Here is a 562123-nt window from a genome sequence, read left to right on the forward strand (position 1 = left end):
GGGGGGGGGGGAGGGAGGACATGATAACAAGCTAAAAGGAAGGGAAGCAATGGTTCACAATTTAAAGTTGTTGCAGACAGTGCCTAGCCACTGGCCTTCAGACACAGACAACCCAGCACTCTGACTGACCGACACTCTTACTCAGCCACTTCCACCCTAACTGATGTCACTCACCGAAACACTGTCGACGAACATGCAGCCACCGCCGAAGGCATCGCAGACATCACACAGAACGTCACTTCTGCCTCCACAGATGCCACTGAATGTACTGGATTAGATTAGATTAGATTACAGTGTGGAAACAGGCCCTTCGACCCAACATGTCCACACCGACCTGCCGAAGCGCAACCCACCCATACCCCTACATTTACCCCTTACCTAACACTCCGGGCAATTTAGCATGGCCAATTCACCTGACCTGCACATCTTTGGACTGTGGGAGGAAACCGGAGCACCCAGAGGAAATCCACGCAGACACGGGGAGAATGTGCAAACTCCACACAGTCAGTCGCCTGAGGCAGGAATTGAACCCAGGTCTCTGGTGCTGTGAGGCAACAGTGCTAACCACTGTGCCACCATGCTGCCCACTGCTTCCACACCCTTGACCCCCACGGCATGCATCACTTCCTTTGGTGACGTCACCCATGATATCATGACCACATCCACTCCAGAAAACAGTCTCTGCCTCCCCACTCCCAACTCCAGCTCGATACCAGATCCTAGTTCCCAACCCTACCATGTTTTTACCAGCCCTCAGACATCTCCCTCACTGAGAATGAACAATCAGTCCTCAGTAAAGGCCTGACCTTCATCCCACTATGCTCCCAGATCAACAAATTCAACGTGTGTCACAAACATCAAATTTTTCTTCTGTCACCTCCACCTCCGTACTTAATTTTTCTATCAAGAATCCCTCCGACTCACCCTCCAAGGACCTCTTTGCCTGCCTCCAACATACTCCATTCACTTGGACATTCCATGCTGGTCTGTTACCTACCCTCGACCTCCTTATCTCCAACTGCTGCTGTGACATTGACTGCCTCTACCTGTACACACCCCCCACCCACTCCAACCTCTCACTCTTGCAACACACAGCCCTCCACTCCAACCCCAACATCACCATCAAACCATCAAACAAGGGGGGACGCAGTGGTAGCTTGGCGCATCGACCTGTATACAGCTGAAGCCTGGCACCAACTCACGGATACCTCCTCCTATTGCCCCCTTGACCACAACCTTACCTCCCATTACCAAACTACCATCTCCCAGACCACCCACAACCTCAGGGAATCTACCATCCACCACCTCCAATCTCATAGTCCGGCAACCCCACAACGCCCAGTTCAATCTCTTACCCAAAATTTGCAAACCTGACTGCCCCGGTCAACCGACTGTCTATGCCTGCTCCTTCCCCACACAACCTATCTCGATATACCTTGACACTGTCCTGTCCCTCTTGGTCCAGTATCCCCCCACATACAACACCGCCCACGCACTCCACCACCTCCATCTCACTCGGTTCCCCGGCCCCCAGTGCCACATCTTCACCATAGACATCCAATCCCTGTATACATCCATCTGCCATGACAAAGGCCTCTAAGCCCTCCATTTCTTCCTCTCCCACCAACCTAACCATACCCTTTCATTGGCATACTCATTCAATCGACTGAACTGGTCCTCAATTTCTCCTTCAAATCTTTCCACTTCCTTCAAACCAAAGGGGTAGTCATGGACATCTGCATGGACCCCAGCAATGCCTGCCTCTTCATCAGGTATGTAGGACAGTCCATCTTTCATAGTTACACCAGCACCATTCCTCACCTTTTCCTCACTACATCAAAGACTATATGGGCACCACTTTGTGCTCCCACAAGGAGGTTGAACAGTCCATCAATTTCACAAACACCTTCCACCCTAACCTCAAGTTCACCTCGACCATCTCGGACATCTTCCTCTCCTTCCTGAACATCTCAATTTCTGGCGACCGACTCAACACGGACATCTACTTCAAACCTAATGACTCCCATAGTTTCCTGGACTATACCTCCTCCCATCCCACCTCCTGTAAAAATGCTATTCACATTCCTGATGAAGAGCTCATGCTCAAAGCATTGACTCTCCTGCTCCTCGGATGCTGCCTGACCAGCTGTGCTTTTCCAGCAGACGCTTTTTGAGATAGACAGTTCCCAGCCATGGCCTACTGAACAGTCCCAGTCCTCACTACTCAGACAATGAGACAAACCATCAACACTAGAATAGACAGTCTCCAGCAGCAGGAACTCAAGTCAGATAGATATTTCCTGACACTCAGACAGTACCCAGCAGGAACTCAGTTGGACAGTCCCCACCACTCAGATAGATAGAATTCTGAGATGGTGAGATGACGCTGCTCCTTTGACAGGCTATTCTGTCCGCAGTTTTTCTTTTCAGAGGAATCATAAATGCAGAGGTTCTAATGTGTTTGGTTTTGTATGGGTTTTAGGACCAATTTGCCCAGGCCAACACCTGCACATCTTGATTATAGCTAACAGATAGTGCCTCAGGCAAAAGGTTTTCAAGTTTTAAAACGAAACACGTGTACAATAAAAAAGAAGTGGCCAGTTCTCCCAGCTCAGCTTTTCTCTAGTTTGTTTCTGGCTGTTCTGTAGCTGTTGGTCAAGTTTTCGCTGGGAACCCAAAGAAGCTGCTCGACCCAAAGAATCAGCTCCACACTGATCTTCTCTCTCTCTCTCTGACATCTCACCCCTGTAAGAACCTGTATTTGATTTTACCTTTTTTGCCAAGAGGGTGTACATGGGGATGACACAAGTATTTGGAATAGCATCATTAAGTTGTGATTGAATCAATCCGGTTTTCAGATAAGGTATGTTATTCTACACTCTTTTGTTCGTGTGTAAATAAATTCTGTTTTGTTTAACACTGAGTGGTTGGGCCAGCTGCATCATTCCTGGTCCATAAACTTTTCACCTGCTTAAAACAACTGGAAATTTTGGGTCAGGGCTACCAGCTCAGTGGTTAGCACTGCTTCCTCGCAGCACCAGGGACCCAGGTTCGATTCTAGCCTCAGGTGACTGTCTGTGTGGAGTTTGCACATTCTCCCCACGTCTGCGTGGGTTTCCTCCGGGTGCTCTGATTTCCTCCCACAGTCCAAAAATGCACAGGTTAGGTGAATTGGCTATGCTAAATTGCCCATAGTGTTAGGTGGATTAGTCAGAGGGAAATGGGTCTGGGCGGGTTTAGTCTTCAGAGAGTTGGTGTGGACTTGCTGAGCCGAAGAGACTGTTTACACAATGTAGGGAATCTAATCTAAACAAGTTCTTGAAATGTTTTGAGGCGGTCTGGCCTGGTCGATAACAGACGGACTGTCCTCGGTAGCCACCACTCAGACGGACAGTTCCTGACAGCAGGTATTCAGACTGAATGACTGATTGTCCCAGTGCTCAGGTAATTTCCCCGGAAGCAGACGGACAGACAGACTCCTCAGCACCAGCCAGTCAGATTGACAGGCAATCCCCTGCAGCAGCTTAGACAGACATGCTGATGCTATAGCTTTAAGAGGTTATTTCGTCTGAATTTTTGAAGAGAGGTTTGAAGGCAGAGGTACCCAAGAATCTACCAGCACCACTAAAGTAAACTCTAGCTTGTTAGGCCTTGGCTTTTTTAATTTAAAAGTTGGAGCAATAGAATGAATGGATGCGATCAAACACCCACAGAACCTGATCTTCAGTTTAACTTTCAGCAGTTGCTACTGGGGTCTTGAAGAGATGGAAGCTATTTTTTGTCCCTCTCTCAACTAAAGCCAAAAGCTGGGGTTCTCTGCCTGATACAGAAACTGCATGTGATACAATCTTTGTTCTGAATTCGACGTTTGACAAGGGTGTGTTTATGGGATGTTTCTATATTGGAACAATTACTTAGTAATAGTTACTGGACCTATTATTCTGTTAAGCTATCCAACAGAATTAAGTTATTCCAATTCCTTCTTTCTTTTGTTGTGTTTTAACAATGGTGGAGGAATAAAGTGTGTTTTGCTTTAAATCCAGTAGTTTATCCAATCAAATTGCATCTGGAATGCAACACCTTATATTTACCTTTAAAATAAGACTAAGTTAGGGTCTAGACTATCTTCTGAATATTTTGAGATGTTTTGGTCTAGTCCAAAACACTGACAGAGGATCCACTGAAGCAGCCAGTCAGACTAACGGAGGATTCCCTGCATTAGCAGCTATTTCTCAGAATGCATTACCATTCAGCTTTCAGCTCCAATAAAGGGAAATATGTTTCCAAAGTATTGGACCTCCTCAGCAACTGGAGATAAAGAAATGTTTCATATTATTTTCTGGGCAGGAAGCAGATTTTCGAATACAAGCAAACACAGATGGTGGAAATCTAAAAAAAAGAAAGCGCACGAGAAACTCAGCAGGTCACAAAGCATCTGAGGAGGAAACAACAGATTATTGAAAGTGGTTTGACTGTCGTGACCACGTGTTCTTTCTGTGCCCATCTCATGAATGATATATTTTCCAGTGATGTATCACACATTCTGTTTAATGAAGCCACACTCTTTCAAGGTGTACAGGTTAGTCCCATCCACCCAGCACATCACCTTGTTAGAGTAATTTGGGGAAGTGTTAAAAGCCAAATGCCCAACTGAAAATAGTTTGAGTTTTCAGGAGTTTATAGTCATAGCGTTTTTACAACATGGAGAAAACCAATCAGCCAATCACGTCTGTATCATTCATCATGTATCCATCTATTCTAATTTACTGTATAGCAGCAACATGAAATTATTCACTTAAACAATAATTCCAAGTTTTGATATCATTTGCCTATCGAGAATAAATTGAGGTTGGCCTTTCAGTTCTGAAAGTGGCAGTCTTTGGCCCATTTGCAAGTTTATGCAATACACACAATGATCTGTTAGGACAGCCATTAGCCAACTGGATAGCTTTAATGCCCACCATTTCTTTCTCAAGCTTGCAAGATGAGCAAATGGCTCGTGCCATATTTAATAGATTGCTGATTAGGAGAATGTTATAATAGGTGAAGCTACACAAATCCCAATTTGTATCTTGACAGTAGTGAAAAACCAATTAGCAGATTTTCTAATCACTTCCAGCATAAAACAGTCCCATTTAACTGTACCCATTCCCTCAGCTAGCCAATAGAATCATATCAATCCCCAGATTTAAACTGCCCATAGCCTCAATGACTATGGAGAGGCCCTACAAATCCCACCCCTGCAACTCCCCTGTTTATGTACAATTTACTCCCAATTGACTATGGCTCATCCTCCATATAGCTTTTTCAATATATCCCAAACTGAATGACCAGCAGTGGTTTTGCTCAACCTCCAGACTAGAACTATGGCACACAGTTCAAAAGAAAGAGATTTCCCTTTTAAGGGACATGAGGAGAATTTCTTTCTCCCAGAGAGTCATTTATCTGGCATTCTTGTCCACAGGAAACAGTGGAGGATAGGTCACTGAACTTATTCAAGACCTCGCAACAGACTGTTGCTAAACCAGGAAGTCAAGGCTTGATGGGAAGAGGGAAGATGACAGGAAAGTAGAGATCAGAGTACAATGAGATCAACCTTGATTTTATTGAATGGTGGAACAGACTCAAAATAATTGAATAGCCGACTCCTGCTAAATAACAAGTTAAATGTCTTATCTCATCTACGACTCAAATCTATTAACTGATAAATCCGAGGTTACATACGGAGTCAAGCATTTTCAACAAAATTTCCTTAATAGTTAATGACTAAAAGGAATTGATTATGACTCATATAACCACACTACATAAAGAAATAATAATTAAACAGGGTAAAGCAAGAAGAACTGCTGTGTTGGGGAAGGATCACTACTAAAAGAGAATTGAAAGTTTAGTTCCCTTAGCAGTGTTCTAGCATCTGACACAAAGTAGTTCATTCATATTCCATTCCAGGAACTGAACATGTAAATTTGATTGAATTTATGCAGCTTTTTAGATCAGACAGGGATAAAATATCCCATAGAACACTTAAAAAAAATTGTTTTCCATGTGCCTTGGCCAACATAGGTTCCTTAGTCAACACTTATGGACGTAAATTGGTCATTAATTTTACTTACTGCTTTTGAGACTATGCTTTGCATTAGCTGATTTCTGCAATGGTACAAGACTGTTTGAAAACTAAACAAAAAACCCAAAAGATACGGATGCTGGAAATCAGAAACAAAAGCAGAAACTGCAGTCTTCAGAACTGAAGAAGTTACTGCACCCAAAACAGTAACAGGTGTTGCCAGACCTGCTGTGTTTTTCCAGCAATTTCTGTTTTTGTTTCTGTTTGAAAACTGTTTTAGTAATTTTTAAATATATATTGAGATATTCAGTCATCAGCGAAAATAGACATGTTCAAAGGCTTTCTTCTGGCATACATTAGGATAGAATCACAAGAATACTACATTTCAAAATAAACAGCAATTCATTCAGCATGAAAAAGAATATAATGGCTGCTTTCATTTAAATTCACATCATCCCAGCTGACTCTGATTAATCCAAACACAATACACTAGAGAGTGGCAATGTTCCAAGCTAAACAATATGCATAAGCACGGACATGCTCCTCCTGTTTGCAAAGCAAGAGGATCCTCCATGTGTATACATACAGCTTCAATTTATTAACAAAGACTGAAATAGTCCCTTTTTACTGCTTGCCTGAATTATGGCAGTTTGATTGTTTTATCTTTTGTTTGTTACTTTGCTGAGAAAGACTGAAGTTCATTCAGATCAGCATGCAATAGCAGTATTAGCTGTACATGCAAGTTACCCATACTGCACAAACTGACTAATAATCTCCAATTAGTTGTTACAATAATTCTTAGCATGTTCAGGATTATTTAGTTAGTGTTTTCCAATTACAAACTCAAACCTAATGTTAGATACTATAGATATTAGCCTAAAATTTGATGGGTTAGCCAAAATGAAGTTAAATTAAATTGAAAGAAATGAGAAGAAGAAAACATACAAACTCTGGTGATGACCTAATATTAGAACGGTCACTGACTTTAAAGTGTTCTATGATTTACTGAAGGAATGGGTATGTTTAGATTGAAGCATTGTAATCAGTAGTAATGGACAAAACTGTCAGAGTAACTCTGGAAAATTGAGGTTTTGTTTACAACAGACACAGTGGATCAAAGTTGATAATGTGTATTATTTATCAGCTAAATTTATGATTGCCATATTCTTCACACAGCAGAATTCTGTATGTTTGATTAGATTTCATAAAAGTGGTGAAACGCAAAAGCAGGCTAAATGCTGACGTCAGAATTTGTTAAAAGAAAGAGAGAGATAAGCCTCTTTCCAGGGAGAGGCAAGCAAGTTTGCCAGTGGTGAATCTAATCATTTTTTGGAGATTGGATAGTGTAAAGATTTTGGAACTGCAACTTGTTTTGGGTGGAAACAGTATAAAAAAAATCCTTTCCTCTGCTAAGGAGGATGTCTGATCAACGTCTGAAAGTTGATATGATCACCTGTTCTGGACTAATCCTCAGACAAGTCCACATAAAAATATTCACTTGTGATCGTAAGCATTGTATGGGCAACTTTTTTGCAGTATTTGTTTTTATGGGTGTATTTTGCTTTAACAAAGAACATTGGGTTCTGTTGTTAGAAATGCCTTGAGTAAACCAGACAGACTGGGGAAAGTGGGAATAAAAGCCTTCAGGACTACATTCCGAGTCTTGTAAGCACAGGCCTTTTGTGTACAGTTGGAAAGATGTGCTTTGTCTTACAATCCACCTGCTGAAAAATATACAGAGCATGGACATGGATTTCCTGTTTGCAAAGGAACAGGGTCCTCCATGTGAATACACATAGCTTCTTATCAATGAAGATTGAAATGGGAAGCCACTATACTCCTAAATATCTGACATCACAACAGCACTAAGATTCAGATACCATATTACTCATTTATGTAGTGGGCACAAGGTGGAATCTTATAGTGATCTGAGTAGCATGAGCCAAATGGTAATGTGCCAGAATCGAATGATGTTAAAAGTCATACACCATAAAAGTTATAAAGTCATAAAAGTTATAGTCCAACAGGTTTATTTGGAAGCACTAGCTTTTCTTTATCAGATAGTTGTGGAGTAGAAGATCGTAAAACACAGAATTTATAGCAAAAATTTACAGTGTGATGTAACTGAAATTTTATATTGAAAAAGACTTGGATTGTTTGTTAAGTCTCTCATCTTTTAGAATGATCATGTAGGTTTCAGTTCTTTCAGTAAATCACAAGACTTTTTAAAAAAGTTACATTCTCAAGTGAACTTTAACAAATGGTGTCATGCGTGTATAAGGGTGTGTGGGGGGTGGTGGCAGGGGTTATGAGTGTCTGTGAGACAGTGTGTGATTGTGAGTGTAAAGGGGTAGAATTCTGTGAGAGAGTGCCTGTGAGAGTGTGGGAGTGTATGTGTGAGCATATGAGAGAGGGTCTGCGTGAGTGTATGGGTCTGTAGGAGTGTGTGTGTGTTTGTGAATGTGTGTGTAGGAGTGTGTCTGTATTGTTCAATGGGGTGACCCAAGGTCACAGTTGAGGCCATTCTCATGGGTATCGTACTTGGCTATCAGCCTCTGCTTGGCCACTTTTTGTTGTTGCCTGTCCCGAAGTCCGCCTTGTTGGACGGTCACCTGAAGGTCTGAGGTTGAATGTGCCAGACCGCTGAAGCGTTCTCTGACTGAGAGGGAACACTCCTGTCTGTTGATTGCTGTGTGGGGTCCATTCATCCATTGCCGTAGCCTCTGCTCAGTCTCACCAATGTACCATGCCTCAGGGCATCCTGGCCTGCAGCGTATGAGATAGACAACATTGGCTGAGTCGCACGAGTACCTGCCACGTATGTGATGGGTGGGGTCCCTACCCGTAACGGTGGTATCTGTGTCAACATATCTTGCAGCGTCTATTATGAAAGCCAGGCAGTTTGCTATAAACAATGACCTGTTTGAGGTTTGGTGGTTGTTTAAAGATGAGAAGTGGAGGATCACACCTCAAATGCATTATCTGGGCCGACGTGACACCAATTGTTAAAGTTCACTTGAGAATGTAACTTTAGAAAATGTTTTGTGATTTACATATGAAGGAACTGAAACCAACATGTTCATTCTAACAGATGAGAGATTTAACAAATAATCCAGGTCTTTTTCAATATATACAGTCACATCACACTGTAAACTTTTGCTATAAATTCTATGTCTTATGATCTTCTACTCCACAACCACCTGATGAAGGAGCAGCGCTCTGAAAGCTAGTGCTTCCAAATAAACTTGTTGGACTATGACCTGGTGTTGTGTGATTTTTAACTTTGTACACCCCAGTCCAACACCAGCATCTCCAAATCAGAATCGAATGAGACATCCAGCAAGGCTGATCTCAATGTTGGGAGCATCTCACACTATCTCTTATCTTTTTTGCAAGTGGCATGGTTAATTATGGAAATTGTTTCTTGTTAAACACCTTGGGGAAAGGCCACAATACTATTCAGTTTCCTTTCTGCTCAAACTTGCCAGACAAACTAGATGTTGAGACAACTCAACATGGAATTTGGGTAATTTCAGATTGTGCTTATTCTGAAGGAATGCCATGTTGGACACAAGGCACCAACATCTTGGGGCACACGCCATGGGCACATGCACCCCATGGCCACAGAGATTGGAACCAATATGTGTGTCAGTCTCTAATAAGCCTCATGGCAGATCCTTGATTCAAGCACAGAATGCTTCTGCATTTCACTGCTGCACTAGAAACTACCACTACTAATGCTGCAGCAAGTACACTGTGCACTCAGGAACATGCACATATCTCATGGGGTAAAACAGGCTACATCTCTGAGCTCTTGGCTCACTGTCACAGAGCACAGTCACTCCAAGCCTACCTGGATACTCTCAGACTTCACACAGCAATCATTGTTTTATACTACCAATTGCACCACTATTCTCAATGCTTTACATTGTGTCATCTTGGTTTTCGCACTTTTTCCCCTCAGCCAGAGATATGAGACAGAGAATAGCCATCTTGCTGTTTAGCGCAAATACAAAAGAAGGAACTTTGTCATAGCTGTCAGGAAGACTCAATCAAATCAAGCCAGATAGCCTTTGGTCACAGAATCTTGGTACAGCAAACCAAGGTAAAACTTGGAGGAATAGTAAACAGAATATAGAACATAGAACACAACAGCGCAGTAGAGACCCTTCAGTCCTTGATGTTGCGCCAACCTTGCGACCTTTAAACCTTATTTCTGAGCTCACTACTCTCAACCTCCTGGACACTGGAACTACAGTTTAGATCCCCCTGCTGAATTAGTTTAAACCCTCCCGAAGAGCATTAGACCCCCAGGATATTGGTACCCTTCTGGTTCAAGTGTAGACCATTCTGTTTGCATAGATCCCACCAACCCAGAATGAGCCCCAATTATCCAGGTATCCGAAACCCTTCCTCCTGCATCATCCCCGTAACCACATGCTCAACTCCTCTCTCTCCCTATTCCTCACCTCACTAGCACGTGGCATGGGTAACAAACTAGAGATAACAACTCTGTTTGTTCTAGCTCTAAGCTTCCAACTTTGCTCCCTGAATTTCTGCCTTAAATCTCCATCCCTTTTCCTGCCTATGTCGACAGTAGCTATGTGGAGCATGACTCCCCTCCCCCATAAGGATCCTGAAAACACAATCCAACACTTCACGAAGCCTGGCATCCGGGATGCAACACACCATAGCAAACTGTGAGTCTCTCTCTTTCTCACTGAACCTCCTATCTGTCCCCCTAACTATGGAGTCCCCAATGACTAATGCTCTGCTTTTCTCTCCCCTTCCTTTCTGAGCAACAGGGATAGACTCTGTTCCAGAGACCTGTAGCCCATGGCTTACACCTGGTATGTTCCCCATCCCCAACTGTATCAAAAACAGTATACTTGTTATTGAGGGGCACGGCCACAGGGGATCCCTGCACTATCTGCCAGTTCCCTTTCCATTCCCTGATTGTAACCCATCTGTCTTTTTCTTGCATCTGAGGTGTGACTATGTCCCTGTAACTCCTCTCAATAACCCCCTCTGCCTCCCAAGTGATCTGAAGTAAATCCAGCTCCAGTTCCCTAACGTGGTTCTTGAGGAGCTGAAGTTGGGTACTCTTCCCACAGATGAAGTCAGCAGGGACACTAGGGGTGACACTTACCTCCCACATTCTGCAGGAGGAATGTTCAACTGCCCTAACCTCCATTCCCACTGTTCTAAATTTCCAATGAGACTGTAGAAAAATAAAGAATTAAAAAAACACTAGTTACCTCACCAATCCAGCACACAGAACTCTTTTTTTTTGGTTAGAGGAGGAGGATGGGTAGGAGCCACCACCTAAGTAGTGTTTCAGGTAATGCAACCGCCCAAATATATAACTTCATTTACTCAGCAGTCCCGTGTCCACTCCTGCTCAGCGTCGACTACACATATTCATGAGGTAAGTTTTTAAATCAGTGATTTGCCTTCCCAGCAGCCCTCGGTCATCGCTCCAGAAAGGTGAGTCACTGAGCATCAGTGCCCTCCATTTTGTATTGAACAATGTCAGTATTCTTGTTGGTTCATAAAGAATTATATGCCGTGAATGTAATTGTTTCACAAAATCATCATAAAATAACTATTCACTTTGTTGTGAATTACATAATGTGTTTCCAATAAATATGTGGCAACATGTACTTATCAACAGAGAAGGAGAGAAAGATAGAGTGGATAAATGGATCTTAATGGAAAAACTCTTGATGCACTAGATTCTCCCCTGAAACCAGGATAATTCACAACTAACTTCCCAAGCCCTTGGAGCGCAGTATAACAGCATGTAAACGCTGTTTTTCTTCCCAGTCAAAACTAACTGCAAACTTGATTGAGCTGGAGGACTGACCAGGAGCCAATACTGATAAATGACAATAAAGCTAGCGAACATGTCTTTGCACAATCAATGATGTCAATGCTGATGACCAATGGAAGCTGAACCTGACCTCAAAAAAGAAAACAGAAGAATGGGACAAAATGGGAGAAAGCACGCTCCAAACATTTTCGAACATTGTTCCTCAAGAAGAGATCAATCAGAGACTGGTAGAGTTGAGAACAAAGGCGAGTCAAACAGTCAGGGCAGGCAGAGACAAAGCAGAGGACAAGGTAGGACTGATAAATTAAACTGTTTTTTTTAATGCAAGAGGCCTAACAGGGAAGGCAGATGAACTCAGGGCATAGTTAGGAATATGGAGCTGGGATATCATAGGAACTACAGAAACATGCCTCAGGGATTGACAGGACTGGCAGCTTAATGTTCCAGGATACAAATGCTACAGGAAGGATAGAAAGGGAGGCAAGAGAGGAGGGAGTGTGGTGTTTTTGATAAGGGATAGCATTACAGGTGGACTGAGGGAGGATATTCCTGGAAATACATCCAGGGAAGTTATTTGGGTGGAACTGAGAAACAAGAAAGGAATGATCACCTTATTGGGATTGTATTATAGACCACCTAATACTCAAAGGGAAATTGAGAAGCAAATTTGTAAGGAGATCTCAGTTATCTGGGAGAATAATAGGGTGGTTATGGTAGGGTATTTTCACTTTCCAAACAAAGACTGGGATTGCCATAGTGTTAAGGGTTTAGATGGAGAGGAATTTGTTAAGTGTGTACAAGACAATTTTCTGATTCAGTCTGTGGATGTACCTACTAGAGAAGGTGCAAAACTTGACCTACTCTTGGGAAATAAGGCAGGGCAGGTGACTGAGGTGTCAGTGGGGGAGCACTTTGGGGCCAGCGACCATAATTCTATTAGATTTAAAATAGTGATGGAAAAGGATAGACCAGATCTAAAAGTTGAAGTTCTAAATTGGAGAAAGACTAATTTTTAACCTTTAAGTTTTAGGCAAGAACTTTCAAAAGCTGATTGGAGGCAGAAGTTCGGAGTAAAGGGATGCTAGAAAATGGGAAGCCTTCAGAAATGAGATAACAAGAATCCAGAGAATGTATATTCCTGTCAGGGTGAAAGGAAAGGCTGGTAGTACAGAAAATGCTGGATGACTAAAGAAATTGAGGGTATGGTTAAGAAAAAGAAGGAAAAAAATGTCAGGTATAGACAGGATAGATCGAGTGAATCCTTAGAAGCGTAATAAAGGCAGTAGGAGTATACTTAAGAGGGAAATCAGGAGGGCAAAAAGGGGACATGAGATCGCTTTGGGAAATAGAATTAAGGGGAATCCAAAAGGGTTTTTACAAATACATTAAGGACAAAAGGGTAACTAGGGAGAGAATAGAGCCCCTCAAAGATCAGCAAGGCGGCCTTTGCTTGGAGCTGCAGGAGATGGGGAGATACTAAATGAGCATTTTGCTCATTTGCTGTCGAAAAGGACATGGAAGATATAGAATGTAAGGAAATAGATGGTGACATCTTGAAAAATGTCCATATTACAGAGGAGGAACTGCTGGATATCTTGAAACGCACAAATGTGGATAAATCACCAGGACCTGATCAGGTGTACTCTAGATTTCTGTGGGAAGCTAGGGAAGTGATTGCTGGGCCTCTTGCTGAGATATTTGTATCATCGTTAGTCACTGGTGAGATGCCAGAAGACTGGAGGTTGGCTAACGTGGTACCACTGTTTAAGAAAGGTGGTAAGGATAAGCCAGGGAACTATAGACTGGTGAGCCTGACATTGGTGGTTGGCAAGTTGTTGGAGGGAATCTTGAGGGATAGGATGTACATGTATTTGGAAAGGCAAGGACTGATTAGGGATAGTCAACATGGCTTTGTGCGTGGGAAATCATGTCTCACAAACTTGATTGAGTTTTTTGAAGAAGTAACAAAGAGGATTGATGAGGGCAGACCAGTAGATGTGGCATAATGGTTAGCACTGCTGCCTCACAGCACTAAAGACCCGGGTTCAATTCCCACCTCAGGCAACTATCTGTGTGGAATTGCACATTCTCTCCGTGTCTGCGTGGGTTTCCTCTGGGTGCTCCGGTTTCCTCCCACAGTCCAAAAATGTGCAGTTTAAGTGAATTGGCCATGCTAAATTGCCCGTGGTGTTAGGTGAAGGTAAATGTAGAGGAATGAATCTGGGTGGGTTGCTCTTCGGAGGGTCGGTGTGGACTTGTTGGGCCAAAGGGCCTGTTTCCACACTCTAAGTAATCTAATCTATATGGACTTCAGTAAGGCGTTCAACAAGGTTCCCCATGGGAGACTGATTAGCAAGGTTAGATCTCATGGAACACAGGGAGAACTAGCCATTTGGATATAGAACTGGCTCAAAGGTAGAAGACAGAGAGTGGTGTGGAGGGTTGTTTTTCAGACTGGAGACCTGTGACCAGTGGAGTGCCACAAGGATCGGTGTTGGGTCCACTACTTTTCATCATTTATATAAATGATTTGGATGTGAGTATAAGAGGTACAGTTAGTAAGTTTGCAGATGACATCAAAATTGGAGTGTATTGGACAGCGAAGAAGGTTACCTTAGATTACAACAGGATCTTGACCAGATGGGCCAATGGACTGAGAAGTGGCAGATGGAGTTTTATTCAGATAAATGTGAGGTGTTGCATTTTGGGAAAGCAAATCTTAGCAGGACTTATGCACTTAATGGTAAGGTCCTGGGGAGGGACAAAGAGACTTTGGAGTACAGTTTCTTAGCTCCTTGAAATTGGAGTCTCAGGTGGATAGGATAGTGAAGAAGGCGTTTGGTATGCTTTCCTTTATTGGTCAGTGTATTGAGTACAGAAGTTGGAAGGTCATGTTGTGGTTGTACAGGACATTGGTTAGGCCACTGTTGGAATATTGCATTCAGTTCTGGTATCCTCCCTATCGGAAAGATGTTATGAAACTTGAAAGAGTTCAGAAAAGATTTCCAAGAATGCTGCCAGAGTTGGAGGATTTGACCTATATGGAGAGGTCTAATAGGCTAGAGCTGTTTTCCCTGCAGCGTGGAGGCTAAGGGGTGACCTTTTAGAAGTTTATAAAATCATGAGGGGCATGGATAGGATAAATAGGCAAAGTCTTTTCCCTGGGGTGGAGGAGCCCAGAACTAGAGGGTATAGGTTTATGGTGAGAGGGGAAAGATATAAAAGAGACCTAAGGGACAAACTTTTCATGCAGAGGGTGGTATGTAAATGGAATGAGTTGCCAGAGGAAGTGATGGAGGGTAGTACAATTACAACATTTAAAAGGCATCTAGATGGGTATACGAATAGAAAGGAAATTGAGGGATGTGGGCCAAGTGCTGGCAGGTGGGACTAGATTGGATTGGGATATCTGGTCAGCAAGGACGGGTTGGACCAAAGGATCTGTTTCCATGCTGTATATCTCTATGATTCTATGATTCATAGAACTCATCAACAAAGGCCTTGTACTCTCAGGTAGATAGGAGGCACTCTAGACAAAAGATCAGAAGGCAGAGGAAGCAGTTAGCCATTGGGATAAATACCAGAAGTCAAATCCCCAAAAAAGCAATGGACAGAGGGCCCAAAAATTAACAGACCATTGTTTTATGCCACTAATTGCACTATTATTCTCATGTGCTGCTCAATACACCACAGTCCAATCTCTTACCCAGCAACAATCTCTATAATCAAAATCATAGCTGACATTCATATGCTCCACCTCACCATTGCACATCTAGTAATTCTGCAAGCCTGTGGCCCACTTCTCACATCATGCACACTATTCAGTAATGACAGGCTGAGGGGGCAGGGGAAACTTTCAATCTTTCTCATCCTTGGCTTACTAAGGTCCTTAAGTGGTCATTTGAAGCCCTTCAATGACCAAATGACCACTTAAGGTTTGCATCAAACTGCTAATAGCTTTTTTACCTCCCTTGGTAGAGGCCCAGATCCTCAGAAGCTTTAGTTGTGAGAACTGCTGTGAGGTAGGAGGGGTCTTGCTATGAGGGAACTATCTTGACGCAGGAGAGACACATCTAGTTAGGTCATGCCCTGACACCCACTTAATTTTCTCTCCGTGCCCTGCTCCAATCCTCTTGAACTTGGCCCTAGACATACCTAAGCTGTTCACTGTGGTGGTCCTACCTGAAGTCCCATGTGACAGTGCCGAAATGACCAAATAGCCTGCCATCTATTTGACTGGCTGCATTTAAGGCTGGATTTCACCCAGAGATAGGGCTGAAATCTTGCCTAAATAGAATTAATTCTGTTCCTGGGGTTAAACTGCTACAGGACAGCTATTAAGATTCATGGGTGTGCTCCTCACTGATTTTTTAGCTGCATAGTTGCATGGACTATAGAAACTTGTAAAATTGAACCCATGGTTACAAAGTGACCAAAATCAGGAAATAAATATTCCAGGACACAAAAAATGTCAAATAAATAGATAAAATAAAAATGGTAGTGAGATAGCCTTAATAGTAAAGGATAGCTCAACTATATTAGGGAGAAACGATCTTGGCTCAAGTGACCAGGACTTAGAATCAGTACAGGAACAGATTCGGAATAATGAGTCAGAAAATGTTAATGGCAGTAAGTTTTTGGTATAGTAACAATAGTTTTGTAGTAAGACAGCACATTAAAAAGAAATTATTGAGATTATATTGATGCCATTGTGGGCACTTTAATCATCATATTGACTGGGCAGGTCAATTCAGCAAAGTTGCTCTGAAAGGTGAGCTTCAAGAATACTTTTGAGACAGTTTTTTTACAGCAATAGGTTAGGGGACTAACTCAGAAATAAGGACATTTTAGATCTAGCATTATGCAATAAGGCAAGGCTAACTGGTATAGTAATTTTATAGTAAAATACCTACTGGGAAATAATGATCATAATACAATTAATTTTGAAAATGACACACTCCAGTGAGTCATATTTTGCCACATCAACATTTTCACACTGGGATAGCAGAGCACAAGTTTGTGGAAGTTTTTTAATCCAGTGAATTGTAATTATCTGAAACTATTTAACAATGAGGGAGGTAGAAAACAAGCTAATCAACAGTTTCAAATCCAATGGACCCTTGAGGGAAATGAACTTGCAAGATCACTGCATTAGAAGTGGGGAATGGGGCTGACTGAAATACTCAACATGGAGTAGTTCATGGAGTCAATGGGCTATTATTCCCATTTGTGTTGTAACAAAGTTATGACTTAGCTGCTGAACTGAGATAGGATCACTTCAATCTGAAAGGACTGATTAAGCATTAAAGTAGGCAGCAGCCTGATAGTAGCTTGCTATTCACTGCAGCCACAAAGCTGTGGGTCAGATTTCAGATTGTTGTGTAGCACTTCAATTTTATTTTCTCCCCGGATTGCTTTAATCCGCAAATTCTGCAATGGGAATTAAATAGCATATATCCCTGTGGTGACTGACTACCCTGTAAACCTTGCCCTCTTCGTCTGAATAATACATGCAACATTCCCAAAGGAAAGACTATAACTCTCTTAAAAAGAAGGTGGGGATTAGCACAGCAGAAAACTCAAATCCAAATGATGAAATAGTTGTTGGTGGGCAAAAGCATAACCAAAATAAGTGATCATTTGCCAGGAGCTATTGCAAGCCTGATCTACAGGGGCGGCACAGTGGTTAGCACTGCTGCCTCACAGCGCCAGGGACCCAGGTTCAATTCACACCTTGGGCAACTATCTGTGTGGAGTTTGCACATTGTCCCAGTGCTTGCGTGGGTTTCCTCCGGGTGCTCCGGTTTCCTCTCACAGTCCAAAGATGTGCAGGTTAGGGGAATTGGCCATGCTAAATTGCCCATAGTGCTAGGTGTATTAGTCAAGGGTGAATGTAGGGGAATGGGTCTGGGTGGGCTGCTCTTCAGAGGGTCGGTGTGGATTTGTTGGGCCGAAGGGCCTGTTTCCACACTGTAGGGAATCTAATCTAATCTACAATCCAAGCTGCTGCTTAACAACATTGAACTGCTGTTTTACATAAATGTGATCAATGTCTGGTGTGAGTGTGGTAATGACAGGAAATCTTTGCCCGTTTAAATATGTCCACACAAATTTTGTGGGCATCTTCAACATTTAAAATTACACCACAAATTGATGTAAATATGGATAGCTATCATTTCTTGCTCAATTTCCCATATCAACCTCATACAATAACACATTAATTGTCTATATTACAGCAAGACATTTTACAAAAAAGTTAAGTATGTCAGATGCAAAGTATGTTTTATCGACAGAGTAAGTGCAACAGCACTGGAAACAATAAGAGCAAACCTAGCCCTGTTGACTCAGTAACAGTCCTCCTTACTAACTTTCAGTCCAGGAACTCCCCACATACATTCAGGACATCACCCACACACTCCACCTCCTCCATTACTTTCACTTCCCCGGCCCCCAAAGTCTCATCTTCACCATGGACATCCAGTCTCTGTATGCATCCATCTGCTATGATGAAGGCCCCTAAGCTCTCAGTTTCATCCTCTCCTGTTGACCAAACCAGTACCCTTCTACTGACACACTCATTCAATTGGTAGAACCGGTCCTCATCCTCAACAATTTCTCTTTCAAATCCTCCCACTTCCTTCAGACCAAATGGGTTGCCATGGGCAACTGCAATTGGCCTCCCTCTTTGTTGGCTACATGGAAGAGTCCATCTTCCGCAGTTAGATTGGCACCATTCATCACTTTTCCTCTGCTACTTTGATGACTGTACCGGCACCACCTCATGCTCCCACAACGAGGTTGAGCGGTTCATGATCTTCACAAACATCTTACACCCTGACCTCAAGTTCACCTGGATCATCTCAGACACCTTCCTGGACCCCTCCAACTCTTTTTCCGGTGGCCGATTCAACTTCAAACCCACTGACTCCCACAGGTCCCTGAACTACACCTGTTCCCACCCCTCTCCTATAAAAATGCTGTCCCTTACTCCTAATTCCTCTGCCTCTGCCGTAGCAGCACCCAAGAGGAGCATTTCCATCCCAGGTGGCCTCCTATTTCAAGGACTGTAATTTTCCCTCTTACATGGTCAAAGATGCCCTCCAGTGCATCTCCTCCACTTCCCGCACCTCTGCCCTTGAACCCCACCCCTCCAACCACAACAAGGATAGAACACCCCCGGTCCTCACCTTCCACCCCAATAATCTCCGTTATACAGTGCATTATCCTCCACCATTTCTGACACCTATAATCAGACTCCACCACCTGAGATATATTGCCCTCCCCAACCCTATCAGTATTCCGCAGAGACCATCCCTCAGCGACTCCCTCGTTAGGTCCACACCCCCCCCAAACCCCAACCCACCCTCCACTCCCGGCCCCTTCCCTTGCCACTGCAAACTATGTAAAACCTGTGCCCACACCTCCATCCAAGGCCCCAAAGGATCTTACCACATCTAGCAGAGATTTTCCTGCACATCCAAACACCTCACCTACCATGTCTGTTGCTCTTGATGTCGGCTCCTCTACATTGGAGAGACAAGATGCCAACTCATGGAATGTTTCAGGGAACATCTCTGGGACACGTGCACCAAACAATCCCACCACCCTGTGGCCAACTACTTCAACTTACCCTCCCACTTAGCCAAGGACATGCAAGACCTGGGCCGCCTCCACTGCCAAATCCAAGCCACCGGACGCCTGGAGGAAGAACGCCTCATCTGCCAACTTGGCATCCTCCAACCACACGGCATCAATGTCGATCTCACCAGTTTCCCAACCTCATCCAACTTGACACCTTCCTCTTGAACTATCCGGCTTGTCCATCTTCCGTCCCACCTATCCACTCCACCCTCCCGCCTGACCTATCACTATCACTGCCCATCTGCATCTACCTATCACCTTCTCAGCTACCTTCCTCCTAGCCCTGCCCCTACCCTCCTATTTATCTCTCACTCCCCATCCCATTTTCACTCCCCTCCCCTCCCCGCCAACCCCCCTACATTCCTGATGGAGGGCTTATGCCTGAAACATCGATTCTCCTGCTTATCGGATGCTGCCTAATCTGCTGTACTTTTCCAGTGCCACACTTTTTGACTCCAACCTCCAGCATCTGCAGTCCTCACTTTCTTCTGTACCACAGCCTAGCCAAACAACCATCAGATAGTTTTACTTGAAGAACTGCACATTACAGATAAGGTTTCAGGCACCATCATCTCCACCCCTGGGAACATCATGTTCCACCAGACTAACCAGGATGTGGCAACATATGGTATCTTATAGAATTAGAATTACTGTGGAAGGTAGTTGCCTGGGGAGTTTGTAACTTTAACTTTGGGCCCCGTTAAGTCTTGTGACATCAGGTCAAACATTAGCAAAGAAACCACTTCCGGATTAAAACCTATTGCTCCCACTCATCCCCACCCCACCCCAGTCAATGAATCAATACGCTTCCATTTTGAAAACTATTTGGAAGAAGCATATGAAGTACTGTGGGTAGGAAACTTCCATGTCTATCCCCAACAGTGACTCAGCAACATCACTATTAACCAAGATGGCCAAGCCCTAGAGAACATTGCTGCAACACTGGGTTCGTGGGAGGTGGTGAGGGAGCCAGCAAAAAAGAAAAAAATTCTATTTAACTTCATCCACACCAATTTATCTGCTACAAATTCATCTGTCCATGATAGTATTGGTAAGGGTGACCACTGCACAATCCTATGGAGAAAAAGTCTCAAATTCATATTAAGAATATCCTTCATTGTATTGTATGGCATTATCACCATATTAAGTAGGACAGGATTTGAACAAACTTTGAATTTTTTTTTGCAAGGAAAATAACATCTCACAAATTTATAATATTTCCTGAGGAAGTAACCAAAAAGGTTAATGAGACTACAGCAGTAGACATTATTTACTTAGACTTTAGTAAACCCTTTATCAAGAATCTACGTGGTAACATAATTAGGTAACTTGGATCACATGGGATCCAGGGTGAGCTTACCAATTGGATACAAAATTGGCTTAACAGCAGGAGACACAGCGATGGTGGATGGTTGTTTTTTGGACTGGGAGGCCTGTTACCAGCAGCGTTCCACAACATTCAGTACTACACCACTTTTGTTTGTCACTTATATAAATGATTTAATGAGAATTTAGAAGGAATGGTTAGTAAGTTTATGGATGACACCAAGATTAGCAATATAGCGGACAGTGAAGGAGGATATCCAAGATTGCAAAGAGATCTTGATCAATTGGGTCAAATAGCTGAGGAGTGGCATATAGAGTTCAATTTGGATAAATATAAGGTACAGGTCATTCTGCAAATGTTTCATCAAAATGAATTCGCTGTAATGTGATTGATGAATTGGGGATGTTTCTATAGTGCAAACTTTTAAAACGTGTGTTGGCTGTAACGCGATTATATTGATAACACTTTAAATTCTGTTTCTAAAGCACAAATTTTCTATAATGTGGGGTTGCACAAGAACACATTTGAGTAAAACAAATCAGGACAAGACTTATTCAATTGAAGGCAGGACCTTGGGCTGTGCTGCAGAATTGAGAGACCTAGGGTTCATGTACATAAATCTTTGAAGTTTGCATCATACGGGGTGGTTAAGAAGGTGTTTAGCATGATGGCCTTCATAGTTCCGACCTTTGAGTATAGGAGTTGGGACATCATGTTGAGGTTGTACAAGATGTTGTTGAGGCCTCTTCTGGAGTACTGTGTGCAGTTTTGATCACCCTGTTTTAAAAAGAAGATTATTACCTAGAGTGGGTTCAGCAAAGATTTACCAGGATGTTGCTGAGAATGGGGGGTTTGAGTCAGAAGGAAAGGTCAGATAGGCTGGGACTTATTTCACTGGAGTGTAGGAGGTGGAAGGGTGACCTTATCATGGTTTATAAAATCATGAGGGGTATAAATAAGGTGAATGGCAGGCGTGTTTTCCCTAGTGTGGAGGATTTCAAGACTAGTGGGCATGTTTTAAGAGAGGACAAAGATTTAAAAGGCACGAGGGACAACTTTTTTTTACACAGTTATCATGTATGGACTAAACTTCAGAGAAAGTAGTGGATGTGGATACAATTGCGACATTTAAAAGACATTTGGATAAGAACATGAAAAAGAAATGTTTGGAAGGATATGGATAAACGCAGGCAGGTGGAAGTAGTTTAATTTGGGATTATGGACAGTTTGGATCTGCTGCACCGAAGGGTCTGGTTCCATGCTGCATGACTCTATGATTCTGTAAAATCAAAACTGAGCAAGCATGAAGCATCAGCAGTAGCAGAAAGTATTCACCACAACCTGCAGTATTACTGCCTGGCATAACCCTCACTTACTATAATGAATGTACCAGGGAATGAGCCCTATTTCAATGAAGGGAGCAGGAGGACATGCCAGGAACAGCAGCAGACATGGCCAAACATGAGGTACTGACCTAGTGAAAGTATAACATAGGCCTACTTGCTTGTCAAATTGAAAAAGTAGTATTTAATAGACAGGGTTAAGCAATCCTACAATCAACAGATCAGATCTAAGCTTTGCAAACCTGCCATGCCCAGCCATGTTTGTGGTGGACAATTAAATAACTCACAGGAGGCGCAGGCTCCTCAAATATCCTCATCCTTAACATTGGGGTACCCAGCACTGTGCAAAAAACAAGGTTAAAACATTTGCAACAGTCTTTAGCCAGACGTGCTGATTTGATAGTCCATCTGGGCCTCCATCTATGGTCCTCAGCATCACAGAAATATGTCCACAGTCACAAAAACAGAAATTGCTGGAAAAGCTCAGTAAGTTTGGCAGCATTATGGGAGAGAAATCAGGATTAACATTTTGGGTCATGTAACTTTTCCTCAGAACAGCTTTTTCAGCAATTTCAGTTTTTATTTCTGATTTACTGCAGTTCTTGCAGTTTTCATCCAGTCTACAGTCAATTTGATTCACTCAACTTGATATAAATAAATGGCAAGTGGCATAACATACTTAAATGTGATCCACGATGACATTTCAACGATAGTTCTGAAGATTTTTACTCCAGAATTAGCTGTGGCCCTGGCCAAAATCTCTTATCTGCTATAGACATGGCATCCTTAAGCCCAGCAATTTGAAAGTTGTCCGATGTGTCCAAAATCAGAAAAAATCCAGTCCAGTCAATTACTGTCCCATCAGTCAATTCACGACCCTCAACCAAGTGATGGGGAAGTGATTATTGACAGTGCAATCAAATGACACTTGTAAAGCAATAACCTTGTCACTGTTGTTCAGTTTATGTTCTGCCAATGCACAATGAGGTGTCACTGACATGTCCTTCTTTCTTTCCCTCCCATTAAATCTCTGTACAATCCTGGTGTCTGCAACTGGGGTGGAGGGAGCCTGCCTGACAGTGGAGCTTGGCATTTTGATCAGGTGACTCCAGGGGTTTTTGTGGCTGCCACATGCTGCCTCCTCAGCCTGAGATCTCACAGGGCGGGGAGCAGGAAGGAAGGAGTCAGATGGGTCAAGCACTTCTGGACTCACCTGAAAAGAGCTTTCTAAGTCTCCTCTGCATGGTTTGTCCTCTTGCTGGGTGCCTACTCTGCTTATGAGGAAGCGGCACCTAGAGTGAAGTCAAGGTCCCCTGTCCCTCTTATCACCTTGCCACTGGCACTGAATACGAGCAGCTAGAGCAATGGAGTGCATGCCTCCAGACACATTTAATGTGCTGGCAACCAAAAACCTGTCCATGGAGGCAGATGCTCACCTGTTAGAGGCAACATGATTAAAAAAAGGCATTGGAGTAGTCCTCTGATCTTCCGAGTCAGTTTGCGCAGTGACTCAGACAAACCTGTTTGCTGCTCCTGTGTCTGCTTGTGCATTTTCTTGAAGTTGCTAATTGCTGATACCATGGGGTCCTCTCTTGCCCAAGACCAAGTATGTACCTGGTCTCTGGCAGGCCTCAGAGTGCCCAGCAACCTCAGGTTCATTGGTCAGCTGTAGAGACATGGCAGTGACATGGTCACCAGAATGCTGTTCCAGCTCTAACCAAGAGTACCCAGTAATTACTTTAATCTAACTAAAGTACCCAGTAATTACTCTAATTTAACTAAAGTACCCAGTAATTACTTGAATATAGCTCAGGTGTCAGTATGTAAGATCTCTGAGGGATCTGTGCCTTCTTCCTTTGATGCGGAACAGGAGATATTTTTGGGGGCTGCTATCTTGACCACGGAGAGCATGTAGATGCCACTGGTACATAGAGGAGAAAGTATCACTAAAAAAGGGTAGAGGTTTGGGCATGTCAAGCACAGGGACAGTAATGGGAGAGCAGAACAGCAATAACCAATGACGCTTACTTGGACGCTGGGACACGGAGGTCTCAGCAACACCTCACAAGGGACTGCAGTCCTCACCAATTCAGACCCTGAATCCTCTGCTCACATAGGATGAGGATATAAATAATCAGACACCCCATCAACCATCCTGACCCTCTCTGGCCTACTGTGGGTCTTTTTCACCTAGAGCAAGACAGAGAGAGGGATTGATTGAGATGAAAGTGGCTGGCACGGCTGATAGTGCCAGAGGTGGTGGAGGTGGAGGAATGATGGTGAGATGTCACAAGTGAATGAACAGGCATTCAGGATTAGTAGAGTGAAAGGATTGTGTGTGTGAAAGCAGGTGAGGGAAGGTGATGCGTGCAACAGCAAGAATGCTTGAGCATGAGCTTTGATGGGAAAGTGGATGCATTAATAGTGATCGAGTGAGTGAGTGGAAGGTGGGAGAGAGAAAGGAGGTGGCATTTACCCTCACAGAACAGAGAAAGTCATTGACCCTCAACCAGCAGTGCTGTGTTCTCGTCTGGACCAAGGACACCACATGGGCCTAGGTGGCAACCTCAGAACAGGTTAGAGACAAAAAAAAAATGCAGATGCTGGAATCCAAAGTAGACAAGCAGGAGGCTGGAAGAACACAGCAAGCCAGGCAGCATCAGGAGGTGGGGAAGTTGACGTTTCGAGTGGAACCCTTCTTCAGGACTGGGGGTGGGTGTGGGGGGAGCTGCAGATAAAGGGGGAGGCGGGGGTGGGGTAATGAAGTGGGGATAGTTAAAGACAGGTAGAGGTCAATGGGAGGAATGAATCTAGTAGGTGGCAGGGAGCAGTGGAGGGGAGGGGAAGGGGTGGGGGAGGGGCTGGGAAGGGAGGTTATTTGAAATTGGAGAACTCAATATCGAGTCCTCCGGGCTAGAGGCTGCCCAGGTGGAAGGTGAGGTTGGCAGCGTCTGGTGTCACGGTGTCCTCTGCATCACTGTATCCTCCAGATCCCTGCCAGCCAAGTGGAGTGCCAATTTCTCTGTCTGACATGTCAGGGGCAAGTCACATGAATTGTGCAGGACAATTATTGATTGAAAGTAATTGGTTCACTTGCCCATTTATCATGTTTGAGTTAATAATGCTTTCCCTGATGATTGAATAGTTTTATTCAGGTTGTAAGTTTGCTCACTTAGCTGGTAGATTTGTTCTCAGATGTTTTGTCACTTGCTAGATAGCATCATCAATGAGCCTTTCATTGAAGCACTGGTGTTCTGTCCCGCTTGCTATTTATGCGTCTTGATCTGTTTGGGTGGGTGATATCATTTCTAGTTCTTTTTTTCAGAAGTTGGTAAATGGGGTCCAAATCGATATGTTTATTGATGGAGTTCTGGTTTGAATGCCAGGCCTCTAGGAATTCCCATGAGTGTCTCTGTTTAGCCTGTCCCGGGATGGATGTGTTGTCCCAGTCGAAGTGGTGTCCTTCTTCGTCTGTGTGCAATGAATCTGGTGATAGTTGGTCATGCCTTTCAGTGGCTAGTTGCTGCTCGTGTATCCTGGTGGCTAGTTTTCTGCCTGTCTATCGGGGTGTCGTGTTTGTTGCAGTGTTTGCAGAGTATATTGTAAATGACAATCAATTTGTTGGTCATTGGTACAGGGTCCTTTAGGTTCATCAGTAGCTGTTTCAGTGTGTTGGTAGGTTTGTGGACTACCATGATGCCAAAAGGTCGGAGTAGTCTGGTAGTCATCTCTTTGATGTATGGCAGTGTGGTTACAGTGTCTGGGCGTCTTGTGTCTTCTTGTTTGGGTTTGTTGTTTAAGAATCGGCAGACTGTGTTTATCGGGTACCCATTGTTCTTAAATATGCTGTATATGTATTTTTCTTCTGCTGCTCGTAGTTCCTGGGTGCTGCAGTGTGTTATCATCCATTTAAATAATGTCCTGATGCAGCTCCATTTGTGGGTGTTGGGATGATTGCTCTTGTAGCTGAGTATCTGGTCTGTGAGCATTGCTTTCCTATAGACACTGGTCTGCAGTTCTCCATTAACTGTTCATTCCACTGTGACATCTAGGAAGGGGAGTCTGTTGTTGTTCTCTTCCCCTTTGCCAGTAAGGATGTTGTTAATGATATTGTAGGTTTCCCTTTTGTGATGACAAACATATAGTCTACATAGCAGACCCAAAGTTTGGGTTGTATTGTGGGGAAGGCTGTTTGTTCTAGTTTCTGCATCACTGCCTCTGCTAAGAATCCTGATATTGCTGATCCCATGGGTGTCCCGTTGATTTGTTTGTAGGTCTTGTTATTGAAAGTGAAGTGGGTAGTGAGGCACCTGTCTACTAGCTTGAGGATGCTGTCCTTGCTGATGGAATTGGTGCTGTCTGGTGTTTGTGTCCTTGGAACCTCTAATGGTGAGGTCAGTGTTCCTTTGGCCAGGCTGATGTTAATTGATGTGAATAGGGCTGTTACATTGAAAGAGACCATCTTGGTGTCTTTGATGGTGTTCAGGAATTCTTGGGTGGAGTGAATGGAGTGGCATGAATCTTCTACTAATTTCAGTTTCATTATTGATGATTACTATAGGGTACGAGATAAAAAACAAACAACTTATGAAGGTAGGTGTTTTTCTGAAACCAGCAGATATTTAAGCCTTAAGTAATGTATCACTTCTTCAGTTGGGTCTGTCTAATGTTGTTTTGTCCCATCTATTACGTTCCAGCTTGTAAGCTCCAAGGTTGGTTTTCAAATTGTCTTTTTATCTAAATATGGGATGTGTATTTTTCTTGTTCTCTTTTGGCTGTAGAGTATTGCCTTTGGTAGACAGGAATCCTTCACTGACCCAGTGAAGCTGAAGTTTGATAACTATGTTCGCAATGTCAGGGATGGAGAACTCTCCAAGACCTCCCAGTCTTGCAAATCGATCTCAGATGTGTTCGATGTACTTATTAAAATGGTGGTAGGTTGTCCAAGGCTCACACTCAAAGAAATTATATAAGGACCACTGCCTTGGTGGATCATGATCTTTATCCTGAGAGAAACTCCAAAGTCTGAGGTTGAGCCTGCAGAATGCTGAACTTGTTTTTCTCGTGGCTATGATTTATTTCATCAACCTATAACTTCAGGCATAATGTTTAAAATCATAGAATCCCTAATGCGTGGAAGTAGGCCATTAAGCCCATTAAGTCCACACCAACCCTCCAAAGAGCATCCCACCCAAATCCATCCCCCTACCCAATAACCACACATTTCTCATGTCTGACCCACCTAACCTGCACATCCCTGGGCGCTATGGGCAATTTAGCATGGCCAATCCAACTAACCTGCACATCTTTCAATTGTGGGAGGAAACTGGAGCACTCTGAGGAAATCCACACAGGAAGAATGTGCAAAATCCACAGAGAGAGAATGGTAGGGCCCTGAGGAATGTTGCTGCAATAGTGACTATTGTTATAACATGACATGATTGCAGATGTATCTTTAAACCCGGTTTCAAGATTAGCGTGGTGCTGGAAACGTACAGCAGTTCAGGCAACATCCGAGGAGTAGGAAAATCGATGTTTCCGGCAAAAGTCCTTCATCAGGAAATTAAAACCTGGTTTGCCTGTTTGAACAGAATTCGTTTATCCAATACACCATGTGTTGCATATTTTAATTGATTGGGATTCTTGGTTATGTAACAAACTAACAAATAAAATTTATTTTACATAGTTCAATAGCATTGCAATGAGATGCACTTCAGATTGACTTCTTATGGATCCAAGTTCCATTTAATGGAGCACTGGCATCAGTATTGGGACAGGAAAGAACTGTACCATTGAGATGGCTCCATTTGAATTAATCTGGGACCAGAATCTGAGCAGAAAGGCTAACTAAGGTGGTCACAATGACTGTAGGACAGAGAGCATGGAACTGGTCAGGAATCCAACTTCAAGCTCAGTAGGTAAGGGGACAACTATAAAAAGGCAGGACCGAGAGTGTTGTTGTCAAATGCGTGCAGTATATGAAAGAAAATTAAATGAGCTAGTAGCGCAGATTGAAATTAGCAGGTATGATGTTGTGGGTATCACAGAGACATGACTGCAAGGGGATCAAGACTGGGAACTAAATATCTAAGCATGCACATCCTTTTGAAAGGACGCAGATGGGCAGAGGGACACAGGTTTGCCTTGTTGGTAAGAAATTAAATAGGTAGTAAGAAGCGATACAGGGTCAGAAGGCATAGAACCTGTGTGGGTAAAATTGAGGGGCTGCAAAGGAAAAATATACACTGATGGGAGCTGGGTACAGGACCCCCATCAGTAGACAGATTGTGGGGCAGAAAATAAATCAAGAAATACAAAAGGTATGTAAGAAAAGCATTGTTACAATAACCACGGGAGACTTCACTATGCAGGGGGGATGGGAAAATCATTTTGGTAGCGGATCCCAAGAAAAGGAATTTGTGAAATGTCTATGAAATGCTTTTTGGGAGCAGCTAGTGGTGGACCCCGCCAGGGAACAGGCAATCCAAATTCTGTAATGTGCAATGAGGCAGACTTGATTTGGGAGCATAAGATGAAAGAAGCCCTAGGGGGAGGTGACCATAATATGATAAAATTCAACCTACAGTTTGAGAGAGAGAAGCTGAATCAGCTGTAACGTTATTACAATTGAGTAAATTGTAACTGAGTAAAGGTAACTACAAAGACGTGAGGGAGGAGCTAACCAGAGTTGATTAAAAGGGGAACTTATCAGAAAAGGTGGTAGAATAGCAATGGCAGGAGTTGGAGGGTAATTCGGGAGACACAGCAGAAATTCATCACAAGGAAGCAGAAATGATCTAAAGGGAGATGTGGCAAAGTGCTGAAAATTACTATGATGCCAGAAGATTGGGAAGCCTTAAAAACCAGCAGAAGGCAATAAGGTGGGGAAAGATGAGGGGAAGCTAGCAAGTATTTTTTACTTTCTCAAAAAGAAATTTTGGAAAACATTAAGATTGATCAGTCCTCTGGGCCAGACCAGGCTGCTCCAGGAAGCGAGAAAGAAGGTTGCTAAGCCCCTGGTGAGGATATTTGCCTCCTCACTCTCCACAGGAGTCGTACCAGAGGATTGGAAGGAGGCGAATGTTGTTCTACTTTTCAAGAAGGGTAATAGGGAAATCCCTGACAATTACAGACCAGTCAGTCTTACGTCTGTGGTCAGCAAAGTTGTGGAAAGAATTCTGAGGGATAGGATTTATGACTATTTGGCAAAGCATAGTGTGATTAAAGGCAGTCAGCATGGCTTTGTGAGGGGCAGGTCATGCCTCACAAATCTTATTGAGTTCTTTGAGGTGGTGTCAAGACAGGTCGACGACGGTCGAGCAGTGGATGTAATGTATATGAATTTCAGCGAGGCATTTGATACAGTTCCCCATGGTAGGCTCATTCATAAAGTCAGGAAGTGTGGGATACAGGGAGATTTGGCTATCTGGATTCATAATTGGCTGGCTGACAGAAGGCAGAGAGTGATTGTAGATGGAAAAGATTCTGCGTGGAGGACAGTGTTGAGTGTGGTCCCACAGGGCTCTGTTCTTGGGCCTCTGCTCTTCGTAGTTTTTATAAATGACTTGGATGAGGAGGTTGAGGGGTGGGTTAGTAAATTTGCAGATGACACAAAGGTTGGAGGTGTCATCGATAGTATAGAGGGCTACGGCAGGCTGCAGCGCAACATAGACAGGATGCAGAGTTGGGCTGAGAAATGGCAGATGGAGTTCAACCTGGATAAATGCAAAGTGATGCATTTTGGAAGATCAAACTCGAATGCTGAATATAGGATTAAAGACCGGATTCTTGGCAGAGTGGAGGAACAGAGGGATCTGGGTGTGCAAGTACATAGATCCCTCAAAAGTTGCCAGCCAAGTGGATAGGGTTGTTAAGAAAGCATATGGTGTTTTGGCTTTCATTAACAGGGGTATCGAGTTTAAGAGCCGCGAGGTTTTGCTACAGCTCTACAAGTCCCTGGTGAGACCACACTTGAAATATTATGTCCAGTTCTGGTCACCCTACTATAGGAAAGATAGAGGCTTTGGAGAGGGTGCAAAGAAGGTTTACCAGGATGCTGCCTGGACTGGAGGACTTGCTGTAAGAAGAAAGGTTGAATAAGCTTGGAATTTTCTCTCTGGAGAGAAGGAGGAAGAGAGGAGACCTGATCGAGGTGTACAAAATAATGAGTGGAATAGATAGAGTCAATAGCCAGAGACTTTTCCCCAGGGAAGGATTGACTGGTACGAGAAGTCATAGTTTGAAGATATTAGGAAGAAGGTATAAAGGAGACATCAGAGGTAGGTTCTTTACGCGAGAGTTGTGAATGTATTGCCAGTTGAGGCGGTGGAAGCGAAATCATTGGAGACATTTAAGCGACTGCTGGACATGCACCTGGATAGCAGTGAGTTGAGGGGTGCGTAGGTTAAGTTACTATATTTTACATTAGGATTAAACCTCGGCACAACATCGTGGGCCTAAGGGCCTTTTCTGTGCTGTACTTTTCTATGTTCTATGAAAATTGCAAATTCTTTTAGATAAATAAAAGATGAGAGAGAGGAAAGAGTGGACACTGGACAATTGGAAAATGAGGCTGACAAAGTAGCAATGGGGAAATGGCTGAGGAACTGAATTGGTACTTTACATCAGTTTGCACAGTAGAAGACATCAAAACTTCAAGAGAGTCAGGGGTCAGCGGTGACTCTAGCAGCCATCACTAAGGAGGTGGTGTTGGGCAAGCTGAAAGATCTGATAAATCACTCAGACCAGATGCACTACGTTGCAGAGTTCTGGTGCAGTTAGCTGAGGAGATTTTGAAGGCATTAGCAGTGATCTTTCAGGAATCAATTGAATCAGGGAGGGTCCCAGAGGCTAATGTAATACCTCTGTTTAAGAAGGGAAGGAGGCAGAAGAAAGGAGATTAAAGATCAAATTGTTGGCAAGATTTTAGAGTCCATTATTAAGGATGAGATTGCAGAGTACTTGAAAGTGCATAGTAAAACAGGACTAAGTCAGCATGGCTTCATCAAGGGGACGTCATTCCTGACAAATTTGTTAGAATTCTTTGAGGGGGCAATGAGTGAATAAGACAAAGGACAGCCATAGACACGATCTATTTGGATTTTCAGAAGGCTTTTGACAAGGTGTCACACATGAGGCTGCTAAATCACACAAGAGCCCAAGGCGTTAGGGGCAAGCTACTGGCACGGATGGAGAATTAGCTGACTGGCAGAAGGCAGCGAGTGGTGACAAAAGGGTCTTTTTCAGGGTGGCACCCAGTAACAAGTGGAATTCCACAAGGGTCAGTGTTGGGACCACAACAATTCACATTATACATTACCAATATGAACAAAGGCAGATGACACAAAGATAGGGAGGGACAGGTAGTGTCAAGGAAGCAGTGAGGGTGTACCAGGTTTTGGACGGACTACGGAAATAAGCAAAGAAGTGGCAGATAGAATGCAATGTGGGAAAATGTGAGGTTGGACACTTTTTTCATAGGAAGAATGGAGGCATAGACAATGTTCTAAATGGGCAAAGGCTTTAAAAATTTTAAGAACAAAGGGAGCTGGGAGATCTTGTTCAGGGTTCTCTTCAGGATAAAATACAGGTTCATTTGCAATTCAGAAGGCCAATGCAATTTTAGCTTTCATTTTGAGAGGGCTAGAATACAAGAGCAGGGATGTACTGCTGAGGCTGTATAAGGTTCTGGTCAGACTGCATTTGGTAAAATCTAAGAAGTCTTGGGCCCTGGATCTAAGGAAGGATGTAATGGCCTTAGAGGGGTCCAAAGGAGGTTTACAAAAATGAGCCCAGGGATGAAGGACTTGTGATATGAGGAGTGGTTGAGGCCTCTGGATCTGTACTCAATGGAATTTAAAAGGATAATGGGGGATCTCAGTGAAACATACAGAACATTGAGAAGCCTGGATCAAGTGGACATGGACAAGAAGTTTTCACTAGTAGGAAAGAGTAGCACCTGAAAGCCCAGCCAAGAAGGGATAACCCTTTAGAACTGAGATGAGGAGGAATTTCTTCAGTCAGAGGCTGGTGAATCCACAGAAGGCTGTGGAGGTCAAGTCATTGAATATATTTAAGATAGTTAGATTCTTAATTAGTAAGGTGACTACAGGTTATGGGTAGAAGACAGGATAATGGGGTTTAGAACATTTGAGTCATGATCAACTAGTGGAGCAGATTTGATGGGCCAAATGGCCAAATCCTCCACCTATATCTTACACTCTTATTTAAATAAGTAAACTGCAAAATAAATTGCGTGTGACAAATCTGATTAGTAATTTATTGGCTTCTCCATCTCTTCAGACAAAGCTGCAGTCACTAATATAAAAAAAACTGTAATTCATTTATGTGAGCTAAATGTGGAAGCTCTAACAACTTGATCTGTGAAGTTGTGGAAAGTCTATTGGGCAAGATTTCCTCTTTCCCTCACTTGACCTGGATACATGTGAAATAGTCTACAACTGACATTAGTGAGAATAGCAACTTTGGAAACTTGAATGAATTGTAACATCAAGTCGTTTGGTAAGCCACAGCTGTTATAATTCTTTACAATAGCACAGGTCTAGTTGGACAGCAACATCCAATTTCAATATTTAATTGCACATGTGGATTCAAGAGGTTGCTGTTCAATTTACTTCATAATAACTCTGATTTTAATTCTTAGTGTTATTGCAGTAATGTCCCTACCTCCAGGCCAGGAGGCTCAGGTTCAAGTCTCATCTACTCCAGAGGTGCTTCCAATGTTCTCACTAACTACTTTTCTGTGTGGGAACCTCCAGCATCTCTGTATGACAGCGACTTCCATAATGAGAAATTTAGAACCTCTGTTTGGCCTAGTGGCCATACGGCTTAAAGAAAACATGGGGTGCATCATAACATGTCTGAAAAAAATTGATTGAAAATATCTATTCTTAACACAGAATTGGGTCTATTGATATTAAATGGTGCGGCCTGGTGGCACAGTGGTTAGCACTGCTGCCTCACAGTGCCAGAGATCCGGGTTCAATTCCCGCCTCAGGCGACTAACTGTGTGGAGTTTGCACGTTCTTCCCGTGTCTGCGTGGGTTTCCTCCGGGTGCTCCGGTTTTCTCCCACACCCCAAAGGTGTGCAGGTCAGGTGAATTGGCCATGCTAAATTGCCCGTAGTGTTAGATAAGGGGTAGATGTAGGGGTATGGGTGGGTTGCGCTTCAGCGGGGTGGTTTGGACTTGTTGGGCCGAAGGGCCTGTTTCCACACTAAGTAATCTAATCTAATCTAATCTAATCTAAATTATAAGGACAGTAATGTTTTGTGTGAAACAGTAATATTTTAGGGCGGCGCGGTGGCTCAGTGGTTCAAACTGCTGCCGCACAGCACCAGGGACCTGGGTTCGATTCTAGTCTTGGGCGACTGCCTGTGTGGAGTTCGCACATTCTCCCCATGGGTTTCCTCTGGGCGCTCTGGTTTCCTCCCACAGTCACAAACATGTGCAGGTAGGTGAATTGGCCATACTAAATTGCCCATGGTGTTAGGTGCATTAGTTAGAGGGAAATGGGTCTGGGTGAGTTACTCTTTGGAGGGTCTGTGTGGACTTGTTGGACCAAAGGGCATATTCCCACACTGTAGGGAATCTAATCTAATCAAATCTAAAAAAAATCCATGAGCTATTATTTGGTGATTTTTAATGAATGAATTTGGCAGAGTACATGTTGAATTAATTTGATGAAGAATGTATCAATTTTGCACAAGTTGCATTAGACAATTTCATTCTATGTCAAGTCTGATGCTCCATGGTTAGCTTGCTATAGACTGACAAAATTTGCACAGGAAATGATCTTGCAACAGTAGCTGTCAAAGGCAATGCTAGCTCAGATAGAATTCATAACAATTACTGGAAATTCTACGCTGAGGAAAACAGTCCTGTTATAGAACAGAAATTCATGCCAAAATTTAGTCAAGCAGTTATCAATACTGTAGGAATCATAACAGATTTTTGGCAGAATCGCAAGAGAAAAAAATCCATAATGTAAGCATCTGATTCTGAGCATCTCAGCTGAGGGAATGTTGAGCTAAGGTTCCTCCCAGCTCAATGAAGGGAAATAATTATACTAAGCTAAACACAGATGTTCCTGGTAAGATAGTGACACAGAGAGGAAAAGAGAGACAAATCAAAAATAAAGTGTGTTTATTGTTGCTGTCGTGCATCATTGCAGCTATTTAATGCAGTCAGTCTCACACGCATTCCTTTAGGAATTACAATTCCATGACAGAAGGCATTACAGTACATCATAAAATCATTACGAATCCATTTATTTAGACACATTGGAAAAACTGGGACAATCGAGATCGGACAACCAATTTATTAGTTGAGCTGATCCACTAGTTGAGGCCGGAACCCTTCTCTTCTGAAGCAGTGTAGATGAATACAGAAATCCACAAAATCAGGAGCAGAGGTGATCAGCATGAAAACTCTCTCTCTCCACCCATCTTTTCAGCCTTCAATGCTATCTCTACAGACTTAAAGACCCCGCAGCCATTTTAAAAGCTTCTAAGGGAATGAAAGAGGACAAATATGTGGAGATAGGATGCGAGGTACGAGAAGGGTAGAATATCAGATGGGAAAGTGGGCTATGGTTTTAGGTAAGTGTTTGAAGGCATAGGATGGATCAAGAGCCAGGTTGGGGGTTAGTTGGGGCCACAGAGTCAGGTGAGGGGTGGTTTGTCATGTTTGGAGGTTGGGTTGGATAAGGAGGTGGCCAATCTGGCAAAGTCAGTTCAGATAGTGGGGAGACAGATCAGAGATAGGGCTGCGAGATCAGGGGTGAGGAAAGTCACATTGGGAAGTGGGAGATGGGTCAAGTGGTGTCAGTTTGGGGTGAGGAGATTCAATTTAAACATCATCCAGGAGTTCGAGCAGCGTTTAATCTTCAAAACCTTCGTGGACATTTATTCCACTTCAGTGAGTTGGATCCCTCTGAAATTTCTGACTGCCACTCAGAGTTGGGACTTTTTTTTACTCAGGTGCTGGGTTAATTCCCAAGGAAATTTCAACTTTTGAGCCAATTCAGAGAGTTACCTGCATCAGAAATTCTGCATCAATTTCTGGCATGCCACTTTAATCAGAAACAACTATCCCCCAAGAAAAAAATTAAGGTCATTACTCGGCTTTCTGACTCTCTCAGTTTTCATCCTTTGAAATAAATATAGGTCAGCAGAAAGGTTTCATCTTTCTTGCATTTCATTGGTGTGTCCTCTGGATGACATCTAAAACAAAATGAGTGGAGGAACTACAAGAATTAACCACGTCTGAAACTAATATGCAGAGTCAGGGTCAAAAGAATAATTATCAGAAACACTTAGTAACTAAAATCCTCCAGCCATAGCACAGCACAAGTCAAACAACAAAGAAGGACACCTCACCATTACTTAGTTCTTCTGTTGGCAATCCATAATTCAAGTAGATAGAAAATCCCTGTGTAACATAGTAAGTTATACACCTGTCAAAATGAACATGTGGTCATGAATGACAGAAAAAAGCTTTAAAAATCAGAGAAAATGGAATTTACTGCATTCACAAGTCAATTGGTTTTCAAAATGACATCCAATGGAAGTCAATATCTTCAAAATGGGTGAATGTAATTATGACATTCTATCTATGACACAAATAACAATCTCAACAATTTAAAATGGTCAAAGTTGAACACATTTGTTAAATTAAGCTTGAATTATAAACGGAAGTGGTTTGAGATTGTTATCAGTTAAGTCACGACAGCATCTTTAAAGCACATTGTAATAATGTCAATAGTTAGGCTTTCAAAGCAAAATTTCCACAGACAAAAATCAGATTTTGATATGAAACATAACTTGCGAAATATTTAAAATACACTTGTAATCTGCTTTGTTTTGTGAAAGTTCAGTGTAAACTTATCCCTTAAATTTATTCTAGCCATATTTAGCAGAATGTGGAATTTGTTCTTTATTGTGCAGTAAAATAAACTCAAAAACTATTTACATTTGCTGCAGATACAGCAAATTCAAAAATATCAAACTAGTTGAGCTCATATGCACACTCTTTAATCTCTTGACCAGGAAAAGCATTTCAGAAATCTTGTAATAACTGCAAGTAAAACAGAATCTTTCAGAAATTCACTGAATCAATATAGTGCAGAAGGTAGCCATCTCACTCATGTCTGCATCAGCTCTCCAAATGAACATTATTACTTAACTCCATTATCCTATGCATTGTTTTTGTCCAATTACTCATTTAATGTCCTTTTGAATACCTCAATTGGTCCTACCTTCCTCCTTCCAGAAAGTGCAATCCACACCCTAACACCACACTGAGGAAACTCTTTTCATCATATCAGATTGTTTGCAAATTATTTTAAAACATTCATTCTCCCTTTCAATCTCCATCCTTTTATGAGTGAGAACAGTTTCTCTATCTACTTTTGCTAAACTTCTTTTGTACAAGGTTCTGTCAAAGGATGAATATCCAATCTTACTGGATGCTTTGCATTTTCAGATGCTAACAGGTGTGCTGTGCATTACTAACACATCCTTCGCATTTTTAGACTTCTGACATTTTGCATTTTATATGTTTTGCTTTACCTACACAAAGTTTGAAAACCAAACCAAAATGCTTCTCCTTTACAGAGATTTTCTGACTAGTATTCCTCTACTTACCTGAGAATTGAACTTTTTGAATGATTAATAATTCATCCCTTCTTTTATTACGGTTATTGCTCTTGTTTTGGACCAACTCGCAAAGTTTGGAAAATTCAAAAGTCAAGCTACAGCCTTCACCCAAGTAAATTCCTTGCAGATTGTTGCAATTATCCAATACTGTTGATAGGAAGCTGCCAACTTTTACACAAACTTTGTTTGTGTCATTTTTATCACAATGATCAATAATAAGACCCAGTTTTTTTCCACTTTCCAATCTTTGCTAGAATGACCTATTTATTGTTTCCTGTGTAAGTCACTACTTATTTGCATATATTTCACTTGAAAATGTATCAGCAACTAGCCAGTTTTTTCCAAACCTGTTTAACAGGTACAGTTCTTTCTCACAACATATCATCTTAACTTGGTGTTATCCGAAAATGTTATTCTGTTTTTGAGTTCTGCACTACCCCAATGTATTTCATGATCAATAAATTACATAAGAAATTTTAAAATGCAGTATCTTGTTTTGAGGCAAATGTGACAGTCAATGTACATCCTTTAGTGTCTAATATGTGATCGAAATGGCCAGTCAACCATATTGATGCTGTTGGTCAAGTGAAAATGGTGGTGCTTATCAAGGCAATAATGTTGACCAAGATACCAGAAGAAATCCCCTACTGTTTTTGAATAATATCACATAAACGTCAACACATGCTCATCATGCAGATGGAAACTTCGTTCAATTTGAAAGACCTCTGCAACATCAAAAGCATCAAGTAGCATTAGGATGCACTGCAGAAATTTACCAAGGCTTCATAGACTGCACCTTCCAAGCCCATGACTTCTATCTAGAAGGAATGGCAGATTCATGAAAACATCACTGCCTATTAGTTCACCTCTTATCGACTCATTATCCTGACTTGGAAACATATGGCATTCCTTCAGTGTCACTGCATCAAAATCCTGGAATTCCCTCTCTAATGATATTATTGGTCTACCTACAGCACATGGACTTCAGCAGTTCAAGAAGGTAGCTGAGCATCATCTTCTCAAGAGCAACCAGGAATAGGCAATAAATGCTGGCCCAGCTAGTGACACCCAAACCCCATGAATTAATTTTTAAAGACACATTATGGGGATTTAATGTACCAAGCTCAAGAGAACAAAAGTAGCTTTCAGAGTAACCAAGACGCAGTAACAATGATTGGGATCAATTCTGTTCAAACATAAAGTATGTTCCAGTCACACTAAAAGTCAGAGAACAATATGGCTGGCTGCTAAGGGATTATTTTAAGAAGATTCAGTGTACTAATGGGACACTGCTGTAAATAGAAATGAATACTTTACTGTCTTTACTTCTATATCTTCTCTCCTCGGATCTACCATCATCAGCTCTCTCCTCAAAAAAGACAGCGGACTCCAAAGCCTTGTAATTTACCATACCATCTCCAACTTTGTTTTCTTCTTGTAAGCCCTTGAATACGGTGCTTCCATTCTTATCTTTCTTAAGAGTCCACTTTGAAATCCTCTGATCAAGTTTCCTCTCCTGCCACTGGGCTGAAACAGCACTTATCAAAGTCACAAATGACATCCTGAGAGAGTGAGAAAAAAAGATAAACTTTCCTTCCTTAACCTATCTGCATCCTTTGACATCATCTCCAACATTTTGTCCAGCTGGCTGGGACAGCTCTCAACTGGTTATATTTTGAATCTAATTACTGCAGGGAACCATTTGCAATGGCATCTCTTCTTACCCCCACACTGTTAACTCTGGTACCTCCCATGATTTATCCTTGGATCTTTCCAATTTCTTGTCTATCTGCTTCTCCTCAGCATGATCCAAAAAATGCAATGTTAGTTTGCACAAATATGCTGGCAACATCCTGCTTGACGTCACCAACATCTCCATTGTGGATAACTCCTGCAAGACTCCTCTTAGCTGACATCCAGTAATGGGTGAGCAGAAAACTTCTTCTGAATATTGGTTTCAGTCTCCGTTCTGTTCCCTAGTTTCTATCCTCACCATAGCAACCCCCTGAAAGTCAGTCAGTCCATTCACAACCTTGCTATAACATTCAATGATCAGCTTAGCTCTGATGTCAAGTATACACAAAACCTAATCCTAACTAAATCAGTTAGGATTATTTTCACCCTAATAATATCACTCAAATTTACTTGCAGCTCATCTGCTCCTGAAATCCTGATTTATGCCTCTGTTACTTCTAGATTTAACTACTACAATGCACTTTCAGTAGGTCTCACATATTCTACCTTCTATAAACTTGAACTTAACTAAAATAGTGAAGTTTATGCCTTATTTCACACTGGATTATTCTGGATTAGTGGTACTGGAAGAGCACCACACAGCCAGGTGAACTCAATAAGATTGGAGAAGAACTCTTTGGGTTTGACTATAAGCCTCATCAATATTATTTTATAATGTCCTGCACCCTTTCAAGTTATCAATGCTCTTAAGTAATCCTGATTTTAACCACTCCACCATTCATACCTTCAATATCTATGCTCTAAACTCTGGGATACCCTTCCCATACTTCTCTGCCTCATTTCCCTTTGGTTAAGACACTGTTTAAAATCTCGGGATGGGACCATTTGCCACAGCAGATTCGCCGCCGCCCCCGATTAGCCATTGCCCTTTGACCACCGAGGACGCTTAGCCACCGCCCATTGGCCACTGAAGACGACTCGCCACCGCAAGTAAGTCATATATTTTGAATATTGGTTAAGGTAGTGTTTGCGTTGTTTCAGTAACAACTTATTTTCATTACAGGAGAGTTTTTTTAAGCTTGTATTTTTGGAACAGGAATTTTTAGTATGGAAACAGAAATTATTAGTAAATGTGGAAATAAGAAGTTTTACCACAATGGTTTTATATATATTTTTGATAAACTATCCAAGAGTGATTCAAGTATTAAGTTTTGGCAATGTGAACAAAGGGGCTACCACAAATAAAGCTAAAAAAGTATTGTGATGCAGACGATAGAATAAAAAAATTGTTCTTGAATACAGCGAAGGATTCATAGAGTCATAGTCATACAGTATGGACACAGACCCTTCGGTCCAACTATGTTCCCAAACTGAACTAGTCCCACTTGCTTGTGTTTGGCCCATATCCCTCCAAACTTGAGATTGTTTGGAATATCTTAGAGGAATAGCGCATAACTATCAAATGAACTGAAATTTCATTGTTTAATATTAATGTGAGGTTTTACTGCCATTATAAAGATTTTTAAAATATATTTCCTTTTTCTGGTTAAAGTTTGTTACTCATTTTTATATATAAACCAATAAAATGATATTTATTTTACCTCTTTTTTTTAATCAATATGTAGTATGCAGTTGTATAAATAAAGGGGACTGAGAAGTATGAAAGAACAGGCGGGAGGGAAAACAATCAGTACATATAGATATTTCTGGTGGTGAATATTCTCCAAAGGTCAAACGACCCCAATAGAGAAACGCTGGTGGCGAACTGGCAGTGGCTAATCAACGGCGGTGAATCTGCCGTGGCAAATCGTCACCAACCCTTAAAACCTACCTCTTTGACTAGATATTTGCTCATCTGACTTAAAGCTCTCCATATTTAGGTCAGTGTCATATTCGTTTTCATAACCCTGAGAGGCATCTTAGCAAGTTTGATTATGTTAAAAGCTCTTTATAAATATAGATTGTTGTTGTATAGAATGCGGTCAGTAATCAATAACGCAATGCACAGATGGCATTGAAGTTAACATTCAAAGGGAGGTGAAAATTAATTTTTGAAAATAATTAGGAATCTTAAATAGAAATCAAATTGAATTGTTTGTCCAAATGGAAATTGATCAAAGGTTGGTTAACAAAATGATGGCTACACTAAATGAGTCCTTATCCACATATTCAACAGTGTGCTATCATTGGCAGTGACCAGAGGGAAGTGAATGCTGTACAAATGCTTAAAAAGCAAAACCAGAACTAAGAAATGATTTGTGCATTGGCTAGACAGTGGTACTACGAAAATGTTAGAAGGGTACATTGGAATGCTTGATATAACCATCATGACAAGAAAGAAAGATGAAAGGGACGTGAAAAATGTCTGCAGGAAATAGAGGTCTTGGCTTACTAACTTCATGTAATTCTTTGAGAGGTTTCTCAATTTGTTGGATGGAGGTAGCATAGTAGATAAACTAGATTTGCACTTTAAGATAGATTGATAACGTCCCTCACAATGGTTTATTACACATGATAGGGCTCTGTGGGTTTGGTGGACAGATTCTGGGTTGGATAAGGAGATGGCTGCTTTCTCACAGACTGAAGATTATTATTGATCACAATGGTTCCACGGAGAAACTAATCATTAGAGCAGTCCTGCAGGAATTGATTTTAGGGTCAGCACTGTTTTACAATGTACATTATTGATCTTGATGAAGGCATGAGATATTGCCTTCACATTAGCAGATTACATGAACATTTACACTGGTGTAAAGATCTTTGAATAAAATACTACGTCTGGTCCAATGTTGTATATTTTGGTTGGCTTTTAAATTAAAATCTGTTGAGAAGGCATGGAGGCTCGTGTGATAAAAGTACTCAAACCTCTAAAGGTTTATGGCCAGCATCAAATAATTACGGTTAAAGCAAATAGTACATCAGAATATATATGGGTAAGATATGTCATCCCAAAATACTGCACAGACAATGTTTTTAACATTTGTTTCAAAACGGTGTATTAAAATAGGGGTTATACAGTCACAACATGGCTGTGGATGTAACTTAAGTGGTTATCGGTAGAGCAGAGTTGCGGGAGGAGGGGAGAGAGAGTGAGAGAGAAGGAGAGAGAGAGAGGAGACCCTTGAGAATGTTACACATATGCATGCAAAGGGAACTTCAAACAACAGTCCTTCAAAGATGGCAAAAAGCAAGTCAGAACAGACTGATCTCAAGACTTCAAAAGTAATGAGGGACTGATGACCTCCCAAGCCAATCTCTACAGATCACACCTGCAACTACAGATAAGTTTTCTGTTGTACACTTTGATGAATACATAAGCATAGGGGTTAAAAGGCCAGTTTTAAATCTACTGGAATTTGCTAGTGGGATTGAAGATTTTCAATCATACCAGCCTTGCACCAGCTTGCGATATAAGTCACAAAGAAGAAACCTTTAGTCATCCCTGTAATGCAGATAATGGGAATACCTCACTCAGAGTGACAAAAGCCAGTTAATTAGCATTCAGATAAAGGAAACAGAACACCAAAAGGACTCTCACTTCTCATATTGGAGTTCAATATTTTTTTAAATGAATCAGAACAACAGAATCTCAATCTTTCTGCAAAGCCAAAGATTGTGAAAGCAAGTATTCAACTATGAAGTCAATGCTACCAGTAACAGTATTGTGTCAGCTATAATGTACAATTATCTGTTCTTCACAAATAATTCAGAGTGATCGATATATCATTTATTCAACTTTTATTTTTTGAACTTCCATCCTACTTCTGTTCTTTGGAAGTGTGTTATGTACTTATTCTTTGCATGTTTATTAATTAATTCAGTCACCCTTTGTTAATTCAGGGCAGCCGAGCAAAATTGGACTTTAAGACAGAGGTTAATTTAGATCTGGGGAAAGGTATCTGCAAGGGAAGGAATTTGTTTCAAAATGAACCTTGTTGCTACCACCTGAAAGTGGCTGGGGTGGAGATGAGCAAAGAAGGGGAGCCAGTTAATCCCTCCTAATCCAAAAGGTGAGCATTTTGAGGTACTCCATCTGGAACCATAACAAATTGGGGAACTTCACCGAGGATCTGGGTGTAACAGATGCTCCAGTACCAAAACACACTGCATTGTGCATGTGCAAGATTATCCCCAAAATGATTATAGTGTTCAGCTTTGCTCCCCTATATGGTGGGAATTATTGAGGCCTCAGAAAAGTCTGCGGAGCAGTGCTAGATTAATACTTAAATTAAAAACTCACAGCTCTTATGCTAGGTTGAGGCAAATTGATTCATTTCACTCTAGAAAACTGAATGTTTTAGCAAAATTTGATTGAAATATCTAAAATGATGTAAAGTCCAGCCTGTTCACATATGGACAGATCTTTTGATAATTAGGGAAAACAAGTGGTTATACATACACCTTTTGCCACACATGCGTAGAATTTAAGTTTATTAGGAAATGTCTCCCCACCCAGATGATTATCAGTTTTTGGTTAGGTTACTCCCTCATGCAGTAGGTACAGACTTGTTGTAAATATTCATAAAGAAATTGACCACATTCCAGAGGAAAGATGATATTGCTACATACAGAAGACATGGGGAGATTGGATCATTACCCCATGGTCATTTTTTTTCTCCTGGAGTTCATTTTTCATTGCGTTTGGGGTTGAAGGGAGACTTTTCTAAAGTGAATTATTGTTTTCTTTTTCTCTCTCTCCCAGGAGATTTTAAGATGAATTAGAATAGTAGGATTATTTATTTGCAGAATTTCTGAATAGCAGAGGGTTTAGATTAGATTCTGTTGGCCGAGCTGGGAATTTGTGTTGCAGACGTTTCGTCCCCTGTCTAGGTGACATCCTCAGTGCTTGGGAGCCTCCTGTGAAGCGCTTCTGTGATGTTTCCTCCGGCATTTATAGTTGGAACTGGACAACTGGAAGAGGCAGGTACAAATTACTATAAATGCCGGAGGAAACATCACAGAAGCGCTTCACAGGAGGCTCCCAAGCACTGAGGATGTCACCTAGACAGGGGACGAAACGTTTGCAACACAAATTCCCAGCTCGGCGAACAGAACCACAACAATGAGCACCCGAGCTACAAATCTTCTCCCAGATTAGATTCTCTACAGTGTGGAAACAAGCCCTTCGGCCCAACACGTCCACACCCACCCTCTGAAGGGTATCCCACCCAGACCCATTTCCCTCTAACACTGTGGGCAATTTAACATGGCCAATTCACCTGACCTGCACATCTTTGGACTGTGGGAGGAAACCCACGCAGACATGGGGAGAATGCAATCTCCACGCAGACAGTTGCCGGAGGCTGGAATCGAACCTGGGACCCTGGTGCTGTGAGGCAGCAGCGCTAACAACTGAGCCACCTTGCCACCCTGCCACCCACAAAGGAACCAATTTCTGTCCATCATTTTGGTCTTTTCATATGCAGCACTCGTTCAGTACTCCACTCAATGTCAGCCTACGTGGGTCCTGAGCTTATCTACAACCATTTCATTCTTGGCATTAGTCCCTTACAATAGGGATGACATCTGTAGCTACTGTAGTCACAGTAACAGCAGTAAGCAATGTAAGTAGCGCATAAACCTTAAGACATCTGTGTCAATAACAATTGGACCAAAATATAAAATCAAAGCAAAATTGATTGAGAGAGTCAGAGTCATAGAAATGTACAGCACAAAAACGGAACCTTTGGTCCAACTTGTCCATCTTGACCAGACATCCCAACCTAATCTAGTCCCACTTACCAGCACTTGGACCATATCCCTCTAAACCCTTCCTATTCACATACCCATCCAGATGCCTTTTAAATGTTGCAATTGTACCGGCTTCCATCACATCCTCTGGCAGCTCATTCCATACACACACCACCCTCCGTATGAAAAGGTTGCCCCATAGGTCTCTTTTATATCTTTCCCCTCTCACCCTAAACCTATGACCTCTAGTTCTGGGCTTCTCCGCCCTAGTGAAAAGACTTTGTCTATTTATCCTATCCATGCCCCTCATGATGTTATAAACTTCTAAAAGGTCACCCCTCAGCCTCCAAGCTGCAGGGGAAACAACCTTAGCCTATTCGATCTCTCCCTATAGCTCAAATCCTCCAATCCTGGCAACATTCTTGTAAATCTTTTCTGAACCCTTTCAAGTTTCACAACATCTTTCCAATAAGAAGGAAACCAGAATTGCACACAATATTCCAAAAGTGGCCTAATGTTCTGTACAGCCTCAAAATGACCTCCTAACTTCTGTACTCAATACACTGACCAATAAAGGAAAGCATATCAAACGCCTTCTTCACTATCCTATCCACCTGTGACTCCAATTTCAAGGAGCTATGAAAACTGTACTCCAAATTCTCTTTGTCACTCCCCAGACCTTACCATTAAGTGCATAAGTCCTCCTATGATTTGCTTTTCCAAAATGCAGTATCTCGCATTTATTTAAATTAAACTCCATCTGCCGCTCTTCAGCTCATTAGCCCATCTAATCAAGATCCCGTTGTAATCTGAGGTAACCTTCTTCACTGTCCACTATACCTACGATGTTGGTGTGATCTGCACCATATACCTCGTGTGTTCACAACCAAATCATTTATATATATGATGAAAAATAGTGAACCCAGCACCGATCCTTGTGGCACTCCACTGGTCACAGGCCTCTAAGTCTGAAAAACAACCCTCCACCACCACCCTTTGTCTTCTACCTTTGAGACAGTTCTGTATCCAAAGAGCTAGTTCTCCCTGTATTCCATGAGATCTAACCTTGCTAACCAGTCTCCCACAGGGAACCTTGTCTACCGCCTTACTGAAGTCCATACAAGACCATGTCCACCGCTCTATCCTCATTAATCCTTTTTGTTGTTTCTTCAAAAAATTCAATCAAACCAATTGTCAATAAAATTTATCCATTTTAATAAGTCTAAACAATAATGTAATATTATCACATTATGTTAAGCTTGCTGCTTCTTGTAAGGTTTTATTCTTTTAATGTCCATGAAATAAAAATCTTGACAATTGAAAGGAATACAAGCATAATCTCACTTCAGTGACTAATGTGAAATTGCAACATACTTTTACATTTTATGTGAAAACAGAAAAACAAAAGATACATTCCCAAAATACTAGCATGGATCTTCTACTTCCTAATTACCAGCTTATAATTTACCACTGAATGAAATGAATAGGAAGAAAATTCCAAGATCACAAGTACAACAGCAATAATAACCATTAGGACCATTTTCACATCAGATCCCAACACAAGTTTTAATCAGTTTATCAGAATTCAGAATCCATCAAATTCAAATTTTGTTAGCTGCTCCCACCATAATGCAGTAAGTGCTTCAAACAAGGATGTCAAGATGGCATTTTAACATGACTATAGCTTGAAAGGAAGAGATTTTGGTATATCATTTATATCAAGCAGCTTGAAGTGATATAAAGTATATTCAATCTGAAATTTCAAAGGTAAAGACAAAACTTTCATATACCTATGCAGTTGGTTACGAAACATGCATTTAAATTCCAAGTACATGTAAAACAAAATAAACCATTTAACATACTGAAAAAAGAAAATCCTTGAAATCGGGTTGGACAACATCTGTGGAGAGAAAAAGATAATTAATGTTTCAGTTTGATGGTCTTTGACTAAGAAGCCAGGGGCAGGGTTTCAGGTGGAATGAAAATTCTAAAGACTTGAGGGTGAAGGAGAAAATAAAAGTGCACAGTACAGGAGGAGGAATCCAGGCATAGAAATGGTTGCAGAAGCAATGGTGACAGAAAAACCCATTGTATATTGAGCTCAAAGTTCTATCAAGAGATGAGAATTCAATTAGGTAGCAATAATAAAACCAGCATAACCAGAGAAAGTTGCTAAGGAAAGAGATATGACTTTTAAAATTAGTTTTGGGGGATATTTGTTCAAACCTTCAACAGAAACTAGAAAGCAACAAAGACAAACTAGTCAGAATCAAATGGAAATCCCTTCAGCAAGTACAGCAGTACAATAGCATATAGTAGTTAATCCTGAAAAGTTAGAGAGAATGCATTTGGAAGCAAGAGTATATATAATGATGTTTTTTTTACTCATTCACAGGATGAGGGTATCACTGTTAAGTCAGCATTCATTGCCTATCTCAATGGCAATCCCATTGTTGTGGGTCTACAGTCACATGTAGGCCAGATCAGACAAGGCTGGTGGCTTCCTTCCCTAAAGACATTAGTGAATGAGATATGTCTTACCAAAAATCAATTCATGGTCATCATTAGATGCTTATTCCAGATTTTTAGTGAATTCAAATTGCACCATCAGCCAAGGCAGGATCCACACCCACCCTCCGAACAGCATCCCATCAAAACTCACTTTCCACCCTATCGCTGGAAGCCTGCATTTCCCGTGGCTAATTCACCAAATCTGCACATCCCTGGACACAATGGGCAATTAACCATGGCTAATCCACCTAACCTGCACATCAAAGGGCTGTGGGAGGAAACTGGAGCACCTGGAGAAAACCCATGCAGATACAGGAACAGCATGCAATCTCTATACAGTCATTCTAGGCTGCAATCGAACCAAGAACCCTTGTGCTGTGAGGCAGCAGTGCTAACCACTGGGCCACGGTGTTGCCCTAAGGGGTTGCCCAATTAGCACAGAGATGAAAAGGAATTTCTTTTCTCAGAGGGTGGTGAATCTGTGAAAATCTTTATCACAAAGCTTGGTCATTAGTATATTCGAGGCTGAATAGACAGAGTTTTGAATCAGTAAGGGCATAAACAGCATGGAGAAAAGGCAAGAAAGTAGAGTTGAAGATTATCAGAACAACTGTGATCTCATGAACGGTGGAGCAGGCACAACGGCCTACTTCTGTTCCTACGTTTTATGGTCTTGGTCAGCTTTAGAGCAGCGGGTTGGGAGGTGGCAGATGGATGAAAGGAATTGAAGCAAGGGAAAACAGGGATTGAGAGTGTGGAGAACTCATTGACTTCTTGTCATTCAGTCAGGGTGTGTGATGTTGAGGAATGCCTTCCTGCCCAGAGTCCTGTCCCGATCCTTCAATAGGCAATAGCTTCAGCGTGCCAACCTTGCTATTCCACCAGTGATGAAAAAGGGGTTCTTTTTTGATCCTGGGATCAAGAATTCAGGTGAATATTTTTTGCTCATTTCTAATTATCCAGAGGGCTGTTAAGAATCAACCACATTTCAGTGTGTCTGGAGTCACATGTAGGCCAAACCAAGTAAGGGTGGTAGATTTCCTGCTCTAAAGGAAACTAGTGAACCCAGATGGGTTTTTATGACAATGGACAGTGGTTATATGGTCATCCTTAGACTGGGTTCTTTTTTTAAATTCTGGGGTGTTTGTAATTTAAATGTTGCCATCTTCATGGTGGGATTTGAACACATTTCCCCAGAACATTAGTCTAGATTAGTAGTCTAGTCACATTATCACAAAACCATCCCTTCCAAAACTGCCAGCTATTTGGGGAGTCGGCAGTTCCTCTCCCCCAGCATCATTAGGAGTTCTACTCACTGCAGGTACAGCCACTGGCCACGGCCAGCCATCATGGAGGAGGTCTTGAAAGATCTCAAAGAATGGACTCTAATTAAGCAAAGGTAACCCCTACATTCAGAGACTGCATCATTGATAAAGCCACAAGGAAACCACCAGTTTTTACCCATGTGGCCTCTCCACATGGTGTAGGAGAGGCAACGATCTCATGGCATTATTGCTGGACTGTTAATCCAGAGACCCAGTAATGCTCTGGAGACCTGTGTTCAAATCCCACCATGGCTGATGGTGGAATTTTAACTCAATGAAAACCTGGGGTTAAGAGTCAAATGATGACCATTGTTGGTTTTAAGGAAAAACTCATCTGGTTCACTAGTGTCCTTTAGAGAAGGAAATTGCCACCCTTATCTGGTTTGGGCTACGTGTGACTCCAGACCTACAGCAATATATTTGACTTTTAACTGGCCTCTGAAGTGGCTTAGCAGGCCTTTCAATTCAAGGGCAATCAGAATGGACAGTAAATGCTGGTCCAGCCTGTAACATCCAAATCTGTGAACAAATTTAAAAAAAATCTTGGCTTTTGATAGTATGGAAACCTCAATTAGATTTGTTCATCCATAATTTGTGGATGCTTATAACCATGATATTTCAAAGTCAACAATAGATTTAGCTTTGAATAACTCAGCTTTAAAGTATTGGTTATATTGATTATACTCAATTATTAAACTTGAAATGTGGTTTAATATCTATTTGGAGGTAACGATAAGAACTTGAAACCAAAAGATTTTAATATTTCACGAGTGAATTTTAGTTTAGACCCTACATATTAATAGGTTTAACTAAATCAAAGGATTGTGCTTACCTGGATTAGTGTTCACTTTAGGATTGCATATCTCAGTGGATGCTTGGATTTTATAAACTTGCGTGTGCAAATGCTCACCAGAATGATACTCATCAGCACAACTAGAGCAACTACAAAATCTGATGCGACATTTGAGACTACAAAGAAAAAAATGAGTTACTACAGATAACACTAATCAATATTTGGTACCAAGTACAATATTTTATCATGAAAATGTAATAAGCTTCCAAAGAACACTGTTGCCTAAAAGATTTGAAAATTATCCTTATTTTGAAACAATTTCATTCCTGGGTCACCTTTCTCTATTGTACAAACATGTCAAGAAGTAGTTCTGCTCATTTGAATTGAGCCTGAATCTGTCCCATTTACTGACAGAATATAATGGGGACAGATGAGGCAACAGTATGACTCATCTCTGTATATATACACACCGAAATAAATTTTGCTACTGCTCACCTTCATAGAACAGTAGTCACTAGAAAACCACAAGTAATATGTTTTAACTAGATCTATGTAGACGCACAAGACTTTAGAACTATTTACATTTGCTGGATTAACTTCATTGATGGTTGGCAAGGCTTCTGAATTCATGGGTGTTACCCCTGTACTCCATTTTAGCTTCTATGTACGGTGGTGCTGTCACAGATTACTGTTTACATGAAGAGATGTAACACCAAGAGTATTCAGAGATGTTAGGTGTTAACATATTTAGAGAGAAAACCCAACTCAATTTACGTAATTCTTATTTCACTTGATGATAGTAAGGTATTGCTTTGAATGGTAAATATGCTGATAAAAGCTTCAAATTCCCCTGTTTTTCCTATATGTAATAGATAGTGAAAGTTCCTTTGAGGTCACTTGCTACAATCAAAGTTTCCTAGCTAATGGGATTCTACCTAATGTAAGTAGTTGTAAAGTCTTTCAGAAATGAATGGGCACAAATGAAATGTTGCTCAATCACAAATGTAGAAAGGAATTTTACGGAAGCATTGCTAAGGTTACAATAATGTTATAAATGAAGTCTTTCATGCAGTTTTATACATTGCTAACCTAAGCAGACGTTTTCCTCACGTGATCAGATCTTAATCATGATTATGAATCGGATGTTACAGAAATCATAATCGTTCAATTTACTGATGGTTCTTTCAAGATTCAATGTAATCTGAGTGATTTAAGAGCTAAGAATCCAAGTATATAGCAGAACAATTTGAAGTCTGGAATATTCCTGTATTAAACAGGGCTACATATTACTTACTGAATTATATCATCAATGGACTTCAGTTGATTTCTAACAGATACCAAAAAGCCACTAAATGGGAAGACCGCTTATGAGTAACAATTATTGGCATCATCTCAAAAGTTTTATTTCAAAAACTGCAGAACATTTGGATTTGGAGGGGACTCTAAAGAGATAGAAAACAATAACATTCTTGGGCATCATTACAAAACAAGGAATTTATTGTCAGGAAGATTATGCCATTTTTAACTTCACTGGATTACATAACTTTTTACAAAGTAGTTCGCTTTTCAGAAAGCTTTTATGAATTTGAACAGTTCCTCTCATCAGATTATCATCCTGGCCTGTCAGTTTCTGGCTAACGTTTAGCATTAGGAAAAATAGGCGAAAGTGAGGACTGCAGATGCTGCAGATTAGAGTCAAGATTAGAGTATTACTTCAAATGCACAGCAGGTCAGGCAGCATCCGTGGAGCAGGAAAATCAACATTTCGGGCAGGAGCCCTTCATCAGGAATGAGGAATTAGGAAAAACAGCCTCAGCCACAATAAAGTCTTAGAATACTGAAGTCCAACAATTGTGTGAGATCCGGGTGTCAAGGATATCTTGGAGCAAAAACAAAGGGATAACTTGTCACAGTATCTTTCATTTGAGATGGCCATTTGACAGAACCCTTTAAGATCAAACTATACTTCCCAATATACACAGATCACCTTATGTAAAGCAATCCACATATGAATATTCACTCTGCATACAGGTAACTAGAAATTGAGAGATGTATCATTTTCACTGATATACTGCCTCAACATCACAGGCTCCTATCTTATTAAATGGTCTAGCATCTTTGTATATGTCTCAGAGATGTAGTCAAAACATCCAAATTGATGCAAACAAAATGAATAAAGAGACATTTACTTATTTTCCAAAGTGGTTGTGATTAAATACAAGACCTTTATAGAATGAGAAACGATCTTTTCTACAAGCTATAAAATTAAATCATGGACTAATTGATATTCCAATTCATTTTGTCCTAAATTAGAAAGAACTTACCTGCTGGCTTGATGAAAATGAAGCTTGCTTGATCAATTTCTTCACTTAAGACGACACACACAAAATTTATTTCAAAATCCTTTCTTTTAATTTCTGAAAAACTCAGGTGAACATCAATATAACTTGCTTCTTTTTCTCTTCTTTCACTATTAATTCAAAGGAACATGAATGAGAAGGAAGTTTCCAACATGAAAGCATGCAAAGCTTAAAGACACCATACTAATACATTAATATTTTCAAACAACTAAGAGTTTCCCTTGTCAATGAAATAAGAAAACCAATTGCTCACTGATTCGACTATTTAATCAGTCATAAAACAGCATCAAGATCACAGTAAGACCACTCTGCCATTTTAATCATGACTGATGGGCATTTCAACTCCATTTACCCGCATTCTCCCCATAGCTCTTAATTCCTTGCGAGATCAAGAATTTATCAATCTCTGCCTTGAAGACATTTAATGTCACGGCCTCCACTAAATTCCATGGCAATGACTTCCACAGACTCACCACTCTCTGGCTGAAGAAATGTCTCCTTGTTTCCATTCTAAATTGACCCCTTCTAATTCTAAGGCTGTGTCCACGGGTCCTAGTCTCCCCACATCCACCCTTTCTAAGCCATGCATTATCTTGTAAGTTTCTATTAGATCTCCCCTCAACCTTCTAAACTCAAATGAATACAATCCCAGGATCCTCAGCTATTCATTGTATGTTAGGTCTACCATTCCAGGGATCATCTGTGTGCATCTCCACTGAACATGCTCCAGTGCCAGTATGTCCTTCCTGAGGTGTGGGGCTCAACATTGGACACAGTATTCTAAATGGGGCCTAACTAGAGTTTTATAAAGTTCCTGAAGCACATAGTTGCTTTTATGTTCCAACTCTCTTGAGATAAATGACAACATTACATTTGTTTTCTTAATCACGGACTCAACTTGCAAGTTAACCTTTAGAGAATCCTGGACTAGCATTCCCCGATCCCTTGGTACTTCGGCTTTATAAATTTTCTCACTGTTCAGAAAACAGTCCATGCCTGTGTTCTTTTTTCCAAAGTGCAAGACCTCACATTTGCTCTTGTTGAATTTCATCAGCCATTTCCTGGACCACTCTCCTAAACTGTCTAAATCTTTCTGCAGCCTCCCCACCTCCTCAGTATTACCTACCTGTCCAAATAACTTTGTATCATCGACAAACTTCACCAGAATGTCTCCAGTCCTTTCATCCAGATCATCAATATATAAAGTGAACAGCTTAACAGAGCCACAATAGGGTTAATCACATTTTAACAAGGGCCATGATTATGAGCAATACTTGTAGCATGTGACATTAGCAAATCTCCATCATAATGTTTAAGAGTCTCCAAACAAGCTACCAAGAAAACTATTTCTTATGAAATTCTTGTTTTCTCAATGAAGTACACAATTTTCTTTAATTAGAGCCACATGACACTTACCACCAAGCACTGAAAGAATTAAAGGCTCACAACATAATCTGCTCAATATTTCAGAATATCTCCATTTAATCTGCAAGGGTAATTCCAAGCTTTTGATTATCCTTCACTTTAATTCTCCATTTCTCTCCCCTTCAGATCTCAATGTCCTGCAGTGTTCCAATGATGCTCAGCCGAAACTTGAAGATCAGCACCTCATCATTGGATGAACCTTCTGTTTTAATAGCCTGGATTGGACGCTGGATCCAACAACCTGAGGTCATAACATGCCCCCCCAATTCACCTTTTTAAAAAATCTTTGTTGCCTTCAGTTTTATTCTTGTGACTTGCTTGTATGGCAGTTGTTCATCCTTAAGCCATTCACAACTCCTCTGGACAGACAAATAGAGATAAAAACTTGCAGATGCTGGAAATCTGAAATAAACACAGAATGCTGGAAAGATCCAACACGTCTGGCAGCGTCTGAAGACAGAAACAGGTTTAAATGTTTCAACTCCAGTATGACTCTTCTCTAGAACTGGAGAACTTCAGATTCAGATTATTTTGTCCATTTTAATCAAATACGATAATAAGATCAGGAGTGGCAGAACCCAAAAATGAGCATCAGTAAGTAAAGTACTGCTGAGGAACTGCCAGTTCATACAACTGTTGATGATCCCTCCAACACGTAACTGATGATCAAGAGAAGACTCTTGGGGTAATAAATGCCAGAGTTGGATCTAAGTGCTTTCTATTACAGGACTTTATTGGACAGTTTTACACATTCAAACAGATGCCAGACTTGGAACTGTGCTGGTAAGGTATGGCTAGTGGCACAGCAAGATCTGTAACATAACCCTTCAGTACAATTGCTTAAATATTGTAAGGATTTCATGGCATTTGTGGTATCCTGTGTCTTCATCTATTTCTCGATAAACATGGAATGAATCAAATTGGCTGAAGCCAGATGTCTATAATACTACGACTCTAGAGGAAGCCAAGATCGATTCTTCATTTTGCATGTTAGACAAACTAGATATCCCGACCTAATCTAGTTCCACCTACAAGCACCCGGCCTATATACCTCCAATCCCTTCCTATTCGTATACCCAACAGATGCCTTTTAAATGTTGCAATTGTACTAGCCTCCACCACTTCCTCTGGCAGCTCATTCTATACATGCAACACCCGCTGCATGAAAATGTTGCCCCGCAGAACCCTTTTTATATCTTTCCACCCTCACCCGAAACCAATGCCCTCAAGTTCTGGACTGCCCCACCCCAGGGAAAAGACTTTGTCTAGTTATCCTATCTGTGCCCCTCTATGCAGTCATCCATCAGTGAGGACTGCAGATGCTATAAACCAGAGTTTAGATTAGAGTGGTGCTGGAAAAGCACAGCCTCCATTCCTGATGAAGGGCTTTTGCCCGAAACTTTGATTTTCCTGCTCCTCAGATGCCGCCTCACCTGCTGTGCTTTTCCAGCACCCCCCTTTCCATTAAATGTATAAGTCCTGCTAAGATTTGCTTTCCCAAAATGCAGCACCTCACATTTATGTACATTAAACTCCATCTGCCTCTCCTCAGCCCATTGGCCCATCTGATCAAAATCCCATTGTCATCTTCACTGTCCGCTACATCACCAATTTTGGTGTCTTCTGCAAACTTAGTAACTATACCTCCTATGTTCATATCCAAATAATTTATATAAATGATGAAAAATAGTGGACACAGCACTGATCCTTGTGGCACTCCACTGGTCACAGGCCTCCAGTCTGAAAAACAACCCTCCACCACCACTCTCTGTCTTCTACCTTTGAGCCAGTTCTGTACCCAAATGGCTAGTACTCCCTGTATTCCATGAGATCTAACCTTGCTAACCAGTCTCCCATGGGGAACCTTGTCAATCACCTTATTGAAGTCCATATTGATCATGTCCACCATTCTGCCCTCATCAATGCTCTATGTTACTTTTTCAAAAAACTCTTGGACAAAGGATCTGTTTCCATGTGACTCTATGACTCTAATTTTGACGTTTCCCACCATGTCATCCACACTGATGTGTAGGGCTCCCCATTAATAGAGATGATGATATTTTGGACCATCTGACTCCTGAGAGTTGTTTAATGATCCACCACCATCCATAACTGGATATGGAAGGACTGCAAAGCTCAGATCTGATCCAACAGATTGAGGGATTATTTAGCTCTATCTATCACTTACTGCTCTTGCCTTGAAATAGCTTTGTGGTGTAGCTTTGTCAGGTTGATACCTCATTTCATGGTATGCCTTGTGTTGCTCCTAGCATGCCTTCCTGTGCTCTTCACTGAACCAGGGCTAATGGTAATGGTGCTTTGAGTGATTTGCCAGAGCATGAGGTGACAGGTTGTAGTTGAAAACAATGCCATTACTGCTGGCCCACAGTGCCTTATGGTTGTCCTATCTTGATTTGCTGGAACTGTTCTAAATCTATATCAGATATATTGAGCATGGTGGTAGTGCCAGACAACACAATGGAAGGTTTCCTCAATGCGAACGTGAACTTGACCCCACAAGGATTCTGTAATGCTCGCTCCACAGATTCTGTCATGACCAGATGCATCTGAGGCAGGCAGTTTGGCAAAGGTGAGGTCATACTCTTATTGGTATGATTACAGGTACATGTGTCATACATCCCAACAGTTGGCTCATTGAATTGAACAACATGTTGCTCCTGCAAACTGTACTGCAGCAGCCATACGTGCAATCTCCAAAGCAAAGCATCTACTGTTAAATAGGACCCATATTAGGGCAACACTTGCCGAACAATCCTTAATGTTAGGATTAAAAAAAAATCTACACCAACAACCAAGTCAAAATTGAGCTTCAAACAAAAAAAGTGACATATATTCATTTGCAGAGGTACCAGCTCTCTGCAAAATAAGGGCATATAGTCAAGCATAACACTATTTTTTACTTATGCGAAATTTGGGGAGCTTAAAGTTCCCTATGCTTTCTCTATGGCTATGTCTTAACCAATGCTTTCTCTATGGCAATGTCCTCACCTATCACCCCACCAACCTCCATATACATCGTATCATCCGTCGTCATTTCCGCCACCTCCAAACGGACCCCACCACCAGGGATATATTTCCCTCCCCTCCTCTGTCAGCGTTCCAAAAAGACCACTCCCTCCGTGACTCCCTCGTCAGGTCTACAACCCTCACCAACCCAACCTCCACTCCCGGCACCTTCCCCTGCAACCGCAAGAAATGCAAAACTTGCGCCCACACCTCCCCCCTTTCTTCCCTCCAAGGCCCCAAGGGATCCTTCCATATCCGCCAAAAATTCACCTGCACCTCCACACACGTCATTTACTGCATCCGCTGCACCAGATGTGGCCTCCTATACGTTGGGGAGACAGGCCGCCTACTTGCGGAATGTTTCAGAGAACACCTCTGAGACCCCCGCACCAACCAATCCAACCACCCCGTGGCTCAACACTTCAACTCCCCCTCCCACTCCACCAAGGACATGCAGGTCCTTGGACTCCTCCATCGCCAGACCATAGCAACACGACGGCTGGAGGAAGAGCGCCTCATCTTCCGCCCAGGAACTCTCCAACCACAAGGGATGAACTCAGATTTCTCCAGTTTCCTCATTTCCCCTCCCCCCACCTTGTCTCAGTCCCAACCCTCGAACTCAGCACCGCCTTCCTAACCTGCAATCTTCTTCCTGACCTCTCCACCCCCACCCCCACCCCCACTCCAGCCTATCACCCTCACCTTATCACCCTCACCTTAACCTCCTTTCACCTATCGCATTTCCAACGCCCTCCCCCAAGTCCCTCCTCCCTACCTTTTATCTTAGCCTGCTGGACACACTTTCCTCATTCCTGAAGAAGGACTTATGCCTGAAATGTCAATTCTCCTGTTCCTTGGATGCTGCCAGACCTGCTGCGCTTTTCCAGCAACACATTTTCAGCTCTGATCTCCAGCATCTGCAGTCCTCACCTTCTCCTTGAATGTCTTAACCAGAGTTGACTTGTCAACCAATCAACACTTCTTTCCTCGTGGCATGTAAATTATTGTGATTGTTTGAAATTTTAAATTCTTGCATCTGTTCTCATGAATGTAACTGCAAGCTTTTGAGACTGTTTTTCTTCTCAGCCACAACCAAGTTCTGTCCTACAAAGCAACTATTAATTCAAAGCCTCTTTTGCAGTAACGCTGGAAAACTATAATGAGTGGCAAACCAATTACATCAGTCGTGCTCACAATTACCCAAATACTTTACGTTGAAACTAATGCAATAGCTACTTTCCTATGAATAATTAACCAACATGCATATGTCTAAATTCATAAGTCTCACATAGCAAACAAAACAAAATGAAGCTGCTTTGAACTTGTGATGCAATACAATGTCTGTTGTAACAGGAGGTTTCATACTCAGAAGAGGGCATGACCCTAAAGTTTCAAAAATAAATTACATCTCCAAATGCTTCATAAAAGCTATTATTTTCTACTTAATCATTTTAACAATACATACGTTTGAACTTCCGTAACTCTAGTGCTGTTGCTGTAGTCTTCAATGTAACTTTGATTAGCTAGCCAATAGACCAATATTTCAGTTTTTGGAGGAAGGTCAGCCAATACTGTGCAAGTTATATCTAGTTTTGAGCCTGTAAAAAGATGCATGTTTGAAAGGAATTTGGAAAAAAACATAACAACATTGGAATAATTAAAAGCTCAAGTTCAGACACACCAAATTTATTTTTTATTTTTAGCCCAAGATTTATATACCTTCTCCTCTAAATAAACTTCCCATTTTTGATTATTGATCCATTAGGTGGGTGATACAGGAACACAGTAATGCTCAACATTTATATCCATCAAGGTGTTGGTTTCACCACATGCAGAGTTAAATCGTTGACTTCAAAAATTACAACATTCGTAGATGTTATAGCATAGGCTGATATTGCTCTGATTTAGTTCTGGTGGTGAAACAGGAATATATATCAAAATTCAAGTTGCCTCAGAAAAAAATCTCAAACTACTACTAAGTGCTATCAAATATGAAACTGCAAGAAATACATCTTGAAATGGATGTTTTAGTCCATTGTGGATTGATTCTACTCTCATGTATAAATAATACTTCGTCAAATATAATCACTCTGACATATTGTTCAAACTGTCAACAAATATGGTTGCACTAGTCTGATCTGTTCTGAAGTTCTGGAGAAGAGTCAGACCGGACAAAATGTTAACTCTGTTTCTCTCTCCACAGATACTGCCAGAGCTATTACGTTTCTCTAGCATTGTCTATGTTGATAGTGTGGTGATGAAAAAGCAGGTCAGGCAGCATCTGAGGAGCAGGAGGATCTACATTTCGGGTATAAGCCCTTCTGCCTGACCTGCTGTGCTTTTCAGACATCACACTCTTAACTCTGATCTCCAGCATCTGCAGTCCTCACTTTCTCCTCACATTATCTATGTTTGTTTCAGGTTTCCAGTATCTGCAGTATTTTACTTTATTGGAGAAAATTTTAAGTTGGAGTAGCACATGGGTTCGTGCACAGTAGAGGTTTCTAACCACCAAAAAAATTTCAGAAGCTTAACTCTAACCCATTGATATCCACATTCAATCAGAATGCTTGCTCTCTTGGGACAGATGGGTTCCTGTATGAAGGCATGCTAATTTCTCAATTCAAGCAATATTTCAATGCATTTGTAAATTAGCATGCATGAATGATTTTCCTGACACTACCAGTGAAGGAAGTGAGATTACAGTAATGAGATGCTGAATCAAATTCTGAGAAATGCTGTATTGTCTTAATATTAAAGGGTTTGTTCACAGTCCTTTTGCCAATTATAAGAGATCATAAAATTTAAAAAAGACAAGCTAGCATTTTGCTATGATACAGGTAATGGGAATTGTGGTCAAGTCAGATCCCTGAAGGAAACCTGGCTTAATGGATTCTTTTTGCAATTGGTTAATGAGATAGTCAACATAGTCAAATGAGGTTGTGCAGATTTTTTAAAAGCAGAACGTAAGTTCATTATACCAAAGGCAAAAAAGCTAGATGTACAGTCAGAAAGATTTTAACATATGCATCAAGACAACATTTAAAACATTTCCCCAAGCCATCTGTTAGAGCACCTCAGTTCTACAGAAACGTCACTCCAATCTTAGCTATTTTAAGTCATTAACTAACTGATACTTTCCGGTGTCTTTCCCATCGACTGTAGAGAGAATGCTGGCATGAAGCTCAAACAATTCTGATGGTCTAAGCTTTCACAGTTCTAACAGCGTGAAGATTTCGATCCACACTTTCCCGACTTGGAAGCTCCATACTAACATTTTTCAGCACGAGTCACCAATTCTTGGAACTCTGGATTTCTTTTTGCTGGGAGAAATCTTCTGAACTAAAACCTTGAACCTTCCGTTCTGAAACTAAAATTAAACGAACTATCTTAACGTTTATTCTGTCATAAATCCAGTATGATAAACATTTTATCTATCAACACCATAGGGATTCTCTCAAGCGTTTTATTGTAGTTAAATGTTTTATGGAAGTGACTTACTTAGGCCACTGTTCCAAATCAATTTTGACCTTCCAAAACAAAACTTCACAAAACTGACCACATCTATATGCTCCATTATTTTAAAATCTGAACCGCAAAAATATATTAAAACATCTTTCATCACAATTTCCCGAACACTTCTTAAAACTACTAGACATCTCAAAGCACTTCACAGCCAAATAGTTTTGAGCAGATACTCAAATAGTGAGCAGGTAATGGCCAAATCTTCAAAGGAACAGCACAAACATCAGGTTGTGTCTATATTCAAACCTGCCCATCTTGGCATTGCTTCACATTTCTTCTGGGAGATGAGAGCCCAGTTTTCAGAGAAATGCCAAGTGCAGCATTGCTCACAGAACTCTGTCACAGCATTGCAGAATCAGGGATTAGACAGGACACATCTTTTTATTGTCACTGCCTGCTATCTGGTATTTTTAAAGGTCCTGCTAATGAATGGATGAAAGGGTGGACTGAAGAGTGGGTGAAAGGACAACTGGAGAAATGGGTAGATAAGATGGCAGGTGGGTAGATGGGTGAGGTGGTAGGTGCAGTAGTGGGTAGATAGGCCAGAGTATAGTTAACTCTCATCAGGAAGGGGTATCCCCTCCAGAAGGTGGTTGACTTAGATTGGTTTGGGAGGGATCGGGGTGATCCAGCAAGCCAATCACTTGTCTTTCTTGGAAGCAGGGTAGTAATTGGGTTTGGGGGAGGAAGGCGGGTGAGAGGGTTCAGGGAGTCAGGAGTTGGTTCTGTCATTGCCTATGAAATAGAAGATTTCTAACTAACGTTTCCTCGATAACTACCAAGGTAGGTACATTGGAACTGTCTGAGCTCTTGCTCTTGCTCAGAATCAGAGATTTTGCTAGGGAGCACCAGGGAGCAAGATAACTGACTATCATGAGATCAAGTTTCCTGGGAAATTCCCACAGAAACATAGGAAGTAGGAGCAGGACTAGGCCATAGGGACTTTCACAGCTGCTCGGCCATTCAATGTGATTGTGAGTGATCCTCTATCTCAAGCTATATTCCCACTACCCCATTGTACCTGATGTCTTATAAATTTAAAAAGTTCTCTCTTTCTTGAAGTGATTTGGCCTCGGCAGCCTTCTGTGTTAATTAATTCCACAGGTCGACCACTCGCCGAGTGAAGAAAAGTTTCCTCAGCTCAGTCCTAAATGGCTTACTCTAGATCATGTGACTGTGGTTCTAGACGCCCCAGCCAAACAAAACATCCAGCCTATATCAAGTCTGTCTGGTCCTTTTAGAATTTTACACATTTCAATCAGATCCCCTCTCATCTAATCAAATGAGTGCCCGGTCGAACCAATCTCTCCTCAATAAACTTGGCTGACATCTCTTGCAAACGTCTGCTGGACTCCATTTATGGCACGTTTATCATCTCTTAGGTAAAGGAAGCAAATCTGCACACAATATTTCAGAATAGTCTCACCAACGCCCTGTAAAACTGGAGGAGGGCATCCCGAATTCCGAACTTAATCCTATTGCAGATCTCTGCACAATCACATTTCCCAATATATCAAATAAAACTCTGCCTTTCTACTTTTCACACCAAAAAGTGAAGAACTTCACATGTATCCACATTGTACGGCATCTGCCATGTGGTTTCCACGTACACTTTATTAACAATTCTACCCAATGTTTCTTCCCATTTGTCTGTTCTTCTTAAGTATCGAATACACCGGATATTCAATTCCCATGTTTGGTCATTCTCTGCGCATGTCTCTGTATTCACATCTATATCTTAAGCCGTGCATTTCTCTTTGTGCTGTTAATACACCTACCTTAATGCCTTTATACTTGTCTTTTTAACCTTGTTAGTCATCATAATTTTATCTTGCACAATAGCTCAATTTATTATTATTATATTTTCTGCCTTCTATGTAGAACATAGAACATTACAGCGCAGTACAGGCCTTTCGGCTCTTGATGCTGCACGACCTGTGGAACCAATCTGAAGCCCATCTATCCTACACTGTTCCATTCTCGTCCATATGTCTATCCAATGACCATTTAAATGCTCTTAAAGTTGGCGAGTCTACTACTGCTGCAGGCAGGGCCTTCCATGCCCCTACTACTCTGGGTAAAGAAACTACCTCTGACATCTGACCTATATCTATCACCCCTCAATTTAAAGCTATGTCTCCTAGTGCTAGCCATCACCATCTGAGGAAAAATGCTCTTACTGTCCAATGTATCTAAACCTCTGATTATCTCATATGTCTCAATTAAGCCACCTCTTAACCTCCTTCTCTCTAACCAAAACAGCCTCAGGTCTCTCAGCCTTTCCTTATAAGACCTTCCCTCCATACCAGGCAACATCCTTGTACCTTTTCCAAAGCTTCCACATCCTTCCGATTATCCTATAGGGCAACATGGTGGCTCAGTGGTTAGCACTACTGCTTCACAGCGCCAGGGACCCAGGTTCGATTCCCGCCTTGGGCAACTGTCTGTGTGGAGTTTGTACATTCTCCCTGTGTCTGCGTGGGTTTCCTCCGGGTGCTCTGGTTTCCTCCCACAATCCAGCGATGTGCAGGTCAGGTGAATTGGCCATGCTAAATTGCCCATAGTGTTAGGTGCATTAGTCAGGGGTAAAAATGGGAAATGGGTCTGGGTGGGTTCCTCTTCGGAGGGTCAGTGTGGACTTGTTGGGCCAAAAGGCCTGCTTCCATACTGTAAGTAATTTAATCTAATGCAGTGACCAGACTTGTACGCAATACTCCAAATGTGGCCACACCAGAGCTTTGTACAGTTGCAGCATGTTTGCTTCTTACTTTTCTATCCTTGCTTTCCCCTTTTGACTCCTTTCTCAGGTTTCTATCCCCCACCATTCTAGTTAAAACCCTCCCCCATAGATGTTTAGACTTTTACAGTACAGAAGGCAGCCATTTGGTCCATCGTGTCTGCTGCTGTCAACGCAGACCTGACTACCCTCCTACCATTTTTCAGCCTTTGGCCCACAGCCCTGGAATGCAAATGAATCATTGGAATCTCTTCCAGGGCAGGTAGGACCTGTACAAGAAGGATGGGTGCATCAAAACTGGAGGGGCACCAATATGTCAATCCCCTCAGGAGGATTTAAACTCGTGTGGCAGGGAAGAGGGAACCAGAACAGTATGTCAGCAGGTGGAGAAGACACTCAAGTAAGTCTAATACGAAGGACAGACAGAGCCAGGTTAATGAACATGGTGGGACTAGTGGTCTGAAGTGCAAGGCGTAGAATAAATAAGGCAGATGAGCTTAGAGCCTGGATTAGAACATGGGACTATGATGTGATAGCCATCGCAGAGACTTAGCTGAAAGAAGGGCAGGACTGGCAGATCAACATTCCAGGGTTTAGATGTTTCAGGCAAGATAGTGAGGGATGTAAAAAGGGTGGAGGTGTTGCCTTTCTGATGGAAGAGAATGTTACGGCTGTACTAAGAGGGGATATCTTGGAGGGGTCATCTAGCGAGGTCATATCGGTTTAACTCAGGAATAAGAAGGATGTAAGCAGTATGATGGGGCAATACTGCAGGCTTCCCAAAAGCCAGCAGGAGATACAGGAACTGATATGTAAGCAGATAAGGAAAAATATAAAAACAACAGGGTTATTATGGTGGGTAATATTAACTTTCCCAATACTGACTGGCAGTCCGTTAGTGCCAGGGGCATACATGCAGCAGAATTTGAGAGGACCATCTAGGAGGATTTCTTGAAACAATATGGAGATTATCCATCTAGGTTAAGGGCCATATCAGACCATGTATTGGGGAATTAGCCTGGTCAGCTGACCCAAGTTTTAGTTGGGGAGCATTTTCGGAACAGTGATCGTAATTCCATAAGTTTTAATATCATCACGAATAAGGTCCTCTAATGAAATTACTAAACTGGGGAAAGGCTACTAACAACAGTATTAGGCAGGAACTGGAGAAATTAGATGGAGAATGGCTGTTTTAGGATAAATCCATATCTGACAAGTAAGAGTCTTTTAAAGGCCAATTGATCAGAGCTCAGGACCAGCATGTTCCTGTGAGAATAAAAGATAAGGATGGCAACATCAAACATGGCCCTTGAGAAGTACAAAGGAAACAAGAAAGAACTTAAACAAGAAATTGTTTAGGCTAGAAGTGGCCACGATCGTTCCCTGGAAAATAGGATCAAGAAGAATCCCGAAACAATTTATATAGATGAGGAGAATGAGGGCAACTTGGAAAAAGCTAAGTCCACTCCAGGACAAAGAAGGGGAAGTGGATGAGGTCCTTAATGAGTACTTTGGTATTCACCAGGGAGAAGGACACAGATGATGGTAAGATTAGGGAGAGTTATGTTGATATTTTGTGGCGTGTCACTATTAAGAGGTGGTGTTGGGTGTTGGAAGTACATAATTAGGAGAGGCATGGAAAGGGTAGATAGTCAGTCCTTCTTCCACAGAGTGGAAATATCAATGATTGGGGGCATAGGTTAACGGTGAGAGGGGAAAAATATAAAGGAAAATACTCAACACAGAGGTTGGTACATGCCTGGAATGTGCTGCCAGGGGAGGTGGTAGAAGCAGATATGCTAGCAGAGGTTAAAAAGCATTTCTGATGGATAACATCAGCCAAGTTTGAAGTAGGTGTCCGTGTCTTCGAACAGCCACCTGTTATGTGCAGTTGGAGGTCTGAGGACATCAGACATAAGAAAAAAAATAGCAAGGCAACTCCCTGGGAATGCTGCACATGCCTGTACAAATATTTAATTGTGGTTACACATCAGCTGCATTTTGAAGAAGTGGAACTGGTCAATTGAGAAATGCTCAAATTCTCCAACTGCACATGTTGCTGCCAAGGAGGTCGTTCTTCATTTTAGGTTCATTAAGGTTTACCAGTGTACTGACATCAGAAGCCCATCAAATGACCTTGTTCCTACCACTGTGCATCCTCAGCAAAATTCCCCACAATGTCACTGACACAAAGCAAACCTGGAAACAACCAGCCACATTATCACAGTCCCCATCAATTTCTCAAATATTTCCATTCATCAACATGTAAGCTAGAGGTGACTTGCCACTCAGCAGGCAAGAATAGGCAAGATGAGGAAGTAAGACTAAAATAAAATCATGTGCTTTCACTAAACAGAAACATATAATGTGGCATTTTGTCATTTAACTAGATATATACCACTGTACAATTAAAAAGCTCTGTTTTTATTTTTCCTTTTTCCTTCCATCTTGATTTGTTGCAATTCCTGTGACTGGAGCAGCAATGAAGACAGAATCCTCAGATTGCTGCTCTGACTGCCAAATTGCTCTTGGCCAAACCAATTTGGGTTTTACAGTCAGTGAAAGCTCCAAGGATGGCATCATCTGCACCTGCACAAGAACAGATCTGGCTAATGGAAGATAAAGTCTGATGACAGTGTGGTGGGCACAAGAAAGAACTTGAAGATGCTTTGAATGCAGTTCCCAGTCTGATGTTCCTTTTCTCCATCACCCCTCTCATGGGTCAGCCTCACTCACTGCCATGTTGAATATACCTTGATGCAGCTTGGTACAGCCCTGTGAGGACAAAGCAAAGGCTCCTGTCAACTTACTTAGGGTGGCAGTTGTGCTAGTCTGCCCAGCCAAAGTGTAATTGCAGCATGCATGGTATCATTTGACTGCAGATGATATTCCATGCAGTTGGTCATTCCATCTACAGAACAGCATCACAATAATCTGTGACTTCAAACACTTGAGGCAGTCTTCTGCAAACTGCTTGCAAACTCTCCCAGTGTGATTGTAGGTCTGTCAGTATGTTGTCTGCCCCTCAGTGATTCTTTTTACATTAGTCTCACGTGTGATATTGCATTGATGTCGGGTTAATCAGAATGTGCTATGCAGGCAAAAAAAAAACAAGGAAACCTCAATGGAAATGTTGGGGACATCACAGTGTACCTGCTTCATTGCAGTATCACCCTACATCTACTGAAGGCACCTCAGAGGCCTGTTTCAGCTTTATTGGAGACAGATGTTTTTATTGACCACCCACTCTGCCTACAAAATGCACCAATTATCTCCCTCCTGTCCAAGTTGTTAATCTGCATTTGAAACTAAAAGTGCAGGAGAAACTCAGGTCTGTGGAGAGAGAAACTGAGTTAACATCTTGAGTCCGTTATGATTCTTCTACAAGACAGCCATTAATCTGCATGTAAGACTGCCTTAATTTACAAGTCCACAAGATTTGTACAGAAGACAATTATACCTGAAAGGGTTAACTGACATCATGTGTTAGGCTACATCTATTAGGATATGAAGAACTGTCCCTCGGAGGAGCTAGCCAGAGTTGTTAAAGATCTGGTGCTTCAGCAGCTGTAATATAAATTTACTCTTACGTTGAACCCAATATCACAAGAGACAATCATCTACTTAGATACAATGTAACTAGCTATTAAGTAAAGACAGGAGAGTCTTATTAAATTTTATTTACTGGTCATCATGGTTGAGTGTATCATCTGCCAAAGATGGGCATCCTTCTCCACATAACAACAATCTTTACAAAACTTGAGGATTCACAGTTAACACAATTAAGATGATTGAACAATTTAAAACACTGAACAGTAAAATCAACTGTAACCTGCATAAAATCACAAATTCCTGTAACAGCTTCTAAATAAATCATTTAAGAGAGAGAAGTAACAGCAGTTCAAAATAACGACAACAGAGAAAGAGATATTTAACTCCCTGCAAATGTCAATTCACAAATCCTTCAGACTGAGATTTGTACTGGACTATATAGTCAGAATGGATTTGTTAAGGAAACCATATTTAGGTGACTGGAAGTTTTTGGAGAGGTAATAGAGAAGGTTGATGAGAAAGCTGGCAATGTGGTCTACATGGTCTTCCAAAAAGTAGCCTGACACTGTGCCACATAACAGACCTGTTTGGAAAATTATATACCATGAAATAAAAGGGCAAATCACAATGTGGGGATACAAATAGGCTGAGAGACAGGGAACAGACAGCATTGGTTAATCAATACTTTTCAGGCCAGGGGGTGAATATAAACATAACATGTGAATATTTGCGATCCTGGTGCTCAAGGGACAATTTCAAAGTTTGCAGATGACAAAATTTGGGAGATCTGAAAATGTAAGTAGTACAGGACAGAACTTCAAAAGGACATTAACACATTGGAGTGGGCAGATACATGGCAGACAAAACTTAAAGTAGTATGAGATGATATACTTTGGTACAAAGAGAATAGAGGAACAATCTAAAGGGTGTGCAGGAACAGATAGATCTAGGAGTGTATGCACATACATACATTATTACAAAGGTGGCAGGACAGAGGGAAAGAACTGCTCATAAAACAGTTTTCTAGGCTTCAATTGTAGGGCCATAGAATAGAAGTTATTATGAACTCAGATAATACATTGAGGAAGTGATAAGGTGAGGGAACCGTGGTTTACTGCAGAAATTGCATCTCTTATTAAGCGGAAGAAGGAGGCTTATGTGTTGATGAGACAAGATAGTTCAGATGAGGCGTTGGAGAGTTACAGATCAGCAAAGAGAGGACTCGAGCAATCTTTAGCAAATAGAATAAAGGAGAACCTAAAGCTTTCTATTGGTATGTGAGGAATAAAAGGATGACTAGGGTAGGAACAGGGCCAGTCAAAGACAGAAGTGGGAAGTCGAGTGTGGACCCTGTGGAGATCGGAGAGGTGCTAAATGGACATTTCTCATTGGTTTTCACTCAGGAAAAGAGCGAATATTGTAGAGGAGAAGAATGAGATACGAGATATTAGACTAGAAAGGATCGAGGTTAGTTACAAAGAGGTGTAATCAATTCTAAAAGGAGTGAAAGTAGACATGTCTCCTGGGCCAGATGGGATTTATCTGAGGATTCTCTGGGAAGCTAGGGAGATAGCAGAGCATTTGGCTTTGATACTTGAGTCATCATTGTCTACAGGTTTAGTACCAGAGGACTGGAGGATTGCAAATGTGCCCTTGTTCAAGAAGGGCAGTAGAGATGACCCAGGTAATTATAGACCAGTGAGCCTCTGTTGTAGGAAAGGTTTTGGAAAGGATTATATGAGATAAGATATAAAATCATCTCGCAAGTAACACTTTGATTTCAGATAGTCAAATAGTTTTGTCAAGGGCAGGTCGTGTCTCACAAACCTCTGAGTTTTTTGAGAAGGTGACCAAGCATGTAGATGAGGGTAGGGCAGTTGATGTGGTATACATGGACTTCAGTAAAGCCTTTGATAAGGTTCCACATGATAGGCTGTTGGAGAAAATGCAGAGGCGAGGGTGATTGAGGGCAATTTAGCATTTTGGATTAGAAACTAGCTTTCTGAAAGAAGGTTAAAAATCACACAACACCAGGTTATAGTCCAACAGGTTTAATTGGAAGCACACTAGCTTTCGGAGCGACGCTCCTTCATCAAGAAGGCAGCGAGTGGTGGTTGATGGAAAATATTCAGCCTGGAGTCCAGTTACTAGTGGTGTGCCACAAGGATCTGTTTTGGGACCATTGCTGTTTGTTATCTTTGTAAATGACTTAGACGCAGGCATAGATGGATGGATTCGTAAATTTGCAGATGATGCTAAAGTCAGTGGAGTAGTGGACAGTTTGGAAGAATGTTACAGGTTGCAGGGGGACTTGGATAAACTACAGAATTGGGCTGAGAGATGGCAAATGGAGTTCAATGCAGATAAATATGAGGTGATGCACTTTGGAAAGAATAACAGGAAGGCAGAGTACTGGGTCAATGGAAAGATTGTTGGTAGTGTGGATGTGCAGAGGGATCTTGGAGTCCTTGCACACGTCCCTGAAAGTTGCCACCCAGGTTGATAGTGCTATTAAGGAGGCACATGGCGTGTTAGGGTTCATTGGTAGAGGGATTGAGTTCCAGAGCCGCATTGCCCTACAATTAAAGCGGCTGCACTTGGAATATTGTGTACAGTTCTGGTCACCATATTTTGGGAAGGATGTTGAAGCATTGGAAAAGGTGCAGAGATTTACCAGGATGTTGCCTGGTCTAGAGGGAAAATCATCTGAGGAAAGGCCGAGAGACTTGAGTCTGTTCTCATTGGAAAGAAGGCGGCTAAGAGGGGTTTTGAATAGAGACAAACAAGATGATCAGAGGATTAGGTAAGGTAGACAGTGAAAGTCTTTTCCTAGGATGATGATGTCAGCTTGTATGAGGGGACATAACTACAAATTGAGCGGTGATAGATGTTAGACAGATATCAGCGGCAGGTTCTTTACTCAGAGAGTGGTAAGGGCGTAGAATGCCCTACCTGCCAATGTAGTTAACTCAGCCACATTTGGGAGATTTAAACAATCCTTGGATAAGCACATGGATGATGATGGGATAGTGTAGGGGGACGAGCTGAGAAGGGCCTGTTCTGCGCTGAATTGTTCTATGTGCTATAAGTCTCAGTATAGTATTATGCATAGTTCTGGGCAGCTCATTATAGGAAGGATGTGAATGTACTGGAGAGAGTGCAGAAAAGGTTTACAAGAATGATTCTAGGGATGAGATATTCAGGAAGGCATTAGATGATTAATTAACAAACAGTTTGCTGGAAAATGGGGAAAAGGCAGGAATTGGCACAAAGTTAAAATGCTTGCAGATACAATGGGTTTAATGGCTTCTTTCCACATTCTGCAGGTCGGATATGGAATTAAAAACAGAAACAATGTCAAGCTTTATCACACTGATGCAACTTTTGTCAAAATAAAAGTGGGACATTTCCAAAAAATGTACAAGACTCAAAAACAACCTCTGAGCCATAAAAATAATAATGCTAATTGCACAAAGAGAATAAAAACCTTATAGCAAACATCTTTGGAAGAAAACACAGTACTTAGATTTAGCTTCATTAGAACACATAATTACATGGTATGTCACCTGTGGAAGGTATGAAGCAATCTCTCTTAGGGGTAATAGAGGATTCATCTGAACCAGATAAAATAGGTTAACCATCATCCAACTGATTTCAAACATGAAATTGGATCAGGTGCCATTATTTTATTTGAAAAAATCCTTTTGAGTAAAATGAAGTTAGAACACTGTCAGAGAATCTCATGGCGTAGGCCAGACACAGCTTACGGTAAGACATAGGACCAGAAGGAGGCAATTCAACCAATTGAGGTAATGCTGATCTGATAATCAGCAACCCCACTTTCCTACCCTTTCCTCATAACACTGGGTTTCCTTACTAATTAAAAATCTATCTCAGTCTTGAATATACCTAATGACCCTGCCTCCAATAGTTCTCTGTGGTACAGAATTCCATAGATTCATTACCCTCACATAGGAAATTGTTCCTCAATTGTATTATCTTCTGTGTACCTATCCAAGAGTCACTTAAATGTCCCTAATGCATCTGACTCTACTACCACTGCTGGCAGTGCATTCCACGCACCCACCACTCTGTGTAAAGAACCAAACTCTGACATCTCTCCTAAACCTCCCTACAATCACATTAAAATTATGCCCCCTTGTGATAACCATTTCTGCCCTGGGAAAACGTCTCTGGTCGTCCACTCTATCTATGCCTCTCATCAGCTTGTACACCTCTATCAAGCCACCTCTCATCCTTCTTCACTCCAATTAGAAAAGCCCTAGTTCCCTCAAACTTAACTTCACAAGATATGCCCTCCAGTTCAGGCAGCATCCTGGTAAATCTCCTCTGCACCGTGTCCAAAGCTTCCACATACTTCCTATAATGAGGCAACCAGAACGGAATACAATATTCCAAGTGTGGTCTAATCAGGGCTTTATAGAGCCTTGCGGCTCTTAAACTCAATCCCCCACTAATGAAAGCCAACACACCGTATGCCTTCTTAACAATTCTATCAACTTAGGCGTCAATTTTGAGGGATCTATGGACGTAGATCCCCAAAATCCCTCTGTTCCCCCAAACTGCCAAGAAACCTGCCTTTAACCCTATAACCTGAATTCAAATTCGACCTTCCAAAATTAATCACTTCACACTTATCTAGGTTGAACTACATCTGCCACTTCTCAGCCCAGCTCTGCATTCTGTCAATGTCCCGTTGCAACCTACAACAGCTCTCCACACTCCACCAACCTTCACATGATCGGCAAACTTACAAACCCACCCCTCCACTTCCTCATCCAAGTCATTTATAAAAATCACAAAGAGCAAAAGAGCTTAGTTGCTTTATTTTACTTGGCTTCACTTACCAACCAATGCTTCCACGGTATTATTGTTTGGATATAAAATCTGTGGAACATGACCTGTGCAGTGAAATCAAAAGGAATAAAAATGTCAAGATTATTGTAACAGTGTTTATTAGAAATTACAAAGAAGTTAAATCTTATGGGCGGCACAGTGGCACAGTGATTAGCACTGCTGCTTCACAGCGCCAGAGACCCGGGTTCAATTCCCGCCTCAGGCAACTGTCTGTGTGGAGTTTGCACATTCTCCCTGTGTCTGCGTGGGTTTCCTCCCACAGTCCAAAAATGTGCAGGTTGGGTGAATTGGCCATGCTAAATTGCCCATAGTGTTAGGTGAAGGGGTAACTGTAGGAGAATGGGTCTGGGTGGGTTGCTCTTCGGAGGGTCGGTGTAGACTTGTTGGGCTGAAGGGCCTGTTTCTACACTGTAAAGTAATCTAATCTAATCTAAAGCTACAAAGCAACTTCCAGATGAAAAATCCTATACTAATTTGCAAAAGTTACATTTTTAATGATTAGAAATGTATTTAAAAATAAAATCTATAGAAGAATAGTCAAGACAAGACCATCCAAGGCTCAGAATGGATTCCTACCAATTTGCACAGCAACAGACTCTGTCCAACTTAATTATACAGAATTTTTAAGTAATAATTATATTCCTTGGTGATGCACATACCTGGATTTAACTGCAAACATATAAGCAAAGGAAAATTACCAAACTAATTATGCATTTGAAAAGGTATTTAAAATAAACAATACATACTATTCTTATCTTTTATTTATTGCTGGCTAGGCTACATCTGAAATAGTGGTTTATCCTGTAGTTTTGGGTTTGGCTGAGATGGCAAGGCAGGCAAAGTGGTACAGGAAGATGATGGCATATCTGTTTTCTGTCCACTGGCATAGTTGCTAGCAGCAGGAAATGTTAGAGACCAAACACTTGCCCAGAGCCCAATAGAGCCAAGTAGGCAATCAGCAACCTCTTTGAACCTTTTACAAGTGTTTGAGCCATGAGGGAAACCCAGCAGGTAAACTGATAGCCTCAGTGGTTTCCAGGGATACGCTCCCTCCACCACCAATCCCTATCCCTATTGATGCAGGAGTGCCATCTCTTCCACTGCTGATTTTGGTGTTCAGCAGGAGGAAGAGGTGCAGCAGCGACCAGGAAGCTGCCGGGAAGGTGAATCACTGTTTTCAAAACTTACCTCATGAATAGGTGGAGGATACGCTGAGCAGGAGTTGGCACGGGACTGCTGAGTAAGTGAAGCTGCTTGTGTTACCCGAAACAGTACTTAGATAGTGTCTCCCACCCATCTTCCTCCTCTAACCAAAAACACAGGTTCTATGTTTAAGTTAACTAGTTATTTTTTATTCTTTATTTTTCGACAGTCTCTGGGAATTTAGAATAGTGGGAATGTCGATTAGGGCAGTTGAATGTTCCTCCTGCAGAACGTGAGAGTGAAGTGTCACCGCAATGTCCCTGCTGACTTCATCTGCTGGAAGTGCACCCAACTCCTTGAAAACTGTGTTAGTGAACTGAAGCTGGATGAATTTTGGATCATTTGGGAGGTGGAGGGGGTTATTGAGAGGAGTTACAGGGAGGTAGTCACACCTCAGGTGCAAGAAAAAGGTGGATGGGTTACAGTCAGGGGAAGGAAAGGGAACTGGCAGACAGTCCAGGGATCGTGTGTGTGTGTGTGTCTTGGGGGTACAGGTCTCTGGCAGAGAATCTGTTCCTTTTGCTGTTGCTCAGGAGAGAAGGGGAGAGATGAGCAGAGCATTAGTCATTGGGGACTCCATAGTTAGGGGGACAGATAGGAGGTTCTGTAGGAATGAGAGAGACTCACGATGTGTTACCTCCCAGGTGCCAGGATTTGCGATGTCTCAGATAGTGTTTTTGGGATACTTGCAGGGGAGGAGGAGCAGCCCCAAGTCATGGTCTACATAGGTAGGAAAAGGGATGGGGATTTAAGGCAGAAATTTGGGGAGCTAGGGTGGAAACTTATTGCGAGAACAAACAGAGTCGTTATCTCTGCTTTTTTGCCCGTGCCACATACTGGAGAGGCAAGGAATAGGGAGAGAGAGGAGTTGAACACATGGCTACAAGGATGGTGCAAGAGGGACAGTTTCAGATACCTGGATAATTGGGGCTCATTCTGGGGTAGGTGGGACCTCTACAAACAGGATGGTCCACACCTGAACCAGAGGAGTACCAATATCTTGGAAGGAAATTTGCTAAAGCTCTTCAGGAAGGTTTAAACTAATTCAGCAGGGGATGGGAACCTAAATTGTAGTTCCAGTGTCCAGGAGGTTGAGAGTAGTGAGATCAGAAATGAGGTTTCAAGGTCGCAATAGTTCACCAGCAAGCAGAAAGGTGGTTTGAAGTGTGTGTACTTCAATGCCAGGAGCATCTAGAATAAGGTGGGTGAACTTGCAGCAGGGGTTGGTACCTGGGTCTTCAATGTTGTGGCCATTTCAGAGATATGGGTAGAGCAGAGACAAGAATGGTTCTTGCAGGTTCTGGGATTTAGATGTTTCAGTAAAAACTTAGAAGAGGGGGAGGTGTGGTATTGTTAGTCAAGGACAGTATTATGGTGGCAGAAAAGATGTTTGAGGACTAATCTATTGAGGTAGTATAGACTGAGGATAGAAACAGGAAAGGAGTGGTCACTCTGTTGGGAGTTTTCTATAGGCTTCTGAACAGTTCCAGAGCTGTCGAGAAACGGATAGCAAAGATAATTCTGGATAGGAGCAAGACTAATATGGTAGTTGTTGTAGGGGACTTTAACTTTCCAAATATTGACTGGAAATACTATAGTTCAAGTAGTTTAAATGGGTCAGGATTTGTCCAATGTGTGCAGGAGGGTTTCCTGATAGTGTGTAGACAAGCCAACAAGGAGCGAGGCCACATTGGATTTGGTCCTGGTTAATGAACCCAGCCAGGTGTTAGATTTGCAGGTGGGTAAGCACTTTAGTTTTGGTGACCACGGTTTGGTTATGTCTACTTTATGGATGGAAAAGGATAGGTATATACCAGAGGGCAAGAGTTATTGTGAGTGGAAAAGTAATGATGATGCAATTAGGCATGATTTTGGATGCATAGGATGGGGAAGGAAACTCCGGGGGATGGGCACAATTGAAATATACAGCTTATTTAAGGAACAGCTACAGCGTGTCCTTGACAAGTATGTATCTGTCAGGAAGGGAGGAAGATGTCGAGCAAGGGAGCCATGGTTTACTAAAGAAGTTGAATCTTTTGTCAAGAGGAAGAAGAAAGCTTATGTTAGGATGAGACATGAAGGCTCAGTTAGGGTGCTTGAGAGTTACAAGGTAGCCAGGAAAGACCTAAACAGAGAGCCAGGAAGGGACATGAGAAGTCGCTGGCAGATAGGTGAACGGAAAACCCTAAAGCCTTCTGTAAGTATATCAAGAATAAAAGAATGACAAGAGTAGGATTAGTGCCAATCAAGAATAGTAGTGGGAAATTGTGCGTGGAGTCTGAGGAGATAGGGGAAGCGCTAAATGAATATTTTTCCTCTGGGAAAAGACAATGTTGTCAAGGAGAATATTGAGGTACAGGCTACTAGACTAAATGAGATTGAGGTTCACAAGGAGGTAGTGTTAACAATTCTGGAAAGTGTAAAAATAGATAAGTGCCTGGGCCAGATGGATTTTATCCTAGGATTCTCTGGGTAGTCAGGGAAGAATTTGCAGAGCCTTTGGCTTTTGATCTTTATGTTGTCATTGTCTACAGGAATAGTGCCAGAAGACTGGAGGATAGCAAATGTTGTTCCCTTGTTTAAGGAGTCGGGACAACCCTGGTAATTATAGACCAGTGAGCCTTACTTCAGTTGTGAGTAACGTGGTGGAAAAAGTTTTAAGAGGTAGCATTTATAATTATCTAGAGAGGAATAAGTTGATTAGGGACAGTCAATATGGTTTTGTGAAGGGTAGGTCATGCCTCACAAATCTTACTGAGTTCTTTGAGATGGTGACCAAACAGTTGGAGGAGGGAAAAGTGGTTTGTGTGGTGCATATGGATTTCAGTAAGGCATTTGATAAGGTACCCCACAGTAGGCTATTGCACAAAATATGGAGGCAAGGGGTTGAGGGTGATTTAGCGGTTTGGAACAGAAATTGGCTGAAAGAAGACAGAGGGTGGTGATTGATGGGAAATGTTCACCCTGGAGTTCAGTTATTAGTGTACCACAAGGATCTGTTTTGGGTCCATTGCTGTTCGTCACTTTTATAAATGACCTAGATGATGGCGTTGAAGGATGAGTTAGTAAATTTGCTGATGACACTAAGGTCAGTGGAGTTGTGGATAGTGCCGAAGGATGTTGCAGGTTACAGAGGGACATAGATAAGCTGCAGAGCTGAGCTGAGAGGTGCAAATGGAGTTTAATGCAGAAAAGTGTGAGGTGATTCACTTTGGAAGGTACAGCAGGGATAAGGAGTACTGAACTAATGGTAAGATACTTGGTTTGTAAATGAGCAGAGAGATCTCAGTGTCCATGTATATAAATCCCTGAAAGTTGCCACCCAGGTTGATAGGGTTGTTAAGAATGCATACGGTGTGTTAGCTTTTATTGGTAGAGGGATTGAGTTTCAGAGTCACAAGTTATGCTGCAGCTGTACAAATCTCTAATGCAGCCGCACTTGGACTATTGCGTACAGTTCTGGTCACCGCATTATAGGACGATGTGGAAGCGTTAGAAAGGGTTCAGGAGATTTACTAGGATGATGTCTGGTATGGAGGTAAGGTCTTATAAGGAAAGGATGAGGGACTTGAGGCTGTTTTCATTGGAGAGAAGGAAGTTGAGAGGTGACTTAATTGAGACATAAGATAATCAGAGGGTTAGATAGGGTGGACAGTGAGAGCCTTTTTCCTTGAATGATGATAGCTAGCACAAGGGGATGTAGCTTTAAATTGAGGGGTGATAGATATAGGAGAGATATCAGAGGTAGTTTTGTTACTCAGAGAGGAGTAGGGGCAGGGAACGCAATGCCTGCAACAGTAGTAAATTCCCCAACTTTAAGGGCATTTAAATGGTCATTGGATAAACACATGGATGATAGTGGAATAGCGTAGGATAGATAGGCTTCAGATTGGTTCCACAGGTTGGCGCAACAGAGGGCTGAAGGGCCTGTACTGCGCTGTAATGTTCTATCTCCTCTCAGCAACACAAAGAAATAATGTGACTTTTCAGATTTAAGCAATGAGCTATTACCATCGTTGAACAGAAAGCAGTATTTTGGAAATGTCCTTATTAAATTGCATCCAGAACTTTCATGCAATTATCAGGGGTTTGTCCACAATTTATTGAATGAAAAATATTAACAGAATATGGATGAAGGGATGGCACACAATAATAAAATATTTGGATGAATGTTATTTGTCAACATAATTCTTAAGGGGAGTATTTGTAGTAGAAGAACACAGTGCTCAATGTAGAAGTATAAACATATGAAGCAGTGATTGGAATTCTGAGCTTCAACTAAAAGCAACTGGGACATTATGTCAGTGGCAGGGAAGTTATTGGAGAAGATTGCTGGTGACAAGATTTACTCACATTTGGAAAAATATGGATTTATTAGCAATAGGCAGCATGGTTTTATGTGGGGAAGGTCTTGTCTCACAAACTTGATTTGAGTTTTTTGAATACGTGGCAAAGATGATTGATGAGTGCAGGACAGTGTGTGTTGTCTACATGGATTTTAGCAAGGTCTTAGACAAGGTCTCTCATGACAGGCTGATAGATGAAGTCACACAGTATCCGCAGTGAGCTGCTAAAATGGATATAGAACTGGCTTAGTTATAGAAAACAGAGCGTCAAGGTGGAAAGTTGATTTTTTCTGACTGGGGATCTGTGACTAGTGTTCTGTAGGGATCAGTGCAGGGACTCTAGTTGTTTGTATTATGTAAATGATTTGGAGAAGAATGTGGAGGAGAAGTGGTCCAATCAATATGTTTGCAGATGAAACGAAGATTGGGGGAGCTACAAATAATGAGGAGGATTGCCAGAGGATACAACAGGATACAGATAAATTGGAGACTCGGGCAGTGAAATGGCAAATGGATTTAAATCCAGACAAATGCGAGGTGATGTATTTTGGAAGATCTCATGCAGTAAAATACAGTAAATGGCAGAACCTTCAGTAGCATCAACATATAGAAGAATCTAGGCATATGGCTCCAGTTCCCTGAAAGAGGCAACACAAGTGGATAAAGTAGTCAAGACAGTATATAGTATGCTTGCTTTCATAGGTTGGGACAGATTGCACGGAAACTAGCAAGTCATATTGCAGCTATTTTGAACTTTAGTTCGGGCACATTTGGAATATTAAATACAGTTCTGGTTGCCATACTACCATAAGGACATGGAGACTTTGGAGAGGGTACAGAAATGATTGACCATGATCTTGTCTAGTTTGGAGGGTATTAGATATGAAGAGAAATTAGACAAACGTGGCTGAATTTCACTTGAATGTCAAAGGATAAGAGGCAACCTGGTGGAAGTTCACAAAATTATGAGAGGCATGGATAGAATGGATAGTCAGAGTCTTCTTGCCAGCATAGAAATGTCAATTAGGGCACATGGGTTTAAACTAAAAAGTTTAAAGGAGATGTGAAAGGCAAGTTTCTTTCTTTTACAGAGGATGGTAGTGCCTGGAATGCATTATCAGAGATGATGGAGGAGACAGATACAATTGCATCATTCAAGAGACATCTTGACAAAAAATGAATAGGTGGGAAGTTGAGGAATTTGGACCCAATAGAGGCGAAAGGTTTTTAGTTTATGTTGGTGCAATCTGGATGGGCTTCTTGTTTTTTGTTTTGTTCTTTATTACAATTAATCTGGTTAACATCCAAATTGGCTCATTTAAACATGATAGTATCAACCATTATACTGAGAAGTACATTATATTTATCTTAACATAAAATTTTCTTCTGGGCCAGAACTGCCATTTGTTTAGATTAGAGTGGTGCTAGAAAAGCACAGCAGGTCAGGCAGCATCCGAGGAGCAGGAAAATCGACATTTTGGGCTAAAGCCCTTCATCAGGAATCCTGATGAAGGGCTTTTGCCCCAAAAGGTCGATTTTCCTGCTCCTCGGATGCTGCCTGACCTGCTGTGCTTTTCCAGCACCACTCTAATCTAAACTCTGGTTTCCAGCATCTGCAGTCCTGACTTTTGCCTAGAACTGCCATTTGTGACTGGAGGGAGTGATTAAGGTAAACTTCTACTATAAATGATGGAAGGACCTGATACTTTCCCGACCCTTTACCAACTCAGTATCATCATCAGAGCTGCTTTTATGAAAACCCACATGCACATGGTTGCCTATATCCTAAAATATTAAGTTCAAGCAAAAATAGGTTCATTTCACATCGAACCTTGACTGAGAAATATCTGATCTCTCCAAACTCTAATATGCCAGCATTAAGTCCACAGTTTCATATAAACTAACATTTTCTATTTCTGATGGATGCCCTTTGAAATTATTTTAAATGTATTTGTATTGTCTACTGGCGCATTGTTTCAATTCATTTCTGTGGAATTATAGCAAAATTCTTGACACTCAGAATGGTTACAAATGCTGATATTGAAATTCATAGTGAAACCCGTGCCTTCCCTTTCAAAAAGGGTTATAATTTACTGTCAGAGCTAATGTATTTTTTTAAAAAACAAACTATATCTGCTAGTTTCTTACCTGAAGTGTTATTGTAGTGTATGGATAGACTGGAAACCTCACTGCTGCTGATGGATTCACAGATGAAGATAAACATAATCAAGGACACAGTCATTCTGCAGCTCTAACAAAATTAGACTGAATGGATCGTTTTGATTTTGCTTCAGTCAGTCCTAGTGGCGAATAAAGTTAAAATAAGTACTTCCGTGAAGGATGTAGAGGAAGTAAAGCAATGATTATAAAGTTTTGTTAATTCAGCACAACTGAATCAATTTTGCAATAGACAATTCACATCCGTCTCAACGGTTGCTTTTCAGCTGCTAATTACAGAGGCTGAAAATCAATATTTTGCCAATCTACATTTTTACCATTGTCACAGAAAGTAGTTTTTCTAAGCCCAATCTAAGAATATGCAATAGCAAATTACTGCAGATGCTGGAATCTGAACTGAACATGAAAAATGCTAGAGATCACAGCGGGTCAGGCAGCATCCATGGAGAGAAAGCAAGCTAATGTTTTGAGTATAGATGACTTTTCGTCAAAGCTTCATTTCAGCTCTTATGAAGCATCATCTAGACTCAAAATGTTAGCTTGCTTTCTCTCCATGGATGCTGCCTGACCCACTGTGATCTCCAGCAGCTTTTGTTTTCAAACTAAGAAAATGTTCAGATGCAATTTTACATGAATAGAGTTTGTAGGCTAAATTCAAATGCACTTTTGATTACTTTCAAACAGACTATTTCCGGAAGTAAACTGTAATCAGATGTAAGATAGAAAATATTTGGTTCAAGGCTACCGACTGGGTATCAAAATTTACAAACATTGAAATTTCCTTCAACTCCATGTCAGTAAACTTTCTTTGGTGCATCTTAGCACATCAGCTCTTGAACTTCTGCCAGATGATGAGCAACATTTCTGTTCTACTTAGCCTCAAACTGGCAGGTTAATCCAGATCAAATTACTGGCTTATCTTATAAACCATGAATCAATGAACATCCCCACTCATCTTTCAGTTTCTCTTTATCCCAATCAAGGTGTGTTACATCCCTATCTTATTGTTATCAACATGAAATATCTTGTATTTGAGCATGCTAGCTGCCAATAAAGAGGAAACTAATTAAAGTCTATTTGCATTGAGGGAAGGGCAGCGCAAGCAAATCTAAAGTTCCCTCGAGTATAAAAGTGTCTATGATGAGATTATGATGAGGCAGAAATACAGTACTTATCACGTTTATCAGCTGGATAATACACTTAAAAATCAGGCTCAATACAATGAGTTCAAAGGGGAATTGAAAAAGCAAGAAAAGAAGAACAGTCTGGTAGTTAGCATAAAATGGAATATACAGATGTGGGGTTGCTTAGCAACCAAAAGAGAATTTTCAAAATTGAGTGCGCTCTGGCAGGGTGGTTAGGGAGAAACTGATCACATTGGTGGACGGATGAAGAAGCAGAGAGAATTTTCTTTTCAAAGACTGGGTCTAGGGTACTAAATGAATGCTTTTTATCTGTTTTTACTAGGTCATGGTGAAAGAGAAGGTAAAATCAACATTTGTTGGTCATAAAACTGATTAGAGTTGGTAGTTGATAGGCTGACTGGATTTGATGGGGATAAAGCACTAGGACAAGATGCATCCAAGATACTAATGGAAGTGAAAGTGGAAATTGCAGATACTGCAACTAATTTTACAATCCTCAGATATAGGGATGTTACCAAAGAACTACAGAATTGTTAATGGTACACTTTTAGAGAGTATGGAAGCTTTGGTCCAACTTGTCCACACCAACCAGACATCCCAATCTAACCTAATCCCATTTATCAGCACTTGGCCCATATACACCTAAACCGTTCCTATTCATATACCGATCCCAATGCCTTTTAAATATTCTATTTATAGCCACCTCCACCACTTCCTCTGGCAGCTCGTACCATAAATGCACCAGCCTCTGCTTGAAAAAGTTACCCCAAAGGTCCCTTTTAAATCTTTCCCCCTCACCTTAAACCTATGCTCTCTAGTATTTCTCTCACCTTAGGAAAAATACTTTAGTTATACACCCTATCCATGCCCCTCATATTTTTATAAATGTCTAGAAAGTCACCCCTCAGTCTCCAATGCCCCAGGGAAAAAAGCTCCTGCCTATTCAGCCTCTCCCTATAACTCAAACCTTTCAATCCTGGCAACATCCTTGCAGATTTTGTCTGCACCCTCTCAAGTTTAACAACATGTCCTATGGAAGGATGACCAGAATTGTACACAGTATTCTAAAAGTGGTCTTGCCAATGTCCTGTACAGTTGCAACATGACATCTCAACTCCTACATTCAATGTTCTGACCAATGAAGACAAGCATGCCAAACACCGTCTTCACTACCCTGTCTACCTGCGAGACCATTTTCAAGGAACAGTGCACCTACACCCCAGGTCTTGTTGTTTGGCAAGACACCCCAGTGCTCTACCGTTAATTGTATAAGTCCTGCCCTGGTATGCCTTACCAAAACATAACACTTCATACTTATCTAAATTAAAATTCATCTGCCACTCCTCAGCCCATTGGCCCATCTGATCAAGGTCCCATTGTAATCGGAAGATTATTATCTTCTCTGTCCACTACATCACCTACTTTAATGTCATCTGCAGACTTACTAACTATTCGTCCTGCAAGATCTACATAGAGGCAAACATCCCATAACCAGGTCACCCTTTATTTACTTGCACATACAGTATTGGCTACAGCCAGCCAGCTCAGAGTCACTCCCTGAACTGAGGAGATTCTAATCTCCTGGTGGTTACATTGGTCAGCCAGAGGTTCCTGATTGACCCAGGTTAACAACCCCAATCAACAACCTCATAATCAACAAAATCAACCTCGTTCCAATCACTACACCACTTATATTCACATCCAAATCATTTATATAAATGATGAAAAGCAGCCCTCTACCACCACCCTCTGTCTCCTACCTTCGAACCAATTTTGTATCCAATTGGCTAGCACCCCCTGATTCCCTTACCGGTTACCATGCAGAATCTTGTTGAATGCTTTGCTAAAGTTCATATAGACAACTTCAAAATAAAAATGCAGAAAGAAATAAACAGTAACTACAAACCAGTTTGTTTCTAAAATCCTACCACTGAGGATAAACTATGTTCAGATGAAAATTAATAGCCACTTGGGCAAATGCTACTTAAGGAAAGTGAGCCTGGATTTAAGAGCATATTTAGCTAACCTGTTTGGTGTGTTATTTTTGATGAAGTAGAGCGAGTAGATAAGGGCATGGTATTGATATGGTGTACATGGACTTGCAAGAAGGCATTTGATAATGTGCTGTCTAACAGGTTTGAGAGATGTGCCAATGGGATAAAAGGATAGGTGTAATACGGATATGAAATTAGCCAGAGTGACAGTGATTGCTATTCAGTGATTTACTTTTGGACTGTATGAAAATTTACAGTGGTGCTCCCCGGGGCTGGGGTTGAAAATCCTCTGCTTGATATATACAATGATGTATTTTATACACTTTGGAGTACTGCTCAGAACTCGCAGATGTCACAAAACTTCCAAATATTGTGATTTATGAGGACGATCTTATAGAACTTCAAAAAAGACACTGGCAGTTTAGCGGAATGGGCAGACATCTGTCAGATTAAATTTAATGTTTCCAGAGAGAAGGAACTTCAGTTACAAAGATAAACTGATAGAAGCCAGGACCATTATCGTTGGAGATCAGAAGGCTAAGATAAATGATGGCAGTGTTCAAAAATCATGAATGGTCTGGGGTAGTGGAGGACGAGAGACTGATTATATTGGTGAAAGGATCAAGAATAATATGGCATTCATTTAAAATAATTGTCAAAATACATAATGGCATCATGGGAAAATCTTTTCTTTTATGCAGTGAATGGTTAGAATCTGGAATGCACTGAGTACGTGGTGAAAGCAAATTCAATTCTGGCAGTCGAAGGGCCATTATCCAAAATGAAAAACTTGTACAGCCAGGGTGAAAAGACAATAGTGTGAAGCAAACCATCACTATTTGCTAATAAGAATTGCTTTTGCAAAGAGCAAGCATAGGTGCGACAGAAAATGTAAGAAACATGTACAGAACGTGAAAGAAGACTACATTCTTTTGAATTAGTGGAGGTAAAACTTCAGCTCTTTGTTATGGAGAGAAAAATTGAACTTCAAGAAAGGAAACAGAACAAAATACCAGCTCTGTATCATAACTCTAATGAAAACATTGCTAATTTACAGAAAGATCTGGAACAACTTGCACATAAAATAGATTTGGCTCAGCCAAAGCAGCTACCACAACTTCATTTTGAGCTCAAAACAATGCTGGGAAAAATGATAAACCTACAAACACAGATGTAGAAGGAACTGCAAGATCAATCCATGACAATCCTTTCAGAAATGCATGCCTGCAGTGATGCTCCAGTGAAAGAACTCAAGCCAGACATAGCAGAAACCAAATAACCATTGCAGCAACAGGTGGAAAAGGACCAGGTTTGGAAGAAAACAAAAAGGGAAACTTGTTGAAGATGATGGACAGTCATTAGAGCAGATTAAGCTGATGATACACTGGACCAAACTAAAGCTCAAACCTTGATAAAATTAGAAGAATCTAGATTGTTAACCAAAATCTTCTACATAACCTGTACACTTGTAAGGAACAAAACAATGAATGTCAAGATGATTTGAGAATGATGGTCAGTGGCTAATCTGGAATGTAGTACATTAGTATAAGCAAATTCTGGAGTAGCAACTGTAGTCCATGAACAAAAAGCTTGGCAATGTATTGAGAAAATGTCACCATCATAAGACCTGGATGTATCAGTAAATTACCAAATAGTAATGGTATTTGATTTAAGTCTCACTTATTACTGTGTTTCTTTTGTAAAAGAGGATATTGAATGGGTACCTTCCATTGAAACCAGTTTGCCTTGAGGAACATTATATGCTGAGTGCATGTGATATTGTGACTTTGCCTGGCAGTTTGTCTTCTTTGGGTTTGCAAGCAGTGCATAGAAATCAGTTGGTTTCGTGCAATGCTGGCTTGAAACATGGTTTACTGTTAAGTATGTAGGTTAGCTCGCTGAGCTTGAAGGTTTGTTTTCAGATGTTTCGTCACCATGACAAGGTAACATCATCAGTGAGAGTCTCTGGTAAAGTGCTGGTGGTACGGCCCGCCTCTCTATTTATAGGTCTTGGTTTCTTAAGGTGTGTGATGTCATTTCTAGTTCGTTTTTTCAAGGGAAGGTGAATAGAATCTAAATCGATGTGTTCATTGATGGAGTTCTAGTTAGAATGCCAGGCCTCTAAGAATTCTCCTACGTGTCTTTGTTTCGCCTGTCCGAGGATATGTGTGTTGTCCTTCTTTGTCTTTATGTATAGAAACTAATGAGAGTGGGTCGTGCCTTTTGGTGGCTGGTTGGTGTTCATGTATCCTGTTTCCTGCTACTTTGTCCAATGTAGTGTTTTTTTTTAAAAACAGTTCTTACATGGTATCTTGTAAATGATGTTAGTTTTGCTGGTGGTATCTATTGGATTCTTTAGTTTCATTAGTCGCTATTTAAGTGTATTGGTGGGTTTGTGGGCTACCATGACGCCAAGGGGTCTGAGTAGTCTGGAAGTTATTTCTAATATGTCTTTGATGTAAGGTAGTGTGGCTATAGTTTTTGGTTGCGTTGTGCCTGCTTGTATGGGTTTGTTTCAGAGCAATCGACAGATTGTGTTTATTGGGTACACATTTTTCTTGAAAACGTCGTATAGATATTTGTCTTCTGCTTTTTGTAGATCTTGAGTGCTGCAGTGTGATGTATCTCATTGAAATAATGTCTTGATGCAGCTCCGTGTGTGTGCTGGGATGCCTGCTTCTGAAGGTAAGTATTTTGTCCGTGTATGTTGCTTTTCTGTAGATGCTGGTTTGAAGCTCTCCATTAACTGTACATTCAACTGTCACATCTAGGAATGGGAGTCTGTTGTCATTCTCCTCCTCTTTTGTGAATTTTATGCCTGCCACGATATTGTTGGCATTGTAGGTTTCCTCTAATTTGTTCAGTTTTGTGATGACAAAGATGTCATCCACGTAGCAGACCCAAAGTTTGGTTTGGATAGATGGGAGGGCTGTTTGATCAAGTCTCTGCATTACTGCTTCTGCTATGAGCCCTGATATAGGTGATTTCATAGGTGTTCCATTGGCTTGTTTGTAGGTTTTGTTATTGAATGTGAAGTGGGTGGTGAGGCATATGCCCACTAGCTTGACAATGTTGTTTTTGCTGATGAGGTTGGTGCTGTCTGGTGTTTGTGGTCCTGGGTTTTCCTAGTAGTGATGCCAGTGTTTCTTTGGCCAGGTCAATGTTAATTAATGTGAAAAGAGCTGTAACATCAAAGGAGACCATTATTTTGGTTCTATCTTGGTGTCTTTGGTGCTGTTCAGGAATTCTTGGCAACCAAAATCTATAGCCACAATACCTTACATCAAAGACATATCAGAAATGACTTCCAGATTACTCAGACCCTTGGCATCATGGTAGCCCATAAACATACAAACACACTTGTTTTATTGAGATAGGTCTCTTGATTAAACTTAAAATATAAGCAATAATTATTAACCTGGAGCAGTGTTTTGTAGAGGAATAAGACAGTGCTATTTTCTGGATCTGCAGATTGAAAGATGCAAAAATGGTCCTGAGTAGAGTGATACGCTCTTCTTGTTCGATGTGGGAGTTGAGAAAGAGTTTACGGGTTACTGAGGATTGTACCTGCAATAAATGGTTGTGAATCCTATCAGATTGAATGGATCAGTTGGAGAGACAGTTAGAGGCAATGAGAAATTTACAAGAGCAAGGGGATGTGATGGATGGCAGTTATAGGAAGAGGGAAAAGTTGCAGATACTGTCACATAGATGGGTTAACTCCAGGAAAGAGAGGGAAGCAGTTCATTCAGGAGTCATCTGTGGCTATCCCCATTTCAAACAAGTATGCTCTTTTGGAAAATGTAAGGGGTGATGGATTCTCAGGGGAATGTAGCACGATCAGACAAGTTTCTGGTATTAAGACTGGCTCTAATGCAATGAGGGGTACGTTGGGTTCCAGGAGATCGACTGTGTTAGGGGACTCTCTAGTCCGAGATACAGACAGACGTTTCTGCGGCTAGCAGCAAAAAATCAGAATATTATGTTGCCTCCCTGGTGCCAGGGTCAAGGATGTCTCAGAGAGCTTGCAGAATATTCTCAAAAAGGGAGAGGGGGCAGCAGGAGGTTATTGTACACATTGGAACCAATGTCATAGGAAGGGAAAAGGTTGAGATTCTGAAGGGAGATCACAGAGAGTTAGGTAGGAATTTAAAAAGGATGTTGTCAAGAGTAGTAATATCTGGATTACTCCTGATGCAATGAGCTAGTGAGGGCAGGAATAGGAGGATAGAGCAGATCAATGCATGGCTGAGGAGCTAGTGTATGGGAGAAGGATTCACATTTTTGGATCATTGGAATCTCTTTTTGGGTAGAGGTGACCTGTACAAGAAGGATGGATTGCACTTAAATTGGAAGGGGACTAATATACTGGCAGGGAGATTTGCTAGAGCTTCTCAGGAGGATTTAAGCTAGTAAGGTGGTGGTGGAGGATGTGGGACCTAGGGAGATAGTGAGGAAAGAGATCAATCTGAGACTGGTACAGTTGAGAATAGAAGTGAGTCACAACAGTCAGGGCAGTCAGGTACAAAGCAGAGAACAAGGTAGGACTGATAAATTAAACTGCATTTATTTCAATGCAAGAGGCCTAACAGGGAAGGCAACAGGGCACGGTTAGGAACATGGGACTGGGATATCATAGCAATTACAGAAACATGGGTCAGGGATGGACAGGACTGACAGCTTAATGTTGCCGGATACAAATGCTTCAGGAAGTATAGAAAAAGGAGGCAAGAGAGGAGGGAGAGTTCCGTTTTTGATAAGGGATAGCATTACAGCTGTACTGAGGGAGAATATTCCCGGAAATACATCCAGGGAAGTTATTTGGGTGAAACTAAGAAAAGGATGATCACCTTATTAGGATTGTATTACAGATCTCCTAATAGTCAGAGGGAAATTGAGAAACAAATTTGTAAGGAGAAAGTGAGGACTGCAGATGCTGGAGATCAGAGCTGAAAAATGTGTTGCTGGAAAAGCGCAGCAGGTCAGGCAGCAGCAAAGGAGCAGGAGAATCGACGTTTCGGGCATAAGCCCTTCTTCAGGAATGAGGAGGATGTGCCAAGCAGGCTAAGATAAAAGGTAGGGAGGAGGGGTGTTGGGAATGCGATAGATGGAAGGAGGTTAAGGTGAGGATGATAGGCCAGAGAGGGGTGGGGGGTGGAGAGGTCGGAAAGAAGATTGCAGGTCAAGAAGGCAGTGCTGAGTTCGAGGGTTGGGACTGAGAAAAGGTGGGGGGAGGGGAAATGTGGAAAGTGGAGAAATCTGCATTCATCCCTTGGAGGGTTCCTAGGTGGAAGTTGAAGCACTCTTCCTCCAGGCGTCGTGTTGCCATGGTCTGGCGATGGAGGCGGCCAAGGACCTGCATGTGCTTGGCGGAGTGGGAGGGGGAGTTAGTGTTCAGCCACGGGGCGGTTGGGTTGGTTGGTGCGGGTGTCCTAGAGGTGATCTCTGAAACGTTCCGCAAGTAGGCGGCTGGTCTCCCCAATATAGAGGAGGCCACATCGGGTGCAGCGGATGCAGTAAATGATGTGTGTGGAGGTGCGGGTGAATTTGTGATGGATATGGAAGGATCCCTTGGAGCCTTGGAGAGAAGTGAGGGGGGAGGTGTGGGCACAAGTTTTGCATTTCTTGCGGTTGCAGGGGAAGGTGCCGAGAGTGGAGGTTGGATTGGTGGGGCGTGTGGACCTGACGAGGGAGTTGCGGTGGGAATGCTCTTTCTGCCACCTCCAAACAGACCCCACCACCAAGGATATATTTCCCTCTCCTCCCCTATCAGCATTCCAGAAAGACCACTCCCTCCGAGACTCCCTCGTCAGGTCCACACCCCCCACCAACCCAACCTCCACATCTGCACCTCCACACACATCATTTACTGCATCTGCTGCACTCAATGTGGCCTCCTATACATTGGGGAAACAGGCCGCCTACTTGCGGAACATTTCAGAGAACACCTCTGAGACACCCGCACCAACCAACCCAACAGCCCTGTGGCTGAACACTTTAACTCCCCCTCCCACTCCGCCAAGGACATGCAGGTCCTTGGCCTCCTCCATTGCCAGACCATGACAACACAACGCCTGGAGGAAGAGCGCGTCATCTTCCGCCTAGGAACCCTCCAGCCACAGGGGATGAACTCAGATTTCTCCAGCTTCCTCATTTCCCCTCCCCCCCCCTCCTTTTCTCAGTCCCAACCCTCGGACTCAGCACTGCCTTCTCGACCTGCAATCTTCTTCCCGACCTCTCCGCCCCCAACCCCTCTCTGGCCTATCACCCTCACCTTAACCTCCTTCCACCTATCACATTCCCAATGCCCCTCCCCCAAGTCCCTCCTCCCTACCTTGTGCCTGCTTGGCACACCCTCCTCATTCCTGAAGAAGGGCTTATGCCCGAAACGTCGATTCTCCTGCTCCTTTGATGCTGCCTGACCTGCTATGCTTTTCCAGCAACACATTTTTCAAACAAATTTGTAAGGAGATCTTAGTTATCTGTAAGAACAATAGGGTGGTTATGGTAGGGGATTTTAACTTTCCAAACATATAGACTGTGACTGCCATAGTGTTAAGTGTTTAGATGGAGAGAAATTTGTTAAGTGCGTACAAGAAAATTTTCTGATTCAGTATGTGGATGTACCTACTAGAGAAGGTGCAAAATTTGACCTACTCTTGTGAAATAAGGCAGGGCAGGTGACTGAGGTGTCAGTGGGGGAGCAGTTTGGGGTCAGCAAACATAATTCTATTAGTTTTAAAATAGTGATGAAAAAGGATAGACCAGACCTAAAAGTTTAAGATCTAAATTGGAGAATAGGCAATTTTGATGGCATTAGGCAAGAACTTTCAAAAGCTGATTGGAGGCAGATGTTCGCAGGTAAAAGGACAGCTGGAAAATGGGAAGCCTTCAGAAATGAGATAACGAGAGTCCAGAGAAAGTATATTCCTGTTAGGGTGAAAGGAAAGGCTGGCAGGTGTAGGGAATGCTGGATGACTAAAGAAATTGAGGGTTTGGTTTAGAAAAAGAAGGAAGCATATGTCAAGTATAGACAGGATAGATTGAGTGAATTCTTAGAAGAGTATAAAGTCAGTAGCAGTATACTTAAGAGGGGAATCAGGAGGGCAGAAAGGGGACATGAGATAGCTTTGGCAAAAACAGTAAGGAAAATCCAAAGGGTTTTTACAAAAACATCAAAGACAAAAGAGTAACTTGGGAGAGAATAGGGCCCCACAAAGATCAGCAAGGCGACCTTTGTGTGGAGCTGCAGGGGATGGGGGACATACTAAATGAGCATTTTGATTCAGTGTTTACTGTGGAAAAGTACATAGAAGATATAAACTGTAGGGAAATAGATGGTGACATCTTGAAAAATGTCTGGATTACAGAGGAAGTAGTTTTGGAGTCTTGAAACGCATAAAGGTGGGGCTGTTTCCCTGGAGCATCGGAGGATCAGGGGTGACCTTATAGAGGTTTATAAAATCATGAAGGACATGGATTGGATAAATAGACAAAGACTCTTCCCTGGGGTGGGGGAGACCAGAACTAGAGGGCATAGGTTTAGAGTGAAAGGGGAAAGATATAAAAGAAATCTAAGGGGCAACTTTTTCACTCAGAGGGTGGTACGTGTATGGAATGAGCTGCCAGAAGAAGTGGTGGAGGCTGGTACAATTGCAACATTTAAAATACATTTGGATGGGTATATGAATAGGAAGGGTTTGGAGGGATATGGGCCAGGTGCTGGCAGGTGGGACTAGATTGGGTTGGGATATCTGGTCGGCATGGACGGGTTGGACCAAAGGGTCTGTTTCCATGCTGTACATCTCTATGACTATGACCAATGAACCTAAATGATCCCTTAGATACCACCAGTAAAACTAACGTCATTTACAAGATACCATGCAAGAACTGTAAAAAAACACAACATCGGACAAACTAGCAGGAAACTTGCTACCAGGATACACGAATACCATTGGCCACCAAAAGGAAGACCCACTATCACTAGTTTCCATACATACAAAGAAGGACACTACTTTGACTGGGACAACACACACATCCTAGAACAGGCAAAACAAAGACACGCACGATAATTCTTAGAGGCATGACATTCTAACCAGAACTCCTCCAACAAACACACCAATTTAGATCCTATCTACCTTTCCATGAAAAAAGGAACAGGAAATTACATCACCCGCCTTAAGAAACCAAGACCTATAAATAGAGAGGCAGGACATACCATCAGCACTTCACCGAAGACTCTCACCTGATGATGTTACCTAGTCATGGTGACGAAACGCCTGAAAACAAACCGTCAAGCTCAGTGAGCATACTTACAGACTTATTAACTTGAGCTACAAATCTTCTCAAAAATCGCTAATGGTTTACTGTTTTAAATAAACTAATCCAGAGAGTTTATCAATCCTTAAAGAACCAATTGATCACTAGACAATTATCATTACACTTACAAACACCTGTCTTACACGTGCTAAATAAACTGTGGCTGGTGTTTGGGATAGGGTATGGGGTTTTGTTCATTGAACTGTTGCATTAAGTAAAACTGCAGACAAATGGAACAATCTGATTGTACCACTGCATTTGAAGGATAGGGGACCTAAACATTTTCAATTATGTTTCTGATCATGCTAACAGTCAGGAGGCCATCTCAATAAAGGCATAATGTTTCTCAGTTGACTCAAGAAATATTTAGAATACCTTAAATCAAATAAAGGAGTCTGTTTAGCTGATTACCATAATATAAACCTTACTGTAGAATACTGAAAGTTTACTGCCAATCAGTTTGTGTAGCTTCATTTGCTTTAACTTATGCTTTAATGCAGAAATACTACTTGCTGATTGAGACTGCAGTCTGGACCATCTCTGGTCTGAGGGGGTGTACACCTACACTGCTCCTGAGGCTGCTTGCTCCTCATCCCCACATACGGCCCTTTACTCCTTCTGTCCTATCATAATTTTTTGTCTATATCTGTACATAGCAGTTCTCAAAGCTCTCTACAGTCAAGTTGCAGCCCTCTTTCCTCAAATGCTCATTCTAGACTCAAGACTTCTGTTACTGATGGCCAAGTCTGTGATCAGTTTCATGAAGTTACACTCAAGACTTACATGAATCTCATAATATCACATTTACAGATGGAGTCTCAATTTAAATGAGACATATTTGGGAACATTTATACTCAGGCAATGTATGTAAACATGCATCCTGCATCTTGCATTCATCTCTATTATACTTGGATGTATGTAAATACATACATTGCTTGAGATCACAGACATATCAAAGCTTGGGTGTCCAAGTTGATATCAATTTTATCGTTAACCGGATAACAGCAGGTTTTGATTCCTCTACAGTCCCAGTCACTAGGGAATTGCCCAATAGAAGCTTAAACCTGTCATGGAAATTATTGCAGAATGGTGTGTTGGGACTTCTGATGAGTCCCAACATGCACCTTCTTGTCACATATATTCCAAAGACAGTAAAGATCTGGTCTAACGTCTTACTGAAAGTCAAGTAAAAATGCAATTTTACTTTAATGAAGTAGCATACTTAATTATTGTTTATTTTGCTTTTAATTAAATACAGCTATATTTTTAATGTATGTTAAACATGTGTAATTTTATTATGGGGAAACTGGGATTATCACAAGCAGTATATTTTTTTATTAACTAACATCTGGGTCCTCCACCTGTTAGTAGCATGATTTTAAATCATTGAAAATAACAAGATAAATTATGTACTAGTTTGATTAATAGTTTCTTGGCAAATTAAATATTTCATTAAGAGGTAAAATCTTCAAGCTGTTCTTGCTTTTCCACATCACATTAAATGAATTTTGTATAAGCAATGAATCAACATCCCCACTTCTCTTTCAGATCCTTCTTATGCCAATCAAGGGGTATAACAATCTGTTTTTTAAAATTTGCTATCAGCAACTCAGAAATTACACACCATTCCAAAATCCTTCTTGAATAGTTAGAAATGGGCTCCATCAGTCTATACATATTATTTAGCTAAGGGGACATGGCCAAGTCTTGGAAAAAGCCAGTTTGGGTTGAAGTTAGTTTTAAAACAGCACGAAAGGTTGGGTGATTTGCATGTCATATAACTTGCATTTAGAATTCCCTGACCTTATGTGTTAGTTCTACCAATTTCACCCACACTCGGCTGACAAAACAGAAACTTTTCCTCAAGTGTTGCACTCGTGTCTGCTGTGATTTTTTTTAAAATTCACTCATGGGATGAGGGCATCACTGGCAAGGCTAGTATTTATTGTCGATCCCTAATTGCCCAGAGGGCAGTTGACTCTTTACCGCATTATTGGAGTTAAATGTAGACCAGACCAGGAAAGGATGGCAATTTCCTTTCCTAAAGGACATTAGTGACCCAGATGGGTTTTTTTTCTGACAATTGGCAATGGATTCACGGTCATCAATAGACTCTTAATTCCAGGTTTTTATTGAATTCAAATTCGATCGCAACAAGATACAAACCTGGATTTCCAGAACATTACCTGAGTGTCTGGATTAACAGACCAATGATAACACCATTAGGCTGTCACCTTCCCTAAATTAGGGCACATAGAAAGTGAAGCAGCAATGAGAGCTTCAGTAGAACCTGTGCATGTACACAAGAACATCTCTCATTGGCTCCATTGGATTGATCACATTTTGACCTACTTGGGCACTAATGAACAATTATCTAATACATTGAAGAGTCATAACATGCATCATAAAACCATTCTTACTACCAGTTAATAATTACATGAGCAATTCTATTGTAAATTGGTAGATATGTTAGTTTGAAGCTATGATTGAAAAGTAACAGAAGTGCAGGTGCCATCAATTTTGTAGAGTTTTATCATATCATTTTTAGCAGAAGAAGCACTTGCTTCATTAGAAACCAGGGCAGAACCCAAATCTAATTTGGTAATTTTCACCTCCACAGTGACAATCAAGCTACAATGTCTGAAGCATGTTTCTCTTCTATGTTCCGTAAACCTGCAAACTGCTTTTTTAGCCTGAGGTGCAAATTTCCTCCTTTTTCCCTCTACCATACCATTTATCACAGTACCATAAATACTGGTAAAGGATTTATATCAATGATACACAAACAGCTGTACATTGTACATGCAGACATTGGGTACATTTAATTCTCTGTAAGCAAAACTCAAGAAATTAATGGACTTTTAACTGATAAGAGATAGCTCCAATGTCTTCTACAGTCCAGGCAACAATGTCATCCTACCCATTCTTAATATGCACAGCATTCTACCACCTTCTCTACTTCTTAATGACTAATGGCTTAATAAATTTTCAGTGAAAGTCTGCAGTCTCATTTGAGAGGTTGAGGCTGAATGATGATGCATTCGATAGATGCTCGAGAGAGTTCAAATTTGCTGTCCTCTCGAATGATAAGCATTTAGTTCCCCGAGTCGGGAGGAATAGATACAGGGTACAGTATCCTCTCTCACAGAAGCAGATGGGAAGTGGGCACAGGGACTGAGCATTTCGTTAGCCTGGTTTAAAGGCTCAGTTCAATGGGACTTTGTCCTAATTGGATTACAGGCTGTAAAGGTCTTCTAGCCCTCATTTATTGCCCATGGCCATTCAAACCCCCAAGTCAGCTTCTGATCCTTCCATGTCCATTCACTCAATATACACTTCACACAAAACCAATTAGACATTCATGAACAATGGAATATGCGGAAATGCTGAGGAAAAATACTTTTGTTCACAAATGTTCATTTGGAATAAAATGATGCTTTTATAGGAATGTTGAAATACCAAAACAGAGATTTGCAATATCAAAGGTTTCAAACACTTCAAGTTTCAAACACTTCAAACTTCATAATCTTGTGCAAAGTACTTACAGACATTGGCAAAAGAGATTAGAAAAAAATTGTTAGAATCACTTATTCAAACAAAATCACAGATGTCTCTAGCTATTAAAACAGAACCCTGTTCAGTAAACCCTTTTAGTCTGGGTACTTGGTCAACCATACGTAACAATGTACATTGGTGACCAGGCATGGATGTGTTGTGAATCATATAAAAGGTATGACGAGCTTGGCTAGATGTGCTGACATGCGTTGGCATGGGCTATAAAGAATAACTGATGGGATGGGAGGACAGGAGTTAGCATTGAGGGTTGGGGGGCCAATGTGCTGAGTGGAGGAACGTAACTGGGAATACCTTTCAAACTGACTTTTCAAAAGGATTGCAACTGTTCTGAAGGTCTGCGAACCATGAGCCATCCCAGAAGCTGGTCCAACACCATAAGAATTGCACAGAGCTAAGAAATGATGACCCTAAATGGGTCACACTTAGTATGTTATCTTTTATCCAGTCCCAGTGAAAAATTAGACACTGTAAATGGCGGTGGGAATCCAGAATATATAATCCCACCCACACTGTTTTATAAATGGCTCTGAGCTATCTCTAACTTGGGAAAATTCAGGCCATAAGGTTGAGAATTGATTTTGTGATTTGAGAATAACCTGAACTAAAACTCTCACTGCCTTCATTAAAAGTTTTAAGGCTAGGTGCTAACTATTAAAATACAGTGCACCATTTGCTAAGAACAGCTGCAATTTTGAAATGGTTGCAGTTTCCCTTCTGAGGGTTAATAATTGACTGCATTATGATGGTTTCAGATTTAATATTTTTTGAGGACTTGAGTTTGAAAGATTAAGGTTAATGAAAGGATGGCCAACTTCTTTACAAAGCACTTATTAGAAGCCACATAGATCCAGGTAATTGATGTTCTTTGTTAACTCATTTCAGGGAAAATGCCCAACTGTATTTGTAAATGGATCTTCTGGATATTCTATTTGGATAATGTTTTGCTTGGAAGGCTTAGAAATGGATTTAGATTTTCAGATGGGGAAGACTGCTGGAAAAAAAAGTTGCATACAGAACTGGACTGCTTCAGATCTCAGGAGTCATGAACAGTACTGAATCATCAGCAAATATTTGTACTTCTGACATTATGTTGGAGGTAAGGTTATTGATGAAGTAGCTGAAGGTGATTGAGCCTAGTCACAATCTGAGGAATTCCTGTGGTGATACCCAAGAACCATTACCATTCTCCTGTGTGTTCGGTATGATTCCAAAAGGCACAGGGAGCTTTCCCCAGTTCTCAGTAACTACAGAGTTTTGCTAAGGTTTTTTTTAAATGTCATATTCTGCCAAGTGCTGCCTTCATGGCCAGAGTAGTGATTCTTACCTCCATTACAGAATTTAGCTCTTGTCATGTTTGGACTAAAGCTGTAGTGAAGTCAGGAACTGTGGGGCCCTGGGAGAATTCAAACTAAGTCAGTGAGCAGGTTATTCTTTGCAAGTGCCTCTTCATAGATAGAGTGTAGATTGATGGGGTAGTAATTGGCCACATTGGACTGGTCCTATTTTTTGCAAACAGAACACACGTGCAATATTTTTCACATTGCTGGGTGGATTAGAGGCTAGGCTTAGGGAACACCAAGTTCTAGAGCAACAGATTTCATTGTCCTTGCCAGAGTATTGTCAGGGCCTTCTGTTGTATGGTTTAAAGCACACATTTCCTTCTAAGATAGTATTTAGTCAGCATAGATTTTCATTGCTTGTTACAATTTTTAGATGTAAAATCTTCTGTAATTCTTCAGCTAATTGGGAATTTAAAATCTTTTCAGCAGTTACTGATCTCCACTGGGATCACAACGACAAAGACATGAATAAGAGTTTTGGTAAATTAACGAGTTGAGACAGCAGAGATGGTGAGTAGCGTGATTGTGTTTCCACCTCCATCTTAGTGACAGTACCACTGTCATCAGAAGCTCATCTTGGGTCAAAAGACACAAAAGGTTGTGAATATCTGATTTGCATTACAGGACAGTTATCTAGAAAGAGAATAGAGTCAGTAGCAAGAGAACAGTGTTTGGAGTGGGAACTGAAAACAGTAATTGGCATCATAATATTTAATTGGAGGCCCCTTCTACTCATCTTGTCCTTCATGTCAATTAAGGAGTCTAATAGATTAGCAACAACGGAGAAGTTCAAGGGAGATGCTGATGAGCACTTGGCTGATAGCCTTGAGAGTTATGGCATTTCAAGTGCTCATCTAAGTACTTTTTAAAGCTTGTGAAATTTCCCACCTCACCTATCCTCCCACCTCTAGGTGAAAAGGTTTTCCTCAAGTCCCCTCTAAACCTCCTGCATTTCACCTGAAAATCGCACTTCCTCATTATTCATCCATTAAGAAAGGTAAACAGTTGTTTTCTATTCACCCAGCCCATGCCCCTCAATCTTATACACCTCTATCAGTTTCCCATCAGCCTTCTCTGCTCCAAAGAAAACAATTGGCGGCTATCCAGCCTCTCTTTACAGCTAAACTACTCCTTCCCAGTGAATCCCCTTTCCACCCTGTCCAGTGCAACCACATCTTCCTTTATTAGTTCCAGAGCATTAGTAAGCACAACTCAAAAAACAAAAGGAAGCTTGCACTTCAGAAAAAAGATAAATGAAGCAAAGGAAAAGAGCACATTTTAACCAATGAGAGAAGCTTTGAAACAAAAATAAACTGCTGGAAAAGCTCAGCACATCTCGCAGCACCTATGGAGAGTGAAAAAGATTTAAACTTCCAATTCCAATATGACTCCTCTTCACGAGAACTCAAATGAAGTTTCACAGGTTTTATTTCAAGCACCAAGACTTCATTACTTGTCAAAACTACCGAAGAAATTAAACTTCAGCATTTAATTACAGAATCAGAATTCCATTTGCTAAACTTTAAAAGTATGACACTATTGCTATCAGACACTATAAAAAAAACAAATTTGGTACAACTAACATGGAGGGTGCATGTTGATCCGGGATTAAATGCTTCTAAGCCAACACAAACAAGCAAAATTTAAATCAGGTTGCATTGTCTAAAAAGTACAATTTATATTTTAAAGGTTAGAAACACACACAACTGTACAATATTTACATATATTTAAAGTATACATTTCCCATTCAATTCAGTAACAAAAACAGAAGAAAAGCTAAGCAAATTCACAATTTAATCTTTAACCTGAGAATATTCCCAATTTTCCATCCTGTCCCCCCTCTCTTGGCTCTGGTGGTGCTGTGATGCCCTAGATACGTTGCTCACGTGAACATTCTTCTCGAGAGAGTTTGGATAGTGAGAGTCAGCAAATTATTTGATTATGGAAAGTATCAGATCCAAGGCCTTTACATATCCAACATGAACAGATGGGAAATAACATGGAGAATTCAGTGCAATAATTGATTCTAATCTCTATTTTCCGAAGAAACATAGGTTAATCCTAGCATTTTGTTAATCCTGAGATTAACCAGTTCATCAGGGCTGCACAGTGGCTCAGTGCTTAGCATTGCTGCCTTACAGTGCCAGGGACCCAGGTTCAATTCCTGCCTCGGGTGACTGTGTGGAATTTGCACGTCCTCCCAGTGTCTGTGTGGGCTTCCTCCAGGTGCTGCAGCTTCCTCCCACAATCCAAAAATGTGCAGGTTAGGCAAATTGTCCATGCCAAATTGCCCACAGTGTTAGGTGCATTAGCCAAGGGTAAATATAGGGTAGGGGAATGGGTCTGGGTGAGTTGCTCTTCTGAGGGTCAGTGTGGAATTGTCAGGCCAAATGGCCTGTTTCCACACTGTGGGGAATCTAATCTAAATCACATAGAAAAGAGGTGCATGTCAACTCTAAACAAACAAAATAAAAATAATGTCATTTTATATAACAAGCTTTTATAGATACGTGTATGGGCAAGGTTTGGAGGGATATGGGCCAGGAGCCAGCAGGTGGGATTAGTTTTGGTTTGGGTTTGTGTTCTATGACTTTAAAACTATCTGGTAACCACAAAGCTCTTAACAATACAGACAACCAAGTATTGAAATGCATTCATAACCTGAAATTCTGAATACATTGATGCATCAGGAGATATCAGCAAAGAATGAAAGGAATAGGTCAGGACATCTACATTGAAACAAGATAAAGAAAATTCCTTTTCAAATGAAATCAAGGAACTCCATATTAATTATTCTGACATCAATAAAGGTAAATTGATTGAGGTATCAGGAATAACAGGGACTCTCACGCTCCAGCTAATAACTCTTTCCTTATTATTTCTAACCTACATATATTAGCCTGATCCAGAAAATAAATTTGCATTAATAAGCATTTCACAACCTCAGCATATCCCAAAGTGCTTCACAATTGAAGATGCATATTAAGTGTACTCACTATTGTAATGTTCGGGAAGGGACAGCCAATTTGAAAATTAGCAAGCACCCATATAAACGATATTCTAATATGTAGACAATGTGCTTTTAGTAACAAGCTGAAGGGAAGCCAATTTGGTCAAATTCATGAAGGATGCTAAATTAGGGCAATAGTTATAATCTAATTCAGTATCCAAACCCGTTAAAAACATAGACAAAAGTTGCCAGTGGGCAGAAATGTTGCAGATGACATATATTAGCCAATAAAAAGGTGTTACACAAAGAAAAACATGGGAAACTTAATGAACTATCTACTAATTTGGATGATGCTTTAAAAAAAAGGAAAATGAGATGAATGTTAATCACTGTTCAGCCAAAAACCTATGGTTGTTGTTAGGTTGCTCAATCTCATTTAGTCTTGGTAAATAAAAGGAAATCCAGATTGTAACTTTTAATCAGGTGCAAGATGTGCAAATTCTGATCAGTCACCTGACATACACTCCATCTGATTAAAATCCTTGGAAAACACACAATTTACTACAGTATAGTTGTACCTTAGAAATTAAAACAAAAACAGCAGAGTTGATGAAATATGGACAAATAGCCCATAATAGTTCATGGAGGGTTAATCTGATGAAAACTGGCATTAGCCCAAAAAAAAAACCAAGGAGTATGTTAAATAACGAGAATATGGAGAGGCTAGGAGGAGCAAATGTGTAAAAGCAGTAGACAAAGCCTCAGTTGCCTGTGGGCATGTGTGCGCGCACACGCGGCTGCACACACATGTAGGGGTTGTGCTATGTGATTATATATTATGCACACCAATTTTGCAATTGGACAACTGAACATTTTCATGAGTGAATGTTGGAAGAGGTACAGAGATGGAAAGAGTTAGAGCCATAATAATTTAAATAGGAAGACGAAAACGTTGTCTATGTAGGTTTGGGAGCCAGGAGTAAAGGTTCAAGGAGTGATATATAAACAGGACTGGTAGAATAAGGTAAAGCTTTGTATAAGGTGTTCATTTTGAAAGTGTGGAGAATGGGATGTTGGGGACAAAGACATTAAGTCAACCAGAGGTGACATTGGCAGTGCTGAGAGTTTCAAGACTGATGGTGGGCTTCTACGTAAACAGAAGAGATAATTGTGATGATGGAGAGAGCATGGAATTTGAATCTAATTGAGTCAAACAAGTTGCCAAATTGGTGAACTGTCTGGTTCCGCTTGTGATAACAGCTGATGAGGAGCAGGAAAATAGTGGAAACTACTTTGCATGACAATTAGGTCAAAAAGTTCAAAAGAAATTGAAGTGGGTGCCATCATCACATATTGGGAAGCTGGCTCATTACCTTCAGATGACTCATTTTCTAGGTTGATTATGTTAGCTTGTACGAGGAGGCATAACTACAAGTTGAGGGATGATAGATTTAAGATTGAGTAAAGAACCTGCCTCTGACATCTGAATGGATTGCCCTACCTGCCAATTTAGTTAATTCAGCCACATTAGGGAGATTTAAACAATCGTTGGATAAGCACATGGGTGATGATGGGATAGTGTTGGGGGACAAGCTGAGAATAGTTCACAGGTCGGCGCAACATCAAGGGCCAATGGACCTGTTCTATGCTGTATTGTTCTATATTCTGTGTTAGGCCACAGTTATAATATTGTATCAAGTTTTCAATCCAGATTATAGGAATGACATGATTGCACTGGTGATTTACCAGGATGTTGGCTGAGCTGGAGAGTTTTTGTTATGAAGAGATATTGAACAGATTTGGGTCATTTTCCATGGAGCATAGGGGACTGATAGCGTCATGATCGAGATATATAAAATTGAGGGACTTAGACAAAGTAGATGGGTAAAAACCTTTCCCCCTCAGAGGGGGGGGATGATTGACAAGGGGCCATTGATTGAAGGCAAGGGTCAGGAGGTTTAGATAGGATGTGAGGAAATATTTTCTCACACAGGGCAGGAGAAATCTGGAACTCTCTGCTTGCAAAGATGGTAGAAGCAGAAACTCTTATAACATTTAAGAAATGTTAGCAAGTTTTGAGAAGATTTGTAGATCAGGTTGAGGTTTTGGATGTAGGTTTGCTCGCTGAGCTGGAAGGTTCATTTCCAGATATTTCATTACCCTACTAGGTACCATCTTCAGTGGGCCTCAGATGAAGCAATGCTGAAAATTCCTGCTTTCTATTTATGTGTTTGGGTTGATGATGTAATTTCTTGTGATGTTATTTCCAGTGGTGAAGTCACTTCCTGTTCCTTTTCTCAGGGGGTGGGAGATGGGGTCTAACTCGATATGTTTGTTGATAGAGTTCTAGTTTGAATGCAATGCTTCTCGGAATTCTCGTGCATCTTTGTTTGGCTTGTTGTAGGATGGAAGTGTTGTCCCAGTCGAAGGTGTCCTTCCTCATCCGTATGTGAGGATACTAATGAGAGAGGGTCATGTCTTTTTGTGGCTAGTTGGTGTTCACCTATCCTGGTGGCTAGTTTTCTGCCTGTTTGTCCAACGTAGTGTTTGTTACAGTCCTTGCACGGTATTTTATAAATGACATCAGTTTTGCGCATAGACCCTATACAGACAATTAAGTTCATTCGTTGCTGTTTTAGTGTGTTGGTGGGTTTGTGGGCTACCACGATGCCAAGGGGTCTTAGTAGTCTGGCAGTCATTTCCGAGATGTCTTTGATGTAGGGGAGAGTGGCTAGGACATGTTTTGTCTGCTTGTTTGGGTTCATTGCTGAGAAATCGGTGGACTGTTTTCGTTGGGTACCCATTCTTTATAAATACACGGTTTAGGTGATTTTTCTCTGCTCTGCGTAGTTCCTCTGTGCTGCAGTGTGTGTTAGCTCGTTGAAATAATGTTCTGATACAGCTTCATTTGTGGGTGTTGGGATGATTGCTTCTGTAATTCAATATTTGGTCCTTATGTGTTGTTTTCCTGTAGATGCTGATTTGAAGTTCCCCATTGGCTGTTCATTCTACTGTGACACCTAGGAATGGCAGTTTGTTGTAGTTTTCCTCCTTTTCAGTGAATTTTATGCCAGTAAGGGTAGTATTGATGGTCTTGAAGGTTTCCTCTAATTTGTTTCATTTAGTGATGACAAAGGTGTCTACGTGCACCTTTGTCATCACTAAATGAAACAAATTAGAGGAAACCTTCAAGACCATCAATACTACCCTTACTGGCATAAAATTCACTGAAAAGGAGGAAAACTACAACAAACTGCCATTCCTAGGTGTCACAGTAGAATGAACAGCCAATGGGGAACTTCAAATCAGCATCTACAGGAAAACAACACATAAGGACCAAATATTGAATTACAGAAGCAATCATCCCAACACCCACAAATGAAGCTGTATCAGAACATTATTTCAACGAGCTAACACACACTGCAGCACAGAGGAAAATCACCTAAACCGTGTATTTATAAAGAATGGGTACCCAACGAACACAGTCCACTGATTTCTCAGCAATGGACCCAAACAAGCAGACAAAAATGTCCAGAAACCCTAGCCACTCTCCCCTACAAAGACATCTCGGAAGTGACTGCCAGACTAATAAGACCCCTTGGCATCGTGGTAGCCCACAAACCCACCAACACACTAAAACAGCAACTAATGAACTTGAAAGACCCTATACAGACGACCAAAACTAATGTTAGACCCATCCACCACCCCCTGAGAAAAGGAACAGGAAGTGATTTCACCACAGGAAATAAAATCACCAACCCAAAGAAACTAAAACATATAAACAGAAAATAGGAATTGCTTTGCCTGAGGCCCACTGAAGATGTTACCTAGTCTGGTAACGAAACGTCTGGAAATGAACCTTCCAGCTCAGTGTGCAAACCTACATTTAAGAAATGTTTACATGTGCACTTACGATGGAAATTCTACTGGAATAGTTAGATGGTTGTTTCAGTTTGGTGCAGATTCGATGGAGTGAAAGGCTCTCTTCTGTGCTGTGGCCATCTGTGACTATGCCAAGAAGAGAATGTAGATGCAATGGGAGGAGACCAAGTATACGTGTATGGGAAACTCAGGGTAATTGTCTGGATTGGAAAGGAAGGTAAGTCTTGAGATACTCTGGCTATATGGGTAGACTAGAGTAAAATCAGATGATAGCAGTTGCACTGAACTGGACAATAGTGAATAGTGCAAAACAATGACATGGTCATTCACAAGAAAGGCTTGAGGTGATGAAGAAAAATGCATCTGGCTCAGTCATGGGAGAATGTCATTTATGACTTTGTTTCAGCCTGTTTCAAAACTGTGGCCTAGCTCAAAAAATATTAAAGATGACATGAAAGCTATGATTTAAGAAGGCAACACTACATGTGGAAACAGGATCTTAGAGATAAAAGGGAGTTTGAAATTATAACACCAAACTTGTAAATCAAATATTAAATCCATATATGCCTCTGGTGGAGACTATTTTTGAGTTGACGTTTGGCAGAATTGATTTGTATCTGGCAAGATTTCAAAAATAATCCATTACATTGAAAATTGTTCTACTTGATAGCAACTGACACTGGTTGCCAATATGCATTGCCACTAAGATGGACATGGTGAGTCTTAAGCTGAGAACACCTATGCTGCTCAGCTTTCAAAACTGTGTTGTGCTTTTCGTATCAATGATGCATGGGAGCTTATCCTGCTATTCTGTTTAGTTTCCAACAAATTAAAGATTTCACCATAAATTGCCACCTGCATTTTATGGAACAATATGTACTAGTGAGTACTGTTCAAAAGGAAGCAATATCAGCAGGAAATCTATTGCAAAAGATCAGATGATGTGTCAATTAGGCAAGCAACAAGCTAGTCAACTTAATGGCCTGCCACTTTTCACATGTTGTTAACTTTGTTCCTTCCAGTAAAAATGTGTTTCCTAATCAGGGACTTTGCCCTTTGAGTCATCTATATTGTGTTGGGTGGGGATCAAATAGATGTCAGGAAGATAAGCACCAATGAAGTACTGATGGTGAGATGGGTTTATTTTTATACAGCAATAAGCAGTTTCGGAGCAGATCAACTCCTTTCAGTCACAGGACATCCACTGGGAGTGGAACCAAAGAAAAATAATTGAAGCTTATTGGACAAGCTTCACAAAACAACAGTGTTGTGTTATGCACAATGTGCATTTAGTTGATTTTATTCAAGAAAAGATGAATGTCAGAGAAAATACAGAAATTCCCATAATACACAGAAGACATAAGTTAGATCACATAGCAGAAAACTGTTTGAAGAGGTTTACTTGTAACCATATTTCCCAACCTGCTTTGCAGCTAGACACAGTAACACCTCAATTTTGTTTTACATCAGCTTCTTGGTTATCAGCAGAGTTCAGGGTTATAAACATCACGTGTTCTCATAATACAAAACTAAAACTTATAACAGACAATTACAAAAAAAAACATAAATATGTGATGCACATTAGTGTAACAAAAGAATTTTTGTAAACATTTTTTCAAACATAACGTGCATAAAATAGAGACACTGCAGTCATACAACAAGCATTATTTGACTTAAAATAAAGTAGTAAAATTCAAAAGTAATTATAGGCATTTTCCACTAAACCTACAAGTATTAAAACTTGTGTTGAAATTATTCTTCAAATATAGACGTAGTGGTTTTGTAATACTGTTATGCCACCGTGGCACTTCTCATAGGTGGGAGTTGCTAATCAGTGACTCTGCTGAGACAGAGGATTACTTCTAACTGTCATCGGGACTTAAGTGTTTTTGTTAAATCCAAAAAATATTCTGCTTATGGTAAACCTACTTACGTCAGGAATTTTCTATGACTTCTTTTACTGTTATTAACAGATGATATAGGACAAATATTGCAAATTATTCAGTGACCAGGAACTGCTAGAGGAAAAAATATCACAGTGACATGAATGAATGAAAAATTCTCATGGCACATCTTTGATTTCACTGTACCACTACTGAGAATATTTCACTGTAGAATGAAGTCTCCACTGAGAGAACTAAGCCCTGTAAAGTGTTGAGATCCTGTGCACATAACAGCATAAGGCAGCTGTCTACAAAGTACCAAAAAAAAAGTTTAACATATTGTAAGATCAATATAATGCTATTGTGCATTATTACATCACCAGTATAGTATACTATACACTATAGGTATCTCAAGTAATTGAGTGACAGTTCAACAGATTATTACTGTAGACACATTTGTAAATGTCTAACATATGTAAAATAAAATTCTGTTTGCAGCAATATTAAAAAAATCTTTCCACAGCGAAATTTTGGATCTAAATTAGGGAAGATATATTGTATTGATAAGCAGTTTCACTACATTCTTGAAATTAAGTGTTTTAGTGCATTGTATCTTTAATCAGCCACCTGCTCCCTACTACCTATACACTTTAATCTAATGCAACAGAATAGCTTAGCAAAACTATTTTCGAACTGTTACTTGATTCAGATTCTGGGCTGAGTAACAAAGGTAGTTGTCGCTATCTGCATGTAAGTGGAAGATAACAATTACATGTTGATCTCTGACAACCACATTTAGAACAGTTGATTATTTGCCTCTATTTTCTGCTTCTAACCTCAACAGCTGACCACAGATCTGTCAGTTTCTGCACTCAGCTGGCATTTTCCAATTACAAAAAAGTCACATTGTTTGCCCGCTAAAACAAGCTGCAATTTAATCAACAGTAGACAAACATTTTAATCATAAATTTGGTATCAATAAACTTTAAATTAGACAAAGATGCGCAAGTTTCAGATACAAATAATATTAAAATGACTAAACCACCTCTTTTTTTCCTTTCTTAAACAAATGAGGTAGGCAAAACAATTTTTTTAATAAGTAGTTCGGGAGATTTACGAGTGCAGGATTTGTTAAACTGCTTTTTTTTTACTGCTACAAATAAGTAAAATCTTGGAGAGGCATCCATAATACTGTAACAAAACATCAAGTTTCTGTTCTGCCCCACAAAGTCATACAAATCTGAAAACCTTGTCCTCCACACCAATTTCAACTGACTTTTAAAAAAAGTTTTGGAGAACACAAGCAAAACCTGATATACAGAAAATGACCAAAACACCCGTCCCTTGCAAAGACCAACACAATTAATTGCTTTCATTTTGTCATTCACATTTCAATAAAAACTCCTAACTTGCATTTTTTTTCTCCTTAACACTCTGTTACCTTACAAAAGAAAAGTCACTTAGAATGATACACATTTTAAAAACAAATTTCCCCTTTCCCATGCTACAAATTTCTATACTGTCAGCATATCACTGTTTCCACTTCCCACTTGTCCAACCACCTTAAAACCAACCATCTGCATTCTTAGGGCACTTTTCTCAAGTAATACATAGTCATCTTAAATTAAGGGATGTATATTTGAGATGAGGTGTTTTCTTCTACTCTAGACTGGCTGTCACCTGACAGTAAAATTCTAACAGCACCAGTAGCATTGCTTCCTTTTTACAGATCACAAATTCAGTGACAGGTTTAAGCAATGCATTGCATCAGTGCAGTTTGTTCTCCAGTTGTTAGTTAATTCAAGGTTTCCAAGATCTTCTGAAGACTCCTGTTGCTCTTGACGCATAAATAGCTTTCCTACCAGCTGAGGAGTGAACTCCTCCCAAGAGTCATGAAGTAAACCTGGCTGCTTCCACCAGAACGGACTGAAGCAAAGAAGACCTTTTAAGAGAAAATTGAATAAGTGACACATTTTCTTAACACAGGTAGAGACTGTACAGGCTGTTCTGCTATAACATGCCTTTTGTTGACGTGAATTAGCTATAATGTGATTGACAAATTGTAGATATTGTTTGGATAATGCAAACCTTCTATTCAACGGTTATAGCGATTTCCTATAGTGGATTTCCATAGTGCAATTTTCACATCATGAGGTTGCAGAGTATTATACCAGAACAACCGTATCTGATTGACCTCAAACACAAGTTAGATGCCTCCATGTGAACATACTAAAACAAAACTAACAAAAACACGTACTTTATCATTTCGTTCACAAAGGAACTTTAGTCGCTGCGCTCTCTTGTGCATAAATACACCATCCAAGTGTCCAGTCTCCACTGAGCGGATTTCAATGGCTTTTTCTCCCCAACCCATAATCTGATTAGATCGAATATAGGCTGTTTTAAAAAAAGGAAAAACATATGAGGATTTCAGAATAAAAATCTCTGAACACCAGTGATAAATATAAAGTTGGTTTCACCTCTACTATAAGCAGTACCAGAACCTCATTAGAAATATTGATTAGCAAGAAAAGTGTAGCTTAACCATTATAAAAACTTATTTCCAAATAATTTTATTTTCCAGCTGCCCTCTCATTTTTTTTTTTCTGTGAATAAAACAACTTTCATTAGAAATACACATGATATCCTGATGTTATTTTAATGCTTTGAATCACTCCCAGTAATCACTTTCCACAATGAAGCCAAAAGGTTCGTGTCAAGGTATGGTTTGACCCAGATTATAATTATACCATAATGTAAGACTGTAGTGCAGTAGTCATTGCATGGCTGCACGACTTTACAGTGAAAATGGCTGGATTTAGATTTCACCAGTGCAGTATATATTTTGTAGAATACTGGACTTGAAATACAAGAGATGTGTACACTCATATCTCTGAGTCAAGTAAATTTCAACCCTCTTTTTGCTCTTTGAACAAGTTAATGAATTTGCTTTGAAATTCATTGGCAGGTGAACTGCAAAATGATCATTCCCTTGAAGGATGAAGTCTGAATAACATCTGTCCAGTATCAATGGTCTATCTTTTATCAACTAACACAGAAATATTCGTGATAAATTATTCCGTTGCCCAATCCATCTTGCTCTCCCAGTTAGAACAAGTAAAATCTCAGATTTAAATAAATTATCAACATTTCAACATATAATTTCATTTTTGAAAAATAAAGAAATACCCAGTTTTCAATTTAAAGAATTGCTTGTCAATATGAGCTTTTAAAGTTTTGGTCAATGCTCCTACAAGTGTCAAGACGATGTATGCGAATAAATCTTTATTATTTTTTAAATGGTCACTATGATTTATAATATGCATTTGTTTTGGGGGGTGGGCATCTTTGGAGTTGTAACATATATCCAAAGACTTTCAATAGAAGTAAAATGAAACATTTTCTTGATGGCTCAACAAATTTACCAACATCATAGCAAATGGACATAAATCAAGTAGATGTGGATTTAAACTCCAACCCTATGGTCAAACAGGCAAAAGTGGACTGCAGATGCTGGAAACCAGAGTCTAGATTAGAGTGGTATTGGAAAAGCACTGCAGGTCAGGCAGCATCCAAGGAGCAGGAAAATCAACGTTTCAGGCAAAAGCCCTTCATCAGTCTTTCCTGAAGAAAGGCTTTTGCCCGAAACATTGATTTTCCTGCTCCTCGGATGCTGCCTGACCTGCTGTGCTTTTCCAGCACCACTGTAATCTAGCCTATGATCAAACAGTCTAGTTACAATTACACAACATTGGGCAGTACTACAACAGGTCTATTTGAGACCGCAAGCTTTCAAAACCCCTGCTCCTTCCTTAGGCAACTGCTTTGTCCACCCCAGTCCAACACCAAAAAATCTTTGGTAAAATTAAAACAAGTCATTCCAGCCAGGCATCAACAACATAAGGAGGGAAAGAAAAGTGGCAAGATATTTCTATATGAAGATTCGAAAAAAAAGTTAAAGAATTATTTATATATTTCTTATTATAAATGTTTGCAAGAACGTTTTCCAAATACAATTTTGCTATTAACATGCCTGATGAGTTTGATTAAAAAGAATATATGCACCTTACAAGGAATTTTATGAGAACATCTTTTTAAGAAGTTGGACAATGTTAAGCGCCTACATTGTTCTATGACAGATGACCCAAAAATGTCTGGAGAAACTCAGCAGGTCTGGCAGCATCTATGGAGAGACAGCAGTTAACATTTCGCATTCTTTTTCTAAACAGAGTTTCTTCAGCAAGTTGTTTCTGTTTCAGACTTCCAGCATCCACAGTTCTGTTTTCTTTCAGCAATGTGATACAGTCTTTCAAAGAACAACTTATTCCCAACTTAGAAAATATTGAAGATGGTTAGCTTGAATGAGGGAAATATTAGTAAATTCAGTTTTTGAAAATAGCTAAGATATATACCATAAGACATAGGAGTGGAAGTAAGGCCATTCGGCCCATCGAGTCCACTCCGCCATTCAATCATGGCTGATGGGCATTTCAACTCCACTTACCCGCATTCTCCTCGTAGCCCTTAGATTCTTGTTGTCTCGAGGAATTATCAATCTCTGCCTTGAAGACATTTAGCGTCCCGGCCTCCACTGCACTCTGCGGCAATGAATTCCACAGGCCCACCACTCTCTGGCTGAAGAAATGTCTCCGCATTTCTGTTCTGAATTGACCCCCTCTAATTTTAAGACTGTGTCCATGGGCCCTAGTTTCCTCACCTAACGGAAACAATTTCCTAGCATCCACCCTTTCCAAGCCATGTATTATCTTGTACTTCTCTATTAAGTCTCCCCTTAATCTTCTAAACTCCAATGAATACAATCCCAGGATCCTCAGCCGTTCCTCATATGTTAGACCAACCATCCCAGGGATCATCCGTGTGAATCTCCGCTGGACACGTTCCAGTGCCAGTATGTCCTTCCTGAGGTGTGGGGACCAAAACTGGACACAGTACTCCAAATGGGGCCTAACCAGAGCTTTATAAAGTCTCAGTAGCACAAGGTGCTTTTATATTCCAACCCTCTTGAGACAAGTGACAACATTGCATTCGCTTTCTTAATCACGGACTCAACCTACGAAATGAGTGAAATGTTTTAATGGTACTGCATAATGACAAGTGTGCCTGTCCATGGCTATGATTTATAATAACATTGAGCTGGACTATTTAAGATATAATTTGAACTGGATGTAGGTTTGCTCGCTGAGCAAACGTTTCGTCACCATACTAGTTAACATCTTCAGTGAGCCTCCGGACGAAGCACTTTATATGTTTGAAATTTGACCACACCATTCTGCAACATACCCTTTAGCCTCTCTTTGGAAGATATTACAAAGTGGTAGCAACAGAAATCTAGGATCAAGAAGCAAAGTCAGCCAATTTTCAAAAGCTGCATGAGCATTTTCTCAGTCTCTACATTATGAGAAATTAAAATAATATGATGACAAGGAAGGCATTACAGAAACTGTTGCCTAGTATCATATTCAAAAATGCAAAATGCCAAAATGAAAAATACAAGCTCAAAAGAACAAGTTATTATTTTTAAATGCCTTCTCAGAAGATAAGCCCATGTGATCTCATGCACCATTTTATAATGGTGTTTTATCTCTTACCGACAGAAGTAGGCATCTCTCCCCATTGTAGAACCACATCCTTAGTAATTCGTCCATACGTGTTAACATAGACTCCTTCATCTTCATAGCAGACCAACAATTCCATTCCATCAGTGTTTGGAAGTATGATAATCGCATGTGGTTGGATGCTGCTTTGGATCTGCCAAAAAACAGCTTCCAATTTAGTCTCAACCGTAAAGAAACAACAGTACTCAAAAATGACAGGGATCTCAAAAGAGGTTCTTCCCCCCCGCCCCCCAGATTTATTGTATAATCTACATCAGCTTCAGTGACTGATTGAACAGTTCACTAACATATGCATTATTTAATGCATTCCCACTTTTAACAGTCTGTTCGTACATCACAAGACCTTCGTCCTTCTACTGTTAAGGCATGCTTATTTCTTTTTTCTCATGATATGTTAATTTATATTTCTTTGTACTGGAACTCCAGTCTACAGTTCTATATTATTAAAGGTGATCTAATCATTCTACAACCTTTTGAATTCTTACCACTTGTTCCTTTAATTAGACATGATCAGAAAACTTTAGTATTATTCCTGCATGTCCAGTTCCAAATCACTTAAAAACAAATTAAGTAATAGCATAGATCACTGGCACATACAACTGTTTGCATTCCACCATTTAGAAAATATCTGCTTATCCTTATTTCTTTCAATCCTTGGTCATCACTCTACATATACAGGTACAACCCATTCAAGACTGCATATTCTCACTTCTGAGAAAACTCTTGTTAATGGCTTGATACAGACACAACATATTCCCTTCATCTTTACACATTGTTTGCTGGTGCATCAACAAAGATGGGGTGGTAGGCTAAAAATTGGCTGTCGTAAAAATGCATTAGCTTCATGGCTACCTTTGAATGTCTTTTAATAAGAAACCCATGACTCAAACTCTAAATCTTGTGCAAATTTCAATTCAGTTCAACAGTAATGCATAATGCATAATGCAAACATTTAGAATGTTGACAGATAAGTTACACATGCTGTGAAATCAATTTACACTATTGTATCAAAGACTCAGTTTGATCCAAACCTGAACCTCAAAAGATATAATATTGAAATTGTATTTTACAGTAAGAAATCCAATTCCCACCATTTTGATTTACTTTTTCAGAACAACAACATATATACATTCAGAATTGTAAAGGTTGCATGACGAGGACATCTGTTTATAGGTTTTAATTATCTCCAATTGTAGACAAACAAAATAATTAGTCATTTGACAACTTCAGGTGTGTCTTAACTGAAACTAAGTTTTAAATATTAGTGCAGAAACTGGCACTGAACAAAAGCGCTACGCAAACTTTGTGAAGCATTTGAAACCATTATAATAAATCATTTCAAACATTTAAGATTTATTTTGTGGAAAGATGAAGAATATAATCTTACATGTGTTGGCAGGTAAATATCATACACAGTTCCTGAATCCACATCAACAGCATGGAAGCCAGCGCTGGAGCCATAGATCACTTTTAGCCTCTGCCCTTCCTCCACTGTGAGATCTACCAATAATGGCCTGTGCAACATGTCTGTAAATGACTGTGAGGAAATAAAATGCAACAGCAGACATCATTGCTCACTCGATCTAATCATAAGTAAGAAAATTTATATTATCATTTTTCAACTATTTTCCAGTTTGAAATACTTTCCTATGTGCAGCTAAATTATGATTTTTTTTCCCAAAAATACTTGACAATGAATGAAAAAATCTCATTCTGAAATTATACACAAATCTATTGTGTGCATGTGATCTTTTTCAGATGGATGTAGAACTAGTCCCGATATAGGGTATTCGACGGAAATAAGACAAAGGCTGACTACAGTAATTAAATATTTTCCATATTTATTGGCCCGAAATAGAATCATCTTAAAATGGTTTCTTTCTCAAACAGCAAGGGCGAGGGCGAGAGAGAGAGAGAGACACACAGAGAGAGAGAGAGAGAGAGAGAGAGAGAGAGAGAGAGAGAGAGAGAGAGAGAGAGACACACACAGAGAGAGAGACAGAGAGAGAGAGAGAGAGAGAGAGAGAGAGAGAGAGACACACACACACACACACACACACACACACACACACACACACACACACACAGCAAGGGCGAGGGCGCTCCAGAGAGACAGCGAGGGCTAGGGGTGGAAAGAAAGAGACAAAGTGCGAGCGAGAGACAGAGAAAGAGCAGGAGACAGAAAAAGCAGTGAAAGAAAACTTGGTGGGATTCAGAGGGGTGAGGATGATATAGAGAGGATATAGAGTGATTATAGACAAGTAGCATGAGTGGACAAACATGGATAAATGTGAAAACCAAAAGAACTGCAGATGATGGAAATTGTAAACAAAAACAGAAATTGCTGCAAAAGCTCAGTGGGTCTGACTGCTCCTGCAAAGAAATCAGAGATAATGTTTTGGGCGACCATTCCTCAGAATTCTGACAATGATATATGATTGTTCCAAGGTTCAATTGAAACATGTAAACTGATAACACCTAAAATGGATCCAAAGATGATGTTTCTTTGGCTGAGTGGCTCAGAACAAGTGGTCACAATTTCAGGATATGGGGTAGACTATTTCAGTGATGATTAAAAATCTTTTCACAGAGGGTAATGAACCTGTGGAACTCTCTACCACAGAAGACTGTGGAAGCCAAATCACTGAATATATTTAAGAAAGAAATAAGAAGGTTAATTGCTTAGTGCTACACTGGATGTGGTGATTGAAGTAAAAACCCTCAGCTCACTTAGAAGGTTCCATCATCTGAACCAAAAGTGACGGAACCGGTGAGGCTCTACGTCAGATGCTGGAGGGTGAGAACAGAATGGGTAAAAAGTTTTTTGTCCCCCAGCCAGTGCAATCATGTTGAGTTAAATGGCCTCTTTTGCATTATGAACGCTCCTATGATTCTCGTGACAGACCCTTTAGTCACATACAATTAAAAACATTCTTTCAGCATCTGTCTTTTGGAGTCCCCTCAGAATCATATGTTCCAATTAGACTTAGTTTCATTTTTCTACATTCCAATAGGTATAAGTCCAATCTGCTCCAACTTTCCACATTAGGCAAAACCCTCACCCGAGGGAAGCCTTCTCTAATTGGCCATTTTGTCCCTTCATAAAGAGGTGCCAAAATAGTATGCAGAAATAAGTATATGGTGCAGCAAGACTTTGCTGCTTTTATACTCCAGCCCCCTGCTAAGCACTTTTTGTGATTCATATAGAAAAGGCATTCAGATTCTCTGTACCACAGCATTCTGCAGTCTCTTTCGAGTTTAAGTAATATTTTGCTTTCCTATTCTTCTACCAAAATGGGCAATTTCAAATTCTGTCATGTGAGACTCCATCTGCCAAATTTTCACTCATTCATTTTATCTCATGTTATTTTGTAGACACTTTGGACAGGATCTGGAGTTTTAATTCAGACCCTGACATCAGGGTCAAGTTGAGGACCACTCCCTCACTGCGTGGGTAACAAACACGACCTTGATTTGCCCTGAACTGGCCTGTTTGTGATAAGAGGCTGATCACACCGTGAACATAAAGGATGGCAGGCGTGCTTAAAGCATGGGTCCAAGTAGAGACCATCAGCTCAAAACAATCTGCAGCTTGCTGTTGCAGGCAAGAGAGGAATTTCCTCTATTTGAAGTAATCATGCAGCTAGTTAGAGACGTTAACAAATGCAATGAAGGGTTCCCACTTCACAAGCCAATCTGCAGTTGCATCCACAAATGCAGGAAGATATCAAAGCTTGTTTAGAGAACTGACATCTGTCGCTAGAAGCTAGTCTCCTTGAGCTGCCCAGCAACCAACGCTAACAGGGGCTGACACGTACAATATTCCACATACTCAGTGAATGGTAGATTGCCTCAATTATCTCCTGGTAAGTGGTTGGCCCTTCCATCCAAAATTTCCCCTTTGTGAAAACAGACAAGAGGTGGGGGTTGTGATGTTGCTGCCAGCTTGTCAACCATAGGCATTTTCACACCAACCCACTTCCCCACTCACCCAAATTAGTGCATAAGTTCTGCATTTTATGTACTCTTCATAACTTGCTTTCATACATCTTTATAATGTCAGCAACCCTGGCTATAACACACATAGTTTTTTTATCCAATCATTAAATGGTAACTTCCTGAGACCCCAGCACTTATCTCTTTCACACCTCACTCATCTATTGTTTGCTAAACTGAAAATTAACGATTTACCCTAATATTCTGTTCTCTGGTGGTCAGCCAATGATCTATCCATGCAAAACCAGAATTTCAGAATTTAGTTTTTAAAATCAAAGTAAATGAATTTGGTTTCAATTCTGTCAGGGTGATTTTTTTTTAAATTAAAAAGTCAGAAAACATTTGGGAAAAGTGGCCCAATACATAATTTCAATAAAAACATGCATTCAGTAAAGTGCCGAGCAGGATACCTAAGTATTAATTGATTAAATGTTTATAGTGCTCATTTTTCTAATACACAGAGAAAACAGATTAGGGATCTATCTTCAGTTCAGAAGACTCAAGTTTTTAGTTCAAGAGAATAGTCACCCTAAGAGAAGGCTTTTAGTTTGAGAGGTTTCAACCTGAGAGAGAGAGAGAGAGAGAGAGAGAGAGAGAGAGAGAGAGAGAGAGAGAGACTGTGTGTGTGTGTGTGTGTGGGTTTTCAAGTTGTCAGAAGTGAAAGGCAGTTCAGGGCCTGCAGTACTGGAAAAAATTGCTCCAGTTATCCAAAAGCGAGAACTGGACAGAAAGAGTTGAAAAATTGAGATAAAAGTGATGTTTCTCTGGGATTGAATCAACAGATATTGCTGGGAAACAGATGTGATTTTGCTGTTTCTTCTAAGATTTTCTACATTTCCTAGCTCTCTGTCTCGTGTGTGTGCGTGTGCGTGTGTGTGTAAGTAATAATACAAAAATATAGCTTTGTTTTTTCCCTCTTTTGGATAATAAATTTGTGTTCACATGTGAAACAAATCTTTGTTGCCTTATGCCAATATGCCTAGTGACTGACCATATGGTAACCACTGCAAAATTATACATATGATCCAGCAAGCCAGGTTTCACTCTGAGATCTGATTTGCCCACCATGACCACCACCTGGGATCATAACATTATTATGTGGCACATTAACAATTACGTTTTGGAAATCAAAATACACTACAGCTACTGGCTCCCCTTTATCCATCTTACTCATTTTTTTCTTCAAAGATCTGGAATAAATTTGTCAAACATCTCTTACAGGAAACGCTGTAAACAATTTTCAAACAGTAAGCTCATATAAACAGCAATGTGATAATGTTGAGATATTCTGGGTTTGAGTGAAATTGATTGAGTGGTAAATATTGGTCAAAATACCAGGTTAACATGTTTGGTCCTCTAAAACAAAGAGAAATGCTAGAAGCTCATTTCAACAACATGAAAGTACAGAGGTGACCTTGCTTAAACATGCTTCTGAAAAAAGGCACCTGCAACAATACACCACTCCTAAGTGCACTGGAATTTCAGATTAGATTTTCGGCTTCAAGTTTCAAGGATTGGAAATTGGACCTGTAATTTTCTAATTCACAGGCAGAAGTGTTACTTATCTGGGCCTTGGTTAGGCTGACAGTAACTAATATGAAAACTACAGCAAACATTTTCAGAAATTATCACTTACCTTAAAGGCCATAAATTTGTGGTATGGTTTTGGTGCCCATGCATAGACTTCCACAGAATTCTTCAAAGCAATTACTAGAAACTTGATCCTCTCATATTTTACTAGAAAAATAAATTCATCTTTAGTATTTTGTTGTTAAGTAAAACATGTGCAGTTTACTTTAGGTTAACAAGTTTAAGTAGGGTTACTAATTCAACCGCCAGTTAGCACAATATTTGTAACAAAGCTTTTTTTAAAAAAATAGGATTCAAATTTGGAAAATATCATGGGAAGAATGTGCAAAAATCTGTACATATCTTAAATAATCTAGTGTTGCATTGTCATGAATTACTAATCAACTGTGAGAAAACACTACTTAAAAATTTTCATTAATCTTGCTGATTTTAATTATTTTACATTTAGTTCAATTCAAATATTGAAAATATTTGTGAGCAGCATGCATTTGATTACACAACAATGTGTTGCAAGTCAAAAGAAAAAAATTAAGAAAATCTCTTTTAACAGAACTTAGTACAACACATGCCACAAAAATTAAAAGGTTAGCAATTTCAATATAAATCAGTATGCCTTCTAGAGATATTTAGCGCCTGCCATGAGGAAGGCAAACAGGAATCTCTGTCAAAATGTATTAAAATATTTTTATCATGATCTAGCAGATTTTATTGCATAAAATATACAACAGAGCATAGAAATCATCAATATGGCTCAAGTGATCTATGTCAAAGTTGAAGGTCCATGCAAATATTCTTTCACTTTCATTATCCAACATCATCAGCATTTCCTTTTAGTCTGTTCTCTATAGCATGCTAATCTTGCTCCTCCATAAATGCCAACTACTCAAAATTGGCTTGAAGGTAGGAGACAGGGAGTGGTGGTAAAGGGTTGCTTTTCAGATTGAAGACCTTTGACAAGCAATGTGCCACAAGGATCATTGCTGGGTCCACTGCTTTTTATCATTTATATGAATGACTTGGATGTGAATATAGAAGGTATGGTTAGCAAGTTACAGATGACACCAAAATAGATGGTGCAATGTAGAGTAAAGATGATATCTCAGAGTACAATAGGACCTTGATCAGATGGGCCAACAGGCCAAGGAGTGACAGATGGAGTTTAATTTAGATAAATAGGAGTTGTTGCATTTTGGAAAAGCAAACCAGGCCAAAATTTATACACTTAAATGGTAAGGCTTTGGGGAATTTTGCCGAACAAAAGGGACCAGGATGTTTTGGAAGGGGGAAGCGTGGAGGTTCCTTGAAAGTGGAGTTGCAGGTAATCAGGGTGATGAAGGTAACGTTTGGCATGCTTGCCTTTATCAATCAGTGTGCGGAGTTTAGGAGTTTGGACGTCATGTTGCAGCTGCACAGGACATTGGTGAGGCCACTTTTAGAATACTGTGTACCATTCTGGTTGCCCTTCTGCAGGAAAGATGTTATTAAACTTGAAAATGCAGAAAATATTTACAAGAATATTGCCAGGACTAGAGGGTCTGAGTTATAGAGACAGGCTGAATAAGCTGAGGCTATTTTCCATGAAGCTTCAGAGGCTGAAGGTTGACCTCAAAGATTTATAAAATCATGAGGGGCATGGATAGGGTGAATAGCCAGGGTTTTTTCCCCTAGGGTGGACAAATCCAAATCTAGAGGGCATACATTTAAGGTGAGTGGGGAAAGATTTAAAAAAGGACCAGAGGGGTAACTTTTTCATGCAGAGGGTGGTGTGTGTCTGGAACAAACTGCGAGAGGAAGTGGAGGAGGCTGGTACAATTACGACAATTAAAAAGGGATCTGGATAGGTAAGTAAATAGGAAGGATTTAGAGGGATTTGGCCAAAATACTGGTAAATGGGACTGGGTCAGATTGGGATACTTGATCGGTGCAAATGAGTTGGACCCAAGCATTCGTTTCCATGCTGTATGACTCTATTCTCACTTTGAAAGCAAGGGCTGAAATTTTCACCCCCAAGACTTGAATGCAAAGTCAGAATTATTCCTGACTCCACAACTGCGACCCAGAGGAAGGAACTTTCATCCCAGGGTGATGAGGCTCCCTGAGAATGAGGCTTGATGCCCCCAGTACAAAAATGGAGGTTGCTGGGTGCAGACTTGGTCTGGATGGAAGGCCTGACTCAGTGCTCTGGCACAGTGCTGAATTAAAAAAAACACACTTCCTCCACCTTCATCTCCCACAGACATCAATGCCATCCCAAGCCCTTCTGTCACCCCATAACCACTCATACTCATGTCAATCTGCTTCACTTTGCCCACTCCATAGTCCTTTACAATTTCAATGTGAACTTTGTGCCAACTCCTCCCCACACCTCCAAATATTTAAGTTCATGAAAATCCACAGCTGATGGGAGAGTAAACTGAGGAGAACACAAAGAGGCTGAAAAGCAGTACAAATCAGGGAAGTGATGAGCCCAAGTATAAAACGGACAGGGGTCAAATAGGGAGACACTTTGCAAGGGTCATATTCGGTCAAAGAAATTGAGAAGTGGAATACTTGTTTAAAAAAGCCGAGAGGCCAACCTAATTATAAAGGGCTACGGTGAGATTGCAACTGATGTGTGGCATAGTTTTGGTCTCCTTACCTAAGGACATCCACAAATGAGCCCACATATGGCTTTATTACTCTGCATCATGACTTATAGCGATTTCCATATGTGTAACTGTTACACTTTTACCTCATTTACATTCTTATTATCTAAGTAGTATTTGGATATGTTATTCTTGTATAACATTTGTAAACCTAAGTTCTAAAGCTCATCCCCATTTCACAAACTTTAATCATTGAATTCAAACAGCAGACAGAAAGAAAATCAAGTGTCATGTTAAATTTCAAAGGTTCCTCACAATTATCATTTGGTTAGAACCTCTATTATAGACCCTTCTCTACCTCATAATCATGACAGTAGAACTTTCACTGTAATGGAGAAGGATGAAACAAGGATTCTGCCATTTAACAGAGGCTCATTTTATTTTATCCCCTCTTCTGATGCTGCAAGAATGTAATGTATTTCCAGTCTTTGCTTATGTTTGTGAAGATTTGCCACATGTAATTGGTGGGGGAAGAGGAGAAGAATCACATTACACTTTCAATAAGGAAGTTTGTCAAAGTTGTTCCGAAATAGTTAAAAAAAAAAGCACTTTTGCTTCTCCATTTTGTTAAAATCTGTTCCCTCACTACATGGCTTCACACATTGCTTACAAGATTATTCTTTATGAACATAACTAAATTTGAATTCAATACGTTAATTAACTGTACAAAAAAAACGTCATTTATACAAAAACAACTAAATGCTCAGACCAGATGGCATCAGAAGGTGGAACTCACTATCAGGAAAAACTTATTCTTGCAGGAGAGATTGAAGAGTAAAGGAAATTTGGTTCAAAATCTTTTTGACATTGAGAAGCAAGTTCATGGTGGAGCTTAGATTAAAGAGAGAAGGAAGAGAGAGGGAAGAGAGAGGGAAAAGAGAGAATAGCATTTCAAAATCCAGGTCATTCATTTAGGAATTAGAATATAGTGAAGTTCACAGCACTTATCATTATGATGTTAGAACTTCAACAGCAACTTCCAGTGTCAGCACCTGCACAGTTAATTATGAAAGCTTCAAAGTTGTTGTCCAAATTAGCCTGCACTACTCGAGGTTTTGCTGTACCAGTGCTTCACCAACAGACTTGGCATTCAAATACATACAAATACGAGAAAAACATGCAGGGAAATCTCAGCATTTGTGTATTCAGATATTTAAGGTTAAGTCACTGTAGTTCTACAGATCATAGAGCTGCTCTCTCATTTCAGTGATATAAGTAATGGCAATTTAACCCACAGGTGAAGGGAGACGTTGAGAAGTAGAGTCCTTCATGGTAACCTGAATTGAATCCACACAGTTGGCATCACTCTGCATGTCAAACGAGCTATCCAGCTAAGTGAGCTCACCAATCAATGAATGTATAACAGTGTGATAAACCTTTACTATTACCAAACAAAATCATGATACTGAAAATTCAAATGCTAAGCTTTATTCTTTCAGAATTGTGTGTTGGGATTTATTTTAAATTAAAATGCAGATAATTCTATTTTATCTTTGCCGCTACGCTTTCACTCTCTCAGTACCCTTCTTCACTTCCTTTTGATCTGTTGTTTCCTGAAACAGTTTCGCAATGAAGTAAATCTCGTGTATACTTCCTCCTGATTTCTATTACTGCACACAATAAATCAGCATAGTCAGGTGTAGGGTTAAGAATACAAATTCTGTTTCACAATGTCCCTTCACCAACATAAGAGAACAGTATCTCCGGCTGAGTGTTATTTGCACTTCCCAGTACTTAATTGCCAGAGAATGACATTTCAAATATAATCATAAAATAGATTGAAATCAACTTTATGACATTATGGTACTCAAGTGACTTCAGACCTGCCAAAATTCAGTGCACCTTTTACTTATAACTGGCAAGAACATGAGATTTTTCCTCAGCCTACGCAAAATCTCCACAGCAGTAATGATAGGAACAGCCAATTTGCCAATCATAAGTTTACTCTTACATGATTCAAAAATATATTTTCAAGATGAAGATTTTTAAATATTTTCTAAATCTAATGATATTACACAAAATAGATACCATTTTTAGGGGGAAAATAAGCTACTCAAACAATTACATACTTGAGTATATATACCAAGATACAGTAAACGTAGTCACAATGAGCTGCGGGCTTAGTGCAATGAAGTTTTAAATGATGTCACAAAATGCCAGCAAGTGATTTGATAAAAGGATTTCACACACCCAAGCATAATGTCAGATGAAATTAACTTATACATTTTTCATATTATTTATAATGCTGCAGATGTACCAACATTTTTATAACTTTACTACTTTGTTTTAAAGTGCACATAACTTTCTTACCAACTTTGTAGTGTACACATCCTTCTAAGTCCCCAACTGTTGTCCAGCCTTGTTTTTTCTCTACTTCAGGATCATTGTGCAATATCTTGTTTCTTAACCAGGACAAATAATATACTCGCAATTTGTTTTTCTTCCCTTTAAGCAAATGTGCAAAATTATGGATGGTTACAATTTAGGAGAGTGAACAATGTAAAATAACGTAATAAAACGAAACGCTGAAGTACCAATATAAGATTATCAGTACAGAAAGACATGATCATAAATCTGCAGGCAACAGCATTTTTGGAAGAACTGTAACTTGGAGCTTAATAATTACTATCTCGTCTCATCTTATGGAAGGTTTTTCAGTCTCTCTGCTGAAGTTTGGAGACTGTCTGAAACCATATCAGTAAAAATCAAACTAGACAGCTTCTGTTGAATCATTTCTTCAATGTATTAACTGACAGTCTAATGTTATTCTGATCCACTTGAATTCAAGAAACATAATTTGAGACAATAAAAAGTGCTAAATTCAAACAATGAAAGAGATTCAGTGTCAAACACCAAGACACACTATATATTTGACTGAAGAGCAAGTGTTTATATACTTCCGAGGAGATACACTTCACTGATGGAATTAAACAATCAATACAGAGAACATATCCACCAGTGGCCTACATTCACATATAAATGTGATGGCAACAAACACTCATAGATCGGTAGTCTAACATTAATGCAAATGTAAGATTATTTACAAATGTCACAAAGACTCAGGCAAGGGTGTCTGATGTATTTAGCCACTTAAAAACTGAACAAAAATGATATAAATTGAAGGAGAACCAGATGGAGGGAGAGAAGGAATAATACTGACCAGAATTGGAGACATTTGGCAAATAAAGGGAAAGAGAGCTAATTATTTTTCAATATTTTTAGAGTACATCTGATAAAGGAGGCAATTTCAAGCACAAAACTTTGTAAATACTGATTTTACAAAATCTCTATAACGAGCTGAAATTGGGATGACATTACTTAACAGTAAGGGCATTTAATTTCCTCATACTGGATCTTGCAGAAACAATGAAAATGTATGATATTTAATCTTTACCATTTATGAAATAATGCTTTAAGTACATGGATATTTCCTGATCTACAGTCCTCATTTTCTCCTAAATTGATTTTAACCTACTGTGAATTCTCTTGCAAGGATGCCTTCCTTGAAGAAGCTCTCTTCCTCCCTCTACAAGGCTTAGCCTGCTTGGCACACCCTCCTCATTCCTGAAGAAGGGCTTATGCCCAAAATGTCGTTTCTCCTGCCCCTTGGATGCTGCCTGACCTGCTGCGCTTTTCCAGCAACACATTTTTCAGGTCCAATCAGACCAATCAACACCTTATTAGTCTACTGCCCATCATCAGCAAACTGGTTGAAGGAGTCATCGACAATGTTATTAAGTGGCACTTTCTCAGCGATGCCCTGCTCACTTTGGGTTCTGCCAACATCTGACCTCAATTTAGCCTTGATCCAAACATTAACAAAAAAAAAACTAAACTCCAGAAGTGTGGCAAAAGTCACTGCCCTTGACATCAAAGTACAGCATCAAGGTACCCTTGCATAACTAGAGTCTAGGGGAGTTAGGAGTAAGTTTTCCATCGGGTGGAATCATGCCTAGCAAAATGAACATGGTTGTGGATGTTGAAGGTCAATCATTTAACTCCAAGAATATCACTGCAGCAAGGGGAATGTACTAAGGGTTCCTCAGGGCTATGTACTAAGAGAACCATTAAATATTCTTGCAATACAACACTTCAGTCTCCACCATTAAAGTCACTACTAGTATTTCATTTTCTTTTAGCTTACCCAACTTACTATGGCATTAGTTCCTAGAACAAAAGAGAATAAGGTACTCCCAGGTATCAGCCATAATTCCATAATCTATTGCTTGAAAGCCCATAAGCATAATATTCCAGAGCATTCTGTAGTAGATCAAAATTATATTCTACTCTCTCAATTAATAAATTGGAGGTGTCAGCCTTGGTTATGCTGTTATTGACTTGAAAAGCAGAAGTGATGGCTTTTCACTGGGAAATTAAAATGTCAATCAAGCTGCTATCACTTATCAGAATGCTTAATGCTCTGTTAAAATGTAAAAATCCCATTCCTCTTAAAGAAAAGGTCACATAGTCCAGTAAAGTCTGAAAAATCTCAGAGGGACGGACACATTAAATTTGTAGTCTGCAATTTTCAATCAGTAATTTACTACTGTTATCAATGATTTTAAAAAAGCATAAAAATTGTATGCAGTGATTATGGTTTTGGCCACAAGGGTACAGATGGACAAGTTTCAGAATAACAAAAGCACATTTTAAGAACAAATGCTCATAATATGTACAAATGTTATCAATGATGTCACACTGTCAACATCATTCAAAAGGAAAAATATTTTATTTAGCAGTCATTCGAATAATTTGGATAAGTATTTATGAGGTAGCTGTCAGGTAACAACCATGGGCTCCCTCTTTTCTGCTTCAGATCATAAACAGATGTTCTTACTTCAGAAGACTGCAAATATAATAGAAACATGTTCATTTTTTTAAAATCTGAAGTAATAACAGAACCCACTCCAATAAAATGATAATTTTGCTGACTTCACAGCTAACATGCTTCACTGACAGTTAGTCCAAAATATCTTTGTTCTGAGGCTTAACAATTTTCAACGAAACCGCAGAGTAAAATAGCAAATGCACGGAAAAAAACTCCAATCTAATTGCAAGAATGTAATGTAACCACCGTTGAGCTTTTTGACCACATTCACAACACAGAAAATTTAAATATATCTTCATTATTCACCAAATATTTGTTTGTTCTTTACGGTGGCCACTAAAGCAGTAGAACTTACGTCTCAGCAAATGCCTCAAATTTTAAAATTCTGTTGAAATGCTATCTTGACACTGACGAGAAAGGATCAGATCATCATCCCATTGGTCTGAGCGGGTCATATCCAGATCAACCAACCAGAGCTGAATAAAGATTACTGACTACATTGGTGCTCAATAGCACGGATTGTATGTAACACGTTGCTGCATTCCAGTGGCTATCCTGGGAAATGCAGCCATTAAAAAAAAGAAGTGTTGCATTCAACACAGCTTAAACGTCTCTGGCTTATTCACAAACAGACTTCAGCATTTCTCACTCTAAACTATATAGCTGTTGAGAACTAATTGATGGAAAACTTAATTCTGTCAGAATCCTTTACAACCTGCCCAGGTAAATAAGAAGTAGATTGCACTGTCATTCAACTCAATACATTTACATTGTGTTCTAAATGTTACAGTTGATGCTGCACTATATCTTTAACATTAGTTGGGATTTACAATGCAGTCATTGGTTAATGGAAATGTCCTTAACACCAACATTCAATCACTCAAATATAAAGAAAAATAGAACAAGATCCTTGACTGAGAAGCATAAATTTGTGAAGGGTAGTGTGGATGGGAAGACTAGTTTCCCTTAGCAGTAATAAGGAGACACAATGTGAAAATGGTTGGGAATAAAATTAAAGAGGAAATGAGGAAAATGCTTTTCATTCAGAGGGTGGTTGGAGGACTAGAATGCCCTGTCCAGAAGGGCAGTCGTGGAAGAATCTCTCAAATTCACTTAAGGAGCATATTCAGACATCTTTTTAAGTACCAGACTCTTCAGAGATATGGACAGAGGACTGAAAAATGGGATTAGGATGGGTGGTCTGTTTTTTCTGGAGGTGCAGACATGATGGGCAGTGACCTTCCTTTGCACCATAAACATTCCTGCATTGTCCAAATTTTCTAAATATCAGAAGAACAAAGTGCAGGGATGCAGGGATGTAGGGAGAGTTTGATTAGATTAGATTACTTACAGTGTGGAAACAGGCCCTTCGGCCCAACAAGTCCACACCGACCCGCCGAAGCGCAACCCACCCATACCCCTACATTTACCCCTTACCTAACACTATGGGCACTTTAGCATGGCCAATTCACCTGACCTACACATCTTTGGACTGTGGGAGGAAACCGGAGCACCCGGAGGAAACCCACGCAAACACGGGGAGAACGTGCAAACTCCACACAGACAGTCGCCTGAGGCTAGAATTGAACCCGGGTCTCTGGCGCTGTGAGGCACCAGTGCTAGCCACTGTGCCACCGTGCCGCCCAGAGAGTGACAATACATAAAGAATCACTCCCTGGAAAGACCAGCATGAACATAAATCGAATGCAATGCTTAGGACAGCTCTATACAAAGAAATGAGGAATGTTGAGAAAGAGTAAAGCAAAAATGAAAACTCTTCAAATCATACAACTGTGACAATACTCTTTTAGTTTCAAATGTGATGAGGGAGGAACTAAGTGTTTAGTTGCTCCAAAGAATCATAAAAAAAATAAATACAGGACACAGATATGGATTCAATAAACTATCTCCAACAGACTGTTCTGTTGAACTGGCCAGTGAGAGTTTGGGTACATGTCGACAAAACCAAGAATTACAGAGCTCCACAAATCCAAATGCCTCACTGGAGTTCACCCAGTGTATCCCAGGAGGTTACTGGTTTCATCTCCAGGAATACTTCCTGGGCTTCCTTCTAAAGTTTCAGATTCCCACTCCATCATGCAGTAAGTCAATCACCAGATTCAGTCAACTCCAACTACAATGCAGGAAATACATGCTTTCATTTCAGGAGGTTTAGTAAGGGATATCCTCACTTCAGGATTGATTTTCCTTTTACGAAGTCATAATTCAAACCTTCATCTCTGACATGACTCACAAAGGGATTGCAGGCAAATGAAGTAGTTAGGAAGACAAGTGGAATATTAGACTGGACTGCAGCGACTGGATTTTAAAGTAGTGAAATCTATTTACTACAGTAATGGAACTGATAAGACCACAATTAAGAGTACTGCACGCAGATTTTTTCCCCTTATTTCAAGAAGGTCATAATTCTACTGGAGGCAATTCAGAGAAGGTTGACAGAGTTGATTTTTGAAGGGCTTGTGATGATAATGTGGCTTTAAAAGGTGTGTTTCATCCTGGCTGTTTTAAAAGAAGAGATGTTGAGACAGAATTTGAAGCAGTCTGCTCCAAACCAATAAAATAAACAGCTCGAGGGACCTTGGAGCTTTTTTTGAAGTTAGAACAATAGAAGCATTTGAACGGGTGCAGACAGGCTCCCACTGAACCAGAGCTTTAGTTTAGTTTTCAGTAGTTGCTCAGGTTTTGAAGCTCTCTCTCTCTCTCTGAGACACAGTTTTATTGACTTTGTCTTTGCCAAGAGTCTGTTTATGGGATATTACTATTTGGAACAGATGCTATTCAGTGGTTAAATAATCTATTATTCTGTTAAGTTTTCCAACAGAGTTAAAGTTACATAAATTCTTCTTTTTGTTTGTATTTTAACTGGGGGTAAGAATAAAGTACATTTTGCTAAAGCTGAGTAGTGTGACCAATTGAATTACATCTGGAACGCAGCACCTTGCACTCGCCCTTAAATAAGGTAAAAGTTAGGGATTAGGCTATCTCCTTAATATATTTGCATGGGTTAGTCTATTCCACAATAGGCTGTTTTAATAAGAAGGATTGAGCAGACTGAAACTATACTCAGTGGATTTTAAAAGAATGAGGATATCTTACTGAAACATACAAGATTCTGAGAGGGTTTAAGTATAGAGCGAAGTTTCATTGATTGGAGAATCTAGAATTAAATGTGCATCATCTAAGATTAAGGGTGCCTCATTTGAGATGTGAGTTGAGGAAGAATGTGAGTCTTTAGAATTTTCTACCCTAGAGAGCAATGGGAATTGCCAATGAATATTTTTAATACAAGGGAATCAAAACAGGCAGAAAATAGTTAAGACCAGGATCAAATCAGTTGTGATCATAGTGAATGATGGAGTGGGCTACAGGAACCACACGGTGTACTCCTATTTCGCATGTTGAAAGCATTTGACTTAAATAATGCATATTAATTTGTCATAACAAATGAATTTTAATTGAATTGCACTACTCAATTTTAAATGATCTATTCTAGTTGCACGCAATCACCTGCCAAAAACATGAAGCTATGTTTCAATATACATTTAGAAACACAATGTACCACAACAGGAATTTAATATATCTAGATGCAAAAGAACACTAACCCGATATTGTCACCAGCACATTCAATCCCTCAAGCACATCCATTTGCTGAAAACGTCTACGATTAATCAGAGGATACACCTTTCCTTGACCACTCCTGTCCAGCAGCATCAGCCCACTTTCTGTACCCACTAATAAATTCACACCTAAAAAAAACAGGAAGATGTAAACATCTCCTTCATTTAGTAATGGAGTACTCATGTTAACACTCTAGCACCAATAAGAAATGGTTTTGCTTTGTGACAATTTGTTCGTGTAAATCCAAAGTCAGCACAAATTGAATGTAGTGTTCCATTTCAGAGTAAGATCAGACTCAGTGTTCACTTTTGTTCCACAACTTCTTTGCATTGGTCCAAAACTAAACTGCTCAGCAGTAACACTGCATTGGTAGTATTACATGAAATCTAACTTTTTTCTCAACCGAAATAAAGAGCCTGGCTTGATGAAAAATGTGAATTTCAACATTCACACAATCTTGTAGTATATTCACACACACTCACTTCAATGTACAAGAGATATGTGACAGATTCAAGAAAAAAACTTGCCCCATAATGCAGCGCAAAGGATTTCAGAGTTGAATCTCTTCTTGTACTTCCGGATTTCTGGTGTGTCACTCTGTGGCCTGATGTTGGTTGGATTTACATTGACAACAGATCCTTTTCTGCTTGGATCTTGCTTCACTGACTCGGGTCTAATCTGGTCATTAGAGAAAACAACTACAAAACACAAATATCAGAGTTAAAAATCATTTCAATATTGTGCTTATCCATACCTCTTCCATGAATAATTCTGAATAAAATCAAAACTACGCAACACTATCTTTCACTTTTTAATAACATTTCTGAAGTCATAACAGACTCAAAACATTAGCCCTGTTTCTTTCTCCAGTGATGCTGACAGACCTGAGTTTCTCAAGCACTTTCTGTTTTTGCAACACTATTATTGATCTTAGTTTTTGCATATCCTTAATACTACCAGAACAGCTGAAGCAGCTGAGTGTTCAAATCATAAGGGACTGACTTCTAAATTTATCTGTTAGGTTGCTGCAGAGGTTCTCAGCTGGGTTGCCATTCTGCCTTCGACAAGTGGATCATTTCATATTAAAGAGCTAAGTAAAAGGGTCATAGGAATTTTCTCTTTCCTTAACCAATTTTAAAGAATAGACAGAATACAACATTTCTGCAAGCAAATATTTTGTTATGGCATGCTTGGTCTTTGAAGTAACTGAATAAACAACAGAATTCATTTTGTAAAATATCATATAATGGACTGAACATGCGATTGTGCACATTTCAGGCTGCCAATTCATTAGCATTGATACTGGAGACATTAGATACCTCCAATATAATGCTCCATACACACAACAGAAGCCACTGTGATCAATTGAGACTACAGTTAACACGCTCATTCGAAAACCCTTTTGAAGGGCAGGAGGTCATTTCTGACTTCAGGGTCTTTTTGCAGACTTTTTCCATGCTATGTGGGATGGGATAAATGTGATGAGTGGGGATAGCAAAGAACAAATGGAAGTTATGGGATGGTGATGGCCAAGGAATGATGAATAAGACAAAGTAATTAGTTAAGTGTGGCAAAACAATATAGGCAATTATTTTATATAACCTCGTTATTGTCTGTGCTAAAAATTAAGATCCATTAGATTTGAATGAAGAATTTTAGCAAAATATCCAGTGCATTAAGAGAATATATCAGGGTTGATCAAAACCAATAGGGAAGGAACACCTTAAGATTCTCCCAAGCACTAGTGATAAAAATACTGAAAATTAGTTGGACTAACTGCTGACTAGCCGCAGGGATCTGTATTCTGCATTTTAGGGTTATCGAAGAAGCGGTAATAGAGACAATAACAGCATTGATTGCAATCTACCAAAATTCACTCAACTCTAGAAAAGGTCCCAATCGATTGGAGAACTGCAAACATAACTCCCCAATTTAAGAAAGGAAAGACAGGAATGCAAGAAGCTACAGAAAAGTTACCTCAATTCTGTCAGAGAAAGTGCTGAATCTATTAATGAAAAAATGGCAAGATATTTCAAAAATCATCATTCAATCAACCAGAGTCAACATGGTTTGATGAAAGGGAAATGGCGTGATACAGATTTATTAGAATTCTCTAACGATGCAATAAGCAAGGTGCTTAAATGCACATCAGCAGCTGTGGAATGGATTTGAATTTCTGAACAAAAGATTTGGTAAGGTTCCACAGCAAAGACTACTGCACAAAATAGCAGTTTATGGCATTGGGTGATGTTTTAGCATGGATGGATGACTGGTTGACTAATAGGAAATAGAGAATAGGGATAAATGGATCAACTCAGGTTGGAAACCTATAATAAGTGGAATCAGTGTTAGGGCCTCAACCACTAGTGATATATTTTACAGCGACAAAAGGACTGAATGTGCTGCAGCTAAAATTTCCGATGATACAAGGATTAACAAGAAAACAAGTTGTGATGAGGCAAGAAGTTTTGAAGGAAAATAGATAGTTAAATGAGCAGGCAACAATTTGGCAGATACAGTACAATCTCATAAACATGAAGTTATCCATTTTGGCAATATAATTTAAATGGAGAGACAGCACACTTCTTTAGTGGAGTAGAATCTGGGTATTCTCATACATGAATAACATGCAGATACAGCATGTCTTCAGGAAGACAAATGGAAATTCAGCCTTTATTGCACAAAGGAGAGAGTGTATTAGATGAGGAAAGTCTTACAACAACTGTACAGGGCATTGGTGAGATCACACCTAGAGTACGCAACAATTTTGGCTTTGGTGAGGGGCATACTTGCATTGGAAACACTTTAGTGAAAGTTTACTAGAGTGATTACAAATTCCTATGAGTGTTTACAAGGATGTTGCCAGGGTTGGAGAGTTTGAGCTATAGGAAGAGGCTGAATAGGCTGGGGGTATTTCCTCCGAATCATCGGAGGCTGAGGAGTGACCTTTTGAAGTTCACGAAAGGCATGGATAGGTTAAATATACAAAGTCTTTTCCCCAGAGTGAGGTATTCCATATCTAGAGGGCATATGTTTAAGGTGAGAGGGGAAATATTTAAAAAGGGACCTAAGTGCCAACTTTTTCCACATAGAAGGGTGGCACATGTACGGAATGAGCTGCCAGAGGAAGTGGAAGTGGCTGGTACAATTACAGCATTTAAAAGGCATCTGGATGGGTATACGAATAGGAAGGGTTTAGATGGATATGAACAAAATGCTGGTAAATGGGACCAGATTTATTTAGGATATTTGGTCAGCATGGAAGAGTTCGACCAAAGGGTCTGTTTCCATGCTGTACATCTCTATGACTCTATAATTTTAAGATGTTGCCTTATGAAGAAAGTTGAATAGAATAGGCTTATACTCACTGGATTTTAGAAACATATTTCATTGGAGCTGTGAGGCAGGAGTGCTAACCACTGAGCCACTATGCTGCTGCCCTCTGAGCCACCGTGCTGCCCTCAATGTTCTTTGAATAACATTGAGCCCCTTTACAACTCAAAACAATTCTAAATGAAACTTTCTTGTTCCATGACTATCTAATCGTAGCAACAACAATCAAATTGGACAGATTAACAAAGAGGCCTGATGGCTCACATCCAAGTATTCAAAGAAAACCTTGCAAATAAATGGGAGGCAATGACCTAGTGGTATTATCATTGGACTGTTAATCTAGAGACCAAGGAAATGCTCAGAGGTTCATACATGGTAACAACTTTCAAAACTGGAAGTCAATGCTGCAAAGGGCACAGATTACAGATCCCTGTTGCAGCTGTGCACAAGCACACCCTTCTTCAGAAGTGAGGGTCACTGGGCCCAAACGTTAACTCTGCTTTCATTCCACAGATGTTGCCAGACTTAGAGATTTTCCAGCAATTTTTGTTTCTGTTTCTGATTTCCAACATCTGCAGTTCGTTGGTTTTGTTTTTTTTTTAGACATTGAATTGAAAGGTGGTCAATCACAGCATAAGAGATATCCATTTGGTCCACTGTCCACCCTTTTCATTAGAACAGTTTAAAGGTAATGTCTGTGCCTTTTTCACTCTGTCTAATTCATATTAATAAATCCAAGACTTGTTACAATATCTTTCACGTGTCCAAACCCACTTGAGAACAATGGGAACATATATCCAAAATTTTAAGATGAATATTGCAGCAGATCCTTCCAATTGCATTTCCTTTACAAAGTGAATTACAGTCACCATAATCTTTTATATCATGACAAATGCACTGTATTTTATCACTTACCCATTGAAGATATCGTGGTTCCACTAGATGGGGATATTTGCAATAATCGGGGATCTATAAATGGTGTGAATGAAGATGATGATTTGTGTTTCTGGAGTGTATTTCCTGCTGATGGGGTCTATAATAGGAAAATTCAATTAAAGTGAATTAAAATTAGAAAATGCAAAAGACAAGGCAGAATACACTTGAGAGAGATCCACTGTTATTTGAAATTGCACGTTTCTGAATTTAATCATTTTACATATATAACAGCAAGCATTCACATGAACAAATCTACTTTTAAAAGCTAATTTTGCACTAACTTATCACAATTCTATAACTTTCTAATGTCATGAGTTAATTGACATGAGCCTATCACACAAACCAGCGCCAAATGGATTGTTACACTCTTTAACTTAGCATATAAATGAAGAAGCAAACTGTGAATTTTGCACAGAAAACATACTTTAACCTAAAATTGTGCTAACTTCAAACTTAAGTTGCATATTATAAATATATAAAATGTTGCAGATAAGGTGTAAACAAAACTCTGACCAGCATATTTAATAATCCAAAGAAACACACCAATCCTTCTAGAGTAAATAGCTTAACATAATTTAGACTTGATAAATTTGATCAAACATTGACTTATTTCCAAATGTAAACCTGTGTCACCCAGTTATTGGTTTCAGTGTCAGTTTTGGGTAACTGAACATTTTAACAATGCACAATTTCAATAAGACCGGCTATTTAGACACTGAAAGAAACATGATATAGCAGCATATGTGGAGAAAGAAACAGTTCATATTTTAGGTCCATGATTTTACATCAGAATTGGTCAGAGTTAGAAGTGCATTAGGTTTTGAGCAAGCAAAAGCAGGGAAGGTAATGCCAGCAAAAGGATATGAAAGAGAGATGATTAAATGACATAAGGGTGAATGATCCAAATATAATTGTGGTAATGAAACAAATTAATGAACAGAAGATATGCCAAGAGGTGATATGAACAGCAGGATCATAAATAACTGAAAGTAAAGCAGATGGAAATAAAGTTTAAAAATGTGAAATAAAACAAAATGGGGGCAGAGGTTACTATCTAAAATTGTTGAAATCAATGATTATTCTAGATATTGTAAAGCAAGAAGACAAAAGAAGTGCCTTTCCTCAAACTTGTGCCAGTGCACTGCATCAGGCCAAGCAATAGGTGAGAGTGGGATACTCAGTTGAGGAGTGAGAGAAGTGGTCACCCAGTTTAAGTTTGGTCTGCCCAATGTAAATATTAGACAGTAATGGTGAATACAGTATAGTAAATTGAAAAATAACAGGGAAATCACCATTTCATCTGAAAAGTGTATTTTGCTTCTTAAACCATGAAAGGGGAAAGACATAAAAGGGCAAGATTTGCATTTTCTAGATAACTACTTACATTCTAAGAAGGAAAGGAGGGTTGGGATTGATTGCAGACTGAACAAGGGGATTGTAGAGGTAATGAGGAGAGGGAAGTGAGCCGAAATTGTATTTGGTGATGGGATCATTCCAGAGATGGCATCAAGGCAGACTGATCTGTCAAACATGAAGGCTCGTGGGATCGATGATACACCTTATCACTGATCTGGGGGGAAATGGCTGAGTGCACAAGTATATGAAATAGAACAGAAAAACTTGACGTACCTTGTCAAACAAGGTAGAGAGGAACGTGCAGTTGAGGAGAAAGGACCAACCTGGAAAAATCTGACCTTCGTAAAACCATCAGCTTCATTCTCTTACTCACCCACCTGAATCACTGAACTCAGCATAATGCTAAGTTGTTCTTCTTCATGTTTTTTCGAAAGTATGGGGATTAAACCAACGACCTTGATGTTATTAGCACCTTGCTCTATCATCTCAGCTAACCAGTCAGCAGCAAGAAAGAGTGGGCCACAAATGGTAACCTCACCTGTGCTGTTTACATGAAAGCCTCACATTTGGGATGAAGCAATGGTTTTCTTCTGTTTTTTTTAAAAAAATTAACATATTATAGTTACTGCCCATAAATTGGTCTACTCTACACTGGACAGCTTAAATGAAGACTGCATGACTACTTTGTTGAAACTCTGTTCCAAGTCTTCTTTTTCAGTCTACAAGTGTGAACCTGGGCCCAATGATGCCTGTTATTTTAAGTTGCCACTTAACACGCATGCTGATGTTTGTGTCTTACCTATGTCCGGTGTTCTAATGAAACTCAACATAAGCTTGAAGAGCACCTAATCTTTCTACCAAACACTTGAAAACCTTCTGGACTCATCATGAAGTTCCACAATTATCTGTTATAATGTCTGTCCCCATTGTTTGTTTTTCTCCCCCCCAATTTTTTCCCTTCATTTTTATCTCTCGTCCCCTTTTCCAATACTCTTGGACAATACTAATTCAGGATTCTGCCATTCGTATCCCCTCGAGATAGATCTTTCATTTCTATATTTTTCTCACAACAACTCCCTTTGACCTTGCACAATTAAACTTTTTCTCATTTAATTTCTTCCTCTCTCCATTTCATCACAGAGCTTCTTTTTTGTTATTCATCTCATCCCCATCTTCATTTGTCCAAAATCTAATACAGTCCTAATTTTTCCCAGTTCTGATGATGGCTTGTAGATATGTAACGCTAACTCTGCTTTTCTCTCTTGCTCTCCACAGAAGCTGTCGACATGCTGAACTTTTCTAGTATCCCCATAATTTTGCATATGTGAAGGATCTTATTGACATTTGCAGATTTGATAAATATTTTAATATTTGCTTGGCTGTTTATTTGGGAAAACATGAGGACTGCAGATGCTGGAGATCAGAGTTGAAGAGTGTGGTGCTGGAAAAGCACCCCCCCACCCCTGCGTGCAAGGCCCCAAAGGATCCTTCCACATACATCATCTCCTGAGTCCATTGCTCTCGGTGTGGTCTCCTCTACATTGGGGAGACAGGACGCCAACTTGTGGAACGTTTCAGAGAACATCTCTGGGACACACAAACTAAACAACCCCACCACCCTGTGACCAAACACTAAGTTCCCCTCCCACTCCGCCAAAGATATGCAAGTCCTGGGGCTCCTCCACCGCCAAACCCTAGCCACCCAATGCCTGGAGGAAGAACGTCTCATCTTCCACTTTGGGACCCTCCAACCACACAGAATCAATGTAGATTTCACCAGTTGCCCCACTTCCCCTCCACCCCTCCACACCCCCGCCCCACCCCCAACCTTATTACAGATCCAACCCTCCAACTCGGCACTGCCTTCTTGAACTGTCCTACCTGCCCATCTTCCTACCCACCTATCCGCTCCACCCTCATCTCCAACCTATCACCTTCACCTATCTATCGCATTCCCAGCTACCTTCCCCCCAGCCCGACCCCCCTCTCATTTATCTCTCAGTCCCCTTGCGCCACTCTCTCATTCCTGATGAAGAACGAATGCTCAAAACATCAACTCTCCTGCTCCTCAGATGCTGCCTGACTGGCTATGCGTTTCCAGCACCACATTCTTTGGCTGTTTATTTATCAACCACTCTGTTTATGCATAAGGAAAAAATTGCAACTGCATTTTAGAATTGTGCTTATTTGAATGTCTCCAAAGTAAAATTAGTTTACACTTTACATCAACAGGTTCTCAAGTGGAAGGAAGCTCATTTTTGAAGGGGATACATGATTGTATATTAACTAGTTTTATAATGTTAAAATCAAACCTTTCAAATAAAGCGATCGGTTAAAACCTGACTATAATTGCAGGGACTAAAACAGCTCTGTAAATGAAAAGGGCAAGTGCTTTTCACCTTATATTAATTACGAAGAATGTTGAATGCCTTATGAAATTCACTGCTCCACCTCATTTCCAATGCAAATTGCAAAAGTTGTCACAATTAAAGTTGCAAGCATAATTAAACGCAATTGTTCAGAAATGTGTTTAAGACATTTTGTATTTTAGAAGTTTGTATGTCATAAGTAATAAAATGAAAATCTATAAAATTAGTAAGTCCTTTGAAGACTAATTGAACCAATAGAGTGTACCATATAATCACTAAGAAATGCCAAAAGGTACATTTGGCAAACAGGAGAAAGCTACAAGAAACATTACATTTTAGTACTAAAAATTTTCCATGCAACCATGTAGTGATTATTTTGTATATATATGTAAAAATAAAGATCTGGTTTAGATTATGTGCATGCAGCTGCTGCCAAGTTTACCCAATTACACATATTTCTTACAGCACACTAAACTAATTAGCATCAAAACAATGTATTCACACTTTTCTGAATTTCTCATTTGAGGGGTACTACTGTAAACAGTGACTTTCTAACGGGTATCTTGGATACCATCAAATTAAAATACTAAGTTAAATTTTTGCAGTCTTAAAATAGTTGCCTCTTCTTGTAAGATCTAATTAAAAAGTTAAATTGCTCATTTTTCCAATGTGTTTCACCATATGAAAGCTGATGCAACTTATAAAGAGATCTTACTAGAATTCAAGTCCAACAACATGCTGGAACAGCATTGATGTATATATTTATAAGAACAATATTGCTAAACCACTCTGGATTGTACTCATGAAAGTTCAGATCCCTCATAATTCAATTTGATATTCCTCCATACTAAACATTATACATACTTCGGACCAAAACCTATTTCTAATTATAAGTTTTACCTTAGCTTTAATTTACACAAAACAGAATTATGAAGCCAAGTCTTCCAAAGTTGAAATTTCAGGTACATTCTACTTTGCAGTAAAAGGAACTGCCCCATTTTCACAAAAATAACCCAGAACTATCGTACAAATGGCATTAAAATCATATTCAAGAAGAGTTCAATGGGGCAGCTGCAGGTTGAGATTCCAGTTGAGTCAGAGAGAGAAAAGGAAGGATGACAAAGTGCAGGGGAAGGGGCAAATGCAGGCCAGAGATGGTGGATGGTGGGAGAAACAGAAGCACCTTATGGCAAGGGTTGCTAAGGAGATGAGAGAGGAAAGGTGAGGACGGTTTATGTGAACCAGCAGGGAATATGAACTTATCAAGTGAAACAAATGCATTTATGGTATATGTATAAAATCCTTAAGAAAAATGGGTTATTTTTGCAAAATTGGAGAATGACATTTCATTACATTTAACCCTCTGAGTACTGAATGTCTTTCTCATTAAATATGTATACTTCCAAAAGTACACTGAAGAAAAGTTTGCATGTTAAAATAGCAAAACTTAATGAAACAATTTAATAGATAGGATTTAAAACAAGACAAGCATTCAGCCCAAGTGGTCTATGGCTGTGTTTAAAGTCAACATGAGAACTTCCCGTCAATTTGATCTTGCCTTTGATTGAATCTTGGAATTGGAATTTTAGCAATGTCTGCTGAGCCAAATAATACACCGCAATTTCAGGGGGAAACAAAAAGTCTAACCAACTAAATTGTGATGCAGAAATGTGACTGCAGTGATCAAAGGGTTAATATTGCTTTTCCCTAACCAAAACATCCAAGTCTGATTGCAGAAGCACAAGACATATGAAAAGTGGTTAAACAAGAAATGAGAATATTAGTGAAATTAAATGAAATGACAATGATACTTCAAAAAGCAAATAAAACTTGCCAGTTTAATGCTTATAAATGCTAGGATGATTACTCCAAAATGATTAAAATGGAATACAGAAGATTGTGATTGAAATAGCACTGCATGCTTACCTAGTCATCTTTTTTCAGCCAAAGAAAACTTTCCTTAGTAAAGCAAACAGTGTTCACTTTCTCTCCACCCATTATATTAATACAAAATTAACTTAGTGGTTATAACAGTTTGAGATTTCATTTTCTCATAAGCACCAAGTATCATAGTGCCATTTTCCTTTTTTTGATAATTGAGTGCGGAATGGGCAGGGTGTTTGACAAAGGCACACACCAACTCGAGAGCAATTATGTCTTATTGGAACCCAAAGCAAAATAATTTATCCCTGATCACTCTGATATTCTAAATAATTGTTCCTCAGAATCTCCAACCCAAAAATGGCATTGTTCGATCCTAATTGAATAGTCAATATTAGAAAGTACTAAATCAATGGATTTGTAAGAATTTTAATACATTGTTCCTTAATTTTCATTAATCTTGCAAATCCTTTAGTGCACAATAAGTTCCTGATGAAGGGCTTATGCCTGAAATGTCAATTCTCCTGCTTCTCAGATGCTGCCTGATCTGCTATGTTTTTCCAGCACCACGTTCTCGACAAGAAACCAAACTAAGTACTATTGGCAAAATTGAGGGAGTAAACTGCAATAAAATTATTGGGTCAACCACTGCATAAAGCAAGATGTGGCACATTACGTTGCAGAGTGATCTGTACTGGGGTCTCAACCTTTCAACTAATACATGAATAACTTGGAAATATGAAGAGATTTGGGCAGCCAAATTTCCAGATGACAATTAAGGTTAAGTTCTTTCAATAGAAACAGAAAGTTACAAATGGACCTGCAGATATTGCACAAGTGGTGACAGACAGGAGTCATGTGACAAAGTCCTACTGTTATTCACCTAAGAAACTGACATCTGAGTATTTTCTTGAATGCAAGAACCTAGCAACTGAGGAGGGCAGAGGATTTTGTGGGTGTGCGCACAAAAATCACTGAAGGTTACTGAATAGGTACAAATATGAAAATCAACTCAAATGGAATGCTGGTCTTTGTAAAGTGAGGAAGATTTACTTCAATTATACAGTTCTATTCTGTCCTCATCTCGAGTACTGTATTTAGTTATGGCACCAAACCATATACATAACTTTGAACGGTGCACATTGTAAATTTACTGAAATTATATTAGGGATTTAAAGGATAAATTATGAGAAGGCATGCATTTCACTGAACTGCAGCAGTTGAGAGGTAGTTTAATTTAAATTTTTTTCTAAGAAAATCAATAAGTTAGACAGGAATAATTTATGTCATATAATGGTGGATTCTCGAACAACTGGCACACTCCACAATAGCTGTGAATCAGGAAATGGAAGAGAGCCGAGACACAGGAAAATTACTAATAGTAGGGTTGTAGTATTAAACAAAGTATTGGAGCTGTGGGCTGACAGGCTCCCGCATCCTGATGGGCCGCATCCCAGAGTTAAAACAAGGGATGGGCAGACAAGCTGAGAGAGGAACAGGCAAAACAGAGAAAGAGAGAAGGAGCAGATGGAGGCGGAGAGTTGGAAGGAAAGAGACAGGGAGGCAGAGATAGGGGTTGGCAGTTACACAGAGTGAGACAGGGGTGCAAACAGGGAGAGGGAGAGAGGGGTTGGGAACAGGAAGAAAGAAAGGAGGGCAAGAATGGGGTGACAGATGGGACAGGAGAAAATGGTGAAACAGCATGAAAGGTGACAATGTAGGAAATGGGGGAGGAGGGAGTTTATGAGGTGGGGAAGAGAGGGGGACAGGATGGGGCAGGGAGAGGGAGGAAAAAGGAGAGATGGTGATGGGGGGGGAGAACTAGGGCATGCGTGAGAGCAAGAATGACAAGTTTTTTTTTAAATTTCTGCCTCACCTGTTAGAGGGAATAAAGGGATGGAGTAATTTTGGGATGCATGCATGGAGCAGTCAAGGCTTATTTTAAACCTTTCGCTCACGTATGGGACTTTCATTTTTAAAAGGTCTTAAAACTTTCAATAAAACAATTTCCTCAAGGTTTATTGATTGCAAAAGTTGATTTGAGTGTTTTCCCTTTATGTAACAAGGTCAGATTTCATTAATTCACAGATCCAATGACATGTACAATACCTTTTGAATATTAGGATGTTTTATAGTTATAATTATATAATAGATGGATCAAGTCATGAACTGAAGGAGAGCACGAGTGAGAAATTTCTATTTATTGTAACTAATTGTCATTCTGCTGAATAAAATGTAGCTTACTTTCTCCATTAAGATCTAGACATACATATGGATAACTTCACATTATATCAGCTTCAGTATTTCCTTGCACAATTGTATCACAGTTAACTGAAAATGTGTTGCTGGAAAAGCGCAGCAGGTCAGGCAGCATCCAAGGAACAGGAGAATCGACGTTTCGGGCATGAGCCCTTCTTCAGGACCTGCTCCTTGGATGCTGCCTGACCTGCTTCACTTTTCCAGCAACACATTTTCAGCTCTGATCTCCAGCATCTGCAGTCCTCACTTTCTCCTATCACAGTTAACTGGAAATCTGCAGCAAGTGGTAAATTGCCATTCATAAAGCCTATGAGTGCCAATCACATCACCTGCTGGAACAGAATACTTCTTGAATACAGTTATGTTTGGTTACATGTCATGCCCATGTCCTTAGAAAAATATATTTAGAATTTCAAGTCCAATTCAAAACTCAAAGTCAGATTAGTCAGCTTTCTTAACTCAGTGGCAATAGTGAATGACTATTCTACTGAGATTTTTGTTCTCACTTTACAAATCAAACTTTATAATATTCATTAACTGGCAAGTTTTGGAATTAAAACATTCTACCCTGTAAGAGGATTTAGTGTTTTAGACAATAGCAGTGTAGAACTGACACACAGAAAAAGTTAAAGATGAGAAGCATTGAGATTGACTGGAGTGCTGTTGTGACTAACTAGTTTACAGGAGTGGTATGCCAGAACAGCAGCCGGCTATCGTGTCAAACATACCTCATTAGTAGTGAGCTCGTCCTGGGGCAGCTGAGGGGGCATGATGGGAGACTGCTGGCTGGTTGGGGAGGTGGAGGAATGGCTTTGCTGTATGAGATCTGGCAAGAGGTGAATGCGGGTTGCAAAGCCATTACTCTCATGGTGGCTGGCACGCTTTAATTCACCTGCGCTCTGTAGAAAAAACAGGCATACTTGTCTTGCTGAAGAGTTGCTTGAATACCTATCACCCTAACAGTTAATTGGCAGAAGAGTTAATGCAAAGTTGGATTTTTCAGCTTTTATCGCAGCACAACTAGTTCTAACAAGTAAGTTTGGTATAATTTGACAAAACCACTTCAATAGATAAGCACTTCACATTACTCCAGGCAGAACAAAGACTAGTTACAAATTCAGCAGTGGTTTCAATAAAAATATTGCACATTACCTAAATTCTAAAGCTCTCTTAGATGGAAATGTAAGATGTTAATTTGATCTGAAGCAGTAAAATACTCCAAAAGTGACAAACATTACAGCATGTACTTGATGTGCTGTTGGGTAATTAATAATTTAAATTGCTTGTAATAACTAATGTCATGGAATTTAAAGAGAATGTAGTATGGAGAATCAAAATGTCACTCTGTAGGTGTTTCCATTTTTGTAGCAATGCTGCTTAATGGAGTTAAAAATGGAATTACCTGACTACAGCTGCAAATGTGAGGTTTTAGTTTTTTAAAAAAATGTCTGAAGTTAGAGTAAAACACTTACATGAATGATGGCTTACAGACAGGTTAGTTTAATTTAAAAACATCATGAACTGGTGTCAGACTTTAGAAATGAACATTGTGCATCTATCATTTTTCTCTGCAGTCACTTCCTGTCCATCTAAACTCAAGGTTTTAACTTCCAAGATGGACATAGTAACACATGCAAGACAACTGCAGCAAATAGAAAAAAATGAGAATATCTTTTGTGCTAAATAAAAAAGGAAATCTAGACTGAAGAACTGATACATTTATATCAATTGCTAAGGCATTAACATGAAAAATAGCAGAAAACATACTGCTCAGTAAGAGTTAATAGTCAAAAGGCAGATCTTTGTCTGAAATACGGTACCTGTCGAACAATTAAAGTGCCATCTTTAGAGGGAGTAACAGGCGTTTCAGCCAGCAGCTCCAGATCATCATGAACAATCATCGTATTCACTGATTCAGTTTCACCATTGCTCAGTTTTGAAGATCTGATAGAAAAAATGCAGACACATACAGTATGTAATTGAGAACATTTTGGAAATTCAGGTAAATTGTGAAGTTGTAGAATCCAATTCGAAGTTCAGGCCATTCATAGTCAGTCATACTGAAGACATGTGTAACAACAATGCAAATTACCTGCACCCATTTTAATGGCTTCATATTTTAACTTATTTTATTACACCATACCAATGTTGTATTGTCAGCAAATATGAAAAAGGTGCATTGCATTAAAAAGGCAGTCAAAGGAAATTTGAGTCCAAGGGAAAGATCTTCAGTGGATTAGATACATTCGCTGAAGTAGTGAGTTACTTCTTTGCATCAGTTTTCATGAGGCAAAGTGCTGACAATGTAGCAGTAAAGCAGAAACATTGGGGATACTGGGAGTTCAAAAATAATGTCACCCCATTTGCTAGGATACATCCAACATAAAAACGAAAGGAAGATTAAAATTGTAGAGGCATTGGTTAAAATCTTCCAAAATTCCATAAATGTGTAGGCGGTACAAGAGGACAGGGGAGACGGCATTTGCAAATTATAGAAATGTTGAAACAGGAAAAGGCGGAGGAAAATCCTGGCAAATACAGTTAGCCAAGCACTAATATTGGGAAAGCATCTGTAACAATTCAGGAAAATATTCATTGACATTTGAAAAGGTATAGCCTGTGAAAGTCAGCAAGGATCTGTTAAAACCAAATTGTGTTTTACTAACTTCATTGAGTTCTTAGATGAAATATTGGAGAGGATTGCTGAATGGTGTAATTGATGCTTCACACATGAACTTCCAAAAGTATGCAACGAAGTGCTATGTATTATATTACATATTATGTTACATAACAGATGTGAGCAAAATAAAGATAATGAGATTAAAAGAACAGCAGTAATGTGGAGATGCAATTGGATAAGAATCATAAAGTAGAGGTTAGTTGAGGATGGTGACACACCTCACTGGGCTAGTGCACTGGACACGAAGACCCAATATTCCCAGAGTCATCACAATAGTGAAACATTGATCAGTGTATTCAAAGTCAGCAATTTACCAATCAGACAGACCTAGGCAAATACAAAACAATCACCAGATTTCTAAATTAACAAGAATGACCATTTGTTACATTTACTAAAGGGACTAATTTAGTGTTTCTGTGCCAAAAGGCCAGAGTGTGACTTTTTCAAAAAAAACAACCCTGAGCGAAGGCATGAGTGACCTCTTTCTCTGCTGTAAGGTGTCAAGATATAATTCAAACTAAGCTTCCATTTTAAAGAAAAACTGGCAAAGAAACAGCTCTTAAGACATATTCAAAGTAACGCCGCTGAGTTCTATCTTACGAGCGTTTCCAATTCTTGAAATGAGTCACAAATAAATTATTTCCATCACTGCCATTAACTAAAATTACGTACACTGCTCGAGCATCATCTGACATAGGTCCGGTTTCATCTGTCCCTTCTTGTTCCAAATCTTCATCTTCTTCATCAGTAGTTCCTGATTCATCACTTGATGAAGAATAATCTGTAACTTTTTGAGGAGGTCGAACATCATCCACAGCTCGAAGCTCTTTAGCCAAAGCAGCAAGATCCTGAAACTAAGAAATGAAGTCATTTTGCCAACTATTGAGGTTCGGTGTTTACACTGATCAAATACAATGACATGTTCAACAACAGGCTATGAAACACTAAAAAGCTGCAAAATTTACTTCATGCCATGATCAAATTTTATTATTGTACATAATATAGACATCCTTGAAGTAAAATATTTTCATTGACCGGAAATACTTTCATGATCTGACAGTTTACTATTTCCTTGTAAATTAAGTAAACAATAAACCAGCCTGGGAACTGAAATGCATAGGTGAAGGAAAGCAACATAAGCAAGAACTCAGGCAGGCAAAGGTATAAACGCATCTTAGAAATACATGGAATTTGATCTGATGTTAAAGCCTTGTAAAAAGAATAGATGGAATAAATAGACAATAGCACTGGACTTAAGTTGAGATTGATACAGAAGTGGCCAAAATTATTTCATAAAATAGTTAAACTGCAAATTGCAGCATTCAACCAGATGCAAATTCCACTATAACTAAGTTAGTTTGAGACACCAGGGAAGTCAAAGGATTTACTTTTCAATGCAAGTTTTTTTTTAAATGAGAAGTGCCAAAACAATGATCTGTAAAAATACAGTCTTGACTTACAATAATTCCACCCTATTTCCATCAGCATCAAAAACAAAATTATGCATAAGTCAGCATGATTTGACACAGCTTCTTCATTCATTTGCTGCATTTTATGCCATTCCAAAAATTTCAGCCATAAATGGCTGGTTTAAAACAATATGAAATCATAGAGGTCAAGTCGAAACACTTATTTTATTCAATTAAAATATTTGTTTTTCATACATCTCATGATAAAACAAATTAATTGTATCTCGGTATTTTCAGCCTTTGATAAATAGTCATCCTCAACAAAAATATTCAAAAAGGAATCAAATGTTTGCTATTAAATTTAGAGTTTATTAACTCTAATGTTTTGCACTCAAAATTGTTGAAATTGCAATTAATGTAGTTAAAATGTAACAGAATAAGAAACCAACATACACACATTAACAATGATCCAAAAACTCAGAATACATTGTTTATTAAAAGTATGGACTGGAGCCCCAAAAAAGCATACACATCAGGAGTTTTCAACAAATACCACATATACTCGTGTATAGGTCAAATTTTAAAGATGGTTTTTAAAAACTGAAATTAGGGGGTCGACTAATACACGGGCACAAGTTTTGAGGGGCTGAAATTCATGTGCAGTTCAAAATACCGTATTATTAGCAAAAGTTGATTTGATCACACAACTAATCCCGGGTAAAGAAGAAAAACACAATGAGTTACAGTAAAAGTAATTACCAGATAAAAGCATGAGACTGGTATGGAAATTTAACATGTCAAAGATTCGTTGAAATCCTGAAAAATCACACTGTTAAAAATCATCATGGCCTGGTATAATGGCATACTTAAAATGAAACATTTATTAAATTCTGAATGTGTAAACGTCTTGAACTTTCCTGCCAAATTCTTCTGTTTCCCTCCATTCACTCATATGTTATGAACCTCAGCAAAATTAACACATTTGTCAAAGAATTAAAGATATACCGGTATGTAGCTAAAATATCACGCTTTTATTCAGATTTAGTGACACAATTAAAATAATTAACTTTTTAACGATATTAACTTTTGGATGTCTCATTAACAAAGCATGATAAGTACCGACAGACTTAGTACCAGTCTGAATGAATCAAAATGTGCTATAGTAAACCCAAGTGTGATAAGCAGAGTTTAGAACGAATGAATAGAGTTGCGATATAGTAACAAAGAGTGATGAATAGAGCTACCGGTGTGAATGAATGAATACGATTTAGTGTGATATAGTAGGGTCAACTTATACACAAGATGTATGGAAAATACAAGATTTTTTGGCCAAAATAAAGGGTCAACTTATACGAGATTGACCTATACATGAGTATATATAGTAAATCAATCTGTGCAACTAAAAGTGCAAGCAAACATGAGGAAGACTGCTAAAATGGCATATCTTACCACATCCCCCTACAATATTCAGCAACCCATGTGAGTGGTCATGTGATTGGTCAAATCAACAGGGTTCAAGGGGAGGAGAAAGAGAAGAAAAACCACCATAAACAAACATAAACTTCTACCATATTACTTTGTTTCTAAAAAGAGGAAATATATTTGCTACAATAATACTTGTGATAAATAATTTCATAAAATGTCTTTCAATATCAAATTGGGAACATGCAAATCCATAAATTTGAATTCAAAGAACTAGATGTGTCATAAATGTAAATTTAATTCAAAATTTAATTTGTATGAAGTTTGTTCAAGAAAGTTTATACGGACTGCAGTTTGGAAAATGTGATATAAGAATTTACAAGTAAGTGAGCTTTAAAAGCTTACAGCTGGTCTACTTGGCCTGAAGTCCTTTTTCTCCTCTGGTTTCTTGTTAAGATTATCATGGCGTTGGGATGGTGAACCCTCAGACTTTGATGACGCTGTAAATAAAATAGTTAGTTCAAAAATCTAAGTGAAAAAGTGAGGAATGCAGATGCTGGAGACCACAGTCAAAAAGTATGGCGCTGGAAAAGCACAGCCGGTCAGGTATTCCCGAAGAAGAGCTTATGCTCAAAACATTGACTCTCCTGCTCATCAGATGCTGCCTGACTAGCTGTGCTTTTCCACACAGATTTACAAATTTGAATCTCAGCCACGTCAATATCATGATATGCAGTTAAACGTTTGCTGATTTTTAAGTACTTTTGCAGTACTTGTACATATTTATTTCACAGCCTGACATAGTGGCTTAAACTGAATGCAATTACAGTGTTGACAAAAATATTAACAATAAACAATTGTTTATAAGAGTGATTACTACTGAAAGAGAACTAATTTCCTTTGCATGCAAGTATTAAATGTTAGAGTCTCTAACATTACGGTAACCAGCAATGCATGTCTACAGGTTTATTCTTTAATGTAAAAAGTGTAACTAAAACCAACCATCTGAAAGCCATAACTACATTCACTTGGTGAACTTTTCATCCTCTTCTTTAAAGCCAATATGACCAAGGGAATCTGCTCTTCAAGGAAGCAAAGAGCAAAGCAGTGTACAATGCACTTAAATAATTCAGAAAGGAAAATCTCACATCGTAGCCTGTAGCGTTCACCAGATCCAGTTTGAGAGCCAGGATGAGATCCTGGCTGTGAGCCAGAGTTGCTAGAGCCTGAGGAACTGCCACTGCCTGGTCTTGGTACGAGTTTCTCCACCCTCTCCCACAACAGCCTGGGCTCTACATTGCTACAGAAGAAATGTATTTAAATAAAAAGCTTCAGCTCTTCACAGGTGGCCTGCGCAACATAAAATTCACAGATTAAATCAATATAAAGCAGTCATAGTTTTAGAATACAACCATTAGGTCATTAAGAGCACACAATAAATGAAGGAAAAATTGCGTACTAGAAACTCAAATATTTAATCAATTCATTCTTTAACAACAGCTAAGATTCCCAGACAGCTGGTATAATCAAACCTGCTGATACTGAACCATCTATACCAATTCACTCTCAGCGAATGAGACTCTAAATGCAGTATTTAATGATACATCAAATGCTGAAATTCTGAAATAAAACCAGAAAATGCCAGAAGTACTCTTACACATCTTCCCCTACATACTGAAATGCAAATATTCACATATTCCTTAATACATAGTATTTCTTAAGATTGGGAAAGCCAAAACAAAATTAATTTATTTTTAAATATTCATAGTCACAACTTTTCTTGCAAATGTCTCCGCTCCTTAACTCTCTCTTGTGGGTGATCAATGTGCCATCTGAAACTAGTACATTGTGATGGTTACCAGGAGTCATGATGTGTACTGCCCAGCAGAGGGCAGACAGACGACTAGTTACAGCATCTATCAGTTGACATCTTTTTTGCATGTTTCATTTTGCTCAAAAGTTATAATTACTATTTCCTACAGATTTTCTCCAGTGGCAAACTCTAGTGAATATCAGCAATGAGCAATTTATTGCAACAATTTATTGGGAAGGAAATTAAAGACAATGGCATTCTACCTATTTGTGAACATTACTGCTCTGCTTCGCTATGTTAATTTTATTTTGCACATTTCCCTTTCTTGGGTCTCTGTACAGTTTGAAATTGGCATGGTTGTGACTTAATGAATTCACAAATCGTTTCCTTCATCAGCTGTTAATAAAACTTACAAGGAATTAACAGAACAAAAAGGCAATTAGTTTAGAGCCAACTCATTTTCCTCTTTAGAGAAAGAAGTGGAAGCTAGTTACAACATAGTCTGTGACTGAGTTCCGCATGTCCTAAGAAGTAATAACAGTGCAGTCATGTTTTATAAATGTCTGCTGTTTGTGGGTAGTTTTTCTTTATGAATATGCTCCTGTTTTAAACTATTAAACACAGTAAAGATCCATACCTTGTGGAGCTTTTTGGACCAGTTTGAACACTTGGTTGACCACTGCTTTGCAATGGAGAATCCCGACGCGACAATACAGGAGATCGAGGTGTTGCTCTCATTGGAACCTTAAAGCAACAGAAATATCAATATTATAGCCATACTGGTAAATCAAATAACATTTACCTTTAATATTTACGGAAATGATTCCAAACACCCAGATGAAAATGATGATGAAATGATGTAAGAATTGATGGTGTAAGAATTGATGGTGTTAAAATTAAAGAAGAAAAATAACCTGTTAAAAATACAGTTCTTAAATGAACTGTGTAGGACATAAAACTGCAAAAAATTGCAATCAGGATGCCAGAGGAGACTATACTAGATCTGTCATATTATTCAAAATTAACACAAGCAATCTTCAAAATAATCCACATTAATTTCTCTGCAACAGATGCCAGAGATACTAAAAGGAAAATATTTTATATTTTTAAATAATTATTCTGACTTAACTGGAAACAAATCATTTCCAACCATTTTTATCAACACCATAGTAGACTAATCTCCAATAAGTTTTCAATGATTTCAAAGTTTGATTAGATTAGATTACTTACAGTGTGGAAACAGGCCCTTCGGCCCAACGAGTCCACACCAACCCTCCGAACAGCAACCCACCCAGACCCATTCCCCTACATTTACCCCTTCACTTAACACTACAGGCAATTTAGCATGGTCAATTCACCTAACCTGCACATTTTTGTGTCTGTGGGAGGAAACCCACGCAGACACGGGGAGAATGTGCAAACTCCACACAGACATTTGCCCGAGATGGGAATTGAACCCGGGTCTCTGGCGCTGTGAGGCAGCAATGCTAACCACTGTTACCACCATGCCGCCCACAGCAGTTAAGAAAATTTATTTTGAATGATGTTGGCTCAAGTAAATTCTGGAATAATAGGAGATGGACAATTGTTTACTTAAAATATTTCAGCACCAAGAGTTCAGCTCAAAACTATTCTGACATTCAAATCCACTGCAAACAAATGATCATCATTTTTGTGAATCTACTATGACTTCTGTTTGACCTTATGGAATTGGTGTGAACAATCTCCTCAATCCCTCATACTATGATACTACTACTCTAACGGGAAATTAATTCAGTTGCATTTGCTGTTAAGTGCTGTACTTAAGTCAATAAGACATTAAAAGGATGAAATTCACATTATGTTTTTAGACATTAACAAAGCTAGAAACTATAATACAGAATTCATAATTAAACTGTGACAACTCTATAACATTGTGAAATTCTGACTCCATAAGAGCTACTGAATCAGGCACCAGAAAGTTTGTTAGGAACGATAATTTATAACTCTTTGACAATCAACACATATATCCTTCTATCCAATCCTTACTCTTACAGGCACCTTCAGACTTTCTGTTATGTCCCAGAATCCAGCATATTTTCCATTACATTTTGAGAAATCATTTCACATGCAGCATTACAGATACAATATGCTGTTCGAAGAATGATCTATTTTTAAATGTGATTGGCATAAAATCTGCTCAAAGTAAAATGTGATGTAAAATGGTTTTCAGGTACTTAAATGAAGTGGAACATCAGAAGTCATTAACTGTCCAACGTCCAGGCTAATTTTAATCAGTAGGTAGCATTATTTGAACAAATAAACTTAGAACAAATGATCAGGGAATTCCACAAATGACCTTTGGGAGTAATTTTTGTTTAAAAATACAGAAATGGAGGAGGAACAGACACATGACCAAGGCCAGGACCAGCAGCAACCTCCAGAAGCTGCCATCAGCCTACACAATTCTTTTATTCATTCACAGAAATGTTGCCAGCATTTGTTGCCTACTTCTAATTGCCCGTGAGAAGGTAGAAGTGAGTTACCTTGTGAGCTGCTGCAGGCCACGTGCAGCTGATATCCCCACAATGCCACAAGGGATGGAGTCCCAAGATTTTGACACAACAACACTGAGGATGCATCGAAATATTCCCAAGTCAGAATGATAAGTGACTTTGAGGGGAACTTTTAAGTGGTGGTAGTTTCATGCATCTGCTGCCCCTGCCTTTCCAGACGGTGGTGGAGATGGGTTTGGATAGTTCTGACAAAGGAGATTGGGTGAATACCTGCAGTAAATCTTATAAATGATGCACACGGCCGATGCTGAGCATCGCAAGTGGAGGAATGAATGTTTTAGAAACGCGATGCCAATCATTTAAAAATAAATCACCTGCCTAATGTGTACAAATGATTACCCTCAGGCAGCAGTGTGTCAAACATCTTAATGTACATACTGCTCTTGATCTGTACCTGTGACTCCACGGGCCTTTGCACTGCAGCTGGATTGGATTCAGAACTTCCATTAGAAAATGATTCTGATCTAGAAGGCACTGGAGGCTCCAAAATTTTACTATTCTGTTTTGATTGTGTTTGAGGTGAACCCTGGTTACTCTTCTTGAACCTGTCATCAACCTGGATACAAGATTAAAATTTAGTACACGCATTCCCAGAGAAATTGTTCTGATAAAATAGAAATATCACAAGATAGATTATTAAGCATGCATAAATTCCCTGGAGGCTTAACATACTTATCACAAATGCTGCTTCATCACACACATTGAAAGGTCCAAAGTGTAATTTGAGTTAAGTGACCACAAAAGGGTAAAATAAGCTGTTAGGCATAGACAGCTGAATCTGCAAAGTGATATAAATGGGTGAAGTGACTGGACGAGATGGCAGCAGCTGGAGTAAAATGCAAAGTGTGAAATCAACCATTTTGTGTTGGAAAATGGAAAAGCAGATTTTATTTCTTTCTCCCAGAAGAAGTGAGAGGCATTTGTAAATGCTGGGATTCAGAAGGTCACGTGTACCCTTGAACACAAATTGAAGTTCATCTGCAGGTGCAGCAAGTAACTAGGAAAACAAATGACACGTCAGCTTTTATTTAAGGAGCGGAGGCAGGGGGTTGCATTATTAGAGTTATATAACTCTTGTTACCAATAAGTAGAACTTTGATTAGACCATACCAGTGTAGTGTGTTTTGGTCTCCATACCATATAGTACCCTTGGATATAGGACCCTTGGACAACATTGCAAGAAAGGTCCATTAGATCTATCCTCCAATGAGATCATGATTGATCATGTGTTTCAATGCCATATTCCCACTTTTTCTCCATATACTTTGGAATGTTTAAAATCTAAATATCCAGCAATCTTTCTCTTGCTTTCCAAGTGTTTTGTTATCATGTCTTTTATATCTTTAGCATCTTCCCCACTAATGATATTAGACTAAATGGTCTAGAATTTTCTGCTTAACTTTTTTTTTAAAAAAAGTTGAGGAGTTACATTTGCCAAAATTGCAATAACTAATGTCCTTTACGGAATATTCCACTGATGTCCAATAAGTGTCTTGCACAAGTCCGACATCACCTTCTTTCACATCTCGAGTTTCAGTGCGTAATCTCACTATGTTCCTGAAATCCCTGCCCTAGATATCAATGTTCGGTTGATGAGGGTTAGTCATTGTTACATTAAGTAATACATACGCTGGACGTGATAAAAGTTCACAGACACTGACAGCTGGTTGGCTGCCATAATGAAGACCTGAACACACAAGTTGCTCACCTTCAGGACCATAATGATATGGGAATCTAAGCAAATGTGTGGAAGATTGCATGCATAAGACATGCCCAAGCAAAAAACTGGACAAATCTAATTTAGCTAGCTATTGGGCTTTTAGAAAGTTAAAAAAAGTGATGAAAGGATCCATCACATTCATCAAGTGATGTCAAATAACAGACTCACCACTTGACTTGGCAATAAAATACTGCAGGATTGGGTTATATTTCAATATGATTGATTTAATTAAGCAAGTGAGGAATTAAATTATATTCTGTTTGATTCTGATTAAATATGTTCTATAAGGAAGAACAGCCAAAGTTTAGGCCAAACCTACGGTTTTATTACTTTCTTTGTGACCCAAGCTAATCCAAACATAGGCTAACAAATAAGAATTACTTTGAGGTAAAAGACGCAGCTATGTTTTAAATTTGTTTAGTTTTATGACTAAAATATGCAACAAACCCATGTAGGTTAGATTGGTATGGTTACTTTGAGCTTTAACTCATTTTAAACACCAATATTAATTATTATCGAATCATATAAGAGAATACCAACAGTGTGAAAGCAGGCCATGCAACCCATTGAACAGCATCCCACCCATACGCATCCCCTACCCCTATCCCTGCACTTCCCATGGCTAATCCAACTAGCTTGCACATCCCTGCACACTATGAGCAATTTAGCAAGACCAATTTACCTAACCTGTGAGAGGAAACCAGAGCACCTGGAGGAAACCATGCAGACATGGGGAGAATGCACAGACATCGCACAGACATCACACAGACAGTCGAACAAGGGTGGAATGGAACCTGGATCCCTAGCGCTGTGAGGCACAGTGCTAACCATTGAGCCACTGTGCTTACCCCCATTGTTCTTTTAGTTAAGTACTGATAGGGTTTGAAATGTTCCAGAATACATAGGACACAGGGGAACCTCGATTATCCGAATACCAATTATCCGAAAATCGGATCATCCGAAGGAGATCACAAGATCCCAAGATCCCGATAGAAACATTACAAAGACATGTTTTTAACAGTGATCACATCTTTTGTTTACAGTGATTAAACAGGAACCATCTACAAATAACTGACTGCCCGCCCTCTCTCTCCCCCCACATCTCCCTGGAGTTCTACAGAGGGGTGAACCCTAACCCCCACCCCAACCGCTAGGAATAGTCTCTCCAACATTGTCCTGTGCAGGGCCAACATGGAACCTGTCAAAAATTTGCAGTTAAAAAGTTGTGTGTGGGGCTGTTCGGACCGGGTAGAGGGGCGGGGGTAGAGTTTAACCGGGTGGGAGCGGGGGCGGGGGCAGGTTTGGACCAGGTTTGGGGGTGGGTAAGGGTAGGGACGGGTTTGGACCAGATTTGGGGTGGGGGAGGGGCGGGGTTGGTCTGGGTTGGGACCGGGTTTAACTGGATTGGGTGCAGGGGTGGGACCAGGTTGGGGGCAGCATCGGGGGTGGGGCCTCGTGCACCTGTGCTGCTGCAGCCTCCGGAATGGGGAGCAGACTTTAAAAACTGCGAGACCCAGAGGAAAGGAATTTAAATCGATTTTCCGAATAACTGATTATCTGAACGAAATACTGCCTGCCCATCATGTTCAGAAATCGGGTTTCCACTGTATATCAGTGAGAACATTTCAAATGAAATAGAATAACTGGTGACTGATGCCATATACTCTAAAGGTGCACAAACTACTTCACTGGTACCGAAGTGAACGGGCACAACCACGTTAATATTCCGGTTACAACTGCACTCAAGGCTGGAATATCTGTGATGAGTGACTTTATTCCTGCCTAACTAAAGTCCTTCCACCATCTCCAAGGTACCAGTCAGCTATATGATGCAGTACTGTCCATTTGCCTGGATGACCACACTTTCAACACTCAAGAAACTCAACACCATTCAGAGCAAAGAATCCTGCGTGACCAGAACTCTATCACCACCGTAAACAAGTACGCTTTCCAACTTCAACAACCCATGTCTGAATGCGTACAATCTGCAACATTCTGTAAAATATTTAGTCAAGTTTCTTCCACAGCACCTTCTCTACCTAGAAGTACAATGTAATTTGCCTTAGTACAACTGGCTGTGAAGACCCACCAGAATCAAGATGTATTTTTATGAAACGACAGGAGGGCAGGAAGACACAGGCAAACAAAAAAACACGAACAGAGAAAATCTTTACATGAAGTCAAACTGGTCAGTCCAATGCCTCGTCTGTTGCAATAAGTTCAGCCGAGCAATTGGCAGTGGTGCTTCCAACTAGTTTCAACAATTTTGACAGAAAGAGGGGAACAAATTAAAAAAAAAATGAAGAGCCTGGTTTCTTGCCAATATCCAGTAGCTTATCCTGGCATTACACAGAGAACAGAGAGCTGTGATTATCGTGTATTTGGATTTATGACTCTCAATTTCTAGTGAGGAAAACCCTAGAAAGGTTTTATATAACTGCTGCTTGATTAACTATATATTAATAAAAACACTTATAAAGTCATACAGACGTATAGCATGGAAACAGACCCGTCTGTCCAACTCGTCCATGCCAACTAGCTATTCCAACCTAATCTAGTCCCACCTGCCAGCACCCGGCCCATATCCCTCCAGATCCTTCCTACTCATAAAGCCATCCAAAGGCCTTTTAAAAATGTTGGAATTGTACCAGCCTCCACCACTTCCTCTGGCAGGTCATTCCATGCACGTACCACCCTCTGTGTGAAAAAGTTGCCACTTAGGTCTCTTTTACATCTTTCCCCTCTCAGCCTAAACCTATGCCCTCTAGTTCTGGACTCCCCGACCCTAGGGAATAGACTTGTCTATTTATCCTATCCATGCCCCTTATAATTTTGGAAAACCTCTATAAGGTCACCCCTCAAAAGCCCAGCCTGTTCAGCCTCTCCCTGTAGCTCAGATCCTCCAACCCTGGCAATATGCTTGTAAATCTTTTCTGAACCCTTTTACGTTTCACAACATCTTTCCGATAGGAAGGAGACCAGAACTGCATGCAATATTCCAACAGTGCCCTAACCAATGTCCTTGTATTTATGAAGCTCCTTTCATGACTTCTGAAAATTACATACCAAGAATTTTAAGGTTAAGTACTTTTTTGAAGTGTAATCACTGTTGCAATGGAGGAATCAGGAGCTGCTCCCACAAATACAATGTGACAAAAATACAATCACCTGTTTTTGTCATACAAATTGAGGGATAAGTATTGGCTATGATGCTAGGATAATTCTGATGCTCATCTTCAGGTAGTATATTGGCTCTCTTATGTCCAGAGAGGACAGAGAAGGCCTCAAGTTCAACATCACATTTCAACATCTCTGGCACATAACACTGGAGCTTCAATCTATACTTGCGCATTCATGTCTTCGGATTAAGACTTGAACCAACAATCTTCCGACTCTCAGAGATAAAAGACTGCTGTCAACTAAGCCAGAAATGTCGTCACAAAGCAGCAGGAAAATTAGTATCCAGTCGGCCAACTCAAGTCAGCAGTGACAATAAGCTAGGGACGGCCTTTATTGCTTTAGAGTTGAATATCCAACCTCAGCTGGGCAAACGTCTTATCTTCATGAATTGCCAGCCTGACAAGTAGCTCTGTAGTCCCAGAAGCATCAAGATCGAGACTGCCACTGCAGAGACTACAGCCAGTCCCCAAGGAAGGAAAGTCAGAGCCCATGCTCAGTGACCACTCTAATATTTTGGACAAACGTGTTCAGGAGACTCCAGTGTGATGGTGGGGCCAGTTTATAGAAGTCAGAGGGTGAGGGTAAAGTTGGGAGACTTTACTGTCACCCTCTGACTTAGGTGTGCGTTTCCTTGGAACACAGGAGATTCCCCCGAGGGTAATACCTCCACTTTCTCACCCGATAGCAGCTCACATTGCCAAAGCTGCTGGGCTACACCACCTCATTAAATAGCAGTGAGACCTCCACCATAACATGGGAGTCAGTTTGGGTCAAGCAAGAAGGCCAGCCACTTTATTTTAAGACTCTGCTTTCCAAGGCCAATTGGGTGCTGAAAAATGTAGCTCCAATACCCAAATTTGACTGACAATTTTCGAATGGTAAGAAGTAAAAGAGATAGATGCTTAAGGTGGAATTGGAAGTGGGGTGCTAATAATTCATGTACATACAGATAAATCTGATCAATCATTTTGAAGAATTATCTACTTTCAAAACAATGAATCACCTTTCATCTAGAACTTAATCTCAATACAACTTTTGTTCCATTAGAGCAAGTTTCAGCATATAAATTTCTTTCACAGATAGTTCAATAGACAATAGGTGCAGGAGTAGGCCATTCTGCCCTTCGAGCCAGCATTCATTATGATCATGGCTGATCATCCTCAATCAGTATCCTGTTCCTGCCTTATCCCCATAACCCTTGATCCCACTATCCTTAAGAGCTCTATCCAACTCTTTCTTGAAAGTATCCAGAGACTTGGCCTCCACAGCCTTCTGGGGCAGAGCATTCCACACACCCACCACTCTCTGGGTGAAGAAGTTTCTCCTCAACTCTGTCCTAAGTGGCCTACCCCTTATTTTTAAACTGTGTCCTCTGGTTCAGGAATCAACCATCAGCGGAAACATGCTTCCTGCCTCCAGAGTGTCCAATCCTTTAATAATCTTATACGTCTCAATCAGATCCCCTCTCAGCCTTCTAAACTCAAGTGTATACAAGCCCAGTCGCTCCAATCTTTCAGCATAAGATAGTACCGCCATTCCAGGAATTGACCTCGTGAACCTACGCTGCACTCCCTCAATAGCCAGAATGTTTTTTCTCAAATTTGGAGACCAAAACTGCGCACGATATTCCAGGTGCAGTCTCACCAGGGCCCTGTACAGCTGCAGAAGGACCTCTTTGCTTCTATACTCAATTCCTCTTGTTATGAAGGCCAGCATGCTATTAGCTTTCTTCACTGCCTGCTGTACCTGCATGCTTGCTTTCAGTGACTGATGTACAAGAACACCTAGATCTCGTTGTACTGCCCCTTTACCTAAATTGACTCCTTTTAGAGAATAGGAATGTGTAGTTAGGAACATCCTGATTAGAGCATGTGAGAAGGTATATTTCTTTCCTTATTTCTCCTAAACAGTCTATACAGACAGAACTCAAGTTACAAATAGGAATGTACTCAGCAGTAGAACCTAAGTCGATTTGTATCGAAGTTGGAATGCAGTACAGTTCAGTACACCTCACAAGGGCGGCACAATGTCTCAGTGGTTAGCACATCTGCCTCTCAGTGCCACGGACCTGGGTTCAATTCCAGCCTCAGGCAACTGTCTGTGTGGAGTTTGCACATTCTCCCCGTGTCTGCGTGGATTTCCTCTGGGTGCCCCAGTTTCCTCCCACAGTCCAAAGGTGTGTAGGTGAGTTGGATTGGCCTTGCTAAATTGCCCATAGCATCCAGCAATGTGCAGGCTGAGTGGGTTAACCATGGGAAATGCAGAGTTACAGGGAGAGGGTAAGGGGGTGCGATGCTCTTTGGAGGGTCGGTGTGGATTCATTGGGCTGAATGGCCTGCTTCCATACAGTAGGGGTTCTATGATTCTAAGTTTGAGTGGACATTTGCAGGTTTGATTCTTAAAATTAACAACACAGTAGGATCTCGTTCACAAGTACAGGCATTAACGAGTCAGGGACCCTGTAGTTGTAACTTATTTTCAGTATAAAAGTGGAAAGTAATGGCAGCCAAATAGTAAAAAACAGTTAGGTCACGGTGCTTAATTGAAGTTAATGTCAATTGCAATGTCTAAAATTTTTGAACATTTTTCTCTCAGCCTACTTTTATGACAAACATCTGATGAACATCTGTCCTCTTACCTCTCTACTTCTATCTGTTGCTTCAAAGAGAGATTTAGGCTCTGGTGCCTGATAAGGTTTATTCCTCTCTTGCTGTCTGTGATCGTGCTGGAGAGATAGAAGGTAAGCTTGCTCCTGCTGTAACTGACGCTGCAATCTCTCAGCCTGTCGCTGTTCCTCCATTTCACGCCACTTGTATTCCTTTAAGAACATGGTACATGTATTAAGTTACAGTTTCTAATTTATAATGTGGCTTGGAATATGATAGTTTTACAAATTCCATAAAAAACAGCATGTAACTAAGTTTTCACAGTGGCTAAAACACTTCATTAGGCAACTTATATACTTCAAAGTCACCTAAAGCATAATTTACACCACAGCCATGAATTTACAACAGTTGTGAACGTGTAGCTGGTTCACAGAGAACTTTTTAGTGTCAGCCAAAAGCACAGTCTCAAACATTATAGATTTCACATCAGTAATTGGCTGTGGATTAGAAAATTCACAAACTTCCAACAAACAATGGTTTCAAATTTTGTGAGAAGAAACTCAGTGCCATATACAAAACAAGTTAATGTAGTAATGGTGGAATTTTACTTCAGGAAAATCATATTCAATTTCATGCATTCCCATTTTGACAGGTTGTGTTTTTTAAACAAGAGGCTTTGATTTTAAGTAACAAAATTATGAACCACTGTATGCCTCATCACAAAATGTGGAAAAAGACAAACATCAAACAAATGTTTTGTGTCAGTCTTCACAGCAGAAGACAGAATTAGACATGGGGCTAATTAGAGAAACAAAAAGCTATCAAAATCAGTAATGGAAAATTATTGAAGGAACTTCAGACTAAGATCTGACCAATTCCCACCTACATTTTCCTCCTTACTATATATCCTGTAAAGCACTCTTCCACCATTACTATCAGTCTTCTATGACCAAGCTAGTTCTGTGTCCATCTAGCCAGCTAACCATGGAACTCATGAACCTTTTGTACCAGCCTGCCGTGAGGTACCTTATCAAATGTACTTAGAAAGATACACTTAGAAAATCACAGCATGACCATAGTCAACATCATTTTATGAAAGGGAAACATTGCTTTGACAAATTTATTAGAGTTTATTTTTGTGGACATAGCTATAGGGATAGATAAAACAGAACCAGTGGATGGCGTATTATCAAAAGCATTTGATAAGGTGCCACAATCAAGTTAAATAGACAAGATAAGGGTTCATGGAACTGGTCTAATACATTAACTTAAACAGTCAATCCAGACATGAAAGAGAGAGTCAGGACAAACAGGACATTTTCACATTGGCAGGCTGTGATGAATGAAATGGTAGAAAGTGAGGTCTGCCGGTGCTGGAGATCAGAGTCGCGAGTGTATTGCTGGAAAAGCACAGCAGGTCAGGCAGCATCTGAGGAGCAGGAGAATCGACATTTCGGGCCAGAGCCCTTCATCAGGAATGAGGCTGGGAACCTCGAAGGGTGAGAGATAAATGGGGGGGGGGGGGCGCGCTGGTAGGGAGAGAGAAGAGCTGGGGAGAAAGTAGCTAAGTGCAATAGGTGGATGGAGGTGGGGGTGGGGGTAAAGGTGACAAATTTGTAGCATGTAATGGAATGAATGCCTATGAAGGGGACTTGTACAATCCAAATGAACATATTATAACCCATCCATACAAACCTAAAGTACAGTACTGCTAGTTTGGGGAGAACAGAAAAATGTGCTTTAAAATTTTGCTCATACATCACAATGACAAACCAGGTTTTCTAGGAGAGAAAGGCTGGTGTTTAATTATATATTAGCCTACAATTTTAATGATTTGCTTTCTTCCACAGAAAGGATTGTATTTAAAGCAGTGACATTCATTTAATTCTGTTTGCCCTTACATTTCCAGTTTGTGACAGAAAGCATTGAATTGTTGTCATACAATTCAATGACAATTGTGTGCTGAGGCTATTTTGTTGAGCTACTGGACTATTATGTTAACCCCCCAATAGACTGATCAGCTGGCTATTAAACATAAGCATTATGACACAGTGAACTAAGGCAGCAGTGAAACTGCCAGTCAGACAACTAGCGAACAAGTTACCAATAACATGGCCTGTTCTTGAAGTAACTGTTGCTGAAGAATTTCCAAATGACGTTGCTCCTCTTCAAGCTGACGTCTGATGTACTCCTGTTGCAAAAATTACACAATAATGTGTAAACAAAATACAAGTTTAAACTAGAAATTGTGTATTTACACCTCTTCTGAGGGACTGCTTCCCTGACCTTGCAAAAGTACAAGACTTCATTGAACTCATACTGAAGGCACTACTGAATAAGCTGTGAAAAATATTCAGTTACCATTTGTCAGAAAGGTATAATTGTTGTTTATTTTTTAACACAACTTTGATATAATTACATTTCTTCTCTATACCCTAGAGTTAGTCAAAAAAGCGAAGGTGCACAAACTATCTGGCACACAATTAACTTTTGCATAAGGTCTCTCTAATTCTATTGAAAGCCATTCCTTAAGCCTTTTGTTCCTTGACAATTATACAATTGTTGGGCCACAAGACCTGAAAGCTAGGGAACGTACAACAATTGTGATTGGAGAACATAAGAAAGAGGAGTAATATGCCCTTTGCATTCTGCTATTCAATGAAATCAAGGCTGTGTCTTTTACTTCAACACCATTTTCCTGCATTATTCCTGTATCCCTTAATGTCCTTAATATTAAAAAAAACTATCAAGCTCTTGAACAAAAACAACGTCTGAATCTTTCTAGCTCCCTGTGGCAGAAAGTCCAAAGATTTACCATCTTTTAAATGAAAAAATGCCTCCTCCTCACTCCTAAATGGCCTGCCCCTTACTCTTGAGGCAGCCTCTCCTTATTCTAGTTCCATGTGCCAGGGATAGTATAGTTCCCAGATCTACTTTGTCAAGCCTTGTAAAACTTTTGTACATTTGAATGAGATCACCTCTCCTAATCTATTTAATGTTTCCTCCAAAAACAACCTGCCATCTCAGGAATTAATTTGGTGAACCTTCACTGTATTCCCACCATGACAAGTATAAGGAGACCAAAACTGCACATCATAATTCAGATGCACTCTCACCAAGGCTCTATGTAGTAAAATAACCAGTCTAAGTCTTATCATGGCAATGCCCTTGAACAAGAGAAGTTAAGTTATTGAAATACAATACCACATCTACCATTTGACTATATCAGCATTTAAATGATATGCCCTCAAAATAATAGCAATTACACTCAGAGGATCATGCTTTAGTGATTATTTAGATATTTGGCAAGCACCAACAAGATGTACTGATAAATTGCTAATGAATACAAAAAGGCAACACTATTCATATCTTTTTCTAAAGCTATTCTCAGCTTAATTTGGCTCAGCAAGTGTGAAATACCCAGTGTTAAGGGATATCAAACAGGAGTTGAAGCGGCAAATTTTAAATTATACCAAGCCTGCTTCATGGTTTTTAAATGACTGCAAACTAGAGGATATAATAAAAAAAAAACCAGATTCACCACAGAAATTTGAATTTCGCCACATCCACTTGTGTTAAAATATTTGACCATTAAAATTTTTAAAAGGAAACAGCAAGAGGATTATAAATTTCACATCTGATGTCTTCAATGTTGAACAACTCAACACAAACACTGTGGAAAGATTGAGCTCTGATGCAAGACAGATGGGCAGTAGGAATAGTGGAGAAAGACGGAGAATGAAGTAGTGAGGAACACAGTAAATGAGAAATGAAATGGGAATGGACAATGTGCTGCCAAATTACTCGTGCTATGCTTTTGAATGCTCTCAGTTATACCATTAGGTGGGAGAATGAATGAGGTACATGTTTTGCTCGATCAGTACAGTGAAAGAATGAGGCATTGTTTGTTTCAGTTTGCTTGGATATACCTTGCCAGTCATCTAGTAGTATGGTCAACAGTCATACAGAAATTTATGGACCCAAACTATTGCTCATGCAGCAAAATGAGGAGAATAAATTCAAACTAGCACACAGAATATCATTTTGATAACTGAGACAACAAATTCTTGGCTCTGTATTAAGTAATTGAAGAGCGACAACAAAAATCACCTGCTCTCTCTCCACTCGCCTCTTTTCTTCTTCTGCCCTTCTTCTTTCTTCCTCTTCCTTCTTTCGGCGTTCCAGTTCCTCCAATTTTCGCTTTTCCTCCTGCTCACGCCTTCTTTGCTCACGCTCCTGCTGTCTTCGTGCTTCTCGCTCCCTTCTCTGCTGCTACTCAAACAAACAAAATGCTCAGTTAGATCCCATATAATTGATTTGTTGCATTCACCCGAAATTAAATTTGGCCCAAATGTCAGTTCTGGGCTTTCCATCATTTGATTCCAAATGTGCCATATTTATAAATCGGAAAAGAAATTGCATTAAAATGGCATTATTTATAAACTGGTTTAACAAAGTTTGAACAAGTAGCTATTCCACTGTCAGGCAATGTACACTTGGGGGGAGTTTGTCAGTAAGTGTAAATAATTAAGACTTAATCACCGATACAAAATTAACAACCATCTTGTGGTCACTTCCTGGATTTTACAACGAACATTTTTGGAGAATTAGCCAAGGGTAGTACACACATTTCATTTGCACCTTTACAAGTATTTCTATGACTTTCTTTTGAAAATACAGCTGTGAGAACAATACAGAGCACTTAAAGTGTGTTTTTAAGCACTTACCCAAAAGTTAAAACAGGGTAAATGGAAACAATTTATTTACTGTACATCGGAACGAAGATGTGATTTCAAAACAACCACACATACTATGACATGCAATTTGAAAAGGATTTTGCCCAAGCAGAATGAGGCGGTGCTTTAAATATTATTGCTGAAAAACAGAAATATTTTATCAAAATGTTTTGTCGTCCACTCATCAGGACAATTCACAAGAATATCACATCGAGGGGAAAACTAGCATTTATACTATATGAGAGGATAGTGTTAATTGATTTACAAGTCATGTGTGACTGATGGAGATGTTACCATGGAGAATGCACCAGTTAGTAATGATTGCCAGTTAACTGTCTGCCATTGTTTTAATTGTAAACCAAGCAGGCTGGCCCTGGTTGGTCATGCCATTAGCCTAACAAGTGAACTGAAAATAGCTACCACCCATTTTCCTGAAGTGAAACAGGCACATTGCACGTACATCTTCTTCAAGAATAGGACGCTGTCTGTATGTAGCTTTCAGTGCACACAAATGCATCATATTGAGGCCAATTGACAATCTAAAATTGGTTGCACACAGAATTATCCAGAAAATCCTGTTCAATAATAGAATCACATCTAATGTTGAACACCATGTTTGAATTTTGCAAGTTTAAGCTGGTGGAGGTATATGCTGATTTATAAATCTGATCTTCAACTGATTTATAGTTTACATCCCAAGCACCTCGCTGGCACTGAAATCCATGTAGCACAATTACTCATTTGTGCGCGAGACCCCAAATAACCTTTTGGCAGCACCATTAAATATTGGCATTGAAGGTTGGAAACGAAGTAATTGCAATTAGTGTGTATATCCCCGAACCTGAACCAAGTAGCTGCTCAGAAAATTGAAAAGTAAACTTCTCATTAAGTTTGTGTGCAATGGGTGAGTCAGACTTTCCATATTGCATAAATCATACAGAAAGGTGGAGGGGGGTTTGCAGGTGGTGGGCAGAAGGAGTGGGGCAGGCGGTGGGGGCAGGGAGAAATATCCTGGGGATGAGTGAGTGATGGGGTGGAACTGAAGGGACATACCAGACTCAAAAAGTTCACTCTTTTTCTCTCTCCACAGATGCTGAGTTTCTTCAGCATTTTGCTTTTTTTCTTTCAGAACTCGAGCACCTGCAGTGCTTGATGTTAATCAAGTTTATTAAGCCAAATTCCTTAGTTCGACACTTGTCCCCATCTCATTACCTAGTGATGCGGTGATCTGAACCCCAGCCTTTTTCTCTGCTGACCTCTTCATTTTCCAGGATAATATTTGACCACTCAGATTCAAACTGCTTTGTTTAAAATTTAAACAAGGGCTGCAGTTAACTGTCAGACATCATTGACTCAAGCATTCTCCATCAGAATGCCTCTACCAGATTCCACTGACCACCCCAATGATCTATTCTCATCCAGTAGAAGATTCCCTTTATTATGGTATTTTTTGCAAAACATCCTGATGGATTCAATATGAAAAACTATGATGAAGTGTGCCTTTTTCAAATTTTGCACTACCAGACAATTATTAGTTTTAATATCTGCCCATTGCTTAGCTACTGAATTTGTCCATCTATTTTTATTACTCGATTGCCACTTTCTTTCCTTGATTTCATGTATAAATTTTGCATTATTGAGCAAAATTCCAACAGTATTCGGCCTTTTTGCTATAAATCTGTTTCTTGAGTAAAACAGCAATTATAATCTCTCTCATTATCTACAACAATGGCAAAATTGCGATCACACGGTTGTAATTCTTTTTACCATTAAATCATGTTGATTGTTTAGTTTAACGGCAGTTTGTAAATTAAAATACGGTAGCATAGTGAATGAATTACTTGAGTAGTAAGCCAGAGGGCTGGTCTAGTGATCTTGCAGAATGGGGGTAGAATCAAACCCTATCATGCGGGTTAAGAATTTAAATGAATTGATAACACTTCTGGAAAGATGAACTATTATCAGTATGGTGACAATGGTAATAGAGCTAATCAGTATGGTGACCTTATAGTCATTTTTTTTAAAAATTGCCCATGATACATCCTTCCTTTGCACAAGGAAACCTGGCCTTCTTACAGAGTTTGTGGTTTGTTTTGAAGTCCAGACCCAACAGCAATATAGTTGACTCTTAACTATCTCAAATTGCCTAAAAAGCTATTAAATCGTGCAGCACAATCTTGATCCATTGGTTATGGGATTGCTTGGCTCTTTCTATTCTGCTACTGCTGTTTAGCATATATGTCCTCTGGCTCACCAGAAGTTGGCAACTCTTGATATTCCTGGCACTGCTCATCTGCTATTCTACACTCCTCATTGTACCAGTTGTTGTCATGGACTTGATGATAATGCAATAGAGTGAGATTACAGACTGTGATGGAATGCAATTCTATTGCTCTTAGCTACAGCTTCTCGTGCCTATCATCAGTTTGAAGTTGCTTGATCTGTTCTATATTGATGCCAATTAAAATGATAGCCTGATAGCCATGCCAAACAGCATAATAAATCAAGATCTTAAATATGCAATCCTGTTACATCCAGTCACAAAAAGTGGCAGGGAATTAAACAACCAACAGGAGAAGAAGGCTACACAAACATCAAGTAGATCCAGTCACTGTACCATCTTGGCCTCCTACTGAGCTATCCATCATCATAAAAGCCAGTCTTCAGCCAATTAGATCCATGCCATTTGATTAAAAACATAACGGACAGCACTTTCTTAAAGCAAATACAGAGCATCCTGACAACAATCCTGGCTACAGTGCTGATCATTTGTGCTGCATTAGAAGCACAAGCTCAAGCCAAGCTGCTTCAAGGTAGCTACAAGAAGGACATTTACCTGACAATCTGAAAATTGTCTAGGTATATGCCTTCCATAAAAAAATCAGGACAAATCCATGGTGCATTGACAGTGCTTTCAAATAGCCTACTGACTGCTGTTCTGTTCAGATACTGCCACAATGTGGCTCCAAACCTCATTATAGTATTGTTCTAAATGACAAAGAGCCAAATTCCAAAGATGAGGTGAACGCAACTTCACCTTAACATCTCAGAGTGTGGTATTGTAGAGCTAATATTAAATTTGACGTCAGTAGGGATCAAAAGAGAAAATACGTCACTGGCCTGAGTCATTCCAGAAGGACGTAGTTGCTGGAGGACACTTAGCTCAAACCTTGGAATATCACTGCAATAATTCTTCAGAATAGAGACACAGGCTTAACCATCCTCAGCTGTTTCAACAATGACACTCCCACACCATCACAAGGTCAAGACAGGGATACTTGCTGATAATTGCAGTACTCAGAACCATTTCTAATTTCTCAGTTAGCAAAATTCATGCCTGGCAACAGACTCCATGCATCTGCTTTTCCCTGTGTCACTGAGATTTACAGCCTTTGGCCCAACACATCCATACATGTAAAAAAATCCACCTAACTATTCTAATCCCATTTTCCAGCACTTGGCCCTAGCTGTGGGGGGCTTGGTATCACAAGTGTACATCTAAATACTTCTTCATGTCATGAGAGTCTCTACCTCCACCACCCTTATAGGCAGTGAGCTCCAGATACCCACCATCCTCTGGTTGAAAGTTTTGCCTTTCATCTCCTCTAAATTTTCTGCTTCTTAATTTAAATCTGGTAATTGATCCTCCATCAAGGAGAAATGTTTCTTCCTGTCTACCCTATCCCTCAATGTTATATATCTCAATCGTGTCCTCTTTCAATCTCCTCTGCTCTAAGGAAAACAACCCCAGTCTGTCCAATCTCTCTTCATAACTGAAACTTTCCATTCTGGGCAACATCGTGGTAAATCTCATCTGTACCGCCCTCCACTTCTATCACATCCATATCTCACATTACTGCTGTTGAATCTTCACCAAAGTTATCTGGCAGGGTAGAAGGGGAATTCATAGACTAGACGATTTACTGGGACGTCTGGGTAAGTAACGTGACATGAGGAAGTTAGAAATTAGGAATTCTGCAGCAAGAATAGAGGAACGTCGATTATCCGAAGGACATGGGCGGGCAGTACTTCATTTCGTCAATCAAATTCTAGATAACCGAATGCCGGATAACATAGTTTAGCTGAGCATCACAACCTTGCAATCTTGCCGGATAATCCAATATTCGGATAATCGAATGCCAGATAACCGAGGTTCCTCTGTACCTCATATCTCCCGAGTCTACAAGCTTGTCCACCAACTCACAGCCCGTTCACCAACTCACAGCCCAAGTCTGGACTGTGAAATCCTCCATTTACCTATACCCATGATTTCTCGTGTCTACAAAGCATAAGGATGGCAAAAACATTGAAACAGCTCTAGCTTCATGTCCTCGCCATATCAAATAAATTTGTTTCTTTTTAAAATAAACTTAATTGACAAAATGTGGTTGCCAATGGGTAGGCCGGCATTTACTGCCCATCCCTAATTGCATTTGACGAGGTGGTGGTGAGGTCCCTTCTTGAATCACTGCAGTCCATATATTTTAGGTACAGCTACAGTCCTAATCAGATAAGACTTCCACGATTTTAACCCCATAACAACAAAGCAATGACAATTTAATTCCAAATCAGATTGATAGAGGCTTGAAGAGGAACTTCCAGGTAGTGTTCCCATCTGTTATCCTTCTCCTTCAAGGGACAAGAGGTCACTGCCTTGGAAGGTGCTATCGAAGGAACCTAGTTGAGTTGTTGCAATGTATCTTATAAATGGTATACACTGCTGCTACTAATGCACCAGTGGTGAATGGACTTAATATTAAAGATTGCAGATGGAGTGCTAATCAAGCAGGCTGCTTTGAACTTGGCTGATGCCAAGCTTCTTGAGTGTTGTTAGAACGGCAAGTGGAGAATACTTCATCACAACTCTGGCCGGACACTAAATATGCAAAAAATCACATTCACTTGTCTTTTCAATGAAGTGTAACAGCAAGAAGATAGTCAAAGGAAGCTTGGATTGCAGAAGGAGCTACATGATTAAAACCTCTCTGCGCCATTGTTTCTTAGAATAAGGTTGTATGCTAGAAGTACAGTAAATACTTGCTAAGTAGAATGCCTTTCAACTTTTGATAGAAATTTTCAAGGTGATACAAGAATTGAAAGGCAATAGTTTCTAAAACTTTAGACAGCAGCAAGGTACAGTCCAACAACATGCAAGCAGAAGGGTAGAACAGATTACTTTTGACATAAGAATGGAAAAAGGAAATTTCAAGTAAAAGCAAAACTGGTGATAACCAGTGTGTAATGACCAAAAAGAAATTACACATCAAGGTAAACTTTGTTTTAAACCAAAAGTAGTACGATGTGCCTAATAACTATGTCGATATAAAGTTTAGTTACATAACATACTTTGTTAAAGTTATTCAAACTTGTTCCAAACTAATCTTGCCGATTGCTTTAATGCACTTGACACAAACATTAACTTCTATTTAAAGCATTCTAACATTTCTGAAAAAGTGTCCAAATCATAATGTCTTGACATTATTTTAAATTCTTACTTCTTCAAGTCGTCGCCTTTGCTCCTTCTGTTGTTCAATACGCTTTTGACGCTCTGCAAGGAGCTGTCTTTTATACTCTTCTTGCTCTCGTAGCTGCTGTTCTTGAAGGATTTGCTGCCGACGCATGGCTTCAGAGCGTTCCTTGTTTTCTTGCTGCAATCTCAGGAAGTCACGACGTAGAGTAGATTCTCCAGGTACATTAACAATTGAGCTACAAAAGAAAGAAGAATTTCTTTCCCCAGTGTTCTCCTTCACAAAGATAGGTTCAAGTGTAATAAATCTAAATTTGTAAAACTACTTGCAGACAAATTTGGATTCAAAAAGTGAAATTGACCCCATTGAGCAAGTGTTATCCAATGCCTTTTGAGAAGGGTCAGTAAAAGCATAAAGGGTGCACCATCCAAATTTACTTAACAGGAGAAACAGCTAGGAGTTGTACTGAGTTATTGTTATGATGAACAGTAGAAATCATAGTCATTATAATTAAAAATAAATTCATAAATATCGACAAATCTTTTGAACTAACCACATATAAAATAGCTTAATTTCTGTCCCTCACATTGTGGGAAATAGAGAGTTTTGAGAAGATTTGTAGCTCAGGTTGAGGTTCTGGAGGTAGGTTTGCTCGCTGAGCTGGAAGGTTCGTTTTCAGAAGTTTCATCACTATACTAGGTAACATCTTCAGTAAGTCTCCAAATGAAGCACTGGTAATGTAGCTTGGTTTCTATTTAAATGTTTGAGTTTCCTAGGGTTTGTGATGTCATTTCCTGTTTTCTTAGGGGGTGGTAAATGGGATCCAAATCATTATGTTTATTGATAGAGTTCCAGAGTTGTTTCTAAGAATCCTGGATACATGAACGTCAACTAGCCACAAAACGACATGACCCACTCTCACTAGCATTCTTACATACGGATGAGGAAGGACACTACTTTGACTGGGACAACACATTCATCCTCGGACAAGCCAAACAGAGACTTGTACAAGAATTCCTAGAAGGAATTCACCGACCCTAGGAAACTCAAACATGTAAATAGAAAGTGGGCTACACAACCAGTTGGTCCAACTGATCTGTGCTGGTGCAGGATGTAATGCTTCACATGAGTCTCCTATTACTCCATTTCATTACTTCATGTACCATTCAGCAGTATGTAACGTGATACATACACGCACTATGGACGATCAACCCAAATGTGAAACATTTTCCACAATAATTATTTTCTTACAGTACTTTCACAGGAAGCCACTATACACATCAATGTTAAATGTTTCTCTGAAATTTACACCCTTTTTTAAAAACTTCCTTTTTGTTCATTCAAACAAAATGTTTGTGTAATGGGTCCTTCTCTGAACTTAATCATTCTTTGTTCCCTCAAAAAGTCAAACTAAGTATCTGTTGTTATATATCTGTACAACATTTACATCAAATTGCAATCGTGTATTGGGATATTCATGTCCTGATTACTCTTATTCTAAACAATCCTCAATTTCACGATAAAATCCTTTGGTGTGGAGGTGAAATTGTTAAGAAGATACATTTTTCAGCTAAATCTTCTCATATTTCAAATTACCTGCATACTTCAAATTTCCAATTCAGCATGGTGAATTACAGGTCATAATTTATGAAGTAGATCTCTGTACAAATAAAAAAACACTGGTAGCTTTAGGGTCTGCACAAACTCTCACAATAGATTTGAACTCTCCACCACAGAGGGATATACAGAAAAGAGAATAGGCCTATCTTCTTGAGAAGGAAGAGAGTGTGAACAAACAACAGAGGAAGGGAAGGTTTGTGCATCTACCCAATAGTCAGCTCAGGGTTACTGAAATAAACTTGCAATAATATTAGTCGACAGTGTGATGCTAGAAAAGCACAGCAGGTCAGGCAGCATCTGAGGTGCAGGAGAATCAACATTTCAGGCATAAGCCCTTCATCAGGAATGAGGCTTGTGAGCCAAGGGGGTAGAGATAAATGGGTGGGGGGGGGGTGTGTGCGTGTGTGTGTGTGTGCGCGTGTGTGCGTGTGTGCGCGCGTGTGTGCGTGTGTATGCACGTGCTAGGGAGAGGGTAGCTGACAGTGCAATAGGTAGATGAAGGCATCTCTGAAGAGAACACTTCAGAGAACATCTCTGGGACACATGGGCAAAGCAACCCCACTGCTCAGTGGCTGAACACTAACTCCCACTTCCACTCCGCCAAGGACATGCAGATGCTGGTCCTCCTCCATGGCCAAACCCTAACCACCTGATGCCTGGAGGAAGAACATCTCATCTTCAGCCTTGAGACCCTCGAAACACACGGAATTAATGTGGATTTCACCAGTTTTCTCATTTCACCACCTCCACCTTATTCCAGATCCAATCTTCCAACTTGGCACTGCCCTCATGACCTGTCCTACCTGTCCATCTTCCTTCTCACCTACCCACTCCACCCTCCCCTCTGATCTATTCCAATTACACCCACCTTCATCTACCTATTCCACTCTCAGCCAAATTTCCCCACTGCCCCAAACACTTCGCATTTATCTCTCTACCCCCTTGACTCAAGCCTTATTCCTGATTAAGGGCTTACGTCGATTCTCCTGCTCCTCGGACGCTGCCTGACCGACTATGCTTTTCCAGCACCACACTCTTTACTCTGATCTCCAGCATTTGCAGTCCTCACTTTCTCTTTGCAATAATATTATTCATGCAAAGTTAAAAATCCTACGATGCCAGGTTATAGTCCAACAGGTTTATTTGGAAGCACTAGCTTCCAGGTAGTTGTGGCACAACCACCTGATGAAGGAGCAGAGCTCTGAAAGCTAGTGCTTCCAAATAAACCTGTTGGACCATCACCTGGTGTTGTGGGATTTTTAACTTTGTACACCCCAGTCCAACACCGGCATCTCCAAATCAATATCTATGCAACCCCTTAACCAGAGGACAGTGAGATTCTGGCAGAACTTATTTTGAAGTGACAGAAAATAGAATAAGTCAAAATCAGACAGAAGACTGCAACAAAGATTATAGAAGAGAAAAGAGAGAAAAAAAAAGGGAACCTGCAAGAGAAACTTTGGTCCATACAGAGTTTCCATAAGATATACTCCCTATTTGTCAAAATAATTACCAATTCTAGACATGTATAAATCCAGACAGGACACCTTAAATTTAAAATAACACATTACCTTGGCTCTCCTTCTTGTTCAGGCAACTCCTCCTCCTCCTCTTCACTCCCACTGTATTCATATTCAGTTTCATCTAAATTAAATTAAACATTGCGTTTTACGTGAATCATGTCAATCTTTGTTTGGGTATGTTTATTACTGGAGATGGAAAACAGGCCTCACTTTCATAACTGACAGAATATAGATTCATAAAGCACAGGAGATGATCACTTGGTCAATCATACCTGCACCAGCTTTATGAAAGCTCAAGTTTTCCTTCACCACTGAGACAATATGAATCATTGTTGCATAATGTTATGGCATCAGGTAAATTATTTACCCAGCATGGTACTGCTAGATATGACTACCATGTATCTCCAGAATATGAACTGATGTGTTCTTGGTTTAAACAGGATGAGGTTTATTTTCTTCAGATGCTGATTACTCTGAAAGGTTACTTAATCAAGAAAAAGAATGTCTTTTCAACTCTGATGAACTGATCACTTCAAAAGTCAAGCAAACAATGCCTATTTTGCATTATAGAGATAAGGAGAAGTATGTTACATTGATAAAATGGTCAAATCTTATGGATGCTGATTTTGCTTACATTTCTCAGTGTATTCCTCATGCAGAAACAATTTCAAAATTCATTTGTATGAATATGGAGGTTTAAATTTTTGCGTCTGTCAAATAGGAGTAATATTTTAATGTACAAAATGATTTTCTTTTGTTAACTGAAGAAGCCTACAATCAGCAATTAAATAACTGTTTCTTGTAATTGCATCAATATTGTACAGCATACCTTTTTCTCCTCTCTTCTTCCTAGTTCTATCAATATGATCTTTCAACTGGATTCGAACTTGCCGCTCATTTGGCTGGTCACGGATAAATGGATGTTTTAACAGGTGCTCAGTTGAAGGCCTTTGCATGTAATTCTTCACCAAACAGCTCTCAATAAAGCTGAAAAATTTCTTTGACCTGAAAATGGATGAAAATTTTATTTAAACGTGAATAGCTAATGATTTGGAAATTAACTTAAAATGAGATTATCCATTCAATTCTTGTTCAGTTTTGAATTTGCATACCTATCAGCAGAGTTGATTTTGCTCAGAGTTGTAAGCAAGGTTTTAGTGATAACTTAAAGTGACTATTCATATCTGCACAAGTATTTATTTTGAACACTACCTTCAAAAAACCCAATTAGATAACATTCAAAATTTAATATATGCATTAAAATCCATTTTCAAGTATATATGCACAGCACAAACAACTTCACACAGTACAAGGATTTCATGGCAGCTAAACAATTAATCATCCCATATCTCTGGTTAGGTCAGGCTAGTACTATTGAAGCAATCTGTATGTTTTCATCATCCATGAATCGGAGGACTCAGAAAATTCATTTGAATTGCTGGATTGACATCATTAACAAACAAGTTAATTGCAAATATCTATTTTAAGAAATGTTTAAGCAATATAACTGACGTACGTAATTCAAAATATCTGTTCAGTAAATTTCTAAGTACAACAAATCTCAAATACTAATGCAGTGCAGCAAGGCTTGGTTTCAAATCCAAGTCAGAAACCCAGACCAATCCTGGCATATCAGCTGGGTATTCCAAGAGAGAACACAAAAATCTTAAGAATGTAGTGCTCCCACTGAAAATGGAAAGGAGCAAGAGGGTGAAAGGCGGTAAAATCCAGCAACCTCTTCAGATTGTAACAGAAAACTCACCTTTAACCATGTAGCAAAAGATTAACAGCTGTTGTGTAGCTGTAATGAAAACTGTTTTAATTCAAGTTGCACAGGTCATAAATCAAACAAGTCACTGTGTATGAGATGCACACATTCATGAGGTCTGTACACCGGCATTTCGAAAATGCAATTTGACCAGCCATATGAAATTAACATTATTGCAGGTGCTTAAAAGTCAAAGAGCTCAATCAAGCAAATAAGTTGCTTTTATTTTAAGTATTAAAATAAATATACAAACCATTTTTTAGACTTCAGTCGTGGAGGTGGATTCCTGGGAATGAGGAAGAGTGCTCTCATTGGATGCATGTCACAAAGAGCTAAAAAGTAAAATTACAAAGAACAATTGCCTCATTATAATACTTCAACAAATAATCATAATTAGTTAGCCAAATAAACTGGAAATCCAAAAATGTTTTCATGAAATTTAAATAACTAGAGATTCATGTCAATTTCTCTGCTCACTCTTCTTTCCTATAATCTGTTATGCAAATCAAATGGATTAATAGATTTTAATCCAAATACTAGAATGAAACATCTTTTCTCAGGAATGCAAACAGTTTTTCATTTGTATTCTAAGCATCAAACAAATTATATGTTCTCTGGCCACTTCCCACTACCAACTATATAAGGGAGAATTAGGAGAAAGTAATTAATGCTGGATATGAATAAGAATTAGCCAAAAGAAGGCGTATAAAATTAATTCAGATAGAGCTGTGTCCAGTTTTATATGCTTACCAATGCATAATGCCTTTAGTCTCTAAATCTCTTAATTTGGTTTCATTCTTTTTTAACCCCCAAATTAGACCATCATATTTTAACCAAATTGAAAGTTTGGCATTTAACTAAAAGTAATGTTTGCTCAAGAAAACATCAAAGTATCTAATATATCAGATATTATATGGCATACTGTGGTATGACAGGAGTAGCAAAACAGCTTGCAGACATTCAATTAAGCACTCCACAATGAGGAAGGAACAAAATATATAGTTTTATCTTGAACCAGTAATCAGGATTAACTAAGATCAAGTGGTCCAAATTAGATCTTTTTTCTCTATGTTTACATTCTTCTATAAGTGAGTTCTAAATGTAATTGCTCTTTATCATATTAGTTATGTTAAGTACTGTCTTTAAATACACACTACATGTACTCTTACAAAAACAAATAACATTTTATGGATCTGTACTGAAAATAAGGGTCGATGCTGAGGTGGAATCATTTCTAAGTCTTATGAAAAAGAGCATCTCTTCTACAATACCGCAATGATGATTGAGAAAAATCAATGAGAAACGCTCTTCAATCCATCTTTGTTAATGTATTTATAAACACACTCGCCCATCAGTTCACCGGTCTTGGTTTGGTTTTTAGTTTCTGCTGATGTACCAGAAAACCACTCCAAGTGTTGACCATCTCTTGATAAGTTCTTCCAGACATTTATCGTAAATACTACATTCATCAATTTTATCATATACTCCCTTGGTTTAGTCCATTGCTTTGCTTCAATGCAAACAGTTTAGATTTACCTCACCAATGCTGATTAATATCTTAAATAGTACATTGAGCTCACGACTGAATCTTCTCCATTCAAGACGCTGGACCGCCTTTCCTGCCACCTTTCTATATAATTCAATTTGTTGCAATGAATCAGCTGAATTACCAGGTCAATTCGACACCACCATAGGTTAAATGCTCTTCTTATGACAAGATGCTCAAAACTAATTAGCACTTAACTCAAGAAGTGGCTTGTAAAATTTTACAGTAATATCCCTGATTTTTATTTACTGCTATACAGTGATCACTTCAACTCTAAAGTGCTTACAGCTCACTCTCAGAAACAATTCCACTTCATTTTCAGCTACTTCATGCTACCAACTATAACTATAGCATCCATTTTTTATTTCCAGTTTTACCAACTTCTATTTTTCAAAAAAAACCTTCTCAACCAAACTTGACTTCTCGAATATTTTACCTGACTATTTTTACTGCAGTCTTACTATTTTACTTTGCTTGTCCCCCTCTTCCTGCAATCCTTCCTTAGTTTGTCATCTGAACATTTATTTTGGAGTTTCTAATACAGTTAGTGATTTCATTCAGATTAAATTAGTTACAGTGTGGAAACAGGCCCTTCGGCCCAACAAGTCCACACCGACCCTCCTAACAGCAACCCACCCAGACCCATTCCCATACATTAACCCTTTCACCTAACACTAAGGGCAATTTAGCATGGCCAATTCACCTAACCTGCACATCTTTGGATTGTGGGAGGAAACCGGAACACCCGGAGGAAACCCATGCAGACACAGGGAGAATGTGCAAACTCCACACAGACAGTTGCCGGAGGCGGGAATTGAACCCGGGTCTCTGGCGCTGTGAGGCAGCAGTGCCACTGTGCCACCATTCAGAAATAATAAATCTCAATATCAATCCCTGGGGCACTCTCCTTGTAATTCCTCCTGCCTGCCATCCTAACATTAGTTTACTGAAAAATTACTTCCCTTCAATCACCAAATTATTAATGAATGCAATGTTTTTATCCCAGTTTTTCATATGGGTCACACTATTACCCTCCCTAATAGCAAGTAAGGTTGGGTAATAATGTTGGTCTGGTCAGTTTTAGTCACATCCATAACCAAACAGAAAATGTTACTGAAAATCCAAGTTCATCATACCATATGGTTTTTACCATTTATTCTGAGATAACTTACCAACAAAATCTCAGGATCTTTCTTTAGTTTTAGGGTTTACTCTCAGCTATTCCTCAAATATACTTTAAGTAACATATTATTTTACCACACTAGTTTGTGAAGTTAGATCGATGCAAATGGCCAAACTAAATTTGCTTACTCTTGAATACAGTTTGTTTCCTAGCCAATGGAGACCACTCCAGCATTCACAGTGATTTACTCATGATCTTCAGCACTTAACACATTCCATCCCTGTACTCTACTCAAACTCTGGAAAGAGATACCATCAATCCCTGTGGACTTTTCCATTGAGGCCTTTAAGCCCATTTCGCAATGTGAAGTCTGTAAAGCTGCATGTTTATTTTCATAAACGCATGGTCTTAGTGTAGGCATTCTGTTGAAAACATTAATATACTTTTCAGTTTCATTTCTTTAAACTTTTTATTTCACTTAAATATTTCCCTGCTGCTGCCATGGAAAGAATTTATTGCTGCTGCTTAGCAATTCTATTTCTTTCTCCTGATCACCTTTTTAAACCTGCTTGACAAGCCTCTTATGTTTTTCTCAATCTTACCCTTCTTCCCACAAGTGTTGAGATTCAACTGCCACATCACCTCAGTCCCCTGCTCAACAGCACATGGACTGCAGCAGTTCAAGGTGGCAGTTTACTAGCACCTTCTCAATCCAATCAGCTAACAACACCCTTGTCCCATTCATGAATTAAAGAGATGATCTTTCCCTACCATCAGTAAGTGTTTTAATCCTAATAACTACCAAATATATTCAAACCAACTGTGATACTCAATGGCTTCTATTTCCTATCTTTGATACAATTATTGATTATAGGATGCTGGTGCTAGAATGCAACATCCTTCCATATTATGCACTTAATATCAACAACTGATACTTCCAGGAAAGCTGCAGAAGTCAGACCGACAGCCAAGGGTCCAGCTGCTCTCCAACCTGACAGCAGCATCCCCTGTTCCGCCTTGGCGTCACTTACAGCTGATTGAAAGTAAATCATAAGTAGCTCTGAGAGGTTTGCCAAACTCAACTTGGAACTCAACTAGAAGAGAACAATCTTATCCCATTAAGTTACCAGAACTAAATTTCGGTCTTGGATAAAATGTGACACTTTATACACATAGTTCCCAATTTAAAGATAAGTTGTATCACTAAGTTACATTGTATCAAATTACTTACGAGGTGCTCCTTCTGCCATTTCAATAGCTGTGATTCCCAATGACCACAAGTCACTCTAAAACGAAAACATAGTAACTCATTCAGCTTTCAGCTAATTCTGCATATTAAAAGTCAGGGTAAAGCACAAAAATCAGTGAAAAACAGCAGTTTTACAATGATTTTATTTCTGTTTCTTCATTTTAACAAGACAAAATAAAAACATTTTAATAATCATTTGCAATCAACTGATGGTTCAGTTTAGCAACACTTTCAATTAGCTACAAGTAAAAACTGCAGCTAAAATCAAACATTTTGACTTTTATAATACATTTCCATTCAAACAAATTTCTAAAAAAGGTTCACAAATTAAAAAAAAACATTTTTAAAAATTTCCATGAAAGACCCAAGTACTGATTCTGGAAATAAAAAAAGGCAACAACTTACTCGATAATCATATGTTGCATCTGGATTCTCATCACAAGCAATGACCTCTGGTGCCATCCAATAGGGTGTCCCAATAAAGGTATTTCTTCTGCCAACGGTCCTGTCTAATTGTGCACTAACACCAAAATCCACTATAATAAAAAATTCCAGACAAACAGCAACTTGCATTGTTAGAATATGGGTTGTAAACGAGTTCCACGCAAATCCATTCACAAGTCGATTTGTACACAAGTCGGACCACAACACAAGACAAAGGAAGATTGCCGTACACAGTAAGAAACAAATGTTCACACGCCAGATCTTTAAAATGACACCATTCCAATGGGATAGCATGCAGATATATGAGCGCTCATAAGTCAGTTGTCCGTAAGTTAGGGACCCTCTGCATGATGTGTTCATAAGCCTTACATTCACAGAAAAGCAGAGTGCTGAATTTCAGAATTTCCTAATCCAACTATAATAAAAGATCAGTAGATACAAATTGTAAAGTAAATTGCTTCTCTGGATTGCCAATATTATAAAAGACTATAAGATGTAAGAGTCGAAGTAGGCCATTCAGCCCATTGAGTCCGCTCCACCATTCAGTAAAATCATTGCTGATCTGTTAACCCACTTTCCTGCTTTTTCCCTAAAACTCTCAATTCCCATACAGATTAAAAATCTGTGTCTATCGGGTCTCCCTGCTCTAGGAAAGATGTTGTGAAACTTGAAATGGCTCAGAAAAGATTTACAAGGATGCTGCCAGGTTTGGAGGGCTGGAGCTTACAGAAGAGGCTGGACAGGCTGGGGCTATTTTCCCTGGAGCATCAGAGGAGGGAGGGGGACCTTATAGAGGTTTATAAAATCATGATGGGCATGGATAGGGTGAAGAGCCAGGGTTTTTTTCCCCCCAAGGTTGGGGAGTCTAAAATTAGAGGCCACTGGTCTAAGGTGAGAGGGGTAAGATTGAAAAGGAACCAAAGGAGCAGCTTTTTCATGCAGTGGATGGTGCAAGTAAGGAATGAGCTGCCAGAGAAAATGGTGGACTTTGGTACAATTACAACATTTAAAAGGGATCTGGATGGTATGTGAATAGGAAGGGTTTAGAGGCATATGAGCTAAATGCTGACAAATGGGACTAGGTTAATTTAGGAGAGCTGGTCAGCATGGACGAGGACCAAAGGGTCTCATTCAATTCAAGTTCTAGAGTACATATCTAGAGAATCAGTTAACATAATTATGAAAGTGCCACCCTGATAGTACACTCCATTACAAAGAATTTAAAAAATCTTCAAAGTATGTGGCACATGATAGGGGGTGAAATAAACAGTATAGATTTTTCAATTAGAGGGGTGAACACAATTATATGATTAGATAATATGATCATGTGCATTAGTTTGAATACAACTGGGTAATATAGTCATGTGTACTAACTTGGAATGTGAATTATGAGAGATAGGGAGTAAATGTGAAATCTTTTGATTGGAAATTATCTGTAAGAATAGTCAATTGGAAACCTGTTAGCTGTAAACATGGTGTAAAACTTTTGTTCTTGTAATAAAGATTCGAACTATACATCATTTTCTTCAAGTGTATGGATCCTATCCATGCATGAATGTGCCTTTAAACAAAGGAACCAGAGTCTCCTCTGGAGTAAGAGGAAATAAAGAGATAACTCACCCTTTCACATGGAGCACCATAAACTTACAAGTAGATCTCTTCAATTCTAGAACTAGCAGCATTATGGGTTATGAAACTAGGGAATTATGGGATTAGGACTGCTAACCTATTCATTTATTAGTTTTGCATCAAAGTCCTTTGACAACTATAAACTCAGTTCTAATGTAATGTCCTATATTAATAAATCACTCCCCTGACCCAACTGTGTGTGAAACTCTGCAAAATAAAAGCAAAATACTGCAAATAATGAATATACTCAAGTCGGGCAGCATCTATGAAGAGAGGAAAAGGAATTTAGGATGCTGCTGCCTGTAGGTCCGAATGCCTTCACATTATTTACCTGCCCCTAATGCAATTTTACCAGTGGCAGGAATGGTGTTGGGGTCAGTGGGCTGACTGAGGCCCCATTTTGTCAATTTAAGAAGCTCATCCCAATGTCTGGATTAAATCTGCCTGCTGTGATGGAAGGTTTGGTATAGGGATTTCTCCATGGGACCTCCTCTCTGTCCCACAGGTTTCCATCCCCAACCACCCCAAAGAAATTCCTGATGTGAAATATTCATTGCCTCACTCTCCACAAATTATGGTTGAGCTGTTGAGTTTGTTCAACATTTTCTGTTCATATTATGCTATTCTGGAAATCATTTTTACAGAGTTATGCTATAGATTGAGCACAAGGCAGATTCAGCACATATAGCATATACAGTTTATCTCCATTTGTTGCAAAGCATCACACAGATACATATAAATCTCCTTAAAAACTCATTGAACTGCTAGCAAGGAGGGTTGTAGTGGCAAATTGATAGAGTCCCTACCCCTGGGCCAGAACGACTGGTTCAAGTCCCGTCTGTCCTAGAAGTGTGTCGTAACATATCTGAGCAGATAGGTTAAAATAATTTTTGTTTTTGTAATTGCAAGCAGTGAAGAAGTTGCTTATTAATTTTTAATGTTCATTTAACCTATCCTTATGCAACTCCACAAACTTAACCATTCTGCTAATTAATTTCAGAAACTGTAGTAGATGTCAACATGAGCTACTCTAACATTAATGCTTCAAGTTACTACTGTTTGTTACATACCCAGCTTCACTTCAGCATTTTCTGTTAGCAATACATTCTGTCCTTTGATATCACGATGAATGACATGGTGGATGTGAAGATGTGAAAGTCCCTAAACAGAAAAGGAAAAACAAATACCAATAACCTGCAGCAAACTTTGTTTTAACCAGTCGGCATTCTTGATTAACTGGCAAAAATAATATCCCTTAAATATCAGAAGTTTACTGTGTTATGATGATCTCTGCGATGTCTGAGTAGTGTCAGGTGAAGCAAACAACCTTCATGAAATGTTGCAGTCTATACAGTGTAGGTATAGGTGCAAGTGAACAATTTTAATCTCCAAAGTAGGGAGCTTATAGTTTTAATCCAGTGACAGTACAGGAATACTAAACGTAACCAACTCAGGGTGGCATGTGGTTTAATGAAAATTTGCAGGTGGCATTCCCATTCCCCAGATAGGGGAAATCACAAATTTGGAAGGAGTCATAGAGAGTTGCTAAAAACTGCTGTCACCACCTAACAGTGAAGAAAGGAGTGAAAACTGAAGGTGGTGGATAGATGCCAATCAAGCAAGAAGCTTTATCCTCAATGATGTCCAGTTTCTAGAGTAGTGCTGCAGCTGCATTCATCCTGGCAATGGATTGTATTCTACCACACTCCTTTCTTGAGCCTTGCAGGTGTCAGGTAGGCTTTGAAAAGTCAGCAGGCGGAGTTACTTGCTGCAGAATTCTCAGCTTCTGGAATTCCGTGCTACTGGATTATTAATTATTCTAAAAACAATAAACTTGGAGATAACATGATAAAAAAAAGACACGAGGTAATGAACGGATAAGAGTTCAGAGCAGTCCAACTTGGTAGAATCTAGCAACAGCATTGTATAACATCCATAGAACTGATCATGCAAGTTAATAGAGTAGACTTCTGTCAGTGTAACTGTACACCTTTGGCTGGAAATGCTGCAATGGGAAAAGGACAGCTTTTGCATTAAGCTAAAATATCACACAAGACTTTCCAGTTGAAAAAAGTTTATTGCGTCTTCCACAAAAGGCGTAATAATATATTACTGTACAGACAACAGCCAAAAAAAGAAAGCAATCAGATCTTATGCGATGCTTGGAATACTTCTGCATTTTAAACATTTTTCAAGTCTGAAGGGCACTACAAATGCCAGTTGGTCAAAGTGAGAAAGTTCCTGTAAAGAAAAAGTGACCATTTGCAACATAATTTTTCTAGCTATAGGGACAGGCTAGAGAAATTAGGTTATTTTCTCTGGAGCAGCGGAGGCTGAGGGGAGACTTGAAAGAAGTCTATACATTTATAAGATGCATAGACAGGGTTGACTGTCAACTTCCCCCAAAGTTGAAATGTCTAAAACTAGGGGGCATGCATTTAAAAATGAGAGGGGGAAAAGTTCAAAAGATATGTGAGGCGCAGGTTTTTTTAAACAGTGTGTGGTCGGAGTGTGGAACACATTGCCATGTGTGGTGATGGAGGCAAACATGATAGGGACTTTTAAGAGACTCTTAGATAAGCACAGGAATATGCAAGCAATGGAGAGATATGGACCAAGGGCAGGCTGAAGGGATTAGTTTAAATTGACGTCATGTTTGGCATAACATCATGGGCTGAAGGGCCCATTCCCATGCTGTATATTCCACAATCTTGCCAGATTTACCAATTTGAAAGATATGAACAACCAAATTAAAATGTTGAATAAGACAATGAACATTTAGTGCATTTCAACAATACGGTACACACAATTTAGTTAAAGATTTAATTCAAGAACTCCATTATCAGTAAAACATTCTGTACCAACAGACTGTAACAGAAACTAGAAGATGAACAATCTAATCTGTAATTAATTCTCCACTTTCTTCAAATTCAATACGTTTTCCTCAAAGGTTTGAATAGGATCCAAAATACTAAAACAGACTCTGTAATGGATACTGCAGATGCTGAAAATCTGAAATAACAATAAAAACTGCTAGAAATACTAAATCAAGTCAGGCAATATCAGTGGAGCGAGGAACAGAGTTAATGTTTTAGGCTAACATTCTCATAAAACATCATCAAATTAGACTCTATTTCTGCCTCCATAGATGCTGCATGACCTGCTGAGTATTTCCAGCATTTAATCTCTAAATGATCTGCTGAAGTTAAATCTAATTAATTTAAGCCAAAGCAGTTTATTCCTTCACTTCTGCTCTCCCTCTTTTGCCTTTGATGTCTACTGCCTTATAATTTTGCACAAAACCATGCTCACCCGAAGTATCTCCCTGCAGATGTATGCAATCCAGTCTTCCTTTAGTGAATTTCCTTTTGTGTTTTTCACCAAGTCTGTAATGGATCCTGCACCACAGAACTCCATGACAAGCTATTAAAAAGGTTAAGAAGAAATAAGTTACTTAAGTATGGAAATTAAGAATTTTTGTTAGAGATGGTTACTGTCAGAGACTTGTGTGACACAAATATTACTTTCTACGTAACAGTCCAAGCCTGAATATTGTCCAGGGCCTTCAGCCTATGAACAGGACTGCTTCAGTACCGTGAAGTATTAGAATGGGAGCAAACATTGCAGTCATCAATAAACACCCTTGCTTACGGCATTATGATGTGAAGGTCAATTTTGACATAGCTGAAGGTGTTAAAGCTGAGGACAATACCTAAGAAATTTATGTCACAATGCCGAGGGCTGAGATGATTAATCTTTAATAACCACAGTCATTTTTCTCTGTAATAGGGTTAAGACTCTAACCAGTCAGAAAATCCCCTCCCACTCTGATTCTCATTGACTTAAGTTTTGTTAGAGCACTTCAAGGTCACTCGTCAATTGCTTCAATTATGTCAAAAGCAGTCAACTCCCACCTCACCTTCAAGTTAGCGCATGCCCATGATTGAACAGAGGCCAAAATTAGGTCTGAAGTTGATCTCAGTGGAACCCAAACTGAGTATGAGATGAACAGGTTACTGCTGAGTAAATATCACATTGTTTTATGATTGAGAGCAAACTGATGGGGCAGCAACTAGCTGAATTGGGTTCGCTCTGTTTTATGGATAGACAATATCTGGGCAATTTCTAACAATATCAGGTAGATACCAATGACAGCTTGACGAGGCACATTGCTAGTTGTGGAGAGTGGGTCAAGGCATTGTCAAGATTCATATCTTTATTTCATTCAGTGCATTCAGCCATTTCTCAAAATCATGTGAAGTGAATCAAAATGGCTGAAGATTCGAAATTATGGTGCTTGAGACTTCAGGGCTCCTTTAAAATAAATATTCGTAGTACTTACTGTGTAGCATGGGATTACATTTAACTGCTATTACAGCTGTAACTAGCTTTCCAAATGTCAGGCAAATGAAAACTAAAGGAAAGGTCACAAGAATCACCAGGATCGTTATTAGCGATGCTCCACTGAACTGACATTAATAGTTTATTTGGTCACATGCATCCTATTATCAAATTATTGTTTGGGAAAACAAGTTTTTGTTCTCATTAAAATATAGTAAAATAATGCTCAGGCCCATAAGTGACACTGGTTATCCTGGCAACTGGCGTAGCTGCCAGTGATCTTTGGTTACAAGAGTTCAGACAGATAAATGACACAGCACAGTTTGCCTCCAGAAATAAATTAACAGGGGTAAGTGGGAAGTGAGCTATTGAGGGACAGTCCAGGTGAGGAAGTCGACCTGGAATTGGAGGGAAGTACAAAGACTGTGAGCATCAAAGACTTTGAGTATCAGAGATGAAGTTCTGACCACTCCAAACCAAAGGGCTCCGCTACTTCTTTTTCTCTTGTCTATAGGATGCTCTTGGGATCTGTAAAGCTTTCCCTGTTCTTTGTCTAAATAAACAATGCATCACATTTAAGCTGAATAAACAATCTGAAAATGGCTCACAAAATATGAACTGCTTCCATTAAGTAAAAAGACACTGTAGTCCCAGAGTGACACATGCTACTCCTTCATTGGCAACAGGGAGTCAGTGGTCGTTTAACCTGATGGTCACCATGTCTCAAGCAAGGGCAGAGGCTGAAAAGGATCTTCATGCTGACCTCAGCCAATGCAGGACTTGAACCTGTTGACATTATTCTGCATTGCAAACCAGCTATTCAGCCAACTGACCCAAACCTCTATTAAGTAACTGTGATTATGAACATCCAAAATCAAACAGACGCTTGCAGAGTTGGATTATCCACTCAGTGTTTCTAGCCAAAGACAGCTCATTTGCACTGATGTACTATGCTCCATCATCTTTAAGCGTAGGAATGTTTGCGAAGTCTCTTCCTTTAGTTATTCTCCATTCAGACATGGACATGGAAGGACTGCAAAGACTTGATCAACAGATTGAGAGATGACTTTGGTCTGTCGATTGAATCATAGAATCCCTACAGTGTGGAAACAGGCCATTTGTCCCACCAAATCCACACTGACCCTTCCCAAGAGCATCCCACCCAGATCCATGCCACTAATCTATCCCTGTAGCTCTGCATTTCCCACGACTCCACCAAGCCTGTACATCCCTGGACACTACAAGTAATTTAGTACGGCCAACTCTCCTGACCTGAACATCTTTGGACTGTGGGAGGAAACCAGATCATCCAGAGGAAACCCATGCAGACACAGTGAAGATCTGCCAATTCCACACAGTTGCCCAAAGGTGGAAGTGAACCTGTGTCCCTGGCACTGTGAAGCGACTGTGTTAACCACTAAGCCATCCTCCTGATAGCAGGCTGATTCTATTGTATAGTGTGTGCATAGTCCTCCCCTGTAACTCTGTCAGGTTGACACCTTCCTTTTAAAGTATCCCTGGTGCTGCACCTTGCATATTCTCCTACATTGAAGTACAGTTGGGCCTCTGGTTTGATGCTAATGTTAGAATGAGGAATGAGGGGATTAGGTTAAAGATTACAAATCTACTGCTGCTAATTAATGGCTCACATGGTCTAATGGATATGTAGCTTTGAACTGCAAAATTAATTAAAATATATCCCATTGAGGGTAACGGTAGTGCCATACAACATGGAAGATAACTTCAATGTTAAGATAGGCATCCCCCTTTCACAAGGACTGTGAACTGAATAATTCTACCAAGACTGTTACAACCAGATGCATCTGCTACAAGTAGACTGATGAGGAGAGGTTCAAGTAGGTTTCTCCCTCTTGTTTTTTTTAACTCCCTGGCACAGATCCAATTTGACTGTCATTCAAATTTGGACAGTTCAGCCAATAACAGTGCTGAATCACTCATTCAAAGTACATTCTGTACATCTTCCAAGTGTTATTTAAGATATAGGAATACTAATTCAAAAATCAGCTTTCCTAATTAGGTTTGACCTGAAGTGATGAGAATTTATGAGGTCCAAATCAATGACTGGAAGGTCATATCTCCGAACACCACCTCACAACTACTGCTGGTAAGTCATTACAGAATAAAATCATAGAACCCCTACAGCATGAAAGCAGCCATATGGCTCGAATCCACGTAGACCCACCCCAACTGAGCCATCATATAACCACTAGGTTAAGACAGATCCATGTCTGGCCCTGGAAAGAGAAGGATCACCCATGTGCACAGACACAGGAGCTCTCTATCTTCTCTTCAACAGCAGTTTCTTAATGAAATATACTGTCACTTGCAGGGAGGAGAATCCAGATAAGGCAACATACATATTGATTGGGCGACCATTATAATCAATGAGCCTCAATAGTGATATTGCCTGCAAAGTGCAATTCATTAAGTGTGACTTTATCAGGGTAGAATCTGTTTACCTGACTGGTCAGTTTGGAACAAGGTTCATAGTCTCAGGGTTTTAAAAAGGGACCAAACACACTGACTTAAACTGAACCTTTCTTAAAACCTTCAATTGATGAAAGTCCTCGGTACAAAACTGGACAATGTGTTGTCCCATTTCTCTATCCCCATATCAATCGAAGCAAAAAACACAGACACATCCTTCATCCTTATTCTGGGCCCTGGAAAGAGAAGGATCACCCATGTGCACAGACACAGGAGCTCTCTATCTTCTCTTCAACAGCAGTTTCTTAATGAAATATACTGTCACTTGCAGGGAGGAGCATCCAGATAAGGCAACATACATATTGATTGGGCGACCATTATAATCAATGAGCCTCAATAGTAGAGATTAAGTCATCTGGCGTTATACAATGAATAACCGGCTTCACATAATGAACTGACTTTTCACCTTATTAACTGACTTTACATACTGAATGCTTCTTCATCTTGTTAAATGGCTTTAGATAATAAATGCTTTTCACCTTGTTAACCCACTACCTTTGCCTCCAGTACCTCATGGTTTACTGCAAGTTCGTATCTGATCTGAGTCATGCCGGGTTGATCCTTTGTTTCACAACTCAACTCTGTCCCTACCAGCTCATACCTTATACACTTTCTCAAAAGGAATTCAAAGATCAATAGCCCATATTTTACACAATTATGTTGTTACAATGAGTATATCTAAAACTGAAAAATATTCTCAGAATATGAGGAAAAAAGCACATATGCAGACTAGCTAGGGAATACAGAGTTAAGGTTTAATAACAATCATAATGTTATTATACTTTATAAAAGATTCCATTTCAATTTCTTACATTCTTAAATGCTAATGAAATCCTGTTTTAAATTTTAAACCAAAAAAAAGCCATTGAAAACAGATACTTAAAAGAAAACAGCTTAATTATCTTTTAATCAGAATTTTGAATGTGTCATGAAAAACTGATCTGTTCTCTTAGTGCAGCATATGGCGTAACATATGTGACAAGGTTTCCAATGAATGCAGAAAAGATTGTTTTGCATAAGGAATCTGTCCACATTATTTCTCAACTTAGATGCTGCAACAGATTCAACTTTACTGTTTTCAAGTTGTCAATATACTGCAATTTAAGCAAATGGTTAAAAAAAAATTCTCTTGATTGTATTTCTTTTAAATGTGTGTTTATTTTACCTGGTTGGTAGCAACAGGGTTAGATGCCTTTGAACCAGAAGGTTGCATGTCAAGCCCAATTCCAGGATGCGATTGCATTCTAGGAGGTCAACATTCTTCTCTAGTTCTTGGGATAGAGCTACATTTTCTTTGGATAAAATATTAAACCAACAACCCATTTTTCTGATGCAATACAGAAAGTTTCCATGGCATGACTAGGGAGATGAAGGAGGACCAGGGAAAGCAAGTTTGTTTTACAATTCAAATGCAAAAAAAATTTTAAAAGTGATTTAATAATTTGCTCCACTTCAATTATGCAGGGCTCAATGAAAGTGAGTGCTTAAATGCTTGAAATGAATTTTGCGCTGGAATGTTATTCATTTTTCCAGCTATAAAATGACACCTTTTCCTTTCTTTAAGGAGTCTAATTAACAATATTGAAAAATGTTTTGAATATTGATACTGAAGATGAAATAAAGTGCAAGAGCATTCTTTTGGTGTTGATAATGTTTTTCAAGCCTTTTTGAATATATAAAATGGCTAAAAATGCAACCGTTTAACAAAGTCAACTGACAAAATAATACAACAATCCAAAAATACAAGTAAACTAAGTTCAACAGGAAAACCTTGCACATCAAATCTGTCATTAGAATTATTAATCTAAATCTTTAGAAACATATTAAGATGCTGCTGCCCATATTTGTTTCAAAATATAGCACCACTTGAAAGTTTAATTAAAAGGTTCCTATAAATAGGGGTACAAAATCAACAGAGTTTGGAAGACAAATGATTTTAAAAACTTAAAGTTACAATTTTCCAAAAAACAGTAATTTGAGAAAGGTGTCATTCAAAGTCCAATAAAAAGCAAAAGGCACAAGATGCAGATAACATAACCAAAAACTGGTAGCCTTTTTGATAATTTATTTATAATTTATAATTTGACAATCATTTCACAAGATGGTTGCAAATAAATTCTATATATTCCATCGATTCACGTGGTCCAAAATAAAATGTCCTGTGGCATACAGGTACAGAGAACAAAGTCAGATTTGGAAACTACCACCCATATAAATGGGACAAGGTGAGAAACAATTTTACTGTCATACTGCTATAGAGACTTTTTAAAACAGTTCAGCAGTTATTATGTATAACACGATAAAATTTCACTGCAGCATTACATTCATAAAACCTGAGCATGATTTTCATTGCTTAGGATGAAAGAAACATGGAATTTAGCTTACTTTCATTACAAGATGCATTACAAAAATAGTCCAGGTTGTGATAAAGCATAATAACAGGAATCACCCTCAATTATCCTTTGGTCTTTGGTCTAAGTGTGCATTCCTCAAATGAGAGACTCAGCAAATTGTATCAGGATGATATCATTAAGTACGTCACAACACTGCGAAATTAATCTTAGCCTCACGAGCACGTATAACACACAATGGTCACAAGCTCAGAATTAGAAAATCCCTACAATGTGGCAAGAGGCAATTCAGCCCATTGCATCTGCACCGATCCTATGAAGAACATCCCACCCAACCTGAATCCTCTACACCATCACAGTAACTCCGTATTTATCATGGTTAATCTATCTAGCCTGCACATCCTTGGACACTAAAGACAATTTAGCATGGCCAAACCACTTAACCGACACATCTTTGAACTGTAGACAGATACCACAGTACCTTGTTGAAAACCATACAGACACAGGGAGACTATGCAAACTCCACACAGGCACTCACCCAAAGCTGGAATTGAACCCGGGTCCCAGCACTGTGAGCCAGCAGTGCTAACCATTAAGTCACTGTGCCGCCCCCAAGTTGTTAATAGGTCCACAACTGATCAACAATACAATTTCACACTTGGTCAAGCAAAGTTAAAAATCACACAACACCAGGTTATCGTCCAACAGGTTTATTTGCAAGCACTAGCTTTTGGAGCACCGCTCGTTCATCGGGTGGTTGCGGAGTATAAGATCACCGGATCAACCACATGAAGAAGCAGCAGCGCTTCGAAAGCTAGTACTTCCAAATAAACCTGTTGGACTATAGCCTGGTGTTGTGTGATTTTTAACTTTGTACACCCCAGTCCAACACCGGCATCTGTGGGCAGCACGGTGGCACAGTGGCCTCACAGCACCAGACACCCGGGTTCAATTCCCGCCTAGGCGACTGACTGTGTGGAGTTTGCACATTCTCCCCATGTCTGCGTGGGTTTCCTCCGGGTGCTCCGGTTTCCTCCCACAGTCCAAAGATGTGCAGGTCAGGTGAATTGGCCATGCTAAATTGTCCGTAGTGTTAGGTAAGGGGCAAACATAGGGTTATGGGTGGGTTGCGCTTCGGCAGGTCGGTGTGGACTTGTTGGGCCGAAGTGCCCGTTTCCACACTAAAGTAATCTAGTCTAATCTAAAATCTCCAAATCTTGGTCAAGCAAGTTATTCAAATAATGTACAAGACCAATAAAACAATTTTTTTAAAGAATCTGCCCTGATGAGGAAACTCAAACTACCATAATAAAAAGGTGCTAGCAGTGAAATGCAGGTCTTTAATTACAGACCACAAACTGTGATACAAAGCAACAGCACATACGCACTGAAAATGGTTCACAAATGAACATATCCTCTATACAGTGTATACAATAAGATGCTGGCCTGGGGAAATCGAGTAAGGAAATACATTTGTCGGACAGGTCCAACCTTCCACAATCAGAATGATCAAGGGAAGGGCCCCAAGTGTCCTTCGAAAGCAGCTGTGTTCATTGATTGCTGAAAGTTGCTCTCGGTCAAACACAAATGAACAGTTAGATTCTTTTTGGAGTAAATTCTGAAAATGCCTAAAATCCAGCCCTGATAGCAAGTCTTTCCTAATTAATGTACTTTCGTCTTACTTCCATATTTAGTAATGTGGTGGCATCAGTGACTAAGATTAACGTTTTAAATGGCATTCAAAGACGTTTAATTGCTTGTGCACATTGAAAGTTTGTGCATTTTTGAGTATGTGCAAATTAATGAATCATAACCAACAACCAGCTCCAGATGAGTATGAAAATTAAAACTTAAATCATGCTGTGTAGGCAATATTCCTGGAATTTACCCCACAGCAATTCATAAAACGCAGAGACTCCGGTTCCAGTGCACAACCACATCAAATCTGGTTGCAACTGCTTGCAAGTTGCTTCAAACATAATTCTTTATTAAGTAGTAAAATGGATTATTTTTATTCTCAATGGCAATTAAATATGTAGAGGCTTCAATGCATAAATACGCTTCCTGCTTTCGGTAATGATCCATGCAGAACCAATAATTTCCAAAACCCCTGAACTTCATAATGTTCATGCTTTGTGCAAACAATGTCAATTGATAGAAATCAAAATTTCTCACACCATCTCAAGCCCCATTTTAGAAGGTTCCCCACGATGTCCCACAGTTCCCTCTGTTTAAGTGTGGAGTCTGCAAATATTCATAGCAGTTGTACAGATCAGGTGCACAAAAGGTGGAAATTTGAGAGTCAAAGTTATCTGGTAATATTGGTGTAACTGAACTTCAAATAAAGATTTTAATTTAAATTTGGACTTTAAAATCTGAAAGAAACTGTAAGCATAGTTAGCAGACGTGTCTGTCAGCTGCATTTAACGGTTAATAAACTGAATTCGCTGTGTGAATAGTTGATAAGTAGTCAGCAGGAAGATGAGTAAAAACTTCTAATGCGGATGTGGCTCAAAATGGAGAATAAAGTAAACAGTTTTGACTGATGCACAGTATAGTCGTAAAAGAAGTGCATTGTGAATTAAGTGCAAAAGTTTGGGCTCTTTGGAATTTGGTATTGAGTGGAGAAAAAACATTGAGCTTTTGCACCCAATACTTAAGAGTGATTGTGGAAGCGTGTTGCAACTGATGTTTGAAATCTTTATGCATTATTCCTTACAAGAAATAAGTACAAATCATTGAGTCTTGCATCGCAAGCTGTGTTCTTGGATTGCAATATGTCAGTTTGCACAACTCCCCTAAATTACAGGATTTCATAGTCATAGTCACAGAAAACTCTAGCAAAGAAATGCCGATCAAGTCTATGTCGGTTATAAATAACCTAACTATTATAATCCCATGTTTAACACTTGGCCCATAGCCTTGTATGCCTTGGCATCGCAACTGTACATCTAAATACTTCTTAAATGTTATGAGAATTTCTGCCTCTATCCCCTATCCATGCCACCCCCCCTCCCCAACCATACAGGCAGACAGTTCCTGATTCCCACCACTCTACAGTTAGATCTCCTAAAATTCCATAGTTGTGTTCCCGTGCGATGTTGTGTTATAGAAAATTATGCAATAGAAATAATGGGACCTATGGGAAAAACAGGGTTGAGGAAAACCACCAAAAATACCAGTAAAAATCTAAACAAAAATAGCAGTTAACCTAACACAAACGATAGCACAGTTTAAGTAAATTCTGACCTGTTATATGGTATTGCAGAGTACAATTCATCAGAATCTTCAACTGATTACTCTTGATTAGCATCTATACCGCCTGGCTACACTACGTTCTAGCCAGTCTTCTGACCACAACCAATGGTAACATTGCACAAGTCAGGTCCCAGAATGAAACCTGCCTTGAGCAATCAAGGGTTGAATCTTAATCTCTTTCACGAAGTGTCTGATTTGTCAAGCTTTTTTGAGGGTTTCATATCATGATGCTTGGGGACGTCTATCATCTTATTTTACTAAACCTGCCTGATTTATCATCTATCCCACCTTTTGGTATACCTCTCACACATTCTAGCACCATCATACCATGTGCCATTTCCAAAAAAACTCAACACTTCCTGGATATCCCAGACTTGACCAACATCCGTGGTGCAGCACCATTTTTAAAAAGATATTGTGCACCCAGACAAGAGCGGTCAGTCCGGAGCTACCCTGTATGACTCCTGACATTGGCCCTGGACATGGCAGACGTTGAAAAATTGGTGCTTCTCTTTGTGGGGAGCGACCTGGAAAAGCTGCTGATGGGGATGGGGTGATGCAAAGGCACGACGTCTTTTTCTCCCAGACCAAAGGACACCATTGTACTGAGACTATCCTAACCTAGACCAGGGTTACTATACAGGCGAGTGCAGTCTCAACCATCTGAAGGAATGCACACAATGTAGGAAGAACATTAGTGACCTTCACCACTATCAATGCAAGTGCCACCATCTTCTCTGATACTGTACCCATTATTTTCTGCGACATCTTCCCCACTCTCTCATTCTCACTAACATCTGACCCTTACTAACTCTGACTCTCTTCTGCACAGTCTACTCACCCCCTCAGGACATCTCCACAGATGTACCAAAAGTAACCGTGTTGCCACCCACCTTTCTCTCCCTCACCCACTATGTGCACAGTTTCCTGACTCTAACCATGTCCAAGCTCCTGTACTGGTTTTTTTTTGCAGTTGGTTACCAGTGATTAGTCACTGAAACAGATTCACGAGTCTGCAGACATTCTTTAAGATCTAAACATATATTTTTAAACAAGAGAGAGAAAAAAAGCTCTTAATACAAACAAAGTCAAGCTTTAAACTGCTCTTCAACACTGGCTTTTTACGGTTAGTCGATTCCTGTGAAATTTCACTCTTATCTCAACTCTATGCTTCTAAATTAACAAATTGCTCCCGGCTTCTTGTCCTCAGAGACATTTTCACAACGTTTTTTTCCAAATCCACGAACACAAACATTTCACAAAGCTCTTCACCTCAAAGGGCACGTGCTGGCTGATCACGTGATGCTGACACGGAGGCTGGTCCTCCGTGCACCACGACACCTAGTGCGCGGGATGAGAAGTGTAACAGCGAACATTCGATTTATGAAACGGGTGGTCAGCAATTCACAAATTGGGTTACAGACAATTCGCGTTTAATAAACGAGCATTATAGGACAACTACCTGTATTGGTGAAATTTTTGCCTCGTATCTCCATTAAGCCTCCTGCACCTTTGCTAAAACCTATGCCCCTGGTCACTGATCCTCCAGTGAGGTGAAAGGTTACTTCCTGTCTACCCTCTCTATGCCCCTCAATTTTATACATCTCAATTAGAACCCCTCTCAATCTCCCCTGCTCCAAAGAAAACCAGTCTGTCCAACCACTTCACAGCTAAAACTCTCCAGCCCAGGCAACATCCTGGTAAATCTCCTTAGCACCTTCTCCAGTGCAATCACATCCCTCCTGGTTCCAGAAATGCATATAATACTCTAGAAGTGGTTTAACTAACACTATATACAGTTCCAGCATAACTTCCATGCTATAAAACTCTATGAGACACACATGGACAGGCGGAGACACACACACACACATGGACGGGCGAAGAGAGAGAGACACAGACGCAGAGACACACGGACAGGTGAAGAGAGACACGCAGACAGACAGACACACACACACACACACACACACACACGGACAAAGAGAGAAAGACACAGACAGGCAGAAAAGGAGACACACGGCCAGGCAGAGGAGAGAGAGAGAGAGACACACACACACACACACAGACAGGCGGAGAGAGAGAAACACAGGCAGGTGGACAGAGAGACACAGACAGAGTGGGAGATTGAGAATTTATAGTCACGGAACAACTCAGCATACTGGAATCCAAACAAAATATTCAAATCAAAAAAGGGAACACTCCAAAATCACAGAAACCGCAAAACAGTAAAGAAAGAAATAAGAGTAAAAATAATGACAATTTTCAGGATCAGATTGACTCCCATCTGCACATTTGAAAGGAAATAAATGAGAGCACCAGCGATGCAATAACCACAATCACCTGATGTTCTCTCAATTTGAAAAGCATTCCTTTGGATTGGAAAACTGCATGCAACACTCTACAACTTGCAAAAGACCAAGGAACTCTAAGCTCGTTAGTCCAAGGTTTGTTATTGATGAAACACTAGAATCTAAGTAAGGAAAGGGTGAAAGAACATATTGTCCAATTGTTAGGATACCCAGTTCAGAAAGGCTGTTCCTGTCTGAAAATTGCTACTTTCTTTTGAAAATGTTGCAAGACAAGGTAATGACCATAGATTTTATTTCCAATAGGCATTTGATAAAATGTTCTCATAAGATTCAGTCAGTTAACATTAACACTCACTGTATCAAAAGTAAACTACTGAACTTTAGAAAATTGGCAGAAATCAGAAAAGGAAAAATAGGCGAGTACTTTAATAAACAGGATATGACTAGTAGTGCTTTTTAATGATCTGTGTAGAGGCATCAACTAGTCACCATATTTATCAGCTTAGATGATGGAATGGAAACACTATGATCCAATTTTCAAATGACTCAAAAAGGAAGCAGCACCAAATGCAATGTGCACAATATAATGCATAAAATTAGAGTATTAACAGATTTATTGAATGGGAAAAGCGGTGGCAAATGAATCCAGGTGTAGGCAAATGTCAGGTCACTCACTTCCATTTCAGGCAAAAAATGCTCGAAAAAGTACCTTCCAAATGGTGAAAATCTAAAAAAAAAGAGGCTTGAAGATCCATCCATGTACGTCATTAAAATTTCATGAACGGACACTAAAAATATCAATGAGACTGTTGGAAAACTTGCTTTACATCTAAAGAACTAGAAAATAAGGTGGCAGAACTTGAGTTAATAGCAGAAGTAGGCTAAAACCACTCCACCATTTAATTTCATCATCATTGATCAGAGTGTAACCCCAAATCCACATTCGATGAATTGTCTTATTATGACCCGCCAATCCGCCTCTGCCTTAAAAGAATCTTCCTCAAAATGGTAGCGGTAACAGTTGAGTTCCAAAGATACGTGACCCACAAAAATTTCTTAAATGGATGACTCTGGATTCTTAAATGGGCCTGGTTTCTAGATTCTGTCACAAGAGGAAGTATCCTTTCCGCATTCACCCTGTCAAGACCTCCCAGAATCATCTGTTTCAAATAAATCGCCTCTTAATCTTTAAAACTCCAACTGGTATTAGTCTAACCTATCCAATCTTTCCTCATAGACAAACACCACTGCCAAATATTAGTTTGGTAAATCTTCACTCAACTGTTCCAACACAATCACATCTATCTTTAAATAATGTAACCAATGCTGCAGACATTACTACAGACATGATCTCACCTGTATAAATGAAGCATAACATTCCAACATTTGTCAATTCCCCTCACAATAAATTATAAGGTTTTATAATTATTTGCTGTTATGTGTCGACTGGTCTCTGAGATTATGCACGAGGATACCCACATCATCTGCATTTCAGAGCTCTGAAATCTCTCTCAATTTAGATAATATGCTTCTCGAGTTTTGAGCAGATTTATAGCTCTGAGGTTGAGGTTCTGGATGTAGGTTTGGTCGGTGAGCTGAAAGGTTTGTTTTTCAGATGTTTCGTCACCATACTAGGTAACATCATCAGTGAGACTCCGAATGAATTTCATCCGGAGGCTCACTGATGTTACCTATTATTGTGCCGAAACATTTGAAAATGAATCTTCCAGCTCAGAGAACAAACCTACATCCATAATATGCTTCTTTTTATTCCTCCTACCAAAATGGACTTCACATTTTCCCACATGGTACTCCATTTGTCTTATCATTGATCACTCACTCAACCAATCAATATCCCTTTGTAGCCTCCTCAGATCCTCTCCACAATGAATGTTTCTCCTTACTGTATGTTTGCTTCATCAGCAATATTACTTTCTGTCCTTTCATGCAAGTCATTTATACATATTGTGAAAGGTTAACACCTTTGACACAGTGATCCATTGCTTATCACCTGTTACAGCTTGCCAAGCGAAAAAGGACCCATCTATGTCAATTCTACCACAAGTATCTATACACACAGATGAAGAGGGACACCAGTTCAACTAGGACAATACATCCATCCTGGGACAAGCTAAACAAAGACACACACAGGAATTCCTAGAGGCCTGGCATTCAAACTGGAACTCCATTAACAAACATATCGATTTGGACCCCATTTACCAACCTCTCAGAAAAGAACGGGAAATTATATCACCCTCCACAAGAGACAAACATAAATAGCAAGCAGGACAGAACACCAGCGTTTCATCGGAGACTCACTGATGATGTTATCTAGCATGGTGATGAAATGTCTGAGGACAAATCTACCAGCTCAGCAAGCAAACTTACAATCTGATGTTGATTCTATTTCCTGTTAGTTAGCTGATCAACCATTCATGCTAACATGTGACCCTATATTCAATATTTTCCACAGTAACCTTTCGTGTGGTACCTTATCAAATGCCTTCAATAAATGCCTTCAAGTACAGGCTCCCTTTTGTTGACTAGAAATGTTAAATTGTCAAAGAACACCAGTAAGTTGGTTGAACAAGGTCTTCTTTCACAAGTCATCCAGTTGGCAATAGTGCTGGACAATTAAACAAAGCACTGGAACATGAGGCTCTACAAATATCCCCATCCTCAAAAAAGGGGAAGCCCAACCTGTCAATACAAAAAAACAAAACTGAAGCATTTACAAAAATCTTCAGCCAGAAATGCCAAGTGGATAATCCATCTGACTATCCAGAGCTCCATGAAATGACAGAAGTCAGTCAATGGCCAATTCAGTCACATGTTTAGGTGATTGATCCTTCTGCTCTTGTGCTCACAAGCGCATGGCATTGGGAGTAACAGTGAGATCACCACTAGAGTCCAGTTTTTACATTTCCTACCTAGACCCCTTCTTTTCACTTTTGAATTTTTAATTCAACTGTTAATTAAAATTATTGAACAATTTTATGTGTTTAGATCAAAAAACTTTCAATTTTCAGTCATTTCTTTTTTAAAGCAAATCATTCACAAAACATGAAGGAGCTATTTCCAAAAGAAACAGCAAAGCACAATATTTTTTTTTCTTACCCAGAGTTGATCATCATGACCAGGAGGACTTTTCTTTATAAAAGCACCATAGTAGGTTGCTATATTTCTGTGGTGAGAATATTTTTTCAACATGTTGATCTCCAGTTTAATTTCTTCTTCTTCATCCTGTAAGAAAAATGTAAATACTTCAATGTTGAATCATTTGAAACGTGATAAGCTTTTTTTAAATGAAAGTTTCTTTTTTTTAAAAAATCACTTTGAATTTCATTCCATTTGGAACTAGAGATAAAACAGCCCTGCCTGCTATTGAATGTGCCCTGATACTGTCATCTTCTTACTTTAGAACAAAGCATATTAAAATCACAAAAACATTTGAAAGCCCTCTGCTCCATCTAATTTTTCTATTCAAACTTTCCTTCTCATATGGTCAGAGGGAAGAATGTTAACTCACTACCTTAAACATCATAACGTTGCGCCAACTTTTGCATCCAAAAGACTGTCAACACTCAGAGCTCACCCACAAATAATGATGCAGTACTGGGAGAGATTATCATTTAACCTCTTCAAGAAGTCAGAGAAGAAATCTGTAGATAAAATTGGTCACAGAAAATTTGCAGATAACAGAACATTTTATATTTATAACCTTTATGCACAGCATGTCATATTAGGAAAACTAAATTTGTGACATTTTCTCAAACAACATCCTAGTTTGAAATAATCTACCCCTCTTGCTTTCCAGATCTTTTAATATTCCTTTCTAACTATAAATTTCATTTCAAAACAATTCATATTTGCTGCTTCAATAATAAAGAGAGGTTCTCCTTGAATGTGTAGGTTTATTTCCTTTTATCCTTAAATTCATTTGCAACTGCCTCAGCAACAAGCAGAGTCAGTCAATAATAACTGAACCTTTGTAATCCTGAACATCAGTCAACATTGAATTTTCTCCTTTCTACTCTAAAAAAAGTCTCCAGTCTCTCTAGAACCTGCATTCACCTGTTATTATGGTGAAACAATGAAAAAAATTGTTACAACTTTTCCCTATCTACCCTACAATGGTATGTTTAAAACTGCACACAGCACTAATATCATTTATTGTGTCCGTTGCTCCCGATGTGGTCTCCTCTAGATTGGGGAGACTGGGCGCCTCCTAGCAGAGCGCTTTAGGGAACATCTCCGAGACACCCGCACCAATCAACCAAACCGCCCCGTGGCCCAACATTTCAACTCCCCCTCCCACTCTGCCGAGGACATGGAGGTCCTGGGCCTCCTTCACCACCACTCCCTCACCACCAGACGCCTGGAGGAAGAACGCCTCATCTTCCGCCTTGGAACACTTCAACCCCAGGGCATCAATATGGACTTCAACAGCTTCCTCATTTCCCCTTCCCCCACCTCATCCTAGTTTCAAACTTCCAGTTCAGCCCTGTCCCCTTGACTTGTCCAGACTTGTCCGACCTGCCTATCCTTTCCACCTATCCACTCCACCCTCCCCTCCCTGACCTATCACCTTCATCTCCTCCCCCACTCACTCATTGCTACTCTCTCCCCACCCCCACCCTCCTCTAGCTTATCTCTCCACCCTTCAGGCTCACTGCCCTTATTCCTGATGAAGGGCTCTTGCCCGCAACGTCGATTTTGCTGCTTGTTGGATGCTGCCTGAACTGCTGTGCTCTTCCAGCACCACTAATCCAGAATTTGGTTTCCAGCATCTGCAGTTATTGTTTTTACCTCTATTACCTGATTCTAGTTTTGTATAATATAGTGGTATTCAATTACTCGTGATTTAAAGTCAAAGAGATATTTTTCAATTTTTATTGATGTGATCTACTTGCTCTCTACTTTTAATGACTGACCTATGAATGAACAAAGGATCCTTTGCTCTAAAATCTTAGTACCTGTTGACATAAATGTAATTCAACCATGAAGAGCAGTAGGTTGCCCCGTACTCTGATCCCTACAGGATCTACTGGTCACTGAATTACAGATTAGTATTCGTTTCAGTTTTGGTCCTAAAAAGGTAGAAATAGCAGCAGAAAATGAGTCTGCTAACAAGGAAAAACACTGGAGAGATGCATACCACCACTAACACATCCTAGCGTACTAGTGCAAGTTTCAGGTTTTTAATACCCATATTGGATTTGTGACATACCAGCAAACAATAAGGGTTAAAACATGTCCAAACGGCAGCTGTGCTTAACATATTACAAAAAGCACCTTAATTAAGTGCCAGCAATACCTGTTCAAAATAGGCAACCAACTCATGACAAACATCGATTTAACGAATGGTTCTGATTAACATTTAACTTTACTTGTAACCAAAATATGGCTTTACTGTAGTATGTTATACAGCTATCCTCGCTGTTTTTGTTGAGAAGCTGTAAATGAAGTTAGTTCAATAATAGCCGCTTACTGAGAGTTCACATAGCAAGAAATCTTTTCTCAGTGCAATATCAACAGAAAATGGTGACGAGGCTGGAAATGAGTTATTTCCTCTTCTTCATTTGAAAATTAAAGATTGAAGAATGTATGGATTTGTAATGACGTCCTGACTCTAAGATCCCAAGAATGGATTTTAGCATGTGATGCCTCACCACAGCGATTGAGTGTAGTATTCCTTCCTCCCTTCCCTAACAAAAGATGATGTGGTAAAGCCTGACGAACATTCTACATGTACGCTAACAAAGATAGTACAAAATCACCGTTAAGGAACAAAATTGTTTCGGTAACCTACAATTACTCTGTAATAATTGCTCAATTGTGGCTGTAATAACAACAAATTTGCATCCCAAGCTGGTAAATATTGGTTTAGTCATATTTTATTCTAGTAAATTACACAGATTGTCATCAGACAAGGGGGAAAGAGGTGAATCAATAATATTATTGTGATCTTCTTCTGACATTAACAAAAAGTGATCTTTCTTTTTATAATTTTATTTATTTTCCTTTTCAAAATAGGCCATCATCCAAAATCCACCACCGGAGAAGTTCAGTTTTTAAATGATCTGTAATTCTCTTTCAGACTGTAAATTTTAAAGGATAATTTATTCAAACGAGCACCCTGGGAATAAATTTACATCATACAATACAAGCATACAAGGAAGAGGAGAAAATGAGGAAGAGAAGTTACAGCAATGAACAACTTTTAAAAATTGAGTGGTATGGCTGTTCTGGCAAAATTGCTTTCCATTGGAGCTTGGATACAGCTGAAGACATTATGATTCTTATTGACAAGGAATTACTTTACTTTTCAAGCAAAATGCAGGATTCTTCCTCAAAATCAAGGTTTCAAAATAGGTTGAGACTAAAGACAGACTTTTAGCTGAGCCTAAAGCTGTTTGTGGTTTTTCCATACCAATGTAAAAAGCAGACTGAAAAAAGGATTCAAGGCTGTATAATTAAAGTGATTCAAAAACCATAGGTTTCAATCACATGACTAGGGTTTCTGGATGAGTCAGTTCAGCTATAATCAAGGGTTTTGATGTCTCTTGTTGAAAACCATTTGCTCTTTAAGGCGACAATTGTGGGACCACTGGCACCGTCTCAAGCAGAAAGATTTTCAATAGCTTTTATTTTGTTCAGAAATTGGTTGATATGGATATTTTGCCTGCTATTCTTCAATACTAGTTTGACTGGAATAACCACATAGTGCAAGAATGCAAAATTCCATGAGGATGATGAATTATCCTTTGTCCACTGGACATTTCTGGATAGCACATTCTGTAGTTGATGCGAGTAATAGACATTTGAAGCAAAAAATTAAACAAGAGAATATAGTTTTTAATACAACCATTTAGGACCTCTTTCTATGCCTTCTGGGGTGATAATATTCAAAAGGGGTTCATAAAACTGTTTCTGTTAGCAAAGTGTAACTAAATTTAATAATGATTACTTTCCTCAATGCAGTACACAACACTCATTTTTCCATAATGGATTACATTTTTCAGCATAAGGCTACTTTTTTCCTCTACATTCTTTCAAAATCCCCACCACAAATTAATATATTTAATACACTACCCTGTATTTACAAAGTATCATTAATATGCAAAATATTGCAGAATGACTTAAAGGAATACTACAAAGCAAAATTTGTAGTACTCCTGAGTCACATCTGACGATACTGGGGAAAATGATGCGAGGCTTGATTAAAGAGGCAGGTTTGGAGCAGTCTCTTAAAGAACAACAAAGTTGAGGAAGAGAAACTATCACAGACATACAGAACAATTTTCCATATTGCAATTCAATAAATAATTAAACATAAAATAAATTAACTTGAATTGAACTAAACTAACTTAATTTAACTTAGTTTAATTTGCATCACTCGACACTCCCCCACCGAGGTTCCCACCAACGGGAGCCATCAGCTAATACACCTGTATTCATTTATTCAGGCTTTCTCCCTAAGGGGCCCTGGGTCACCAGATCCGTCCTTCACGACTATACAAAGGCTCTAATTAGTATGGCTGAAAAATAGTTCCTTTTTCTGGTGCACTACATTCATAAAAAAGTCCAGGGGGCCATGCTCCATCATTAACCTACGCTATAAGAATGAAATTTAAAGATGAAAATGCTGTTTGACTGTGAGCAAACTTAGATCAGCAAGCATTGCATGATGGTGAATAGGACTTGGCGCAAGGAGAACAGAGTCCTAGATAAGCTTAAATTTACCAGAATGTAGGACACTAGCTCGGAGCACAATGGAATACACACACAAAGACATATATGAGGGGCTTCAGTAACAGCTGGACTGTGGCAAGGTAGAGTTCAGTGATATTATGGAGGTGGAAAGAAATTATCTTGGTGATGGTCGAAACATGGAGTTGGAAGTTCTCTTTGGGTCAACAATGATACAGGACTGTGAACAGCCTGATTCACACTTAAAAGCAGAAAATGAAAAATAGAAAATGCTGAAGTACTCAGCAGGTTAGGCAACATCTACAGAAAGAGAGAGAGAGAGAGATCAGACCTTCTCATTGTACAAAAGTAAAAGTGTTGGACCGACTACATGGCTTACATTAAGCAAAATGGATCTGAAAGAGAGGACAGACTTAATTTTGTTGACGTACATAATGTTAGCATGACATCAAAAATTGTAAGCTTCTTTGCAGCAAACAATCAGCCCATCATATAATTTTCATACTTACATGTGAACATAGGAACAGGAGTAGGCCATTCAGCCCCTCAAGCCTATTCCACCATTCAATAAAGTCCCTATACCTGCCTTTGACCCATATCCCTTCGTACCTTTATTTAACAAAAGGTATATCTATCTCAGATTTAAAATCAACAATTGACAGTTTGTGAAGCGATTTCCAAACCTCTGCCAACCTTTTATGTAGAAACACTTGCTAATATCTCTCATTAATGGTTTGGCCCTAATTCTCAGACCATGCCCCTAATTCTAGAATCCCCAACCACTGGAAATAATTTATCTTTATCTATCCTGTCTTTTCCTCTTTATATCTTGAAGCCGTTGATGATATCACCCTTAAACTTCTAAATCCTAAAGCAAACAGGCCTTATTTATACAACTTCTCCTCATAAGATAACCCTGGAAGTCCAGATATCATTGTTGCAAACCTGAGCTGAACTCCCTCCAGGGTCAAAACATCCTTCCTAAGGTGTGCTGCCCAAAGTTGCACATAGTACTCCAAGTGAAATCGAACCAGAGTTGTGCAGGGTTGTGTAGCAGAACTTTTGTATCCATATACTCTGTTCCTAAAAAACAGCATTCTATTAGCTTTCTTGAATATTTGCTGCATCTGTTTGAGGCATTGCAAAGATCTATGCATTGAAACTCTTGAGTCTGTTTGAACATCCACTGCATTTAACTTCACACAATCTAGAAAGTACCCTGATCAATCCTTCTTTGGTCAAAATGAATAATCTCAAACTTACTTACATTGAACTCCAACTGCCACAGTTTTGCCCATTCACTTGGTCTCTCAATATTCCTTTGTAATTTTATTCTATTGTCTACACTGTCTACAGAGCTGCCTAACTTTGAGTCATCAGCAAACTTGGATATTCAACTTCTGGATTAGTAGTGCTGGAAGAGCACAGCAGTTCAGGCAGCATCCAAGTAGCTTCGAAATCGACCGTTTCGGGCAAAAGCCCTTCATCAGGAATAAATTCCTGATGAAGGGCTATGCCCGAAATGTCGATTTTGCTGCTCCTTGGATGCTGCCTGAACTGCTGTGCTCTTCCAGCACCACTAATCCAGAATCTGGTTTCCAGCATTTGCAGTCATTGTTTTTACCGAGTTGGATATTCAACTTTCTATGCTATTATCCAAGTCCTTAATAAATAATATTAATAATTAAGGGGCTAACACAAATCAATGTGGGACACCACTGGTCACATACTCAAATTGGCAGTATCTACCCATTATTTCTACCTTCTATCACCTGCTAATCAACCAATTTCCCAGCCATGTCAATAATTTGCCCTCAGTTCTACAAGCTTCTCAGTTCGCAGCATCTTAAGTTAGATTTTATCAAAAGCCTTCTGGATGTCCATATAAACAACATCCACAGATTTTTCCCAACAACTAAGTTACCTCTTCAAAAAAAAACACAATTCCTGTCATGAATCCATGCTGGCTCTGCCTAAGTAACTGAAAATGTTCCAAGGTGTTCAATTATCCCATCCTTGATTATTATAGAGTCCAATTTCCCCACCACAGATGATTAGCTAATTCGTCTGTAATTCCCCAGTTTTCCTCTTTTGTCCTTCTTAAAGAAGTGAAGTGCGATTTTCCAATCCAGAGGTATGGCTCCTATATCTATGGAGCTCAAAGATTAATGTTAAGGTGTCTACAGTGTGCTCCCTTACTTTCTTTAACATCCTCATATAGAAACCATCAGGTTTTGAAGATTTGTCACTCATTAATTCCATTCATTTTCTCATTACTGACATTTTACTTACTTTAATTTTATTCAGACCCTAATTCCAATCCAGCATTAATTTCATGAAGTCTTTCAGGAAGCTATCCTCCTTTTCTACTGTAAATACTGAGGCAATGCAATTATTTGATACGCCTGCTATTTCCCCATTGACATTGGCAATGTCCCCACTTTCAGTCCTTAGTGGGTCAACATTATGCCTGGCCACCTGTTTTCCTTTTTAGGCAACTATAAAATTTCTTACAGAATGTGAGGTGCCTAGCAAGTTTATTTTCATAATCCCTTTTAATGGCTCTTATAAGCTGCTTTCTGGCCCTTTGCTGGTCTTTGTATCTTTCCCATTCAGCAGGATCTGTCTTGTTGTTTGCATTTCTGGAAGCTTTTTTAGTCTTATGCTATCCCCTATCTCTTTAGACGTCCATGATTTTTTTTTACCCTGTGAAGTGAATATTTCCTTCTCAAAAGGTATAAACTGGTTTTGTATGGTTTTAAACGTTTCTCTAAGCATCCTCTACTGTTTTATCCATTATCAGCTTTTCCCAGTTTATGATGACTGTATCTATCTCATTAAAGTTGGCCTTACAGATCTAAACCTTTAGTTGCTGATTTGTGCTCTTTGCTTTTAAACACTACATTCAACTCTATCATATTATGATTGCTATTTGATAAAATTCATACACAATTAGTTTTCTAATCAAATCCAGCTCAAATCAAATATTACTTGTCTCCTTGTTGCATCGAGGGCTTGTTGTTGTAGGAAACTATCCCCAACAGACTCCAAAGTTTCATTAACTTTCTGACAAGAGCTTGACTCCCTTTCTCAATGTATGTTAAGCTTGAAATCTTCCATTAATACTACTTTAGCTTTGCTACACACTTGTCCAATTTCTACATTTACATAATCTAGCACTTCAGAACAGCTACCAGGGCCTCTGTACACAATACTGTCACAGATTAGGTGGCACAGTGGCTCAGTGGTTAGCACTGCTGCCTCACAGAACCAGGGTCCAAGGTTCAATTCCAGCCTCGGGCGACTGTCTGTGTGGAGTTTGAATTTTCTCCCAGTGTCTGCGTGGGTTTCCTCCAGGTGCTCCGCTTTCCTCCCACAGTCCAAAGGTGTGCAAGTCAGGTGAATTGGCCATACTGTTAGGTGCATTAATCAGAGGGAAATGAGTCTGGGTGGGTTACTCTTCAGAGGATCGGTGTGGACTGGTTAGGCCGAAGGGCCTGCCTCCACACTGTAGGCAATCTAATCATTAGACCCTTTACTATTGCTCAGTTCCACCTATTCAGTCTCCACTGAATGCTTTCCCTCCAATGTATCGTCCCTCACTTTTGAATTAACTTATCAAATATTGGGTCACCCTGGTCCTAGGGTGTATTTTGCTTTGGTATAACCAGTATAAATGATTTATATAGGTGTTGCAAGAGAAAAGAAAACATGTGCAGCTTTGCGTAAATACAACCAGGAAACATCGTGTCAAAAAAACTTTACCCACTAATACGACAGACCATGAATGGACAGAGTACAATTAGCCATAGGCATTAGACAGCGGCAAACATATAAAATGAAAAAAAACTAGACAAACTCACACAAAAAACAATACAGAAGCCTAAATAAAAGAAAAAAACTTATCAGACCGACCCCTAACAGACACTGAAAAAACCGTCTTAGTATGAGGATTAAATTACAACTTCAGAAACACAAAGAGGATTTCTTAGCATCACTAGAAATGACACTGAAAGACAACAAACTCTCAGAGGAAACCCAGCAAACCATCAGACAGACAGTTGCACGAATATTAAGCAGGGAAAAAAAAATGAAAGAAACACAATACGCATGAAAGGAAACCACTAGAAGGACTCAAAAAAGACAAAAACATTGTAATCCTACCTGCAGATAAAGGACGCTTGACAGTCATTTAAAAAAATCAGACTACTGCAAGGATCAGCATGAATGGGTTGGACCGAAGGGTCTGTTTCCATGCTGTACATCTTTATGACTCTATGACTAAGAAAGTGAATGTACTGTTTACAGATACAGGTACTTACCAACTGGTGACAATAGACCACAACTGGAGAACCGAATCACAGCCTTACTCACAAAACTTCAAAAATCTGGAGAATTAAATCAGACACTCTTCCACTTCTACAGATTACCCAAAATTCACAAACCAGGAGCCACCCCTCAGACCCATAGTCTCACTACTGGGAACACCAACATACAGAGTAGCCAAGGAACTCCACAAAAGACTAAAACACTTAGTAAAGGACTCATGCCACTACATTCACTCCACCCAAGAATTCCTGAATACCAAAGACACCAAGATAGAAGAGGATGAAATAATGGTCTCCTTTGAAGTAACAACTATGTTCACATCCATCAACATCAACCTGGCCAAAGAAACACTGGCTACACTATCAGAAGAACCAAAGACACAAACACCAAACACTACCAATTTCATCAGCAAAGACAATATCGTCAACCTAGGAGACCTGTGCCTCACCACCCACTTCACTTTCAATAACAAGACCGACAAACAAAGGGCTCATGCCCAAAACGTCGATTCTCCTGCTCCTTGGATGCTGCCTGACCTGCTACGCTTTTCCAGCAACACATTTTCGGCTACAAACAAATCAATGGAACACCCATAGGATCACCGATATCAGGCTTCCTAGCAGAGGCAGTAATACAGAGATCTAACAAACAGCTCCTCCAACCATCCAACCCAAACTTTGGGTCCGCTTTGTGGATGACACCTTTCTCATCACCAGACGAAACAAATTAGAGGAAACCTTCAAGACCATCAATAATACCCTTACTGGCATAAAATTCACAAAAGTGGAAGAAAACAACAACAATCTGCCATTCCTAGATGTCACAGTAGAGCAAATAGTCAGTGGGAAACTTCAAACCAGCGTCTACAGGAAAATAACACATATGGACCAAATACTCAATCACAGAAGCAATCATCCCAACACCCACAAATGAAGCTGCATTAGGACATTATTTCAATGAGTCACCACACACTGCAGCACAGAGGAACTACAAAGAGCAGAAGACAATCACCCATACAGTGTTTTCAAGAAGAACTGGTACTCAATAAACACAGTCCGCAGATTTCTCAGCAACAAACCCAAACATGCAGACAAAATATGCCCACAAACCCTAGCCACTTTATCCTACATTAAAGACATCTTTGAAAGGACTCCAGACTACTCAGATCTCTTGGCATCACGGTAGTCCACAAACCCACCAACAAACTTAAACAGCAGCTAATGAACTTAAAAGACCCTATACAGACAGCAAGCAAAACGAATGTCATTTACAAAATACCTTGCAAGGACTATTACAAACACTACATTGAACAGTAAACTGGGTTAGCTTGAGGAGAGTGTTACAAATATGAGATTCGTGATTATATTTTAGAATCTATCTTTTTGGCTTATGAGGTTGTGGTTTTAGGCTTCTTCTTTAAACGTAGGTTTCATGCAGCTCTATGGATTCAATGGTCCCAAAGGGCTGCCATGTTTCAAGAAGGCAGCTCACCACCTTCTCAAAAGGTTTGCACAATAAATCCTGGCCTAGCCAAAGATGCCACATTTTATCCCATTTTTTACAAAAGCCATGTGAGCCTCACTGGAGTCGGTCCCACAGCATATCTGAGTAATTTAGTTGTTTGATCAAGAGGAGATTGCGTTCTTGAATAGTAAGTGCCAAATTTTAACACCTGTGGGCAGTGAGGCTGTTTCTAAGTCCATAATGAAAAGTCCCCAAGGCTCCCAAAGATCAGAAACATGTTATCAGCACCATGCTGTAAATACTTGTGCTGCAACTAGTCTCCTTGTTTCTGAAAAGCAGTGGTAATTCAAGATAACTAATTGACAAAGCTACTTGGATCAAAAGCTAGTGGGTTTCCTACTTCCACTGAGAGGAGGGTTAAGGAAGTTTCTCGGAGATCAGATTATAAGCTTTCCTATAAACCCACAGATTACATGGACAGAAGGGGTTGTTTGGTGTTAGATGACCTGCAGCTCACTAGGAGTTGAGGATTTATTTGTATAGGCTAGGCTAGAGGAAGAACCACTGGGGGAAATATCTCACAGTGGATGACAGTACTCGGAAAGGAAAATAACAGAAGTAAACTCTTGGGAGTTGTGAAACACTTTGGATTGATTTCAAGTAACAAAATTCAGATTTTTGATTGTCAATTAAAGTAGAAATAGGCAAATTCTGTCTGGTTGTTTCAAGAAGTTGTTTATAAAAATGAAATTATTTTTGAAAGGATTTTGTCTTTAATCATTGATATAGTAATGATTTTGTTAATTTAGCCCCTTCAGCTAATTTGAATTTTTCTTTAAAACATCACCAATGTCTACAGAGATCATTATACGAAATTCAGTCATGCATACCTTGGGATTCATGGGTTCCAACATTTATGCTTCAATTTTTTTCAAGATTGCATATCAGGTTTTTGCTGGGTATATATATCTGCTACTCCTAGCTTCTTTTGTCAATTACCTTGAATCAGTGTCTGCTGGCTACTCTGACTTCTGCATCAGAAGCAGCTTTCCCTTATTTACTGAAACAATAAGGATATGAAGAATGAAGGAGTTAATAAGCTCAAGCAGTTTTTTCTACCAACCTATTTGCCTGAGCAAATGTTAAAGTATGTGCTTTCTTATAGATAATGGCAAGGCCAGAAGTGAAACAGATTGGAGAAGATTGAGAATGCATTGTAGCCAGGCTATTTTGTTCTTTTAGAACTTTGTACAAATAAACCTTGCTTGCTGTACCTGCTTTAAAGACTGAGTGAGAAACAAAAAGATACTTCGGGAAGTAGAGAGTTAGAGACAGTAAGGAAAAGCAAGAGAGCATGAGGGTCAAAGCGTGTGTGTGTGTGTGTGAGTGAGAGAGAGAGACAGACAGAGAGCGAGAGGGAAGGAAGAGAGGGGGAGTGGAGAGAGAGAGAGGGAGGAGGGGGAGAGGCTTACCGAGACACAAACAGACTTCAGGGATTGAATTTCTCCTGTATACTTGCAATAAAGTATTTCGGATTTGAACCATCTCTGCCTCTGCCCAAGATAAGTGTCTACATCTATGAACACTTGCATTGAATATGCCCTCAAGTTTTCTCTATAGTAAGAAAAAGCCTAAGCTTTTCTCATTTTCCATTGTCTCACATGTCTGTCACCATAAACAATGCGCCAAAAGGAATTATAATGTAAAAAATTCACAGGCACAGACATAGATGAATTTCTTTTTCCAAGAGAGATGCTATATTCAGTGTATTCCCACATCAGTGCAGACTTGAGGGTTTCAGGTACAAAACCTGGAGTGCCAGTGACCATGGAATTAGACCTCAACAAGAATCGGCACTTTCTCAGTGAGGGAATGGGAAATGGGGAAAATTAAACCATAGCATTTCAACCCAAGTGAAAATTTTATTGCAACTTTGAAGTTGCAGTGTTTTAAAGATTGCAAATCAAACCTGCAGTCATCTAATATGTAACCACATGTATAACTTAAATGAAGATAACAGCTGCTCCACCTTCATTAACCTCTTGAACATGGCAGCCACTCTGTCCAAGAAAAGCACCTCCAGACATTAGCCAACTGTAACTTAGCAAGAAAAAAATTGAACTAGCTTTGAAGCAATTCCCTCAACAATCTTGATACATCAAATTGACATTCTGTTGTCACTGTTTCTGCCACCAATGGGCCTGGGAGAGCAGTTGCACATGCTCACCAGCACTTTAGGTACAGGCTGAATTGGAAATTTCTTGGGACCAAACGTTGTCAGCTCTGACCTCAACAATTTCCTGGGAGAGGAATGGAGTTAGCAGATGGGAACAGAATTCACGTGGGGGGAGGGGGGTGGAGCAAATGCAAATAGTCTAGGTTTTCCCAAAACAGAAATAGAAGAAACATTTTTGCTGATCCAGAATTAGACTCAGACAAGCAATCTGATTATTTAGAGACAGCAGACAAACACAAGCAAAGGTACGAAAACTCACACGGTTTTCAAGTGAAGATGATGGGTAAAGTATAAGTGAGAACTAGGCAAGAACAAAGGATAGAATTTTCAAGGAGACAGGAAGAGTCCAGGCCAGAGCTAGCAGTGCGAAAACAGGAGGGGAGCAATCATGGGTGATACGTTGATTATTAGATAAGCATTATTAAATGATTCAATTATTTTGAACAAACATGATTGAAGTGTCATTTTCAAAACTGCTTTTGTGCAGAAACACTTTAATGTACTTTTGAAATTAATTCCATAACATGGAGCAGAGTTATAAATACACAGTATGTTTGTTAACACAATTTTATTTCATTAACTTCTGTGGAAACTAGTTGTAAACATATAAAATGCAATTTTCATTTATACTGTCTTTGTCTACAATGAATACATTCTAAGATTAATGTGCATAATTCCAACCCTAACAAATGCTGATTTACTGAGCAGTCATGTTAATAAAACAATAACTCATCATTCACTATTTCTGCTGTTAAAAAGACTACCAAGCCCATTCAAATAGAACAATACTGAGCAAAAATATTTTGCATTGCAGAACATTAAACACACAATCCTTCTATATACACCTCAAATGAAAATTTGTACATGCATTCCAGATGAAATTGGTGGTTGGCTTCCACTGGTCAACAACACTTCTTGTATTCATCCTAAACCAGATACACCAAAAACTTCAATATCAGATTTTTATAGTTAATTTGTTTCAGTGAAGAGAGCAACTCTAGCATTAAAATAATTTTGCCACACATTTTAGTATTTTCATGGACCTAGCTTTCCAGGATAAAAAAATTTCCCTCAGCAAATCTCTTGTACGCTCTGTTTGTCAATATTTCTTGAGATGCTCCCATAGAAATACATGGAATTTCCTCAATTTTGTAACCAAACATCATTTTTAATACACAACAGACACAGGTTTCCTTTAAGAAAAAAGCTCAAATAGCTAGTCTGGTCAAGCAGATTCCCAATTAATTCATAAAGCATTCCAGTGCAAAAGTCACGCTGTCAACAATTTACACACACTGTTGATTGGGATCCTTCAATAACAGAATCCACTATAGCAAGAGACTCAGTATGACGTGTGTTTCAATCATCAGTGGCTTAAAACTGAAGAAAAGGGTGTTGATAAAAATGGATTGAGATGGTCATTGAAAAAAGCAAACCCAAAATGTCAATTACATATCTATTTCAGGATGGCAGCCACAATGGTATTCTGCAGTGGTCAGTTTTGGGACCACAAAATATTCATGATCTGGATGAAGGAACTGGGGCTGTTGTTGCTAAGTATATAGATGATACAAAGATAGGTGGAGGGAGATGTAGTGATGAGGAAGTAGAGAGGCTGCAGAAAGACTTAGAGACAGGCTAGGAGAGTTTCCAAAGAAGTACCTGACAGATTACTGGGTGGCAAAGTGTGAGGTTATGCACCTTGTTAGGAAGAGCGGAGGCATAGACTATTTTCTAATGCGGAAAGGATTCAGAAATCTTGAGCACAAGGTACTTAGGGAGTCCTAGTTCAGAATTCTCTTGAGGTTAACATGAAGATTCAGTTGGCAGTTGGGAAGGGAAATACAGTGTTAGCATTCATTTAGAGATGGCTAGAATGCATGGTCAAGGATATACTGTTGAGACTGTATAAGGCTCTAGTTAAACTATATTTGGAATATTGTGAGCAGTTTTGGGCCCTGTATCGAAGGAAAGATATGCTGGTGTTGGAGGGGACCAAGGGGAGGTTGTCCAGAATGACACTGGATGTGAAGAGACTGTCATATGAGGAGCGCTTAAGGAATCTGGATCTGTACTCAATGGAGGTTAGAAGGATGAGGGCGATCTCATTGAAACTAACAGAATACTAAAGGCCTGGATAGAATGGGCATGGAGAAGATGTTTCCACTAGTAGGACAGACTAGGACCTAAGGGCAGTCTTGGAGTGAAGGGATAACTCCTCAGAACTGAAAAGAGGAAGAATTTCTTCTGGGGAACTCATTGCCACAAAATTGTGGGAAACAAGTCATTGAGTGTATATAAGGCAGAGATAGATAAGTTCCTGATTAGTAAGGAGATCAAGGATTACAAGGAGAAGACAGAAGAATGAGCTTGCAAAACATAGCAGCCATGATTGAATGGCAGAGCAGATTTGATGGGTCAAATGGCCTAATTTTGCTCATATATCTTATGGTCTTAAGTCAATAAAGGATGGCGAACAAGATTCAAACTGGCAATTTGAAAGTTAGTCAGAAAAGAACAAAAGTCCACAGATGATCCAGCCGTTACAACATTTTCTGCTGAATTAAAGGAGGATACAATGACAAACAATATTATGACTACAACATGATGCCTAAAACCATGAAATGTAACTAGAGATGATATTTAGTGACAAAAAAAACTAAACCAATAAAACATCTAAAATTAAACAGTAAAAGAGAAGACTGACAGCTCTCCTTTGCCACAACAAACCTAAGATGAGTCAGCTCTTTGGAAAATCTGCCAAACCACACTGCTTCCATCACCTGAATGATGAATCACTAGTATGCCAATTACCTCAAGCTGCACCAAAACATCTATGACATCATCAATTCTCAAAGAATAGTTCCAACACTTTGAAACCAAATGTCAAATAAAATCTCAGATAAAACTAACCAATAACCAAGACTATATTGCTACTTGACAACTGCTCCACACAGCCAAACCAGAGAACCTTCTAACAAGAGGAAGAAACATTCTTTAAACATGTCATTCACTTCGTTCTCTGCCTCACAAAAAGCACTAGAAAGACTTCAGTTGCTTCATGAGCTCAAACTTTTACAGCGAGTGACACTTCCTGATGTGCTCATCTGGGTCATTTTGTGAGTCCATGATTTCTCTCACACCACAGGAGGCATATTCCAATCAACAGAGTTAGTCTGCAATACCTTAGCTTTACCAACTATTTATTGTAACAATAACCCACCAGCTACCTCTCCTGTATTCAAGTAAAAGCCAAAATACTGGAAAGTGAAAAAGATAGAAGGAAGGAGCATTTTATTCCCCAAAATTCCTCACTCAGAGTTTTTCATTCCAAGCTACACACAAGTTCATTAGTAAAATGAAGTGCCAAACATTAGGTAAAATGTTCTGAGAAAACACTTCAATTATGTGCATTGCCACAGGAACAGTTTTATATATATGCAGAGGCTGCTCATTCTTCAAAGATAAATGGTGACTATCTTCTAGAGATCTAAAACGTATTTTTCAGAGAGACATAGTAAGTCATGGACAGAAAATATTACAGCACACCTGGCTTGGTTGAAAACAAAATCTACTGAACTCAATTTGCATGAGTCAAAAACTTGTCTTAAAATCTGAAAAGGTTGGGCTCATATGTAAAAATATTTAAGAATACTTTACGTATTGGAAACTACATATTTGTACTTTGTTTTTCACCGAATGTTATGGCTTCTCCGTTTTAATTATTTTTTATTAGATGTTGTATTTTATTGCTGGTCAATAGCAACCATACCCAAGCAAGTTGGATATTTCAGCATGAGACTTCAAATAGCTTAATTCAGATTACTGCAGGTAAGAATAATTAAGTATCCCTCAGGTCACAGAACAGCCTAATAGTTTTGTAACCCTGTCTCGAACCACAGTTTCATGTGGTTTCCTGAACTTCAGCAGCTGGATAAGTTCATTTACAGGAACTGTTACGAAACGATTTAAGTAGGCAAAATTATGCTTTGAAACCTGAAAATGTAACAAGCAAAATGAACAAGGTTTTGCAAAGCTATGTGAAATGCACAGTAAAATTTGGCATCAATGATATAATGTATCAGTAAAACTGTAGTTAGAAGTGCTTAAAATATCAAACCTATTCATCCCCAGCCAAAACCAGATGCATTGGTAGCAATAAAGCAACGTATTAAAAACTTTTTTTTAATATACAATATTATGTTCAGATGATCTCAATTTAAGTTCTTAATATAAGCATGAATTAACAACTTTTTAGGGTTTTCCAACTGCAAATTCCAACAGGAGAGTTGATATATACATACAACCATTATTAATTTTGAACTAATCTTTCTACCTAGGATGTACAGAACTGTTCAAGTCTCAAAGTAAAGTTCATCCATCAATGATTTATGTTCCAGCATCTAGGTTTAAAGGTCAAATACATGGTTCAACCAGATATTTCCAAACTTTAATATGGTTCTGCCATAGTAGGAAGCAAAGCATTTACTTCACGTGAAACCATCTTTTTAATCCTTCGTTTTCACAAAGTAATTAACCATATATACAAACACCAGGCAAACCCACATACTGACAAAAGAATCCTATGCCAACGGAGAACAGCAGATTCATGTTAGTGCAAAAAGATGCATTTAGTGGTGATGAATGTTTAACAGCCTTGTACAGCTGTCAGAGATTCCACTTAAATCTGTCTTCTCAACAACTCATTCAAGATATTCAACATTAGTTCCAATTTAGTTTGACCAGCTGTTAGCATTGTTTTGAAAAAAAAGAACAGTTTAACTATATCCAGACTCAAAAGAAACCATCCTTCATAATATAACTCAGGTGGCTGTAGTTCCAAAACACTGAATTACCCACATGGGGTGGCATGGGGGCTCAGTGGTTAGCACTGCTGCCTCACAGCGCCAGGGACTCTGGTTCAATTCCACCCTCAGGTGAGTGTCACTGTGGAGTTTGCACATTTTCTGTACCTGCATGAGTTTTCTCTGGGTGCTCTGGTTTCCTCCCACAATCCAAAGATGTGCAGGTTAGATGCATTGTTCATGCTAAATTGCCCATAGTGCCCAGGGATGCGTCAGGTAGGGGGATTTCGCCATGGAAAATGCAGGGTTACAGGGATAGGGTGGAAGGTGAGTCTGAGTAGGATGTTCTTCAGAGAGTTAGTGTAAACATGTTGGGCCGAATGGCCTGTTTCCACACTGCAGGGATTCTATGACAATGATGATGTCTGGTACTTAAATATACAACATAGCTCATATCCACCATCCTAATCACATTTAATGGAGATAACAAACAATTAAACAAAAAAATTGGAGGAATTCATGCTATCCAATCATAATATTCAGCTCCTTCAGAATTGCGTAAGCATTAATAGCCTTTCAAAAACAAAAGATTGTTCATGGGGAGCCACTGCCCACTGTTACAAAATTATTTGATGACAGAGACTCCCATACTTGGGCTCAATTTCAATGTGCAAACACAAATTTTGTAATGAGGAGAACTGTGAAGAAATCATAAGTGTTTGTCAAACACAAAATACTGGAGAAGCTTAATCAGGCCTGGCAGCAATTCTAGAGAAAGAAACCAAATTAATGTTTCAAGGCCAATGCAACTTTTGGAAATGCTGTCTCTGCTCATCTGCACAAACACTGCCAGACCTGATGGGTTGCTCCATCCACTGTTTTTATTTCAGATTTCTAGCGTTGATTTACTTTCATATAGTCGATTAAACTTTGAACCAAGAGACACTAAAGCCAATTGCAACATCCCAATTATTGCCTAAGATGACCGATGAGGTGGCTGAGTGGTTAGCACTGTTGCCTCAGTGCCAGGGAGCCAGGTTCAATTCCAGCCTCGGGCACCTGTGTGGAGTGTGCACATTCTCCCTGTGTCTGCATGGGTTTCTTCTGGGTGCTCTGGTTTCTTCCCACAATCCAAAGGTGAGCAGACTAGATGAACTGGCCATGCTAAATTGCCCATAGTGTCTAGGTAGCTTAGGTGCAATAATCAGGGTAAATATAAAGTGGTAAGGGAATGGTGGTCTGGGTGGGTTACTCTTCAGAGTGTTGGTGTGGAGTTGTTGGGACAAAGGGTCTGCTTCCACACTGTAGGGATTCTATAATTGTTGAATTCAATGATCAGGAATTGAACACTGGATGTACTTATTTTACTCTCTGTACCACAGCAGATGGTGGCTTTCATCCACTCTTCCATTAGGGACTAAATGGGATATGTTTTTACAGGCGTAAAATACTGCAATCACTTAAAATCTTAAATTCAAACAAAAAATTCTCAAACATGAACTGTTTCTCTCCACAGGGATGCTGCCTAACCTGCTGAATATTTCCAGTGTTTCCTACTTTGGAGTTATGCTTTTCTTCCCATATATTGGTTTAAATGTGTCCTCATATAGGACTTCAAAAAAATAGGAATAGAAGTGAGCCATTCAGCCCATCAAGCCTGCCCCATTCAATATAATCATGTTGATCAAAATTTCATGACCTTTTACTCATCCCATTCCTCTAATGCTGCATGCCATTGTTGATCAAAAATCTACCAATCTCTACGTCAAATACACTTACAGAAGGCAAATTCACGTATCGCTGTGGTAGAAAATTCCAAAAGGTTCTGAGTAAAGCCTGAGTAAAATCAATTTGTTCTCATCTTAGACTTAACTCTTACCCATCTTACTTTTAGACTGTGGTCCCTACTTCAAGATTCTCCACCCAGGGACAGCTTACTTGCATCTACCCTGTCTATCCTGTTATCTATTTTGTAAGTTTCAATGAGATTGTCTCTCATTCTTTGAAATGTGAGAAAATCCAGGCCTAGTTAGCCCAATCTCTCGACCTGGCATTTCCATCATCCCAGGGCCAAGCCCAGTGTATCTTGGTTGTACTCCCTCTACAGCAACATTAACTTTCCTGAGATAAGGACAGAAAAACTGCACAACATACTGTAATGCAATCTTACCAAGCCCCTATACAATTGAAGCAAGGCTTCACTACTCTTGTGACAAAGGCGAACATTCTATCAGCCTTCCTAAAGCTAGGCTTACTGCGCAGCATGTTAGCTTTCTGCAACTGACAAGGCACCTTGTCCACCTTTGGGCATCCTCACTTCCCAATTTCTCACCATTCTGTGCAACTGTTCTTGCTATGCAAGTGGATAATCTCACACTATAATTCATCCATCATGCTGTTGCTCATTCACAAAGATTGTCCAAATCCTCCTGATATTGCTTTAATCTTCCTCACAACACATTCCCATTTAGCTTTGTATCATGTGTAACCAGAGAAATACTTCCTTTCATCCCCACGCAAATTGTTGATATATATTGTGAACAGCTGGGGCCCAAGTACTGATCCCAGCATTTCAGGTTTAATTCCATAAGTATGACTGTCAGATTATTGCTTAATTAGTCTCAAAATAGATCTCCCAATTTCGATATTAGTCCACAAATGTTGATAAAGAGGACCTCACTAAGTTGACAAGGTTGAATTTGTCACTTACATTTTCAATGCTTCAGGTAAATGGCACGTGGTCCATTTGGTTTTGTTCATTTTAATTAGACTTCTCAGCATTTGATTTGATTTATTGTTGTCGGACATACCTAAGTACAGTGAAGAGTTTTGTTTTGCGTGCAGTACAAGCAGATCATAACAGTATAAAGATCATAGGGTGATTGAACAGAGCAAGGAATACAAAGCTACAGCTGCAAATAGGGTGGACAAACCATAAAATCATCATTAGATTTGAACTTTCAGAAGTCCATTCAGAAGCCTAACAACAGCGTGGAAGCTGTTCTTGAATTGGTTAGTAACGTGCGTTTAAGCTTTTGTATCTTCTGCTTGATGGAAGAAGTTACAGGAGATTATACCCAGGGTGGAAGGGGTTTTTGATGATATTGGTGCTATTCTGCATCAAAAGGAGTGTGGATGGAGTCAATGGATGAAAGGTCAGCTTGTCTGATAGTCTGGGCTATTCAAAGTTTGTGAGAAGATTTGTAGCGCGGGTGCTCATTGTTGTGGTTCTGTTCGCCAAGCTGGGAATTTGTGTTGCAGACGTTTCGTCCCCTGTTTAGTGCTTGGGAGCCTCCTGTGAAGCACTTCTGTGATCTTTCCTCAGAATGACGATCATCCTGGACAAAGCAGACTACATCCAAAAAGCGCAACAACTACTTGCAGATACCAACACCTACCAAAAGAGGGAGTTTGACCCCACCCCACAGCTCACCAATAGGATAAACAACACACTGAGGAACCTCCAAAAAAAAAGACAGATAACCAGGTTTAACCTAGAAAGAATATAACCTGAAAGCAACAACACCCCCAGATTCTATGGACTACCTAAAGTGCACAAACCAGACATCCCACTCAGACCCATAGTATCACTACCAGGGACACCATCACACAAACTAGCTAAAGAACTACAGCAGAAACTGAAACATCTGATCAGCAGATCCAGACACTCTATACAATCAACACAGGAATTCTTGGACATCATCAGAAATATGCACATAGAAAAGGAAGAAACCATGGTCTCATTCGATGTAACGGCACTGTTCACCTCTATTGACAAAACCCTAGCCAGAGAAACAATAGCCAACCTGCTGGACATACAGAACAGACAACAGAACGTTGAACCTATCAACAAAGACGGCATACTCAAACTACTGGACCTGTGCCTCACAACACACTTCACATTCAACAACCAAATATATGAACAAATCAACGGCACACCCATGGGCTCACCCATCTCTGGACTCATAGTAGAAGCGGTAATGCAAAGATTAGCGCAAATTCAACCCAAACTCTGGGTCAGATATGTGGATGATACCTTTGTAATCATTAAAAACACAGAAATAGAGAACACACACCAGATCATCAACGCCACTTACAGGAATCCGATTCACTAGAGAGGAAGAAAAGGACAACCAACTCCCATTCCTAGACGTGATTGTAGAGAACACCTAACAGAGAATTCACTACAAAGGTATACAGGAAAGCCACACACATAGACCAAGTCCTGAACTACGAAAGCAACCACCCCAAAACACACAAAAGAAGTTGCATCAAGACACTATTCAAAAGGGCCACAATACACTGCAGTACACCAGAACTGCAAAAAGAGGAAGAAGAACATCTCTACAATGTATTCACCAAAAACAGATACCTGTGCAATTTCATCAACAGATGCCTAAGGGAAAGACAACGGAACGAGGACATGTCGCAACCCAAAGGACTAGCCACACTACCATACATCAGGATCATTTCATTTCCGAACTGACAGCCAGACTACTGCGACCACTCGGACTCATAACACCACACAAACCAACAGTCACTCTCAGACAACAACTCATCAGAATGAAGGACCCGATACCCAGCATGAGCAAAACCAATGTAGTGTACAAAATCCCATGCAAGGACTGCACAAAACACTACATAGGACAAACAGGAAGACAGCTAACAATCCGCATCCATGAACACCAACTAGCCATGAAACGATACGACCAGCTATCCTTAGTAGCCACACACGCAGGTGACAAGCAACATGAATTCGACTGGGACAACACTACTATTATAAGACAAGCCAAACAGAGAACAGCCAGGGAATTCCTAGAGGCATGGCACTCATCCACAGATTCAATCAATAAGCACATCGACCTGAACCCAATATACCAGTCACTGCAGCGGACAGCTGGAACTGACAACTGGAAGCGGCAGATTCAAACCACTACAAACGCCGGAGGAAAGATCACAGAAGTGCTTCACAGGAGGCTCCCAAGCACGGAGGATGTCACCTAGACAGGGGACGAAACGTCTGCAACACAAATTCCCAGCTTGGCGAACAGAACCACAACAGGCTGGGCTATGTTCTGTGGCTTTTTACAATCCTGGGCAGACTTGCTGCCGTACCAAACTGTGATGCATACAGACAGAATGCCTTCTATGGTGCATCCGTAATACTTGTTGAGGACCCTTTATGGGCATGCCAAATTTCCTTAGCCTCCTGAGGAAAAAGAGGTGTTGTTGTACCTTCTTGACCAACACTAAAAATGTGGGGGGTCCAGGACAGATTGTTGGTGATCATCACTCCTCGGAAATTGACACTCTTGACCATCTCCACCTGCACTCCACTGATGTAGATAGGGGCATACCATCCTTCATGCTTCCTGAAATCAATGATCAGCTATTCAGCTTTGCAGACATTGAGGGAGAGATTGTTATCTTTGCATCATATTTCTCAATTTCTTTCCTGTACTCTGTCTCATCATTTTTGATATCCAGCCCATAACGGTGGTATTGTCAGCAAGGCTGTAGATTAGGTTTGGACAAAATATGGCCACACAGTTGTAAGTGTACAGGGAGTACAGTAGGCAGCTGAGTACGCAGTTTCATATGGCGCTGAGGATTGTCATGAATGTGGTGCTTGCCTATCTGCACTAATTAGAGTCATAAAGTCATAGAGATGTACAGCACGGAAACAGACCCTTCGGTTCAACTCGTCCACGTCAACCAGATATCCCAATCCAATCTAGGCCCACCCACCCATATCCATCCAAACCTTTCCTGTTCATTTGCCCATCCAGATGCCTTTTAAATGTTGCAATTGTACTAGCCTCCATAACTTCCTCTGGCAGTTCAATCCATATATGTACCACCCTCTGCATGAAAAGGTTGCCCCATAGGTCTCTTTTATATCATTCCCCTCTCACCCCAAACCTATGCCTTCTAGTTCTGGACTCCCGCACCTCAGGGAAAAGATTGAGTCTATTTACCCTATCGATGCCCATCATGATTCTATAAACCTCTATAAAGGTCACTCCTCAGCCTCTGATGCTCCAGGGAAAACAGCCTCAGCCTATTCAATCTCTCCCTGTAGCTCAAATCCCCCAACCCTGGCAACATCCTTGTAAATCTTTTCTGAAGCTTTTCAAGTTTCACAATATCCTTTTGATAGGAAGGAGACCAGAAGTGCACACAATATTCCAACAGTGGCCGAACCAACGTCCTGTACAGCCACAACATGACATCCCAACACCTGTACTCAATACTCTGACCAATCAAGATTGCGGTCTGTGAGTAAGAAATTGAAGATCCAGTTGCAGAGGGCAGAGCAGAGGCCTAGATCTTGGAGTTTGGAGATTGGTTTGGTTGGGATTACAGTGTTGAAAGCACAGTAGTAAGTAAATGCCTGATATAGGTATCCTTATTATTCAGATATTCCAAGGATGAATGTAGGGCGAGGGAAATGGCTTCTGCGATGGAACTGTTGCACCGGTAGGCAAATTGCAAGGGATCAAGACAGGCTGGGAGGCTAAAGATGATGTGAGCTATGGCTAACCTAAGCACTTCATAATTATGGAAGTCAGAGCCACAAGCTGGAGGTCAGAGCCACAAGCAGTTGTCACTGAGGCATGGTTCATGTTTTCTTTGGTACCGTGATGATGGTGGGGACTTCAGATTGTAGCAAAGTGGTGTGAAAGATCTCAGCCAATTCCCCAGCCAGCTGGTCTGCACAGGATCTGCGTGCACAGTCAGGAACTCCATCTGGACCAGTTGCTTTCTGTGGGTTCGTTCTCGAGAAGGCCAATCTGGAAGCTGCCATGGTGACTGAGGGAACAGGTGTATCCGAGGCTGCCGGAGCAGGCAACACCATTTCATTGATCTTCTGTTTGAATGGAGCATGAAATAAATTGAGCACATCAGGGATGGATGTATTTTTGTCCTTTATTCTCTCCTGCTTTATTTTGTAGCCCATTATCTTGTGTGTGTACCTTGCCACAGACAGCGGGTGCCCATGTGGATAGATAGGTCTCCAGTATTGACCTTGGCATCACTAATGGCCTTGCAGAGATCATATCTGGATTTCTTGTAAAGATCAGGGTCATCTGACTTGAATGCCACATGCCTGGCTTTTAGTAGGTAATGGATTTCCAAGTTCATCTCTGGTTTCCAGTTGGGTGAAACATACAGACGGACTTATTTGGCATGTAGTCCTGTACACACTTGCCTTTGAAGCCCATGGCAGTGGTGACATACTCATCCAGGTTGGCCATTGAATGTTTGAAAATGGACCAGTCTACTGAATGCAAGCAGTCCCTCAGAATCTCTTCTACTGTCTCAGACTCGCACTGTACTACATTCTGTACTGCATCCTCATGTTTCAACTTCTGCTTGTAAGTTGTGAGGAGAAACACGGAATTGTCATCTAATTTTCCAAAGTGCAAAAGGGTCTATTGACCTCCAGGCATCTTTGATGGTTGTGTAGCAATGGTCAAGGATGTTTAGCCCCCTGATGCGGCAGTAGACGTGTTGATTGTATTTTGATAGCACCCTCTTGTTTTGGTCTAGATTAGAGTGGTGCTGGAAAAGCACAGCAGGTCAGGCAGCATCTAAGGAGCAGGGAAATCGACATTTCGGGCAAAAGCCCTTCATCATGAGCATCCTGCTCCTCGGATGCTGCCTGACCTGCTGTGCTTTTCCAGCACCACTCTAATCTAGACTCTGGTTTCCAGCATCTGCAGTCCTTGTTTTTACCCTCTTGTCTTTGGCCTGGTTGAAGTCACAGGCTATGATGGATAAAACCTCAGGGTATTCCATCTCAAGTGCATTTGTAGCAGAGTAAACTTTATCGACGGAATTCTTCATTTCTATCTGGGTTGGTATATAGACCGTTTTCAGGATGGCAGAGGTGAACTCACAAGGCAGGTGGTAGGGATGGCATTTCACTGTTAGGTATTCTGGGACTGGAGTGTAGTAACTTATCAGGGTCACCACATTTGAACATTACCTGGCAAGTGGCAAGTCGCAACACCACCTGGTGTTCAGTAGGAGGCAGACTCCAAAATCTCTTGCCTTGTTACAACTGAATGGTTGTTAGACAATTTCAGCGAGTATTTAAAAGTCACCCATGTTGCTTTGGGTCAGGCACACATGTAGGCCAGACCAGCTATCCAGGAGATTAGTGAACCAGATAGATCTTACAATAATTGATAGCGGGCTTGAAATAACTTCACAGAGGCCTGTATCCCTTATTATGCAACTTTTTCTGCATGAAAAAAGTTGCCCCTTAGGTCTTTTCTATATCTTTCCCCTCTCACCCTAAACCTATGCCCTCCAGTTCTGGACTCCTCCACCCCAAGGAAGAGACTTTGTCTATTTATGCTATCCATGCCCCTCATGATTTTATAAACCTCTATAAGGTCACCCCTCAGCCTCCAACACTCCAGAGGAAACAGCCTCAACCTATTCAACTTCTCCCTATAGCTCAAATCCTCCAACCCTGACTATATCCTTTGTTTACCCTTTACATAGCACATGACACTGACCCATTAAGCTCAGAGCTGGCTCCAAAAGTGAACAGAGAACCTGACACTCCTGTTCAAATCTGTCGGCCAGAATTTCCAGATTGGACTACGTTCATTAGGGAACTCATATTCGGAGGTCCACCTACCTGACCTTGTTCCAATCATACAGGGCTCCTGGTCATTATTAGGCTTTTGATTCCAGATTTTTACCGAATTCACATTCAACCAGCTGCATTGTGGAATGTGAAATCAGGTTCCTAGAACATTATCTGGGTCTCTGGATTAAACTCTCACCTCAACCTTTGAAAATCTACTTTAATTAAAAACTAACTTAATCTTAAATCCAATACACCAAAAATCTCTTGGCCAATGAGCAGAAATATTTTCCATTGATTTACATTTATCTACATAACTTGCACTACTTCACAACATAAACCGAAAATATCCTTACAAATGATATTATTTTCAAATAAATTTTGTCACAATCTTAAATTATACATGCAAACTCTTTCATAACTTAATCATCCAATATCCAAACAAAAATGATCGAGTTTGTGCAATATAATTATAGAAGGATATTTAATTGATTTGGTAAACCTATTAATTGAGATGCAGACAAATAACAAAATCACTGCATCTTGAAGACATCACTGTGTTTTGAAGACCCACATACAATAATTCAAGTTGTGCTTATTGCTCAAATTTCAGAAACATCTTGAACTATATGTACTTAGTAAGTAAAAATAAAAAGTGTTCTTTCCCCCAGGTCAGTAGAAAACTCAAGACATTATAATCAGAAACACAAACAAATTCTTATGCAAATTGATAAAATAACTTCAAGTACTATCTTAAATGTACATTTTAAGTGTTGGCAACTATATTGGATTTCCAAAATGGGTTCCAAACCCTTGCTTAAGCAAGCTAAAGATTCAGATTGACCAGAATATTATCATAGGTCAAAGCATTAAATTATGAGGAGAGATTTAATACAAGCCTGTATTCTCTAGAGCTTCAAACGTTTTGGGGTAATTTGATTGAACTGTTTAGGACTGAAGTAGATAACAGACGAGGCTTAGCCATTGGTATGCTCCAGCACCCTTTCAGACAACAAAGGTGACAGTGGGGAAGAGAGTTTAGCAAGATAGCATGGCATCAACTAACAAAGGGGCAAACAACGCATCCAAAGTGCCTGTTAACTTTGAGAAGTACTTTAAAATGCCAAATGGACCACAGATGTTTGTGTGGAATCTCAGTGCAGACAAGTGTTAATCAAAGACCAAGCACAGGGAGAACTGACAGGTCTTTCAGCTGAGCCAAAGACAGTGACGGTTTCAAACTTTACTGGGCTTCTGCTCCAGTCTGTCTGTTGTACAGAAAACTGCTCATTAGAACATAAAATGTACCACTGCAAGAAGCTGTTCATAATTAAGATGAAGATGTTGAAGAAAATGAGGAAAGAGTAGGAAGGCAGTGAGAATGGAGGTGGGGAGGAAGAGCTAAATTACAGTAATTAAATCCAGTGTAGTGTCATCATGGGCAGAAGATAATAAACAGCAGTAGCTACTGTAACTATGATATCCACAGTACTGTTCTGCCTCGAGCTGTATCAATGATCAGTTGCAACACGTGACTGCATCACCACAAGTCGCAGAAGTAGGAAATTCGGCTTCTTGTCATTCAACAAGATCATGGTGTATTTGATAATCCACAACTCCATTTTCCTGCTTTATCCTCATAATCCTTCATTCCCTTGACAGGGGAATCTGTCTATCACAGTCTCAGATAACTTCATGGCACAGCCTTCTACACACTTCCACAGTAAAGAATTCTACTGATTGATTGCCCTCAGAAATAATTGCTCCTCAACTTAACTGGGTGACCCCTTACCCTGAGACTGTCCCCTCTGGTCCGAGACGTTCCCATAACAGGAAATAACCTCTCCCTACCCTGTCAAGTCATCTAAGAATCCTGTATGTTTCAATAAGATTAAGTCAATAAAATCTCTTTTCATTCCTTTAAGCTCCAATGACTACAGGTCCAATCTACTCAACCTCTTCTCATAAAAAGTCCCTTTGTATCGAAGATCAACCTAATGAATCTTCTCTGGACTGCTTACAATGCCTGCAAATCTTTTCATAGATTAGGGACACAGTATTATAGCTGTTGTCCGATTAGTGCTTTGCATAGTTTTAATCTTCGAGGAGAAAATGAGGACTGCGCAGCAGGTCAGGCAACATCAAAGGAACAGGCGAATCGACATTTTGGGCATGAGCCCTTCTTCAGGAATGAGGAAAGTGTGTCCAGCAGGCTAAGATAAAAGGTAGGGAGGAAGGACTTGGGGGAGGGGCATTGGAAATGCGATAGGTGGAAGGAGGTCAAGGTGAGGGTGATAGGCCGGAGTGGGGGTGGGGGCGGAGAGGTCAGGAACAAGATTGCATGTTAGGAAGGCGGTGCTGAGTTCGAGGGTTGGGACTGAGACAAGGTGGGGGGAGGGGAAATGAGGAAACTGGAGAAATCTGAGTTCATCCCTTGTGGTTGGAGGGTTCCTAGGCAGAAGATGAGGCACTCTTCCTCCAGCCATCATGTTGCTATGGTCTGGCGATGGAGTCGTCCAAGGACCTGCATGTCCTTGGTGGAGTGAGAGGGGGAGTTGTAGTGTTGAGCCACGGGGTGGTTGGGTTGGTTGGTGCGGGTGTCCCAGAGGTGTTCTCTGAAACATTCCGCAAGTCGGCGGCCTGTCTCCCCAATATAGAGGAGGCCACATCGGGTGCAGCGGATGCAGTAAATGATGTGTGTGGAGGTGCAGGTGAATTTGTGGCGGATATGGAAGGATCCCTTGGGGCCTTGGAGGGAAGAAAGGGGTAGGTGTGGGTGCAAGTTTTGCATTTCTTGCGGTTGCAGGGGAAGATACCGGGAGTGGAGATTGGGTTGGTGGGGGGTGTGGACCTGATGAGGGAGTCACAGAGGGAGTGGTCTTTTCGGAATGCTGATAGGGGAGGGGAGGGAAATATATCCCTGGTGGTGGGGTCCGTTTGGAGGTGGCAGAAATGTCAACGGATGGTACGATGTATATGGAGGTTGGTGGGGTGGTAGGTGAGGACCAGTGGGGTTCTGTCCTGGTGGCGATTGGAGGGGCGGGGCTCAAGGGCAGAGGAGCGGGACGTGGAGGAGATGCGGTGGAGGGCATCGTCGATCACGTCTGGGGGGAAAGTGCGGTCTTTGAACAAGGAGGCCGTCTGGGTTGTACGATATTGGAATTGGTCCTCCTGGGAGCAAATGCGGCCGAGACGAAGGAATTGGGAATATGGGATGGCGTTTTTACAGGGGGCAGGGTAGGAGGAGGTGTAATCTAGGTAGCTGTGGGAGTCAGTCGGTTTATAATAAATGTCCGTGTTGATTCGGTTGCCAGAGATAGAAATGGAAAGGTCTAGGAAGGGGAGGGAGGAGTCTGAGACGGTCCAGGTAAATTTGAGGTCGAAGTGGAAGGTGTTGGTAAAGTGGATGAACTGTTCAACCTCCTCGTGGGAGCACGAGGCAGTGCCGATACAGTCATCGATGTAGCGGAGGAAAAGGTGGGGGTTGGTGCAGTGTAGCTGCAGAAGATGGACTGTTCCACATATCCTACGAAGAGGCAGGCATAGCTGGGGCCCATGCGGGTGCCCATGGCTACTCCTTTGGTTTGGAGGAAGTGGTAGGATTGGAAAGAGAAGTTGTTCAGGGTGAGGATCAGTTCAGTCAGTCGAAGGAGGGTGTCAGTGGAAGGGTACTGGTTGGTACGGCGGGAAAAGAAGAAGCGGAGGGCTTTGAATCCTTCGTGATGGGGGATGGAGGTGTACAGGGACTGGATGTCCATGGTGAAGATAAGGCGTTGGAGACCGGGGAAAGCAAAAATCATGGTGGAGGTGGAGGGCGTGGGTGGTGTCCCAAATGTAGGTGGGGAGTTCTTGGACTAAGGGGGACAGGACCGTGTCGAGGTATGCAGAGATGAGTTCGGTGGGACAGGAGCAGGCTGAGACAATGGGTCGGCCAGGGCAGTCAGGTTTGTGGATTTTGGGCAGGAGGAAGAAACGGGTGGTGCGGGGTTGGGACTAATGAGGTTGGAGGCGGTGGATGGGAGATCCCCTGAGGTGATGAGGTTATGGATGGTCTGGGAGATGATGGTTTGGTGGTGGGAGGTGGGGTCATGGTCAAGGGGGCAGTAGGAGGAGGTGTCTGCGAGCTGGCGTTTAGCCTCAGCAGTGTAAAGGTCGGTGTGCCAAACTACTACCGTGCCTCCCTTGTCTGCCGGTTTGATAGCGAGGTTGGGGTTGGAATGGAGGGAGTGGAGGGCTGCACATTCAGAGGGTGAGAGGTTGGAGTGGTTGAGGCAGTTAATGTCGCGGCGGCAGTAGGCTATGAAGAGATCGAGGGCAGGTAAGAGGCCAACACGGGGTGTCCAGGTGGATGGGGTGTGTTGGAGGCAGGAGAAGGGGTCGTCAGAGGGTGGGCGAGAATCCTGGTTGAAGAAGTAGGCGCGGAGGCGAAGGCGGCGGAAGAATTGTTCGATGTCTTGCCGCATGTTGAACTCGTTAATCCGAGACCGTAGGGGAATGAAGGTGAGGCCTCTGCTGAGGACTGATCTTTCATCCTCAGAGGGGTAGTTCTGGAGGGATGGTGAAAACACGGCAGGGCTGGGAGCTAGGACCTGGTGTGGGGCTGGAGCTGGGAGTGGGGGCGGGGTTGGGGGGGGTCACCATGCCGAACCCCGCCCCCACACTGATCTCCACCTGCACGCCTAACCCCGCCCCCACGCTGATCTCCGTCCCCCAAAAAAATGCCTACTTGCGGAACGTTTCAGAGAACACCTCTGGGACACCCACACGAACCAACTCAACCACCCAGTGGCTCAACACTTCAACTCCCCCTCCCACTCCACCAAGGATATGCAGGTCCTTCGACTCCTCCATTGCCAGACCATAGCAACACGACGGCTGGAGGAAGAACGCCTCATCTTCTGCCTAGGAACCCTCCAACCACAAGGGATGAACTCAGATTTCTCCAGTTTCCTCATTTCCCCTCCCCCCACCTTGTCTCAGTCCCCACTCTCGAACTCAGCACCGTCTTCCTAACCTGCAATCTTCTTCCTGACCTCTCCACCCCCACCCCCACCCCCACTCTGGCCTATCACCCTCACCTTGACCTCCTTCCACCTATCGCTTTTCCAAGTCCCTCCTCCCTACCTTTTATCTTAGCCTGCTGGACACACTTTCCTCATTCCTGAAGAAGGGCTCATGCCCAAAACGTCGATTCTCCTGATCCTTGGATGCTGCCTGACCCACTGCGCTTTTCCAGCAACACATTTTCAGCTTTGCATAGTTTTAGCAAGTCATCCCTATTTTATACTTCATTCCCTTCGAAAGAAAGGCCCACATTTCAGTTGCCTTTCCCCCCATTTCCTTCCTGTTATGTATGCATGAGGATTCCCAAATCATACTATACTGTAACTTTCTACTGCCATTCTTCATCTAATGAATATTCAGCTTCTGTTCTTCCTCTCAAAGTGCATAACCTTCTATGTGGCCACATTATATTCCATTTGCCAAGTTTTTGCCCACTCACTTTACACATCCATATGCCTCTGCAGACTCACCATTTGCTTTCCCAACTATTTGTGTGTCATCTACAAACTTTGCCACAGTATATTTTCTTACATCCACCAAATCATTAATCTTAATAGTAAATAATTGTTGCACCAACACTCAACATTGAGGCACTCCACTAGTTACAGGTTGCCACTTTGCAGGCAGAACCCCCTCCCCACCCCCAACCCTTATTTCAACTCTGTCTTCTATTAGCTAGCCAATCCTCTATCAACACTGATATACTGCCCCAACATCACGGGCTCCTATCTTATTAAATACCTAGCATCTTTGTATATGTCTCAGAGACAAGCAAACAAGGAAACAGGCTTGTTCCAAACTTGCAGAATGCTTGTTCTGGCCAATTGGAGATTAAAGGTGATTCTGTTACTGTCCTGCCCTTTCTGGGATGGTTGGCAACCCTATCCAAGGTGAGTGAGAGTCACAAAATGTGCATTGCAACTGCCCAGGCTTATTGAGTTACAGCCTGCCTTTCGGGTACTTGCTATAGTGGTAGAAGCTTACTTCTGCACAAGAAAAGTGAAATTTCTGATTGTACATCCCTGGCAAACGTAAATACTATTTCAGTTATTTCACTTATTTGCATCCATGGAAATGTAATTATAATAGCATGGGACTACATTTTAAATAGGAATTTATTTTTGAGTGCCAAATGGGTTTCCATAGGTATAATGGTGAATGAGAACTTAGATAATGTGGTCATAATCTTCGCACAATAACAGAATATTTAAATTCCTGTTAACACATTCTTGCTTGCAAAATATTATAAAAGACACAATTTTAAAAATGGAAAACAAAGTATATTCTACATATTCATACCATAACTCGTGATTATTATAGTAGTGAGAGATGCCTCAGTTCCAGTTTGGTTACCATGTATGCATTGTTCATTAGACGTGCCCTGGGAACAGATATTTTATGTGGATTTTCCCTTGTAAGTAAATCTCACTCCAACTGTTTTATTCATGGGGAGGGTGGACCGAGAGCAGAATTCCCTGTCTACTATGTCACATAAACAAACGTACAATTAATTGCACTTAGAAACTGAATCTGAACGTTAAATTTGATTTCTCAATTGAGTCATTTGCAAAGATGAGATAGTTGGGAAACATACGAACTACAGTCAGTGAGTTAAAATGAAGTAGGTAATTAGTGCATTAATAGGCATAAATGCAAATTATATTAAATTTACACATATATCATACACTTACTTAATACAATTTAGCTGGAATAAGATAACACGTTTTGTTTTTGTTTTTACATTGCAGGATTTACAGCACGGAAACAGACTTTTCAGTCCAACTCGCCCATGCCAACCATTTATCCTAACCTAATCTAGTCCCATTTGCCAGTACCCGGCACATATCCCTCCAAATCCTTTCTATTCATATACCCATCCAGATGCCTTTTAAATGTTGCCATCATACCAGCTTCCACCTCTTCCCCTGGCTGCTCATTCCATACACGCATCACCCTCTACATGAAAAGGTTGCCCCTGAGGTCCCGTTTACATCTTTCGCCTCTCACCCTAACCCTATTCACTCTAGTTATGGACTCCCCCACCCCAGGGAAAAGACCTTGCCCATTTACCCTATCCATGCCCTCATGATTTTATAAATCTCTACAAGGCCTGAAAAGCAACACTCCACCATCAGTCTCTGTCTTCGACCTTTGAGCCAGTTCTGTACCCAAATGGCTAGTTCTCCCTGTATTCCATGAGATCTAACCTTGCTAATCAGTCTCCCATGGGGAACCTTGTCAAATTCCTTACTGAAGTCCACATAGATCACATCTACCGCTCTGCCCTCATCAATCTCTTTTGTTAGTTCTTCAAAAAACTCAATCAAGTTTGTGAGACATGAGTTCCCACACACAAGGCCATGTTGACTATCCTTAATAAGTTTTTGTCTTTCCAAAAAAAAAAGAAAAACCTGTCCCTCAGGATTCCCTACAACAACTTGCCCACCACCGATGTCAGGCTCACTGGTCTATAGATCCTTGGCTTTTCCTTACCACCTTTCTTAAACTGTGGCACCACGTTAGCCAACCTCCAGTCTTCCGCCACCTCACCTGTGACTATCGATGATACAAATATCTTAGCAAGGGGCCCAGCAATCACTTCTCTAGGTTCCCACAGAGTTCTCAGTACACCCGATCAGGTCCTGGAGTTTTATCCACTTTTATGTGTTTCAAGACACCCAGCACTTCCTCCTCTGTAATATGGACATATTTCAAGATGTCACCACCTATTTACCCACATTCTATATCTTCCAAGTCCTTCTCCACAGTAAACGCTGATGCAAAATACTAGTTTAGTATCTCCACATATTGGCTGCCTTGCTGATCTTTATGGGGCCCTATTCTCTCCCTAGTTACCTTTTTGTCATGAATGTCTTTATAAAAACCTTTTGGATTCTCCTTAACCTTATTTTCCAAAGCTATCTCGTGTCCCCTTTCTGCCCTCCTGAGTAACTGACACTGGAGCACAGCCACTGGTGGGAGGACTGGCTAGCTGGCATGAGTGTTACCTCTTTAAAAACAGAATGATTATCCATAATGCTAACTAAAATGCTTCTATGGATGCACAGATGCAGCTCTTGTAGGCAGTTAGCTGTGGCAAACCATAGGAGACGTGTCCATTACAGTATGTGCATGTACAAGTATACGATTTATACAAAGTTAAAAATCACAACACTAGGTTATAGTCCAACAGGTTTAATTGGAAGCACACTAGCTTTCGGAGCGACGCTCCTTCATCAGGTGAGTGTGGAGGGCTAGTGTGCTTCCAATTAAACCTGTTGGACTATAACCTGGTGTTGTGTGATTTTTTAACTTTGTACACCCCAGTCCAACACCGGCATCTGCAAATCAAGATTTATACATATTATCATATTTGAAATTTAGACTTCAAGTGACATATAGTGTTAGTTAGTTTTGTGAAGGAGATTAAAAAAAAAACAAAAACAAGGTCTGTGACCTTAATTCAGTGTGTGACAGGGAGCCGGTGACTGCAAGCCTCCTTCTGGATGATAATTTGTTCATACTGTGGAACCTATGGCCGGGAGTAACACTGACGACATTAGCTTGTTTTTGGTGTAGAACAATCAAGGATTAACTTTTAGCTTAGAAAACTTGAGACTGAAAGCTTTTAAGGCAGCTCTGGAAGAGACCAGAATTGGGTCAAAAAGCAAATACCAGGAAAGATTACAGGATAATGCAGGGAAAGCACAGTTAAACGTTTGTAAAGATTTAGCTTGTGAAACTTTCAGACCAGGTGTGTCTGCTGTGAAATCAGATTATTAAATCACTGAGGAAGTGTCAGCTTTTGATTATTTTTTAGCATTCACGCAATACAACTTTATGCTTCACAGGGGACAACTGGGAAGCAATAGTTTAATCAAACACGGGGCAATTTCTCTGATTTGAAACACTATAAAGTGATGACCTTAAGGGAATAGAATGTTTTGCTGTGCATTAAGACTTTTCAAATGGTCATCCAGATTGCTTGATTTTTTAAATTTCTTTTAAGCAATAAATTTCTTCTATTGTTAAAGAAAACGTGTGTCAAATACTTCAGTGACTGACCACACTATTGATAAAAAAAATCTACCATGCCAGATTTCATTCTGGGATCTGATACCTAGCAGTAACAATGTGTGGTTGATGTCACCAGACTAGGGGTGCGAGGATTGCAGATGAAAAGAGGCAGAGGTCAAGGCTGGTGAAGTAGAGCTTCCCCACTCTATCAGTATTGCAGAGTTGGTCTCCTCAGCAGCCCTCTCCAGTCGCCGCACTGCCAAGATGGTGAAAGAAACACACAGATTTGATAGTAACCAAAAAGTAGTCAGTACTTTTTTAGTAAAAAATTTTAACGAAATCAGTTTGAGAGACCTTTTTTGTAACTGGTTAAAAACTCCCTTCTACTGAAACCACAGGATGTGTCTCTCACTTTGAAATGCTCTGCAGATATGCGCAAGGTGCAGTGTACAAGAATATAGATGCATTTAAATATTTTAATTTACATTTTACATTTTTATGTAGCACGGCCAATCTCCAATCAAGCAATAAAAGAACTCTAGCAACCAAAAGTCTTCCAGATAGTTGGAGTAGAAGGTTACAGATAATAAACAGAATAGCACAGTTCAAAAAAAAAACAAAATGATCCTGAAAATTCAATGCAAATGTTGTTTATCCTTGAATATGCAGTGCATGTTGTGAGGTCCTAAACAATTTGATCTCCTTTTCCCCATCTGCCCTCCAGATGCACACATTATGCTCTGAAGCAATCCCTAAAAGGATGCAGACGCTTTCTTTATTCTCAACTGAAAATTGAAAGACTGCTTGAATGGCTACTTCTAGATATTACACATTAATTTCATAATTAATTTAACATATCAGATAAACAATGTTGAAGTGAAATTAAACACAATGGAACTTTTTATCTTAAGTATTAATTTTTGTATGGCAAACAGCGATTCATATTCAGAAGTACTGGTGAGGTAGAAACTGCCAAACTTTAAAATTATAAATAAAAAATAAGTCAGGTTCACTTGGAATTCTGACGGTGGGGGTGATGGTTTCTGTAAACTGTCAGAAACCCGATAGTTATACTGTACATATCAAGATTTAACTCAGCAGTTGCTCTAACTGTAAGGCATGTTAAGACAGAACTGCCTTTATGAACTGACCTGCAAAATAACACTTCTGTCAGACTTTTATGCAAATATTTTTCCATTATTTAAGACAATAGTGAATGAGAGACCTGGGAACTATCGACCTGTCATTTTACTAGAATCTATTAGAGACAGAATGTCTGAGCATTTTGAGCAATATGAGCTGGTCAGAGAATTAGCCCAAATAGATCATGTAATTAAATCTTTGTTCTTATATTAATATATAGTTGAAGCTCTTGAGGAGGTAACCAGCACATTAGATTGGCAGAAGCTATTTGGCTGAATTCTGCACAAAAGATTAGCGCTTGTAATTAGCTGTGATAGAATGAGAAATCAGTAGTGTCTTGTAGCAAAGTGATAATGTCCCTACTTTGGGACCAGAAGTTCAAGTCCCACATGCCACTGGAGATGTCATAACCTGTCTGAACAAATTGATTAAAGAAACTGAAGGAACAGTGCACTGGTTGGTGGGATCTTTCCGAAGTGACCCTATATTACTTTATTTCTAAGTTTTCAAGCGAGACTAAATTAGGAGACATCTATAAATTATATATGGGAACAGATAGATTAAAAATGCTAGTAAACAGCTTAAATAACTTGGCAAAAGTGAAAGTTGGAGTCAATTGTTGGTAAGTATAAAATTATTTGCACTGGATTCAACATATTGTATCAAAAACAGGAGACTAGGAATTGTGGAGGACAAAAGCGATTTTGGTGCCCAAGTTAGCAAATTATTATTGGCAAATACTAGCAGACATAAAAAATGCAATACCTTCACACTAAAAATTTTGAACAAACGGAAAGTTATGCTTGAATTGTACAGCACTGGTCAGATCCTATGTGTATTCAATTACAAGTTTATCTTGGCCTTGGAGGTGATACAAATTGCAGATTCACCAGAATAATACAAGGTGGAAAGCTCAGTCTCTAAGGAGAGATTGCATAAATTAGGGGAGGTACTTCCTCGACTTTAGATGAGAAAGATCGCATTGGTTTGTTTAAATAAAAACATACGATGGAGAAGACAACAAAGTTATTTCTTCTCGGAGGAAGATATTTGATCATGGAGTCTCAATGTGTGCCCCAATTAACAATGTTGTAGGCAATTTGTGCATAAATTATCAACTACTCTGCAATCTATTATAAAATATAGTGACTTATAAAGACAACTTATAAGAAGCTAGCTCAAATAAAATGCTCTTCACTGCCACTCACTGATGCTGAATGCAAAATATAGCATAAATTCATTCTTAAGTTAGCAATAGGTTTTTCTGATAAGATTACATAAATACATGAACTAATGAGGAAAAACACTGTCAAGACATGGGGTTGCGCTATATGGTGGACAGAATAAGAAAACTGTGCAACATTATTTTGTATGCAGTAAGTGACAAGCTTCAAATATCTCTCTGCAGTGCATTAGATTTGGTAAATTCTTAGAATTAACAGCACAGAAACAGGCCATTGGGATTAACTCCCCGCATATTGTTAATGCTTTACATCATACTTCATCTTAGTCTATCTCTTTTCCCTCGTGAACTTAGTCAGCTTCTCCTTAAATGCTGTTCAACTAAACCACCCCAAAGTAGCAAATACTACATTCTCATCACTGTGCAAATAACACAATTCTTTATTGGATTTTAAATTGACTGTCTTTTAAAGATGCTTGGTGGCACCAAACTTGGGTATTGCTGATGGAGAGACATGCTCTTGTAGCTTTTTGTCAGGGTATCCCAAGGCTTCCAAATACCGAAGGAAATAACAATTTATACTTTTGAGAAAAAAAGTGCTGATTAATTTACAAGTGGATTCAGATTGGTCAAGGCATCACCATGGAAACCATAACTAGAGATCGTGTATCTTTTTCTCTTGCAGTAAATTATTGTTCCTTTCCATGTCTGATATTATGCACAAATGCATGAGTTAGGAGCAGTAGGCTATTTGGTGACTTCAGCCTACTCTGCCATTCATTACAACTGTGGCTGATCTGATTGTACATTCAGATTAACAGCCCCACCTCCCTGGATAACCTTAGATTCCCTTGTTAGTCAAGAACATATCATTCTGCTGACTCAATGTCAGAAAATAATTGCCCTCATCCCCACTTTAAATGCAAGACCCCTTACTTTCAAACAGTGCTTCCTAGTTCTCATCTCCCTCACATAGGAATAATCCTTTCAACATCAACCCTCTCAAGATTTTCCATGTCTTAATACAATCACCATTTATTCTTCAAAACCAGTGAATGCAGACCCAGCCTGCATCCCACCCATTTCCCAAACCTCCCAGCTATCAGTCAAATAAAGCTTCTTGAACTGTCCTGATGAATGTGAGATGAAGCTTCAATACTGCTCATTTTTTTCAGCAATGCCTTCTATTTAATGCAGTTATTTTAGATTACCAAACATCCCTATGGAAATCCCTCACAACTGTGTAGATTTCTTTTAGGTTATCTCTCAGTCTTCTTAGTTCTTAAAGGACTCATCCCATCCTATTTTTCCTCATGGTTTTCACCACAGAGTTCTAGTATCGCATATACAATTCATTACACTTATACTCTATGCTTTTTATAGAAGGATGACCAGAATCATGAGCATTATTTAAAGTATGGTCTCAACTGTTCTACTTTTGAATTCTGTAACTCTACTTACACATTTCGTAGTTTGATTATCTTACATTACCATTTTAAATGAATTTCTGTACAGAGATCCCCCGATATTTGGCCTGTTGTTCCAGTTAGACTCTTTACCCCAAAGTGTAGGTAGCCTTCTAATTCTTCCTAACAAAATGCACAAATCACATCTATTTAGAATGATACATAATTTGAATAGCTGTTTAAAGTGGTTACTTGTTAGTGTTACCAATATAGGAATTAGAACAAGTCAGCCAATCACTCGAGTCTACTCCACCACTCAATAGCATGACCAATCAAATTATACATTGTTGTTTACTCCAAACATATTTCACCCCCTTCCTCATTCAAATGGATATAAACCTAGCCTGTCCAAGCCTACTTCATAATTCAATTCGCCCATTCCAGTTATTACTCTAGGAATCCTTCTCTGAATGCTGTCCACTGCACTTACAATCTTCCTTCAGTAAGGTCATCAATGCAATAAAAGCAGTCCCGATGTTGTCCCTGTACACCTGAAGCATAACCTCCCTATTCTTGTATTAAATTCTCCTCATGATGAACTATTATATTCTATTTCCTTTCATAATTAGTTTCTGTTTATGCATGATAAACGTTTGCAGTTCATTTGTGCGGACACCCAGATCCATCTGCATCTCAGAGCTCTCCAATCTGCTCACTTAAATAAATTATTCTTTTTTAAATTCTTCCTGACAATTTCGCCTCTTCCTGTCTTGTATTCAAATGGTTTCAAACATGACAACTGACATTCCATTTGTGTTTTTGACGTTTCTTACTATCCGCGCCAAAGTAATTTATCAATCTGCCACCAAATTTCCTTGGTCCTCCACAGTTCCTAGTTTTCCATCTTGGCTCAAATATTTTGATTTTTGTGTCTTAACCCAGTGTGAATAACTTTACACCTACCCACAAGTGCGCCCCATCTGCCAGTTTAACCCAATTATTTATTCTTCTTGTAGACATCTGTAATCTATCTGTTCCAACCTTCCTTTTTGATCCCCGATACTTGAATCACCTCCTGTATCAGTGTCAAAAGACAACCCAATATAAGCCAGAAAGTTTTGAAACCCCTGCACTTGAAGTAACACATTTATCCCAGAGTCGGGGAACTGAAATCCAATTGTCAAAAATCAAATTGCTTTGGCATTCAACATGCAATTGGGGATGGGTTTCTGAACCAATACCTTGGGGTATCTTCATTGGATCGTTAGAGGTCAATTAAACATTACAGAACCTATCTTAATTTCATTCCATTTCAATTAGATGACCATCAGTGCAGCTAGATTGCTACCCAGGCAATCATTCAAATTCAAATGAATGATGATGATGATATGTTATCTCATGCAGGTCAGGTGAATTGGCCATGCTAAACTGCCGACAGTACTAGGTTCTGTAGTCAGGGGGACGTGCAGGGAAATGAGTCTGGGTGGGTTACTCTTCGGAGGTTCGGTGTGGACCTGGTGGGGCCGAAGGGCCTGTTTCCACATTGTAGGGAATCTAATCTAATCATTTCACATCACTCTTAACATGGCAGAGACTCTGTTTTTGGTGCAGATATACACCCAGTGAGATCGCAGGATAAACAATTTGAGTAAATTAAAATACATAATCACATGCCTCTGAAAACATCTCATTTTGTTTAGAAAGAAACTCAACAGTTGCAATGTGTATATTTGACAATTTCATGGTTATGGGTAATATAGCGCAGTCTCTCACATAAACTGAACAAAGGAGTACATGGACCAGGAGTCACAACCATGCCCCATTATTTGTACAGCTGTCTACTGAGTCAGTCTGAACATTCATGTGCCAGAAATGCAAATGAATGAAGTGAGAAACAATAAGATCTATGAAGCCCTATCAGCAAATTCAAAACGTTTTGAATACAGCTAATTTACACAAATGTGAATAGATTTTGGTTAAATTGTAGAAAATAACTGCTCTTTAGTTGCTTCATTTGCATTAATAACTTGCCCCAAATATATTATGCAACAGAAGTGATTCAGCTACAATTGGTGAGCCCACAAGAAAAAACAAAATCACCTACAGGGAGAATATAATTTTGCTTTGCAGGTCTACACCGGCAACTGGACAAAACCAAAATTGAATTGAAGGTAACCGAGGCATACATTACACCAAGAAGCCAATGAATGTTGATGTCATGTGCGGTACATTTTGATTTGATCTTCAGTTTCCAGGATAGCACTAACATCCTAGAAATAGCATGAGGAGTAGGGAACTCATGGAAATTGGAATCACCAGGAAAGACTTAATTCAAACATAAAAGAACCTGAGGGGGCATGACCAGGTGAATATGGAAAGGAAGCTTGGGAGTATCTAGGGCTCAGGTCATCATTTAAAAGTAAGGTGTTGCCTATTTTAAGAAAGAGAGGAGGGAAAAAAAAATTCTGAGAGGATTGAGGGTCTTTGGAATTCTTTCCCCAAAAGGCAGTAAGTGCAGCATTGTTAAATATTTTTAAGGCAGAGGCAGATAGATTCTTGATTATGAAGGACGAAGAACAGCACAGCGTATGAACTGACCCTTTGACCCACCAAGCCTGTGCCAACACGATATCTTTCTACATTAAAAACCAACGCAGTTCATATCCCTCTCTTCCCTGCCTATTCACGAGTCTGTCAAGATGCCTCATAACACTGCTATCGTATCTGCTTCCATCAGAACCTCTGACTGTGCTTTCCAGACACTTACCCACTTTTACCCGTGTCCCCGAGTAATTGGCATTTCTATTCTGACTATCCATTCTATGTAATTTTGTAAACTTCTATTAAGTCATCCCTCAGCCTCTGAGGTTCAAGTGAAAATAATCTAAGCTTGTCCAATCTCTCCTCATAACTAATACCGTCCGAACCAGGCAACATCCTGGTAAATCAAGGCTTCCAGGTTCTTCTGATAGTGTAGCATCTAGAACTGACCAAATGTAGCCTAACTAAAATTTAATATGATTTGCCAATTTTTATGTTGTATACCAAAACCAATGAAAGCAGGCATACCATCCACCTTCTTGACCACCTTATCCACTTGCGTTGCCACTTTCAGAGGTAAAATTAAAATCAGATCTGGATGATTTTATCGAATGGCACAACAGGTGTGATGGGTCAGGTGGCCTACTCTTGGTCCTTGCTCATACGAAAAGGAGTCAGAATGGTTGGTTATGGTAAGGATTAATGGAGGAAAAGACTAGTAACAGACTGCACTTAAAGCTGTGAAAATTAGTCAATATGCGTAGATTAAATTGTCACGACATTGTGAAGTGATTTAATTAAAATTTGTTTGGTGAAGAAGAAAAAAGGGCGACTTAAAATGGAAATGTTAGTACATAAGCATCTGTCTCACACATGGCATTTCTACATTTAGCCCATATGTCTTTTATCCATGAATGCATTAAGTAGGCAAAGTTGACCAAATGGTGTTCAGGCATGAAAAGTTCCAAGAGAGGATTGAAAGCTATTCCTAGAGTAAGGCCCTGGGAAAGGAAATAATTAAAGTCTTAATGATTCTGGTGACATCATTACGCTTACACATGCAATTTCTGAGAGGTTCCTTTTTTTAAAAAACACATAGTCTTTCAAAGTTTTATATTCTTATGAATACTTTCCTTCACTCTTGTATCACAAACTGATTTCTGCTGTCATTTACTGGGGCAGATTTTCATTTCTTTGAGTTCACCTCTGTAGGAGAAAGTGAGGACTGCAGATGCTGGAGATCAGAGCTTAAAAATGTGTTGCTGGAAAAGCGCAGCAGGTCAGGCAGCATCAAAGGAACAGGAGAATCGACGTTTTGGGCATAAGCCCTTCTTCAGGAATGAGGAGGGTGTGCCAAGCAGGCGAAGATAAAAGGTAGGGAGGAGGGACTTGGAGGAGGGGCATTGGGAATACGATAGGTGGAAGGAGGTTAAGGGGAGGGTGATAGGCCGAAGACGGGGTGGGGACGGAGAGGTCGGGAAGATGATTGATGGTCAAGAAGGCGGTGCTGAGTCTGAGGGTTGGGACGGAGAAAAGGTGAGGCGGGGGGGGGCGGAGGCGAAATGAGAAAGTTGGAGAAATCTGCATTCATCCCGTGTGGTTGGAGAGTTTCTAAGCAGAAGATGAGATGCTCTTCCTCCAGGCATCGTGTTGCCATGGTCTGGCGATGGAGGAGGCCAAAGACCTGCATGTCCTTGGTGGAGAGGGAGGGGGAGTTAAAGTGTTCAGCCACAAACAGTTCATCCATTTTACTAACACCTTCCACCCTGACCTCAAATTTACTTGGACCATCTCAGACTCCTCCCTCCCCTTCTTAGACCTCTCCATTTCTATCTCGGACGACCGACTCAACACAGACGTTTACTATAAACCGACTGACTCCCACAGCTACCTAGATTACACCTCCTCCCACCCTGCCCCCTGTAAAAACGCCATCCCATATTCCCAATTCCTTCACCTTCGCTGCATCTGCTCCCAGGAGGACCAATTCCAATACCGAACAACCCAGATTGCCTTCTTCTTCAAAGACTGTAATTTCCCCTCAGACGTGGTTGACAATGGTCTCCACTGCATCTCCTCCACTTCACGCTCCTCTGCCCTTGAATCCCGCTCCTCCAATCGCCACCAGGACAGAACCCCACTGGTCCTCACCTACCACCCCACCAACCTCCAGATACATCGTATCATCCTTTGTCATTTCTGCCACCTCCAAACAGACCCCACCACCAAGGATATATTTCCCTCCCCACCCCTATCAGCGTTCTGGAAAGACCACTCCCTCCGTGACTCCCTCACCAGGTCCACATCCCCCACTAACCCAACCTCCACTCCCAGCACCTTCCCCTGCAACCACAAGAAATGCAAAACTTGTGCCCACACCTCCCCCCTCACTTCTCTCCAAGGCATCCTTCCATATCCGTCACAAATTCACCTGCACCTCCACACACATCATTTACTGCATCCGCTGTACCCAATATGGCCTCCTATACACTGGGGAAGACAGGCCACCTACAAGCGGAACATTTCAGAGGACACCTCTGGGACACCAGCATCAACCAACCCAACCACCTCGTGGCTGAACACTTTAATTCCCCCTCCCACTCCGCCATGGACATGCAGGTCCTTGGCCTCCTCCATTGCCAGACCATGGCAACACGATGCCTGGAGGAAGAGCGGCTCATCTTCCACCTAGGAACCCTCCAACCACAAGGGATGAATACAGATTTCTCCAACTTTCTCATTTCCCCTCCGCCCACCTTTCCTCATCCCAACCCTCAGACTCAGCACCGCCTTCTTGACCTGCAATCTTCTTCCCGACCTCTCCCCCCCACCCCCTCTCCGGCCTATCACCCTCACCTTAACCTCCTTCCACCTATCGTATGCCCAATGCCCCTCCCCCAAGTCCCTCCTCCCTACCTTTTATCTTAGCCTGCTTGGCACACCCTCCTCATTCCTGAAGAAGGGCATATGCCCGAAACGTCGATTCTCCTGCTCCTTTAATGCTGCCTGACCTGCTGCGCTTTTCCAGCAACACATTTTTAAGTTCACTTCTGTAGTCAACTTTTCAGTTCACCTGCTGCTACTCCATTTTTAACAGCAGATCTGCAATTTTCATTGCCTTTAGTTTTTTCAAATGGTTTGAAAGATGTTGACACTGTCGGCTAGGCCAGCAACTGTTGCTCGTGCTTTGGTGCCCATGAGAAGGTGGTGATGCAGTATCTTCCAGAATGTTGCAAATCCTCAGGTGAAGGAACACCAATAGTACTGTTAGAAGGGAAGGGAGTTCCAGAATTTGTTCTCAGTGACAGCGAAGGAACAGCAACATAGTTCAGAGTCAAGATGGTAGACAGCTTGGTGGTGTTATTATGCATCCATTGCCATTGATCTTGGAGATGGAAGAGGTCACAGGTTTGGGATGTGTTGTCAAAGGAGACTTGGCAAGTTACAACAATGCATCTTGTAGATGCCACACTGCTACCATGATGGGCTGGTGGTGAACAGAATGAATGTTCAAAGTGGTAGATGAGATGCCAATCAAAGTAATTGCTTTATCTTGGATTTATGACTCCCAAGTGTTGTTGGAACTGTATTCATCCAGACAAGAACAGAGTATTCCATCAAAATCCTAATTTGAGACTTGTAGATGGCAGCCAGGCATTGGGGTGACAGGTGGTTACTCCTCAGAATTCCTAGCCCCTGCATTCCCACTGTATGATATGACTGATCTGGTACTGTTTCTGGTCAATAGTAACCTCCAGGATAAATGATAGTGGAAAATTCAGTGATGGCAATGCCAGTGAATGTCAAGGTCAGATGATTGGTGCCAAGGTCAGATGATTAGGTTTTCTTTCATTCGCACCAGGCAAGTGCCAGGCACGGATGTTGCTTGTCACTTAACAGCCCAAATCTGGATGTTTTCCAGCTCTTATTGCATATAGACTGGGCTAATTCAGTATCTGAGTTGTGAACATCATGCAATCAAGAGCAAACATTTCCAAATCTGACCATATGGAGTGAAGGTTATTGATAAAGAAGATGGTAGGGCCGAAGAGACAAAGTTGTCACGAAAGCAGCCCACCCAAATACAGCAATTCCTAATACCTCTGCCCTTTCTGATAACTGGTCTCGAACAGCAATTGCCCTAATGGAAGTTATGAGAGCAAAGGGGTTCAACCTCCTAATCCCAAGCTTAACTAAGCATGCAACATCAGAGCTCAACTACCTCTGGGTTTCCTTTCCTTTCATTTCAAGCGAACCATTTCAGAAAACTGCACATATCAATAAATCCTTCCTGCAAGGTTTCAAATAAAAATCCTTATGTACAATAGCTGAAAAACACAGTGTACTTACACCAGAATCAAAAAATACAAGCTTAAATTGCAGAGAAGAGGTGGGGGAACTGCTTCAACTTAAAGAACCCATACTTGAAGAGAACAGAGCACAGGATAGAACGTCAACTGAGAATGAAACACAAAAAGAATCTTAACTAAATTTCCAACAGTTGTTAGAAAAGAACTGTTCTTGTCACGTGACCATTTGTCCATTGTAGCAGTTTCTTAAGCATATTCATAAAGTACCTATAACATTTAAAGACTCATTTCAATGAAAGAAACAAAAGGAATCTCTGTGCAGAGCATTAATGGGATGATTTGTTTCTTTTTTAGAAAGCAACAGTTACAAAAGACCAATACCCTCTCTTGGATTATTGTATCCAATCTAGTCACATGTTTAAAACCAGTTGTTTGCAGCTTATCTAAGTAGCAGTCATCAATTGAAAGAACAGAATAAACCTCCCAACAAACCAAGGGACAAGGCTATTTCCTAAGTCTGCATATCAACTTCCATGATGTGTATTAATATCTTTTAAATAAATAACATTGCAGAAGATGTGATCAGTTAAATCAAATTTCCCTTATCTGAACAAAGGCATTTCCTGGACAGTTCATATAAATTGTCTGACTAAACTAAGCAATGAATGCCAATAACATCTTTGCTCATGTTTGCTTGGAAGTAATTCTAATGCCAACATAGAGAGGAAGTTAAGTTAAAGTAAACAGATATCCTGGATCAACACCCAGTTCATGAATATACACTTTTGCTAATTCATATTCAGTAACTCCTCGAGAATAATTGCTCATGTCAAAGCCCAATTCTGAAATGAAATTAAAGCAAAAATACAGAAATGGACAGAAAAAATAAAACCAATTCTGGAACATAATTCTGCAGACAAAATTTTGCCAATTATACTGAAAACCAGACATATCACCCTTTTATATTATTCTAAAATGCGAATAGTTAGACACAATTCATATACGCCAAGCAAATGAAGCACTTCTTCACTGAAAGACAAAGGCACAGTATTGACTAATTGCTATTAAACCAACAGCAGATCAAATCTAAACAAAAAAAATCAAAGAACTGCAGATGCTAGAAAGCAGAAACAAAAACAGAAATTGTTGTTAGGAAAGCCCAGATGGTCTGGCAGCACTTGTAAAGAAAATGCAGAGTGAACATTTCTGGTCCAGTGATCCTTCTTCAGAACTAATTGTAGCTAGGAAAAGGTTGGTATGTATGCTGAAGGGGAGTGGGGAGCCCAGAGAGAGAGAAAATGAGAACAGTTGGACAGATAAAGGATTGAGTAAAGATCAGTCTGGGGAAAGAATAGCTGCTAATTGGGACCATGGTATGGTGTAGTAGTAGCAGGGCCCAATAGCCAGCTCTGTCCCATCTCCCATACTTCAGCACTCAGCCCTTCTCTTCCCTCCCATAACAGCAATAGGTTCCCCCAGTCCTCACTTGCCACCCCACCATCATCCACATCCAAAGATCATTAGCTGCCACTTCTGCCACCTCCAGCAGGATGCCACCACTAAGACACATATTTCCCTCCATTCCCCTGTCAGTTTCCCCCTCCAGGACACCTTGGTCCAGTCTTCCGCTATTTCCAACACCACCCCAATGGTCCAACGAAGAACAGAGAATTATTTTCCACTTGGGGATTCTGCAGCCTTTTGAATTCAATTTCGAATTCATTAATTTAAAGGTCTGAGCACCTTCTCCCAACCCCCACAGACCAGGCCTTGTCATTATATGACAATCTATTTTCAGAGTCAGGATGGTAAGTGGCTTGGAAGGAACTTGCAGGTGGTGATGTTTCCATCTGTTACCCATGCCATTTTAGACAGTGGCTTTAGAAGATGCTACTGAAGGAGCCTTGGCGATTTACAGCAGTGCATCTTCTGGATGGCCCTACATTGCTGCTACTTTGAATACGCGTGGGAGGGAGTGAATGTTTATCGATGTGCCAAGCAAGTGAGTTGCTTTGTCCTGGATGGTGCTAATCTTGAGCATTGGTGGAGCTGCAGTCATCCAGGCAAGTGGACAGTATTTAGAGCTTAAAAATGTGTTGCTGAAAAAGTGTAGCAGGTCAGGGAGCATCAAAGGAGAAGGAAAATCGACGTTTCGGGCATAAGCCCTTCTTCAGCTCTGATCTCCAGTCCTCACTTTCTCCAAGTGGGCAGTATTCCATCACATTCCTGACTGGTGTTCCGAACTGGACCAAACCCCCTCAAAATATATTAACAAGATAGACCAGGCCCTAACTTTTTCTTATTTTAAATGTTAAATGTAAGGCATTGCTTTCCAGATACAATTCTTGCAGCAGGAAGAGAACCCCAGCTTTTAGCTGTAATAGAGAGAGAAATAAGAGCTTCCGCATCCAATTTCAAGTTGGAAGCTAAAGCTAAAAATCCTGGTTCTATGAAGCTTGACCACACCCATTCAGGCTGCTTCTATTGTTCCAACGTTTTTTAAAAAAACACAAAGCCTCAAGCCGTTTATTGAATTTGAGCAAAGCACTCAGTTCCTCTGTCTTAACCTTTCTTCATAACAAAAAGGACAAAGTACACCTCTTAAGTCATAGTATTGTCACACTACTGACTTTTAGATGGTGGACAGGTTTTTGGAAGTCAGAAGGTGGTAACACCCAGGATGTTGACAGCCCGAGATTCAGCGAATGAATGTCATGATGGCTGGATATTCTCTTGTTGGAGATGGTAATTGCCTGGCACATGTGTAACATAAATGTTACTTACCACTAATCAGTTGAAATCTGTATTTGCTCAGGTCTTACTGCATTTGAAAATGAACTCTTTTCACATGAGTCATAAATGCTATAGCACATGACATAATTGTCCGCAAACAATTTTTGATGGATGGAAGGTAATTGCTGAAGCATCTGAAGATGGTTGGGCTGAGGACACTACCCCAAGGTACTCCTGCAGAGATGTTCCAGAGCTGATTAACCTCCAACAACCACAACCATTTTCCTTGTGCTAAATATGCTAGCTTCTTAGAGAAAAGTGAAATTATCTACCTCAGTCGGAAAAAAACCCCACAAAAGACAGAATTGTTTTTTAAAAAAATTAGTGTACGATCATTTAAAAGATATTTGGACACACACATGGATAGAAAAGGATGACAGGAAACAGGCTAAGTACAGGCAAATGGGACTAGTTCAGTTTAGGAAACCTGGTCAGCATTCATAAGTTGGACCGAAAGGCCTGTTTCTGTGCTGCATATTTTGAATAATAAATATTAAAAACCAGCATGGGTGCATCCAAATTATATCCATATATGCAAATAGATAACAAATGGTTGTTATACTCTAACATGCATTAAAATGAAGACTGATGAAGTCTTGCTGCTATTATCTAAGCTTCTGTTGCTACATTAACTGGTTCTGATGAGGTACCACTGGACTCAAAATATTAACTTTTTTTCTCTCCACAGATGCTGCCAGACCGCCCGAGTTTCTCCTACACTTTCAGGTTTTTGTTTCAGATTTTCAGCATCTGCAGTCCATTCTTTTACTTATCTAAAGTGGTGCTGAGAGGGGCCTCAGCAGCCTTGAGCACGCAGTCGGTGAAGCTGCAAAAATGGAATTAGATGCATCTTCCTGAAGGTTTCAAAATAAAACTGGAAGCTGAGCTCTCTGTTCAAATGGGATGTTAAAGTACTATTTACCTGCTTCACATTCACCATGTATCCAGGGAAGAGGACAGAGCTTATGACAAGGCAACTGTATTTATGACAGGAGCAAAACATACATTATAGCTTTCCCAATGATTCAGTGAAAGAAATTTTGACATGCAACATAATGTTAGCTAGGTAGGTTCAATGGCAGAGAGAGTTATTGAGTCAAGGTGAATCAAGAAGAGATTGAGCTGGATGCCCTCCGTACATATACGGAACCTAATCTTCTTAAGGTTCAGATCATCTCAAAGGACAGCATGAAGGTGCACGTCAAAGATACAGTGATCAATAAATAAATAAATATATGAAGGAAGGGATTTGGACCCCATACAGGTAGAAACATGACTGGAGGTATTTAAAGGGTAAACATATAGTTAATTGAAAACCAAAACCGGGTGATCTTAAAAGGGAGATTTGAATAGCTTAACTGTTGATGACTGCAAACAGATAAAGTACAAACGGACATGACCACTACAACATATGCAAAACGGAAACTCGTTTAACTTTATAAAGAGATAATTACCATAAACAGGGTGGAAACCTGTTTACCTTGCTAAGAGATATAATCACAGTGGAATGTGCAAAGCAGAAGGGTGTTTAGCTTTACAAAGAGAATGATTACTGTAAAATGGGTCAAGCAGAGACTCATTCGCTTTTACAAAGGATAATAAGTCAGGACAAGGGATCAACTGTGGAAAAAACATGATAGAGCAAAGAGTAGGGCCAAGGTAAAAGAGAGGAAAACATTAAATGAGGATCAGAAAATGCCAGGATGGGACAGAGGAAACAAAAAAGGGAATATACTTACAATCAATCGGTCAATATGAAATGTTACAAAAGATAACAAAACGATAAAATTAAATGCTTTCTATCTCTAGGTTCAGAGCTTTCGTAACAAAGTAAGCAAGCTAGTAGCATGTACCTAAGTAAATAAATACCATCTAATAGCCATTTCAGAGATTAGCCTGCAGGATGACAAGGATTGGCACTGAATATTGAAGGGTGTATTATGTTCAAGAAAAATGGGAAGCTTGTAGATAGGTAGTACTGTAACTCAGGGCTAGCATTCATGCAATAGTTCAAGATGACTTTTGACTCAGGAGATCAGAATACAGAACTGGCTCAGATATGAAGGGGAAGAATCGGAGAGCAAAGATGTCACAATTGGAAGTGATCCACAGGCCTCCTACAGTCATTTCAATGTGGGATGAAACATGCAAGGAATTATATTTGGGGCTTGTGATAAAGTGACAGCAATAACTACAAGATTGCTGTCAATCCACAGATATACTGGACAAATCAAATTGGCAACAGTAACCTGAATGCTTTCAAAATAGTTCCCTAGAGCAGCACATTTTGGAACTGACCAAGCCACGTTATAGTAGATTGATTAATTAATCAATTACCTTGTGTTTTTGAAAAAAGGGAGGTCAACCTCTCAGTAAATAATCCCATACAAAGCAAGGAAAACTGTTCACTCTTCAAATAACTCTAGCACTACCTGTGAACATGGGATCAGTTAGATCAGTTGGCTGGATGGCTGGTTTCGGTGCAGTGATGCCAATAGCATGGGTTCAATTCTGACACCAACTGAGGTTACCATGAAGGTCTCTCTTTCTCAACCTCTTCCCTCACCTGAGACGTGTTGACCCTCAGACTAAACCACCACCATTTGTTTCTCCCTAATAAGACAATGGTGACTTTATCTTGACACTTACCTGTGAACTCTCTAATAATGTTAATCTAATGTATCACAGAAAAAATTATTTCATGCACAGTATAAAAGAATTTAGAAATGAATAGTTATTGATCAACATCACAAACAAAAATATTCTGATGGTTTCTTTATCTCAAAAGATTGAGACCATATGTTCAGCTCAATTAGCATCACTTCACTGTGTGTTTCCTTCATAGCCAAAGATAATTGATATTAAATTAGTCAAACTCAGAGCTCACTCAACTATGGGTTGAGATCCCAGTGGGGCCACCCAGTTAAAACTTTGAGGTCAACTGCCTCCATGGCGGCAATTGCTACTGTGAAAATTCTACTGAGGGTTAACACTTGCATAGTCCCTTTAAATCTAAGCTTTCAAATGGTTGTTTTTAAAAATCACCGATCTAGTCATTTTGCCACAGCTAATTTTGTAGAATTAGAGTAGAGTATTAAAGGAGGACGATCCCAAAGGCATTCTACAATTTAAAAATTAAGACCACATCTAGGAGGGGTGTGTGAAAAAGCTCAGCACTCCAACTGACATAATTAAGACAATTTAAACCACAATTGTGGGACAATTTAAAATCACACAAACTTCCAAAACCTCCCTCTCCCCAAATATACTAATGTTTACAGTTTGAGATACTTTACAGGTGAACAGGTTTCACAATTCATACCTTTTTAATTTTTTAAAAAACTGTAGCTGGAATGAATGCCATGAATCCCCAAGAAACTCCATCAGTCATTTCCAACTGGGATTCCATTTTCTCTTCACCTATGCCCTCTCCACTTATGTTAAAAAGTGTGAAATTGATATACATTCATGCCATTTACCTTTCAGAGTTTGTATTTCAGACGAGTGGCAGTGGGATGTTAGTCTATTTTTTGTGAAGGAATTTAGTGATTAAAAAGTTCAGTCAATGCAGAACCATAATTTTGAACTGGTATGTGTCAGAGAGCAGATGATTGAAGGCCTCCGAGAGGATTAATGGAAATATTTCATATTGTCAGATTTGAACCATACAGAGGTGAAGCGGACATATCAAGTTATTTTCAAGGGCAAACAATTCCCAATACTAAAAACATTACACCAAGATTCCTGTCAATGTTACATCAGATACAATATATATGGTGTTGAACACAAAATGCCACCAGATGAATCTCGTACCATGTGACAAGTCTTATGGAATCCCTGGTGAGTTGGCAAGTTGGATGCAAAATTAGCTTGGTCATAGAAAACAGACAATTGTTGTTATCTGACTGAAGGTCTGTGATCAATGGTGTTCTGGAAGGATTGGTGCTGGGACTCTGTTGTTTGCAATTTACATAAATGATTTGGATAAAAATGTCGGTGGTCTAATTAGTAAGTTTGCAGATGACAAAAACTGGTAGAGTTGTGAATAGTGAGGAAGGTTATTAAAGGATATAGCAGGATTTTGATCAATTGGAAAGTTGGGCAGTGAAATGGCAGGTGGAATTTAATCTAGACAACTGTGAGGTGATGCATTTTGGGAAGTTGAATGCAAGATGAAAATATACAGTAAAATGGCAGGAACATTAGCAGCACTGATATATACAGAAGGATCTTGGGGTCCGAGTTGATAACTCCCTGAAAGTGGCAGCACAAAACAGATAAGGAGTAAAAAAGGCATCTGTGGCAGGCTTGCCTTCAGTCAGTGCATTGAGTATAAAAGTCAACAAGATATGTTGCAGCTGTATAAGATTTTAGTTAGGCCACATTTGGGAGTGCAATTCCAGTCGCCACACTAAAGGAAGAATGTGGAAGCTTTGGAGAGGATGCAAAAGAGGTTTACCAGGATGTTGCCTGGATTGGGGCTGTACTGGCTACAACGAGAGGTTGGATAAACTTGGACTTTTTTTGTGAGTGGATCAGAGCCTGAGGAGGGAAATCCGAAAGAAATATTTAAAATTAAGAGAGACATGGATAGGTTGGATAGTTCGAGTTCTTTCCCCCAAGGTGGAAATGTCAAATACTTGTGGGAATTGATTTAAGGTGAGAGAAGACACACTAGGAAAGTTTGTTTGTTTATGCAGAGCATGGTGGGCGCCTAGAATTCACTGCTAGGGGAAATGGTAGAAACAAATCACCAATCATGGACAAAGAGTGAAGAGGAATGCCCTGACAATGAGGATTGTGCAATTCTTTTGGCTGACAATGAAAACAATTGCAACAGAAGACATGTCCCTCTCCAGGTGGATATGTGATCATCAGATCAGATTAAATGTCAAACTGCCAAGATGTGACATCGAAATTTGAAATGTTAGTTGTATAAGCTCCATTTTACATGTTGTACAATTATCGAATTGACAACATATACCCAAGTACAATCACATATATCTGCAATAAGTTTTTACATTTTTCAAAAAGGGCCATGCTTCATGGTCAATATGTCAGTACACCTTTTAGGGTCATGTTCAATATGTCAGTACACCTTTTAGGGTCATGTTCAATATGTCAGTACACCTTTTAGGGTCATGTTCAATATGTCATCATTGTATCAGAGCATGTGACCTGAAAGTATAAAAATCTCATGCTCCAACTTACCTCTGATCACTTGAAGTATGTTTCTCTGCTGTAACCTCATACTAACCTGGAGACTTGTGCCCCTGAGGAAAGTAATGTCTGTACTAATAATTATTTGCAATATAATGTCTGCTTGATTCTTCAATATCATATCATCCATGCACAGTTTCTTATGTCATAAGGGATAACATAAGCATTGCTGCATCAAGTAAAACACTCTGCTAAAGGCAAATTGATGCTAAACATAAAAGTCACTCCACATATTGTAAAAAGAAATCAGGAGGAGACTTGTTTAACATAGATCCAAAATCATGCACATGGTACAGACGTTTCTTTGTTATTTCTTGTGGTGATGGATTCCTTGGCTTTAAAACTGGCATTTCTTGAAACAGTCCTTAATTGAAAAGGGTGGCTGATACTGGCAGCAAAACAGCAAAGTGCTGGCTTACCAGAGCTTTTACATAAAAATAACACTGACTTACCTCTGTAACGTCCATGACTTTAATAGCTGCCAGTTGTCCTGTTTTGACATGACGACCCTACAAACAAAAAAATTGAAACTGGTTAGAATACAGAAAAAAATTTAGACAAGCCAGTGATTGGTGAATTAGTAAACTTGAACCTATTCATCCTAAATGAAAACATCCTTCCAATTGACTAGACTACAACACTTCAGTTTTAATGAGAAACATGCAAACTGTTTAAGGCCTTTATTGGATGCTTAAGATAGCCACGTTTATATCGTAAGTGTAAATCACAAAAAAAAAGCTTATTCACTGCTGACACTTGGCAATTAATTTGAGATCTGTTGTCTTGTATGCCAAGAAAGGTGTTTCTTCAAATAAATTCAAGACAAAATACTCTGGATGCTAGAAATCTAAAACAAACAGAAAATGCTGAAGAAACTTAGCAATTCTAGCAGCATTGGTGGATAGAAAATCAAAACAGGGCATAACACTAAGATTATTCATGGTAATTAAAACATATTTGTCAAATATACAAATCTTCTGCTTTCCTCTCCCAAAGTCTGAATTCATACCATTTCTACAAGAAATGTAATTAGTTATTTTAACCTCCTTGCAAAAATAATTGTCAGATTATAACCCAAATATTTAAACAGATGCAGACATTCAAATTCCTTTTTTGCAAATGGTACATGTGGTTCAGTTACAATACGTTACATTCTGCCACTTCTCAAATATGTGACCTTTTTCTTGGCCTTTCCACCAAATAACACTTCAACTTTGGTGCCTGTCATCTTTTCAGTTCTCTTGGCCCAACCTCTCTGGATTCACTAATTTATTGCTCATTCTTTCTAACTTTGGCCATTATAACATTTCCTGCCACTCCTCAACTACTCTATGTCCTATAGTCACAGTCACAAACAAGGCTAAGTATCAACTATTCTTCGTCTCCCCAAACTCAAATCTCCCACCCTTCCCCGACTATATTTCATCTGCAGTTACCCTGGGATTTATAAAATCTCCCCGGGTCACTATCACTGCATTCCCAAACAAGTACTTATATAACCAGCTTTTGGACATTCAGTATATCGCATCACAACTTTGCAAATTTTACGTTGGTGAAACTCTCCCATCTTTGAAGATCTGATCCTTTTAAAACAACTTTTACGACCTCCCATCCTGCTCTACCCCAGAACATCTTCATCTTGACTCTCACCCATCTACATAACATAACCTTAGATCCTTAGAACCCATAACCAATTTAGCAAATCATCACCAGATCTGAAAAGGCACATTAAACTGTATTGCATATCAATTCTAGAGGATGGAAAGAGTATTCTGGATGGCATGACATAACTGATAGAAGATGGATTTTACTGAGACTTATAAATGTTATTTTGCTGTTACTTTAGTCTGCTTGATCCACGTGTTGATCCTCTTCAGATTTATAGTAAACTGTACAATAATAAGCTTGGCTTTCACATTGTTTATCTTTGCACTAAATAAACCTGCTGAATTTAGTATCAGAAACCTGATTTAAAATAGTATAACCTTTTGTAGCTTCTATACTGTTACAGAATAATTTTCATTCAAATATTTTCCAATTAAATCAGAAGCATTTCCATATTCCAATAGCGTCTACAGTCTATAACCGGATTGTAAATTTTTTTTAAACACACTGTACTCAAACAGCTTATGTAAAACCTTATTCAAGTCAGCTCAGGTAAATTAAGTTCATTTCATTTGAAAAAAGGAACATCATAGCAATTAGAAATTCATTCTGTAACAAGATTATGATTTAGTGTGCATAGGTTAATTTCCAAACTCCCATTATCAATTTTTAAATATTAAAACCCTATATTAAGGCTGCTCTCTGAAAAGGCAACATTTTAAATCTTTGAAATACAATCAGCCAACAAGTGAAATTGTTCAAAATTTACAGATCCGAGAGAAGGCTGCTTCTAACACTAAAAATGTGAAAAGATAGGTATGAATATGTAATCTTCCATCAGGAGAAACACCGATTTTGGAGGGTGGGTGGGAGCGGAGTGGGTAATAATATCTTTTGTTCATTTAAGAGTTAATATATAGAATATTGAAACATCATTTGCCTAATTTCGTTCCTCAATGGCTCATGCAGTTACTCAAGTCCAACAGCAGTTATCAGAGGCTCAAGAACAACATGCAAATTTATGAGTAGCTATTTATTTCAACTGACTTGTACACCCTTAATCAGGAGTTAAAAGCAAAAGGTAGATAAAAAGCTCCACTATGATAACAATTGTGATTATTGAAACACTGCTTCAATATACAATAACATACCTTAATTCCTGCTGTGCTATTCTAAATCATGAATAAATAAATTTCAATTTAAAAATATAGTTTTTTTCCCCCAAGTTTGATCAGGATTGCTATTACACCAAGATTTATTGTCCATCATAGACTGCTTTGGAGAAGCAGGTCCTAGTGAGCTGTCTTTTGAATTGCTGTTGTACTTGGGGTGCAGGACACCCACTATGCTGTGAAGGAGGGAGTTCCAGGATTTTGACCAAGTGTCAATGAAAGAACAGCAATCAAGTTCCAGTCAGGTCGGTCTATGGCTTGGATAGAACTTGCAGGCATTGTTCCAATGCATTTTCTGCCTTTGCCCTCCCAGGTGATAGTGGCTGCAGGTTTGGAAAGTACTGCCGTTGCCCTCCCAGGTGATACTCGCAACAGGTTTGGAAGGTGCTGCCTTTGCCCTCCCAGGTGATACTTGCTGCAGGTTTGAAAGGTGCTGTTTAAGGAGACTTGCAGTTTATCATTGCTGGCGCAGTACTGTCAAAAAAGTGATACCTTTAGTGTTTCAAAAAACAATCAGTGCACGCTGTACAAATTGATCTGAACCTCCAACAGTATGCCACACCGAGTGACAAAGATTCTCATTTCCTGTTCAACACAATAATCTAACAGACAACAGATATAATTTGTGAACAAAATAAAGTGAACATTCCTCCATTTCCGCCTAAGTATTAATTTCCCCCAGATAGCCCTGTACTCCTGCTTTTCAACATTTTATTAATGTTGGACTAAACAATCAGCCTTCAAATAATCATCCTGTGTAGATAAAGCACAAAATGACCAATAAATATTTGCAAAAATGTGGTATCCAATAAAGTGGCCCCATTTCCATGGAATATATACCTTTACACACTAAGTTGTGCACAAAGCTACACAATAGAATATTGAAGCTCATTCAAAAAAAAACATAATAGTTCATTTCCTCATTTGCATGCAATTAACGTCAACCAAATTCAGTCTCAAAAAGCAGACGTGCATAAAGCTATTGACCTCCACAGTTTCTAATAGATACAGAAACTGACTTCTATAAATGTGCATCATGGTCTTCATTTTAGGTTTAACTATATTCAGTTATAACACAAACTTTAAGCAGGTAACATTGAAAGAAACTGAGATCATTTGCATTTAAAATGGTGCTAAGGTGGGGATGGTCAAGAGCTTTAAGTTTCCTGGGAGTAAATATCAGTAACAAGCAGTCCTGGTCCACAACGTCCACGTTACAGTTAAGAAAGCAAACCAACATCTCTACTTCGTCTGAACACTAAGGTAATTCAGCATGTCCACAATGACTGTTGCCAATTTGTATACCATAGAATGCATCCCAATGCATCACAGCTTAGTATGGCAGCTGCTCAGCCCAAGACCACAAGAAAGGACAGAGTTGTGGAAACAGTTCATCATGAAAACCAGCCTTCCTTCCAGTGACTATATTTCCCACTAGGGTACAGCGACAGCGCAAGGAAGGTGGAGAAAGTTTTTTAAAAATCACACAACACCATGTTTATAGTTCAACAGGCTTAATTGGAAGCACTAGCTTTCGGAGTACTGCTCCTTCATCAGGTGGTGCATCACAACCACCTGATGAAGGAGCGATGCTCCGAAAGCTAGTCCTACCAATTAAACCTGTTGGACTATAACATGGTGTTGTGTGATTTTTACCTTTGTACACCCCAGTCCAACACTAGCATCTCCAAAAAGTGGAGAAAGGGAGAGAAACTGCACTAGAGAGCAAGTTTGTGAAAGAGTCATAAGGCATGGTCAGGTGATACTGAAAACATTTTAACTTAGCCTTACGGGTTTTTTAAAATTACTTTTCACCCACGAAAATCTCAGGTATTAAAGTCAAATGATGAAAGCTGAATTTTGAATAGTACATTTTCACTTTGATTCCAAAATAAGAGTAATGAGTCAAATGTCTAATCAAGTGACTCTAGGAATTAGAATTCAAGAATTTTTGTTACATCAGGAATCCACATAATTCAGACTGCACACACAATACCAGTCAACCTTGTGAATTGTCAATGTATATTTGAGAACAAATTTTTGGAGAAACAAGCCACAGATGCATGCACTTCACTGTCACTTCATAAAACCATTGAATCAATTATTTGTCTGTCATTGAAGACAAACAAGTCTTGACACCTTAAAGGTCGTAAGAACTGAACGAGATTACAACACCGCTCTATTAATGCTGTTTGGCTTAAATTAGTTTAAGTTAATAGCACCTATATTTCTGTTTGGCATCACAGGATTGGCTTTGATGCTGCTTCTTGCCGGTCTGTATTATGTGACCAAATCTCATATTTTGGAGCAGCCTCTCCTGTTTCCGAACTCAACTTCCTGCTTTGACTTGGAGTTTGGGGAAAGTGAGGTTTCCGAGATGGTGGCAGAACAGGCATTCACGGTAAAATTAGGCTGGGTGCCTCAAACAGCTACAGTGACTGAGACACAAGAGTTGACTTCTTAAAGTTAGAGGAATGTCTATTAAGAAGTTTGAGGAGTAGCCTCAAGACACCAAACGAAGACTCAAAAGTTCTCAGATCCACAAGAGAGACAGTCTGACAAATTGACATTCGATGTATCATTCCCAAATGATAGAATGTTAAGTGTTAAGTTTTGCTGCTTGATAAGATTTGTTGCTTGACCCTTCAAATTAGCGATTGTCTTTTCAACAGCCTGGTCATTCTCAAGATTTTCACACGTTAGGATTTAACATTAAGTTCAAAAATTGTTGTAATATCGCAACAATTTTTTTTTCTGATGGTCTTATGAAACCAACTACACCATTTAAATTGGTTTTAACGGGAAAATGTGATGATTTGTGATACACAATCTTCAAGACATGTGCAATTTTAATCACAGGCTTATTATATTAGCACATCTTTAGTTGAATATACAAGATTAACCCTCTCAAAATGGTTGTTCTTTCATATTAGGAAACTAGATATTTTGTTGATGTAACTAAATCAATTTTGGACAGCACTGACCCTTCCCCTAGGGTATCCCCTTCAAGATCATAGAAAAATAGTACTCAGGGCTTCAAACAGTCAGGGTTTGGTGACTTATTTCTTCAGAGTATTGGTTACAAGTGCTCAAATTCTCTTTGAAGGACTTGAGATAGTGATAAAGTTGATGCTTGGAAAATAAAGTTACCTATTCAGCTCAAACCTCAACAAAAAACATTAAAAAACCCAAATTAAGCAAATTATATCTTAATTAAACTTAATAAAAGCATTCACAAACCAACAAAAGCAACATATGCATGCAGATTTCTGATAGCTGAACAAGAATGTGCCCTGAATGGTTGCTGTAAGTGAATAATTTATCTAATTGACATTCTAATATTGCACTTGATAAAGGATTATTAATTTAGCAAGGAGATATTAAATTGAAAGGATTATATGCAGGATACATAGTTCAATTTCCGTCACTGTTCAATACAGATAAATATAGTGTCTGGAGAAATAGTTTTCAATTGTGCTCGTGCTGCATCATTAGAAGGCTGCCGAAACAAAGTACAGCAAGACAATGCTTCTAACACTGATGTAGCTGATCTAAATTTTCAGCTCTTCATTGTGTTTGCAAAGGAAATCTAAAAGAATTAAAACAGCTTTGTACATAGTCTTTCAAGTTGCATCTATATTCAGATGATTAACAATTGTTCATGTGAACTTGCATATATTCAGAAACAACGTTTCTTAAAACTCGACATTCTCCATGTTAAGACAGGAGACGTGCATTGTGTTTACAAAGCTAATTACTTCAGCTCCACGCACTCAACATCACAACACAGCAAATTATTATCAATACATTGGGACCACAGCAAACTTCCTTTCTGTCTAAATACAAACGGAAGTGTGATCTTACCTAGTCTTCCCATTATTTGATGGCAGCTCACATGAAGCTCAATTTTTTTTCTGATGGTCTTATGAAACCACATGGAGGACAGAATTCACACATTACAAAAATCAGAACGGTGTGTTACCTCCCTGGTGGCAGGATCAAGGATACCTCGGACAGGGTGCAGAATGTTCTCAAACGGGAGAGGGAGCAGCAGAAGGCTGTTGAACACATTGGAACTAACGACACAGGAAGGAAAAAGGATAAGATTCTGAAGGAAGAATAAAGGAAATTAGGAAGGAATCTAAAAAGGAGTTCCTCGAGGGTAGTACCATCTGGATTACTCCCAGTGCTATAAAGTAGTGAAGGTAGGAATAGGAAGATAGAGCAGATGAATGTGTGGCAGTGGATCTGGTGCAGAGGAGAAGGATTCACATTTTTGGATCATTGGAATCTCTTCTGGGATAGAAATGATTTGTGTAAGGGTGGATTGCATCTGAATTAGAAGGGGACTAATATACTGGCAGGGAGATTTGCTAGACCTGCTCAGAATGATTTAAGCCAGTTAGGTGATGCAGGGGTGGGGGATCAGGGCAAGATAGTGAGGAGAGAGAGCAATCTGAGACTGGTACAGTTGGGAAAGGATCAAGTCAAACAGTCAGGGCAGACAGGAACAAAGCAGAGAACAAGGTAGGACTGATAAATTAAACTGCATTTATTTCAATGCAAGAGGCCTAACAGGGAAGGCAGATGAACTCAGGGCATGGTTAGGAACATGGGACTGGGATATCGTAGTATTTACTGAGACATGGCTCATTGAGGACAGGACTGGCAGCTTAATGTACCAGGATACAAATGCTACAGGAAGGATAAAAGGGGGGCAAGAGAGGATGAGGAGTGGCATTTCTGGAAAGGGATAATGTTACAGTTGTACTTAGGGAGGATATTCCTGGGAATACATCCAGGGAAAGTTATTTGGGTGGAACTGAGAAATAGGAAAGGAATGATCACCTTATTGTGATTGTACTTCAGATCCTCCCAAAAGTCAGTGGGAAATTGAGAAACAAATTTCTAAGGAGATCTCAGTTAGCTGTAAGAATAATAGAATGGTAATGGTAGGGGATTTTAACTTTCCAAACATAAATTGGGACTGTCATAGTGTCAAGTGTTCAGATGGAGAGGAATTGGTTAAGCGTACAAGAAAACGTTCTGATCCAGAATGTGGATTTACCTACTAGACAAGGTGCAAAACTTGACCTACTCTTGGGAAATAAGGCAGGGCAGGTGACCGATGTGTCAGTAGGGGAACACTTTGGGACCAGTGATCATAATTCTATCAGTTTTAAAATTGTATTGGAAAAGGAAAGAATGGATCTAAAAGTTGAATTTCTAAATTGGAGGAAGGCTGATTTTGATGACAAAAGGTGAGAACTTTCAAAAGCTGATTGGGGGCAGATGTCTGCAGGTAAAGGGTTGGATGGAAAATGGAAAACCTTCAAAAATTAGATAACTAGAGTTTAGAGACAGTATGTTGCTGTTAGGGGACATGAGATAGCTTTGGTAAATAGGGTTACGGAGAATCCAAAGGGGGTTTACAAACGCATTAAGGACAAAAGGGTAACTATGGAGAGAATAGGGCCTCTCAAAGATCAGCAAGGCAGCCTTTGCATGGAGCCACAGAAGATGGGGGATGATACTAAACAAAGTATTTTGTATCGGTGTTTACTATGGAAAAGGACATGGAAGACGTGGGAAAATAGATGGTGACATCTAGAAAAATGTCCATATTACAGAGGAGCAAGTGCTGAATGTCTTAAAATGCATAAAAGTGGATAAATCCGCAGGACCTAATCAGGTGTACCCTTGAACTCTGTACCCTGGAAGCTAGGGAAGTGGTTGCTGGGCCCCTTGCTGAGATATTTGTATCATTTATAGTCATAGGTGAGTGCCAGTAGACTGGAGGTTGGCTAATGTGGTTCCACTATTTAAGAAAGATGGCAAGGACAACCCGGGGAACTATAGGCCAGTCAGTCTGACATCGATGGTGAGCAAGTTGGTGGAGGGAATCCTGAGGGACAAGATTTATGCGTATTTGGAAGGCAAGGACTGATTAAGGATAGTCAACATGGCTTTGTGCATGGGAAATCATGTCTCACAAACTTGATTAAGTTTTTTGAAGAAGTAACAAAGAGGATTGATTAGGGAAGGGAGTAGACGTGATCTTTATGGACTTCGGTAAGGCATTGGACAAGATTCCCCATGAGAGACTGGTTAGCAAGGTTAGAGCTCTCAGAATACTAGGAGAACTAGCCACTTGGATACAGAACTGGCTCTATACTGGAAGATCGCTTTTCACATTGGAGGCCTGTGACAGTGATGCACCACAAGGATCAGTGCTTGGTCCACTGCTTTTCATCATTTATATAAATGATTTGGATCTAAACATATGCGGTATAGTTAGCAAGTTTCAGATGACACCAAAGTTGGAGGTGTAGTGGACAGCAAAGAAGGTTACGTCAGATTATAATGGGATCTTGATCAGATGAGCCATTGGGCTGAGGAGTGGCAGATGGAGTTTAATTTAAATAAATGCTATGTGTTGCATTTTGGGAAAGCAAATCTTAGCAGGACTTCTACACTTCATGGTAAGGTGTTGGGGAGTGTTGCTGAACAAAGAAACATCGGTGTGCAGGTTCATAGCTCCTTGAAAGTAGAGTCGCAGGTGGATTGGATAGTGAAGGTGGCATTTGATATGCTTTCCTTGATTGGTCAGAACATTGAGTATAGGATTTGGGAGGTCATGTTGTGGCTGTACAGGATATTGATGAGGCCACTTTTAGAACATTGCGTGCAATTCTGATCTCCTTCGTATCAGAAGGATGTTGTGAAACTTGAAAGGGTTGCCAGGGTTGGAGGCTTTGAGCTATAGGGAGAAGCTGAACAGGCTGGGACTCTTACCTGGAGCATTGGAGGCTGAGAGGTGCCCTTTATAGAGGTTTATAAAATCATGAAGGGCATGGATACGGTAAATAGACAAGGTCTTTTCCCTGGGGTGGGGCAGTCCAGAACTAGAGGGCATAAATTTAGGGTGAGAGGGAAAAGATAGAAAAGAGACCCAAGGTGCAACGTTTTCATGCAGAGAGTGGTGTGTGTATGGAATGAGCTGCCAGAGGAAGTGGTGGAAGCTGGTAAAATTACAACATTTAAAAGGCATCTGGATGGGTGGGTATAGGAATACGAAGGGTTTGGAGGGATACAGGCTGGGTGCTGGCAAGTGGGACTAGTTTAGGTTGGGATAGGTGGTCAGTGCAGACAAGTTGGACCAAAGGGTCTGTTTCCATGCTGTACATCTCTACAACTCTAATTTAGTTTTGCACAGATTTCACGCTGCTTTCTCAAAAGAATGTTGATGTCAACGTTTAAGCCAAAGACAAAAAGACCAGTCACCAGGAAGTTTTTATGCCAAGAATCCTACAAATTGTCAAATGATATTTGAACTGGTAGCTTAAAAATGGTCACCTCAAAACAAGCTGATTGAAACAAGGTTTTTTCAAAATGGAGTCATTTATCTCACACACACCAAACTCCACTCATACATTTATAGCATGTCTTGTTTCTTGTCTTATTCAAAGTTAGGCCCAAATGTTGAATCAAGTGAGCTTTGTAGACAAATACAGAGGAACATACAACACAAGGGGCCAATGCCCTTCAGAAGATTACAGCGGTGAGACCATTTCATTGCTTCTAAGCACTATTACAATTATTTGATGATGCTTCTCACTTGCAGATTTACAGAATTTGAATCTAGTTTTTTTTTGGGTGTTCCTCCAATTAAAATTACTCTATTACAAAGCAAATTGATAAAATGAAGTTTGATAGCTCTCCCTAGCTAAAAGGCTTAGGGGTTTTGTCTAAGAGGAGGTTTGGACAGGAACATAAATTAAGACTCACTAACAAGACCCATTTCAACCTGACTAACAGTATAATTATAACACAAGTGATAGCTTCCAACCAATATTTCAATGGTACATGAATGCTGGATCTTATGTTGTAATATCACAATGTCACTCAGTTTCCAAAGCTATGAAAAGTTTGAGATGTAGATAAATTACAAACAAAAATTAGAGTGTGATTTGTTCAGTACTGTGGACAATGAGCAGCTTCTTTTTGATTTGAGTTAACAGTTAAATAGGTTTAATGGCTCAAGCCTTTGATTTGATATCTTCATGACAATGCCTTCAATGAAGGCAGTTAACCATTTTAACCAAAAAAAAATAAGACTTCAGAAAAGATTTGTGTTTGCTTGTGTATTCTTTACAAACATGTTTTTACGAAGACACTTGACTTATTCTTTGAAAGAGTGACTTAAAACATAGCAAGACCATACTCCCTAAGCAAGCCATGTCTGCAAGACTTCAGAGCCAAACATGCATCATTGATGACTTGATCACACCAGCCAGAACATCAGAGCAACAGACTGCAGAACATTTAAATTTCTTCCTTTTTTCCTTCAAGTATAACATACTGACCAAAGCCTTTTATTTTCCCCTCACAGAAAGTCAACCTCTACAAAGGAGTGCGTGCACATGGTTTGTAATTTTTGAAGATACTTATAACAAGAAACATCTATCCTTCCATATTACTAACTGGATATATAATGCAATATTTGCATCTTTATTAAATGAGTTTTGATTTGATAATAAACCAGTAATTGTGTTTACTGAGGAACTTAGTTAAAGGATATTATTTAAAACCAAAGGTATATTAGACAATCATGTTAGTAACCTGAAAAAATATTTTTCTTTTATGTTGCAACCTTTGGGTAATGGGACAAGATCAACAGCGCACTCTCCCAGCTTCACAGTCATGACAATGTCAAATATGTTAATGTTATCTATTCAATGTGGACAAAAGAGCTGAATGCTAGAAGAAACAGTAGAAATATTGTTCTTAAAAAGGAGATAACATCTGAGAAGGTGTATGAAGGATCCTGACTAAAGTTGAACTGAATGCCGACTGGGAGGCATTTCACTGGTTAAAATCATTCCTACCACAAAAAGAACATTGCCTTTATTAGAGATCAGTGATCTCAGGCCCACTACATAGGTGCAAGAGATCCTCAGGGATCATCCTTAGTTGCTTCATTCAACAGCCTTTCCTCTACAACAAGATCAGAAATGAAGATGTTTACTGATGTTTGCAGAGTTCAGTTTGATTCACAATTCCCCAGATTCTGAAACACTCGATTTTTCAAAAAAACACCTAAACCATATTCAGGCTTAGATTGAAAACTGGCAAGTATTATTCACACACAGAGGTACCAAGCAATGAACATCCCCAACAAGAAACAATTAAGTGTTTTCCTTGACATTCCATCACAGTTCGATTGTTAAATTCCACCACAAATTCTGGATGTTAACTAGGAAATTAATGATACCAACCACATACTGTAGCTGTGAGTACAGCTCATAAGCTGCATATTCTGCATTGTGACTCACCCAACTCCACCGAGCCTTTCTGCCATCTTCAAGGTGACATTCAGGAGAGTGATGGAATACTGTCCACTTCATAAGGAGTGCAGCTCCAATAAAACTCAAAGCTCAACACCACAGAAGTAGCTTGCTTGATTGGCATTGTGTACACTACCCTAAACTTTCGACTCTCTCAAACCAGCACCTCCACGTTCCCCTTCGAGTCACACACAATTTTCAAATCTAAAGACCTTTATCGTTTCTATGTAAAAATCCCCTAACTCACCACCTTCGGGACTATCCTCACCATATGCAATATAGTAGTTCAAGACAGCAGCTAACCATCACTTCCAAACCTGTCGAAGAATGTACAATAAATGATACCTGTGTTCTATGTATTAATAAACACGTTTTTAAAAACATCTGGCCGGTGCATGAATGCCTTTGTTTAAATCAGAAACTGGATGCAGCAAAGCTGTGCCACATGTTTTTTACAAGAGAAAGTTCAGAAAAGAAGCATGTAATAGTTCCATGGACAAGGCAAGTTACATGAAAATTTATTGTTAGCTATCCTCGTCTTGGTGTCAGAAACCTAATACCAGGCAGCCCTTGTTGATCCAATAAAGAGTAATATACAACCGATTTCTACTTTGTCCCTTTGTTCCTGCAATTCACATTTCAAAGATTCTTCTGCACTTGACATTCAGGCCAAAACTAATAACTCTGAGATAACACCGACACATTAGATATAGCTTCAATTCTACTCAGTTTTACATTCCATGATCCCTTCCAGCTAGTTCATAAGCACAATCAGGAGAGGGTTTTTTTAATTTTAATCCAGAATATAAACCATGAGATGATTGGGAGCATCATGAAAGTAAGCATCTATTAGGAGGACAGAAAACACAAAAATAATTATGGCTATCACTATATCCTCAGTTGGAAAAAAATGTTTGATTGACTTGAGGAAGATGATATTTCTAATTGCAGCTAATTAAGGTTAGGTACAATTGTTTCTCCCAGCAAGGTGTTTAATTCTGTTATAATTGTGACTAAGTTCCAACCAAGATATGAAAATTATTCTCTTGTTCAATTCATAATGGAGGATGAAATTCTGTGCTAAATTCTCCAAAGGAAGCTTTGACTTAATTAGCTTTAACTAGTATATTGTACTATATTTTAAATTCCATCCATTTGTCACCATTACATTGAATGAAAACTGATGCTCTTATTTCAAGGGGGTTAGAGTAGAAGAGTGGGGAAGTCTTACTGCATTGTGGTGAGACCACATCTGGAGTATTGAGTGTAATTTCAGAAAATATATTATTTCATTACAGGCAGTCAGAGCAGAGTCAATAGGATGATCTCTAGTAGGGAAGGATTATTCTATAAGCAAATATTAAACTGATTGGGATTTCACTCATTGAAAGTTAGAAGAATGAGAGGTGATCGCATTGAAACATATAGGATTCTTAAGGGACTGCTATGGGGATGTTTCTCCTCATGGGAGAGTTTATGACCATAGGGCATAGTCCCAGAATAAAGGGGCACCAACTGAAGACTGAGACGAAGAAGAACTTCTCAGGGAATCGAATATCTTTGGAACTCCTTGTCACAGACATCAATGTTGGGTCGGAGTCCTTGTGTATATTTAAAGCTAAGATAGATAGATTCATTATCAGTGAGGGAATCAAAAATTATAGGCAAGGGCAAGAAAGTGGATATGAGAAGTGGCAGGTCAGCCATCATCGTACTGGATGGCAGGGCAGCTTCAAAGGGCCAAATGGCCTACTCCTATTGCTATTTCTTATGGACTTATGGTATTAAATATACAAATAAAAAATGGTGTAGACCCCAGAATAAATGGTTAAAATATAAACCTTGAAATTAATAATGACAATGTACAATCTACAATGGAGGTCAGAGTATTCTAGATGGATTAACAAAGATTAGCAAAGTCACCTTACTCATCTATCTTGCATGGAAAAGACAAAATGATCATCTAGAATGGGATAACAGCAGAACAGAGATTTATAGTCGTAGTTGCATTCATTCATTAATACCTGTCTGCATGGCAATTTCTTATAAGCAGGCTATATGTTATATTTTAACAGTGATTCTGCAGTTATGGTGGCCTATTCCTTTAAGGTCAAAGGTACAACAGCTCATAGGGTAATCAGCTTTCTCTCTCACCTAATAACCAATGTCTTCCAAACTGGGTATTTCCCTCAGCAAACAGTAATTAAGCTAATTGAGCTTGGACAATTCTGAGCCTTAACGGCATAGGTCATATAGGCTAGCTTTATAGAATTGTTAAAAATCACACATCACCAGGTTATAGTCCAACAGGTTTATTTGGAAGCACTAGCTTTCAAAACGTTGCTCCTTCATCAGGTGATTGACAGCCACCTGATGAAGAAGCAGCACTCCGAAAGCTAGTGTTTCCAAATATAACTGTTGGACTATAATTTGGTGTTGTGATTTTTAAGTTTGTAACATGACCTCTGGAGCAGGTAGGTTTCAACCCAGGTCTCCTGGCTCAAAGGCACCGTCACTGCACCACAGAAGACCAAGAACTCAACTCTTCAGACATTTTCTAATCAACCTGTTCAGAGATATTGCTCCATACGGCTGGAGGAGGTGGGACTGAACTCTCTCTCCTGACTCAAAGGCAGTGACAACATCACTGTGCCATAAGAGCACCAACTCAGCTCTCAGCACAATAAGTGCAATGATCAGAACCTGCTCTCAATTAACTATGGAGGTGATCTGTTTGAGTCTTAAAGAAATCTGTGTTTCTAACTCTGACACTATTTGTTGACCAAAATTAGGAAATCACTGATAGAGTATATCCCTAAGGAAAGGACTCAGAAGAGGTATTTTGGAAGAAAGACTTCAAGGAGAAAGAGGGAGGGAGTATCAATTGAAGGAAATTAATGGCAAATGCAACAAAGAAATGAGGAAAGATTACTAAACCATGGATTTGCCTTTGGTGACCATGTAACATACTGCATGTAACAGTCTGAGGATTGTGCCATTGTAAAATGGCACATTGTCTGAATTATTGTGAGCAAAACCACAAAAGTTTACTGATACATATAAAAACCAGTCCAATTAATGTATGTCATCACACTCAAAACATCACACTTGCACCTGGCTGAGACACCACATAAAATGTTGATTTTATGATATGTATGAAGAAAAGCAGGCTCATAAATATGAAACTTTATTTTGTTTTTAACAAATGCTGTGCACAACCAGATCACCAACTACTGAATTTATTGGTCCAGACCCTTCAGTCTCCAGACCGTCCATGAACAGATGTATAACTGATGGTGAGTCCATGGGAATTGTTTGAGAAGATTGAATTTCCAATGAGCAACTCCCGTTTGTTGTGATGCAACACAACAGCTCAGTGGAAATCGAAGACTTCAGACAATGCTGGTTTATTTGCCTGGATAATGATAGACAGACAAAACCTAATCTAACTCCTGGAAAACTATGCTACTGTTGCTCAACCCAGCCCCTCAATGACCACACCTACCCACAAATACCCCCACCTACCTGACCACCTCCCCACAAGCTCCCTTCACTGACTGACTCTAAGCCATCTACCTCGACCCTACCCACTCCCCTTGCACATTCCACTCTCCACCACTCATCTCACCAATCCCACTCTACCTAGTCACTCTCATTCATAGTGAATAGTTAAATTTAGAAGAGGACAGCTAATGACATAGAAAGAGACATGATTTATCAGCATCCCAACCCCTTCCCAATGCTACTTCACTACAAGGGAGCTCTCTGTGGAACTGTTCACTCTGCATCCTGATGGTGGTTGGATCTTTTGACCCCCTTTGTCTTTATGAAATGCAGAGCACAGTAGCAATCCAAATCACCTTTTGCATGGAATCTTAACATAGAACCTGATGGTTTACAATTAACAATGTACTACTGTGTCTAGTCATACAGACAAATTAACACTTAATGTAAAATTTCCTGAGGATCAGAGAAAGAGCAAGTGCTTAAATAATCCCAATGTGTAGACGCTGGCCCCCAGAGAAGCATCGTACAGAAATATAATGGCATTATTGTTTTTTTTAAATAGCACTAAAATTTACATATTTCATTTTACCCATAGTGCTTCAGCATACAACAAAAATGATGGAGTAATCCTCATACTCAGGATAAATGGGTAGCCGATGGCTATTCAGTGTGCACGAGGAAAACATTCATTTCTACAAAGTTACCTTAAAAATATCACAAAAAAACCAGAGAGGTTCAAACAGAAGGCCGTAGCCAATTTAAATTCATGCAGCCAGTGGCTAATTTGGCTGCAAAAGCTCACAAAAATGCAATCATGGGGCAATGAAATTCTCCACTACATGGGAGAGACAAAGTCTGTGAGAAGCTACTCCTCCAATTAGAGATTCTGTTTTTCAATTCTGGCAATTATTGATTGCTCAGCTATATCCTATGCACAAAAAGTAAGATGAATCCAAGTTGCCCTATCAGTCTACTCTTGGTTGTCAGTGAAGGAAGGGCTCTCCAACTGTGCAATATATATATTTTTATTGGAAATATAAACATGAAAAAAGGGAAGTTGGACTACTTTGCTGCAGAGAAGAATCAGTTGCATTTCTTCACAAATCAAAAGAAATGTGAGCTGTGTGGTCATTTAATGATTACACAAGGGTACATAATTTGGCTAGAAGATGGATTTTGATGTTTTTGTATGGAACCAGGTGCCTTTGAAATAAAAACTGCCGAACAACTGGGTTTGGACTGGTTAAGTGGAAGTTTACCGTTGGCCCAAGGAGCAACTGAGACAAAAAATGGCCAGCAACAAGTAAAATCGCACACTTACGCTCTTGCTTTTTTTTTTAAAGTTAGGAATGCAATACTCAAAGACTTTGGGGAAAAAGAGAAAGAAAACTTCTAATTTAGGCCAGGTCCCAAGTCCAAGTGATGAGTTACCAAATTGAGAATTGCCATACTTGACAACATGACATCATCTGCTAAAACAAGAACCGACTTTTGAGAAAATCACCTCAGTTCTCCTTCTTCCTTGAAGTTTGATCTATACACCGTCTTTTCTTTGCTGTTTTCCACTCAATATACCAAAAAAGATCATTTGTCGTCTCCAATGAACAATTGTGCATGCATGTGTACGTCGAGGGGGAAGAGTTTAAGTTTCCTTGAGCAATTTATTTGTTTTTGCCACATGCCAGAGGACAAATACATGGTATAATAAGTTTTAGTTCCTTGTTCATTGATGAAACCTGAGAAGAGTTTCTTTTCTCTTAGGTAGTGGTCACAGTCAGGCATTAACCATCCTAGAGATTAAACTGGTCATATTTCATACTTGTGACGACTTGTGGAATAGTGGAGCTTGATTTCCAATGCACTATTGTCACCAGGGATATGAAAACTGTGCTATCAAGTGGCACTTGCTCAGGAATAACCTGCTCACTGACATTCTATTTGGCTTCCACCACATCACAATACAAACTCCCTCTGAATAGTCTGTTAGGCTTAAGCATCTTCATCCTCTGCTTCAAAGACATTCCCTCCATAAGGTCAGAAGTACAGATCGTCAATAATGGTTGCTTGATACACAACTCAACAAATACTGAAACAGTCCCATGTGCATATGCAGCAAGACCTGGACAACACCTTGGTTCAGGCAGACAAGTGGACTGAAAATTTCAGTGTAGTGCACTGAAACTCAAGCCCCACTATTCCCAGAGTCACTATAAAGTTAAAAATTTTGAAAAATGCCTCAAATTTCCAATATAGTTGTCTGTTAGACCCAGATTGCCAGAAAGCCATAGATCATTTTTAAAAGAATTACAATTTAAAACCAATAAACAGACTTAAACTACAGGTAAAAATAATGGGGTGGCATGATGACTCAGTGGATAACACTGCTGCCTCTCAGCGCCAGGGACCCGGGTTCGTTTCCTGCCTCGGGCAACTGTCTGTTCGGAGTTTGCACGTTCTCTCCGTGTCTGCGTGGGTTTCCTCAGAGTGGTCCAGTTTCCTCCCACAGTCCAAAGATGTGCAGGTTAAGTGAATTGGCCATGCTGAATTGCCCATAGTGTTAGCTGGATTAGTCATGGGTAAATGTAGGGGAATGGGTGGGTTGCTCTTCGGAGGGTTGGAGTGGACTTGTTGGGCCAAAGGGCCCGTTTCCAACTGTAGGGAATCTAATCTAATGAAACTTTGGCATATAACTAATAATTAAAACTCTTACTTTCTGACAAACTCCCCTTTACAAATAAACAGGAAGGGGAAAAAAAGCGAAAGACTGGAAGATAGTGCACCAGGTCCTGTTCACAGGATCTGCTGAGAAACTTCTTTTGATCAGAACACTGCTTCACAACCTTCCTTCTCAGGATGCTTTGTCTCATTTACAGGAGGCACAGGATAACTGATTCACACTTCTAAAGGTCTCTGATTTATTAATTACAAGTGATAGCTTATAACAGCTGAAGGAAAGCTAAATAATTTTGTTTTCAGGGTTAAAATGGGTTTCGCTGCAGAAAACAGAACAGCTTGAGTTTGTAGAGATCTGATGGCTTTTCACTATCTTGTTCAGCTACCTGAGAACCAGCCATCCAGCTGTTGGTAGGCGGAAGAACTCTGTCATCAATAACTGGTCACTAGTCCAGAAACCAATCAGCTACTTGCTGCTGGCTGCATCTTCATTTGTACACAGCCTTTGTCTCAAGCTGATCTGTTAAGCACCTACTACTTCTGGAACCAGCAGCAGTGTAAACACTATTTGCAATGAACATCAGGTTACTTACTTTCCAAAAAGTGCAGGAATCCCTCAACAATCCTTGATTTTTAAAACAGTTACTTTCTGTTGGAGCCACAAATCAAAAATATAGAAAAGTAAAAGTCTTTACATGATACCTGGATAACATCTAGGTTTGGGCTCACAAGAGGCAGGTAACATTCACACCACACAAGTGCTGGGCAATGATCATCTCTGACAAGAGATAATCTAACCATTGCTCCTTGACATTGAATGACAATGCCAGCACTGAATCCCCACTAACAATATCCTACGGATTACTGGGGAAACTAAACTGGACCAGCTATATACTGTGGTTACAGAAACAGGTCAGAAGCTTGAAATTCTATGGCAAATATCTCACCACCTGTCTCGCCAATGTGTGTCCACCATACATCTGCACACGTGATGAAATACTTGTCTCAATGGGCACATGTTCAACCATACTGAAGCAGCTGAACAAAACATCATGCTGGATTGAAACCTCATCCACCACCTTCATGCCCTAGGCACACTAGTCTCAGTGTGCATCATCTGTAAGATACACTGCAGTAACTCACTAAGATCACTTCATACCATCTTCCAAACCCATGACCCCTATCACCAATGAAACTATAGGCAGAAGAGGCATGGGACCATCATCACCTGCAGATTTATTCCAAGCATGGGACCATCCTGACTGGAACATAAATTTCTTTTCCTTCACTGTTGCTGACCCAAAATTCTAGAACTGCCTCCGTAACAGGGCTCTGAGTGTTCCTGTTAGTGAGATAGAGAAGTGGAGACCTGCAGGAAAGCATTATACACTGGGATCTGCGCAACCAGAGACATGGCCACAAGCACATATGTCAAAACAAAGGCAATGTCCAATTTAATCCTATTGTCAGGGTCCAAAAATTAAAGCAACTTATAATTGAATTACAGCTAGATGATTCCAAGGGAGAAGTGATAAAACACAAGAAAAGTGAGCTAAGCAGGGTGTCGGGTCAGGTTGGGCCAAGGAAGGAAGTAGAAGACGTGAGATGTCCGGACACTAAGTAAATTCTCAGTGAATTGAACTGCTTAATATTGGGCTTGCACTGTGTACATTCATATCTAAAGGAGGAAATCTGAACAAAAAAAATCATCACAAATGCATAAGCTAATGTTACTTTGTCACTGTATTACCTAAAATTAGGTCATGAAATTATCAAGATGTTAAATCTCCAACAATAAAATAGATTGTTACTCTTGCCACACTGTGAAGAATTATTCATTACAATTAACCTGTCAAAAATGAAAAAAGTAAAAACAAATTTTGATTGCACAGTATACTCAGTCATATTGCATTGGTGTCAGAAATATTTCGACAGACATTGTGAGCAGCTGCCTTTGGCATTGCTCATGTTAAGAAGAGGACTTTTACCAGTCTCAAAATGTTAACTTAGCTCAATGGTCATGACGAGATGCCAGTGTTGGACCAGGTTGGACAAAATTAAAAATCTCAACACCAGGTTATAGTCCAACAAGTTTATTTGCGAGTACTAGCTCTCGGAGCCCTTTTCCTTCATCAGGTAGCTACCCGACAAAGGAGCAGTGCTCCGAAACCCGGTGTTATGAGATTTTTAACCTTAGCTCAGTGATAGCATTCTCACCTCATCAGAAGGTTCATATCCCATTCCAGATAATTAAGCATAAAATGTGATACTGCATTGCATTAAGAGTGTGCCACACCTTGGCAGAAGAGTAGTTATCATTCAGGAAAGGCTATTTCATTTGCCTGTGAGAAGTAGGTAGAAAACCCCATGGCACTATTTTAAAAGAATCAGGCAGTCACTACTATTTCCTGGCCAATATTCATTATTTGTCCCTCAAAAACCACTAAAACAAAGCACCTGGTGATTTATCTGTGCTGTTAGGAAATCTTGCCACAAAATTCATTGTATATTTGCCAACATTGCAACAGTGTCTACTACCTTTCAAAGCTCTTTAAGACTGTAAAGCACTTGAGGAAATCCTCTGGTTGTGAAAAATGCAACATAAATCAAATCATATGATCATCAATGAGCCTCATAATGCACAATACATAACCCAAAGTAAAACTGATCTGTACTTCCTTACCACGAAGACATTTTTAAAAATAAAACTACCCTCAAATTCCATTTATTCCACAAGAAACACTGCAAATTGAAATGCTCATTTTCAGGCTCCAGCAGAGGCATATTGCATTGTTTTCCTTCAAAAATACAGTGTAACAAAGAATGTTGCCAGAAGACAGCTGATGTGCCACTTTGTGTCAATTTACTGACAACACAATTGGCACACTTCAATACTAATACTTCTGAGCTGCAATCTAAAACTAACTAGTACATGCTAATAGGGAGAAAGTGAGAATGGCAGACGCTGGAGATCAGAGTTGAAAGTGTGGTGCTGGAAAAGCACAACAGGTCAGGCAACATCCAAGAAGGAGAAATCGACCTCTTGGGCAAAAGCCCTTCACCAGGAACGGGGCTGAGAGCTGAGGGAGTGGGGGTAAGGTAGCTGTAAGTGCAATAGGTAGATGGAGGTGGTGGTAATGATGATTGGTTGTAGAGGAGGGTGGAGCAGATAGATGGGAAGGAACTTGAACAGGTAGGACAGGTCATGAGGGCAGTGCTAAGTTGAAAGGTTGGAAATGGGATAAGGTAGGGAGATGGGTAATGAGGATACTGGTGAAATCCACATTGATGCTGTGGGTTTGGAGGGTCCCGAAGCGGATGTGGGAGAGAGTGTCGAAGTGGTCAGCTGTCCTTGCTGCAGTTGGAAGGGTGGGTTTCAAGGGCATAGGTGCAGGGAGTGAATGACAATGCACTGGAGGGCATCAACCATCACATGGGAGGGGGAGTCACAGATCTTTAAAAGGAGGCCATTTCTTTACGTAAAGCGGATAGGGGTGGAAGGAAAACCCACCACCCCACGGCTGACCACTTCAACTTCCCCTCCCACTCCACCAAGGACACGCAGGTTCTGGACCTCCTCCATCACCACTCCCTTACCACCCGATGCCTGGATGAAGAAAGTTTCATCTTCTGCCTCAGGACCCTCAAACCCCACAGCATCAATGGAGATTTCACCAGTTTCCTCATTTCCCCTCCACCACCTTATCCCAATTCCAACCTTCCATCTCGGCACCACCCTCATGACATGACCAACATATTACCATCACTCCCACCTGCATCTACCTATCATACTCTCAGCTACCTGATGATGGGCTCTGTCCCAAAACATCGATTCTTCTGCTCCTCGGATGTTGCCTGACCTGCTGTGTTTTTCCAGCAACACACTCTCGACACTAGTACATGCTAATATCTGAAGTTCTCTAATTAAACACCAATTGATGTCACCTTTTGTTTATGTAGCCCAATAAAGTCACAATCACAAGACAGAAAGAAGCTTGCATTTTCTAAGTCTCAGATATAAAACAGATATTTACTGACAATAAATGTTGGATTTGCAGGCAACTGAATTGAAAATTTGAGCCAGTTAAGAACATAACTGAACACAAAACAAATACACCCAAAGAAGCAATAAATGACAGGAATCATGCAGTTTATAAAAAGCAGTGAGATGGTCACTATCCTCTATGAATTATAAAAGTACAAACCAAATTCATAAAATATCAAAAACATTTTTATAGTGACTGCCTTGAAATTTTTTCTTATAAAAATAATGTTTGTTACATAATGGAAATTATAAAAGTACCACATTTAAAACAAATGATTCAATGCAATGAAATTTAAAAATAGCAAAGTAAATTCAAAGCACTTCTCCAGCCAAGTCACCGACCATAGACCAATGGATCAGTCAGAATCTCAGAAAAACACATATCAACATCAACTTGAAGGTATAAACAGAGTAGCAGCCTTGGAGTCCCTTGCATGCACCAATTTCTAGAATTAAATTGATAATAAGACTGCCTATTCACAAAACAGCGCTGACTGCAATATTGAGAGGAGATTAAATTATTTTTTCCAAGATAACTGGAATTGGTTTGGCACAAAATACCAAACCATACATGAAATACAACTTAATAACAGCAACTTAAAATTCTTCATTTGTTCTTTAATTTTTACTCTAAAATCTCAACAAAAGGATAATAAAAGATAATCCATTGCTGCTCTCTAGTAAAGACAAAGACTTGCATCTTTCTAGGATAGCTGCATAAACCAAAATTAGAAGGAATTGATTTCAGGTAGGGAAAGCAAATATCAGAAATTGTTGCTTTGTCTGTCATGTTGAGAGTTACATGACATTTGAATTGCTTATTTCAAACAAAACTGTTAACTCCTAAATGGAATCCTTCAGAACCAGAGGTGAGATATCAAAGGCATGTACGTTTGTAAATTGGTAAACCATAAACTTGACATTTAACTAAATGCAACAAAATTACCCTTCTGAAGAATTCACCATGTTAGTACATAAGCAAATATTGAACATTGCCTTAAACACCTTTTGAGAAATGAGAGAAGATACCTCACTCAGGAAAGTTGGAATTTTGCAGCAAGCTCCAATAGTCAATAAGTAAGTTATGCCTGCACAGCAAAGATAAAAAAAAATTGTCAATGCTGCAGGTTTGCTTACCAGTGGCGCTCTCACAGGGAAAAATGATTGGGCCTTTTCCAGTCTTACTATCTACACTCATGACCAAGATAAAGCAATGGGGGACATAATTTGTAATATGGAGATAGCATAAAGATTTATGCAAACTTTGGGAATGTGGCATAAAAAACTGTTATTAAATATTGATGTTTTCGAGGAGAGGACAACAGGACCATATTTAGCAAGCATTCTTAAAGAAACAGAACATAACTCCGATGGTTAAAAAAGCTCCAGGATGATTCATAAAAGAATCATTACTAATTTCACAAAGCTATAACCGTTGTCAATAGGTTATAGAAGAGTATTCACAGCACTATTCATTGTGAAATGAAACATGTTATTCTGTCCTTGCACAAGGCCTTGGTTAGGTCTCAGTCAAAATATTGCATCCAATTTTGGTCAACCATCTGGTCAGTGATGCTGAAGTCTAAGAAAATGAAAATACAGGGACTCTGTGCATTCTTGCAAGTAACTTTAATTAGATAGCGCAGGGAGGACCAAGAATTAAACACATAAATTATGAAGGGGAAAAATATGTAAGCAATTCTACTTTATCAGAATAGGTGATCTCTGGGATAAATTGCCAATCTGAGCATAACAGCTGATTCATAGTACACCTTAAAAGAGAGAACAGATTACAGACCATTCTCAAAGCAAGTAAATCATAAAACGAAATACATTAATGTGTTCAAATGTGAACATCTAGATTCATTCTGACCTTTTAACCAGGAGGTGAGATCACAGCAACTCATCAAATCTAGCCTAGAAAGATGACACTTCGAGGATGCATCAATAATCCAGTTTGACCCAAAAAAATGAAAAGAATCTAGCCCATAATTATCAGAGAAACAACTTACATACATTTTAAAAAATGCAAAAATTCTTCCCAAGACAAAACAATTTGAATAACTATTGATCTCTGCTGCACTACTGCCATCATCTAAAAGTTGTACATTTGAATAGTAGTCATGATTCGGAGACGCCGGTGTTGGACTGGGATGTACAAAGTTAAAAATTACACAACACTAGGTTATAGTCCAACAGGTTAAACTGGAAGCACACTAGCTTTCGGAGTACCGCTCCTTCAACCACCTGATGAAGGAGCGGTGCTCCGAAAGCTAGTGCTTCCAATTAGACCTGTAGGACTATAACCTGGTGTTGTATAATTTTTAACTTTGTACATTTGAGTATATTCAGAGTGCAGACATAATAACTCTGGGTCATCCAAGAATCAGACCACTGCAAAAGAGGCCTTTCATAAACTTGGTTTCTTTATATCAAACATTTCTTTTGCATTCGAAAACATTCAACTCTTTGTAACACCTAAAACTGGTCACATATCTGGGAAGATTTTCCAAGGCTTCTAAAAAGGATTCTAAAAAAGGCTGCCCAGCAGAAATGCTCTTTCACTTCAAGACTCTGTCCTCCAATTTCTGTTACCATCAGTCATTCTCAGTTTGAAATTGATACTGTTGCTTTAAGTGCTTGTCTGAACTCCCTTCTCTTGATCCAAGTTTCAAGTACAGTGAATGACAGGTTTTTCTTCCTTCCTCTCAGCTCTCATTATCACTAGATATCCCATTACAGGTACTGACTCAGTCATTCTTTCCCCTCCATACTTTGTTACAGCTCATCCGACTCAGATTTTCTTTGCTTTTGCAATTATTAACCTTCTAAAACCCAAAGCTGGCAATCACCAGGTCACCACTTCTCCGCTTTAACTCTTCTGGTTCCATTTACTTTCCAGCCGATTGGTGTTTCTTGTTTCTCCAGCATATCCTGTATCATGAGCACTCATTTAATCCACGGTTCTTGCTTAAAATGATCACTGATACCCTTTTGGCCGATCTTCACAAGCTCCTTCAGTCGCATACCATTGCTGTACTGCTCAGTTGCCTGGATTAGACATTTTGTACATTCCCCTTTCTCTCCAATTCATCACCGGTGAAAGCCTGGAGTGTGATGCTGAAAAAGCACCTTCATCAGGTTTTTGCCAGAAACATTGATTCACCGGCTCCTCAGATGCTGCCTGACCTGCTGTGCTTTTCCAGCACCACACTCTCGACTCTGACCTCCAGTCCTCACTTTCTCCACTGGTGAAAGCCCGTTCAGTCACCTTGTTATTCCAGCAGGGAGCTTAAATACTTAACGCACTTTTCTAAATCATTTCAAAAGTATTCTCAAACCATATCTTTTGAGCAAGTATTCAATCAACATTTATAATTTCAATCTGTCTTGGCATCAGTGCCCCAACTGTATGCATGTCCAAAAGAAATTGAAAATGTTTTAACATGGAGGTGGAAAAATTAAATACAAATTTCATGCTTTTATTATACACAGATTTTTACATCAGAGTCCAAGGTAAATAATATTTACATAAATATTAGGAATTATCTGAACTAAAAAAAAACAGAGCTAGCAGGACAAAGCAGATCTGTCAGGCTAGATTTCATAAACGATTTCCTTGCTAGGGGAGTGCCTTATAAATGCTGGCATTCTTTAGCATTCCTGAATCTCGAAGTACAGGCATTTTATGTGTACCATCTAAGAATTCACAGGCTAAAAATTATGATGGAGGAAACTGAAGAAAACTCTAGCTGCTGCAGCAATCGGAGAGTATGTTTTTAATTATTTCACTAAATCAATATTAAAGTACTATGCCTTTTTAAACAGTTTTGAACTGGAATAAACCTTAGAGTTAATTCTCAGCTTTGTCTTCTAATTGACAATAAAGCAATGTTTAAAACCTATAGAAAAATACACCAATTTATCAGAGGTATACAAACTTTTAGCTGAGTTTTAATTTAATGTTAAACTACAGATTTAATGTTAAAAAAGAAAACAGCCTTCCTTCATCTTATCTTTGTTAACTATGGTCGGCCTTTGTGACAGGATGATATTGGCAGATTGTCCACAGTTATGCCTCCTCTTGGAGCAGTCTGATTTGGACTGTCCATGATGGTATAAGTGGAACATTAGTTCAAGTGCCTCTTAGCAAACAAGCAAATCAGCACCAAGTTTTTCCCACAAAGTACTCATTAGCTGCTGCTATTTTAGGTTGCTGAGAGAATTCACTTACAGAAGTTGCTTCTTAGGGAGACAAAGAAAATGGATTGCCTTTGTTTAAACTAAGAACTACACTGTCTCACATCCATTGCCAGCTACAATTATATTCACTCATTGCTTGTTATATAGCTAATAACTGGAATAGCACTGAGTTTTAAATTGTAAAAAAATACTCCTTATACTTCATAGATCTGTGTCTATGCAACAGGTATAAACAAATTTCAATGAATTGTTCAATAGATATTCTGTCAGGAACGTTCCCTCCTATGTTTTGAAAGGCAGCATCTACCTTCAAACAAATGCACTGTTCTTATCTGCAGAAGATATCATTTGCAGGTACCTGCAAAAACAATACTATAAATCAACAAGAAAATAATAGAAGCTAACTGATTCTCAACACTTCTTCAGTTTAAAAATCTCCAAATTTAAAAAATTTTGTCTCTTCATGTTCATCATTTCTTTGCTTGCTTGTAAAATTCAGGATCACAGCATTTATCACTAAAATGATCACATTAATTATATTAAAAATGTTTTCAATCACCTGGTAATAAACAGCATACTTTTATTTTAAAAAATACAACCAGCAGAAATGGTTGTACTCCAAACAGCAGACAGATTATAGAGGGAATAAATTCGTCAAGGTGAGAACCCTACTTGTGGCAGTGAAACATAAGCAACAATAAAACCAATGTTTCAAATTAATCTAACAGAGAACATTTGCAATTAGTATCATCCCTGGTAAGATTTGAGATTGCATTTAATGCGTATTTGTTTTAATTAAAAACCCATCGACTTTGAAACAAAGTACTAGCAACAGCCAAACTACAATATGGGAATGATTCTGCTTCTTAAAACTCTGAGTTCCATTTAAGGCTTTTAACAAGTGAACTGAATCCTGTAAAATGAGGCAAGATGAGCTCATTGTTGACTATAGCTGGAGTTTTTGTGTCTAATCCGTGTTAACGACAGCAAAATCCATTAGATTATCCTGCGGGTGATGATACAGTAGAATCTAACTGCTAAGAGAGACACTACACTGTGTTGAGTGAACGAATAGCAAAGGAAAACTTTAGTTGATTACCTTGCACTCAGAACATCAACCATTCTTTAGACCATTACCAATCACACAACACCAGGTTATAGTCCAACAGGTTTAAATGGAAGCACTAGTTTTCGGAGCGTCGCTCTGCTAGTGCTTCCAATTAAACCTGTTGGACTATAACCTGGTGCTGTGACACTTGTAACTTTGTACACCCCAGTCCAACACCAGCATCTCCAAATCATTCTTTAGACCAACACATTAAAATGAGCTGTAGTCAGTTAACGTTGATTGTGAAATGATGGTTGACACTTCAGTCAGGAATTTAAAGCCCTCTCGAAGGCAGTTATGCTGAATTGTAGTGATCACAAGGTCATACGATTAAAAGTCTTGTCCAATGTTACCATTTGTTAAAATGCATTTCAGTGCATCTTTGTTAGGGACAGGGGAGATTATAGTTCTCTGCTTGAAAATGTGCATGCCTGAGAACTTAAAGTGAGGCCAGTGATACCTCACGATCAAAGCCTGACAACACAATATCTGGACATACAATCAACAGTCATTTGGGCAAAGTTTCAAGATAATTGTAAAAATGAATTAATGAGTTTAGAAACTTTACACAAAATTTAAAATAATGATAGCTTGCTTGCAGTTTATCAATGTCACCTGTGCTGCCAAAGCCTTTGGTACTAGACAATATTGATTATTAGTCTATTGGGTTGTAAGATAGTCCAAATACCAATTTTGTACCTGAGTTTATCTGTTAAGTATATAGATAAATCAAAACATCCTTCACTTAACCAACCCGTCCCAAACATTGCCCTTAACATTAAAAATGCTTTAAATGTCTCCAACACAACATTAAAGACTCCAGAACCTGGACCTTCCTATAACTTGTGAAGAATACCCAAGCTAGATCAGGTCACATCATGTGTGTTTGGTATAGTTAAGGAGAACAGCAGAGACCCATCACAATGCAAAGTAATACATGCCAATTCTATTACCATCAATCACTTCAATCTTAGACAGCAATACTTGGATGAATTGTACATTTGTAATTTACAAATGCACCTTGTACTTTAACAGAATATGTACCAATTTTCCCGAAAAGATTCCATAAATTTCCAGGTTGGTAGATCAGCCAGTTGCTATCCAAGTCTGATGTGACTAAGTTCTATCTACAGGTAGTGATCCTGAGATGCAAATTTCAAGTTAGCAATTTTAATATTCGGGGTACCAAATGTACACATAACCTGAAAGGAAAGTGACAATGCAAATTCTTTAAATACCTAGAAGAATTTCAAAGACAGGTTAAGTTGTATCACATATCTACTACACGTGAGCTGAGGTGCTGAAAAGGAAATTAAGACGTGATAAAATTTATTAAGGTTTGCACGTGTGTCCTGATTTACTGGTCTCTCTTTAAATACACAGCTAATGAACAACTCACCAGAAAACTTGATTTATAACAGAAATGGAATGAGAGAAGATGAAACATAGTAAAATGAAGGGTATGGAGGTTAGTTTGATCTTAGAGCAGGACGAGAGGTCGGCACAACATCAAGGGCTGAAGGGCCTGTACTGTTCTATGTTCTATGTAATGTTGAAAACATTGTACCTAATTACAGCTTTTATACAATGGAACAACATGACTAAAGCAAATTAAAACATACCTGAATAATGACTATTATTTACTAAATTGTTACATTGTAAAGAGTAGTGAACAATAACATTTCAGAATACTGAAAAAAAAATTGGCTTTTGGTGATGTGTACATTTAGCTTTCGGAGGTCTTTCTTCCAATACCTCTGTGTCGAGTCCCCGAAGGAGCAAAAAAAAACAAAGAACTACCGATGCTAGAAATGAGAAAGAAAGTCAGAAATTCAGAACATTCAGTGGACCGGAAATGTTAACTCTGCTTTCTGGTCCACAGATGCTGCCAAACCTGCTCAGTTTCTGATGCTATCCTTGAACGAGCAGTTCACCTCATGCGACACCCCTGCCTTCTCCTCCTAGCCCTGCACAATGTTCATTATCAAATAACTAGCCAACTTCCTCTTGAATACCTTGATTGATCCCATCTCCTCATGTACGATGCGATGCATTTCAGATCGTAATAACTTGTTGCATGAAAATGTTTTTCCACATGTTGCCAGTGCTTCTTTTGTCGATTACCTTAAATCACTGCTCTGTATTTTCCAATTGGCCCACCAATACGAATATTAACACCTACCTAATCTGTTTAGAAACCTCAATTTTGAATAGCTCTAGTAAATCCCATGCCAAACGACTCTCAAACTCCACTCAATCTCCTCTTCTCTATGGAAAGCTATTACAACTTCCCTGAAGCAGCCGAAGTTCCTTATTTTTAGAACCATTGTGAATCTTTTCCAGTTCTTCTGTAATGCCATCATGTCACTCCAACATAAGGAGTGCCCAGAACTGAAAGAGGGTTGGTGCCAGACAAAAAAAGAGATCCAGCAAGTCCACAAGAGCAGAATTGATGAAAGAAGAATGCTACCTCAATGGCCATGGAAGTGGAAGATGACTACAAAATTGGATAACCAACGCATCAAAGTCATGCTGACAATGACAGCACATCATGGTTGCATACTAAGTTGCATGCAGGCTTCAGCAAGTGACAGGAATAAGGCTTTGAAGGTCAAGTTCCATAAGAACCTGCACACAGGCATCAGATGCATGGAAACTGCTGGACACCTGTGTTGGGACAATGGTGATTTTGGACAGCTACATCTATATAGAATCATATAATCCCTACAGTATGGAAGCAGGCCATTCAATCCACACCCAACCCTGAAGAAAGTCCCACCTAGACCCATCTCCCTATCCTACATTTCCACTCAGCCTGCACATCCCTGACCACTATAGGCAATTTAGAATGGCCAATCCACCTAACCTGCACACCTTTGGACTGTGGGAGGAAATCCACACAAGAATGTGCAAGCTCTACACAGACAGCCACCTGAGGCTGGAATCAAACCTGGGTCCCTGATGCTGTGAGGCAGCAGTGCTAACCACTGAGCCAACATGCCATCCCCTATGGCTGACCTATCATGATCCAAACAGCTAACCAGTTAGCCTACCACGGTAGCCCTCTAAATTCGTGACTTCCAAATATATATCCAGCTCGCTTTTGAAATCTCACACAGAATCTGCCTCCACCAGTCTCCCAGGCAATGCATTCGAAATCCTAATAACTCTGCATAAAGAATCTTTTACACACCTCACTCTTAGCTGTCTTGCTGACAACCGTGAAATTGTGACCTCTAGTTACTGATATGCTCAGAGGAAAACGTATATCCTTCTTTACCCTGTCAAAGTTGTTCATAATTTTGAACATTTCAATATGGTCACATCTTAATTTTCTTTGCTCCAAGAATAAGCCCAATTTCTCAAATCTTTTCTTGTATCTATAATTCCTCAATTCCGGTATAAGCGTCCTTTGAACTCTCTCCAAGGCTTTAACATCTTTCCCTATATAAGGTGCCCAGAATACTTCAAATGTAGCCTGACCAGTGTTTTGTAGAGGTGCAGGATCACTTCTTTGCTTTTATACGCAATGCCTCTACACATAAACTGAAGCCTTAACAACTGTTTCAACTTCCACAATCATTTTCAGACAAATATGCATGTGACCCATTCGGTCCCTATACTCCCCTCATTGAGCCTGTATTGTCTGTCCATGTTTCTTCAATCAAAATGCATTACCTCACATTTCTCTGCATTGAAATTCATCTGCCAGGTATCTGTCCATTGGTCAACGTGACAACGTCCTTCTGCATCATCCTCACAATTCACTACTCTCCCTAGCTTAGTGTCATTTGAAAATTTAGAGATTTTGCCTTCAATATCCAGCTCCAATCGTTTATGTAAATCAGAAAAGACAAGGGTCTCAACACTGATCTCCTGGGACACAGAGTTTAACTCATCTCCATTCTGAGAAATGCTCATCTATATCGACCCTCTCTCTCCTACATTTAGCCAATGTTTAATCCATACTGTTAAAGGCCCATCAATTCCAAACATCTCTAATTTGCAAACCAACCTGCCATGTAGCACCATATCAAATGCTTTCTGGAAGTCCAAATATACAACATCCACACCACTATCCTCACCCATTGAGTTATTTGCTGAGTAGACACAGGCAATGAAATTTGTCAGACATAACCTTCTCTTGACAAAGCCATATTGACTGTCTAGTATTAAGTTAGTTTTCTCTAAGTGCATAATTTCCTTATCCCATTGTATGGCCTCCATCAGTTTGCCCACTATTTACATCAAGCTGACAGGTCTGTAATTATCCTTTGGTTATCCTTTGTCCCTTTCCGAAAAAAAAATGCTACATTTGAAAACTTCCAGCCCTCCAGAAAAGCCTTAAAAATTTTAATTAACTGCTCTGTAATTTGCTCCTTTACCTCTCTCAGCAATTTGGGATAAACCCAGCCAGACCATGTGACTTCTCTACCTGGAGTGTTGCCAACCTTGATACCATCTCTTCTTTATCTATCACTATACTGCTTAGTTATACAGTCATAAAGTCATGCAGCATGGAAACAGACCCTTCAGTCCAATTCATCTATGCCAACCTCCTAAGCATAAATACTCTGTAGTCCCATTTGCCTGTGTGTGGTCCATATCCATCTAAACCTTTCCTATTCATGTACCTGGTTAAATGTCTTTTAAATGTTGTAACTGTAGTTGCAGCTATTACTTCTTCTGGTAGTTCATTCCACATAAGAATCACCTTCTGTATGAAAAAGTTGCTCCTAAGATCCTTCTTAAATCTTTCCTCTCTCACCTTAAATCTATGCCCTCTAACTTTGGACTTCCTTAACTTGGGGAAAAAAAGACCTTGGCTATTCACCTTATCTATGCCCTTCATGACCTTGTTAACCTCTTTAAGATCACTCTTCAGCCTCTGACACTCCATGGAAATCAGACCCAGCCTATTTAGCCTCTCCTTATAAGTCAAACCCTCCAGTCTAAGCAACATCCTTGTAAATTTTTCAGCAGCCTCTGTTTTTATAGCATCCTTTCTACAGAAAGGTGACCGGATTTATACGCAGTATTCTAAAAGTGGCCTTGCCAATGTCTTGTACAGCGACAACTTGATGCCTCAACTCCTAAACCGTATTCAATGCTTTGTCCAATGAAGGCAGGCATGCCAAATACCTTCTTTACCGCCCTATCCAAATGCTATGCCTTTTCAAGGAACTATGAACCTGTAATGCCCTCGGTCTCTCTGTTCAACAACACTCCCTCCATTAACTGGGCAAATCCTCACCTGGTTTTGCCTTACCAAAATGCAGCACCTCACATTTATCTTCATTCATCTCCATCTGCCTCTCTTCGGTCCACTGACCCACCTGATCAAGATCTCTTTACACTTAAATAACCTTCTTCACTGTCTCCTATACTATCAACTTCGGTCTCATCCACAAACTTACTAATCATGCCTATTTTTATATTCAAATCATTGATATAAATGACAAACAACAGTGGACCCAGAACAGATCCTTGCAGCATACCACTGGGCACAGGCCTCCAATCTGAACAACAACCCTCTACCACCTGTCTCCTACCATTAAGCCAATTTTGTATCCACCTCAACATATCACAAAATGGGAGAAACTCCGCATGTCTGGCAACATTGGTAGAAAGAGAACCTTCTGAGTCTAGAATGACTTCTTTACAACTGTTCAGAAATTCTGGAGTCATATCAGACTCAAAACATTACAGGTGCTGCCAGACTTGCTGAGTTTCTTCAGCATTGTCTGCATTTGCTTCAGATTTCAACATCAGCAGTATTTTATTTTTATGCAATCATGCCATATTGCCTGTCAAAATTCCAAAACAAGTTGTCATCCTCCATAAGGTCTGCTTTCGCGAGGAGTGGCAGCTCAACCAGTAGACTGGTGTTTTGCTAAAAATATTTTTAAAATGCAAACTAGGAAACTAGGTGGGACATATTGTTGTTAATCAAGGATGACATTTCTGTAGTACTTGGAGATGACATTCGTTAAGGAAGTCAGGATGGAGAATCAGTTTTAGTGAAGATGAGGAATAGTAGGAGAAGTATGTCATCAGTGGAAACGGTCCACAGGGTCCCCTAAGTAACCACAATGTTGGAAAGAATAAACAAGAAGAAATAATTGAGTGCTTGTGATAAGGGGATGTAATAATCCTGGGTGGCATTGTTCCATATATAAACTGGTAAAGTTAAATTGGCAGTAATTATTTAAATGAGGAGTTATTAGAATGCTCTCAAGATTGTGCTGCTCAAAGACACCATCTGAGATTGAGACTGTTGGTTCTATAAACAAACAAACAAAGGGACAAGAATAAGCTACTCAACCCTCTGAGCCTGCTTCACTATTCAATAAGATTGCAGCTGATCTGATTTTAAACCACAACTTTACAAACCTACATATCCCTGACAATTTTTCATCCCTTTCGTAATCAAAAATCTACCTCTGCGTGAATAACTGCCTTTTTAAGGAAAAGGATTCCAAAGACTCTCAAAACTTCAGAGAAAAAAAGTTTCCTCTTCTCGAAATGTGCAATGCCCCTTTATTTGTAAACTATGATCTTTAGTTCCACATTACCCCTCAAGAGGAAACAGTGTTCCAAAATCAAGTTCTCTCGATGTCAGACATGATCTAAGTCACTTCAGACTCTTCTAAACTCCACAGCATATAAGCCTAGCCTGTCTAGTCTTCCCTCAGAAGGCAATCCACTCATTCCAGCTATTCATCTCGTCAATCTTCTCCAATCTGCATTCAATGCATTAAGATCCTTCCTTTGATAAGGTGCCTCACGGGAGGCTGCTGAGTAAGGTGAGGGCCTATGGTATTGAAGATGAGCTACTGGCATGGATTGAAGATTGGCTGCTGACAGAAGGCAGAGAGTTGGGATAAAAGGTTCTTTTTCAGAATGGCAGCTGGTGACAAGTGGTGTCATGCAGGGTTCGGTGTCAGGGCTGCAGCTGTTCACTTTATATATTAATAATCTGGATGAAGAGACGGGGGCATCCTGATGAAGTTTGCTGATGATACAAAGTTAGGTGGATAGGCAGGTAATTCGGAGGAGGTGGGGAGACTACAGAAAGACTTAGACAGTTTAGGAGAGTGGTCCAAGAAACGGCTAATGAAATTCAATATGAGCAAATGCAAGGTTTTGCACTTTTGAAAAAAATGAACACAGGCATGGACTATTTTATAGTGTTTAGTGTCTAAGAAAGCAAATGTAATGTTGTCATTTATCTCAAGAGGATTGGAATGTAAAAGCAGTGATGTGCTACTGAGACTTTATAAAGCTCTAGTCAGGCTCCATTTAGAATGTTATGTCCAGATTTGGGCCCCACACCTCAGGAAGGACATACTGGCACTGCAGCGTGTCCAACGGAGATTCACATGGATGACCCCCGGAATGGTAGGCCTAACATACGATGACCGGCTGAGGATCCTGGGATTGTATTCATTAGGGTTTAGAAGGTTGAGGGGAGATCTAATAGGAACTTAGAAAGGGTGGACACTGGGAAATTGTTTCTGTCAGGTGGGGATAATAGGACTCGTGGGCACAGCTTTAGAATTTGAGGGGGTCAATTTTGAATGGAAATTAGATTAGATTAGATTAGATTAGATTAGATTATTTACACTGTGGAAACAGGCCCTTCGGCCCAACAAGTCCACACCGCCCCGCCGAAGCGCAACCCACCCATACCCCTAAATCTACCCCTTACCTAACACTACGGGCAATTTAGCATGGCCAATTCACCTAACCTGCACATCTTTGGACTGTGGGAGGAAACCGGAGCACCCGGAGGAAACCCACGCAGACACGGGGAGAACATGCAAACTCCACACAGTCAGTCGCCTGAGGTGGGAATTGAACCTGGGATTCTGGCGCTGTGAGGCAACAGTGCTAACCACTGTGCCACCGTGCCGCCGTGAGGAGACATTTCTTCAGCCAGAGAGTGGTGGGCCTGTGAAGCTCATTGGCACGGAGCACAGTGGATGCCGGGACGTTAAATGTCTTCAAGGCAGAGATTGATAATTCCTTGAGAGATTAAGAATTTAAGGGATACAGGGAGAGTGTGGCTAAGTAGACTTGAAATGCCCATCAGCCTTGATTGAATGGCGGAGTGGGTTGGATGGGCCAAACGGCCTTACTTCCACTCCTGTTTCTTATGGTCTTATGAATACAGTGAATTGTACGGTATACATTACCCCAAATACAGTCTCAGCAGTGTCGTATATAACTGAAGCATATTCTTGCATTAAATTTCCTTCGCAACCAGAACATTTTATTTACTACCCTGATTATTCTGTACCTGCATGTGAATCATACACGAGGACATTCACATCTCTCTGCATCTTCTCAGCATTTAGATAATTTTTTTTTCTCATTCTCTCTGCCAAACTAGACAATTTGATACTTAACCAGACTGTACCCCAGTTGCTAGATCTTTGCACACTCACTTAACCCTCTTTGTAGGCTCATTGTGTCCTCTTCACAATTCACTTCCGTATCCATTTTGTGTCATCAGCAGATTTAGCCAACCAGATAGCAGTGGGTCCGCAGTCACATGTGGGCTAGACCAGGTAAGAATGATTTCCTCGCAGATTTCTTTCCCTAAAGAACATCAGTGAATTGGATGGGTTTTTATGACAATCAACTGTGGTTACAAGGTCACCATTAGATCACTTTTTTATAACAAATCTTAATTCTAAATATTGATGAAAATTCAAATGTCACCATCTGATATGATGAGACACAAATATACTGTCACTATCTCTCCTTGCAGTAATAGAAATCACAATATAGTTGAATCGTGCATCCAATGGGAGAAGGTTGGATCTAAGTCAAGTACTTCAAACCTAAGGGCAATTATGACACATGAAACATGTGCTAGTCAAAGTGAAGTGTCATGTTCGCTAGAGAATAAACCAATAAAATGTGTTTGCGGCAGACATTAAAATGATAATTCAGAATATTCAGAGTAAGTACATTCCTATTATAAAGAAAAATGCAAAAGGGATGACCCACTATCCATGGTAACCAAAGGAGTTAGGGAAAGCATCAAATTTAAACAAACAGCATATATAACTATGCAAATAGGAGTGGCCGGTCAGATGCTGGTCAGAAAAGATAGATAAAACAGAATAACTACAAGCATACTCAGGAAGAAGAAATTAGTGTATGAGAGGAAGCAAACTAGGATTTTACAAACAATTATCAAAAGTTTCTACAGTTAATTAGATATTAAAAGAGCAAGTACAATGGGTATTGACCTCAGAGTAAGAACAGGGAGGTAATAGTAGATTATAGAGAAATGGTTGATGAAAAGAGCAAGCGATTTGCTTTGGTCTTCACTATAGAGTAAATAATAAATATTCCAGTCGTGACTGTATATCAAATGGTGGAAGAGATAGAGGAACATAGCAAAACTACAATCACAAGGAAAGCAATGCTCAGCAAACTAATACGGTTGCAGGCAGAAAAATCTGAGTCCATTTGAACTTCATTCTAGGGTCTTATAAAGAGATTACCAGTGAGGTGGTAGGTGCACTAGTGCTAATTTTCTAAAATCCCCTCAACTTAGGAATGATTCCACTGGACTGGAAAGTAGCAAATATACCCCTCTATCCATGAAGGGGGAAACATAGTAACAGAAACTATAGTTATAGGCCAGTTTGTTTAACATCTGTTCTGGAGAAGGTAATAGAATTTATCATTAAAATGATTAAAGCTGCACATTTGGATAAACTCAAGGCAATCAGGATGGGGAGCTTGGTTTCATAAGGGGAAATCATATTTAACCAATTAATTTATTGGAGTTCTTTGAAGGCATAACATGTGCTGTGGAGAAAGGGGAGTTTGTAGATGTACTGTATTTGGATTTCCAGAAGACACTTGACAAGTTGCCACATCAAGGACTACTGCGAAAAAAACACGCTTGTGGCAAAAGTTAATGTCAGCATGAATAGGAGGCTGGCAGAAAACAGTGTGCTTAAATGGGTCCTTTGCCTGGTTGGCAGGATGTGATAAATGGAGTCCCACTGGAATCTATGCTGGGGTCACAACTTTTCATAGTTTCAATCAATGGCTGAGATGAGGGCAGTGAAGCAGGTGGTCACTAAGTTCACAAATTATAACAAGATAAGTCAGAAGTTATGTTGCGAAGAAACCATAAAGAAGTTGCAGACAGACAAATAGTTTGAGTGACTGGACAAAGCCTGGTAGACAGAGCTCAATGTGGGAAAATGGGAAGCTCTTCACCTTGCAGGAAGAATAACAGCACTGTGTTAATGAAAAAAATAATGATTGCAGAATTGAGGTTCAGAGGGATTTAGATGTTCTGGTGTACAAGTCACAAAATGTTAGTATACAGTTACAGCACATAATCAAGGTGGCTAATCATTATTGAGGATAGCAATAAATTCTTTGGATTCTACTTCTGTGCTAATCTAATACCTTTTGAGTCAGTCAGGTACAGATAGAAACCTTATTACCTGACTGTATTACCTAAAAGAAATTAATGAGAATGAAAATGTGGAAACTAAGTAGTCCCCAAAAAAAAAAATCAACTAGTAGCCACAAAGACATGTTCCAAAAGGAATTGTGCACCCTGGTGTGAATACCACTGCTTGTTTTTAATATCATTTCACTCAAGTGATGCTTGAAACATTTCACCACTTCAGAAGTGAATTTTATATATTTTTACCTATAGCAGTGCTGCCATTTACAACTGTAATAAAATCAAAGTGAATTTGTTCTCCTAATCCACAGAAACAGAGGACCACTTCAAAAACGTGTCTCTAGACTGATCACTACTCATCCCTCACGTTGTACTCGATTTTTATGGAGAGAGACTCAATGGTACAAAAGGATATGGGTGTCCAAGTTTATGAATTCCAAAGTTAGTACATAGATATATCAGCAGATTGGGAAGACAAATGAATTTTGTTGTTTATTGTAATGGGAATGGAATAAGAATTAAGTGAGCTTTACGTGGTGGTAAAATCATACCTGGATTTACTGCATATAATTTTGGTCCACCTATTTGAAAAATGATTAAAACTGGTTCTAAAGCAATTACAAGAAGGTTCACTCAACTCATTCCTGGGATGAAGATCCTACCTACAAAACATAGTTGAACAGGTTCAGCACATTTACTTTGGCAGCTGGATGAATGACAGATGACCTTCTTGAAAAATACATGATTTCATAGAATTGGGAAGGGTAGATTTCAGGAAGATGTTTCTGCATGCGTAGGTGGGTGACTAACACAGTTTAAGCATTAAAGTTCTTCCTTCCAAAACAGCATGAGAAGAGATCTTTTTCTGAAGGTCCTTCGATTGTGGAATTGTTTTCCCCAGAAAACTAGCTAAGATATATCTTTGATAGGGAGGTTAAGAGTTATATGTTATCATGAAACGGGCCTGAGACCACAAACAGATTAGTCAAAATCTTATTGAATGGTGGATTGGGTTTGAAGAACAAATAATCGACTCCTGTTTCTATGTTTTTCTTGCAACTAGTTAGCAATGGTACTGGATGCTATTCTTATTTCTGAATATATGACTGTTCACATTATCTAGTGATGTAATTTCACTAATTCCAGTCCAAACACATGCTCCTGAGACTTAAAAGGGATAGTTTGCTGCCAAAATTAACTCTGTTTTTAGTTCCTAAGTAAATGCACATTGAAAAGCTTGCATATATAATTATTTTCCAATTGCTGCCCTGCAGTGCAAGTATGCCGAAAGATCCAGGGCAGCATAAACCTTCGCATATTGTTCATTAATTTTAATTAATCTTGCAGTTATTGCAGCAAACATTATTGCAAGACACCAAGTGCAATTTTAATCAGAAAGTGGCTTAGTTATCTTCTCCACAATCATTTTAATTTGCTATTATCAAAATAATTTAGTAGCATGGTACCAATGTGCCATACATTAAAATCTAAGCACTCGATCTTTGTTAATTAAAGGTATATAGTAACTGCAACATTGTCCATGTACAATGCCATTTTTATAACTCTTAATACTAACATTTAATGTGTTTAATACATTTAACATAATTTAAATTCTCAATAAACACAGGTCTGCATCAAGAAAAAAATTCAGACCTAAAATTTCAACCTATCCTTCTTCTGGTGTAATGTGACTTTTCTACATTTCCAATATTTTCAGCTTTGACTTCATGATCATCAAGAAGAAACATCCCGGACAAGTAATTTTTAAAGCAGTATGTTCTCCCGATAACTGAATGAGTTTCTTTTTATAAATGGCCCTCGCCTTTCACTCCCCTAATTATTCATGGAATATGGGCTTCACTGGCTGGGACGGTATTTATTGCCTATTCCTAATTGCCCTCAACAAGATGGTGTTGAGCTGGCTGAACTGCCACAGTCCATTTGATGCAGATACGTCCACAATGTTGTTAAGGAGGGAATTTCAGTATATCGACTTAGCAACATGAAGGAACATACTCCCAAGTGAAGATGAGGAGTGGCTTACAGACAAATTTGCACATGGTTGAGCTTCCATGTAACTGCTACTCTTGTCTGTTTAGATAGGAGTGGCCACAGGTTTGGAAAGTGCTGTCTAGGGAGTCTTGATGAATTGCTACTTGTAATCAAATGGCTACTTCAGGAATTCTAGAATTAGTCAAGGAGAAAGAAGATTTGCTTTGTTTCCATACATAATTTTGTAAATCTGTAATAGTTCATAACTTCTTTTTAAAAAATTGACATATCATTATGACCTTGCAAATTGTTCCTCACAATATATTAAGATGGCATTTTGAACTTTCCTCACAACCCAATGTTCCTCTCAACCTTCACACAAATCCACTAGTATCACAAATCACAGACATTATTAAAATCTAAAAGAAATAATTGAAGATAAACTCATTAAAGACCTTTCTACCAGAGATCACAATGTCAAGAAAGCCTTGAATCAAAGCTCCAACTGCATTCAGGTCAGTTTCTTAGAACAATATGTTCTGGAACTAAAGAGGATACTTTAGACTGAGTACTGTGTAATGAAACAGGTTTATAGTGATTTCATAAAGGGTTTTCTGTGTAACAGTGATTATAAGAAAGATTAAGGAACCTGTGCCAAAAACCTGGCTCCTGAAGGTTGAAGACAATTACAAAGACAAAGAGGCAAAAGCAGACTTTAAAAGTTGTTTGAAAAATGTAAAATAAGCAGTGGTAGACATTTGCGATGACAAAAGCAGGCTAGTTAGCTCAGTTGACTGGACAGCTGGTTTGTGATTCAGAATGGTGTCAACAGCACAGGTTCAATTCCCAAACCAGCTCACCATGTAGGTCCCACTTCGATTTCATTCCTCACCTAAGGCACAGTGAAACTCAAGCTCACCGCTAGTCATGTGTCTCTCGAGGGAGCAGGCCTTATGGTCCTCTACCACTATGGTGACTTTACCTTTAAAATATACGCTAAACTCTCAACAAAGAGAAAGACTCATTTTATTCCAAATAGGATTAGTGGCAGTGAAAGCAGCAAATAGTTTTTGGCCCTCAAAGTGGGAGGAGGAGTGTGCAGCAGCAGGGATGGCTTGCTGCAATTGTACTTCACACTGCTTCACAAGTAGTGAGACCACTTGTGAAGCAGTGTGCACAGTTTTGGTCTCTTTTTCTGAGGATGAATGTTCCAGCTATGGAGGGAGTACAACAAAGGCTTACCAGGCTGACTTCTAGAATGACAGGACTGATGTCTGAGAAGACTGGATAGGTTTGTACTCTATTCATTGGATTTTACAAGAGGATTATCGGGGGGGGGAGGCGCCATGGGGAGAAACCTCATAGAAACCTATAAAGTTCAACAATATGGACTAAAACACAGAAAGGTTGCTCCCGATGACCAGGGAGTCCACAAGCAGACAGCAGCCTAAGGACACACTGTAGGCTACTTAAGATGAAGTTATGAAGTTGAGGAGAAATATCTTCACTGAGAGCCTATGGAACCCTCTTTCACCAAAAGTGGTTGTGTCAAAAAGAATGGCACTGGAAAAGCACAGCAGGTCAGGCAGCACCTAAGGAGCAGGAGAGTCGATATTTTGGGCATAAGCTCATCATCAAGATGAAGGGCTTATGCCTGAAACAGCGACCCTCCTGCTCCTCGGATGCTGCCTAACCTGCTGTGATTTTCTAGTGCCATACTTTTCAACTTGGACTCTCCAGCACCTGCAGTCCAACTTTCTCCTAAAAAGTGGTTGTGGCTAAATCACCGAATACATTTTTTTTAAAAAGGGGCTTAGCTGTAGTTCTTAGAGCTAAAAGGGATCAAAGGGTATGAGTGAAAGCAGGAACAGAATTCTGAGTTTGATGATCAGTGAGGATCACACTGAATGGCAGAGTAGGTTCAAAGGGCTGAATGGCCTACTCCTCTTATGTTTTTATTTCAACTGAGAGGGTTTTCTTTCTCTTGATAGGAATAGGTTTTATGAAATAATTAATGATTTCCCCTCAATTGCCAAAACCCCCTTACTGTGCCATACTGACCAGCAGGTCCACAGTTCAATTGCTGACCAGAGCTGATTTCAGCCAGGGTAACATACCAAGCAGTTTGGCAGTCAGTGGGATGTGGGTTGGGGACAGGGTTTCAAGGAATGTGAAGAAAAGGGGCAAAAGCAAAGTTTGTAATATCGACCAGGATTTCCTTTTCTCTTGTGTAATATAGTTGAAACTACATTCAAAAGTCTGATCACAGACTTACCAACTTTCTACTCCAAACAAAACTAAAGTTTCAGCAAAAGAAACACTGCAAACAAAGGCAAGGAAGAATAAACTTTCCAATAAAAATTCTGCTCAAACATTAACGTCACAATCCTCCCGGAGCCTCGAGCACAATATTAGTCAAACATAGGAACAGTTTTCGAACACATTTTGAGTTCTGCACTTGTTCTTGAAGTGATTTCTGGTCCTGGCCACATAGTAACTGCCTCAAATTATAGTCACGGAAAACGATACAGTTGCTGATTCCACAAGAAATTTTGTAAGATTGAATGATACCAATCTTTTTCACCAATGGCTACATTTTCCCTACAGTGGAGAATATTTTGCGATAAATGTAAAACCAAAAATAAGCAATTTTTCTTTGCTTGTCTGTGTAATGTTCGCAGCAAAGTTTGATCTCTGGTTGAACGAGAAAAAGATACAACTGCAATAGGTGCAAACCTATTTTAAAAATCAACATGAACTGTCTCAGAAATTAGTTAAAATCAAAGAGAATATTCTAAAGCTAGTGTAACTACATTATATTCCATTACATTTTGCATTCAGAGAAAGACAAAATACAAATGATCAGATGTTAATTATCATTTTGAACAGATTTGACAATGGAGCATTCTCATAGAACAATTTTTCTATGAGAAATTTGATCAGAGAAAGTGCAATCTAATTTCAGTTGAACGGGGTGTTGCCTTGGGTCTTACCAATCAAGATCAGCACTCAAAGGATTTGAAATCAATTTTAAGTACAGGCGGTTGCCAATTGCCTCAGTAATGGATCACCAAATATAATTTTGTTAGTAGAACCACAGGATAGCATGAATACAAAGCTTGGATGCACCCTAGTTAAGTATCTCGCTCCCTTCCACTGAAACCTTGACATCTTTATTATGTATTACAGATCATAGGGAGGCTAAGACAGGGTGTCAGAGGGCATGCTAAGAGAATTTAAGGAAAATCACTTTTGGGACCCTATATGCACCGAATGGAAGTCTTCCAAGTAAAGACTGTCAACACATTCAGTTAAACAAATTTTCTATCCATGCTGCATTGAATCAGAAAAATTATGACACAAATTAAATTTCAAACTCAGTAATATTTTAAAATAAAAACTGATTTAATTTCAGGATCACCAACAAAAAAATGAATCCTATCTGACAATCATGTGATAAGGTAATACCATAAACTTAGATACATAGTCAATGTTATATTTCCTTGTGTGCACTAAATTAATGTTGGGTAGAAATATGAGTATGTACAAATTCCATGTATAAGCCAAAAAACTCCTGCTCAAGAGAAAACCGCTCACAAATTGCACAATAGCATTACTTTCAATTAAGTAGAGATTGCATTACCAAAATGCTAAGAGAAGTCACACAATCTAGGATATATTTAAATGTATAAACTTGCTCCCATGTACCCAAGAGTAAAGCTTGTATTTCAAAGTTCAGTTGTTCTTTGCAGACTATTTAATTGTCATTGTTGTGGAGAACACAAACCTCATGAGAAGTCATCTGATCAAGATTTATCTTAATTTTTAACAATAGCTATTTGGCAGTACAGAATGTGACTATTGCTATAAAAAGGGCACAATGTTAGTAATGTGCTGTGCTTTATATACATCAGGACATATCATAAGAATACCATTTCCAAAGGAAAACCTACAATTATGCTGCATGGGAGGAGAGTGCTGATTGGTTGACAAGTGCACTCTGACTGACAGAGGCTTGCTATGATGAATATAGCCATTAATGGAGTTCGACAGTTAATAGCTAGTCTTTGTTTAAATTTTAAATCTATTAAGACTGCTCAGAGTATTTTGTAATATCTTTTGAATTGAAACTGGTGCAGTGCGTTTAAATGTTCCCTGCGTATATAGCTTCTAGTTCAAGCAAGTGTGCCATACTGTGAGCCCTAAATTTATTTTCCGCACAAGTCCTTAAATATTCAGGATTATCCAGAATATTTAGGGCAAATGCCTAATTATAAAATCATTTTGAATATTAGACACAGTGCTATGAATTTTAAAAGTGCAAACTGATTGGGTACAGCCAGTACTTCGTTGTGAACAGGAGCCCCATAAGGTGCCTAAATCATCAACAGGATTTATGTTGGTATACTCAATGGGCTAGCAAGGTAAAAACAATGACTACAGAAGCTGAAAACCAAATACTGGATTAGTGGTGCTGGAAGAGCACAGCAGTTCAGGCAGCATCCAATGAGCAGCAATGTGCTAGCAGACCAACAATGGAAATATTTTCGAGAAAACAATATATTGTGTCATCAATGTTTTAGTAGGAGTTTATTTAAGTAAACTAGAAAAGAAAGTATTTGCAAATAAGAATGCAGTTGAAAGTGTATTCATTTCCAGTTATTGCAGAAACATCACATGAATTAGAAATTAGTTAGTCAAGGAATATTCACAGGTATCATTCTTCTCCAACAGATTTTTAAATCTTAGGGAGAATACCAGAAGGAGGCAGCATGTGAAGGAGTGACAGCATAAAGCAGAGCAGATGCAAATTAATTTCAAGTATTTTTTACTGACTACCTGACACTGGTAAGGCCATTTCAGCTAGTCGTCCCATCTCTTTCTCTCTCAATTCTATGCATCAAGTTTTCATTTTCAAGAAAAGCAAAGAAAAAGACTACATTATGCATATGAGTATGTCATCCATCGGGTCCATTAAAACATTTCCCCATCCGCTTAAATGATCAGTTAAAACTCTATTTTACTTTGAAACATCAGCTGTTGACAATTTATAATTAAGAAAGAATTATTAACAAGAGACAATGAATATTGTTTTGATGCTGTCTTGACATCCATTTTTACATGCGTCAGCAGGATATGCTGGTTAATATCAGTGAACATAGTGCAACAGGCTTTCCTGAGGAAATGCCACAGGGATGGAGTCATACACGATCACTTCAATGAAGAAAGCAGGAGACGAAAGAGAAGCCAGCAGTTTTTTTTTTAAAAACAGCAAGAAAGGGAGCATTGTATTACTAACCATTATAACTGTAACATTGTATGTGTCTTTGTTCATTGGAAACTACCCAGAAATCTGGAATGGGGGGGGGGGGGGAGAAATAAAAAGTTCAAAATCAGCATGCAGTATTTAAAAAAAACAGTCATGCCTACCAGTAGTCAAAAATACAAATTTTTAATAATAAGAATTAAAAATTTCCAACATCTGATTGGCAATCTCCAATTTATCTCATATCAACACAATGTTAAACAAATCTGCCTCAAATAAGTCATTTGATTCATAACAATTCAGTCATATGCTCACACATGCATGACACACGAATGGGTCAACTAAGCCTCATTGGTAGCACAGTATCCTGAATCAGAAGGTTGAGAAGTTGAAGTTCCATTCCAAAGACTCGAGTTCATAAATCTTGGCTGACACACAAGTGCACTGTCTCCGATGCCACCTTTCGGCTGGGGTGTCAAATAGAGGCAATGCCTGCTCTTTTGCAGGTAAATTAAAGACTGCACTGCATTGTCTCAAAAGAAAAAGCATGGGCAGCTTTCCTTACTGTCTCTGCCAATAGCCATCCTCTTATCAAAATTAAGTACAAATTATCTGATCATTACTGCATTGTTGTTTGTGAAAGATAGAGAGCACAATATGGCTGCCCTGTTTCATCAATTATGACAAGACTCCAAAAGCTTAATTGTAAAGCACTTCTGGATGTCTCAAGATTGTCAAATGACCCACATAAATCCAAGTCTTTTTTTTCCCTGTTGCTTACTGCATTCTGTAAAAAGGTATTTTCAGTTGCCTTTGTTGGCCAGCTTCAGGATGAAACTCTGTTTTAAGAACGGAGAAGCCAAGGTTATAGGTCACAGTGAATAATGCAGAGCAAAGATGATCTAAAAATAAGCAAAGTTAGGTGTCAGCAATAAGGTGATATCTTAAAGACCCAAAACATGTAACAGGAAGAAAAGAACAAATATCAGAGGGAATTTCAAATACAAGGCTCAGGGAGACATATAGTCAGGTAAGGAGTATGATGTCAAAACTACAGTACAAATCAAACTTTTGAAGCATTGTTTTAGTTCTAAATGTAGGAGATGAGGCAGTTAATCTGAGCACATTTTCTAGAATTCAAAACCACGTTGTCTTTCATGCCCATAACTTGAGCTCTCATTATGGATAGGAGCCTCATTTCTAATCCCTCCATTCAAGAGGTGCTCAAAACTGCAGCCTTCACAAATTGTCATGTCAGCTGTTGTTATTTCACTCTATACTGAATTTGCCCTTTTGACCACATATTCTCTCTTTCCCCACCCTGGTACATTTAATTCTTTTCCTACTCACTGACAGACCTTTCAAACCTGTGAAATTCTTTTACTTCATTAAACAGTTTGTATTCAAACAGTCTAACTGGAGTGAACTTGGCAAATAACTTGCTACTGAGCCACACAAGGAGATATTATGGCATACAGGGGAACACTGAAAAGGAGCAGTGAGAAGAGAGGTATTCAAGCAATAAGTTCCACAGTTTAATGCTCAGACAGTTGAAGGCACGGCAGCCAATGGCAGAACGACTAAAATCAAGGATAGTGAAGAAGTAAGAATTAAACATGTACGCACGCTGAGCACAGGGATTGCAGTGAAAGGGAAGGGCAAAGCCAATGTTATGGACCAGGCTAGAACCCCTCAAAACACTAAGGTAACCCAGACTCTAACTTTTTCTTATATTAAAGGCAGACGTAAAGTGGATAATCCAGGAGTGATGCACCTGGTCAAACCACTCAGCTTTAAGTAAAACAAAATTAATTTAAATACTATGGCTGACACATGAACAAAAGAAACCACAGTTTAGAATAACTTTAATTTGGAAGCGTACCCAACTCGAAATTGCAACTTAACGAAAGAATCATAGAAACCATACAGTATGGAAACAGGCCCTTCAGCCAACAAGTCTACACTGACCCTCTGAAGAGTAACCCACCCAGACCCATTCTCTATCCTATTACTCTACATTTACCACTGACTAATGCACCTAACCTACACATCCCTGAAAACTATGGGCAATTTAGCATGGTCAATGCACCTAACCTGCACATCTTTGCATTGAGGGAGGAAACCAGAGCACCCGGAGGAAACACACATAGACACGGGGAGAGCGTGAAAATTCCACACACAGTCGCCTGAGGGTGGAATCAAACCCAGGTCCCTGGTGCTATGAGGCAGTAGTGCTAACCACTAAACCACCGTGCCACCCGAGCTGTTTCAATATCAGCAACATCCCATAAACACACCGCTTGGCAAATGGTAAATTCAAACTCAGGTTCTTACAGGCAGGAGGGATTGCAGAAAGAAGAGTCAGGCAAGAAACATCTGTTGAAGCATGGAACCTTTTTTCACAGTACCAGTTTCTTTGTTACCAGTAATTTCTGACTGCCTGCTGAAATAAACCAAGTTAGAAAAAAAAACTGAAATGGGAGAACTAGCTATTGCCTGCCATTGTTTAAAGTAGCCACATTCAGCCATATAGACACCTCTGCTATTATGACCCCTCTTGAAAACAAAACAAGGACAAAATAACCTTGTTAAAGGGACAGCATTGTCACATCACAAAAGGATTTTAAACACAGAAAAGAATTTTTTGAAATGTGACAAGACTGCCAGTTCAAACATTATCTGAAGGGTAATATCTCTGATAATGCAGTACTGATCACTATTAATCAAAATGTTACCCAACTCTGGAGTGGGGCTCAAAACCAAAATACACTCAGAAGACAAGAAGTTTAACAATTGAGCCAAATTGACATTTTTAGTTTTACTTCAAGTTTAGAAATAATTCCATGGCTACATCAAGGTAACAATGATCTGTTCTTGCATAGCAACTTCATTGCAATAAACCTTAGGGATTTCTTAGGAGACAACAGAATTTGCCAACAAGACACACAGATAGAGATATTCAGACCGATTATCAAAAGCTTGATCAAAATGTTAATTTTAATAAGCAACTCAAAAGGAGCAGAGAGGAATGGAGAAGTTTAGGAATTTCCAAACTTGAGAGCAAGTAGCCAAAAGGCACCCCTGTCAAGGTAGATTGAATGAAATTGGAAATACACAAGTAGGTAGAACTGGACAGCCACCAAAACATTCAAGAGGGCTAGAAAGCATTACAGAAGTGAATAAATGGTACACAATGGCACTGTTGTGTATAGTCTGGAAAAAGTCCCAGGTAGAAACTTGGGCCTGTACAGAGATAATAGGATTCAAGTGGGAAAAATCAAATCTATAATGGACAAAGAGGCCTCACTATCATTTTCAAAACATGTACTCATTTTGTGTGACTTCTTTGTGAAAAAGCATCTACAATCACGGGAAGGAGAACATGTGCTCAAGGTCCATTCATAAATTAGATTTGTAACAGTATGGCTTCCACAGGTGGAAGGAAAGTTTGTCAAAAAAAAAGAGCTCTATACCACTTCCACACACATATTTTGATTGCTTCCCCAAACAATCCAAAAACCATTTTCGGATGCTATATTTAGATTTTCTCTATTTTAAAATGGCACATCAGAAGATGAAGGACTACTGTATTTGTAAAGTCTTCTCAGCATGGAAGGTGGAATCCACAATGCACACCAAAATGAGATCTTCATTTGTTGACAATGTTTTCTTTAAATGCTTGTGTGGCAAAATGCTCCATTCCAATGGCAATGTGTTGGAGAAAGAAATACAAACTAAGTGGGAAAGTGCATGCATGCAGCATATATATAGCAGGTCTTTGTGTGGCACCAAGATTATGCAAGCTGGGCATGAATAATCGAAAGTCCTGCATGGAACAGTTGTTATTAGGCTTCACAACCAAAGAGCATTCCAACAAAGTAACAATATTTTCCAGGACAAACAGATTTGTAAATAATCATATGAGGTAAGTATTCTTGCCTCAAAAGAAGTAGAGAAGCACTACCAGCAGTGCCTTCACAAAGGCAATCCAAGGCAGGCAGGGAGCTCTACCTTGGCTCTTCACACTGTCTGTACCTTCCAATAGAACTGAAAACCATGGAATTAGAAATCACAATTCACAATACTTCCATGTGATTATAATAGAACGCACCACAACTCCTATGAGCAGAAACCTACATCATGTATAACAGCTGCAATTTAAAATGCCACATGTGTAACCAAAATACGACAGGATACCCATCATAAGTTGCTGATCAAGACAAGGGAAAAACAATGTGTTCATATATTTCAGGCTCATTTAGAATTGTTTAAAGTTGTTCAATGGTAGAAAATACCTTTAGATACCACAAAATTGTGAAAGCCTTTCTAAATCCTTGAATAGTTAGCCTATTAACAAAGATGAGTGATCATTTGCACATGTATAACAAATGCTGCTCTTCAACTCTCCAAAATTCTCCAACTTTCGAAAAACCTCAGGGCTAACAACTTCAATTTTTAGACATCTGGCAGAATAAAAGGTCAATTTTCTAGCAGTCAAACAATAGAACCCTATGTGCCAGCAATTTAATTAAAATTTGATGGAGCATTGCATTGAGACAGCAAGTTACTACTTGTGTCCGGAGAACACAGCCCTTAATTGTAGTACAGCTCGAGGAGAAAGTGAAACAAAAGAATGATGTAAAATACAATTTAAATATGCAAACAATGAACAGAAATCAAAAAGCACCATAAAGATCCAGAACAATGATAGAAGAGTACATTGCTTTTTAACATGCCAATATATATAGAAGGCACACAGACATCAACTGAATTTAACAGAAACATTTCTTTCAAACTGGAAGAGGAACTTCAAAGTGTAATCTGATATTCCATGGACACTGATCATTTACTGATAGAGGAATTTACTTGAAAAGCACTGCCTCAAATGCTGTTTGTAGATATATTCTGGGGTTGCTATCAAAGTAAACTTCCCTTTGCAGCAAAATACTGAACCTAACTGTCAAACCAACAAGTTCCTGTCTAGTTTGCTGGCTAAAAGATATTTATTGAAGAATACAGCTGTATATTCCCTCAAATCACTCATTACACTATTTGGGGAAAAAAAAACAGATTATAAAGAGAAAAATCCACAATCTTTTTATTATTTATTCACTCATGGGACATGGGCATCACTGGAGGGCCAGCATTTACAGAGGAACCTCGATTATCCGAATATCAATTATCTGAAGGGGATCTCAGGTCCCAATAGAAACATTACATCAAAGTGCTGTTGCAACCCTGATTATATCTTTTGTTTACAGGCACAATGATTAAAAACTAACTCAGCTCACTGAAATGCTGCCGAGAACAGTCCTGGACAGTTCAGGCACCATCTCTAAATGACTGACCTCCCGTCCCCTCTCTTCTTCCACACTTTCATTGGAGTTCTACACAAGGGTGTACCCCAAATCCCCCTTCCCCAGATAATCTCTCCAGCACTGTCCTGTACAGGACAGAGGTGAAACTTGTCAAAAAGTTGCGTGTGGGTGCGCACGCTGTTTGGAGACTTACCTTACAAAGGCAGCACAAAGGCACAACGTCGTACAGTCCGGCTGCCCTGCAGTGGGGGAGTGGGGGTGAACGGGGATGCAGAGTGGGGCGGGGAGGGGGCAGTGTGGAACTGGACTAGGTTGGGGGTGGTTGGGGTGTGGGGGGCAGGGGCAGGGGCAGGGGCTCACGCGCAGCGTGCTCACATGCAGACAACACAAAAAACTCCAAGTGTCAGAGGAAATCAATTAACTGAATAATCGATTATCCGAACCAAATAATGCCCTCCCAAACTCGTTAGGATAATCAAGGTTCCTCTGTATTAGTCTCTAGTTGCCCTTGAGAAAGTGGTAGTGAGCTGCCTTCTTGAAACACTACAGTCCATGTGATATAGGTTTGATCCACAATGCCCTTAGAAAGGGATTTCAGAATTTTGACCCAGTGACAGTCAAAGAACAGCAACATATTTCCAAGTCAGAATGGTGAGTTGCTTGGAGGGGAACTTGCAGTGGTGGTGTTCCCATGTATCTGCTGCCCTTGTCCTTCTAGATGGAAGCGGTCATGGGTTTAGAAGGTGCTGTCTTGTAAAATAGATATCTTGCCAGCTTAGATTTGAAAATGTTAAGATTCTTCAACTTCTTAATGTAAATAAAATGAGGGAGTTGCACAACTGAAGTCTGAAGTTAGCTGTCTCAAACTGAGCAATTTTTTGGGAGCGTGCAATATGAGAAAGAAACCTGGCCAAACCTCCAGTAAGCACTCTAAAAATCAATACACATCAAGATTTGTTCCTGGCTCACACTCTCTTCTCTCCACCCTCCTCCACCACCCCCACATTTACGAAACAACCAGCATTTTTAAAAATAATTTCAATTAGACCATAAAGATGATGGAAACAGAGTAAAAGATTACACCAATCAAGTTAGAGGAGGAAGGATAGGAGGGAGCACGTTATAAGATGCAAATACATCTTGGTTTCAAACTGTCCCTATCAACAACAGTAGACATCAAAATACAGCATTTGAGCACAATCCTGTGTTCTTTAAGAGTTTTATTCCAAAGTTGTTAAATAAATGGGTTATTTAAAAACTAATCAGACAAATGTTTAAACAGTCTATCGATAATTGTTTTCCTCCCAAACTATATTTTGATTCAGTTTTTGACTGTCTCTTTCTCTCAACGCTATTATCTGTTCATCTCGGATTCATTTATTTTGTGACCAAAGCTGAAACTTTTACTTTTAAAAAGGCCAACTCACGGTCAAATAGTATCAGTGATGTACAAAATGTATTACATGGCAATAAAATTCTACTCCTAAATTGTCTAGAAACTACTGAAATCTATTTGAAAACATATTAAAACAGCACTAGATATAATAAGATGGCATGCAACAAATCCAATTTGTGACGTAAATTCACACTGAATTAAGAAATAAAGAAACACCTGTTAAATTCATCCGTGTTATGCTTTTTATTTGGTTAGAATATTCTTCCAGGTTTCACGTGATAGAAACAGTCTGTTTCCTCAGGGTCATACCATAAGGCTGATCCCTTAGCATCAGAGATAAGGGAAGATAGGGGAAATTAAAGCTTTAAAACCTTGAAACAAAGTAGCTGAAATAACATTCAAACAAATATGTTATTTCACATGTAACAGCAGGCTGAATTTGTGCTTCATATGGGTTGGATTTCCAGGTCTGAAAGAGTTGAGTGTGATGGTTGGTGTGGTCAGCATGTCAATACTATTCCCTCATCCAAGCGATTTTGGTAGAGGCATGCTGGAGGGGAATTAACAAAGCTACTACTCGTGCACAAGCAGGCAGTAGACAATTCAGCTGGTTAAATGTCGGTCAGATATCGACTGGTATTTTCCAGTTTGTCTCTGAATTCCTGAAGACATTGAAAACAGTTTAGCTGTCCTAGATGCGGCCTGCCAGGCAGACAGGGTGGAGAGTGCATGTACCTATACCTGATGTATGTCCCTTAAGTAGCAGTGCTTCGAATATCAGCCATTGCCTGTCTACCTTCAAATCTTTTGGCAATTTTCCCAATCCACTGTATGTAACACCCTCCCCCATCACAGGAACAAATCACAGGGGTGCTACAGCGCAAAAAGTAATCTTTCCACCCATCACATCTGCACCAGCACTCAAAACTATGACTTAATGCCATTCTTTGCTTTTCCCCATATCCCTGCATGTCATTTCTACTCAAACCAACATCTGATGCCCTCATTTGAGTCTGCCTCCACCACACTGCCAAGTATTCCCACAAGCTACTTGTGTGAAAAAGCTTTTTCTCACATTGCATTTCATTCTTTTGCAAATTACTATAATTCTATGCCATCATTCCTAATGTCTTTACAAGCAGGAACAGCTTCTTACTACCTACTCTATTCAGACCTTTCATGAGGTTAGAAACTTAACTTCTCTCCAGGAAGAAGGATCCTAATCACTCCAATCTATCCTCATAACTGAAGTTCCCTGGAACCATTCCCATAAACCTCTTGCACATTTCAAATGTGTTCACCTCCTTCGATAATGTGATGCACAAAATTCTACAGTTCAGCACACAACATCCTGGCTCAAGTTCTCTATGTCCCTATTAATAAAGCTCAATTTAATCTACTACCTTCAATGATCTATATACATACAGTTGCCTCTGCTCCTGCACTGCTTTAAGAATTACATCCCTTTTATATGGTTATATTATCTGTGCATATACAAAACGCATCACCTCACACTCCTCTATGCTGAAATTAACTTGTAATCTATCTGCCAAGTCCAATTGTGTGTGTCATTTTGGAGTTCTACACTGTACTCCTCTGTTTACACTGCTTCCAAGTTTGATATCATCAAAGAACTTTGAAATTGCCCCAGAATCTAGGTCATCAGTATACATGACGAAAAGCAAAGGTCCCATTATGACCCCTGGGTCCACAGCAAACCTTCTTCTAGCATCACTAATCAGTTTCCTGGTTGTGGTCACATTGGTACTGTCCCTTGTTTTTTTAAGATTAGATTAGATTCCCTATAGTGTGGAAACAGGCCCTTTGGCCCAACCAGTCCACACCGACCCTCTGAAGAGTAACCCACCCAGACCCATTTCCCTTTGACTAATGCACCTAACACTATGGGCAATTTAGCATGGCCAATTCACCTGACCTGCACATCTTTGGACTGTGGGAGGAAACTGGAGCACCTGGAGGAAACCCACACAGACACAGGAAGAATGTTCAAACTGCACACAGATAGTCGTCCGAGGCTGGAATTGAACCTAGGACCCTGGTGCTGTGAGGCAGCAGTGCTAACTACTGAGCCATTCTGCCGCCCAATTAAGTTTTCTTTCATTAAGTTTTTTTTTCTCAGAAGCGTATTGCATCACACTCTGTCATATTCCTTCTGGAAGTCGATACACATATCAATTTGATTACCAACATCAACCTTTTCTGGTATGTCTGGAAAAAAAACTCCAAACTAGTTAAATTCAATTAGTTCCCTTAGAAATCCATGCCAACTCTTTCTAATCAACCCATCTTTTATCATGTGCAAATTAATTCTATTCCAAGTAATTGCTTCCTCCCTAATTGTTTTGAGAAGTTTGCCTACCACTGATGTTAAAACTTGCAACTTCATAATTTATTTTAAGATTTAAAACTCTAGTCTCAGAATTAACAATGTCACGTTCAAACTTAATGCAAATTTGTATCATATTATGACCACTATTTTATAAAGGCTGCTGTACAACAGGTTATCAATTAGTCCTTTTTCGATACATAATATTAAATCCAAAATAGCCTGATTCCCAACTGGCTACTCAACATGCTGCTTCCAAACCCCATTTGGTAAACATTCCAGGAGTCCATCCATCACAGCATTAGCATGAATTTAGTTAACCCAGTCTGCACAAGTTGTAGTCACCCATTATTAATCTATTACCAAAATCTCTCATTAATATTCTGATTTATATCACTTTGAACACTAGCATTAGTGTTCTGTGCTCAATAAACAATTCACACTTGTAGGAATTACTGACACTTACTGTTCCTTGGCTCCACACACATTTAGTTGACATCTTCATGCTTTGATCTAAGATCCTCTTAAATTAATGAAACTATCTGGACCCTTATTAAGTGCCATGAACTTGGCTCTGACTGCATTTCTCTGAGCAACCAATGTCTTCACCAGTATCCACAATCAAAAAAAAATTAGTGAGCAGGGCACATAAAACCCCTGCACTACTTGCACACTGATTAACCATTCTCTTTCTGCCTCCATGTTCCTAGCCTGTGGTTTATCTTCAACCATCACTTAGAGCTCCAAAGCCTAATGGGTAAAGGCTCTGCAGCTGGCGATACTTCCTCACATTCATCTAGTTTATGAGTTATAGCCACCTTCTCATATGCGTATCCCTCACAACTGATCTACCTTGCCATGCCTCTACTTCATCTTAACTTAATAAACATTACTAGAACTAATAAATCTGACATACCTAACAAACAAGTTGAAATAAATCACGAAACCTCTTTACCCTTGCAGCAAACTCCCACATGAATCTAATTTGCTACTCACTTAGTTTAAATCTTAATTAGGTATAGTCTCCTGACCATGCACCCCTTTTGCAAGAAGCAACATAAATAAAATTTGATGGTGACTTTTCATTTCTTTCAATATGCTGACATGTCTATTTCACTACAAGCAAAGAATGAAAACACAACATCTCAGTAGAAATTACTGGACTTCAGATTTGCAAAGTCGGGAGAAAAACACAGTTGAGTTATACTGTAAAAGGAACAAACAGTCACAGTCCCAATTGGGAGAAGGTTAATAAAGCCTTTTGCTTTCACGTTTTGTTCAAAAGGCCAAGGAAAACTGGATCAGCAGAAAACGATGAGCCTTCAAGACACACAAAGAATCTTTCAAACATTCTCGTATGAAATTGAACTGCAATACTGTATCTTATAGTACTATAACACCATTACAAGTTCATAAAGAGGTGAGAGAAAGGAGCTTTTTCCATGGAGCTTTAATCCATATCCACATGAAAGGACAATAACCAAGTTGTGCATATTTATAATAAATTAAACATAAAAAGGTATTCTTAACCTGAAAATTTATAAAGTAAACTTTTCAAAAAAACATGCATTTAGAAATCTTCCAATAGAAAAATGTCCAAAAGTACAAGAAAAGTCACTGAGCCAATAGAATAGCCTGCAAGGATTTAAGATTGAAAAATGAGGCAAGAGACACAAATTTGGAAAGATTTAGTTTGGAACACTACAAAGCTTAATGAAACAGGTGAATCCACAAACGACAATGACAATGGGGAAAAAAAAACACTGCAATCAGAAAAGCAGCGTTTTGCTTTGGGAAAGGTATCATGGAATAAGTGAAATGGCGGGATTTCAAATCAAAGCCAAAAGCTAATCTTGGTCAATTAGGGTAAAAGGTAAGATGACAGAACACAAGTTTCAGAATTTTGGACAGGCCAGAGCTTAGGGAGGCTGAAGAATGGGGGTGGCAGAGAGCACTTAAGTAATTGGATGCATTTGCAAAGAGAGGCTACATGTGATTTTAGCATCAGAATGACATGGGTAGGCAAGATTCCACCTCTAATATGGTTTGCCATCCTCTGAACCCCAACTCATCTGCCACTGAAATTCTCTTCTTCATTGCCACCATCTGAAGGCCGAATTATATTAAAATTCTCAGTGTGACCTCCATTGCAAATGTCACTTCATAAAAATCAAAATCTATTATCTCTTGATCCATTGAAATATAGAATGCTCAATCTATTTAAAGTGGCGAAGTAATCCATTATATAATGGATCCAACACCGGCATCTCCAAATCATTATATAATGTGTTTGCTTGTTACCCAACTCAAAAGTTATTAAAACTGCGGTTGAAAATATAACTTCAAACAAATGGAGAAAGAGACTTTATACATAGAAAAGTATAGAGGAATCAACAATTCAAATGCTGTTACAAAAGTGAAACAAGTTATTAAGCATTAAAATCAAATTTTTGTAATATCCATATCTTACTTAAATCAATTTGCATTTCAATGTTTCCTTAAACAATTAAACACATTCCAAAATTCTTCATAGATGCTATCAAAAATTGATACACAGTCCAAGAGCGAGTAACTGGAAAGACTAGGCTGGTTAAACTTTGTACAAAGAATAGACTAAAAGGTGGGAGACAAGGAGGAGTGTAAGATTTTGGGAAGAAATTCCAGCATGTGTAGTACTTTGTAATCCAATGGCACTGCTTGCAAACAGTAGCATAGAGGACTGTTGGGAAGCATTAAGGTAGCAGCCAGAAAAACAGAGTTTAACGGATAGAAGCAGGGAGCAAGATTTTCAGCATAAATACAGGAAATTTAAACGTTTTTTGAGACCAAAGCCTAAAGATGGGTGAGCAATATATTTGCTATACAGGAGGATAGAGACAGCAGTTTGAGGGGAGGTGAAGAATATCTCAAAGTGGAGAGAGGCTACTTTTAATAGTCGAGAGGGACAAGGGCATGTACAAAAAAAAACAACAAACAGGTTGGGTAGTAACAAACCACACAATATTACTGAGAACGATGTAGAGAACCTTAAGAATTTGGCTCAGATGCTTAATATAGTGCCAAAGCGTATTGTCAACTGTGCTAAAGGATTGAGGTAGGTTGAAAAGGGACATGTTACCTTTGCCACAAACACAATGTCATCGGTGATTTCAATAAGTTATATTGCTATTGGTGTAGGGGCAATCTAAATGGAGGAAGTTAGGCAAAGTTCTGGGAATGACAAATATGGTTTTCAGAGGCAGCAACATATTCAAGGACAATAAAATTTTTATAGTCAGAGCCAATTTACTTTTTAAAATATTGTCTCTATTGTAACATAGGAAAGTTGGCAGCCAAAGTATGTACAAGGTCAAATATAAATAGCGTGTCTAGATTATCTGCTTTTAGTGTTCTTGATTTCGGATAAATATTTGTCAGAATGCTGAGGCGCAGTCCACTGCACTAACTTTGGCATAGTGCTATGAGCTTTTTTTAAACATTCATTGGCAAAGTAAAGTTGTGCCTCAGTTTATGCCTGAACTGAAATATAAAAAGGTACTTTTGACAAGTATGCAACTTTGTAAATTGTTGGTGTGCTGTAAATGTCCTTGTCTCTATATTTATTAAAAGAGAAAATCAGATGGTTCTCTCATTTCTGTACTCTATCCAGTTGCTCTTTTGAGTATTCCCAAATGCAAGCACAGTATGAGAACACCACTCAGCACAATTATGATGCCCTCAATAATCACTGTCAGGGTTTGGTGAACAATTGAGATTTGGGTGAAAAACCATCACTATTGTAAATGCCATCCCACAACTGTAATTCACAAGTGACAGAAAATCTCTGTTTAAAATAAGCTCTAAATTTTATGATCTAGAATAATACAACATCCTCTGATGTTTACTGCAAGGAACTAGCTGCAATTTCGCAGGGATAGAAACTTTTGAAAGAAATCACCTGACATTGCATTATTTGGACTTCTTATGCACTTATTTAATCAGAACAAGGCCGGTGTCATTTCAGATAGTCAGTCAAATGATAAGTGTAAGCATTAGACTTAGCCTGCACTGAAAGTACAGTTCACACTCACTACCATAGGTTAGTCACTGTCTGAATTAATTTTACTATTCCCTTTAGTCTCCACAACCACACCTCAATTTAATGTTGAAAAATTATGATTCTCATGCATATTCCAGCAAACTTTGTATAGCATCAATTAAAATCAGTTCTACTGCAGCAGACCTCAAATTGATGATGCATAATATTGGGCATCAGAAATTGAAATACCTGGAAAATTTCATGAAAGCAATTAACTCAGACAGGGGAGAGGAGGAGAGAGAGAGAGAAAAGGGAGAGAAAAATTTAAACTGTTTCCATTTTATTTGTTAGACTGCACTGGACACTGTATTTGAAAATATGGACGTCTAGTGAGCACTTAACCTTGTGTGAATCTCCTGCTCAGCCATACTTTACCTCTAAATCTCCAGAAATTTCCATCTATTCTTATCCCTGGTAATCCTAGAGTGGTGTAATGGATACAGTTACACAGTCTTGGGACCAAAGATCAAGTAATACAATAGTACTGACAGAGTATCTCAGTTTCCTCTTGAACAGTAAGGATTACATTCTGCACCATGGAACTGAAATTTACAAAACAAGCAGTTTAGTTCTCAAAACTGCTATCCAAAGCTTTCACTACAACACCAAGTAGAAGTTTCCAAACAAAACTGTCAGAAAGTTTGACATTGAGGCAGACATATGAGAAATTGTTTCCTGGGTAAATATTGGTTTTGTAACAAACAACTTTAAATCAGCAGCTAAAACTCAACTTAAATTTATTTAGACAGTTTAATATAGCAAAAACATTTTAAAGTACTTCATAATGCAGGATAATCAAAAAAGGATATCAATGCATAAAGGTATTAAACAATGTGGACCATTAAGTGATCGAGGTGGCATTTTAGTTTGGAATTCAGTTAGAGGAGGAGAGGGCTTTATTCAGGGAATTTAACAGCATTCAGATCCAGTTGGCTGAAGGGATCATAACTAATATTGGTGTGTAGAGACAGAAAGGCTCAGAATTAGAGGAAGAGCGACAGTCTGTGTTCTGGGGCATGGTTGGAGGCACTTACAAAGATAGAGACAGACAAGGCTATGAAAGGTTTTAAAACACAAGAATGACAACTTAAGGTTGGAGATATAAGTTATCAAGAAGTGGTCAGTGAATGATTCCAGGATTGAAAAGTGTTGAATCACCCAAGATTAACTGATGCCATTATTGCTTTAGAATCAGACAATCTTCCTTGTAATCTAGTAAATAGTACAGTAGAGAAGAAGGACTATGTTTCAGAAGGCACCATCTTTCAGATAAGACATTAAAAGAGGGGTCATGGCTGTCCTATTTAGTTGACACAAAAGTTATCATATAATTTGAAGAACAGCAGGACACTAATGTTAATTCACTCAACCAACATGACAAAGACTGATCAGGGGGACATTCCAGGTCATTCTGCTATAATGCATGCATCATCAGCACAAATTGGCTATAATGTGATTGACGAATTGTAGACGTTGTTTGGATAATGCAAACTTTCTACTGAACAGGTATAGCAATTTGCTATTAGCGTTCTGCTACAGCACAATTTCCGACAGCGCTTTTCCATAGCGCGAGGTTGTAGAGGGACACAGCTGCAGCGTCATAGCAGAATGGCCTGTATCCCAATGCTGTTCATGAGCATGCAATTGTCTGTACTTTTTTTCAATTTTTAAACTATTTTTCTAATCCACCTGTACAGAGACATTACTACACATTCCTGGAGCATCTGGAACTTGAACGCAAGCCTCCTGTTGCAGAGATAGGGACACTACAATTGCATCAGCAGGAGGACATCCCCTTGTCACTGTTTCCAACATTACATTAAAAGTACTTCATTGTCTATACAGCCTCTAAGTGCATCAAGTTGGAAAGACACTTTAGAAACATAAGCTTTCTTTCCCAGTGCAAGGATGGCCTGGTCATGTCTAAAGGTTACAAAGGCAGGAATGAACTTAAGTTTTAGTAGTGCCAGAAGGAGAAGTAGCAATTCTATAGAGATGAATATCAATGTTCTTTCTATTGGGAGAAAACATGGGCTCCAAAACTGACTACAAGGTCAAATAAAATACTGTGGCTGTGAATATTGTGACTTAATCTGAGACAGTGGCTTGACAGAAGATAAACAGAATCAGCAGCAACAGTATTTGGCTTGTCGTGGGGATTCCAAAGATGATAGCCCATGTCAACCCCATGTTAACTGGAGGAAATTGAGGTTTTCTGACAGCAAAGAGATACTGGAAGTTTAGCAAAGATGACAGAACTAGAACTGTACATTAAAATAATAGTACAGTGTAGAAGTTGACCAAATACCTTAAGCTGAAAAGCAATATATTGTTTTTTATTTTAGCTTTTCAGGATCAGCAATGGAAATACACAGCCCAGTCAGGCAACTTGAGTTGACAGAGAATTATAGAGTTGATGTTTCACCAATTTTTAAATCAGAATTTAAAGGTCATGGCTCTAAAACACTAATATCTTTCTTGCTGTGTAGATGCTGCCAGCTGGCTCAGTGTTTTCAGCATTTGTTTTTTCTTTATTTCAGATGAAGAAGCAAGCTAGGAAAAATATTTGGGAATTCCAGAGACAACACTTTAGAGCAGAAGGTCCTTCTGAGATATCTGGAAAACAGTGTGCATGCAAACAAGAAATGTTCATTTAAGCTGCACAGTAAGTAAAGCAGAAGAGGATGACAATGTTGCAATGCCCCATCAAGACTGTGGTCAGTATACAGAACTAATTTACTAAACTAATGCTCACGATACACCAAGTTACATTGCTCATTTTCTATTGTGAATTTTGGGATGAAGTCGAGGGATTGTCAAAACTTGACTAAATTCAACAGATTACACTTATGTATTATTACAATACCTATCAAATTCATTCTGCAACTAGATCATATTTCATTCTTCCACTTCAATAAAAAAGCAAAATTTAAAAAGTGATTACCTCCACACCCTTACAAATAGTCAATATTCTGATACTTTATGACTGAATTAAAAATCTTCTGTGACATCAACCTAATTTAACAGTTTATTTAGCTATTGCAAACTGTGTGAAACACTTAAGAGGCAAATTAAAGAGGCAACAACATTTTAACACTCTATGTGAAGAGAATACCAATTAGTTGGCAAGTGGACTCTGGTTGGTAGAAGTGTTGCCATGGAGAATGTACCAGTTCGATGAAGAGCAACAGTTAATTGCCAACCTTTGTTTAAATTCAGATCTGACAGGTTGACTCCAATTGGTCAGTTTCTCAGGACAATGTCTTCACCAGAGAATGGGAGCCGTTCCATTTGTTCAGTGGAAACTGGACGCCAGCAATAAGCTCGCAGTGCAAACTTGACACAAACAATGGATACAAAATCCATCTTGACAGATTATGGATATTCTGATCAAATCATTTCTCAATATCATAAAATTATGGATAGCCTTACTGTATCAATTTTGGGTGTGGGGGGTATTTCAGAGAAAGGAAAATTGAGCCTCAGGTGAAGCTGTTTTACGCTGTCACTATGCAGTTGCAATACAAATTTGTCACTAAAATGTGTGCACATTGTGCCGGTTTCAACTCAACAGAATAGGTGACAGTCATTTTCTGGCTCATTCCTCAGAGAATGAGCTCATTCCTCTGCCTTGACCAGAATCAATCAGTCTGATTTAAACAAGCTAAGATTGACAGCTAGCTATCAGTAGCAATCAACTATCTGGTGAATTCTCCATTGCATTGGTTCTATCAGAATCCAATTGCCAGTCATCACTCTGACAGTACAAAAACATTATTTCAAATTGTCCTAATGAGTACGTGATGAATAGTGTTGACAAAAAGTATTTTTTTTAAACAGATTGCAGCCTGCAATTGTTGATGTGGTCTCTCATATTACAATGGAAAATTAAATTTTATACATTTTATACATTTTTGAAATGTAAAATAATTCACAGCAACTTTCTCTCCTCTTATCAACAGTACAGGTTCTTTACTCAAACTTGTGCTATTCCTTATAAGTATTTGCATTGTTTATATGAGAAATCCCTCTCCATCTTCTGGCTTAATGTTTTTGCTGTAAGCTAACATGAACACATCAATGAAGGATGCTCAATTTCTTGCATTGATTTATTGAAAGTTTATAAATAAAATAAGCTCACGAACAACAGGTTCCATTTTCCAGAAATTCTATTAAACCACTTTTTTTCCCCCATTACCTATGGATATATTTCTTGTGTTATGAACCTGCACTAAAGTTAAAATAGCAATCTAGGAGTGAAGGAAACATTGATTTTTTTTTGTTCCATGAAGGATTGACTTCTTCAAAACTAGATTCAGAAAGCCATTTTGAACTGGAGGTAAACACAACATGGACAAGAAGTCATAGTATTTTAGTTAAATGACTAATAAGCCACCTGGGGAGATAATTGCTCATGTGTTTTCTGCCTTAGGTTTTGTCCCCACAGAGAAGGGGGCCAAAAATAGGTTTATTCAGAGAGAAAGAGGTCCCTAACAGCAGATGTGCTGTTAACAGTAATTTCCAAGCAGTCAAGGCTGGGAGCAATCCTGAGGTGCTTAGAAGAAAACTCTCAATGCAGAAGGCAGTGGAAGCATCAGAGAGAAAGGTAACCGACAGGACTATTGGAGCTATGAGTTTAAGGAACCCATGCTCATTAGTAATTATGGGCTAAGTGAACAGCTTGTTTAAAAGAGCCCTTGAGGCATTAACTGAAAAATAAAGCAGAGTGTAATGCTGAGAAATTCACTGATAATGAAAACAGATTTCAGGTTTGATAAGTGAGCAACAGTCATTATTGCGAACATAGAGGTGACCCTTCGGAAATTTGAGTGTTTTTAAAACAAGTGCTGGTGCAAAAGGATTGAATCTATCTTTCTGATATTTGTAATGAGGCTTTTCAAACACTTTTCTTCCCCACCCCGGTGTAGTATAGAGCATTTCTTTGTATTATACTTTTTTTTCTTTAAAAGAGCATTAACAGCTTCTTGTTCAGTGATTGTACTTCACATTAAACAAAAATAAAAGAAAATGACAAAACTAATTAAGTATCAAGCCAGTTTTCCCTCTTTGATCAGATATGCCCAGTATTCACTTCAGCTGCAATCATTAACACTTGCTTGTACACTGTTTGTTCTGGAACTACTGCCTAGATTCAGGGAATAAAAAAGCAAGCCATGAAGAACTTTTGGATCTCCTCACCCTATCTAACAAAGAGTAATACAAGTCAATGAAGGATTACTAACGCAGCATCATAATACTCTGCAGAAACCTTTCTTGCATAGGCTTATGCATATTGGATCTGCTTTAGGGAGAAAATGGGTTTGATAAAACTTATTAAAGTAAAATAAATTTACTTAAGAAGTGATATTAACAAGAATGCGAAAGAAATGCCACCAACAATGACTCCACTACAGCTTCCAGATTCATTAAAACAAACCCTAGACCTTCTTAAAGTGAATGTCACAAGTATTCAAGTAAAATATGCTGCAAATGCACTTTTGCTGGATAAGAACCGGTGTATAGACAGTCAAAAAGCTTTTCACCCCATCCAGGTTCTGTCTTCTCAACTCTCGTACAAGCGCAATCCCATGGGCAGAGAAAGAATATGCTTCAAAGAAATTGAATCTTTAATAGCACTGATATTAACTGACTGTAAGAAGTTTGGCGCCATCTCTCAAAATGGCAACAATTTGTTTATCAAACTGCACCAAATGCCATAATGATGAGATACAGCAACAGGAAAGGAAACAAAATGAGGAAAATTCTTCTCGTTTCCCTCACCACCTGCCATGGGTCTAGTCTGGCAGATGTCCTTCAATGTATGGCCTCCGCCATTAATAGTGGTGCCACCAAACCACTCTTCCTTCCAGTATCTATTCTGTGCCTTTGTCACACACAAGGGTGCTTCCAGTTGTTCTGAGGAAATGTGATAACTAATGATCACCAATAAGTTTCTTTGCCCCATATTTAACCTAATGTCATGGGACTTCAGAAGACTTAGGAGCATCCAGGGCAATGCACTCCAAATACTATACCACTGTACCAGCATTACTGGTGGGTGTTTCCAGCCTGTAGGACAGAACATACCCAGGAACATACCCATCTTGCAAAATGTCCAGATTACAGAGGAGGAAGTGCTGGATGTCTTGAAATGGTTAAAGGTGGATAAATCCCCAGGACCTGATCAGGGGTGCCCTCGAACCCTGTGGGAAGCTAGAGAAGTGATTGCTGGGCCTCTTGCTGAGATATTTGTATCATCGATAGTCACAGGTGAGGTGCCGGAAGACTGGAGGTTGGCAAACATGATGCCACTGTTTAAGAAGGGTGGTGAAGACAAGCCAGGAAACTATAAACCGGTGAGCCTGACCTCAGTGGTGGGCAAGTTGTTGGAGGGAATCCTGCGGGTCAGGACGTATATGTATTTGGAAAGGCAAGGACTGATTCAGGATAGTCAACATGGCTTTGTGCGTGGGAAATCATGTCTCACAAACTTGAGTGAGTTGTTTGATGAAGTAACAAAGATTGATGAGGGCAGAGCGTTAGATGTGACCCAAATGGACTTCAGTAAGGCGTTCGACAAGGTTCCCCGTGGGAGACTGATTAGCAAGGTTAGGTCTCATGGAATACAGGGAGAACTAGTCATTTGGATACAGAACTGGCTTAAAGGTAGAAGACAGAGGGTGGTGGTGGAGGGTTGTTTTTCAGACTGGAAACCTGTGACCAATGGAGTACCACAAGGATCGATGCTGCATCCTCTACTTTTTGTCATTTACATAAATGATTTGGATGTGAGCATAAGAGATACAGTTAGTAAGTTTGCAGATGACACCAAAATTGGAGGTGTAGTGGACAGCGAAGAGGGTTACCTTAGATTACAACAGGATATTCACCAGATGGGCCAATGGGTTGAAAAGTGGCAGATGGAGTTTAATTCAGATAAATGCGAGGTGCTGCATTTTGGGAAAGCAAATCTTAGCAGGACTTATACACTTAATGGTAAGGTCCTAGGGTGTGTTGCTGAACAAAGAGACCTTGGAGTGCAGGTTCATAGCTCCTTGAAAGTGGAATTACAGGTAGATAGGATAGTGAAGAAGGCTTTTGGTATGTTTTCCTTTATTGGTCAGAGTATTGAGTACAGAAGATGGGAGGTCATGTTGCGGTTGTACAGGACATTGGTTAGGCCACTGTTGGAATATTGCGCACAATTCTGGTCTCTTTCCTATTGGAAAGATGTTGTACAACCTGCAAGAGTTCAGAAAAGATTCACAAGGATGTTTCCAGGGTTGGAGGATCTGAGCTATAGGGAGAGACTGAACAGGCTGGGGCTGTTTTCCCTGGATCATCGGAGGTTGAGGGATGACCTTATAGAGGTTTACAAAATTATGAGGGGCATGGATAGGATAAATAGACAAAGTCTTTTCCCTGGGGTTGGGGAGTCCAGAACGAGAGGGCATAGGTTTAGGGTGAGAGGGGAAAGATATAAAAGAGATTTAAGGGGCAACTTTTTCACGCAGAGGGTGGTATGTGTATGGAATGAGCTGCCAGAGGATGTGGTGGAGGCTGTTCGAATTGTAACATTTAAGAGGCATTTGGATGGGTATATGAATAGGAAGGGTTTGGAGGGATATGGGCCAGGTGCTGGCAGGTGGGACCGAAGGGTCGGTTTCCATGCTGTACATCTCTATGACTCTATGAATGCTAAGAGAGGTTTCTGGAACATTAGCTGTCAGGTATGATTCTATTAGCATGATTGTGTCAGACTATTACTTAATTCATATGTGGGACTACTCTCTAATCTAGGCAAAAAAAACCCAGATGTTAGCACAATGGACCTTGCAGAGTTTAAAGAGAAGCATATGCCATTCCAGTTTCCAATGCCTAAGTTGATGCCAATAGTCCACCAAGCTGTATTCCTTTTCTACTTTTCTGTCGTGTTGCTTGAAATTACCTAGCAAGTCACTCAGTTCTAAGGGCAATTAAAAGTCAATCCCACTGCTATGGATTTGGAGTCATATGTAGACCTGACCTGACCAGACCAGGAAGGAATAACAGATTTCCTTTCCTACAGGACATTAGTGAACCCAAGTATTTTTATGACAAGCTATGACTAGCTTTAATATTCCAGATTTATTATTTACTTGTATTTAAACTCCATTAGCTGCCATAGTGGGATTTGAGCTAGAGTCCCCAGAGCATTAGTCCATGCCATTTCATCAAAAGATTCAACATTTAAAAACTGACGATAAATGTGTGGCACGTGCCCAGTTGAAAGGAGCCAAAAAATCCTGTGTCTTATCCATTCAAGTGTAATTAAGTTTGCAACTGTGGTGTTAAGTCTTCATTGCTATCAAACAACCACTCTAGCACTGAAAACTTATTGCATCTCATTCCTTCAAATCTCAATTGCCGTTATAGCTTTTGTAAAATGTATCTCTCAGATACATCTAGCTTTCACCTTTTGTACATTATTTTACATTAAGTTTAATTCAATGGCTTAGACTCTCCGTAAGTAATCTTCAGTTTGATTGAAGGTTTACACTTGTTTTCCCTGTGCACACAAGTCCCAAATCAAGGGCAGAATCATATCATGACCAAAAAATCCCAAACATTGTGCACATGTGTGCAAATCAGAATTTCAGTGCACTATGGAGTGCATAATTTGCTTTGAAAATGACAGTTATTTCAATTTTATAAATCTCTCTCCCCTCTAATTATGCATACTGTGAAACCACATTAAATTCAAAAAAGGTCTTATAATTGTTTGTATGTCTTGAAACATCTTAATTATAAGAAACCATTTTCTTAAATATGGATGTCAATTCCAGCAACATGTTGTAGCACTCTCCTTTAGTCTTGTGCATGCTTAAAAGAATGCACAAATAAATCCCAGAGGAAAAGGTCCAAGAATCAGACATCAGGAATGCTACAGTACAGAAGATCAAATAAGTGTGTATTTACATAAACAAGATTCTGTGAATGCTGGAAATCTGACGACAACTGTAAATCTGACAAAATTAAAACACTGAAAATACATTCAGCAGATCTTTAATATTTTACAGTTCCTCCAAAAAGGTCATAAACATAAATTTCCTTTTTCTTTTCACAGATACTGCTCGCACCACTGAGTATTTCCAGCATTTGTTTTTATTTCATTGTTTGCACATATATTGGATAAGGATTTATTGCAGTTGGCAAGTGAACAAGGGGATCTTGCTATTTCCTGTTTAGTTTTATGACCTTTTGCATTGGCAAGTGAGAGATGCCCTGTACAGAGATACTGCGATCTATAAAGAGGATGACCAACTTTGCACCTCCATAATGTATAATGAAGTACTTGTTAATGAACAGCGCAGCATGATCCAGGAAGTGTAAGCTTTAATAGTGAACTTGATGTAAATTCAGTCCCATTATGTATCCATCTGGGACAGGCCAAAAGCTAATTTCTTGCCAATACGCCTGCTGGACAATATGTTTCATGCAAACCTTACATGAAGTGAAGTGCATTTCATAAATTAGTTGACAATGACAAATCTAAAATTAGCTTTCACTTGTTTATTTCATATTAGTTAAACTAGGATGTCATTTTGCATATGCTTGACAAGACATAAAAGAAAACCGACTAGGGTCGGTGATATTAAATTGTAGAAAAGTGACTGAATTAAGTTTTGAGTTATTTAAACATCAATTAAGCAATGAAAATAGCAAAATTAGAAAATTTGAATTTGAATTAATCCACTACCTGAAAAATACATTTTGAATATAAAACTGTGATACTAAGTTGCACTTTCAAAATGTTAGAAAATATCACAGAGCCAGAGCCAAAAAAGGGAAACAAACTGCAATTTTTATTCTCAGGGATTAGTGTGCGCCAAATCTCTCCTTATCACCACAATGCATTGTGACAGCAACGAACAAAAGCCTTGAGCCTCAATAGCAATGGAAACAACTTAGTTTTTTACATTTGTTATCAATTATTATTTATAAACAAACATTCACTTTGACCTATTAAGTAGTTACAAAATTTGGAAAATCTTTCCTTTCATCATTTCTCAAATGGATGACGCTTAGATGCTAATTCCTCCTTCTTGCTCCAGAAGGACCTGACAATATTTGTTGTGATTGGAGGGAAAAACAGAAAAAAGAGTATGTCATGAGATGTACCAGGAGATACAAGAAACAATTTTGGACAGCTCATGACTGTGGCCTGAAACTTTACACTCCTTTTCTTTCTCCTGTTCTTTGCTCCTCAATAGATTCGAGTCACATGGCAAATTGATACACTGGGCTATATTGTGCTTCTTATCAATGGTATTTGTTCATAATGGTTCTATCAGCTGCTCCAAAATGGAAATGCAAAGAATACCTCAGGGCAACAGCATCAGCCACCCTGTTGCTGGGGCTTGCCTGAATGTCCTAACGTCCAAACACCACTTACCTGCATCAGAAATGGCATCTTTCCAGGTGCAATCAGTACATAATCTCATCGGTGCCACAGGAGCAATGACCTGAGCTCCCAGCCCTCCCACTGATCAGCAGCTCCTGGGAATGGGCAACCATCCTTTCAAGGTTCAACAGCCCCAGTGTCAACTAATTCTTCACAAAGTACACCTGTAAATCCTAGTATTATGTCCAGACTTCAGGACTGCTGCCAGAATTGTAAAACAACATTGCAAACTTTATGTGAGGTTATCCACTTAAATCTGTGGATATGCATCTTAAAACATACATTCAGCATTTCACAATGGCTAACCTCAAGTTAGATATTAAAAAATTAAAGTTTTAAAATATAACAAAAAGAATTGGAACAGTGAAAACAAGTGGCAGGACACAAAGTAACAAATTTGATAAATGAGAATAAAGGACAATCCAGAAACCTACACAGAAAAATGTCACTTATACTTTTCAAGCCAGTGTACTTTATGATGAACACGTGCACTGCTTTGGGATTGAAATTTAAGATCAACCAAAATAATAATCACACACATTCTTTCTATATTATCAAAACATGTTGGAGAGTTAATTATGCACACTAACCACCTGTTTTTCAATCCAAGTGTCAAACTAGCAGTGTTTCCTTAGAGAAACAGCATTTAATTCAAAACATTTTGAAAACTATTTCTTTCTCCACAGTGAAGCCAGATCTGCTGAGAATATCCAGCATTTTCTGTTTTGCTTTTTAAATACATTAGCTGACATTACTTGAACATTCCTGTCACACACCTTGAAAATTAACAGCATTTTTATGAGTCAGGATTGGAGCAATATTGAGTTACTTGGGAGAATTACACCAAATCCACATACTTATGATTTTACGACAATATATAGCTGTAATGAGCACAGCTGGGCTCTAACACCCATCTACATTGTGAAATTCTGAAAGCATTTTACATGAATTTGCCCATTCATGAAGGTCTCCTTGTCACCATGAAATGAACCAGAGAAAGAGCTCACACTGTCCTTGCTTATAGTGGTTATGCACAGGGAACCGTGAATGTGGACAATCAATCAATGAGTGCACTGATTCCAAGCCCCACTCTGAAAGTAGTAAATCAAACTGTAAAATAGTCTCCCCTATTCTTGTATAAACTTAGTCAAGTGTTGTTTATAAATAATGATTTCATTGTACATCCTGATCACAGTCATTCTGACACCAAAAGGATGATATTCAGCCCATCAAGTCCAGGTTCACACTGTCATCAGCTAAATATTCTTAATATATTTTGTCTGATACCATCAGAACCATTTTTTTCAGGCATCCTCAGACCGGACACAACCTTCACAGTCTTCATTTCTCATCTGCCAAATATGGGTATTAAATTGTGTCTCCCATGGCAGCAATAGCTTCACTGTGTTGCTTGCGTGTATCTAAAATAAAACATCACTTTTGAACTAACAATCTGTAGGTGGCCATAAAAAGAAAAAAGCAACACTGATAATGGTGTGCCTTTCTAAATTAATTGCAACTCATCATTAAAAGGTAATACCACCATACAAGAATTAAAGATCGGCTTATTTGCACCAAAAGTTCAGTTAAGACTCCTACCACTGTACATGTTTACCACTGTGCTCTGGACATTATAATGAGATGCAGTGTAAAACTGTAAAAATGGGGCATCTAAATTCTAAACTGGAATTAAAACATTACAAATGATATCTTACATCTCTCTGGTGTACCTTATTTTAATTGTATACTTTCAATAAATGATTCCACACCCAAATGCCTGAAGGCTTTAACGTTGTGACTCAGAGAAAATGTGATGTATAACCTGTTGTCCACCTATAGTACTTCAAGAACAGTATTGTGTAACTCTGAAATCTAGCTCAACCCAACCCTAATCAATCTAAATTTGAAACAACACATGCATAACTGTAACACAAAGACATCATATAATTGATTTCTTGCATCTGCAGTATGAAGAAAATGTCAGAATTTCTCACCAGTCCAGGTAACATTTGTACACAGAGAAACAAAAGGTAATCTTCCATATTCGTGACTTTTTGTAGGAACTGGGAAAAGTTGGAGATATCACAGGTTGTAACCAAAGAAAGTGGCAGGAAGAGCAAGTTTGGGAGGAGGAGACATAATTGAAGTCTGGGATATATAGGGAATAATTTAATGGGAGAAAGAAACTATCAAAATGGAAAGAAATGGACTTAGAGACAAACAATGAAATCATTTACCAATACCTTCAACCTGAAAAAAGAAGCAGTGATGATCTGAAACTGTTGAACACTGAATTGAGAAAACTGCTCAGGTTATCAAGGGACAGTTCACCTCTGGAGATCTTCACTTCCCACTCTTCATGGCCTCTCACCACACACTCCCAAATGTACAAAACGGTCATAATCAACCCCACCTAAGTCAGGCAAATTCTAAAAATGCAAATTAATTGGACGAGGCAGTGATATTATACCAAATTTTCCTGTCAAAGTTTGAAACTACATAAATACTTTATTAAATACCAAATAATTGACTCAAACATCAATAAGCAAAAGTGATTGTTTGGCCTGAGTTAATGCTCCCATATTACCTGCCAAATACTTGTGGCATTGCTAAACTTTAACGAACAATAATTTAGTTTGTGTTTGCTGGAGTGATTGCTAAGTCTTTAAAATACATTAATTCAAAACAGAGAGAAGAGCAAAACAAGAGTAGGATAGGATACAAGAATGACGATCACCATCTCAATACCTAGCCACTACTGAGGAAACCGGAGATGAATAACGACACCAATATTTTTCTGTATCCAGCTCGAAAGTAACGTTTAACTGGATTGTTGATTTCCCCAAACAACTAAACTTTATCAGGACAGTGATGCTTACATTCTGTAGTTCACAAAGTCATAGAGATGGACAGCATGGAAACAGACCATTCGGTCCAATCTGTCCATGCCAACCAGATATCCCAACTCAATCTCGTCCACAGCACCCGGCCCATATCCCTCCAAACCCTTCCTATTCATATACTCATCCAGGCGCAGTAGTTAGCACTGCTGTCTCTCAGCGCCAGGGACCCGGATTCAATTCCCACCTCGGGCAACTGTCTGTGTGGAGTTTGTACATTCTCCCAGTGTCTGCGTGGGTTTCCTCCGGTTTCCTCCCACAGTCCAAAGATGTGCAGGTCAGGTGGATTGGCCATGCTAAATTACCCGTAGTGTTAGGTGAAGGGGTAAACGTAGGAGAATGGGTCTGGGTGGGTTACTCTTCGGAGGATCAGTGTGGACTTGTTGGGCCGAAGGGCCTGTTTCCACACTGTAAGTAATCTAATCTAACCTAAAAATGTTGCAATTGTACAAGCCTCCACCACTTCCTCTGGCAGCTCATTCCATACACGTACCACCCTCTGCATGAAAATGTTGCCCCTTAGGTCTCTTTTATAGCTTTCCCCTCTCACCCTAAAGCTAAGCCCTCTAGTTCTGGACTCTCCCACTCCACGGAAAAGACTTTGTCTATTTATCCTATCCATGCCCCTCATAATTTTGTAAACCTCTATAATGTCACCCCTCAGCCTCTGACGCTCCAGGGAAAACAGCCCCACCTGTTCAGTCTCTCCCTATAGCTCAAATCCTCCAAACATGGCAACATCCTTGAAAGAGTTCAGAAAAGATTTACAAGTTTCACAACATCTTTCCAATAGGAAGGAGACCAGAATTGCACACAATATTCCAACAGTGGTCCAATGTCCTGTACAGCTGCAACATGACCTCCCAACTCCTGTACTCAATACTCTGACTGATAAAGGAAAGCATACCAAATGCCTTCTCCACTATCCTATCTATCCGTGACACCACTTTCAACAAGCTATGAAACTGCACTACAAGGTCTCTTTGTTCAGCAACACTCCCTCGGATCTCATCACTAAGTGTATAACTCTGGCTAAGATTTGCTTTCCCAAAATGCAGCACCTCGCATTTATCTGAATTAAACTCCATCTGCCACTTCTCAGCCCATTGGCCCATCTGGTCCAGATCCTGTTGTAATCCGAGGTAACCCTCTTCACCATCCACTATACCTCCAATTTTGGGGTCATCTGCAAACTTACTAACTGTACCTCTTATGCTCACATCCAAATCATTTATATAAATGACAAAAAGTAGAGGAGCCAGCACCGATCCTTGTGGCACTCCACTGGTCACAAGCCTCCAGTTTGAAAAGTAACCCTCCACCACCACCCTCTGTCTTCTACCTTGAGGCACACCTCTGAACCCAGTGCTGGTAGCTCAGACATAGGAATACTATCACTGCACGGGCCATCATTTTCCAAATTAATATTAAGATGATTAAGAAATTGTAATGTTAACAAAGCTTGCTTGAAATAAACAAGCAATTACAAATCCTTTTAAACAGATATGAAAACTTGCAATTTTTTCCCCGCTCCTGCCCTTGCAGTCACCAGAACTATTCAAACCCTGCGGATCTCTGATCACTTAATTAAAACACTGGTGGGTACAAACTACTTCATGGCCATGTTCTCTAATTTCTTTCTTCTCTGATGAGACCATTATTCACCCACTTCAATTTCATTCCACAACACGACAAAAAATAGTATCACAAAAATAAAATGTCAAAAGGAAGAGAAAAATCTGAATTTAAAAAAGTACCTTCAAGTACTCTAAGCTTCTCAAATATTTTAAAGCTCAATTAAATAGGTTAAGCTCTAAATTGAACTGAAAAATATAACTAAACTACAACAGTAACTTTATTGCAAAATATCAAACTTTCAAATGTATTCTGCACTAATTATACAACATTCCAGATGGTCAGTATCAGTAGTATAGAATGTTCGTTTTTGTAACAAAAAAAGTATTAAAATGTAATGATTTTATCATCAACTACATTAAGACCACAAAGCTATTAATTACAGACGAAGAAACATCAAACTAGTTGAATTGCTAATAATCTTCTTTACATCTAGAATTTTATATATATATATATATATATATATATATATAGAATATACACACACACACACAGCTAACCAATTAATCACCCAATTGGTAGAAAAACCATGCTTTAAAAATGTACTGAGAATTGAAAATAATGACTTGAAAAATAATCTATTACTCCTAGTTACCATAATGAAAATCATTTTCAAAGTTATAAAAGCCATGCCAGCTAAACAAAGCCAATCTTTGCAAGCTTTTCTGCAGTTTGATTTACCAGTTGTTTGTGCCTCACAAAATAAACATCTGTATTAATTCTAGTTTGCGCATCAGTTGTGTTTAAGTAGTCTTACATACCCTTGTGACTTAAGTATGTTACAAATTACAACTCCTGCATTCGTTGCAGATAAAAGTTGTTGGGAAGTGGGTGCAAACATCTTCTTGTAACTGTTTGCGTGAACAAAGGAAAGGACTATTTCTGCCTCTCTCTGCTGGGCATCCAGCCTCCTGCTGATGGCCAAGAATGTTGTACAAGGATACCAGCAAACTCCTGTGTGTGTTCTGTGTTCATGGTGGTAGCTGTCGCATCCCCATCAAGTGGAGGAAATTACAAGGCCTACTTGGTTTAGTGTGGTAGAGGAAAATCACTTCCTGGTCTAACCAGAAGAATTTGTTCTGGTTAACAAGACAGTTTGTTTCACATTAGCAATTGGTTATTTTGATATGATATTCAATGTGACAGAGACCTCAAAAAGGGAGGACTAGTTGTATATCTCAGTCTAGGTCCTAAACTGTTGCATCAACAAGTCCACAAAAATCACTGTCATCAAAGGGAAAGCATTCATGATACTCCCCAGTATTAATTCTTTCAGATCCACCTACATCATTTGCCGTCCAAGCTTTTTTCTCATTATTAATAATATACATTACATTTACCACTAGCCCTTCTTCCCAGAGGTCACACTGCATATCTGACAATCCAGAGGTTTCACCATTCTCCCAGAACATGTTCTTTCCAGACTTGGGAGATTGGCTGTTGGATGGGTGGAAGACCAATCATTTTAATTGGTTTCCTGTTCGAAGGAGCTCCTTAACTTCTGCTATTTAGCCTTTTCCACTTTTTGGATAAGAGTGAGACTGGAACATGCTTGCTTACTAAAGAGTCAGAATTGTTAATTGGATAGTGTAGATTAGCTATTCTATTTTTTTTTGGCAACCACTGTATTGGAATGTTGCTTGTGTCATTACTTGAATCTCCATGCTCTGTCTCCTGGAACACGTAGTTGCAGCTGAGAACAGCATTTTCTTAACTGTGGCCCACTATAGGAAATAGAGAGTGATACTTGCCCGGATACTGAATTTGAAATCCAAGAGACGACTACTGATACAAATGTCAGTCTGACAAAAAGTCTGGAAGGTTTTGGATCAGGTATTTCTAAGAATATGTTAGGCTCTGAATGTAAGTTTGCTCACTGAGCTGGAAGGTTCCTTTTCCGACATTTCGTCACCATAGCTTCATTCAGAGGCTCACTGAAGAGGTTACCTACATGGTGACGAAACGTCTGAAAACAAACCTTCCAGCTCAGCAAGCAAACCTACATCCAGAACCTCAACCTGAGCTACAAATCTTCTCAAAACTCACCAGTATGTTAGAATTCATACAAGAAAAAGAAAACCTATCACATTCATCTGTGTGAGAAGCTGATTGCTTTTCTGTCCCCTTCTGCACATTTTCTGAAGGTGACTTATTATGAGAGAGATAACATTGAATTTTACTAGCTATGGTCTGGGCCTGTACATGGTTTGTTACTCTATAGCACTGTCAAGCATTTTAGTGTCAGATGCCTGTCCCAAATGAAATACTGATTTCTCACATCATCTGGGATTTTTTACCTTAAGAATCGAATGGACTCTGCTCATCTGTTGTGATTAAGGTTGAATTTAACATCTTAATATGCTTCTTCATTCTCCATCTGAATGGCATACTCTAGTATCAGGTCTCTAACACAGAGTTATCGACAATTCTTTCTCACACATAAATTCTGACTTAAGAACGAATGTTGCAGACCATAGACAGTGTTACATTTCTTCACTAACCTGTAAAGACTATAATTAATTCACAAATGGCTTCTCTTCTTCATTATCTTAGAAATTATTTGTCCAAGATATCCAACTTCATGTTAATTTCAGAGATTGGTGAAATAAAGTCTTCTCAGCAATATTATCATAGATGCCAATGAGGCCAGGGCATGTGACTGAAGTGTCATTGGGGCACCGCTTTGAGACCAGAAATAATAGAAAGAATTCTAGTATTTTTAAAATAATTCTGGAAAAGGATAGGCTTTGTATAAAAACAAAAGCTCTTAACTGGAGGAAGGCAAATGTTGATGGTATGAGACAGGAACTTTCAAGGGTTGACTGGAGTAGACTGATCCATTGAGAATTTAGGAGGCATGTTTAGTAAGTTTTCAGATGGCACCAAAATTAATGGGAGAGTCAAACATGAAGTAGTTTGTCTAAGATTTCAAAGGAATCTTGATGAATTGGGCCAAAGGGCAAAGGAGTAGCAGATGGAGTTAATTTGGATAAATGCAAGGTATGAAGGCGGGGTTCTGAAAAATCATCAGCTCTTCCCTACTGCTGACTATGCTGTCTTTTTAAATTCCTGTTATGGATGTGGGTGTCACTAACTGGCCAGTATATATTACCCATCCTTGGTTACCCTTGAGAAGGAGATGGTGAGCTACTTCCTTGAACCACTAAGGTCCCCCTGCTTTGGGTTGACCCAAAATGCCACTCAGGTGGGTATTCCAGGATTTTGACACAGGAACAGTGAAGGAATGACAATATATTTCCAAGTCAGGATTGAGATATATAAGCAGATGACTTGAAGATTCTGTGGATCCTACACTACTGCTCACCACATATTATGAGCAGTCCAATCGGGAAGATGGCAGCATTAGGTAATGTCACTTGACTAGGCTGAGGAGCTGGTTACACAAATTCAAATTCTACCATAGCAGCTGCTGGAATTTGAAATCAATTAACAAATCCAAAATTGAAAGCAAATCTCAACTGTGTTTTGTTTCTGAATTACTCCGTGTGGCTTCACTATTTTCTCTCAGTATTTTAACATTGTGTCTTATTCCATATTTAAATTTAACATGGCTTTTGTTCACAATGAAACAGCTCAGGCAAATCAAAACCTCTAACATACACTTGCAAAGTTGTTGATGTACTCTTCTTCGTCCCCCTGTCCATATACTTCATGTTCCAAATCTCAACTTGAGCTGTTTAGCAAGATTCACCTTCTAACTTTTCTGGAACAAATATCAAGTTACAAGAATGCATTTAGCTGAGTGACACTACTAAGAAAATAATATGAATGCAACATCAGAAAACTAGAAATGCTACGATTCTTGCTTTTTAAACAGAATTGTTCTATGACTGAACCCTAGCATCCCTAATTGACCCCCAAGTTATGCTGCTGATCTTATATCTGCTTCATTACCATAACCATCCCCAATCACCTCTAGGACACTGACCACCTCTTCTACATGGGAACAAAGTAGGCTACTGAATGAATAACAATTCCGAAGAGAGGGAGGTTGGCAGACACAGTGAGAGTAGAAGGGTGGAGACTGAATATCTTCTTGCATTGCAGCCTAAGTCCCAGTTCATTAAACATACTCTGTGAGGAAAGGTTGGGGAAAATATCTGTTGACCAGGAGAAAAGTCAAAATTCATCAAGGAAGAGCTGGGGTATTTTGATGGCCAGCAACTTCTCTCAGCCAGCTTCTTTAAAAAGTGCTGTACATTCAGCTAATATTAATAACACATTAAGACTATGCCCTACAGAGCCACCTAACTAGATCTGCGGAGTTACCTTGAGCACTGATAAAATGAAGTTCACAAACAGCATTGGAGATAGGAATTTCCAACTTGCTCTACTCCATAAATAATCTGAATATGAACCCTACTATAAATTTCACCAGTATCTGAGAGATTCCTTTACAAATCCAGTAGCACCAATCACTCCAAAACATCTTACTCACACGTCAACACATAACATGTCATAACCTTTTCTATAACCCAGAGATTTAACTATAACACCCTCTTCAAAATCAAATTATTTTTGCTTCTTCGACAAGTGTATTTCTTCAACTGCTCTGAATGTTTGTATGGGTTCATTAAAAATTATTTATTTTTGAAATGATGAACATGCAAAAGTATGCCATTACTTAGTTATGAAATGTAAATCCAAAAAAAAATTGATTGCCTGGGCCAGTCATAAGGGTGCAAGACACTTGAATCCAATTCTGTCATCCAGACTTCCACAACAAATCACAGAATCGCATCAGAACAGTCAATACTGCCAAAATTTACCTTCCTAATCCCAAGTGCTTAAGGTCCAGTGTACAACAGCCACCACTGATCTTGTCAAGATCTACTAATCCAGCACAGATGTTAGACTGAACCTAGAATCCTGTCTGTCTATATGGCTCATGGCCTTAACTCAGTTAGAAAACGTACAGTGTACACACTTTCGAAATTCGTCGTCAGAAATTGGGTTCGACAAAAAGATGTAATAATCATCTCTTGGTGGATCCCGTAATGAATTTTGCAAAAGTACATGTTAAAACATTATGGACACAGGTACTCTCTCAGTCAGCACCCTCTGTCATTTGTTCGAAGGTAATGTCTCAAAGAACATTGAGCGGCTGCACAGAATCTGGATTCAAGAATTGGAAGATGGAGGTCTCGTCAGAGGTGTGGGAGGATATTTGGGAGAACACAAGTAAGATTTCAATGTGCAATAGGGTGCAGGCTATGCGACTGAAGGTACTCCACAGGGCTCATTTGGCACTGGAGCGGCTTGCGAAATTTAAGACAGGAGCTTCCCCAATGTGCCCCAAATGTGAAACAGATGTAGGCATTCTTAGTTATTATTTGTGGTCGTGCCACAGCTTAGTAGATATTAGGGTGCCAAAACGAGTGTTGTGGAAGGGGTCTTGGTAACTGAGGTCAAGGTGGATCTGGTGTCCCTCTTCTTGGGGTTGCCGAATCTCCCCTCTTTGGACGCGCGTGGGATGAAACTGTTTAATATTCTTTCATTCTGTGCGAGGAAGAACATTATAATGAGCTGGGTGTTGGAGAATCCCCAGGGACTCTGGGGTGGCGTAGATTAGTATGGAGCACATCCCCCTGGACTTCCTTACGGGTACGGCATTGTTTTATAGAACTTGGCGGCCCTTTATGAATTATATAGACGCAGACTTGTTGGCTGTATTGGTCAGGGCCTTTGTGTAATCATGAGGGCTATGACTGGTGGTCCGGGGGCCCCTGGGAGGAAGAATTCCAAACAAATATGGGTTTGCTTACTGAAGCTCCCAGTGGTGGGGAGCTTTGGTGGGATTGCACTGAGAGTGTGGTAACTTGACTGAATGTAATTTAATTTACTTTGGTTCACAGGATGGGGAAGGAAACTGTGGGGAATGGGCACGATTTTACTGTTATTGTCATTATATTATAAGATTGTCATACTATTTTGTAGTGATTTTGTAAAAAACTTAAAACCTTTTTCTCAATAAAAATATTTCCAAAAAAATTGTGGAAACCACCAAATAGTTTTCAGTCAATTAAACCAACATTTTTGTTCTTGCATGAGAGGAGGGCACTGCTAGCAAGGTTTATTGCCTATCCCCAATTAACCATGAAATGAGTGGTATGCTAGACCATTTCAAAGGGCAGTTAACAGTCAACTACAGTGTTGTGGGTCTCAACAGGATAGCTGTTATGGGGGACTTTAACTAAACATTGACCGGAAATACTGTATTTTGAGTACTTTAGATAGGTCAGTTTTTGTTCAGTGTGTGCAGGATGGTTTCCTGACAGTATGTAGACAGGCCAACAAGGGGAGAGGCCACATTGGATTTGGTACTGGGTAATGAACCTGGCCAGGTGTTAGATTTGAAGATAGGTAAGCACTTTGGTGATAGTGACTATAACTCAGTATGTTTACTTTAGCGATGGAAAGGGAGAGGTATATACCGCAGGGCAAGAGTTATTGCTGGGGGAAATGCAATGATGATGCAATTAGGCAAGATTTACATTGCATAGGATGGGCACAATTGAAATGTGGAGCTTATTCAAGGAACAGCTACAGCGTGTCTTGATAAGTATGTACCTGTCAGGCAAGAAGTGGTCGAGTGAGAGAGCAGTGGTTAACTAAAGAAGTTGAATCTCTTGTCAAGAGAAAGAAGGCAGCTTATGTGAGGATGAAACATGAAGGCTCAGTTAGGGCACTTGAGAATTACAAGGTAGTCAGGAAAGACCTAAAGAGAGAGTGAAGAATAACCAGGAGAGGACATGAGAAGTTGTTGGCAGATAGGTTCAAGGAAAACCCTAAAGCTTTCTACAGGTATATCAGAAATAAAACAATGACTAGAGAAAGATTAGAGCCAATCAAGGACAGTACTGGGAATTTGTGCACGGAGTCAGAAGATCTAGGGGGAATGCTAATTGAATATTTTACATCAGTATTTACACTGGAAAAAGAAAATGTTGTCAAGGAGAATACTGAGATACATGATATTAGACTAGACGGGAATATGTTCGCAAGGAGAAAGTGTTAACAATTCTGCAAAGTGTGAAAATAGACAAGTCCCTTGGGTCGGATGGGTTTTATCCCAGGAATCTCTGGGAAGCCAAGGAGGTGATTGCAGAGCCTTTGGCTTTGATCTTTATGTCATCATTGTCTACAGGAACAGTGCCAGAAGATTGGAGGATAGCAAACACTGTCCCCTTGTTCAAGAAGGGGAGTAGAGTCAACCCTGAAAATTATACACCAGGGAGCCTTACGTCAGTTGTAGATAAAGTATTGGAAAAGGTTATAAGAAATAGGATTTATCATCATCTAGAAAGGAATAAGTTGATTATGGATAGTCAACATGGTTTTGTGAAGGGTAGGTTGTACCTCACAAACCTTATTGAGTTCTTTGGCAAGGTGACCAACCAGGTGGATGAGGGTAAAGCGGTTAATGCGGTGTGTATGGATTTTAGTAAGGTGTTTGATAAAGTTCCCCATGGTAGGCTATTGCACAAAACACGGAGGCATGGGATTGAGGGTGATCTAGCAATTTGGATCAGAAATTGGTTGGCTGAAAGAAAACAGAGGGTGATGGTTGAGAGGAAATGTTCATCCTTGAGTTCAGTTACTAGTAGTGTACCGCAAGGGTCTGGATGAGGGCATAGAAAGATAGATGAGTAAACTTGCAACTGACAGTAAAGTCGGTGGAGTTGTGGATAGTGCTGAAAGATGTTGCAGGTTACAGAGGGATATACATAAGCTGCAGAGCTGAGCTGAGAAGTGGCAAATGGAGTTTAATGCAGAAAACTGTGGTGTGATTTACTTTGGAAGGAGCAACAGGAATAAAGAGTACAGGGCTAATGGTAAGATTCTTGGTAGTGTAGATGAGCAGACATCTCTGTATCCATGTGCATAAAACTCTGAAAGTTGCCACCCAGGTTGATACTGTTGTTAAGAAAGCATATGGTACGTTAGCTTTTATTGGTAGAGGGACTATTGGTTGAGGTTTCGGAGTCACAAGGTCATGCTGCAGCTGTACAAAATTCTAGTGTGGCCGCACTTGGCGTATGTGTACAGTTCTGGTCATTGCATTATAGGAAGGATGTGGAAGCTTTGGAAAGGATTCGGAGGAGATTTACTCAGATGTCACCTGGTATGGAGGGAAGGTTTTATGAGGAAAGGCTGAGGGAGTTGAGGCTGTTTTCGTTTGAGAGAAGGTTGAGAGGTGACTTAATTGAGATATAAGATAATCAGAGGGTTAGACAGGATGGACAGTGAGAGTCTTTTTCCTCGGATGGTGATGGCTAGCACAAGGAGACATAGCTTTAAATTGAGGGGTGATAGATATAGGTCTGATGTCAGAGGTAGTTTCTTTATTCAGAGAGAAGTAAGGGCGTGGACCACCCTGCCTGCAACAGTAGTGGACTCACCAATTTTAAGGGCATTGGGATAAACATATGGATGAAAATGGTATAGTGTAGGTTAGACAGACTTCAGATTGGTTCCACAGGTCAGCGCAACATCAAGGGCTGAAGGGCCTATACTGCGCAGTAATGTTTATGTTCTAAGTCATGCATTAACCAGGCCAGAGAAAGCAAGTAGGTTTCCTGGATCACCATTGGATTATTCTTGGTGTCTTATTTGATTTCAATTTGAAACCATCTTCCTTAGTGGAATCAAACCCATGGTCCCCCACACAACTAGCCTGGATCTCTGGATTACTAATCCAGAGGTGAAACCTTTAGGGAACCACCTCCCCCGAGCAAGGCAATTTATTTGTAGCAATAGAATTTATTATTAATTTTTTTTTAAACAGATTGCTGGCCTACTGTATGTGAAGCCAAACTGAATATGAAATCAAAACACATTTATATTGTTATCTGAATCTGGATGAAAACACTTCAAGTGTATACAATTTTGTAACATAGCAGGGTTTGATATGCTGTAGAATTCAACTGTTTACACTGGTTAGGGAAGGTCCCTTGAGATTGACATGCCAAACGAACCAGAAAGATGACCACACTTATTGTTAGCTGCATGACTGTTCACAGAAGCAGCTGATCACCAATAAAGAAGGTAGCAATACTCAGTAATATAGCAGGAAATTAGGTTGAATATTTACATCATGTAGCAATGGCTGCAATAGATCTGTTCAGAAGTTCTGATCGCTCATCTGTTGTTTCAAAGTTTAATAGATTTTTAAATTTCAAAATTAAAATGCAAGGGCAGTTCTTGGGGGAAGACTATGGCATTTGATTCCATAATTATTTTCTTCTACTAATCAACAATGGGGCATATATTTCAGGAAGACGTGGGACTGTTGCAAAATTTCCCTCAATTCAATATTTTGAGAGGTTTTCTTTAAGTTTCAGAAATGCTTTGTTTTAGTTCGACACAATAAATTTTCTGTAACCAGCAACACATACATACCAGTGTGAAATTTAAGGATTTGTACTCTTCATGTGCTACTTGGTTCCATACAGTAATGGTAGAACAATTTTATGCATTTATTTGAGTGTCATAGCCATAACGTCACTGGACTTGCAATCCAAAGCCCTGGGGCCATCAGTTTAACCCAGTGTAGCCGATGGTGAAATTTGAAATCATAGAATCTGGAGTTAAAAATTGGTATAATTGCAAGCTTGTAAGTATTGTCAATTATTGTAAAAACCTTTTTTTTTCCACTAATATTGTTTCAGAAGGAAAACCTGCCGTTTGCACAAGCTCCGGCCTATGTGTGACTCCAAACACAGCAACATGGTTAATTCTCAGAACGGCACCAGAAATGACAATGGCACAAAGTCCTGTGAACATGCAAATTGCAGCCAATATCTAGTGCAGGCCAAAAGTGACTGCAAAACTCAAAGTCTCACGGCATCAGGTCAAACATGGGTCAGGAATCCCTGCTAATCACCAATGTTGAAAGCTAATCTGCAGTCCTGTCACAATCATGAATGAGTGGACAATCAAACAACGGCTCACTAGAAAAAGAGATTCCACAAATATCCACATGCTCAACATCAGTGCAAAAGAATGTGCTGAAATATTTGCAATTTGTCTTCAGCCAGAATAGCCGAATGGATCATCCATCTTGGCCGACTCAAAATCACAGATGCCAATCTTCAGCCATTTTGATTCACTCCACATGACAGACACCAGATACTGCCAACGTTATGTGCCCCGATAATACTGTGGGAACAGTAAAGATGACTTGCTTTCGAGGACTCGCCACCCCCTTGGCCACACTGTTCTAAGTTAAAAATCTCACACCAGGTTATAATCCAACAGGTTTATTTGGATGCTCTCTTTCGGAGCACTACTCCTTCATCACAAATCTTCTCAAAACTTGCAACAGTAAGGAAAGTTTGCATTCTACAAGTAATAGTAAGACCACCTGTACAGCTATAACTCTGACATATAAATTGTGGATAATGTTCAGAAACACATTGCCAATTACCATATTATCAGTCTATTCTCATCAGCAAAGTGATGGAAGGAGATGTCAACAGGACTATCAAGTGATACCTGCTTCACAACAATATGCTCAGTTTGGGTTCGGTCAAGCCCACTTAACTCTTGAGCTAATTACAGCCTTGGCCCAAACATGGACAAAAAGAGCTGAACTCAAATGAGGAAGTGAGAGTGATTTCCCTTGACTTTGGGCTGCATTTCACTGAGTTAAGTCTCAAGGAGTTCAAGTAAAACTGGAAATTGGGGAAAAGCTCTTCACTGGTTGAAGTCAAACCTAGTACATAGGAAGATGGAGTTGAAGGTCAATCACCTCAGCCACAGGAAATCACTGTTGGGAGTTGCTCAAGGCAGTTGCTGGGGCCCCAAATGGTTAGAGCTGCCACCTGTGACCTCTGCCACTTCCAAAGAGATGTACAGCAGAAATATGGGAACACCACAGGCTAAATACAAGCCAAGTTTGGGGAGGTAAGAGAGATAGTTGAGACAAGAAGGGAGGTGCTTTATAATTCACTCTGCAGCAACAGGTTCTTCTCTTCCCCTTGTATTGTTCATTCAATTAATAGGCACTGAAGGAGCTGATTGGTGAATAAATGTGAGTAATTCTACATTCTACCCTCTCATCTCAAGTTTGGACTGCATTATAAACTGAAGTTCAAGGTATGGCAGGGTCGCTCAGCCACGACGCACGCCCATCCCGGTACCCAAATGGAAGGTTAGGAAGATTTTCTGCACAAGCTCATCTAAGTCACCTGAATCAGTCACCAGCAGCAAAAACTTGGGTTCCAGAATTTGGAGCTCAAGGGGTGGCTGAGTGATGTGATGCATCTGCAAGGCACAGGACTTCATGGATAATACATTTAGGGAAGTGGCCACACCATGGGATAAAGGCAGATGGATTCATTCATTCTTGATGAACAGCTTATGCTCTAAACATCAACTCTCCTGCTCCTCGGATGCTGCCTGACTGGCTGTGCTTTTCCAGCACCACAATCTTGACTTTCATACTCCAGTATCTGCAGTCCTCAATTTCTCCCAGATGGACTGCCAGCCCAAGAAAACCAGCAGCTAATTCAAGATACCTGAAATGAGTTCACTCACTAATCTGCTTTCCATTCTGGATATCAGTGAGGTTATAAGCTCCTCAGAAGAGTGCAGCAACCCCCAGCTGCACAATTATAAGTAACTCAATTGAATAGGAGGGAGAAAAGGAAAGGAAGGGAAGCTGAGTAGAAGAGCCATTGCGATAGAGGATTCATTGAAGAACAGACTTGTTTCTGCAGTTGCAGATGACTCCAGGATGGGGGTGGGGTGGGGAGTCAACAGCCAGAGGTCATTGTCCATGTTGGTACCAACAACATTGGCAGGAAGGGTGGGGGAGATGTGGTTGTACAGAAAAAAAAATTAAAAGATACTAGGTAGAAAACTAGCAAAAAGGACTCTATATAAAATTTCAAGATTATTCCAGTGCCACGTGCAAGTACAGAAATACAATATGGCTAATTATTTAGTGGCTTGAAATATGGTGCAGGAGAAAAGCCTTCAGATTCCTGGGAAACTACACTGAGATGATTAATGGATATTTTTCAAGCTGGAGGAAGGTTTGCAGTAGAATCCCCCAGGGGTTTATATTTGGTACCTTTGCTTTTCCTGATGTATATAAATGATCCAGACCTTGGCACACGGAATAACGTCAAAGTTTGTGAACAGTCTAGCATTTGAATTACGGTAAACAGAGGAGGACAGAACTTCAAAAAGATGTTGGCAATTTGGTGGACTGGGCAGATAGGTAGCAGATGCAGAGAAGAGTGAGGTGATACATTTTGGTAGAAATAACATGTTGAAACAATACAAACTAAATGGTATTACTCTAAAGAGTGTGCAAGAGCAGACAGATCTGGGTGTGTCTGTGTATAAGTCACTAATGGTGGCAGGACAGGTAAAGAAAAAGGTGTTAATAAAGCATAAGATTTCCTCGGCTTTATGAAAAGGTGCACAAAATAATAGACCAAGGAGGATATGCTGAATTCATATAAGACACCTGCTGGACCTCAACTAAAGAACTGTGCACAGTTCTGGGATCCATACTTCAGAAAAGATATAGAATTAGACCATAAGATATAGAATTAGACTATTCAGCCCATCAAATTTGCTCCACCATTCAATCATGGCCGATATATTCCTCAACCCCATTTCCCTGCCTGTCTCACTTAATAACTTGACCTTTACAGCTTACTGTGGCAATGAGTTCTACAGATTAACCATGTGCTGGCTGAAGAAATACCCCATCTCAGTTGTAAAGGATCATCCTTTCCCTCGAAGGCTGTGACCTTGTGCCTTCTCCATGCCCATTCATGAATCCAATGGAGAGAGGGTGGAGTTTTCACAGGCTTTCTTCAGGCTTGATTACTGAAGATTCCTTTTCTTCTATCATCATTATCACAACCCATAGTCACACACTTAATCAGTCAGAGTTCTAGTCATAGAGTCAGACTCATACAGCATAGAAAAAGGCCCTTCAACCCACCATATCGGTGCCAACCAACAAACTACACTAAATCCATTTAACTATATTTGGTCCTTGGCATTTTAAGTGTCATCCAGATGCTTCTTAAATATTGAGAGAGTACCTGCCAACACTACCCCCAGGCAGCAAAGTCCATTTTTCTACCACCCTCAGGGTGAAAATTTTCAGATTTTCTTTAAACCAATTACTCATCTAGTCTTGGACATGCCTACCATGGGGAAGAAATTATCATGATCTACTCTGTTTACACCTCTCAAACCCAGTCTTTCCTCATAACGGAGACTTTTCAACTCATGCAAAATCCTGGTGAATTTCTTCTGCACCCTCTTCAGTGTAATCACATCCTTCCAATAGTGTGGCAACCAGAATTGCACACAGTATTCAATCTGTGGCATAAGCAATGTTTTATGAAGTTGTAAGAAGGCCTCCTTGCTTCTATATTCGAAGCCCTGGCTAGTGAAGGTAAGCATCCTGTTTGCCTTCTTCATCGCTGTTTATGTGTACTGACACCTTCAGGGATCTATGGACCTGTACACCAGAAGTCTTTTTGTTCCTCAGTACTCTCTAGAGATTTACCATTCATTGTGTATGTCTTTCACTTATTAGGCCTCCCAAAATGCATCACCTTGCACTTTGCGTGACCAACTTCTATCTGCCCTTGCTCTGCCTAATTTACCAGCTGATCAATATCAGACTGTATCCTGAGACCATCCTCTTCACTATCAACAATACCAATTTTCATGTCACCTGTAAACATATTAATCATACCTTCTACATTCACATTCAACTTTAATGTACAAAACAAACAGCAAAGATCCCAACACCAATCACCACGGTACACCACTGGACACAGATTCTGATGACAAAAACAACCCTCTGTCACCCATTGCCAATTTTGAATCCAGTTTGCCAACTTGCCTTGGATCCCATAGGCTCTTACCTTTTGGACCAGCTTTCCATGTGGGATCTTGTCAAAGGCCTTACTGAAGTCCTGTAAACCACATCAACTGCACTACCTTGACTGTCCTTGAACTATCCCTGCCTTTCCAAGTGTTGACTAGTCCTGTCCTTTAGAATTTTTTCCAATAATTTCCCTACCACTGACATCAGACTAACTGCTCTTGTAGTTATCAGGCCTATCTCGGTTGCCTTTTCAAACAGAGGAACCACACCAGTTATCCATCAGGCATCTGGCAATTCATCTGTCACAGCGAAGTTTTAAAGATCTTCAACAGAGCCCCAACAATCTCCTCCCTTGTCTCTCATAGCAGTCTGGGATGCATTTCATAATGTCCTGGGATTTATGCAACTGGATGCCCGCTTAAACATCAAATAACTCCTCCTTATTAACCTTAATACGTTCCAGAATATCACCATCCCAGCTGAAATCCCCAGCTACAATAACCTTCTCCTTTGTGAATATAGATGCAAAGTACTCATTTAAGATCTCGTCCACACACCACTGATTCCACGCACAGGTTGTCCCTTTGGCCTCTAATAGGTCCCACTCTTTCTCTAGTAATCCTCTTACTCTTAACATAATGATAAAAACCCTCGAGGTTTCCTGGATTCCATCTGCCAAAGATATCGTGGCCCCTCTCAGCCCTCCTAATTTCCTTTTTAAAGCAACCCACTACATTCTATAATTTAGAAGGGCATCCCTTGTTTTTAATATGCTGCATCTGACATATGCTTCCTTCATTTTCTCAATCCACCTGTTGGACTATAACCTGGTATCATGTGACTTCTGGCTTTGTCCACCCCAGTCCAACACCGGCACCTTCACAACTTTCATCATTATAAAACTCTCAATATCCCTTAAATTCAGGTTTGCATGAACTTACTACCATTGCCCTTCACTCTTAGAGGAACATGCTGGCTCTGAACTCTCACAATACAACTTTTAAAAGACTCCCACTTTCCAACTGTAGATGTACCTACAAGTTGCTGCACCCAGATTGTTTGCCAGATTCTGCCTAAAGATATTGAAATCGGTCTTCCCCCAGTTTAGACACAACATCTGCATTATCTTTATCCCTTCCCATAATGGCTTTGAAATTCAGAGCTGTCAGTTAAGTTGATCAGTTTTTTTAAAACAAGTTTTAAAAACTGCAATTTTCTGAGTAATTGTCACTAAATACTAAGTTAAATCTATATCCTGTATCACCATCATGAGCAAGCTACTTCCATGCACTGCCGTAAATATTGCACATTGCATCCATTGAACCAAATTAACTAATAAGCTAGTTTCAACAAGAGACAGCACTCAGAATTAAAAGTATATTGTTCCTTCTGTAAATGAGTGCCAAAACAATTTCAAAGATTTTTTTTCCGAACAGAAATTAAGGTTGTTTCATTAAATTCTTTGAGGACAATCTAAAGCAGGAGTTGAGAATAAGGATAGCAATAGTAATTTCTTTCAGGAGTGATCATGTGGCTAATTTCTGGGCCAAAGAGAATGCAAACTGATCTTAGGCCTCCAACAAGGGATCACAAGAGCATTAACTATTAAACTAAACACAATTACTCAAATAGTTGCATTAAGAGAGTACTGCAAATAATAAACATAACATGCCAATTAGAAATTGCTCAGTGAATATTTACTGATGTACACACTATCAATTTAAATAGATTACTAAACTTTCAGGAGATAATTTACTGAATCTACAGTCAAAAACTATGACAAAGCAAATACCACAAGTATACACAAGACTTTATTCCATTGCACATATTAAAATAGCCTCAAAAATGCTCCAAGAACCGATACTTCACAAATTAAGAAATCTGTGTATAAAACCTTAAGAAAATTTATTACTCTCCAATAATTCTTTCCTGCAACATTAAATGCAAGAAACACTGGGATTTTCAGAGTGACCTTTCATTACAAATGTTTTGCCATGTCAACAAGTCATAACCATCTGAGAACTGTTATATTAAAACTATCAATTGTTAATAAAAAGAATAAACAAACATAAATATCCAATAATAAATAGAAATAAAACACCATCATACACAAACACTACAATTACTTTGAGGACTGCTAAACTAATTGCGACAATGAATACCAAATCTTTGTAATTAAATCATTATCAGGATTTTCAATATGATAAATATTTAACTAATAATTAATTTAAAGTGAGATTTGCAGTACTTTCAGTGATCAAATCACTTACTAGCTTCACAGTGTAAATAAAATCTAACATTTTACACAATTTTCAATCACTGCAAAGCGCACAAAATTATCAGTTGCTTGCATGTCTGGAGAGCCAGGTTTGACATCTACTTCAGGAAGCTGAACCTATACAGCAGAATTTAGAGGACTGCTTCCCAAACGCTTTTCTGGTGTAACACACTTGCCTTATGTGGGGGAGGGATGTTTTTCCAGCTCTTGTCCAGGAGCAATGGGGTGGGGAGAACAGGAATTGAGCATGTGGGGAATTGATGAAAAGGTAAGCTTGCTATAAAACAAAACCCAAAAAATAGTAAGACTTTTTTTGCAACAACTATTGTACCTCAGAACAGACAATTAGACCATGCCCACCAACAATATAAAATATAATGTTTCAAAAGAGCTTTCCACTTCTCAGATATAAGTTTGAGTCCCAGTGCTACGTCTGAGGTCATAACTCCAAGATCTCTACAAGCAAAGCATTGTTTAGATATTAAAATAGTAACATAATTTTGAAATATTAACACATCTAATATTTGAGACTTATTTACCCTTCGGCTGCCTAACAGCTCTACAAATTAACTAGTGTCTCCAGAAAATACTCTGAATTACTTAGGAGTTTCACAATTGTCCTTCAACTCCTGAATTAAGGAACAGAACATGAACACATCAAGTTCTTAACTTCCTAGAAATTCAGACATTATTATCAAATGGTCGACTTGGCCATAATGCATCTCAGCCTCGTTTCCACTAACATCATTAATAATCCCTTGGATGACAAGCAAAAATCCACCAATGGAACTCATGAAGTCAATGTCTTCAAAAGAGATATTTCTGAAAAACCCACTAATTTTCTATTTAAAGAGCTATTGCTACTCTAACTTAATTACACAGCAATCCAAAACTTTCATTCCCCAGGCAAAATTGGTGGTGTTCCTCATTTTTCGACAAGGAGACTTGAATAACTTCAGCACATCAACTTGAAAGTTAGTACAACATGCTGCTGCACAAAGCATATACTCTGGAAATTATAAACTGTTGGGATCTCTATTATGTACTTTAAGATTTAGTTCATAAAATAAACTCTGTTGATTGAGAGAAGAGGTCATGGGAGTCTGCATAATTTAATGACAATGGTTAAGCACAAAAAAGGAAAACAAGCTGTACTGTAAAGAAATATGAACTCCTGACAAGTTGATTACTGCCATGGATCAAACTATACTTGTAAAGGTGCTTCAACATATAATTTATTTGTGCATCACACACTCCCCACCCAAGTATGAAATAAAAATGCATTTATAGCATACTTTTCATGTCATCAGAATGTCCCAAAACACTCCATAACCAAAGAAGTGCTTCCAAAATGTAATCGCTGTTATAAGGAAGAATGTCAGCAGCCAATTTGCATGCAAGTACCCCGTAAAAATAAACATTACCCAATGAGAAAAATGTTTGTGCTCTTATGAAAAATAGTCCCATGCAAGAGCAGATGAGGCATTGGTTTAATGTTTCATTCAAAGGACAACAATTTGCAGCACTACACAGGAGCGTCAACCTAAATTTTGCACACAAATCTCTGGAGTAGAACAACAAATTTGTAGAATCATTTGCCTCTCTTTCTCCACCTTTCTTCAGAAATTTCTAAGTATTTTGCATGAAATCTTACAAATTACTGCAAATCACGTACGTAGTTCCATGTCCCTGTAACTACATTACTACCTCACTATAATTATTAAAGGATCTCAAGTATGCAATTATAAGCAACATTTCAATCTTCATTCATAAACCATCAGGCTATCTGCCATCTTTTCACATCTGAATTGAATCTTGATTTTGCATGTTTTTGTCAGAAACAGCAACTGTATAAAACAGCATTCTCTCCTGCACAAACAGCACTACATGGTCAACTAACAGTGACATGCGTGAAGTTCTCAATATGCGAAAGCTCTGTTATATCTCCTACCAACAATAATGAAACATTTGTGAAAATTCTGAATAATACTAAGTTGAGTAAATTCAACAGTGAAACTGTGAACACAGGAACCAACTTTCAGTAAAGTAGTTATTGTCTGTTTTGTTTCAAGATAACAATATCACTTGCAAGTGCAAGAACAACCTCAATTATCCAAACAAGAAAGACAGGGAGTATTTTGTTGGGATAACTGATCTGATCTTAAACAAAGGAAGCATTTACGGGACTTAATCTCGTTCAGATAATCTGAAATTCGGATAATTGATGTTCGGATAACAGAGGTTGTTCTGTATTTGTTGATTTGAAAATCAAGTTAAATTTGATGACTGGCAGGTGACCTTTACTTTTGTCTTTACTGATTTCAATATGAACATTAAAAATAAATAGATTGTAACACTAAATTTACCATTATGTGGGAGGCAGAAGAAACTTTCAGCTGTAAAAGCATTTCCAAAGATTAAAAACAAAACAAAATCAATGCTTTTAATTTGCACTTTTAAACAAGAAAATTTATGATTTAAGCTACAAAGTCAGAGCCATTATGGCACAGGAGGAGGCCATATGGGTGAGTCTGTAACACAATTGAAACTCAGCTGGAGTAAGACTATTAAGTGTCTTAGAGAAGTGCAAAAATTAATACTTTGGCACAAATTAAACAATGCAAAGAGCAGTAATCACGTGGCTAAACTGCTTTCAAACATTACACAGAACTTAATATTTTAATTAAATCTACACCAAAATGTAGACTCTAGCTATCATTATCCTTACCATTTAATTCCAGTTGTAAAATCTCTTCAAATCACATTCCACCAGAGATCAGAAGTCTAAGTGAAAAAATGACTTCTAATTCTCACAATACTCCTATTTTCAAACATGCTGAACAAAGCTAGAGGCTAGATGTTGTTCCAGAAGCAGGGGAGAAATCTGTTGCACAGAAGTATTCCGTTCTCCCTTTGTGCATTTAGAAAATAGGTTCCTGGCCTGCTAGTTAACAGAAGAATTATCTACAGGACAGAATACACTTTATTGCCGAATGCACAAGACAGAAAGCTATTTGTAAACTTCTTTTCTTTCCCTCAAGCTTCGTAACCTTGACACACAGATACATAGACGACTGTTTGAAAGGTGATAATTTAATTATTGGGCCTAGTTGCAAGGCAAAAATGGCTTTTAATTTTACTTTCAAATTTATTCTTTTTTGAATGTCTGAATGAATGCTTACAATAAACATATCTAACAGACATTGCAGAAACAGCCCCACTGTATTTGAAGATTTACAGTTAGGGAAGTTTTATATATATATAATACACCACAATACTCCAGAGTTCAACTGTGAGCAAAGAATGAGAGCAATGCAATAAGCAGTCAATAACATGGTTCACATTTCAACCAGGAGTTACACGCAAGCAACCCTTCTTATACTTATGTAAAGATCAATTTTCATATAAACACATTAAACAGACAATAACATACTCTGAAAGCTACAGCGCTTACCAGCAGACTAAAATGAGACAAATAATGCCTTGAGCTGTAATAAACCCACAACCAAGACTAAAACTTTCACAGCACAGACTTTTATAAACAACTACATAAAAAGTGGTAGGTGTATTAGCCAAGGTAAATCAGTAGCTTTTACTTTACAAAAAAGTGTAATATTTGAACTTTATCTCACACTGATAACTACCTGCCTCAATGTAAAACAAACTTTTATCCCTGATATGCACTAGAAACAAACAAATGATGAAATCACACACTCTTAGCCCTTAAATTTCTTTTTTAAACATAGTGAATGGAAAGTAAATTACCAGGAGAAGGAGCATCAAACTTGCGCTGTGAAGGCCTGAAAATTTAAACTTGAAAAAGGTAATGCAGTGCAGACTCTGTCTCAGAGCCAGTCCACAGATTAAGTGCTTGGGTTTTGAGGAGAAAAGTTGCTTTTGTATTCATTATCTTTCCTTCCAGTACAGCCTATCTTTATTCCAATGCAGGAAACAAAACAGGTGTGGAGATTTGAAATAAAAACAAAGTGCGAGAGAAACCCAGCTGGTCTGACAGCATCAGTGGAGACAGAAGCACAGTAAACTTTGAGTTAGTATGATTCATCTTTAGAAGAAGTGGAATTCCAAAGAAGAGTCCAACTGGATTTGAAATGTTAACACAACTTCTCTCTCCACAGATGTTGCCAGTCCCAAATTTCTCCAACACTTTGTTTCTCGTTATTCCTCTTGCCTTTACATCAACCTAACATCTTTCGTTCTGCACGGGATAATTTCAAATTGAGCCACACTCTAATAATCAAAAAGCTGTTAGAAAGTGGGCACTTTCTCAGCAAACCAGAAGCTGGAAATATTAAGTAATATTCTTTACATGTTTCAAAATTCAAAATGAAGTGTTTGAAATAAAATTAATAGCCATCTTTCCAAAAGGGAAGTAATTCAATTGATCTTAGCTACAATTGCATTATGTAAAACTAGAGGCAAGTTGCATTTAAAGAAACTAAAAATACAAGAAACTAGCTTCTTCTTTTCAAATCAACTTCTCTGCAACAAGTCATCAGTTACGAGTGCCAGTTGATAAAACTGTCCTGAATGTACAAATTGTATGCATAATTCTCATGTACAAATTACAGTACAGTTTTCTCTACTGTTCATATGTCTCAGAACTGATGAAGCCAATGGACTGCCTCAAACTGGAAGTTTAAGTTCTGTATCTGAAATGAATTTATGCAATCAACATTTCTCTTTGGCAGATACCCACCTTCATATAAACTCTGAGACAAGACTAATTTCTCACACCCTATGGAACCTCTTCATAGTGAAGATTTAATACAATTACAGTTCAACAATGAAAACCTCAAGACTGATGAAGCAGGATGTACAAGTTTGCAGGTCTTTCAAATTATTCTAACAAATAGAGCAACTAGCCTTTAAGAAAGCTGGGTGGAGTTTTCCCAGTGATGTGGGCAATGAATGGCATATCAATTGAAAAAACATGGTGAGATCAGAAAAATGAAATTCTCAAAATTGACAAAACTTTCCTCGCAAGGATTGAGTGGAAAGGCAAGAATCTGGCTAGTGAGCAGTAAGAGGCAATTTGCAGGCATTGATTTTTCATTGTTACCTATTCTCACCTCATTTACATGCAGCATACTCTCCACCCACATGGCAGACCGAATCTAGGACTGTGCCAATTCCTGACATAATCATCAGAACTGGTACTGAGCTGCTTCAGGTTGCTACTTGTTCTTCCAGGCCTCCATCTTGGTCAGCAGCACCTGACAGCTCAAGTTATGCTCCACAGGTAGTGGCAGTCAGCACCTCCACCTCATTCAGAGAAGCTGGCATTAGACAAGCACCACCAAATCATGGAGACATTTGCCAGCTCAGAGGACTTCATTGTTGCACTTTAGAGTTGCTGACATCTTTCATTGTGGTGCTACTGCTTTGCATAAAGGAAGGTCCATTCAACTCATGTATTAGAGCAGGGTGTAGCTCAGGGCTCCTTGTGTAGATCCTTAGCACTTACTCACTTTGTGCCTCCTTGGATGCTCACAGGATCCCTGCCTTACCTTTTGCACTTTGTCAGCTCTTTCAGAATTTACAGACTCAATACTTCTGCTGTCTTTTGTTTTAGCATGGACACAAAGCCAGCACCATGCAATGCTCATCAGCAGTAACCAGTCAAAAGGGTGGACATATTGCTGTATGACAGTGTTATATCAATATCACATGTGCAACATGTGCCAGCAGCTTGCGTGGTGAACACACAGCATGTGCTTGAGCCAAACAGCCATGACCTGAACGCTTAGAATAATCAGCCTTGGTCAAGTCCAGGGGGAACTGTCAATCAGAGGATCCCACCAATGTCAACCAAGGGCAATACTTATCTCATGGTCATTGTCAGTAGGCCGCATGGGGTGATCAGGGGTTTCATATCATTATGGACTGGAGAGTGGACCATAATCAGTCAGGTTCTGTACGACTGAGTCAGGGGACTGGCTGCAAGTCAGTTGCACTGAGATCAGTCTGGGTCACTCATCAGTCAGGGATCTGGTCACTCATCAGTCAAACCTCTCATTTCAACTTGTCAGAGGAGTGTACACAGTCAGTCCTGGGCAGTCTACTCACTGAAAGTCAAGTCACCATGTGGAAGGAAAGCGGAAAAAGTCAATTGTGGGGATTGGAGGCAGCAGGCTGGGCTACAGAGGAGACAATAATTGTGATGGGGCAACTAACATGAGGGTGGGAGACGACAGTGCATTGCAGGACATGGATTACTGCGGGAGGGGGTCATCAACTGTTGCAACTGGAGGTCTCTGTCAAAATTCTCCAGGTCCCACGGTATTGTTGACTATGCTAAATAGTCATAAGCACATGATGCAAACATCGACTGCACAGTTTATTAAAAGGCCTGTTTTGTTTCGTATATTCTCCACGCAGGTTAACTGGAACTCATGAACCAATGGATCCTGCCATTGCAGGAGTTATCACAATGGCTGTGATGCAACAAAGGTACTGAAAACCCAGGAGTAAACCTGCCAGCAAGCCCAGGACCACAGCAATCTCCGGTGGCTGCTGAACAGCTTCTACTTGAAGAAGGTGCAACTGAAGGTACCCTCAACTTGCAGAGGTGGTACAAGAGATCTAGAAACTATCTTCAAAGATATTGACTCCAAATGAGCAAGGTGAATATCTGCTGCAGACTTTGGAAATCCCAGGATACAAGACAGAAATGTCAACTACCTGCCATCCTGTCCTGGTCTGTCAAGGTGACAGATGTGCTGATTTTTTATGCCACAGGCTGCTTCCAAAAATTCACTAAGAATTCAGTGAGGGATCTCTCAATCCTCATCCAATAAATGGGCGGCACGGTGGCACAGTGGTTAGCACTGCTGCCTCACAGCGCCAGAGACCTGGGTTCAATTCCCGCCTCAGGCGACTGACTGTGTGGAGTTTGCACATTCTCCCCGTGTCTGCGTGGGTTTCCTCCGGGTGCTCCGGTTTCCTCCCACAGTCCAAAAATGTGCAGGTCAGGTGAATTGGCCATGCTAAATTGCCCGTAGTGTTAGGTAAGGGGTAGATGTATGGGTGGGTTGCGCTTCGGCGGGGCGGTGTGGACTTGTTGGGCCGAAGGGCCTGTTTCCACACTGTAAGTAATCTAATCTAATCTAAAATGTATCAAGGCTGTTACTAACACAGTTTGTGACAGATCACACCACTTCATCTCACTTCCTAAAGACAAGGTCAATTCTACAGTCTGGGCAGTAAATCTTGCCAAGATAGATGGTTTCCCCTCGGTGAAAGTACTGAAGTGAACAGTACAATGTTAAAACTGCAGAAATGGACAGTACTTCATTCCTAATTAGCAATGGTGCAAGGATAAAGCACCAATAGTTACAACACTGATAGTTCCCTGAAGGCTGAGATCACTCATCAACAATAATTTTGGCACCATACCATTTTATTGTTTGCTGATTACAAGATCACAACTGTTCCCTAATGTGTAATCTCCAAGAGTCTTTAATATCATATGGAAAAGTTTTTGTTATGAAGAGAGATTTGATTGTACAGGCTAGCATTGTTTTCCTTGATGCAGAAAAAAACTGAGAGGGGACATAATTAAGATGTGCAAACTTGAGTGGCAGAAACAGGGTCGACATTTTGTATTTATTTTCACAAAAGGTGATGAAGCGGACAGTATAGTTTAGGAGGAGAACTCTAAAGTATTAGATAGGATAAAAATGACCAGGGTGAAATATTTTCGGGCTTAGTACTCTTAGAAATGTTTAAAATCAACAAGACAAAATGAACTTAGTACTACAGCATGGATTTGCCAAGTAAGAGAAAGCTATGTATGAATGATTTGACTAAACACCTAAAAGAGGCATTGAGGGTAGATGGTTGCATTTTCAATGTAGTCTATATGAATTTAGCAAGGCCTTTGATATGATTCCACATGGTAGACCATCAGATTAATAAAAACTAATTGGGTCCAAGGAAAATGGCTAATAAGATCTAAAATTGGCTTTGCAGCAGAAAGTGAAGTTTGTTTCAGCACTGGACCCTTTGCTTATTATGGTAACATTTCTGTAATTTAAACTTAAATGTAGGGGGTTTGATTAAGAGGAACAACTCTGGAGACTGCAGAAAGATACCAATGTTGAGAGTGTAATGCTGGAAAAGCACAGCAGGTCAAGCAGCATCCGAGGAGCAGGAGAATCGACATTTTGGGTATAAGCCCTTCATCAGGAAAACATGTGATCTCAGCATCTGCAGTCCTCACTTTCTCCTAAGAAGATATCAATGGCCGGGTCAAGACACAGGAACGCAACAATAAAATTAATCTGGAGGTGTGAACATATATTTGGAAGGGCAAATAAATTAGTGGAATGCAAAATATATGTGAGCTGTCTAAGTGTAGAGAAAAAAGGAGACACCTGAGAGTGTACATGTTCAGATCATTGAAGGTAGCAGGATAAGTAGATAAGGTGGTCCCAATAAGTACACAAGGCACTTTCCTCAAAAGGCCAAATTCTACAATATTAAAGTAGGGAGTTTGTGCTGGAACTGCAAGAACACTGTTTAGACTGCAGCTGAAGTACTGCATACAGTGCTTGTCACTACATTACAGGAGTAGTGAGATCGCACGAAAGAAGATACAGAAGAAATTTAGACCAATGCTGCAAGGAATAGAAAATTTTAGCTATGAGAAGTAATTGAATAAGGTCAATTGTTTTCTTCAAAACAGAAGAATGAGGAAAAACTTAAATGAAATGGATGTAATTATGAGCAACCTAGATAGTGAGAACAGAACCTACTGTGAACACAGAACTCACTAACCATGAAACATCATTTTAAAAGAATTTAGAGGAGGAGTAAAGTTGAATTGAAGAATAATATTTTCACCCAGAATATGGTTGAGGACTGGAACACTGTCTGGGAAGACATTAGAAGCAGAAAAACATGCAGATACATACTAGAGATGTCACAACTTAGACACCTAAGATGGAAGGTAGGAAAAAAAACTGGATAGCTTTTTCAATGAGCACAGAACAATGGGCTGAATCCCCACTTCTGTGCTGTAAATTTTTCTATGTTTGCATAAACCAACCATGCTATTTAGGCTGTTAATCATTAAACTTATATCAAACCAAGAAACAATGTCCCATGGCAGACTGAAGTAGAGTCCATCTGGATCCAGACTGAAGACTAATATAGCCTGAGGGTCAATCTTGTACAATAACGACTGCATTTGGATTGAAGTGAAACCAGATGCCCATATGCTGAGAGAGAAAAAAAATCACAGCAAGAGAGCTCCAGACTCATTTAACAGCTCCAGAGTTTTAAAACGTTTTCAAGAGATATTAAGTTAAAATATAAATCTCCAAGTAACACTGCCAAATGATGTCCTCAGCTCCTCCAGCTCCAGCAGACACTGGCAAAACAATACTACTCTTCCAGCATTGCCATGCCAAAAATATAGGCATGGCACAAGTGCTAGAAGATGTAGCAGAATGACAGCAAAATACCAGTTTCTTCCAAACCAGGAATAAAAAAATTATTTTTAAAAATTGGAACATGGTAATAATATTAAAAATGTAAAATATATTTCATATAATATGCCAAACTACATCCAAGGTCATGGAGTCATACAACATGGAAACGTTCCCTTCAGTCCAACTATCCATGCCGAACATAATCCCAAACTAAACTCGTCCCACTCATCTACTCCTGGCCCATATTCCTTCAAACCTTTCCTGTAGTTATCCAAATGTCTTTTAAAACATTGCAACTGTGACCGCATCGATCACTTCCTCAGGAAGTTAATTCCACATGTAAACCACCCTCTGTGTAAACGATTTGCCCTTCTTTTTTTTAAAATCTCTCCCCTCCCACCTTAAAAATATGCTCTCAGTCTTGAAATCTGAGGGAAAAGAGATCTACAATTAACCTTATGTATACCCCTCATGATTTTATAAAACCTTTATATGGTCATCTCTCAACCTCTTATGCTCCAGTGCACTTGATATATTTGGAGTATTCCCAACGATGTAATCCTTTTAAAAATTATAGCAATGATCTCCAAATACAAATTCCATTATGGCTCATGCTATAAAAATCCATGTCATTCACAAATATCCCTCAGGGTGGAAAACTTGTCACGTAAAAAGAATCTGACCTGACACGGACTTTGGTCTTACACTACATTCTTCATCCACCAGTCTTCCAAATAGTCTAATAAAAGTGAAATTCTGCAGTAATCAACTTATCAAAGCATTCCCACCATCTCCAAGTACAAGTTGGACTACGTTAAAGTATTCCAGATTAGACTACTCAAAAAGCTCAATAATGATCCAGGATGAGGCATCACCAAGTTAAACATGCATGCACTTTCAATGCACTGTATCCACAACTGCTTAAAAGGATACACTACAGCAAGGCTCTTTTGTCAGTACCTTCCAAACACAAGATCAACAAAGGAAGTAGAAGCATCAAAAAACACCATCTGCAAGTTCTTTCCAAGTCACATACCATTCTGACTTTGAATTAACAAAACACCATAATCGCTAGGCTAAAACTCTAGATCACTCTCCTTAATAGCACTGTGGCCATATCTAGATCACATCAATTGCATTGTTTCAAGGGGATAGCTCAGTAACACTTTCAAGGATGGTCAATACATTGTGGTTTTCACAAGGCAAACCTATACCGTATTCAATCATCAACCAGTAAATACTTTAGCCTCAAATCAAGCAAAGATTTGGGCAATCATATCTCATTAAACTCTATTCAGCACAGTTCCTGATACTGGATCAGGAAAGCACAAAATAGTCATGCAAGAAACATCGTTGTACACTTGAAATTATATTGGACAACCATCAACCAAGACTTCATCACCATCACTGCAATTGGCCTGTTCCAAAAATAGCAAGATCAGATTGCTTCATTTATTTTACATGTCAACTTATGGGTTTCTGGCACAAGTATAGGAAACACTGAAAACAAATACTAAGCATGCTACGGAAAAATGTTTATTTGTGCTACTCACTTAGCTGGACAGCCTGATCCTAAAACTGTACAGCTAACAAACCAGCAGAAAATGGCAGCTAAAGTTTAACCATTATTGTTCAATAATTTCCTTTAGAATTTCAAAATAATTTATTTGAGTTGCTCTAATTACTTTCGTTATCAACCGACTTGCTTACTCCTCCTCAAACTATAAACAGGTGATTCACCCAATTTTTTTGCATGAAATTAGATGGTATGCCAGCACTCACTATCTGGTCTCACAACAATGCCCAAATCACGCCTTTGTCACAAATCTGCACCTACATACTTCCAGCTGAGAGTCTTCATACTAGGAGCAGGAACACGAGGTTACCAGTAGCAATGAACTGCAGCATTCTTGCTATTGCTCAATCTGAACAAAGCTTTTTACCACGAGCCAGAAATCAAACCAGGAAACCTCTTGCTTTTTATGATTCAGACACAGGCATTACCTTTAAGCCATTGGGTACATACTCAGCTACTTAACCATTATTCAAGTTTATCTATTGCCTTAAAATTTTCCAAAATAATGGAGCACCGTGCCATTAGATTTGATTCCACTTAACTTGACAATTTACCCAAATTGGAAAACAATCAACAATCAATTTGCAGTCCATGATTTCCAAGTATTTAACAATACAGACCTGTATTCATATACATTTTCACAAGGAGTTGTGCTGGGTAAACATACATTGGTGAATAACTTGTGTTACATAGATAAACATTAATTTCACCATGATGACAATGAGGAAAACATTACCATCTAGCAGGAACAGACTGTAAGCACCAACATCAGCTCCACTGCTGGATTCCTGCCATCACTGGTTCCAGCATTCAAGTCCAATGATCTAATGTCAACAGAATTATTAATCCCCACCAAGTGCCCTCCAACATATATTTTTTAAATGGAAAAATGATACCATCCCCTGTGATCTGAAACAACTGCCAGTAAATCACTCTACCCACTCAGTAGGTGTTAAATAGTATTTTGTGGGTAAACACATTAAGGTAAAAACATGAAATGTCTCAGAGGTGCAAATTTACCAAAAACTGAATACAACATACTGATTACTAGCAAAAATGTTTTACTAGCTGATGTTTTAAAAATTCATTGTAAATTAGTAATATTCTCATGTGCCTAAGACTATTGAGATTAACAGTACCCTAAGTAAATATACATTAAATTCATATTGGACAAATATTATGTAATAAGTGGTGAGAAGAATGGCATGATGTCTTAAAAGTTCTTCTTTAAAACAGAGAATTCCTAATATATGCTGCATTCACAGTAAAGAGTTCAGAGTGTGGTGTTGGCAAAGCACAGCAGGTCAGGCAGCATCCAAGGAGCAGGAAAATCGACGTTTCGGGCATAAGCCCATCATCAGGAATGAGGCTTGCGGGCCGGGGGGGGGGGGGGGGGGGCTGAGAAATAAATGGGAGGGGTGGGTGGCTAACTTCCCCACAACCCCACACCCCTCCCATTTACCTCTCAATACGCCAGGCCCACAAGGATTCCTGATGAAGGGCTTATGCCCAAAACATCGATTCTCCTGCTCCTCGGATGCTGCTCTGCTTTTCCAGAAACACACTCTCGACTCTGATCTCCAGTGTCTGCAGTACTCACTTTTGCTACATTCACAGTAAATTCAATTTAATATTAACATCAAATTGGTTGATCTCTTCCTTCCCAGAGATAACCTACAAAGGCCAAATGAAGCCCTAAATTGGGATGATAAAAGATAACAAATGAGGAGGCAGAGGTGTCTTGAGTCTGCACCATCTACCAATAAACTGGGCCTTAACTCCACTCTCCTGCCCACCCTGAAAACCCTCAACTGTAGTGTAGATTAAAAATTTGTCAGATTCAACTACAAATACATTCAATAACCCAAACTTCACTGATTTCTGCAGGAAAAAGAATTCTAAAGAATAAATGACCCTTAAAAAAATTCTCCACATTTGTGCCTTAAACGGAAGACATCTTTTCTTTAAAATGGTGGTTCCTCATTCTCGAAATACATTCCCAGCATCAACCCTATCAAGCCATCTCAGAATCGTGTATTCCAATAAAATCACTTCTTAATCTTCTAAATTCAAATGTATACAGGATCAACTTGCTCAGACTCTTGTCACAAGCCAAACCTTCATTCCAGGAATTAGTACAGTGTATCGGTGAACCAGTTCCAGAGCAAATCTCTCTCAAGTCAGAAGGTTAAAACTATTCTCTCAGTGATTAGATTAGATTAGATTAGATTACTTACAGTGTGGAAACAGGCCCTTCGGCCCAACAAGTCCACACCGCCCCGCCGAAGCGCAACCCACCCATACCCCTGCATCTACCCCTTACCTAACGCTACGGACAATTTAGCATGGCCAATTCACCTGCCCTGCACATCTTTGGACTGTGGGAGGAAACCGGAGCACCCGGAGGAAACCCACGCAGACACGGGGAGAATGTGCAAACTCCACACAGTCAGTCGCCTGAGGCGGGAATTGAACCCGGGTCTCTGGCGCTGTGAGGCAGCAGTGCTAACCACTGTGCCACCATGCCGCCCACGATATCGCCCCAATGCCCCTGTGTGGTTGTAGCAAGATCTCCCTATGAGAAAAGGTCAATATTCCGTTTAACATTAACAAGTTACTGAATGCAAACTCTACGATACATGTACAAAGTCACCAAGTCCCCTATACTGCAACATTGTGTAGTCTCTTCCATTCAAGTTGTATCCTGTCTTTCCATTCTTACTGCCAAAGTGGGTAACCAGACATTTTTCCACATTCTACTTCTCTACCAGCTTTTTGCCCATTCATTGAACCAATCTATGTTCCTTTCCAGACTCGTTTCATCCTCCTCAGAACTTCTTATCTATTTTTCCATTGTCAAAAAATATGGCTACGTACACAAGCCCATTGAACTAATTATTAGTGTAGGTAATTTTTTTAAAACGTACCTAGCACTGAAATCTGTGGCACTCCACCAATGAGTCTGCCAGCCTGAAAATGGTTGATTTATCCTGTTTCCTACTATTTAGCTAATCCTCCAGTCATGCTAATGTACTACACCCAAGACCATGAGTTCTTATATTGCATAAGGTATCTTCTTCAATGCCTTTTGCATATCCAATACACTAACTACTGGTATTCCTTTATTGACTCGAGATGGTGCATCCTCAAAAGAACTAACAAATTTGTTAGACACAACTTCCCTTTCACATCCTATTCAATGGAAACCCCAAAATACTTCATGTTCCCAGATGTGCCAATGTGCCAAATAACTTGGCATGAAGCAGGGTAAAAAATAATTCAAACCTCTGGCACTTTACACTACATGTTTGTGTTAACAGTTTGTGGTTTCTCATTCCTTAAAATATAAGAGTTTCCTTTGCTATAAAATCAGTCAAGTAAAAAAAACACAAATCATAATAGCATGCCAGACAAAGAATGAAAAATCCAATTTATAGTCATTTCTAAAAAAGGTAATCGCCACAATGACTTTGCCCACATAGGGCAACCACTAAGTTCGACTGATCATTTTTCAGTTCTCAATATAGTCTAAAAGGTTAATATCTGAAATTGCAATCTGTGCTGGAGGGATATGAAAATAAGATGCAAAAATATGATGAGAATTGTTGCTCATGGATGGTAAACACTGATAGATTACTTGGACTGCACGGCCTGATCTCACATTATAAATATATATTTCTATTGTTATGATACCAATAGACAGTGAGACAACTTGGACAGGTCAGATCTTCAACTGAAAGCTAGTTTGATGGTATGGTGATCTTTCACTGAAACATTTAGCATGTTAAAACCAAATCTGCAACATTACAAAGACATTTATGATACAAAAGCAATTAAGATAAAATCAAATAAACCAAGCTATTTAATAATAACAAACTGTAAGATTTCAAAACACATAGTACAATACAATTCCAGCTATTCCCAATACTATCCTTTTACAGTGCTCAAATACAAGAGACAGCATTCCCTTTCACACTTGTAAGTTTGACAATTTCTTTCCCACTTCCCAGCCCTGATGTTAATCCTCTTCCTTAAATTATTCCCACTATCAAATTTAAAGTTTTCTGAGCTTGAAATAGCCCCTTCACAGTTCCAACCAAACATTTCTGGTCTGGAATTTTGAAACTAAAAACTTCACACTGACATAATGTATTTGCCAACATTTCTGAATTAACTCCTTTTCCAGGGGACACCATCCTTACATCTGATCTCAGCAATATCTTATGCAAACTGCCCCAAATGTATTCCAAAGTACAAATCAATTCTTCCAAAGAAAAACCTTCCAAAGAAAAACCTCTCCAACCAAACCTTTTCACAACATAGACAAATTCCCATTTTCACTCCATGAAGGCTTCAGTCACCAGCTCTCTAATACATACTGGTTTAAAATTTTGACTCCTAAAAGACTGACAAGTTAATAACCATGGCAGCACGGTGGCTCAGTGGTTAGCACTGCTGCCTCACAGCACCAGGGTCCCAGGTTTGATTCCAGCCTTGCGTGATTGTCTGTGTGGAATTTGCACATTCTCCCAGTGTCTGCGTGGGTTTCCTCCCCAGTCCAAAGATATGCAGGTCAGGTGAATTGGCCATGCTAAATTGCCCATGCTAAATTGCCCATAGTGTTAGGTGCATTAGTCAGATGGGTCTGGATAGTGCATGGGTCTGGATGGGTTACTCATCAGAGGGTCGGTGTGGACTTGTTGGACAGAAGAGCCAGTTTCCACACTGTAGGGAATCTAATCTAATTTAATAACTAAACCCCTTCGTACACACAGACACTAGCTCAAAATCCAAACTCAATAAAATAATACTTACTAATTTACTAATATGTATCATATTAATTTTGTAATGCCTATAATTGAAAGTCTCATTTTAAATACTCTCCAACTGAACTGGATTTAAACTTTGCATTCTCACTCTTGCATTGTATTCCATTTTAAAAACTCGTTAAAACAATAGATTTTCACACTGCTCAGTAACATTTTTATGAAAACATACGTTGCGCAGGAACCCTTGTACACCACTTACAATACACAACATAGGTTACATAAACTACACAAATTTTTAAACAACCCAAGAATTTTGAACATTACTTTTCAGATTTTTCCAGTATTAACTAATATTTGGGTTTTAAGACCATAAGACCATAAGACATAGGAGTGGAAGTAAGGCCATTTGGCCCATTGAGTCCACTCCGCCATTCAATCATGGCTGATGCGCATTTCAGCCCCACTTGCCAGCACTCTCCCCGTAGCCCTTAATTTCTCTAGACAACAAGAACCTATCAATCTCGGCCTTGAAGACATTTAGCGTCCCGGCTTCCACTGCACTCCGTGGCAATGAATTCCACAGGCCCACCACTCTCTGGCTGAAGAAATGTCTCCGCATTTCCGTTCTGAAATGACCCCCTCTAATTCTAAGGCTGTGTCCACGGGTCCTAGTCTCCTCGCCTAACAGAAACAATTTTCTAGCATCCACCTTTTCAAAGCCATGTATTATTTTGTACGTCTCTATTAGATCTCCCCTTAATCTTCTAAACTCCAACGAATACAATCCCAGTATCCTCAGCCGTTCCTCATATGCTAGACCGGTCATTCCAGGGATCATCCGTGTGAATCTCCGCTGGACACGTTCCAGTGCCAGTATGTCCTTCCTGAGGTGTGGGGACCAAAACTGGACACAGTACTCCAAATGGGGCCTAACCAGAGCTTTATAAAGTCTTAGTAGTACATCTCTGCTTTTATATTCCAACCCTCTTGAGATAAGAGACAACATTGCATTCGCTTTCTTAATCACAGACTCAACCTGCATGTTTACCTTTAGAGAATCCTCGACTAGCACTCCCAGATCCCTTTGTGCTTTGGCTTTATTAATTTTCTCACCGTTTAGAAAGTAGTCCATGCTTTTATTCTTTTTGCCAAAGTGCAAGACCTCGCACTTGCTCACGTTAAATTTTATCAGCCATTTCCTGGACCACTCTCCCAACCTGTCTAGATCCTTCTGTAGCCTCCCCACTTCCTCAGTACTACCTGCCTGTCCACCTAACTTCGTATCGTCGGCAAACTTCGCTAGAATGCCCCCGGTTCCCTCATCCAAATCATTAATATATAATGCGAACAGCTGTGGCCCCAGCACCGAACCCTGCGGGACACCGCTCGTCACCGGCTGCCATTCTGAAAAAGAACCTTTTATCCCAACTCTCTGCCTTCTGTTAGACAGCCAATCCTCAATCCATCCCAGCAGCTCACCTCGAACACCATGGGCCCTCACCTTGCTCAGCAGCCTCCCGTGTGGCACCTTATCAAAGGTGTGTAACACTAGTTTTGAGCTTAATATGATTTAAAGTGATATTCAAGTGCTTACAGACACCAGAATGAACAGGAACGATTTCACACTCACATCTTTAAAATGTATTACTTTTGTCTGTATCAGTTGATAGTTTAGCTCACATGTCTCCCATAGAGGAGCAACACAACATCAACACAAACAGTATAGGCTGCATTTCCACAAACAAAACGCAGAGACAAAGATTTCCAACGTAATATTGTGGTTAGTACAGATAAAAATACACTTCCTTCAAGACATAGCAATACTAACTCTAAACTCAAGGACATGGTGAAAATTGCTACTATTCCTCATTTACATCCAGATAATTGTTTGCCCTTCAGTTTTCGAGCAAATAAAAGTAGCCATTTAGGAATTGGCATAAAATGGAAAGTCAGTTTTTTTTAAACTTGACTATTATTTCTACACAAATTGAATAAATAAAAAATTACCTTATTGTAAATACTGTTGCCTTATTGTATCAGCTTGCACTCTTCCTTTATGTTTTACAATAAAAATGTCAGACTGCTGGACTCCTTTGGTACTTCAAAAATCCAATATCATATGCAGCTCAAAAAACATGAAAAGCTCAACTTTCAAGTAGCACATTGGAGACATGAAGTTGGAGTGAACAATTAAAATTATACAATGCTACAATATTTTGCAAATAAATTACAAATGTCATCACTATTTCAGCATCTTAATTATTTAAACATTGAAAATTTCTATAAAATGTTTCCATTATTCCTTCACTCAAAATGTTTCTACAATTTTGTTTTCAATTATCACATGAGCATGCACAGTTCCAAAACTGTCAGTCTCCAAATTGAATTAAAAATATCAAGTAAAAAAAAGGTTATTTGCTTCTGTAAACTGACTTGCATTAACTAGCTAGATCACACATACTACATCCTAAACTGGGACCCTGAATTTATTTCCAGGCCTATGCCTATTTTTAAAAGAGAAAATCACCTTGAGATCAAATAACCAGATTCGGATCACTTTAAAACTATAAAGTTAGCACCCAACACATTCTGGACCAGATTCTTGTAAATTGTTTTGCACACAGGGAACATAGTTTCAATGGCTTGCATTTATATAGCATTACAAAGTAGCAAAACATTCCAGGAGGATTCAGAAGCACTATAAAACAATACTTGACAATAAATCTCATAAGCAGATAAACATACAAATGACCAAAAGCTTAGTTAAGATGGTAAGATTTAAAGGATGTCTTAACGAACAAGAGGGGAACAGGAACAGAAACTTAAGGAAAGAATTCCAGATCTTAGGATATTAACTATTGAAGGCAAGGTAGCCAAAAGCAAGATAAAGGAAATTGAGCATAAACAAATCAACAAAATTGGAGGATCAGAGTTCTTGGACATTGTTAGAAATGCTAGGAGAAAATGAGGATTGCAGATGCTGGAGATCAGAGTAGAAATGCTGGTGATTACAGAGTTGGGAGAAGACCAAGCAAGAATTTGTACATAATCTCAATTTTAAAAATATCATAATGCTGCTGAACAAGGGAGGGCATCATTTACAAGGGTTGATGATTTCACAAGACATATTGAGACAGGAAACAGGCGACAGACTTTGGAAAAAATCAGCTTTACACAGGACAGACGAATGACCCATGAGAACTGAATAGTCAGAACTGGCAGGTAACAAAAGCTTGGGTGAAAGTTTCAACAGATATGCTAAGACGGGGCAGAGATGGATCATGCTGCATGAGGCAGAAGTAGAACTGATGGAAGAGAGCACTCAGGGTCATAGCTAAAGTGCAACTCTTAGTTGCATGCAACATTAGGTTTCCCCATATACAATGATCGCAAGGTGAAAGATTTTCTCCTGTCTCCCAGCTGCCACTGCAGTAACACTCTAAAACAGGCCCTTAATTCTGCCATACCCAAGGACCCAAACAACACTTGGTCCCTAAGCAGAAAATAAATGCTGTTCTTCCTTCCTCCACAGATTTGCTGGAGCACTGCAGCAGGCCAAAGGCAGAAATGTTGGCCAGAGAAAACCGTTGCATGTTGAACTGCAAGCAACTGAAAGCTCGGGGCCAGTTTTGCGGTCAGAATGTGTGTTCTGCAAAATGGTCACTCAGTTTGCGTTTTGTCTTTGTCATGTACAGGAAACCAGATTACGAGCAGCAAAAACTTTACATTAGATGGATGAAGTGTAAGTAAATCACTGCTTCACCTGGAAGGAGTGTCTGGAGTCTCGGATAGCGAGGCTGGAGGAAGTAAACAGGCAGTTGTTGCCTATTTAGAAAATCTGTTCAGAGATGTTATTACACACCTCTGGAGCTGGTGGGACTTGAACCCAGGCCTCCTGCCTCAGAGGTAGGGATACTACCACTGCATCACTTGACTTCACTGCTTTTGTACAATGGTAGCTATAGTTGTGAAATTGAATCCTAAAAAGCATATCTTTTACTAGCATCCAATATTAAAAATGAAACTTATCTAATCACTGTAAATCTGTAGCTCAAATGTGTGGCAGCTGCACAATATAAAATCTGATCTACATCATTAGACAACACCAGGTTACAGTCCAACAGGCTTATTTGAAATCACAAGCTTTCGAACCATTGCCCCTTCATCAGGTGAAGTATCTGCTGACTTGTTTCCACTCAAAAGATAATAGAAAATCTAGAATTGGCTCCCCTAAAACACTGTTTGCTAGGTCAATTGAATCTTTTATGACTGCAATTGGTTCGTCAAATGGATCAAGGTGAATAGAACAGAAGTAGGCAAAGGAAGTTGAGGTACATCAGTCTATCTAATAACAGAATGGCCAATTCGGTTTATATCTCATGTTTTATTGCTTATCATATCTATTAACATTTTTAAATTATACATATTATATCTCTGTTCACTTCCTATTTATAAAAACATATTTCTTGCTATATATTCATCAACATGCACAATGTCCACATTTACAATGTATTCGCTTCATAATTGTGCAATTAAACCATCCTCTTTGAAGCATTTCAATGTTACATTTGCTAGTTAATATAGCCTATGCTATAAAAACACTCCTGTGGTGCAGCTAACCCTATTTTTCTGTTTAAGATAGTATAACCTTTGCTAAAATTATATAAACATAAAGAAACTGCATAAATTTAAAACAGGGATTGACTAGTGTCTGTGTCCTGATCTAATAATCCCACACTCTAAATCAATTTGACCTGAAACTACACTTGGTTTTGACTATCCATTGGATGCCACAACAGATCAATGGTTAGTTGCATACTTATGCAGTTTGTATGTATGAAGGAACCAAGCAAGAGCAAGCACACTTCTGACATCACATTCCTTCTGTAACTTGATTGTTTTTTCTTTAATCCCGGTATTATTTATTTAACTTGCTTAAATGCCTAATTTTTAAAAATAAACATTTAGTTACATTGGAAACTGAATTGCTTCATGCCATACTCATAGCAGTTAGTACATGGAAACAAGTTAGACTGGTAGCATTAAGTCCAACAACTGAAGTAACTCTCCGTCCTTTGAAGCTGATTTTGTTTATACTACACTTATTTGAAATCTGAAAATATATATATATTATATATATATATATATATATATATATATATACACACACACACACACACATTAAATACAGATATAATTGCATCCTCCTTACAACTTAAAATTGGAGCATTTCCTAAATATTATAACATTATGTAATGACTCAACACACTGGTTAAAAAAAATCTGAATGAGCATATCTGTCATGCCCTTTCATGTCTGGCAGAATACTGTTCTCAATTATCATTTATGCCCTTTTCAGTACTCCACAACAAAAGCTGCAACCATATATAATGCTGATTTAATAACTGAAAATTATAGGTAGCATAAGCAAAACAAGATACATTACATTACGTTTTTCATTAGTCTACCAAATATACAACTGTCAATTAAATTAAATGTAATAAGTAGTATCATGTTTAAACAAAAGGCACAAAATTCTTCTCCCTGCCCCCATAGAAGACATTTTAATTTAAACAAAAACACATAAATCTCTATTTTGGACAGAGGCTGATAAAAATATGCTATGCTCAAAATGCTAATGTGTTAAAAGATAAACAATATCTTGATGAAGTGCAAAAACTTAAAAAGCAGACAAATGTAAAAAAAAAAGTTTTAAATTGGATGCCTAGAATCATGGTACAAAACTCTCATGCACTTTTACACTGAATATGTCTTCCTGTATCCAGCACAAAAGCCAAGGGGAATATTTTTCCAGTGGAAGTTGATCACTCCTAGGCATTTCCAGCATGAATTTAGTACCTGAAGCAATTGTGCATCTTGAACAAATACAGAGAGACTGTCCAGTGTGGCCAGTGAGAGACTGTCCAGTGATGAATAAGGCTTCAAATTCGAACTTCCAGCCTCAAAATAGGCCTGGGTTTTATAGCTGAATCCACCAACTCTGTACTTGGAGTGTTGTTGATACTGCTCCTCTTCAGTGATGTCCTCTTCAAAGTACATGTGGCAATAGGCAAGGACTGCGGTCAGACTCTGCTGAGATGGCCTTCACATAACATTGACTATTGGCAGGTTCAAATTTGAGGTATTATGTGACTGTCGTCAATCATGAAACCAGACACCAGAAGTCAATTGCTTCAGAATAAAGAAAATATTTAAAAGACAAAACTTAAAAGCTCAATCACTGTGCTCCAAAGTCTCAATCAACACATACGTAGATTGGGTGAAAACAAAATGAATTGAAGTGAATTCAATAAGCATGTCATGAGAAATGTAATATAGGGTGAAATATAATTAATTTATTTATTTATTTAGGCACCTTTAAGTCATCGCAGCACTTCTAAAATTTGGCTTGCGCGTTGGCTTGACATAATACACAGGGTGTGTCATTTATCATTTCAGCTTTTGATGAGCACTACAAATTCCATTGATCACCTGTAACTTGTAACACAATTAAACATGAAGATACTGCAAAACATACTTAAGGACATTTGCTTTTAGTCTGTCACAATCATGCCAAAAATTTAAAGTCATATAAAATATGTTGTAAAAAACACAAAGAAATGAAAATGTAAAAGTTGTGATGCAACACACAAGTTTAGACATGCAAAATAGTGTTATTGTTGAGAAATCCTCCCAAAATGTGTTTTCTGACCATAAAGCCAATTCAGCATAAAGCCAATAAATGAAAGATCTCCTTGGAAATGCTAAACAAAAACTGCTTTAAGTTCATTGAGGATATTTGCCATGTACACTTCTGAATAGAAATGGATACCAAAAGTTGCCTTGACATCCAATACAACCAAAATAAAACCTTTTAAATTTCAAACAAAAAACTGTTGTGCAAAAAAAGATCAAAACAAAGCCACCTTTTCACTCAAACAGGTCAATGCAATAATCGTTTCACATCAGATTTGGCATTAAGTTTGGGCACCATGAATCTGATTAGCATTAAACAAGAAGCTTTAATAAACCCCTCATTGCTTTACTCCCCTTCCTTATTCTCATTTCCTGTGAATTTTACCTTACCTGACTTTGATTGAATGGCTAAAATGTCTAAATTATGTTTTACCATAAAATATGCTAGTATTCAGGCAAACATTAAAAATATTTGGTGCACCCCACTTACAGCTTGAGCTGTCGTGGCAGTGACCCAATAGAGTGAAGTAATTGCTGCAAGCATGGATGATCAACAAAGGCTTTCTCGTTTCGAGTGATCCAGCTGGCTGGTACACCCCGATCAACATAAGCATACAGTAGATGTAGTGAGAACCCTTGTCGTTTGCAGGAATTAACAGGATAAAAGATGACTGAACTTAACCACATCAGGTACCACACTCGGAACTTAGGAAGAAATGAAGCCAATTACCTCTTGTCTGGGAACTCTCCACTCTCCACTGATGCCTGAATTCAAAATTCCTTGTGAACATGTTGATCGGATTGGTCTGAGAGTTCGCTTTAAATTACGTGCAACCAACAACATCTCAGCCCTGTTGTGACAGGATTTAGGAATTTCACACTTCAAATTCGGTTCATAGTCATTTTGAGCTTTTCCTGTGTTCGCCTGTAGCTTTATCACCCTGAAGTCGGAGTCATTGCCAGCTAAAACCTAATCAATCCTTAAAACTGCAACATTGAAAAATCAGGATCTAGAGTACACCGTTTATAAAATCTGATTCTGTTGGAATAAATGTGGTTACACACATTGGACATTAGCTTTGTTATGAGACATAGAAATTAAAGAAATTACACAAACCTTGTACACTTGCCCATATGTACCGTTTCCGACGACTTCAACCAATTCAAATATGCCCGCTGGGTCCTGAAAAGAAATTTTGAAATAAACGTAATTATATTACAAATCCCAAATCTGATCTAGCCGGATCATGGTGAAATGCAGCTGTTGCGCCCTATTTCCAGGCACATGCCAATACATGCACAAACAAAGAAAGCTCTCAACTACCCCTGTTCTCCCCATCAAAACCTAACTACAAAAAGAAAATCCTGACAACTAACTGATTTTCACACGACTTCACTTTTCTGTGTGAATTCTCCTGAAGGCTTGAACAATTGCATCCGCTTGCGTGTAGAGTTCGCATTGTCTTTATATAAACTGTTTTCCTTCTCTCCTTCAAAACCAAGCCTACACTCACCCGCAAAGAGGAGAGATCTATCTCCACTAGACTTTTAGCAGGAGAGTCGTTCGCCATTTTCGTTAAATTTGTCTGAATTTTTCTTCTTTACTGTCCTTGTCGGGTGGGATTCGTGCATTTAGGGTTGCATACGAGCTTTGGGAAGTTGCTTCCTCCTCTTCTTTATGCCATGATCAAGTGGCAGTAGCTACAGCTCCCAGCTCTCCCCCCTCCCTGAGCCACACAAACACAGGAAACCGCCCGGACTCTCTCTCTCTCTCACTGTCTCACTCACTGACTCACACTCGCTTCGAGAGCGAGACTCCGCTCCGCCCCGCCCCGAGAGGCACGCGGCCGGCCAACCGGCCGGAGTTTGGGGGACGCGCGTGGTCGGGCTCGCACACCGCCGCTGGGCGCGCTCCCCCAAAAGCAGAATCGGCGCAGGCGCCTAGGTGCCGCCGGCTCTATCCAACAAGCTGTGTGTTTATTCATTCAGTGCCAGGTTTTCAGCCTCTGCTTACTGCAGGCTTTCAGCGTGTTAATGATTCCGGGGGAAACAAAGACAGGCTCTGTCTCTGTTATGTTCGGAGCGCGTGCACGAGCCTTGGCTGTGAGGTGTGCGCGCACTCGCGCACGCTGTGAAACTCTTGCAACGCGTCAAACACCAGCGGAAAACACGCAAGCTTTTGGCTTCTGGGTAACATGCCGGTCTGTCCCCACAGCCGACAACACTGCCGAGCAGGAGGGGGGTGTCCGCAAAGCCAGACAAAAAGGTCATTCATATTCATAAAGGGGTGTGGTGAGGAATGAGAAAAAAAACAGTTCACCAAAGTTTCCGGTGCATTTAATGAGAACACAGGCTCGGATTTGTAACAGGGATCTAAGAAGCAATGTTTGGACAAGTAAAATAGGAGTTCGTCAGGTTAATTATTCCGTAAAATGTAAACATCGGAGAAAAACACATGCACAATAACATGAGCATCTTGTAACCTGGGTCGCGCATCGGTGTCACGCAATTGCAAAGCACAAATCTTTAAGAGGTGTTTTCATAAAACCTTTCGACAAAAGAAAATGTGGAAACTGACAATTGTGGTTTAACGAGGTGGTTTAACACATTGTAATGGACTGCATGAAATATGGGACAAAGACAATCGACAATATAGACATTAAGTGCAATTTCATTTCACGAAGGGCCTCCTTACTGCTTGCTGTAAAATCTTTATATCGTTAATTTCCTTCACGGTGCCATGTGCAGAATTTTAGGGAACGTCTGTTAACTGAAATCGGAAACTGAAAAGCGAAGATTGCAGGTCATTGTTTGAACTGTAAAACGTGTGTTTTTATACCGCCCATACAGAAGAGAACGTAAGGGATATTTTTGAATTCTAAAATGAGAACTAAAACTTTTTTTAAGTTTTAGCAGCCAATACACACAGCGTATATTTATTAGCGCCAATAACAACAAATTCAAGGCTGGGATGCGTTTACATCTTTTCGCGTTATGTTTGACAGTCGAAGCTTTTATTAAAACTATTGGCCGGCTCCTTATATTAAGGTAAGACTATCGATCACAAGTCACTGATGTAGGTGAAACTGACAAATAAAATGAAAAATCGATGAAACCAGCATTTCTACAAATGTCAAGATGAAAACAGCTACAAGAAACATGTTCTCCAAGATTCAACACATATAGCGGTTGGAATTGTTTCATGCAGCAGATAATTATTAAGTAATTGCGTTGTACAATGAGGAGCTGCGATCAATCCTTGAAAGCCATGGGGAAGTTGCATTCTGTGATCGTCCACCGAAAATGCATTTAAAAGCACTCTGTTTCATAGTAACAAGTTATACAAAAATATTTCATTAAATATCAGGCATTAAATTTTGCAACTGGCTGTAATATGTGTTCGACGAGCTGCAACTGAGCCATCGATAAATGTAACAAACTGCACGTCAAAGATGGTGCGAAAGCCGACCGACCTTTTATAAAAAGTATATTAAAATGCTGTAGCTAAATTGCATGCCCAGTGCTGCAACCAAAAAGATGCTGGCGCCCATACGAAATTGAGAATATGAAAATTTCACCTGGAGCTTACGTTGAAGTAAACGATCTTTTAAGTACGTGGGTGGGTGAGGCGTCACCTACTTTGGTGTACCAAAATACTTTATTTAAAAAATACACTGACCTTCTGAAGAATGAAAGATTTACGTTTGTATAGGGATTTCCACCGAAAATCTCAGAACGTTTTACAGCTGTTGAAATATTTATGAACTTTAATCACAACTGGGAAAGGAGACAATTAATTTGTGACCAACAAAGCCCCACAAACAGCAATGTGAGTATATCCACACTGTTATTGTGAATTTGGTTCAGAAATAAATATTGATCAAGTCATTTGGCATAATTCCCTTGATTGCTAAAGCTGTGTCACGCGATCTTTTGTATAAATCTAAGTAACTAAGTGAGACATCAGCTAAACAAACCAACGGAAAGACTGTACCCTAGCAGTGCAACTTTCCCTCAGTACTGCATCGAAGTGTCAGCTTCGAATTGTGTGCTAAAATCCTCGTGTGAAACTTGAATCCTGAACTTTATGACTCAGAGGAAAGAGCATTACCATGTACAATATTTTATGCCCACAAGGTTTAACACATTGGTGACTAAGTTGAACAGCCTCCAAAAAAGTGGGTACAGGGAACTGCATGTGTGTTCATTTCAAAATAAGAGTTTTGATGTTGAAATTGAATACTTTTCATATTCAGCTTCAGGTGTTTTTCAACGTAGTTAGAATTCAATTGAAGACAAGCGAAACTGCATTCTCCCCAAAATGGGATTCAACCCATTCTTAAGAAGGCACCTCCTGCAATATTACTGTGATTGATTTACAATTTTCATAACAATCATTTATTCATTTAGTGTCCCTGAGCGTGTTTGTTGATAAATTTACTATTTGGCTGTATATTGGGAGTTGTTTTAGGGGTTCACATTCACACGAACTGGATGGGCACTATGGGAATTAATTAGCTTTTGGTTCCCAATTTCCACTACAACTGGAATTGCCTAATTCATTCAGCACAATAATTGAAACCAAGACCGTCTGACCTGGTGGTTCAATTATAGCTGAAAATGTATTGCTGGAAAGGCGCAGCAGGTCAGGCAGCATCCAAGGAGCAGGAGAATCGACGTTTCGGGCATGAGCCCTTCTTCAGGAGGGCTTCAGGTTCAATTATACACCATCCATAATAGTTCATCATTATGGGGTGTCTTATTCTGTATTGGATACTATTATTGCAGAAAAATATGAACTAAATTCAAAATACAATTTCTGCAGTGATTAGGAAAATACTGGTATTGGTTAGAAAATGTTGATGGCACATGGGGTAAAGTTCCCAGTGATAATCTGTATTCCATTGAATTTCAGCAATAATCTTTACTCCAGTGTTTTTGTACTATGTGTTAAATGATTAGGTGAAACCAAGTGGAAAAACAACTTTTGTAGGAGTACCATTACAAATACCAACAGGCAAAATGCAACTAAGATTATTCCAATGCAAAAGCAACATACTGTTAACACTTGAAATCTGAAATAAAATGGAAAATCCTGGAAGTATTCGGGAAGATAGTATCTATGGAGAGAGAAGCAGTTAACATTTAAGATCAATTACCATTTGTTGAAACTGGGAAACATTAAAACTAGAATAGGTATTAAGCGAAAGGGAAGGAGTTGGGAAAAGAACAAGAGTGAACGTTTGAAACAGAACAGAAGACTGAAGAGATTAAACAACAAAAGAATTGGAGGTGCAGAACCAAAGGGAGTGATAATGGGATCAACAAAGAAATAAAAAATATCAGTTGAGGAACTGCAAATACACTATGAAGATCTACCGTCCAAAAGCAAAAACAAGAGGAACACAAGTCTAAAGCTGAACCCTGGAAAGCGAAGGAAAAGAAAACAAAACAGGGACTCAGTCTATAATATGAAATTGTTGAAGTCATTCAATCTAGAAGGTTGTATAGTGCCTAATGGAAAGATGAGTGACTCTCTCAAGTCTACATTGAGCTTCAGTAAAACACTGCAGAAAGTCTCAGGTAAAGAGGTCAGCATCAGAGCAAAGTGAAGAATTAAAGATCAGTTCTGAGGAAGGGTCACTGGAGCTGAAACACTAACTCTGCTTTCTCTCTAGAGATGCTACTAGACATGCTGAGATTTTCCAGCAATTTCTGTTTTTATTTTGTGATTTCCAGCGTTTGCAGTTTTTTTTGTTGAGTGGAAAATTTTAAATGTTGAGTGACTAGAAGCTCAGGCTCTTGCTTGCAGAGAAAATGATGTATTCTGCAAAGTGGTCCCCCATTTTCTGTTTGGCATCCATACTGTAAAATAGACTAGTGCAAATCAGTTCTGCCTTCATTTGATAAAGCATAAACACTTTTAAAAAGGAATCACTGGATGACCACTAGGTATCTAGCTTATTTTCCCTTTTATAACCTAAATGTTGCAAAGTTATCTATCAGTATCTCACCTACTTTTTGTCTAAGATCAGCAGTCTCTGAACAGATCAGGTTAAAATCAGTTCCTTCTCACTTATATGGCCTTATAACATAATATAACATGGAGTCATAGAGTCAAACAACACAGAAACAGACCCTTTGATACAATCGGTCCATGCTGAACATAATCCCAAACTAAACTAGTCTCACCTGCCTGCTCCTGGCCCATATCCCTCCAAACCTTTCCTATTCATGTATCTATCCAAATGTCTGTTAAACATTGTAATTGTATCTGCATCTTCCACTTTCTCAGGAAGTTCATTCTACACATGAACCACCCTCTGTATAAAAGATTTGCCTCTTATGTCTTTTTAAAATCTCTAATCTCTCATCTTAAAATGTGCCTCCTTGTATTGAAATCCCCCATCCTAAGTAAAAGACTACCATTAAATGTATCTATACCTCTTATTATTTTATGAACTTCTATCAGATCACCTCTCAACGTCCTACACTCCAATGGAAAAGTCCCAGCCTATCCAGCTTTTCTTTATAACGCAAACCTTCCATACCCAGCAACATTCTGGTAAATCTCTTCTGAACCTTCTCCAGCTTGGTAACATTCCTTCCTATAACTAGGTGACCAGAACTGGACACAGTACTCCAGAAGAGGCTTCACAAATGTCCTATACAACCTCAGCATGACTTCCCAACTCCTATACTCAAAGAATTCAGCAATGAAGGCAAGTGTGCCAAACCACCTTTGTAATCACTCTGCCTATATGTGATACAAACTTCAAAGAATTATCTACCTGTACCCTTGGGTCTCTTTGTGCTACAACAATACCCAAGGCCCTACCATTATTTGTTGTACCAAAATGCAACCAAAATGTACCAAAATCTCACATTTATCCAAATTGAACTCCATTTGCCATTTCTCAGCCCATTGACCCATTTGATCAAGATCCCTTTGTAATCTTAGAAAACCTTCTACACTGTCCACAATGCCACTAAGTTTGGTTGACTATGATTTTTTTAGAACCTTTGTGTTTCTTTGGTATCTGACTTTTTCAAAGAGTATATCAAATTAAATCTCTTTCAATTGGAGTATAATAATAGTACATGGAGAAGTAAAGCACTGTGATGTCAGGTTAGGGCACAGGTCATGACTTTTCCCCTCAGGAACTGTCTGTTGTGGATTATGTTTATATTGCATGTTACATTTTTTGCTATTGAGGCACCCTCCTGATAATACTTTTGAGAATGGGGAAGTACTAGCCTTTACTCTTAGTTGGATTGCTGATACCATCTGATACTGAATTACTTAGAATCAGGAGGAAAAATCTAAAAATGGATGTAGTGCAAGAAGAATTTCAAGATATAAGAAGTGACCAGTCAGTGTGACGTCCAATATTATTTATATGGCTACTCAGTGCTACAAAAGGTTTAACAACCTTCTCAAATCAGGCATGTAAAAACATCAACTACATTTTTCAAAATTGAACTCGACAATTATTTTCTCTTAACTGCGTTAAAGTGCCTAAATAACTTAGAGATGATACAAATAAGTGAGTGTAGTATTCTTTCCACTTCAATCTCCCACTGAATGTATTCCTGTACCTACAAGCACATGTTAATTCTACCAAAAGCTTTCAATAATTTCAAATCTGAGCAGATTCTTTTTTATTCTCATTCAGGCTCTTTTCAAGGGAAGAGAAAAGAGAATAAAGGGAAAAAGAGCAAATAATGAGAAAGAGGAGAAAAAAAGAGATGAGAGCAAGAGGGTACAGACAGAAAGCAAAAGATGGTCATGGGGAAAACAGACAAAGGGAAAGTACAACATGTCCAGTGCACAAGGGACATCAATGATAAATTGTAAGTCTTAAAATAAAATAAATTATTTTTTAAAAAATAACAAACTTTTTACGAATATAATAGTAAAGTTGGAAAGAATGAACAGAAAATGGATAAATGCATGAAAAATCAGGAAATAGTCCTGATTAATTACTGGAGTACATATGGTAACAATATATAAAGAAAGGAAATATGTTGAAAATACAATAAAAATTAAACAAAAAATCATCACCCTAATCCAAGCAAACCATATAAAATAAATAAATAATATTCAGACAGATTCAAATGTCATTGCAGGCTGAGAAAATTAAACATAAGGTGAAGACAGCTATGCATCTTAAAATAGAATCGAGCTGAACCTGTCATGTTTCAAAAGTAATTGTTTGAGCAGATACGCTATACCACATGAATGTTTTTTATTCCTATTACAAATGGAGAGAGGGTCATTGACCTGAATGCTATATGCCATGCATAATTATGGATATTAAAACATTTTTCCTAAAATTTGGCTAAGTGTTAATTTCAGGGAGTCTCATGAAGGGTTTCCCTCTGTGAGCCCAAGCAACTTTTATCATGCAATTTTACGCTGCTCACTTCATTAAGTTTGGACCACAGAACCACTGTCATGCTATCTTGCACTCAACAACGGAGAACGTTCACTGTTTCTGGGACCTTCTGACATTCACGTCCCGGGTACTGTACTTAAAACCCAGCTATATTATTTTTCAAAAGCTGCCAGCCTGGTCCGAAGTAGTCAACTGGAACCGTGCAGTGTGCTAGGTCTGAAGGCATGTGTAACAATGCCGCAAAATGGTTAGTGACCTGTTAGGCTCCACAAGAGTAAGTGACCCTCTCTTCTTTCTGCTACCACATATTTATTCCATCTACTCCTCAACAGGCTTATGGTTTATCACTCTTAATATGACATGCAGCATCTTCCTTCAATGGCTCCCTGCCACCCTACCCACCTGATACTATTAATTCTTCTTGCCCTCTGAACTTCCTATTCACTCTTTCGGGACAAGCCACCAATTTTCCTGACTGATGACCCACCAGCCCCCTAACTGAATAGGCTTTGACAGTTCTTTGCTGCCAAACATGACATGCTGTCTGGCTATCCACTTGCACAAAGTGGCAACTTTGAACTGTAAGCTGTTGGTGAGCCCAAAAATGCAGTATTGAAGTGCTGAACTGTAATAATTCCAAATGTGTCATGATGATGTGTTAAGGCTAGTGTATGGCCCCATGAAGAGAGGATGCAGGTGGCCACTGCCCATGTTGGGAAAATTGATGAAGATAGAGGTCTGGTGAAGTGATGCAGCCACCAGCTACCTATGCTGACTTCCATGTTGGGAATCATCGCTGTCTAGTTTCTCTTCACTGCCAGGGAAAATAGTAACCTGCATATAAATGAGGCTAGGATAGGCAATGATGAGACATTAATGCATGTGAATTAGCCCCTCACCGCTCAGGGGCAAGAGTCTCACCCAGTTGTTCAAAGTTTGCCTGGAAAATCAGACTTTTTTCTCAACATCAAGAATTTAATTTTTCCATTCTTGCCATATTTCCCCAACTGACTTGCTATTCCCCATGTTGTTCAGGGGCTGGGAAAATTCAGCCCATCGTTCTTTATAATCTATTGTATGTACAATAAATTACCACATGGTGTAATTTGTTATAGATGCCAAGTGTCTGAAAAGATCAAGGGTTATGGGGAGAAGGCAGGAGAATGGAGTTGAGAAACATATGATACTGGAGCAGACGTAATGGGCTGAATTGCCTAATCCTGCTTCTCTCTTTTATGGTAAATTTAAATCCAACAAAAATTCTAAGGTATCCATATTTGCATATGCACTGAAGCATCTACCATACTAATCCATATAAAATTAGAATACCATGCAATTGGTGGTCAGAAGTTAGTGTCCTGTCTTTATAAAACTTTCTGCCTGAAGGTTGCTGAATATTACAGATGGAGTAGTGGTAAAATAGCAAAATATTCACTGTCACAAAGCTCCGCAAGAGCAAACATCTGTGTTTTATATTAGTTTGCAAGAATATCTATGATTGAAAGTCTGGCACAAACAACCGTAACAGGAGTATAGGCATGTCTGGTCATGCCAGTCATCTAATGAACATATGCCTAATTTACATCTTGACTGATATTACAAAGATCTCCGATAGCTGTCCAAATTGATTGAGGCTGAATTTTAAAATCAGCTAAACACCAATTTCAGGGAGTTTCATGAAGAGTTTCTCTCAATGAACTCTAGCAAGTAAGCTCAAACAATTTTATACTGCTCATCTCATGTGCACCACACAATGATAGCAATGTGCTCGCACCAATGTGTGCTTAGCAATGGTGCAAGTACCACAGAATCATAGAATCCTTACAATGTAGAAACAGGCCCTTCAGCCCAACAAGTCCACACTGACCCTGTGAAAAGTAACCCACCCAGGCCCATTTCCACCCCCCACCCCCCACCATTTTCCAATATTTACTCCTAATTATTGCACCTAACCTACACATCCCTGAACACTATGGGGAATTTGGCATGGCCAATTTACCCCACATCTTTGGATTGTGGGAGGAAACCAGAGCACCAGGAGGAAACCCACACAGACAAGGGGAGAATGTGAAAACTCCACACAGTCGCCAAAGGCTGGAATCGACCCCGGCTCCCTGGCGCTGTGAGGCAGCAGTGCTAACTACTGAGCCACCATGCTACCCCGGGTCCTAATCTCTTTCTGTTTTTTTTTCCCTTTAATATACTTGAAGAATCGTTTTGAATTCACCCTAATCTTCTTAACCAAGGCTATCTTGTGCCCCCTTTTTGCCCTCCTGACTTCCTTCTTCAGTAAGTACCTGTATCCACTTTATATATCCAGGGGTTCTCTTGATCCCAGCTGCCTGTACCTGAGCCATACCATTTCCATTTTATTTGGGGTAATTTTCCAAAATTTGATGGACTCTGTGGCACTTGGACCTTCCAGAATTCCAGGCACTGATACCATATTAAAAGCCCAGCCAGGAGTTGCCCTCTACAGTACAAATAGTAGGAGGGGAATGAAAAAGGAATAAAACTTCTGAGGCCATATAGATAGTAGAGGTGACACTTCACTACAAGTACAAATCAAATTCATAAATTTTATGTCATCATCACTTGCTTGATCAATTGTCATTGTACCTGCAACTACAAGAAACATAGAACATTACAGCGCAATACAGGGCATTTGGCCCTCGACATTGCCCCGACCTATGGAAGCAATCTGAGGCCCATCAATCCCGCAATATTCCATTTTCATCCATATGTTTATCCAATGACAATTTAAATGCCTTTAAAGTTGGCAAGTCTACTGTTACAGGCAGTGCATTCCACAACCCTATTACTCTCTGAGTAAAGAAACTACTCAGGTTATCTGTGTTTAATACTATACCAACTTAGAACTTTGCCTAAGGGAGTGCTAATCTTTCCCTAATGCCCAGCACAGCATAACATCTCGTCCTTGTTTAGAGTGTGTGCATCATATGCAGGAAAGCTATCAATCAGTTGAACACATTCACTTTTATTCAACAGCAAAACAGCAAAAACAGGAAAAGGAAAAAAAAACACAAGAAGAACATTTAAGTTGATTCTTGGAACTGAAAGAGACCACATGTCTTTTCAGTAACACCAGATTTACAGCCATTGAATGGTCAGACCATCCAGCTAATATCAATTGCAACCAAGTAAATTAACCCCTGTATGAGGGCCCCCTTGTGGCACAGTGGCAGTGACCCTGCCCTGGACCAAAAGGCCCAGGTTCAAGTCCCAACTGCTTCAGAGGTGTGTAATAACACCTACAAACAGTCTGATTAGAATATTAGGTTAAATAAAGAAAAGTAAAATAAATTTTAACAGACCTGTCCGACTTGTGGCACCCAACTATAAATCATAAGAAACAGGAACAGGAGTAGGCCATTCAGCCTCTCTAACCTGCTTCACAATTCAATAGGGTCATGTCTGATTTGACATTCCTTACATTCACTTTCCTGCCCTTTCCCCATAACCCTTGATTCCCTACTGATCGAGGATCTATCTATCTTCATCTTAAATATACCCAAGGACTCTGTCCCTTCAGCATTCTGTGGCAAGGAGCTCCAAAAGCTCCTCTGAGATAAGAAATTCCTCCTCATCTCAGTCTTAAATTGGTGCTCCTTTATTCTGAGGCTATGCTGTCTGGTCCTAGACTCTCCCATGAAGGAAAACACAAGTCCTAACTTGCTTAGACAATGCTAATAAGACATTCCCTCTTTACTGGAGATCATCCTAGTGAATTTTCTCTGATCTGCCTCCAATGTGATGATATCGTTCCTTAAATAAGGGAAGCAAAACTATTCATAGTACTCCAGACGTGGTCTCACCATCACCTTATCTTGAAATAAGGGCCAATATCCCATTAATATTCCTGATTATCTGCTGTACCTGTGTACTAACTTTATGTGTTCTGTGTACTCCAAGTACCCCAAGTCCCTCTGTGTTGCAGTTTTCTGCAGTTATTTTTTTCATTTAAATAATGTTCTTTTGTTTTCCCTTCGAAAATGAACATCTCTCTGTCATCCTGAACATAAGGTTTCTCCTGCTCAATGTCCTCATCTTCTTCCAGAAATCACTGTTGCTACTCTCCCAGCTCTTCATGGTTTATTGCCTGCAGAGCACAGCATACTACAACATGTGGCACACTGTAAGATATAAGTGCAGAAGTAAGCCATTCAGCTCATTGAGTCTGTTCTGCCCTTCAGTTAGATAAGATAATCCTCAACTCCACTTTCCTGCCTTTTCCCCATAACCCTGAATAAACATCTATCTATCTCTTCCTTGAATATACTTAATAACACAGTTATTATTATAAGTCTCCAATATATAAAAAAAAGATTCATTACCATCTAAGTGAAGCAATTCTTCCTCATCTTTGTCCTAAATGAATGATCCTTCACTCTGAGTTTATGGCCTCTGGTTCTAAATTCTCCAACAAGGGGAAACAATGTCTCTGCATCAACCTTGTCAAGTGCCCTAAGAGCCTTAGACGTTTCAATAAGTTCACCTCTCATTTTTCTAAACACCATTGAATACAAGCTCAATCTACTCAACCTCTGTTCATAAGAAAACCCCTTTCGCTGGACTACCACCAATGCTAGTTTATCCTGCCTTAGATAAGAGGGCCAAAACTGTTTACAGTATTCTTGGTGTGGTCTAACTAGAACCTTGCATAGTTTTAGCAAGATTTTCTTTTTCTTTATTCCACTCACCCTGAAATAATAAATTTGGACACTAGCGCTTCGTGATTTATGCGCATAGTCTCTAAAACCCATCTGTGCTGCAGCTCTCTGAAGTCTTTCTCCATTTAAACAATATTCAGCTCATCTATTATTCAGGTAAAAGTGTATAACCACGATATACATCTTCCCACAATATACTTTGCCAAGGTTTTGCTCACCCACCTAACGTGTCTAGATCCTTTTGCAGACATTTGTATCCTCACCACTTGCCTTCTAATCTATTTTTGTGTGTCAGTCACAAACTTAGCAATAGTACATTCACTTCCTTCATCCAAGCCCTTAATATATATTGTCAATAATAGTGGTCCCTGCATTGATCCCTGTGGCAGTCCACTAGTTACAGGTTGCCATCCTGAAGATGTTCTCCTATTCCCAACTTTGCCTTAGTTAGTTAGCTAATCCTCATTCTTTGTTAAAACACAATATCCAACACGATGGTCTCTTACCTTATTAAGTAGCTTTACGTGCAATATTTTGTCAAGCACCTTTTGGAGATCTAAATATATCATATCCACTGCTTATCTTTTATCTATCCTGCATGATACCTCCACAAAGAATTCTAATGGATTTGTCAAGCACGATTTCCTCTTCATGAAGTCATGTTGACTCTGCTTGATCATATTACATATTTCTAAATGCTCTGGTATTACATCCTTTTAAATAGGAGAAAGTGAGGACTGCAGATGCTGGAGATCAGAGCTGCAAGGGCTCATGCCCGAAACATCGATTCTCCAGCTCCTTGGATGCTGCCTGACCTGCTGCGCTTTTCCAGCAACACATTTTCAGCATCCTTTTAAATAGACTAACATTTTATCTACGGCATATATTAAGCTAACTGGCTTATAGTTACCCCTTTTTTTGTGTTGTTCCTGCTTTGAATAATTACTTTTTTTTCCAACCCTCAGCTACCTTTCCAAAATCTAATGATTTCTGAAGGATTGTTACCAGTGCATCCACTATCTCTGTAGCTGCTTCCTTTAATATCCTAGGATGAAACGTATCAGGTCCAGAGGGCTTATCAACCTTTTTGGTCTCAAGTTTCCCTAGTACTTTGTCCTCTCGTGATAGTTATTGCATTTATTTTTCCCTCCTTTACACCTTGATTGTTTAGTATTTTTGGAATGCTGGAAGTGTCTTCGACAGTGAAGACTGATGCCAAATATGTATTCTACTCGTCTGTCTGGAGATACCAGAGATTGAACCTGGGACCTCAGACATGTGAAGCATATGCTCTGTCACTGAGCTACATCCTTCCTAATTATATTATCATGAGTCTCTGGATTATTAGTCCAGTGACATTACAACTATAGCTTAATCCCTACCTCCCACAATCCCACACTCTGTCTGGAATATATTCTGAAGCACCCCACGAGCAAGTTAAATGCTAATACCATATATTCGTTAGGCCTATCATCTGCTCCATGATGGCACTAGTCAAAAAATAGGCTGCATTGTACCGATGTCTATCCTCAGTCTGGAGATTCCAGAATGGAATCATCAGCCATATTTGCAGAGGGTAGCTCTTATTTCCCAGTACTTATCATCCTTGTAAGGAATCCAACTCTTGAAATGAAGCATAGACATAAGAGTGCTCATGGATATAGGCATCATGACAGTTCCCATTGTATTTGGTGCAGACTTCGCAGATGCTGAGAATTGTCAAGTTTCTATCATAGTAGAATAGGAAATTGCATTTCAATGAGACAATCTTAATAAAATGAAGAGGCATGCAAATAGGCCTCCTCCCACTCACAGTCAAAGTTCTCATCTCACTGTTCAAAATGATTACAGAATTCAACTATTTTTCTTTGACTTCAAGAATCTCATTTTTCTAAACTGATCATATTTTTCCGACCCTCTCACCATTACCAAGTTATTTAGGGGCTAGGAAAATAAAGCTTCTGGTATCATAAAGTTTGAACATGGTGGCACATTCAAAGCTATTGAGAGAGTTGCAGAAATAAATTACTATGCTGTAGATCCTCATTCAATTAGGGACACAGATCCCCTATTGCCTCTTTAGTAATAGGCATTTTTGTAATACCCATCGCCTTTCATGGATCCTCAGAGTGAACTAGCTGTACGTTCTTTGGGAGTGGGTACTATTTGGTGGAGTGCTTCCTCATTAGATGTTCCTCATTCTACCTTCCTTCAGTCTTCTCCAAATCCATATTGGTGCAAAAAAAGTGGCGGATGGAGTTCAACAAAGGAAAGATTTGAGATTTTTCACTTTGGACAAAAATAGATATATGTATTATTTACATTTTAAAATTCTAGGAACACTGAAAGACCAAACAGATGCTCATACACACAGAAAAGTAAAATGTTGAGTTAGGTGTTAAAAAAACAGAAAGGATAATATTACATTAGACATTATAACTAGACAGCTAAAATATAAAAAGAGGAAACTTTTTGGCAGCTTTGTAAATCCCTGGTTTATATCACATTTTAAATACAAGATGCAGTTATCACATAATGGTGACAGCACAGGATTCTGCCATGTCAATATCAGCTGTCTGCAAATGCAGCACCACTAATTACACCTCCCCACCTTTATTCTAAAACCCTGCAAATCTTTTCTCTTATTATGCTAACCTAATTCCCTTTTGAAAACCACAGTTGTATCTGCCTCCACAACATTCACAGACAATGCATTTCTGATCTTAACCACTCTCTACATGAAAAAAACTTTCCTTGTGTTGTTGCTTTTTTCTTTTCCTAACATGTTAAATCAGTGCCCCGTCTGCTAACAAAAATAATTTCACTCTGCCTTCCTAGGTTCCATATTTTTGAATATCCCTATCAGACTTTTTCTCAATCATGTCTTTGCTAAATAAAGACAATAAGCCTATTTTCTCCAAGATATTCACATAACAGAAGTTCTGCATCATTGGAACCATTCCCATAAATCTTTTCTGCACCCACTAGAACTGCTTCACATTCCCCTTAAAGTGTGGAGCTGAGAATTGGACACGAAATTCCTCTTGAAGTTGAACCAATGTTTTAAAAAGTTCCAGAATTCATTTTACAATATATGTTTTATTTTATGTCACCAGTCCCAATTCTTATTTTTAAAATATATCACTTCATTCTTCTCTACGTTATCTTTGATTCACATTTCTGCCCATTACACTAGCCTATCTTTGTCCTCATGAAGCTTGTTATAACCTCCACACAGTTTAAAATATTTCTACCTTTTACAACATTTGCAAACTTTGAAATAGTGTCTTACACACTCAAGTCTAGGTTACTAATATGAAAAGTAATAATTGTAGTATTCACTCCTTGGGAGCCCACAGTAACTCTTCTCCCAGTCTGAAAAACAACAACTTATCGTCATTTTAATTAAAGTGAAGGTAGTTTGTTTTGATAAAGGGCAATGCTGCTCCAACCAATTACTTTTAAGATTCTAAAACCATTAATCAATACTGCTACTAATTTTGTATGTTTTAGAAAATACAAACCTTGTTTGAGTAATATCTGCTCATAATCAAACATTTGGAGCCCTGATAGCAATCAGGTGAATCTGCACTGTACTCTTTTGGAAACTTTCTTAATCCTGTCTGGAGCTATGATCCATACCTCAGTCTACTGTTCCCAGATGCCATAGAGATCTGGAGGACAATTGTAAAATTCCAGACTGCCTGCCACATCAGGCCTTAAAAATCTACTAACTGTTTGACTCAGCTACCAGTCATTTTTAGGTAAGTAGTTGCACATATTGCCTTTCCCCACATCAACGTCACCACCATCATTACCACCACCACCAATCCTGTCACCAGGGAAATGGCCTACGGCAGTGACAGCAAAGCTAGCTGGCAGTGTTTTATTCTGGACCCACCCATCTCCATACCTCTGTGCCTGCAAATTCATTCCAATGCCTAAAATTGTAACAGGATGTGAAAATTAAATATTTCAAGTTGACTGTGGTTAACTTCAGTCCTGAGTTTTCTCTTCTTCACTAGGCTTCCATTGGACTTTTAGAAGTGAAAAATATATCCAGGACAAATTGCTAGATAATTACAATTATAATAGCTAGACCTGCTTTACAGAACACGTGGCTTCTTAAATTTGATTTTATTTCATGCCTAAACTTGCTACCCTAAAGTGACATAACCATTGTAATGAAAATATAAATGATTGCACTAGCAATTTGCTTGTAAATAAGTTCACAACTAATTGCTGTATTGACTACAAATTATATGTTTAATTTGCCATTTCACCACAATGACAGCTTCACAATCACCAGTAAGCCAGGAAAATTTATAAGATGGTTCTGATGACACTGGTGATACAGAATAGTAAAAATATGGTTTTGGCTAATGTTTCCAACAATTGAACAGCCTCCACTGTAACTTATACGGAGAATATTTTCTGTTAAAGATTAAGAGAGCCATATAAAGACAGATCAATGTCAGGCTGAAAGATGGAAGAATTTACACACATATACAGGATAACAATCTAATTTTGCTAATTCCAAGCAATGAGGCTGCAACTCAATGTATTTTCAGGGTGTCTGTAGTTCAAATCTTCAGTAAATGTGGGTGGAAATTATTCTCACCTGTTTAACACTCCTGTAGTAATTGCAATGAGGTCATCCATGTGGACCCCATGGAATATGAGTTTCCTGTATGGGGCTGTTAATATGGTCCAGTCAGGTCGCCCTGGCTCACAGATATAAACAGGAATGTTAGAATCATAGGGTCAGAGATGTTCAGCACAGAAACAGATCCTTTGGTACAACTCGTCCATGCCGACCACATATCCTAAATTAATCTAGTCCAATTTGCCATCACTTGACCCATATCCCTCTAAATTCTTCCTATTTACATACTTATCCAGATGCCTTTTAAATGTCATAACTGTACCAGCCTCCACCACTTCCTTGGGGAGCATATTCCATACACACACCACCCTCTGGGTCCCTTTTAAATCTTTCCCCTCTCACCTTAAACCTATGCCCTCTAGTTCTGCAATCCCCCACCCCAGGAAAAAGACCTTGTTTATTCACTCTATACATATCCCTCATGATTTTATAAACTTCTATAAGGTCACCCTCAGCCTCTGAAGCTCCACAGAAAACAGCCCCAGCCTGTTCTGTTCACTCTGACAGCTGGCACTGAGGAGGCTAGGTAAAAACAATGACTGCAGATGCTGGAAACCAGATTCTGGGTTAGTGGTGCTGGAAGAGCACAGCAGTTCAGGCACCATCCAAGGAGCTTCGAAATCGACGTTTCGGGCAAAAGGCCTTCATCAGGAATAAAGGCAGAGAGCCTGAAGCATGGAGAGATAAGCTAGAGGAGGGTGGGGGTGGGGAGTACAATGGGTGAGTGGGGGAGGGGATGAAGGTGATAGGTCAGGGAGGAGAGGGTGGAGTGAATAGGTGGAAAAGGAGATAGGCAGGTAGGACAAGTCCGGACAAGTCATGGGGACAGTGCTGAGCTGGAAGTTTGGAACTAGGGTGAGGTGGGGAAAGGGGAAATGAGGAAACTGTTGAAGTCCACATTGATGCCCTGGGGTTGAAGTGTTCCGAGGCGGAAGATGAGGCGTTCTTCCTCCAGGCGTCTGGTGGTGCTGTGCTCTTCCAGCACCACTAATCCAGAAACTGAGGAAGCTAGGCCAGTGTCAAGTACTATGCACGTGTAAATAAAGGTGACAGGATACTGGCCTCTATGGAGTTATTTAAATTCCATTGTCAAAAAATTTCTACATTCTTAGGATGACCCTAATTATTTTAGTGATAGCCAATGATGTTGCAGCCTGAATTTCCTGGTTTTACATCCTATTGAACCAAGAGTTATTTATAATGAATCATTTGTAATCAAAAATGCGGGATTTGTGGTGCAGTGGTAATATCTCTACCTATGGATCAAAAAGCCTGGGTTTAATTTCCACCTGCTCCAGAGATGTGTGACAATATCTTTCAACAGGTTGATCTGAAAAATATCTAGAATGAAAAATATAGGGTTCAGAAGTTGGCAGGCTCCATTACCCATGAATTAATAACAGAGATAGATTATGATTTATTCTCCATTTATATCATTCTCATTTGATCAAGGAAAATGTTCCGGCCTTCCTCACCCTCATCCTTAATCCATACAGTGTACTTAGTTAAAAAGGAAGGTTATTAAAAGATATTAGCTAAAAGCCAGGGCCTACTAGTTAGCTGAGTTCAGAAGAAGAGAAGCCATCTGAGCAGGAAGACAGATTTTAATTTTTAGAAGTCTCCAGACTGTGGAAGTTGAGTTTACAGAAGTCTCCAGCCTTGGGTGTTGGTAAAAATCTCTGTTCAAATTTGAAGGAAATACCCAGGCTATTGTGGCTGGAAAGAATTATCCAGGCCATCAGACCTAGAAAGAAATCTTAAGCTGCTTCAGCTATCCAAGGACAAGGACTGGAAAGTGTAATTCGAGTAATAAATTTAAATATTAAGCTAGGAGTGATACTTCACTGGGATTCAGTGATTGTAAAGGATATTGTTGAGAAAAGGGCTGAAACTGTCTTTTTCATATTTATGTTAGGATTTTTCAAATTTGTCTTTTTTTAAATAAATGTAGATTTTTATATAAATTTGATACTTAGAATTTATTTAGATTTTTTTTTCTTTTGCGCAATAAACCTGTGTTCTTTTGTTAAAATAACACTGACAGCCTCAAGTGAATAAATTCAGTCATTGGCCACTGTGGTATCCAAACTGCAAGAATAAAACTTATGAACCATAAGACCAAGTTTCAATCAGAGATCTAATTTGGCTACTATTGCCATCAGATGGGACCAGACCACAGGCAGTAGTAAACTTGAACCAGAAACACAGTTGACTGCTTGATTGGCAAAAAGTATATATTTGCCTCTTCCTTCCATTGTGATTTGTGAATTTTGGACATATCATTGTAGTCAATTCTCGAAAAGCCCCTGGTTTCCCATGGGGGAATAGAGCAGTGTAGCAGCTAGAACGCCCAAAAGAACATGTTTCCTTTTAGTCTGAATGAATTTAACAAATCTGTTAAAAAGTGCAGCAATGGTGTAATTATTCACCTGCTCCACGTAAGTGTAGTTGTGCCGTCCCACTGATGTTGCCAGGTCTCTGGGCTCAATGCTCCAGAGCATTGACAGAAGCAATGGTATATAGACTGACTTTTGATGGCCCAGAATTTCAAAGGCTTTTGGTACTAATCTGTTTTCTGTATCAATGGTTCTATACTTCAAAGTACAAAACAGTAGGCTAATTAACAAAAAGACCTCTCTTATAATAGCCAACCAGCTTCAAACTTTGAATATACTTTCTCAAAATGTTTCCTCGACAATCACCAACAAACTGTCCAGTGTTCTAGTCAAGTTACAATCTGAACACTGTGCCCAGTTCAGATGCTAAGGTTCACATTGCAGTACAGGAGGGAGTCCAAGAAAGAAACTCAAGGCTTCATAATGTTAAAGATTGGATATATGCAAAAAGACGGAAGAAACGTAGATGACATTTGAAAGGTGATCTTACTGAGATATCAAGAACCTTTTAAGAACATTGAAAATGTAAATCTGGCATTCTATATGAACCAAAGGGAAAAGTTAGATGCTGAGGACTAGATCAACCCCCCCTCAAAACATATCAAGGAAATGGCCTGGACTCTATTTTTTACCTTATTTAAAGGCAATTGTAAGGTGCTGTGTTCCAGATGTGATTCGATGGGTCAAACTACTCGACTTGAAGAAAAGTGGTGCACGTGTGGAATGAACTGCCAGAGCAATTGCTGGATGCAGGTATAGTTACGATGTTTAAAAGATCTTTGGATAAGTTCACAAATACAAATGGTTTAGAAGGACATGGGCGAAGGGTAGGAAGGTGGGATTGGTTTAGTTTGGGAACATGTTCAGCATAGACTGGTTGGACTGAAAGGTCTGTTTCCACGTTGTATGACACAATGACTGTATTCTTACACCACTGTAAAAATACAAACAAAAAAGAAGAATTAGCATAACTTTAACTCTGTTGAAATACTTAACAAAATAATATATTATATAACTGCAATCATTAACTGTTCCTAATAGTAGCATCCAATAAACACTCCCTTGGCAAAGGCAAATTCAGCAAAACAGATTTCCTTCCCTTGCTATCTCTTCCAGTCAAGTGAAAGAACAGCAAATGAATGAATCCAACAGCAGTGACAGAACGCAAGCTTTTGCAGTAGCAGAGAGAGAGCTATATCTAGCAGCTTCGACTCCAAAACCCCAACTTCAACAATTAAAAACAAAATTAGAGTATGCATGGTAGTGTGTGAGATGAGCTTGATTAAATCTGTATGAGCCTGACTCCACCTACTCATGCCCCTTTTGTCTAAGTTTTTTAAAAAATCCCAAAGCTATTTACTCTGCTTTCCATGGAGTAGACTCCTTGGCACTAGGATTATAATAATCCTGATATTATTTATGAAAATATTTGATATTACATTGGATTATTTTGTAATCTCTCTACCAATCAGTGACTACTTACCATCAATTCAGAATGGTCTTCTCTGGCAGTATAAAAATATTGTTTGTGTTTACAGTGGTAATTGTACAAATTGTCCTGATGAATGCAAGACCAAAAGTTTTAAACATGTCTTTTTTCAGCAATATTTTATAATCCTACTGAATGCATCAATTTGGAACATTTTCAACATCCTGACACATCCATTAGTCTTAATAGTTAGAATTCCTTGCTAAAGTATCTAATTTGTTTCCAAATGTACCCTCAACCTGCTGCACCATTCCCTTCAATCTTTAGGATAAGCACTACACACTACCATCACAAATGCATGCATACCATATCCTTGCTGGGTTTGTAATGCAATAATGATTGTTTCAACTAGTCTTAAAAGTTGTATAACCAGAAAATTTTCATGTATTTATACGGACACTCGCTCCCAAATACATTAGCAGCCTGTTAGTTGTGAGTTATGTTAAAACGTAAGCAAACAATATCAAATTTTTTTTGAGGATTCTTTGGCCCATTAATTCTGGACAACTTTAAACATTGTTATGTCTTATAGTTAGATTTATTAAGAACAATCAATTTTTGAAGTCAAGTTGCTGAAATATGCATACCCAGTCTGGCTGCAAAATTTGCTGACAGTGCCAGAAATATGAGAGCTGATCTTATCTGACTGTAGTCTTGATGAATTTGCAAATGTTTGTCCTGGTATGGATGCTCTTCAGAAATGCCTTCACCTCTGAAGCTCCAAACACTAACATGAAAGAAGTTTCAACATAATGCTCCAAAACAAATATGATAAAGTTATTTGAAGTGCAGTAGAGTTGTGGCTGTCCCAGGATATTTTTGTTTCATCAACTCTATGACATAGTTAGTAATAGAATTTTATGCTGTTCAGAAAAAGTTAATGTAAAGCCCAATCCTTAATGATTCTACAAGCTAATGAGCTGGCAATCTCACGATCCATCTCCTTTCACAACAAAGCCTTTCTATGTTTCCTAGTTAAATCTTAATTAGAAAATCTTTGCAATTGCCTTGAATTTTGGCTAGTAGTTAGTATGATGAAGATGAATATGCTACATCTTGAGGCAATTTGACCATACTTTGCTCATTGCTTCGAAATTCAGTGACAGATCCTATAAAGTGGCTAAGAACAGTGGGAAATCAGAAGATTGGGAAGGATACAAAAGCAAACAGAGGATAACAAAGAGTGTAATAAGAAATGAGAGGATCAAATATGAAGGTAGGCTAGCCAGTAATATTAGAAATAATAGTAAAAGTTTCTTTCAGTACATAAGAAACAAACGACAGGCAAAAGTAGACATTGGGCCACTTCAAACTGATGCAGGGAGCCTAGTGATGGGAGATAAGGAAATAGCAGGAGAACTTAACAAGTACTTTGCGTCAGTTTTCACAGTGGAAGACATGAGTAATATCCCAAAAATTAAAGGGTGTCACGGGGCTGAGTTGAGTATGGTTGCCATTACGAAAGAGATAGTGCTAGAAAAGTTAAAAAGTCTTAAAATTGATAAATCTCCTGGCCCCGATGGGATACACCCTAGAGTTCTGAGAGAGGTTGCTGAGGAAATAGCAGAGGCATTGGTTGAGATCTTTCAAGAGTCACTGGAGTCAGGAAAGGTCCCGGATGATTGGAAGATGGCTGTAGTAACCCCCTTGTTCAAGAAAGGATCAAGGCAAAAGATGGAAAATTATAGGCCAATCAGCTTAACCTCGGTTGTTGGTAAAATTCTAGAATCCATCATTAAGGATGAGGTTTCTAAATTCTTGGAAGAGCAGAGTCTGATTAGAACAAGTCAACATGGATTTAGTAAAGGGAGGTCATGCCTGACAAACCTGTTGGAATTTTTTGAAGAGGTAACAAGTAGGTTAGACCAGGGGAACCCAGTGGATGTGGTCTATCTGGACTTTCAAAAGGCCTTTGATAAGGTGCCACACGGGAGACTGCTGAGCAAGGTGAGGGCCCATGGTGTTCGAGGTGAGCTGCTGGGATGGATTGAGGATTGGCTATCTAACAGAAGGCAGAGAGTTGGGATAAAAGGTTCTTTTTCAGAATGGCAGCCGGTGACGAGCGGTGTCCCGCAGGGTTCGGTGCTGGGGCCACAGCTGTTCGCATTATATATTAATGATTTGGATGAGGGAACCGGGGGCATTCTAGCGAAGTTTGCCGACGATACAAAGTTAGGTAGACAGGCAGGTAGTACTGAGGAAGTGGGGAGGCTACAGAAGGATCTAGACAGGTTGGGAGAGTGGTCCAGGAAATGGCTGATGGAATTTAACGTGAGCAAGTGCGAGGTCTTGCACTTTGGCAAAAAGAATATAGGAATGGACTACTTTCTAAATGGTGAGAAACTTAATAAAGCCAAAGCACAAAGGGATCTGGGAGTGCTAGTCGAGGATTCTCTAAAGGTAAACATGCAGGTTGAGTCTGTGATTAAGAAAGCGAATGCAATGTTGTCTCTTATCTCAAGACGGTTGGAATATAAAAGCAGAGATGTACTACTAAGACTTTATAAAGCTCTGGTTAGGCCCCATTTGGAGTACTGTGTCCAGTTTTGGTCCCCACACCTCAGGAAGGACATACTGGCACTGGAACGTGTCCAGCGGAGATTCACACGGATGATCCCTGGAATGACAGGTCTAGCATATGAGGAACGGCTGAGGATACTGGGATTGTATTCGTTGGAGTTTAGAAGATTAAGGGGAGATCTAATAGAGACGTACAAAATAATACATGGCTTTGAAAAGGTGGATGCTAGAAAATTGTTTCTGTTAGGCGAGGAGACTAGGACCCGTGGACACAGCCTTAGAATTAGAGGGGGTCATTTCAGAACGGAAATGCGGAGACATTTCTTCAGCCAGAGAGTGGTGGGCCTGTGGAATTCATTGCCACGGAGTGCAGTGGAAGCCAGGACGCTAAATGTCTTCAAGGCCGAGACTGATAGGTTCTTGTTGTCTAGAGGAATTAAGGGCTACGGGGAGAACGCTGGCAAGTGGAGCTGAAATGCGCATCAGCCATGATTGAATGGCGTAGTGGACTCGATGGGCCGAATGGCCTTACTTCCACTCCTATGTCTTATGGTCTTATAGTATTGTTACATATATTGAACTGATTCCTCAACTGTATTTATAGTGTTGAATATTTATTTTTGTAGTTTGTGTTCTAAAATAATTTTGAGTATTACTAATTTTTGCGAAGTTCAGCTTTCCAAATGCTCAATGCCATGCAATAAAAAGAATTCCTTTAGAGAACATGCAAGAAATTGTCCAACTTGACAAGTAGACCATCCAACCAGGACCACCTTGACCTTCCTCTGTAGCATAAAGGGAAAGCACAAGTTGGGTCAGTTTCTGGGTATGAGCTAAAGATATGATTTTATCTGATTATATCTATTAATACCTGAGCCTTCAACAATCCCAGAGTAGGTTCGGCCTGCATCACGTACTTGCCAGTTTCAACAGTTCCACTATGTCCTCCGTGTCAGCCAGGCACCTAACAATCTCATCTGTCATTCCTGATGCCTGTGCTATGAAATCCTCCTGAAATGTAACATAAGATGTAAACACACAGTCAGCCTGAAGATCATGAAGCATCACTAACATCAGGCCTTACAAATATGAAGAGAAAATACATGTAATGTTAAACAAATGAGCATTTACAGTATTTACATGGAATGAACCCTGTGGTTTACATTAAGTGAGAAACCCTTTGCCTGTCTGCTCTTTCTTCCCCCAAAGACATCCGTTGCTCCAGCTGCCAATTCTCACAGTTGCCATCTATTACCGGAGGTCCCAGCACAACTCCTTGAGCTCCCCTGCTCAGTGCCCTTCCTCACCATCACCATTTGCTACTGGAGATCCAATTGTACAAACATTTGGAACATTTTATTATTCTAATCTTGAAAAAGGTTGAGAAATCCTTCATAAGAGCTATGATGAAGCTGAGTACCATTTGTTTAAATGTAAGAGTGGGAATTGTTTTGTCAAACCATGATTGAAGTAGAAGACTTGCTGTGAAGCTGCAAAAGAGAAGCTTTCATTTTACTTGTAAATGTTGAAAATCCTGCACTTCAACTACAAAATGGATGAAAACCTTCCAGTGTGGCAACAAAGAGCAATTGTTGTTACTACGGATAAAGTCTTCTAAACTAGCTGTTATAATCCCATCTGGTAATACTGGACATGTCAGGTTCCAGAGTGAACCCTGTCTTGACATACCATAAATTTTACTTACGCTATTTGTTTACCAATATGATCAGTCACTCAATATACTCACAATGGTTTGTAAATGTACTTTAACCGAAATAATATCTACATTTGTTATAAAAAAAGGAAAACGTAAACCAACTTTTTAATACTATGCAAGACTGTTTGACCATGACTTACTACAAATATAAGAAAGAAAGTTTCAACACTTTAACTCAAACTTCAGAGCAGGACCACTCTGTCTCCATTTTAGAGTTAAAAATCACACAACACCAGGTTGTAGTCCAACAGGTTTATTTGGAAACACTAGCTTTCGGAACACTGCTCCTTCATCAGGTAGCTGTGGAGCAGGATCATAAGATATAGAATTTATAGCAAAAAGATAACTGTGTCATACAACTGAAACAATATATTGAACAAACCTTCCCTTAAGCCAGTCAGGACATTTCCCCCCTCCTTGACCTTTTGAAGACTGATAAAACTAACTGCACCTTTGCTGTCTGATTAAACTGGCCTACACTGTAACCTTGTGGATGGTTCTGTCTTCCTTCCTTTGCCATAGGACACCTTCTTGGTAGGCAACTGCCCAATTGCGACTTACAGAGGGGAATGATTTGAACAGGGTATTTATTATCATGCAGGAGAATTTTGATATGACATATCCCAGCATCAAGACTACATGGTGAATAGACAGGCCAGGGCTTTATTTGTGAGACTACCATAAAGATTGATCTTGTAGTATATAGGACTGTAGGAATCCTATTGCATATAATTGACCAGTAAATGGAGGCATTTGATAAATAGTAGTTGAGAAGCCATTGGAAGATTTTTCAATTAATACCTTGAAAAAAGGGAGTTCATTTGATTGCTCCATTACAATAGTAAATTCAAGCACAGGATGGAGCTTGTTAAGCTGTGTAAAGAAATTCTTTGATGCACCTTCAGAAACTCATTAAACTCACAACTTGAGTGATGCCCAGTCAACCTAGATTATCCTGGGACGGGTCTTAGAAATTTGAACAACAGATTAAGATAGCTGATTGATGCTTCTACTCTGCAGTAGATCTACTAACAAGATTCTGTTGTCAAGCTGAAAAGCCAGTTGACAAACAATACTTAGATTTATGCATCAAAAGTGACCATGATAGAAAGGTGCCAGAAGGGTTAGATCTACACAGCATTGGACCATGAAAGAGTCAATGTTGTCATGAAATGCAAAAGCAGTACAATAATTATGAAGAGAAAATCTCCAGAAGAATTGAGAATGTCAGACTAATTTCATACATTGTGAATGTCATTAAAATTTAAAATAGTCCTCTAAAATTGCATTGTTTGTGCAGTTGATACATTTGCTTGTTGGGTCATTTGCATTTAAAATATTTGGAGGTAACATTGTGGTTTATTATATGTTACAATGAAAAAGTAAGTGAATAGACTTAAAGAGATTGATGATGATCAAATAATAACATTCACAGATAACAAATGCAAATTGGATGTCTATGTATTTTTCCAGTTTCTACTGTTGCTATTACCACTTAAACATGTCAGAAAAATCACAGCATGTGCATTATCATTCACATAAAGTGGTAACGCGAGTATAAAACAATAGAACACCCCTTTGTTTTGAAATTTCTGAAACGTGCATCATTGCAATTCATGACTAGCATTTTATTACATACGAGTTCCCCAATTGGCCATACTTTATTTGCGGCAGTGGTTTATGTATGTAATTATTATGTATCTCAGTTTTACCCCCACATGTTTCAATGTTGCACAACAAGATTATTGTCTATTGTGTCAAGTGTGGCAACTTTCAGATTAGTTAGAGTTTGCGACATATTCCACCCTTTCTTTGATGACGCATTGCCGGAGATACACCATAAGAATAGGTGAAACTCATTAGATCAATTATGTGGCAACAGTATCGGTGTAAAGCTGTTTCTGTAGCAAATTAAGCACTGAAGTTTACTCCTTTTTAACTGTAATTTTATTAATTTTTCCACAACAAAAACATTGATTTATCATAATTGTGATTATCATACGTTAATGATTAGGTGGAACTGAAATGTGTTCCACCACCTAGTGGTTGAAAACTGTAATTATGCAGTGTTTAATTATGAAAGCACCTTTAAAAGTTTCTCATAACTTTTTTTTTACTCCATCCTTTTTTAAGACTCTCTGACTGTTGCCCTGTCCTAAAATTGCTTTCTACCATCATGGTTCATCATTCACTCAGGGGAATTGAATATTGTTTCATGATCTCACATTGTTGACACTCCTTTATTTTCTGCAACAGCTGTGCTTCTGTTGATTGAAACTGGTCCTGCCACTTTTTCTTGCCCTACAGCATCAAGTCAGATTCAGAAGTGCTCCATTAAAAGACTGCTTTAGAATCCTCTGACTATTCAGAATTCGGTGATTGATTAACGTTTAGGTACAGGATTTGGAAATTTTTTAAATTACAATATTCAATTTGACTTTCAGCTTGCTTATGCCATCTAAATTATTATAATTGGGATATAATTGACCAGATTAATGGCCATAATCTTTGTGTGATGGATTGCCACACATAATATTCATATAATTTATTTCTAGTTGGGTTAATTTCAGGCACAAGAAATCTCTGCTCAACAGGTAACAGCTTCCTTTTGGCTTTCAAGTTAAATCAACCTGTTTCATTGTAATTGAAACATGAAGGACAGGGGTAGACCATTAAGCACTTTGATTCTGGATTAGTGGTGCTGGGAGAACACAGCAGTTCAGGCAGCATCCATCGAGCAGCGAAATCGACATTTCGGGCAAAAGCCCTTCATCGATTTCGCTGCTCGTTGGATGCTGCCTGAACTGCTGTGCTCTTCCAGCACCACTAATCCAGAATTTGATTTCCAGCATCTGTAGTTATTGTTTTTACCTCGTTGATTTGAACCTACTCCACCATTCAATTCTACTTCCTAGAAGGGTAAGGTCAGCAGATACATATGAATATTACCTGCTGCAGGTTTCCCTTCATGTCACACACAATTTTGACATGAAACTCGATTACTATTCCTTCACTGCCACTGGATCAAGATCTTGGAAGTTGCTTCTTAACAGTACTAGAGGTATATCTACACCACATGGATTGCAGTGGATTAAGAAGTCAGTTCATACACTAACCCCTCCTGAAAGGCAATTAAGGATGGGCATAAATTGCTATCCTAATCAGTGACAATCACATTCCATGAACGAATATAAAAAAATTAGACGAACATTTCAAATCCATTTTTCTTGGTTTGTTGAATATACCTTGAATTCTGAACAACGATCTAGTTATTTCAGTCTTGAATGCTCCTAGCAACCGAAGACATTTTGGGGAGACAGATTGCAGATTTGTACTGATTTTTGTGTGAAACAAACATGATCAAATTTGGTGTGTAGCAAAGTCACTAATACAGAGATCCCAAAGAAATTAGATTAGATTTGATTAGATTACTTACAGTGTGGAAACAGGCCCTTCAGCCCAACAAGTCCACACCGCCCCACCGAAGCGCAACCCACCCATACACCTACATTTACCCCTTACCTAACACTATGGGCAATTTAGCATGGCCAATTCACCTGACCTGCACATCTTTGGACCGTGGGAGGAAACCGGAGCACCCGGAGGAAACCCACGCAGACACGGGGAGAACGTGCAAACTCCACACAGTTGCCTGAGGCGGGAATTGAACCCAGGTCCCTGGCGCTGTGAGGCAGCAGTGCTAACCACTGTGCCACTGTGCCGCCCTCGTCATCAAATGCGACTCGTCATCCAATAATTCAGAGAAATTCCTTATTTCTACTTTCTTTACTGTCATGATTTGGAGACTCCAGTGTTGGACTGGGGTGTACAAAGTTAAAACTCTCACAACACCAGGTTGTAGTCCAACAGGTTTATTTGGAAGCACTAGCTTTCTAAGCACTGCTCCTTCACCAGGTGGCTGTGGAGAATAAGGTGGTAAGACAGAATTTATAGCAAAAGGTTACAGTGTGATGTAACTGAAATTATATATTGAAAGTGACCTGGATTGTTTGTTAAGCCTCTTATCTAATGTATTGAAGACACCTTCAACATATTATCTGGGCCAACATGACACCAATTGTTAAAGTTCACTTGAGAATGTAACTTTTTAAAAAAGTTTTACGATTTACATATGAAAGAACTAAAACCAACATGGTCATTCTAAAAGATGAGAGACTTAACAAACAATCCAAGTCTTTTTCAATCTATAATTTCAGTTACATGACACTGTAAATTTTTGCTGTAAATTCTGTGTCTTACGATCTTACACTCTACAACCATCTGATGAAGGAGCAGCGCTCCGAAGACTTGTGCTTCCAAATAAACCTGTTGGACTATAACCTGGTGATTTTTAACTTTCTTTACTGTGACCTATACCAAAAGGTTGTGCGGAGTTCAATGGGCTTTCACATGAATTGTATTAAATAGGGATATATGATGATAGAGATGTCTGGAAGAGAATGAGTAGGGTAGTCTACTGTGTCTTGTATGCCTGAAGATCTGCCAACCTTTCAGCCCTTTCTCTTGGATGCGTGTACTTTGCCATGGTTGAGAATGGGGATGCTTATGGACTCTTCTCCTCCCTTCAGTTGCTTGTCTGCTACCAAGCTCAAATAGATATGTTAAAGCTCCTGAGGTTTCCTAATACCAATTATTTTACTTGGTTTTGTGCAAGGTCTAGTGCCAATTGTTGATTAGATGAGAGACAGTCCTGTGTTGTAACTTCTCTAGGTTGGTGGCTCAATTTAAAGTATGTCTGATGCTGCTGGTCAGATGTTGACTGAGAGCAGCATATCACTTACCTGATTTTAGAAGAGACTACTAACTTTCTTATCTTGAACACTGATTGGAACGCAATAGTGAAATGTTTCCTTTTCTTGTCTGGCATTCAATGTATTTTATTCATACTGTGTTACAGCATTATGATCAAAATCATAAAACAAAGGTCAAAAGAATAGAGCTGAAATAAATACATCCTCACACTGGCTGAAGATTAATTATTGATGAAAATTTCGAAATGAAAGAGTTTATTTTAGTTATTTTCTTTAAACTTGTACCCCTTTCCAATCTAGTCTTGAATTCAGTGAAATTGAGAGATTTTGTAATGTAGAGATTGCCCTGCCAGTTTTCTTTATACTACAAATGCATTAAAACATACAATTCTTCTGCTTAACACTACTTAATAGAGTGGCTCAGCATTTAAGGTTCTGAGTCATTGTGCCATCAGATTGTTTCTTGTGAGATGATTAGATTTAGTGACCAATGATAACTCAGAATGGGAGCCATTATGTCATAATTGATTTGCCAGCAAGGAATGACTTAATGCTTTATCCAGCTTATTGTTGTCTACTATTTTGCTGCTACATTTTCCACCACCCCTGACTGATAATGGCATGTTGCTGATTTGTTTTCCACCTGGAGTAGCTGTCAATTCTATCGGAAGTAACATGTTTTGTTGCAGTGCTTTATATAGATGAAAAATTTCAAAACAAAGTGTGCAGATATCATCATTTCACCATGGAGGTAACTCAGAATTCTGTTGATGAGTCAATTATTTATCGTACACCATGCTCCATGTAATTTTCATATTTGTTACAGATTGTGGGCAATTCCACTAAGAACATAAAACTCTCCCTTATTACTTTGTAAAGTTAAAAGCTAGCTAAAAAATAGATCATCAAGCTAAGGTTTACTTGGCAGTGAAGAAGTTAACTTAAAATTCAGGAGATCTAAATTCTTAATGACTACAGCTTTTAAACAAAACAGCGTCACCTGGAGTTGGAGTCAAAATGTCTGATAATTAGATTTCCAACTATTAAAGGAGTCAGAAGAGAAATTGTTAGCTTTCTTTGTTACAGATAAAGAGCCAGACCGTAAAAGATAAAGGTTAATAAAATGTTTTATTCCTCTACCAAGATAAAGAAACTGGCTGCTTGCCTGTATTATAAGGTGCATAATAAAATAAAATATATAGTGTGCTAAGTGACATTTGGCAATAAATATGAACAGATATTATTAATGACATCATATTGTTGCATATCATGACCCAGAAATTCTTTGAGAATCATGCAGAGCTCAGAATACATTTCCTGTGGTTGAAAGTGCAGATACTGACCCTTCAGGTCTTATTTTAATTTGAGACTGTCAACAAAGAGGAACACAAGGGTGAATTGCTGTTGATGTTCCAATGGCTTTCAGGTAACTAGATCCAGATTCGGGTTTGGAGCCAGGATCCAAAACTGGGTAAAAACTGAAAGAACGACAGATGCAGTAAATCAGAACCAAAAACAGAAATTGTTGAAAAAGTTCAGCAGGTCTGGCAGTGTCTGTGAAGAGAAATCAAAGTTAATGTTTTGGGTCTGGTGACCCTTGCCATTCTGAAGAAGAGTCACCGGACCTGAAACGTTAATTTTGATTTCTCTTTACAGATGCTGCCAGACCTGCAGAGCTTTCTTCTTTAGAATGGCAAGGGTCACCAGATCTAAAACATTAACTTTAATTTCTCTTCACAGGCACTGCCAGACCTGCAGAGCTTTTCCATCAACTTCTATTTTTTGTTTACAAAACCGGGTAACTAGATCAGATCAGAGCAAGGATTCAGAACCAGTATGAGACCAGGTGCTGGAACCAGGAGCCAATGCCAATCATTTCACCTCTAATCTGACTGGCCAATCTTTTCTTCCTATTATTTTTGTAACTTAGAAATGAAAGTGCTCAAAAAAACATTTTTAAATAATGTTCCTCTGACTTTTCTCCAGAGTTGTTTGCTGAAAAACCCAGGAGATTAATCTTTAATTGCTGAATGCATGAACATATCTCTTGGGTTTTGGGAACAAGGCTCTACTAGTGTCAATTGGTTGCTATTTTAACATAATATAACAGCGATTATGTTTTATTGGCTGGGAAACATGGTAGAATGGCCTATGATAGTTAAAAACACTTATAAACAAAATGCTTTTTTTTAACAGTTTACTGAACAAAAAATGTTTTTTTTGTAAATTCCCACATGTTAATCACTAACTCCATCATAACATCTTAGCTTTTCAAGCACCAGCCCAAATATACCCACTTCAGAGGATTCAATTTGTGAGACAGGCTAAATTTCAGGATGAACAGAAATTAATAAATCTTGCAGTGGGGTAAGTGATAATCCCAGCTGTCAACACCTGGACAAAAGAGAAACAGCTGCCTCTGTTGAATATCACTGGGCTCAAATCTTAGGGTCCAAACTTCAAAAGAGCATTGTTTTGTTGTCCAAGCAGAGGGGACAATTTCCTCTCTTATTGAAAGTAATGGATAAGTTTGAGGATTGCATGATATGCATAATAAAGCAGGTATGACAGACTAAAAGTGGTGAATTTAGCCAGATAGATTATTGATATAACAATACATTAGGAGAAAGCTCTAAGAAAGTTTGGCAGATATAGATTCTTAATATTGCTGATAAAAGAATGATAAATTTCCAAGTCTTAAAAATGAAAGATGGCCCAATTTCAAATGGGTGCTACTTTGTCACAAAGAAGGAAATAAAGAACTGTGGGATTCCTTGGCTCCCTGGCCCTTCCAAAAGGATACTAGGCTTGAACATATTCTTTTGTCAAGAATGGACCCAAGCTTTGAATGTATGCTGCTTCTTGCAAGTATACATGAGTCACATTATGAGCTCAACTGATTATCTTAAATTGGCTGTTAGTGTAGCTGTTAGGATACTTGGAATTGTTCAATAAGTGCTGTCTATCACAGAATTACATCTCTAACAGTTTAAATTTTGTTTTGAGTTTTGCAATTGTGGGGCTGGTTGAAAATTGCCTGTATTCTGCCTATCACGAACAACAAAAGGAACATGCTGTTTGATTCAGTCAGCCAATTGTTGGAAAATATGGCATATAAAATTCAAGGTAAAAGTCACATTATGATATTTTTAGAAACTGTTGGCATTCATGATTCCAAAATTCTCCACATGCAAAATCAGTTTAATTCTCCATCGATGTATTTTTGGATGAGATTGGAACAGTTTCAATGGACACCATCTGTGGGAATCAAAGCAAGGACTGGAAGCATAGAGTCCAGTGCAGCACCAGTACTTATAACCAAATGAGCATAAGTGTAAGTCATAGGATCATACACAAATTGAGTATTTACTTCTTTCAGAGGATATGGCTTTGCTGGACAAGGAAGCATCTGCTCAGCTGTCTTTCCAAATCTGAATGGTAAGAAGGCCATCAGGAAAAAATAAGGAAAACTCATGAACAGACCTCATTGTCCCACCTTTCAGGGAAAGGAATTCTCTTGCATCAACAGGATGTGGAAAAAATGCGATAGAGATTTACGATTTTCAGTAATATATTGCCTTAAAAATCCGTGGTATAGACACATATGCAAACCTTGGAATGTTAGTAACTTAAATGATGCATTAAATGTCTGCCTTGCAAAGCTTTAATCCAGTATGCAAATTTGTTGATGTGAACACTTTAATGATGTGTGCAGTGCAGATTGATTTGCTGTTATCCACATCTTGCTGATGCAGCAGAATTCTATTTTTTGAAGGTGGGGACAATAAGGTGCTTTTGTATTTTAATCCCTGTGCCTTTAATGTCCGCTGACATTTTATGATTTACTTATTTAAGACTTGTTTATTCAAAAATCAACTTTTGTCGTGAATAAGTGATGTGTAGAAAAAGGTTTTACAATCAATCATTTAAAAAAAAACTAAAACTTTGGAAATTTGGAAAGAAAACCGGACACTAAACTAAGCACTGTTGAATAGCATAAGTTTGATAAAAATTATGAATATCTTGCAAAATTAATTCTTGGGCCCTAATTAACTATGTTACTCAAATAACTAAGATGGTTATACTCTGGAGATATTTAACAACAGAGTTTTGACTTATTTTATAGAATCTCTGCAGTGTGGAAGCAGGCCATTCAGCCCATCAGGTCCACATCAATCCTCTGAAGAGCATCCCACCCAGATGCACCCCCTCTAACTCTATTTCTATAAACCTGCATTTCCCAGGGTTAATCCACCTAACCTGCAAATCCTTGGACAGAATAGGCAATTTAGCATAGCCAGTCCATCTACCCTCCACGTCTTTGGACTGTGGGAGGAAACTGGAGCATCCAGAGGAATCCTATGCAGACAGAGAGGAATGTGCAATCTCCACACAGACAGTCACTAATTGGATTTATTTACTGTTGTCACATGTACTTACGTACATGTGTTTTGCATGTAGTACAGGCAGATCATAACATAGAAGGACATACACATTCTTGTTTGCATATGTTTAAACAGAGTGAGGCATACAAGATGTGAATAATGTTGTCCTTCTGTGTTGAACTTCAGAATACATAACTTGTTACCTGCAAAAAAAATCTCACAGTGGCAGGTAATTTTGGACTCCAAAAGCCTCTCTGAATTAAGATGTAAAACACAAGGATTTAAGAATTGTCCAGTTCCATATCTAATCTGCAAAAAAGTAATGACTATTAAACTTTGAACACTGATACCATAAAGACCCTAATCTAGTAGTCAATATACTATTCAACTCTTTTCTCGACAATTTTTATGTTTTTACTGAAATGAATGTTTGTAAAACTTTCTTCTACTCACCCTTATTCACAATGAACATTGAATTTTGAATAAAGTTAAAAATCACACAATGCTAGGTTATAGTCCAACAGGTTTATTTGTAACTACAAGCTTCTGGAGCACTGCTCCTTCTTCAGGTAGCTAGTAGGGCAGCATGATAGGACCCAGAATTTATAGTAAAAGATCAAAGTGTCATATGATTGATATGAAGTATTGAACAAACTTAGATTGCTGTTAAGTCTTTAATGGGGACACAGGTTTCGAGTGATTAGTATGTAAATCTCAGAACTTCTTTCAAGTCCTGAGATAACTTAAGACTTTATAAAAAAAAGACATCTCAGCTCAAATACTGCATGAAATATGTGAGTTTAGATTCTGTCTGCATCCCAACCTTGAGACAGACTGGTTCTACTTCCAAAGTAGGAATTTATAAAGTGTCATATGAACTGACTGCCTACACATTGTGTGCCTTTTGAGCAAAATAGAATGTATCTGCAAATAAAAATCTGCAAGTGCAAATTCACCCCATCGATTTATCTATCTGTGTGCATGCATCTGTGTGTGAAGGAGTGAATGTGAGTGTGTGTGTGTGTGTGTGTGTGTGCGTGCGTGTGTGTATGCTTAATCAAATGTGTGCATGAAAGTGATGGAGTAGATACCTGTGACAGGATATGCATGTGTGTGGGTGTGTGTATGAGAGAGGGTCTGTGTGAGTATGATCGTGTGTAAGAGTGTGCATGCATGAGTGTGTACAGTGTAGTGGAGTCACCTATAGTGTGATATGAATCCACGATCCCTGTTGCGGCCATTCTCATGGGTACCAAATTTGGCTGTCAGCCTCTGCTCGGTGACTCTGAATTGTTGTGAATCCTAACAGTGGCTCAGTGGTTAGCACTGCTGCCTCACAGCACCAGGGACTCAGGTTTGATTCCGGTCTCAGGCAACTGTCTGTGTGGAGTTTGCACATTCTCCCCGTGTCTGCATGGGTTTCCTCCAGGTGCTCTGGTTTCCTCCTACAGTCCAAAGATGTGCGGGTGAGGTGAATTGGCCGTTCTAAATTGCCCGTAGTGTTAGGTGCATTAGTCAGAGGGAAGTGGGTCTGAGTGGGTTACTCTTCGGAGGGTTGGTGTGGACTTGTTGAGCTAAAGGGCCTGTTTCCACACTGTAGGGAATCTAATCTAATTTAATCTAATCTAAAATCCACCTTAGAGGACGGTCACCCGAAGGTCCGAGGCTGAATGTCCTTGACCGTTGAAATGTTCCCTGACTGGAAGGGAATACCTCTGTCTGGTGATTGTTGTACAGTGTCCATTCATCCATTGTTGTAGTATCTGCTTGGTTTCGCTAATATGCCATGCCTCAGGGCATCCTTGCCTGCAATGAATGAGATAGACACTGTTGGCCACGTCACATGAGTACCTGCCGTGCACATTGTGGGTGGTGTTCCCAAGTGTAATGGTATGTTGACACTCTGACACATCTTGCAGTGATCGCCATGACAGTGTTATGTGGTGTTGTGGTTGACATTATCCTGAAGGCTGGGCAGTTTGCTGCGAACAATTGTCTGTTTAATGTTCAGCAGTTTGATTAGATTAGATTCCCTACAGTGTGGAAACAGGCCCTTTGGCCCAACAAGTCCACACCGAACCTCTGAAGATTAACCCATCCTGACCCATTGCCCAACCCTATATTTACCCCTGACTAATGCATCTAACACTATAGACAATTTAGCATGGCCAATTCACCTGACTTGCACATTTTTGGATTTTGGGAGGAAACTGGAGCACCCGGAGGAAACCCACGCAGACATGGGGAGAATGTGCAAACTCCACACAGACAGTTGCCTGAGGTTGGAATCAAACTTAGGTCCCTGGCACTGTGAGGCAGCGTGCTAACCACTGCGCCACCGTGCCGCCTCCACTTCTTGCCTTGTTTAAAGGAGAAGATCTTGGTAAGCTGCTCATCCTCACTGATAATGTGTCGCAGGCTGCAAAGAACAGGACGTAGTTTCTCTGCTTCCAGAAAGTACTGGACAACGAAGGATACCCTACCAGTTGTATCCCGTGTCTGTCTCCTGAGGAGGTCATTACGGTTTCTCACTGTGATATGTCAGAACTGGAGGTCGATAAGTTGAGCATCGTATCCTGTTCTTATGAGGGTGTCCTTCAGCTCCTTCAGCTGTCCATTGCATTCCTCCTCATCTGAACAGTTCCTGGGTGTGTGTAGGGCTTGTCCTTTGGGGATGGCAGTTTTAATATGTTTACAGTGGAAGCTAGACAAGTGGAGCATCATGAGGTTGGCCGTGGGCTTGCGGTAGAGTGAGGTACTGAGGTGCCTGTCCTTGATGGAGATGTGTGTGTCCAAGAACGCAGCTGATTCTAAAGAGTCTTTGGTAAGTCTGATGGTGGAATGAAACTTGTTGATATCATTATGTAGTTGTTTCAGTGACTCCTTGCCATGGGTCCAGAGGAAGAAAATGTTGTCTATGTATCTGGTATATAGTATTGGTTAGAGGTCTTGTGCAGCAAAGAAGTCTTGTTCGAACTTGTGCATGAAAATGCTGGCATGTTGGGGTGAACATTTGGTCCCCATGTCTGTTCCATGTGTCTGGGTAAAGAACTGGTTGTCAAAGGTGAAAACATTGTGGTTGAGGATGAAGCGGATGTATTGTAGAATGGTGTCTGGAGATTGGCAGTACTGAGTACTGAGGCTGTTGAAGCAATGTCGTTAAGGTGGGGAATGCTGGTGTAGAGTGTCGAGACGTCCATTGAAATGAGGAATGTTCCTAACAGAACAGCAGATAGACAGACAAAGAAGTGAATAATGATCTGGTTAGGAGGGTGAATAGCTGCTAATGGGAACTGTTAGTGGCTAACAATGGGTGGTGAGTAATAGCAGACTATGTGATAACGTGGGTGAATAAGATTCCTGAAGTACTGACAAGGGGAAGTAGCAGTGGCAACATAGAGCTTAAAACCTCAGTTCTCTCTTAGAATGTATGAATTTTCAGTCCACCACCACCATTCTGCTGCTCAGATAGTCTATATAGCTGCACCCATGTTAAACTGGTGGAGTCCAAAGACAACCCTTCTGAAGCTAGAGTTCTGTAAAGTCACACTGTGAGGCTATTTCCCCCAGTAAGAGTATGCAGCCTTCCATCTATCACACTGTAGCCAGAGGGATAACACTGCATAGGAACACCAGGAATGGCAGGCAAAGGCACATGGAAGGTAGCCAAGGGTGATTGTTTGACGTTTGTGTGGGATTTGGATAGCTGACTAAAGTTGGTTTGGAATGTTTGTTTTTCTCTGCCTTTTGTTTCAGCACTGTGTCCAAGAGACACTGTGAAGGACGGTAAGGTGTGAGACGATTGTTGAATGGGCACTTACATTGCATTCATAGGTACCGCGACAGGATGAAATGATTGCAGACATCCTGGCCATCAAGGGAAAGTGCTTCCTTTCCACTTTCTCAGCTGCTTATTGCATACTTTCTGGCAAGGTACATCAGATGTAGCCAATACTAAAAAATCATTGTGCACACCCTGGTGATGGTTCTTATGGTGCAGAGGTAGTGTCTGTACTTCTGAGCCAGGAGAACTGGGTTCAAATCCCACCTGCTCCAGTCTTGTGTAATACCATCGCTGAACAGGCTGAGTAGGAAATATGAGTAGGTTGAGTAGGTAATCACTGAGGGGACTCCTCCAAAGATGGCTAGGCAGTGGGAGCATTGATGAAAAACCATAATGATCTTCTCAGTGACATTTAATATGGGAGCATGTCTCTCATTGTATGCACAATGTGTGCCTCATGATATGAAGGTGTTGCTGTTGGACTGGGGGACAAAGATAAGAATCACACAACACCAAGTTATAGTCCAACAGGTTTATTTGGAAGTACAAGCTTTCGGAGAACTGCTGATGAAGGCTACCTGATGAAGGAGTAGCGCTCCAAAAGCTTGTAATTTTAAATAAATCTGTTGGACTATAACCTGGTGCTGTGTGATTTTTAACTAACCTATGGGTGGGTTGTACATTGGTATAAATCCGATTGTTTCTGAGTCTTCTTTGTCACTCTCTAGGTACCTTCTGATTTACTATGGTGGTTCAAACGCAGACATTGGCAGATTAAAAACATCATGACAACTTCCAGGATACTGCACATTAACCTGCACTATATGTACAGTGCTGAAGATTCATGGAATGGAACCAATTGTGTTGGTGGTACTTCTTTGAATTTACATGCAGTGCCCGCAAAATTATGTTCCCGATGGTGGGAACCAGGAGTCACAGTCTGAGAATTTGGGGTGGACCATTGAAGACAGAGATGAGGAGACATTTCTTCATCCAAAGCATAGTGAGCCTTTGGAATTCATTACTGCAGGAAGTAGTTGATGTCAAAACATTGGATGTATTTAAGCGGCAGCTAGATGTAGCCCTTGGGGTGAATGGTATCAAAGATTATGGAGAGAAAGCAGGATCAGGCTATTAAGTTGGATGACCAGCCATGATTATGATGAATGGTGGACCAGATTTGAAGGGCCGAATGGCCTCCACCTGCTCCTGTCTTCTATTTTTTATGTTTCCATACATACATTGGGGAAGTGTGCTGTCCTACAAAATCATGTGTTCAAATTGCTTGCTTCTCTTTGGAAGTGGAGCATACATTACATTTCCTCTTCTTCACATTCAGAACATCAGTAACCTCCTCCAGCCTCGAAGGAGCCAGATGCAAAGAAGTTCATGGCCTTGGTGATGTTTACAGCCACTATGCTGCCCTCATTCTGTTCTGAGGCTAGAGATCCCCAACTGGTAGTAGGTGTCAATAAGCACTTCTTTAGTGAAATAGAAAAGTCACTCACACTATTCCTGCATGAGATTGAAAAGAGATGATTGTTCCTGAGGACAATAGGTAGACATGGCCTCCTATCTAAATCCCTTATCCCTTTTCTCTTCCTCTCTCTTCAAGCCATTTGTTCTCCTCTGTAATCAAATCAAAACTCGAGAAATATTCAGCAGCATGAAAGATGCCCCATCAATGTTTTTTAAAGGGGTCATCATCAAATTTCTGGGTAGTTGCTGACTGGTTACAATTGGCTGTTGTTGAGTTAATAAATGTGTTTGGTATAGTGTACTGCTCTTTCAAGTGAGAGAAGTCTATTTAAGTGGTATGGAACATGGTGAAGACTGTAATTTTCAATTGAAGTGGTCTTTTTAAATCACTTGCTCCTACACATGGTGCCATTGTTCTTATTCCTTTGGCCTGCAAGCATGACAGCAAGGTGGAACAGAGAGAACAAAAGCTAGTAGTGCAGAAACCAACATGAAAGTGGTTAATGAATCTTTTAAGTAGTCCTGTTAGGGAGTCCTTCATGATTGATTGTGTGTTCAGCTGTTTGAAATTAAGAGAGGCCATACATTAGAGATTTGAAGGGAAAAATAATATCACTCAAGGTAAATCAGCATTGCACATTGACTGGTATCATCATCTGCCTTCTCTGCATACTTCCAGCTTACATTTCGGACATCCATCCTAATAACCAGTCCAAAATGGTACTCAGCATAGCCAACACTAGAAATGTGCATTGACAAAATGGACACCATTTTGGATCCAAAATAACATGTCAAGACTATGGCTATATACAACAAGAGTTTAACTTGCACTTATTTCTGAAGGGTAAATAGATGATCTGAAAATTTCTGCACTGTTTTTAAATTCTCAAATGGCTGTTCTTCACATGTGAGTTTCTATTGTCATTTTGATTTTAGGAGGCATCTTATCCTCAACCAACGACCAAGTTCGCACACTTTCCAGCATAATTCATGATATAGTCCTCAGAACCTTGGCTAATGACACTCCCCAACTCTTGCCCTAGATGCTTCCTCCTACAACTCACTGGTTGACATCTCTCTTTTGCAGTGTTATTATCTGTGCTGATCATTTGAGGCTGTAACATCACTTTTCTTAGGTATCTAAAGGAACAAAGAAAAATGTTATAATCCCCAAAATAGAGCTTTAACTGGATGTTTAATTGCTATGTTTTATCTAAAGTTTATGTTTGAATGAACATTTGTGAAAGAATACATGAGTAAAATAAAGACTGAAAAGCAAAGGGAGATAATACTTTCATAAATCAGCCTCATTCTCTCTGCTTCAGAAAATCATGTAATCAAATCTCATTTCAAATATTCTAGAAAACATTTTAGTGCAATGTTGTGGTGCCTTCTAGGTTAGGATTTGAACAATGGTTCTTCCCTCCCTCACCACCCCTTTTTGCTATCTCATGAGGATATGAAGGATCCCCTGCTAATATTTATTAAAAAACAGGGGAGTTCTCCAAATCCTAATTAACATGTATCTCTTAACCAACATAATTAAAGCATAATTATCTCATTGCTATTTTTAGGAACTTGCTCGAACAATTTCGCTGCTCCATTTCCCTATATTGTAAAGTGATTACTTTTCAAAGAGACTTTCTTGACTATCAAGCATTTTGGGAAGTGCTGAACTCTTGAAAGGTACTAAATAAATCAAGTTTTATTATTGGCAAGCTCTCAATAAGTCAAATAATTTGTTCTTACCACTTCCTGCCAAGCACCAGCAGATTATTGTAACTTCCTTCTCTGAAACAAAAGAGAAATTGAGCCTTTCACTAAACATCTGGAAAATTAAGGTGGTCTTCTGACCAACTTCCACAACACAAGACTCTACACTCAATGATTAGGATTACAGTGAGACCCTGGAAAATGTGAACCATTTCCCATATCTTGGGAGACTCCCCTCAACTTATGAAATTATAAATGATGAAATTCAGCTCTTCCAAAAGTGTTAACTCGGCCTTCAGCTGACTGAGGTAATGGAATATTTGATGCCTAGGATCACAAACAAAAAATCTAAGATCAGGATTTACCTGAAAGCAGCAATCCCCATACTCCTATATATTTGAATCTTAGACAACCTAGCACCTCAAAGCACTGGAGAAACGTCACCTGCAGTTCTTCCACAAGATCCTCCAAATCTGGTGGCAAGGAAGGCAATTCAACAGCAACATCCTTATCCAAACTAACATACTTAGCATCAAGGGGTCATCACTCAAAACCAGCTCTGTTGGCAGAACATGTCTTTCATATAGCTGATATTAGTCTTACAATTGCTGTAATGAAAATTCAATTGTGGCAGGAATCTCCTAGAATGACAGCTGAAATGCTTTATATTGTCCCCAAAGTATCCTTGAAGAAATTATATAGACGTATAACATGAAAAAAGACCCTTTGGTCCACCTTGTCCATGCTGACCAGATATGCTAAATTAATCTTGTCCCAATTGCAAATATTTGGCTTTATCCCAATAAACTATTCCTATTTATATTCCCATCTGGATACCTTTTAAATGTTGTAATTGTACCTGCCTCAACCATCTTCTCTGCTAGCTCATTCGATATACACATTACCCTCTGCGTGAAAAAGTTGCCCCTTAGATTCTTTTGAAGTCTTTCCCCTCTCACCTTAAACCTATTCCCTCTAGTTTTGGACTCCCATCCCTGGGGAAAAGACCTTGACTATCCATCCTATCCATGCCCATCATGATTTTACAAACTTCTACAAGTTCACCCCTCAGCCTCTGACACCATCAGTCAAACATCATCTATGATTCAAGGGAGCCTTTAGTTTCTAGTTGCCCAAAATAGAGAAGATTCATTGGAGATGGTCGCAAATATATAGAAAAGCTTGATTGGAAACATGCAGGGTTCAAGTTGAGATATAAGAGAGAGTGTTCAAACCTCCAAACTATTCATCTATCCAACACTCAGACATAATCTGCCCTACATATTGCAGAGTCTGTTGATTGCTCATTGAATCTGTCACCAATTTCATAAACTCAATGAACCTGAGTTGAAACAAATTATTCTGAATCCTTCGGAACTGGCTGAGAAGAAGAGTATCAGAAACTAAAGCACAGTTAACCATTATTTGTTACATTAGGGTGATTGGAACACAACATAATATTGGATTAGTGGTGCTGGAAGAGCACAGCAGTTCAGGAAGCATCCAACGAGCATAATATTGCAGAAGGCTGAACTAAACTACTTCTCATAGCAAGAACAAGTTTATGACATATTGATATTACTGATTTTACAGTTCTATTAGTTAGAAAATTGTAAGACAGATTATGTGTTTCAAATTTGAGACCTGTTTTTCTTAGAAATCGAGTTTATGCTGACATCTGTACTAACTAGCTTTCATGAAACTTAGCAACAGAATAATGGCAAACCGCATAACCCACATGCCAGAACTGTCTTTGATTTGAATTCTAGAACAGTAACAGCACAGCAGCAGGCCCGGTCATTGCAAGACCAATTCACTTAGTTTCACTTCCCCATCCTGTTTTCTTCAGTTCTAATTCTTTTTCTCTTCCGGTACTTATTTAATTTCTATTTGAAAGCTATGATTGAACCTGTCTCTGTCACATTCTCAGGCAGTGCGTTCCAAATTCTAACTGCACATTGTCGAAAAATGTTTTTCTATACCTCACTTTTGTTTTTTTTTGTCATCCACCGCAATTCAGTGTCCTTTAACCCTTCCCCCAATATCACTGGTTTCTCCCTCCTGCTTTGATTATGTCAGCAGGACACACTAACATCTGTATTCTGTTGACACTTTTTATGAATTTGGATAACAAGATGATAATGACCAGATAATTTGCTTTTATGTGACAGTAAATGATGGATGGATCTTAACTAGGGCTCAAATCTCCTGATTTACATCCATCTGAACAGGCAGGTATATGTTGGTTTAACATCTCATCCAAAGACAGCAACAAGAATAATGTTGCACTCCTTCATTGTTGCTCTGAAGTGTGCCTTGATCTTGCTGAGGCCCTGGTGTGGGAGCTGAACTCAGAACATTGTAAGTTAGAGTTGACACAGTGCAACCAACTGAGCCACCACCAGCCACTATGCTTTGTACTTTGTCCAGATCCTTCGCGATTTTGAAATCATCTATCAAATTTCTTCTGAGCTTTCTCTGAGAAGAACAACCGCAGCCTCTCCAATCAATTCACTTATCTCTGAAAGTACTCTTGTAGACCTTTTCTAACTCTCTATAATACCTTCACATTTTTTCAAATGGTGATGACCCAATTTGTCACAATACTTCACTTGAGGTCAAACAGACATTTTGTAAAAATGTTTTTTTAATTCACTCAAAGGACGTATGCACCACCAGCTGGGCCAACCTGTCCCTAGTTATCCTTGAGAAGGTAACGTTGAACTGCCTTCTTCAGCACTGGAGTCTACATCCTCTAGGGAGGCACATAGTGCCACTGAGGAGGGAATTTCAGGATATTTATCCAAAGACACTGAAGGATTGACAATATATTACCAGTTCAGGATGGTGAGTGACTTGGAGAGAAGGTAGTAGTCTTTCCATGTATCTACTGCCCTTATCCTTTCAGGTAGCAGTGGTAATGACCTTTTTAGGTCAATTTGAAAGCCATTTAACAGTCAACCATATTACCTGAGTCACATGTAGGCTAGACTAGTTAAGACCATCAGACTTACTTTCCTCAAGGGAACCAAATTGGTTTTACAAAACTGGTCACCATTAGACTACTATTTAATTCCATATTTTATTGAAATTCACATTTCATCACCTATCATTCAAACTTATGTTCCCAGAATATTAACTTGGAGGTCTAGATTACAAGTCAAGTTACATCATCCCAGGCCATCACCTCCCCACTCACCATATCAGAGCATTGTACTCCCTGTCTAACACTGCATTAAATGCAGACAAAGATAACAAGTATACGGTGCTATCTGGGAGATGCATTGGTGGATTTGCAGTCCAATGTGATACACACAGAATGGAACAGATTTTGGCTTTGTATAGTAGAGTCATAGAATCATAGAGATATGCAGCATGGAAATGGACCCTTCGGTCCAACTCATCCATGCCAACCAGATATCCCAACCCAATCTAGTCCTATTTGCCACCATTTGACCCATAGCCCTCTAAACTCTTCCTATTCATATACTCATCTAGGTACCTTTTAAATGTTGTAATTGTACCAGCCTCTACCACTTCCACTGGCAGCTCATTACATAACGCACCCTCTGCATGAAAATGTTGCCCCTTAGTTCCCTTTAAATCTTTCCCCTCTCACCTTAAACCTATGACCTCTAGTTTTGGATTCCTCCACCCTGGGGAAAAGACCTTGACTATTTACCATATCCATGCCCCTCATGATTTTATAAACCTCTATAAGGGCACCCCTTAGCCTCCGACACTCCAGAGAAAACAGGCCTAGCTTATTCAGCCTCTCCCTCTAGCTCAAAGCCTCCAATTCTGGCAAGATCCTTGTGAGTCTTTTCTGAATCCTTTCAAGTTTCACAACATCCGTCCTATAGCAGGGAGACCAGAATTGCATGCAATATTCAAATAATGGCCGAACCAATGTCCTGTACAGCCGCAATATGACCTCCCAACTCCTATACTCGATGCACTGACCAATAAAGGCAAGCATGCCTAACACTTTCTTCACTATACAATTTACCTGCGACTCCACTTTCAATAAACTATTAACCTACTCTAAGGTCTCTTTGTTTCGCCACATTCCCTAGGAATGACCTTACCATTAAGTGTATAAGTTGTGCCCTGATTTGCTTTTCTAAAATGCAGCACCTCATATCTATCAAAATTACACTCCATCTGCCACCCCTCGGCTCATTGGCTCATCTGATCAAAATCCCATTTTACTCTAAGGTAATCTTCTCTGTCCACTACACCTCCAATTTTAGTGTTATGTGAAAAATTACTAATCACATCTCCTATGTTCACATCCAGACATATAAAGGATGAAAGGCAGTGGACCCAGCACCAATCCTTGTGGCACACCGCTGGTCACAGGCCTCCAGTCTGAAAAGCAACCCACCACCACCACCCTCTGTCTTCTACCCTCAAGCCAGCTCTGTCTCCAGACAGCTAGTTCTTCCTCTATTCTCTGTGCTCTAACCATGCTAACCAGTCTACCATGAAGAACGTTGTTGAACACCTTCCTGAAGTTCATATAGATCTGCCTTCATCAGTACTCTTCTTTACTTCTTCAAAAAACTCAATGAAGTTAGTGAAACATGATTTCCCACGCACAAAGCCATGTTGGCTATCCCTAATCAGTCCTTGCCTTATACGTACATCCTGTCCCTCGGGATTCCCTCCAGCAACTTTCCACCATCAATCTCAGGCTTACCAGTCTATAGTTCCATGGCTTTTCGTTACCTTTCTTAAATAATGGTACCATGTTAGCCAACCTCCAATCTTCTGGCACCTCACCTGTGGCTATCAATGATACAAATATCTCAGCAAGGGGCCCAGCAATTACTTTCCTCAGTTCCACAGAGTTCTAGGGTACGCCTGATCAGGTCCCAGGGACTTATCCACTTTAATGTGTTTTAAAATGTTCAGCACCTCGCCTTTGTAATATGGACATTTTTCAAGATGTTACCACATTCTCTATCTCGCATATCCTTCTCCACAGTAAGCACTAATGTAAAATACTCATTTAGTATCTCTCCCATCTCCTGTGGTCCCACAGATAGGTGGCCTTGCTGATCTTTGAGGGGTGCTTTTCTCTCCCTAGTTACCCTTTTATCCTTAATGTATTTGGAGAATCCCTTTGGATTCTCCTTAACCTGGATGGTCCGATGGCTCAGTGGTTATCAGTGCTGCCTCACAGCACCAGGGACCTGGGTTCAATTCCTCCCCTTGGGTGACTATCTGTGTGGAGTTTGCACATTTTCCCCATGTCTGTGTGGGTTTGCTCCGGTTTCCTCCCACAGTCCAAAGATGTGCAGGTCAGGTGAATTGGCCATGGTAAGTTGCCCATAGAGTTAGGTGCATTAGTCATGGGGAATGAGTCTGGGTTGGTTACTCTTCAGAGGGTCAGTGTGGACTTGTTGGGCTGAAGGGCCTGTTTCCATGCTGTAGCTAATCTAATGTAATTGTAAAGCTATCTCATGTCCCTTTTTTATCTTCCTGATTTCCATAAGACAAAGGAGTAGAAATTAGCCTATTTGGCCCAATGAGTCTGCTCCACCATTCTATCATGGCTGATAGGTTTTTCAACCCTATTTTCCTGCTTTCTCCCTGTAACTTTTGATCACCTTGGCAATCAAGAAGTTATCCATCTCAGTTTTAAATATGCTCAATGACCCTGCCTCCACAGCCTTATGTGACAGTGTATTCCACAGAATCACCACTCTCTGGCTAAAGAAGTTTCTCCTTACCTCCATTCTAAAAGGTCTCCCCTTTACTCTAAGGCTGTGCCCTTGGTCTTCGTTTCTCCTGCCAATGAAAACATCTTCCCAATGTTCACTATGTCCAGGCTGTTCAGTATTCTGAAAGTTTCAATTAGATCCTCACTCATCCTTCTAAATTTCATCAAGTATAGTTCCAGAGTCCTCAAATGTTCCCCATTTGTTAAGCCTTTCATTCCTGGAATCATTCTTGTGAACCTCCTCTGGAACCGCACCAGAGCCAACACATCTTTCCTGATGTGTTGGGCCCAAAATTGCTCACAGTACTCCTATTGTGATCTGAACAGAGCCTATAAATCCTCAGAAGTACATCCCAGCTTTTATATTCTCATACTCAAGAGATGAATAACAACATTGTATTTGCCTTCCTAACTATTGACTCAACCTGCAAGTTTACCTTCAGAGAAACCTGGACTAGGACTCCCAAGTCCCTTTGCACTTCAGATTTCTGAATTTTCTCCCCGTTTAGAAAATAGCCCTTGCCTCTATTCTTCCTACCAAAGTGCATAACCTCACACTTTCCCACATTGTTTTTCATCTACCATTTCTTTGTCCATTCTCCTAACCTTCCAAGTAGTTCTGCAGTCTTCCCTCTTCCTGAAGTCTACCTATCTCTCCACCTATCTGTGTATTATGTGCAAATTTAACAAGAATGATCTCAGTTCCTTCATCCAGATCAAAGTTGTAGAAAAAGTTGTAAACTCAACACCAACCCTGTGGAATATCACTGGTCAATGGCTTCCATCCCAAGATGGACCCTTTTATTCCTGCTCTGCTTTCTGGCAGACAGCCAATCTTCTATCCAATCTTCTTCCCTCCTAAGTATATTCCTACTGCCTTTATCCTCTTCTAGGGAATCACTTGATTTCCGCTGCCTATACCTGACACATGCTTCCTTCTTATTCTTGACCAAAACCTCAATTCCTGATGAAGGGCTTTTGCCCAAAACATCGATTTTCCTGCTCCTCAGATGCTTACTGACTTGTTGTGCTTTTCCAGCATCTCTCTAATCTTGACTCTAATCTCCAGCATCTGCAGTACCCACTTCTGCCCAAAACCTCAATTTCTCTAGTCATCCAGCATTCCCTACAAGCCTTGTACTCTCTACCAGTCTTGCCCTTCACCCAAACAAGAAAATACCGCCTTCTGGACTCTCGTTATCTCATTTTTGAAGGCTTCACATTTTCCAGCCATGCCTTTATCTGTGAAAATCTGCCCACAATCAACTTTTGAAAGTTCTCGCCTAACACTGTCAGAATTGGCCTTCCTCCAGTAGGTTAAGCAATGGAAATAAAATTTGGGAAAAGTGTAAATATGCTGTATACCTGCTATCATCCATTTTACACTTTGTGCAACATCCAAATCTATCTGAGTAAAAACCAAAAGAACTGTGGATGCTGTAAATCAGTAACAGAAACAGAAATTGCTGGAAAAGCTCAGCAGGTCTGGCAGCATCTGTGGAGAGAAATCGGAAAAAATGCTTCAGGTCTGGTGACCCTTCATCAAACCTTAGGATGTTCTGAGCAAGGGTCACCGGACCCAAAACATTAACTCTGATTGCTCTCCACAGGTGCTGTCAGATCTGTTGAGTCCAGCAATTTCTGTTTTTGTTTCTATCTGAGTAGGTAGGCTTTTGCAAAACTTATATCTTAGGATTCAGAGTATGGGTCAAAATTTAGGCAGGGACCTTTTAAGAGACATTTCCAGCATCTGCTGCCTAACTTCATAAATTAATTGAATAATTCCTTTTAGAACTAAAAATAGCTTTGGGAGGTTGTTAATATCTACACCATCAGCTAAATAAGACACTACAATGACATCTTGGATCATTTTGAAAAGATAAATATGGTGAAGTCAGCTTGAAATTGGAGTATCTCAAATGAATTTTCTGTGGATTTCTCTACAATGTTTAGAAATCAGTCAACTCAAGTGAAGCCAGAAGAAACTTATGATGCCATATATTTTTCTGCTGTGAACAGATTTAATGAGCCATCCACTGGTATAATGTGAGACATAATGCGCTGAATGTTTGAATTTATCGACTAAGTCTGAGTTGCTTCAGAAGATTTGTCACCCTGAGGCTAAATGAGATCTCTCACCATATCTTACCAAACTCGCCTCATTAATTACCTACCATGCTCCCAAACTACCTCTCATGTTCTTTTAAACCCATCTTACCACATGTCATTCCCACAACAACTTGCCACAGTGCATATTCCAGCATTTAACTTTTGCCCCACCATCTTTAAAAAGTCTGTTTTGCACCTGGACAGTCTGGCGCCTCCCTGTATAGTTCCTGAAATTTGACATAAGCATGACATACAGAGGGATATCAGCACCCTGGTTTTCAGGCAGTCTTGCTGGGACAGGACCTGAATGAAATGAGATCAAAACAGTAAACAACAATTCGAAGACCACCCCTCATTAATGCTTTGTTAATGATTCACACTAAATTCACATTGCACTGAAACATACAGGGTGAGGAAATTCCAATGCTTAATTATTGGTCTCTGCCAAGTTCATTGAGATCAACCTGTGGAAGCATTGGGACAAAACAAATGACCCCAAGGCTCTGCTGGATGCCTTTACACAGAAAAATATTACTGGCTCCCAGCTCCTTCTCATCCACGTCCTGTAAGAAATCCATCTCCTTTCTGTCTCCATCTTGTTTTATATTCTATTACCAGATGCAGCAGTATCAGCAAGGCCAGGACTGATTGCCATCAAAATGTCACAATCTGGGATTTAAGTACATTGAGAGCCCAAAGGCATGGAATTTTTTATTTATTCTTTATTCCAACAACATCAAGTTGTTCCAATTATGATTGGAAGTTAAGATTAAACTAAGAAAATAAATTATTTACAGTGAACTAACCCTGTAGTTTTCATTTGTTTGAGGAAATGCTTTGTCTCTCTCTCTCTCCATGAGGCCTCTTTCTGACAAAGATCCACTTTCCTCCCGAAAGAGTTTGTTTGACTGCTCAACACCCCTTCTTCCTCAACATTTCCACGTGCTGCTGGAAATCTTAGTACATTCTTTCCTGCTTCAAACTTGCTAAACCAACAAACATACTTAATACACAGTGACCATTCAGTAAGCCATTGTTTTACCAGCAGGTTCAATTGACCGTTGTGACTAAAATGCTCAGATCCACACTACTGGTAGCATCACTAATCTGGACAAGTGGAAGTGTTGTTCAAGACGAGCTTCTCAGCCTAATGGTGCTTTCCATGGCCCCAGGCCCTGTGGCAGATCACTATAGTTGGTGTCTAAGTCAGTCAGGTCTCCAGCAACACTTCTTGCTTTAGTTGCCATCTCCCAGCAGTTCAACATGAGTCATCTATCAGGGCTGGAGTGAGCCTCCCCACACTGCCCAGAATCATAGTACACAGTTCATTCCAGGATTCCTCATTGCTATGCAAATTGACTTCACTTGAACCATCACTCAATGACATTTCACATTTGACAATATCATTGAGAGATCTCTTCGCCTCCACAGCTCTATTCCTGATGAAGGGCTTTTGCCCGAAATGACGATTTTCCTGCTCCTCGGATGCAGCCTGAACTGTTGTGCTTTTCCAGCACCACTCTAATCTAGCATCTGGTTTCCAGCATCTGCAGTCCTTGTTTTTACCTCCACATCATCCACCAGGCCTTTGGCCTCAAGCAATTCCCCTCTGTCACCACTTTCTGAAATTGCCCTCTGACTATTGGTTCAACAACATAGGTGTGGCTATCCATGTTCAGCTGTTTGATAACTTTGTGGGGTTCAGGATCCCAGATATCTTTAGCTTATTCTGAGCCCTGATATTCTAATTTGAGAGGAATAGCCTCTGAGTGGCTGTTAGAGGAATACAGAGGGTATAGAAGGATAGAGGCCATGGTGTAGAAACTGAGGCAATGTTCTCGGAGCCTACATTTGAGTCCCACAATGGCAAATGGTGCAATTTGAATTTAACAAAAAAAAAATAAATTGGAAACAAGAATCTAATAGTAACCATCAAACCATTGCTGATTGTCAGGAAAAGCCCACCTAGTTCACTATTGTCCTTTAGGGAGAAAAACTGCCAAATTTATCTCATCTAGCCTGCATTTGACTGAAGCTCCACAGCAATGTGGTTGAATCTTAGTTGTCCCTGGGGCAGTTAGGAATGGAAAATACATGCTGGCCTAGCCAGTGATGCTGCATATCATAAATGAATATAAAGTAGCCATGTTCTGTTTTGAAGGTCAGTTTTGTCAGCCTTGTGATTATTCAATGTTGTTCTTTCAGAGCTACTCTCTCTTTGAAGTCATCTTGAACGCCTGGTTTAGCATCATATGATGCAGGGTGATCCACTCATTTCACTGGCCATCTCCATTAGAAGTTGTGCTGAGCACAAGGAGGACGATTGGGTCTCATTCAAAGAAATTATTTATGCTGAATAGCTATGAGTGAATGCAAGATACTAATATAAGCGTAAACCTGCTCCAGAAGGTACACAAGGTCACCTTTGTTTACTCTCAGTAAGCAAGGTATGCAGTCATGCAATATACATGTAGTTGAACTATTCACACTGTTCGTTTTCCTCCAAATGTTTGGGATAGGTCTTGACTATGCCATAGATCTGGCAAAATTCCTGTAGGATCTTGTTCTCAAATTTGTACCCCTGACCTCTATGAATTCACCATGGAACACTGAAACGGACAAACCAGTCAGTCTGGTTATATTCAAGGCCTTTTGGTTACAGGTGAGAATAGTGTCTGTTAGCTTAGTGAAGGCTTCCATGAGTGTAAGAACATGCTCCGTTGTACTACTGCTGGGATCAAGGACTTTAAATCCTTGTGATTGAAGTTATGACCATGTCCCAACTCAAAAGCACTCATTTGCTGATTTTGCTAACACTTGGATTAAGGTTCCATAGAGTGTCACTGTTTTATATTAATGGATGAGATCCAAATCAGGTCCAGACAGACTGTCAGATATTGTTTTACCTTTACCATTTATTTTGAAAGAGGACCTCAAAAAAGCTTCAACCGTTTGAAGTGGGCTTCAATGTGGGCAAGGAACTCTAGGGTCTCTTGGCAACCAGGAATGCCATACTGGCGTAAAGCCACTTCCCTAATTTTGGCCAAAGCCCTTTTACAATGGCAACAATTGTTGTCAATATTAGCAATTGTCCTGGGCCAGCAACATCACTCTCTGGTCAGCACAGGTGTCTTTTCCATCACTTGAATCCCGACTAACACTTGAGGCTGTCAGAAAATATGAGTTGCTTCACCTCTCTCTCTTTGTTATGAAACTGGATCCTCCTTGATCCAGCTCTAAAACCCTAGTAATTTCTGTGCCGATTTAGACTCCTTCATCAGCTTATGCTGGGTTGCTGGATGTCAGGCCTTGAAGTTATGGTGACCTGGTGACCACTGATATCACTGTTTGTGTGGTGTTTTATTTCTTCCGTGGAAATAACATCATCAAGTAGATTGAGGGGCCCTGCAATGTCTGACAGGGCTGAAGAAACAGTCATTCTGAAATACTGTTATGAAAATAATGACATGCGGTCTCCTTAAAATACTTCAGTGATTAACTCAGTTCCTAATAGGAAGATGACTTTGAGTTCATGATTCAACTGTTTTGATTCTAGAAATGGGCAATTAGGGTCAGTTTAATGATTTAGACATTTCAATCCAACTAGTGATTCCCAACTGCCTGTATAAGTTCCTTATCTTTTTACTCTCTGTTTCCTGTGAATCTCTTTAAAAAAAGTATTAGTGTTGCCAATTACTTCACATGCACTGCAAAATAACCCTTATCTCTTTAATGATTGGCACTGCCATCCAGTGGCTGAAAGTGAAAAAGACAGCTGATAAACTTTACTGATCAAATTGTCAAATTAATATTTTTATTTAAGAAGTATGATAAATTATTTTAAGTAAAGCACAAAATATTGATTTAGTATTTACTTCAATTGCTTTATTTTTCCATATGTGTTATTGCTTTATACTGCACTATTGTTAAATGTATAGCCTTTTTCTCAGTATCTTTTAAGCTTAACTATAAAGTATGACGAGAAAATGTATAGCTTTCCGTTTGACTGGATACCTTTTGAATTACAGTACAGAATATCTTCTTGTAAATAGTCATCTTCTAAAAAATTATATATTAATTAAATAAATCAGAGTTTCATTATTTTGGTCTGTTAGGTAGCCTGTTTCATGTTTCCATGATTTTCTGTATTAGAATGAAAAGAGATAGTGACAGACTTTAATCCATCACAGAATGCTGCTGTTGTCACATAGCTGTCAGTGGCAGTTGCTGGCAATAGTTTCAGTGTACCACTGCCAAAAAATGTAGTTTAGCATTGAGCCAATTTTAGTAGAATTAGTGTAAATGAAAGCACTACCTTCATGAGTTCATTCACTCCAGTTTTACTATGCCATATAATTAGTATGGTGTTGAATTTATTATTATATTTTTAAACATTGTACCTTTTAACTTCTCCCTTTCCTATCATTAACTTTTAATAAATAGAAAATTAAAAGATAGACCATAGTTAACAAATAATGCTCTATAATCTGTTTGAATGTCTTTCCCCCCCTCCTTTATCAATGCAACTTACTCCCCACTTTTCTGTTACATAATTCATCATCACCATCAAGACAGTGGAAGCTCAAAAATGACAGTCTGATACACTGCAATATCCTAGAATCTAATCTGTCATCATGATGCACGCTTTTGTCTCTGGCAGTAATGCAACAATACTCATGTTAGCTCCAAGAACAGAAGAACTACTTCTGGGTAATGTAATACTGAAAGATTCAATAGAAGTCTACAACATCTCCTTATATATACACATAATATATCAGGACTTCTTGGCTGGACTAATATTAAGTATTTGGTTACTACAAATAGCAGCATGCCTCTATCAGCATGACATGCTTCAAGGAGCTCCAGTTAAGATGAAATTAGAGACCTACATACCTTCGAGTCATTTGCTATGATAATGTCTCAAGAATGTGTCTTAAAGATCTATTACAAAGAAGCTATAAGACACAACATAACAGCCCCTTTTCCCAAGTTAAAAAATAAGTCCCAAACAGATATAGTTAGTTTGGATATACATGTGATGTTAATTTGACAATTATACAAACTGGTAAAAACAGAGTTAAATAGAATAACAATTCAAATCAATATAATGCTTTCGAGGTTTGACAACTTGTTCTGATCTGGTGTTGTGTACCATCTGAAGTGGTACATGTTGTATTTGGTTTCTCTGGGATGATAACTTGCTTGTTTTCCTGGGGTTGCTCATACTCAACATCACTGCACAATCATCACTGGAGTTTTCTTCCTCACTGTCTTCAGTGATTAAACAATTGTTTGTTAGGCAAGGTTGTTCTAATTTGCCTTCCGAGCTAAATAATCATGGGGATGGTATTGCCTTCTCCACTGGTGTTGCACAAAAATGTAACAAGGTAATAGAAAACTTGTGACTGGCTGCTCAACACTTGATGGTCATAGATCTAACAGCACATACAATATGTCCTTTTGTGCTGTGGTGAGAATGTAATGTGGATCAATTGCCACTTAACACACATTTTGAAATGGTTTGCCAGTGAAATGCAGTCTTTTGAGTCACTATCTATTCTGGTAAACTGAATAAACAGAAATAGTGCTCATTGTAAAAGATGACAGAATGGTGTTTACTGTACTTAAACCCCTTAATGAAACAAACAATAGGCCCATGATTCTTTATATTTAATCTATATTGTTTGTCAGTTTTCCTGTGCCTCATTTTAAATAGTCCCACATCATCATTACAATCCTCCAAAAAAAACTCTATGTTCCTCCTCTGTTCTTTGAATTAAATTGAATTGAATTGAATTGAACTGAATTGGATTGAATTTATTGTCACGTGTACCAAGGCACTGTGAAAAGATTTGTCTTGCGAGCAATACAGGCAGATCCCATAGTTAAATAGCATAGGTAAGTAAATAATAGGTAAACAGCAACAAAAACAAAAACAAAATCACAGGTACAAGCGAATGTTAACAGCTTGTGAGTCCATTCAGTTTTCTAACAACAGCAGGACAGAAATTGTTTCAAAATCGGCTGGTGCATGTCTTCAGGCTTCTGTACCTTCTCCCCGATGGTCGAGGTTGTAGACAAACATTGCCAGGGTAGGATGGATCTTTGAGAGTGCCGGTAGTCTTTCCTTGACAGCAGGCCTAGTAGATGGATTCTATAGATGGGAGGTTGGCCTTTGTGACTGTCCAGGCCGTGTTCATCACTGTCTGTAACCACCTCTGATCTTGAATGTACAATTGCCATACCAGGTAGCCATACATCCAGGCAGAATGCTCTCGATGGTGCACCTATAAAAGTTGGCAAGGGTATTCGCCATCGTGCCAAACTTTCTCAGCTGTCTGAGGAAGAAGAGACGTTGTTGGGCCTTTGTAACCACTGCGTCCACATGAAGAGTCCAAGAAAGCTTGTTGTGGATGGCCACTCTTGGGAGCTTGACACTCTCCACTTGTTCCACCTCTGTGCTGTTAATGTGTTGGGGGGCATGAGTAACATCCCGCCGAAGGTCAATAATGAGTTTCTTGGTTTTGCCGGCATTGAGATCTAGGTTGTTCTCAGTGCACCATTTTTCCAGGACTTCCACCTCCCGTCTGTTGTCTGTTTTGTTGCCATCAGAGATTCGACCAACTATGGTGGTGTCATCAGTAAAACTTATAAATGGCATTGGCTCTTGTGTATCCCCCTTTGTCTTCATCCCACAACTGACTCCTACATTCAGCCTCTTGGAATTGTGCTCTGAAATTCCCTCTCAACAAGTCACTCCTACACGTTAACATTACCTTTAACACCCTTCTTACAGCTTTTTTTTCAAAACAAGGTTGTAGTAATCCCTTGTATTCCTGATGAAGGGTTTTTGCCCGAAACATCGATTTTACTGCTTCTCGGATGCTGCCTGAACTGCTGTGCTTTTCCAGCACCACTCTAATCTAGACTCTGGTTTCCAGCATCTGCAGTCATTTTTTTACCTAGTAATCCCTTGCAATGTCTGATTCTTTGGCTGTGTCCATTTTGTCCACTTTAACTGCTGTGAATCACCTTAGGATGTTTCTCAATGGAACAGGAACTATATAAAAACAAACTGTTGCATGTTACAGAATCAGTAATGGTCTTTGTTCATGTTACATATGACTAGTTTCAAACTCTAAAGGCATTGGAAAACTTGCAGATTAACAAACAAGCACTCCAACAGTGTCAAATACAGTAATTTAAAATGGAATTAAGTGCTGGATTTCTCTTATAAATAATGTGTGTAATCAATCTCATGAGTTTGAATGGCAATAAAACTCATCAGGCTCAGCTTTATTAATTTCTGAAGTTAACAGGACTCTCAGACTGGAAGCTGTTTTGTAATTCATACATGTATCAATTATCCTGTAGTAATGAATATAATACAGGGAAAAACTGTAGTTATCAGTATATTTGCAGCAATTTCATCAATTACCTGAAGTAACAATCCTGCCTGTTTGCAAATGTTCTGAAAAGTTATCTACCGATTCTTTAAGGACTACAATAACAATTTACAAAAACATTTAAAAAAGCACAATTTGAAATTTATGAGTACAAATTTTAAAACCTAAGTTTTTATCACTTTTTTAAATGTGCTTTTTTAAAAGGCTTTTTCCCTATGTTGCAGAACGGTCTAACACTACATTAAACTAATTCTGTCAGCCAAAGCTAGTACTGGTACATTTAGTGACAATTATCTCATGGTTTATGAAATATTTTGTTTCAAAAATTATTTGAATTAAAATTCTTTAGTCTATCTGAATTCACCTGTTCTAAAACACCATTGTGAAATGTAAGTAAGTGATTTATATTACAAAAACTTTTGAATTTAAGATTTTACCATTTCTCTATTAAGGTACATTCCTTTAACAATATATTCTCCATTCGAGTTGGTACTGCATCAAAAGAATTGATTCCAATATTAGAATGCACAACAAAATTCTAACAATGTACCACATCATTTCCTTCATGCCCCAGCACAGTTGCTATTTCCATTGGTTTGGTCATAGCTGCCGACCAACACATATAGGATTACCAATCTAGTAAAACTGTTTTTCAGCTAATAACATCTCCAGAGAAACAAGACAGAATTTATACCTTCTCAATTCCACACCCAGTGGTCTCAGGCCCATTAAGATCAGGCAGTTTATTAGTCATCTAAGCAGTTAATACTTTTATGATCTTTCTACTTCAGCTTTTCTGTCTCCAAGCCACTTGTGATGCCACATCATTAATTCAAAAGTGTGTTGCCCAGGACAGTTTTGAATTTCTGATATAAAGTTTAAAAACTGCTTAAGCTGCTTTGGTACCTTATAATGATTTCTTAGGTTACTGCAAACCATTAAACATTGGAATTTTGGTCACTGAGATTCATGGAGCATGAATTTTCAGCTTTTATGAAAGGACTACTTTTATAATAATTTCAACACTATTAAAAACATAACTTCCAACAATTTTTAATGCTCTGCACTTTTGTAGAAAGTCACAGAGCAACATATCCCCAATATAAAATTACCCAGCCTTGTGAATCAAAAGGATTACTAATTTGCATTTCCAAAGCATCATTAATGTAAAGAATGTTTCCAAAACTAAAAGCAAAAAGCATTCCAAAGAGCTAGAGAGTTCTTAAGTCTCAAAACATTAACTCTTGTTTTTCTCTCCACAGATGCTACCAGATCTGCTGAGTTTCCCCAGTATTTTCTGTTTTTATTTAACATTGAAAGAAACCTCACTAACGGACATAAAGAAGGTGCTCAGCCAGGAATAGTAGGTGGAGAGGTTTAGGTGAAGAGGTCCGAAATGCTGGTCTGGCTGAAGGGTAACCTAGCTGTTTAGGTAAACCAAGAAGAACAGTACATCAAACTGGAATTAAAGGAACAAATCATTCAAGAGAAATTATAGCTTGAAGAAGACTGAAAAGGAAAGAAAATGAGAAAGAGAAAAATAAAATAAAAGAAAGAGAGAAAAGAGTAAAAGAAAGAAAGAGATAACAAAAAGAGAGAAAATGAGAAAGAAAGGAGTGAAAAAATTGAGAGAGAAAGAGAATGAGTGAAAGTGCAAAAGAAACAGACAGAGAGAAAGGAAGGAAGAGAAAGAAAGATTTGCAGAAGGCATACTGGACTTAATTCTGTTTCTCTTTTCACAGGTGCTGCCAGACCCATTCAGTTTCTCCAGAATTCTCTGTGTTGGTTTCAGCTTTCCAGCGTCCGCAATATTTTGGTTCTACCCTATCCATCAATCTCCAGTTCATCTGTAACCAAAGATATCAGATTCTGGAGGTCTGAACTAGATATCTCGATGTCAGGATATACTCAAGGGGATTCACAACTTTCTGCATCTTTTCAAGGCCCAAGGCCATACAAGGGTGGCTGCAGCAAGACAAGGGCTATCCAATCCACATATAGCAGATGGCACTTTTATGAACACTTCAAACTGATATAGAATGGCAATACAATGCTACTTAAAGTGGAACAAATCATGAACCACCTTGAGATTAGGTTTTAACACCTGGATAGCTCCAGTGGGGCTTTGCACTATAATCCAGAAACCATGTGCCATATCTTTGCTTCATGTGTCATTCAAAACTGGAGCTAACAATGGGGCGATGTCATGCTTGCAGATGAATTGAGGTTCAAGAGCAGTCCTCTATGAATGAGGACAAGGATAATGAACTGGAGCCAATCGAAGAGAACATATCAGAGTTATGCATCATCAAGCTTGAGAAGCCAGGTAGAACCTAATTGAAATCTGCTTCCAGGAGGCAATGAGCTGGGTTTGGACTTCATTTCATTGTGTTATTTCTTGTTGGTTATGTGGCAAAAAGTCTGTGGTCAGTCCACAGTACATGTGGACCTGTTCATTTTTGTACACATTGAACTTTTCTATTGATGAATGAATGTTTTGTTTTCCATGTGATTGAATGCATGGTATCTTGAGCTGATCGTACTGTACAAAATCTGCAGTCAGTGAGACAGGGCAGCAACATCGCATGGTGCAGTGGTTAGCTGGCGTAGGGAATCCGAGTGCTGTGTATTGCAGTCCCTCGTGATGGCAGTAGGTTGTGAGCAAACACCCTCCAATTATCAGTTTGCCTTCAATGTTTAAGTAGATGGTAAATTGTGCTGAAAAGCTTGAACATTCAGTCAGATATCATTTAAACCAAGAGAGGCAGCTTTGTGTACCTTCTCTCAGCAGATGACTGAAAATAGAGATGTGAATCACCCATTGTACATCTCCCAGCCTTGAATAGATTAGATCACTTACAGTGTGGAAACAGGCCCTTCGGCCCAACAAGTCCACACCGCCCCGCCAAAGCGCAACCCACCCATACCCCTACATCTACCCCTTACCTAACACTACAGGCAATTTAGCATGGCCAAATCACCTGACCTGCACATCTTTGGACTGTGGGAGGAAAACGGAGCACCCAGAGGAAACCCACGCAGACACGGGGAGAATGTGCAAACTCCACACAGGCAGTCGCCTGAGGCGGGAATTGAACCCAGGTCTCTGGCGCTGTGAGGCAGCAGTGCTAACCACCGTGCCTAATAGCAGTATAGTCCTTTATAAAAAAGTAACATGAAATCCAACGTTGCTTGCAGAGATGTGTGAAATAATCACTGACCATCCTCTCAATCCTAAGGTAGATGAAAGTGCAATGCAGGGCAGGTTATCCCTGCACATTGCTTGTAACTTCAGGGTTGTTTACATTGTTGTCCCCAGCATTGAAACACTGATCACCCTTGATCAGCTCCAATTGGCTGGGCACATCGTCCACATGACCAACACAAGATTCCCCCAGCAGGTGCTATACTGCCAGGCGAACCCCAAGTGGACAGAAGTGTTTTAGTGATACTCTCAAGGCTTCACTGGCAAAGTGCGGCATTCCCACTGACACCTGGAAATCACTGGTCCGAGACCGTCCAAAGTGGAGGAGGAGCATCCTCAAGACTTGATGTCCAAATAAAGCAGAAGCCAGGCTATAACAGTGAAAGGAGTGTGTTGCCACACCAATGCTCCACTCACCCCTTCCTACCTTGAACCACAAGTGTAACTGAGTCTGCAATAGCCATATCAGTCTATACAGCCATTTATGGACTCACCCTGAGAGTGGAAGAGTCATCCTCATCTGCAAGGCATCACCAATGACGATGACACTAGAGTGCAATGCCTTGACTGCAGTCATCAACATGATGTTACAAGATCCCTGGTCTCTAATGCTATCTGCAGTCAGGAGTTAGCTGCTTGTGAAAAATGAGTGTGTCAATTTCTACTTCTTTCTTCCTTGAGATGTATGAAGCAGCTGCTCATATGTCACCTTCAGCAGTCCAACAGTATCAGAGTGTCAGTGCACCTATGTTTACAAAGTGCAGGATTACTTATAATGACGTATCACCTATGCCACATTTGTGCTCTCAGTAAGTTTTTCTGTTTCCTTTCCCTCCCACTACATCTAGGTGCAGTTCCAGGGTCTGTAGCTTAGATGGAGGGAGCCTGCTCTGTAGTTAATCTTAGCAGCCTGGTAGACTTGGCTGCTCATCCCCAGAGGCATTTGGGTCTAGAGAGCCCAGGCTCGCAGTTCGCATCCTGCCCAGATGCAGGGTCCGGCACTACAGGCATGGAGAAGGTGGACCAGTGTCCTGAGGAGAAGCTTCTGGAGGTAAAAGAGTGTACCTTATCCTCAGTTTGGGTGCCTATTGGCACTAACCTGTCTCCATGAGACAAAGAGGCACCAAGAGTGAGGACGAGGTTCCTCATCCTCCTCTTGCCTCGACATTGATGCTGAGCACTGATGGATACAGCAATGGAGTGCAGGTCTGTGTGCACATCCTGCAGACAGTATTCTAGACCTGATCAGAACTGATAACATTGGTGAACTCTTTCAATCTTTGATCCATTTTATGGACTCTCTCTGATAAACTTGCCTGCTGTTGTTGAGCCTCTTGGTGAATTTTGATGAAGCCATTAATGGTCAAGGCCGTGGAATCATCTTCAACTTTGCGTTGAGCAGATTCATAGTCTCCAGCAGAGTGCCAGGCAGTTGGGATGTTTCTTCCTCAATTGCTGCGGAGATGTACCAGTGATATGTTCACTAGATGGTGCTCCTGAATCTAATCTGTCAAAAAAACTCATCAAAGTGAACGCCTCTGAGCTGCTGAAGGGTGCATCCTCTGAGGGTTGAGTGGTTTCCTCCTCACAAATAGAGGAGGAGCTGAGGGTTTCTGACAATAGCTTTCCTCTTGTTCCAGGCCATTGAGTCCCATTAGTGTTTCCATAAATGAAGAGAGGGAATTCATTGTGAAAGAAAGGGTAAAAACTTGTTCAGGTTAAGACTGAGTGTGGAGTTAGAGAGGAGTGCAGCAGAGAACAATGAAGCTACTCAGTTGGTTGGACAGGGGTGACGCTCTCAGTATCTTCACATGAATAATTGCCCTATTCTTGGCCAACTTCAGCATCATTTTCTCATATAGGAAGCCTGATGTTCACCACCTGACAACTGGTCTTAGCCCTCTCAACCCAGTAATGATCTACTTTTTCCTGCAAAGACACAAAAGGGACAACTGAGCATGTTAAAAGTGAATGGGAAATGTGATACGGGCAGGAAGGTGTGTGAGATATCCCCATTGAATGAGTAGAAAGCCCAAAGGGCAGGACAGGTTTGGAAAGATGAAGTGGGTGAGAACTGTTGAGTGAGCAGGCTGCATGCAAACAACAAAGAACAAAAAACCATACAGCACAGGAACAGGCTCTTCGGCCCTCCAAACTAGTGCCTCCACATTTTGCTCTTCCATACTAAAGCTGACTTAACTTACAGTATCCCTCTATTCCCCTCCCATTTATCTCTTCATCCAGATGCTTCTTGAATGTAGCTATTGTGTCTGCTTTCACCTCCTCCTCTGGCAATGCGTTCTAGGCACACACCACCCTTTGTGTGAACAACTTGCCTCGCTCAATTCTTTTAAACTTCTCCCCTCACACCTTGAACCTGTATCCCCTAGCAATTAACCCCGCCACCCTGGGAAAAAGCTTCATACTATCTACTCTATCCACGCCATTCACAATCTCATTAGGTCACGCTGCAACCTTCTGCATTCCTGTGAAAACAAACCCAGTCTATCCAACCTTTCTTCATAGCTAAAATCTCCCATACTAGGCAACATCCTGGGAAAGCCTTTCTGCACCCCTTCCAAAGCAACCACATCTTTTCGGTAGTGTGGTAACCAGAACTGTATGCAATAGTGAGAGTTGCAGTCCATGAACCTTGATAAGATGTGAAGACTGAGTGATGGCGGCCCAGTGAGTGTGAGTGGCAGTTTCCAGTTCGGAGGGAACCATACCTGCTGGTGTCTTAAGTCAATTCTGCCCACAGTTGCTTGATTGCTGTTACTCTTTGCCTTGTTGTCCTTGGGAGAGCTCATGTCATTGCAGCGCCTCTGATCCCACAACAGAACCTTCGTACAAGACTCATAGATCTGGGATAAGCATTTCAGGGTTCTTTCCCATTCCTGTCATTTGTACTTCACATCTCTTTCATTAAATTTCTTTCACTTTGTAGAATAAAACCAATCAGAAGGGAGCCTAGAGGAATGATGACAATATTTGGCCTAGGAAGAAGCAATAGTCATGCACAAAAATCAGCAAATTAGGTTGCTCACCTGAAAATATTTCTGGCATCAGTGGTATATTACTATACTGTTAATCCAGAGACCCAGTTAATGTTCTGGGAACCCAGGTTCGAATCCTGCCACAGCAGTTGGGGGAATTTGAATTCAATAAAAATCTGGAACTAAGAGTCTAATGATGACATGAGTCTATTGTCGTTTGTCAGGAGACACTCATCTGGTTCACAAATGTCTTTTAGGGAAGGAAACTGTCATCCTTATCTAGTCTGGCCTACATGTGACTCCAGGTCCACAGCAATGTGGCTGACTCTTAGCTGCCCTCTGGGCAATTAGGGATGGTCCATGGTGGCCTCACTAATGATACCCTCATCCCGTGAATGAATAAAAAAATTCTCATTAACTCTGTATTTGTCTCAACAGGTGCTACATGAATTTTATGTATTTCCATAATTTTCTATTTTAATTTCAACTTTGCAACATCTGCAGATCAACCTGTTTTCCAGTCAGCTACAAATTAATCTATGGGCTATATAAATTGGTGTGATTGCTGGTTTGTTTCCTTAAACAGTTCAGCAAAATAAATCAATATAAGTTTGAGTTGACTAATAAGAGATTAATTATGAGAAGATATCATGAAAAAATAACAAATTCCAAAAATCTAGAAGAACATGAAGTGATCTCACGAGGGCACTGAAATGACAGAAAGATTCAATTTTGAATACCTATACTATTAGAAGAGGCAATGGTCTAGTGTTATTATCTCTACAGTATTTCTCCAGAAACTCAGCAAATGTTCTGGGGAACAAGGTTGAAATACTGTCATTGCAAATCGTGAAATTTGAATTCAGTCAAAAAAACCTGGAATTAAGAATCAATAGATGACCATGAAACCATTGTTGATATCCCCCAATCAATCATTACTATCAAGCCAGGGATCAACCCTGATTCAATGCCGAACACAGGATGACATATCAGGAACAGTACCAACATACCTAAAACTAAGGGGTCAATCTGGTTAAGCTACCAAATAGGACAACCAATAAGTGCTAAACAGAGCTAAGCAATCCCACAAACAATGGACCAGATCTAAACTCTGCTGTTCTGTCGCATTCAGTCGTGATTGGTGGACAATTAAGCAACTCACTGAAGGAGGAGGCTCCGCAAATATCTCAATCTTCAATAATGGAAGAGCCCAACACATCAGTCTAGCAGCTATGTCCTTTAGGACCTCACCAGCTCGATATGGCTGAAGTATTCATGGCAATCTTAAACCAGAAGTGCCAAGTGGATAATTCATCTCAGCCTCCTCCAGTGGTCCACAGCATCACAGTACCAGTCTTCAACAAATTTAATTCATCACTCATGATATCAAGAAATGAGGCACTGGATTCAGCAAAGGCAATGGGCCCTGACAACATTCCGGCAACAATACTGAAGACTTGTGCTCCTGTACTTGGATTCCCCAATCCAAGCTTTTCCTGCTGAGTTACGACACTCCATCTACCCGACAATGTGGAAAGTTTTCTTGGTACGTCTGTACACATAAAGTAGGCCAAATCCAACCTGGCCAATTACTGCCCCCAACTCCCCCCAACCCCAGTCTACTCCTGATCATCAGTGAAGTGATGAAAGGTGCCATCAAATAGCATTATCAAGCAGTACCTAACCTAAATAGCATTATCAAGCAGCTCAGCAATAACCTGCTCAGTAATCCCCAGTTTGGGTTCCACCAGAGCCACTCAGCTCCTGGCTGCATTACAGCCTTAGTTCAAATATGGACAAAAGAGATGACTTCCAGAGGTGAGATAAGAGTGACAGCCCTTGTCATCAAGGCCTCATTCGACCGAGTGTGGTATTAAGGAGCCTGATAAAGCTGCAATCAATGAGTATCGGAGGAAAACTCTCCTCTGGTTAGAGTCATACTTTGTACATATGAAATGGCTGCAGTTGTTGAAGGTCAGTCATCTCAGCTCCAGGACATCTCTGCAGGAGCTCTTCAGGGTAGTGTCCTAGGGCCAACTATCTTCACTTGCTGCACATTCCTTCCACCACAAGGTCAGGAGTGGGAGTGTTCACCAATGATTGCACAACTGTCAGCACCATTCGTGATTCCTCAGATACTGCAGCAGTCCATGTTCAAATGCAACAAGGTCTAGATAATATCCAGGCTTAGGCTGACAAGTGGCAAGTAACATTCACACCACACAAATGCCAGGCAATGACCATCTCCAATAAGAGATAATCTAACCATCATCTCTTGACATTCAATTGTGTTACCATCACTGAATCCTCCACTATCAACATTCTCTGGGATTACCATTGATCTGAAACTCACAGGACCAGCCACATTGGCTACAAGAGTGAGTCAGAGGCTAGGAATACTGTGACAGGTAACTCACCTCCTGACTCCCCAAAGCCTGTCCATCAGCACAAATCAGAGATGTCATGGAATACTCCCCACTTGCCTGGATGGGTACAGTTCTAACAACAGTCAGGAAGCTTGACCCCATCCAGGACAAAGCAGCCTGCTTGACTGGTACCACATCCACTCCATCCACCACTGATACCAACTAGCAGCAGTGTGTGCTATCCACAAGATGCATTGCATAAATTCACCAAGGTTTCTTAAATAGCTCCTTCCAAACCCATAACCACTTCCATCTAGAAGGACAAGGACAGCAGATATGTGGGAACACTGCTACCTGCAAGCTCTCCTCCAAGCCACTTACCATCCTGACTCGGAAATATTTCACCGTTTTTTTCACTGTCGCTGGATCAAAATCCTGGAATTCCCTCCCTAATGGCATTGTGGACTGCAGTGGCTCAACATGCCAGCTCAACACCACCTTCTCCAGGGCTACCATGTGCAGGCAATAAATGGTGGCCAGCCAGCAATGCCCACATCCCACAACTGAATGAAAAAAACAACAATTTAGAGGAGAATTGTCACAACTAAGATGAGACAGCAGGAAGAAGAAAAGTATATTAGGAAAAATAAGAATGAAAAATTAGATTATGTAAAATGCATAAGATTGTCATATAGATAGAGATCTCAACTAGATGTATTAGATAAATAGACAAAGAATTGTGAATAAAATAGCCTTGGCTCCATAGTAACACTTCCCGAGGGCAGAAGGTTATGGATTCAATTCAATTTAAAAGATTTGGGTATATAATTTACACCAGCAGTTCTTTGCTGAGGGAGTGCAGCATGGTCAAGGTACTGTCTAGACTCTCAGAAATGTTAAACTAAGGTACTGTCTGTCTGATAGGGTGAAAATGAAAGTTTATATTGTACTGCTGAAGTTGAACAGAAGATTACTTTCATTGCCGTGACCAACACTTGTCTCCCAGTTGACATCTCTAATAAGTAGATTTATTATTATAAATCTCATTACAGCTTGTGGATCCTGCCATGAGGAAAGTTATGGCCATATTTGAAAACAGAATAATGACTGCGTTATTCTAATGATCATCACTAGGTGGCACTGTGATTGTGCATGTGGAAAAATATTGATTTGTAGTGTTATGTCCCTGCAAAGCAATAAAATGGCAGCCATCAGGAAGAATTTTGGATGTAAGTGATGAATGACAGTCATCCTAGCATTATCCCAAATGGAACACCACTTCTTACCTTTTGTCAATCTGAGCAGCTCCTCTGAACATTCTGTGAGGAGAGGAGGCAAATGTTGTAATCTGTTTTTGTGTTTTGTCTCCAGGTTGTCATCCTGTCTTTGCTGTCTGATTTACAAGGTGACCCAGGTCAAGCAAATGGGGGTGGCACTTCTGTCCTTCGCAATGTGTATCTGGAGTTGCCTTGTCGTGTCAGTCCTCCACATGGCCAAAAACGTATTGATTGTGGATTCAACAAATAAGCAACTGTCCAGTGCCAGCGTCCGGCTCTCCACCATGGCAAGTGATGGGCAATTAGCAAAAAAAGGGTCTGCTATGTCTACATGACAGTACTGGCACCAACTATATGTGCAACAGGCCATTTTTGCTTCTAAATGTGTTGCTGGAAAAGCGCAGCAGGTCAGGCAGCATCAAAGGAGAAGGAGAATCGACGTTTCGGGCATAAGCCCTTCTTCAGGAATGAGGAGGGTGTGCCTTGGCAAGGCACACCCTCCTCATTCCTGAAGAAGGGCTTATGCCCGAAACGTCGATTCTCCTTCTCCTTTGATGCTGCCTGACCTGCTGCGCTTTTCCAGCAACACATTTTTAAGCTCTGATCCCCAGCATCTGCAGTCCTCACTTTCTCCCATTTTTGCTTCTATCCATGGTATCCACTACATCAACCCTGTAAAATAGCAATGAAGAATTTCAAAATAAATCTCAGCTAATGTTTCGATAGAAATGAAGACAATATAAAATAGAAAGCAAGAATGAGATTAAAGTAGATATGGTGAAAGATTGACAGATTATAGAAATGAAATTAATAAAATAATTTAGCAACTGGAAAGAATAGTTCAAAAAAAACTAAGGATAATTGGAAATGAGAAAGGAAGTCTTCTTGTAAAGCGCAAAACTTTAGGGATCTGAGTTAATGTGAAACCACAGAATAAAAACATTCTTGCTGGGGAATATACATCGTGGAAAAAAGGACAAACAATAGTTTTGAAGGCAAGTTAATAGGTTTTATTACATAACAAAGGCTAATATCTCATGTTTCACCAGTCACAGTAGAGTTACAGAGTCATAGAGCTGTACAGCATGGAAACAGACCCTTTGGTCCAACTCGTCCATGCCGACCAGATATCCTAAATTAACCTAGTCCCATTTGCCAGCATTTGGCCCATATCCCTTTAAACTCTACCTATTCATATACTCATCCAGATGCTTTTTAAATGTTGTAATTGCAATAGCCTCCACCATTTCCTCTGGCAGCTCATTCCATACACATACCACCCTCTGTGTGAAAAGTTGCCCCTTAGGTCCTTTTAAATCATTTCCCTCACACCTTAAACCTATGCCCTCTAGTTCTGGACTCCCCCATCCCAGGGCAAAAACCTTGGTTATTCACCCTGTCTATGACCCTCATGATTTTATAAACCTCTATAAGGTCATCCCTCAACCTCTTACACAGCAGGGAAAATAGCCCCAGCCTATTCAGCATCTCCCTGTAGCTCAAACACTCCATCCTCGTAAATCTTTTACGAAACCTTTCAAGTTTCACAACATTCTTCCAAAAGCAGGGAGACCAGAACTGAACACAGTCTCCCTAAAGTGACTTAACCAATGTCCTGTACAGTCACTCACTTCTATACTCAATGTATTGACCAATAAAGGCAAGCATACCAAATGCCTTCTTCACTATCCTGTCTACCTGGGACCTCACATTCAAGGAACTACGAACCTGCACTTCAAGGTTTCTTTGTTCAGCAACACTCCCCAGGATCATACCATTAAGTGTTTAAGTCCTGCCCTGATTTGCCTTTCCAAAATGTATGGCATGATACACTAGTTCAATTAGTGTTAATCTGTCTTTCCTACAGATCTCAGGGCTTCTGAGCTTGGTTCCTTGCACTTGATCTCTTGACTCGTGATGTCCTGAATACACAAACCCCTTTGCAGCTAAGAACTAAATTTTAATTACAGTTTACTTTAACAACTAAAGTTTCTAATCTTCCTTTATTGTTGGAGTTGCACTAGTGACCCCCATCACACCCTTCTGCTGAAAATATCTTCCAAGCAAAGACTTTTCTCTTAAGACAACTACCTTGACCTCAAAACAGCATTCTAAAACTGATCTGGATTTCTTGCTGCAAACCTAAATTCTATATCTGGATTTCCTACATCAAACCCAACTTTTCTTCTGGTTTTGCCACAGCAAATCTCACACCCTTTATCCAGATACAATAAAGGAAATCACAACCTGAGACAATTTATTTTGCTATATCTGGGTTTTTATGGTAACCCCTAAACCAGAACAAATTACTCATCAACTGACCTTACCATGCAAATGTTTATTCCCTCTCAAGTGATTTGATCCTAAATGTGACTGTCCTCACATCACTTCCCAACAAGTGTCTGCTGACAAAAGCTATCTCTTGTCATGTGGAAACTTGAGCAATGTGCCCATATTTTACAATCTTTTCTAAAGATAATTTTGCAACATTTAAACTAAATCTGTGGGATAATGCCAATAAAACTAACCCACAATCAACATTTACAACTCTCAATCAATGGAACCACTTTCGTTGAGCTAAATATCTTTTGCAACCCTTCTGTTAACTACTGTAATGACTGTGTAATTATAACATTACATACTTTGTAAAGAAGGCTAATCTTTCTAAAATAAATAGAGAATCTTACAAACTAGCTCCCAAGATTCATATGTCTGCTCTTGTTGAGTCAGTCCAGCCAAAAACAGACAGACTGATGTGTTATTTTAAGATTCAGTCATAAAAGGTCATTAAATAATTTTTTAAAAATCCAGGATTGCAATGAAACTGCTAGAGGTTTGTAAACTTAAAAGGTTATGTGGTTTTGAACTGGAGACTGCAAAGACACTGCACAGAATTCCAACACAATTGACTTTGCTATGTAGAACAATGATTCATCAAAGTCTCTGTTTTTGGATTAAATTACTTACAGTGTGGAAACAGGCCCTTCGGCCCAACAAGTCCACACCGACCCGCCGAAGCGTAACCCACCCAGACCCATTCTCCTACATTTACCACTTCACCTAACACTAGGGGCAATTTAGCATGGCCAATTCACCTAACCTACACATTTTTGGATTGTGGGAGGAAACCGGAGCACCCGGAGGAAACCTACGCAGACACGGGGAGAATGTGCAAACTGAGGTGGGAATTGAACCCCAGTCTCTGGCGCTGTGAGGCAGCAGTGCTAACCACTATGCCACCATGCCGCCTACAATATTTACTTAGATTATTTACAGTGTGGAAACAGGCACTTCGGCCCAACAAGTCCATACCGACCCGCTCAACCCACGTCCCTACATTTACCCCTTCACCTAACACTATTAGCATGGCCAATCCACCTAACCTGCACATTTTTTTTTGGATTGTGGGAGGAAACCGGAGCACCCGGAGGAAACCCATGCAGTCATGGGGAAAATGTGCAAACTCCACACAGAGAGTCGCCTGAGGAGGGAATTGAACCAGGTCTCTGGCGCTGTGAGGCAGCAGTCTAACCACTGTGCCACTGTGCCGCCCATTGTGCCACCATGCTGCCCATATTTTATTTGATTGGGATTAAAAACTGCGCAAAGAACTGTATATAGCAAGGTCCAGACACCAGCATCAACTGAAATAGTTATGAAGAGTATGTGAGAGTCGAGTTTTCTCTTTAACACTGTGGATTGCCAAGGCAAGGTTTTCAGAAGCCTCTGTTTTGCTGAAAAGAATTCCACACAGTTTTCAAGTATCCTGCCGTCGAATCAGTGAAGAGGAGAGACCTGACTTGATCCTTGAAGCTGCTCAACTGACTGAGTCTACCTACTACAAGCTCTAACATCGCTAATTACATTGCTATCACAGCTGCTGACTCTGCCTTCAAATTTTCTACCACTTCAGAGAACACTTCAACAAAGCCAGGCCTGGAAAAACTAATTTTCAATTTCACATATAAACTTTATCCTTATTCACTTCAAATATTTGTCCATGTATTTTAGTTAATAATGTTATTACTGTTAACTGAATAACTTGAAGAATTCGTTCTGCAACGAACTAGCCTTTTTTTAAGACTAAAGTTTGCTGTGAGCTATTTTTAAATTCAAACACAAAAAACACAAATGGGAGCTAAATACAAATTCACAGTTTCACTCAGAAGACATGCGTGGTCGTGATCCTTTGGTTTGTATCTGAACAGGGTGCCCTGGACCATTTGGTACTCTTGATAACTTTGTGATCATAGCCTCAGTTTTATTTCTCTTTTTAAAAAAAAATATTTTTATTGAAAAAAAAATGAGTTTTTTTTACAAAATTACAAAATTAATACAAAATAGTGTATCCACTTTACAATATAATAACTGCACCAATATAAAATTAAGAAAACTAACTACTAATCTACTCTACAAACTACCAAAACACAAAATATAGAAAAGACTCTATATATTAGAAAACATAGTATCGTACATTACAAACAATAACAACAACAAATAAATAAATATGCATTCAAAATAAAGTTATATCAAGTCATAACAAAACCCATATTTATACAGGATTCTTCCTCCCGGGACCCCCGAACCAACCAACACCATCCTCACAGCTAAGCAAAGGCTCTAAACAGTATGGCCGATACATCTGCATCAGTGGAGTTCAAAAAGGGCTGCCATGTTCTATAAAATAATTCTGTTTTTTGGTGCACCGTATTTATAAGGAAGTCTAAGGGGATATATTCCATAACTATCCTATGCCAATTCGAAAGTCCTGGGGGACTTTCTAACTTACTAAAATGTTTTTCCTCGCACAAAAGAAGAGGATAGTGAATAGTTTCTTCTTGTATGCATCTAGGGAAGGGAAATTTGGAAAACCCAAAAGAACAGACACTAGGTCCAACCCAACCTCCGTTCCGAAATCTTTGCCAAGGCATTCGCTATGCTGTCCCAATATCTACGAATCTTATGACATACAAAGAATTTAGAAAATTTTCAGCCCAGGAACAGGCCCATCAGCCCTCCAAGCCTGAGCCGATCTAAATGTACTGTCTAAACCTATCGGTCAATTACTAAGCATCTGTATCCCTCTGCTCCCCACCTACTCATGCATTTATCCAGACACATCTAAAATGAATCTACCGTGCCTGTCTCTACCACCTCTGCTGGCAACGCGTTCCAAATGCCCACCATGCTTCTGTGTGAAGTACTTGGCTCGTGTATCCCCCTTAAACTTTCCACCTCTCACCTTGAAAGCGAGACCTCTCGTTATTGAATCCTTCACCCTGGGAAAAAGCTTGTCTCTATCCACCCTGTCTATACGCTTTGTGATTTTGTAAACCTCAATCAGGTCCCTCCTCAATCTCCTTTTTTCTAATGAAAATAAAGCTAACCTACTCAAACTTTCTTCATAGCTAGCACCTTCCATACCAGACAACATCCTTGTAAATCTTCTCTGCACCCTCTCCAAAACATCCACATCCTTTTGGTAATGTGGCGACCAGAACTGTACACAGTATTCTAAATACAGCCGAACCAATGTCTTGTACAATATTAACATGACTTGCCAGCTCTTATACTCAATTCCCAGTCCAATGAAGGCAAGCATACCATAGGCCTTCTTGACCCCTCTATCCACCTGTGCAGCAACTTTCAGGGTACAATGGACCTGTACTCCCAGATCTCTCTGCCCATCAACTTTTCCCAAGGTTCTTCCATTCATTGTATAATTCGCTCTAGAATTAGTCTTGCCTAAATGCATCACCTCACATTTGTCTGGATTGAAAACCATCTGCCACTTTTCCGCCCAACTCTCCAGACTATCTATATCCTCCCGTATTCTCTGACAGTCCCTTATGCTTTCCACAAACAATGAGTGAGAGGACCAACTTTTATTTCACATTTAGGTCACATTGGGGATGCTCCTGCCTTGAACTTTGCAAGTCACTCTGGTGCCATATGAACCCTTCGAAGTATTTTGAATTGAATAGCCTGTGTTCTATTACAGATAGAGATCTTTCTGGCATTTTCCCAGATATCCTCCCACATCTCTAAGGAGATTTCCATCCCTAATTCTTGATTCCAGATTTTATACAACCGTTCCATGTCCTTTGATGCCTTATTACGTAGCAAGTGGTAGAGAGTACTGACTGAGGGTGCACCCATCGGCCAAGACACTCTCCTTTCCATAACCGATTTATAAGAATTAGTCATCAATGTGATTTTTTTTGTATGAAGTCTCGTACTTGAAGATATCGAAAAAGGTCCTTGCTGGGCAACCCGAACATCTGACGTACTGTTCGAAGGACATCATAGTCTCCCCATTGAACAGATCTCCCAAACAAGAGATACCTGTGAACTTTCAGATTTTAAATCCAGCATCAGTCAGGCCTGGCTGAAATCCCAATGTTGCCACTGTAGGGGTAGAAGGGGAGGTTTTTTGTAAATTACCCTCATCCTGTCGCATCATCCTCCAAGCTTTGATTGTATTTAATACAATAGGACTTTTACAATGATCCGTAATAACTCTCATCTTATCCATAAATAGTATATTGATATGGGGACATTTTGCTTGGGGGGCCTCAATATCTGACCAGATTGACTGTGGGTCACAGGAGACCCAATCAGTTACATATGATAACAGAGAACTCAGTTTGTACCTCCTGAAATCCAGAAAATCCAGCCCTCCCCTTACTTGTGAGAGCTGCAACTTATCTAATTTAATAAGGGCCTGTCTATGACTCCAAATAAAGGAGCTGAGCCAACATAGCGCTTACGCAACGCCTGTTTCGGCAACATCAAGGGGAGCATTCTCATGGGTATAATAGGCAAGGTAGAATATTCATCTTGACCAAAGCTATTCTTCTTAGCCAGGATATCGGGAGATTTTCCCAGTGTTGGAGGTCCTGCCTTATTTTCTTTAATAAGTGTGTATAATTAGCTTTATATAGCTGACCAAATACCGGGGTAATAAAGATGCCTAAATAAAGAAAGCCTCCCAGTGACCACTGAAAGGGGAAGTGGGATCCATCTGGAAAATTGGATATGCTGGTACGACCTCTTAGCGCATGGCCTCTGATTTCATAAAATTAATTTTGAAACCTGAGAACATACCAAATAATTTAACCACTTGAATTGAGTGGGGCATAGATGTCAATGTATCATTTAAGAAAAGAAGGACATCGTCCGCATAGAGAGTGATTTTATTTTTAGCCGATCCTACCTCCAGGGCCGTTATATTAGGGTTAGTTCGTATGGCTTCCACCAGTGGCTCCATCACTAGCGTAAATAGTAGTGGTAAGAGAGGGCATCCTTGATGACAACCTCTGTCAACACTAAAGCTATCCGATCTTACACCGTTGGTAATCACTGAGGCTTTGGGGTCATTATATAATACTGCAACCCATTTAGTAAAGACCTCTCCAATACCAAACCGTTCCAAAGTATAAAAGAGATATGGCCATTCTACCCGATCGAATGCCTTCTCTGCATCTTAGGGAAATAACTAATCCCGGCATCACTCCCTGCCGGCAGACTTATACCATGTTTAACATTCTTCTAATGTTATTAGTTGATCTGCGACCCTTAATAAACCCCGTCTGATCCTCTTTTATAATGAATGGCAAAACTCTCTCCAATTTTAATGCCAACATTTTTGAGAGAATTTTTAAGTCCACATTCATTAAGTATATAGCTCTGTACGAAATACAGTCATCTGGGGCTTTTCCTTTCTTAAGAATGAGATATTTGCTTCTCTCAGAGAAGGCGGGAGACTACCCTGACTGTGTGAATAATTATACATATCTATAAGTGGTCTGGCCAATTTGTCTACAAATTCTTTATAGAACTCAGCCTGGAATCCGTCCACAGCTTTACTACTGTGGAACTGCCTCACCGCCTCCTGGACTTCCTGGGTTGTCAGGGAGGCGTTCAAAAGCCACACCTGCTCCGAGGTTAGGCCCGAGAGGACCAGATTTTTAAAAGGACTCCATCTTCCTCGTTCTATCCTCACAGCCCTCCGACTTGTACAATTCGAAATAGAACTTTCTAAAGGCTGCATTAATCTTTTTAGTACCACAAGTCAGGATACCATCCCTCTCTCGAATAGACGTAATAGATTGGGGAGCCTTTTTCTTTCTGGCAAGGTACACTAGATACCTGCCTGGCTTATCGCCATATTCAAATAATCCCTGCTTCACAAATAGTATCTCCTTCTTTGCTGTTTGAGTAAGTGCGGTATTCAAAGGTGCCCTGAGGGCTGTAATTTGCTGTAGTTTAGTAATGGAGGGCCTATCGGCATACGCTGTCTCAGCTGCCTTCAGGCGAGCCTCGAGCAGATGCTGTTGTTCTCCCTTTTGTCTTTTCCGGGTCGCAGAATATGAGATAACCAAGCCATGCGCATAAGCCTTCGCAGTCTCCCACGTCACCGATGGGTTACTGGCCATGCCTGAATCGATATCCCAGAAAGTTTTAAATTCCTGCGATAAATTTTCTATGAACTTACTATCCTTCAACAGGAAAGAGTCCATACGCCAGTGTTGAGAACCCATCTCATCATCACTAGTCTTAACCTCCATATACACTGCTGCATGGTCAGAAACAGATATATTACCTATTTTACAAAAAAATATCAAATTTAGAAAGGTCAAAGGGACAAAAAAAATCGATTCTGGTATGGCACTTGTGTGGATTAGAATAAAAAGTAAAATCTCTATCCTCAGGGTGAAGATACCTCCACGCATCTACCCTATTCAGACCATCCAACTGCCTAGATCTCAGAGATATACCCGCGGAGCTCCGAATTATCTTGTCCACCTCGGGGTCCATAATACAATTAAAATCTCTCCCTATAATTATGTGACGCACCCCGAGACCAATCAACTTGGAGAACGCATCTGTTACAAATTTAAAAGGATGTGCCGGGGGGCAATAAACATTCAAAATCCTGCACTCCTCTCCATATATTAGGGCTTTAAGTAATATATGCCGTCCAGACTCATCTTTTATCTGGCTTAGCATTTGGAAGGGAAGATTCTTCCAGATAAGAATGGCCACTCCCCTACCTTTTGAGCTAAAAGATGAAAAGAACACCTGTCCAAATCCACCCTGTTGCAGCTTCGAATGCTCCTTATCAAGTAGATGTGTCTCCTGTAGAAGGACGACATCAACCCTCTCTTTTTAAAGACTTGATAATATCTTTTTCTTTTTAATTGGTGAGTGGCTCCTCTTGACATTCCAGGTGCACCATTTAAACGAATGACTAGCCATAATCGTTCAAGCAAGATCGTCCGAGACCCCCCCCAGGAGGAAGAACCCCACTCAAAAGGCATTGAGTAGACACCAAAAGCAATTCACATATAAAAACAAACTTTAAAATAACTAAATCAAAACAGCGAAGAACTACTCCTAAATAAAAGACGTAATTAAAAGGAGACTTGCCCCCTTGTCCACAGGAGGCACCCCCACTTTCCAGTAATCCCACCACAACACCTCCCAGATGGAGCCATGCCCTCAGCCCAGACATTAAAAATTAAGATAAACAAATGCCAATATCTTATAATACAAGAGTCAAAAGTGGGCGACCAACCCACCCCTTCCATACTATTACCTAGGCACTCTTAACAAAACAGCAACATTAAATAAGATATATAAAATTACAATCCCAAAAACATTAAGGAACAAAAAACAATTCAGAAACATCCCCCAACAATCGGATAAACCGAGCGAGTCAAAAGAAAGAAGAAAGAGGAAGGATGGAAAAGAGAAAGAGGAGGAGAAAAAAACAGAAGGGGGGTAAGATAAAGTCATTATCCATATATCTGTAGTTCAAGTCCATCAGTCTATTTGACAGCATCCAAAAATTCTTAAGCTTTTTCCAGCGATCTGAAGTTATACACAGATCCTCCATGACTGAAGCACAGCGTTGCTGGGTAACACATGGAATATTGAATATTTAAATCCCTCAGACGCTTCTTTACCTTGTCAAACGCCTTCCTCTTGCGAACCACAACTGGAGAGAAGTCCTGGAACAGCATTATTTTGGAACCCTTGTATACCATGGCTTGGGTCTCCTTCCCCAAAACTGTGGAGTACTGAAGCCAAACTAGGACCAGGCGGGGACACTGGTCTGACCCAGGCCTGCGCACAGCAACCCAGTGGGCCTGCTCAACCCACACCTGGCCCAGCTCAGATTCCAGCTTCAACACCTGTGGGAGCCATTGCTCTAAAAAAATCAACAAGCTGGCCTTCCTCTTCCCCTTTTCCAAAAATTGAGGTCGTCATTATGTTCTTCTAAGGCCCGGACTCAGCGTTCCAGAGCCCAGACCTATCCCACAGAGGATTCAGCAGCAGTCTCAGAGGCTGTGGCACGTTGCTCCGCCCCTCCAACACGCTGCCCGAGTTTCTCGATCTCTTAGTCATGGTTCTGCAGCATGACCGAGATCGACTCCCACCTGCAGGTAAGACCCCTGGAGCGGACACGGACTTCTCTGTTGTGGTGGGTGGGGGGGGGGGGGGGGGGGGGGTGGGGGGTGGGGGAAGGGGTCTGTTCCTGCTGCTTCCAGTTGCCAGTTCTGGTTGTTCGTTGTAGTGGCCGGTATATTGGGTCTAGGACTATATGTTTGTTCATGGAGTCTATGAATGAGTGCCATGCTTCTCGAAATTCTCTGGCTGCCCTCTGTTTAGATTGCCCTATGATCGTTGTGTTGTCCCAGTCGAATATGTGGTCCTTGTCATCTGTGTGTATGGCTACTGGGGATGACTGGTTGTGGCATTTAGTGGCTAGTTGGTGTTCATGGATGTGGATTGCTAGTTGTCTGCCTGTTTGAGATTAAAAAATTACCACTTTCACTCAAATCAATGCAAAAGATCATTGAGGTTTAACTGCAAGTTACATTCAGCTCAAATTGAGCTTCCATGATCTAGATTTTTTTATAGCAACCCATTCAGAGATATAATTACATACCTCAGGAGCAAGTGAGACTTCAACCCAGTCCTCCTGGTTCAGAGGTAGGAACACTACCACTGTGTCACAAGACCCCTGAAATATACAGCGCAGAAAGAGACCACTTATCTCATCATGTCTGTGTCAGCAAACAACCATAATCACTGTTGAAAAACGTCCATGATCTATTGTACTGATTTCACTAGTCAGCTTGAACAAATTAGCAATGATAATGAGTACTGCTAACTACATCTTAGAATTAAGGTGCTGAAAGACTAATGCAGTGCCATTATTTAAGGGAGGCTTTAAGAAAAAACCAGGGAACTATAGACCGTGAACCTAATGTGAGTGGTGGATAATTTGTTGTTAGGGATTCTGACAGACAGAATTTACATGTATTTGGAAAGGCAAGGACTGGTTTGGGGTAGTCAGCATGGCTTTGTGCATGAGCCATCATGTCTCACTAACTTGATTCAGCATTTTGAAAAGGAGACATTGTCTATATGGACTTCAGCAAGGCTTTTGACAATTTTCGACATGATAGACTGATTAGCAAGGTAAGGTCACATGGATCCAGAGTGCATAGCAAATTGGATACAAAATTGGTTTTATGGTAGGAGACAGAGGATAGTGGTAAAAGATTGCTTTTTTTGCACTGGAGGCCTGTGACCAATGATATGCCATAAGGTTCAGTGCTGGGTCCACTGTTTTTTGTAATTTATATAATTGATTTGGATGTGAATATAGGAGGTATGCTAAGTAAGTTTGAAGATGACACCAAAATAGCTGTAGTAAACGGTGAAAGATGATCATCTCACAGTACAAGGGGACCTTGATGTGAAAGGCCAGTGGACTAAGGTCTGGCAGATGGATTTCAATTTAGATAAATATGAGATGTTGCATTTTGATAAGACAAAACAGGCTAGGACTTATAAAATTAATGATAGGGTCGTGGGGAGTGCTGCTGAACAGAGACCAAGGGGTGCAAATACATAGTTCCTTGAATGTGGAGTCACAGTCATAGTGAAGAAGGCATTTGGCACACTTCCCTTCATTGGTCAGAACATTGGATAGGAGTTGGGTGTAATACTGTGGCTGAAGTGGGTACAGCAGATACTGGAGATTAGAGTCAAGATTAGAGTGGTGCTGAAAAAGTACAGCAGGTCAGACAGCATCTGAGGAGCAGGAAAATAGATGTTACGGGCAAAAGCTCATCAGTATTCCTGTTATACTGTGGCTGTACAGGACATTGGTGTGGCTACTTTTAGAACATTGCATACAATTCTGGTCATTCTTCTACAGGAAGGACATTATTAAACTTGAGAGGACACAGAAAATATTTAGTATGATATTTACAGGGCTGCGGGATTTTTTTAGTCATAGGAAGAACCTGAATAGGGTGGGGATTTTTTTTCCTGGAGCATCAGAGGCTGACGGGTGACCTTATAGAGGTTTATAAAATCACGAGGGGCATGGATAGGGTGAATAGCCATGGTCTTTTTCCTTGGGTGGAGAATCCAAAACTAGAGGGCAAAAATTTAAGGTTAGAAGCAAAAGATTTTTAAAAAGACCTAAGGGGTAACTTTTTAACACAGAGGGTGGCGCGTGTATGGAACAAGCTGCCAGAGGAAATGGTGGAATCGGGTACAGTTCCAACATTTAAAAGGCATCTGGATGGGTATATGAAGGGTTTTGAGGGATATGGGCCAAATGCCGGAACATGGAACTAAGTCAGACTGGGATGTCTCATTGTCGTGGATGGATCAGACCAAAGAGACTGTTTCCATGCTGTATAATTCTATGACTCTCTATATATGTACATATTTGGATTTAGATTTTAAAATAGAGGCAGGTGAATGTGGGTCAGTTCAATGATTAAGTTTTAAATGTCAGAATGTCAATCTGGACCAAGCAGTTAGGTCAGGGGCTGCTGTACGCATCTCACTCTCTAACCAGTATTAGTTTTGAATGCTGCAGAAAGTTATGGCTCCGCTAGGGAGAGCTTCCAGTGCCAGGAACACAGTGTGATGGTTGGCTTAATTGTTCAGGGAGGCAGGAGGAAGACTGGAACGCAGTTGTGATAGGCAATAAGAATTTAAGGGAATGTTACAACCCACTTGGGAAAGTAATTCTTGAGTGATTCTTGAGTCCCACTGCTCTTGGGGTCACCATAAAAGTTAATGATTTAATCAAAGGACGCAAATTCCCCAATTTATTCAATGGTAAATGATGGAATCAGGTTAACAGAACCAAGTTCCTGCATTGAACAAGAGCTACTGTTTAGTATAAATAAATTACGGTCACAGGTAAACAAAATGAGAAACTATTAGCATATAGGTCTCCTTGATGAAACTCTAATCCCCTATGAAACCTCGAACAAGCACATACAGATGAATCCAGGAAAATAAATTAATTTATGGATGGAGGGAGAAAACTTGGGAAGCACAGTTTAATAGTGCTAGTTCACAGCGTGCAAAGAGATGGTTCATTTCGCTTCCCAGCTTTTGATCTCCTTACTCCAAATTCTTTCAGTTCTTCGCTGGAGGCACAAGGAGATTAGTGCATTAATTATAAAAACATTTAATTATTGGTTAAAGGCAACACCTTTCAAAAATTGATGGGAGAAAATAACCAGCTTTTTTCAGTTTTAACATAATTTTACTGCAGTGACATAGCGACACAGAACCTGCGCTTACAGCAGTCCAGAGGCTTCTGTCAGTCTGGAAACCTTCTGCAACTATTTTCTTTAAAAAAGTCAAATTGGAATCAAAATATTAGCTTTATTTCTCTCAATACAGATGCTGCCAGACCCAAAGTTTCTCTACCATTTGCTTTTATTTCACATTTCCAATATAAATAGTATTTTGCTTTCATCAGTCACTTGCTCTATACTTTTTCAGTTATCTTTCCCACTTTATCTCATCCTCTGCTCACTTTCTCATTCTTTCTCAATTAATTTTTAAAAAATTAATTCACAGAATTTGGGCTTTGCTGGTTGTATCAACATTTATTGCTCATCCTTAGTTGTACTCGAGAAGGTGGTGGTGAGCAGCCTTCTTGAACTGCTAAAGTCCATTTGTTGTAGTTAGACCAAAATGTAATTAGGGAGGAAGTTTCAGGATTTTGACGTAGTGACACTGAAAGATTGAAGATATATTTCCAAGTTTGGATGGTGGATGACTTAGAAGGAAATCTGTTCATGGTGATGTCCCAATGTATTTGGTGCCTGTGTCCCTTTAGATGGTAGAGGTCATGTCTAAGAAGCCTTGATATACTTTGCTGTTACTGAGTGTTGATGATGGAAGGAGTGAATGTCCATGTGGTGCCATTCAAGCAGGCTGCTTTGTCTTAAATGGTTTCAAGCTTCTTGAGTGCTGCTGAAGCTGTACACATCCAGGCAAGTAGCAGGAATATTCTATAAGACTTCTGACTTGTTCTTCATAGATAGTGGACAGGCTTTAGGGAGCAAAGAGGTGAGTTACTTGCTGCAGATTTCTAGCCTCTGATCTGTTTACACAATTCATATGTCCAGTTCAATTTCAGGTCAAGCGTGGGGAAATTAGTGATGGTGATGATGCCAGTGAACGTCACAGGGCAAATGGTTAGATTCTTTCATTGGAGATGGTCATTGTCTGGCACCTGTGCAGTGTGAATGTCACTCGCCATTAGTCAGCCCAAACTTGGATATTGTCCAGGTCTTGCTGCATTTGGGTAAAAGCTACTTCAGTATCTCAGGAGTCGCAAATGGTGCAGAACATTGTGCAGTCATCAGCGAACACTGCGCAGAATAATGTGCAACCATCAGTGAATATCTCCATCCTGACCTCATGGTGGAGGGACCACATTGATGAAGCAGCTATATATAGTTGGTCCATGGAACTACTCTGATGAACTCCTGTAGAGATGTCTGAGAGCTGAAATAATTGACCTCCAACAACCACAACCATCTTCTTTTGTACCAGGTATGGCTCCAACCAGCAGAAAGTATTTCTCTGCTTTCCAATGTCTCAAGACCATAAGACCACAAGGCATAGAAGCAGAAATTATGTCTTTTGGTCCATTCAGCCTGCTCCACCATTCAATCATGGCTGATTGGTTTTTCAACCCCATTTTCTGGCTATTTCCCCATAACCTTTGATCTCCTTGGCAATCAAGAACTTATCTATCTCCATTTTAAATATACTCAATGACCTGGCCTCCACAGCCTTCTGTGGCAATGCATTCCACAGATTCACCACTCTTTTTATCACCATTGTAAAAGGTCTTCCCTTTATTCTAAGGCTGTGCCCTAAGGACCTTGTCTCTCCTGCCAATGGAAACATATTTCCAACATCCATTGTGTCTAGGCTATTCAGTACTCTGAAAGTTTCAATCAGATCTCCCCTCATCCTCCATTGAGTATAGTCCCAGAGTCCTCAAATGTTCCTCATATTTTAGGCCTTTCATTCCTGGGATCATTCTCATGAACCTCCTCTGCACCCACGCCAGGCCTTCCTGAGGTAAGGGGCCCAAAATTGTTCACAATACTCTAAATGTGGTCTGAGCAGAGCTTTATAAAGTCTCATAAATACATTCTTGCTTTTATACTCTAGTCTTCTTGGGATAAATGACAACATTGCATTTGCCTTCCTAACTACCAATTCAATCTGCAAGTTTATCTTCAAAGAAACTTGGACTGGGACTCCCAAGTCCCTCTGCATTTCAGATTTCTGAATTTTCTCTCCATTTAGAAAGTTTTGATGGAACTCCTCAATGCCACTCTTGCTTGTGTGTGGCCTTGATATTGAGGGCAGTCACTTTCGCCTCACCTCTGAAAATCAGTTCTTTTGTCCATGTTTGGACCAAGGGTCAGGTCCTGAGTGTCAATGCCAGAACTCAAACTGAGAATCAGTGAGCAGATTATTGCTAAACAAGTGCTAATTGAAGACACTGTTAACGGCACTTTGCATTTCTATACTTATTATTAAGAATAGACTGATTGAGTTGGATTTGTCATGTTTATTATGTACAGGACATACCTGGGCAACTTTCCACATTGTTAGGTAAGTGCTAGTATTGCAGCTGTAGTAGAACAGTTTGGCTAGGTTCTCAGCATGTTCTTGAGCACAGATCTTCAATACTATTGCTGAAATATTGTCAAGGTTCAAAACATTTGTAGCATCTAGTTCCTACAATCATTTCTTAATATCACAGAACTGAGTCAAATTGGCTGAAGACTGGCATTTGTGATGCCACACTGCCACAAAGATATATCGCACGACCTCCAAAATGTTCTAAATCCAGCACGATTGATTCTTTCACATTTAAATCACGGCACCAAAGTTGTTTTATTTTCTGAGTAAGTTCAATGGTAGAAGGTGGTTTCTTGTTCACCCATTGTCTTTCTCTGAAGTGGAAGGCCATCCGTTGTGCCTAAGACCTCGAGTTTCAAACTGAGCGTGTTTCTGAAATCTCCCAAGAGCCAATCGGAGCTCCAAACAAATAGTCAATCAGAGCACGGGAGGGCGAACCAATCAGGACGCGCGAAGGGCTGTACAATGACAAAGAAGCCCGGGAAGGAGTCGTGGCGCGTGAGATTTCGTCTTCAACGGTTGCTGAGGCGCGCGACAGCTGCAGCTCATGGCGGAGCTGGAGCTTGGTGGAGCAGCCGTGTTCTGGGTGCTGGCAGTGGAACGATACCTCCCGGATCGTCCCGGCGCTAATGGATATGACGTGACCCTGTATGGCCAAGGAGACGAGGACAGGGGCCCACTGAAATATTCGCTGTCTCCGCAGCTAAACCGTTTAGTGGAAACAAACCGGCTATGTTCGGGTCGCCAGCTCAGGTTGAGCCGCTGGTCAATGCTGTCGGACGGGCTGAGGGTGATAGACAGAGCCGAAGTGTTAAGGGGAGCCATTCCACCACCAGCATGTTTTGCCTTTCTGCCCGTCCCGCGTCCTTCACACTGCCATGCCAAATACTACCTGCCCCTCTGGGAGGACAGTGACTATTATGGAGAGGAATGGATTATGCAAACGCACAGCCAAGAATTTGTCAATCTGGAAGGTGTGGTGTGCCATTGCTACTTAAAATCCAAAACTTGTGAACTTTGGTTTTAAAAGATTGTAGAATTGTAGAATTGTGAATAAGGAAAGAGGCCATTCAGTCCATTGTCTGCGCACTGGCTCGCAGAATGAGCAATGAGAATGTATATTGTTTTATTCAAATAACCATTTAGTCCACTTTTGAATGCCTTGGTTGAACCTACACCCTCTATACATTCGAAGCAGTGCATCCAGATCCTCGTTTTGCCTGAAAATATTTTTCCTTGAATATGTTTTGCTTTCAATCTGTGCCTTCTCACCCATGAAGGGGTTGACAATGTCTTCCTGTTTGCTCAGTACAGACTCCTTCATGATTTTGAATACTTGGATCTCTTTTCAGCATTCCCTCTAATTCCAACATCTACAATCTGAAATTCCTTATTCATGAAACCAATCTTGTAAACCTCTTCTGTTCCAATGCCTCACATCGTTCCTGAAGTTTGGCATCAAGAATGGAAACAATACTTTAGCTGAGACAGAACTAGTCATCAAGTTTTAAACACACAAAAAGATTCTTCATGCTGGTCATCAAGCTTATATCTATTATCATCCCATTTTGCCAACACTTGATCTCTAACCTTTTACGTAATGGCATTTCTATTGCTCATAGTTCCTGCTTCCACCACATTTTTAAGTAGTGAGTTTCAGAACTCTCAACCCTCTGAGTGATCTAAAAATAAATCCTCAAATTCCCTCTAAGCATCCTTTTAAAAGCTGAGTGACCCCTTTACTAAATGGAATTACTTCTCCCTATCAACCCTATTTATATGCCTTATAACTTTGTGCACCTTCATCAGGATTCACACAAACACTACCCCCAGACCTTCCATGCTCTAAGGAAACCAAGCCTTGCCTGTCTAGTCACTTTTTTCATTGCTGAAACTGTCATTCCAAGTAATATCCTGGAGAATTCCCTCTGCACCTGCTGTAGAGGAATCGCACCCTGTCTATAGTGTGATGAACAGAACTGTGCTTTAACTAACTTCCTATGCTGCTCCATCATAACAACCTCCTTGCTCTTGTATTAACTGCCTTGACTTTTAAGGGTAAATATCCCATATGTGTTTTTAACCACCACCTCTACCTATTACAATGGCAGATATTTCTGTGTATAATACGGAAGATGCAGGATCAGTTCATTCCAAAAGGTAAGAAAGATCCTAGGAGGAGGCATGGGTGGCCGTGGCTGACGAGGGAAGTTAAGAGCTTAAAAATGTGTTGCTAGAAAAGCGCAGCAGGTCAGGCAGCATCAAAGGAACAGGGCTTATGCCTGAAACATCGATTCTCCTGTTCCTTTGATGCTGCCTGATTTGCGCTTTTCCAGCAACACATTTTTAAGCTCTGAACTCCAGCACCTGCAGTCTTCTCTTTCGCTGAGTGAAGTTAAAAACATATAAAGTTAAAAGAGGAAAAGTATAACATAGCAAAGATAAGTGGGAAAACTGAGGACTGGGAAGCTTTTAAAGAACAACAGAGGATTACTAAGAAAGTACGCAGAGAAAAAATGAGGTACAAAGGTAAACTGGCCAAAAGTATAAAGGAGGATAGTAAAAGCTTTTTTAGGTAAGTGAAAGGCAAAAAAATGGTTAAGACTAAAATTGGGCCCTTGAAGACAAAAACAGGGGAATATATTACAGGAAACAAAGAAATGGCAGAAGAATTGAATTAGTACTTCAGATCTGTGTTCACTGGGGAAGACACAAGCAATCTCCCTGAGGTAACAGTGGCTGAAGGACCTGAACTGAAGGGAATTTATATTTGCCAGGAATTGGTGTTGGAGAGACTGTTAGGTCTGAAGGTTGATAAGTCCCTGGGGCCTGATGGTCTACATCCCAGGGTACTGAAGGAGGTGGCTCGAGAAATCGCGAATGCGTTGGTGATTACTTTCTAGAGTTCGATAGATTCGGGATCAGTTCCTGCGGATTGGAGGGTGGCTAATGTTGTACCACTTTTTAAGAAAGGTGGGACAGAGAAAGCAGGAAATCATAGACCAGTTAGTCTGACTTCAGTGGTGGGAAAGATGCTGGAGTCTATTATAAAGGATGAAATTACGACACATCTGGATAGTAGTAATAGGTTAGGTCAGAGTCAGCGTGGATTTATGAAGGGGAAATTATGCTTGACTAATCTTCTGGAATTTTTTTGAGGGTGTAACTCTGAAGATGGATGAGGGAGATCCAGTAGATGTAGTGTACCTGGACTTTCAGAAAGCTTTTGATAAAGTCCCACATAGGAGGTTAGTGAGCAAAATTGGGGCGCATGATATTGGGGGCAAAGTACTAACTTGGATTGAAAGTTGGTTGGCTGACAGGAAACAAAGAGTCGTGATAAACGGCTCCATTTCGGAATGGCAGGCAGTGACCAGTGGGGTACCGCAGGGATCAATGCTGGGACCGCAGCTTTTTACAATATATATTAATGATATAGAAGATGGTATTAGTAATAACATTAGCAAATTTGCTGATGATACTAAGCTGAGTGGCAGGGTGAAATGTTAGGAGATTACAGGGTGACCTGGACAGGTTAGATGAGTGGTCAGATGCAGTTTAATGTGGATAAATGTGTGGTTATCCACTTTAGTGGCAAGTACATGAAGGCAGATTACTATCTAAATGGAATCAATTTAGGTAAAGGGGCAGTACAGAGAGATCTGGGTGTTCTTGTACACCAGTCAATGAAGGTAAGCATGCAGGTACAGCAGGTGGTGAAGAAGGCTAATAGCATGCTGGCCTTCATAACAAGAGGGATTGAGTATAGAAGCAAAGAGGTTCTTCTGCAGCTGTACAGGGCCCTGGTGAGACCACAGCTGGAGAACTGTGTGCAGTTCTGGCCTCCAAATTTGAGGAAAGACATTCTGGCTATTGAGGGAGTGCAGCGTAGGTTCACGAGGTCAATTCCTGGAATGGTGGGACTATCTTACGCTGAAAGACTGGAGCGACTAGGCTTGTATACCCTTGAGTTTAGAAGACAGAGAGGGGATCTGATTGAGACATATCAGATTATTAAAGGATTGGACACTCTGGAGGCAGGAAACATGTTTCCGCTGATGGGTGAGTGCCAAACCAGAGGACACAGCTTAAAAATACGGGGTAGACCATTTAGGTCAGAGATGGGGAGAAACTTCTTCATCCAGAGAGTGGTGGCTGTGTGGAATGCTCTGCCCAAGATGCAATGGAGGCCCAGTCTCTGGATTCATTTAAGAAAGAGTTGGATAGAGCTCTCAAGGATAGTGGAATCAAGGGTTATGGAGATAAGGCAGAAACAGGATACTGATTAAGGATGATCAGCCATGATCATATTGAATGGTGGTGCAGGCTCGAAGGGCAGAATGGCCTACTCCTGCACCTATTGTCTATTATGCTGCTTTCAAGAATCTGTGGACACACCAGTGTCCTTATGATCTTGAGTACTTGCTAACATTCAAAAGGCTTTGTTACTTCTCCCAAAATGCATCACCTCTCACTTTTCAGAATTAAATTCTATTTGCCACTATTCAGCTTATCTGACTGGCTTTCTGTCAAAGTTCCCTCCTCACTAATTGCCACACCACCAATTTGTGTCATCTTCATGGACTAGAAGCATAGCCTAGAAACACTAAGGGATCTGGCACTAAACTATGTGTTAACATCACTCGACACAGGTTTGCAGTCTTAAAATGACCCTTCAACCATTGCTCTGACAGATACTTGACCTAGTCACCACCTCAAATTTCAATCAAATTTGTTAGGTATAATTGTCCCCTGTTAAAGTTATGTTGACTATCCTTGATTAATCCATGTCTCCAAGTAGGGATTAATTGTGTGATGTTAGACTCACTAGCCTGTAGTTTCCTAGTTTATCCTAACCTCCCTCTTGAATAATGGTATCACATTGCAGTCATGTACTCTGTGCCCTAAAGTAAAACTTAGGATAGTGTATGTTTTATTAAACTGCTCTCAACCTACCTTGTACCTTTAAGTTGCCTGCACACATACAACCAGATCCTCAGCCACTTATACCCCTTTTAGAGATTTAACCTTTGTATTGTATTTACCAAGATGTATCACCTGACATTTCTGTAAACTGAACTTCATCTGTCACTTACCTGCCCACTCCCTCAACTTATCTGTCATTTTAAAGTTATACAGTATCCTCTTAATGCACAATGCTTCCAAGTTTTTATACCATCTGCAGATTTTGAATTTGTGCCCTGTACACCAAGATTTGGTCAATATTTATCAGGAAAAGCAGGAGTCCGAGCACTCACCCTCTGGGACTTCATTGCAAATCTTCCACATGTCTGAAAAACATGCAGGATCTTTGTTTCTTGTCTCAGACAATTTGCTGTTGTTTCTCTCATTCCATGAGCTCTCTCTTTGCTCACAAATTTATTGTGTATCACTATATTAAATGCCTTCTGAAAGTCGACATACTGCACAGTAATAGCATTGCCCTGATCAAAACTTTTCGAAACAAAACTACAGCAAGTTAGTTAAATGTGATTTAGAAATTGACCTCCTTTTATGTACATGGTTATTCATCTTCTGTGGGAAACTTTTTTAAGAGAAACCCAAAAGAACAATCAAAGTGGCGTTAAATCAAAGCGCCAGGGACCTGGGTTCAATTCCCGCCTAAGGCGACTGACTTGTGGAGTTTGCACCTTCTCCCCGTGTCTGCGTGGGTTTCCTCCAGGTGCTCCGGTTTCCTCCCACAGTCCAAAAATGTGCAGGTCAGGTGAATTGGCCATGCTAAATTGCCCGTAGTGTTAGGTAAGTGGTGAATGTAGGGGGCATGGGTGGGTTGCGCTTCGGCGGGTCGGTGTGGACTTGTTGGGCCGAATCTAATCTAATCTAAAAAAAAATTCTTTTTATCATGTGATACTTTTTACAATGAAGTATTCAATTTGTGGAATGGGGTGATTGCTGAATGGTTGTTTGGCTGTGGCAGGGAATTTGGAGAAACCAACTTGTGTGAAGGAACCTCCTGAAATACATCTAACTTGAGTGGGTAACCTTGCATTAATAACTATTTCTTCCTTTGTTACTTACCAATGATTATTACTCAAAGAAAAAAACTGCTGTGGTAGGAGTATAAGTCGCAAATCAGCTACAGACATGGCAATTTGATGCTGGCTATTTTCTGAGCCTCGCAATGTTGAGTTGTGATGAAGTTGCAATGTTGAGTATGGGTGTCACTCATTCAACCAGTTTATCATCAGTCCCTCAGTCAGCACGGAAGAATGAGCCACATGGCTATTAGACAGGAATCAGTATTGGTAAGCACATAACTATGTTTAGTGTGCTACAATTCATTTGTCAGATTCCTGTTAACCTGCAAACTGAAGGGTCACTTGGTAACCACAATTGAAAATCTGCTTTGTCCTACCTTTTCTATTCCTGTATTCTCTGGATACTCTGTGACAACCCATTTACACCTGCAGGACCACACTGAAACCCTATGAAAGCGGAGCCAACCTTCCCAAGGACAGAAGTTTGTTTGCTGTCAGTTTTCATGGGAAATATAGTGACAGAGGTAAATGCTAACTGAGCAACTTGTTTTTGTTTAGCTGTTAGACAGCAAATTTTGCAAAACTGTTGAAGTGCATTAGTGAGTTTTGAGAAGATTTGTAGCTCAGGTTGAGGTCCTGGATGTAAGTTTGCTCGCTGAGCTGGAAGGTTCACCGGAAGCTCACTGATGATATTACCAAGTATGATGATGAAACATCTGAAAACAAACCTTCCAGCTTAGCGAGCAAACTTACATCCAGTTAAAGTGCATGACTGACAATGCAACATGGCTGCCCATAAAGTTTGAATTGCATAATTTCGGTAAACTGGCAGTAACATCTTAGGATGCTTAACTTTCATCCTAATAGATCTGTTGAAACAAATGAATGGAAGGAACAGGGTGCTATTGCAGTAAGGAAGATGATGAGATGGATGTCTAAAGGCCAGATACAAAGAGGAGCAACAAGCAGAGAAGCAGGAAGGTAAAGGTGATTAGCATATGGATGTAGACATGGAGGTAAAGTAAATAAAGCCAGAAATAAAAATACACTGAATTCTTGTGAGGAGAAGAAGCAAATGCAATGCAAGGACTGATTAGGGATAGTCAACATGGCTTTGTGTGGAAAATAATGTCTCACAAACTTGATTGAGTTTTTTGAAGAAGTAACAAAAAGGATTGATGAGGGTAGAGTGGTAGATGTGATCTATATGGACTTCAGTAATGTGTTTGACAAGTTTCCCCATGGGAGCAAGGTTAGATCTCATGGAATACAAGGTGAACTTGCCATTTGGATACAAAACTGACTCAATGGGAGAAGCCAGAGGGTGGTGGTGGAGGGTTGCTTTTCAGACTGGAGGCCTAGAGTGCCACAAGTACTGGTGCTGGGTCCACTACTTTTGATCATTTATATAAATGATTTGAATGTGAGCATAAGAGGTATAGTTAGTAAGTTTGCTGATGACACCAAAATTTGAGGTGTAGTGGATAGCGAAGACGTTTACACAGATTACAACGGGATCTTGATCAGATGGGCCAGTGGGCTTAGAAATGGCAGATGGAGTTTAATTTAGATAAATGTGAGGTGCTCCATTTTTGGAAAGCAAATCTTAGCACTTAATGGTAAGGCCCTGGGGAGCGTTGCTGAACAAGGAGACCTCAGAGCTCAGGTTCATATCTCCTTGAAAGTGGAGTCGCATGTAGCTAGGATAGTGAAGAAGGTGTTTGGTATGCTTTCCTTTATTGGTCAGAGTATTGAGTACAGGAGTTGGGAGGTCACGTTGTGGCTGTACAGGACATTGTTATGCCACTGTTGGAATATTGTGTGCAGTTCTGGTCTCCTTCCTAACGGAAGCATGTTGTGAAACTTGAAAGGGTTCAGAAATGATTTACAAGGATGTTGTCAGGGTTGGAGGATTTGAACTATAGGGAGAGGTTGAATAGGCTAGGGCTGTTTTCTCTGGAGCGTTGGAGGCTGGGGGGTGACTTTATAAAGGTTTATAAAATCATGAGGGGCATGGATTGGATGTGGGGGAATCCAGAACTGGAGGGCATAGGTTTAGATTGAGATCTGTGGGGCAACTTTTACACTCACGTGTATGGAATTAGCTGCCAGAGGAAGTGGTGGAGGCTAGTACAATTCAACATTTAAAAGGCATCTGGTTGACTATATGAATAGGAAGAGTTTGGAGGGACATGGGCCAGGTGCTGGCAGGTGGGACTAGATTGGATTGGGATATCTGGTCGGCATGGGTGAGTTGGACCGAAGGGTCTGTTTCCGTGCTGTACATCTCTGACTCTTAAATCTGTCTCACAAAAGATCAGTTTTACTACGTGGTGGAATAGGAAACAGGAGCTGGTTTAAAATTGCCAAAAGCTAGAAAGTTGTGTGAATAGGTTGGATACACTAAAAGTGTTAGGTGTTTTCTCAGAAGTGGCCAAACTATGAAGTAGGTGTTATTGATTTGTCAATTGAAAAGAAACTCTTGAAAACTACACCATTTTGAGTGTTGTGACTTGAGAGAAGGAAGGTTCATAGAATCATACCTTACTAATGATAATCATGCTCACAAATATGGAGGTGAAAGCAGTTGTCTGATAGAATTTCCAACCAACAATGCATGAGTAAAGAACAGCATATTGTGGAACAGTGCAGCTAAATAGGCCACTTCTGTGCAGAGAATGATACAAATGCTTGTTCAAAAGTACAGAAGCTTAATACCATCAAGAATGTTTTAGTGGGGAGCCAGACAGCAAGAAGACCTCTAAGAGGACCAGCACAACACAACAGTAACTTCTGGGTTTTTCTTGTTTCATTATACATTTCCACTTGTCAAAAATGACTGTTCAATTTACACATAAATAACATTGAGCTTCATTTGTTTTAGTTGCCATATCTTTCATGATATTAGTTGAACACTGAGGTATGGATTCAACTCTGCTGATTTTGTGAGCTCAGTAATTTGATACCTCATCTAGGTAGGCCAATAACAGTGGTGATTTTGTAGTTAGTCTGACTGAGAGTGAACTTTGAGAGCAGGCTTGGCCTGAGAACTGGGCTTCCTACTTAATTCCAAGTAATAAACACTACAAGATAATGTTCAGATTGGAAGGGTAACCTTTATTGGTCAGACAGTGAGAAGCTTGGCAACACTATATTGATAGGTTGAAGAGTTAACGCCAGTTAACTTCAGCAAAAGCACACTACACTCTTTCAAATGCACACTAGACAGAAAAAGCCGTTGTTCTGCTGAATTGCATTGAAAATTCTAGATTTGAGGAAATGGGGCAGTAAGCTTAAATCTAGACTGTGGACTTCTCAGTAGCTTTGTTATAGATGCTTGAATAAGTATGGGAAGGGTTTGAAGGGATATGGGCCAGGTGCTGGCAGGTGGGACTAGATTGGGTTGGGATATCTGGTCGGCATGGACGGCAGCTGACTAAATTAAAACAGTGCCCATTGATGACTGAAGTGGTCTGTCAGATATTCAAATGCTTTCAGATGTTTATATTAGATGTTTTCAAGCAAGTCTGATTCCAGCATTAGGAAGAAGTTACATAAGTCCCTTATCCTGTCTCAGAAACATTCTACATGTAATGAATTCCATTGTGTAGTTTACTGATATCTGGATAAATGCAAAAAAACTAACGTACACAAGAAATGAGATAAATGATTGGTTTTCACCTCACACAAAAAGAAAATATGCTGAACAGGTCAGGTCTTTGGAGAAGGAAACAGTTAATATTTCAGGTTGGTTATTCTTCATTAGAATTGCAGTGCTTCACAGTGTTAATTTTTAAATCTGTTTGGGAAAGGTTAGGAATGGAATGAAAAATGGGAAGATCTGAAATAGGGACAAAGGGTGGAGAGATTAATTGACAAAGTAGATAACAGTGAAAATGCAAAAAAATTAATGGGATAGTTTCTCTGTGTATTGATTGAGAGAGTATTGCTAGGTAGGTGATCGATGACTACTTCCTCGCTTTGCAATTTAATATCCAGTTAATTGTGAAGCAAACAGATGGGGATTCAGCTTAAAATCCTGCTGTTATAAAACTCCAGGCTGCAAACATGCCAGCTGGAGCCAGAGGCCATTGTCTTAATTCCTGGAGAGAAATTTGAGTTTACAGCTAAGAAGACAGTGGTAGCAATAGTACATTTTAAAATTGACAAGAAATATCCTGGTAATGGCATCTTTCAAATCTCTCTTCAACCAACTACCACTGAAAATCAGCTGAATATAACATGACAGTTGAATACAGAGACTGCTTAAAGATCGCAAAGCAAGGATTCTTTATTCCAATAGCACCAGGTTATCACAAACATGAAGAGAAATTAAGGTTAAACAAGGAAGTATCTATATGAATGAAGCCTGTGTTTACATTGAGTTGAAGACTTTTTTGATGTCTGTTCCTTCGTCCTATGAGGTGACCTTTTCCCAATGTTACCCATATTTCCAGAGATGGTCTGTTCAGCTCCTCCAGCTGCCCTTCGACACTGTTGTCACCTGCTTCTGCCTCTGTTGCTGGAGATTATATTACACACTTCCCTTCTTGAAATTTGCTGTTACTGCTACCACTAACACTTTTAAGCAGTTGTGAGATTATAAAATTCAATTATGGGCAGCACAGTGGTTAGCACTGTAGCCTCACAGTGCCAGAGACCCGGGTTCAATTCCTGCCTCAGGAAACTGTCTATGTGGAGTTTGCACATTCTCCCCGTGTCTGCGTGGGTTTCCTCCAGATGCTCAGATTTCCTCCCACAGTCCAAAAATGTGCAGGTTAGGTGAATTGGCCATGCTAAATTGCCCATAGTGTTAGGTGAAGGGGTAAATGTAAGGGAATGGGTCTGGGTGGGTTGCTTTTCGGAGGGTCGATGTGGACTTGTTGGGCCAAAGGGACTGTTTCCACACTGTAAGTAATCTAATCTAATTATGCTATCATGATGAGAATATTCTCATCCATGTTTGTGACAGCATTCTGTTCTTGCATTACCGATCTGGGTAAATGGGAAGGGTTGGATTGGTATCCAGCATTTGTTTGAGAGGACATTCTCAGCCTCTTAACTGGTACCTTCCAAGGGATCTGTGGCGGTCACCTGTCAGGGGCTAGGTCAGTCACGTCTCCAGGAGTCTTACGATCAACCATGCTTATTGCTTCAATTGCTGCCTCCTACCAGATTCCAAATACCCTGTTTTAAACTGGATTCACAACAGAAGTTACTCCAGGATTCTGCATCACTAACAGGTTACGCTTCACCTGAGCCATTATGCACTGAAACCTCAGATTCTGCAATACCACAATGAGCTATTTGCTTTCAAATCACACTTCTGGCCTGAACACCCCTTCAACTGTTTTCTAAAGTTGTCCCCCAGCTACTAGTTCAACAAAGTAGCTGTGGACATCTTTGTTCAGATGCTTGATGACTGAGACTCATGGTACCACAGATCCTGTATCATATTCTGACCCCTGATATTTGGAATATCTTTGTGCCATTTAGAAGATCAGTCCTGCCAGCCTTGCAACCATACAATGTTTTTCTTTTCAGGAGTTCTCTTTCAGTACTCTTGGATGCTATCTTGAATGCTTGTCTTAATTTCTTGTGATGCTTGCCATTCACTACCTGATCCGGCCATTTCCATCAGAAGGTACGTTAAATGCAAGGAGAGAATCTTTGGGAAGGTTGTGATCTTGACCCAAGAAGAAATATTGTGAGGAATAGCCTCTGGATGAGTGTGATATGAGAAAGTACAGAATTGAGATGGCCCAGGGAATCCCTTGTGAATTCAACCTGTAAACCTCTCTTGGTTTGGCCTGGAGATCGTACTTTTGGTAGTCTGGAATAAAGAAACCTCTTTTAGACAGATTAGTTTAATTTTAGTCACCCCCTTTATTTACTAATAGCATCTGTTACAACATAACACTGATACCTATAAGCCAGGCTAACTGGATTCTAACAACCCAGGAGAATAGGATATTGTTCTTCCTTCAAGAGCCATGCTGAACTATCACAAACAGGCTTCCTTCATACAAAATGTTTTACAAAAGCTGTACTGTCACAAACAGACTTTCTTTATACAAAAGTTTACAGAAGCTCTGCCTGTTCTGAACTAGACAGATAACAATGAGGGACAATAATTTGGGAGAGAAGTTAATTGATACTGATTTTAATTTCGATGTCAGAATCAAACACTTATTAATTTCATGAACAGCCATGAATGTTATCACTCTGTGTTCTGCTTATACAAATTCATTGATGTTAAGGCAAATGTTCTTAACTGCCTTACCCTCCCTGCCTGTCTATTTTCTAATGTGCAACAATGTGTTCTATAATTCAAAATTACATTTAAGTCTAAATGTTTAAGGACAAGTTTTAAGGCTATAAACTTTCTCATGTCCTCCTTTTGTCATTTCATAACAACTACATAGCTGGTACAAGTATAATTAGTCAATTTAGTTGATTTGTACTCTCAATAAATCAAGTGCCTCCTCAAGGGCGAGTCGTCATCCGGAGGAGCAGAGTCTGAAAGATACTGGATTTCAGCATGGAAGTTAAGGCATGGAGGTATGAGGTAATCAAGGGTCGATTAACCAGATTTCTCTTTGTCTTAGGTGAAAAGCAATTTACAGTCCATTTCATGCATAAATGGACAACAACGTATATTCCTAGAATGAGATGAAGGACTGTCAGTGGGGTGCTATTACAAGCATAAACCAGGTCTGTTTCTCATTGATGGTGGGATCAAGGATCTTTACTGGATGATCATCTTTAGTCTCAGTCCTGTGGTTTACTCGGTCACAAATCCCAATTTTGTCATCACCCGTATTAAACGTTGTACCATACTTGGTGTGAGTAGAAACAAACTGCCTCCTTTCGGTCTTCTCTAACTTGCCAATGTCTGTCTATGAAATGAGAATATAGACACTTCTTCCAGTCAGGATCAGTCCATGACATTTTTTTTAAGGACAACAATGGCATTCTTAATATCTTTAATGCTTAACTTGAAAATCTGAATGAATACCCCACCCATTTCTCCCACAATGACAAGGGCAGCTCAGTGGGAGTTCTGCTATATGTGTGGCATGGTGCTTTACCAAGGCCTGATGTCAATCTGTTGGAGACATTTGGTATGAGCCTTCAAGAACAATGGTGTATGCAGGTAAAAGAACAGTCCAGTTCCCTGCTAGTTGAACAGTTTGGGGGTTCCATATAGGCTGATACGTTTTAGGATGCACAGAACAAGTCAAAGATTTGTGTTTCCCAAGTGCTGACCTTTGTAATGTGGTGCTGACATTGGTCACCATACATTCTTTCCAAAGATGACTGGATATCTCGATGAGGAAAGAGATGTAGCTCAGCTTAAACTCCTCAACATGATGCTCACAGAAATATTGGTGAGTAACAAGTTGGCTCCTCCACTCCTGTGACAATTAGACGGAATTCTGCTATTTTGCCCATTGTATAGAACATAGAACAATACAGCGCAGTACAGGCCCTTCGGCCCTCGATGTTGCGCCGATCAAAACCCACCTAACCTACACTAACCCACTATATCCTCCATATACCTATCCAATGCCCGCTTAAATACCCATAAAGAGGGAGAGTCCACTACTGCTACTGGCAGGGCATTCCATGAGCTTACGACTCGTTGAGTGAAGAACCTACCCCTAACATCAGTCCTATATCTACCCCCCCTTAATTTAAAGCTATACCCCCTTGTAATAGCTGACTCCATACGTGGAAAAAGGTTCTCACTGTCAACCCTATCTAACCCCCTAATCATCTTGTACACCTCTATCAAATCACCCCTAAACCTTCTTTTCTCCAATGAAAACAACCCCAAGTGCCTCAGCCTTTCCTCATAGGATCTTCCTACCATACCAGGCAACATCCTGGTAAACTTCCTCTGCACCCGTTCCAGTGCCTCCACATCCTTCCTATAGTATGGCGACCAAAACTGCACACAATATTCCAGATGCGGCCGCACCAGAGTCTTATACAACTGCAGCATGACCTCAGGACTCCGGAACTCAATTCCTCTACCAATAAAAGCCAGTACGCCATATGCCTTCTTCACTGCACTATTTACCTGGGTGGCAACTTTCAGAGATCTGTGTACATGGACACCAAGATCCCTCTGTTCTTCCACACTACCAAGTAGTCTACCATTAGCCCAGTAATCCATCTTTTTATTACTCTTACCAAAGTGAATCACTTCACACTTAGCTACATTGAACTCCATTTGCCACCTTTCTGCCCAGCTCTGCAGCTTCTCTATATCCCGCTGTAACCTGCCACATCCTTCCTCACTGTCTACAACTCCTCCGACTTTCGTATCATCCGCAAACTTGCTCACCCAACCTTCTAACCCTTCCTCCAGGTCATTTATAAAAATGACAAACAGCAATGGTCCCAAAACAGATCCTTGCGGAACACCGCTAGTGACGGCACTCCAAGATGAACCTTTGCCATCAACTACTACTCTCTGTCTTCTTCCAGAGAGCCAATTCCTAATCCAAACCTCCAACTCACCCTCAATGCCATATCTCTGTATTTTCTGCAGTAGCCTACCATGGGGGACCTTATCAAACGCCTTACTAAAATCCATATATACCACATCTACCGCTTTCCCTTCATCTACCTCCTTAGTCACCTTCTCAAAGAATTCAATAAGGTTTGTGAGGCACGACCTGCCCTTCACAAAACCATGCTGACTATCCTTGATCACATATTTCTTATCCAGATGTGCATAAATCCTATCCCTTACAATTCTCTCTAAGACTTTGCCCACAACAGAAGTGAGACTCACTGGCCTATAGTTACTAGGATTATCCCTACTCCCCTTCTTGAACAAGGGAACCACATTTGCTAGCCTCCAGTCCTCTGGCACTACTCCGGTCGACAAAGAGGACACAAAAATCAAGGCCAATGGCTCTGCAATCTCCTCCCTTGCTTCCCAGAGAATCCTAGGATAAATGCCATCAGGCCCAGGGGACTTATCTATTTTCACCCTTGCCAGAATTTCCAACACGTCTTCTCTACATATCTCAAAGCCATCCATTCTACTTATTCGTGCCTCAGTATTCATATCGACAACAATGTTCTGTTCCTGAGTGAATACTGACGAAAAGTATTCATTCAGCACCTCCCCAATCTCTTCAGCCTCCACACGCAACTTCCCATTACTATCCTTGATTGGACCTATTCCTTCCCTAGTCATTCTTTTATTCCTAACATACCTATAGAAAGCCTTAGGGTTTTCCCTAATCCTACCAACTAAGGACCTTTCATGTCCCCTCCTTGCTGCTCTTAGCTCTCTCTTCAGGTCCTTCCGGGCTACCTTATAACTCTCAATCGCCCCTATTGAACCTTCACGCCTCATCTTTACAAAGGCCGCCCTCTTCCATTTGACAAGGGATTCCAACTCCTTATTAAACCACGGCTCCCTCACACGACCCTTTCCTCCCTGCCTGATAGGTACGTACTTATCAAGGACACTCAATAGTTGCTCCTTGAACAAGTTCCACATATCAATTACGCTCTTGCCTTGGAATCTACTTTTCCAATCCACACATCCTAAGTCATGCCTCAACGCATCATAATTTCCCTGCCCCCAGCTATAACTCTTGCCCTGTAGTACACACTTATCCCTCTCCATCACTAGAGTAAAAATCACCGAATTGTGGTCACTGTCCCCAAAGTGCTCACCTACCTCTAGTTCTAATACCTGGCCTGGTTCGTTACCCAGAACCAAATCCACTATGGCCTCACCTCTTGTTGGCTTATCTACATATTGTGTCAGGAAACTCTCCTGCACATATTGCACAAACACTGACCCATCTAACGAACTTGAGCTATAGCTTTCCCAATTAATATCAGGAAAGTTAAAGTCTCCCATAACAATCACCCTATTACTGTCACTCTTCTCCTGAATCATCTTCGCAATCCTTTCTTCAACGATTCTAGGACTATTAGGAGGCCTGTAAAAGACTCCTAACAGGGTGACCTCACCTCTCCTATTCCTAACCTCAACCCAAACTACCTCAGATGGCAAATCTTCGTCCATCTTCCTATAGTATACTCGCTATAGAGTGAGTCAATTTCACTCTGTAAGATAGAACTTCTTCTTGAAGGAACCTTTTCCCTCCCTTTACCCTCTCTGATGCTCAGTGGAAGGCTCAACCAGTTTAATATTTGGTGAGAAGGGAAGGTTATTGCGCTGGATGGGTTCTTTGTGCCTGATCGCGGTGGTGACAATAATTATTTAGGGTATTCTTGTTTGAAGTGTTTAGCCTTGTTTCAATACCAGCACCTTTTTGGAGTATCCTTTTGAGTGAAGTTTATCATAGCGATAGGACAGCAAGGACTGGATCTGTGCTTGATGTCCAGCAATCTGTTCAGCCTGTTACTTCAGTCTGAGTAATACACCCCCCACCCCCTGGTCATCTGCATTGACAGTCACATTCCTGCTGGTAGCCCCTTTCTTGGTCTTAAGATCCAGTCATTCACTATGATTTGGATGATGTGATCCCATGCATCAAAAAAAGACAGTTGAGGTTTGTCACTATTAACTCCATTAGTAAACCTCTGTTTATTATCTGTTTCTGATCAATGATAAACCCCTGGATCTTTGTAATGGAGGATTCAGTGATGGTGAGGCCATTGAATGTCAAAGGACTATGGTTAAATTCTCTCTTGTTGAAGATTGGGATTAGATTAATTTAGGATATCTGTTTGGCATGGACCCGTTGGACCAAAGGGTCTGTTTCTGTATGGTACGTTTCTATGACTCTGGTTATTGGTGTGAATGGTAGTTACCACTTTTTAGAACATGTCTGGATATTGGCCAGGTGTTGCTGCATTTGACATAGACTGCATTAGTACCTGAGGAGTCGTGAATGATGCTGAAGACTGTGTGCAATTGCAGCAAACATCCTCATTTTGACCTTATGTTGGAAGGAGGTTCTTGATGAAATAACTTAAGACAGCTGGGCCAAGGACACTACCCTGAGGAACTCATGCAAATATGTCCTGGAACTGAGATGACTGACCATCGACAACTACAACCACCTTACTTTGTCCTAAGTTTGACTCCAACCAGGCATGCTTAAAAATGAGCTGTCAATCCTGTGAAGCTACAAAATAGGACTACATCCTTTGGAAACATGTAAACAATAAAAGATAAACAGGGCTATGTGATATCCCAACTAACAGATCACACCTGAACAGTCCTGCTACAACCAGCAGAGAGTTTTCCCCAATTCCCATTGACTTCAGCTTTGCCAGAGCTCCTTGATGCAATAGTCGAAGTGTGTGGCACTGGAAAAGCACAGCCGGTCAGGCAGCATCCTAGAAACTGTACATTTCAGACATAAATCCTTCATTAGAGTTGATGAAGGGCTGATGCCTGAAGCGTCGATTCTCCTGCTCCTTGGATGCTGCCTGACCGGCTGTGCTTTTCCAGTGCCACACTCTTCAACTCTGATCTCCAGCATCTGCAGTTCTCACTTTCTCCTCTTGATGCAATAATCAGTCAAACAAGGCCTTGATATCAAGTGCAGTAACTCTTGTTATGGACCAGGCCAGACCCCCTCAAACGTTTCAAGTAGATCACCCAAACCCTAGTTTTTCTAGTTGTTTTAAGCAAGTGTAAGGTGGATTTTACAGGAGTGATGCAGCTGGTCGAACCACTCACTTTTTAATAAAGTAATTTATTTACAGACTGCAGAATGAATCACAATCAAATGAGAACAGAACATAGGTTACGTTATTCTATCTGAAAACCCAAGCGACTCTATCACAACTTAATGATGCTGTTCCAATTTCCTGCAACACCCCCTTGGCAAAAAAGGTAAAATCAAACACCAGTTTTTACAGAAGAGATGTCAGAGAGAGTCAGCCAGAAAGCCTCTGTTGAATCAAGAAACCTTTCTCCCAAGCAGCTTTCTTTAACCAGCAGCTTCAACTAAACCAAATTAGAAAAAAACCCACCTGAACTGGGAGAACATTGTACAACTGTTTTAAAAACAATCGTAAAGGCTTCCTCTGATTGTTGACTTAGGCAGTATCTGCCAGCCATGATTAAAGAAGTCAGTTCAGACATATTGGCACCTCTGCCTTCCGACCCGTCTCGGGGGAAAAAAACAAGGGCAAAATAACCTTGTTATATCATCTTACTCTCACCTCACCACTGGACTGGGAGCTGAGTGGCCCTGATGGAACTGGACATCAGAGAGCAGGTCATTCCTAGGCAGGTGTTGCTTGATAAGATTGTTGATTATACCTTTCATCACCTTACTGAAGATTGAGAGTAGACTGATAGGTTGATAAATGGTTAAGTTAGATTTGTTCAGTTGTTTATGTACAGGACACACCTGGTCAATTTCCTAAATCATCTAGTAGATGCCAGAGTTGTAGCTATACTGAAAAAGTTGTGTGAGGGATGTGGCAAATTCTGAAGGATATGTTTTCAATATTATTGCCAGAATGTTGTAAGGGCCCAAAATCTTTGCAGAGTGTACTGCCTCCAGCCATTTCTTGATATATGGAGTGAATCAAATTTGCTGAAGATTGATGCTGGCGACCTCTGGAAAATGCCAAGGTGCATCATTCTCTCAGCACGTCTGCCTGAAAGTCATTGAAAAAGCTTCAAACATTTGTACAGATTACCTGGGCACTCAATGAGGATGTGAATACATATGAGGAGCCTTCTCCTCTACTCCACTATGAGTTGTTTAACCGATCCACCATTTGCAACTAGGTGTAGTAGGACTATTTAGGTGTGATCTGTTGGTTGGGATGTCACGTAGCCCTGTTTACCTTTTGTTTATATGTTTCCAAGGGACGTAGTCCTGTTTTGTAGCTTCACTGGATTGACAGCTCATTTTTAAGCATGCCTGGTTCTCTTGTCATGCCCTTCTGCACTCTTCACTGAACTAGGGTTTATTCACTGGCTTGATGGTAATCTTTGGGTGAGGGATATTCTATGTCATGAAGTTGTAAATTATGCTGTACTGATGGTCCGCGGCACCTCATGGTTGCCAAATCATAAGTTGCTAGATCTATTTGAAGTCTGTCCTAATTAGCACTGTGACAATGCCACGTAACATGATGTAAGGCAGTCTCAATGTGTCGCCACAAGGTCTGTGTAATCACTCTTAGCAATACTGTCATGGACAATTTATCTATGACCTGGAAAATTGATAAGGTCAAGTCTGTTTTTTCCTCTTGGTTCCCTCACCAGCTGCTGCAGACTCACTCTAACAGTGATATCCTTTAGGGCTTGACCAGATCAATCAGTAGTACTGCTAGCAAGCTACATTTGGTGGTGGACATAGAATGTACTCTGAATGGGGGATTTCAATCTCCTTGCCACTCTCTAAGATAAATAGTTTACCTCAGTGTAAAGATTTTACTTTGAAAGTTCCATAACAGAAGTGTTCAGTTAGGATTCTGAATGGGATTATTCAAAGCTGACATAGTCTAAGCTCATAAACAAAAACAGGAGTTGCTGGAAAAACTCAGCAGGTCTGGAAACATCTATGAAGCAAAATCAAAGTTAATGTTTCAGATCTGGTGACCCTTACTCAGAACTAAGTTCAGTTGTGTGAATACTTCAGGAAGGGGCTAGCTAACTCTCAAGTCTGGGAAATGAAACCACACCGGTCAAACCAATAGATGTGATAAAGAGGGAAAGTTTCTCTGGTGTTTGAGTAAAGGGATGCTGCTGGGATAGATGGAAATATTGCTTTTTTTACTGTTTCAAAATCTTACAAATTGTGTTATGTGTAAATAACTTGATTTATTCTATATTATCTTCATTTCTTTTGTGTAATAACATTCTTTTATTTAAAATCGGATCTCCAACATTATATGTTTGTGTTTCAGTAAAAGACTACATGATTAAATTTTTATAAACATGATCTCAAGTCAGATTTCAGTTTGCTGTCTCAGCAGAGATGATAATAGGGCTTTGGGGATGGAATGGATGGATGGGCCTGATTGTTCCATGGAAAACTAGCATGGATTTGATGAGCCAAGTGGAGTCTTGTGCTATCTTTGACTCTGTCTCCCTACAATTAATCAAGTGCCATTTCAATTTGTATTGCTAGTTCACCTTATATGTGAAACAAAAATTGCTTTATATAAAGCAATATATGCATATGCGTGGGTCGATTTGGGGTGGAGATATTCTTGTTAAGTCCATAGATTTTGACTGTTAGAGGATCAGGAATTAAGGAATAAATTTCCATGATTGCTTTCTTGTATATTTATTTTCTGTGGCACTAAAATAATAAACCTTTGCTTATTACATTAATTTACTCTTGTTTTTCAAATTTATTGTGTTACAGATGAGCAGATAATTACACTAAAGGAGTTACAACTTAATTGGAGAGGAAGGTTGAAATTGGCTCCCCTATTGGTGAGAGTAATATACAAATCCAGATTACGGCATTATGGAACAGCTGGCAAGAACATTGATTGGCCTTATCAGGCAAGGCTGGATTAATTATAATAAATTAAGTAGTTGAAAGAACCACCTTGTGATAGGATAACAGCTTCTAGATATAGGATTGCAAAGAGTTAGGAGTAATCATATTGAACATTGAGTTATATTGATTATATTATATTATACAAATTGTAACAAACCGAACGGAAGTGATGTGTATTTCATTTTACAATCATATCACATGAATAATTACCATGCTATCATTCACATTGCTCTGACTCAAGCATTTTGCACTCCGTTCCGCTTTGCTGACTAGTCACTACCAATTCACATGATTGCATCAAAATGGAAAATTATCAAATCAGTAAATGATGTCTCTTTATTAAAGCGTATGAAGTAAACAAAACATGTATATGTTTTAAAAATATGACAATTCTATATTGTGATTGTGTGTCCACGAACAAACAGGGCTTAAAATATTAGAACAGAAAGAAAAAAGGTTTTGTATTTATATAATGCTTTTCAAGACCATCAGACATCTCAAAGCATATTGCAATTACTTTTGAAGCGCATACACAAACAAACAGCAGTGACCAGATAATCTGTTCTTGTGGTTCAGAGATTTCTTTTGACCAGGAGACAAGGAATAATTCTTCAATTACTTCTTTGACTTGTCATGTAATCTTATGTCCACCTCAGAAGACAATAGACAATAGGTGCAGGAGTAAGCCATTCTGCCCTTCGAGCCAGCACCACCATTCATTATGATCATGGCTGATCATCCTCAATCAGTATCCTGTTCCTGCCTTATCCCCATAACCCTTGATTCCACTATCCTTAAGAGCTCTATCCAACTCTTTCTTGAAAGTATCCAGAGACTTGGCCTCCACAGCCTTCTGGGGCAGAGCATTCCATACACCCACCACTCTCTCTGGGTGAAGAAGTTTCTCCTCAACTCTGTTCTAAGTGGCCTACCCCTTATTTTTAAACTGTGTCCTCTGGTTCAGGACTCAACCATCAGCGGAAACATGCTTCCTGCCTCCAGAGTGTCCAATCCTTTAATAATCTTATACGTCTCAATCAGATCCCCTCTCCGCCTTCTAAACTCAAGCATATACAAGCCCAGTTGCTCAAATCTTTCAGCGTAAGATAGTCCCGCCATTCCGGGAATTGACCTCGTGAACCTACGCGGCACTCCCGCAATAGCCAGAATGTCTTTCCTCAAATTTGGAGACCAAAACTGCACGCAATATTCCAGGTGCAGTCTCACCAGGGCACTGTACAGCTGCAGAAGGACCTCTTTGCTTCTATACTCAATTTCTCTTGTTAGGAAGGCCAGCATGCTATTAGCTTTCTTCACTGCCTGCTCTGCCTGCATGCTTGCTTTCATTGACTGATGTACAAGAACACCTAGATCTCATTGTACTGCCCCTTTACCTAACTTGACTCCATTTAGGTAGTAATCTACCTTCCTGTTCTTGCCACCAAAGTGGATAACCACAGATTTATCCACATTAAACTGCATCTGCCATGCATCCGTCCACTCACCTAGCCTATCGAGGTCACCCTGTATTTTCCTAACATCCTCCTCACATTTCACCCTGCCACCCAGCTTTGTGTCATCAGCAAATTTGCTAATATTACTTTTAATATCTTCACCTATATCATTAATGTGCATTGTAAAAAGCTGCAGTCCCAGCACTGATCCCTGTGGCACACCACTGGTCACTGCCTGCCATTCTGAAAGGGAGCCGTTTATCACTACTCTTTGTTTCCTGTCAGCCAACCAATTTTCAATCCATGTCAGTATTTTGCCCCTAATGCCATGTGCCCTAATTTTCCTCACTAACTTCCTATGTGGGACTTTATCAACGGCTTTCTGAAAGTCCAGGTACACTACATCCACTGGATCTCCCTTGTCCATCTTCAGCGTTACATCCTCAAAAAATTCAAGAAGATTAGTCCAGCATGATTTCCCCTTCATAAGTCCATGCTGACTCTGACCTATCGTGTTACTGCTATACAGATGTGTCGTAATTTTGTCCTTTATAATTGACTCCAGCATTTTTCCCACCACTGAGGTCAGACTAACTGACCTATTATTCTGTTTTCTCTCTCTCCCTCCCAACAATAGCCACCCTCCAATCCGCAGGAACTGATCCTGAATCTATAGAACATTGGAAAATGATCACCAATGCATCCACAATATCTAGAGCCACCTCCTTCTATACACTGGGATGCAGACCATCAGGTCTCGAGGACTTACCAGCCTTCAGACCTAACAGTCTCTCTAACACCATTTCCTGCCAAATATAAATTCCCTTCAGTTCAGGTCCTTCAGCCCCTATTGCATCTGGGAGATTGCTCGTGTCTTCCCCAGTGAAGACAGATCTAAAGTATCATTCAACTCTTCTGCCATTTCTTTGTTCCCTGTAATAAATTCACCTGCTTCTGCCTTCAAAGGCCCAATTTTAGTCTTAACCATTTTTTTTTTCTTTTCGCATAACCTAAAAAAGCCTTTACTATCATCCTTTATATTTTTGGCCAGTTTACCTTCGTACCTTATTTTCCCTTTGCGTATTTCCTTTTCAGTTATCCTCTGTTCTTTAAAAGCTTCCCAGTCCTCCAACTTCCCACTCATCTTTGCTATGTTATACTTTTTCCTTTTTGTCTTTATATGGTCCTTAACTTCCCTCGTCAGCCACAGCCACCCCTGCCTCCCCTTAGAATCTTTCTCCCTTTTTGGAATGAACTGATCCTGCATCTTCTGCATTATACTCAGAAATACCTGCCATTGTTGTTCCACTGCCATCTCTGCCAGGGTATTGCACCATTGAACTTTGGCCGGCTCCTCTCTCATAGCTCCATAGTTCCCCTTGTTCAACTGAAATATTGTCACTTCCGATTCTACCCTCTCCCTTTCAAACTGCAGATTAAAGCTTATTGTATTGTGGTCACTACCTTCTAATGGCTCCTTTACTTCAAGGTCCCTGATCAAATCTGGTTTGTTGCACAACACCAGATTCAGAATTGCTTTCTCCCTGGTAGGTTCCAGCACAAGCTGTTCTAAGAATCCATCTCGGAGGCACTCCACAAACACCCTTTCTTGGGGTCCAGTACCATCCTGATTCTCCCAGTCTACCTGCATGTTGAAATTCTCCCGTAACAACTGTAGTAATACCTTTGCGACAGGCTAATTTCAGTTCCTTATTCAACTTATACACTACATCCAGGCTGCTGTCTGGGGGCCTGTAGGTAACTCCCATTAGGGTCTTTCTACCCTTAGAATTTCTCAGCTCGATCCATACTGACTCTACATCCCCTGATTCTAGGTCCCCCCTGCGCAAGGGATTGAATATCATTCCTTACCAATAGGGCAACCCCATCCCCTCTGCCAGTCAGTCTGTCTTACGATAGCACATATAGCCTTGAATATTCATTTTCCAGGCCCTGTCCACTTGAAGCCACGTCTCAGTTATCCCCACAACATCGAAACTGCCAATTCCAAATGAGCCTCGAGCTCATCCACCTTATTTCTAATGCTTTGTGCATTCATATATAATATGTTTAATTTGTTACCTCCCTCACCCTTTCTATCAATCCCTATTTCACTTGACCTTACGGCATGATCCTTTTTTGAGTTTTCTGCTCCATTGATTCCGCTGTCTTTCTTGACTTCTCTTGTTCTAACTTTCCCTTTAACTTCCTTCTTAAACTTTCAGTTTGTCCCCTCCCCACCGCTATTTAGTTTCAACACAGCTGTGTTGCAGTGGTAAACCTACCTGCCAGAATGCTAGTCCCCCACCTATTAAGGTGCAACCCGTCCCTCTTGTATAATTTATCCTTACCGCTAAACATACCCCAGTGATCCAAGAATTTAAATCCTTGCTTCCTGCATCAGTTCTGCAGTCACACACTCAAGTCCATTATCTCCCTGTTCCTGTCCTCTCCAGCCCGAGGAACTGGAAGCAAACTGGAGATAACCATCCTGGATGCCCTGCTTTTCAGCCTTCTTCCGAGTTCTCCGAAGTCCTGCTGTAGCATGCCTCTCCTCTTCTTCCTGACGTCATATGTGCCGACGTGCACCACCACGTCGGGCTCTTCACCTTCGACCTTGAGGATTTTCTGCACTCTGTATGTGATGTCCTTAATCCTGGCACCACACCATCCTCAAATCCTGCCTGTTGCCGCAGAAACCCCTTTCAGTTCCTCTCACTATGGAGTCCCCTATTACCACGGCTCTGTGTGATGTCTGACTCCTCGGCTCTGCCTTCCTGCCAACTTCTGATTGGCAGACCTGACCGCCTCTCGGACTGGCAGAAGGCAGATGGAGCTTCTGTTTGATGTGACTTCTGAAAGGCAACACCACTGCAGCAGTCCCCCAGTATTACATAGGAATATCGGCTTCAATTTTTGTGTTGAAGTCCTGGAGTCGGACTCGAACATTAAGGAATTACGGAACATTGACTGAGGCAAGAGTGCTGATATAATACGAAACATATCAGTCATGATCAAATGGTGGTGCAGTATTATTGGGCCAAATGGCCTTATTCTGTTTTTAAATCATATGGTCTTATGCTCTGTGGATGGCACAGGTTTGAAGAGCATCTTAAAGAAGGAAGAGAAGTCGATCAGAGAGGCTTACAGATGAAGTTCCAGAACTTACATCTTAACTTGATATCCAGATATTTACTTTTTAAAATTTTGTACCATTAACATTGCATCAAATAACTAAGATAATGTTTTGCAAAAGTTATAGCAGAGTAAGGACCTCTCTTGGGGTCAATGGTAAGTCAATGCCATGAGGGTGGTATTTTGGTCGTTTGTTTGTATGTTCACTGTTTATCACTGTTGATCAAGTTTTTGTCCTTAAGATAAAAAAAATTTAGGTCAAAATGATTCAAACATTTTCCGTTAACAATTAAAATATGGAACCTAAATGAGGTGGACTGTAATGGTTCCCCATGTCCTTTTTCTGTGATTGCATAATTCTATGATAAGTTCTTTAGGACCATAGCTCTTAAATTAGAAGCATGCAGCACAAAAGGACGCCACAAAGTTAACAATATTAATGTTGGCTAAAAAAGAGAGATCCAGCCTAATTCCAAATTCTCTGTCTTAGTCAGTAGCCCAGTTGGTTATTTCCACCTAGTGTTTTCTTAAATTTCGTGAGTGTTTATTCCCTACTATCCATTTGAACAGTGAGTTCCACTTCCCATCGCCCTATGGGTGAAAAGATTACTCCTCGAAAGCCCGTTAATTCTTCTTGCCATTTACTTGAAAACAATATCTCCTTGATTATTGATCTCTGCATTAATGGAAATGGGTCCTGTCTATCTACTCTATTTTGGCGTCTTTATAAGTTTATTCACCTCAATTAAATCTCCCCTTAGACTTCTTTGTTCCAAATCAAACATACCAATCCAATCTTTTGTTTAGCTAAATCCTCCTAAATCTTCTCTGTGGCCTTATGAGTGTGTCTGTAATTCAGTGACCAGAGCTGTGCATCATGTTTTAGCTGAGACCTTACAGGCGTTTTTGTATATTTCTAGCATTACTGCCCTGCTTTTGCACTTAGGCCTGAGAAAACAGAGAAAATGATCCCTTGTGCTATCTTAGCCTGCTCTACTATCTTGAGAAATCTGAAGATATGTATACCAATGTTATTGTGGTCTTTAGCCTTCTCAGAATTTCAATGTTTATTTCTTTCTAATTCATTCATGGTATGTGGATACCATTGGCCAGGCTAGCATTATTGCTTCCCTTGAATTGCCTAAAGGACAGTTGAGAGCCCTGGGTCTAGCATAACATGTAGGCTCTATCAGGTAAAGATGGTGGATGTCTTTCACGAAAGGACATTAATGAACCAGATTGGTCTTTGCAACATTATTAAGTTTATTCTTCCAGATTTTTATTGAATTCAAAAATCTGTTGTGATGGAATTTGATCCCCACATCCTTAGAACATTAGCCCAATTTCAATGAGAAATCTCAACTTCTTCAATTAGAAGTTCTGGACTACTACTGCAGTGACATTGCCACTGTGCTGCCACCTCCCCATATATATAAGCTGTGCCTTAATTGCTACCTTACTTACCCTATTTATTTATTTATTAATTTGTGGGATGTGGGCCAGATTTATTGCCCATTCCTAATTATCCTTGATGAGCTGCCTTCTTGAATTGCTGCAGTCCATCTGCTGTGAGTTGATGCCAAAGCCATGAGGGAGGTAATTCCAGGATTTTGACCCAGTGACAATGAAGGAACGCCAATACATTTCCAAGTCAGGATGATCTTGGAGGGGAATTTGAAGCTTGTGGTTTTCACTTATATCTGCTGCTTTTGTCTCTCTAGATGGAAGTGGTTATGGGTTTGGAAGGTGCTTTCTGAGATGCTGTGCCTTATTTACTGTATAAGCTTTTATGTTAATTTTCTGATCTAGTCAAAAACTTGATTAGAATCCACACTGACTATCTCAAACATGCTATTCTTATCAAGCTTTCTTGTTAACATCTTAATTTTCAATTGTTCATCGGACATGATTTTCCCTAATAAATCTAAGCTGGCTGTCCTTGATTAATCCATGCTTTCCTAAATGACAATTTATGTTATTGGAAGAAATTCTGAAAAACAATCTTCTAGTCAACCTATCCTTTGCTCTCTTTTCAAACAGAAACATGACTTTAACAATTTTTTGGCATGCCATTTGTAGGAAGAGGAGTTTGGAAAATGACGACAGTTTCCAGCACTTGTTCCTTTGTTTCCCATGGCAACCTGGGATATATTTTACAGTGGCCTGATGTCTTATCCATTTTCAAGGCTGCTCAATATCCTCCCCCATTACCTCTAACCCATGTAATATTTCACATTGTTTCACCCCTCTGTTGTGTCAAAACAGATGTTTATCAAGAATCAAAACCACAACTTCTGCCTCTACATGAAATATCTTTTCAAACTCTAATCGGCCCACTACTTTTGTTAGATATCTTTTGCTTCTCAAACATTTATAAAGCATCTTTATTTTACTTGTCAATATCTTTTCATGCCCTTCCTAATTTTTGTTGTTTAAATCTTAATGATACAGCTTTTGTGCTCCAGGCTTCCTGGAATATTGAGCTTTTGGCATCTTGTTTAAACAGTGAACTGCAATGCTCAAAAGAAGAAAGACCTCTGAAATGGGCCTGGAAGCAGGCAGAACCATATAATTAGGCATGGATTTACAAGGTGGAGATTGCAGTGCTATTCCAACTTTTGAATAAAGGGTGAAAGCCCTTAATGACCTTTTCCTTGGGGATGACACTGTCTTCAACACTCCAGGTAAACTGTTTTAGGTATGCCTGCACCATGAAGGTAAGGGGGAGTCTTCTCGTGCTTGAAGAGCTATGCAATTGAAACAATGGGAACTGGTACTGGTTTTGTTGTTGATGCTGGAGAGCTCACAGCCTCTAATTAGTCAGCAGCTCTCAGAAATGAGAAGTCCACCCCCAGACATCCAGTGAACTCCATACTGCCTGTGTGTGTGTAAGGGGCAGGGAGCAATTGGTGGACTGCATTAACCATTAAATCTCGCTTTATTGTTTTGCTTTATTGTGCTCTTTGACATCAAGGGGCAGTCTCGATTGGGAGTTCCATCCTTTTTCTTTATAGAAACATGCAGCCCCTCTGAATCTTAAAGCTTAATCTTTTGACTAGGCTTTTGGACATTTGACATTATATGTGCCTCCTTTGCTTGGTGCCATCTTTTTGTCATCTGTGCTCCTGCATAGTGTCTTGTGACATTCCTTCCTGATAAAACTGCCCAAAAGCAAGTTGTTGCTTTTACTTATTTTTTGATCATGCTTTATATCATGTCTATTTTTGTTTTCTAGGCTTACTTTGAAGTTGCTGACTGTTCAGGTATGATGTCAATGGTTCTTTGGAATTCACTATGTCCAAGGTTTTTTCGAAGTTTAGAGGTTGGGACTGTAATCTTTATTCAGCAGTACATTGTGAAGGATGCATTCCAGATGAGAACACGGCCAGTTTCGTACTACCCCGACTTAAAAACATACAAAGAAATAGGTAATAGTATTTTCTATTTGTTTGAAAATAGGTCAACATTGAAAGAGAATTTTATTTTTTTAAATGCAATATATAAACCTTTAATTCTTTGCCATAATGATGCAAAACAAATTGCTGGACTATGACACAATCATGATAGAATTGTGCCAGCAGCTATTGACTTATAATAAATAAAGTTTGGTAATGTTTTCCTTGGATGTCAGCTCTCAGCAAGCAGGAACCCCTCCCCCACCCTCTCCAGCTGCAGCAGAGGCGTCCGCAGCCGCCCCGGGGGACTTACCTACGGTGGCAAGCCTCGTGGAAATGATCTCTAAACTCAATGCGAAGATCGACGCTTTCATTGAAGAATCCCGAAGTCGATGGGACTCACTCTTGGCCGACCTGCAAAAGCACGACCGAGACATAAAAGAAATCGAGCGCCGAGTCGGAGGGGTGGAGCTAAAGGCCACGACCTCCAAAACTACAGCACAATCGGCTGTGGATTGGAGAGTCCGGACCTTAAAGAATCATATTGACGACCTCGATAATCGAGGTCATCAAAAAAATATTCGTTTGCTGGGCCTTCCCGAACGGGAAGAGGAAGGCCAGTTTACAGCATTTCTCGAGCAGTGGCTGCCACAAATTTTAAATCTGGAAGCTGGATCAGGCCAGGTAAGGGTGGAATGGGCCTACTGGGTTGCAATACGCGGGCCTGGCTTGAACCAGCGCCCTCGCCTGGTCCTGTTCCGGCTGCAGAGCTATAGGGAGAGGCAGATACTCCTAGAAGCCTCTAGAAATCTTGGAAAAGATTGCCAAGCCATGATCTATAAAGGATCCAAGATCATGTTATTCCAGGACTTTTCCCCAGCTCTGGTCCGAAAGAGAAAGGCATTTGTTGAGGCGAAGAAGTGTTTAAGGGACTTAAATATTCAGTACTCCTTACGCTACCCAGCGACGCTACGCTTTAACCATGAAGGATCCGTGTATAACTTCGGATCGCCAGAAAAGGCTAAGGAATTTTTGGACTCTCTTAGATAAATTGTAAGAGACAATGGATGTTGATTTGCCTTTTCCCCACTCCAGTTTATATCCCCTACTTTTTCTTTTTTCTTACCTTACTGTTTAATATTATCTTGGGGGGTGGGGAGAGGGATTTATTTATTTGTTCTCATATGTGTGTAAAAAAAAGTGTGTGTGTGTGTATATATAAGCCGGGGGATTTAGTTAATGTTCGTGGAGGGAGGTGGTTATCTTATTCTATTTTATCTCTGTCCCTAGGAGCGGGGTTGTTTTTCCATTGCTATTTTGTATTATTATTTGCTGAGGTTGTAATTTTATAGTTATATATGTTTATACATGGTATTAACATTACCAAATATATCCAGGTATGGGTGGGGGGGGGGGGGGGGTAGGGTGCTCACTGTTAACTCTAGCTTTGTATTATATCTGAATTCTCCTCAACCTATTGAGGAGCGCCTGGGTCAAGGGTGGGGCATTGGTTAGGAGAGGATACAATGGACCTTTGGAAAGGAAGTGACACCCCCTGGGAACAAGGGGGAAAATCTCCATTTAAATACGTTTTAGACGTTTTTTTTTATTATTTAGAAATAGTTTTTTGTTATACAGTTGTGAGTGTTTTAGAGAGCCTTTATTTTTGTGAATTTTATATGCTCTATGCTTGGGATGTTTTGTATAGGGTTTCCCCTCCCGAGGGGGTCTCGGATTTGCCTGGATGATTATGGTTGATCAGTCGGTTAAGTGGTGCACCTGGAATGCCAAGGGGAGTAATTCGCCAGTCAAAAGGAAGAAAGTATTATCAAATCTTAAGAAAGAAAGAGTTGGTATAGCTCTCCTACAGGAGACACATCTTTTGGATAAAGGACACTTGAAATTACGACAGGGTGGATTTGATCAGGCCTTTTTTTCTTCTTTTAGCTCAAAAAGTAGGGGAGTTGTTATTCTTATTCGGAAGAATTTCCCTTTCAAAATCCTAAATCAGATAAAAGATGAATCTGGATGATATATTCTGATTAAAGCCCTTATAAATGGAGAAGAATATGGGATTTTAAATTTGTACTGCCCCCCGGCACACCCCTTTAAATTTATAATGGAAGCCTTCTCAAAATTGATGGCTCTTGGTGCCTGTCATACAATTATAGGGGGAGACTTTAATTGTATTATGGATCCGGAAATAGATAGGATTCCCAAGAGTACTGCAGGAGTATCTCCCAGATCTAGACAATTGGTGGATCTGAACAAAGAATTAGGATTAGTAGATGTATGGAGATGTCTTCATCCACAGGGCAGAGATTTTTTTTTACTCCAATCCACATAAATGCCATACCAGACTTGATATGTTTTTTGCACCTCGATTTTTAAAAATTCCATATCATCCTATAAAATAGGTAGTATAGTAATTTCCGACCATGCTGCTGTATATATGGAAACCAAGGCAAGGAATAATGGGACATCCCCTCGGCATTGGCGTATGGACCCCTTCCTAATGAAAGACAGTAAATTTGTAAAGTACTTTTCTCAAGAATTTAAAACTTTTTAGAAATTAATTTAGGTACGGCTAGCAACCCATCAATGATGTGGGAGACCATCAAAGCTTACGAGCGAGGTTTGATCATCTCCAACTCAGCGACCCAGAAAAAGATTAAAAGGAGAACAACAGCATCTGCTCGAAGCTCGCTTAAAAGCAGCTGAAACTGCATACGCTCATAGACCTTCTATTATTAAATGGCAAAGGATTACGGCCCTTAGGACAGCACTAAACACTACGCTTATCCAAACGGCTAAGCGGGAAATATTATTTGCAAAACAAAGGTTATATGAATTTGGCGACAAACCGGGTAGATACTTAGCATTTCTTGCAAAGAAAAAAAAGGCCCCTCAAACTATCACGTCTATCAAGGAAAGTACAGGTATTTTGACTCTGATCATAAAAAGATTAATGCAATCTTTAGAAAATTTTATTCTGATTTATATAAATTGCAGGATTGTGAAGATAGGACTAGGAGGATGCAATCATTTTTTAAAAATTTGACCTTTCCGGGCCTAACTTCGGAACACGTATCAGTGTTAAATGCTCCCTTAACAGTCCAAGAAATACTTGACACCATCAGGCAACTTCAGAGTGGTAAGGCACCTGGCCCAGATGGTTTTCAAGCTGAATTCTATAAAGAATTTACAGAAATATTGGCTGGTCCACTTATGGACATGTATAACTATGCATATAGTCAGGGCTGTCTCCCGCCTTTGCTGAAAGAGGCAAATATTAGATTAGATTACTTACAGTGTGGAAACAGGCCCTTCGGCCCAACAAGTCCACACCGACCCGCCGAAGCGTACCCACCCAGACCCATTCCCCTACATTTACTCCTTCACCTAACACTACGGGCAATTTAGCATGGCCAATTCATCTAACCTGCATATTTTTTTCTTGGATTGTGGGAGGAAACTGGAGCACCCGGAGGAAACCCACGCAGACATGGGGAGAACGTGCAAACTCCACACAGAGAGCCGCCCGAGGTGGGAATTGAACCCGGGTCTCTGGCGCTGTGAGGCAGCAGTGCTAACCACTGTGCCACCGTGCTGCCCATAATATCTCTCTTATCCTTAAAAAAGGAAAGGATCCAGAAGATTGTACGTCATACAGACCAATATCCTTGCTAAATGTAAATTTTAAAATCCTTTCTAAAACGTTAGCATTGAGACTAGAAAGGGTACTGCCATATATCATAAAGGAGGATCAGACGGGGTTTATTAAGGGCTGTAGATCATCCAATAATATTAGAAGGGTTTTGAATATGATTCAAGCCTGCCATCAGGGAAAGATACCAGGAGTAGTAGTTTCATTAGGCGCGGAAAAGGCATTTGATAGGGTTGAATGGTCATATTTGTTTTACATATTGGAAAAGTTTGGCATTGGAAAGGTGTTTACCAAATGGGTCTCAACATTGGAGAGTGATCCCAAAGCAGTTGTGGTTACCAATGGATTAGGTTCGGATAGCTTCAGTGTGGGGAGGGGCTGCCGTCAGGGATGTCCTCTCTTGCCATTGTTATTTAAGCTAATAATTGAGCCACTAGCAGAAGCTATATGGTCTGATCCTAATATAACGACCCCGAGGATTGGTACAGGTAAACATAAAATTACCCTGTATGCAGATGATGTTCTTCTAATCCTCAGGAATCCTCTGATGTCCGTACCTCGCTTAATCCAAGTTATTAATACATTTAGCGCATTCTCAGGCTATAAAGTTAATTTCTCAAAATCGGAGGCTATGCCAATGGGTGGCCTTGCTATGATACCCCACTTAGTGGATGGATCCCATTTTCCCTTTCGTTGGTCCCTGGAGGGTTTCTTATATTTAGGCATTTTTATTACCCCAGTATTTGGTCAGTTATACAAGGCTAACTTTGTACATTTACTGGAAAGGATAAGGCAGGACCTCCAGCGATGGGGAGACCTTCCAATTTCCTGGCTGGGTAGAATAGCACTAATTAAAGTGAATGTCCTGCCCCATCTCCTATACCCTATGAGAATGCTTCCGGTGATGCTGCCGAGGCTGGCACTACGTAAATTATATGGCTGGTTGGGTTCCTTTATCTGGAATCATAGACGGCCCCTCATTAAGCTGAAGAAGCTACAGCTTCCACAGGCAAGGGGAGGATTGGACTTCCCAGATTTTAGGAAATATCAGAGTTCCTTATTAAGTTACATAGCTGATTGGGTCTTGTTTGATCCACAATCAATCTGGCTGGACATCGAGGCTTCTCAAGTAAAATGCCCACTTATTAACCTTTTATTTTCAGACAAGAGGAAAATCATTACGGATTACTGTAAAAACCCTACAATACTAAATACAATTAAAGCTTGGAATATAATGCGGCAAAATGAGGGCAACTCACATAAAACATCCCCCTATGCGCTGGTAGTGGGAGCATGGGGATTTCAACCGGGGTTTACAGACGCCACTTTTAAACTCTGGAGATCCAGGGGTAGCTCATGTCTAGGGGACCTATTTAAAGATGGGGTCTTGATGTCTTTTGAACAGCTGTGTCAGAAATTTGGATTACCTAATGGAGACCTCTGTCGATACTTCCAAATTCGAGACTATATACAGAAGAAGACTACGTTATTAGATAGTCTTTATAAATCAGATAGAGAATGTAGAGTACTACGACCAATGGGGGTATCCTCCATCAGTACCATTTATCATTTACTACATAATGAAGTATCGGGAGATATGGACAATCTGCTTAAAACATGGGATCAGAAATTGGGATTAGAAATCTCTATAGAAACGTGGAATGACATTTGGGAAAACGCCAGAAGAATCACCATCTGTAACAGAACTCAGGCTATCCAGCTGAAGGTACTTCATAGGGCCCATATAGCACCGGATCGATTGGCAAAATTTAAGGCAGGGGTATCTCCAATGTGTCCCAAATGTAAAATAGAGGTGGGCACTCTTGTACGTTGTCTATGGACCGGTCACAAGATCCGTAGATACTGGACTAAAGTAGCAAGTGCCCTGACAGAAATTTGAGGAACAGAAATTAAAGTGGACCCCGTATCTCTCCTTTTGGGCTTTTCGAACTTATCCTCCCTGGACATGCATGGGAAGAGACTATTTTCTATTCTCTCGTTCTGTGCAAGGAAAAATATTTTGGTAAACTGGGTGGCTGAGGGCCCCCCTGGACTTTCAAATTGGCACAGATTAATTATGGAATGTATTCCCTTGACATCCTTACAAATGTGGTGCACCAAAAGACCGAATTATTTTATAAAATATGGCAGCCCCTCTTGAATTATATGAATACAGATATTTCGGCTATCCTAACAAGGGCCTTTATTTAATTGAGATTACGAACCTGGCTGGTCCAGGGCCCCTTGGGAGAGGAATCCCACACGAATACGGGTTTTGTTACATTTGATGTTAACACATTCCGAGCATGTATCTCACTACCCAATTTCTATGTTATCCGCTGTTTTTTTTTCTTTTTCTCTTTCTCTTATTTGAATAATGTAAGAGACTTAAATATACACTCTGGTTAGTTGTAGGTTAGATTAGAAGTTAGTTGAGATTTGTTTATTTTTCTCGGTATTTTTCTTTTGTTAAATTTTGGTTATATATTTAAGATTTAATTGTATATCAATGTTTGTACTTGAGAGTTTTGTTTATTTTTGTAAACTTGTAAAAATGTTAAATTTCTAATAAAAATATCTAAAAAAAAGAGGATGACCTCACATTATACTTCATCTTGCTGCCTTTTCACTTCATTTGTCTGGTTCTCTACTGCCTTATTATGTCATCCTCACAACTTATACTTCCATTCAGCTTTGTACTGTCAGTAAATTTTGATACATTGCTTTGTCTCTTTAAGTCATTAATATAGATTACAAATACTTTGGTTTCACCACTAATCCTTGTGGCACTCCACTAGTCTCAGCCTGCAGACTTAGAACATTTATCCATACTCTTTGTTCCATCTCTCAACTGATCCTCTTTTCATGCTGATATATTATCCCCAACTATATGAAGCCTTATCCACTCGTGTGCACTTTATCAAACGGCTTTCAGAAAATCAAGTATATTTCATATACTGCATCCCCTTAATAATAGCTTTCAGCATTTTGCTGATGACTAATGTCTGGCTAACTGGCCTATACTTCCCTGTTTCTTCTTTCCTTTGTTGAATTGCAGTGTTAAATTTCCTAACCTGCAATCACTATATTAGAATCTAGAGAATTTTAATCATAACCAGAACATCCATTATTTGTGAAGCTACATCTTTTGGATGTAGACCATCAAATCCTAAGGATTTGTTAGATTTTAGTCTTAGATTTTTTAGTACATTTTCTCTGCTGATATTAATTGTCTTGACTTTAAATTTTATTGGCACCTTGATTAGCCTCAACTTTTATCTTCTACTGTAAAGCCAGACCTAAACAATTTGTCCAATCTGTCTTTTCATCATTCATTTCCATAATTTCTCCTGTTTTTGTCCCCAAAATATATTTCCTGAATGTTTTTAGAGATTAAAAATCACACAAGACCAGGTTATAGTCCAACAGGTTTAATTGGAAGTACTTTCAGAGCACTACTCCTTCATCAGGTGGTTTTCAGAGATGATTCATATGAGGGGCACACTTTCTCATAACTGCAATATATTCCCCAACACCAGTCTGTCACTTGTAAAGCACAAGTCATGGGTTTAATGGAATATTTCTACCTGCCTGGAAGAGGAGCAGCTCCAACAACATTCTAGAAGCTTGACGCCAACAAGAACAAAGCAGCCCACTTGACTGCCACCAGATTTACGACATTGACCACTGATGCACAATAGCAGCTGTATGTATCGCCTACAAGATGTGCTGCAGAAATTCACCAAGGTTTCTTAGACAGCACCTTCCAAACCCACAACCACTACTATCTAGAAAGACAAGGGCAGCAGATACGTGGGAACACCACCACCTACAAATTCCTCACCAAGCCACTCACTATGCTGACTTGGGAAATATAACATAGTTTTTTTATTTGCATGAAGTGAAAATCCTGGAGGTCTGTTCCTAATAGCATTGTGAGTGTACCTACACCAAATACACCGCAGCAGTTCAAGAAGGCGCTCATCACCACCTCCTGAAGAACACATGGGAATGAGCATTAAATGTTGGCCAAGCTAACACAGCATAATTTTAAATTTTATCCATCCGCAATAAATGAGAAAGGAGTACCGTATTTTTGCATTTATTTTAATTTGTAAGCAATATTCTAGTTTAGTGTTTTGACACCAAGTAGATGTCTCCTGCGTGTATTCTTGTTATAGCTATTATGTTTGCATTTCAGATATTTCCTTGAACCCTCAGAAACCTGCTGCTGATATTAAGATTATTCCAGCAAAGCAAGTCAAACCTGAGTGGAGGCTTCCTAATATTAAGTATCGTTTTATTACCAGGTAATCTCTATACGTGTTATCTCTATACTAATTAATTTGTAGGATGAGAAGTTATTTTGGTTGAACTAAAATATGGGTCAGAAATTTATGCTTTCTGGGTCAGATTGATAAGTGGGGGTGGGTATAATCATAGAATCTTACAATACAGCCCATTGAGTCTGCACTGACAAAAAAAACTAAATCTACAGTAGTTTCACTTTGCAGCATTTAAGCTTTAGCCTCAGACATTTCAAGTGTTCATCCAAGTACTTTGTAAAAAGAAGTGGAGGTTTCCTGCTGCAATCACCCTCCGAGGCAGCGTATTCCAAATACCCACGATTCTGGGTGAAAATTCCCTCTAAACCTCCTTCCTTTCACCTAAAAATTATACCCCCCTTGTTATTGACCTTTCAATTAAGGGGAACAACAATCTTTTATCCACAGTGTCAGTGCCCCTTATAATCTTATGCACCTCAATTAAGTCCTCTCTCAGTCTGTGCTGCTGTAAAGAAAACAACCCAAGCTTTATCCAGCATTTCTTTAAAACCAAACAGCTCCGACCCAGGCAACATCCTGGTGAATCTCCTCTGCATCCCTTAAGCACAATCACACCCTATAGTGTGGTGACCAGAACTGCACAGAGTACTCCAGCTGTAGCCTAATCAAAGCTCTGTACAGCTCCAACATAGCCTCTCTGCTCTTGTAATCCATGCCATGACTGATAAAGATAAGTGTCCCAAATGCATTCATAACTATTATGCCTTCCTGCTGCCTTCCAGGATCTATGAACAAGCACCTCAAGGTCTCTCTGTTCCTCTGAGCTTCCTGGCATCCTGTCATTTGTTGAGTATTCCCTCGGCTTGTTGCTTCTTACAAAGTGCATCACCTCACACTTATCAATGTTAAATTCCATTGGTCACTGATCTGCCCATCTGACCAATCAGTCTTTATCCTCCTGTAACCTAGATTTTCTTTCTCACTGACAGCCACCCAATCAATCTTTTTGACATCCACAAACTTGGCATCAGCCGCCCAACATTTTCTTCTATATCATTGATATATATTACAAACAATGAGGGACCCAGTACTGCTCCCTATGGTACACTACTGGACACCAATTAAAGAATAAGGTGAATAAACTTCATCTTAATTTCATGGGCAGTTTTCCCAATGCCTACATATGCCCAGTTCCTGACTTCACTTCCATTTTACTTGCAACAGATGTTGGATGAATTATCAGTCTTTGAGCCAGGCCTTTTCACACCCCTCTGCAAATCAGCCTGTAGCAAGTGGAGACCCAGAGCCAAATTTGAAGCCTGTTAGTTCCCAGGTCTTGGGCTACTGGAGGGAAATTACAATGGGGATGGTGTTTTTTTTAGGTGCCTCCCCATATCTATACCCTTCCGAGATTGTACTCGCCTCATCCCCTCCAGACCTTGCACTTCAAACCTTCCCTTCATTCCCCTCAACTTCTTGTGAGCACCTACTAGTCTAGCCCTACTGAAGACCCTCTCAACTGAGCTGCCCATCCATCTCCAGAAAAGATCTTATTGAAGTCGAGCTGGAATCCCAGCTCTGTGGGACTGCTGTGACTACAGTATAGCTGACAGTTCTCCAATGTAAGATTTCTCCCTTAAATGGGAGTAGGGGTCTTGCCCTAAGTCTGTTCAAGACCTAATTAGCTGCAATCTGGTTGTTGGAATCTTAGTGAAACCTAAAATCATGCACATGAAATGAAATCTCAACTACTTCAAGTAAATTTTATTCCTTGTGCACTGCTCATGTTGTCTGGTCTTTGATATGAAATTATTTATTGTATTTCTTGTTTCCCCAGGCATATTAGATAAGTGAAAGGTTGCTTAAGTTCATAAAGGATTGTCATTTTACTTATGATAATAAGAAAACATGATGTTGGAAAGTGATGTAAATGAAATTGGGGTCCTAGATTATCAAAGGCTAATTTACACAGTTAAGCTATTTGTATCCTCAAGCTTGCTGTTTGCAACAATGTACAGTTTACTGTGTCTACCAATCAAATTTCCTCTGAGGAAAAAACGCCTTTCTGTATGTATATATAAATTTACATTTTTAATCAATGTTCTTTCAGCTTGTTCTGTTTATTTTCAATGTGTATGGAAATTTTAGTTTTCTTAACAATCCTAATTGAGATTATTCTAGCATTCTAGACAGACATCATTCTTTAAGTATTCACTAAAGAATAAAAGAGTGCATTTTCAATGAATTAAGAATTTAAGGCCAAAACATCATTGAATTTGCATAGACAATGTTGATGACACTTTCTAATTTCTACCTACTAGTTTAATTTACATGATGTTTACAACTTTCAATAATCAACTGTTTCTTCCTGACTAATACAGCTTGGTTTCAAGTTGCACTAGGCATTAACATGAAACTCTGGGAAAATAACACATGTACATTTATCCAAAGTAACTTTATTTGTAAACCGTAGTTCTTTCAAGGAAGCTGCTTCTATAAAGCTGAAAAAGTGATTTTAAATTATTTTTTAAAAAGTTCCATCTTGCAGCTCCTTGAGGTACTTTGCAGTTTTGTCACAATTTGAGCACAATTTTGGACATAAGATAGATTCATCATATAAAAAGCAATTGTTCTTGTTCTTAATAAAAAATGACTCAATTTGAATGGTTGTGATATTGAAGACAGGGCTACTTATGTCGTTATGACAGAGAGTAAACCCATCAACTCAGCACTGCTGTGCATGATCACTCATTCTTTTTATTTTTATACTCTGTCATTTTAGACCTTCCATAATTTGTCAAGAATTGGTTTCCCAACAACAATGTAACAATCCCACATGTTACCTGTGAAGCAGTAGTGGCGCTGACCAGGTATCTTCTTTCCCAAGCTGTTATAAGATCCTCATGCACTCCTTTGAACCCTTAAGTGACATGTTTGTATTCTTCTTTTTCCTTTTTTTTAAGTTGCCCTCATTACAATGTTGGTTAGTAGCCCTTGGGTTATCTGATTTGCTTACTCAGCCCACTTTCTTCCCAACCTACAGTTTAATTGAGCAGAGAGGTAAGAAGACAAGCCAAGAAGTACATGTGATTGTACATAGAACATAGAAAAGTACAGCACAGAACAGGCCCTTAGGCTCACGATGTTGTGTCGAGACTTAATCTGAATGTAAAATATAGTAACTTAATGTAAGCACCCCTCAACTCACTGCTATCCATGTGTATGTCCAGCAATTGCTTAAATGTCCCCAATGACTTCACTTCCACCACTTCAACTGGCAATGCATTCCATACATTCACAACTCTCTGTGTAAAGAACAACTCTCTGATGTCTCCTTTATACCTTCCTCCTAATATCTTCGAACTATGACTTCCCGTACCAATCAATCCTGCCGTGGGGAAAAAGTCTCTGGCTATTGACTCTATCTATTCCTCCCATTATTTTGTACACCTCGATCAGGTCTCCTCTCTTCCTCCTTCTCTCCAAAGAGAAAAGTCCGAGCTTATTCAACCTTTCTTCATACGGCAAGCCTTCCAGTCCAAGCAGCCTTCTTTGCACCCTCTCCAAAGCCTCTGTATCTTTCCTGTAGTAGGGCAACCAGAACTGGACACAGTATTCCAAGTGTGGTCTCACCATGGATTTGTAGAGCTGCAGCAAAACCTCGCGGCTCTTAAACTCGAGGCCCCTGTTAATGAAAGCCAAAACACTATATGCTTTCCACCCTATCCACTTGGCTGGCAACTTTGAGGGATCTGTGCACTTGCACACCCAGATCCCTCTGTTCCTCCACACTGCCAAGAATCCTGTCTTTAATCCTAATTCAGCATTCTAGTTCGACCTTCCAAAATGTATCACTTTGCATTTATCCAGGTTGAACTCCATCTGCCATTTCTCAGCCCAGCTCTGCATCCTGTCTATGTCATGATGCAACCTGCAGTAGCCCTCGATACTATCGACGGCACCTCCAACCTTTGTGTCATCTGCAGATTTACTAACCCACCCCTCAACCTCCTCATCCAAGTCATTTATAAAAACTACAAAGAGCAGAGCCCAAGAACAGAACCCTGTGGGACCTCGCTCAACACTGTTCTCCAGACAGAATATTTTCCATCTACAACCAGTGTCTGCCTTCTGTCAGCCAGCCAATTCTGAATCCAGATAGCCAAATCTTCCTTTATCCCATACTTCCTGACTTTATGAATGAGCCTACCATGGAGAACCCTATCAAATGCCTTGCTGAAATTCATATACATCACATCCACTGCTCTACCGTCGTCGATCTGTCTTGACACTTCCTCAAAGAACTCAATAAGATTTGTGACACCCTCACAAAGCCATGCTGACTGCCTTTAAGCACACTATGCTTTGCCAAATAGTCATAAATCCTATCCCTCAGAATTCTTTCCAAAACTTTGCTGACCACAGACATAAGACTGACTGGTCTGTAATTGCCAGGGATTTCCTGTTAAACTTCTTGAAAAGTGGAACAACATTTGCCTCCTTCCAATCCTCCGGTACAACTCCCATGGAGAGTAAGGAGGCAAATATCCTTGCCAGCGGCTTAGCAACCTCCTTTCTCGTTTCCTGGAGCAGCCTAGGATAAATCTGGTCTGGCCCTGGGGACTTATCAATCTTAATGTTTTCCAAAATTTCTAGCACATATATTAGCAAAGTACTTGTCAAGAAATCCTACTTATGCAATTCTGGCTAATGCTATAATTTAATGACATCTTGGGCACAAATGGCATAATTAAAATGGGACACAAGGTTAACTTAAGAATAATAGGTGCTCCTGAACTTGAAGTTATTTTTTTAAAACATCAAGAGTAACCTGCAAATGACAGCAAAGAGGGTGAAAAGCACTTAAAGCTTCTAAATATGATATATAGATGAGAATTATTTAGATTTAAGTATTTAATTAATATTATTTTTCAAAAAGGACAATTTAATTATTGTTATAGGTTGCAAAAGTCACCCAGAGGCTGCAAAAACTGTAATGAAGTATTTTCAGAATTTTCTTAACATTTATTTGGAGTCTTATCACTTATTTTAAATTCTTGAAGTCCTCCATAACTATTGTTAAGATAGTCATGGCCATAAATTTTGTCAGGAACTGAAGTCATGGAAAACTTTGTACCATTGAAATTGATATAATTGATATTTGGCTCACATTCTCTATGCGTGATGAAATACAAACTATGTCAACTATTTAATAATTTTTATTGTTAAGTATAAAGCAGCATATTTTATTTTAGAGATATATTGGACACTCTACCGGATGCCTATGTTTGTGATGTGATTGGCCTTGTCACTTTTGTTGGCAGATGTGAAAGAATCAGAAAGAAGGGTAATGTATTTACATTGCTTATTTGAAAAGATTCACTGTTGTTTATTTGCATCCTCCACATATTTAAAAATATACCTTACATTGTAGCCTGATAAGATCTATAGAGACTGTATAGGGACTTCCATAATATATTGTAATGACATTAATGCTGGCAATGTGCATGCTGTCCTGCTCCAGCTTTATGATTCAAATTGTTGTTATAATACTAGACTGTGCTTTTTAGGTGAAATAAAGATCATCAACAGCTGCCTACAAATTTGTGTATGTATGATGGGACATTTTAAAAATTCAAAAATTTCCATTGTTTCTTGTATAAAATTGATACTGTAACATACTAATTTTGATAATTTCACAATAATAATCAGCTGCATTCTGGATGTAGGTTTGCTCGTTGAGCTGGAAGGTTCATTTCCAGTCATTTTGTCACCCTACTAAGTAACATCTTCATTGGGCCTCCAGGCGATGCACTGTCCATGATTCCTATTTCTGTTTGTGTTTCATTTCCTGTGGCAATGTCATTTCCGGTTCTTTTTCTCAGGGGGGGGTGGTAGATGGAGTCTAACTCGATGTGTTTGTTGATAGGACTTATTGCATGAGAATGGCATTCCAACCGGAAATCTATCAACAAACACATCGAGTTAGACACCATCTACCCCCCCCACGAGAGAAAAAGAACAGGAAATGACATCACCAACCCAAAGAAACACAGAAAGCAGGAATCATGAACAGTGCTTCGACTGGAGGCCCACTGAAGATGTTAGCTTGTAGGGTGATGAAATATCTGGAAATGAACCTTGCAGTTCAGCGAGCAAACCTACATCCAGAACCTCAACCTGAGCTACAAATCTTCTCAAAACTCGCTAGCTGCATTCTCCTTGAAACAAGACAGCAAGCAAAGTAACCCTAAAAATCCAGGTATGCTGGCTGATCATCTCTGAAAATGCAAGAGGTGTGTGTTTAATAGCTTCCACAGTCTATCCACAAAGGTATTTACTGCACGATAAAGGTTAAAAGACCATGGCGAGCCCAAAGTTAACTACGTAAAGTCGCATTTTTCCAAATGTCCCCTTTTTTATTAAAAAAAACTTAACTGTAAATAATAGTGCAAATACATGCAAATACATGCAACTAGAACTGCCAATAATACAACCAATCACTCCTTTCGTATGTCCCCCACCCTGCTCATCAGAATAAATACCACCTTTTCACCACTGCTTTCGGTTCTGATGAAATGTCACTAGACTTGAAACAATAACTGTGTTTTCTCTCCACAGATGTTAGATTAGATTAGATTACTTAAAGTGTGGAAACAGGCCCTTCGGCCCAACAAGTCCACACCGACCCTCCGAAGAGCAACCCACCCAGATCCATTCCCCTACACCTAACACTACGGGCAATTTAGCATGGCCAATTCACCTAACCTGCACATTTTTGGACTGTGGGAGGAAACCAGAGCACCTTGAGGAAACCCACTCAGACACGGGGAGAATGTGCAAACTCCACACTGTCAGTTGCCTGAGGCGGGAATTGAATCCGAGTCTCTGGTGCTGTGAGGCAGCAGTGCTAACCACTGTGCCACCGTGCTGCCCAGACCTGCTGAATTTCTCCAGCAATTCTTGTTTTTGTTTGTTTCAACTCATTGTATTTATGACAGATGGGTTTTCTCACTGACATTTCAAGGAAACTTAATAATTGACAATATAGTACCGCAGGGTAAAAGCCTTTATTCCTGATGAAGGGCTTTTGCCCGAAACGCCGATTTCGCTGCTCGTTGGATGCTGCCTGAACTGCTGTGCTTTTCCAGCATCACTAATCCAATATAGTACCTCAGGCAGGCGTTGACATTTGATTCCAGTGAAAGTTCTTACTTGTTCTGCGCCATAATACAACATTGCATCCTCAACAGCGAGATTACACAAAAATTCACATTTTGTTGACAAGTTAGGCAGATCTTTACTAAATAATTCACAAATATAATAAATTATTGCACTTCTTTCACATCTGTTGCACACTGCATCTCTTTATTGATCTCACTTTCTCAGATCCAGGTGAGGTCTTTTCGCTGTTAGTTCATAACGTATGTACTTGATTTCGTCCATCTTCAATTGCATCTTTTTCAAGTTCATCCGACGAACTCTCCCCAACAGTGTCATCAGATTCTGCAATGGTGACTTCCATTGTGTATCCACGATGTAGTATGTCATCTACAACAAGTTCCACTCCAAAAGGTAACAGAAAATAGGAGCAGGAAATGGGCCATTTGCTCCTTCGAGTCTGCTTCCAATTCATTATGATCAGTCCTACTTTTCCCCCATACCCTTTTATCTCTTTAGTCCTAAGTGCTGTATCCAATTCCTTGAAATCATACAATATTTTTCCCTTGAAAGCTTTCTTTGGTAGAAAATTCCATAGCTTCACCTCTCATTGGGTGAAGAAATTTATCCTCATCTCAGTCCTAAATGGTTTACCCCATATCCTTAGAAGATCATTCATGATCTCAAATTGTCCACATATTCTTCAGGAGCAGCAGAAACACGATACTTAATGCACAACCATTTGTATCTCCCAAATGGCATCCTGAATGAAGTTAGGAATCTGCTACTTTTATCGAGCTTCACTCTCTGTGCGCCCTTTACATTGGTGTTAATGAGGACCTTTGCCGGAGTAAGTTGTGGAAACATTTCTTCAGTGGTTGGTATTGGGGTAGTCAGATTTCTTTGAAGCTTTTCGTTTTGAGATCCTTTAATTCTCATAGGATCATAGAGGTCTATAGCATGAGAAAGGCCCTTTGGCCGAAGGAGTCTGCATCTGTCAAAAACAGCCATCTAATTATTCTAATACCATTTTCCAGCACATGGCCTATAGCCTTGTATGCCTTTGCATTGCAAATGTACATCTAAATGTTAAGTTATAGAAGAATTTTGTCTCTACCATCCTTACAGGCAATTGGTTCCAGATTCCCAGCACCCTTTTGGTGAAAAAGGTTTTCTTCAGAACCCCGCTTAAACTTTCTGCTCTTTATCCTTAATCTATGGCCCTTGGTCATTGATCCTTCCACCATGAGGAAATGTTTCTACTTGTCTACCCTGTCTATACCCCTTAAAATTTTGTATAACTCAAACATGTCCCTCCCCAGTCTCCTCTGCTTTAAGAAAAGAACTAGTTATCCAATCTGTCTTCATATAACTTTGCTGCATATCACAAATGAAAGAAATGTTACTTCCTGAAAGCCCAATAAGTGTGCAACAATAGTAAATCATCATGCAGCTCCATATCTTGCATCTTGGCAGGGGTTATGATGCCTCCAATCCAGGATTGCTGTCCATCTCCTGTGACAGCAGTATTTCACCCATACCTACAAATGTAAGGATGGCTTCTAGGTGACAAGTGCTATCTACTGAGTGCATGGCATATGACTCTGGTTTACAACACTTGCACAGTTAGGTCTCTCAGAATACAGGGAGAACTAGCCATTTGGATACAAAACTGGCTCAAAGGTAGAAGACAAAGGGTGGTGGTGGAGGGTTGTTTTTCAGACTGGAGGCCTGTGACCAGTGGAGTGCCACAAGGTTCGGGGCTGCGTCCTCTACTTTTTGTTATTTACATAAATGATTTGGATGCGAGCATAGGAGGTAAAGTTAGTAAGTTTGCAGATGACACCAAAATTGGAGGTGTAGTGGACAGCGAAGAGGATTACCTCAGATTACAACAGGATCTGGACCAAATGGGCCGATGGGCTGAGAAGTGGCAGATGGAGTTTAATTCAGATAAATGCGAGGTGCTGCATTTTGGGAAAGCAAATCTTAGCCAGGACTTATACACTTAATGGGTAAGGTCCTAGGGAGTGTTGCTGAACAAAGAGACCTTGGAGTGCAGGTTCATAGCTCCTTGAAAGTGGAATCGCGGGTAGATAGGATAGTGAAGAAGGCATTTGGTATGCTTTGCTTTATTGGCCAGAGTATTGAGTTCAGAAGTTGGGAGGTCATGTTGCGGGTGTACAGGTTAGGCCACTGTTGAAATATTGTGTACAATTCTGGTCTCCCTCCTATCAAAAAGATGTTGTGAAAGTTGAAAGGGTTCAGGAAAGATTTACAAGGATGTTGCCAGGGTTGGAGGATTTGAGCTATAGGAAGACGCTGAACAGGCTGGGGCTGTTTTCCCTGGAGCATTGGAAGCTGAGGGGTGACCTCATAGAAGTTTACAAAATCATGAGGATAAATAGACAAAATCTTTTCCCTGGGGTGCGGGAGTCCAGAACTAGAGGACATAGGTTTAGGGTGAGAGGGGAAAAATATAAAAGAGACCTAAGGGGCATCCTTTTCACACAGAGGGTGGTACGTTTATGGAATGAACTGTCAGAGGAAGTGGTGGAGGCTGGTACAATTGCAGCATTTAAAAGGCATTTGGATGGGTGTATGAATAGGAAGGGTTTGGAGGGATATGGGCTGGTTGCTGGTAAGTAGGACGAGATTGGTTTGGGAGATCTGGTAGGCATGGACGAATTGGACCGAAGGGTCTGTTTCCATGCTGTACATCTCTATTACTCTACGTGCAAAGTATGCAAACAATCAGATGTGCTCCCACAACATTTGAGAGAGCTGGCTATTGGCGCATTGAAACAGTGATTTCACTGATGAGAAGCTCCTCAAGAGAATTCTAAATACTCAGTTGAGTGGGTCTCGAGGTCACGTGTTCCACTCTATATTTCACAACTTTACCAAATTGATGGGACTGTACAAGCCCTAAACTATCTGACAAGAAACTGAGAAAGAACCGCACAAGGAAGTGGATGTAGTTGAGGAGGAAATGAGTGACAACCTCTTTCTACCCAAGCAGAAGAACTCATTTGAGTATAATGCGAATCCAAATCTCTTTCACCAAACGTTTCAGTCTGCTTACTTTTGCACTTTCACTGGCCTTCACATTTTCTTCCTGGCTGAAACACAAAAATAAAAACCACTACAAAATAAACATTCCAAACTAAATTTATAAATCAACTTGTGACATGGTGCATGCAAAAGTAATCTAAACACTCTTGAGTATTGCCTTCTTAAATGTCTTCCTTGTAACTTTGCCTGTTGCTGCACCTCTTATGTAATGCTACCCAGATAGCTACAACATGGTGAGAGGAAAGCTGCTGACTTTCACTGAGGACATTGCATATGGCCTTGGTGGATGGCTGAACTTCAATTCACAGTAGCCTGAGTTTGCAGGTAACACCAAAAAACTGAAAGAAAGACCTGCGGGAGGTAGACTTATGCACCGTGGAGCTACTGTTACTTCTTGAAATGGCCCCTCAGCAATTCTAGTAATCTGCTCATGATTGCAGAAAGATTAGATTAGATTACTTACAGTGTGGAAACAGGCCCTTCGGCCCAACAAGTCCACACCGCCCCGCCAAAGCGCAACCCACCCATACCCCTACATTTACCCCTTACCTAACACTACGGGGAGAACGTGCAAACTCCACACAGTCAGTCACCTGAGGCGGGAATTGAACCCAGGTCTCTGGCGCTGTGAGGCAGCAAGCTTGTAAAAGTTTAAATTCCCCTGCAAACACTCATTCTTTTGGTGGAAGCTGTTTGTGCAACAAGGGAAGTAAACAAATTGACTGTAATAGAATTGGCCACTGCTGGTCTTGGAAAGGAGGAGCTCCAAGCTATGTGTAAAGCCCAGTGTCAAATTGGACCTGAATCCATCCATTTTCCTTGACGGTGAACACATGCTTTCTAACAGGCTTCCTAAAGCACCAAATATTGTATCCTTCGTACCAACTCCTGTAGCCTGACTCATCAGAATGCTGTTTTCAGTCCCCTGCAGCAGAAATCTTACAAGATATATGCAGAGTCGCTGTCTGGATATTTTCTAATCAACGTATTCAGAGATGCTATTGCACACCACTAGAGAGTTGGGATGTGATCCTGGGCCTCCTCATCCAGAGGGAGGGACACTACCAATGTGAAACAAGATCCCAGAGTCAGTATCTGAGCAGGTGGCTACATATAAGATACCAATTTATGGTATACGTTCAGCACCATTTTTAAAAAAAAATTCCTGCTGACTGGCCTGACGGGAGAGAAAGTTAGAGGTGCACACTTGCACTATCTGTGGCATATAAATCAAGTATTTTGTGGTATGAGGGCTAAGGAGGAATATAAGAACAGGATTGGGACTGAGAACGCCTTATTTTTAATGGTTTCACCTTTGCTGCTTGCCATGACCTTTTTAATAGTTGCCTGCATAGTCTCCTCAACGAAGGTGAAAGCGTTCAAGTGTGATTTGTTTTCTTGTTAATTTTTGCTGTATTCTGTTTTGTGACACCTTCTGCACAAAAGGAGGAACTGTGTCAGCAAATGTGTGGCTAGTATGGCTGTGATAATTGAATAAATGTCAGTGTGTGCAAACTGAGATGTGGGTATCAGACTTGCAAGAAATTAAATTTAAGCAACGAACAATAACTTTAAATAGAGGTAGCAAGTATTGATTTTGGGTTGTCAGGTAAATGCATACAAAAAATTCTTAGAAGATTTTTCAAACAAATGCATGAAAAACTGCATTAAGTTTGGCATCCAAAATGTCTGCACAATAAGCCTACTTACTATAACTTCTATATGACTTCCATTCTAACTTAGTGGACAATGGCATTTGCAGACTATTTGCTTGAACTTGCTTTATTCGCTTTGTGAAATTATTGTTCGTTTTGTCAGCTAACTCATAACTAGGATTTAGATTCTATGATCTAAATATTCAAAAGTTGAAATTATTATACAGTATATTGCATTGTTAGACATTTTCAGTGGGGCATAACCCAGGTAAGTCTATGACAGCAGATAGCTAATTGGATACTGTACACTATTTTATTCTGCAGCAAAGCCATGTTGCCGGGAAGTTGTTGGTGAGGGTGCCATTTGATCAAAAATGCAAGTGTTGCACTTTGATTAATATTGACACATTGAATGTTCCTGTCTAGGTTTGACTCCCACAAATGAGGCCCCTTTAGCTAAACAGTGCTGTGCCTCCAGTATGTGAGACCTTCTCCCTCCAAAATAAGTGCTATATTCTCCTTACTATCTTCCTACATGTGTTCAGGATGCAACATGAAGAAAAAGAATCACTGTAAAATATTCTGCATTCTTTGAGTATTGTGCATTTTATACACATTAGAATACTTTTCCAACTGTCCTTATAGAGGTATCATTTCCTCCAGGGGATGAGTGTTTGCTTATCTTAGAGTTTGGTTTTAAGTCAAAATAGTTGGCATAAAGTAATGGATCCTGGAACTTGGCACAGGATCAGCATTGTCAATATATAATGTTATGATTTTCCATGTACTTTTGGTTAAACTTGGTATGTCAGAGATGGATATCATTTGAAGGATGAAGAAAGTGCTACAAAATAGTTAATTCTTTCAGAAGTAATGGCATTTGTGAAGTTGATAAATATTTATTTTGTTTTGTACATACAAGATGATGATGCTTTTTGGGTTCGACGGTTTGTTGAGATGATAGATCAAACAAGCACAAAGCCATTTATTCTGGAACTTTATTGCACTTCCCAACCAGACATCTACAATCAACTACATCCAGGTACAAACTTGGAAGAGTTTGTCACAATTTAATATTTCTTAGTTGTACTGTAACCACACATGGTAATTTACCAGGGTAAATGCAATTTTGATAAATGGCCATGTGATACTCCCAAGGTCCATTGACTTTATATATACAATGCTACTTAATGTATTTTTTTCCACAGATATCAGAACTCACTGTTGTTTTCTCCTGCTGAAAACAAACCCATATAGAAGTTTCCCTTTTTTTTAAATGCCACTTCATTATTATTTACTAAACTTCTAATATGTTTCTATGAGTGCTCATACTACTTCCTTCTGATCAGCTTACAAAATTGTCTTTATGAATTCCAGTCTTGGAAAAAAACTGTTCTCCTCTTCCACTCTTATTTCATCCACAATCTTTAAATATGATGGGATTGTCCAAATTATTACCATCCTCTTCAGTTTTACTTTTTTCACATTCTTTGCAGCCTTCCATCCCATTTGACCAGCTGAACTTCCAACCTGACAAATTTTTATCCACTTGTGGAACATGGGTGTCACTGGCTGGACACATTTACCGCTCATCCCTCGCTGCCTGATGGTGGTGGTGAGAGGCCTTCTTGAGCTGCTGCAGCCGAAGTGCTGTAGGTTGACCCACAATGCTCTTAGTGTTTAATTGACTCATCGGTTGAGGTTTTGGTCACTGGTGACCCTGCAGGATATTGATAATGGGGATTCAGTGATGCTAATACCATTGAATGCCAAGGGGTGGTGTTTAAATAGTCTCTGACTGAAGGTTGTCATTTCCTAGTATTTGTGTCGTCTGTATTTGCCACTTATCAGTCCAAGCCTAGATATTGTCCAGGCCTTGTTGCATTTGAACATGGACTGCTTCAGTATCTGAGGAGTTGCAAAAGGTTCTGAAAATTATATGATCATTGGTGAATATCCCCACTTCTGACCTTATGACGTAGGGAAAGTCATCGATAAAACAGCTAAAGATTGTTGGGCCTAGGATGCTATCCTGAGCAACTCCTGCAGAGGTGCCCTCGAGCTGAGATGACTGACCTCTAGTACCCACAACTATCTTCCTATGTGTCAGCTATGACACCAACCAGCGGAGAATTTGCCCCCAATACCTATTCATTCCAGTTCTGCTCGGGTTCCTTGATGCCATGTTCAGTCAAATGCAGCCTTAATGTCAAGGGCTGTCACTCTCATGTCACTGCTGGAATACATCTCTTTTGTCCATGTTGAACAAAGGCTGTAATGAGGTCAGTTCTGAGAATGGATCACTGGACCTGAAACCTCTTTCCATAGCTGCCCTTAGATCTTCTGAGTTTTTCCAGCAATTTCTGCTTTTGTTTCTGATTTCCAGTATCCACAGTTATTTTAGTTTTTATTTACCATGCAGGAAAGTGGAGTCGTAGGTAGACAGGATAGTGAAGAAGGCATTTGGTATGCTTGCCTTTATTGGTCAATGCATTGAGTATAGGAGTTGGGAGGTCATGTTGCAGCTGTATAGGACATTGGTAGGCCACTTTTAAAATATTGTGTGCAATTCTGGTCTTCCTGCCATAGTAAGGAAATTGTCAAACTTAAAAGGGGTCAGAAAATATTTACAAGGATGTTGCCAGGGTTAGAGTGTTTGAGCTATAGGGAGAGGTTGAATAGGCTGGGACTATTTTCCGTAGAGCGTCAGTAGCTCAGGGGTGACTTTGTAGAGGTTTATAAAAATCATGATGGGCACGATAGGTTGAGTAGATAAGGTATTTTCCCTAGGGTGGGGGAGTTCAAAACTAGAGGACGTAAGTTTAAGGTGAGAGGGGAAAAGTTTAAAAGGGAGCAAAGGGGCAACTTTTTCACCCAGATGGTGGTGCATTTATGGAATGAGCTGCCAGAGGAAGTGGTGGAGGCTGGTACAAATGAAACATATGAAGAGCATTGAAAGGCTGTAAATTTTCTTTGTTCTTTGTATGGGTATATGAATAGGAAGCGTTTAGAGGGATATGGGCCAAAAGCTGGCAAATGGGACTAGGTTTATTTTAGGATATCTGTTCGGCATGGATGAGTTTGACTGGAGGGTCTTTCTCCATGCTGTATAACTCTATGACTCTCCCTCTCAACCACTCCCCTTGCCTGAGGTATGGTGGCCCTCAAGCTACATCACCACCAGTCATCTCTCTTTAATGAGAGAACAGACCTGTCATCTGGTAAGACTGGTGACATGACTTGACATTCCCTTTTTGGAAATGTACCTGAGCTATATTGATCAATCTACTCTTTAAAGACAATCTGCTGTCCCTTTTTTACCTTGCAAATCTTGGATTCCAGTTTACCTCTGACAAATCTGTCCTCATCCTCTCGTTCAATTAAGTACTTTTGTTCTAGATTGCTACTGGTAATTTTTTATGCCGAACCTAAACTTTATGATACTATGATCACTGCCCTGTAAATGTTTCCTTACTGTTGTTAATTTACTTGACCCATTTCATTCTCTACAATCACATCCAGCGATGCCCCCTTCTTTGTGTTCTGCCGAAGAGTCCTATTGGATTTGAAATATTAACTCTTTATTTTCCCTCTGCACAAATGCTATCAGACCTGCTGAGCTTCTTCAGAATTTTCTATTTTAATTTCTGATTTCCAGGACCCTTACTTTTTTTCTTTTTTATGTCTCCTTTCTTGTTTGGCCAGATAAATACTCATCTCAAAAATTCTCCTGAAAACTGTAGAAACACTTTCCCATTCTGGCCTTTACACCGTTCATCTACAAACGATAACAATGTGATGAAAATTTCCCATTATGATCATTATAGTTTTATCTTTCTGTAATTGCCTTGCAAATTTGTGCCTCTAGATTGTTCCCAGTAGTTTGTAGCCTATAGAACGCAAACGATAGTGTGATGATACCACTATTGTTTCTTAATTCAAGCAAAATAAGTGCATTCCTCAACTTTATATTTCACACAGCCTGTAATATTTTTATTGATAACACTGCCAAACTTCCTCTATTCTTTACTTCCCTACTTATCCTGAATATTTTGGCTAAATTTTCATCTGATTGTGTGGAGGCCCATTTTAGTATATTTCGTTTTCCAGGAATCTGATTTTTACACTGCATTCACAACCCTGTATCCTTTCCCTTTTAGCCTATTTGCAGGTCAGAAAAGTGCAAGAAAAGATTATAACGCAACACACAAACACAAATTAGAATGAGAGTCAAGTGCAAACAAGATAAATGTTTTGTTTAGAAGTTCAGGTCAATCTAAGAATTCTATGAAGAGTAGACAATTAGCATTTATGTAGATCGGTGAACAGTTCATTTTGCTTGGCTTTACAGGTCAAAGGTTGTTGTGATGTTTCCTTTTGACTGCAGTTTCACCAGAGTGAGAGAACTATTTTATCTGCAGCACAGGGATGACTGAGGATATTCACAGCTATGACCTTCACAGCACACATCTTTGCCCACAAGCAAACACACACTATACATGGAATCAATTTTTAATCTTTGTTCTTTTGTAATCTTGAAAGGGGAAAGAACACCCCAACATTTCTTTCTCCCATCATGTTCACAGTCTGAGAAAACATACAGAAGGTTGTAGTCCAGTTTGCTGTGCGTTTCCCTCTTTTGAAATCATTCTCATCGAATCTTCTTTGACACTGACAAGTATGACATTCCAACGTTTCCATCAAGGTTGAAGATAATTCACCCAGGTCTTTGAGACAGTTATTCACAACTTGCATCCTGCCATTTCTTTGGATGTATTTCCTATATCTGAAAAGCAAATGTTGTAATTAATACATTCAACATATTCATAGGTGATCTCGGGTTATGATCCTTCAACGTGACACTTGATAATGTCATTTTAAAGATTTCCAATTCTTGTTGGACATTCACTATCTCCAGCTTTTCATCTTTTAGAAAGTCCTCTATTCTACTATTTTTATGTCCAACCAAATCTCCTCCATTTGTCAGTTTTGCCCATTCACTTAATCTATTGCTATCACCTTGGACTTCTTTATTTCCATCGAGGTGATATGGTAGCTCAGTGGTGAGCACTGCTTCCTAACAGTTTCAGGGATCCGGGTTCAATTCCAATCTTGGGTGGCTGCTTGTGTGGAGTTTGCACATTCTCCCTGTATCTGTGTGGGTTTCCTCTGGGTGCTCCGGTTTCCTCCCACAATCTGGAGATGAGGTGAATTGGCCATGTTAAATTGCCCATGCTAACTTGCCCATTGTGTTCAAGGATTCGCAGGCTTAGGTGGATTAGCCACAGGAAATGCAGGGCTACAGGAATAGGGTAGTGGGGTTGGGTCTGGGTGGGATGCTGTTTGGAGGGTCAGTATGGACTTAATGAGTCAAATGGCCATCTTCAACACTGTAGGGATTCTATGATCTATGCACTTGCATTGCTGCTGATCTTTGTGTCATCAGCAAAGTTGTGTGTGGTTTTCCACGCCATCATTTTAGTTTTTGATAGATGTAATGAATAGTTGAGAACTTAGTACATATCATTGTGGGACACCACTAAGTACATTCTGCCAAATAAAGTAACTTCCTATTATTCTTAATCTTTGTCTCTTGCCACTCTGTCAATTTCCTAACTAAGTCAGTATTTCATGCTTTACTTAGCTAGCGCTCTCTTTTCTGGGATTTTATCAAATGCACTCAAGGCATCCATATGAATTACACTACACTACAGAATTACCCTATCTAGCCCTTGTGTTGTCTCTTGAAAGAATTCAATTGTAATTGTCAGGTATAGGCAATTTTCTACTAATCCACATTGGCTTTCTCACCAGCTGAAAGTTAGCAATGCGTTTAATTAGCCTATCCTTAATTATAGATCTAGAATTATCCAACACAGATGTTTATCTAATTAGCGGACAGTTCCCTGGTTTCCGCTACACCCTTCTTTTGTTGGAAGTAATAAAGACAATTTTCCAATCTAAATGAATATTTTCCAAATTAAGACAACATTGAAGATTATAGTGAGGACATTGCAGTGCTCTCATTTCCTTTAAAACAGTAAAGTGGAACCATCTGATGTCAGAGGTTTACCCGTTTTTAGTATGTTACTTTCTGTATTACTATTGTTTTGCATGTATTAATTTTGGGAAATCCTTGTTGCTAAATCAATACTAGTTTCTTTGGAATTCTAGCATATTCCATTCTTCCCCAATTATAAATCCTAACACACAGTCATTATTCAATATGTACATATGCTTCTTCCTTATTTTCATTGACAACATCACTTCTGTCAGTTTCTTGGGGCCCATATTAACCTGACTACCTCTTCTTTCCTAATGTGATTTTGATGATTTTTGTTCCTTTTGACCCCCGACAATTTCTTTCCATGTTCCATTTTGTAGATCTGATATCCTTTGCATTTTTCCCATAGAGTAGATTCTCTTCTTTATTTTTCTTCACATATTTCCACATTTTCTCTTTAGTTCTATGTTGCCGCTTCATTAGCCATGGCTGTCCTTTCTGGCAAGTGGAGCTCTTATCTCTTTTGGTATAAATTGATTGTCTATTGTGCTAAACTCTTTGAAAACCTATCACTGATCATCTGTTATTTTAAATAATTGACAGATTTGCCTAATTTACAATGATTGTTTTTGCCCCATCACATTGAATTCAGTCATACCTAAATCTGGACTCTCAATAGCTGTTTTGCATTTGTGTTGTTCTCAATCATAATTTAATTCTTATTAACTTTATGTTGTTCTTAACCTTTTTAATCACTCATGATGTAAGTAGAGCTTTTGCCCATTAGAAATATAAATCCAATATTGATTACTTCAGTGCAATGCTGGAAGAGTGCTCTAGAATCTAAGGTGCCTTCTTTTAATTGGGTGTTACATTGTTTCAGGTGAACATAAAAAAAAATTGACAGTATTTCAGAAAAAGAACAAAGGAGTTATCCCTCATGTCCTGTATTTAATCCTGTATCCAATGTTTAACCACCAGTTAATGTGACATGCAGCGTACTATATGGTTATTATCATACAGCTAGGAGAAAGCGAGGACTGCAGATGCTGGAGATCAGAGCTGAAAAATGTGTTGCTGGAAAAGCGCAGCAGGTCAGGCAGCATCCAAGGAGCAGGGGAATCGACATTTCAGGCATAAGCCCTTCTTCAGGAAGGTCTTATGCCCGAAACGTCAATTCTCCTGCTCCTTGGATGCTGCCTGACCTGCTGCGCTTTTCCAGCAACACATTTTTCAGCCATTATCATACAGCTGTTTGTCAGAGCTTGCTATGTGTAAAATGCCTGTTCCAATTCATGAATGACAACATTGTATACCATTTAAAAGTATTTAATTGCTTTTAAAGTACTTTGGAATGTCCTGTGGTTGTGAAAAGTGCCATATAAGCACCTTTCTTCAGAGCAGGGACTTTTTTTCTGATGGGATGTTTTTTTATACAAGCACAAGGGATTGTGGAAACCAGAAATGCAATTTGAGTTTTACATTTGTGATCTCTATCACCCATACTGGGGGAGTTGCTCTCCCAACATAATCAAGTGGAAACTCAGGCCATAAACTCCTCAGTATCTTGTGATATCATAAAGCAATTTATAAAAGAGAATGTAATAAAGTTTAAGAACAGTCTGTAGTAAACTGTGTACATTGCATGTCATTCAAACTAGAATAATCTGATAGATTATGACTCTAATTGTAAGGATGTGAAGTTGTTCTTTGTAATTTAAAACTGAGAAATATAGTTTCTTGAATGTTTGTCTTTAATCTTTATTCTATCATATATCTAAGGTTTATACCAATTGTTTACCACCTGTAACTCTTCTTTTAGTGAGTTTCTTAGTCTGTAACCAAATGAGGGTTGTCAGAAATAACTTCCATGATGGATGCAGTATTGCATATTTGACTTCATCCAGTGAGACTCAGATTTATATCACAGGTAAATAAAGCCAAACAAATCTGTACTTCATGTTGTTCAATCTACTTGTGTTTATTACTTACTTATGACTAGGACCAGTAGACTATTTGACCCCTTGATTCTGCTCCCCTTTCAATGTGATAACAGTAAATCTGTTTGTGTTCCGAAATCCACATTCCCAACTACCATTATAACCTTTGATTCTCTTGTCTAACAAGCACCTATCTAAACTTTTGCCTTGAAAATATTTGAGGACCCCACCACTACCTTCTGCAGCAAACAGCTTCAAAAACCCTCAGGAAAAAAAACGTCCTAATTTCTGTTTTATAAGCGGAACCCCCTAATTTTAAAATGGTGTACTTTGTTTAAAGACGAAAGCACAACAGTTAATTGTTAATCAGCATTAATGAGTGTACCAACTCCTCTAACAATCAGAGTCATGCCACCATCTTCCTTCTGTTACCACATTCACATGGCCACCACTCACTCTTTTTGCCAGGCTCATAGACTACAACTCTGTGATATAGGTCAGAAAGAGAATACAATTTTATTGAAGGAGCTCCTGTACCTTCACATCCATACACTGAAGCTTATGTTATACCTTCACAGTAAGGGGAGGCGATGGCCTATTGGTATTATTGCTAGCCTGTTAATCCAGAGACACAGGTAATATTCCGCAGACTTAGGTTTGAATCCTGCCATGGCAGATGGTAGAATTTGAATTCAATAAAATAAGTCTGGATCTAAGAGTTTAATGATGACCAAGAAGCTATTATTGATTGTCAGGAAAAACCCATCTAGTTCACTAATGCCCTTTAGGGAAGGAAATCTGATATTCTTACATGAACTGGCCTTACATGTGACTGTAGACCCCACAGCAATGTGGTCGACTCTTAACTGATCTCTGGGCAATTAGGGATGGGTAAGCCAGCGATGCTGTCATCCTGTGAATGAGTAAAAAAGTATGGCATGAATGCTTCGCAATGAGGTAATTGTTGTCACCATAAGGAGCACTAAAGTATGTGTCCATATTCGAATATATGTTATATATGAGAGAGTTGAATTCTGCTAGTAGACTAGCATCTCTCTCTCCCCAATCAAAATAAAGGTACTCTTGGGCATCCTAGAGCATGTTTTTGCATACTTACAATATAGTGAATGAATGTGGCAGCTCCAAAGAGACATTTTCCATTCCTAGTTATGATAAGTGTTTCTGGTATGTTTTGCCTGATTACAGTTGCTTCGCTGACAAGAATACAATTAGTGTCATAATTGCTGGAAGACATAATTCTTAATGTGCATTCTTGGATAATGAATGACCTGTAAATGAAGTCAATTGGATGACATTCTTGAATTACTGCAGCATGATTGTTGCAATTGCCCAAGCAGTGTATCAAATGGAGCCAGAAGCTCCAAGTTCATGGCTTTCTGCATGATTTGATGGCTAAGCCATGGCCAAACAGGATGACTTTGAACTTGTAAATCTTTCCAATAAGTGGCAATGGCAGGCGGCAAGATCATGCCTCTGCCATCATTATCCATAGTTCCAGGCTATAACATGTGAGTAAAAGTGTATGTTAGCTCATCAGTCCTGAATTCCTTGGTTGAGGTCTGTTGGTATAGTTCCCTGAATGAGTTGTACATATCAAATTGGTGGCAAAAACACGGGGTTTGATTCCAATTCTGGCTGTGGTGATTCAGAACTACCTCCTTACATTTTTCCATATAACCACAAACAGGTTTTTGCACAGAAGGAGGACACTCAGGCCATCATGTGCAGGTTGTAGTGCTGTATATCAGTCTGCCTTCAAGCACAGAACTCCAGAAAACGAAGTTAGGATTGATTGTCCTTCATTTTCAAACCGCTTTCTTTATCCAAGTTTTACTGAGATAATGGAGGAAGTGGTGTAGTAATCTAGAACCCTAAACTGGGAATATCGATACAAGTGTATCCATTGGAGATCGTGAAACTTGAATTCAATATAATTTGGATTAAAAATCTCACCCTAAAAACAACCATTAGCTACCTATTAGTTGTCAGGAATATTCTATAGTGTCCTTTAAGGAAGGAAATCTGCCTATATGTGACTCCAGACCCACATCAATATGGTTGATTCTTAACTGCCCTGTAGGCAATTTGGGATAGGCAATAAGTGTTGGCCTAGCCAGTGATACCCATGAACAAATATGAAAGAAACCTCTTAAATACTTTCAGATGGAATATGTGCAGAATATCATGTAAAAGATATTCAATGCAATGAGGTCATTGTTGCATGTTGTCATGATTTTAGTGGGCATGTATTTTGGTAAATGTTTGTATTGGCTGCACTTTGATCATATTGTGTTCCTATTGATTGGTTCTTTCATGTGCTTACCAATGAATATCTTAATTTTATCGAAATTAATTTTTAATTGTGAACATTGTTGGTGTCCATCAATGATGAAACCTAGTGTGTATAATTGATTCATCACAAAGAGAATATTGTTTTCTTGTGCACAATTTTATTGGCTAGTTAAATAAACTAATTCGGGCTCTCCTTTACCCCAATGTTCATATTAACACAATTTTGAACTTCACATGAATATGCAAATTAAAACTAGTGGTTGATTGAAAAAAGAAATTTATTGGGTTTTTCAATCCCAAATACCACTTTAAATAATTTGTGAAAAATGTTGGATGCAGGTTATCACAAAAGAAGACCATACACAATTGACACTACAGTTAGAAGATTTATTCAGTGGGCAAAATCACAACATAAGAAAGATTTTCTGGAAAAGTCTGTGGTTGGAGGATATTATTCTTTTCCTCCTTTGCCATCAAACTTTCAGGAGTACAGTCAAAATATGAAAGGTATGCTTTGAAAGCTAATGCTATGGAATAGGTTAATCATTTCTGAAATAAAAACAATGCTGTTATTCATTTTTTATTAATGTGTACAGTGTTTTTGTCTGAACATTCACAAGCAGTACTTGTGTTGTAAAATTCTGGAATATATAATGCTGTATATGTGATGGTCTTTTGATACAAAGAATATAAAACAGCACAGCACAGAGGCAGGCCCTTCGGCCCATGATGTTGTGCAGAATATGACGCCAAATTAAACTAATCCCTTCTGCCTGCCCTTGGTCCATGTACCTCTATTCCTTGCATATTCATGTGCTTATCTAAAAGTTTCTTAAACACCCCGTCATATCTGCCTGTGTCACCACCCCGAGAGGGCATTCCAGACTCCTATCACTCTCAGTAAAGAATTCTCCCCTCGTGTTGCCTTTCCCCCTCTCACCTTAAATGTATGCTTGCTTGTTTTAGACATTTCAACTCTGGGAAAAGGATTCTGACCATCAACCCTATCTATGCATCTCATAATTTTATAAACTTCTATCAAATCTCCCCTCAGCCTCCGCCGCTCCAGAGAAAACTACCTGAGTTTTCTAGACTCTTCTTATAGCTGATACCCTTTAACGCAGGCAGCATCCGGTAAACTTATTCTGCACCCTCTCCAAAGCCTCCACATTCTTCCTGTAATGTGGCAACCAGAATTGAACACAATACTTTGTGTGGCCTGACTGAATTCTTATAAGCTGCAACATGACATCCTGATTCCTGTACCACCTATCTACTTGTGACACTACTTTCAGGGACCTATGGATTTGAACTGCATGATCCATCTCTACATTGATGCTGTTCAAGATCCTGACATTAACTGTATATTTTCCTTAACACTTGATCTCCCAAAGTGAAGCACTTCACACTTATATGGATTAAAGTCCATCTGCCATTTCTTTGATCATATCTGCAACTGATCTATATCCTGCTGTATCCACAACTCCTCCAATGTTTGGATCTGATGCAAATTTACTAACCCATCTATGTACATTTTCATCCAAATCATTTATATATATTACAAACAGCGAAGGTCCCAGTACAGATTCCTGCAGAACACCACTAGTCACTGACCTTCAGCCTGAAAAATACCCTTTCACCACTACTGTTTGCTTTCTATGGACAAGCCAATTTTGAATCCACATGGCCAAGTCACTGTGGATCCCATGCATATTAACTTTCTGGATGACCCTACCATGAGCGACATTGTTGAAAGCCTTAGTAAAATCCATGTGGACAACATCCGATGCTCTACCCTCATCAATCACTTTTTCATCTTGAAAAATTCAATCAAGTTAGTAAGACATGACCTGCCCTGCACAAAGCATGCTGACTGTCCCTAATTAGGCCACACTTTTTCACATGTGTGTAAGTTCTATCCCTAAGAATTCTCTCCATTAGCCTCCCAATTATTGATATGAAACTCACCGGTCCATAGATTCCTGTGTTGTCCCTATTTCCCTTCTTGAACAGGCAAACAACGTTAGCCACTCGCCAGTCCTCTAGGGCCTCTCCAGTGGCTAATGAGGATACAAAGGTCGTGGTCAAGGGCCCAGCAATCCTTTCTCTTGGCTCTCTTAATAACCTGGAATAGATGCCATCGGAACGTGGGGTCTTATTCACCTTAATGCGCTTCAAGAGACCCAATGCCCCATCTTTCTTGATCTCAAAGTGCTGTTAGCATGTCCATCCAAATTTCACTATCCTCCATATCTTTCTCCTCAGTGAATACTGATGCAAGGTACTTATTTAGGATCTCACCCACATTCTCTGCCTCCAAGCAGAAGTTCCTTCCTTTGTCCTTGAGTGGTCCTACATTTTCTTTTGGGTTATCTTGTTTTTATTGTATGTATAAAATGCTATCCGTAATTCCATTGTCTAAATATTCTAATTACAGAATTTTTAGTTATTCCATTATAAAGTAAGATAGGATATTTACAATATTTAATCTCGGTGAAGCATTTTAACTCAAGTACTTTTAATATTTTAATGTTAGTGGTTTGTATTGTTTGCAAGAGCCTCCTGTTTTGCAACACATTAAATAATCTGAATTTATCAATATGATTTATCATATGGAAGTTTATTAGCAGTATAAAACCAAGTTACTAAATTTTTGAGTAAAAGCTTTGTCTGATCTTGGGAACGGTTGTAAGACTTGCGATGGTCATGTTGTACTTTATTGTGCTTGTCAGCTTGTGAGCTGCGTGTGATAATGATTCTTTGATCTGGATTTTGAAAAGTGTGATTCTTCCAGCCTGTTCCTGGCTAAGTAGGAATATAACTTTTAAAAGGCACAGGTTCAGGAATAGCATCATTCTTGTTGTGGAGGGAAAAGTGAGGACTGCAGATGCTGGAGATCAAAGTCGAGATTGTGGTGCTAGAAAAGCACAGCCAGTCAGGCAGCATCCGAGGAACAGGAAAATCGACATTTCGGGTATAAGCCCTTCATCAGGAATTAGATTCCCGAAACGTTGATTCCCCTGCTCCTCAGATGCTGCCTGCCCAGCCATGCTTTTCCAGCACCAGACACTCAACCTTGACATCATTCTTGTTATTCAAATTCCTGAGAAACCTCAAACAAGGAAACTGGAATTTCAGGGCCCAACATGGGCTGTCTTCAGAATTTCCTATCAGTGGCAGTGTTATTTGTCAAAAACCTTCTGGCTTGAGATACTTTTGAGAAAACCTGGTGGAGAGTGAAAGAGCTCCGTGACCTCAAGCAGTTCTTAGCCAAGTGAAGATAATTAGGCTGTCTTCCAGTACCATCTAAGTTGAACCTGGTGCTGGGAATTTAATTTGATCCCAAAAGGAAAATTCCTGCCAGTGCTAGAATACCAGAATTTGAATAGTCTGAAAGAATGCAATAGACAACTGTTTAATTGAATGGTAGCAATGAGAAGTGAATTGAAGTATAATGATTGAAAATTATGGATCAAAGTCCTGTGTAAACTGAATAGGCTGTATGACAATTTGATTAGTTAGTTTGATTACAAATCTATTTGATTATGTAAAAAACAATTCAAGCTCAAAACATTTCAATATTGTCAATAGATGACGAGATTTTAAACTTGATAATGCAGAAGCCAAATTTTTCCAGTCTCCAGATCATTGAAAACCAAATTTAAGGCCGAGACGCCACAGGTACCCTAAAGTACTGAGCTCCTGGTAATTGCCAGGAAGTTTTAACTAAGTAAGTTCCATTGGTAATTCTCCATTCCTTACTAAATGCTGGAAAAGTCTCCAAACTCAAGTCGGACAGTTTGGACAGTTTTACAGGTCTAACCTCTGTAGTTGTTTGCCAGTACAGAACTTGAGTGTTGCTGAAAAAGTCACACATTTTATTGAAGCTTTTAATCTTGCATTCATCAGGACAATTTGAGAAATGTCAATGGATGGGAGAAATAACCATTTTATGCTTTATAAGAAGAGAGTACTGAGTGGTAGAGGTGTTGCCATTAGAATGCACAAGTTGAATGATAATTGATAGTAAATTGCCAAGCCTTGATTAAATTTTAAATCAAGGCGTTGATCTTTGCAGATAGAAAGAACATATATACATTCAGCCCATGTTTCATATGAATGATAGGTAACTACTATTAAAAATGAAATACTGCAGAACTGTAAATCTGAATAAAAACAAAGTGCTGGAAAAACTCAGTAGGTCTGATTGCCTTGGCCAATCAAAATTAATATGCCTTTTTGAAATTTGAATATAGTTTGCTATTTATATTTGTAGTTAGCCAGTAAATGCTAAATGGATAATTCCTTGGTAACAACAGAAACCACAAACCCCTCCCCCCAACTATTGCTGACCCTCTCCAAGTAGGACACATTCACCACCATGCCAAACTCAATGGCTTGACCTGACTACTTTCACAAGCAGACCTAGCCTCTCCTGCTCCCCACCCCTCGCCCATCTGATACCCTCTTGGTCTCATTTGACCAGCTTGAGCAGAACCCTCAACTCACCAAGTAGATCTGATTGCTGCCACCGACTAACCCCTTAAAACATTCTACTATCTCTTCAGTCTGACCTAACTTCCACCACCCAAGTAGCCTATGACCAAACCTGATGATCACATTCCAACCCTATCCACCTGTCATAGAAACATAGAAGATAGGAAGAGGAGTAGGGCATTTGGCCTCTCAAGCTTGCTCTGCCATTTAATATGATCATGTTTGATCATCGAGAACAATGTCCTAATCCTGCCCAAACCCCTTTGATCTGTGATCCCTTTAGCCACAAGACTAATATCTACCTCCTTGAAAACACATGATGTTTGGCCTCAACCACATTCTGCAGTAATGAATTCCACAGGTTCACCACTCACTGGGTGAAGAAAGTTCTTATCTGAGTTGTAAAACGTTTGTCCCCTTTGCTTAAAGTGATCCCCAGTTCTGTTAGGAACATTTCCTTCTACGTGTAACCTGTTTAGTCCTGTTAGAATTTCATAGGTTTCTGTGAGATCCTTCCCTCCATTTCTTCTAAACTGTGTTGGTTAGGCTTGTAATCACTGCAATCTCTTTTCAAATGTCAGCCCCTCTGTAGCAAGAACATCCTTCCTGATAAGGTGACTAAAGCTGTATACAATATTGCTGGTGTGGCCTCACCAGTGCCCAGTATAATTGCAGTAAGACATTCTTGTTCCTGTATTCAATTCCTCTCACTATGAAGGCCAACATACAGTTTGCCTTGTTCAACTGCCGGCTGCACCTGCATGCTTACTTTCAGCAACTGGTGCACAAGGACATCCAGGTCTCATTGAACATCTCTCTCTCAATTTATAACCATTTAAATAATAATCTACCTTCGTATTTTTGTTACCCAAGTGGATAACCTCACATTTATCCACATTATACTCTATCTGCTGTGCATTTGCTCAAGTGTCCAAATCACATTGCAACATCTGTGCATCCTCCTTACAGCTCACCCTTCAATCCAATTTTGTGTCATCTCCAAATTTTGAGATATTACCTTTAGTTCCCCCATGTAAATCATTAACATACACAGAGGAACCTCGATTATCCGAACAAGATGAGTGAGCACTATTTCGTTTTGATAACTGATAATTCGGTCAATTGATTTCCTCTGGGGCTCGGAGTTTTCCGTGAAGTCTGCTTCCCATTCAGAAGACTAGGCAAAAGTACACTGCACATGACACCTCACCATTGGGACAATTTTTATCTGGATGCCTTGCTATTTCTTCCTTGATAATAGACTTCCTTGATAATAGGTAATAATAAAGCATCTTCCCCACTACAGAAGCTAAGCTAGCCTGTCTGTAATCCCCATGTTTTGTCTACTTCCCTTTTTAAACAATGGCGTCACATCTGCTGTTATCCAATCGACTGCAACTGCCGAACAGTCCAGCGAATTTTGGCAAATTACCACAAATGCAGTTGCTATTCCTCCTGCCATATTTTTTCAAGCCCTGAGATGTATTCCATCAGGACCAGGAGACTTGTCTATTCTTAGCTCCATTAGCTTGCCCAACACTACCTCTTCCATACCCAACACTACCTCTTCCATAATAATGATTGTTTCCAGGTCCTCACCTATCTTCGTCTCTTTGTCAATCACTGGCATGTTATTCGTGTCCTCCACTGTGAAAATACCTATTCAAGGTCTCAGCCAATTCATCATATCCCATGACTAAGTCCCCTATAACTACTACTTGTCTTTTTGCGTCCCTATCTTAAATGGCTTCTACACCATGGTGCCATGCTTAGCTGGCTCATCCTCCCTGCAGCCCTTTTCCCTCATCCTCACAAGGTACAAGTACCTCATAGCTGTTGGACAAGGTCAAGAGCTGCGGCTCCTCTGTTCCTGAACTCAGGATCACCCTACCTTCCTCACTTGCAATCGCACCCTGCTATATCTGATCACTAACTGAATTTGAATTACTTAATCTACTGGGTCTGACTGCCTCCTGAAACAAAGCATCCAGGTAACTCTCCACCTCCAGGATGTGCTACAGTGTTTGAAGCTCAGATTCCAGCTCATCAATTCTGAGCTGAAGTTCCTTCAGCAACCACCACTTAATGCAGTTGTGGTCACTGCAGTTCACAATGGGATCAGCCAGCTCCCACGTCATACAGTTACAGCACATTACCTGCCCAGCCACCTCTACTTAGTTAATTACTTTATTAATTTATATAAGTTTGAGTTTATTTCTAATATTTCTTTGCTATGCTCTTTTTCAAACTTACTGCAGATTTCCTACCAGCCAATCAGGTCACAGCTTCCCTGCAATGTCATTCCAGTATTTTTTTTGCAGCTACAGTGTGCCCCGAGTTTTATGATCACTCCATGCTGCTGCTGCTTCACCTTTCAACAGCTCGCCCGAGACAAGGCTGCGCTCCCCAGGCACAGAGTTTTATACTCACTCTGTGCTGCTGTTGCTCAGCCTTTCAACTGCTCCTCCCAGACTAAACCACGCTCTCGGAGATCAGTGAGTTTTTTACTCACTCCCTCCCTGATTAAATCTATTAGATACACCTTCAAAGAAGTCTAGTAGATTTGTCAAGCATGATTTCCCTTCTATAAATCGTTAATGACTGCCTGATTCTATCAATGTGTTCTAAGTGCTCTACTATAAGATCTTTGATAATGGCCTCTAGTATCTTACACATTACCAGTGCCAGACTCACTGGTGTACAATTCCCTGTCTTCTTTCTATCTGCCTTTTAAAATAGTACAGTTACATTAGCTGCCCTACAATCTGTAGGAATTGTTCCAGAGTCTAAAGAATCTTGGAAAATGATCACTAATACATCTACTATTTCTCAGGCAACTTCCTTAAGTACTCTGGCATGTAAATTATCAGGCCCCGGGGATTTTATCAACCTTCAATCCCATCAATTTCTCCAACACCATTTCGTTACTAATACAGGTTTACTTCAGTTCCTCCCTCTCATTAAACCCCGCGATCCCCATCATTTAGTCATAGAGATGTACAGCATGGAAACAGACCCTTTGGTCCAACCTGTCCATGCCGACCAGATATCCCAACCCAATCTAGTCTTACCTGCCAGCACCTGGCCCATATCCCTCCAAAGCCTTCCTATTCATATACCCAACCAATTGCCTCCTAAATGTTACATTGTACCAGCCTCCACCACATCCTCTGGCAGATCATTCCATACGCGTACCACCCTCTGTGTGAAAAAGTTGCCCCTTAGGTCTCTTTTATATCTTTCCCCTCTCACCCTAAACCTATGCTCTCTAGTTCTGGATTCCCCGACCCCAGGGAAAATACTTTATCCATTTATCCTATCCATGCCCCTCATAATTTTGTAAACCTCTATAAGGTCACTCCTCAGCCTCCGACAATCCAGGGAAAACAGCGCCAGCCTGTTCAGCCTCTCCCTGTAGCTCAAATCCTCCAACCCTGGCAACATCCTTGTAAATCTTTTCTGAACCCTTTCAAGTTTCACAACATCTTTCCGAAAGGAAGGAGACCAGAATTGCACACAATATTCCAACAGTGGCCTAACCAATGTCCTGTATAGCTGCAACATGACTCCCAACTCCTGTACTCAATACTCTGACCAATAAAGGAAAGCATACCAAACGCCACCTTCTCTATCCTATCTACCTGTGACTCCACTTTCAAGGAGCTATGAACCTGCACTCCAAGGTCTCTTTGTTCAGCAACAGTCCCTAGGACCTTACCATTAAGTCCTGCTAAGATTTGCTTTCCCAAAATGCAGCACCTCGCATTTATCTGAATTAAACTCCATCTGCCACTTCTCAGCCCATTGGCCCATCTGGTCCAGATTCTGTTGTAATCTAAGGTAACCCTCTTCGCTGTCCACTACACCTCCAATTTTGGTGTCATCTGCAAACTTACTAACGGTACCTCTTATACTCGCATCCAAATCATTTATGTAAATGACAGAAAGTAGAGGGCCCAGCACCAATCCTTGTGGCACTCCACTGGTCACAGGCCTCCAGTATGAAAAACAACCTTCCACCACCACCCTCTGTCTTCTACCTTTAAGCCAGTTCTGTATCCAAATGGCTAGTTTTCCCTGTATTCCATGAGATTTAACCTTGCTAATCAGTCTGCAACGGGGAACCTTGTCAAATGCCTTACCGAAGTCCATATAGATCACATCTACTGCTCTGCCCTCATCAATCTTCTTTGTTACTTCTTCCAAAAAACTCACTCAAGTTTGTGAAACATGATTTCCCACGCACAAAGCCATGTTGACTATCACTAATCAGTCCTTGCCTTTCCAAATACATGTACATCCTGTCCCTCAGGATTCCCTCCGACAACTTGCCCACCACTGAGGTCAGGCTCACCGGTCTATAGTTCCCTGGCTTCTCCTTACCGTCCTTCTTGAACACGTTTGCCAACCTCCAGTCTTCCGGCACCTCACCTGTGACTATTGATGATACAAATATCTCAGCAAGAGGCCCAGCAATCACTTTTCTAGCTTCCCACAGAGTTCTCAGTTACACCTGATCAGGTCCTGGGGATTTATCCACCTTTACCCGTTTCAAAACATCCAGCACTTCCTCCCCTGTAATCTGGACATTTTGCAAGATGTCACCATCTATTTCCCTACAGTCTATATCTTCCATATAATTTTCCACAGTAAATACTGATGCAAAATACTCATTTAGTATCTCCCCCATTTTCTGTGGCTCCACACAAAGGCTGCCTTGCTGATCTTTGAGGGGCCCTATTCTCTCCCTAGTTACCCTTATGTCCTTAATATATTTGTAAAAACCCTTTGGATTCTCCTTAATTTTATTTGCAAAAGCTATTTCATGTCCCCGTTTTGCCCTCCTGATTTCCCTCTTAAGTACACTCCTACTTCCTTTATACTCTTCTAAGGATTCACTCAATCTATCCTGTCTGTACCTGACATATGCTTCCTTCTTTTTCTTAACCAAACCCTCAATTTCTTTAGTCATCCAGCATTCCCTATACCTCCCAGCCTTTCCTTTCACCCTGACAGGAATATACTTTCTCTGGATTCTTGTTATCTCATTTCTGAAGGCTTCACATTTTCCAGCCGTCCCTTTACCTGCGAACATCTGTCTCCAATCAGCTTTCGAAGGTTCTTGCCTAATACTGTCAAAATTGGCCTTTTTCCAATTTAGAACTTCAACTTTTAGGTCTAGTCTATCCTTTTCCATCACTATTTTAAAACTAATAGAATTATGGTCGCTGGCCCTAAAGTGCTCCCCCACTGACACCTCAGTCACCTGCCCTGCCTTATTTCCCAAGAGTAGGTCAAGTTTTGTGCCTTCTCTAGTAGGTACATCCCTGTACTGAATCAGAAAATTGTCTTGTACACACTTAAGAAATTCCTCTCCATCTAAACCTTTAACACTATGGCAGTCCCAGTCGATGCTTGGAAAGTTAAAATCCCCTATTATTCTTACAGATGGCTGAGATCTCCTTACAAGTTTGATTCTCAATTTTCCTCTGACTACTGGGGGGGTTTTATAATACAATTCCAATAAGGTGATCATCCCTTTCTTATTTCTCAGTTCCACCCAAATAACGTCCCTGGATGTATTTCCGGGAATATCCTCCCTCAGCACAGCTGTAATGCTACCCTTTATCAAAAATGCCACTCGCCCTCCTTTCTTGCCTCCCTTTCTATCCTTCCTGTAGCATTTGTATCCTGGAACATTAAGCTGCCAGTCCTGCCCATCCCTGTAATTGCTGTGATATCCTTGCATTGAGTATAGTAGTTGGCAGATCATGTTGTGGATGTACAGGACATTAGTTAGGCCACTTTTGGGATATTGTGTAAATCTGGTCTCCCTCCCATTGGAAAGATATTGTGAACCTTGAAAGGGTTCAGAAAAGATTTACAAGGATGTTGCCAGGGTTAGAGGGATTGAGCTTTACAGAGAGGCTGAATAAGCTCGAGCTATTTTCTCTTGAGCTTTGCAGGCTGAAGGGTGACCTTATAGAGGTTTATATAATTGAGGGGCATGTTCCTAACCATGCCCTGAGTTCATCTGCCTTCCCTGTTAGGCCCCTTGCTTTGAAATAAATGCGCTTTAATTTATTATCCCTGCCTATCCTGACTATTTGACTCACTTCTATTCTTCGCTGTACCCGTCTCAGATCGATCTATTTCCTCACTATCTGCCTGGGTCCCTACCAACTCTCCCCCCCCCCCCCCCCCCCCGCCTTACTAGTTTAAATCCTCCCAAGCAGTTCTAGCAAATTTCTCTGCCAGTATATTAGTCCCCTTCCAATTTAGGTGCAATCCGTTCTTCTTGTTCAGGTCTCTCCTACCCCAAAAGAGATTCCAATGGTCCAAAAATGTGAATCCTTCTCCCTTCCACCAGCTCCTCAGCCATGCATTCATCTGCTCTATCCTCATATTCCTGCCCTCACTCGCTCATAGCACTGGAAGTAATCCAGATATTACTACCCTTGAGGACCTCCTTTTTAAATTTCTGCCTAACTCTCTGTAATCTCCTTCAGAATCTCAACCTTTTCCCTTCCTATGTCGTTGGTTCCAATGTGGACAATGACATCCTGCTGGCCTGTCTCCCCCGTGAGAACATTCTGCACCCTCTCTGAGACATCCTTGATCCTGGCAGCAGGGAAACAACACACCATTCTGTTTTTTCTCTGCTAGCCACAGAAACATCTGTCTGTACCTTGGACTACAGAATCCCCGAACACAATTGATCTCTTGGAAGCCGACGTACTCCTCGTTACATTAGAACCAGTCTCAATACCAGACTCTTGGCTGTTCATGCTACGTTCCCCTGAGAATCCATCACCCCCTACATTTTCCAAAAACAGCATACCTGTTTGAGATGGGTATATCCACAAAAGATTCCTGCAGTTGCTGCCTACCTCTCTTACCCTTCCTGGAGTTAACCTATCTATGTGACTGTATCTGAGACTTTCCCCCCTTCCTATAACTGCCATCCATCACATACTGTTTCTGGTATGTTATTCATGCCCTTCTTTGCGAAGACAGAAGCAAAGTATGCATTCAGTTTGTCAGACATTTCTTTGTTTCTCATTATAAATTCCCCTATATCTGACATTTCCCTATTATAGGATAGTGAAGAAGGTGTTTAGTATGCTTTCCTTTATTGGTCAAAGCATTGAGTATAGGAGTTGACAGGTCATGTTGAGTATGTACAGGACATTGGTTAGGCCTCTTTTGGAATAATGTGTGTAAATCTGGTCTCCCTCCCATTGGAAGGGTATTGTGAAACTTGAAAGGGTTCAGAAAAGATTTACAAGGATGTTGCCAGGGTTAGAGGGATTGAGCTTTACAGAGAGGCTGAGGGGTGACTTTATAGAGGTTTATAAAATTGAGAGGCATGGATAGGATAAATAGACAAGGTATTTTTTCTAAGGTGGGGTGAGTCCAAAAGTAGATGTCATAGGTTTAAGGTGAGAGGGGCAATGTTTTCAATCAAAGGGTGGTGCATGTATGGAATGAGCTGCCAGAAGTGGTGGAGGCTGGTACAATTATGACATTCAAAAGACATCTGGCAGGGTACATAAACAGGGAGGGTTGAGAGGGACATGGGCCAAGTGGTAGCAAATGGGACTCAATTAATTTAGGATAGCTGTTCAGCATGGGCAAGTTGGATGAGTTTCCGTGCTATACATCTCTGACTGTAAGCAACATTCATTAGTTTTTGCTATTCTTTCTCTCTTTACATGGAAACTTTTGTAATACGTTCTTGCATTCCCTGCAAGCTTATACTTTTACTCAATTTTCCCTTACTTAATCAATCCCTCATTCCTCCTTTGCTGATTTCTAAATTGTTCCCAATCTTTTGTTTTTCTCCTGCCAATTTGTAAGCCTCTTTTTTGCACCTAATCTCTAACCTCCCTTTAAGCCATGGTTTGCCCAGTTTTTTTTTGCACTCTTGTGTCAGATGGGAATAAACAATATTCGTAGCTCTTTGAATGTTGAATTGTCTATCCGTTGTCACTCCTGTCAGTAACATTTCCCAATCCATCCGAGCCAATTCATGCCTCATACCATCGTAGCTTCCTTATTAAAATTTAGCATCCTAGTATCAGCATCAATTGCCTCACTGTCCATCTTGATCAAAAATTCTATCATATTATGGTTGCTTATCCTCAAGGGGTCTCACACAACTACATTACCAATTATTTCTTTCATATTGCATAATCCCCAGTCTAAATTGACCTGTCCTCTAGTTGACTCCTCAACAATTGGTCCAGAAAACTATTTCACATACATGCTAGGAATTCCTCCTCTATAGTCTTGTGACCAATTGATTCGTCCAATCTATACACAGGTTTAAGCCATTCATAATTACCAATTACTGCATAATTTTATGATTTCTTGTTTAATGCCATTCCCAACATCACCAGTACAGTTCCCACCCTATTTATATTTTCTGTCCCTTGGTATTTCTCAATTCTACCCATGCAGGTTCTACATTGTCGGATCTAATATTTTTCCTCAATATTGTGTTTACATCCTCTTTAACTCTATTGCCTTTTTATTTTTGTCCTTCATAAATACTGAATACCCCAGGATGTTCAGTTCCTAGCCCTGGTCACCCTGCAATCCTATCTCCATAATCGTAACTATATCATACCCTTTTGTATCTATTTGGGTGATTAGTTTGTCCAATTTATTTTAAGTGCTCCATGCATTCAGGCACAAAGCCTTAACTCTCATCTTTAAAATGTTCCTTGTCCCAATCCCATTTTGTTTTTAAACTGTGGCTATTTTTGAGTTTGGCCTTTGATTCCTCTGCCTGTCACTTCAATGGCCTTCAACGATTCAAGAAGGCAGCTCACCATTATTCTGTCAAGGGAAACTAGAGATGGACAGTAAATTCTGGGCCAGCCATCAATATCCACATTGCAGAGTGAATTTTAAAAAAAATTGTTTTGTTACTTTTCTCCATTTGTAACATAGTAATGAATTGTGTTTTTTTTATTTTAACATAACAGAGGTCACTGTTGTATCACTACAGGAGTTTAAGGAAATTGTAGAAAGTTTACATTATAGGGAACACAAGCATATGGTTGTTCAAGGAGTCATCGCTGCTGTCAAATATACATCCCACACCACTTCCACTGGATGTTTAATGGACAAGAAACACACTCAGGTATAAATAATATTTATACTCATTATCTGTATCCTCAATCCTGTTGCCTTTTTTGGTGATTAGGAGAGAAAATCCCATTCAAGTTTCCTCATCGTTTATTGTTTGTTTGAACATTTTTTCAATTGCATTACATTATATCTTTGTTTCACCAGTTAAAATAGAAGTTACCAAAATTCAGTCAAGTAACATATTCGCAATAATTAAATATTCATTAATAGATTATAAGAGTTTTTGAGATGGTTGGTGATAACGGGTTTGTGTGCCCTTAGGCTTTAAACTTAAGAACCTCCCTTTTTCCATTTCTGAAGAAATAAAACTTAAGCCATTTTTGTCACCCAAAAAACATACAATCCAGAAACTCATCAATGCACAGAACTTGGCAGCATACTCGAAATATCTGACCTGTACTTCCAGGTAAAGCAGGCTGACTAGATATGAGTCAAAATCCTTGTTGAAAAAAAGAACATTGAGGGTATTTTTGTTTGCTGTATATTTGATAGCTTTTTAAAAATTCTATATGAAAGAAATATACAATTGTTTTTGAGCCATTCTACAATTTGATGGCACATTGATTGTGGGAAGATTGCATTGGAGTATATATGTTTCTTGACATGTCTGTTTACATTAGAAACACTATGGATAACAAGATTGTTTGTAACTTGTTTGGTTCTTCTTTTTGGGAGGGGAAAGGAAATCTGTGACCCCTTCATTTAATGTACTGCTGAGGGGGGACAAAGGCAAGAGCATTTGATCCAATCTGCAGGAATAGTGGTAGAGATTATAGATTGAATTATGATAAATCCATCATCCACCTCAGATTTGGTGGAGCAGTATGTGTAGAGACAGTGTAATGTAATAACTTGTATTTTTAGGAATTCATGGAGATCTTCCCTTGGACCATTGCCACTTGTATCTAAATGAAGCATTTTATTTGTGCTTATAGTTCTGTGTGTAGTTTTTATTTATTCTTCAGCATAAAACTCTATGATCGAAGGAACTCAATTGCAATGTATTTTTTCGCAACGCTTTTGAAACAGATTTGCAAATTGCCATCGTTTTGAGAGTGTAAATTAAATGTATAAATCAGTTTCACTGCATTCCAAATCAAAAAGTAGATTACCTACTGAAAATAAAGCACCTATATTTTAAAAAAATTTTTGACCATTGATTAATGCACCCCCCCACGATGAGTTTGGTGGCCAGTGGGAGGGTTATTTAATCAGGCCGAATGGTGGCAGGTGGAGACTGCATCATTGTCCTAATTTAAGTTCACATGGGAAGACTCTAGAATTGTTTCCTCACCTCAATGCCAATTCAGATCTGTAAGTAAATAATTAATGCTCAATCGATATCCACATCACTGTTCCAGTAAACATCCAGCAGCAAGCCCAAAATGCAAAGCCTGTTTACATAGAACATAGAACAATACAGCACAGAACAGGCCCTTCGGCCCACGATGTTGTGCCGAACTTCTAACCTAGATTAAGCACCCATCCATGTACCTATCCAAATGCCGCTTAAAGGTCGCCAATGATTCTGACTCTACCACTCCCACGGGCAGCGCATTCCATGCCCCCACCACTCTCTGGGTAAAGAACCCACCCCTGACATCTCCCCTATACCTTTCACCCTTCACCTTAAATTTATGTCCCCTTGTAACACTTTGTTGTACCCGGGGAAAAAGTTTCTGACTGTCTATCTATTCCTCTGATCATCTTATAAACCTCTATCAAGTCACCCCTCATCCTTCGCCGTTCCAACGAGAAAAGGCCGAGAACTCTCAACCTATCCTCGTACGACCTACTCTCCATTCCAGGCAACATCCTGGTAAATCTTCTCTGCACCCTCTCCAAAGCTTCCACATCTTTCCTAAAGTAAGGCGACCAGAACTGCACACAGTACTCCAACTGTGGCCTAACCAAAGTCCTGTACAGCTGCAACATCACTTCACGACTCTTGAATTCAATCCCTCTGCTAATGAACGATAATACTCCATAGGCCTTCTTACAAACTCTATCCACCTGAGTGGCAACCTTCAAAGATCTATGTACATAGACCCCAAGATCCCTCTGTTCCTCCACCTGACTAAGAACCCTACCATTAACCCTGTATTCCGCATTCTTATTTGTTCTTCCAAAATGGACAACCTCACACTTGGCAGGGTTGAACTCCATCTGCCACTCCTCAGCCCAGCTCTGCATCATATCTAAGTCCCTCTGCAGCCGACAACAGCCCTCCTCACTGTCCACAACTCCACCTATCTTCGTATCATCTGCAAATTTACTGACCCACCCTTCGACTCCCTCATCTAAGTCATTAATAAAAATTACAAACAGCAGAGGACCCAGAACTGATCCCTGCGGAACTCCACTTGTAACTGGGCTCCAGGCTGAATATTTACCATCTACCACCACTCTCTGCCTTCGACCGGTTAGCCAGTTTTCTATCCAATTGGCCAAATTTCCCTCTATCCCATGCCTCCTGACTTTCCACATAAGCCTACCATGGGGAACCTTATCAAATGCCTTACTAAAATCCATGTACACTACATCCATTGCTCTACCCTCATCCACATGCTTGGTCACCTCCTCGAAGAATTCAATAAGACTTGTAAGGCAAGACCTACCCTTCACAAATCCGTGCTGGCTGTCCCTAATCAAGCAGTGTCTTTCCAGATACTCGTAAATCCTATCCCTCAGTACCCTTTCCATTACTTTGCCTACCACAGAAGTAAGACTAACTGGCCTGTAATTCCCGGGGTTATCCCTATTCCCTTTTTTGAACAGGGGCACAACATTCGCTACTCTCCAGTCCCCTGGTACCACCCCCGTTGCCAGTGAAGACGAGAAGATCATTGCCAACGGTACTGCAATTTCCTCTCTTGCTTCCCACATAATCCTAAGATATATCCCGTCAGGCCCGGGGGACTTGTCTATCCTCAAGTTGTTCAAAATGTCCAACACATCTTCCTTCCTAACAGGTATCTCTTCTAGCTTAACAGTCCGTTTCACACTCTCCTCTTCAACAATACGGTCCCTCTCGTTCATAAATACTGAAGAGAAGTACTTGTTCAAGACATCTCCTATCTCTTCCGACTCAATACACAGTCTCCCACTACTGTCCTTGATCGGACCTACCCTCGTTCTCGTCATTCTCAGGTTTCTCACATACGCTTAAAATGCCTTGGGGTTATCCTTGATCCTATCTGCCAAGGATTTTTCATGCCCTCTCTTAGCTCTCCTAATCCCTTTCTTCAGGTCCCTTCTGGCTATCCTGTATCCCTCCACTGCTCTGTCTGAACCCTGTTTCCTCAACCTTATGTAAGCCTCCTTCTTCCTCTTTACTAGACATTCAACCTCCCTCGTCAACCAAGGCTCCCTCACACGACCATTTCTTTCCTGCCTGATAGGTACATACATATCATGGACACGTCGTATCTGCTCTTTGAAAAAGTTCCACATTTCCACCACATCCTTCCCTGACAGCCTATGCTCCCAACGTATGCTCCTCAAATCCTGTCTTACAGCATCGTAATTTCCCTTCCCCCAATTGTAAAATCTACCTTGTTGTGCGCACCTATCTCTCTCCATAACCAAGGTGAAAGTCACAGAATTGTGGTCACCATCACCAAAATGTTCACCCACTAACAAGCCCACCACTTGTCCCGGTTCATTACCGAGTACTAAATCCAATATGGCCTCCCCTCTGGTTGGACAATCTACATACTGTGTTAGAAAAGCTTCCTGGACACACTGCACAAACACCGCCCCATCCAATCTACTTGATCTAAAGAGCTTCCAATCAATATTTGGGAAGTTGAAGTGGCCCATGACTACGACCCTGTGGCTTCTGCACCTTTCCAAAATCTGTTTCCCAATCTGTTTCTCCACATCTCTGCTGCTATTGGGGGGCCTATAGTAAACACCCAACAAGGTGACTGCACCTTTCCTATTTCTGACTTCAGCCCATACTACCTCCAGAGGCAGATCCCCCTCAAACTTCCTTTCTGCAGCCGTTATACCATTTCTAATTAGCAATTTCTAGTTGCAAGTAGGCTTCCTGATCAAGGATCTGGCATGAAGAAGTTGCGCCAGCACTGAGAGCCATTCCTTTGTCATTCCTGCTGACCATCTCCAGTGTTGCCCCCATCCTGCTGACCCTCACCTGTGATCTTGGACCCTTGTTTATCTTGGGCCTTGTGTGAAAGTGGTGCTTGCATGGCTCCGTTGGTGTCATTGCAGAGTATTTGACAGTTGCTAGTTTTTAATTGACTAGTAAGTCTTCACAGTTAGAATTTCCAACCCAAAATCCTTGACCCTTTGGTAAGATCCACTGCTGCTTATTCAATGGGCCTTCTGAGACCTTTGTCGAGAGTGGGGTGCTGGAAAAGCACAGGTCAGGCAGCATCCAAGGAGCAGGAGAATCGACTCCTCAGGCTCATTCCTGAGGAAGGGCTCTTGTCCGAAATGTCGATTCTCCTGTTCCTCAGATGGTGCCTGACCTGCTGTGCTTTTGCAGCGCCCTAGTCTCGACTCTGATCTCCAGCATTTGCAGTGCTCATTTTTTTACCTCCTGAGACCTCTGTCACCTCAATTTAAATACTGACCATTATGTCAAATCTAATTGTTTATTTGAATTCAATTGATAACCTACTTTGCTTTGACTCTTGAAATTCATGAATTCCACATAGCTTTTACAATCTGGAAGAAGTGAGCTAGACAGTTACACATCCAGTGAATATAAAACAAAAATGGTTAATAACCAGTCATCAACAGAAGATTATTCACATAATTTCAGTAAGACCATCGAAAGCTTCGAACAAATATTGGAGTATGAAGATGATGTTACGCTCCTTGCAAGGTATCATTACAATCTTAGGTATTTTTATTTCTTGCAATTGATGTTGAAAATAAAAGTGAAAGACACTTTTACACAGAAATTACAAACTTTTATTTACACAGCCTAATAAAGATTGCACATCCAAGACAATATTGTTGAATTTTTCTTTTTAAATTTTCTAATAAGTTTTTATGTCCTTATGTTTTACCTATGACTATTTTAAATGTTTCTTTTCCTGATGTTTCTTGGGATGTGACTAGGAGCTTTGATTTACAAAATCTAAAACTGTGTTCAGCGTGAACTTGATGAAAAAAAGCATTTTTTGCAGAAATATTTGTTGTACTTTTTTTTAGAAGAGTTTCACACACTATCATTGCCTACTGCAGTGATTTTCCTGTATTTAAATCACTAGTAAAGATCTGAAAAATTATGTGGTTGTGGAGCTAGAGAATATTTATATTGGTCTTCATGATTATTTTGTGTCTCTCTGCACAAGAGGAGGATGGTAGTTCAGGAAGGAGGAAGGTGAATATTTGATGGTATAAACGCAGAGGTATAACTTTCTGAGTTTAATATTTTTTGAAAGTTAGATTATGTTGCCAAGCCCAGAGAACATGTATCCCAGGCTGTTGTACAATGGAGGAATGAACAGATACTCTGGTATTCATTTTGCAATCCTTTTTGGCTATACGTGTAGTACCAGAAGAATGCTAACATACTAACATTGCTTTAAAAAGGGTGCAAGTGACAAACTTTGCAATTACAGGCCAGTCAGTTTAACCTCAGAGATGCAGAAGTTATTAGGAAAATTTTGAGGAACAATACTATTTACCATTTTCGAAATACACAGATTGATCAAGGATAGTTGGCTTAGATTTGAGGAGGGTGGGTTGTGTCTGACAAACCTGAATATGTTTTTGATGAGTTAATAAGAAAGTTCAACGAGGATAATGTGATCGATGTAGTCTACATGGATTTTTAGCAAGGCTTTTAACAGCATCCAACATGGCAATCTGGTCAAAAAAGTTTGAGAACAAATCAATTGATGTAGTCTACATGAATTTTAGCAAGGCATTTAACAGCATCTGACATGGCAATCTGGCCTGAAAAGTTTGAGATTGACAAATTGTATTCAACATTTGCTCAGTGTCAGGAAGCAAAGGACAATTGTTAATGGATGTTGTGCCTGTAAATGTATTTTCAATAAATGTTCCACAAAATTGGGTTAGTACTCGGTTCTCTGCTTTTCATGTTAGGTATTAATAATGAAGGGGTTATAACTGAAAAGTGACATACAAAATTTGGACACATGGCAAGTGTTTTTTATTGGGAATTATTAGGAAATTGTGGACTGGCCAGGTTGGCAAAAGGTTTCAAATGGATTTCAATCCAGAGAATTGTGGGCATTTTAGCTAGAGGTACCACATAAAATGATAGGATTCTGAGAATGGTAGAAGAACTGAGGGGCCTTGGGATACACACCTAAAGTCCTCTGAAGGTCAGAGGGCAGGTGGTTAAAGCAGTTAAGAATGCATAACAGATACTTTGCATTATTAACCCGTGTGTTGTGTTTAAGAGAAGGGAGGTTTGTCAAACCTATATGAAATGAATTAGACCACCACTAAGGTGTACAGTTCTTATCACTACCTGACGGTAAGTGTGGGATTGTATAATAGAGAATACAGAAAAGCTTTACAAGAATGTTGCCAAGACTAGAAAATATTAGCTATAAGGGCACATTACACAGACTGACGTTGTTTTCTTTGGTACAAGGTAAACAAAGGAGAGATTAAATAGATGTGCATAAAATTGAGGGACCTAGAAAGAGTGGACAATAAGGACTTTTTTAAAATCAACGAGATCAGTGATCACCTTGGCGGTTGTAGAGCTCACTGACTGAAAGGCTGTGGAGGCAGAAGTTATCATTACATTTAAAAATCACTTACTTATGCAAGTTATATTTAAACCTAAAAACCAATGGACTAGGAGTTGGAATGTACACTTTGAATGTATAACTATTGTTTGACCAACACGGCAGACACAATGGCTGCATTTTTAAAAATAAAATTGTAATGATTGTAATAAAGTTCAAAAATGTCAGGTTTTCACCTAAAGAGACAAAGAATTGTAACAACAGGTTGACATATTTTCATGTGTTTAAAGATATAGAAAACAGCTCTGATAAAGCTGTTAGCTTAATCAGTTAGTTTTTAAAATTTAATTGTTCACTGAAACAACTTTACCTTTATTTGCTGAATCAAACATTGTCCATAATGTCAACAATGAATTGTCCTTGGATAAGATAGCAGATTCAAGATATATCAGGAGTTAGCTCAGCTGGTTAAGTGAATAATTTAGTAATTCCATCCCCTAATGATGCTTGATCTGTGCTGGTTTAATTGCTTTCTTGCATGATAATGCAAAAATTAACATTTGGCATCAAAAATCCTGATTAGAGAGTCAAAATTGTCAGTAGTTCCACTCCTGATCACAATCTACTTTCTCAATCTATGAGGGAGTCAGGTGACTGGATTTAAGACCATAAGTAGTAGAGACAGGAGTAGGTTGTTCAGCTCTTCGAGCCTGCTTCACTATTCCATCTGATTGTGGCTGATCCAACACTCCTCATATCCACTTGTTTGCTCATTCCCTGGAACCCTTGATTCCCCTGTTGATCAAGAATCTATCAAACTCAGCCTTAAATATGCACAAGGACCCTACCCCATAGCTCTCTGTAGCAATGAGCTCCAAAGGCTCACAACCTTCTGAGAGAAAAAAATCCCTCTTCATCTCAGTCTTAAGCTGGCACTCCTTTATTCTGAGACTACACCCTCCTGTCCTGGACTCTTCCATGAGGGAAATATCCTCTCAGCAATTACCCTGTCAAGCCCCTTAAGAATTTTATATGATTCAATGAAATCACCTCTCATTCTTTGAAACTCCAGATGAATGCCTTTGTATGGAGTGCATAAAACTGGAATATAAAATATCAGAATGGATTTCCAACATCTACACACTTCAATGTTTTAAGAATGGTGACCAATGTGATTGGCAGGCTTAACACATGGATGCAGCAGGAAGATAAAACTGCTGTTTCCCCTCCCACTGTAACAATGATCAGTTCAAGAGGAAGCTTGGTGGAAATTCACCTCCCACCACCCCACCTCACCCCAGCCAACCCCCACTGGCAGGCAAATGTAAAATTCTGTCCAAACAGCAAGTGAGCCATGCAGAACAGGAGGATCTTCAATTTGTCAGTGATGTGTGGTAAATTCTCTGGTCTTAAGTCCAATATAACTTTTGTATTATGTAATCAATTGATCTGAAAATTACAAAACATATACTTTAGTCTCTCAATAGTCGACATAAATCTTATATAAAGAAAGTAAGTCTGATATATTACTGATTATAGATCAAGAAAATATGAAGCTCTTCAGGCATCCACTCTGAAAAATTCAGCTCCTGATCTTGATCCAAGTTTATTATCCAATAGTGAAGAAACAGAAGATGAATATTTCACTGCCGATGAAGGTTTGTTTAAAAGTGGACTTCCCTTCTGCTCATGTCATTCAGAACAGTTTCCTATGGATATAATAGCTTCCTCACTTTATCAAAATGAATCTACTTTGAATAGCTTATCCATGAATAAACTCAAAAAGAAACAATTGAACTAGTATTACATTTTGTCAGACAAGACATGAATATTTGGGTTCCAGGTACATTGCTAAATTTGCCATTTATGCATCAGAAGCAATGCTATGAACAGACCTTTTTTTAGTTTCCTCAGCCTGTTACAGATACTCATGAATATACCACCCATGAATTTTTTTACATGAAAGATTTTGATACTGTTAAGCTACAAATTCATATAATTCCTGTGGGGTTTTATTGCACTCTGAACTGCATTACTGCCTTATGTCATCAAAGGAGTCGAGAACGTATCCAAACTAAGGCATGGATGGGATCAGTGGGGGCTATTGGGTACACATATTGTGAAACCATCAAAGGGATGTTATCCTGGATTTTGAGCTAAATTCATCCTGTGAACCAGTACATTATATTTACATATGGAAATCAAAACAATGCTTTAAAATGAGGAAAATGATATCTATACAGTAGTAGGTAATCTGTTTCATATGAAATGAATACTTCCTTAGTTCTAGAATCTCCAAACAGTGGGAATAGTTTTCCTTTTCTACCTATATTTTCCTGTTAATATCTTGAAGGTTTTGATCAGATTACTTCTTAACCTTCCAGAATCTGGAAATAAAAAGGCCTAATTTGGCCCATCTTATAAATTAACCCCTGGCATTATGGATCCTTTTCGTAAAGCTGCACTGTACGCCCTCCTTCCCTCTGCCTAAAGTGTGGTGCCCAAATCTGCTCTCAGTACTCCAAGTGGGGTCTAACTAGAGTTTCGTATAGCTGCAGCCATTTTAGTATATCTGCACTCTTCTAATTGTGGCTTCTTGTGCAACACCAATTTTACTCTCACTTCCACTGATACCCCATGTTTTTTAGATTAGATTAGATTACTTACAGTGTGGAAACAGGTCCTTCAGCCCAACAAGTCCACACCAACCCACCGAAGTGCAATCTACTAGACCCATTCCCCTACATTTACCCCTTCACCTAACACTACGGGCAATTTAGCATGGTCAATTCACCAAACCATTTTTGGACTGTGGGAGGAAACCCACGCAGACACGGGGAGAATGTGCAAACATGAGGTGGGAATTGAACCTGGTATTATGAACAATCATCATGAAAGCTGATGGATTATTGTAGCACCAACTGATTTGCCAGTGTTTGTCAGAGAGGACACTCATCTATATTGTGCAAATAGTTTATGATGTCCTGTGAAGAGAGAGAAAGTGATGACTGCAGATGCTGGAGAGTCAGAGTCAAAAAATGTGGCGTTGGAAAAGCACAGCAGGTCACCCAGCATCCGAGGATCAGGAGAGTCGACATTTCGAGCATAAGCCCTTCAACTAGGGCTTATGCCCGAAACATCAATTCCTTGGATGCTGCCTAACCTGCTGTGCTTTTCCAGCACCACACTTTTCGACTCATGCCCTCTGAAATGGCCTATAAAGCTATTTCATTGTATCTCACTACAAGTACTGAGCATGAAAGATACTTTATAAATACAAACATTATGCTGCATCCCAAGGAATTTGCAGAAGCATTATGAAATAAAGTAAGGCATTGAGCAATGTAAATCAAAATGACCAAGAGCTTGATCAAAGAAATTGATTTAAAGCTGTGTCTTAAAAGAGAAAAGTTAGTTAGATAGGCAAATGGTTACAAGGAAGAATTTTGGAAATTGGGACCTCGGCACTGAGAGATAGTCACAAATGTTGAAACAATTAAAATTTGGGATGCGTGTGGAGCCAGAAACAGAGGAGTGCAGATATCTTGGAGGGCAGTGGGGCTGAAGAAGATTTGAAAGAAAGGATGGGAGTTTTAACTTGACTGTGAGCCATGTATGTCAGCAAAGACAGAGATGGTAAAGGAACTGGACTAGATGTGAATTAAGATGCAAACAGCAGAGGTTTGGATGAATTCAATTTTATGGAGGGTGAAATGTGGGAAACTGCAATAGATTGAAATTATTGAGTCTAGAGATAATGAAAGCATGAATGAAGGTATCAGCAGAAGAAGAGCTGATAACTGGATGAAATGTATGGGGGATACAAATGTGGCAATAAATGCTCTTCATGATGACACAGCAGTTAAGTGGGAAGTTCATCTTGGAATGAAATGTGATACCAAGATAATGAACATAATGGTATTATCTCAAACTGTTGCCAACGAAAAGGATGGAATCAGTAATTATTAGCTAACAAAGGTTCCAGTGAGTACCAGAAATAGTAGCTAAAGTCTTCACTACAGGTGACCTCACTACACTATACACACACACACTCTTAAACACGATCACATTCACACACTCACGCAGATCCTCTCTCATACACATGTGCTCTCTCTTAGACTCACATTCACAGATATATACTCCGTCACACCTGCGCGCGCACTTACGCAGTCTCCACTCTCTCTCCTCCTTGCATGCGTGCACACATACCTAAGTCTATGGTGTGAATTTGTATTTGCAGATACATTCTATTTTGTTCAAAAAGCGCACAATCTGTAGGTAGGCAGTCCATGTGACCTTTTATAAATTCCTGCTTTGGAAATAGAACTGGTCTGCCTCAAGGTTGGAATATAGACAAACTCTAACCTCACTTTTAATGCATTGTCTGAGTTGAGATGTCACTTTTTTTTTATAAAACCTTAAGTAATCTGGGAATGTGACTTCAAAGAAGTTCTGGGATTTACATCTTAATGAATCAAAGCCTACAAACTATTCTAGTGATTAAAGACTTAACAAAAAATTGGTTTGTTCAATACATTGCATCAGTTGGATGACACTTTGACCTTTTACCATAAATTCTATGTCCTATCATCCTGTCCCACTAGCGACCTAACAAAGGAGCATTGCTCTGAAAGCTTGTACTTCCAAATAAACCTGTTGGACTATAATCTGGTGTTGTGTGATTTTTGCCCACCCCAGTCCAACACTGGCACCTCCATACCATAGCATTATATCTACATAAATTAGCAAAGTAATATGGACAGTTATGAGAAGTTGGGGTTAAATACCCAATCACGCAATTATACAAAATTATTTTTGGTTTGATCAATTGATGTTACACAAGATATTAGTTTCTAGGCAGAATTAATCCTACAGTGCTAAAAGCTGTCGTATGTGGTAATTTAGTTCCTTTAAATAAAGAATATTTTAACATTCTCTTTTAGATATCTCTGAAATGGATGAAGTTCCAAAATCCAAATCTTTAAATTGGTCATGGGAAAGTTCAAAGTGGTCAGAGATTAAAGGTCGAGTGAAAGAATTCTTGTCATTTGGCCAACTTCTTCCTGAAAGTTGTCCACAAATGTTTGAGTATGCAAAAAAGGAAGCAATGATGAGCCAGCATAACCTCCAATCATCAAGATGTTCTTCATTTCTACTTGAGTCCAATAATAATGCGAGAGATTTTGCCACTGCTTGGAGTTATGGTCACTATACATTGACGATTGTTGGTATGTATTTATGGCTTTGATCAGTAAGAACTATTTGTACCTGAGTTTTTTCAACACCATTGTGTCACCTTTGACAGATATAAATCAGGAAATTGCTATGGATGTTGTATTTCTACCACTGACAACTGACAAGATCTTCGTTACTGATGCAAATGACACCACTTTTATTTCCATCCTGTCTGGTGGTTGTACTTCTGAAACTTCAATCATAAATGGTAATGTAAGTTTTTATACCTCAAGATGAATATAAACAATTCACTGTTAAAATCTATGAGACCAAGTTTAGTTTCACAACTCACTCGCTTTAATGAAGGCAATGATTGATGTTCCTACTTGATTATGTTAATCATCACCGCAGAATTTAGCATCCAAGAGATTAATGCATATTGGTAAATTTGTATCCACAAAGAGCAATTGTACCATGCTTATAAAACATATAACAACATGTGGCCAGTACTAATTGTTAAAGGTTTAATTTCAAATAAGAAATTAACTTCCACTACAGTTCCTACTGTCAATTAACAGGGTTTGGAACATTAGCATAGTTTAAGAAAGAAGAGAAGCAAAGTTGGAAATCAAAGACAGAAAATATAGAATTTCAAGAAAACGAGCTAGAAATTAGACATGAAAGGACTTTCTCAGTGTTTAGACATATTACTTATTTGCTCAAAGTACAATAAATAAACTGATGAGGTGAGGGTACAGACCATAGATTCATGGGAGTGGTTACAAAAACAGAATGAGGCCATCATTCTGTCATGTCCATATTGGTTCTCTGCAAGAGCCCTACATATTTATTTGTCTTTATTTTACTCTTTGAAAGCCACAATTGTATCTGCATCCACCACAATCTGAGAAAATGCATTCCAGATCAGTGCTACTTACGACACAAAAAAAACTTTCATGAGATCATGATTGTTCTTTTACCAATTGCCCACATCAGTATCAAAACGAAATGCTGGAATGCTGGGAAACCAAGTCTGGCAGCGTATGTGGAGAGAAAAATGTGAACAGTTTCATTTTTTGGAAGTCACATCAGTTCACATTCGTATCAATAATTCTTGACAGTTCTGCCAATGTTGAGCTTGCACAGAACATTGATGTGGTCACTTCTGGAGTACTATGTGCAGTTCTAGTTGCCCTGCTATGAGAAGGATATTATTAAATTGGAGAGGGTTCAAAAAGATTTACCAGAACGTTGCCAGGAATGGAGGGTTTGAGTTATAGAAATAGGCTGGGACTTTTTTTCACTGGAGCATAGAAGGTTGAGGGTAACCTTATGGAGGTTCATAATCATGAGAGGCATAAATAAGGTGAATAGCAAGTATCTTTTCCTAAGGATGGGGAGTTCAAAACTTGGGAGCATACTTTTAAGGTGAGAGGAGAAAGTTTTAAAAAATACATCAGAGGCAACTTTTTTTACACATGTCATGTGTGGAATGAGCTGCCAGATGAAGTGGTGGATGGAGGTATGGTTATAACGTTTACAACTCATTTGGATAAGTACGTGAATAGGAAAGGTTTGGAGGGATATTGACCAACCACAGGCAAGTGGGACTAATTGAGTTTGGGAACATGATTGGCATAGACGAGTTGGACTAAAGGGTCTATTTCCATGTTATACGACTGTATGACAACAATTTCTGACCACTCTGGCCAGGCCCTTCATGAGTTTTGAATGTTTCTATCAAATTTTGCCTCAACGCTTTCTTAGGGAAGCGGGAGTTCTCCTCAAATGTTTCCATATAACTCAAGCATCTCATCTTTGGAACCATTACAGTAAATATTTTCTGCACCTTCTGTAAAGTAAACAGAATTGGATATTGTACTCCATTTGAGGAGGAACCAAGGCTTTATGCAGGCTCATTATAGATGCTTTGATTTATAAAGCTCAAAGTCCATGTGCCTTTTTAATCACTTGCTCAACTTACCATACCATCTTTAGTCATTTTTACACATATACCCCAAGTCTTTCTGACCCTGTATTACTTTTAGAACTGTGCCCTATATTTTCCATTTTCTCTTCTAGTTATTCCACAACAAAATCTATTAAATGATTTTACAGGTTAGATACAGAAAGGTTATTTTCCCCTTGTGGGAGAGTCTAACACCAAGGAGTATTATCTCAGAATAAGTGGTCACGCATTTACAAAAGAGATGAGGACAAATTTCTTCTTTGAGGGTTGTGAATGTGTGGAATTCTTTACCATTGAGGACTGTGGAGACTGAGTTGTTAAGTATGTTCAAGGTTGAGATAGACAGATTTCTAATCAGTAAAGGAATTAAAAGATTATAGATAATAGGCAGAAAGGTGGAGTTGAGACCGACCAGATCAGCCATGATCTTATTGAATGATGGAACAGAATCAATGCGCTGAATGGCATACAGAGCAACCTCGATTATCCGGCATTCAATTTCTGAATATCGATTATCTGGCAAGATCGCAAGGTCCCAATGCTTGGCTAAACTGTTATCTGACATTCGATTATCTGGAATTCGATTAACCAAACGGAATACTTCCTATCCGTGTACTATGGATAATCGAGATTCCTCTGTACTCCGGTTCCTCCATCTTGTTGGCTTACTATGTTACACTTCTTTTCATTACATTTCATTTGCCACAATTCTGCCCATTCGTCCAACCTGTCTGTATTCTTGTGAAGTTTATCACTCCTCCTCACGATTCACCGTTCTTGCATGGTTTGAATCATTTGCGAATTTTAAAATTGTGCCCATGAGTATTATATAATCAAGAAAAGCAGTTGGACCCCTACATACACCTGGAGAACCCACTAAATAGCCTCCGACACTCATGAAAACAGTCATTCATTATTAGTCTGTGTTCACTGTCACTCAGCCAACTTTGTTTCCATGCTGCCATTATCAGTTTAATATATTGGTTTCAACTTTGTTGACAAGTTTATAATGTGGAATTTTATCAAATCCCTTTTTAATGACTATATACACTAACAACAGTGTTATCTTCATCAATCATCTCTTTTTATCTCCTTTTTAAAAAAAGTCATGTTAGTTAATTATGATTTGCCTTTAACCAATTCATGCTGGCTTTCCCTAACTACCATAATCTGAATTTGTCCAAGTGACTATTTGTTTAGTCCCAGTATATCATCTCTAAAGCTTTCTCACAACCAATAGCTAAACAGAATGGCCTGTGTTTGCTGTGTTTATCCTTCTATCCTTGTTTAAACAATGTGATGTTTGCAATTCTCCAGGCCTCTGGCACCACCCTTGTATTTAATGCAGATTGGAAATTTCTACTCAAGCCTCTGCAGTTCCATCCCTCACTTGTCTTCGAATCTTTGGATACATTTCATTAAATCCTCATGACATAATTAACCTTAAGAACTGCATGGCTTTCAGATAGCTTTTTACCAAACCATAGCCTCAACTTACCCCTTCTTTCACAATCACTTTGAATTAAACATTGGCAAAGTACTCATTTAATACTTCAGTAAGGTTCTCGATCTTCACAAATAGATCCTTTTTGATTCCTAATCAATCACATTCTTCCTTCTTGCTACACTTTTACTATTTCCATGCTTGCAGAAGACTTGGATTCTGTTTTGTGATAGCTGGCCTTTTCTTATCTCTCAGTCTAGTTCTCTGATTTCCTTTCTCAGTTTTAGATTCAGAGAGTCATAGAGATGTACAGCACGGAAACAGACCCTTTGGTCCACTTACCCATGATGATCAGATGTCCGAATCTAATCTAGTCCCAATTACCAGCACTTGGCCCATATCCCTCTGAACCTTTCCTATTCATATACCCATCCAGATGCCTTTTAAATGTTGCAATAGTACCAGCCTCCACCACTTCCTCTGGCAGCTCATTCCATACACGCATCACCCTCTGCATGAAAAAGTTGCCCCTTATATCTTTCCCCCCTCACCCTAAGCCTATGCCCTCTCGTTCTGGACTGCCACCACCCCGGGGAAAAGGCTTTGTCTATTTAACCTATCCATGCCCCTCACAATTTTATAAACCTCTATACGGTCACCCCCCTATCCTATTCAGCCTCTCCCTAAAACTCAAATCCTCCAACCCTGGCAACATCCTTGCAAATCTTTTCTGAATCCTTTCAAGTTTCACAACATCCTTCCAGTAGGCCCTCTGGATTATTTATTTTCAGCCTCCACTTCACTTGTCTGATTAGCCTTACATCTGTCATAAAGCCCCTTGTTTTTGTTTTATCTTACTCTTTATTTATTCTTATCCCAGGAGCTTAAGCTTAGGTTGTTGTGCCTTTTCTACTTGTGGGAATGTATATGAACCATCTGCCCCTTTTGAAGACAGCTCATTACTTCAGGACAATTGTGCAAGCCAAAATTTGATTTTGAACTGAGCTGAGACAGATGTGTTCTCACCCCACTGAGGATAGCCTGCTTACTTTAGGTTGCTCTTTACCCTTTTCCATAGTTAACTAAATATTATGATGCTATTATTCCAATTAAGTATCTTACTTTAGGTTGCTCTTTATCCTTTTCCATAGTTAACTAAATGTTCTAATGCTATGATCACTCTTTCCTAATAGTACTCCAAAGGACACCTACTCATTCAGACCCACTTCGTCTCTGTTTTAAGTGGAAGACCCAACAATTTTAAATGCCTCCTGTAGCTCAGGTCTCTCCCAAAAGAGGCAGCCTTTTTCAGTATCCACCCTGTCCAGCCATATTGGTGTCTTGTATATTTCCAAGGAAGGTGTGTGGGCTGCCATATAAGTGGACAATTGGACAACTAACAGGAAGTGGAATCTCTACAAGTACTCCTTCTGAATGATAAGGATATGGGAAACCAACACCTCAACACTAAAGTCAAGACTGAAGCATTTGCAACCATCTTTATCCAGAAGTACTTTATCCTGAGTGTATAATCTATCCCAGTGTCATAGTAGGTCTCGGGCAGCACGGATGCCGTCTTCAGTCAATTTGATTCACTCTATATGATGTCCAGAAATGATTGAAGACATTAGATACTGCAAAGTTTTGGGTCTTGATAACACTACCTGATTAGTTACATGATATTTTGTGGAGTGAACTGAATTGGTTGAAGACTGGCATCTGTGATGCTGGGGTACTATTGAGGAGACCAGAATAGCTCCACTTGACACTTCTGGTTGAAGAATAGCAAATGCTTCAGCTATATCTTATTGCATTGATGTGTTGGGCTCCCCTATTATTGATAATGGGGATATTTGTGGAGCCTCCTTCTATGAGCATAGGAACATGAGTAAGCCATTCAGACCCTTAAGTCTGTTCTATCTTTCAATGAGAGTTCCTCTAGTGTTTTTTTAATTGTCCATAATCATTCATACTAGATGTGATCTAACTGCAGAAACTACAACTGATCTATTGGCTGTTTAGGATTGGTTAGCTCTGTCTATCACTTGCTACTTATGCTGATAGCATGCAATTAATACTATATTGTAGCTTCACCAATTTTAAGTATGCCTGGCACTATTCCTGGTATACTCTCTGCGCTATTCACTGAAGTAGGTTTGATTATGTAGCTTGATAGTAATGGTATGGTAAGGGGTAAGCTGGGTCATGAGCTTGCATATTGGTGTTCACATACAATTCTGCTGCTGCTAATAGACCACAGCACCACATGTATGCCCAGTTTTGAGTTGTTGGATTGGTTCTAAGTTGATCCATTTAGCATAGCATAGTGCCAAACAACATGATGGAGGGATTCTCAATATGAAGATCATACTGGTCTCCACAAGGACTATGTGGTGTTCACTCTTACCAATACTGTCATGGACAGGTACAAGCATATTGGTTAGGATGAGGTCAAATATGCTTTTCCCATTAGTTCCCTCAAAACCTGCTGCAAACCTAGTTTAGCAACAATGTCCTTTATGAGTGGACCAACTCAGTCAGTAGAATAGCGCTAAGCTACTCTTGGTGACGGGCTTTGAAATCTCCACCCAGAATAAACTGTGCACTCTTGCCACCCTCAGTGCTTCCTCGAAATGGTGTTCAGCATGGAGGAGATTCATCAACCAAGGGGGAATGGTACATGGTAATCAGCAAGAGATTTCCTTGACTATGTTTGTCTGGTGCCATGAGACTTTACAGGCTCCAGTGTCAATTTCAGTGACTTCTAGGCAATTCCTTCCTGCCTGTACACCATTGTTCTGCCACCTCTACTGGGCCTGCCTTGATGTTGGGACAAGCCCAGACTTGGTGATGGTTTTGTTTGGAACATTGTATGTAAGATGTGATTCTGAATATGGCTATATCACGTTGTTCTTGACTAGTCTGTGAGACAGCTCTCCCAACTTTGACACTAATCCCCACTTTAGTAAGAAAGATTTTTCGGGGTTAACAGGATTGTGTTTTGAATTGTCTGGTGCTTCAGTCAATGCAAGATGGTATATTTGGTTTCATTCCTTTTTTAAGACTTTTACTGAATGTTTAGCCAGACCATCTCAGAGGGCAGTTAAGATTCAATCACATTGTTGTGGGTCTGGAGTGATATGTAGGCCAGACCAGGTAAGAGCAGTAATGTCCTTCCCTAAATTAACATGTTATTTCATCTAGAATCATTTTAATTCTAGAGTGTTAGTTAATTCATATTCCATCACCTGCTATGGCGGTATTCAAACCTGACTCCCAAGAATCCTGGGTTTCTAGATTATTAATCCAACAACAATACTACTATACCATTGCCTTAGCCAAATACCAATACATCATTGCTTCCTCCTCAGTATCTACCCAACAAATTGGAAAATTATGTGGTTATGTCCTGTGCATAAAAGGTTGGACAAATCCAATCCAACCATTCATTATGCTATCAATCTATTCTCAATCATAAGAAAAATGATGGAGGGGTATCTTGACAGTTCTATTAAGTGGCACTTGCAAAGGAATAACCTGTTCGCTTACACTGAGCTTTGGTTCCTCCAGGGCCACTTGGCTCCTGACCTTATTACAGCTTTGGTCCAAGTGTGAACAAAAGTACAGATGCAGAGATGAGGTGAGAGTGACTGTCCTTGACACCAAGGTATCATTCAACTAAATATGGCAGCAAGGTACCCTACCAAAACCTGAATCAATGGAAATTGGGAAAACTCTGCTGGTTGGAGTCATACTTGACACAATAGGGGGTGTTTGTGGTTGTTCATGATCAACCATCTCTGCTCCAGGATCTCAGTGCAGGAGTTCCTTAAGGGTAGTGTCATAGAGATCTATAGTACAGAAAAAGGCCCTTCAGCCCACTGCATCCACACCCGTCATAAACAACCACCTAGCTATTGTAATCTGTCCTAGGCCCTACCATTATTAGCTGCTTCAATAATGACCATCCCTCCATTATAAGGTCAGAATTGAGAGAGTTGCTAATAATTACACTCTGTTTCAACACTATTCTTGACTCCACCGATAATGAAGTAGTCTGTATCCATGTGCAGACAGACCTGTAACATCCAACTTGAGCTGATGTGTAGTGTGCATCTTATTTGCCACTTAAGTGTCAGACTATTCATACCATGTCATAACATCTCCAATTCAATAAAAATCTGGAATTAAGTCTAATGAATACCTAACTATTGCCCTTTAATGTTCAATGGCATTGTCATTGTTAAATTCCCCACCATCAGCAAAAAGGGGATCCAACTGGCCAGAAACTGAACTTTACAATCGTATAAATATAGTAGCTACGAGAGCAGGTTAAAAGCAAGGAATTGAGTAACTCACCCTCCTGTCAACTAATGCCTGACCACAATCTACAAGGCAAAGGTCAAGAATGTGATTAAATACTCTCCAACAACATTCAGCTTGACATCATCCAGGAGAAAGCATCCTACTAGATTCACACAGCCTCTACCAGCTTTCTCATTCACTCTCTCTAGCACCAACACGGTGGTAGCACTGTGTACCAATTAGAAGATGCACTGAAATAAAGTTCCTTATACAATACCTTCCATACCCATGTTCCAATTCCACCACCTGCAAGCCTGACACAATCTTGACTTGGAACGATTCTGCTGTTCCTTCACTATCACTGGGTCAAACTCATGGAAGTCCTTTCCAAACAACACTATGGATGTTCCTACATTCTAAGGCATGCAGCAATTCAAGAAGGCAACTCTCCACATCCTTCTCCGAGCAATTTAGAATGGGCAATAAATATTGGCCAAGCCAGCAAAACTCCCATCCCATGAACAAATTGATAAAAAGAAGACATCGAGAGCAGAAGGGCCTGTACTGTTTTTTGTTCTATTTTAAGAAAGATTAGAGGGCTAATAGTGAAGATCTGAGACATGGAATAAGGCTGGATTTTCTTATTTAGTAAACATGGTTAGTGGCTAGAATGACATCTGTGCCATAAATGTTTCATGTATTTTTGATTAACAAAAATTATGGTAATGTGACTTTTGCTGATTAGTATCTAAAATGGACCTGTTTTCAGGTGCTGAACATGTCTTGTAAATATTATTTGTACCATTATTATATAATGTCTACCATATAATGAATGATTTCTCTCTCAGATCAAATCATGGGTACAGCATCCAAACTAAATGGAAAGCACCTTCTATGCGCTTTGGATCTTTACTGTCATGGAAATGATCAAACGGAGGTCATTTTAAGCAGAGCTTATGCAAAAAGCTGATGTATGAGAAGCAACAACTACCTGTATTTTCTACAATACTTGTCATTGCAAGAAAATGTGTTTTATGTTAATAATGACAAAACGGTGTATGGCATAAGTGATCTTCTGCTTAAAAGTAAGATTCTCTCCCCTTAAGTCTTCTAGAAAATCCAAAGTTTACAAAATTATATGATTTACTGTTTAATTTATCTTATATGGGTATTTGTATTCTTGCAAGTTGAGTTAAGGTAATCACATGGGATGTCTCATTGATTCTGTTCATTTATATGCAAGTTGATACTTTGATAATCTGGGATTGCCAAATCAAAAATGTGCAAACTACAGTGAACCAACAACTTCCAATAAATGAATGAAATCATTTTAAGTCCGTTCTGTAACATCTGCCTCCAGAAGATGGTGGCTATCCAAAGTGAGTCTTCATTAGAAGAAAAGTAATTAAATATAAATCATCTCTTGCATCAAAGTTAAATTCCTCAATGTTCTTGTCCAAGTTATAAATATGAAAATAAATAAACAAACTTTCAAGATAAAGTTAATTTTTTTTAACACAAACAACAAATATTAAATTTGTGCACACATCCACATCAGTACTTTACACAATAATCAGAAACTATATTGAAAAAAACATAGTGCATATATTTATTTATACAAACTATATATGTATGATAAAAGCCATGATTTTACATAGATAATTTTCCATTTCCCCAAACAAAATAATATTGGCATGTGGCTGTCTGTTGATATTTCCATTCACAAGCAAAGTTCATATGTGGCAAAATTGCAAAAATATTTCATAGTAATTTTGTTTTTCAGTCTTGAAGTTTTTTTTTGAAATGTTTTCTTTGGCTTTTCATAGTTGTGAGATTCTTTCATATTTATAGATTGAGTATTTCTGAAAATTCCATGGTTTGATGAATATTGATGCATGTTGCTTTATATAATTTTAATACTCAGTTTACAACTGGACAGATTATCCAATGAATGGCACTTCTAGATGGTGCAAAGTGCAGAAAGAAAGCTGATGCAATTTTCAAGTGATGAGAAGCAGCTGCATGTCTAAAGATGGTGTTGAATGATATTAAGTAAAGTACCCAGCGTGACAAAATAAAGAGTTGTTTTTATTCTGAAGTTGATTGATCTTCTTTGCAGCATCCCTGTTTCTGTGTCCAGTGAAAAACTACAGCATTCAATGCTGGGTCCCTTGCTGTTTGTTGTTTACTTTAATGATCTAGACATGAAGATTGATGAGGGCAGAGCAGTAGATGTGATTTACATGGACTTCAAGGCGTTTGACAAGGTTCCCCATGAGAGACTGATTAGCAAGCTTAGATCTCATGGAATACAGAGAGAACTAGCCATTTGGATACAGAACTGGCTCAAAGGTAGAAGACAAAGGGTGGGGGTGGAGGGTTGTTTTTCAGACTGGAGGCCTATGACCAGTGGAGTGCCGCAAGGATCAGTGCTGCGTCCTCTACTTTTTGTCATTTACATAAATGATTTGGATGTAAGCATAAGAGGTACAGTTAGTAAGTTTGCAGATGACACCAAAATTGGAGGTGTGGTGGACAGTGAAGAGGGTTACCTCAGATTACAACAGGACCTGGACCAGATGGGCCAATGGGCTGAGAAGTGGCAGATGGAGTTTAATTCAGATAAATGCGAGGTGCTGCACTTTGGGAAAGCAAATCTTAGCAGGACTTATACACTTAATGGTAAGGTCCTAGGGACTGTTGCTGAACAAAGAGACCTTGGAGTGCAGGTTCATAGCTCCTTGAAAGTGGGGTTGCAGGTAGATAAGATAGTGAAGAAGGTGTTTGGTATGTTTTCCTTTATTGGTCATAGTATTGAGTACAGGAGTTGGGAGATCATGTTGCGGCTGTACAGGACATTGGTTAGGCCACTGTTGGAATATTGCATGCAATTCTGGTCTCCTTCCTATCGGAAAGATGTTATGAAAGTTGAAAGGATTCAGAAAAGATTTACAAGGATGTTGCTGGGTTGGAGGATTTGAGCTATAGGGAGAGGCTGAACAGGCTGGCGCTGTTTTCCCTGGAGCGTCGGAGGCTGACGGGTGACCTTATAGAGGTTTACAAAATCATGAGGGGCATGGATAGGATAAATGAACAAAGTCTTTTCCCTGGAGTGGGGGAGTCCAGAACTAGAGGGCATAGGTTTAGGGTGAGAGGGAAAAGATATAAAAGAAACTTCAGGGGCAATGTTTTCATACAGAGAGTGGTACGTGTATGGAATAAGCTGCCAGAGGATGTGGTAGAGGCTGGTACAATTGCAACATTTAAGAGGCATTTGGATGGGTTTATGAATAGGAAGGGTTTGGAGGGATATGGGCCGGGTGCTGGCAGGTGGGACTAGATTGGGTTGGGATATCTGGTCGGCATGGACAGGTTGGACTGAAGGGGTCTGTTTCCATGCTGTACATCTCTATGACTCTATAATATAGAAGGTATGATCAGTAGGCTTGCAGATGAAATGAAAATTGATGGCGTTGTAAGTAGTGAGCAAGAAAGTGTTAAACTACAGGACGAAATAGATCAGCTGCTAGTGGCAAATGAACTTGATCCAAAAAACTGTGAGGTGATGCATTTTGGGAGGACTAATGAGGCAAGGGATTATGCTTTGAATGGTAAGAGCTTTGGAAATATGGAGGATCAGAGGAACTGTGGTGTTTATGTCTTTGAAAGCAGCAGGACAAGTAGATAGGGCAGTTAAGAAGGCATAAGGAGGGAGAAGATTAAATAAGAGGATAAATTAGAGGTAGAGTAGAGGGAAGACCTTTTAGAATGGAGATAAGAAGAAACTTCTTCAGCCAGAGAGTGGAATTCACTGCCACAGAAGGCTTTGGAGGTCAGGTCATTGAGTACATTTAAGATAGAGATAGGTAGGTTCTTGATTATCAAGGGTTACGTGGAGACAGTGGGAGAATGGGGTTGAGAAACTTATCAGCTATGATTGAATGGCAGAGCAGACCCAATGAGCTGAATGGCCTAATTTCTGAACTTCTGTCTTGTGGTCTTATGTGAGATACTTTCCTTTAATAATCAAGGCACTGAATACAAGAGCAAGGAAGTTATGGAATTATATATAGCGTTAGTTAGACTACAGCTATGTGGTTTTCTGGGGTCACGACACAATGAGCGGAATGTGATTGCACTTGAGGGTGTGCAGAAGAGATTCACCTGGATGTTGCCTAGGCTGGAATAATTCAGTTATGAAGAAAGACTAGGCAGACTGGAGTTTTCCTTGGAGCACATTCTGACTGGCATAGAAAGGCTAAATCGAGAGAAACCTTTTCCTACAGTAGAGAGGTTAATAAACAAAAGGTACAATTTTACCTTACAGAGATAAAGACCAGGAGTTTTAGAGGGCAATTGTGGATTTTTTAATCTCATCCAGTGAGTAACTATCTGTAACTCTCTGACTGAAAAGGTGGTGGAAGCGGAAACTCCTCAAGACATTTAAAAACTATTTACATGAGCCATTTTGAAGTGTCATACCATATGGCACTACAGGCTAAAAACTGGAAAATGTGATTAGAATATGTTGATGTTTGATGAGTACACCAGGTATGATAGGCTGAAGAGCCTCATCCTGTGCTGTTTAAAAACTCTGCAAATTGCCCCTTTGCTTCCTCTCTTCTCACTGTCCATGGCCCGAAACACACCTCTAAGGTGAAGCAGTGATTTACGTGCAATTCTTCAATCTAGTCTGCTGCATCCATGGTTCACAGTATTATCTCCTCTATATTGGAGACTAAATATAGACTCGGTGTCCACTTTGCAGAATATTTCCAATCAATCTGCAAGCATGGACCCTGACCTTCTCATCTTTGGTGGCAGAAACAAAGCAAAGTTAACAAAAATTCTACAAAGGTGAATCATTAATTCATGTTGTGTCTGGGATAGACTAGTAATTTAATTTGTGTCAACTGATTTAGTAAACTTTTATTTTGCTATTGTATTCTAAACTATTTTTGAAACATTAAAGTCATATTATAATCTTCAAAGCAGCAAGCAAATACACTTACCAATTACAAAAGAAACTAAATGCAAACACAGTAATCTGAAGCAAAAATAATGCTAGATGTACAGCAGCTGAAGATAGGTGAAATATTATGTGATGTGATTACTAAACTATAAATTATGGGATTCTCTCTATCCATTAAATAATCTAATCTAATAAATTTATTTCACAGGATGTGTGTCATTCTTTACGTTTAATTACTCTTGATGAGATGGCAGTGAGCTGCCTTGAATGGAACAGGGTTAGAACCCTATTCTAAAGAAGAGGTACCCCATACCTGAAATGTTAACTGTTTCTCTTCCCAAGATGCTGCCAGACCTGCTGAGTTTCTCCAACATTCTCTCTGCTTGACAGCAATGTTGATGACCCATTTTATAACTTTACTGATGATTGAGAGTAGATTGATGGGGTGGTAATTGATAGGGTTGTATGTGTCCAGCTTTTTATGTACAGGACATAATTGGACAATTTTCTGCATTGTCGGGGAGATTCCAATGTTGCAGCTGCATAAGAACTGACTGGCATGAGACACATCAAATTCTGGAACATGCATCTTCAGTACCATTGTTAGAATGTTGTCAGGACTCAAACCTTTGTGGTATCCATGTCACTCCAGCTGTTGCTTGGAACCATATGTTATGAATCAAATTGACTGAAGACTGGCATCTGATGATGGGATCTCTGGAGGAAGCAGAAATGGATCATCCACTTGGCACTTCTGTCTGAAGATTGTTTCAAATACTTAAGTGTTATCTTTGTACTGTGTGCTGGACTCCCCTATTGTTGATGATATGAATATTGTGGAGGCTCCTCCTCCAGTGAATTCTGTAGTTATGTGGCAGGATTGAGGCAGATCTGATCAGCCAATTGTGGAAATTCTGATCCCTGTCATGTGTTGTTTACACTAATTGACATGCAAGTAGTCCTGTTGGTAGCTTCATCTGATCAACATTTCGTTTTCATGTATGTCTGGCATGCCTACCTATCCTGTTCGTTGAAGCAGGGTTGATCCCTCGGTTTGATAGGTGGAGCACTCACTGGGCCGTGATATCACAGATTGTGTTGGGGTATGTTCCTGCTGCTATTGGAGCTCTGCAGTGCTCACTGATGCATTGTTCAGGGATGTTTCTGGTACCTTGGTCAATGCTGGGCTGTATATCTGATTTCATTCCCTGTATCACACTTTATAGCAGTTTAGTATAACTGAGAAGTTTGCTTGCCTGTTTCAGGGGGCATCTAAGAGTCAATGACATTGTTGACCATCTGGAGTCATGTGGCCAGACTGGTGAGAACGGCATAATCTGATGGACACTCATTTCCTATTATTCTTTATTTTGAAATGAAAGTGTTCTATGTCAACATTTTGTGGCCATTGCAATTAGAAGAGTAGAAAATCTAGAGGGTAAATGTAGGAAGGAACTTAAAACAATCACAAACATTGAAGAACTATGAGGAAAACTAATGGAAATAAAGGCTGACAAGATCCCTGAATATGATGGCCCACATAGATTATTAAAAGATGTGGTTTCAGAGTTGATGGATTCATCGATTGCAATCTTCCAAATTCCCTCGATTCTGGAGAGGCTCTGCGCATCTTAAAAATGCAAATGTAAAAGCACTTCAAGAAAGAAGGGAGACAGAAGTAGGAAACTTCTTGCTCAAATAGGTGTGGGCTTAGTCTAATGTTAATCTAGAGTTTCCATTGATTGAGAGACCACAAGACGCATTTTCTTCTGGTACACACTAAACAAGTGAAGGATTTTTCACTTTTCATGGCACACTAGTGAATAATAACAATAGCATGTCAGATTTGAGTTCACGTGGAACCGAAAAATGTTTTTTTTTACATTAAGCAGAATTTGAAGCGGCCTCAAATGGAGCAGTTACAGTAGTTTATTCCTGAAATGGTCTCCAGTTCTATTCCGCTGCTTTGTTACTAATTGTTTTTGAAGTGCAGCGCGTTCCACTCAAATATTCCAATCGCAAATTTTAGCTCCGAGGAGCAGAGGTGCTTGTACAGCCGCCGAGAAGAAGCAGCATGGAGCAACCTGGAGCGGCCAAAGGCTGTCACCCTGAACTTGTGAAGTGGTGAGACGTGAAATCACTAGTACACCAAATGGTTGAAAATAACTGAGTTCTTTACTTCATATTACCGAAATAATCTTATAATTTTAAGAGATTCAGGTTCTAAATGTACTCGAACTGAAACAAATTATTCAGCTACGAGATTTATTATGAATTATAGAAAGCCATTTAATGGTCATTTTTAAATTTAAAAATGATAGCCTTTTAAAGTGGCTTAAATAGTTCGTTTTTGTTAAAGACCAGCTTTGATCTGCAGATGAAGCTGGTGTTTATGGTATGTCAGCATCTCCATGGCTTGATTGATATAAATTCCACCGCTTATTACGCTGACAATATTTAAGGCTCGCCCTGCAAATAAATAGGAACATTGCAGAAAACCCGAGAGAAAGAGAGAGACGTACAACAATACCCAGTAAAAACTATGCTTTTCCATTGAGGAAATTGGTCTCTTACTGATGTAACGTGAGCAGAAACTATTGTTAAACATCTAGTTTAACGCATTGTCTTAGTTTTGGGTGCTCAAATTTCTGCTTTGAAGGAGGCATAGAAAGAAGACCTCTACTCAAACTTCAGATATTACTGTAACAAAATCTCGGACTAACATGTCTTTTGGGAAACCAAAATACCGTCATATTTAATTGACAATATTTCGTGGAGAGTTGATCTTTCTTTTAAGTTCAGAACAACATCCTATAAGAGAACGTACTAGAATCAGAAGTAGACCGTTTGGCCCGTTCAACTTGTGTTGGCATTCAATAAGAATGTATTGTTACTATTTCGAAATCCATACCATCTACATTAAAGCAAAATACTGCAGATGCTGGATATCTGAAATAAAAACAACCAATGCTAAAGACATTTAGATCTGTCAGCATCTGTGTAGAGAGAAACAGAGTCAACTTTAGAACCTGATATGACTTCTTCAGAAATAATTCATCTCGGTCTTAAAACATCCACTGTCTTTAGATGCCAAGAGTTCCAGGGTCAGCCAACTCAAAAAAATCTCATCTTTGCTGAGGAAATCTCTAATTTTGAAGCAGTGCTTCTTGTTTTAGATTAGCCAACAATGTGTAGAATATATATTAAAGCATATACCTACTACCACTATTATTACAATGTCTTGTTGCTTCCTCCAGATGAGTGGCTTCCTATACCACAGTGCCATCAATTTGTACATTTACCTTGTAGACCCTGCTCTGATCTTAACAAGCCAAAATGCGTCAAACCTATTGGAGTTACAGAAGCTGACAGTTTTACGCTCCTGTGCTCTGGGTCCCCTTACCTTTTCTCACTTCCAACACACCCTACTGACCTTTACCACTGAGCACTCAGAAGACCCTATCTTAAGTAGTGTGACTACTTCCTGGTATAAAATACCTGAATAGTCTTCCTACTGCCCACTGAGTCATTGTCTATGGTTGAACCTCCAGCTCAAACCAAGCCAAATTTCAAGCACTTACTGTGAACATATTAGCCAGCCCTGGATCACAATGCTATCCAAGAGTTCCTACATGCTGTGGCATTGACCCATCACCCAAACTGCCATTCTTTTTAGTTAGTTCATTGTTTACTTATTTATCCTAATTTATAAACTTTACCATCAGTTTTCATGTTATATTCACATTTAAAAGTACAGACATTCTTAACCGCTTACCAGATTCTTATCAAATAGGTTGCTTCTTTCTCTGTAGTAGAACAAAAAAGAATTCCAATCAACACCAATCAGCTCTGTCTCTGACTACCTGCAGCAGGTCCTTTTGTTGTCTGCTCTCTTCAGGTGATGCTGACTGCCTCTCACAGGGTGCCTGCTTCTCTAGTAAATACTTCAATATCACTTGAAGATGCCTTACAGCAACGCTCCTTTTAGTGTTGGACTAAAATGATCTTTGGACATAACCGAGGCTATTTTAAATCGGAAATAACTGAAAACAATGTGCAAATTTGTTTGATATTTTGATAATTATCTTTCCACTGCTTTCCTCAATCCTTTTTTTAAAACCTTGATTGGACAGGAAAGCCTTTCCAACTGTTGTAATAATGGATAAAGCTCAAATTAATATATTGAGGCAGGGCACCTGCAAGTGTGTTGTATTTGATACTTTGTACAGTTGGCGTTATCACTACTGTAAGTGACAGTGGGTTTGAGATAGTAGTTTCTGACCACAGAATTTTAGTCAAGATATTATCACTGTATGAAAAGTTGTGCATGATTGGGGTACCATAGCATGTTTTATATAAAAATAACAAACACCAGCTTTAATATTTCATTTTTAAAATCAGAATACCAAACATCACATATTTATGTTATGTTCACTTTTCTTCAGGCTACTTGAACATTTTTACGTTTGTGAAGGCTGGAGCATTCCGCGTGGTCTCATTTATCAGTTTTATTTGGAATATTGCAATCACAATAGATTAACTCCAATAAATGCAGCTACTTTTGGGAAGGTATGATCAACACTAGTAACTAAGGAATGACATTTGATAAATGTGTAATAACCAGTCTATTACAAAAGAAATTCTGGCTTCAAATATCCTGATAAGTGTATATAGAAAAATTTGATAATTTCTTAATTCCCATCTTAAACAGCAGACATCATCCTTACAAGGAGTTAACTTCCAGGTATGTTACTATCAATGTACATCTAGGGATGAATGGTTTATGATTTGGCTCAGCAGGTACAGTTATTTATTTTAAATTAATCCAATTTTCTAATTCTGGATTACATTACCCTCAAGGAATGGGCAGACCATATAATAAACACTTTATTTATTTTATATGAACTGTAACTTAAAGTTGATATTTAATAGGGTTATGATCTCAGCAGACAAGTCAGATCTCAGGATGAAACTTAACTTGATAGATCATATTTTGTTGTGTTTTGACATTGATGAAGTGGTCTTTTACTGAAACTTAAGCACACAATGCCACAGATCTTACATTAACACAAGAGTTTGGGAACAAAATAGATGAAACAAAAAGTTTTTATATCACGCTGTTAAAGTATGATCCCATCAATCCCAAAACTCATTTTTATAAATTGAAAAGAAAGCAACAGCTTTTGTATAGTATCCAAAACACAACTCTAATACAGTACTCACATCAATGCCCCTGTTTGTGATACCTCAATAGGTTTAAGTCATCTGTGACTTTAACTTATAGACTGGGACTACAGACAGCTTCTTCACGGAACTATTGTATGCTTGAATGTAAATATACTTGGTTTTAAGTAACTTCTACACATTTTTATCCCGACTCTCTGGTCTGGGATTAATACTAACTATATAGCAGGAACACTAGCTTTTACAAGCATTTTCTTTGAAGGAACTCACAGGACTGCTCAAAACCCAAAGTGAAATTGGAAGCAAAAATCTCTCTTCAGGCTATGTGTGTTTCCCTTCTAAACCAGAGGTCGTTGATCTTGCTTGGTAGTAAAACCCTAATAATGTGCACAAAAGCCCATTAATTCAAAGCTAGATCTCAAAATCTGTTTTAAAAGAAATCACCATGGCAACAGAAAAACTTGAAAGTTAATTATTAGCTTCAAAGAAATGGAAACCCCATGTTACCAACTTAAACCCAACATTATAATAATTTATATTAAATATATATAGTGTACATAATTTACGTGCAGAATGTAATCAGTTACCTAATAGTTGAGTAGCAAATTTTGAAGGACTCAGTTACTTGACAAAATTCGTGTCATAAGTTATTCAGGCAATTTAGTGTCCAGTAATTGATAGCCAATGAATGCTAGGCATTAACTACAAAAGGGAGCAGAGCTTGAGGTTATAAGAGTGGTTTAAGATAATTTGAAAGATATTTGACAAATTGAATAGCTTTGCACAGCTAATCCACCAAATAACTGAAGCTTGAGCACATGATTAATAATCCACTGCTTATATAACCACATTCTAAAATGTGAGCTGATAGGTCAATCTATTTCTTTATTGGGAGCCAGGCATTTGCTTCTATTATGCTGAGTCGATGAACTCCTTAAGAAAAGGGTTGTCTGCTTCATATGGTGCTTCTGACTGACAATATTATATATACACAAATGAAGATAGTTGAACTGGCTGTACTCTAACCTTTCTTATTCCTAGACTGTTTGTCATTTATTAATTACATTACATTTACTATACTACTTTAATGTCTCGACTGTTCAGCATACATTAATTATTTCTGAAGGTATGTATTACTCAGACAGAAAAACCTGAACATACAAAACAGGCAACAACAGTGAGAGGAAGAGATTAATGGTTTGGGCTTTGGAACTTCTGTCACACTGGAAGAAATTACAGATAAACAGCATTTAAAATTGAATTGAAGAAGGGTACAGAAAACAATTATAAAAAAGTGAGAGATGACAAGCACCTAATTAAACTTGAATAAGTGTATTTTTATTTCCATTTTCTTCTTGATGTTCTTGCATCCATTATTTAGTTTTTTTTTAATATTGTAGAGTCATAAAGATGTACAGCACTGAAACAGACCCTTCATTCCAACTTGTCCATGCCGACCAGATATCCCAACCCAATCGAGTCCCACCCGCCAGAACCCAGCCCATATCCCTACAAACCCTTCCTATTCATATACCCATCCAGATGCCTTTTAAATGTTGCAATTGTACCAGCCTCCACCATTTCCTCTGGCAGCTGATTCCATACAGGTACCACCCTCTGCGTGAAAAAGTTGCCCCTTAGGTCTCTTTTATATCTTTCCCCTCTCAACCTAAACCTATGCCCTCTAGTTCTGGATTCCCCCACCCCAGGGAAAAGACTTTGCATATTTATCCTCTCCATGCCCCTCATGATTTTATAACCTCTATACGGTCACCCCTCAGCCTCCGATGCTTCAGGGGACACCTATTCTGTCATAAGATTTGGGCATTACTGGCTGGGTCAGTATTTATTGCCTGCCCTTAATCACTAAACTGATTCCAGAGATGAGTGATTTGTAGTGATTGTAATACTCAGAATATGAGTTCCTTGATTGGAGCTATTAATCTGGTCCAATCAAGGAGCACTGGCTGCCAGATATAAACAGGAGTGGCAGAGGTTCTGTTCATTCTGAGAAAGCTGGATCCATATCAAAGACTCTCCATGTGTTAATAAAGGGTGACTTGGTGATGGGACAACCAGAGTTATTTCAGGGTTTGGCTCAAGAAGAGAGATTGAGCAGTTTAGGTCTATATTCTCAGGAGTTTAGAAGAATGAGATGAGATTTAATTGAGGTATAAAAGATGTTAAAGTAGACTGACAAAAATAGACAAAAAGGATATTTCATCACATGGGGCAATCTAGAATAAGAGATCTTGGTTTTAGGATAAGGGATATAGAATCATACAGTACAGAAGATGTGTGTTTTGTCCATCGAGTCTGTCCCACTAAAAATATACGACTTCCTTCTGAGAACTTCTGTTTTCTATACAGATTCCAGCATCTGCAGTAATTTGCTCCTACCACTATCTACTACTAGTCCCATTTTCCCACATTTGACACACAGCCTTGAATGTTAGGGCACGTCAAGTGATCATCAAGTACATTTTAAAGATTGTGAGGTATCCCACATCAAATACCCTCTGGGTGTAGGTTTTTCCCTTAATTCTCCTGCTTTTCACTTTAACATTATGCCCCCTTGTTATTGAACCTTTAACTAAAGACATCAGCTGTTTTCTGTCTCATGTATTCTTACCCCTCAATCTTATACACTATCAGTTCCCCTCCTGAACCTTCTCTGCTCCAAAGAAAACAACCTGAGCTTATCCAACCTCTCTTCATCCTGGTGAATCTCATCTGCATCCCCTCTACTGTAATCACATCCTTCTTATAGTGCGGTGCCTAGAACTGCACACAATACTCTAGCTGTGGCCTAACCAAATTTCTGCACAGCTCTAATAAACAAGTAGCAGATTTAAAATAGATGAGGAGAAATTACTTTTCTCAAAAGATTATGAATCCAGAATTTACAATCTCAGAGTGTGGTTGATACTGGGGCATTCAGTAAATTTAAAGGAGATAGACAGATTTTTAATTACTAATAGGTTGAAATGTTATGGCGAGCAGGCAGGAAAGTGGAGTTGAAGTCATGATGAGATCAGCCATGATAGTTTCAAGTGACAAAGCTAGTTCAAGAGTTGCGTACTTCTGCTCCTAGTTCTTATGTTTTAATGGCCCTGAAAAAGTTGGCAGTGAGTTACCATCTTGAATTTCTGAAGTTAATATTGTAAGTTCTGTGTCTCTTCAAATTAATATTGGGATTGCTGTTTAAATGGTTTCATTTGAGACTTTAACTTAAAAAGGCAACAGAACATAGTCTGGTGCAGTAAATCAGAACATTTTACTTAGCTTATAAATAATATTTATTAAAGCAGGCCAGTAAATTTACAGATAAACAATGACTCTTACTTTCTAGTTCAGTTTAGGGCACAGGTCAATACTCTGTCTTTCACCTTTCTCTAATGCCTTGAGGATTTTCCACATCTAATGGATAGCAGGATAACTTCAGACTTCTGGCAGGCCCTGGCCACTAAAAACGGTTCCTTATTAACTCTTTCACAGCCACAACCCACAGCATGGTCCGTTACATCATTACATTCTGATTGGCCTAAGCTAGGTGAGGTTAATTACTAATTGGTTTTAATTGACTCTTAAATAAGATGGGACATTGACTACTATCACTTCCCACCTATCTGCTAATTGGTTCCTTAAGTGACCAGTTATCCATGGGTTCATCCTCTTCAATAAGTTCTGTTATTGTTACTTTATAACATATTATTTAAAAAAATAGTTTGCAATGTTTTTTGCCTCCTTGTTAAAGAAAAATAGAGGTCTGTGCAGTCAAGACTCTCACACTCGCACGCGCACACACACATTACACGAGGTAAACCCCTCTGCTATTTTAAACCTGACACACGGAGAAGCTCACTTCGTGCCATAATCTGTTAAATTTCAAGAGGCAAAGAACTATCCCAGAGGTCACTATTTAAAGTAAACATTTGCAATTTTGTTCTTAAGTCCAACAGAGAACATTACAACAACAACTATTTTACAATTCCTTTCTCTTAAACCTATCTTTTACCTCGCACTCTTCAATACTGGTCTAAAAAAAAAGGCCTGATTAAGATTTACAGAAAAATAATCACATTTCAAAACCAGTCAGCTTTGTTGATTCGCCTTTGGTAGATTTTCCTCTGTAATTTCCTGGGTCATCTTTTCTTCGGTCTTCTGCTGCACAACTTTTCTTATAGACAGGTATATTTCAGATAGCTGTTTGGCTAGCAGTCTGTACTTGTTGGTGCTCTTTGCAATTCTTCCCCCAACTGTTCAAAGTGTCCAGTGTCATACCTAAAACATCAAATCATTTAATTGGTTTGATGTCATCCCAAACAGTAAAATTCAAATTTGATTGGCTTTTGGTTTCTGGGGCATAATTTAAACTGATTGTCCAAATTTGAATTTGTTTTTGTTCTAAGACAATGCAACTCCAGCTATTTGTTTCAACAAAATGTTACATTTTAAAATTGTTCGGCACACTCTGTGCTTTCAGACAGTCCTTGCTTGTTTCCTCTCTCTCTCTTAAAGGTACAGTACACATCTACACCTTCATAACACTCATGCATGGGAAATCATGTCTCACAAACTTGATTGAGTTTTTTTGAGGATGTGGCCAAGAAGATAGATGAGGGCAGGGTGATAGACATTGTCTACATAGATTTTAATAAAGACTTTGATGAGGTTCCACATGATAGGCTGGTTAGTAAATTAGATTATAGAGGTTTCCTAAATTCCCATCCAAATAGTTTGTATAAATGACAAACAACAGCACCGATCCATGTGGAACACCATTGGTCACAGGTCTCCACTCTGAAAAACAACTCTCTACTACCACCCTCTGTCTCCTTCAATGAAGCAAATTCAATTACAGTAGCAAGCTCTCCCTGAAAAGGGCCTTGAGGGTGTTTGTATATAGAATAAACTGCCAGAGGAAGTGGTAGATGCAGATACAGTTACAATATTTAAAATTCATTTGGGCAGGTGCATGAATAGGAAAGGTTTTGAGGGATATGGCTAAAAAGTTTGGGAAGCCTGGTTGGCATGGATGGGTTGGACCGAAGGGTATGTGTCTGTGCTGTATGGCTGTATGACTCAAAAAATTGACATACTTGAGCTCAGGTCTTAATTTTGCTTAATTGATGAAGTTCCAATTAAATCAAAAACTTACTTATCACTTATCACTGACCATTAGATTTTCCTTCAAGTCATCTGTTATCTAATGTTTTTTTTTGCTTTGGTTGTGTTTGAACGCTTGGAAATAGTTTATATTACCCTTTATACTTTAAAGGCAAAACTAATACAGAAGTTTGGAAAATACTATTACAGAAAATACAATTCTCAATAAATTATTACAGAGGGTATGTTAAAGTCTAAAAGATTATACAATTGCAAATAAATTGTTACAAAGTTAACTCTAATATAAAAATTACGCTTAATTCAATAAATTAAAACACACCAGTACTTAGGACACAGCCATGGTTATGAGCTTGTTAAGAGCTAATGAGCTGGGAGTATACTACCTGTGTCTTATTCAACCTTGGAAGTCTGAATTTGAGCCACGCTTAAACTAAAGAAGGGGCCTTCAATATTACTAATACTCTGAAACATTAGATTACTGCCTTCACTCTGATCACAATCCCGTGGTTTAGTTCTTTGCCAAAGGAAGCTAAACAGGATCACATGATGTTTACAGTACTGAGATCTGCAACGGTTATACATAAGCAAAATAGTATAATTAAAAATAGAAGTTGCTGGAGAAACTCAGCAGGTCTAGTAGTATCTGTGGAGAGAAGACAGAGGTAATGTTTTAAGTCCAATGATCTTTCTTTAGAAACTGTCTTCTCTTTATTCTCTCCTTAGATGTTGCCAGGCTAGATGAGTTTCTCCAGCAATTATTGCTTTTTGTTGTTTCAAATCTTCAGCCTCTGAAGTTCTTTTATTTATTTCAGAATAATATATCAGATGAATCAGTGAATATATCTTATGTGATTATAACTAAATTAAATCAATTTTGAAAAGTTAGTTTTCTGACGAATCCTAAAATGTGGTGAAGGCGCACTCAGAGTGCTACTAGGAAGAAAGTTCCAGGATTTTCACCAGTGATATAGTTCCAAGTCAAGGTATTATGTGGCTTGAAGAGGAATTTTCAAGTTTTGTTCATCCCACGCATCTGCTGCCCTTTCCCTTCTCAATGGTAGAGGTTATGGGTTTGGAGAATATTTCATCACACTCCTGATTGTTGCCATGTAGATGATGGACACCGCATGATTCCTTGTTTCAAACTACTTTTGGAGCCATCATTCGCAAATAACCTCACATCTGACATTATCATGGAGGGGAGGTCATTGATGAAATAGCTAAAGATTGTCTCTAGCCTGAGGAACACCTGCACAGGTGTTCTGGAGTTGAGTGACTGATTTCTAACAACCACAGCCATCCTTCTTTGTGCCAGGTATGACTTCAACCAGCAGAGAGTTTTCCTCCTGAATCCCACTGATATCAATTTTGCTAGAATTCTTTGATGCCTCAAATATTATACAATTGCCAGCACATTGTTATGAAGTTAACTTTGTCAAACACAATTCTGATGTTAAGTGCAGTCTCATTTTCTCTGGCTGTTTTGCCCATGTTTGAACCAAGGCTGTAATGAGGTCATGAGCTGGAGGGAACATTAGCAAAACCCAAACTGAAAATCAGTGACCAGATTATTGTTAAGTTTGATAGAACTGTTGATGACTCTTTCCATCACTTTGCTGATTATTGAGAGTACACTGAGGGAGTAGTAACTGGCAGGTTGGATTTGTCTTTTTTTGTGTGTACAGGACATACTGAGCAATTCCACACATTGTTTGGTTGATCCAATGTTGTTGCTATAATGGAACAGCTCAGTTAGGGCCACAACTAATTCTAGATCACAAGTCTTCAGTATTATTGACAGAATACCATCAGGGTCCACAGCCTTTGCAGTATTCAGTGCCTTCAACTATTTCCTGATATCATGTGGATTAAGTTGAATTGGCTGAGGACCAGACAAAAAAATTGTGGATGATGGAAATCAGAAATTAAAACAGAAACTGCTGTAAAAACTCAGCAAGTCTGGTAGCATCTGTGGAAGAAAGCAGAATTAATGTTTCAGGCCCAGTAACCCTTCAGAACAGAAGCCAGACTAGCTTCTGTAATACTGAGAACCTTAGGAACAGGCTGCAGTGGATCATAAGTTCAGCATTTCCGGCTTAAGGTGATTGCAAATGCTTCATTCCTGCCTTTTGCACTGATAAGCTGTGCTCCCCAACTGTTTAGGAGCCCCCTTATCCTCCAGTTAATTTGTTTATTATCTACTTCCATTCACAACTGATTGAACTAGCATTAGTCCCCCAGTTTGATAATGGTTGAGTAGGAGATATTGCAGACCTTGAGTTTACGGACTGCGATTGAACATTATTCTTCTGATGGCCCATAGCACCACATGGATGCTGTTTGAAATGTATTATTTATGTGACAGCATAAAGGATTAATGAAACCAGAGCCTCAAGGAACAGTGAATTAATATTCTTGGATGGTTGTAATTAACACTGCAATTAGAGATGACATCACTCCTGTTTGTAGACACAAAACTTAACACCAAATGATATTATTGCACTTGAGTTGTGAAGCATACTTTTTTCTATTAGTATATCTCTATATATCTCTATATATATTAGTAGCTGAACAAAAATAACTGAATATAATGATTTGTACCCTTTTATGCATCTTAAGGCTTATAATTACGTCTCAGAGGAAATTAATATAATGAGTTGATTTCTCTTTTTTGATCAAGCGGTTTTGATGTGCATGTTGGCAATCATGTTGAACATTAGTGTCCATTAATAATTTTAATGCAAAATCCATCAGAAAAAAATAGTTTAAAGTAAATATGATATAAGCTATTAATTTTCTAATAACTATATTAAACATTAAGACTTTGGGAAGAGCAGTCTTGCTATTGTTGTTAAATTTTCTCCTTTACTTTAAAGTTTGTTCGTTCAGTGTTTAGTGATCTGAGAACAAGGCGTCTGGGTACAAGAGGGTGTGCAAGGTAATGGCTTCACTTTTCTGATTACTATCAAAAAAATAACATGGTAAATTTTCACTTTCACCTTGTCTTGATCACAGTTTAATGGGGTCCACAATATACTCTCCAACTTATTTTAGTGCAGATATGGAAGGTGAAAAATTACCCCACTTTTAAATGCTGGGAGCATATCTGTTCAAAGTTTTATTTTGCATTTCATCAGTCAACTTCTTAAGTGCACAATATATGGTAGGGTAAACTTAATTTGAGAAATGCAATAACTGTTTTCTTTAGCGTGTTGCACGATAGACAAAGATAGTACAAAGAAAAGTCATTTTGGTACTTTTTTTTCTTAAACCTGTCATCTGAGAATTAATGTTAAAATTCAATATCTGGGAGAATAACTTCAATTGCCCCTAAAACGTAGAATCCTGGAGCAGAATCTTGTAAGGATATGAGTGACGTCTGCTTTGGCAATTTGATTGGCAGAATCACGTGAGGAGTCCAATGAAGTCTGTCTCAATGTCAGGAACATCTCACTGCATATCTTTTTTTTATAGGTATTATTGAAAAAAGAAAATTTTTAAAGATTTTTTTACAAAATTACAAAAGTAATACAAACAAGTATAAACATCAAAATGAAATTAAATAAATAAAAAAACAAAAAAAGGAGAAAGACAAACCCAACTAACAATTAATCTATCCTACAAACAACCAAAACATAAAATAGAATTTCATACATTACTAGCAATAAATAACAAAATAACTAAATAACTAGGTACATGCTCAAAATAAATTTACATCAAGTCATAATAAAACCAGTATTTATACAGGATTCCTCCTCCTGGGGGTCCCTGAACCAGCCAGAACCATCACCACAGCTAAGCAAAAGCTCTGGACAGTATGGCCGAGATATCTGTGTCGATATAGTTCAAAAAGGGCTACCATGTTTTATAGAATAATTCGGTTTTCTGGTGCACCATACTTGTGAGGAAGTCAAGGGGGATATATTCCGTGACTAACCTGTGCCAGTTCGAAAGTCCTGGAGGGCCTTCAGCTACCCAGTTTACTAAAATATTTTTCCTTGCACAAAAGGAAGGAATGGTAAATAATTTCCTCCCATACACATCCAGGGAGGGAAAATCTGAACAGCCCAAAAGCAGGGACATTGGATCCAATCTAATCTCTGTACCCAAGATCTCTGTCAAGGCATTCGCTACTCTATCCCAATATCTGCGGATCTTATGCCATGTCCATAGACTATGCATGAGAGTGCCAACTTCTATTATGCATTTAGGACACATTTTGGATGCTCCTGCCTTGACTTTTGCGAGTCGTTCAGATACCATACGAGCCCTACGGAGTATCTTTAATTGAATAGCCTGAGTTCTGTTACAAATGTCCTCCCGTATTTCTAATGAGACTTCCAACCCAGTTCTTGATTCCAGGTTTTAAATAATCGTTCCATGTCCTTGGATACTTTATTATATAATGAGTGATAAAGAGTACTAACCGAGGGGAGCCCCATTGGCCATAGCACTCTCCTTTTGCTATCCAATTGTAGGGATTAATTATCATTGTGGTCTTCTTTTGTATATAATCCCTTATTTGGAAATACCAAAAAAGGTCCCTGTTAGGCAGTCCAAACTTCTGGTGCAACTGCTCAAAGGACATCATAACTTCGCCGTCGAACAGGTCTCCCAAGCTAGAGATACCTCTGGACTTCCAAGTTTTAAATATAGCAAATGTCACCCCAGCTGAAATCCCAATGCTTCCACTATAGGAGTATAAGGGGATGTTTTTTGCAGGTTACCCTCATCTTGTCGCACTATCCTCCAGGCTTTAATTGTATTTAATACAATAGGGTTTTTACAGTAGTCCATAATAACTCTCATCTTGTCCATAAATAAAAGATTGATGAGGGGACATTTGCTTGGGGGGGTCTCAACATCTAACCATTGGTACATTTTTGTGGGTCACAAGAGACCCAATCGTCTACATAGGATAATAAGGAGCTCAATCGATACTTCCTAAAATCTGGAAAGTTCAGTCCTCCCCTTGCTTGTGGAAGCTGCAACTTCTCTAATTTGATAAGGGGCCGTCTATGATTCCAAATATAGGAGCCGAGCCAACCGTAGAGCTTATGCAACACCTGTCTCGGCAACATCAAGGGGAGCATGCTATAGGATGTAGAAGACAAGGTAGAATATTCATCTTAACTAGGGCTACTCTGCCTAACCAGGATATTGGGAGATCTCCCCAGCATTGAAGGTCCTGTCTTATTTTCTCTAATAAGTGCACAAAATTAGCTTTATACAGCTGACCAAATACTGGGGTGATAAAAATACCTAAGTACAGAAAACCTTCTAGTGACCACCGAAAGGGAAAGCAAGATCCATCCGGTAAATTGGATACACTGGCAAGACCTCCCAACGGCATGGCCTCAGATTTCATAAAATTGATTTTATAGTCTGAGAACATACGAAATAAATTGATCACTTGGATTAGTTGTGACATGGATAACAAAGGATCACTTAAGAAGAGGAGGACATCATCCGCATATAGAATGATTTTATGTTTGCCTGATCCAACCCTCGGACCAATTATGTTAGGATCAGCTCGTATAGCTTCCGCCAGTGGTTCAATCACTAGCGTGAATAATAATGGTGAAAGAGGACATCCTTGACGACAGCCCCTGCCAAAACTAAAGCTTTCTGAACCTAAACCATTGGTGATCACCGCTGCTTTGGGATTGTTATATAATACTGAAACCTATTTAATAAATACCTCTCCGACACCGAACCTTTCCAGTGTATAAAAAAGATATGGCAATTCTACCCGATCAAATGCCTTCTCTGCATCCAAGGAGACAGCTAAACCCAGTATTGTTGCCTGTCGGCAGGCTTGTATCATATTTAAGACCCTTCTAATATTAGTTGACCTATGGCCCTTTATAAACCCCATCTGGTCCTCTTTTATGATGTATGGTAAGACCCTCTCCAATATTAATGCTACCATTTTAGAAAGAATTTTGAAATCCACATTTAGTAAGGGTATGGGTCTATATGATGAGCAATCTTCTGGGGCCTTTCCCTTATTAAGAATAAGAGAGATATTTGCTTCTCTCAACGAAGGCGGGAGACAGCCCTGACTATGTCTATAATTATACATATTTATGAGTGGCCCGGCTAGTTCCCCGATAAAGTCTTTATAGAACTCAACCTGGAATCCGTCTGATCCAGGCGTTTTGCCACTCTGAAGCTGCCTAACCGCATTGAGTACTTCCTGGGTTGTCAGGGGGGCATTCAAGATCGACACCTGCTCCGAGTTTAAGCCCAGAAGGGGCAAATTTTTAAAGAAGGATTCCATCTTCTCAGTTCTATCCTCACAGTCCTGCAATTTATACAGGTTTCTAAAGGCTGTCTTGATCTTTTTACGATCACAAGTCAGGGTAGCAGCACTTTCTCTAATGGACACAATGGCTTGAGGAGCCTTTCTCTTTCTAGCAAGGTATGCTAGGTATCTGCCGAGAGGGAAGATACCATGAGCGGGATGCCATAAAGATGTGGTTCATAGACAATGAGGTTATAGTGTTTTGGAGAAAATTTGCTAGGGCTTGTGGAGAGAAGCATTCCATTAAACTTGCCAAAATTGACCTAACCAGTTTTCAGTAATATTCAGCCTATATGAATCTGAACCAGTGTAGAGTCATGTGAGAGTGTAACATCCTCTGAGGATTCCTCAGTTTCCTCCCACTTGAACTCCTCTGTCACCACTGAGGGACTTGTGACAGCTAAAATACATGAGTTTGAATAGGCGTGGGCAAGATGTTGAAAATAATCTTTCTGTAGATATTTCCATTTCAGTTTGTTAGCAAGTATATGTTAGTGATATGAATCATAGAATTCCTGCAGTGTGGAAACAGGCCATTTGGCCCAACAAGTCCACACTGACCCTTCCAGCCCCATTCCCCTACATTTCCCCTGACTATTGCACCTACTCTGGACACTATGGGCAATTTAGTATGGCTGGACAGAACAGTGACAAATTAAATTTAATGCAGGAGCTATAACAGATAAGTAAACAATGATGATTGCTCAATATTTGACTACCAACTAGCTTGATTGCATTTTAAAAAAGCTTTTTCATAGAATAGAGTAGAATCCCTACAGTGTGGAAACAGGGACTTCGGTCCAACAAGTCTACGCTAACCTTCCAAAGCGTATCCCACCCAAACCCATTCTCCACTGACTAATGTGCCTAACCTACATAAACATGAACACTATGGGCAATTTAGCATGGCCAATTAACTAACCTGCACATCTTTGGACTGTGGGAGGAAACCGGAGCACCCGGAGGAAACTCACGCAGACACGGGGAGAATGTGCAAACTCCCCACAGACAGTTGCCTGGGATTGGAATTGAACTCGCATCCCTAGTGCTGTGAGGCAGCAGTGCTAACTACTGAGCTACTGTGCCGCCATTGAGCCAAGAGGCAGTACAGTTCTGAGACTGGGTATCTGGGAGATCCCCCGCTTCCTCTATCACTCCTTTACCAATGGCTACATTTTCCACCACTGATTTCCCAATTTTCTTCCTCCACAGTAGTCATGGTGGCACTAATTGGTGGGCCCCTCCTGTTCTCTGTCTCTCCCTGGAGTCTGTGTTCTTTTCTGGGAGGAGAGAAAGTGAAGACTTACAAAGTGTGAGAAATGGATTGTGTGAAGAAGTTGGAATTAGAACTTTTTCATGGAGGGCTGGGAGTACAATGGAAAGATGAGAGTCTCAGTGTTGGCGGCTCAGATGTGAATGTAAGGAGGTGACACATGAGAGAGGAATGAGAGGAATTCCTAGGTATGTTGCTTTGAGAGATGCTGCCAGGGAGAAGCTGAGGAGCTGAAAGTGTGGCACATGAAAGTGAAATGCCACATACCTCTCCTGCTCTCATGAGGTCATTGAATCTCTTGCAGCACTGCAATCAGCTGCAAAGGATCATATTCTTGCTGATTATTGGATATTTCCAGTCATGTGTGCTTGGTTTGAGTGGCTGGTGTCTCTTCTTCACTGCCTGCTTCCTGACCTCCAGGGCTGAGTCAGAGAAACATGGAATACACTCCCATACCTTGCTTCCATTATTGTGAAGCCCCAACTTTCAACCTGCAATTAAGCAATTCTGATTCTGGGTTCATTAGAAATTCTCAAGTCTGGGTTGTCATCATGCTATTGCTCTGTGATTGATTAGTAAACCTGGAAATGGAAGGCTATGATGTGAATGAGTTCAACAGCAACAGAAAAAAGACTCAGTCAGGTTCTCAGCCTGCAGCTTGCTCCCCTCACCCGACTGCAAATGGGTTGATATCATCAATATTCTACCTAGAGCCATTGTAGAGAGAATACGTCTGGTAGACAGAGGTCTACAATTAAATTTAGCATTTCAGTTGTAAAGTGACAAATCAGTAGGGATACCCTTGTTCCACCTTTCCCCTCATTCTTATTCACTTGATGGTCCAACCTTATTGAGAAGCTTTATTAGGAATTAACACAGTCAATGTTTGACGTTTATCCTCATGTAACTTATATTCAAAAGCTGTACAGTACATTATACCACAATCTGAGAAAAATAGTGTTGTTTTTACAGATCATTTTGTTTTTATAGATATCATTATGAAGGAATACGTGTGAGACCACATTCTCATCTATATGGTCGATATTCATCTCTGATGACCAATAAACAATTTGAAAGGTAAAATAACATTTGTTTATAAAGTTGGTAGTTAGTTAATGAATTTAAACATGAAGAAAATGATTTGGGTATTTGGTGAGGACTTCAAATAGCCTCTATTTCCTTTTAATTATCTCCATGGGTTTTGGAGCGCAGCTCAGCCTCCAGTGTGTTTGTTTTCAGCAAAGCTGCCAGTTTCTCTGCCCTTGTTTTAATAAAGACTAACAATTCTGTACACCTCCATTTTTTCTTCCTGTTAGCAAAGTTAAAATGTGAAGCTTATAATCTTCTGGAATCGAGGGCCCCTTTCTACAAAAGTGACACAAAATATTTTTTAAAAGACAGGAAAAGAAAGGTCATTGCCCTGTCCCAACTGTTGTCATATAATTTCCGAAGAAAAGTGAGCAAATAAGAATATAAACATCACAAATAAACTCTGGGATGTGCCTCTCCAATCTCATAAACTAAGTCTCCACAGACAAGGTTAACTGAGTGACATGGCTCTGCGTCACAAGGAGGACCATATTGTGAAATAAATAATGAATATTTCCCTGATATCATCCAAAATTTGTTTTATGATTGGATCTTTGATTAATCTGTCAATAGAAGCAAAACCCTAAAGATTTGTTTTACAGATATTCCTGTAACACAATGCTCCTGGAAGCCAGGATTCTATACTAGCTTCTTTTTCCAGAGCAGGCTAAAAGTTAATCCCACAATCTCTTGCCTTATGTCTTCTTTCAGTATTTATTTTGGAGATGGGGTCAGTATGATAAAAATAAATTGGAATTTCAGCCACAAAAAACTCCAATGGCAAAAAAAAGCTCTGATCACCTTACCAAATTTTAGCTGGTTTCTTGCATTTATGGCCTGAAAAGGCAAAATTAGCAAACATCAAGGGTAAGATACACTGTCGTCTAGTCTGAGCCTTCAGTGGTGAATTTGTGCCTGAAAATCTGGTTCAACTATCACGAAGGGCTTTTGCCCAAAACATTGATTTTCCTGTTCCTTGGATGCTGCCTGACTTGTTATGCATTTCCAGCACCACTCTAATCTTGATTCTAATCTGCAGTATCCACTCCTGCCTGGATAAGAAAGAAGGTCTACAGAGGGGGTATGAGCAGTTAAGGACTAAATTGAGAAGCAGAATCACCAAGTAATAATCACAGGACTGCTATCTGAATTTTGTGCAAGTTGGTGTAGACCGAATAAGATGGCTCGGTGATTAGTGTGGGAGAAATTGCTTCTGATTCATTAGGGACTGGTACAGTACCAGTGAAAGAGAGAGCTGTTCCATTGGGACAGACTTCATTTGGAATAGGGTGGGATCAGTGTCCTAGCAAGACATTCAACTAGGGTTGTCTATTGAGCCTTAAACTAATTAACTGGAGGGGGGGGTGGTGGGGGTGGAGGTGGAGGTGGAGGTTAGTGGAGAGGAGGAGAATGGGGGTGGTTGGGGATGTTCAATCGAGGGGAACCTTAAAAAAAAATCAAAAACAAATGAGAGAGCAATAGTGCAGAGTAGTGAAGACAATAATTTAAGTGAGTAAGCAAGAGGTGGTAAATATAATCCAAAGAGTGCAGCAGAACTCAGAACCAAAGTTAAAACAATGATTAAAAGTTTAGAGTTCAAATCTCTTTTCTGAATGCATGCAGCATTTGTGATAAAATAGATGAATTGACAACACAAATATAAGAAGGTAATTTAATAGAAGAGAACCAGCAGATAATTTAAACCAATACTTTGCAAAAATCTTCATAATGAAGGACACTATAAACATCCCAAAGACATCAGATATGTAAAGTATGAATCAGAGGAAAGGTCTTGTGGTAGTCTCAATCACAGTGGACAAAGTATTTGATAAACAAATGGGACTAAAAGCAGACAGCTCACCAGGATATGATGGCCTGCATTCAATGTTTTTAAAGGGAAGAGATTGAGGGGACATTGGTTGTTACATTCCAGAACTCAATGGATTTTAAGAGGGTTCCAGTGGATTGGTAAACCATTAATGTGATACAGCTGTTCGAGAAGGGAGGGAGACAGAAAGCAGGATTTCATAGGGCAGTTAGTCTATCAGCAGTTGTTAGGAGTCAATTTGTAGAGTCCATTTTTAAGGAAGAATTAGCAGGACATTGGTGAAGCCTAACATGATCAAACAGGATATTTTTGATAGATTTGCTAGAGTTCTTTGAGTCTATAAACAGGCAGAGTTAGTAAAGGGAGGCTGGTAGGTATAATGTGTTTGGATTTTCAGAAGGCATTCAATAAGATGCCACATAGAAGATTATTGCACAAGATAGATGTTCTTAATATTAGGAATAAGGTATTGATATGAATTGAGGATTGATCAACATACAGAGAGAGAGGTTGGAATATTCCAGTGGAGTGCCACAATGATCAGTCTTAGGGCCTCAATTCCTTACTGTATTTATTAATGATTTGGAGAAGGGAGCAGAGTATAATGCATTCAAATTTGCTGATGAAACAAAATCATTTGTGAGGACATGTTGTGATAAGACATACATAATCTACAAGAGGATATAAATGGGTTGATTGGAGTTTAATGTCAGAAAATATGAGGTCATGCACTTTGGTAGGAAGAATGAAAAAACAGACTATTCCAGAAAAATGCAGCGCAGAGGAATTTAGCTTTTCTTGTGCATGAAACACAAAAAGTTAGCATGTAGGTGCAGAAAATAATTAAGAAGACAAATGCAATTTTGGCTTTGATTACTAGGGGGTTGGAGTTTAAAAGTAGGAATGTCTTGTTTGTACTGATTCTTGGGATAGAGGTTGATTTATCAATGAATGTCTAACAGATGAAGCCTTTACTCATGAGAGTTTAGAAGAATGAATGGTAATTTTATTTAAATATACAATATTCTGTGGGTGCTTGACAGGGTAGATGATGAGATGTTTCCACTAGTGGAGGAGTCTTGAACTAGGAGACATAGTTACAGACTGTGGTGACATTCATTTTAAACTCTGATGTGAAAGAATTTCTTCTCTCAAAGTGTCATGAATGTCTGGTATTATCTACCCCAGAGAGTTGTGGATCCAAGGTCACAGAAAGTATTTGAAGAGATGATCGATAGATGGTGAGAAGTTGAGAGCTATGAGGAGCTGGCATAAAAGGTGACTTCAGGCCTGGGGCAGATCAGTCATGATCTTATGCAGAGGTAGACATGAGGAGATGAATGGCATATTTCTTGTATTCTTAAAAGCACGTGATCTGTGAGGTGATTAACAGCACTGTAATTTTGAAACCAGAGAGAGAGACACACACAAAATAGGTTCCATGTGATCCCTTTGTAGTTTGTAGACTATATGTCAGATGAATTT

At 39.7% G+C, this 562123-nt stretch overlaps 3 protein-coding genes across 7 annotated transcripts; 1 reads left to right on the top strand and 2 right to left on the bottom strand.

Moving 5' to 3' along the window:
* Positions 1 to 45494: 45494 nt before the first annotated feature.
* Positions 45495 to 78247, bottom strand: LOC140481436 (interleukin-1 receptor type 2-like). 2 transcript variants are annotated; one of them, XM_072577605.1, is made up of 6 exons: positions 78102 to 78247; positions 70395 to 70448; positions 57178 to 57310; positions 51225 to 51370; positions 48940 to 49076; positions 45495 to 46171 (listed from the first exon to the last, which is right to left on the bottom strand). In XM_072577605.1, exons 1-5 carry the CDS (start codon positions 78193 to 78195, stop codon positions 48952 to 48954), a joined length of 552 nt encoding a protein of 183 aa, XP_072433706.1. In that variant the 5' UTR covers positions 78196 to 78247; the 3' UTR covers positions 45495 to 46171; positions 48940 to 48951. The 2 variants fall into 2 exon arrangements, with proteins under 2 accessions (XP_072433706.1, XP_072433707.1); XM_072577606.1 differs by lacking the exons at positions 45495 to 46171; positions 48940 to 49076 and adding an exon at positions 50359 to 50779.
* A 24357-nt stretch (positions 78248 to 102604) lies between these two features.
* Positions 102605 to 361795, bottom strand: LOC140481437 (mitogen-activated protein kinase kinase kinase kinase 4). 4 transcript variants are annotated; one of them, XM_072577607.1, is made up of 31 exons: positions 361438 to 361793; positions 361041 to 361106; positions 248225 to 248281; positions 194061 to 194186; positions 179492 to 179602; positions 177250 to 177340; positions 174512 to 174642; positions 174089 to 174143; positions 170442 to 170520; positions 169250 to 169425; positions 168469 to 168541; positions 165305 to 165515; positions 159184 to 159345; positions 157178 to 157264; positions 155106 to 155285; positions 147962 to 148123; positions 145650 to 145756; positions 144348 to 144499; positions 143605 to 143699; positions 141041 to 141222; positions 139509 to 139632; positions 138417 to 138587; positions 129803 to 129920; positions 126082 to 126252; positions 125539 to 125682; positions 119398 to 119532; positions 114489 to 114589; positions 110244 to 110393; positions 108830 to 108989; positions 105478 to 105617; positions 102605 to 105162 (listed from the first exon to the last, which is right to left on the bottom strand). In XM_072577607.1, exons 1-31 carry the CDS (start codon positions 361492 to 361494, stop codon positions 105079 to 105081), a joined length of 3858 nt encoding a protein of 1285 aa, XP_072433708.1. In that variant the 5' UTR covers positions 361495 to 361793; the 3' UTR covers positions 102605 to 105078. The 4 variants fall into 4 exon arrangements, with proteins under 4 accessions (XP_072433708.1, XP_072433709.1, XP_072433710.1 ...); XM_072577608.1 differs by lacking the exon at positions 157178 to 157264 and having other exon boundaries at positions 361438 to 361795; XM_072577609.1 differs by lacking the exon at positions 138417 to 138587 and having other exon boundaries at positions 361438 to 361794.
* An 81781-nt stretch (positions 361796 to 443576) lies between these two features.
* On the top strand, positions 443577 to 541947 carry LOC140481694 (RPA-related protein RADX-like). Its single transcript, XM_072578269.1, has 13 exons — positions 443577 to 444003; positions 463377 to 463519; positions 471342 to 471534; positions 479370 to 479478; positions 484710 to 484801; positions 492268 to 492387; positions 499172 to 499279; positions 501942 to 502109; positions 515093 to 515250; positions 519941 to 520110; positions 523502 to 523620; positions 527268 to 527410; positions 541816 to 541947. Exons 1-13 carry the CDS (start codon positions 443577 to 443579, stop codon positions 541945 to 541947), a joined length of 2082 nt encoding a protein of 693 aa, XP_072434370.1.
* Positions 541948 to 562123: the final 20176 nt, after the last annotated feature.

The sequence above is a fragment of the Chiloscyllium punctatum genome, chromosome 9, assembly GCF_047496795.1.
Source record: "Chiloscyllium punctatum isolate Juve2018m chromosome 9, sChiPun1.3, whole genome shotgun sequence".
Lineage (NCBI taxonomy): Eukaryota > Metazoa > Chordata > Chondrichthyes > Orectolobiformes > Hemiscylliidae > Chiloscyllium > Chiloscyllium punctatum.

What these genes read in the sequence shown, in the direction of transcription:
- LOC140481694 (XM_072578269.1), top strand. Translation starts at nt 443,577, where the DNA reads ATGGCGGAGCTGGAGCTTGGTGGAGCAGCCGTGTTCTGGGTGCTGGCA. An exon ending in ACATTGATTGGCCTTATCAG is followed by an intron (nt 463,520 to 471,341) that starts GCAAGGCTGGAT and finishes TTTGTTTTCTAG; the next exon opens with GCTTACTTTGAAGTTGCTGA. An exon ending in AAGTATCGTTTTATTACCAG is followed by an intron (nt 479,479 to 484,709) that starts GTAATCTCTATA and finishes ATTTTATTTTAG; the next exon opens with AGATATATTGGACACTCTAC.
- LOC140481437 (XM_072577607.1), bottom strand. Translation starts at nt 361,494, where the DNA reads ATGGCGAACGACTCTCCTGCTAAAAGTCTAGTGGAGATAGATCTCTCC. An exon ending in GAAGAAGAGAGGAGAAAAAG is followed by an intron (nt 168,542 to 169,249) that starts GTATGCTGTACA and finishes AATTTAATTTAG; the next exon opens with ATGAAACTGAATATGAATAC. An exon ending in CAACAGATAGAAGTAGAGAG is followed by an intron (nt 148,124 to 155,105) that starts GTAAGAGGACAG and finishes TCTTGTATCCAG; the next exon opens with GTTGATGACAGGTTCAAGAA.
- LOC140481436 (XM_072577605.1), bottom strand. Translation starts at nt 78,195, where the DNA reads ATGACTGTGTCCTTGATTATGTTTATCTTCATCTGTGAATCCATCAGC. An exon ending in ACACTACAATAACACTTCAG is followed by an intron (nt 70,449 to 78,101) that starts GTAAGAAACTAG and finishes TTCACTGCACAG; the next exon opens with GTCATGTTCCACAGATTTTA. An exon ending in AGAGTTACGGAAGTTCAAAC is followed by an intron (nt 51,371 to 57,177) that starts GTATGTATTGTT and finishes TTGAATTAATAG; the next exon opens with TGAAAGAAGAGAAAAAGAAG.